The sequence below is a fragment of the Balaenoptera ricei genome, chromosome 5 (assembly GCF_028023285.1).
Source record: "Balaenoptera ricei isolate mBalRic1 chromosome 5, mBalRic1.hap2, whole genome shotgun sequence".
NCBI lineage: Eukaryota > Metazoa > Chordata > Mammalia > Artiodactyla > Balaenopteridae > Balaenoptera > Balaenoptera ricei.
Window position 1 is genome coordinate 52,770,731 of NC_082643.1, and position 576,716 is coordinate 53,347,446.

At 36.8% G+C, this 576,716-nt stretch overlaps 4 protein-coding genes and 1 pseudogene across 28 annotated transcripts; 2 read left to right on the top strand and 3 right to left on the bottom strand.

Annotated features, from left to right (window-relative positions):
* Positions 1-8,027: 8,027 nt before the first annotated feature.
* Positions 8,028-27,445, bottom strand: AFP (alpha fetoprotein). Its single transcript, XM_059924054.1, has 14 exons — positions 27,361-27,445; positions 26,825-26,876; positions 25,744-25,876; positions 23,563-23,774; positions 22,351-22,483; positions 21,315-21,412; positions 17,815-17,944; positions 15,778-15,995; positions 14,061-14,193; positions 13,427-13,524; positions 12,707-12,845; positions 10,858-11,081; positions 9,601-9,733; positions 8,028-8,072 (listed from the first exon to the last, which is right to left on the bottom strand). Exons 1-14 carry the CDS (start codon positions 27,443-27,445, stop codon positions 8,028-8,030), a joined length of 1,833 nt encoding a protein of 610 aa, XP_059780037.1.
* A 10,609-nt stretch (positions 27,446-38,054) lies between these two features.
* On the bottom strand, positions 38,055-173,590 carry ALB (albumin). Of its 11 annotated transcripts, XM_059922862.1 has the most exons (20): positions 172,764-173,251; positions 168,883-169,128; positions 142,029-142,121; positions 132,282-132,338; positions 57,591-57,687; positions 54,849-54,886; positions 54,096-54,153; positions 53,113-53,245; positions 51,233-51,441; positions 50,544-50,676; positions 49,615-49,712; positions 47,991-48,120; positions 46,601-46,815; positions 45,153-45,285; positions 43,960-44,057; positions 42,436-42,574; positions 41,602-41,825; positions 40,291-40,423; positions 39,582-39,649; positions 38,055-38,207 (listed from the first exon to the last, which is right to left on the bottom strand). In XM_059922862.1, exons 5-19 carry the CDS (start codon positions 57,596-57,598, stop codon positions 39,608-39,610), a joined length of 1,791 nt encoding a protein of 596 aa, XP_059778845.1. In that variant the 5' UTR covers positions 57,599-57,687; positions 132,282-132,338; positions 142,029-142,121; positions 168,883-169,128; positions 172,764-173,251; the 3' UTR covers positions 38,055-38,207; positions 39,582-39,607. The 11 variants fall into 11 exon arrangements, with proteins under 11 accessions (XP_059778845.1, XP_059778849.1, XP_059778847.1 ...); XM_059922866.1 differs by lacking the exons at positions 132,282-132,338; positions 142,029-142,121; positions 172,764-173,251 and adding exons at positions 169,948-170,048; positions 173,275-173,590; XM_059922864.1 differs by lacking the exons at positions 132,282-132,338; positions 142,029-142,121 and adding an exon at positions 173,275-173,590 and having other exon boundaries at positions 172,764-172,926.
* ANKRD17 (ankyrin repeat domain 17) lies at positions 173,367-337,756 on the top strand. 8 transcript variants are annotated; one of them, XM_059922851.1, is made up of 34 exons: positions 173,367-174,249; positions 248,733-248,886; positions 255,330-255,486; positions 259,053-259,200; positions 259,463-259,610; positions 260,774-261,007; positions 263,845-263,939; positions 265,888-266,125; positions 267,487-267,678; positions 268,035-268,168; positions 270,348-270,435; positions 271,970-272,097; positions 272,348-272,491; positions 273,029-273,131; positions 274,625-275,377; positions 279,669-279,817; positions 288,014-288,125; positions 288,258-288,403; positions 292,232-292,374; positions 292,904-293,117; positions 293,627-293,802; positions 294,893-295,055; positions 297,377-297,472; positions 298,769-298,885; positions 308,797-308,968; positions 310,138-310,585; positions 311,030-311,185; positions 313,060-313,209; positions 314,567-316,203; positions 322,062-322,259; positions 333,459-333,707; positions 334,215-334,393; positions 335,106-335,270; positions 336,317-337,756. In XM_059922851.1, the coding sequence occupies exons 1-34, from the start codon at positions 173,836-173,838 to the stop codon at positions 336,374-336,376; spliced, it is 7,860 nt and encodes a 2,619-aa protein (XP_059778834.1). In that variant the 5' UTR covers positions 173,367-173,835; the 3' UTR covers positions 336,377-337,756. The 8 variants fall into 8 exon arrangements, with proteins under 8 accessions (XP_059778834.1, XP_059778835.1, XP_059778836.1 ...); XM_059922852.1 differs by having other exon boundaries at positions 279,672-279,817; XM_059922853.1 differs by having other exon boundaries at positions 268,059-268,168.
* Positions 337,757-342,234: 4,478 nt separating this feature from the next.
* On the top strand, positions 342,235-421,286 carry LOC132365905 (cytochrome c oxidase assembly protein COX18, mitochondrial). Of its 8 annotated transcripts, XR_009503304.1 has the most exons (8): positions 342,235-342,706; positions 343,301-343,401; positions 345,448-345,611; positions 346,307-346,431; positions 348,030-348,137; positions 356,477-356,583; positions 357,179-357,240; positions 421,260-421,286. XR_009503304.1 is itself a non-coding variant. In XM_059922874.1 (6 exons), exons 1-6 carry the CDS (start codon positions 342,365-342,367, stop codon positions 356,501-356,503), a joined length of 867 nt encoding a protein of 288 aa, XP_059778857.1. In that variant the 5' UTR covers positions 342,235-342,364; the 3' UTR covers positions 356,504-356,635. The 8 variants fall into 8 exon arrangements, 6 of the variants coding, with proteins under 6 accessions (XP_059778857.1, XP_059778854.1, XP_059778858.1 ...); XR_009503303.1 differs by lacking the exon at positions 421,260-421,286 and having other exon boundaries at positions 357,179-357,330; XM_059922874.1 differs by lacking the exons at positions 357,179-357,240; positions 421,260-421,286 and having other exon boundaries at positions 356,477-356,635.
* Positions 349,258-350,550, bottom strand: LOC132366459 (heterogeneous nuclear ribonucleoprotein A1-like; annotated as a pseudogene).
* Positions 421,287-576,716: the final 155,430 nt, after the last annotated feature.

The window sequence follows — 576,716 nt, forward strand, 5'->3', positions numbered from 1 at the left end:
TGGTCAGCATCTTTGGTTGCAGCCAGTGAATGTTACTGATCTTGCTGACCTCTAATTGGCCTTTTGTCAGGGTATAAAACCTGTTTCTGGGTATATTTCAACTATTAGATCTACTTGCTTTTAATTTTCTTCTCAGATATGTTACTTATTACTTCTGATATCCATTTCATGCCTGGCAATTGTGAGAGGACAGCTCCAATTCATCCATTTCACAAATCTAATCCCATATCACTGATAAGAATGTGATTTTTTGCAATTATATGAAATAAAAGAGCGGTCTGTGCCTAGTTAGAAACTTAATGTATTTAAATCAGTTTTCTTCCTGTCATTTTGAATTTGCCTGGAATTATCCAACTGCTAACTCCCTCATTAATGAGTAATAAACTTTGAAACTTACTCAGATAAATATGCCTAAGAAGTTTTGCTTCGACAATACAGACACATACATATACATAAGGACACTGGGGGGAAAAAAGAGCGAGATAGCCAGCAGAACATTCCAAATCTTGAGAAAATCCTAGAAACTAACACAGATGGGATCAAGCTGATGGAGAAAATAAATAAGTGGGAAGCAGCCGCATAGCACAGGGAGATCAGCTCGGTGCTTTGTGACCACCTAGAGGGGTGGGATAGGGAGGGTGGGAGGGAGACCCAAGAGGGATGGGATACGGAGATATATGTATACTTATAGCTGATTCACTTTGTGATACAGCAGAAACTAACACACCATTGTAAAGCAATGATACTCCAATAAAGATGTTAAAAAAAAAAAAAAAAAAGGAACTTGAGTTCAAAATATGGAAGATGAGACCAACGCTTCCCAAGGGCATTTCAGAGAAGCTCTAAGTCTAAAGATCAGATATAGGCTATAGGGCAATAATCCGGAGAACAAGCTAAAAAGCAACATTCTGAACAGTTAAATTAGAAGGCACCACTTCTCCCTCCCCTTCTGTACCACCACACACACCTATATAGCATACTCAGATCTCAGTGGTCGGTATCTTTTACATCTAGGTCAAAATTTAAAAATGACTCTTTCTTAGTTTGGGTTCCTCAAATGCAGAACTCCAGGCAAAGACTTTTAATTTATTTGGAAGGTGATTCGAGGAGGCACAAGTGAGGAAGTGAGACCAAGAAGAGAAAAAACTAATAAAGGAGGTGTTAATGAGAAGAGTAACAGTGTAGGCAACTGGATGTAATCTTATCTGAGAAGTGGAAGATGATTTCCTAGAATTGTCCTGCCAGAGACTGGGAAGCTGGGGCATTTATGTGCTGACTGATGTATATATGACCAGGAAGAATAATCATGAAAACCCTAAGGAGAAAAAAAACTACTGGGGTGAGGGGTTGTGCAAAGCAGCACTACCAGATAATAAAACACATTCTAAAACAGCATAGTAATTAAAACAGTGTGGTAATGGCAATCAAGAGAAAGACACATACAACTAAAAATCTAAAATTAGATTCAAATGCCTATCCATGCACTAGGAAAACTCCAAATAGATCAGAGTTCCAAATGTAAAAAGGGGGAAAAAACGGTAAATGTACTGGATGAAACCCAAGGGAAGTGGGGAACTTTTTCCTATGATGCAAAATTCAGAGGTAGTAATAAATTCAACTACACACAAAGAAATTTTAAGGCTTTACACAGAAAAATACTATAGGCAAAGGAAAAAATGCAGAGGAAAAACTGAGAAAAGATAGCTGCAATCTATACCAGAATATACAAAGAGCTCCTGGAAATCTGAAGGGGAAAAAAAGACCAACAATCTGATAGAAAAATAGTAAAATGATATAAACAGATATTACACAAAAAGAAAAAACATAAAAAAGGGCATTAAACCTAAAAAAGATACTCATAACTGGAGAAATGAACATCTATGCAACACCACAGCACCATTCCTCACCTATCTGACTGGCAAAAATCTAAGTTTGACAACATACTTTGAGGATAAAACTGTGGGAAATACGTCCTCTCATCCACTGCTGGTGGGAATGCAAAATGGTGATGTAATACCTACTGAGGAGAATTTGGCAATATCTAAAAAAATTATGTATTTGTCCTTCGAGCCAACAAATTTCTAATAGGTACCTATGCTAAAAATACACTACCAATATTACTAAATGACTAAAGCACTAGGTTATTCATTGTGGCATTATTTGCAATAGCAAAGGATTTAAAATGATCCAAATGTCAATAAAAGGTCAATTAATAAGCTATAACATAATCACACAAAGAAATTCTGTGCAGCTGTTAAAAAATTGAGGAAAAAACTTATGCATAATATGAAGTAATCACCAAGATTGCATTTTTAAGTGTAAGAAGGTATAGAACAATATATGTAAGTATGTAACCCCTTGTGTAATATAGGTAGAATGGTGCAATAGAAATATATATATATATTTGCTTAGTTGTTAAAAATAAAGGAGAGGGCTTCCCTGGTGGCGCAGTGGTTGAGAATCTGCCTGCCAATGCAGGGAACACGGGTTCGAGCCCTGGTCTGGGAAGATCCCACATGCCGCGGAGCGACTGGGTCCGTGAGCCACAACTACTGAGCCTGCGCATCTGGAGCCTGTGCTCCGCAACAAGAGAGGCCGCGATAGTGAGAGGCCCGCGCACCGCGATGAAGAGTGGCGCCCACTTCCCGCAACTAAAGAAAGCCTTCACACAGAAACGAAGACCCAACACAGCCAAAAATAATAAAAATAAAATAAATTAATTAATTTTTTAAAAAATAAAATAAAATAAATAAATAAAGGAGAGAATGGGTAACCAAGAACTGAGATAAGCTGTTATCTATAGAAGAAAGGGAGAACAGAACAGAAGGAATAGTGTCTAAGTCAGTTCAGGCTGCTATAACAAAATGCCATTAAGTGGGGAGCTTAGCAACAACAGAAATTCATTGCTCACAGTTCTGGAGGCCAGGGGTCTGAGATCAGGGTGCCAGCCTGGTCAGCTTCTGGTGAGAGCCTTCCTCTGGGTTGCAGACTGCCAATTTTTGGTCATGTCCTCACATGGCAGATAGAGGGTATCAGGGTAATGCTGGCCTCATAGAATGAACTGGACAATATTCCCTTCTCTTCAATTTTTTGGAAGAGTTTGTATAGAATTAGTATAATTTCTTCCTTAAATGTTTGTTTAGTAGAATTCACCAGTTTTCTGGAGTTTTCTTTATGGAAATGATCTTTAAATTTTCCATTTCTTTAACGGATATAGAAATAATCAGATTATCTATTTTTTCTTGAATGAGCTTTGGTAGTTTGTGTCTTTCAAGGCATTTGCCCATTTCATCTAAGTTGTCAAATTTATTGGCAAAATATTCTTCAAAATATTCCCTTATCATTTTGATATCTGAGGTGATGTCACCTCTCTCATTCCTGATACTAGTAATTTGGTTTTTTCTCTTTTTTTCCCTAAAATCCAGCTAGAGGTTTATCAATAGTATTGATCTTCTCAAAGAACCAGGATTTGGTTTCATTGACTGTTATCTATGTTTTTTCTCTTTTCTATTTTATTAATTTCTATTAGTTCCTTTCTTTGGCTTGCTTTGTTTTAATTTGCTCTTTTTCCCTTAAGGTGAAAGCTGAGCTCATTGTTTTGAGATCTTCCTTCTTTTCTAATCTATGTTAAGTGAAGATAACAGAGTGTTATAAATTATAAAACAGAGTGACTTTGGTGCTATAAATTTTCCTTAAGTACTGTTTTAATGGTATCCCACAAATTCTGATATGCTGTGTTTTCATTTTAATTCAATTTAAAATATTTTTAAGTGTCCTTTTAATTTCTCCTTTGATTCATGAGTTCTTTAGAAGTGTGTTATTTAGTTCATGAACACTTGGGGATTTCCAGATATCTTACTATTATGTATTACCAATTTAATATTATACCATCAAGCAATTCTCTGGAATCTCCCTTAACTCTTCGAAAGCGGCATCATTTGGAGGAGACAAATTCTTTATATGGTAATCTACCAGTCCGGGGGCAGTAGGGCATGGCAAGGGAGAGGTTGGAAGAGTAATTTTCAAGAGTGGCTGGTCTATATTCACCTGCTTTCAACAGTTTGTTACCGCAGCAGGAGTTTAGTCCTATCCTAATACTATCCTGTAGACACCAGGCTTTTTGGGTTTTGCAGATGTAATTAAGGATCTTGAGATGAGGATTATCCAGGCGGGTCCTTAACCCAATGACAAATGGATTTAAGAGAAGGGCAGGGGGAGATTTGAGACAGAGAAGAGGGAGGAGAAGACGCAGACACACAGAGAGAAGACGATGTGAATATGGAAGCAGAGACCAGAGTAAAGCAGCTCCAGGCCCAGGAATGCTGGCACAGCCACCAGAAGCCGGAAGAGGCAGGGAATGGACTCTCTGCTAGAGCCCCAAGGGGAGCAATACCCTGGTAGATTTCAGACCGCTGGCCTCCAGAACTGTGAAAGAGAGAGAAAACTGTTGTTTTAAGCAACCAAGTTTGCAGTAGTTTGTTACAGTAGCCACAAGACCACAAGACACCAACACATCCTCATTACACACACACACACACACACACACACACACACACACCAAACCTTAGGTCTTGAACCTCCTCAGTGGTTTCTTATGTTTTTGATGTTAATTTCTCAGACCCATGCTTCTTCTCCCCAGTGTGGCTTTTAGAAGATGAAGCTAACAACCCCTTAGCACCTTATAATAAAATACAGTCTGTGGCATGTGTATTCATTTACATATCCGTCAAATATTCATATAATGCCTACTATGTTCCAGACACTGTTCTTATGTTGAGGATAACAGAAGTGAACAAAACAGAAAAAAACTCCCTCTCTTCATGGGGTTTACAGTAGTGGAGGTAGACAGAAAATAAACAAAATCTACTGTATATGAGATGGTGATAACTGGTTGGGGGATAAGGATAGGTGTGTGATTTAAAATAGGACAGTCAAGGAAGACTTTTCATCTAGCAGGTGATAACAAGTAGAAGCCTGAGGAGGTGATGGAGTGAGCCCCACACATATCTGAGGGCACAATTTCCAAGCAGGAAGAATCGCAAAGGCAAAACTCTGAGCAGGAAATTAATTGGTAACTTGCAGAACATCAAGGAGGCCACTGTGCCTGCAAAGAGACCCAGTGGAAGAAGAAAGAGAAAAGGGAGGAAAGCTATCATCATGTAGAGTCATTGTAGAGACTTTACTCTGAGTGAGATGTGGAAAAAGTAGTATAATGTACTTAGATGTAAAGGAGCGCATCAATTACTGTGTTGAGCCTAGAGCAGGGGGTGAGGCAAGGGTACCTGTAAGGAGACCAGTGAAGCTATTGCAATAATCCATATGTTGTATGATTGTGGCTTGTACTAGTGGTATTGGGAAAGAGTCAAATTCTGGATGTACACTGAAGGTAGAGCCAACAGGTTTTGCTCATAGATTGAATGTAGGGGTGATATGGAAGAGAGGAACCATAGATGACTCTAAGGTTTCTGACTTGAGTAAGCAGAAGGAAGAACAAGACAGAGGGAGACACAAATTTGGGATGGGGTGGAGTTCAGTTTAAAATGTGCTAAGTTTGGATTGTCTCTGCATTATCAACATGGAGACGTCAGGGAGGAAGCTGACCCGAGAGCCTGGAAATTAAGGGGGAAAAAAATCCAGGCTGGAGATATAAATACGTGTTGTCAACATCTAGATGGTATTACTGCATCAAGTCTATATGAGATCACCTAGAGGTAAGTTTAGATTCAGGAAGAGCAGCTCTGGGACACTGCAACATTTAGTGGTCAAAGAATTGCAGAAAATGCAGTGAAGAAGATTGAGGAGATTCAGCCAATAAGGTTGGAGGAAAATCCAGAAGCCAAGTAGAAAAATACTTCAAGGAAAAGGGAGTGATCAATTGTGTCAAGTTGTCCCGAGAGAAATCAGGTAAACTAAACACTGAGAATTGACTACTGGATTTTGCAGCATAGAAGCCACTGGTAACTTTGACTAGAGAAGTTTCTACCTTGAGTTTTTATTTATTGTTTGCTTAACTTGTTTTTTCTGAGAAGCAGAAATGTTCTAAAATCTCCAATTTACTATTGTATTTGTGTCAATTTGTCCTAGTGTTTCCAATCATTTTTTCTTTATACATGTCAATGAAATATCATTTGGCTCATAAATTTTCCAAGCAGTTTTATCTTACTTGAACTCTCCTCTTAACAATAAAAGATTATTTTTCCTGTTAAATGCTTTATGTTGAATTCTACTTTATCTTACTGTGATCTCTAAGTTAATACTTCTTAGAATTACACCGCAATCAGGCAAAGTCCACAGATGTTCCATCAAAATTGAAAGAGAAATATAAAGGACAAAGTAACTGAGTTAGAACTGAAAGCTCATTTTATTGCTCTGAGCAAATGTTTTCTCCTGCAGCAGACGCCAAAGTATGAATGTGATTTTTAGATTTCTGTTCAAAGCTAATACAATAAACAGCCTCCCTACTGGTGGACTGATCTTTTTGTCACCATTTACTGACCTTGCCCCTCTCTACTCTTTCCCCTGCCCCTACTCCCCAACCTCCATATCTCATGAGTTATCTCCTTAAAAGCTAATCACTCTGCTTAGATATTACTCTGGTCCCCTGTTACCTATAAGACATCATCCAAACCCTTTGGACTAAAACCCATGAGAATCCACTCAATCCTATATAGCTTGAATGTCTTGCTTGATCTTCCATGTCTATAGCCTTCTTCCCCACCCTATACTACCCTAAAATCATTCATCATCGTTTGTCATAGGCCATGTTTTCCTCTTTCATGTGTTTGCCTTCTCCTTTACTTGAACGGATGAATGCCCATTCATCTTCTAAGATGCTTCTTAAATGTTTGTCTCTGCCAATGTGACTTTCCCCAGTCACAATTGGTCTCACCCACCCTTTGATTCTCTCAACGTGTTGTTGCCTCTATAATGGCCATAATCTTGTTGCATTGCTCTTAGTTGCTTTCTTCTTTACTGGAGCAACTATAGGACAGTGGCTGCACCCAGAACAGGACCTGGGACACAGTGAATGCTCAATAAATACTTGCAGAACAAAAAATAATAATAATTGATGAAAATGTTAACTATATTCAATCAAAACAACTACAGTACAGTTAACATTTATGTTTTAAAAGGTTTATGAACAAGACTAAGAAAAAAGTAGATGTTAAATTTTGAGTAACATCATTCTTGATGGATCCTATCAAAACATAATAATTTCTTTTCTCATCTCCAACTTATCTGTTAGAATACTTAAATGATCATCTAATGAACAGTGTGCCCTAGAAGCACCAAAAAGTGCTTCACTTGGGAACATGTTTTTAGTTCACCACGTAATGTAGCCTTCAATGTCATAAATCCATCCTTGAGGGGCTTTAATCTCCTACAGTAACCAATATTCAGTGCTTTGTGACCAGAATCTGCTTCAGACAATGGTATACAAAACTATTTAAAGAAATTATTTATAAGTGTTCATAAATAAGCAGACTAGGAAAAAAGAAATATTTGGAGATACTTTATTTTTATGATAGGGAAATTTCACATAAAAGTCTTCATCGTTTCTTTAATTCACAAAAAGCACAAATCAGTTAGAATTAAAGGGAAAAGTTCACACCAAACAATAAAGACTTTTGGTCTTTTCTCTTCCCCCTGTAACAAGAACAAAAATACAAGTACTAATTAAATTAATAGATGCAGGGTGTAACTGGTTTTATTATTTTATATCATATATATACATATATCAGATCTATATCAGATAAACTGATAGGAAGTCCTTCTAATGACATTCTCTGAAGCTTTTGAAATAACCTTAAAGAATTTTGAGTTAGTTGAATCACTAATTTAACATTGTGGACGTTATTTTGTTCCAGGGTTTTTAAATAAGTTTTTTTTTTTTTTACTGAATTGCATTTATTTTTAAGAAAAGTATTTAGTGTTAGCTCTTAGGATGTATTTAACTACGGATCAATATTTGGGGAGAATCAACATTATAGTTAGACTTATCTGACTTTTTTGTTACCTGAAGTAATTTAAACTCCCAAAGCAGCACGAGTTTTTGAAATCAGTGCTGGACCCTGCAAATTAAAAAGAATCATCAACAAACTAGTGAATATAAAAAAAAAAAAAGCAGACTCACAGATATAGAGAACAAACTAGTGGCTACCAGTGGGGAGAGGGAAGGGGGGAGGGGTAATATAGAGGTAGGGGAGCAAGAGGTACAAACTATTAGGTATAAAATAAGCTACAAGGATATATTGTACAACAGAGAATGCAGGCAATATTTCATAATAACTATAAATAGAGTATAATCTTTAAAAACTTGTGAATCACTATATTATAGACCTGTAACATATAATATTGTACATCCACTCTACTTCAATTTAAAAAAGAAAAAAATAAAAATAAAATAAATCAGTCAATAAGAATCATCAGATAAAAAAGTAGACCACTGTGCCAGTCATACAGTTAACTCTCCACTAGCTAGGGGTGAATTCATTGGTTTATAGATTAACCAAGTTAAAAATAAAGATATACAACTCTGATGTCAACAAGCTAGGACAATAGAAGGCAGAAGGAAAACAACTCCATTCTTATCAACAGGAGGTATTGTTTTTCCTATACCAATCTCCAAACTCTTACAAAGCTTCATCCCATCTCTCCGCTTTCTCTACAAATCAGTCACAGAAATTAAAAGGTTTGCAGAGAAAATACTGCTATGCTACTATTTGTTCATGTTCTCTGCATGTAAATGAACGTGTTCTCAAAACAGAGGACATTAATCTTTTTGTATCATATTTAACAGAAATGGTTTACATAAAATCTATTTTATCAGTTTTGTTTTATCTCATTTCATTATCTGTGTCCCACCCCCTCCTACCAAAAACAGACACATACTAATAAGTACACACAAACCCATGTAATTATATTATCTATTGAAAAACTCAACATTTCTAAATATTATCAAATAACAAAACATCTAAGCTTCTACGTCATGAGATAGTCAAATAAAATTGGCAAAAAGGCTGAATTATAGAATATCTTTTTAAAATACAGTGATGTTGTATTCAAATATATTTAGTAATACAAACTAGAGGCTTACAAAATGTAGTCAATTTACAAATCCAGCTAAAATTGCTAAATAATTATATTAAGATAATACCTAATTACTACTCTGTTAATTTTCAAAGGCTTGTTCCTGAGTTCAATATATTTTCTATAAATATTCCCCCAATATCCTATGTGCACAATTCATTTGCTATTAAATCCTTTTAATCCATTTAGCTCAACTGATAAATTTTAAGCCAGAAGCTGTCTAAATTATCATCAGTTAATTATATATTCACTTTACAGTTTTCTCCACTAGAAAATAAATCAAAATTACTAATTCTCATAATATACTCTAAAATTACACTTCTCCTAATATTTAGTGAGAAAACTGTGATTATTTTTAAATATTATAAAGTCCTTCAATCAATTTCTAAATTAAATATAAATATTTCTGGCATTATTTTAAAATTATAAATTAGTGGGATACTCTTTTCATTATTCGTTACAAAAAATTCCATACCAAGTATTCTGAGTGTAAACATGAGCTGCACATACCTCTTCCTCAAAGCAAACTTCCTGCCCTTGGCCTTGGCAGCACTTTTCCAGGAGGCCAGAGAAATCTGCAATGACAGCCTCAAGTTGTTCCTCTGTGATTTGTGGCTTTTGCTTCACAAGGTTAATGAGAAATCTATGATTTAAAACAAAACAATATAAAAGAGAAGTCTGCTATGCAATGATATTTTTCTAAAGCCTTCCTAGGAGAGAACTTTCAGAGCCCTGGCAACCCTTACCCTAAACCCTCATTCCATTAACCCATTACCAGACTCACCACATATATCTTGTCTAATACTTTATTAGAAAGACTGAGGCAAGAAACATGCTAAGTGTTCCATTGGTCTGGACTTGTGCAGGTTATAGATGAAACACTATTTCACAGTTCCACCTTGTATGTAGTGAAATAGTCTTTTTCTTACTTGCCTAAAATATTCTTTCCAGTTCTCTCTTCTAAAATATGTCTTATCCATACTCAAAGGCTCCAACTTCCAAACCCTTGTCATTCACAATTATCACACCCCTAACCTGAGCACTGTCTGTCCTAATTGCCTGTAATACTCATTTGGCAATACATTCAGGCTGGAATTAATGTTGACCCAGGGAATAGGGGAGGCTTGCCAGGCGGCATTCATACTGTACGTAGAAACATGCCTCAGATTGTGACAGAGAAAAAAGGGATGAACAAGTTTTCCAAAATGAAGGAAGACCTTTTACAAAGTATGGGAGTATGAAAATGCATGGGAATTTGGAGAACATGCGTTACATTGACTTGCATTACTATCATCATTACAGAATGCCTCCCACAATGAACTGAAATGTGTATTCCACTTCATAACACCCATATTGCATGGTTGAGTTAAATGTTATGGTTATTCTCTTCAAAGAGTAAACAGTGTGGAAAAAAATTCAAAGGTGTTTCTTCAGTGCTTGGAATGGAAGTACCCAAGACTTACTGCAAAGATATACCTTAATTACCTGAAATAGATTGTTCCTTTTCCCTCGATCCCAAGATGCATCACAACAATAGTTTAAAAGGAGACTATTTTTACAAACAGGAAATTATCTGCCCCAGTGAATTTTTCCAGACTAGAGGCTATGAAGACTCTGAGACAAGACTATTCTGAAAGTCACTTTAAGTGCTTTGGAGTAATAATCTTCTCCTGGTGAGCCCAAGGGTGTTGGGTGTGTGAAGTAGAAATCTCAACCGCTATTTAGTGTTGTCAGTCTTCTCCATGCTAGCAAATACCCATTTCTTACTGTTGTTTCATTGTTTGCAGTGCTACACCCTGAGCTTGGCACAGATCCCTATGGAAGATGAACTTGTCGTCAGAGAATGGCGGAGAAACGTATGTCTCATCCACCACCAAGCTGCTGAAACACGGCCTCCTGTTGGCGTATGAAGAGGTGCAGCACTGGCCAACGCCAGGGTTTACAGGAGTCTCTTCATGTCTGATGCATAACAGTCCAATAATAAGGTCAGCCTAATTAGGAGGATGAGAAAGAAGAAAGCAAGGAGATGGAGCATCAGCCATAGAATTGATTCAGGAAAATTGTTGCAATAGCGTTTAATGCCCAGTAACTTATAATCAATTTACAGGAAAATTTGCCGTCTGTGTAGGGATCATGTGCTGCCATATTATAGATTCTTATTTACCCATTTGTTTGGGATATACTTCAGCATTTAGTGACCAATGTTCCACAAGTGATGTTGAAGACAGCCACTTCAGCTATTTGTGTCAGCGATTTGAAACACATTTTCAGTTACATACATACTTCTGAAGGGGAAAAATCTCTGAAATCAATACATGGCCTACATTTTCCATGTATATTTAGTTGAGCTTTCCGTTTTATTTTTGGGATTCAGAGAATCACTTTCTGAAGGTAAGAATAGCACAAACCTAACCCTTTCACATATGTACATACATACATACATACAGCTAATATGTAGTCCTAATTGTAAAGAAATAAGATGTGTGTGTGTGTGTGTGTGAGTCTGTGTGTCCTTAAGGCTTTCCTAATGTAGAATTCGCCTACCTTCCACACTTCAGAGATATTTCTTAAACTCCTAATGATAACTTGTAATAAGGGCCAACGTATTTTGTGTGCATACTATGTATCAGGCTAGTACTGAGGGAGTCACATGATTACCTCGTTTAAGACAGCCATCCTAACTTTATTCTCAAATGTCAGATGAAAATTCTCAAGCTTAGTGAGATAACTAGCTTTCCCAGTGTGACAAGACTCACAAGTGGTGACAGTGGGATGGGAGTGTAGGCAGAAGACCCCCAGAACCTATACTCCTGAACTATTACACCATCCTGTGCCCCTGCATCCTCCCAACATGTGGGATTCAATAAATGACAAAGATGTTGCTTACTCACAGGAAATTTTCTTTTCACTTCTAACCTTTGACAAAAAATTCCAGGACATGAAGACTGATTAGCAAATGACTCCCCATCATCAAAAAGAGGAAAAGTGAAAAAAAAAAAAAAGGTACACAATTTTATTCACAATTGTGACTTCAAGGGAAAAAATAATTTAAAAAATTCAACCTGTAATCATATGTATGACACTAGTGACATTAAGAAGATTATTGGCATTACCAACTGGAAAGTCATTTTACTATTCAGAACGTGGGACTTACCTGTTCTGTACCCTGTACCCTGTCAAGGGGAATAAATTGTCCCTAATATCATCATAAAAAATTAAACTATAAAAGACAAAAACATAGGTATGGCTAAAAACAAAATAGCAAATTTTAATCTGTCAAAGTTGAAGCTTTTTCTGTTTTAACATTAAAGTAGGTATTTGGTGAAATCATGAATTGAGTGACGTGCCAGTCTTTCTGTCTCCCCTGTACATAAAGCTTGCTTGTTTGTTGAATAAGCTCACTGCACTTCTACCAGCCATTCTAGAAGGACAGGAAGCTTGCCCACATGCCAACCACTCAGAGCCGAGTTCTTACACACCTTCAACTGCAACTAATCCAACAAGTCCAGGAAAGCCATCTCCACACTGGTTTTTCCCATTTCCCCTAAATGGGAATTATAAGGCTATTTCAAGCCCAACAGGGCAGAAACAGGATGGGACTAAACAAAACACTCACCGCTCCCTCACCACAGGCCAATTGTTTGTCCTCACTGAGATGGCAACAAGTGGCTCCCGCGGTCGCCATTTTTCTGGTCAAGGTCATCAGCTCAGCTGGGGTCAGCTGAGGGGCCTTCTTTGTGTAAGCAACAAGAAACCTGAAAGAAGCATTTTTCACCAAATCTTGCTGAGTCCTTCACGAGTCTCTGGACCCTCATTCCTTCTCAGAGACCCTCTTTTGGCATCAGGGGACATGAAATCAGCTCATTTGTTTCACCCACATGGTACCTGGACCAACGCTGGAGGTGCATTTACTCTGATAAGCATTCCCTACCCTCTTCTTACACCAACATATCACAACAGGAAAGTAAACGCTGGGCAGCAGGCTGAGTCCTATTCCCAACCTCAGAAGTTTCCTCGATACACACTTTGATCTTTTGGTGCTTTAACTACGACAGGCTATGACAGAATGGGTATCTTTACTGCAAAACTCTGCACGGTTTGGGGAACCCAAAGCCAGTACCACAGATCAGGCTTCACAGGCCATCTGTTGCTCCTAAAGAGAGAGAACTGGGGAAGGCCACCTTCTGGAACTGGAAACTGGGTGATCAGATTACAAGACCTCCAGTACAACACAGGGGCTGGAATTAGGGTAGCCATGGGTGATTAATTTAGATGGGTCTTTCCCTCACTAGTTAATGACCTTAAATCACTCAAAATACTGTTTAAAAAAGCATACGCATTTTGTAAGTAATATTCTCCTAATTTCTGGAAGAGGCCGCAGCTTCGCTTTGCCAGTGCTTGGCTCTCCTGGATATATTTCTCTAACTCTTCTTCCTGAAAATACAAGCATTATTACATACATTTTTTTTCTCTTTCTGCACACATAACTTTGTATGTAAAAATTGGCCAGTAATAGTTTATTCTATTATGATACCAATCTTAGAGAAACCACTTTTAGAGGGTTTTTTAATATTAAAGATGAATTGTGAGAATTAAGGCAAATGAACTTTAGGGAGATTAAGTTTAAAACTTTGTGAATCACCAAGTTATTTGATGGCAGAACTCAAACTTTGGGTAAAAAGTTACAATTCTTTCTGTACAAGATTCTTGCCTTTCTGGAGTGGAGCTATTCAAAATGAATATTATTTTTATTCTGTGCATCAAAGAACTTTTGGTTAAAACATTCTTATTTCTAAAATAAACCAATAGTTGTTGACTACTAGTTAATCACTACTTAATAGCTAGATAGCTAGTTAGTAGACATAACTAACTGCTCATTAGTAACCAGATGTTTTCAAACAAACAGCACTTTTAATGCATGATATCCATCTAGTTTTCCAGATTTTCCTTAAAAAACTAGAGCGTTTTACCCCTTTATCCTGGCATTCAGGAGGGTTTTCAGACTGGGAACATTTCTCCAATAACTCCTGATATCCTTTAGCAACTCTTAGAATTATTGGGACAGCAAGCTTAGTATGTCTTCTTGAATATTCATAAGTAAATCTGAAATATGTGTGAAAAAATCATGTTATTGGAATTAAGAGACAAATTATTCCTGTGTTATATGGCATGCAGAAGTTAAAATGCAAATAAATAAACCTAGAAATCAAATATTATTTCAACTATATGATGGCAAAGCTATTAATAAAAATTATAATCCCTCAAATTGTTCTAAAATGGTATTTTGTTTTCTTTTGCACTATTCACTTTCAATTATGGATGTGAAATCTATCCATACAACAAATATTTTTCCACTGCCAAGTCTGTGCAAACAATTTCTTTAAGCAGTAAGGATTCAATAATGTATAAGATAAAATGTCTGACCTCTCAAAAGCAGGCATTATAAGGAGACAGAAACAAATAAGAAATAGGTCATCCAATCTTAGGTAGTGATAAATCAATGAAGAGAAATAAAGGAAGATAGACAAGAAGGAAAGGGGTGACAATTTAGAGTGTGTGGTCAAGAAAAGTCTCTTTGAGTAGCTCTTTCAGGAGAAAAACCTGGGTGAAGGAAGCCACACAAAGTGTCTGGGGGAAGATCATTCTCGGCTGAGAAAACTTCTACTGCAAAGAACCTTTCCAATTGAAGAACTGCTTCTATTAAATAAACAGTTACCTTCAGAATGTATGAATGGATAAATTTAAAGAGAATTCTTGAATTTACTAATTGTATTCCCAGGTTGTAGAAATAGGTCGTATTAGTTCTTCCTCCAATAATGTCATTATGGGTTTCTGAAATCTGGACTTTGTTCTTGTTTGCATAATTTAATTTAGCGGTGCAAACAATGTGTACATGTCTAATTTTAATCAACAATAGAGTAATATCCTCGAGGAATATTAAAAAGAAAATTGCACCATTCTTTTCATTACTACATTAAAAGCAGACTCAAATTTAGAAGGACCTTTGGAGATCATTAAGTATAGTGTCCTAAGAACTGCACAAATCCCTCCTCTAATAGTATCCACTGATACACACTGTACAATAAAGGAAAATGTGTTAACTGCTTGCTCCCCTTAAAGGCAAATAGAATGAGAACATGTCTTGTCAATTACAACTACCATACTGCAAATGTCTCTAAATGTGTTTTCATTTCCTTAAAAAAATAAAACATGTATTCAATAAATAGCAAATAAACTGCTACAATGAAAGCCCTTGTATCTAGCATTATCTATTAAGTTACATTTGGGGGGAAAAGTTTTTAAAACATGCACAATGAAAAAGCACATTCTTAATTATGAGCCCTTCTTATTACAAAAATATCCATATCCTATTCAGAAGTCCAATGGTGGTCTTTACATGAGTAATCCATACAGGGATGACAATGCTTCTGATTCCAGAGAAACTGATACAAAACAAAATGCATCCTCATAAGCAAGCCAGTTAATAACAGCAGCGGTGAAAGTCTCATCAGTATAAGATAGACCCTATTCCTTATTTCCTAGTTATTTCCTCCTAACTATATTTTGGCTTAGAACATTGTGACATTATCCTCACATACTGAGTTCAGAAACCATTTCAACAACACAAAGCTGTCAGTCACATCATAATTTTTGCTTGTGTGAACATACATTTACAGAGTGTGTTACCTTGCCATGTAGAGATCTTTTTCCCTTGAAGAAAGTTGGTTGAAATCTGTCTCTCCTAAAAACCTATTTAGAGTTGAAGATAAGCCTTCAGGTTTGTCATCATTTTCTGCATGAATTATGCAATGACCAAGTTCAAGTGTGGTGGGTAATTTGCAGCATTCTGCTATTTTGCTTGACAGAATATCTTGCTGAGAACATATGTAGGACATAATTTTTTCCTGTAATAGAAAAATAAAGTCTAAGTTTTAAACATTTATTCTTTAATTCAGGACCTCGTGGCCAGTCCTAGGAAGGAAAGAAGGAAGGAAGAAGACATTTACCTTGTCTCTCATTTTAGTGCTTTCTCCCTACTCTACGTTTCCTCACTCCTTTCCACCTAGACTTGTTTGTTCAATTCTTCTTTTCATAGTTGTCAGCTAAAATCTACTATTTTATTCTAATAGCAAGCTTTTAAAAACAAAAGACAAATGTACTCCTCAAACCAAATGACATGCACGTTGATGCATATCTTTCTATTAGTATTGAAATTTGGTAGTAAATACTTGCTGTTTATATAACCCTGCAGTAACCCATTATGACTTCCAGAGGGCAGTCTATAGATAATGAAAGGCACGTTAAGTGGCCAGAAAGAAGCCGAGCTTACATGTACCTGTCAAAGGACTGAAAATTCTGTGCATTCTCAGCAGGAACAATTAAAACCCATTATTCAGCCATTAAAATCCAACTTATATACCATACGTAAATTATTTTTTCACTTTAATGGAAAAGGGTGGTTATGAAGTCCAAAAATTGAAAAAACTAAACGTTAAAAAATGAATATACAAATTAGTAAAATAGTCAACTAAAACTGATACAACTCACATCAAAGAAAAATAAAATCATTCTTATTACCATTCCTAACATGAAGGCAAATGCTTCTAAAAGGAAAAATAAATGATATAGGAAAATCTGTCTTGGAGGCCGCCCCCTCAGTCCACTTTCCCCAACTCCTGACACCAGGATTCTCTGCCTGGGCCCAAAGACTCCCCTACAGCCTTGGCTTCTTGCTGGTTTTCAAGTGTATCTCAGCCAAATTGCCGTGGACTGGCTGAAAGGAGCATTTTACCCTCACTTTCAACCTTCTGGAAACCATATTCCAGCCCTGGTTTCAAGCCACCGAAATATCTAGGAGCAATGATTCTAAGCCTCCTTGAAGAAGAAGGTGTATCACAGGGGACCAGAGAGGGAATAATTTGGGGATAGACAGGTCTCCAACATCTAGGAAGTCTAGGGTGGCCCGAAATAGACCAATGCCACACTGCTTAAATCGCAACTGATTATGGCATGCTTGAGGATTCTGTTTTTGGGGTATTTGTTTTGGGTTTTTAATTCCTCTAGAGCCCTTATTCACACCTCTCCGTGATGGCTAGCTTTTTACCTTGTAGAATAATATCTTGTGTTATTTTTTATGCTTCTTTTATTATTTTGTTGTATTCATGTAATAGCTCTATGTATATAATATAGAGTGCCTTCCATGTGCCAGGCATTGTGCTGATGGCCTATGGAAATAACCGTAAACCAAAGACAGTCTCTAACCCCAATGAGGTCACATGTCTTATCTCTCTTATCAAACTATACATTTCTTGAAACCAGCTTGTGCCTTCCTCACAGGTATGCCCCACAGTGGCTAGCACATAGAAAGTATTCAATATATATTTATCAAATGAAAGCACAAATGGATGAAAAAACAAATATATTAAAAATAGAGTTTTCCCCCCAAAATTCTGTGTGGAGACCTCCAGAGAGGTTACCATCTCCTTTGGAAGTAAGAATGAATGGGCACTGGTCTAGGAAGAGGAGCGCATCCATTAAGTGAAAAGCAGAGTCAACAAAAGAGATTCAAGTTTTACTCTTAAGAAGTCTGTAACTTCACTCAGTCAACTAGTTTCCACATTCTATGACCAACTCATGACAGACACCCTTCTCCCATTTAGAATGAGAGCAAAAGAAAGAAAAGGGAGTGGGAATATCTCTTTTATAGGAGGCAAGACTCTTCACCCCATCTTGCAGACACTCCAGCACATTTCCTCTGCAACACTCCTCGTGTACGTGGGCCACATCCACGACCAGTTTCTGAATTTCAGTAAAATTCGCTTTGGGAAACTTTTGACTCAGTTTAGCAACAGTTCTAAGGGGAAAAAAAAAGAATTAGAAATCAATCTTGGTTATCTATCAAAATTAAATAACGACAGGAATAAAGACGCAGGGAATGGACTTGTGGACATGGGAGGGGTAAGGGTAAGCTGGGACGAAGTGAGAGAGTGGCATGGACATATATACACTACCAAATGTAAAGTAGATGGCTAGTGGGAAGCAGCCGCATAGCACAGGGAGATCAGCTCGGTGCTTTGTGACCACCTAGAGGGGTGGGATAGGGAGGGTAGGTGGGAGGCGCCAGAGGGAGGAGATATATGTGTATACATATAGCTGATTCACTTTGTTATACAGCAGAAGCTAACACAACATTGTAAAGCAATTATACTCCACAATAAAGATGTTAAGAAAACTTAAATAACATTTATAGAGTATTAGTATAGTTACAGCTCCTAGGATAAAAGACCAATATGTTCTTGTTTAAAAAGAAAAGGAAAAGTGTTATGTCTTGTTAATTCTAGCCCAGTCTTTCAAGGCAGTGGCTCTATAAACTGTGATCTGGCCCTACCAAAGGTTTAGAAGTGATTTATCTTTTCCTAAAACCTTTCCTGTGAATTTTAATGATATCTATTTTTTGCTGTTCAACCCGGAGGCTGAGTATTGGGGATCATTGTTGTGAGAGGGTGGGAAAAAATTAAAAAGGATAAACAATTAAGAAACGGAAAATTCTATGAGAACAATAATCATTCTTTTACCTGGGAGAAAAAATTACTTCTTAGAATATGGGGAAGGGTGCATGTGTGCATATCAACGGGACAAGAAAGTGGTGCATACTGAGCACTCAAACGTGTCATCATGCCAAGACATGTAGTGTGACCCAAAAAGGAAGTAAGAAACAAAAATTCTTATTTCTTCTGCATAGTTCATGTAAATTTTAAGAGATGTCTTGGTGAGACCACTGTGCCCTAGAGCAACTGGTATTGTTGCTGCTACTGATAAAGACGGATTTTCTTTTTAAATTGAGAACATTTAAATTTAATTACTTATGGATAGCAAATGATAAATAATGTCATTATAATAAAATCTTAACTTACATTGTATTTCTAAGATAAATTTAACTAAAGCAAATCATCAATCAATCTTTAAGTTTCTAATAGAGTTGGAGGGTGGTTAAAGCATAATCTGACCTCTTCCAAGAAGAATCAGTCAGTCTTGGAACTAAATCCATGACTAAAAACTTTAATCTAAGTCTCCACTACGTACAATATTTTTAAATGTGTCATTTAACAAACAAACAAATAAATAAACTTTAAATGCATGCACTTAATACTCTTCAATTAGCAGGTCAGATGTTTTTCTAGACTAGAAATGTTTCAGCATAAAAGTTGAAGAGTACTTTAAACCAGTTATGTAATTTAAAATTTCCTAGTAACCATATTAAAATGTAAAAAGGAACAAGTTAAATTTACTTTAATAATATGTTTTTTAACCTAATATATCAAAAATAATATCATTTCAATATGTAATCAACATTAAAACTTATTTTTTAACCATTTTTTATTGAAGTATAGTTAATTTACAGTGTTGTGTTAGTTTCAGGTGTGCAGCAAAGTGATTCAGTTATATATATATATATAAATATATATATATATATATATAAATATATATATATATATATATATATATATTCTTTTTCAGATTCTTTTCCATTATAGGTTATTACAAGATACTGAATATAGTTTCCTGTGTTATACAGTAGGTCCTTGTTGTTTATAACATTAAAACCTATTAATGAGATATTGTACATTTTCTTTTTCATACTAAGTCTTTGAAATCAGGTTTTACACTTAGAACACAGTTCCTCACTTGCACTAGCCATATTTCAAACGCTCAGGAGCTTCATGTGGCTAGTGGCTGCCATACTGGCTAGTGGAGCTCTAAACCACTGGTAATTCTGATTCCTATACTTGACCTCAAAGTCTCAGTTGTCAGGACACAGACAATTAGAGATCACTGACATAGCAGACAAGTAGGTGTAATGGAAATAAATGATGACAAGGATCACCAGCTGTATAAAAACAAATAAATAAAATAAAATGAAAAAAAAAAGAAAGAAAAGTCATGACAAGGATCTAGAAAAACTTGGTTCTGATGACCAGTAGTGTGGTCTTGGGTAAACTGCTTTAATCTGTCTGGACCTCGGGTTACTCATGTGTAAAAATGAAGAGGTTGAACTACCTGATTCAATTGTTTGGGCTTTTATTTTTGTTTTTTTTTTTTTAAATATTCCTCTCATCCTAACAACAAAGATAGATAGATGAGATAGAGATAAATTAGATAGATGAAAGATAGATAGATGATAGATGAGATAGATAGATAGATAGATAGATAGATAGATAGATAGATAGATATAGATAGATACAATCAAGGGAAAAGAGAAAAGGCAAATATGTGAAGTGTAAGAGTTAATGCAGTCAGTTGAAAAACTCCAATTTTGCCTCTGAGCTTTTTAGCAGCTGGGACAAGAAAACAGACTTCAGTGAGTTACATGCTTTCATCAGTTAGGAAAATACATGCCAGTTCTTCAGAAATTACAATTTTGTTTTCCTCTGGACAATGGATTCTAATATTATTGCCTCAAGTGAATATTTTCATAAAAAGCAACAATTGACATAATGGACTTTTATAGCAGATTAGGAAGCAGAGTTAATGTAAAGAATATCTTGTTAAACCAGAAATTTTAAATGATACTTAGAGAAGGCTAATTTACCTTGTAGAGAATCTAGGAAAATGTGGTATATCTGCTTAAGATCATTCCATCAACTTAAAAAAAAAAAAACAGTTTAATAACATCTGGAGATCATAGATCAAAACCATTGTGTCGGATACTGGGAAGAAAGCAAACTTGTTACCACAAGAACCTTAAAATCTCTTGCAGATATAAAGCATACAAACAAGCACAAATGAAAAGAGAAACAACTGGAATTTTTGAGCACTTCTTTTAGACCATAACACACATCAAAAAGCATATATCTCAATGAACTAATGCATAAAAAAATAATAAAAGGTAATACTTCTCTCCTCTAAAAAAAAAAAAAACAAGTGTAGTATAATTATGAGGTGTAAATTGATTGCAGTCCAGAACTTGAGTATCTAGAAGAATAGGTAAAAAGAATAAATCTCCAAAGTCTTCTCAAGTGTTATCTCATGTAGACTTTAATAAGTGTTAAACAGCAGACTGATCTGTTCCTCCCAATCCTAGGATTTCATGATTCTAATCACGTTAGCTCTCATCAAAGGAAACTTCTTTCTCTACAACAGTAACAATGTGAAAAATGAACTCAGACTGCAAAATGGGAGTTTTGCAGATCTCACCTTCTTCCCCAGATAGAGCTTAAACTTACATGGCTTGGAAGGTTCGGGGTCCAAACTTTCTCATTACTGCACATATGTGTTGATTTAACAAGCTGCTTTCTCTTAATTCTTTTGTAATTGATGCTGCCTAGATAGAAAAACAAGGTGTCAAGAAAGGATGTATTTTCCTTTATAGGCTCTAATAATTAGAAAAACAACAGATACAACTAAAACATGAAACTCTAAAAATTTTTGCTAAAAATTATAAATGCCATATATCTTTGCAGAACTTTATTCATTCTTTCTTTTAGATGGGTTTATATACATCTATGCCAGGTAGATTTATTAAAGCTATCTTGAAACAGAAACACTTGTAACTTTCATACTTGAGATAATGAATAAACAACTGTAATTTTGAACAAATTGAAGCCTGATAATATCTTAAATGTCTTCTCAGTAACAAAAAGTAAGATTGCATCACAGCCTGACATTCTGGGAATAGTCACTGTTCTTAGGAATTTTGTTATAGGACTTCAGGCAGCAAGTAATTAATCGTGGATGTTGTTCCAGCTCTCCAAAACCTAAGAAAACTATTTGCGTCTCTAAACCTAAGTTTCCTTGTTTGTTAAATGACAATAACACTTACACCTCAAATTTGTTCTAAGGTTTAAAAGAAATAATAAATATAAAGCACTTATCATACTTCTCGTTCACCTTTTTTCTCTTCTTCTGCTCCTCTTTTTCTCCTCCTACTTCTGCCCCATCTTTCTTCACTTGCTTCCTTCACCTCTTACTCTTCTCTCTTTCATTTATGTTATCACCTCTACCTCTGTCTTTCTTCATCCCACCAAACTCACTACCTTAATAATAAAATGATTGTTGGCTGAATGAATGGATAAAGGAATGAATAAAAAAAGAGCAAACCCAGCTCTTTTAGCCCAAAGAATAGCAGAGTGCTGAAATATGCTCTATTCTGAAAATGATACTCTACCCACAAAGCATATTTCCATTTTTAACTTTGTTTGGTTTTAGTAAGTCATAGCCAGATTGAAGTTATTGGTTCAGATATCCACACAAATACAATACCTTTGTTTGGAAGCATTCAACTGCATTTTCGGCTTTGCAGCAAGGTGGAATTATTTTGTCATACTGTGCAGCCAAAGAAAGAATTGTAGGTGCATATAGGAAGGGGTGCCTTCTTGCTATCTCATAGACGTATCTGTGAAATGAAAAGGAGCGGTAAGATTTACAAACACATTAAAATAGGACTGCTACTGCTTGGAACTGGCTCTGGAATTGTTTAAAGATTCAGAAAATAGTCATTTTTTTTCCACTTGCTGTCAAAATTTTCCTCGCTAAAGATCCTCCAAGAAAAGGAAAAATCTATTATAAGAACAAACTAGGCAAAAACACTGACTATGATTCTTATGTAAGTATCCTTTTCAATAAGCCTACTCAGATATGTTTCGGGGTCAACAAGACCAGACCTCCACTAAGTAAAAGAGAAAGGTGGAGTGTTTTTTCTCATCAGTGCAGAACGAGATTATCCACCCCGGCAGTCAACATAGCAGAGATGTTCTAAGGGCAGGCTCTATATTTCTCTGGATTAGGCAGCAACGTGGAAGGTAGAAGTGATTAAGAGTTAAACACAGGCTTCCCCAACAGAGAATCTGGGTTCAAATCCCAGTTTGGGAATGTACTGGCGGTCTGCCCCCATCCAATTGTCTTAACCGACTAAGCTTCAATTTCTTCATCTCCGAAATAGGAAGAAGAAAAGGAATGAAGAGGAAGAGGACAAGGAGACGATAGGCTGTTTGTGAGCATTAATATGATCATACGTGCCAAGCACATGTTCCTAAAACATCCTAAGTGCTCAATAAATGTTAGACATGCTTATGTACCTTAAACATTCCTGGATCTCTAACATTTTCTATTTTCAGGCAATTTGGTGAGCACAAAACACCAAATATTTGGCTCTGGAAGGAGTCATTTTGTGCCACACTAATATATTCTTGGGCAAGCTAAAATTAGAGAGAAAAAACAAGGTGTATCTAAGAGACTGAAGGAAAAACTGGTGGGTCTCCTGTGTGGTCTATACCCATCGATCTACGTGCTGTGGAGACAAAGTTACACTTAATGTTTCTCACCTAATCTCGTAGGGCAGGAGCTCAGCAGGTGCCACACCAAACATTATTTCTCCATGTTTTAGAATACAGCCACAAATTGCAGAATTTGTAGATTCTGCTTGGTACTGCACTCTTTCTGGGGTCTTATCTACCTTTAAAATGGGATCCTTACCGGTTCATAAACAGCTCCCTGTCTTCTTCATATGCTTTACAACTTGTGACAGGTTCTGGAACTTGGAAAGGTGGGATGGATGCTGGAGCAGCCTTTTTGTGTGCTAGGAAACAGTCATGTCTTTCCTCTCCACTTTGGCTGCAGCAGTCTGAAAGCCCATACTTTTCAGGAATTTCCTTTTCATGGCAAATTTCTTCCAGAAAGGCAGATACCTATAAGATTTATTTTTAATGAAAGACAACTAACTTTACCTAAAAATGCTGTAAAACACATGAAAAGTTTTCTAATATTTAAAATCAGAACGGTAGATTAGGAAAATAATTCCCCCTACAAATTCCAATATATCTAGTTTCAGCCTGATGGGATAGCTTTCTATTATGTGTTTAGAAAATGGAATTTAGTTTTCAACCTTAAATAATACACATGCCTATTAGACAAAATTATTTTATCTTAAAAGGAGGACATAGATACTCCATCTGGCATTCTTATTATGAGACACCGATATAAAATTGGCTATTATTTTCACATAAAAATCAAAATATTTTGAAACTGAATAAAAATAGCTTCAAATACTTTTAATGGGTCTAATTATAGATTTAGCGAAAATGTTTTAGGGAATTCCCTGGCAGTCCAGTGGTTAGGACTTGGCGCTTTCACTGATGTGGCCTGGGTTCGATCCCTGGTTGGGGAACTAAGATCAAAAAAAAAAAAAAAAAAAAAAAAGGTTTTAAAATGTACATTGTAAATGCTTAAAATCCTTCTTGTTTGCCTTAGCTTTACCAAAATCAGGTGATGACACCACTAGTCTGGTGAATAACTCTGAGGAATACGTGTGTTTCATTCATCTCAGGAAACTTTTAATCTAGCTTTTATAACTGCTAATATTTAGAGAATCCTGGAAATCTTAACTAAGACTTCCAGTTCCCAATCCACCTAAAAATCATGCCTTTAAGTTTACAATAGTAAATCACTAATCTGTAACATCACCTTGGATATCTCATTGGATGTAAATTTGCAATATAAAATGTATTTTGCTTATTTCACAGGTCAAGCTAAAAATAGAGATGCCTATCAGGGATTTTAATTTAAGTCATCAATTTCAGAGTTGTAAAGTACTTTATATCTTTAAAAGGGCGTCTCCTTTACAATATTTCAGATACATCATTTTTTGGCTACTTCACTAGCTCCATCATGACAGAGGATTCTCAGGGCATTTTGTCCCAGAACTGGTAGCTCTAATCATTTTAAAATTCTTAATTCTTTTCTATATTGAGATAATAATAAACACTAATAACTGTTATTTATTAATCTTCTACATTAGGATATCCTATAATAAAAAAAAGTAGTCACTGTTTATCTTAAATTCAAATTTAAGAGGGCTTCATATTTTGTTGTTGTTTGTTTGTTAAATCTGTCAACGCTAATCTGTGCTATGCACCTCACATTCACTATAGTGTATAGTATAATGAAGTCACTAAGAGTGTTAGTTCTGGAGCCAGATGACATAATTTAAATCCTGGTTCTGGGCTCCCTTAAGAAAGTTGTTTAACCTCTCTGTGCCTCATCTTCTCCAACTGGAATATTAGCATCTATCTCCTAGGATTATGGTAAAGATTTAATAAATTAATATTTGCAAGCAAAGCTGATATTCTACCAATAAGCCCCAGCCAGGGTCTCTTGGCTCACTGGACATTCATTCTGATTCATCAATGCTATGCTCCGTGTCACAAAGTATTTTGATTATCAATGGATATGTAACACTCCTGAGAATAACGCCTGTCACATTGTGTGCTTAATAAAAATTAACCCCTACTACCATTATCATATCCATCTCCATGACAACCCAGAAATGGAAGCTATTATTATTCCTCACTTTATATATAAGGAAACTAAAGCTCAATGAAGTTAAGTAATATGCCCATGGTCACCCAGATACTCTGATTTCAGAACCTTAGCTCTTAGTCACCATGTTTATATTGTCTCTTTACAATAGACACCCATTGTTTTCTCCTCTGCTCTCTCCAGCAAATCAGAATTAACCTAAACCTCCTTTCATAAAACAGGTCTTGAGATATTTAAATGTATTTATCTCTTATGCAGTCCCTGCATCTTCTCTTCTGCATGCTGAGTTTTGGTCAAATATCACAGTGCTTTTTCAAAAAATTATTATTATTCACTCACCTGGTTTTCTAAACACCCTGCAGGCTGCTCACTGCCAGTGGATTTCTCTATTACAGTCAATACATCTTTCACCATTTGACTTACTTCCTTGTAAGTGGCCTCTTGAACAAACTGGGCAAAGAATATGGTAGCTCTGAAACAAAAATACATATGAATGCTTACGGAACAGACGTATCAATCTTTTTCTCAAGGTTAGTTTTTGTTTGTTTTTATTGTCTGTTATGTTGTGACCTGTTTAGGGGATGACTTTTGCTAAAAAAGTATGTGAAATTTTAGCCATCCAGGAAGAAATGTCTGTCTTCTTCTCGTCCCCTTCCCCCATAAATATACATATATCTGTTAACAATGAAAATAAGTGGATTTCCCCTAAGAGTGGTTCCTCCTTTTGTGGTCATCTACCCACTGCAATGTCTCCATAATTGAAGGTATTTATATCCTTTGTAGTTTTTTGTTGTTTTTTTTTTTTTAAGCAAAGAATTGGTCATTAGACCTCTACCTGTGTCTACTACCAGCGTGATCAAGGTCTGATCATGGATTGACCCAAAGCATTGCTTTTGCAGGTTTCTGTGTGCAACCAGTACCTGTAACACACGACTTTAAATTCCTTATTAGAAACTTCAGAAGTGTGGGACAGAAAGACATCATTCAAGAGAACAATATACCTTCTACAAATAACCAAAAATAGAACATTTTACCTCCAACTATTTGCTACTAGGATTAAATAGTATTCAGAATAGAGAATATGGTAATGTCATCCTATTGGTATTGATGAGAAAAATTCCTGAATTCATATATAGTTGCCATCAATCAGACATTATTCTTCAGTTTCTAAAATCTGATTTTGTTTGTCCCATCTCTTTACAAGGAATCTAGAGTTTGGGGTTAACATCTAAGGCATGGGGTAACAGTTCAACCTCTTCAATATCAATTTGATATTCAACATAAATAACTTTTCTTAGCATTGTCTAGTTTGCTTTCACACTTTTAAAAACTCATAGGGCTATCCAAATTTATTCAATTACCCAACTAAAATTTTCATTGCTTTGCATATTTAAAGTACATTTATACAAGCAAAACTTACAGGTCAACTAAATTCATCTCTGCAGAACATGGGGAAGAATCCAATATGGAAGCTGGAAAACAAGATAAACATCGTGAAAAATGATGTTTTCAACTGCAATCAGGAAAGTAATCATTGTTAGATGTAAATGTTTGTGTCTAAGTTAAAACTATACAATTTTAGAACTGAGAGGACATTAGGAATCATGTATCCAAGCATCTTAATTTTGTACTTCAGAAAACTAGGAAACTAAGGAATAAAGTTAATGAGAATAATTTATAGTAGACTTAACACTAAAATTCAGATTTTATATCTTCCAATTTCTTGGAACCATTGCACCATTCACAGGTAATGTTAAGCACTGCCATGATTTTGTAAAACTCTTGTACTCTTATAATTATACAAGTTTATCATTCATTTAATGATATTCACCAATTAAATGTTTTTCCTTTGTGTCGAACAGTAAGTATGATAAATAAATCAAGACAAATGAATAAAAGCAAATTTAAGAATTTTCATATAGGAAAAAGACAAAAGAAAAGCACAAAATATCTTACCTATTCCATATACATTTTTCTGCATTGTTCTGGATTCACTAAAATTTAGTAGAAAAATTAAAAAAATTGATACCTCCCACTTCATGGTTGCTAGTTATTGCGTTGTTGATGATGATGATGGGGGCAGAATATTGAAAATCATGCTGAAATTCTTTTATAGTCTTCTCTAGCAATGCCTGTTAACTAGTAATCTTCTGTTGGTATATCTGTTACTTTATTTCCTTATGTTCCAAATGGGATGACTTGCTAATAATTAACAACACAGGGATTATTTGTGTTTTACGTTCAAGGACACAGACCTCTTTTGGGTGGAAAAAGGGGGGGAAACTTGCAAATTCATTCCATTTTGCAAATATAACAAATATTCTTCTCAAACTAAGAGTATTCAAGGAGGTGACTTTTCCCTAAATTGCACAACAGAAGTTAACAGGGCCATAGACAAAAGATATCAGACTTTGTATGAAATTCAACTAAATGCACTAACTCATTACTGCCATGTTATCAGTAGGGCAGTACAGTGTCATGGTGCAACATGAGGGCTTGGGGACCAGGGTTGAATTTTTGCCCTACCACTTATTAGCTACATAACTTTGGATGAGCTGTTTAATTTTTCTGAGCTTTATTTTCATCATCTATAAAATAATGAGAGTGACAGAATTCTTTCAAAATTAAATAAATTAATGAGTGGAAATGGCTAAGAATAGGGCCTTTTGCAGAATGGCACTTAATAGATGGGAGTTTTATTTATTCACTCAACAAAAGAGGAAGTCTGCATACCAGGCACTGTTCTTTGATGGAAATAATCAGCAACAAGAAACAGGCACCACCCCTGTTCTCACTGAATTTACCATATAACAGGAGAGACAGACAGCTATTATCAGCAATCACAACACGGTGTGATAGATGCAGTGATAAGTAGAGTAAGAAGAGGAACACCTGACATCTTTGGAGGGAGTCAGGGTAGGCTTCCTGGAAGAAGCAACCTCTTAGTGGGGACCAGTAGAAAAACTGAAGGTGGGCCAAACAAAGAGGGAGGGAAGTGTCCAAAGCAAATTTAGAAAGCCGTGGAAAGGCCCACTAGTGAGCGCCAGCACAGTGTATTTAAGGAACTGGAAGAAATGCAATTGCAATGAGATACGAAGTTTAAAGATGAGGAAACTTACTCTATAAAGGGAATTTCTGGCAAAGTGAGCAGGGCCACATCTCAAAGACCTTTTAAATCAAGTTTACACTTCATCCTAAAATAACGGAGACTACAAAAGGGAGCTAATAAAAATCACATTTGTGCTTTGAAAACATGTCTTTGTTATAAAAGGAGACAAGATTGTGATAAGTAGAACTGTTAGGAAGTTTTTATAATAATATGGTCCAATAAGTGCCCTGGATGAGGGTAGTGCTAATAGGAATGAGAGTTGTGGATGAATGTAAGTGATATGAATGAGTTAAAATCAAAAGGACTTACTTATTGAATGTGTGTTCAGTTTTGCATATATCGAAGCTTAAGACAGAGTGACCAGTTCACTCTGGTTTATGCCTGTTAACTTAGTGTAATTATTAAGCAAAACACCCTGGTTTGCAAGTTTGAAGTAAGACCTCCACTAGAGAAGCTGATGGGCAGTTGAATAGTACTTCTTAACCTCTGCAACAAGATCAAAGCTGGAGATGGAGATTCAGGAATCATCAGCTTTTAGATAGTTATTATAGCCACGTGATGGGATGAGAAAGAGAGATGGTAGTGAAAAGAGGTACCCTGAGGAACACCCAATTTTAAAAGACAAGCAATAAAGAGGTGCTGTGAACCAGAGTTTGTCTCCTAACTGCAAACAACCCATGATGTATATGTGTCATTGCTCAAAGTGTTGTCCAAAGTGCACAGTTTACATCAAATGTGTTTCCCTTTCTGACTTACTTCACTCTGTATGACAGACTCTTTGTGACCACCTAGAGGGGTGGGATAGGGAGGGTGGGAGGGAGGGAGACACAAGAGGGAAGAGATATGGGAACATATGTATATGTATAACTGATTCACGTTGTTATAAAGCAGAAACTAACACACCATTGTAAAGCAATTATACTCCGATAAAGATGTTTAAAAAAAATGTGTTTCCATTGCTCTAATTCTGATTGTTTACTTTTTAATAAATCTATGAAACTGCTCAGAAACAGCTTAGCATGGTAAACTGGACTTTTGTATCAGGCAGATGCTATTCTTGGCTGTAACAATTATTAGCCATATGACTTTGGGCAAATAATTTAATCTCTTTGATTCTTAATTTTCTCAAGTATATAATGAAAATGATAATACTCACCTGAAGATTTTTGTGTAGATGGAGTAATGTATTTAAACCATTTGATACCTAACAGACATTTTTAAAAGATAATAATTTTTATTATCATGTTAGCATTGCTATTAGTGTTAAATATTAGAGGTATTTTCTTCAAAGCAATTAAGCTATACATGTGGTTGCTAGAAAATGCCTTCTCTTCAGACGATACTGGACTTCTTATTCCTTCTGGGCTCTATTTTGTTCTTTGTTGGGTTGAGTGGTTGGTTGTTTGAAAGTTTGGTGGGGAGGGGGACAGTGGTTAATCTCTCTTCCCCTTCCTCAACAATGCTTGTAAAAATTTTATCCATCCTTTAAGGTCTATATCAAATAATTTTCCATGACTGTATCTCTGATTACTCCCTAACTAGAGAAGAACGCTCTCACTTTTGGCGACCTATAACACCTTTTAGATTTTTTTCTCTTGGTACTTCTCATTTGACCTTACATCACAGTCATTTGCAAGCTTAGGCAGTTCTTCCTAAATAGTTGACTTCTTGGATTCAAGGACTCGCCTTCACGACTCCTGCAGTGCCTAGCACAATGTCTGGCACAAAGCAGAACCTTTATAAGTAGAAATTGAGTGGCACTGAATCAGATGTTTGCAGTCAGGATTCATGCACTCACTGTCCTCACTCACTCATTTGACATATATGAATGACACATCTCTCATACCCTTCTAACCAGAGATCACTACTGAAATGTTTACATTCATATTTTCTCTGATAGTCAGGGTCTAGAGGCCCTGAGATAGATATGAGAAGAGGACAGTACCTAGGATCACGGTTAGGTGATCCTCATGGGAGATGATGAGTTTGCTTGCAAACCATAACACTTAAAAACACACGCCATAGAGCACATATAAGCCAAATTCTAGCAGGAAGAACGTTTCCAAAGTCCTCCAGTCCAATAGAGTCTTCTTGTCACTTAAGATCTAATTACATTTAGCCCAATGCTGATGCCACCTACGGAAAGCCACCAGAATTACCACCACCACCCTCTCCAGATTTCTAAGAATTAAGGAGTAGGGAAGGACTACTTGCATTTATCCTTGACACCTCTAGCTCTTATTCTCTTGGCCTGCTGGGCTCTCTTTACCTGTGCTTTATCTTCTCTCCTACATATGCTATCTCTTATCCTGAACCTTATGTTGGATACCCCTCAGTCACTTTTGTAAAGAACCCCCCAACACAAGTGTGTATCCAGATATTTGAAATCAAACATGTAAAGTCCTTCTCAGGTTGTAGCAACACCACCTGACATCTCATGTAGAGTGCTGACCAACCCCTTCCTTTCCTGGTTTCTCTTCCCTCCTCCTTTCTTATCTTTTCTCAGCTGGCCTCAGCCCCTCCACTCCTCTTCCTATTACTGTTTTCAGGCAGAGAAAACCATCTCGCCCTTTGTTTAATGTGAGCCTATCTAAATCATACTCCAGGGCAGAAGCCACTTTTCACATTTGCTGGCCTCCAAAATTTATCGACGTATTTTGCAAAGGAAGGAAGGAAGGAAAGAAGAAAGGAAGGGAGGGAGGGAGGGAGGAAGGAAGAGGAAGAGAGAGAAAGAGAAAGGGAACAGTTTTCCTTCATCAAAGGGATTTTGCCTCTTTGGGCGGGGGGAAGCATTTTTTTCCTCTCATCCACACCAGGAACAAAATGAGAGGGATCAGAGTCAGAGAAGACAACAATCTGCCTGCCAAACTTGAAAGGACCGAGTGCCTCAAAGTTGACAAGGTGAAGTAACATCAATATAGGTCAAGCAGAGATACAGCAAAGTAAGTCAGGGGCCAATCATAAATAAATGTCACAAAAATCTATGTTCTGTTTACATCATCTCTCCTTATATGGGTGGACTGCTCCTGCTGGCCTAAGCATGGGTCCTTAAAACAGCAGAACTGGTCCACATACCCAAATAGATTATAGACTATTTCAGGGAGACATACTTTGAGAGCATCTCCCAAAAGTCCTAGAACAATAAATTACACAGAAAAAAAAAAGCACTTTCTAAATACTTTGTTGTAATGACATATACTTTCTCTGATGAGGAAATACTTACGACTCCCCTCTTCCCAGGTGCTACAGCCAAGGCAGAATATGAGAAATAACAAAGGGGTTCTCTGGCCTTATGCCGTCATCAGCATAACTGCCGGACACTCCCTTTCCTTAGCAAGGTGGAGAGATCATCATAGGAGATTCAGAAAAATCCCCTACATGGTCCAGAGGTTTCACACACACTTATGGACTGAATGTTTGTGTCCTTTCAAAACTCATATGTTGAAGGCCTAACCCCCAGTGTGATGGTATTTGGAGACTGGGCCTTTGGCAAGTAATTAGGCATAGATGAGGTCATGAGCAAGGGCCCCAGGATGGAATTAGTGTCCTTATAAGAAGAGACACCAGAGAGCACTCTTGCATTTGTGCTCTCTCTCTCTCTCTCACCTGTGAGGACACAGTGAGAAGGTAGCCATCTGCAAGCCACCTAGTGAACACTCACCTGAAACTGAACCCTACTAGATACTTATCTTGGACTTTCCAGCATCCAGAACTATGAGAAAAATAAATTTCTGTTGTTTAAGCCACCTAGTCTATGGTATTTTGTTATGGCAGCTCAAGCTGACTAAAGCACACACACACATGCACACACACTCATACACACACTCGCACACCTGTAAACATGCATTATTTTCATGAGAAATATATAGAAAAATATATAGAAAAATATATAGAAAAAAAGAATTATTATCTATTGTTCTTAAGCCAATGACACTGCACTCCAGAACATAAACTACCTCATTCTAAACAGGTTCTGTTTATTTAGAGAAATGTGGCTTGCTTTTGATGTTCCTGAAAAAGAATGAGAACATATGTGCTCTCCAGTATTCCGTGAGAGGAAAGAAATTTGTGAGTGGATTGTGCTGTGGCCTCACAATTTCTGTCATGAGAAAGGTAATAAAATGGGTCAGAGCACATCTCCATTCCCATCCTCAATACCTCATAATTGTTCTTGCACTGAATCAGTTTTACCTCAAGCAATGCATCTGTCGTTCACCCCGTCACAAAGTTAGGGAGGCCAGCTCTCTCATCCAAGACGGTTCTGAACGTAGAAGAGCCAATCCTTCAGCACTGGGAAGAAGCAGTGGAGTGAATATCTGAATATGGCTGCGGAGTTCTACATTTTTTTTCCTTGTTGCAATTTACAATAAAAAAGAAATCAAGGAAGTATCTTTCCCACAGTGCAGAGGCGTTCTTAATTTGGGCACACATTCTTCTTACCAGCTGCTGGAGCTAACTCTGCACTCTGCTCCCTTATAACTTCTGCCTCAGTGCCCTAGAGCTGAGCCCAATAACATGGGCTAAACTTATCTGAAACTTTAGGGTGTTCATCTGCCTTGCTGATGCCCCCTTCCATCACTGGAAGATGTTTGTGACTCCTGATACTCAACTGTGTGGCTTCTCAAATCACCAACCGAATTATTCCATCTGAGGTGGGTAAGGATTCAGCCCACCCAAACAGGATGGACTTCCTCTCTCTGTCACTTACAACACCCTCAGTGGTCCTACTCCTTATTCTCCAGGAATAGTGCTCCTTAATTCAATTCTTCTCTTGAGATTCTTAAGTTCAGCTTTTTTAAGGAACCAGTTCCTAGAGTCTAGGTATCAACTGAATGAATGAAGAAATTTGCAACAAACTGAACTGAGTAAGACCTGCGAGGAGATAAAGAATAAATATTCTAAAAGTGATCTGTTCATTTGATGCAGCATTTTTCAGAAATTGTCCAAGTAATTGCTTATAGTCTAGTGCTGAAGAAATTACACGTTTCACATGAATTAAATAAAATGGAAAAAAATGGTTATTAACCCACATATATAAACCATCATATGTAACATTTTATGGATATAAAATTTTTCATTAGTCAGAAAAAGGTCTTACCCTTCCCAAAAGATAGATCTCAAAGTGCTAAAGCACTTTCTTCGGTGTCATGCAAATATTCATGTATTTATTCAGCAGTTACTCACATAAGAGAGATAATTTGGATACTTTTGGATTAGTTGGTCTGATGCAAAAGTGACACCATCATATGGAACATTACCAGGTCTATCAGTTTTAAATATGCAATTCTTGATTATTTTAATTTGAGGGAATTTTCATTATTTAACATTTTACAAATAAAATGTATCATTATTATTATCTTAAAACATAAACTTGCATGATTCAAATTAACATAAAGTTCAATTTACTATATCTACTATTTTGGAAGCCCAGGAAATTGTTGTAAGTCAGGATTCTGTGATTTGTAGTTTAGAATATTTACACCCCATAGCAATTTATTCATGTAATTTTTATTGACTATCCATTATATATCAGGTTATGCTTAGTGCCAGAGGAGATGCATAGACTTCTAATTCATGGTCTCCTCTGGTGAGAAACAATATCTAGTTGAAGAGAGAGACATATAAATGAATTGATACTATTAAATGGACCTGCTCCCGGGAGTCAGAACCATGTGTGTTTAAATTCCAGCTCTAGGACTCAGATTTCACATATTTAAAATGGTTATAAAATCTACCGTAATTATAATAAAATATAAATCCTGTAATAAGTCAAGTTCAAAGAATGAATGGGGCATCAGAGAAGGAAATAACTAACTCTATGCAGGGAAATTTCCTCAGAGAAGGTGACTTTTGAGTTGAATTAAGAGGATAAACAAGAGAGAGAAAGACATACCAGGTAGAAGGGAAAAGCATGCATGAAAAAGCATGGTGTGTTCATGAATAGTATGAAGCGGAAACTGATTAGAGTATCAAAGGAAAGGTGAAAAAAATATTGAAACGATAGTGAGTCACTTTATAAAGTGACTAAGAGGAGCAAAGAGAGTTGTTAGATGAGACGGTAAGGTAGAAATGATGTGATTCATGTGTAATTCCCATATATCCAACACATCAGTTATAAAACAGCAGTCTTATCACACTCTCAGCTGCCCCTTCATACACCAAATCTCTAAAATGTTAACAATAGTAGTAAAAATAACTGAGCTCATGTTGTTCAACTCCGGAAGGCACCCTTCACACTTTATTCTACAGTAATGATGTCCTCTGGATTTATGCAGCACCAGCATGGGCCTATGTGAAGTAATTTATCAATTAAGATTAAGAATAATCAGTAGAGAAGTGATACTTACATACTTCCTCATTGTCTGCTCAGTGAACATGAAGATTCTTCCTAATGTCCTGGCACCATATCTTCCCGTTCAGGTCCAGGTACCACCTCTGTTTTGGTACTATCTTCTGTATTGTCAAATGCATCTCCTTCCTGGCTAATTCTATATCTACCATCTTAACAAAAAAGGTAGAAATGTTGCTATTTCTCATTATGTGATGGCTCCTTGGAGCTTATTTGCATTGAAACAAATAAATCCTCTTGCCACTATAGTTCTCAATTCATTTATTTAATTTAATCTGGTTACATCATTATTCATGATGATTTAGCATCCAGCATATCACCATGAATTCTGGCTTCCAATGACTCTCTTAAATGTTATTATTGTGCTTCACTGACGATAACCACCAATGCAGGTCTCTGGTTATCTTAAACTCACCATTACATCTTTCTTAGCATACATATAGATCAACACATCTTCCAACCATGTTTTCTCCTGAACTCTTAGATCATAATCACTGCATTTTTAGAATGTGATCTCTTTCAATGTTAACTGCACTCCTGGCTTCCACACACAACCACCAACTGGGAGGATGGGTGAGAGACCTGGGGTGAAGCAAGAAGAGTGACCCTATTCTTGCAAGGGGTGTTTGGCAGGGCTCAAGGCCAACCCAGGGGAGCACACTGTAACCACAGTGATGAAGGCAAGAGAGGATGTTGACTGGCAGGGGCCAGGGGCATTACGGAGGAATGATCTCCAAAGCCCTTGGAAGAGATAGATATATCCACCCCTAAAGACTATATGAGGCTTTATGTGGAGATTGTGGAGGAATTGGAGTGACCACCCTGGCTGCCAGCATCAGGGAGCACATTGAATAAAGGACACCTGCCAGACCCCTGCCACCTTTGTGTACTGTAAACAGAGGCTGCCCTATCGGGACACAAACAACAAAGAGCTGCTGGATGGGACCACACATGCAGCTCAAGCCTAAGGGTCAGTTAACAGCCCAGACCCTAAACTCCTCTTGTGTCCAATGTGAGTCACACAAAACTCATCAGTCATAACCTTACTTAAGTGGGTAGAGGGGGAATGGAGTTGACCTAAGTAACGTTGGCAAATGATATTTTGACCGGAAATTGCGCTTGCCAGGCCAGCCTCTCAGAACCAGAGAGGGCCTTGGGCTCCTGGATCACTCTTAGACTCAAGTGTCTGAATTCCCCTCAGGAATCTGATTGACCCTGTGTGCAGCGGGGAAGCCAGGCTCTTGGAGTTCTGCATTCTGGAGAGTCTTTCTCCAAAAATTTCAAGTCCCCTTTCAGTCCCTGGGCTGCAATGCCATCCAGACAGGGCATGTAGATCCTGGTCCCATGTGGATCCAGTTCTGTGGAAATGTCTTAATCAAAATTTTCTAGGTCTGACTCCAGGACTTTCCATGAGCCCACCATCTCCATTTCTCCCCTTAAAGGCTCTCTTTGAGCTTTTTGATGATAGCAACAAATGTGGAAAAACATTTGATACAGTCAACATCAGGTCAAAACAGGGGTTGAGGGCCGATAGGGAGGGAGTGTGGAGCCTTTTTTAACTTGGTACAAAAATCTTTGTAAGCATCATACTTAAAACTGTAAAGCATTATTATTAGGGACAAAATAAGCAAGTTGTGAATAGCATGTACAGTATGAAACCAACTTTATAAAAATTTTAAAAATACACACGCCAATAAGGTTATAAATGATTTTTAAGTATGTAATTGATAGACAATGATCTAATATCAGTGGCAAGCTCTAGGAACAGGGAAAATAGGCTCAGTATTGAGTATAACATCTTAATTTTTTATAAGAAAATTTCACCTTCTAACTGTTGCACTTCCTCAGTTCAAGATATCTTAATTATTCATTAGTGTACCTTTGTCCAGACCTCTTAATCCTCTTTTCCAATAATGCTTCTCCAAACTTGTTAAACTTCTTACATTCTTCTTGTATTGTCATCCTAAACTGTCTTAAATTTCTTCTAGGATCATTTTTTTTTTCTAATTCAGTTAACTACTTTAGTACCCCTTATCCATGGCTTCACTTTCTGCCATTTCAGTTACTCAGGTCAACACGGTCCGAAAACTTTAAATAGAAAATTCCAGAAATAAATAATTCATAAGTTTTAAATTGCACACTGTTCCAAATAGCATGATGGGATCTCGTGCTGTCTGCCCTGGACATGAATTATCTCTTTGTCCAGCATATCTCACCTGTTAGTCACTTAGTAACCCTCTCAGTTATCAGGTCAACTGTCATGGGATCACAGTGCTTGTGTTCAAGTCGCCCTTATTTTACTTAATAATCGCCCCAAAGTACAAGGGTAGTGATGCTGGCGATTTACATCTGCCAAAGAGAAGCCATAAAGTGCTCCTTTTAAGTGAAAAGGTGAAAATTCTCAACTTAATATGGAAAGAAAAAGAATTGTATACCGAGGGTATTAAGATCTATGTTAAGGACGTATCTTTTATCTGTGAAATTGTGAAGAAGGAAAAAGATATTCATGCTAGCCTTGCTCTCACACTGCAAACTGCAAAAGTTATGGCCACGGTGTGTGATAAGTGCTTAGTTAAGATGGAAAAGGCATTAAAATTGTACGATAAGGTATTTTGAGAGAGTGACACCACATTCACATAACTTTTATTACAGTATATTGTAATCATTGTTCTATCTTATTATTAGTTGTTGTCAATCTCTTATTGTGCCTAATTTATAAATTAAGATTTATCATAGGTAGGTATGTACAGGAAAAAAACATAGTATATATAAGATTTGGTGCTCTCTGCAGTTTCAGGCATCCACTGGGAGTCCTGGGACTTATACCCTGCAGATAAGGGAGGACTACTGTATCCTTACAATCCTCTCTATCTTTTTGGTCCCCCACCTTTATTATTGAGTCTTAGTAGTAAGAAGAAGCCTTGTTTTGTATGCCTTACCTATACCACAGTTTCTATTCTTTTATCCAGAATTATCATAATGTCAAAATATTACATTGAATGCTTATAATCCATAACTCAGAACAGTATTAATGTTTCTTTTACATAATTAACCCATAAGGAACTAGAAGTCCTCCACTGAAATGGGGAGAGAACAGTGGAACTTTCATAGCACCTACAAAATTTTCAGGATGGCAACACATCTTTGAAAAATAACAGTCATGGACAATTATGTTAGATTCTTTTCATTTTTTTTATTAATTGTAGCACAGAGAAAAGAGGCAAAATATTTAAAGAAATTTGTGTTCTTAAGACAGGGTGTTGGTTAACACCAACACAAAAGAAAAACAGATGAATAAGCTCTGAGTTTTCATTTCTCTTTTTTTCCTCTTACTCTCAGGGTAGGCTGAAAAACAAAAAGATAAATATAATTACTGTTTATAAAATGGCATGTGTTTTTTCAAGTCTATTCAAATGAATGCCAAATTGCTTAGATTGCCTTTCTGCAATTTCCACCGATGAAAACAATTCAAGCCTGTCCTAGATTCATGGCAGCTGAATTCTTCTGTTGGGCTAGGGGAGGGGACACAGCTATAAGGATTGTAAAGTCCTCTCTTCGTCACACAGGATTTTCATCATTAACTCTCAGGGTCATTTACTTAACTCCTACTTTTTTTTTTTTTTTTTTTTTTGGCTGCACCACGCAGTGCGGCTTGCGGGATCTTAGTTCCTGGACCAGGAATCAAACTCGTGTCCCCTGCAGTGGAAGCGTGGAGTCCTAACCCTGGACTGCCAGGGAATTCCCAACACCTACTTCTTACCTAAGTTAATTACAAACAAAAAAGTTGTCGTCTCAAAGTTAGACCTCTAGGAAGAAAATCTTGCCATTTAGGACTAAAACAAATCACATTTTGAAATGCCCAAATTTGCAAAGATATGAAGTTGGTTCCTTTCCTGAATGCACAATATGAAGGTATTACCATATAGGCAAAGAGCAAGTTAAAATCTAATAGTGGAATAAACATCACAGTTTGAAAAATATGAAAATAATTCATGCTAAAAAATAGTTGGACAAATTGTTTCAAAAAGGAAGTTCATTCTATTTTTTATTATAATTTCCCCCAAAATACTATACCAAAATGGGTAAAAAATGTTTATGTTCAAACATCTAAATTTTAAAGCGGGCCTTTTTGTCATAAGAAGAGAAATGCTCTTAAAGCTCAGCATGTTGACACATTGTAAACTTAGTAGCAAATTATTTACTTGTAATAAAAGTTCACATAAGGTAGACCTATCATATTCTCCAATGAAATGAATTTGTTTTTGAGCTATATGGTTGAACCATGTGAAATCATTGATATTAAACTGTTTTTGTACATACAAAAAATGCACTTTCATATGGTCCAGCCTATTGCCTAAAGTTTCCCGCTGCTGAGCCAGTACTTAGTAGAATGACTCTGTCTTCTGTGTCACATTGGGTCAGAATAGGCCAGTGGTTAACTCTCAAGCCCTGGTTTGAATTTTTAACTTTGGCTTCGCCTCTCACTGGTTGGGTAGTCCTTGGGTAAATTACTTAACCTATTTCTTGATCTATGCCTTCATTTTCTCATCTGCAAAATGGGAATAATAATGGTACTCAACTCAGGCAACTATTTTGAGAAGTAAAGAAGTTAATATATATAATGAGTTTAGGACAGTGGTTAGCACTGGTCAGTTGATCTTTGCTATTTTAATAATAACTATTAAAATTAGTTTTAAAAAAAATCTAAAGTGTAGTTACCTGAGATGCTTGTGGTTGTGTTCTTTTTAGGCTATGGCTTCTCGAGTTGAAGCAACAAGTTTTGGACCCTAAATACAAAGAAATGACAGATGTGGGGAAAATATTAGCACCACTATTAGGGTAAAAAATTAACATTTATACAGCCATTGGTGATTACAAAGTAGTTTTATGTACATTACATCCCTTACTAACAGTTTAGTACTAGAATCTCTAGGAGGAAGCTCACCAGCATCATTGTCCCCAAAGGAATAAAAAAATTACTGTCAAGTCATAGGGGGAATATTAAATGATTCAGACATCTAAATATAAATTTCCCCACTAACCTGTAAAATAAACATTCAGATTCAACCAAATCACAAACCAGCATTTTCAAGAAAATGTTTAAATAAATTAATGTTTTGGTTTGATGATGTCTCTACCAAGAGATCTCAGGCTTTAGAAATATTTCTATCTATATTCATAAACATCACAATTTTGGAAACAGAACAAACATTACAAACACTTAGTAATAAACTATAGTGCAGCAGGAGATTTAAAAGAAAAAAGAGCTATTTCAGTCATTTGGTAAGACAATTGTATGAAGGATAAGATTCCTGTTCTACTTGCACATAATGTCTTTCAGATACTTCAACCACTAACCCCTAGCTTGATCAAATGCAACAGCAAAGGAAATTAGACATATGAAAATGAAGACAAACAACTCCAGTACCTCCAGAGCAAAGCAGGTCTCTTTGACATCAGCTGCACAGCACTTGTCTACAAAAGCTGCAAAATTCCCCATAACAGTTTTCAGTTGTTCCTCTGTTACCTTGGGTTTGTGTTTCACCAGCTCAACAAGTGCACTGCATTTGAAAGAAAACAAAAAACAAACAAACAAAAAAAAAAACGGAAAAAAATGTTTACTCACTACAGAAAAATGGAGATGGTAAAAATGGTAGCACTGCTACTTAAGATTCCAAGTCTTAGAGCCAGACAACTCTGGACCTGAGGCCCAGGCTTACCATTATAAGCTTCAATATTCTCATTTGCATAATGAGGATAATAAAATCCACCTTCGCAGGGTCAGTGGCAGGATCAAATTAAGTAATCAATGTAAATTGCTCAACATTTGTAGTGTCAGTAAATCTCAACAAATCATTCTTCAGTAAATCACTGGAGGGGATGATGTCATTGCATTTATATGTTATTCAGATTTTGGAAGTTATGCCATATGGAATTTTAAAAATTGAAGAGTTAAAAATGATCCTGAAAAACTTACTTATCTTGGGCTCCATTTAAAAAGTTTCTAATCTGAGAATCTTTATATTTGGTTTTTGTAATTTGCCCCATTCAAAGTTAATAGTGGAGCGCCCATAGGAAATAAAACTATCCAATTCATGGGAGTGGGTGGTTCTCTTTCATTGACATCTACGGAGACAATAGTGCTAGAGAAAGAGTCACATGGGCATGACAGGTTTTGCAATATTACTTTTAAGTCTATGTCCATGATCAGAATCCACCAGAGATAATAGCAAATTTACGTTGCTAAATTTCATGCAGTTATAACCCCTTGTGACAGCAATAGGGAGTCATGCCTCAGAACTCAAAATCCCAGATATTTTTAATCCAAGTTCCATTCTCAAAAGTCAGATCTTGAGGGGTTACCTTGTCTGTGCGTCCCCATAGAACAAACTGAAAATAACCATTCATGCCTAGAATTAAATTTTCATATGATTTCTACTAACTAATTTGCTATCTGCAAAAATGCATCAGTTCAGTTTTTTCTACTGGACCTAGCCTAAGCTGTTATTCTACTGCAGCTTTTATCCACAAGATTATTCTGAATGGTACTGTTTTTTTTTTCTTTTGCTAAGAAAACAAAATGCTATGCATTTTATTCTTGACACTTTTATCTGCTTCATAAGGTCAATACTTAAGTACTTAAGGAATATAATCACTACTTAAGGAAAAGTTGCTCATTTTAATTTACAATTCTCACTATCAAGACTACAAACACATGCAGTAATGAAGTACTCCTCACATTTGTTTCTTGATTTGTTTCTCATTCTCGGGAAGTGTGCATAAATCTGCATGGAAGGTGAATGTTTTCTCATCAAAAGCTTTGGGTTCATATGTTTCATCAACTGTCAGAGCAGAAAAGCATGGCCGTCTGTTCACCAAGGACTCCGTGCAGCATTTGGTAACTCTTTCGCTCACTGGTGTCTTCTCGTGCAACACGCACAACCGGTTCAGGACCAAGGACAGCTAAAATCAGGCAGGAGAGCAGAAGTTCAAAGGAAGCATAATGAAAAGTTTTCCATGAACTCCTACCTTCCAAAGGACCAAAACAAATGTTATATTTTAACTAGCAACATTGAATCCTAGGTTGATTTGAGGCAACGATTTGCTTATTTTTAGAACTACAAGTAATAAGGGACTTGGAAAAGTCTTCTCTTTTAATTAAATATGTCTACACTTTAAGAATAATTTATTGAGAAAATAATTGATTAAATAAGTTGAGGTGAATCCTGATACATGTCTTGGAGTAGGGAAGAAATAGTCTTATACTGATACATTAAAGATCCAAAGAAAGTAAAAATTCAGAAAATCCCAGGATGGAACATTAAAAATTCACAGAATTTTTTCAAAACAATTTATCATTTTTGGAATCTTATCTAAAACCTCTTTCTGATGGTCAGGATAATACAGGTGACCAAATCCTGGCTGCCATTACCATATACACAAAACACACACACACACACACACACACACACACACACACATTAGCCCACCCTTGCTTCTGAAAGTTAGCTTTGTCAATATCTAAAAGCAAAATTTCATCATTATTAACTTTATTATATTCTAAAGGACTCACATAGTCTTCAGCACAGGACATTCTTTCTGATTCAGGATGCGAACAACACCTAGAGCCCACTTTTCCTAGGTTTCTTGAGACCTCCACGAGAGTTGGAGTTGACACTTGGGGTACTTTCTTGGTGTAACGAACTATGAGCCTATAACAACATAATCCATGTGTTTTCAGCCAGGCAAGAAACTGTCTTTTTCTAACACATCAGGTCAAGCAGAGATCACTTAGCCAAAATCCACTAAGATGGTTTTCCATTCATAAAATTATCATCTCAAGGTTGGCGGGGTAATGTGGGAGAAGATCTTATCCTAAAGAGCTAATTAAGCCTAGCTTTGAATCTACCTGTGCTAATCTTAGGAAAGTGGCTTAACTTATTGTAATTCAGTGACATTAAAATATTTATTAATTGCTTCTTTCTTTCAATAAAACCTACTGAGAGCTTAACATACATCAGCACTGTACTAAATTTGAAAAACACGGATGAATTTTCTCACCCATGAAATGGAAGGAAATATACCTGACTCAAAAGGGATGGTGCAAGGATTAAATTAAAAGGAGCAAAGTATGCGACCAACATGATGTGGTATCTAGCATGTAATAATCATTTACTAAGAATGCTAATCACCATTGAAAGCCAATGTATGACCATAATCTACTCAAGGGAAGAGACTATGTCTTGTTCATTGTTGTTATTCCTAGCACCTATAGGTAGAAGAGTGCTAACATGTGTAAGCTGAACAATAAATAACTAAATGATGTGTCCCTTCCTGTCTTAACTTCCACAGATAAGGCTCTATTTAATTGGGACATTAATCCATCATCTTATTGAGCTACTGCTACTGAAGACCTACTATTTTCTGCTCTGTGAAGCATTGCTATATTTTGTTTGCTCATAAACTATTTCTTAACTTTCAAATGGCATCCTCAGTTCTCATATCCCAAGATTTGATATTTTTCCTCCCAGACTTAAGAGCCCAATTTTTTAAACTGCACTCAAATATAGGCCTCTTCATCCCATCAACTATTTTATTTCATTTTCTCTGGTCTTTCTTGATGGAGAGTGATTAGAAATGATACTTTATTTTCAAGATTAAAAGTTCTATGATAGGGCTTCCCTGGTGGTGCAGTGGTTAAGAATCCGCCTGCCAATGCAGGGGACATGGGTTCGAGCCCTGGTCTGGGAGATCCCACACGCCGCGGAACAACAAAGCCCGTGCGCCACAACTACTGAGCCTGCGCTCTAGAGCCTGCAAGCCACAACTACTGAAGCTTGCATGCCTAGAGTCCGTGCTCTGCAACAAGAGAAGCCACCACAATGAGAAGCCCGTGCACTGCAACAAAGAGTAGCCCCTGCTCTCCGCAACTAGAGAAAGCCAGTGTGCAGCAAGGAAGACCCAAAGCAGCCAAAAATAAATAAATAAAATAAATAAATCTATTTTTTAAAAAAAGTTCTGATAGGTGGTCTATAAATTGGCTTAAATATTTACGAAATGAACATGAAAAATTTAGTCAATAAGCCAAAATACTTACGCATTTTGGAATAGATACTCTCCAAGTTTTTCAAAAAGTTCACAGTTTTGTTTAATTAAATTCTGAGGCTCATCCACAAGAGGCTGAAGTTTCTCGAACTGAAAAATACAAGAATTGTGTTTACAACATTCTCCCTGAGGACCAGATGCAGGATGTTTTTCATCCTTCTAGGCAGAGTGAGATCCTTCCTCCTTTCTGCCCAAAGCCATGTAAATAGATTTTTGATGTCAAATCTATTATAATATGTCCAAACTGTTTATTTGATGAGACCATATGAAATAAGTGATTAAGAACATTCAGACTCTGGAGTGCAACTGCTGATGTTTGAGCCAGGCCAACCTGACTCAGGTTCTAGTTGTGCAACTTTACTTCCCATCTCAAAGCTTTAGAACCCTCATTTCTAAGATGGAGATGAACACGGTACTCACCTCAGAGAACTGCTCTGTAAACCACCTGAGCTAATGAAATTAAAACATAGCCTGGAATATAGTAAAAACTCAATAAATGATGGCTATGATTGTAAGTATCATCATTATTAAGCCATCTCTCTAGTTGGATCCTGAGCTTTCTGAGATAAGAGATTTTCCCTTGGTCATCGGTTCCTGTGTGGCCCTTGGCGTATAACCAGTTTCTTCGTAGAGGAAAAAATGACTTTCCTCTGATTCTTAAATTTGCACACCACTATATGTGCTAGGAGTGCTAAATATCTCAAACATGATAAAATTCTATTTTAGCATAGCGAAATATGCTAAATATTCTCAAAACAGATTTCCTCTCCGCACTTAATTTCTTGTAAAACCATCCCTAAACTGTCTCAAAAAAGGATTTGAAAATATTCTAAAGTACTAGATTTCACTATCTTTCTTATGATACTAATTCTTGATACTTAATAAAACTTGGAATCAGGTTAACTTTCTTTATATCTAAGTTAAATCTCTTAACATTTAAATTTATTTTGTTCTCAGGAGTGTAAAAAGGAGAAAAAGCATGGTCAAGATTTTGTGAAATTAGAGATTGCTCTCTTTGATCTTTCTATTTAAGGCTATTATTCCTATAATGTTTAAAAGCACAGAGTTGAAACCATCTTAAGAAAAAATCTAAATTGCACTATGTAACATTCTTGCGTTATTTTTCTTTCCTGTTATTAGAATCATCAGTTAAAGAGCTATATTTTTTTCCTTCCAGAAACCTACCACTGTGGCATAGCACGCGGGAGGATCATCTTTGGCGCAGCAATCCTCCAGTGTGGCTTCATATCCCTTGGCAATTCTCAACAGCAATGAGACAGAGTACTCAGGATGCCTTCTCGCATATTCGTACAAAAACCTAATTAAGATGACAATAAAATAGATTTAGTTGGACAAATGAGCAAGAAAAACCACATAATTGGGACTTCCCTGGTGGTCCAGTGGCTAAGTCTCTGCACTCCCAATGCAGGGGGCCCGGGTTCCATCCCTGGTCAGGGAAGTGGATCCCACATGCATGCTGCAACTAAGACCCGGTGCAGACAAATAAATAAGTAAATAAAACATCAAAAAAAACCCCATAATTAACCACAAAAGTAACTCATATCCTAAAGGTCTGAATTTGACTAAACCCCATGCAGTAAAGCTTAGTGGCTAAGGACTTGGGGGTTCAGAGTTAAAGCTATCAAATCCTGGCTCTGCCACTTATTTTATTATATCACCTTAGGCAACTTATTAAAACTATCAAGACTTTGTTTCCTCCTCTGTGGAATGGGGATAATAATAGTACCTATCTCACAAGGTGAACTGTGGGAAATACATGGCATAATCTATGTGAAACACATGCGGTCTGGCACATATTAAATGTCTGAGGAATGACACCCGTTACTATTAGGCATAATTTGTTTGATTCGGACTACACCTCAAAAAGGTTCTGATAGATAAATAGAGATATATTCTTAATTTTTTTCCTCTCTGTATGAGTAAATTTTTGATGAGTACGTAATTTTATGAAATATTATTTAGTGCACAGAATACTATTATAATTGAGCAATAAAAATGCAAAGTTTATCACTACACTTACTGACTTTATATAATCATCAATTTTGTCATTTAATTGCTGTCATTTAATGCTGCCTTGCCATGCTACCAGATTTCTGGTCTTTTTAACCAAATATAAAGCACCTGGTAACATTCTACTTCTCTTTATAGTTCTTTGCTGACATCAGATATATCAATAGATAGATAGATAGATAGATATAGAGACATAAAGATGTATTACATATATTCACAGATATATAAGTTCAAGAAATACTCTTTGAATGAATGCATGAATGGATAATATGTATATAATTTATGTATACACGAAATATTTCTACAGGTATTTCCAGAAATATTCCTAAGGAGTAAGGAATGAAATGGGGGTGTAAAAATGAACTTTTATTATTACTTTGTACTCTTCTCTATTAATTGAGCATCTGCTATATGCATGTATTATTTTACGACAATTTTTAAAATTAATTTTTTCCAAAAATGTTTAAAGACTGGGAGAAGAAAGAATAAAGAAACATTGTAGGCAACATGAAGATTGTAGCAATTCCAAAGGAAAGCCTAGAATAATTTCCTAAATCCTGAGACCATATAAAACTATAAAAGATCATTCCTTATCCACTTACGTGCCCAGGAAGACATCTTTTGCTTCATTATAGTTTTTGCAAACTTCCTTATCTTCAGCAAAATCAGCAGCTACTGGGGACAGGTTTTCAGGCAACTCATCTTTTTCCACCTCAGCAATGCAGTGGGATTTTTCCAACAGAGGCTTATCACAGCACTCCTTCAGTTTAGCGGAGATTGTAGCTTGATTTTCACATATATACTTGGCAAGATCCGCCTACAAGCAAGTTGATGGAAACTGTTCAACGTAAATTGGCATTGCTGTGCTTCCTCCCTAGACTTTTACCATGTTGGCAAAACAAGTTCACTGTATTCTAAGACCATACATATACCAACCTGCCTTCTGTGAATATTTTCAGTCTGTACTGCTAAGTCTAGAGACACAGATAGAACTACTAAAACATTTCCACTTGATTTGAAAAAAAACTAGTCAGTAATAAGGTCTCATATCAGTTATTTATTAATTTTATATTTCTACTGTTAAAGCATTTAAATTTTAAACTAAAACTCAGTACTGTTTTTCCAAATATTCCCCACAAATTAAGTGCAGGCATCTTGAAACCAAAAAACTAAAAAAAGTGTTACAGATTTTTGAAAAATTAGTCAAGATCATAGTCACAGACCCTACTTACACATGTAAAATATCTGCCTTAAATTTTCCAGGAAGTGTCCTAAGAGATTAGGATTCTGGTATTTGGTCATATTTTTCAGTTTGAGAAAAAGAGATATGCTAAATATTAGTATTTTTAACACAGACAGTTGAGAGAATATAGAGCAAAAAATTACATAATTTCCAAAGGTCTCTTCAGATTCTAGCCTTTCTCCAACTCCTCCCACCTCCTTAAAAAATCTTCTTAGAAATCTACCTTTGTAACTGTCTTACTTCAGTTTTAAGCTTTTGTTCTCAGAATATGAATGAAAGGGATTACACATTACTGAATGAGTTTATCAGATCACTTACTGAGTAGGATGAAAGAAAGAAAGAAAGAAAGAAAGAAAGAAAGAAAGAAAGAAAGAAAGAGAAAGAAAGAGAGAGAGAAAGAAAGAAAGAAAGAAGGAGAAAGGAAGGAAGGAAGGAAGAAAGAAAGAAAGAAAAAGGGAGGGAGGAAGGAAGAAAGAGAAAGAAAGGGAGGGAGGAAGGAAGGGAGGGAGGGAGAGAGAGAGAGAGAGAAAGAAAGAAAGAAAGGAAGAAAGAAAGAAAGGAAGGAAGAGAGAAAGAAAGGAAGGAAGAGAGAAAGAAAGAAGGAAAGAACCTCAAGGCAAGGCTAGTATTGAGCAGATTCGAGCATAGAAAACTATCTCAGACCACTCTCAGTTGTTCTGATGCTAAACAAATTGATTCTACCAACTTAAGCAAGTAAGTTACCAAAAAGGATACTGAGGATTCTTTACCCTGTCATCTGCACATTCAAGCAGGTCACCATGGCAGCATTCCTTGTGGACTTTCGTAAGATCTGTCACTATCTTGGAAACCTCTGCAAAATCAGCCTTGGGAAATTTCTGGCTCAGGCGAGCTACTGACCTAAAGAAGAAAATTCTCCCATCAGAATATTATTAACAGGCAACATTTTATATGAAAGCACTAGGAAAATATTACGTATAACAAGAAAATTTAGGATAAAATAACAGAGAGAAATAATTTGTAAGATTTATTAGTTCTTATTTTAATGCTAATTCTGAACCAAGTTGTTATCTTAGGGCAAAATGTTTCCTTAGCGCCTAATTATCCATTGTAGGAGTGTGTATGGTTGTTAGAAGTCCAGCAATTCACGAAAGCAGAAAGCAAAGAGGGATTCTAAAAAAGGCAACATGCTGAGTGGCATCCGGTTTGGAGCCCAGAGCTGACTTCCAGATCTGGCTTTATAGCTTATTAACAGTGTGACCCTAGGCAAGTTACTTAGCCTCTCTGAGCTTCAGTCTCTACAGAGTCACAACAACATGCTAAACCAAAGGATTGTTGTGAGGATTAAATTAGATAATAAAAAAAAAAAAAAGCATTTTATGAACTGGGAAGTGCCATACAAATTCCAGTTATCCTTTTTTTGATTAACTAAAACACATTCTTCCTGACTTCCAAAGGTCTCTGAGAAAAGAAATTTCATAACTTCTACAAAATTAGAGAGTTTTGATTCAGCATATTTTTACCAAGAAATCGATTCAGCATAATCTCTCAGCTCACTGACAAGATGTAAAAGGCTAATATCCACAAGCTTTCCCAAATCATTTCGGAGTTGCCTAAATCTGATAAAAGACACTTCTTCCCCCAAACCAATCATAGCCTGTTTAACTATGTATCATTTCATGTTAAGGTTGTTTCGTTTATTGATTTGGTTGCTTTTGGTGGTATAGATGGTAGGGATGACAGGCAAAGATAGTTCAAGTGCCAGTTTCTAGAGAGTTTGCAAAAACATCTATTTTCATTTTATTTCCTGTTCGTGTTGACTAGAAGCGAGGGATTGGTGGCAGGGGTGTGGGAGATGGAGAAGGGGAGTTCCTTGGCTCAGATACTGAAGGATGCTTCTAGAGCTAGCTAATAATATAAATACAGAGGCCCAGGCAAAAACAAGACATTAAGCGCAGAACTGGTGCTACAAGAAAATGAGAAGAAAACCTGATGGCTGAAATTAATTATCAGAACATAAAAAGACAAGCAGACACTTCAGATAACTGGGTGGAGGGGAGATAAAATTAAAGACCCTGACTACAGCTTTATAAAAACAGTGGACCATTATACTAAGATCACAATCATTATAAATACATGGGAGTTTAGACACCTGTCCTAGAAGAACAAAAAAGTCCTCTAGATTCTTTGACTACTTAGAAAAGATATGATAAAAAAATAATGACAAATTGTTACTGATGCTCTGGTTTTCACCTCTGTCAAATTTCTACCTATTAGACAACCAAAAAGATATAAGTGAAAGCACTGTGTAAAATGACATGCAAGTGTACAGTCTTGTCAACTGAACCATCATCATTTACATCATTATAAAAATGCAAACTAAGTTTAAAATACCATGCTTTTAGAGCTCTTTCTCCGAATTTTTGGATACTGGTACACCTGAGTCTCTGTCTGGCAGATGAAGCCAGTACTTGTTCTCTCACAGACTCAATCTGCAAAAAGAAACAATTTTGGAAAAATTAGAAAAGAAAAATTTTACGCAGACCACCCCTTCATAAGCTCAGATGAGACTATGCCAAATTGAATTTTAAAGAGAGAATTTACCCCTAAATTCCCAAGTATCACTATTGGCAAATAACTATTTTGTTCTGTAGGAAGAGGAAAAGTTAGTCTGCTCATAGTGGAAACCTCCAGGTAGTTAAGAACCAGCATGGACGCATTGCTAGGGAAAAGGGAACGGAAAGGAAAAGTGGAAGGACAGAGTACACTAATATCCCAGGGAACAGAACTTTGCTGACTTAATTTTGCATATAACCCATTTCAATGCCTCCTCCACCAACTCTCATAACATCAATAAACTCCCTATAAAAGAGAATGCAGTGTAAATATTTATGGAATGAATGAATAAATCCAGGCTTCTAGATGCAGTTAAATTCTCCCCTACTTTAAATTCCCTTCCGAATAAAAAAGTCTCATGAAAAGAGAAACAAAAACTGTGTTCCCTTGCTGTGTAATTTTAAACATGATTTTCCGTATTTCACTATAGCGACTTGCACTATTAAAAGAGGCAGGATATTTAGACACATACACAGCGATTCCCTCTACCAGATCCACTTAGGCAAATCTTAGAAGGTGGAAGGTGGAAGACATAGGCCTTCAAAAAAGGTGAAAGATATTTGCGGGGGAAAAGATGGAGGAAGGCTTTTTTGACCATGTAAAGAAGTTTCTATTGGAGGCTTAGGTTTCCTAAATCTAACCAGAAGATGTCCCAAAACTGAGATTTGATTATGAATTGGTTCTTCTATTCTTCTTCTGGGGAATACCTTTGGTATCAGGCAGGCACCTTTATCAGCAGCTTGGCAGCATTCTGCAAAAACTCCTTTATATTGATGAGCATAGTAAAGGAGTTCTGGGGCATAAAAGTAGGGGTGTCTTCTGCCAATTTCATATAGGTATCTAAAGTTTTAAACAAAAAACAGACAGCCGTTTTTCTATAGCAGACAGTATTGCAGGAACATTTGTAATCTACATTCTCCCCAGAACCTCCAAAATCTAAAGACATCTAATTTACCAGTTAAGCTCAATTTGCACATGATGAACTTGCCTTTGTCACTCTTTGAGTCAGTGAAAATGTTAAACTCATACATATATATACATATAAATATATACACATGCGTAAATTAGTTAAATATCAGTGATATGTTATTGACTAAAATGAAATAAATTCTGAGAATACTAAATATATATATCTTTATAATATTTTAATACATGTCAACTTCCAGTATTTTCATACAGATCATATCCTGTTTTGATGGACTCCAAAAGATCTTTGATTGACTTTTTCATCGTGTAGAGTTTTGTAGTATCATATATTATTTCTTTGAAAATTGTCATTAGAACAAAAGCTTCAAGTCTTAATGTTGATAATATTTTTCATAATAGTAATTGTTATAATGAGTCTTGACCTATTCCATAATTTTTAATTTTGAAGCTTAAAAATCTGATTACTTACTTTCCCCAAAACTTCTGTTCGTTTTCCTTAAACTCGGTACACAAAGTATCAGGGTCTGGTTTCAACTTAGGGAGGTCTGGATTATCATCTTTGTGTTTCAGGAAGCATTCATTTCTCTCAGGCTCTTGTTTCGCACAGCAGTCGGCCATTTCACCATAGGTTTCACGAAGGGATGCAACTGCACACAGTTTATCTCCAAAGAGAGTGTGCTAAGTGAAAGAAAGCAGGCGTCAAATTGCTGGGCAGAATTTTGCTTTCCTTATACCCAAAGAATAGTATAAGGAATTAATATCTTGGTAAGCCCTGGTTAGTAAATCATATAAAAATCCACATTTTTCTCAGATTTAGAGAGCTTCCCTTGATTTCACCATCTATGTGTGATTTCCATAAGAATTAACTGTCACACTATCACTTATAGTGGATAAAACAGAAGGGCAAAAAGATAATGACTTTAATGAATGAGCATAACTCCTATTTCCACCTGAGGCTAAAGGCTAGGAGAACAATCATTATAATAAAAACTCAAGGAAAAATATCCTCTAAGTAGCAAGTGAATTCACATTAGGGAGGGAAGTGTTCATATAGTTTCTCATTTGATCTGCTCCTTTTTGAGAGGTTCAGCTTTTTAGTAGATACCATTCAAAACTGAGGAGTAACATAATCTACCATGCATTAGTTGTTATTGTATTAAAATATAGATTTTTTTGTTCTAGAAATATTTGTCTCAATGCATATTCCATTAAATGAATCCTTTCTGTCCCCATTAATTTTTATTATGCAAGTAATTATAACTTTAGGGAAAATATGCTGCTCAAGACAGAATTTATTAATTTTTTAAAAAGACACATTTTTAAAATTCATATTTAGAGCAATATTATTGTGTGTAGCTAAAGAACTGATTCTGCCTTGAGGCAGAAGTACATATAGAGAAAAATAAGAGGAAGAAAGGCTTTAGTGATAAATAAAAAACTGCCTTGTCCCCAGAAAGGTATATATAGATCAAGTGGTGAGAGAAACATAAAGCTATCCTTATATTAAAGACCTATCTGAAAATATCACAAGTTCAAAGTTCTGATTTTCTATTGTATGTAAAAATATGAATATCCCTAAAATGAGGAATACATAGCTGTACTATTATTTTACCTGGGTAACAAAGTTAGCACAGAGATCAGGTGAGTACTTTCGGAAGATAAAAACTATACTATCATTATTAGCCTCTATGAAAAGAAATCTAACTTCAAAAAATTTTTAAAAAGAAACTTCTACAAATAAAAAATTTCCATTTAAAAACACTGTGACTCTTTTTTTTTTTTTTTAATTTATTTTTGGCTGTGTTGGGTTTTCGTTGCTGCATGTGGGCTTTCTCTAGTTGCTGTGAGCAGGGGCTACTCTTCGTTGCAGTGCACAGGCTTCTCATTGCAGTGACTTCTCTTGTTATGCAGCACGGGCCCTAGGCACGTAGGCTTCAGTAGTTGTGGCACGCGGGCTCAGTAGTTGTGGCTCACGGGCTCTAGAGAGCACGCTCAGTAGTTGTGGCGCACGGACTTAGTTGCTCCACGGCATGTGGGATCTTCCCAGACCAGGGCTCGAACCTGTGTCCCCTGCACTGGCAGGCAGATTCTTAACCACTGCGCCACCTGTCAAGTCCAACACTATGACTCTTGTGTGTGGTTTCAACAAAGAAATGTTTTTAAAATTGTGGGTATACTAGAATATATCTATCATTGAAGAAACAGTGGCTATACCCACTTTTGAGCGTTGCTTACAAATACGGTCATTTAGTAATAATTGAGAAAACTGAAGTGGTATTTGTTTCTTTTTAAACATTCAAGATTACGTAAAGGAAGAAGAAATACTATTCAAAATCAGAATATACTTACAAGTGACTTGTCACAATTTGCAGCTGACTCATCAGCAACGCATGCTTTTGCAAGCTCGGTTACTTCATTCACTAATTTTACATGCTCATCAAACGGGCTCTGCTGAAGATACTGAGAAAAGGCAATCAGCACCCTGAAATGAAGGACATAGAAAAATGTAGCATAATAAAATTTTAATATACAGTAGGTTGCTATGCTAGAAAACAAATAGTGTGTCTGTATATGTTCTATATTTTACACATCTTTCTTACTATTATCCAGAAAGCCTGTTCACATCAGCTATTATCTGAGGCCTAACCAGGTATGTGTGGCTTTCTAAGCAAAGATGATTATATTTCCACCATGTATAAAAATATGTGTGTGCATGTCAGTAGATGCATACACATAGAGCAAGCAAGCAAAATGTATTCTAAATAGACCTAATTGTTAAGACTGGGGCATTACATAGGCCTTTCGACTATTTAAAACAAAAAACAAGAACCACACACATATCTTATTTAATCAGGCTGTAGAATGAGATAGACCTTGAAAAATAAACTATTTTCTCAACTTTTACTAGATTAAAATATATTAAAATCATCTCAAGAAACCACAGAACTATTTGCTAGGTAAAAGAATTTAGTAAGCAAGTTGTGAAAGGAACTTTCCACCATGCAGGTTATATAAGAGTTCCAGGGCTACACTGTCCAAACAGTTGCCATTAGCCATAAATGACAATATATATTTAAATAAATTAAAATTAAATACTGTTTAAATTTTTGATCCACAGCTGCACTTGTCATATTTAAAGTACTCAATAGCCACATGTGGCCAATGGCAACTATATTGGACTACACTGATATAGAATATTTGCATCAATGCAGAAAATCCTATTGGACAGTACTGTTCTAGAATCTCTGATGACAGTGGAATACAAGGACTTCAAAATTATAACCAATATTATTAGAAACGTTAAATTTTCATTCTTAAATATTTTAACTTACAGGCCTTTGAAATTTTCTTCTCCCAAATCATTAAACCGATGCGCGATCTCACTCTTGTCTGGGGGGAAAAAAGGGAAAAAAAAGATTTGCTTTAAATTCTAAAGAAACAACTGGTTAAGATATTATTTTTTATGTTTCTCTCCACTTGATTTAGGTATTCATTTGCTCCAAGATATTGGGCTCTGACTCCCAACAGAAAATCTTAGGATGCTGGTGAACTATTTATTCTGCATTTAAGCAGAAGAGTTATTTAATCTCAAATGATACTATTTGAAAAATCATTAAATATTTATAGCTTTATATTCAAATCTGGATAAGATCTAATGCCTTTGCAGTGTTTTTTAACAGCCACTGAGAGGACAGTCTGAAATGAAAAATATAAATACAAGTTCTACTTATAAGATTAAAAACACAGGTTTTATATTTTTTTATATAAATTAAGGTACAGTGGATAGACCTTTGGGAATCTGGAGTTTTGAATTCTATCTTCAACTATATTCTGTGAAGTTTAATTCACTCTGCCTAAGTTCCCTCATGTGCAATAGGAAATAACAATTACTAAACTATTTGTTTCACCTAAGATGTTAGAAATATGATAACTTCTTAAGGGTTCACAAATACAAAATATCGTAACAGTCTAGAAAATAAATGCTAAAGGAAAACTTACTTCATTAAAGATTCAAGGTTTACTGAAACCTTCTTTTACTAGGAAAATAAAATAAAAGTTGAACAGTAGAAAAATAGAATTCTTACGTGTATCTCGACGAAACACACCCCTGGAATAAGCAGAGCTGAAGAGAAAGATAAGGGAAATAAAAGTCACCCACTTCATTGTGCCAAAGCCTTGTGGGGTTTATAGAAGAGAAAAGGTAGGATGAATAGAGGGAGATCAGCACTAATATACTTCTTTAGCCAATAATTGTAGATTATTAACTAGACTCATCTTTGTATTTTATTGGCTCACAACTGATTACAAAAGTCATAGTATTCTTGCCAAAAAAATTGTTTGACTAAATCCGTTGCGTATGTTTGCGATCTGGAAATGTTTTCTCCACAAGACCTTGTCAATTCATTAGTTATGTAAAACACCTTATCAAATTTTACATAAGAGTTTAAACAATTTGTACGATTACCATGTTCTCTGTGATTTACCATTTGAACATTTGAGTTTTCAGTATTTGAAAAAATTTAACCAAACCAATAACTTAGCTTGGAAATAACATATACTAAAAGAGCTAAGCTCTGAATTGTATCTATTACTAATTCAAACTGTACTTTTATTGATAAATAATGAAAAATGTACACATACACACACACATTTGAGAACTAAGGAAAAGCCATAGCAACAATAATAACTGAAATGGCTATTCAAAAGTCCTACATTTTCATCTCAGCTCTGGCCCACATGTGGTTCAGGCCCTAGAGCAAAGTACTTAGAGGCAATGTGGGTATCTCTCATGAAAAAGACATGGGGAAGAAAATGGACACCATGGCAGTAATGATGATCTTTGCCATCATAATATACACAGGACAGGCTGAGCCTGATTACATCTTTAGTGGTTATAAGAATACTAGATCTTCTTTACCAGGCATCATATTCTTTCCATCCCTATTTCACGCTTTTTTCCTTTCTCTCTTTTAATAAAAAGAGAAGTCACATGCTCTTTTTTAATGTTATTTTAAATTTCAAAATAAATTTAACTTCATGTCTAAAAACAAAGCAAAACAAAGATAATTTTTTAAAAATGTTTTTTCAAACTTCCTTTCTTACTCTCCCCACCCAAGATTCTGATCTCTACCTCTGAATGACTATTCTCTCTCTGCCCTTTTGCTCTAAAAGATGAACTATGCATTTCAATCAGTGGGAAAATTGACCCTCTCTGATACTACAGAACAATAATTAGTACCAAGCCAGTCATTTCATTTAATTAAATAACCGAGTCAATTAAAACTGTCAGTCATTTTGCCCTATGGCACATATAGACTCAGAGACTAGTAAATAGTCAAGAGAAGAATTATTTTTCCTATTCAGTCATATGGTGAAAGAAATACACTTTCTATGATCTTATTTTATTTTATTTCATTTTCAGGGTACTAATTAAATAATCAAGCACAGAAGAGGAGATAATAGAAAAACAGGTGATAGATTTTTAGATAGGTGAGAGATAGGTAATATACATACAGATGATAGCTAGCTAGCTAGAGCTGATAAGAGTTTTTTTAATGGCTCAAGGGAGTCCGAATAAGGGAGCCAGACTTGTCTTTCTGGCCATAGCTGAACAGAAGTAAATGAATATCTGCCTATGGAATTATTTCCATTGGAGAAAACCATTTCTTTGAAGCCTGAAATTGTATACTGTAAAAGAAAGAAGGAAACTATGCTGATTTTCTAAATAAGAAAATAATTCCTTTTTGGGTAAATTAAGTCAACTTTTCTTTTAGCCTTCAAGAAAAAGTAGGCACTTTTATTTGAAGTCAGTATTCAATCCTGGCCTTTTCCTTAAAATGAGTCTTCTGGGAAGGCTTGATGAAACACACAATCCTTATCATTGGACTTAATTGTATGACTAATTCACAAAATCAGGCCTTTAGCATTCACACATATACTTTGTGCATATTTTTTTATTTAACAAATGAAGAGAATAATATTAGTTTTTCCACCTACTTTGCACTCTCATATTATACTGTACTATAATAGTAATACAGAAAACTAAAAGAAAATCAAATTCATAATGATTCTAGAAACCTAAAATTGATATTCCTATATTTAATGAAGCTTGCATAATTTTCAAATATAAAACTGAAACACCTGAAAGAATCTTACTAAGAGTATCAATAATGCGTTTTCCATATGTGTATCCTTTTTAAAGACTAGCAGATGGTTGAGAAATTAAAATATTTAATTCTTAACACTATCTGTTTAAAATTTATCTTAATTAATAAGTAACCCTTGAATATTTGCATTTTGTGGGTTCCCAAAGTAAGGATACCTACAGTTTTCTTCAATTAATTCTGCATGTACATTATAAACTGAAAGAAGAATGAAACTACATAATTGTTGGTTATTTCTAAATATTCTGTTCTTCAAGCTTTTAAAGTCATATTTAGTTAATCATCAAAGGAGTCTGGCATGGGAGTAAATGCAAATATTTAAACCAAGAGTTAAAAATATGGCTTACAGATTCTAGTTTCTTTTTATGGAAAAAGTTTAAAGAGAGAGTGGTTAAGATGATTACTTCATATGCAAAGATTAATAATGTACTGATCATTTACACGAGAAGAAAAATACCTCAGTTGAAATATAACTGGGAATTAAACCTGAGCCTTTATCCCTTTTGTCCTTTATTTTTGCATTCATTTTGACAGGATAGAAAAGGCACAGTTTTGAAGCCAATGAAATCTCTCTTGAGACCAGTCCCCTACTTCCTTGCCCTGCTAATCATAACCTTAAACCTACACACTCCTACCACACTCTTAATTCCTGAAGTTTCTCACCAAGTCATCCAAACCAGCTTTCCTTCCAACTGTCCATCTTCTTGGTCCAGCCCTTATGCCATCTCCTTCTGTGATTATTACTTCTGGGTTGTCTTCTCTTAGAAAAAAAGTGAAACATATGTATTAAAATGTGACAACAATGTCGGATAATAGCGTCAGTATTTTAATAGAGACTTTCTAGAAACACTTAATCCAAAGTCATTCTAAAATAAGGGAAATTTGGATCTTTTTGGAGAGAAATTCAAGAACAAAAAAATCTCTTCTTAGCATTTTTCCTACTATACTATGGACATATGTGTGGATAGGTAGGGTAGATCCTACCTATCATGAAGGCTCTGGACTGCTTTCTAAAAAATACGAAGGGTAGAAAAGTAAAAGACCATTAAGCATCAAACTAACTAATTGAAACATGGTAAGCAATTTAATTTCTTGTTCACTTGTGAAGATATATTTCCCATTAATAAATAAGAAAATAAATTGTCCAAATTGTATGAACTTATATAGGCATCTAATGCAAACAAAAAATTGTAATGTAATCCAAAATTCTTTGCTGAAAATTTCATAGGAAACAAAGAAAAGAAAGTTCACATTATGAAAACCACACTAGATCACCATTGTTGGCTTGTCCCATCTCTTAAGTCCTTCTCTCTCCAAAGCTCCCATGGCAGGAGGGTCCCTTTTCCACCCTTCCTCATGTTACTCTGGGCCTCTAGAAATTACATGTGCCTTCTCTCAGATTTCCTAACCATTTACTTCAAACTTCTCAACTCTTTACTAGGCAGTTTAATTCAGCTCAATGTCAATTTCTAGCTCCAAACTTGAACACGCAGATCTGGTTATATCTTTATGCTATATGGGTCAAGTTGAATTAAATCATCTTTAAGGACCCTTCTAACTTGAACATTCTGTGATTTCATATTCCCAATGAAACAGTCATAGCATGAGAAAAGGGTCTGACTGTTAGAATGAATATAACAAGTTAGGAAATTGGGATACAAATCTGAGAATTGGTCCATTGCTAAGCTGCCCAGTGGCTCATCAGGCATTACTCTCTATCCAATTCAGGTTAACATTTTTAAGAAATGAAAAGATCATTTAACTTGTCTAAATTATGGAAATAAAGTGACACTTTCTCATATCTTTCTATCATTTTTCCAATCCAAGAAAAATATAGCTAATGCCTGAAATCCATGTTTATCCATTCTTTGTATAAGTTAACAACAAATAGTCTATAAATATAGAAATTGAAATTAATACTAGTAACGCCTATCTCATAATAGTAGCTACAGATGGACATCAAACAGAAATTAATACACTGCTGAGAGTTTAATAGTGCTTAGTCTCTTCATATTCTATATTTTTTTTCAAAAATAATTCAAGAGACTTACTACCTAAAAAGGAGATTAGTTTAAAGGTACAAAATGGAACTATTTTTAACCTCTTGTAAAACAACAAAGGTTGTGTAGCTAAAATATTCTTATGTTAAAACGTCAGTGGATCAAATTTAGGAAGTTTTCATTAAAGGATAAAAATTGTTTTCTCCTTCATGTTTTCTGAAGCTTAAAATTAATCAGATGTTTTGTAATCTTACAGTGCTGGACTTTAGCTGAAACTTCTCTGGCTGGCCACCCAACTGAGCCATGAAATTTAAGTCTTGAAATTCTCGTCACCTTTTTAAGCATCTATATATGGGTTAACATCAAGAAATGAATTATTTGATCCAAAAAAACTTGTAACTTTTAAGAAATATATCAAATAAATAATTGGCCTAATCTTTTTTAAAGAGAAATTCATCTCTAGCCTAATTATAATAAACTATACAATGTAAATATTTTTAAAATGATTTTAAATATAATTATTGCACATATAAGTAATGAATTGTTCAAAATTAGTTTTTCGTGATGTGGACATTGAAAAGAACAAAATTCTTTTATTAGAATAGTATTTATAGATGTGAAGTTTCTGTTTGCAAAAATAGCTATTTGATAATAATATGTTGCTATAAAAATATGCATTCAAATAGCATAAAGAAGTAATTTCAGTAACGTATGATGTTGACAATGGCAATTTCTTTCCAAAATACTTTTGATTCACAGTTGTGAGATATGCAGTATATTTAATACGTGTAGCTTAAATTATTAGATGAAATATATACAATTACTATTTCAATTTTAATTTTTATAATTACATTAGATATTCTTTCATTCATTAAAATTATATAAATTGGCCTCTCAGCATTTAATGTCTTGAAGGCAAATGCTGTTATTGATGAGTTCAAATTTCTCTTTGTTATTACATGGAAAATTGGCAAAAATTGCACGTCGAGAAGCATGGTATCTAAAAGCAAACATTGTCCTAGCATCAACAAACCCATTATTTATTTAGGAACACCAGTGTTCTTGCTGACAGGGCACAATTCTGAAAATAATGTTTCAGACTTATTTTATTGCTTATTATTTTAAGTAGTACCACCTAGTCTTTCATTCATGTGAAAGAAATGTATCAAATGCTCACTAAATGCTCAAAATGTATTGAATGCTCACTAAATGCCACGCATTTCCTAGGCTATGAGGATACAAGAGATTAATAAGATACAGTCCCTGACTTTGAAGTTCTTGAAGACCTCCCTAGGTCTTGAAGCTCACAGTTTAATAGGGAAGATAGAACCATAGAAAGATAATTACACTGTAACATTGTAAAGTGCTGTGCATGTAGAACACAAAGTACTCCTGAGGTGATAAAGAAGTATCAGAGGAGAAGCTCTAAATTAAAGGGCAATCTTGTCCATAAATAAGATGTGTGGGCTCTAACCTCTTCAGGTAACTATGCAACTCAACAGACTGTAAAGCTTCAAATTTGCATTCTCTGGGTTCATTTTTGCCTATGAAGGAACTTTGCCTGAAGAAATGGAATGAGTAGGTAGAGGGCTGAGGGAAGTAAGGAGGGTAAGAATATGTGTGATTTCTAAATGTTTGATAAAATACCAAAATGCAGAAAGCAAAGAGTTAGACCTGAATTTAAAAGACAATGAAATTTCCTGTAGGAGTAAGAAAGAAAAGAAAGGCAGGCTGGCAATCAGAAAAAAAAAAAAGCAGAATTTGCAATTATTTGGATTTGCAGGCAAAGCTAAGGATGAGATTGGTCATTTTAATATTATAAACCCCAAAGAAATGTATTGTTCTGGTAAAAAGCTACAAAACTTCTATGGGGAAATAGTTCATCTAAGATGACTGACAAAGTCAGTAGACCACCCAAATATTTAGCGATAAAACAGTGTTCTTGATTCAAGCCATATTTATTTAATAATACCATGTGCCTGGACGTCTGAGAGGGCTTTCCCAGGGATGTGAGTTTTAAACTGAGAATTTTTAAAATGGGCATAAAGAAAGATGAAAGAAAATAGCCTTCCAGGCACAGGGGACAAAATGTGCAAATGCTTGAGAAAAGAAAGAGCATGAAAGAAACTGAGAAAAGCTACAGTTGAGGGGAAGCACAATGTGAGATGAGATATGAGAGTAGATGGTTTGTATGTCATCTTAGCTACAGTAGTATATTTGTTTTTCATTCTAAAAGCAATGAGAAGTTGAATGATTTTATTAGCCCAATGATATAATCTGATTTATGCTTCAGAAAATTACTCTGGTTGCAGTGTAGGGAAGAGACTAGAGAAGGCAAGAGTATATCTAGGAAGACTAGTCAGGGGATTAATGCAATAGTCCCAGCAACAGATGGTGAGATCTTGACCTATATCAGTGGTATAGAAATGGAGAGAAACGGACAGATTGAAGAGATATTTAGGAGCAGTACTGGTCTTGGACCCAAAAAAGAGATCCCCTTCTATAAAATCCATTCTTTAGAAGGCCTCCTCCAGCTTCTTCCAGCTATGTTCTGCCCCAGCTATGTTCTGCTTCCAGCTATGCTCTGCTCACAAAACCGAGGGTATGTCTTCCTCCTCTTCTAGACCATGATTCAGGCACCCTAACCCTGGAACTCCCAGTCCAAACAGCTCTGAACCTCTTCTAGGGCCAGAGAGTTCCCTTACATGAGTATATCTTTCCATGGGCAGACCATATTATTGATGTATTTACTCCTAGGTCTGAGAAGTGGCCAAGAGGCAGCTTTTGAAGGTGGTATATAATAAGCTGGGATATAATAAGTGGAATTTCCACATGCACATAAATAACGTCCCTTCATAGTACAGGATAAAGCCAGGGATAGGCAGAAAAGAGAGGTGGGCCAGGGCTGGGGGGTGGTTCTCTCCAGCACAAAACTCCAAGGAGAAATAATCAGCAGGACTGGATGGATTGAAAATGGTTGGTAAGAAAAGTAGAGGTGTCATGATGATTTCTAGCTTTCTGCCTTGTACAATTCAATGATTGTGGCATGACTCACAGGTCTAAGGAGCACTGGACAAAGACCAGAGCTATGTAGGAATATCATTAGTATGATTTGGACATGTTTGATTTCAGGCATGTTTGAGACATCTAAGAAGAGATGTCAAAGACAAGAAAAAGAAATATAAGGAATCCAAATTGGAAAGTAAGAAGTAAAGCTGTCACAGTTTGCAGACAACAGGATACTATATACATAGAAAACCCTTAAAATGCTACCCAAAAAACTACTAGAGCGCAACAATCAACTTGGTAAAGTTGCAGAATACAAGATTAATATACAGAAATCTGTTGCATTTCTATACACTAACAATGAACTACCAGAAAGAGAAATTAAGGAAACAATCACATTTACAATTGCATCAAAAAGAATAAAATATCTAGGAATAAACTTACCTAAGGAGGTGAAAGACCTGTGCTTGGAAAACTATAAGACACTGATGAAAGAAACTGAAGATGACACAAACAGATGGAAAGATATACCATGCTCATGGATTGGAAGAATTAATATTGTTAAAATGATCATACTACTCAACACAATCTACAGACAATGCAATGGCAAAATACCAATGGCATTTTTCACAAAACTAGAAAAAATAATTTTAAAATTCGTATGGAACCACAAAAGACCCCGAATAGCCAAAACAATCTTGAGAAAGAAGAACAGAGCTGGAGGAATCACACTCTTAGACTTCAGACTATACTACAAAGCTACAGTAATCAAAACAGCATGGTACTGGCACAAAAACAGACACACAGATCAATGAAACAGAGTAGAGAGCCCAGGAATAAACCCATGCACTCATGGTCAATTAATCTATGACAAAGGAGGCAAGAATGTACAGTGGAGAAAAGACAGTCTCTTCAATAAGTGGTATTGGGAAAACTGAACAGCTGCATGTAAAAGAATGAAATAAGAACATCATCTAACATCGTATACAAAAATAAACTCAAAATTGATTAAAATCTAAATGTAAGACCAGATACTATAAAACTCTTAGAGGAAAACATAGGCAGAACACCCTTTGACATAAATTTTAGCAATATTTTTTTGAATCTGTCTCCTAAGGCAAAGAAAACAGAAGCAAAAATAAAGAAGTGGGCCTAATTAAACTTAAAAGCTTTTGCACAGCAAAGGAAACTATCAACAAAACAAAAAGACAACCTACTGAGTGGGAGAAAATACTTGCAAATGATATGACCAATGAGGGATTAATATCCAAAGTATACAAATAGCTCATACAACTCAATATCAAAAAAAAACCCAATTAAAAAATGGGCAGAATATCTGAATAGACATTTTTCCAAAGAATACATACAGATGGGCAATAGGCACATGAAAAGATGCTCAACATCACCAATCATCAGGGAAATGCAAATCAAAACCACAATGAGATATCACCTCACACCTGTCAGAATAGCTGTCATCAAAAAGACCACAAAAAACAAATGTTGGCAAGAACGTGGAGAAAAGGGAATACTTGTACATTGTTGGCTACACATTGTTGGGTGCAGCTACTGGAAAACAGTATGGACGTCTTTCAAAAAACTAAAAATAGAACTACCATGATCCAGCAATTCCACTCCTGTGTGTATATCCAATAAAAAAAAAACAAAAAACACTAATGTGAAAAGGTACATGCACCCCAATGTTCATAGCAGCATTATTTACAATTGCCAAGATATGGTAGCAACCTAAGAGTCCATCAACAGATGAATTAATAAAGAAGATATGGTATACATATACAATGTAATATTACTCAGCCATAAAAAAAAATGTTGCCATTTGCAGCAACATGGATAGACCTGGAGGGTATTATGCTTAGTGAAATAAGTCAGACAGAGAAAGACAAATACTGTATGCTATCACTTATATGTGTAATCTAAAAAATAAAACACACTAGTGAATATAACAAAAAAAGAAACTGACAGATACAGAGAACAAACTAACGGTTACTAGTGGCAGGAGGGAAGAGAGGAGGGACAAGATAGGGATAGGGAATTAAGAGGTACAAACTACTATGTGATAAAATAAATAAGCTATAAGGACATATTGTACAGCACAGGGAATATAGTCAATATTTTATAGTAACTATAAATGGAGTACAATTTTTTAAAATTGTGAATCACTATGTTGTACACCTGAAACTTGTATAATATTGTAAATCAACTATACCTCAATAAATAAAAAATATTAAAAATTAAAAGAACACTGAAAAAAAGAGAGATGTCAAGCAAGATAGTTATAGAGTTTAGAGGGCAGAGGCAAGGCCTAAGCTTGTAATATTATTTGTGAGTCATAAAGCAGTACAAGATTGAGATAGGCTGGGAAGAGAGTAACATGAGACAAGGAGAGGCCCATTATGGAGTGGAAAGATCAAAGATCAAATAACAGATGGCCAGAGAAGAGGAAACAAGTCAAGGCATTTTTATACCAGGGAATGTAAGGGAAGAAAATTTTGCTAAAGAGTTACAAATGTTACTGACAGGGATGGTAAACAAGAATTGAAATAATATCTATTGCAAGAGCATTACCAACGTCCTTAATAGAGCTGTTTGATGGAATGATGAGCCCAAAAACCACACTGGAGTGGCTGGAAAAGTAGATGGGAGGAGAGGAATAAATAACTACAGTATAGCTAACTCTTCCAAGAAATCTGGATGTGAAGGGGGGCAATTGGAGAAGGTTGAGGGTGAAAGAAAATTTTCATTGATGAGCATTTAGAAGCCAATGACAAGGGGTTTACTGATTGTGGCTTTTATTTACTCTATAAGGAAGGGATTGCTAAGAGTGAATGACTTGGAATTGAATATTTGAGGGAAATTGAGAAAGTTGAAGTATTCATTAAAAAAAAAGAGGGCATGCACTAAACAGAGAGACGTATTACCTGGGGCTAAATTGAAAAGTAAGAAAGTGTATTTGTGGCACTCATCTCCCTCTGCAACCCCCCATTAGGGCTCATGATAAACCCTCTCTCCCATTCCACAGCCCTCTGCACACCTCAAATGCATGTCTTAGATGCACCCCAGCATTACTGTTCTCTTAGGTTCACCAAGCCCCCCACTGGCACCCCACCTCTACTCTGTGTGCCTCCTCTCTAATGGACACCCCGTGCCAAAACTATCATTTCTGAATTTGTAGGCAAATTCAGGTGGGTGTTAAAGATCAACAATCTTAGTAAACTATAACTCCACAAAATCTAGAAGTCTCTCCTTTATCTCAACCCCATGCTCCCAATTTCCTCAGCACTCTATTTCCTCCACAAAACCACACCTAAACTTCTTTGAAACAAAGGCATTTTAGAAGTATTGCTGTTCTGTTGGTTAATTCCTGAGTGGAATCTCAGATAGGAAACCAAGTGAAGAGCAGAACCTGAGGCAGAGGTTCCATGGTTCTTCAACTCTCACCATGTAGGTCCTATCCCACTAGGATAGAGGTTAATTGACCCTTGTAAATAGCCTGTAAGGCCTGAACTTTGGTGCTTGAACTTTGGAATATCTATTTGGTTGTTCAGAAACTTATTTTTCTCTTTTTCCTTTTTGGATCATTAAGGTTGTTAGATCAGTGTTTCCTTACAATTGAAATGCTGCAATTTATATCCTACATGCCCAATATAATATATAATAAGGTCTTTGAAGGGATACCCCATGTATTATTATGTTCACTATATGTAACACGTGATCCAGTGCATACTTTGGATATGGAAGCCATTCAAAACTTTCACTGACTGTCAGTTTAACTTGACTGAGCAAGAGTCAATTGCACTCCTGTGGTAAGAGGCCATGAGCAACTTGATATTGATACCATATGTCCTCCCACATTTTGTGTTTCTCATTGGAATGCAATCTGGGAATTAGTTTGGTTAGAGGGATAACATGGAGGCAAACATGTTAGCAGATGCTGACTTACTTCAATCCTGGCCAACTAAAAAAGCTAACACATTCTTGCCATTAGGCATATGGAGATGTATTTACATAGCCTGATGATATATCCCATTGGCCCAGCAGCCACATTCACTGTCCAGAGTGTTGCTCAATTCTTAACCTGTTGCCATATGGCTGACACTTCTCTGCACTCCCCACCCAAATCCAAGTCCCAAGCCAATACTAATTCCCATTTATAATCTTTTGTATGCAGTTTAGGTGAGTAAACAAAAGGGGTGCTAGAAAAGTTCAAATATGAAACTCTTTCCAACGATTCAACCACCTTGTTACGCAAGACCACCTGTAGGGAACTTGCTCAAGGTCACTTACTACACTGGTGCTATTGCTTCTTCATTAGCCATATTAAACTGATAGCTACAATAACCTAAATCAGTCCATTCAGAGGTTGTTCTTTGATTCATTTTGACTATACCTTAAAATTTTGAGCACATTTCTGGGAAATATCAAATATGGAATGTGTCTGCAAGGATGAGGAGGAGAAGGTATGAGTAATATTCTTTTACTCAGTAGGAAAAATCTGGTATAGTCAGACATTAATACAGATATCCTTTTTTTAAAATTAAAAAATGTTTTTATAGCAAAAAAAAATGATTAGATTGCATTTTATTTTTAATATTCTTTGCTATCCACACACTGGGGTACATCTAACCAACTTGTGCATATGTTGGAGTCTCTCCATCTGTAGCCATGATCATCTAAGAAGGATTTCTATACCCTGTGAACTTGAAATTATTTCCTAATGCCTGATGGCACAATCCAAAATCTATATTAGCTTGCTCCTTATTGCCAAAAGGCTCTACAACCCATCAACTAAAATAAGATTCTTACTTTCAACTATCTTTAGAACAGTTTTTCAAACAGGGTCACAAAATAAATTTCGTGCCATGACCAATATTTTTTAGTAAAATAAAATGAACAGAAATGATCAGAGTACATTATATATAGTAGGATAAATGTCATCTTGTGAAATGTTTGCTATATATGTCATTAGTTCATTATGTAAAATGCATTTCTTACTACAGTCACTGTCAAAACACTTGGAGATCTATTCCTCCCCTTAAAATCCACTTGACATAAGCTCAGTATGTATGTTCAAAATCAATTTGTCATCTTCCCATCACAACCCTCATTTAATTTTCTTCCAAATTTACCCATTTGACTTATTATTCCCTAATTCTCCATGTCACTCATTTTTATAACCTTATAGTAATTTTAATGCCTCCTTCTCCTCAACCTCAAGTATCCAATCTGTCCCTAAATAATTTTGATCCATTCTTTAAAATCTCACATTTATCTTTATCCCCCCAAACCCTGACACAACTCTGGTTCAGGCTCTCACCAAATCATGCCTGAGTTATTATAATAAACTCTTAATTAATGTTCATACATGGAGTCCTTATATGCTCTGATTAATCCTAAAACTTTTCTCTCCTTAAAGTCTTTTAATGTTTCCCCATTACATTTTAAATAAATTCCAGGCTCCTTACCCTGGTATTCAAAATGTTCAGGAATCTGATTCCACTAGTTTATAACATCCGTGAAAGCAGAGGCTTTATCTTTCTCCATCACTGCAGTATCCCTAGTGGATAGCACATGATTGGCACATAACATGTGTTCAATAATATTTGTTAAATGGATGGGTAAATGAGTGAACAAATAAAAGAAGGATCTCTGTAGCATAATCTTTTATTTCTCTTTCACATATAAGTTCCCCTATTAAGACAGTAATATTCAGTGTAACATTTTTTGCAACCCTATAAAATATATAACACCATAATGAGTGAGAAGATTGTGCAAGGTGCTGCAAGGTCATCTTCATCTTACCCAGCATACCAAGCTCATTTCCAGACCAGGTCTCTGTTTATTAGGCAGTCTCCCACCATGTTGACTTTCCTCTGCTTTCTATTTATATAAATCCTCCTCCTCTTCAGAGCACACCTCAGAACTTTCTCTCCCCCAGTCTTACAGTCTTCTCACTCTCTTCTGATAATTTCTATTACTTTTATTAGTTCTTAGTCATACCTCTTGAATTTTATGGTTTTATTAAATTGTAATTGTTTTATAAGAGTAAAGATTTGTCCTATTTATTGTATTCTCCACAAAATCTCAGTCCAGTACTAGACACCTAGTAGAGTTGTTAAACCCATTAATTAAATTTAATTAGTAAAAATGTGCAAAATGATTGTATTGTGGAAAAAAACTAAGGAATGTTATTAAATATCCATCTCTAGCAAATTTAAGAGACACACAAGTAATCACATACATTCCTGGCATGTAGTATTTATGAGTATTCATTCACAAATGTTTGTTGAGTGAATGAATGAGTAAAAAAACAGATAAACAGTTTCTAGTCTAGTGTCCATAAACTCTTTGATATCCATGAAAGCCTAATGAAAGTCCATGGGCTTATTGTCAATATTGCAAATAATAATAATAGAAATTTTGTGTTTACTCATGATGAGACTTCAAATACTAACTAAAATCTCAAGTGCCTTTACATTAGATTAGAGGTATATCAACTGTACTGAAGCACTGCTGAGTGTGTCAGGAGAAAAATGCAGCAGTTTATTTAACAAACATTTATAAAGTGCCTACAATGTGCCAATGTTGTAGCAGTGCTCAGATGAGCTCATTCCCTCCTCAGAAGAACGCTATAAGGGCAACACTGTTATTATCTCTATTTTACAAATGAAGAAACTGAGATTGAGTTAAAGTAACTGAGGTTAAGTAACTTGCCCAAGGTCAACAGTTAGTGAGCAACAGAGCAAGAATTATGAACTCATGCAGCATGGGGTCAGGAGGGTATAGATCTAATCTATGTATAGATCTAATCAATGATGCCTTTCAAAAAATTACAGCAGTTGTTCTCCACTGATAGTCCCTAAAATCTTTCATTATATATGCAAAGCTACATCCATTGCTATTGGCAGTAGAAATATTTTTCCTTGAGTTTGAGCTGCAGAAGCTGGCATGAGGATCTACCCTTTGTGTTTTATGCTTTATTCTTTGTTCTCCTAAAATAAGGTCTCTGTCATAGAGGCCTTGCTTTTTACCTTTCCTGTAACAATCCCAGTGGCTGCAGCAGCAAGATAGGCAGTTGGTAGAGGTGGCAGTGCAAGATAAAGAGGAAAACAGACACTGGCAACCACATTGGAAATTAGACAGTAAAGTATCCATGAATATTTCAAATTTCAGATAATCTGGCAATAAATTAAAGCTAGAATCTACTCTTTCATATTATTTTACTTTACTATGTTAAAAACAGGCATACAAATCTTTATCTTAAAATATTTTAATTCATATTCTTTTCAATCATTGCTTTTCCACTTCTAGAAGACCTGTAGAAAGAATACTCTTTCATAACTCTGAAAGCAAAGCCCTTCTAAGCCACAAAGTCTTGCTCATCCTAGGAAGATTAGATATGAGGTTGTTTTCAGTTTAGTTGTACTAACGATTGCCTTTCAAGCCCAGTAGGTTAGATAAGACATCTGTGGAATTTGTTTGGAGACAAATGGGTGCTCAGATACAAAACTGCTGGATTACGCAGAGGCAGGGTGGACTGGAATGATAAATGCAAATGCAAGCCATGTAAAGGTGGCAACCAGAGAAAACAAGGTATTCATGGTAACGCACATCCTTTCAGTAATAATTATTTGGGAGTTTTCTGGATGAGATAATACAGGCACTGCATAGAACTGTTACTGCAGGGCTTCCCTGGTGGCGCAGTGGTTGAGAATCTGCCTGCCAATGCAGGGGACACGGGTTCGAGCCCTGGTCTGGGAAGATCCCACATGCCACGGAGCAACTGGGCCCGTGAGCCACAATTACTGAGCCTGCGCGTCTGAAGCCTGTGCTCCGCAACAAGAGAGGCCGCGATGGTGAGAGGCCCGCGCACCGCGATGAAGAGTGGTCCCCACTTGCCGCAGCTAGAGAAAGCCCTCACACAGAAACGAAGACTCAACACAGTCATAAATAAATAAATAAAAGAACGTGAATTTCTTTAAAAAAAAAAAAAAAAAAGAACTGTTACTGCACATATTTTTCTCTTTGTTATTCATTCATTCAGTTCATTCAAATGAATATCTAGTGTCTCCTATATTTCCCACCTATTTCTAGTGTCTATGCCAGGTACTGTATGAGGCATTATCATGTGTTGATTAAGAGCAGACTTGGGAACAGACTTCCCAAGTTTAAATGCCAGCCCCACTACTGGCTATGTGGAATTGGGCAAGTAACTCCAACTCTCTGTGCCTTGATTTTTTCTCCTCCAAATTGGGGTAATGTTAATTCATGGGATCACTATGAGGATTAAATTAGTTAATGCATGTCAAGTGTAAACAGTGCCTGGCACATATTGGCACTCAGTGAATTTTAGGAAAAGCAGGTTGGAACCAGCACAGGCTCTTACCTTGAGCGTGTTCAAATGAACTTGCACCTATAGACATACATGCAAGAGCACTTTAAGAAGGCAAAACAGCATATGGCTAACTGTAGACTGGCCTTTAGAGACTCTGAAATTGTCCACATAGGAAAGGTCACAGAAAGTTCTGTAGGGCAGGGTGGTCAGAGGTGTGACTTAATCTAGGTCTTAGAGTATGGGTTCAACCTGGACATTTTGTTATCCTCATTATTCAGACCAATACAGTTTTAAGAGACTAAAGCAAAATCTTAGGACTAGAAAAGTCCTTATAGATAACTGGTTCCATGTCTTTTGTTTTACAGAAAAGAATATAAAGGCCAGTTAGCAAGCTCATCAACAAATTTGTTGATGACCTACTATGTGCCAGCCTCTACTCTAGGTGCTGGAGATTCACCATTGAGCAAAACACACATATTCCTTGACCTCAAGGAGCTTACATTCCAGTAGAAAAGACAGCAAGTAAACAAGTAAATAAATAAATAGCTAATTTTATGTACTGATAAGTTGAAGATAATAAAATCAGGTACTGAGAGAGAATGTGATTAGTGAAGGGCTATGGTTTTTCCAAAGGATGTCAGAGAAGACTTGTCTGAGGAGGTGACCTTTCAGTTGAGATCTGAATGATGACAACGAGACGGGCATGGTGAGATTAGGGCTGGGGGCAAGGGGCATTCAAAGTAAAAGACACCGTAAGTGAAAAGGCCCTAAGAGGGGACAAAAAGTAGGCCAGGATAGCTATAGTGCAGTGAACAAGGAGAGAGTAGGAGGAGATGAGGTCCAGAAAGAGGCAGAAGCTGACGCTCTAGACCTCAGTAAGGAGCCTGAACTTTATTCTGGTGGTTGTTCAAAGTCATAGGTCAATTCTTAAGCAGCAGCATGACAAGATCTAATCTACGCTTTAGAAAGATCGCTGTCTAGATGTAATAGACCACACTGGGCAAGAGTGGAGGTAGGGAAACCAGCAGGCTTGACAGTAGCCCAGCAAGAGATGATGGTGGTTTAGGTTAGGATTATAGCAAAGGAAATGGTGACCAGTGGTCAGATTCTGAATACATTTGGGGAGTAGAGCTACCAGTTCTTACTGATAAATTGGATGTGAGGTGTGAGGGGAAAAAAAGACCCTATGACTTGTAGGTTTTGACCTCAAGAACTGAAGAATGCTGGAGCCATTTGTGGAGATGGGGAGGGCTTGGGGGACAGATCGAGGAGAAGAAGGTGGGAGAAGACATACAGGTTTAAGGAAGGTAATTGATAGTTCTGTTTGGCCTTGTTAAGTTTGAAATATCCGTTAGACATCCTGGTAGAAATGTCACCAACAGTACTTAATAGAGCTAAATATATGGTGAGAATTCATTAATTGTTGATAGATTATACATATATGTGACAATCAAAACCAGGTTTACCTTGATAGAAAAGATAATAAATTTCTACTTTTACTTATCTGCAGTCCCACTGAGTTGCAAATGGATATTTCTGTGCAATATCACTTGGTTATTCTCATGAACAATTATTGGTTAGTCACATACACTCTCTGATTTAATGACACAATATCTACCTTGGTGACCATACCTATATATCTTGACCCTACAATTTGAATATTCTTGTGCAAATAATGAGATAGATTTACAGTTGTATTTAATTTGGACAAATAATTAATTCAAAATCTTTCTTGAGAATATACATTGTATTAGAAACAATATTGGTGCTTTATGATAAGCACAAAAATATCAATATGCACAGTAATTTCTCCCAAGGATTTTACAAATTAAAAAGCCAAGGCAAGCCACAAAAAAATCTATAATATAAGGCATTCAGCCATGAGTGCTAAATAAAGATACGAGCAAAAAGCACTTCTATTCATTCATAGTACTTTAAAATTTTAATATATAGAACTATCCTACCCCTTAAACTTTAGAATCATCTCTGACCATAGTGAATTTCTTTTGCATACAAAAATCATCCTGTAGAAATCCTTCAATATATTAAAGAATGAATTCATTTAAAGATTTTTTAAATTATAACATCAGGCCATTCATCACGTTGAAGGCCAACGACCTGATGTTTATACTTTAATCCTTTGCCCCAGATAATTTGCAAAACCCAGGCAGACAGCAAATACTTTACAACTCTGATCAACAAAGAGTGAACTATGTCCATGGAAAAGTATACTCTGGGCAAATGAATTACAGAAAGTCCACACAAAGAAATGACCTCCAGGGAGTAGCCTAGCTTTGGGGAGGAGAAATGCTGAGTCCAGCATCTGTGTTATCAATCAGGGAAATCTCACCTGGTAGAGATTCAACAAACAAGTCCCATCATTCTATAATGTGAGTGACAGCTAACAGCTCTGAAAAGCTCCAATGGTAAATACAATAAAACAATCATTAACTTAGATATGACAGTGATCTAATTTGGGGAAATATTTTAAAATATTTGTTATGTCTCACATGTTCTGCCAAGCCCCCTTAACACACAAGTGAAGAGGCATTTGTAAGGGACAACATGGTGAAGTAAAACTAGGGATTATAATATCAGTTTTCTACAATACCTCACATCACTTTACCTCTTCCAATATGAAAAGTCTTAAAAATATGGCAGTGGGTGCCATACTACACACAAATTAGTGAAATGATCCCAGAGACATTAAACTTAGTTTGTAGAAGTTCCTTCTCCCTCTGACCTGCTGTCAAAACCTCATGATGTACAAGGAGAACACAGAACTCTTATATGACACTCCTACGTTCAGAGAGAAGCGACTAAGCCCACAGACTGCCTGGGTGTGATCATCCCTCTGCCATTTACTAGTTTTTGCCATTGGACAAGTTACTTCTTTATGCCTCAATTTCCTCAACTATAAATTGGGGATGTGAGTTTGTTTTAAAGGATTCAGTGATTTAATACATGTAAAGTGCCTAGAAAGTACCAGGCACATAGCAAGTACTCAATAAATGTTGGCTATTATTACTATAGCTTTTATTATCGCTATTATATGTTGTAAATACACAAGTACATGTATATGTGGAAATTATGGTGTCCAAAAAAAAAAAAACAAACAAGCAAACAAATGGGAGTGAAGAGTCCAAGATATTTAGCAAACAGGATATGCTTTAGGTGGAGAGAGAGAAAGAATACACACAGCTACTCACATATATCTTATTCATTACTGATGTCTGCCGAGGTGATTCTAGGAAATATTTGCAAGGCTAACCTACACAATCCTTGTAAAGAACCTTTACATTTTCCCTGTTTCAAAGTCTTAATACAGTTAAAAGCAGCCAAGATTAATCTGGAATCCCTAAGGGGAAAAAAATTAAAAACCGCTAGAAAATGTTTATTTTATTTCATTTTAGGTATACACGTTACATGCCTAGAATAGTACCAGGCACCTAGCAGAATCCTGATATAAGATGAGTGTTAAAACAGGAGTCAGAGTCAGTTCTGAACTCTGCCACTAACAGGCTGTGATTCTGAAGTGAATTACTTTCCTGTCTCAATTTTACAGCTAAAAATGCAAGAGGTAATAGTTACTATGTATTATTCATAAGTTTCCTCTGGTCTTCAGCACTTAAAAACTTCCCATTTAAAATTTTTTTAAATGAATTAAGTCTCACTATTAAATAGTCCTACTTTATCATTCTCCAAAACATCACAGGAGAGATTTCTCTCTAAAGATCCTTACCTTCTATCTTAATTTGACAAACAAACAAACAAAAAATGCCTCAGGATGCCCTTATTTTATATGAAAATTCCCAAAATTTGGGGGGTTGACACTACTATCACTGGATATTTACCAAATACTCACAAACTGAAGATGACATGTCCCCATAAAATAAAATATCAGTACCTATGTGGTGGGATAGCATTTGATCTAGTAAATTCTCCTCCTTTTTTCAGAAAATGTTGATTTTTGTCATAAGTAGTTAGGATATTCTGTGCTAAATGCTTTAGAGGAGGGATGTAAAAGGATGAAAAGCATGGACAAAGAGTTCTCTTTAATGTTGGCTTCTAAAACTTAAGCTCTTAGAGGAGCTGAAAGTATTACTGAAGTAGACAAAATGTTTGGGGGAAGTACTTGGGGAAGAGCAAAGGACATGAGAAGAGACAAGAAATAATCTATCAGGCTGAGGAGAGGAGACAGACATGGAGGGAAGTAATACGAATATGGTCCCTGGCAAATGTCATATGATATCACTTATATGTGGAACCTAAAATATGATACAAATGAAGTTATTTACAAAACAGAAACAGGCTCACAAACATAGAAAACAAACTTATGGTTATCAAAGGGGAAGGGGAGAGGGGATAAATTAGGAGTTTGGGATTAACAGATACAAACTACTATGTATAAAATAGATAAACAACAAGGTCTTACTGTATAGCAGAGGAAATTATATTCAATATCCTGTAATAACCTGTAATGGAGAAGAATATGAAAAGGAATATATATATATGCATATATATGTACATATATCACTGAATCACTTTGCTGTACACCAGAAACTAACACAACATTGTAAATCAGCTATACTTCAATTAAAAAAAAAAAAAAAAGAATATGGTCCCTCAAAGTCAGAGAGAAAGGTTTGTCTTAAAGGCTCTCTTTTTCTCCAACAGTGTAGGAAAGCTATAGAAAAATTAGTATCTTGAGAGAAAGACAGACCCTGTATTCTATTCAGGAAGGGTTTGGGAGAGAGTAAGACCCCAGAGAGGAAATAACTGTGGGACGTGTCTTAAGCAACCCCAAAGTGATGGAGATGAAAAGTACTCCACTTGAGCAGGTTCAAAATGGAAATAAATTTGACTTAGAAGAAATTAAGGAAAGTTACATTCTTACACAGCTGCTTTACTTACAAATGCACACATGTATTTAAGTAAATTAAAACTAATTTTTCTTTGAAAATTGATCTATATCTCCCCAAATTTTTAGCAAATGTCAGGGGTATCACAAACGCATTATACATCTAAGAACCTAAAGTAACATGTATAATTTTAAAAATCACTTAAATAGATTAATTATTCAGGTTCATTTTTGCTATTATTTATAAATCATATAATTTTATGAAAATAAGTTATATTACAAAGATTTTCAGAAGAAACTGGATGTAAGTGCCATGTTCAAAAGGTCATTCATTTTGGTTAAATTATCAATATATCTAAATACACATTTTTTCAATATATAGTCACAATATTGCATATAATTGCACATATTCAATATCTACACATACAATTTTTCAATAGCTTCTACTAGTTATTTTCTTTAAACAATGGGAGTCAGATTTCTGATTCAATCTGATGACCTACATGTCTGTTTGCTACATGTCTTTCTGTTTTTGTCACTGTTAAGTATCAATATATTCATAGAATTTAATCATATACCCTAGTAGGGATTTTTAGAGAAACCTTTAGCTAATTTTGAAATATATTAAGCATTCATTGTTTTAGTCAATCATTCCACAAATATTTACTGCATGCCTGCAGAGTACCAGGAATTATGCTATGGTATAAACAAAACACCTTGTTCCCAATACACCCCTGTTGAATAAAGTCGGTAATAAATATTTTCAACATGTAGTTTTTAACATGTTTTCATAAAATCCAGTGTGTGAGTGGAGACTATAGTGACGTGATTACACTACTAGAATTCTGTAGTTTACAAAAATCTTGGGACATTAGAAATGCTAGTGAAATTTCATTAATTTGAAAAATCCGTAGGTATAGTTGCTTAATTTACCTTTTCAATTACATATCTTACATGAAATTGAAATGAAACAAAAACTGATCCTCTCATATTCCATTTGATTTACATTATTCATCCATTTTAATATGTCATTATTTATAGACATGATTTAACAATTTAGTAATAACTTTTCAGAGGAGAGGAAAGAAGAAAAAAAGAAAGCACCATTAAAAAACACATATCATACACTACCAAATGTAAAATAGATAGCTAGTGGGAAGCAGCCACATAGCACAGGGAGATCAGCTCAGTGCTTTGTGAAAACCTAGAGAGGTGGGATAGGGAGGGTGGGAGGGAGACGCAAGAGGGAGGAGATATGGGGATATATATATATGTATAGCTGATTCACTTTGTTATAAAGCAGAAATTAACACACACAAATTAAGTAAAGCAATTATACTTCAATAAAGATGTTAAAAAAAAACCCCACACATATCAGTTCCAAGATGCTCCCTAATTTTAGAAATGTTACAACAATAAAACAAGTAATCATCTTAGATTAGGAAACTAAGGAATTTTAAAGGCCATTTTTGAAGTTAGAATCTTATTTCCATTCAACAGGATTTTTTGTACTACTCAGAGTGCAGAATACAAATTTAAATGCACTGTTCCTTGAAAATTAATAGACTTAACTTTTGTCAAGGAAATATCTAACAATACAGGAAGTGTCACTGCTTCAAATAACAAATTTATTTCAACCTATCAATTGCTATCAGAGTTGGTCAGCTGATTTTAATACCTAAGAGGTCACACATACCACCTCATACACTCTTACCAATTCTGAATATACATCAAATTCATAGATCATTGTAGTATTTGATGTTCTAGTCTCAAATTTCTAAAATTTAAGAAATTTTTATAATAAATTGTAGCAAATTTTATGTTTATAAGCACATACACGATAGCAAATTTGCTACACCAACAGAGAAATTACAGAGCTAATGAATTCACACGTTTAAACAGAATTTAATTTAATTTTATTCAAATTAACACAAAAGATGGTATTCTGGGTGCTGGGAAAAATAAACCAAGAGGTATGTGATATCAGTCAAATAATTAGAGAATCAATCAAAGTAGAAAAGTATATCTGACCTGATTCATCAAACCTAGTCACAATGACCCTTCCATGTTAAATATCCTTTTAAAGATAAAAATTATATGAGAGAACATACAGTATATCCTTAAAACTGTCTTAACTCTGAATTTGCTAATATCACAGTAATGAGTTACTGGACAAAGAAACTAGAAACCCAAAAAGCAATATTGAAATATATATGGGGCTGGCTAGACCTTTTAGGTGATAGGCTGGCATATAGTAAATGCACAACAAATATTTGACTTATTCAGTGAATAAGAGAATAAGTGAGTGACTCACTCAACATCCCAACACCCTCAATTAAAATGTATGTCTCAGCACAAGTATAAACTTGTACATGCAAAGGACCTTCAGAGTTGTTTGAAAGTAATCAAAACTGTGAATGTTAAATCTGCAATTTCTAAATATCTATCATTACAGATATGTATTAAATTTAGGAGTGACATAACTGAGAACTAAAATATTGCCTGCCAAATCAGTAAACAAAGGATGTTGCAGCCATCAAGCCACTATATTACAGCCTCCTGGGGGTGAGCCCTGAAGGAAGTCAGGATGGAGACAAACAGGGCTGTCCACTGCCAAGCCCATCTAGCAGTCAGCTGCTACAGCCACCACCAATGATGCACCTGAGGGAACTCAGGATACTAGCCCAAATAGCCGAGGTGCCTATCAAAGGAATTATTTCAATGAGCCGAGACTCTTGCATCTTCCCATACATAGAAAAGCACTAAATTCTTTAACTCGAGAGATCTGGTTTTCTTTTATTAACAGTAATATTTTGATGTTCCACCTACCTGGTCCCTGTTGCAAAAACTCCTATTTATCCTGGCTCCCCCCTTGTCTCTTCGGAGTAGTCTCTCAGAGTTATCTGAGATGCTGTGTCGCAGGCTTAAGACCTCAGATTTGTCCACCGAATAAAATATAACTCTCAACTTTAAGTTGTGCATTATGTGTTAAGTCGACATAACAGTAAATTCATTATCTGAGGGTCAACAAGAGACTCAATTGCCTCCAGAAAAGAACTAACATAAATCAAAATCTCAGGGAAAAAAATACTTTTATAGAAATGCTCGTTATAAGTAATAGCTCTCCCTTAATACAACACAACCATTACTGCCTATCCCCCAGTGTGGCACACAAGATTTTGCATGGTAAATTGAATTATATTGAATTAGTTAATTTACACACTTAGAAGTTTTCATGGTGAAGCAAGCATTGCAATAAAATTACTTTTTCTAGTGTTTTATCTAATAGAGTGAGAATATTCTTTTTTATAGATATTGCTATAAATTGAGACTTTGATAACATGTATTCCTGTTGCAAAATGCCTTGGACTGCTACTGCTCTATCCTCAGTATTCTGTGTTTTCCATAATCCACCAATCTTTTTTCTTTTCTTTTTGTCAAAGAGAGTAGAAATATTTCATTTAGTTGGATCCATCTTAAGCATCTGTAGCTTTACACTGTTCTCCCTCTTAACAAGAATTCTCATTTTGGCGCTCAGACAACCCACATACAATACCAGAAAGCAAAATTCAAAGTAAGCTTAAGGCAGCATCACAAAGCTAGAGGCTTTGAAATCTGGAATTTTGAAACTGCACATTAATAAGATTTTCTGCATACATAAAAATCTAAATGCATAAAAATAGAGCACCTTGAATCAGAGAAAGACAATAAATGCAAATCAGGGAACTCGAGCTTTACTTAGGTTTTCTTTTTTTTTTCCTTTATTTTTATTTTTTGTAATTGAAGTATAGTTGATTTACAATGTTGTGGCAATCTCTGCTATTCAGTAAAGTGACTCAATTATACACATATAGACATTCTTTTTTTATATTCTTTTCCATTATGGTTTATCACAGGGTATTGAATATAGTTCCCTGTGCTATACATTAGGACCTTGTTGTTTATCCATTCTAAATATAATAGTTTGCATCTACCAACCTCAAACTCCCACTCCATCCCTCTCCCTTCCCCCCTCCGCCTTGGCAACCACAAGTCTGTTCTCTATGTCTGTGAGTCTGTTTCTGTTTTGTAGATGGGTTCATTTGTGCCATATTTTAGAGTCCACATACAAGCTACATGATATGGTATTTGTCTTTCTCTTTCTGACTTACTTCACTTAGTATGATAATCTCTAGTTGTATCCATGTTGCTGAAAATGGCATTATTTCGTTCTTTTTTATGGCTGAGTAGTATTCCATTGCATGTATGTACCACATCTTCTTTATCCATTCATCTGTCGATGGACATTTAGGTTGTTTCCATGTTTTGGCTATTGTGAATAGTGCTGCTATACATGAACATAGGGGTGCATGTATCTTTTTGAATTATAGTTTTGTCTGAGTATATTCCCAGGAGTGGGATTGCTGGATCATATGGTAATTCTATTTTTAGTTTTCTGAGAAAACTCCATACTGTTTTCCATAGTGTCTGTACCAACTTACTTTCCCACCAACAGTGTAAGAGCATCCCCTTTTCTCCACACCCTCTCCAGCATTTATTTAAATAATAGACTTTTTAATGATGGCATTCTGACTGTTGTGAGGTGGTACTTCATTGTAGTTTTGATTTACATTTCTCTAATAATTAGTGATGTTGAGCATCTTTTCATGTGCCTACTGGCCATCTGTATGTCTTCTTTGGAGAAATATCTATTAAGGTCTTCACCTTGGGTCAGTTGAAGCTCTTAGATCTCAGTTCAACTGGGTGGGTCTTTGTAATCCAAGGGACTCAAGCAATCTGGATATTTCATGATCCCAGATAGATGAGAGTATACCCATCGGTAACAAAGCTGTAATGGGTTTATCTGCCTAATAGGAGTTTATTTAAAGTGATGTTGGACAAGTAATTCAACTTCTTTGGGTCTCAATTTCCTCATCTATAAAATGGAGGGATGGGACTGGATGATTTATAAAGTTCCTTCTACAATTTGGATTCCTCTGAAACCACTATAAAGCGCAGATTTTTCTCTCCATGTCTAAAAACGAACAAGTCCCTAAGAGTAAGTCTGTGTAGCACCAGGCAGGGGAAATGGGTGTTTACTCCCAAAAAGAAACACTTATATAGCACTTATGATGGACCTTGCTCCGATCATTTTACACATAAGCACTCATTTAATCCTCACAACTGGGGCAGGTATTATTTTTATGCCCAGTTAACAGGTAAGGAGCATGGAGCATCAGGTCAAGTAGTTCGGCTTGTTCCAGAGTGCACAGCTAGCAAGTAGTGGGGTCAGGATGCAAACCCAGGCATTTTGGCTTCAGAATCAGTGCTCTTTGCCATTCACTCTGCTGCATGCCTGAGACTCACAGAGCCCACAAACGTTATCCATACACTTAACACTGATTATTTCAGACTCACAGAATTCTTCCAGATTCCCTACACATTAACTAAGGTCAAGGGACAGGGCTGACCACATGTGTGTTGTAGGAGCTCTGGAAGGAAATGTTACTCAAAACTCCTGATGTTGCAAATTTAATTTAACAGTGGTTAAAAGTAACTTATCCTTGAAAAAAAATATTATAACCCTGAAGTTCCAGTCAACATTATAATGACATTTGCTATTAATTCCATTCAATATTATCTTTAGTTAGAAGCATAACTGAATATGGTTTAATTTTATATACTTTAAGGCTTGCTATTTAAACTCACAAATAAAAAAAAATTACTTGTTAGACCATGAGTATTTATTTTTAGTTTGAAATATGATCCACACAACTTAATTGAACAGGCACTAGTCTTTTATTCCAGGACCTTATAATAGTTGTAATAATGCTATATATCAATGCAACATAATTTCTTGCATAATGTTAAACATAACTATTTCAGTAGCTCTGGGAGACCATGAAAATAGTACAGAGAGAAGAACAAACATGTCTAAGGTTCAAATTCGAGTAAGTGGTAGCAAGACATAAAGCCTCGTTCTTCTAAGTTGAGGTCTAGTAGCTTTCCATTATCCTAGTCCTCATTTAAAATACCTAAAATAGATAATCAGTGAAAGAATAGAAAGATTTACCAACTACTACCCAAATATCTAAGAAATACATATGTCAAAAAAAATATTTTCAGAGCAGCATTTACCCAAAGAAAACAAACAATGAAAACAAACAAACAAACAAAACATGTTTTATTTTTGTATTTTAGTGGCAGGTGAAAGAATAAAATCAGAAAATAACAATGACAATTATGGTTTGGTTATGCATTGTAAGGTAGAAAGGCAAATCTGTCCTTTTAGAAACTTTAAAAGAAAACTGAGAACCTATCACAATAAAACTGGGAAAGGGGAATCTGAATGAGCTTTAGGAGGTACTTACTAAGTTAATGTGCTTGCACACTAAGCATCTATTAAATGAGTGTTCATGACGTTCAATCTCAACCAATTATTGTTTATATGGTCTCATTGAAAGAGCAGTCATTGTTAGCCAATGCATAAAAGATCTCTTCAATTAAAAGCATATTTGATTTATAGATATTTCCACTTCAGCGACTAAGACACTAAACAGGAAAAAGTCTAAAGTTGAGTTTAGCAATCAAATTGCAAGCCTAATCCTGTTGTTTGGACAGAGACCTTTGAAGACCCCTAATAACTGTGTTAGGCCACCTGACATTGAGTTGAATAAACTGAATTAAAATTAAACTCCAAAAAGAACAATTTAAAATTGTGGGGCATGGGAAAAAGCAAACATAAAATATAGTCACCCATCTGTAGAACCAAGTAATCTATAGTGGAATATGATTACCTGAATCTTGAGACAAACATTATTGATTAAAATGTGGATGATGGGTCTCAGATTAATAAACTCTTGCTTCCACTGATAGAGAGTCAAGGTTATCACTGCGTCTCTCTGAACAAATTCTAGAGCCCACGCATGGTAACCTTTGAAATTTTAACAGAGCATCACCAGGCTTGCACTGATTGCTTCAGTTTACATGCCACTGGTCATAGAACTTTGAACTGGCCATTTTTGTTTGGAAAACTTGAAGATACTGTATCTCTTTAAGTTAAACAAACCCTTGGACATACACACAGGCTGTTTAATGAGCGTTGTCCTTTACAAATGGAAAATTGCCCTGGTAAGGAATTGAATGGAATAGTACAAACCAAATGGAATAGTCCCCAAGCTGCAAAAATACTCAAATTTTCTATCTTTTCTCTCACCTACGCTCTATATGAAAAAAATCTTTGCCTTTCTTTTTTATTTTTCAAGAGAATGGTCCTATATGATATGGAGTTACACCTATTTGAATTTAACCTTAAAGGATCTTATTATATCATAGATATTATAAAACTTCATTCTTTTTGCTTTACAATATCCTTTATTCAAATACAGAGGTGTTTCTAAGCAAATTGCTGGTAGTGTAATTCTATTTTTCTGTTGAATTTCATGAAAATATCATAGGCATATTTTTAGAGGAAAAAATATAACCCCGTGGTAAACTAAAGCTACATTTAATTCTTTAGCAAAGAAAGTTTAAATTATTTAATTAAATAAATTAATTTCCCACAAACAGTGACAAAAATGTTCAGAATATTAATAATATTATTGGTACATAATTACTACACCTCAGAATAAAAATATCAAACAGAAAATAAACAGCTGTGTTAAACTCTGACAGTATTCATTTATTTGTCTATTATTGAGGTTTTAAACACATTGGCTTTTGTTTTTTGTCTAGATTTTTCTACTGCTTCAGACTAGGCTAGAAGTTGGTAGAGGTTAGAATATGTTCAAGTACTATCAATGCAAAAATCACCCAATCCAAGCCCTACAATGACACTGTGGCCAATCATAGTGACAATTCAGTGAACTACTCTTATTGCCTTTTCGTTTCCTAAACTTTTAACTCAATCATGAGCAAAGATAATATATGAAATCTGAAGTTCAGCCTATGCATCCATTTGATACAGGGCAAGTTGTGTGACTAGCCCATAATGTGACAGGAGCAGAAACTCAGTGGGAGATCCTTTTCTCTATACCTCAATCTAACAGAAGCATTCTCAAAACATGTTGTTCAAATGACATATACTCACGTTGCTTATCCTGCAGTAAAGAGCTTTTTAAAGGCATTTCAATTTGCATGCCATTGGGTGGAGCACACCCTATCTAGTTTACTACAGGAACGTCACTCCCAATAGTCTTATACCTAGCCTAATTCATACGTTTGTGTTATACCTGCTTGGTCTTTGTTGACAGTTGATTTTCTAACCCTCTTTTAAGCTGGTTGGTATTCCATTAGAGCAAAGAGAACTTCAGGAAGATCCTTTTTTATCATAACAACTAAGGAGAAAATGATTGCTTTAAAATCTAGGAATATTTAAAATTTTATAATTCCCCCAATTAAAAAATAAAATAAATATAGTCAGGCTGATCAGGGAGTGTCAGGAAGCCTGGAGCTCTGCAAGCCTCATTCCTACTCTGGCAAAGGAGTCCTGGGAGCACAGGATGCCTGGATAGTAGCAGAGGCAGGCCTCCCTGTGGGGAACAGAAAGATTAAAAAAAAATGGAAGTCCTGAGGCCTCCCACCCCTGTAAGTCACATGAATTAACATGTAGAGCTCAGTTCTTAACAGGAATTTTCAGCACATCTTGTAGTCAGATCCAACCTAAGGAAAAGTGTGTCACAGCCATGGTTCTCCCATGCACAGTTACCTGATAATGACTCCTGTGTGAAAACTACTCATTTCCTCTTCGGTTTCCTCCAAATGCTTTCTACCTCCACCACTGCTCTGAACTGCTTCTCAAGTAGAGTATTCAACCTCAGTAGGAAAATATTTGCTACATGTTTCATGCATATGAAAGGGCCCAGTCAATGGCACTTGACTTGCCTCTTTTACATTGACTTCCATAAAATTACATTATTTTAGTTCCTCATCTTCTTCTTGAGCCAATTGTTCTCTTTCTTATTTGCTTACAACTCTTCTTTTATCATCTAACAAAGGGCTCCTTCGCCTTCTATTGAATCAGTCAGAAGTCATTTAGTTTTCTTTTTTGGTCTCTCTATTTACTCTCTCTCTCTCAGTTTTATTGTAGTAATGTATTAATGGACACACATACTTCAAACCACAAGCAATCCTGCACGTTACTCCTCCCACAAATATCGTCCTAGAATATCATGTGCAATCATTGCTCTCCTTCCACTCAAAAATTTGTAATGATTCTCTATTGCTGAAAAAATTAAATCCAAACTAATACTGTGCTGGACCCTGTGCTTGGTACACAAAGGGGAGTGGGGACAAAGAATGTCACCTGCAATATCAGTAAACAAAGGATGTGGTGGCCATTAAGCCATCAGCCAATGCAGCTGCAAACCCACGTCCCCACCCCAACCCAAAGGTGCACCCTGAGGGGATTCATGATGGAGAAAACAGGATACTGACCCTAGACATTTACTGTGCATATCAAAAGAATTATTTCAATGAGCCCAGACTTTGCATTTTCCATACATAGAAAAGTGCTAACTTCATATGTCTTGTTTTTCTTTAATTAACAGCATTTTTTTGATGTTCTGACTACCTGGTTTTTGTTGCAAAAACTCCTAAATATCCTGGTTCCTCCCTTACCTCTTCAGAACAGTGCCTCAGAGTTATCTGAGAGCCTGTCTCCCAGGCTCAAGTCCTCAGAATGTCCACTGAATAAAACATAATTATCAACTTTTAGGTTGTGCTTTTTTTTTTTTCAGTGGACAGAAGCAGCATCTCTTCAACCTAGAAATGAGAGTCTCTCAGAATCTGAATCACTCCACCAACTTGGGATGAAAAATGCAGGCTCTCTTAGGGCAGTGAAAATTCAACGGATTGGTGAAATACAATGTGCCAAAAAAAGAAGATTGCACATAACTGGTGTTCAGTAAATGCTTGTCAATGAACTAGAGAGCCAGGTTTCAATTCGGGGAAGGAAGTATATAGAAGAGAAAAGAAATAGGATTAAAAGATTGGAGATCCAAATATGCCAAATGGATAAAAGGGGTCGATAAGAGGAAATAGTGAACTTAGAGAGGGCGTGAGCTAGCCGAAGGTAAAAGAAGTAATATCCGTAAACAGCTGGATACCAGTAGTGATCCACAAGGACCTCCTACAGACAAGGAGAGGAGAACCTTAGAATGAGAGAATACAATTATTTCTGAAGCAAATGTTAAAAAATAAAGCCAATTTACTAAAGGCAAGAAGGCAGAGGCAGATAAATAGACATAGACATGAAAATATAGACATATTTAATGACAATTTTAAAAAATACTTTCTTTCTGGCTTCTTTGTATATGATCTTCTCCCTATTTAACGCCTTGAGGAGGATTAAAACTGTTATACCAGGAATGCAAAGAAAAGCAGTGTTAATATTCACCTATCATTATAGGATTTTCAAGAGACACAATAATCTTGAGAAATTTTTTCCAGAGAGGATTTACTCTTTAATCTTTTTCATCCACGTATTAAAAACAAAACTTGTATGGTTTCAATCTACATTGTCTTTTTTTGTTTGTTCGTTTCCCTTTTATAAGCTTTAGAAGGAGAGAACTCTGAATGTGAATAAGGGACATTCCATTCTACCCAGGAATGAAATGGAGAGTCTTTCCAGAGGAAGAATAGGAAAAGCAAAAGGGAAATAACATGGCTAATGTCACTCTGATACCTGTAACAGAGAAGTAAGAAATAAGAAGATGTAAATTCAGATACATTGAGGAGTAAACCAAAAGCAGTTTCTACTGCTTCCCATTTGGAACTCTTTAAAAAAAGTTTCCCTCACAAAGTATCTACTGAGCGAACATGAGGGGACCCTCACAGAGCAGAAATTAACATAACTGCATAATGATAGAGTTCTTTAATATGATCTGCAACATTGTTTCTTACTAATTTTTAATCATATGTTACATGAATAAAGGAGAGATAGTGCACTAAGCTCATGGGTTTGAAGTAGGGGTAGGACAACCATCTGCTTTGTATCCGAGTGTAGCCAAATATGGTCCTCACAGAGCTTTATCATAGTTAGGTGCAGACAGCTGAATTTTATCATTTTCTCCCCTGTGTGGATAGTATGCTGTAGAATCTTGTGGAATAGGAGAGTTAAATGCAGGAATATTGGAAAGAGGATTAACAGTACTCCAGAGCAGTAAAATTTAAACACATACACGTGGCAGATTTGGAAAGCTAAATCTTAATCATTTCTTTAGGTTAGCTTTAAATCAGAAAAGAAATGAAGTGCTGAACAGTGACCATCACACTGACTTTCTTGGTCTGTCTAGTGATAAGAACATGGTGTTCTAGACAGGTCTCAAGCAAAGGGGCCCAAAACATTAGGGGTAACAGTCCCTTTGGCAACTGTTTAATCAGTAAGTTCAATGTCACATGGAAAAGTTATCTAGAACATTCACAATGTGTCTTATTCCAGAGAACCCACCCACACATGTTTGTCTACTATGTGCTCTGCCACAAAATTTTACCACTCCTAACAAGAGCCTGTTGACCCAGCCATGAAGTACTAAGCACGGGATTAGAAGTCACACATTACCAAGATAGAGCTCACTTCCACTACAAAAAATAACCTAGGATAAACATCCCTTCCTTCTACTTTTTCCATTCTTATTCCTAATATTTTCTCATCACTCTGAACAAAACACCATGTCTCCTTTATTTCAAACAGGCCTTTGGCATTTACTTCCAGACAAGATACAAAAGTTACTAACTTCCTTTTTTTCTGATATGAGCCTCCTTCTCACTTGCATGGAGAGAATTTCCTCTCTCTGACCCTTTATTTACTGCTAAGTTCGATGTTCAATGGGATTTTAAAATATCTAGCCTTGCAGGAAAGAGCATAAATGGGAAATAACCAGTATCATTTGCCATTCTGAAGCCACCAGGTAAATGTGAACCCAAGTAACACATGTGTGATCCCACTACCATTCTAGGGGAGTAGGTCTCAATCCTTCATGTGTTTAAAATCATCAGTGGGGTAGTAGGATGTCTCTTACTAAATCATATTCTTCCAACAACATTCCACACTAAGAATGATTTAATCCCAATTTTCAAATGATCTTCCAAAAGGTACAACTGTCATTATATGCAGACGACATGATAGTATATAAAGAAAAACCTAAAGACTCCACACAAAAACTACTAGAACTGATAAATTCAGTAAGGTAGCAGGATACAAGACTAACATACAAAAATCAGCTACATTTCTTTACACTAACAATGAAATACCAGAAAGGGAATGTAAACAAATAATCCCCTTTAAAATTACATCAAAAAAATAAAATATTTACTTAGGAATAAACCTCACCAAGAAGGTGAAAAGCTTATATGCTGAGAACTAAAAAACATTAATAAAGGAAACTGAAGATGATTCAAAGAAATGGAAAGATATCCCATGCTCGTGGATTGGAAGAATTAATATTGTTAAAATGTCCATACTACCCAAAGGAATCTACAGATTTAATGTGATCCCTCTCAAATTACCCATGACATATTTCACAGAACTAGAACAAATAATCCTAACATTTATATGGAACCATAATTGCCAAAGCAATCCTGAGGAAAAAGAACAAAGCAGGAGGACTAACCCTCCAGACTTCAGACAATACTAAAAAGCTACAGTAATCAAAACAGCATGATATTGGCACAAAAACAGACATATGGATCAATGGAACAGAACAGAGGGTCCAGAAATAAACCCACACACCTATGGTCAATTAATCTGCAGCCAACGAGGCAAGAATATACAATGGGGAAAGGAGAGTCTCTTCAACAAGTGGTGTTGGGAAAGTTGGACAGCTGCATGCAAATCAATGAAGTTAGACTACTCCCTCACACCACACACAAAAATCAACTCAAAATGGTTTAAAGACTTAAATATAAGACATGACACCATAAAACTCCTACAGGAGAACATAGGCATAACATTCTCTGACATAAATCAAACCAATGTTTTCTTAGGTCAGTCTCCCAAGGCAATAGAAATAAAAGCAAAAATAAACAAATGGGACCTAATCAAACATATAAGCTTTTGCACAGCAAAGGAAACCATAAACAAAATGAAAAGACAACGTTCAGACTGGGAAAAAATATTTGCAAATGATGCGACCGACAAGGGTTAATTTCCAAAATATACAAACAGCTCATACAATTCAATAACAAAAAAACCCAAAAACCCAATTGAAAAAATGGGCAGAAGACCTAAATAGACATTTCTCCAAAGAAAACATACAGATGGCCAATAGGCACATGAAAAGATGCTCAGCATCTCTAATTATTAGAGAAATGCAAATCAAAGCTACAATGAGGTACCACCTCACACTGGTCAGAATGGTCATCATTAAAAATTCTACAGGGACTTCTCTGGTGGTGCAATGGTTAAGAATCCGCCTGCCAATGCAGGGGACACAGGTTCAAGCCCTGGTCTGGGAAGATCCCACATTCCACGGAGTAACTAAGCCCATATGCCACAACTACTGAAGCCTGTGCACCTAGAGCCTGTGCTCCACAACAAGAGAAGCCACCGCAATGAGAAGCCCACGCACTGCAATGAAGAGTAGCCCCTGCTCGCCGCAACTAGAGAAAGCCCGTGTGCAGCAACAAAGACCCAACACAGCCAAAAATAAATAAATAAGAAAAGAGTCTACAACTAGTAAATGGTGTGGAGAAGAGGGAACCCTCCTACACTGTTGGTGGGAATGTAAATTGGTGCAGCCACTATGGAAAACAGTATGGAGGTTCCTCAAAAAGCTAAAAACAGAGCTACCATATGATCCAGCAATCCCACTCCCAGGCATACATTCAGACAAGACTATAATTTGAAAAGATACCTTCTCCCCTATGTTCACTGCAGCACTATTTACAATAGCCAGGACATGGAAGCAACCTAAATGTCCATCAACAGATGAATGTATAAAGAAGATGTGGTACATATATATAATGGAATATTACTCAGCCATAAAAAGAAATGAAATTGGGTCACTTGTAGAGATGTGGATGGGCCTAGAGAGCGTCATACAGAGTGAAGTAAGTCAGAAAGCGAGAAACAAATATCATATATTAATGCATATATGTGGAATCTAGAAAAATGGTATAGATGACCTTATTTGCCAAGCAGAAATAGAGACACAGATGTAGAGAACAATTGTATGGATACCAAGGGGGAAAGAGGTGGGGTGGGAGGAATTGGGAGATTGGGATTGACACATATACACTACTGATACTATGTATAAAATAGACAACTGATGGGAATATACTGTATAGCACAGGAGACTCTACTAATGCACTGTGGTGTCCTAAATGGGAGGGAAATCCAAAAGGGAGGAGATATATGTATATGTATGGCTGATTCATTTTGATGTGCAGTAGAAGCTAATACAACATTGTAAAGCAACTATACTCCAATAAAAATTAATTTAAAAATAAAAAAATAAAAAGTCTACAACTAGTAAATGTTGGCATGGAGAAAAGGGAACACTCTTACACTGTTGGTGGGAACGTTAATTGGTGCAACCAGTATGGAAAACAGTATGGAAGTTCCTCAAAAAACTAAAAATAGAACTACCATATGATCCAGCAATCCCACTCCTGGGCACATATCCAGACAAAACTATAATTCGAAAAGATACATGCACCCCTATGTTCATAGCAGCACTATTCACAACAGCCAAGACACGGAAACAACCTAAATGTCCATCAACAGCTGAATGGATAAAGAAGATGTGATACATATATATAATGGAATATTACTCAGCCATAAAAAAGAATGAAATAATGCCATTTGCAGCAACATGGATGGACCTAGAGGTTATCATACTAAGCTAAGCAAGTCAGAAAGAAAAAGGCAAATACCATGTGATATCACTTATATGTGGAATCGAAAATACGACACAAATTTGAAACAGAAACAGACTCACAGACATAGAGAAGAGACTTGTGGTTGCCAAGGGAGAGGGGGTGTGGGGGAGGGATGTACTGGGAGTTTGGGATTAGCAGATGCAAACTACTATATACAGAATGGATAAACAACAAGGTCCTACTGTGTAGCATAGGGAACTATATTCAATATCCTGTGATAAACCATAATGGAAAAGAATATGAGAAAGAATATATATATATATATATATATATATATATATATATATATATATATACACACACACACAACTGAATCACTTTGCTGTACAGCAGAAATTGACACAATGTAAATCAACTATATTTCAATAAACTTTTTTTAAAAAATGATCTTCCACATCTAAATGCAATACTGCATCAATATAATGCGATACCATGCCCTATGCAAAGAAATAAAAAACTCTTATAAATGCATATAAAATTATCTCTAAGGTGTACTGTTTAGGAAAAATCACAGTGTATAATAAAATAAAATAAGCACAAGAGTTTTTAAAAGTAGTGTGTCAGGAGGGACATACAGGTATTGACTCGTTCATGGTAAAAACCATGTGGCTTGACTCAAGTGATCTGGAAGGATATGCAAGAAAATGGTAACACTAGTTGACTCCTGGGATGCTGGAGCTGGATGACTATGGAACGGTTATGGAATGGATACTTTTCACTGAATATTTGCTTATGCCTTTGTAAAAATGTGAATCATGTTAGTGAATTATTCATTCAAAAATAATTGAAACTAAAACTGAATAAATATTTAAGACATGAAGTAGTCTTGTGAATCTTAGTACTAGTATATTTTATTGTATCGTCATAATAATCCTAGGAAAGTATAGATGACATTCAAAATCACATATTTCATAGACCTTCTCATATAGTTGTCACAACCGGCTATAGCAGCTGAGGAGAATGAGAAACTGCAGGAGCATCCTTCAGAAATTACATCTAGCCTTAAAGTTTTTAAATCCAACATTAACTCTCAATCATTGCACATAATATTTTTCATTCTATAAGCATTGGAGAATGGTAGAATTGATATTAAAGAAATTAAAGAAAAACAAAACAGAAAATTTACCCTTTGCAAAAGCAATCATTTTCATTCTAGTTGGAAACTAGGCAATAAGCTATATTAATGTACATTTTATTGGACAGCCCCTCTAAGATTATGTGGTTCTCTCAAGCACACACCATCTCTTACTTATCCTTGTAGCACCCAGTAACTAGAAGAGTGATTTTCAAGTTATGTTCTATGGGCCCTGCGGTGCTTCAGATATTCTGCAAATATTTGATTTTATTTACTTCTTTTTAAATACATATATAGCTTAAACTATGTGTGTGTATACACATATATATACATACATATCTATGTGTGCTATATACATAATATATAAAATATATATTTTATATATAAACATATTTAATTTAATGTTTTATATCCAAATTGGAGACTTTTGAGACAATGAAAATATTAACTTCTGGGGACTTCTCTGGTGGCCCAGTGGTTAAGACTCCATGCTTCCACTGCTGGGGGCATGGGTTCGATCCCTGGTCCGGGAACTAAGATGTCACATGCTGCATGGTGCAGCCAAAAAAAATGAAAAAAAAAAAGAAAATATTAACTTCTATGGCTAGGCCAGCTTATTTTTATATAAATCTAGGAAAAAATCTTCTCTATGCATATATTAGAACTTTTTGAAAATGTCAATGCTTAGGAAGTTCAAAACTTTACATTGGTGTTTTTCTAAAATTCAGAACTGGACGTATCCATGGTATGTAAAATTCTATAGAAGATTCATTTTGTTCTGCTGCTCTCCAAGCTGGATGGGCAATTTCAAACTGATTCTATCTAGTCCCTCTTGGGTCAAGGAAAATATTTAACTTCAAGTCACTTCAACCCTTAAAGTGGCTAAAGTCTTCACCCTTTGGGGAGTGTGTGCATTACAAGTATCCTGGGTCACTGTCCGGCAGAAGATTATCTGATGGGGGGCTAAGCAGAGCTTCAAGGTACAGAGGATGCTACTCCAAGGTGGATAAATGATGGAGAACTGACTGTTTTGGTGGCTGGTTTTGACCAGTGACAACAATAGAACAACATGGAACTCATCCAGGTTCCATGAAGCTTCCTGGTGCTAGAACATATGAGGGAGACCTGCTTTGGCTGGTTGGTGTGAGGGGGTGGAGCGTGACATTCCTTCTCTTACCTCTTCCCTAGTTATGAATAATTACCTCCTAAAGGTAGGGAAATTTGCTCTTCAGCTATGCATCCATGTCTTTACATATTTTTGCACCTCTCCTCCCCCTCAAAAATAGCATACAGGCAAAAAAGCAAAATATCCTTGAGTTACAAGTTAAATAAGGTTGTGAGCCCTAACTGAGGAATTTCAGGGGAAGGAAGATATAATTAATACTCAGAAATGCATGTGCCATGCTCAGATAAATGTCAATAAAGCTTTAGGATATCTGCCTACTTTTCTCGAATCATAATAATCACATGTGTGAAGACCAGTGAACTTCCAACAGGAAGCATCATGAGAGTATCATAGTTTTATCACTTACTGTAAATTTGGGATGTTTCTTGCCTGTTATATTCATGATAAATAAGGTAAGTAATTGTTAGATATTGTTGGTGATGTAGTTATAAAATGAAGTTATTCTCTTATTCCTATTAACCACAGTTATTTTGAGGTTGCAAATCATGCTGTTTCTCTTTTTCCTTTATTTTTAACTATTACCATTTGCAACTATTTTTCCTTTTTCCCCAGCTTTACTGAAGTATAATTGACAAATAAAATTGCAATATATTTAAAGTGTACAACGTGATGATGTGATGTATGTATACATTGTGGAAGGATTCCCACAAAAAGTTAATTAACACAACACTTCACAAAGTTACCTTTTTTTCTGATAAGAATGCTTAAGATCCACTCTCTGCAAATTTCAATTATATAATAGAGTGTTATCAGCTGTTACCAGTATTATACCCACTGTGCTGTACATTAGATTCTCAGAACTTATTCATCTTATAATTGAAAGTTTGTATCCTTTGAACAACCTCTCCCCATTTCCCCACCACACCCCAACACTGGCAACCACCATTCTATTCTATGAATTTGACTTTTTTTTTTTTTTAGTTTTCACCTATAAGTGATACCAGGAAGTATATCTTTCTCTGTGTGGCTTATTTCACTTAGCCTAAGGCTCACCAGGTTTATCCCTATCGTTGCAAATGGCAGGATTTCCTTTTTTATTAAGGCTGAATAATATTCCATTTTATATATATATGTATGTATGTATATACACACCACATCTTTATCCATTTATCTTTCAGTAGGCCTTAGGTTGTTTCCATGTTTTGGCTATTGTAAACAATGGTGCAATGAACGTAGAAGTACAGACATCTCTTCAAGATAGTGATTTCCTTTCCTTTGGATATATAGCCAGAAGTGGGATTGCTGGGTCGTATGGTAGTTCTATTTTTAATTTCTTTAAGAACCTCCATATTGTTTTCCATACTGACTGTACTAGTTTACATTCTCACCAGTAGTGTACAAGGGTTCCTTTTTGCCACATCCTCACCAGCATTAATCTCTTGTCCTTTTGATAACAGATATCCTAACAGGTATTAGTTGATATCCGACTATTGTTTTGATTTGCATTTCCCTGATGATTAGTGATGTTGAACACTTTTCATGTTCTTGGTGGTTATTTTTATGTTTTATTGGAAAAATGTATATTCAGGCCATTTGCTCATTTTTTAATTCGGTTGTTTGGTTTTCTGCTATGTAGTTGTATGAGTTCCTTGGATATTTTGGGTATTAACCTCTTATCAGATATGTGCTTTGCAAATATTTTCTCCCATTCAATAGGTCACCTTTTCATCTTGCTGATGGTTTCTTTTGCTGTGCAGAAGTGTTTAAGTTTGATGTAGTCCCAACTTGTTTATTTTTGCTTTTATTGTCAACTCCAAAAAATTATTGCTGAGATCAGTGTCAAGAAGCTTATTCCATAGGTTTTCTTCTAAGAGTTTTATGGTTTCTGGTCTTACATTCAAGTCTTTAATCCATTTTGAGTTGATTTTTGTGTGTGGTGTAAGATAGGGGTCTAATTGAATTCTTTTGCATGTGGCTATCCAGTTTTCCCAACACCATTTGTTGACGAGATTATCCTTTCCCCATGGTTGTATACTTGGTGCCTTTGTGGTAAATTAATTGATTATATACATGTGGCTTTATTTCTGGGTTCTCTATTCTGTTCCATTGATCTATGTGTCTGGTTTTTTTGCCAATACCATACTGTTTTGATTACTATAGTTCTGTAATATAGTTTGAAAACAGGAACTGTTTGTCTTGCTCAAGATTGCTTTAAATATTCAGGATCTTTTGTGGTTCCATACAAATTTTAGGATTTTTTTTTTCTATTTCTATGAAAAATGTCATTGGAATTTTGATAGGGATTGCATTGAATCTGTGTGTAGATCATTTTAGGTCATATGGCAATTTTAACAATATTAATTCTTCCCATCCATGAACATGCCTCCACAGAGAATGCTTGCTCTTCCACTTAACAACTGCTTCTTTGTTTGTTACGGTTCTGTGGGACTCACAAATGCAAACCCTATTGGCTCTCAGGGCTAGGTGATTTGGGGGCATATCTCTTGGGTGGCAACCTTAAAAGTTGAGGCACTAGATGTGTGACCTAGACCCTCAGCTCCTCAGGGAGAGTCTGAGAATTAGGGGTCCGCTCCTGATTGTTGTGCCAGGTGGGGTTTATGGTGAAAATGTGTCTTAGCCTTTCCTACTCCTGTGTGTAGCTGTATATTCAGTGTATCCATGGGAAAGTCAGATCTTGCCATCTTGGTGATGTCACTCCAGATACTTGTAACTATTTTTCTTGAAACCTTGCAACAAAAGCCCTTCTAGACATAAATCAAGGAGGAAGCTTAAAAAGACTGCAACTGACATTCATGAGCTCCATTACCCAGACTTATGTTTGATCAAAACAGCCTTATTGCTCTCACCAATTGGCTTTATTTTATTAAATATTTTAATTTGAATCTGCAGAACAAATTTATACTAAGAGAAAACTGCTTTTGTCTGTGTGTAAATTGGCGCTTCAATATACAAAGTACATTATATTCACATATTGTTGTCAAAAACATTTGAAAAACACTGGCTTAGGTCAATAACCATGACAAAAAACAGGTTTAAAATAAATTCAAAATTCCCTTCGTATCTAAGTAAGACCATTTTAGCCTCAACAAAATCCACAGTCATGTAGTATGGTTAAAAAACAAAATTTGAGAATTTATAGGTTGGAGAGTAGTCTTGCAAATATTGTTACTTCTATCTTTAAGTAAGGAGATAATATAAGAATTACAAGAGCCCTTGTGAAATAACTTGATTTCAAGAACTTGATTTTAATAACCATGGATGTACAGAAAGAACTTATCTTGTTCATGTAGGGGTTAGCTGTGATAATCAAGTCATAAATAATAGTCTTATTTATATTCAGTAGCCCTTAATATTCCTGCAAATTTGGTAGAACATATTTTACCATTTTAAAATATATGGCATTTACTTATAAACTAGAAAATGTTGACATATGGTATTAATAAATTGGGGTCTATAAATATAAATTCTCATAAAGGAAATAACTTTCTCAGGTTATTTCACAACTGTCATTCATTCATTTAATGAATATTATTGCTGCATATTAATTTTAAAAAACACTCCTACTGTCATGAAATTTACATTCTAGCACAGGTAGACAGACAATATTAATGTAATAAATAAGTAAATTACATAATACTTTAGAGAGTGCATAGTACTATGGAAAAATTAAAATTAGAGCAGGTAAAGGGAGATTGGGAGTGCAGGCAATATAAGATTGCTTGCAATTTTAAACAAGACAGTCAGAGTAGACTTCACTGAGAATGTGATATCTGAGCAAACACTTGAAAGAGATAAGGTAGGTGCCACATACGTATGTGAGGAGTGAGTGTTCAAGATGAAGGGAACAACTAGTGCAAAGGCTCTTGAGACAGGAGAACCCCTGATGTGTTGGAGGAATATTAACACAGTCAGTGTCAGAGTGAACAAAGAGAGAGAGACTAGAAGGAGAGGAAGTCAGACACGTAATGACAGTAGATCATATAGCATCCCACTGGCCATTGAAAGGATTTCAAGTTTCACCCTGAGTGAAATGGAAAGGCAATGTAGGGTTTTGAGCAGAAAATATAGCAAACTTAATATTACTCCTTCACAATAAATATTATATAATAATATATGTAATAGCAAATTATGAGGTTCTATACGAATAAAATGACTTATAAAATTCTTCCTCTAAAATTTTAAATTCTGGGGAGCTTTTATTCTAGACACTCTTATAAAAATTATTGAGTAGTCATTGTGTTCTAGGTGATGTTCATTAATTAATTGAACAAATATTTATTATGTGCCTAGTGTGTGTCAGGTGTTACTCAGGCCCAAAGATAGGCATCATGGACATAAACACAAAAGCGTATAAGTGCACAGGGGTAGGGAGAGGGAAGGATGCTCCAGAAAAGCATCAACGTTTAAATTCTAGTTTCACCATTTACTAGCTGTGTGACCTTGGCTAAGTTCCTTAACCATTTTCAGATTCAGTTTTCTCATCTGTAAAAGAGAGTAATAAAAATATTTCTTACACTATAGGGTTTTGTCAACATTATTCTGGTTGTTATATGGAAAGCAGCTATTAGGGAGAGTTGTTAGGAGATATTGCAGTTGTTTAGGGGATAGTCCAGGGTAGTGGTAGAAGTGGTGAGAAATCGTCAAATTCTGAACATATTTTGGAATTAAAACCAATATGACTTAATGATTGATGGATTTGATGTGGCATGTAAGGGAAAGAGATGAATCAAGGATAATTGCTATGTTTTGGCCAAAGCTACTGAGTAAATGATGGGTCCATTTCATTGGGTTGTTGAGACTGGAGATTTGGGAGAAGGAACTGAGTGTTATTTTGGATATGTTATATCTCAGTTACCTGTTAGGCATCCAAGAAGATTTCAAGTAGGCATTTGGATATATAAATTTAAACTCAAAGGAGAAGCCAAGGCTGAAGATTTAAATATGGGATATGCCAGATGGTAATTATACCATGAGATAAAATTAATTGCTTAGATAGAGAAAAAGAAGACCAAGGACTGAGCTCTGCGTTACACCAATAATCCAAGCTCAGATATAAGGGGGGAGTCAGCAGAGGAAAGAGAAGTGGTCGGTGAAGTAGGAGGAAAACTAGAAGAGTGTGATGTCCCATAAAAAACATTAAGGATAAAGAAATGAACAGTTATCTCAAATCCCCCTGAAATTTTGAGGAAAATGAGGCCTAAGATTTGACCATTAGTTTTGAAAAGATGGGGTCATTGTTGATTAGTAGTAGTTCCAGTGGAGTCATGTGGCTATCAGCATGACTGAAGAGAGAACTGGAGTGGGAGTTAAGAAGTAAATGTGGAATAATAAGTAAAGACAACTCTTTTTTCCTGAATTTTGCTATAAAGGGGAGCTAAGAAATGACGCTGTAACTAGAAGTCTTGGGCCAAGTGAGACTTTTTAAAGATAGTGGTGATATTTATATTCTGATGGGAATGATCCAAAAGAAAGGCAAAAACGAATGGTGCAGGAGAAAGGATCTAAATGAAGGAGAAAATCCTTGAATAGGCCAGATGCTATGGGCTCCAGCACACAAGTTGAAGAATAGTCTTTAGACAGGAGCTAGGATAGTTAAGCCACTGAATAAGAGAAGGCAAAGTTTAAGAATAGGTGAAGACAAGATGGTAATTTTGGGGTTGGAAAGATGAGGTAGTTGTCTTCTGATTGCTTCTATATTCTGAGTGAAGTAAGAATCACGGTCATAGCTTAGAATGATGGGGAAGAGGGAAGTATTTGTTCTGATTTCCTGATATTTTTTTCTTCTTGGAATCTTTGGCCACTTCATATGCATGTGGCCTGAGCAATCATACAGGACCCTGCACCCAGAAGGAATCCACACTTGGTTTAATGCTCTGCTGCTGCAGTCTTGAAATTCTTAATAATTTTTTAACAAGGAGCCCCATATGTATTTTGATTTTTCACTGAGCTGCAGAAATTAAATAGCTATCCTTGCTGGGAGCTTTTGAATCTTTGTCACCAGTGTTCTAGAATTTCATGAAGTATCTTGGTATGAGTTTTTTTCAGCCATTGAACTGGATCATAATTTGGCCTTTTCAAAACAGTAATTACAGTTGACTTTTCAAGAACACGGGGGTCAGGGATGCTGACCTTCAGCAAAAATCTGTGTATAACTTTACAGTCATTTCTTTTTATCCGTGGTTCCTCATCTGCACATGGGCATCAACCAACCATGGATCGTGTAGTATTGTACCATCACTACTGAAAAAAATCGTATGTAAGTGGACCTGCACAGTTCTAACCTGTATTGTTCGAGGGTCAGTTATAATATCCTTCAGGTCTAAGGAACTTCCTTGCATTGCTTCAGTGACAATTTCCTCTTTTCCTTTTTCTCTTTATGCAAATCTTATAGTTTGAATATTGAACCTCTTGTACAAATGCTCTAGTTTTCTCATCATTTCCCTCCCATTTTGTATGTCCTTGTAGTTTTGTTCTACTTTCTGGGCTACTTCCTCAACTTTGTTTTCCAATCCAAATTCTGGTTTTTTTTTTCCTTCTATCATATTTTAAATTTATTTCTGGTTTTTCAGTTCATGTTTTGATAGTCTCTTGTTTCATAGTTTCTGTGTTATCTTTTCTAACTATAGATTTTTGCTTTGTTTTGTTCTCTTCTGCTACTAGTATTTTCTGTATCCTCTGATTGTGTTTGTTTGTTTTCTCATCTCCCATGTAAGAGACTCCTCTCAAATGTCTAGTGAATCTTGGTTTTCCATACATATTTTAAAATTAGACAATAAATATTATTTGGAGATTTTGTAGTCTTTGTGGAAAGTATTGACTCTGGGCTTTGCTGCAGGGTGATCGTATAATCCAGACATTTTGTTGTTCTTTACTCTTGGGTCTGTTTGCTTCTTCAGAGAGAAATTTTCCTAATTTCCTGCTTAGATATAGAAGTTTGGCAGCCAGTCTTCTGGCCATCAGTGGAGAAAAGGGAGTTGGGATCTCACTACTTAAAATGCTGACTTTCATTTATGTTCCCTATTTTCAATATGGCATCTCATCCTTGCTTCTGAGTTCAGAGATTTTCTCGTTCAGCAACTTTATTGACTAAATTTTCAGTAATTTAGTATAATAAGGGAAGGTTTGTCACCTGGATGCATAGAGAGAAGGGGGACCTGAAGAGATAAATGCTCTTTAATTTCATTTAATTCTTCAGTTAGACCAACCATCTTTCATATCTACCTTTAAAGTTACTAGTTTCTTCCATTTATGATGACAGCCTAAATTCTATGGCATATATCAGCTTGATTTTTATTGGCCTCTATACGAGTTTGCTGGGGCTGCTGTAACAAAATACCAAAAACTGGGTAACTTAAAGCAAGTAAAATTTATTGTCTCACAGTTCTGGAGGAGGACAGAAGTCCAAAATTAATGTATCAGCAGGGTCATGCTCTCCATGAAGGCACTAGGAAAAGATCTGTTCCAGGCTTCTCTCCTAGCTTCTGGTAGCCTCAGCAATTCCTCGGCTTGTAGATCTATTACTCCAATTCTCTATATTCCCCAAGACATTCTCCCTATGTGTCTTCATGCTGTTTTCCCTCTGTATGTGTATGCCTTTGTGTTCAAATTTCTCTTTTTTATAAGGACACCAGTCATGTCGGATTAGGGTCCATACTAATGAACTCCTCCTAATTTGGTTAAATCTGCAAAGATCCTATTTCAAAATATGATCACATTCTGAGGTATTAAGGGTTAGGACTTCAAGATGTCATTTATTTATTCATTTATTTATTTATTTATTTATTTATGGCTGCATTGGGTCTTTGTTGCTGCGCGCGGGCTTTTCTCTAAGTGGCGAGCGGGGGCTACTCTTCATTGCGGTGCATGGGCTTCTCATTGCGGTGGCTTCTCTTGTTGCGGAGCATGGGCTCTAGGCGCAAGGGCTTCAGTAGTTGTGGCATGCAGGCTCAGTAGTTGTGGCGCATGGGCTTAGTTGCTCTGCGGCATGTGGGATCTTCCCACACCAGTGCTCGAACCCGTATCTCCTGCATTGGCAGGCGGATTCTTAACCACTGAGCCACCAGGGAAGCCCCAATATGTCATTTTTTTAACAGACACAGTTCAACCCTTAACAGCCTCTCTCCCCATTTTTCTTAGATTTCAGCTTTTGCCCGTCTGTTAAATGTTACATCTTTTCTATCCACTTTCCAGGTCTCAAAATTTTGTTGCCTATTTCTTATGCACTGTTACTTACTTTCCAGGTCTCTTTGTCCTTATGAATTTATGTTTTTATTATTTCTTTACTGTTTTGATAGAGATAAATGTGCACGCTCAATATTCTACGTGTAACCAGAATCTCCAGAATAATCTTTTTGAAACTTAAATCATATTATATTGTTAGCCAGCTTACACCACCCAAAGGCTTCTTGTGACACTGTGACTTATCATACTCCACAAGGATCAGCCCCAGACTAATCCTCCCAAGGCATCTCCTACCACTCTCCCCTCACATGCTCCACTCCAGCCATACAGTCGCCTTGCTATTCTTCAAAATGGCCAAGCATGTTCCCACCTCCAGCCCTTTAGATCTGCTCATTTCTCTTCTTTCAGATATTCACAAGGCTTGCTCCATCACAGGACATTTCTATTATTCAAGTCTCCTGCTGATAAATAAATCCTCCTGGACCACTGTCTTAGTTTGCTTTCTCCCAAAACAGATTCTGAGACCAAGACCGGATGCACAGAGTTTATTTGGAAGGTGATCCCTGAAGGCAGAGGGAGGAAATCAGAAAGTAGACAGGGAAGAGAGAAAAACCAGTGAAGGACGTGTTGATGGGCAGGTTACTACTGTGGGCACTTGGGGCTCAGTCCCACTGGAGCCCTCTTGAGGGCCTGAGTGGAGCACACTTCAGAATTGTCACCAGCTCTATCCCTCATTAAATGAAGATTGTCTCTGGGGATGTTAACCTCTAGTCTGTCCCCATGTACTCTCACAGTATGTACTTGAGGGTGCAGCACATATTAGGCTCCCAATAAACACTGACTGAATGAATAAATGGGATGTATATAATTTTCTGGAGAACCTGGATAGAATAAGAATAGAAAAGAGATCTAAAAAGATTTTTAAAGCATATTAATAATTTTTAAAACAAGATACAAACTAGTGTTAGAGTGTGCTTCTGTTTGTTTTTCTTTAAAAAAGATAATAGGTATACTATTATTTAGGGCACTAATCTTCTATAACAGAAAGACCTCAAAATACAGTGGCTCAACTAAAATACAAACTTAATTCCTCTAAAGTAACATCCAGATATAAGCAGTCTGGGACTGATAAGGTAGCCATACTTGACATGATACCACCCATCTCTGGACTCAAAGCAATTGTTCTACTCTCTCCATCCTCCAACTAGTGGAAAATGGGGAAAGAGCTGAGGGTAAATAGGCTCATCCCTTTGAAAGATGTACCTAGAAAAGGCACACTTTATATTTTACTCACATCCCGTTGACATATAGTCACATGGACAAACCTAGTCCCAAGGAAGGATGGAAATGCAGCCATTAGCTAGGTGTTCCCAGCTAAACTTGAGAGTCTGTTATTACAGGAAGAAAGGAGAATGGGTACTGATGTACAATTGGCAGTTTCTCACAAAGAAAAATATATTTACATATGAACAGAATGTTTCTGGAAGAATATTTTCTGGGATGGTGAAATGGAATCCCAGAAGCTAGGTTAGAGACAAGCTTACTTGTTTGGTAAACAATTTTACGTGATTTGGAATAATTACCATATATGTATATTTCTGTAGCAGCATGAAAAATTTATTCTCACTATACTCAGATGTGTGATAAAAATATAGCTTTTTTGTTTTCTGTAAGTATCATGAGTTCTTTGCCCACTGAGTAGTAGGAAAAGGGATAAATTTTTAATTTTTGAATTACAGTATCTGTATTAGTCAGAGCAGGCTGCCATAACAAAATACCATAGACAAGGAGGCTTAAAGAACATAAATCTGTTTCGTCACAGTTCTGGAGGCTGGAAGTCCTAGATTAGAGTTCCAAAATGATCAGGGGCTTGGGAGAGCTCTTTGTGGCTTGCCGGTGGTCATCCCTCTGTGTTCTCACATGGCAGAGAGAGAGAGGCACTAAGTGTACTGATGTCATTATGAGGATCCCTCCTTCATAACCTCATCTAAACCAAATTACCTCCCGAATGTCCCATCTGCAAATACAAGCACATTGACGGTTAGGGCTTCAACAAATGAATTTTGGTGGGGGACACAATTCAGTCCATAGCAGTGTTTTTATTTCTCCTACTTTAAATAATCTGCCTCATAACTCAGTCTGTTTTGTTTTGTTTAAATGGCTAGTCTTTCAAGTTGCCCTCACCCCAGCATTTTCCCTAAATGGCATCAAGTTGTATGAATGAAGAGGTTCATGTGCCCTTGTGGCATTGAGGAAAGTGGGAGGTCTGCAAACGTACTGTAGACGTGCACTGCCCCTGAGGTGTGGTTGGTAAGAACCCATCTCTGGACCCTTTGCTGTCTGCTCCTGAGTCTACAGCTATGGAGAGGGAGGATTAGAATTGCGAAGCATACCACATCTCGGCCCATCCACACTGTTCCACCCATTTACTCTGTTAGGGCTGCCCCATGTGGAGCAGGACCTCCCTGCAGACCAGTGGACACCCAGCTGACCAGAGGAATGGAGCAAAAACCCCTCTGCTCTCAACACCCACTCACCAGAATAAATGTCCCTATGCCCTCAAATGATCTAACACATCTCCCCTCCAGGATTTCAGCCTGGAGAGGGGAGGTCAGGACAAATGTATCCGTGGCTCTCTTGTTATCTACTTCTCACAATCTCCTGGGGACTTAATAGGCAAATTCAGGCTTTCCTCTTTCTTCAAATCCCTCTTCCACTCTAGAATAGTAAGCCTCATGGTATAGCCATCATCATTAGAGGCAGTATCATTTCAAAGCTGGGAAGAACCTCTATGATCAGTGTCTGTCAGATCTGGTTCTTGATATTCATGGGGACTAAGAACTTGGAAAACTCTTTTTTCTTTCTCAGCCAAACCTAGATTTCAAACCATTCTAAGAATTCTTCCTGGCAGAAAAAAGTTGTACCACTCTATTTTGTTTTTACATGTTATTTAAAATGTGCAAAATTACATAATAGTAAAGAAAATAATAAAATGTATGTATCACCCAGGTTCAGAAATTATCAACATTTTTGGTGTTGTTTAATCTGTAACTCACCTTTTTCTAATGAATTATTTTAAAACAAATTCTACATATCATACGATATCATTTTTTTCTTTCCCTTTACATTCTTTCCATAAGTCCAAATTCCACCAACCCTCAAAAAATAGTAGTTAGGTGTTTTAGGCTAACTAGGAAAAAATGTTTGCACATGGAAATGCACAAGAAAAAACTTTCCTGGCAAATTAGAGAATTGCCAAATTAAAAGACACATGGTTTATATTGTTAAGTGCTTTACATTAAAAATATGTTTCATTTCATTTTTAATAGTAAGCCCTATTTTATAATTATCTTCTCACTTTGGTTTAATAACTTTCACTTAAAAGTCTTTCATGTTTAAAACGTAATCCTTTCAGTGACCAATTTATAACTGACTCACAGTTAAAGTATTTGAAAATTTAACTTTTCCTTTTGGATTTTCTCACTTGAAAGTATATGCATGTTATGACATTAAGTAAAGTCAGAATGGAAATTATATGTGTACTGTGAGTATAATTGTGTTTTTTTAAAGTAGATATATGGGGGGAGAGAGTGTAAACTGGAAAGCAAAGGAGTGATGTGATTACATTTCTAGAACTGAACCAGAATTTTTCTCCCATTGAAGTTTCCAGATATTTTATAATGTAGTTACAGCACTTCTATAGAAGAACATTATTTTTAAAATAGAAAAAATATATATTCTAAGGATTTTCTTTATATAAATTCCTAATCTCTTGTTTTTCATCTTATCTGGTGTCTCGTCAATTTACAAATTATTTCCAATGTTTACCCAGTTACACTGTGTACACCAAGAGCTCCAGATGGCTTCTTACAACAAAGTTAAAGCAATCTTGTTTCTATTAAACACACTCCATGAAAATTTTCAAAAGATAAATGATGCAAATGCATTTTGACAGGGCGACCAAACACTAGAATACTTAAATCTCTCATTTGCTCTTTGGGGTATGTGGGAAGGCTCTGTAACATTATTTAAACGGTGACAAAATTCTGTTGAGTATACAAAGGGGATTGAACAGGGAGTTAGGGAGCCTGAGTTCTAATCTCTGGTCTGCTTTAAACTGCTCTGCAGTTTGATGGTTTTCTAACCTATCTGATCCTCAGTCATCATCTGTAAAACCTGAAGATTACCAGCCTCTCTCACATCACAGTGCTGGCAGGCAGACAAAGTTGGAGTACATTAATGTTACTTTAACTTAATTGGTTGTGAATCACAATCCAAAGGCAACTGAAATTATAATTGTGGCAAGTGTCTGATTAGCAGCAATATTAAACAGGCTTAATTTAATTCTACAAGCTTAATGCAAATCAGAGTTTGAGAGGAAAAAAAACAAGTTTAGCAAGAAAGCGATAAAAAGAAGAAAATAAGTTGGAAAATACCACAGAGTACTCAAAAGAAAGGCCTGGAATTTTCAGAAACATTATCTTTAATTAACCAAAAAGTTCTACATTAATTACTCTGAGTAAATTATGTGTCCCCAGATGTCTGGTCCTTTACTAAATGGTTGCCCCTAATGGTGGTTTCAATTGGTGTGCTCTGCTATCTTCTTCCAGCAACACATGCACACGTAGCCTTTTGGTTCATGGATAACAGTCCTGTTTGCAAATCCCTTTGGCCTATTTCAGGTGCTCAGATCAAGTTTGTGGAACAGAATTGAATTAATTACACAGGTCTTTGACTGCTACTTAGCATATAGGCTTGTGCAAAGAAAGCTAGCCAGTTTCAATAGGGGCCAGGAGTCCAACAGAATTGCTGCTGCTTCTTGCAGACAGTTATTTAAATGCCTAATGCATTTTAAATGATCCATAAGTTATAAGGCAAGAAATTTACAAGTAATGTATTCATATAAAAGAAAAAATAACACTGTAAAAATTTTTTTTCTTTGACTTCTAGGAATCAAAAATCTTTCAAGGTGAGTATAACTCATGCACTTATGATATAAAAATATCTTATTTCCCTAATTCTTAGATACCTTAGAAAGAACTTAAAGGTAAAGATATTACACATCTAAAAAGAGTATTTTTGCATTGCCTTGGTACAACATTAAGCAACTTGAATTATTTTGTCAGCCAGCTAATATTTTAACCACCTGTGGCTTTCTTGGTGTTTATCCAAATATTTGTTTTTTCACGTAATGTTCACTCCATGGCCATGGTAGCTTTTAAACATTAAGTTCTTCCACCTTTGGACTTCAGGGTGTTAACAGATGATAGGCATTTCTGCTGTGTTTTCTATGAGGGGAAAAATATTCCACAGTGGTTGGTATGTATAATTATAATAAAAAACTAGCATTTACTGAGCCCTTATTATGTGCCAAGAACTGACTTTTACAAGTATTATTTCACTTAACCCTCACAGCAAAGAAAGGAAATTGAGGCTTAGAGGCGTTAGGTAAATTACCCAAGGCCATAGACCCAGTTAGTAAGTTAGCCAGAATTCAAACCCAGATCTGACTTAAGCACCTGGCTCCTAGCACTCACCATGCTGTTAGTTCAAGAGCAGTTAACTAAATCTTGCAGCAAATGCAGTTTTAAGAATATAATATATACCAAGAAAGACTTGAATAGTATAACCTTTCCAATTCTTCTATATGTAATCATTATTTACCTGTGCCTAGAGCTATAACAAAAGATGGAAGAGGAGGAGGAGGAGGAGAGAAAAGTGGGGAGGGCCGGGGGGGGGAATAATTTTTTTATTTTTCTCCACTGGAAAATAAAAGTTAAATTCCAAAAATGGATCATTTGGATCATATTAGTTGGTTCTTAAACAATTATCTCTCAACTCCAAATCCATTCTTCTTTTCTGTATTTTGTAAAGCTGGGACTGAGACTCTGAAAATTGCATTTCTCTCTTGTCAGCTAATTTCTGCCAAAGGGAGCATTAGAAGGAAATTAGAAAGCAGAAGGAGGTCTAATATATGTAATGTGGATAAGAGCAGAAGTTGCTGGAATATGAAAGATGCAACAGATAAATTCATTAAACACAAAACATGCTTCTTTAACAATATTAACAAAATTTTGGAATCTCTGACATAATTGATCAAGAAAAAAGAGAGAGAAAGTGAATGTCAAATCTTTATGTAGCATACCTTAAACTAACGTAATATTGTATGTCAACTATATTTCAATTAAAGAGAGAGACAGAGAGAGCAAAAAAATATGAATTGAAAAAAGAACACATAACCAAAGTTAAAACAGAGATTAAAATAATAATAATGGAGATTTCTGACTCTGGGCATGACAGACCAGGTGATTTAGCTCTTAATCAACAAAAACTCTAATGTCAGTGGAAAATGGACAAAGGGAAAATGTGAGATCATCAGAACATACGATAGAAAACTTCAAACATACACAGAATAGAAGAATAATATGGGACCTAGACTTCTGAGCAGAGGGTAGTGCTACAGCTTCTCATATTTCTGAAGCAGCACTGTAAGGTTACTTCTGGGAATATATAAAGAAAGTGGAAACTGGAATGAATTGCTGTTGTCAGGGTAAAAGGCCATTGCTATAGCAAAGCTGCCATGAACAGCCAGCTAACAAGAAGGAGCAAGCAAAATTATAAAATATCAAAAATATATCATTCATAGTGATAGTGAAAGCATGTGACATTTGTGTACAATAGTGTACAAACTTTCTGAATACAATATGGCGATATGAATCAAGAACCATAAAAATATTCATACCATTTGGCATGGTAATCCATACTTTGCAGTTTATCTAAAGACAGGATTCAGAGATGTGCCCCAAAATTTATGTTCATGGTGGTTCAAAGCAGTATTAAAACTTAACTACATGAACAAACATGTCCTATGCAGATAGGGTCCTCCTTTTCACCAGAGTTACATGAATACTTGTGTAAGTAAATCACATTTACACAGAATGTCTTTAGCCCAGCTTTTAATTAAGAAATCCAAAAACACTAAAAATTCCCTGCCCCCTCCCAAAATCAGTCAAATAAAATGGTATCACAATGGTCATTCCAAATGCAAGATGATAAAAATAGTTCCAGAGATTGGTCCATCAATTTGTATTTCACAAAATATCCATTTTAAGCAGCCTAATAAAGCATAATTAAGAATTAGAAGGTGATAACTGGTCAGAATAGCCATTGTTAAAAAAGTCCACAAACAATAAATGCTAGAGAGGATGTGGAGAAAGGGAACCCTCCTACACTGTTGATGGGAATGTAAATTGGTGCAGCCACTATGGAGAACAGTATGGAGGTTCCTTAAGAAAATAAAAATAGAACTACCATATGATCCAGCAATCCCACTCCTGGGCATATATCTGGAAAAGGCGAAAACTCTAAATCGAAAATATACATGCACCCCAATGTTCACTGCAGCACTATTTACAAAAGCCAAGACATGGAAGCAACCTAAATACCAATCAACAAACGAATGGATCAGGAAGATGTGGTATATGTACACAATGGAACATTACTCACCCATAAAACAGAATGAAATAATGCCATTTGCAACAACATGGATGGACCTAGAGATTATCATTCTAAGTGAAGTAAGTCAGACAGAGAAAGACAAATATCATATGATATCACTTATATGTGGAATCTAAAATACGATACAAATGGACTTATTTACAAAACAGAAACAGACTCACAGACACAGAAAACAAACTTAGGGTTACCAAAGAGGAAAGGGGGGGTATAAATTAGGAGTTTGGGATTAGCAGATACATACCACTATATATACAACAGATGAACAACAAGGTCCTATTGTATGGCACAGGGTACTATATTCAATATCTTGTAATAACCTATAATGAAAAAGAATATATATATATATACACACATATATATGTGTGTGTGTAACTGAATCACTTTGCGGTATACCAGAAACTAACACAACATGGTAAATTAACTATATTTCAATTAAAAAACTAAAAATTTAAATGAATAAATAAAAACAATGGGAAATATTCAAGTAGTTGCTCCTAGTAAACAGGATCATGACTTAATATTGTTCTGCTTTATATTTTTCTGTACTTAATAATAATCTATTATGTTTTCTTTTTTATTGTACTAAAATACACGTAACATAAAATTTACCATCTTAACCATTAAAAAAAATAATTAGGAAGGTGAAATTGGAAAAGAAGCAAGAAAAGAAAACTCATAGTCACATAATCAACCATAGATCTTAGACTAAAGATCTAAGAATTAAATAAATACAGGGAAAAAAGAGAAACTAAATAATTAAACTTGACCAAGGAGTCTGCCTAAATCACCTCCTCCAGGAAGCCTTCCCAGACAACTTGTAATTTGAGGTAGTGACCTTGTGAGTTCCCATCACCCTTGTGCTTTCCCCTAATTCATCATGCTTACAGTTCTCATAAGGTGATGGTTTATTTATTTCTCTTAACCCCCATGCGATGGTGTGACCCTGAGATTGAACACTGTGTCTTTATTTCTGTGCTACCAATACCTGCCCAGAGAAGAATTTGATAAATGTTGACTGAATGAACTGGGGATAGAAAAAGTAGGGAGAGAGGATATTTTTTCATGAAAAGAGGACTGATTTACAGAAGTGATAACAAAGTTTAGGGATAAATTCATATTTCTTTTAATAAAAAATATGAATTGCTAGGTTTCTTGGTTTATGAACAAGTTAAGGCCTGTGCTGAGTTTCTTCCACTTGCTTCTCCAGATCCACACTATGCCCTTCTCCACCCTCATCTGTGTCACACGAGACTGACGTGTGTGAAGTGCAGCAGCTGAATTGCTTGTCCTCTAGATTCCAGGGGATTCTGTCAATAGAAAGCCCTGGTGGCAGATTGGTGTTGGTAAGAGAATGAGGTGAGGATATTAATTTCCCAGGCTCCCTGCCTGCTGGTCACCATGAATGGGCTGTATCTCTCTGTAGAAGGCTTTAGCCCTGGTCAGGCAGTCCTCTCCCTATAGCTGCCCTCTCTCATTCCTGGTATCTGCTCCCTCTTCTTGCTTCTTGAAGCCTAGGAGAAGTACCATCCCCCCCATTTTGCTAAACCAGGGATAGTTTGCTTTTCTAAACTCTGCCCACACCTTTGTAAGCAGTCCTCTTCTCAACTGCCTACTTTGAGGTGTCTGCTGATTCTTGCCAGGGCCGTGACTATTCAAAGCCCTTAGTTCACAATTCTCCACAAGATCTCAAAAAAGGGACAAACTTTATGGTTGACATTAAGATTGTCTAATGAGTTTGGGGACATTTTTTAATCCAAAGATATAATAATAAATATCAAGAGGATTTTTTGAGGCAGTGTTAATTAGCAGAGGAGTTTTACTGTGGGCAATAGTTAATCCATCTGGGAATTACTAATATAAACTATAGTTAGAAAATAGCAGAAAACAATCTATCGGTTATGATCCAGGAAAATCATCATTATTACCAAGATACTATTATAAAAATGATGCAATTTAATCTTGAAATTTTGAAGAATAATTAAATATTAAGAATCACTATACAATAAGTTCTCCATTATGCTATCCATTTTTATATCTTATACTCAGTGCTTAGAAACAGCACCTTGTACATAGAAACTGAGAAAACATTTATTGGATGAATTAATCAGAAACAACACTGAAAACAAAACAGGAAATGTCACCTCACACTTGCATAAAGGGGAAAATTCCACACTGGAAATCTCGAGGCATTCTGGTAATTACCTAACAATAAAAACATAATGGACCTGAAAATGGACCCTGAAAATAGTAAATACTCATGAACAAATAAATGAAAATGACTGACTGGATTTGTACGATGACAATAGATGCCATTTGTTAGACATCTATACCCTGTTAAGTACTTCACGTATGTTAGCTTCAATTGTCACATTACTGCTCAGTGGAGGTGGTCAAGGAAGCCTTCTAGGAGGTAAAATTTGTGTTGACTCAGAAAGGTGGAGCAGGAATCATCCATGAAGACGAAAGGACAAAGAATGTTCTAGGTAGAATGCCATCATACACAAAATCACAGAGACAAAGAGAGCAGGATGCATTTCAGGAACTTCATATATTTCAGTAATGAAGAAAGGATGAAGATTGGAGACAAAGTGGGATTTTATCATGAGGACCACAGGGAGCCATTATTTCTATATAGAAATGTCATTATCTAATGTTTGTTTTAGGCTTGTGTATGGGGCAGCAGTGAAAAGATGATTGTTATAAAGATTAAATAAATAGTAAAGGTAACTAATCAGTGCACTATAAAGCACTGTCCAGACACTAGTTATTTTTCTCAGGTGGTTGCTATACTACTTTCTGCCCTCTGCCCAACTGTACCAGCGTACTTTCTCAATCTCACCTATGGCTCTGTGCCCCATTAGCTGTTCAGTCTGTCAGGCAGTCACCCAATGGCGTTCAGACCTACCACAATCTCCTGAAGCTGTGTATCCTTTATCTGACGTGTTGCTCTACAACACTCACTGGGATGAGAGTGCCACCTCGTGTTGCATCGCTGACTGTTCACAATCCCCAACACGCTTTCTTTTCACTTGAACTATTTGTGGATGAGGCTACTGAAGCTTCCTCCCAGGAGTAATTTGGAAAAGAAAATTGCTAACAAATAGTTTCCCAAAAATAACAGAAAAAGAGCCCAAGACCTTTTCAATACAGTAATAGTGCTAATGCCTGAATTTAGTAGATTGGTCCCTACATGCTGGAAAATGCTTAACCTATGTCCTTTGAACTCTTGCTATATTTGTTTTTTAAAGATTTATGGTTTTTTTAAAAAATTATGTTTTAAAATACAGCTGAAATTATGATCTGAGAGCTGAAAGAGGTTAAGTAGAAACCTACCTGCTCTCTCTCACAGAGGCCCATACTCAATAATAAGTTCTGAGAAGGGATTCCAAGAGGTTGTTTGAAAGTACATTCCTTGATGTCCGCAAAAGAGGCTACAAGCCTTTGCAGGCAGACCAACTATTTAAACTATTTTAAAAGAATTATTAGAGAAAAAAATTTTCTTAAATTCCTGGAGAATGACCATGCATAGATTCTTTTTGCCTCCTCCTCCCCACAGTTCTCCACAGGCAGTTTTGCTTTACTTTTCTCCTCTTCTGGAGAAATGAGCTCCCATTTTTTTCTCCTATTTGTTGAAAAATGAGCTCCCAACATCTGGGAGCTTATTGCTATTTTCTTAATCAAAGTATAAACCAATATACTGTCACTGTACACACATGAAAAACATGTAACGCAAATTGACATTCTGTCCAAGAAAATAAAGCCTATCTTTACTGAGCATTTTCTATATATTAACTCATTTAATCCTCACAAAAATCTACTAATGTAAGTATTATTGTTCCCATTTTAAGATTGAAAACTGAAGCTCAGAGAGGATTATACAAGTTTCCACATCGGGAAGTGGTACAATCATTTCAAATCCAGGTCTCTCTGATTCTAAATTCCTATGCCCATAATCATTATGCTTTATTGCCTCTAACCATAAAACTCCATAATTATAAGGATATACTAGTGCTGACTACCTCTTAAGTACAACCCAAGATAAACAAATTATGTGTAAATGTCAAAACTAATATAAATTTGGAAGTAAGATGATCATTCAAAACTTACCACAGGACTTCCCTGGTGACGCAGTGGTTAAGAATCTGCATGCCAATGCAGAGGACATGGGTTCGAGCCCTGGTCCGGGAAGATCCCACATGCCACGGAGCAACTAAGCCCGCGAACCACAACTACTGAGCCTGCGCTCTAGAGCCCACGAGCCACAACTACGGAAGCCCGTGCGCCTAGAACCTGTGCTCTGCAACAAGAGAAGTCACCGCAATGAGAAGCCCGCGCACTGCAACGAAAAGCGGCCCCCGCTTGCCACAGCTAGAGAAAGCCCGTGCGCAGCAAAGATGACCCAACACAGCCAAAATTAAATTAATTAATTAATTAAAAAAAAAAAAAACTTACCACAGAGTTTCAGTATCAGGACTATGTGGTATTGGCATAAAGGTAAACATATAAATTAATGTAATAGAATTGAGAGTCCAGAAATGAACCCACACAGCCATGATCAACAGATTTTAGGCAAGGGTGCCAAGACCACTAATAGGGAAAGAACAATATTGTAAACAAATAGTGCTGGGACAAATGAATAGCTGCATACAAAACAATGAGGTTGGACCCTTACCTTACACTAAACACAAAAACTAACTCAAAATATATCAAAGACCTAAATGTGAGAGCAAAAACTGTTAAACTTTTAGAAGAAAATAGGCATAATCGTTTTTGTGCTTTTTTTTTTAAAACATCTTTATTAGAGTATAATTGTTTTACAATGGTGTGTTAGTTTCTGCTTTATAACAAAATGAATCAGTTATACATATACATATGTCCCCATATCTCTTCCCTCTTGCGTCTCCCTCCCTCCCACCCTCCCTATCCCACCCCTCTAGGTGGTCACAAAGCACGGAGCTGATCTCCCTGTGCTATGCGGCTGCTTCCCACTAGCTATCTATTTTACGTTTGGTAGCGTATATATGTCCAAAAAAATAGGCATAATCTTCATAACCTTGGATTAGGCCATGGTTTCTTCAATACGACACTAAAAGCACAAGCAACAAAAGAAAAAATAGATAAATTGGACTTTATCAAATTAAAAACTTTTGTGCTCCAATGGACACCCTTAAGAAAGTAAAAAGTCAACCCACAGAATGAGATAAAATTTTGTAAATCGTATATCTGAGTTGTACTAAAATATAAAAGGAACTATTACAACTTAATAGTAAAAAGATAAATAACCCAATTCTAAAAGAAGCAAAGTATCCAAATAGATGGTTCTCCAAAAAAGATATACAAATGGTCAATAAGCATATGAAAAGCTGCTCAATATCATTAGCCAATTGAATTCAATTATTAGTTCTAATAGTTTTTTGGTGGAGACTTTAAGGTTTTCTACGTATAGTATCATGTCATCTTAATTTTTCAAATTCTTAACTGCAGCACTGGCAGTATCTACTGTGATGACCCAGTTCTGCAATATGGATTTGGGTGTAGTTCCTGGAAATTCAGATAAAATCTCTTTTTCAGCACTAGCAATGTATCTCTAAGTACACCATTAATATCCTATAGGATAATTCCCTTTTTACATAGTGTGTATTCTGTTGCCTCAAACTGAACCCTGACTAATATACTACCTAATTTACCTTCAAAATCAAACCGGACAAGGACAATACAAGAATGGAAAATTGTATTAGGATGCCATTTATAAGTATAGATGCAAAATCCTAAATAGAAAATTAACAAATCAAATTCAGCACTGAAGAGCTAGAGCTAGAGGTGACCAAGTAGGGTTTATTCCAGAAATTCCAGAATGGTTCAAGCTCAGAAAACCAACTGATGTGATTTACCACATTAATAGATTAAAAGAATAACATGACTATTTCCATTGAGGAAAAACTGCATTGAAAAAGTCAATATGCATTCATGATTTTTTTTAAAATAGCAAACCAACAATAGAAGAAAATGGGCTTAACTGAAGGTCATTTAATAAAAACCTTCCATAAACATCATACTTCATGACCAAAAAACTAGAAATATTCTCTTTAGGGTCACAATACACAGATGCCCACTAAAGCCCCTGCTTTTCAATAATGTACCAGAGCTCTCAGATAGTGAAATCAGAAAAGAAAAATAAATAAGAATTATAAAAATTGCAAAGAAAGGATTTCATCAATATTCTTCTTTACTCTCATTGTGCAGCAACAAGCCTATTACCCTTCAAAAATAGAATAAATCATCTTTGCAACATCCAACCACCTTTTTTCCTTCTTTGTCAAGTGGAATGAATTGTGGCCAGTTAACTCTTTCCACCTTCAGTTCAATTAAACTTTACTTTCCCCCCTGGTATAACCATTTATTTTAGATATTAAGACCTCTAAACCATTAAAAATTCGTGTTCTGAAGACAGGGTGCAAAAACTGTATAAGGAGGGCATTAGGTATCTTTTTGTGAACCATCACTTATAGTCATTGATTCTCAGACCCATGCATTCTGGCTCTGAGAAAAACTGTACCACGTATTTTTTGCTAGTTTCAAGCATACAATACATTATGCAAAACAACATCCTGACCTCTCAAGATATTGCATTCCCACCTAGCACCATAAGTTAGGCTTCAGTAGTAATTTCTAACAACCTATAAGGCAGGTGGTAAGGAATAAACTGTAAACTATAAAATCAATTCCTTGGAGGCAATGCTGTGTGGGATACAATGACAGTAAATAAGATAGTCAGAAACTCCACGCAATCAGGGTGCTACCAAAATCATGGCACAGAGAAATACAATCTATATCCTTTCTAGCTACCTGCTCTCCACCTACTCTACTCCAGTTTATGGTACTATTGCAGGAAGACCCTAAGTGGAGGGCTCTCGGGATTCCTTCCTCCTGGTATTCATGCTGTTGTATAATCCTCTCCTCTTGAGTGTGGGCAGAGTCTGTGATGGTTCTAGCCAGTAGATTATGGCAAAGGTAATGGAATGGCACTCCTGTGACTACATTACATTATATGGCAAAAGATGAGGGATATCATTTTCAGGATTACAACATGTTATAAAAGTCTCTATCTTAACACACTGGAGCAATGGACTCTCCTTGCATGTAAGAGTGGCTACATAATTTGTTGGGCTCAGTGCAAAAGCAAAATGTGAGACCTCTTGTTTAAAAATTATTAAGGATTTCAAAACAGCTACAGAAGAGCATTAAACCAAGTGTGGGCTTTCTAAGCACAGGGCCTTATGTGACAGCATAGAACACATGCCCAAAAAAGTCAGTTTTGTTTGTGGATTTGATGAAGTAAGTGGCCATGTTCATGAAGACTACATGCCAAGGAAATGTGGATAGCCTCCAGACAATAGCCAGCAAAAAGCCAGGGCCTTCAGTCATACAGCCAACAACCTGAATAAGCTTAGAATTGGATTCTTCCCTAGTCAAGCCTCCAAATAAAAATGTAGTCTGGCCAACACCTTGATTGCAGCCTTGTGAGACCCTGAGTAAAGGACTCAGCTAAGCCATGTGTAAAATTATGACCTATGGAAACTGTGAAATAATAACTATGTTGTTATAAGCCACTAATTTTGTGATAATTTTTATGTGGCAATAAAAAACTAATGGATTTATCACATAAAAGGTTGAGAATAAGTACTGCTGTTGGCAAGTTAGGCATTCAGCAATGGTAACCAAATCAGCCTTCAGAAGTAAACATTGATGTTGCTACGTCCATGCATAGCCTCTATTTCTGAAGGATTGGGTCCATTAGAAGAGGTCTATCCATGTATTTTTCTTCTCAAACCTCCTTGTCTCTAAGATTCCTATCTTCCTCCTTCCAGGTCCATTAGCCAATGATGTTGAATGAGTATAGATTCATTACCCAGGCCACACCTTCCATGAAGTCTGGAAATTTACCTGAAATACTCAACATTCCACCCATTAGGAGGAATTCCTTCTTATGGTCCTTTAGTGTCAACTCTGAGTGGAGTTGTAAGGCAGTAGCAGTTTACTTCCACTTGGTGCCAGAAAATCATGTAGACTAATCTGTTAACCAGAGTCAAATATTTAGGTATTAAGAAACTCCCCACAAGAACTTAAATGAGATTGAGGGGGCAATGACAGTGTGGCAGATAGCTGGCTCAGAATGTGAGTTATCCGCTTGTGCAACTTACTTGTGTCTTGGATATTCTCAGGCTTGGTTCCTTTTATATCACTTCCATTTGATGATAGAATACTGCTGGACATGACCAGCTGTTGGCTTACTTTGATTTGATAACATATGGTTCATAATGGGAAGCTCTGATCAAGTAGTCACTTTGTCTTATGATCAAGGATTTACTATTTACCTTTACGGTAATCATGCCAATTTGCCTCTATTGATTAAGTGCTTCTAATTAACTTTTGCCAACCTAGAATCTTTTCATCCTCACTGAAATGAAGGGAGTATATAAGATGCTGGCATTCTCCTGTCTAATGTATTTCTCAAGGATTTGGTAAAGAAGTTGCCTTCTGGACCCACTTTAGGAATATAGTTAGGGTGAGGAGAGTAAGATGCATATAACAAATTAATCCAACATTTCTACCCCCCAAATCTTTAATTCTTTTTTCTTTTGTTCTTTATCGTATGTCAATTTATTTTAATATGAACTATTGTCTAGATTTAAGTCAACCAAAACAGAAAACAATTAAAACCACTCCCAGATGTTTAAGCTAGTGAATTAGAAATCAAATTTTGGAATAGGGTACCCTTATAGGTAAATTGTTAAATCTTAAATTATATTCTTCCTTTTTATTGGTCTAGCATGCTCAGATTCCATTATCATATGTACTGGTCAGATTTATTTTAGCTAATTTTCAATCTATGCCCTAAGTTAAAAATTTGAGAATGTCATTTCTTTTTTTTTAAACTCTTTAGCATATTTAGAAACAACACTCCCAGCCCACTCCTGGTGCTCATCTATAACAGTCAGCATTTTTAGTTGGAAACTAAAATAACCAAGTTCAACTGATTTAAGCAAAATAGGAAACTATTAAAAGGATTCGGGGTAGCTCATAGAATCATTAGGAAGCCTAGACAATTAGAGACAGGGCTTTGCACCAAAAACAATGCCCCAAATCACACCATACAACTGGTTTAATGAGAACCCCACTGTGATTTCACCAAACAACAGTTGTTGAAGCCTACACAGTAAACAGAGCTATCTTTGTATACTAAATGCCACCCAATAGCATGGGTGCCACTACTGCTATAAAATTTAATCTTGCGCAATGACCTACACAGTGATCCAGATTTCCTCTCACTTGATTCATTAACTCCCAATTCCAAGTACCCAGGCAAGATCATGTGTCCACACCCTAGGTGCAAAGGAAGCTGAGATAGCAAGTATTTGACATTTTCAGTGTTTATAGTGGAAAGTAGGCTCTGCCTCCCACCATATTAACAAAATAGGAAGTTCCCAAAGCATAGGAGGGCAAATTAATAAATGAGCAGCCAAAATGAGTACCAAATGTCAACTATGATTGAAATTACACATATTATATGTACTCTGTGATCCACAAATTCTGCCTCTAGAATTCCTAAAGAAATTCTCACGCACATACAAGACAGGAACAAGGATGTTTTCTGAAGCATTGTATGTAATAACAAAAATGTGTGTGGGGGGACACAAATGCCACTGGTAGAGGATTAGATAAATAGGTTGTGATATGCTAAAATATTATGTCATTTTTTAAAAAATTCAGGTATTGAAAAACTACCGTGTCAGATACAATACTAAGCACTGTGGACGGAGACTGGGGTGGGATGGGGAGAGGTTTACAAATATTAATTTCAAAAAGACTGCTTATGAGATGTTCTCAATGGAGTGGAAGTATAGACACATCAGTATATCACTGGTACATATGTAATATATCAAAGGCTCAAATGGATCATGCTGTGATGATGCAGTTAGAAGAATCTGTTTGCATTAGTAGGAGAGGCATCACAGAGGAAGAAGATACGTATATAAGTTAGGCCTTAAAATATGTACAAGAGTATATGATGTAAAGGAGGAGAGTTCCATTCCAGGCAGTACAAATTTTACTTGTAAAGTCACTAAAGTTTGTTTTTCTGAAAAGTGCTTTTAAAGTATTTGACATTGTTCAGGAGATCTAAATAGACATTTCTCCAAAGAAGACATACAGATGGCCAACAAACACATGAAAAGATGCTAAATATTGCTAATTATTAGAGAAATGCAAATCAAAGCTACAATGAGGTATCACTTCACACCAGTCAGGATGGCCATCATCAAAAAGTCTATTATTTAAATAAATGCTGGAAAGGGTGTGGAGAAAAGAGAATCCTCCTACACTGTTGGTAGGAATGTACATTGGTATGAGCCATTATGGAAAACAGTATGGAGCTTCCTTTAAAAACTAAAAATAGAGTTAACATATGATCTAACAATCCTACTCCTAGGCATGTATCCAGACAAAATTCAATCCGAAAAGGTACATGCACCCCAATGTTCATAGTAGCACTATTTACAGTATCCAAGACATGGAAGCAACCTAAATGTCCATCAACAGATGAATGGATAAAGGTGATGTAGTATTAATATATATATAATGGAATATTACTCACCCATAAAAAAGAATGAAATAATGCCATTTGCAGCAACATGGATGGACCTAGAGATAATCATACTAAGTGAAGTAAGTCAGACAAAGAGAAATATCATATGATATCACTTATATGTGGAATCTAAAAAAAATGATACAAATGAACTTATTTACAAGATAGGAACAGACTCACAGACATAGAAAGCAATCTTCTGGTTACCAAAGGGGAAGGGGGGGTATACCTTAGGAGTATGGCATTAGCAGATACAAACTACTATATATAAAATAAATAGACAACAAGGTCCTACTGTCAAGCACAGGAAACTATATTCAATATCTTGTAATAAACTATAAGGGAAAGGATCTGAAAAAGAATATATATATATAACCCCTCCCAGCTACTCACCAGCTTCACCCAGCTACTCTCCCACCTTGCCCAGCTACTCGCCTACATCACTAAGCAGCTACTCACCAGCTTCCCCAAGCTACTCACCCACCAGCCCTAACTATTCTCCAACCAGTCCTAATTACACTCAGATGTCACCCAGCTATAGCCCAACATCCCCCAGCTACTCACCTACTAGTCCCAACTACACACTGAGGAGCCCCAACTACAGCCCAACCGCTCCAAGCTACTCTCCGACTTCACCCAGCTTCTCCCTGACCTCGCCAAGCTACTCCTCTTTGAGCCCACGATACAAACTACAGTCTCCCATCTATACCCCAAGCTCGCCCAGCTACAGCCCCAGCCCTCGCAGCTACAGCCCGACCTCTGGCCAAGTACACCCCAACCAGTCCTTCCTACAGCCACAGCTCACCAGAGTACACCCCGACCTCTCCCAAGTACTCGCCTACAAGCCCGAAATATTTGTCCATCTCCCCCAAGTACTCTCCTACCAGTCCCACCTACTCGCCCACCACCCCAAAATACTCACCAACATCTCCTACTTACCAGCCTCTCCGGTCTATACCCCAACCTCCCCCAAGTATTCGCCCACCTACTCACCCACCTCCCCCAAGTACTCACCCACCAGCCCCACCTACTCTCCTGCTTCCCCCAAAGGCTCGACCTACTCGCCCACCTCCCCTAGCTACTCGCCCACCAGCCCCCCTATAGCCTCACCAGCCCAGCCATCAGCCCAGATGACAGTGATGAGGAGAACTGAGGGTGAGCAGGGGACAGTGGCACCTGGCAAGGCGAAGGGCGGCTTCAGGATGCTCTGCGTTCCTCCCCTTCCCCACGGGCTGCAGGCCCCAGTCCGGCTCCTTTGTACATAGCTCCTTGCGACAGAGTTTCCTGTTGAAGTTCTGGTCCCATTTCTGCCAGGACTTTTGTCTTGCTCTCCACTTGTCCTGTCTCAGAACCCAGTCACCCACTGTGGTGTTCTCCTTCCTGCCCCACCTACATCAGACCTGTCCCCAAATCCAGGATCCTTCTTGCATGTGGCTTGATTTGGGGTAAAGTGTATTTTAACTTCTTAGGGGTAGTTCCTACTCTGGGTTGTTACATCTGATCCTCCTGAAGAGCAAAGCAAAAGCTGCTTTCTTTTATTATTTTATTTTTTGAAGTTTAAGTAAAATTTACTAATTTTGACAAAAAAAAATCCACACAAACACTACACATAACACTCCAATTTTTGTCCACTTAAATCTCTGCCATTGTTATATTACACCATTGAAAATGTTTCCTACAAGTAAAGCAATTATAATTTGGCCAATCAAAGATAAATAATTCATTCATAGAAAACCAGGCAATAATAAAATTGATGCCAAAAAATTAAACAACCTATAAAGAAATGGATAAATTCCTAGAAATATACAGTGTACCAAAACTGAGACATGAAGAAATGGAAAATCTGAACAGACCAATTACTAGTAAGGAAATTGAATCAGTAATCAAAAGCCTCCCAACAAAGAAAAGTCCAGAACAAAATGGCTTCACTGGTGAATTCTACCAAACATTTAAAGGAGAACTAATAGACTTCCCTGGTGGCACAGTGGTTAAGAATATGCCTGCCAATGCAGGGGACGTGGGTTCGATCCCTGGTCCGGGAAGATCCCACATGCTGCGGAGCAACTAATCCTGTGTGCCACAACTACTGAGCCTGTGCTCTAGAGCCCGTGAGCCACAACTACTGAAGGCTGTACACCTAGAGCCTGAGCTCTGCAACAAGAGAAGCCACCGCAATGAGAAGCCCATGCACCACAACAAAGAGTAGCTCCCACTCGCTGAAATTAGAGAAAGCCCGCGTGCAGCAAAGAAGACCCAATGCAGCAAAAAATTAATAAATAAATTTATTTTTTAAAAAAGAAGAACTAATACCAATTCTTCTCAAACTCTTTCAAAAAACAGAAAGTGAGGGGACACTTCCAAACTCATTTTACAAGGCCAGCATCACCCTGATATCAAAACCAGACAAGGATATTACAAGAAAAGAAAATTGACCAATATCCCTGATGAATATAGGTACAAAAATCCTCAACAAAATATTAGCAAATTGAATTCAATAGAACAGTTAAAGGATCATACACCATGATCAAATGGCATTTTTTCCTGGGATTCAAGGATGGTTCAACATAAATCAATCAGTGTAATACATCACATTAATAAAATGAAGAATGAAAATCATAATGATCACCTCAATAGATGCTGAAAAGGTATTTGACAAAATTTAACATCCATTTATGATAAAAACTCTCAACAAAGTAGGTATAGAGGGACTGTACCTCGAAATAATAAAGGCCGTATATGACAAGCCACAGTTAACATCATATTCAACAGTGAAAAGCTGAAAGCTTTTCCTCTAAGATCAGGAAAAAGACAAGGATTCTCACTGTCACTACTCTTATTCAACATAGTACTGGGAGTCCTAGCCATAGCAGTTAGGCACAAAAAAGAAATAAAAGGGAACCAGGGAAAAAATAAAATTGTCTCTATTTGCAAATGACATGATAGTATATATTGAAAAGAATATATATATATATATATATATATATATATATATATATATATATAAAGCACAAAGCTGAAGACATCACGCATCCTGCTTTCAAACTATATTACAAAACTAGAGTAATCCAAACAGTATGGTATTGGCATAAAAACAGACACATGGATAAGTGGAACAGAATAGAGAGCCCAGAAATAAACCCATGCATATATGGTCATTTAATTTATGACAAAGAGAGCCAAGAATATACAAGGGGGAAAGGATAATCTTGTCAATAAATGTTGGGAAAACTGGACAGACTAATGCCAAAAAAAAAAAAAAGAACCTATATTTCTATCTTACACCATTCACAAAAATTAACTCAAAATGAATTAAAGATTTGAATTTGAAATCTGAAACCATAAAATTCCTAGACAAAAACATAGGGGGTAATTTCCTTGACACTGGTCTTGGTAATAATTTTTTAGATTTGACATCAAAAGGAAAGACAATGATAGCAAAAATAAACAAGTGGGACACATCAAACTAAAAAACTTCTGCATAGCAAAAGAAAACATCAACAATATAGAAAGACAACCTATGGAATGGGAGAAAATATTTGCAAATCATACATCTGATAAAGCGTTAATGTCCAAAATATATATAAAGTCATACAACTTAATAGCTTAAAACCAAACAATCCAATTTAAAAACAAGCAGAGGAACTGAGTAGGCATTTTTCCAAAGAAGACATACAAATGGCCAACAGGTACATGAAAAGGTGCTCAACATCACTAATTATCATAAAAGTACAAATCAAAGCCACAATGAAATACCACCTCACACCTGTTAGAATGGCTATCATCAAAGAAATCAAGAGATGGACAGTATTGGTGATGATATGGAGAAGAGAGAACACTTGTACACTGTTTGTGGGAATGTAAATTGGTGCAGCCACTATGGAAAAGAGTAGAGAAGCTCCTTAAAGGATGAAAAATAGAACTACCATATGATCCAACAATCCCACTTTTGGGTGTATATAGAAAAGAAATGAAAACAGAATATTGAAGTGATGCCTGCACTCCCATGTTCATTGTAGCATTACTCACAATAGCCAAAATATGGAAACAACCTACGTGTCCATCAACAAATAAATGGATAAAGAAAATGTAATATATATAGAATATATGCATTGTTTGTGTGTATATATATATATATATATATATATATATATATATATATATATACACACAATGGAATATTATTCAACCATGAGAAAGGAAATCCCTCCACTTGCGATAACGTAGATAGAACTTACAGGCCTTGTGCTAAGTGAAATAAGCTAGACAAAGACAGACAAATAACTGCATGGCATCACTCATGTGGATCATGTGGAATCTTTTTTAAAAAAAAGTCAAATTCGTAGAAACCTAAAGTAGAATAGTGGTTGCCAGGAGCTGGGGGGTGGGGCAAATGAGGAGAGGTTGGTAAAAAGGTACAGAATTTCAGCTATAAGATGAGTAAAGCCTGAGGATCTAATATAAAACATGGTGACTATATAGTTGATAACACTGGATTGTATAACTGAAATTTGCTAAGGGAGTAGAACTGAAATATTCTAAAAAAAAATTTAAAATAAATCTGGGTGGTGAGGGCTAGGTTAATTAACTAAAAGGGGGGAATCCTTTCACAATGTATATGTATATCAATTCGTCACAATATACAATTTAGATATCTTACAATTTTATTTGTCAATTATACTTCAATAGAGCTGAATTTTTTAAATGATAATAAAGTTGAGTTACTTTTCCACCTTAAGCAATAAAAACTTTTGAAAATGTTGCCATCTAGTGGTGTCAAACAAAAAAAATAATTAATAACTAGTAAATCATTCAACCACGTTTCCTAGGAAAACTTTCCTAGCAGTTTTCAAATAAGCAAATGCTACTCTTGTGCCTCTGCTTTAAGAAGTACTCTGGACTTAGGCTATTGGACTTTAAAATTTGGCTTCATCATTTACCAGCTGAATGGTAAATGCCACAGGCAAGATGCTTAATTTCTCTGTAAAATGCACATAATGGTAGTACCTACCTCCCAGAATTAAGAAAAATTAATAAGAAAATCCATATAAACTTGTTTAGCACTGTGTTTGGCTCATAGTATGCACCCAGTAAGTAGTCATTACTATATTACTTGATGGGGAAAGAGTCGCAAACTATTTGGGTCGTCAGTGAGAATGAAGTTTGAGTGATACAGCACTTAAAACTATGGCACTTTATATTGTCAAATCTGGTTAGAGTATTATACTTCTTTCTTGAAGTAGTAGAAACATTGGTATATGGTTGCTATCTAGATGGCAGGTGTTAATGACCGGTATTCTCTAATTTTAAAAGGTCCCTGGGGCTTCCCTGGTGGCTCAGTGGTTAAGAATCCGCCTACCAATGCAGGGGACACGGGTTCGAGCCCTGGTCCGGAAAGATCCCACATGCCACGGAGCAGCTAAGTTTGTGAACCACAACTACTGAGCCCACATGCCACAACTACTGAAGCCCACGCGCATAGAGCCCATGCTCCACAACAAGAGAAGCCACCGCAGTGAGAAGCCCGTGCACCGCAATGAACAGTAGCCCCTGCTCGCCACAACTAGAGAAAGCCCGCACAGCAACGAAGACCCAACGCAGCCAAAGATAAATAAATAAAATAAATAAATTTTAAAAAAAAGAAAAAAAGGTCCCTGAATCTGACCATAATTGTGATTTACTGTCAAAATATTTATAAAGTATAATTTATCCCTGGTTTGGTCTGTTGGCTATTTTTTTTAAAAATGTAAATCTTTCTAGGTGAGCACAAATGGAAGTGGAAGAAAGGCAGCTTCACTAGTTGATTAAAAAAATCGAGGCTCATATAAGATGCAATCATCTCTAAAATTGCCTGTCATGAAGGTAAGGCTGATGGAACTGGTCCTCTCTTTATTATATCCTTTGAGCTATAGTATTGCAATGACTTATTTTATTCTTCAAGACAGTCCTTATAGCTTATTTTAACTTGATTTCACCTATCCAGTGATGCATAAATAGTGTGATTTCTAAAATATATTTGACTAAAATGTCCCCTGAGATCTCCAAGGATATGATGACAAAATAGTTAGATCGCACCACAATTGAGAATTTACAGGTATGCAACCAACAATATTCATAGTATTAGTTAGTGGACTGGAGTCAATCTGAGAGGTAAAAATCATGCCACAAGACTCTGTCATGAACACTTCTTTCTCAATATTTTTATCAAAAACCTGATGAATAAAGCATGCTTTGTTTAAGCTGCAGAAAATTCTGGGTGGATAGACGTGGCAGGCAGCCTCTAAGATGACCCCAATTATTCCTGCCTCCTGGTAGTCACACCTTTGTGGGATCCCCTCCCCTTGTGTGCAAACTGGTCCTAATAATTCACTTCTAATGAATATAATACAGCAAAAGTGATGGGAGTTGCTTCTGAAATTAGGTTACGAAGAGATTATGGCCTCCATTTTGCATGCTTTTTTCTTGCTCTCTCTTGCTAACTCGCTGTGATAGAATCCAGCTGCCCTATTGAGAGGCCTCCCTGACAAGGAACTGAGAGAGACCTCTGGCCAACAGCCCTGGAGGAACTGAATTCTGCCAAAAACCACACGAGTGAGCTCAGAAACAGATCTTCTCTTAGTTGAGGTTTCACATGTGACTGCACCCCAGACACCTTCATTACAGCCTGTTACGGGACTTCCAGGCAGAGGTAACCAGATAAGCCATGCCCTGGATTCCTGACCCACAGAAACTCTGAGATAATATTGTTTTGTATTTTAAGCCATTAAATTGTGGGAATAATTTGTTATACAGCAATATATAACCAATTCAGTTGATCAGGGGTCAGCAAACTACAGCAGGCCAAATCTGGTCTGACGCCTGCCATTGTATGGTCCTTGGCCTAAGAATGGTCTTTACATTTAGAAGAGTTTGTTTTTTTGTTTGTTTGTTAATGAAAGAAAAAGAATGATATGTAACAAAGACCCATGACCCACAAAGCCTAAAATATTCACTAGGTTTTCCAGAAAAAGCTTGTCAACAGTAAATAATATGATCCATAGCAGAATCAAGATTCAAAATGATTACCTTAACTCACTAAAATAAAGAAGTGAAAGTAATGAGATAAAATTTAGCAGTCATTAATAAAAAGTTCTGCCCTTAAATTAAAAAACTCAATCTCAGAAATATGGGGTAGTGATCATGTGAATAGAATTAGAATATTTTAGTGGATCCCGGTCTCACAAAAAGCTAAAATATGGTGTGGATACTTTAAGTTAATATAATCCAAGATTGCATTAACATAAATATAAATCTAGTTCACAGAGAAATATAACCTCAAGACTACTCAACTCAACACATGTGGTGTATTTTAACATGGATCATTTTTAAATTGATTAGGGACAGTGGAGAAGGCATTTGTATTTATTTTGGTGGAAAAGCCTTTTAAATTTACTTTCTTAAATAATTGCAAGATTTTTTTTAAATCAACATGATACGTGGAACTACTAGCATCCAAATTTACGTATTTTATCTGTATTAATCTCTCTCCATATTTTTTTTTACTTGAATCTTCCTTTGATGCCTATTTGTAGTTTATGTTGAATAACATGTTTATAATTTTCATGGGTGTCTTTCCCTTCCTCTTACATACCTGTGTTTGACTATGGAGGTGGGAGATGTTTGGTGTATTTAAGAGTATTATGTCCTATATATCTTTTATAACCTCTTAAAATTGGTCTATCACTGTCTATCTATGTTTTCATATCCTGTATACATCTGTGCCCACAAATGTATCCCAGAGCTTTCAGGTAAGAGTCACTGCAGAATAAAATGCATCTAGAAACAAACAAAAAGCAGATCATTCATTTAAAACTAACTCTAAATTCACATTTATACTCGTCATGAATGAGAAACATAGAGACTAACCAAATATGTTTCAACTTACTTGAATTCAGTTTTGAAGACTGACTGGAGATATGACGTACCCAGAGACACAATTAGCTCCACTCATTCCTTTTTCACAGTAAAATCTACTCTCTCCTGGCTTTTCTACTGGTGTAGCTTATTTTAACATCATAGTCCACGATTCCTTGTTTCCTGTTATTCCTGAGAAATTGCTCTGAACTGATAAGGAGTCACTGACTCAGATCCAATGGCTCCTTCAGCTTCCACACCAGCCAGTGGTAGGACAATCAAGGAGGACTGGGGATAAGAAGAGCCTTTGATGCTGAACCCTGGAAAGCAGAATGTGGAGGCACTAAGAGAGTTCCTCCTTATTTTTTTATTTTATTTTATTTTTGGCTGCTTTGGGTCTTTGTTGCTGCAAGCGGGCTTTCTCTAGTTGCGGCGAGCGGGGGCTACTCTTCGTTGCGGTGCACGGGCTTCTCATTGCGGTGGCTTCTCTTGTTGTGGAGCAGGGCTCTAGGCGCGTAGGCTTCAGTAGTTGTGGCTCGTGGGCTCTAGAGCGCAGGCTCAGTAGTTGTGGTGCACGGGCTTAGTTGCTCCGCGGCATGTGGGAACTTCCCAGATCAGGGCTCGAACCAGTGTCCCCTGCATTGGCAGGCGGATTCTTAACCACTGAGCCACCAGGGAAGCCTGAGGGTTCCTCTTGAGAAGAGTATTTCTCCCTCAGAATGAGTGAAAAGTGACTGCCATTTTCATATTCTAGAGGGAGGTGCAGACTTTCACTAAGCTGACTCAATGATGAAAAGACAGAGATTAAAAGAAAGAAAACACAGAAGATAGAATTGGAGTGATAACACTTCTGCTTATACTGAATCACTATTTGAATAAAATTTTACTTAAATACTTAAGGTTAAAATTTAAATCTCAAACATATATTTGGGTAATGCTCACATTTGACTCTATTTTGTTCTACAAGTCCATTACTGGTAGCCTTCACAATAAACTTCACTTAATACTTAAGTCATAAATCATGATAATCTATAAAAACTTTAACTGCTAAGGAGGTAGATGGAAATCATTATGTTAAGCCTCTTAATAATGAGTGTCTCCGTAAAAAATTTATTTCTCATAAATTTTAACTTGACTATGAGAAACTAGGAGATGCAAAAAAATTTATTTTAAGTTGTTTCAATAACTTGGGAAAAAGAAAGGGAAAATCAAGAATGAAGTAAATCAGCAAAATGACTTGCTTGTTAAAAAGGAAATTACAAGCATATATAACCAGACTTTCTATTTGTATATTAGTTACCAAGTAATTTACCAGAGATTATTCAAAGTCTTTAGTATGGTTTAGAAGGTGACTTTTAATGCACAATATGCTTTCACTTGTCTGAGAACTGGAAAGTCACACGTCTAGAAAATACTCTTTTTGGTATGCGATATATAGTTATGTGGCTATTGCACCTTTATTTTGTTTTTTGTTTCTTTTAATATTTATTTATTTATTTATTTATTTATTTAGCTGCTCCAGTTCTTAGTTGCAGCACGTGAGATCTTCATGGCCCCATGTGGGATCTTTAGTTGTGGCATATGAGCTCTTAGTTGCGGCATGTGGGATCTAGTGGGAGTGTGGAGTCTTAACCCCTGGACCACCAGGGAAGTCCCTGCACCTTTATTTTGAATTACAGTTTTCTCTGTTACCATGTATTGGCCTTAACAGATTCATGGGTCAATTAGAAATGAAAATGACTCTAAAATTAGTATTGCTTAATATACATTTTATCATTTAATTATTATTAAATATGCTATTATTTGTATTACTAATATTGTTATTATAACATTTTATATTTATATAATGCAGAACTTTTTCTCCTGATTTTTATTAAGTAAACAAACAAAATGGCAGTAGAAAAAAATGTGTATTATTGGCATGTCCCTCTAACACAGTCACTGTTTCTTTTCCCTTGTTCCCTTATTATTGTGCCCATATTCATCTATATTTTAAATTGTTGCTTTTGTGATAGACAAAATGTTATGCTTTAACTTTTTATTTAAAATTATAGCAAAACAGTTTTTCTCCCTGCTGCATGGATTCATAATGATCTTCTTAATATGGTGATGCTCAAAGACTTCGTAAAATGAAATAGGGTGTCACCTGTGGAACTCCAGGTGATTAGTCATGTCCACAAGGTACCACTTACCTTGGTAAATTCTTCACTATCCCCTCATTTTACAGACTGGGACACCCAATTTCTTCCCTGTCCCAGAATTGACTGAGTACGGGGCCTCATTCATTCCAACAAACCTTAAAGAGACTGACATATGATGGAACTAGAATAGCCATTTATTAATTTACAATGAGAAGTAAAGAAGTAAAGATGCAAGCCTACCGTCCTGTGTTTGCTTTGACCTGCCTATCACATTCTATCCGTCTAGGCAAACTCCATGAGATGTCTAATGATGGGGAGGTAGCCTGATTAGAATGGACTACAGATAAGAAAAGAATCCCTGAGTAATTTGAATGTCTGTCCCCATAACTGCTTTAAGTACTTCTAAGCAAGATAATAATGTCCTAATCAGTGCTGAATGGGCACGCACCTGTTTTGTCTTCAAGACCTCTCCTTTTTTGTTGTTGTTTCCATTGCTGAACAACCCTATCCTCAGTTGGCACATTCTTTCATTAAATGTGCCAGTAAGTTCATTCAGGTTACAATTATATACTTTGGACTTGAAAGCCATTCTCCTTCTTTTGCCCTGATCTATTATGCTTTGATTTTACTGCCTACCTCTTGCAAACAAATTATTTTTCTTAAATATTAGTTATTGAGAAACACCTATGGTTCCCATATACCCCAAATATCCCTTATAAATGGCAAGATAGTATTCCATTGAGTTCCTGCACCGTAATTTATTTAAGCAATTCCCTATCAACGGCCATTTTGTATTTTTCCCTTCCCCACCCTATGAAATCATAATGCATATCCTTTTTTCTTCTTTGGCATTTTTCACAAGAATAAATTCCTATGAGAATTAGAGAATCAAAGGGAGAATACATTGCATACATTTTTACATTTATTGCCTAATAACTTCACAAAATGGTTTGAGCAATTTATACTGATACCAGCAACATATAACAATTTCAAAATAATCTCACCATTTTTATTTCTCTGAAATTAAACATAGGAATAAAATTATAATATGTTGCTATTTCAAATCACATTTTAATTACTACTGAAACTGGTCATTTTCATGTCTCATTATTAATCTTTTCTTGTTAACTGAATCAAATTATACTTTCCATTCTTTTTTTGAGAATTTGGTATTTAGCTTATCACTTTGTATAAACAGTTTATGACAGTTTATGACATAGATAACAGTTTATGACATAGATATTGTTTCTGTCAATATAGAGCCTAATATTTTCCCAATTATTATTTTAATTTAAGATGTCCAGATATGCTCTTCTGTGTTTTATAAATCTCTTCAAATTGTATTCAGCCCATTTAACGTATTTTGATATTTACTTTTTTGATAAAATCTTCCTCATTCACTTCCCTATTGTTTCAAAATACCTCATTTGTCATATGTTAAAATAAATGATTACATATAGCTAGTTTTGCTTTTCAACATTGCTTACAAGATTTATCAACCATCTTTAATAATGAATAAATCCCAAGAGCCTCACATTTCACCCTGCACTACATAGAGTTGCCCATGAAAGAAACAGCTCAATCGCAAATCAATGCCAAAAATCAAAACTTCTTTCTTTGTGAATTTTGATTGAGGCTCATATTAAAAACTCCTGTCTGTTTTCTTTATTCATTATGTTTTAATATTTATGACTTGTCTCTCACAATTGAAGTAGCATGGGCCTCAATTTCAGTTGTTCCAAAGAATTACTGCCTACCGTTTCGAAGTGCTCTCCACAAGACCTCCAAAGTGATTTACTTAGATTGGGTCTTTCTGGGCTTCTTTTTCTGAGTACATATCATATCGTAATATATTATTATATCACGTTATAGTATATATTACATTACTTTTCCAGTCGCTTAAATTCTTTTGCATTTTGATTTGCAACTCAGTAGTCTAAGTGTGTCCTAAAACTAATAGTTACACATATTGAAATACATTAAAGATAATATTCTTCAAAGTATGGTAAATTTTCTCTGTTACTTACATCAGCTATCAAACTCTACAGATAGAAGAATGAAGGGAAGGAGGGAAGAAGAGAGGGAGCAAGAGAGAATGAGAATAGAATTTACAGTTATAGTCATATAACTTTTTACAGCATATAAATGGAAACATTCCTTTATTATTTGTAAATGACTGCAGTTTTCACTTCCAAGATGCAAGGCTCTCTACCATTCTTGATAATAAATACTATGCTAGGTTCTGATCACACTTAGACATTCTGTGATGTAAGGTATGACTATATATCTTCCAACCTTTGTATTCCCAAATTCTAAAAACAGGAATGTACAGATTTAGATATATACTGCCAAAGGCAACAAAGAGAGCCTTTCAACTATGCAAAGACAAGTCCTCTCCTGTTAGTCTAGCCATGTCTGTTTCAGTAAAATCTAATGTGTATCCCTAGATTGTCACAATGTACATCAGTAACATAGTACATGTATGGGGAAACAAAATGAAAAAATAAAAATTTAGAACAGAAGACCCTGGATTAACAGCTTTGAAATAATCAAGGCATTTTGGAGTGAGAACAACTAGAATTATAAGAGGGAAATATTGTTACAATTTCTCACTCTGTAATATGAGTTAAAATGAGGGGTGGGGTAATGGGGATGGGGTGGAGAAAAAAGTGGAATGTTATGATACTTAACACTATTCCTGGGTAAGCCCCATGACTATTCATCCAATGTAGTCAGATCACTTTGGAGGACAATGATTTTTAAGTCTTTACCACCCTCAACAAACATACTTGAGGGTGGAATTTCACACTTAGAGATTAACAGCAAAGTTTTCTAGTTAAAACACTTGGTCCAATAGATGGCTTTGTTTGCAACAAAAAGTATTATTTACCTTGTGAACATGGAACGAACAGAAAGTATTAAAAGTTATAGATTGTCACAGTTGATTTTAATATTTTGGGTTTAACATGAACCGTAAAATCCTAACTGGAAAAAGAAGTTTTTTTAAGAAAAGGAATCTGTCAAAAAATATACATATATATGTATATAATACAAGCTTTGGTAAAGACATATAACTTAATTCTCAAAAAAATACGGTTTTCCCCTAAACATCCTATAGAAAGTAACTGATTTTTCAAAAATCTATTCATGTTTTTAAAATATAAAATCCTAATAGTCATGCCATAAAATTATCTGAAAAAGATACTTTCTGCTTCTTTAAATATATATGACCTTCGGTTAAAGAAAACAGAAAATTCAGCCTTTAGATCTTATGCACTATTGAATTTTTCCATTAATGCTTCATCATACTCCTTTCTACTTGTTCTAATTTCAAGTTGAAGGTTGAGGTAGAAGGCAGAGAATAGAAGTTGCATAAACTGTTGCCAACCGAATCTCCTTTTTAAAGTGATTTCAACAGTAAGTCCTTATTCCCAACCACCTAAGATCTAAACTATATCTCAGGGTCCTAGAGCTTCCATAATCTGGACCTAACTTTCCTGCTTTATTCCCAATAATCCTGAGTATTCTTCTTCTCTTCTGGTTGGGCCTATTAAACTCATTCATTCAATAAATATTTGTTTAGTGTTTACCATGTAGTAGACACCAAACCACAATGTAGTGGTGGCACAGGCTCCAGAACCAGACAGATCAAGTTAAAACACAGGTTAAAATACCACTTACTGTGAGGTTTCTTACTGTGTGAGGTTCCTTAACTTCCATTTGCCTCTATTTCCTTATCTGTCAAAAAGGGGTAATATAGTATCATAATTTTATTGTAAAGATTAAAGGAAATAATACATATCAAGTGCATAGAACAGTTCCTGACACATAGTAAGCCCTCAACAAACATTATGTGTTATTAGGTAGTGTATAGTGTCTAAGGAAAACAAAAATTAAAACAAAATTTTCTAAGTGTTATTCCCGGGGAAGTACAGGGTGTTATGGGGAGGGCGGGGGGCGGCAAAAAAGGCAACTGCATTGACAGTAAAGGTTTCCCAGGGAAGCGACATTGAAGCTGAGTCCTGAAATATAAGTTGGAGTCAGCTTGGTAATAGAAGAAAACAGTAGTCTGAGCAAGAAGAACTATATGTGAAAAGGCCCAGGAATGCATTAGCATGGTACTTTGGTGAAACTAAATGAAATTCAGTAGAGCTGAGGAATGAGAGATGAGGTCAGAGAAGTGAGGGAGGATCCAGGTCACAGATTCTTTGAGTTTCAACTCCATACCAAGAGTAATAAAAGGAATTTGGGGATTTTAAGAAGAATGGCAATCTGACCCTATTCGGGCATCAATATAGGTAGTAGCAGAGTGGAGAATAAATTGGAGAGGAAAAGGAGAACAGGATAGTCTCTTGTGTCTTACTGTCATGACATGCTCTATCATCTTTCATAGACCATATAAACACCATAGTCTTTGGAAAGTCTTTCTTCACTTCTTGAACTCTCACTGATCATTTTCTTCCTTCTAAACTCCAGTAGCACTTTTTTTTACTGTGACAATGCACCTTTAATCCATAACCTCACTACAAGGCTATTATCTGAGGGGAGGAAGGCAGAGGGGAGGATTAGTCATCTGTCTTTTCAAGCACAGCTCCAAGAAAGACTCACAAGCTCTTCAGGTCTTGCAGCTTGGATTCCTAGAAAGCAGATTCTGAGATTGAGTTTAGTGTACAGTGAGTACTCTTGGGACTAAGGAGTACCCATGGGATTGACACCTGTGGAAGGGAGAAGAGGAAGCAGGAGAGGGGAGAGGGAGAAGCGAGTAAAGCTCCACCCAACCCCATTAGAAGCTTTGGAGCTAGAATGGTCTTTCAGATGGCAAGGCCTTTATACTCAATCCACTATTGGATATAGGACTTCCCATGTGGGTCTCTGGAACTGAGGCAATCTCTGAAGGTGCTGAAACCTGATGGCTATCTGTAGATAGCTCCTTCAGCAGCTGAGGCATCAGGCCTTCGTTGAAGGGATCCAGGTGGTGTATCACAATGTCACCACACTGGGATAAGATAGCCTGGACTGCTTATCCAAGAAACTTGACCAAAAATCTTCATCAGACTTCCATACATAGTTGTTTATACCTCCTTGTAGCTATGATCTCCTTCACAGAAGAAGGAGTTTTCAGTGTAGACAGACAAGTGGAGAGGAAGACTGTGGAAGAGAAGAATAAGACAAAGAAGAAGCTAGAACATTAGGGGGAACATGTCCGGGCATATATGTTAGCTAGGTATATGCTGTTAGAGGGCTAATATCATCAACTAACTAGAGACACACAATGCTGTGAACTCCTGGAGCACTTAGACACTGAACTTCACTTGAGTGTAGCATTCCCACAGGCCATTGAACAGTTTTACCTGATGCTCTCATTCTTGAGGATATATATATATATAAAATATTTGGCCTATTAAATGGTGTGTTTAAAACAGGGAGCAGATAATAACTGTAAATTTACAGTTGACTGCATGATCTATTTTGCATCTGTGGCTCAAATCCAAAAAAGTAAAGGGAATGTACTTCACTCTTAGAAGATTTCTGCCCTTTAGAATTCCATAGATGAAATCTCTATGGCAATCTCTCAACCCTCTTTATTCCTTTGCTGGGGCCCTGGTACTCTTTAAAGAGAAGAATTAGAAACCCCAATTCTGCCAGGATCTATTGCAACTCCAAAGCTGCGCCGGTATGAGGCTGTCCACCCCCAAGGTTTTAGACCAACTCAGAAGGAGCATGAAATCTAATCCACATTCAAGGGAGCATTATTAGGGAAATGGTCTTTTGTATACACTTGGAGGAATTTAAGTATTTGGTGATACTCTTTAGCCATTAGAATACTCTGGTGTTTTATTTTGATTTGATTCTCCATGATCTAGATATGTCAAAAAATATGGCCTTATATGATTGCCTGGGTTTTGTGGCCCTAGGACCACTATACCATCTTCACCTCTGAGGAAACTCCAGTAAATGTATCTCTGAGACCTTTGGGTTTGAATGTCTATGCTGGATTGTGTGAATTTAGCTAATGCTGAAAACTACATTACTCAAAATTCTTTTCTCTCTGTGTTACTAGGTTAGAGTTGACCAAAAGAGGAACTGCATGAGGGTGTGGGGAAAAGGGAACCCTCTTGCACTGTTGGTGGGAATGTAAATTGATACAGCCACTATGGAGAACAGTATGGAGGTTCCTTAAAAAACTAAAAATAGAAATACCATATGACCCAGCAATCCCACTACTGGGCATATACCCTGAGAAAACCATAATTCAAAAAGAGTCAGGTACCAAAATGTTCATTGCAGCTCTATTTACAATAGCCAGGACATGGAAGCAACCTAAGTGTCCATCATCGGATGAATGGAGAAAGAAGATGTGGCACATATATACAATGGAATATTACTCAGGCATAAAAAGAAATGAAATGGAGGTATTTGTAGTGAGGTGGATGGAGTTAGAGTCTGCCATACAGAGTGAAGTAAGTCAGAAGGAGAAAAGCAAATACAGTATGCTAACACATATATATGGAATCTAAGGAAAAAAAAAAAAAAGGTCATGAAGAACCTAGTGGCAAGACGGGAATAAAGACACAGACCTACTAGAGAATGGACTTGAGGATATGGGGAGGTGGAGAAGTAAGATGTGACAGGGTGAGAGAGTGGCATGGACATATATACACTACCAAATGTAAAATAGATAGCTAGTGGGAAGCAGCCGCATAGCACAGGGAGATCAGCTCTGTGCTTTGTGACCACCTAGAGGGGTGGGATAGGGAGGGTGGGAGGGAGGGAGATGCAAGAGGGAAGAGATATGGGAACATATGTATATGTATAACTGATTCACTTTGTTATAAAGCAGAAACTAACACAACATTGTAAAGCAATTATACTCCAATAAAGATGTTTAAAAAAAATAAAATAAAATAAAAGGCAAAAGTGAAGCAGAGGCCATCGCTGTCAGAAAGTCATTGTTGTCAGACATGGTGACAACAGACACAGAATATTAGCAAGTCCCACCTTATCCTCCCCTGCATTTGGCTCATCCTTACAGCTGCTGGCCCTGCTGGCCAACAGTGACCCCAGGCTCTCCACCAAGTATTTGACTGTGGACCCACAGAGGCAGTAGCTACATGAAGGCAATAACTTCCCAGAGGCAGCAATTTCCATAGATCCCACCTCAAGTTTCCCCTTCACTGCTGCACTTTGGCAGCCTGAAGTACTTGGCTTCTTGCTTTTCCCTGCAAACTTCAACTTGTCTACCAGGCAGATATTTAGAAGGTTCTGATTGGTGATGATTTCTCTGGGTCTCTGACTCCACTCTTCCAAAATTTCATTTTCACAGCTCCTTTCACTTTTAATAAATCCCTTATTCCCCCAAATTTTATAGCGATTCTATTATCCTGAAAGAACCCTGAATGATACCCTTTCCAGCCATGTAAGTTAGAGGAAAGAGAGAAGATGTCAGTGATGTAGAAATGGTAATTACCTTTCAAGAGTGGAAGATCCTCTTCACCTCAGTCTCAATCACACCCTACCATCCGTCTCCTCCTCTCATCATAAAGAGGGGCCTCCATCATCTCCATGGAGGAATCCCTGCCTTAAGGGTACCTCAGGCTGAGATGAACTCTGCCTGTTCTTAACTTTCTAGAGAAAGTTATCTGTGACAATAATTAATTACGCAATATATGAAACTGGTTCGCTCACTGTAAACACTGTCTTTAAGGTGTGAATACACGTATTGAGAGGGCATAAAATTGCTCCATAACCTGATGTTCTTAACAAAGAACAGCACAAATGAAAAGAGAGCTAAGCATATGTCAGGTGCTGTGTTTCATATTCTTCTGGGAAGTCAAACTTTATATCATGTATATATCAGGTACATATAAGGCAAAAGAAATTTATGACTTTATTGATGGACAAGGTTAATCATGTCTGAGACTCTTTGCTCGAAGGTTGACATGGCCCTAGAACCACAGCTAGAAGAGAAAGACTTTATCAGAGGGCAGCAAGAGGCAGACATTTGGGCCAAACAGCATCCGAGGGATCTCCAGAATGACTGGAAGCAGCCTTGAAGAATCAAGGAGTTGTTTTTACAAAAGTGAATCAAAGACAAATGTTGACCTGGCTAGATGCTGGGGTCCATTCAAGACCCCAAACATGACCCATAAGTATATATGGTAATCCTCTTTTCTGACAAAATGTTCTGATGCGTACCACTGCTTATAAGATTTGCATCTAGAATCAAAGCAGGCTCAAAATACCCTAGGAAAAATTACACCTGATCCTCAGAGCTCATTAAAAAACTGTTACCATGGTTCATCATAACCCTTCCCCTTCATATAGATTTAGTATAATTCTTAGTGCTTCCACCAAGATGGGGCACAAAGTATCCTTTACATTAATCACATTCTGCTTCAGAGCCTGTGGCCCTGCTAATTAAGGAGGTGTTCCAAATCCATAAACTATCTGACAATTTAGAGTGATACCATGTATTGCAATTATCGTGTTTCTAGAGTGCAATATCTGAATTCATCCCTCTCCTACTCATTATCCACAGATGAAGATGAAAAAGAATGATCCACCAGATACAGAAAGAAAGAAAAGTCCATGGCTACATATCAAATAAGCAATATGACTAGGTCACTCATCTCATAACAGAGAAGTTGGCCTTTAGCAGTTTTTATATCCCTTCTTCAACAAATATGGGTTTCATGCCCACTGCTTTCTTTTAGGCCTAGCATCACCATAACCTTTGCCACAAGTCAATTCCTGGAAGAAATCCAAAATACCCCAAATGAGTTATGGACATCTCCTGACACAAGAGAGATGGTTTTAATATCCACCATTACCCAGTCACTACAGCACGTGAATCTTCAGTTTCTACAGTCAGCATTGTCCAGACCTAACATGTGGGTTGGCAATTGCTATGTTTATGACAACCCTGGTCAAATCCTCTGGTCCACTTCCCACTGTCCATCTGCCTCAAAGAAATTCACCATGCCTTGCATTATAAGACAAATTGTACGGTCATCCATCCTCTATTTCACCATCATAACCATAACACTTTTCACCTCCTTTCTTCAGATCAGTCCTCACCTTTTACTCCAATTCCAAACTTTAGTAAAGAGCCCAATACAATAACCAGGACTTATCCAGAAAACTCCTCTGTATCCTTAGAAGCTTCTCTTGAGCTCTCACTTTATTCCCTTTCTTTAATTGAAATTTGTCCCCTGAAGATACCCCTTCCTCTAAGACCCTCTCTAGTACACGTTTGTTGGCAGGTATAAGAGAGAGTTCTTGTCTAATGGCTTCTATTTTCTTCATAAAATAGGAGATGAGATCATCAAAAAGATGATCTTCTAAAAGATCAAGGAACAATTGGAGGGGTCAGAGATTGGACCAATTCATCAGCAAGTCCTATTGGCTCTGACTTCAAAATCTGTCTTAAATCCAACTCCTTCCAGTTACCTCCATCACTAACATGGCAGTCTAAGCCAGCATTGTATCTTGCTGAACCTACCAAATCAGCATTCTGACCGGTCTCCCTATATCTTTTTGGTCTCCTCCACATAAGCAAGTAGGATGATCTTTTCAAAACACAAATCATCGCACTCTCTGGCTTAATACACTTCAATGGCAACCCATCTTTCTTTGGTTAAAGACAGAAATTCTTACCATAGCCCTCCTTTACTTCCTTGGACGTTACCTACTTCTTAGACTCATCTGGCAAAATGTTTTTCATAGCTTTCTGACACAATGGTAACAATAGCCTTCTTTCAACTACTTGAAGCCACGATAATTCCTTTTACTACAGGGACTAAGATTGGATGTACTTCATCCCTCCTTTACAGGGGTTAATTCCTCTTTTCCCTTAAGATCTCAGATCAGCCATAATTTCTCAGGGAAGCACTTTTATACTCTCTTATAGTATTATGTACTTCATCCTCATAGCACTAAACATAGTTATAGCTTTCCATTAATTATAGTTATATTATTATATTTATATTTGCTTAAGTGGGATAGTTATATTATTATGTTATATCTAGCATTAATTTCCATTATGTAATTTTTGGTTTAATGTATGATGTCTTTCTCCCACTTAGCTTGTAAGCTTAATAACAATAGGGACCATGTCTGTTTTTGTTCACTATTGTATCCTCAAGCTCTAGCCTGCTGCCTAATACATATATGGTAGGTGCTCACTGAGTATCTGTTAAATAAATGAAAGCTTAAATTGACAGTCTTGAACACTTAGGGAGGCAATACAAAGAGAAGACTCTGTGGCTCTTCTCATAACAGATGTGTGCCACCTATTACTCCTATTACTACTTTCTAACCTACACAAGAACAAGCTTCCTGACCCATAAAATGGGGGTCTTCCACTTCCAGGTTTTCCATCCCTGCATCCCAAATTCATTTTCACTAATCCCTGTGCACATGTCCCTAGAACTTCACTCAGAACCCAATTCCTTTGCAACTTATCCCAACTGCCAAAGACAAGGAGCCAAAATACACAGTAGGGAATGATCTGGACTTTGCCATTATTATAGCTAGTCCTGGTACTTTGTCTGGTATATAGTAGAGGAAAACACAAGTGAACAACCACTGATGTGAATCCCTCATGTAAGGTCCAGTGATTTGGGTTGAGGTATTACTCCATGATCAAAAATGGGGGGTATGGTCCCTACAGAAATGGGGATTGAGTCCTTACAGAAAAATTAAAGTGAAGCAGTTTGAAGTGGGAATGATTTGAAGTGGGAATGATTGTTAGAACACTCTTTTGAGAGCAGGCCAAGAATCAAAAAGAAGAAACCAAACACCAAAGTCTAGTTCAAAGGACAGGAGCAGAACTATAAATTGGGAATGGAGCCACAGTCAAAGGCCAGATGGACTATGGAATGAATGATTGCACATCAGGAACCTGGGAGGTGTCTACACAATAATCATAGTGAACAGATCAGAGCAGGCAAATGAACCTCCTACTAAAGAAAACTGACTCCTTCAAAGGCAATCCTTGGAAAGTCTTCCCTTCCTTGAAAGGCCAAGCCTGGGTGTTTGTGTAGTAGTCAGAAGGAAAATCACCCCGTAATCAATTTCCTTTAATTCAGGCCCCCTCACATATTCAGCATGTGACCCACACCCAATAACAATTAAGCTTCAGAAATAGGTAAACGTCTCTGGTAACTAACAGGGAGCTTCAAGTAATCCAGCCCTTCTCACACTGAGAGTGACAAATCCGTTAACCTCATTGCCATGTTATTCCTTTCTCCCACTGTTTTCTTGTGTTCACAAAATCATGAACTCCGATTTGTCTTCTGGCTTTTAGCTAAACATTCATTCCTTGCATCTGACAACAGATTCAGTTTCAGTAACATTCTCCAGGTTTTTGACTTAGACAATGCTTTATACTTATTTTTTATCTCTTATTTCTTCTAGCTACTCCAGATAATTAATTAACCTACTTGATACTGTCTCTGGAGTCCTTTATCTGGCTTAAACTTTAATGGCTGATGTCTCTATCCAACCTGTCCTAAACCTTCCCACTCTCAGAGTAGCAAGAACAGGATTTATAGAATATACAACTTAATGTGCATATAGTTATTATCTTATAAATAATTGTGCAGTTCCTTGCTGTTTCCTGTATATAGGCCATATCTCACTAAATAAATTTCTTGAGGAATAGGATTGATTTTATACTACCTCTCTAGTGCTTATAATGCTGAGCACCTAATCAATATATTGAGGTTGCAAATAAAAACAAATTGTAGATGAGGTACAATGGGTATGGCAATGTTTAGCCTCATTCAAAGAAGCCATTCTGAGAAGTTAAATGTTACCAGATCCCATTTAACATTTCTACAAACAAATTTGATGAAATACTAATAGTCTTAATAAGTAAGATAGTTTTAAAAATAATGTGTTCATTTGTTTTTAAAGAATGTGTGTTATATTCGGGAGTGGTCAAGATGGTGGAGTAGGAAGACCCTGAGCTCACCTCCTCCTATGGGCACACCAAAATTACAACTAATTACAGAGAAACTATCAATAAGAATGATCTAAAGATTAGCACACACACAAAAAAAGATTTTTCACAATAAAAATATAAAGAAGGAACCACAATGAGACAGGTAGGAGGGGTGGAGATACTATATAGTCAAGACCCACATTCCTGGGTAGGTGAGCCACAAATGGGAGGATAATAACAGTTGCAGAGGTTCTCCCCAAGGAGTGAGGGGACTGAGCCCCACATTGGGATCCTCAGAAGGGGGTCCTAGACCAAGAACATGAGCCACCAGAACATCTGGTTTTGAAGGCCAGCAGGGCTTTCATACAGGAGAGCCAGAGGGCTGTAGAAAACAGACTCTGCTCTTAAAGGGCTCATACAAATTCTCACATGCTCTGAGACCTAGCATAGAGACAGTAATTTGAAAGTATCCTGAGTTAGATCCACTTGCTGATCTTGGAGAGCCTCCCAGAGAGGCAACAGGAAACTGGGACTACCCTTGGGGACACAGACACTGGTGACATCCATTTGGGGGTGCTCATTCTACCATGAGGACTGGTGCTAGCAAGTGCCATTTTTGAGTCTTCCCTCTAGGCTATTAGTGACAGGTGCTTACCCATTTACCAGTGGGCTGGCAACAGTCATGGGACAGCCAGGTATGCCATGGGTTTGCCCACCAGTAGCTGGCAGCCTCCACATGAGGCAGGCCTGGCAACCAACAGAGCCAAGGACCAGCCCTGCCTACCAGCTCGCCCACAATAGGCAGCCTCACCACAACAGAAGGGCCCACTCAGCCCACATAGGAGGCACCCCTACAGCATATAGCTCTGGTGACAAGAAGGGAGTATGCTGTTGGGTCCCATAAGATGTGTCCTATATAAGGCCACTTCCACAAGATTGGGAAATGTAACTGACTTACCTAATATACACAAATAAACACAGAGAATTAGGCTAAATGAGGTGACAAAGGAATATGTAACAAATGAAAGAACAAGATAAAACCACAGAGGAAGAACTAAGTGAAGTGGAGATAACCTACCCAATAAACAATTCAAGGTAATGATAATAAAGACGCTCATCAAACTTGGGAGAAGAATGGATGAACACAGTGAGAAGTTTAACAAAGAGTTAGAAAATGTAAAGAAGAACCAAACAGAACTGAAGAGTACAATAACTGAAATTAAAAATATGCTAGAAGGAATCACAGTAGATTAGATGATACAAAGGAACAAATCAGTGAACTGGATGATGGAACAGTGAAAATCACCCAAGCTGAAGAGAAAAAAGAAAATAATAAATTTTAAAAATGAAGACAGTTTAAGAGACCTCTTGAGAACATCAAGTGTACTAACATTCACATTATAGGGTTCCCAGAAGGAGAAGAGAGAGAGAAAGGGGCAGAGAACATATTTGAAGATATAATATCTGAAAAATTGCCTTACCTGCAAAATGAAACAGACATTCAGGTACAGGAAGCAAATAAGATCAGAGAGTCCCAAATAAGATCAACTCAAAGAGGTCCACACCAAGACACACTGTAATTAAAATAGCAAAAATTAAAGAGAGAATCCTAAAAGCATCAAAGGCAAAGCAACTAGTAATGTACAAGGGAATTTCCATAAGATTGTCACCTGACTTTTCAGCAGAAATTTTGCAGGCCAAAAGGGAGTTGCATGATATATTTAAAGTAATAAAAGGAAAAACTACAACCAAGAATACTCTACCCAGCAAGGCTATCATTCAGATTTGAAGGAGAGATAAAGAGTTTTACAGACAGCAAAAGCTAAAAGAGTCCAGCACCACCAAACTAGTTTTACAAAAAAATTAAAAGTACTTCTCTAAGTGGAAAAGATCATAACTAGAAATATGAAAATTATGAAATAAAAAATCTCATTAGTAAAGGCAAATATGCAGTAAAGGTAGTGGATCAATCACATACAAATCTAGTAGGAAGGTTAAAGACAAAAGTAGTAAAATCATCTGTATCCACAGTAAGTATTTAAGGGATTAAAAAAATAAAAATATGTAAAATATGATGTCAAAAACATTAAACGTGGGGGGCAAAAGAATGCAGGGTTGTTAGAATGTGTTTGAACTTAAGTGATCATCAACTTAAGTTTGATCATCATCAACATCAAAATAATCACGTATATATATATAGACTGCTATATATCAACCTCATAGTAACTACAAACCAAAAATCTGTAACAGATTCACACACACAAAAGAGAAAGAAATCCAAACACAGCACTAAAGGTAGCCATCAAATAACAAGGCAAGACACCAAAAGAAGAAAGGAGCAGAAAAGAACTACAAAAACAACCCCAAAACAATTAACAAGATGATAACAAGTTCATACCTATCAATAATTATTATAAATGTAAATGGACTAAATGCTCCAGTCAAAAGACATAGAGTGGCTGAATGGATTAAAAAAACAAACAAACAAAAAAACAAGACCCACATATATGCTGCCTTCAAGTCTAAACACACACACAGGCTAAAACTGAGGGGAAACAAAAGGAAAGGGAAGCTTGAGTAGCAATACTTACATTAGATGAAACTGACTTTAAAACAAAGAGTGTAAGTGTAACAAGAGACAAAGAAGAACACTACATAATGATAAAGAGATCTATCCAACAATAAGCTATAACAATTATAAATGTAAATGAACCCCACATAGGAGCACCTAAATACATACAGCAAATATTAACAAACATAAAGGGAAAAATTGAGAGTAATCTAATAATAGTAGGGGACTTTACTACTCCACTTACCTCAATGGACAGACCATCCAGACAGAAAATCAATAAGGAAACACTGGCCTTAAATGACCCATTAGACCAGATGGACTTCACAGATATATATAGAACATTCTATCCAAAATCAGTGAGACAGACATTCTTTCCAAGTGCACAGGGCATATTCACCAGGATAGATCACATCCTAGACCACAAAACAAGTCTCAGTAAATTTAAGGAGACTGAAATAATATGAAACATCTCTTCTGACCACAAAGATATGAGACTAGCAATCACTACAAGAAAATGCAAAAAACAAAACAAAACAAAAAAAAAAAGTGGAGGCAAAACAATACACTGCTAAACAACCAATAGGTCACTAAAGAAATCAAAGAAGAGATTAAGTAATACCTGGAGACAAATGAAAATGAAAATAAAACAATCCAAAATCTATGGAATGTAACAAAAGCAGTTCTAACAGGGAATTTTATAGCGATACAAGCCTACTTTGGGAAATAAGAAAAATCTCAAACAAAAAACCTAACCTTACACTTAAAGAAACCAGTAAAAAAACAAACAAAAAAAAATAGAAAAGGCCAAAAAAACTACGAGCTGGTTCTTTAAAAAGATAAAAACATTGATAAACCTTTAGCCAGACTGATCAAGAAAAAGAGAGGACCCAAATGAATAAAATCAGAATTTAAAAGAAGTTACAACAGCCTGCCATGTCCTGCCCACTGCCTGCTGCACACAGTGGAGTGTTGCTCTGTGGCAGGAGAGGGAGATGCCATGTCCTGAGACCTGCAAGAGTCCTTAGGATGGACTGACTACCAAGTGAGGGTTCTTGGCTTCACGACGCAGGAAAGAATCCAAGAGCTGGCCAAAGAAAAGTGAAGCTACCATTTTAAGCACTAAGATGTCATTTGATCTTCATAAAAACAACTTTGAGACCTTCTTTTGTGAAATGTCAGTTAAAGTCATTTGACCCATTTTTTCCATCTCACCACATTTGGAAAAGCAGAGCTCTGGAGACTCCCTCTTGTGAGAGCACCAGAATCACAACTGCTGAACAATCAACGGCAGGAAGACACTGGAATTCACCAAAAAACATACCCCACATCCGAAGACAAAGGAGAAGCTGCAATGAGATGGTAGGAGGGAGTCAATCACAATAAAATCAAATCCCATAACTGCTGGGTGGCTAACTCACAAACTGGAGAACAATTATACCACAGAAGTCCACCCACTGGAGTGAAGGTTCTGAGTCCCACGTCAGGCTTCCCAACCTGGGGGTCCGGCAACAGGAGGAGGAATTCCGAGAGAATCCGACTTTGAAGGCTAGTGGAATTTGATTGCAGGACTTCGACAGGACTGGGGGAAACAGAGACTCCACTCTTGGAGGGCACACACAAAGTAGTGTGTTCATCAGGACTCAGGGGGAAGGAGCAGTGACCCCATAGGAGACTGAACCAGACCTACCACCTAGTGTTGGAGGGTCTCCTGCAGAGGCGGGGGGTGGCTGTGGCTCACTGCAGGGACAAGGACACTGGCAGCAGAAGCTCTGGGAAGTACTCCTTGCCATGAGCCCTCCCAGAGTCTGCCATTAGCTCCACCAAAAAGCCTGTAGCCTCCAGTGCTGAGTCGCCTCAGGCCAAACAACCAACAGGGAGGGAACTCAGCCTCACCCATCAGCAGACAAGCAGATTAAAGTTTTACTGAGCTCTACCCACCAGAGCAACTGCCAGCTCTACCCACCACCAGTCCTTCCAATCAGGAAGCTTGCACAAGCCTCTTAGATAGCCTCATCCAACAGAGGGCAGACAGTAGAATCAAGAAGAACTACAATCCTGCAGCCTGTGGAATGAAAAGCACATTTACAGAAAGATAGACAAAATGAAAAGGCAGAGGACTATGTACCAGATGAAGGAACAAGATAAAACCCCAGAAAAACAACTAAATCAAGTGGAGATAGGCAACCTTCCAGAAAAGTAATTCAGAATAATGATAGTGAAGATGATACAGGACCTCGGAAAAACAATGGAGGCAAAGATCAAGAAGATGCAAGAAATGTTTAAGAAAGACCCAGAAGAATTAAAGAACAAACACCTCAAAGAATTAAAGAACAAACAAACAGAGATGAAGAATACAATAACTGAAATGAAAAATACACTAGAAAGAATCAATAGCAGAATAACTGAGGCAGAAGAACGGATAAGTGACCTGGAAGACAGAATGGTGGAATTCACTGCTGAGGAACAGAATAAAGAAAAAAGAATGAAAAGAAATGAAGACAGCCTAAGAGACCTCTGGGACAACATTAAATGCAACAACATTCGCATTATAGGGGTCCCAGAAGGAGAAGAGAGAGGGAAATGACCCGAGAAAATATTTGAAGAGATTATAGTCGAAAACTTCCCTAACATGGGAAAGGAACTAGCCACCCACGTCCAGGAAGCACAGAGAGTCCCAGGCAGGATAAACCCAAGGAAAAACACGCCAAGACACATAGTAATCAAACTGACAAAAATTAAAGACAAAGAAAAACTATTAAAAGCAACAAAGGAAAAATGACATATAACATACAAGGGAACTCCCGTAAGGTTAACAGCTGATTTCTCAGCAGAAACTCTACAAGCCAGATGGAAGTGGCATGATATATTTAAAGTGATGAAAGGGAAGAACCTACAGCCAAGATTACTCTACCCAGCAAGGGTCTCATTCAGATTTGACAGAGAAATCAAAACTTGAAAGATAAGCAAAAGCTAAGAGAATTCACAACAACCAAACCAGCTCTGCAGCAAATGCTAAAGGAACTTCTCTAAGCAGGTAACACAAGAGAAGAAAAGGACCTACAAAAACAAACCCAAAACAACAGAGAAAATGCTAACAGGAACATACATATCGAAAATTACCTTAAATGTGAATGGATTAAATACTCCAACCAAAAGACACAGGCTTGCTGAATGGATACAAAAACAAGACCCATATATATGCTATCTACAAGAGACCCTCTTCAGACCTAGGGACACATACAGACTGAAAGTGAGGGGATAGAAAAAGATATTCCATGCAAATAGAAATCAGAAGAAAGCTGGAGTAGCAATACTCATATCAGATAAAATCGATTTTAAAATAAAGAATGTTACAAGAGACAAGGAAGGACACTACGTAATGATCAAGGGATCAATCCAAGAAGAGGATATAAAAATTATAAATATATATGCATCCAACATATGAGCACCTCAATACATAAGGCAAACGCTAACAGGTATAAAAGAGGAAATCAATGGTAACACAGTAATAATGGGGTACTTTAACACCTCACTCACACCAATGGACAGATCAGCCAGTCAGTAATTTAATAAGGAAACACAAGCTTTAAATGACACAAGAGACCAGATAGATTGAATTGATATTTATAGGACATTCCGTCTGAAAACACCAGATTACGCTTTCTTCTCAAGTGCACACGGAACATTTTCCGGGATAGATCACATCTTGGGTCACAGATCAAGCCTAGGTAAATTTCAGAGAATTGAAATCATATCAAGCATCTTTTCTGACCACAACGCTATGAGATTAGAAATAATTCACAGGGAAAAAATGTATAAAACACAAACACATGGAGGGTAAACAATACATTACTAAATTACCAAGAGATCACTGAAGGAAATCAAAAATACCTAGAGACAAATGACAACAGAAACATGACGATCCAAAACCTATGGGATGCAGCAAAAGCAGTTCTAAAAGGGAAGTTTATAGCAATACAATCCTACCTCAAGAAACAAGAAAAATCTCAAATAAACAATCTAACCTTACACCTAAAGGAACTAGAGAAAGAAAAATAAAGAAAACACAAAGTTAGTAGAATGAAAGAAATCATAAAGATCAGAGCACAAATAAATGTAATAGAAACAAACAATAGCAAAGATCAATGAAACTAAAAGCTGGTTCTTTGAGAAAATAAACAAAACTGATAAACCTTTAGCCAGACTCATGAAGAAAATGAGGGAGAGGACTCAAATCAATAAAATTAGAAATGAAAGCATCATAAGAGACTACTACAACTCTATGCCAATAAAATGGACAACCTGGAAGAAGTGGACAAATTCTTAGAAAGGTATAACCTTCCAAGACTGAACCAGGAAGAAATAGAAAATATGAAGAGACAAATCACAAGTAATGAACTTGAAACTGTGATTAAAAATCTTCCAACAAACAAAAGTCCAGGACTAGATGGCTTCACAGGTGAATTCTAACAAACATTTAGAGAAGAGCTAACACCCACCGTTCTCAAACTCTTCCAAAACATTTCAGAGGAAGGAACACTCCCAAACTCATTTTACAAGACCATCAGCACCCTTATACCAAAACCAGACAAAGATACTACAAAAAGAGAAAATTACAGACCAATATCCCTGATGAATATAGATGCAAAAATCCTCAACAAAATACTATCAAACAGAATCCAACAACACATTAAAAGGATCATACACCATGATCAAGTGGGATTTACCCCAGAGATGCAAGGACTCTTCAGTATACACAAATCAATCAATGTGATACACCATATTAATAAATTGAAGAATAAAAACCATATGATCATCTCAATAGATGCAGAAAAAGCTTTTGACAAAATTCAACACCCATTTATGATAAAAACTCTCCAGAAAGTGGGCATAGAGGGAACTACCTCAACATAATAAATAGCCACAGCAAACATCATTCTCAATGGTGAAAAACTGAAAGCATTTCCTCTAAGATCGGAAACAAGACAAGGATGTCCACTCTCACCACTATTATTCAACATAGTTTTGGAAGTCCTAGCCACGACAATCAGAGAAGAAAAAGAAATAAAAGGAATACAAATTGTAAAAGAAGAAGTAAAACTGTCACTATTAGCAGATGACATGATACTATACATAGAGAATCCTAAAGATGCCACCAGAAAACTACTAGAGCTAATCAATGAATTTGGTAAAGTTGCAGGATACAGAATTAATGCACAGAAATCTCTTGTATTCCTATACACTAACAATGAAAGACCAGAAACAGAAATTAAGAAAACAATCCCATTCACCATTGCAACAAAAAGAATAAGATACCTAGGAATAAACCTACCTAAGGAAGTAAAAGACCTGTACTCTGAAAACTATAAGACACTGATGAAAGAAATCAAAGATGACACAAACAGATGGAGAGATATACCATGTTCTTGGGTTGGAAGAATAAATATTGTGAGAATGACTATACTCCCCAAAGCAATCTACAGATTCAATGCAATCCCTATCAAATTACCAATGGCATTTTTTACAGAACTAGAACAAAAAAATATTAAAATTTGTATGGAGACACAAAAGACCCCAAATAGCCAAAGCAATGTTGGTTGAGGGGAAAAAATGGAGCTGGAAGAATCAGACTCCCTGACATCAGACTATACTACAAAGCTACAGTAATCAAGACAATATGCTACAGGCACAAAAACAGAAATATAGATCAGTGGAACAGGATAGAAAGCCCAGAGATAAACCCACACACCTATGGTCAACTAACCTATGACAAAGGAAGCAAGGATATACAATGGAGAAAAGACAGTCTCTTCAATAAGTGGTACTGGGAAAACTGGACAGCTACATGTAAAAGAATGAAATTAGAACACTCCCTAACACCATACACAAAAATAAACTCAAAATAGATTAAAGACCTAAATGTAAGACCGGACACTATAAAACTCTTAGAGAGAAACTTAGGAAGAACACTCTTTGACATAAATCACAGCAAGATCTTTTTTGACCCACCTTCTAGAGTAATGGAAATGAAAACAAAAATAAACAAATGGGACCTAATGAAACTTAAAAGCTTTTGCACAGCAAAGGAAACTATAAACACGATGAAAAGACAACCCTCAGAATGGGAGAAAATATTTGCAAATGAATCAACGGACAAAGGATTAATCTCCAAAATATATAAACTGCTCATGCAGCTCAATATTAAAAAAACAAACAACCCAATCAAAAAATGGGCAGAAGACCTAAACAGACATTTCTCCAAAGACATACAGATGGCCAAAAGGCACATGAATAGCTGCTCAACATCACTAATTATTAGAGAAATGCAAATCAAAACTATAATGAGGTATCACCTCACAACGGGTAGAATGGGCATCATCAGAAAATCTACAAACAACAGATGCTGGAGAGGGTGTGGAGAAAAGGGAACCCTCTTGCACTGTTGGCGGGAATGTAAATTGATACAGCCACTATGGAGAACAGTATGGAGGTTCCTTAAAAAACTAAAAATAGAATTACCATATGACCCAGTAATCCCACTACTGGGCATATACCCAGAGAAAACCGTAATTCAAAAAGACACACGCACCCCAATGTTCATTGCATCACTCTTTACAATAGCCAGGTCATGGAAGCAACCTAAATGCCCATTGACAGATGAATGGATAAAGAAGATGTGGTACATATATACAATGGAATATTACTCAGCCATAAAAAGGAACGAAAGTGGGTCATTTGTAGAGACGTAGATGGACCTAGAGACTGTCATACAGAGTGAAGTAAGTGGAAAGAGAAAAACAAATATTGTATATTAACACATATATGTGGAATCTAGAAAAATGGTACAGATGAACTGGTTTGCAAGGCAGAAATAGAGACACAAATGTAGAGAACAAACGTATGGACACCAAGGGGGGAGACAGAGGGGTGGGGGGCGGTGGTGGTGGTGGTGGGATGAATTGGGAGATTGGGATTGACATATATATACTAATATGTATGAAATAGATAACTTATAAGAACATGCTGTGTAAAAAAAATAAAATAAATTAAAAATAAATAAAAATAAAAGAAGTTACCACCAACAGCACAGAAATACAAAGGCTCATAAGAGATTACTATGAACAATTACAAGCCATTAAAATGGATAACCTAAAAAAAATGGGTGAATTCCAAGCAACATAAAATCTCCCAAGACTGAATCAGAAAGAAATACAAGATACAAACAAATTACCAGTAATGATACTGAATCAGTAATCAAAAAACTGTTAACAAACATAAGTCCAGAATGAGATGGCTCTACAGGTGAGTTCTATCAATTGTTTTTTTATAAATTTATCTATTTTATTTATTTATTTATTTATTTATTTATTTATTTATTTATGGCTGCATTGGGTCTTTGTTGCTGCGCGCGGCCTTTCTCTAGTTGTGTCGAGCATGGGCTACTCTTCATTGCGGTGCATGGGCTTCTTGTTGTGGTGGCTTTTTTTGGTTGGAGCACAGGCTTTTAGGCATGTGGGCTTCAGTAGTTGTGGCATGTGGGCTCAGTAGTTGTGGTTCATGGGCTTTACAGCACAGGCTCAGTAGTTGTGGCGCACGGGCTTACTTGCTCCACGGGTGTGGGATCTTCCCAGACCAGGGCTCGAACCCATGTCCCCTGCATTGGGAGGCGAATTCTTAACCACTGTTCCACCAGGGCAGTCCGAGTTCTACCAAATATTTACAAAAGATTTAACACCTATTTTTCCAAACTGTTCCAAAAAAATCGAAGAGAAAGGAACACTTCCAAACTTATTCTGTAAAGCCAGCATCACCCTGATACCAAAACCAGTCACCACAAAAAAGAAAATTACAGCCCAATGACACTGATGAACATAGATTCAAAAATCCTAAACAAAATATTAGCAAATCGAATTCAACCATACATTGAAAGTATCACACACAATGATCAATATCCAAAAATCAGTCAATGTGATAAAGCACATTAACAAATTGAGGAATAAAAATCATATGATCACCTCAATAAATGTAGGAAAAGCTTTTGACAGAATTCAATGTCCGTTTATGATAAAAAACTCTCATAAAAGTTGGTATAGAGGGAATATAATATAATAAAGGCCATATTTGACAAACCTACAGCCAACATCATACTCAGTGGTGAAAAAGAAAGAATTTTCTCTAAGATCAGGCACAAGACAAGGATGCCCACTCTTGCCATTTTCATTCAACATAGTATTGGAAGTCCTAGCCACAGCAATTGGACAAGAAAAAACAAACAAACAAACAAAAGGAATGCAAATTGGAAAGGAAGAATTTAGACTGTCACTGTTTGCAGGTGACAAGATACTGTATATAGAAAATCCTAAACCAACTTCTAAAAACTATTAGAACTAATAAATGAATTCAGTAAAGTTACAGGATACAAAATTTAGATATTCGAAAATCTGTTGCCTTTCTGTACACTAACAATGAACGGTCAGAAAGAGAAATTAAGAAAAGAATCACATTTACTATTGCATCAAAAAGAATAAAATACCTAGGAATAAACTTAACAAAGGAGTCAGAAGACCTATATTCTGAAAATTGTAAGATACTGATGAAAGAAATTATAGACAACACAAACAAGTGGAAAGATATATCATGAACATGGATTGGAAGAATTAATATTGTCAAAATGACCATAATACCCAAGGCAATCTACAGATTCAGTGCAATCTCTACCAAAATACCAATGACGTTTTTCACAGAACTAGAACAAGTAATTCTAAAATTAGTACAGAACCACAAAAGACCTCCAGATAGCCAAAACAATCTTGAGAAAGAACAAAGCTGGAGGTAATCATGCACCCTGATTTCAAACCATACAACAAAGCCACAGTAATCAAAACAGTATGATACTGGCACAAAAACAGACACATAGATGAATAGAACAGAATAGAGAGGCCAGAAATAAACCCACAGTTATATGGGTGATTAATCTATGACAAAGGAAGCAAGAATATGCAATGGGGAATAGACAGCCTCTTCAGTAAGTGGTGTTGGGAAAACTGCACAGCTACATGCAAAAGAATCAAACTGGACTACTTTCTCACATCATATAGAAAAATAAATTCAAAACAAATTAAAGTCTTAAATTTAAGACCGGAAACCATAAAACTCCTAAAGGAAAACATAGGCATTACATTCTCTGACATCAGTTTTAGGAATACATTTTTTTTGGATTTGTTTCCTCAGGCAAGGGACACAAAACAAATGGCACTACATCACTAAAACACTTTTGCACAGCAAAGGAAAGTATCAACAAAATGAAAAGGTCACCTACTGAATGGGAGAAGATATTTGCAAACTGTTATCTGGTAAGGAGTAGTTAATATCCAAGATATAAAAGAACTCATTCAACTCAACATCAAAAAAACAAACAATTTGATTAAAAAATAAGCAGAGGACCTGATAGTCATTTTTCCAAAGAAGACAAACAGTTGGCCAACAGACATGTGAAAAAATGCTCAACAGCACTAATCATTAGGAAAAGGAAATCAAAACCACAATAAGATATCACCTCACACCTGTCAGAATGGGTATTATCAAAAAGACAACAAATAACAAGTGTTGGCATGGATGTTGAAAAAAGGGAACCCTTGTACGCTGTTGGTGAGAATGTAAATTGGTACATTCACTATGGAAAACAGTATGTAGTTTCCCCAAAAAATTAAAAATAGAACTACCATACAATACAGCAATTCCCCTTCTGGGTATTTTTTTGAAGAAAACAAAAATACTAATTCAAAAAGATATATGCATCCCTATGTTCATTGCATTATTTTCAATAGCCAAGATATGGAAGCAATCTAAGTGCCCACTGATAGATGAATGGATAAAGAAGATGTGGTATCTATATACAATGGAATATTACTCAGACATTAAAAAATGAATTATGCCATTTGCAACAGGATGGATGGACCTGGAGGGTTTTTTTTTTTTTTTAATTTATTTATTTATTTTTGGCTGCATTGGGTCTTCGTTGCTGCGCGGGCTTTCTCTAGTTGCGGCGAGCGGGGGTTACTCTTCGTTGCAGTGTGCGGGCTTCTCATTGCGGTGGCTTCTCTTGTTGCAGAGCACGGGCTCTAGGTGCGCAGGCTTCAGTAGTTGTGGCTTGCAGGCTCTAGAGCGCAGGCTCAGTAGTTGTGGCACACGGGCTTAGTTGCTCTGCAGCATGTGGGATCTTCCCGGACCAGGGCTCGAACCCATGTGTCCTGCGTTGGCAGGCGGATTCTTAAACACTGCGCCACCTGGGAAGTCCCCTGGAGGGTATTTTGCTTAGTGGAATAAGTCAGTCAAAGAAAGGCAAATACGGTATGTTATCGCTTATATGTGGAATCTAAAAAACAAAATAAATGGACCAATAATCAAAAAGAAACAGAGTCATAGATACAGAGAACAAACAGAGGGGCTGAGCGGATGAGTGAAATAAGCGAGGGAGATTGCATGGTACAAACTTCCACTTATCAAAGAAATGAGTGATGGGGATGAAATGGGCAGTGTGGGGAATATAGTCAATTATAATACAATATTTTTGTATGGTGACAGATGGTAACTAGGCTTATCATGGTGATCATGTTGTAATGTATAGAAATACTGAATCACTATGCGTGCATCAGGAGCTCACACAGTGTTGTGGGTCAATTATACTTCACAAAGCAAACAAACAAATAAACAAGCTCATAGAAAAAGCAATTAGATTTATGGTTACTAGGGGCAGAGGGGGAGGGGAAATTGAATGAAGACGGTCAAAGTTACAAGCTCCCAGTTATAAGACAGACAAGTACCAGGGATGCAATGTCAACATGATTAATATAATTAACACTGCTGTATGTGATATATGAAAAGTTGTCAAGAGAGTAAATCCTAAGAATTCTTATCACAAGGAAAATTTTTTTCTTTATCTTTTATTTTGTATCTATGTGAGGTAATGGATGTTCACTAGACTTAACTGTGGTAATCATTTCATGATGTATGCAAGTCAAATCATTGTGCTGAACACCTTAAATGTATATAGTGTTGTATGTCAATTATATCTCAATAAAACTGGAAGAAATAAAGAACATGTATTATATCCAATCATAGAAACTTACAATTAGAAACACCCTCAGAAGTAATTTAACATACACCTTGATGAATTACAGACTATCTCCTTGATATTAATCTTGATCTCTATGCCTATGGGGACAATAATAAAAACATAACTAACTGATAGAAGCCAAGAACAGTTTCCCTGAAAAAAATGACATTCAAAGCAAATTTTGAACTACACGTATGAATTAGCTAGGTGAAAAAGGGGTGCACAAAATATAGGGTAAAGCCTGGGGGAGAGACAGAAGTGGCTGCTGAGTTTCCGCAACTGAAAGAAGGCTTGTGTGGCTGAAACAGAAAGAGTAAGGAGATGGCACAAGATGAGCTAGAAGCAGCCAGATTTTGAAGACCTTGCCAAGGATTATGGACTTTATCCTATGAACAGCGAGAAGCTATTGACAGATTTTGTGAGGAACATAATATGAAAGCTTTCTGCTTTTTAAAAAAGTCACTTTGGACTTTTGCTCCTTGGCAAGACAAGTAACCAGTATTAAATTTACCCTTCTGCCTGAAGTAAGCATAGAAATTGCATTGTAATAACATGGATGAACCTGGAGGACATTATGCTAAATGAAATGAGCCAGACACAGAAAGACAAATATTGCATGATCTCACTTATAGAAGGAATCTTAAAAAAATGTTGAACTCATAGTAACAAAGAGTAGAACGGTAGTTAGCAGGGGTTGGGCGAAAAGGGAAGATGTTGGTCAAAGAATACAAACTTTTAGTTATAAGACAAATAAGTTCTGGAGACCTAATATTCAGCATGGTGACTAGAGTTAATAATAATATATTACATACTTGAAATTTGCTAATAGAGTAGTTCTTAAGTGTTCTCACCACACACAAAAGAAGATAACTGTGTGAGTTAATGGATATGTTAATTAGCTTGATTGTGGTAATCATCTTTCAATGTAAATGTATATAAAAACATATTGTACATCTTAAGGATATGAAATTTTTGTTAATCATACCTCAGTAAAGCTGCAAAAAAGAAAAAAAAGAATTTTCTTATTTAAATGCCTTTAATAGATAATTGACTCCTTAAAAAAACATATTGTGAGGTTTATTTGTTTATTTATTTATTTACTTATTTTCGGCCACACCGCATGGTATGCGGGATCTTAGTTCCCTGACCAGGGATTGAACCCATGCCCCCTACAATGGAAGTGTGGAGTCTTAACCACTGGACTGCTAGGGAAGTCCAGGTTCCCTGGAGGGAGGGAGGTTTATAAAATATGTAGAAGTAAAATGTAAGGCAAAAATTGTAAGAAGTCCAGAAAGCAAAAATACAATTATACTTCTATAACACCTATTATCTATTACTTCTATTAAAGATTTTTACACTATACATTAAAGAATATAATAACATTTGAAGGTACAATGTGATAAGTTAAAGACGTATAATATAAACCCTAAATCAACAACTAAAACTCTGTATCTCTTTATTGTGAATAATAAAGAGTTATAGCTAATAAGCTGACAAAGGAGATAAAATGAAATAAAAATTGTATAATTGCTCTAAAAAAGTAGAAAAATAGGAAAATGGGAACAAAGAACAGATGGGACAAACAGAAAACAAATACCAAGACCATATATTTAAATTTAAACATACCAGTGATCACATTAAATGTAAATGGTCTAAATAGTCTCATTTAAAAACTGGAGATTCTAAGATTGGGCAAAAAGCAAGATCCAGGGGCTTCCCTGGTGGCACAGTGGTTGAGAATCTGCCTGCCAATGCAGGGGACACGGGTTGGAGCCCTGGTCTGGGAAGATCCCACATGCCGCGGAGCAACTAGGCCCGTGAGCCACAATTACTGAGCCTGTGTGTCTGGAGCCTGTGCTCCGTAACAAGAGAGGCTGCAACAGTGAAAGGCCCGTGCACCGTGATGAAGAGTGGCCCCCGCTTGCCACAACTAGAGAAAGCCCTTGCACAGAAACAAAGACCCAACACAGCCATAAATAAATAAAATATAAACACTGGGTTCAATTAACTGCCCATCCAAAAAAAAAAAAAAAAAAAGCAAGATCCAGCTATGTTAACATATAGGTTTAAAAAAAAAGGATGAAAAAACCACACCATGCTAAGACTAATCAAAAGAAAGCTGGGATGGTTATATAAATATCAAACAAAATAGATTTCAGAGCATATAATATTACCAGAGTTAAAGAAGGACATAAAATGAACAAATTCCTTGAAATACACAAACTACCAAAGCTCATTCAAGAGGAAACAGATAGGGGGCTTCCCTGGTGGCGCAGTGGTTAGGGATCTGCCTGCCAATGCAGGGGACACAGGTTCGAGCTCTGGTCTGGGAAGATTACACACGCCGTGGAGCAACTAAGCCCGTGTGCTACAACTACTGAGCCTGCATGCCACAACTGCTGAAGCCTGCACACCTAGAACCTGTGCTCCGCAACAAGAGAAGCCACCACAATGAGAAGCCCGCGCACCGCAACGAAGAGTAGCCTGCTTTGCCTCAACTAGAGAAAGCCCACACGCAGCAATGAAGACCCAATGCAGCCAAAAATAAATAAATAAACAAAAATAAATTAAAAAAAAGAAATAGATAATCTAAATAACTCTATAGCTATTAAAGACATTGAATTTTTAGTTAAAAACCTCCCCACAAAGAAAATCCTAGGGTCATATAGCTTCACTGGCAAATTCTACCAAATATTTAAACAAGAAATAATACCAATTCTACCAAACTCTTCCAGAAAATTGATGAGGGAATACTTCCCAAATCATTCTGTGAGGACCACATTACTCAATACCAAAACCATAAAATTACATTATAAGAAAAGAAAACTACAGACCAATATATCTCATGCTTATATGTGCAAAGCTTCTTAACAAAATGTTATCAAATAAAATACAATAATATACAAACAGATAATACATCATAAATGGGGTTTATCCCAGGAATGTAAAATTGTTTTAATATTCAAAAACCAACCTATGTAATTCTGGGTAATAACTGACTAAGAAAGAAAAACTACATGATCATCTCAATAAATACAGAAAAAAACATTTGAGAAATACAAAATACAAAATACATGCCTGGTAAAAACTCTCGTAAAGCCAGAAACAGAAGGGAACTTCCTTAAACTCATAGACAAAATATATGCGAAACCTACAGTTAACATTATACTTATAGTGAAAGACTGAATACTTTCTTTCTAAAATCAGGAACAGGGAAAGGATGTTTACCTTACCACTTTTAATCAACATTGTACTGCTGGTTCTAGCCAGTGAATTAGGAAAGAAAAAGAATTTTAAAACATCTAGACTGGAAAAGAAGTATAACTCCCTTTATTCACAGACAACATGATTTCTGTGAAGTAAATCCTATGATGTGTACAAATAAGTTACTAGAATTAATAAGGAAGTTTAGCAGTGTTTCAGGATATCAGATTCATATACAAAAATCAATTATATTTCTATATAGAGCAGAGCATCATTTCATGCACTTATTTGCCACTCATGTATCTTACTTAGTGAATTGTTTATTCAATTATTTCACCCATTATTAGAAGGTAAACATGTACCTACAATATGACCCAGCCATTTCCATGTCATATGAAAATATTCCTGGTCATGCCCTAATCTCAGGAAACTGTACATGGCAATACATAACCTTACGTGGCAAAGGGGACTTGACAGGTGTGATTAAGTTAAGACTCCTGAGATGGAGAGACTATCCTGCCTTATCCAGGTGAGCCCAATGTAATCTAAGGGTTCTTAAAAGATGAAAGAGGAAGGCAGAACAGTCCCAGAAGATGTGATGATGGAAACAGAAGTTGGAGGAATGCACTTTAAGGTGGAGGAAGAGGCCACATGCCAAGGAATGCTGGCAAACTCTAGAAGCTAGAAAAGCCAAATAAACAGAATTTCCCTTAGAGCATGCAAAAAGAATGCAATCCTGACAACACCTTCACATTTTAGCCCAGAGAAATCCATTTCAGATTTCTGACCCCCAGAATTGTAAGCTGATAAATTTGTGTTGTTTTAAGCCACTATGTTTGTGGTAATTTAATACAACAGCAGTAAGAAACAAATACCCTTGACTTATGAGGAGATTCTTTCGTGGAGCTTCTATTTTTACTTGAATAAATTTATATTCTGTACAAGAATAGAATGAAATTGAGAATTTACCTATTATTGTGCAACATCTATATTTGATATTACATTCAAAGAATCATAAATAGAGATCATTTATTTGATGAGATTTGTCTTAAAAAGGATACAATGAGTGGAAGCAGGAAAGACAGTATCTGCTCCAGGGCCCACCCCATCTGGGGTGGCAAATAACAAAACCAAAGCTGAGACCAGCACAGCACAGCACAGCACAGGCTCTGGAGAAGCGGGAACTAAGTTCACAGATCAACTTCTCGGCCTCCTGGAGGCCGAGATTATTGGTTGTTATTTTTAATGCACTAATAATCAGTATTAAGCAATTTTTAGTTTTCTCTAGTGTATCCAGATTTATTTTTGAAAATAGTTTTCAAACAGACTATTTTATAGGCCCACCAATATAACAAAATCAATTTGTTGTTTAATACATATTTTTAAATATTATGTAAGTTTAATTGTTTAATGCTCTATTTCAATTTTTTTTAAAGATTTTTTTGATGTGGACCAATTTTAAAGTCTTTATTGAATTTGTTACAATATTGCTTCTCTTTTATGTTTTGGTTTTTTGGTCGCGAGGCATGTGGGATCTCAGCTCCCCGACCAGGGATTGAATCGGCACCCCCTGCATTGGAAGGCGAAGTCTTAACCACTGGACCACCAGGGAAGTCCCTCCATTTCAATTATTAAAAGTGTCTCAGTCTGGACAACATAAATTTGTTGTCATTAGGTCTAAGAGTGACTTGTGCCATTCCACTGCCACCACTTTGTTCTCAGACAAATGTGTTCTGTTATTAGAATGAGTATCTGAATCCTTTAAGACAGTACTTCCCAACTTGCTTCTTACATCATAACTGAGTTCTTCAATAGACCATCCCACCATTCTATAAAGTCATTGCTTCAGTAATCACATGGATTTATAAACCATTTAAAACCAGTGACCACATGGTTGTTAATGGTTGTTATTATTTTGCTTTAGTTCATCTACATTAAAATTAGTTCTTTGGACAGATGCAATGTTGTATGAGATTCTCTAATGCTGAATAAGCCATTCCATCATTTTATAAATAGCATTGCTACAGGAAGTATGGCAGGCAAGAAGAACAAATATAGCTGCACAATAATGATCCATTCTATGAAGGCAAATTGATTCCACCTATATATAGATGAAGTCTAATATAATCAACCTGCCACCAGGTGGCTGACTGGTCCCCCTGGTGTATGGCGTTTCAAGTGCTCAGCATTGGCTTTCTGCTGCTGGAAGATTAGGCCCTCAGCTATAGCAGTAGATAGATCAGCCCTATGGAAGAGAAGTCCATGTTTTTCTGAGATCATAAATGACTTCCATCTCTGTCATCATACTTTGTTCAGGGAACCATTGACCAAGCAATGACTAGCTGGAGAAAGAGGCTAACTAGTAGCCACAGAAGAGGTCACATTGGCTACCTGATTAATCATAAGCCTCCCCTGCACAGGTGACCTCTTTTGCTGCTGCTGCTGCTACTGCTGTTAGCATTTACATGAGATATAAATATGCTCACACTCTGTTAACATTACAGGAGGTCCATCTACATATCACTTCCCCAAATGTACTTATCCCTTAATCCTTTGGTCTTATTTCTCCCATGTCCCTGTATGTCCAGCCAGACCATTAACCACTACCCATAAATAGACAAAGTACACTGTTTTTCCAAATTGAAAATGACATACACTGATTAAAGTTCTTCCTCCTTGGAGTTACCTTTGAGTGAGATTGTAATGCTATAGCAATCTGCTTCTGGCAGGGGCCAGCTCATTTTCCAGAACCATCTGCAAACCGGGATTGAATTTTTTCTTCCTGAGTCAACTAGTCATAGAGAATTCCCTATGTGGTCACAAGTGTGGGTTGATAGAATGGTGGCAATGTAGACAGAGTAGGCACCTGGTAATGTGAACCACCTACTAGGTCATGTCATTTACCAGTGGCTTCAGTGACTCCAATCTTCTATATGTCACTTCCAGTTGATGTTAAACTGATTCTGGTTATATACAGCTTTATGGTTTGGGTTTGTTAGGTTAGATAAAACCCAGTTGGTGATGGTCATCCCAGACTTCACGGCTTTAAATTCTCAAGGTAAGGTGTTCAGTCTCCGCTAAGGCTCACAAGACAAGCCCAGGAATATTCCAAAAGGAGAAGAGTTGATTATATGGCACTGATTCAAAGCCCTAGTAGGCTACACCATGATTCTTCTCCTGGTTCCAAACAGCACCTTGATCTGTTATAGACTCTAAATCTGTTATAGAACCTTAATCTACAGCCTAGACCAGCTAGAAAGTTCTCTTACTTTGAGGATATTTCAAAGTTGGTAACTCATTAAATAGACTGGAGTAGCGCATCCAAATGTAGTATATTCTACCTATAAAATTCGAAGAGGCTCATCAAGTGCTTTCTTAGTGATATGGGGAAAAGGTGCACCACTTTTCCTATTGTGCTGGAGGGATATCCTGAGATGCTGAGACCACCTGATCCTCAGAAATTTCAGTGAGGTCACAGTTACCTGTATTTTCACTGGAATTTACCTCCCACTCCCTGAAATCCAGTCACCCATTACCATGAGTATATCATCAAAGTAGTTGGCCAGTGTGATGTTATGTAGGATTATGAGATGGTGAGATGGTAAAGGTCTCTGCAGGCTAGACTGTAACCCAGAGCTAGAGAGCTGAAATAGATCAATGAAAGTATATTTGTGTTCCTTCAATGTAAAAACAAACACTTTTTTGGAGTCCTCTTCTTACTGAGATAGAGGGAAAAAAACAATTGCCAGATTAATAGTTATATTCTAACTGATAGAGGCTATGTTGATTTGCTTTATTAAAGAGAGCATGTCTGGAACAGCAGCTGTAACTAGAGTCACTACCTGATTATATTTACAGTAATCCACTGCTATTCTCCAAGACTCATCTGTTCTACATAGGCAAAAGAGGACACATAAATGTGAATAGAAAGAAATCATTGCCACTACATCTTTCAAGTCTTTTATGGTAGCACTAATGCAATTTTCCCAGGAATGCAGCTTTACCTTACTTCCATAAGCAACAATTCTAGTTGGTGGATCACAGTGGCACTCCAAGTCCTGGGGATTCAAGTATGCTAAGAGTCAGCGTCCAGTAATTCCTGGGTATTCCCTTTTTTCAATGAATAGCTTCCAAGTATTGATCAGCTATTGCTACATAACAAATTTTCCCAAAAATCAGCGGTTAACAACAATTATTTGTTCTTGTTCACATTGGTGGGTCAGCTTCCCTAGAAAGGATTAGATAGGTTGAAGAAGCATACACAAATGCCATATGTTATCCTTAAAAACCCAAAGAGGCCCACTGGGTGTTGCTCTTCATTTTTACTGGTAGCTCTGTTCATCTCAGCTGGGCTTATTCATATATCTTAAGTTTAGCTGAGGTGCAAGTTTGCTGGTGTGGGTCTGTTCCACTCTTTTTCCTTGAATATGTGAACTAGCTAGGATGTTTTCTCATGACAGTGATAGAGAGGCAAGAAGTCAAGCAGACATGTACAAACGACACAACGTTACTTCCATCTATATGACCTGGCTAAAACAAATCATATTGCTGGGCCCAAAGTGAGGAAGCAGGAAAATACACTCTGGCTATGGTAAGGACATAGCAAGGATGTGGCTAGAGATAGGGTTAAAGAAATGGGGCCAAGCATTAGTAAGTATCCATGGGTCCCTTATAGAAAGTAAGGAGAAACATTTGCAGCATGTACCTGTGATGCATGTATCTTCTTCATGTGAACATTTCTTGGGGTTCTTAGGGACTCTAAAATGACTCAGGTTTAGAGATTAGGTAAGAAGCTGCAATTTTCAGTATGTTTTAAGTTATATCCAGGCCACCATTTTGCACAATTCAAGGGTGTACAATTCTCACTGTAGTAGGTCTTGTACTCCAGGAGATACCATCTATATAGACTACAATGTAAATGTTGCTAAGAGCTACATGCAATGTGGTAACCCTGGCTATTCTTGTAAGCTGCCTATCTATTTAAGTCCTAAGGAGCTTCCTGGTCAATTTGTCGTTACCAAAGACCTCTCATTCTGATTTCCACTGTAGTCTTACAGTTATGGCAATCACACCTACCTTGCCTCTGTTGCTTAAATGCAATAAATTGGTCTGTACTACTATAGGATTACACCATTTCTATTAAAATCAGAGAGCCTCTTTCAATAGCATTTCCCCCCCCCCCCCACTTTATCCCCAGCCTTTAGATGATGGAAACTAGAGTGTTGAGCTTTTCAAGACTACTGACACTTGTCACTACCTTCTCAATATCTTGATGAAGGGAGTATCCTCTGGGCTCTTCTGGGAGACCATGGAAAGTAGGAGAAAGAGTGAACATGATAAATCACTCAAGTTTTCCTTTCTCCTTAAATCTTTCTATCCCTTCCTCTACATTTTGCTAAGGAACTTCTGATATCTCAAATCCACTTAACATTGTCCACCAGCAAAAATACATTTCAGTCACTCAAGCAAACAAATGATTATAATCACTCCAAAATGACTACATCTAAAATAGTTATAACCATGTAGAATTGAGAATCCTATATCAATAAGTTTGACTCTATCTAAACTTGTATTCTTTTTTCATCTTTATACCTATTTCCGGTTTTCTGGAGCATATCAAAAGCTTGCCACTGTTACACATAGACCTCTTAATGGATTATGACTCTAGTTATAGATCTGGTCTGGATACAAGAAGTGGTAGAGATATGGCATGTGGTAGCTCCCTCAAGTGGGGTTGCTACAGAGATTTCAGGCAGGGAGAGGACAGTCTTAACATAAAGGGAAGAGGGCCTGCTGGTAAGGAATACACAGTGAGGTTTGATGTTTTATGAACCTCAGGGTTATCTGAATTCACCCAAATGTTCTCAGGGTCTCACTGTATCCCAAATAGCCCCTGATTTTTATATATAAGCCCCAGAAATACCGTAAATTCAACCTTCATTTTAATCCTGCAATTTTGAAGATCAGACTCTACATCTTATTTTCAGATATGATTGCTCTGGACCTAAAGATGCAAGTTTCTTTTAGGGCAATTATAGAAGCTCCCTAAAACTCTAATCATGCCTGGAGCCTGGAATTTAAAATCCTGGATTTGTCATGGTCTTCATTTAAGCTTTGTTTGGTATAGTTAAAAGCAGACAACCCACTCCACAAACCTGTGTTCCTCATTCTCATTATATTCACAGGGCTTGCCAAAGTCTTGACATCAGTAGGCACTTCATTCCAGGCAATCACAAGTGAGCACTTAAGCAACAGATTTCCTGAGTCCCACCTACTGATGCCAAAAGGATTCTTGCTTGTTTAAAACCCACTCAGGTCAGATAACCGATCACAAGTTCATATTTTCTTGAGGATGCTGTCTATAGCCACTCTGGTACTACTTTATTGGTCAGAGTTAAGTTGAAGAGAGTAGAATATACTGTGCTTTAAGCAGAAAGGGATATATTATAGGACATTAAATAGCTTATAGAATTATTTTGATGGACAGATGAAATGGATTTTAGGTGACCGTCCAGAATTACAACCCAAAGCCACACCTCAGAATAGGGCCACCAGAGGAGCTACTGGTCCTCCCAAAACCAGAAAGGTGCCTGCCAAGTTGAAACCACCTATATTATTAACTTATATTATTTTCCTTCTCTCTGAAGAACTTTTTAAAACAATTCTTAAATTGATATATCCACTGTATATTCACTATTGGTTATAGGCTGCCAGTTTGCAATGCTTAAGTTGATATATCCATTATATATTCAATACAAATGATATTTAATGCCCTGAGAATATGCTCACATATATTAAGTAAAACAAAAACAAAAGCATGCTAAACAAGCAGCAGCAGCATTCTCGTTTTATTTAAAAATACACCTAAAAAACACTGAAAAGAGTTGGACTAAAATGTCATCAGTGGTTATCTCTAGCTGATGGAATTATATGTTCCTGTGTGTGTGCTTTTCTATATTTTGTTAACGCTCTACAATGAATATGTATTGTTTTTGTATCCAGAAGTAAATTGTTTTTACAAGGTAGAGAATTAACTTGGGTGGCAATGTAGAGGATAAAATGGAGTATAGTAGGATCAGAGGCAGAGAGATTAATAGACTTTTGCAGTAGAATGGATGAAAGATGGTAGAAGTCAAATTAAGGCAGTGGTTGTGAGGCAAAGAAAGTAATTAGGTAGTGAGAACATAGAACATAGAACGAATGAATAGGATTTGGTAATCTTGGATCCATTTAGGTTGGAGATAAAGGCTAAGGAAACATTAAACACTGTAATTCCATTGGTAACCCTGGATCTATATGGGTTGGGGTGGAGATAAGGGATATGAATTCATTAGTCTTATATATGGTAAATGAAATTGTGAACTTAAATGAGATTCCTTAGGGACAGTATATAAAATAGAAATAGGGCAATGGCCAGAATCATGGGGAACTCTTAACATTTAAGAGCCAGAGAGAGGAAGAAAGGCCTATAAAGAATAAGCAGGATTGATTAAAAAGGTAAAGCAACTAGGTTATCATGGAAACTAAAGGAAGGAAGGTTCAAGTAGGAATTGGTCAATGATGCTAGCAGAGAAAGCATCTTGCTTGCTTCTGAAGTTTGCTCCCTGTGAAAGGACCTCAATTAGTTCTGCGTCTTCCTATACACTTGGGGAGATTGAGTGACTTATAAAATTAGTAAATTTGTGAAGAATGTCTGATTTAGCTTTGTCTTCCAACCTCAAAGAACAAGGTTGTCCAGAGACCGAATTCCCATTTGATCCTCCATGCTGTCCCTGTCAAGTGTTGTTGCTAGGAATTGGAGGTATAAATCTGCCTAATTCTGGGGATCAGTTGGCAGGCCTATTTGGTTTTCCCACTACGCAACATCAACCAACTTAACTTTATCAGTAATAAAGTGATATTTTGGCCCCCATTTCTATTCTTTGCTTTATTTCCCAAATTGTTCAGAACCTAGGCAAGAAGAGGGGGATTAGTTTACTGGGACCCACTTGGAAACGGCAACAATTGATGCCAAATTCCACACCAGGTAAGGTAGAGACTGGGAGAGGCTAATGACTTTGGCAATTAGGAAGTAATCATAAATCACTATCTTCCTTAATAAAGTCAAACAGTTTTTCCAAGGAAGGCAATTGAGGAAATGTCTCCATGGAGATTTTGGTGGGACAATGTTAACTACTGCCCCAATCCTTGTTTTGTAAGATTCTCTAAGAATGGAACTATGCCACCCAGGGGACTATATTAGTCAGGGATATTTTAGTTGCACATGTATAAAATGTACCTTGATAGCTTAAATGAGAGCAGCAGGTGTGGGAGGGAAAAAAGACAGAACTTATTGGCCACTTAATTAACGAACAGTGGGTTAGTCTACGATCCTGGATTTCAAATGCTATCTGGACTCTACTCTCTATTACTTATAATGCCTTGGTCTGTTTTTTCTACAGGCATACCTTGTTTTGTTACATTTCACTTTATTGCATTTTGCAGATACTGCATTTTTTAAATAAAAGGTTTGTGGCAACTCCGCACTGAGCATACCTAGTGGCACCACTTTTCCAATAGCATTTGCTCCCTTTGTATCTCTGTGTCACATTTTGTAATTCTCATATTTCAAACTTTTTCATTATTACTATATATGATTTGGTTATCTGTGAAACTACTTTGATGTTACTACTACGACTCGCTGAAGACTCAGATGATGGTAGCATTTTTTAGAAGTAAAGTATTTTTATTTAAGGTATAATGCTTAAACATGCTTAAGACGTAATGCTTTAATATGTTTAAGACATAATGCTATTGCACACTTAATAGACTATAGTGTAAAAATAACTTTTGTAAACACTGGGAAACCAACAAATTCGTGACTCACTTTATTGATATTTGCTTTCTTGTGGTAGTCTGGAACCGAACCTGCAATACCTCCAAGGTACACCTGTATATGGTAAGGTAGGTTTGCTCCCTGTTGTGCCAAAGATGGTCAGTGGGGTCTAGCCTCAGTAAAATTGTTATACATTACTCTGGAGATTGGCTTGGCTCATGTACCTATCTTTACGACAGGGGAAAAGTCACATAATTGACAGCTTTATTACATAAAGGATAGGAATCTCCTGAAAAGATGGACATACAAAAGTGTTTTTCACTACATTCTACCCCTTGGCTACCCGGCACCTCTACTTGTGCTTTTTTCAGTACACAGAATTTTAAAAATGCCCTAGTCTAAGACAATGTAATTATACCATGGACAACTGAAATACTCTCTTCTCCAACAGGAGACATGCCAAAGTCTCATCCAATTTTTCCATCTTGCTCTTGGAAACCAAGAGTTCTAGGTGATATGCATTTCTTAAACCAGGTTTGAATGTAGCACATCATGGTACAGCACGATAAAGATAATTTTATTAGATATTGGTATACACTTAAGGAAAGTAAGGGCACTCTAATTAGCTAGTAGATGAGGTTCTTGGTCAGTTAATACGTCCTTTTTTTTTTTTTTTTTGGCTGTGTTGGGTCTTCGTTGCTGCGTGCAGGCTTTCTCTACTTGAGGCGAGTGGGGGTACTCTTTATTGCGGTGTGCGGGCTTCTCATTGCGGTGGCTTCTCTTGTTGCAGAGCAGGGGCTCTAGGTGCGCAGGCTTCAGTAGTTGCGGCGTGTGGGCTCAGTAGTTGTGGCTTGTGGGCTCTAGAGCGCAGGCTCAGTAGTTGTGGTGCATGGGCTTAGTTGCTCCACAGCATGTGGGATCTTCCTGGACCAGGGCTCGAACCCGTGCCCCCTGCATTGGCAGGTGGATTCTTAACTACTGCGCCACCAGGGAAGTCCAGTTAATATGTCTTGAGTTTGTGCTCTGGAAGGTGCTCCCTGATCCCTTGCCCATACGTAAGAGGGTATTGGAATTAAGCAATCATAGGCCTTTGTTTGCAAGACTTGGTATTTTTTGTCTATACAAGTCTCTTACAATCTTAGTTGGCTGCTGGTCACCTTGCTCTTTGGTAACTCTGGTTTAGAAACCAAAAACAGACATGGTGTGTTATCTGTTTTCTGTCCCTTAGCAATGTGTTACAAGGTTGGAATGCAATGTCTATCCTCCAGTCAACTAAATTAACTATGTATTTCTATTTTGGCCTTTGTATCCAAAATCATAAGCTGAGCAATGAGTTTAGGGATAATGCAGCTAGAATTTATCTCTGTCCACTTGCCTCCAAGTTGTATCTCAGGGAATGGTTCCTCACAATGGGACTAATTTGTCAACCTTTGTCAGATAGGATATACACAGCAAGAGATGCATGAGGTGATCAAGAATCAGGCTTTTTTCAGGGTTCCAATTATATCTTTTACTGAGTTTTCAACTCCTTACCTGTGTTTGCACTAACTTTAGCTCAGGACAGAGAATATGGGTTTTCCAAACCTGTAAATTGCAGGTTTAGTTGATTCTCAGTCACATGGATTACTGAGTACATGCAGAAAGGGGGTGTCTTAGAAATATACAGTTGTTCCTCGGTACTCAAAGGGGACTGGTTCCAGCACCTGCCACAGATAGCAAAATCTGCGGATGCTTGGCTCCAGTAGTCAAACCTCCAGATCTGTGGATTCTGCATTTGCAGATTTAACCATGTATGTGCAGTCCCCCAATACTGAGGGCCACTGTATTTATTTTTAAAAATTCGCACAGTTTAAGGGTCAACTGTATTCTTTCTCCTGCATTCATACAGGCAGCTTGAACTGAAATGTATCCCTTTCTTGTAGGACCTTGCTAATGGACACACTGCAAAATCCTGACATTTTTCTACCAATTCCCCTAAAACGTTAACCTTGATATAGATATTGTCTAAGATCTAAAATTTGACAATTTGCTTGCTTGCTACAACATAGTAAATATTAACGAACCTCCTAGCCAGGGCCAAGGAACTGTTATCACTGTGCATGCCACCTAGACTTACCAGTTTTGCATTTCAGGGTGTGTCATTTGTTGACACTGGTAATATTTTATGTACTAGTCAGGAATAAAAACCCAAACCTTGCCATTTTGAGATTTCTTACTCTTTTCCAGTTTAATAGTCCGTTTTGAATTTCACATTAATTTTGGATGCAAGTTCAGAGAATTCAAAGTTTAACATATTATTAGGCTTTTCTCTCTCTCTAAGAGTTTATCTGGTTGCTGGAGGTAAGTCCTTCACTATCATGGCATTGTTGGAGGGGCATCTGGCCTGCTTGCTGACTAAATTTGTTGCTGTAATGTCTATTGTTGATACAATTTGCAATCTATTCTCTCAAAATGTGATTGTTTTTCCTCTGCCCTTACTTTAGAATTTATGGGTGTGTCTTCTCAATAGGATCCTCTATCCAACCCATGGATTCATACCACAGCCTGTGCCATGAGTTTCAATCACCCTGTACTGCAGCAAGCCTGTGTAAAGCAATTGCGCTCTTACTGTGAATCAAATTTACATACCTCTTAAGGAATTCTGTATCTCCTTTTCAGTTCAGTGTAGTCAAGGAACATGCAGGAGTGGGAGTGGTTATCAATGCTGCCTGGCCATCTGCTTAAACATATTATGTTGCCATTTCTACTTGATTGTAGTTGCCTGTGTTGGGCAAAGTTCCAGGTGGGAAACAGGGCCCAAGCCACAAGCTCCCTGTTTTTGAATTCCGAAGTCTTCCTGGCAGTGTCTATCCCTTACCCCTTAGGGTTTCAACTCTGAGGAGAGAGCCAAGAAATATGTCTCAATTCATGAGCACTTTTTACCTCTTGCAATACCATCGAGACTGCCTCTATTGTCTTGTAATGATTTCTTTCTCAGACATGTTCATGCCACATGGTGACCAAAGGCCACAGATAATTTAAGTTTTTGCTTAACTTCAGCCAGAGTGAGGTGCCTCTTTCTCAATAATGCTAGCCAAAATGGTGAGGTTGTCTCTGATTGGCTCCTTTTGTTAACCTGCCCATTCCTAAACCAATCCCTATGACTGAGGAATTATGGTACTTTGGTTGGCTTGATTCATGGGCCCACTCCTGTGGTATGGGAGTTAAGACCAGGAAATGGATGGTTGCACCTGGAGAAACAAGGGTAGATCTATACTAGTTAGGACAAACTCTCAAATATCAGTGGGTCACACAAAAGAACACATAAGAACTCTAACACAAGTTAATAGGCAGGCAGTTATCCTCCAAGTGAAGATTCAGGAAACCAGAGTCCTTACACCTTGTGGCTTTGCCATCTTCAACACATGGCTTCCAATACAAATGCCTTAAGTTGCTGGGGAATGGGAGATACTGGAGAACTTTTCATGTGATATTTTTTATGGACCAGAGATGCCATAGGAGCACGTCACTTATACTCACATTCCACTGGTTAGAATCTAATTGGCACATCTAACTGGTAAGCCTAATTGCAAAGGAGGCTGGGAAATGTAATCTAACTGTGTGCTCAGAAGAATCTAGTGTCTGCAAGAGTCCACTATTCTGATCACTAAATATCCATTTTACCTCTCTTCCCACATAAAGAACACATCCTACCCAAATAAAGACAACCTAAAAGTTCTATCCAGTTACTAGGTTGGGCTTAAAGTCTAGTTTTTAGGTAATGTGCAGTCCTCTTCATTAGATCCAGATACAACCTATGAATTAAAAAACACAAGTTATCTCTAATATCACCCCAAATTCCAGGAAACAAATTGTACAGTGGTAGATCAGAAACAGGTAACTACAATATGCTCTCATTAGGAAAAGAGAAAACTGTGAGACACTAGGCAATACAGATACATAACAACGATGAAATACTGAGCAGGCATTTTGTGGTCCATCTGCTGTGAGAGTGGAGGAAGTTTTGATGAGATCGCAATCTAGTTTTGTAGAGGAATTTGTTTGTCCTCTGTCTTCTGTATGGCCCAATACTGGCCTCTGAAATGTTTTCTGCCCATTATTCCCCATGGCCACATCCTATGTGAGTACTGGGGAGTTGTAAAGCATTTATGCTCTATTTTCTACTTATGCAAGTTTGGGGTGGAACAGCTGCCTCAAGGTTTTAACACTTGAACAATATTTGAATCAGGTTCATGATTTGATCAGTAATAAAATTCCTTCAAAAATTTAGTCCTATGATCTATTTGCTTCTAGTAACTACACCCCAAGTTCTTACATAATTCTCTAACCCAATTTATTCCTTTGCTTCCTTGCCCCCATGTCAGTTTCTCAAGAACTTCATCCCAGCCTCCTTGAGGCCATCGAAAATAATGGCCTTGGATGGAAAGGCCAAAGCCTTGATCTGATTTTTGTTCCGGGACTAAATCTTGGGAGGACTGTACTCAAGGCCTCTTCTAGTTTCATTCCTGGTCAAGAATTCCAAATATTCCTATGCACTTTCATTTCTGCAATTGTTTCCTGAGCTTATCTCTTCAGCAAAGTCTTGCTAAAAGTAAAATGCTAAAATGCAAAATACAGTATTACTTATACTCTTTTGAACTATTTCCTCTTGAGATTGTACTGAGCTACAGTCTCAATAGGTAGGTAATAGTTTTACCACCCATTTTGCCACTGCAAAACATGGGTCTCCTTCCAGCCTCTGATACCAGTTTCTCCAACATCTGCTGCATCATCAGTAAGCCAATACAGCATATTTTATAACATAAAAATATGGGGTACTGTCTAAGCAGTACCCCACTTCCAGCACCAATTTCTGGGTTAGTCATGGTCATTCTAGCTCCTGTAACATATGAATTCTCAAATCTCAACTTTCTCTCTTACAAGAAGTCCAAAAAGCAGTGTTTCTAATTTGGAGGTGTCTGTCTTCCAAGTAGTAATTTAGCCACTCATGCTCCTTCTCTCTTCTGGCGCTGGCATCTTCAGAATACAGTTTTTAAGATCACCATACTCACTAGCTTCAAGTTGGTGGACAAAGAGTGAAGATGGAAGGACTTCATTAAGCCTGGAAATGAGCATGTCACTTCCATTTACATTTCACTGGCTAAAAGTCATTCACATGACCACAAATAACTAAAGGGAAGTTGGTATATTTAGTCTAGCTGTAGCCCAGGAAGAAGAAATAAGTTTCATGAATGACTAATCAAGTCTCTGTTACAAGGTTCTAAAAGGAAAAAAAATGCTACATAAAAAGAACAGAAAGTCACTCCAGGGGCTTTGTCCATTCTAATAGGTGTGACCTTATTCTAATAGTTCCAACAAAATAATCATTTCCCTATTATATAAAAGAGTAAGAATTCATTTTCTTCTAAATAATGGGATTACTTCAAACAGAGTATTTGTGATGGTGTGATAGGTACATAAGTTAGATTGCACAGGGTTAATAACTGAAATTCAGATAACAAAAAGACATTGAATGTAGAATACTCTTTAAAGCTTGGTTGTGATGGAAAGGAAACAGAGTGGAACCACAAATGTAGAGGACTGAAGACAGAAAGGATAATAGAAGAGAACTCAGGGATTGGAACTAGAGTACAGACGGATAATTCATCTTATATAAGAGCAGGGAGTGTCTCATTCCTCTGATATTGGAGGAAAGGAAAGATTCAGAAGTACCTAAGTTTCTAGTATTTGGAAAATTGAAGGAGTTTGTGCCTAACAGCATCGATCTTCTTGTGAAGTTTGAAGTAAAGTCACATAATGAAATGTGGTTGGGATTTAAAGACTGCAAAAGTATTCTGGTGGGAAGGGAGAAAAAGGTGCTGAAGAATATATAAGAAGGAGGGAGGAATCCAGCTGAGGTTAAGACCTAAATCTGTAATGTTAAGATACATAATGTAGTGTACTGTTCTGCACAGAACTTAGCAACCACTGTAGGAGAGGAACAGGCAGATGATTAGCACTTCGTGTGTATATTTACTATAACACTTATTACACTGTAAAGCCCCAGGAAGCAGAGACTTAGATTTTGTAAACTATGCACACAGTAGGCACATGATGAATTTTTGCTTGAATGAATTGATTCAATCATTGCCAATTCTGCCATAGTACTCTGTAGAGTACTGGCAACTGCCCACATTTCATATGGTATGCCAGTGTTAAAAAGAAAAAAAAAAGGCTAAAAAAATTCAGGCATACTCAGCTAAACTTAGCAGTCTTAAAACGGCAACTATGTCAGCTGAGACATACTTTTTATCTTGTGCCAGTACATCTTTCTTTGATGTTTCCTTCATTTTCCTTATGCTACTGTGTTCTTGCTGAACCTGAAAGGGATAATTCTGAGTTCAATAAGCTACGTTATTATTCCAAAAGTCCTGAAAGTTCTTCAGACACCTACAACTGAACTCACAACCCCCATCACAATATTCCTTTCAAGAGATTCACAGACAAGGATGATTACTTATGATGCTTACTTCACAGATAAAAAGCTGAGTAGGTGAGGGGTGGAAGGACTAAATCGGGGTCATTCACTGAATCGTCTGCAGAGTTTGGCACAGATTCTGCTTCCTTCTCCTGTCTTCTCCCCTTTGGAAACTTCAGAGTTGTAGTGATCTCAGACTTCACTTAGTCGAACTCCTTTATGTTACACAGGTGTAAGCTCAGGTTCAGGAAGTCTGACCCAAGACTTAGTCAAAGTAGGCTCTTTCCTTTACACGACGCCATCTCTCAAGATCCACAGCCCTAACTCACCATTTGGCGGTAGAAAAAATGGCCAGAAACGAAACTACGTACAAGAGTCCAGAACCAGGCTCCACCTCCCGGATCAGGCAGTCCGGGCCTCCAGCTAACAAAGCGTCTGGTCCGTGCCTCGGTATGGGCTCCCCACCCGGCCCGGGCTGCTCCTCTCCAGCCTGCCCGCCCGCCCCCCCACACCGCAGCACTGCCCGCCCGCGGGGGCCCAAGACCCGACCCTCGAAATCTCACTTTCGTCTTTCGGCCACCCGCGCGCCACCGCTCAGGCGACGGCTGATGGCGTCACCCGTACTTCCGCCTGCGGCTGCGTTCTAGTCACCAGCGAGGAAGGAAGAAGGGAGGTCTGAAGGGTCTGTGTGCGGGGGAAATAGCGAGGAAAGAGAAGAAATCCGGGTGTAGCGGGCGCTACGGCAGTAACCGCGGCCCTCCTCTGTCCCCGGCGTCCCCCCATCGGAAGTCGCCCTAGGCACACTTCCCCCGACTTTGGGTAGTCTCCCCTCCGCTTGATCTCCCGACACCCTGGTCTCCCTCTTCGCCTCTAACCACCCCCTCCTAGCTCCCTCACGCTCCCTCCCTCTCCCTCCCTCCCATCGTCAGGCTCCCCGCCCTCAGTATCGCGAGACGAGGTGAGAGCTGGCGGAGCGGCGGCGGCGGCAGCAGCAGTAGAGGTGACCGAGGCGGTGGCGGCGGAGGCGGCACCGAACGCTGTGTTGGCCCCGGTGCGGCCGAAGTCGCGGTAGAGCGTAGCCCCCACGCCCCTCCCCCGTCCGCGCCCTCCCTCTTTCCCCGGAGATGGAGAAGGCGACGGTTCCGGTGGCGGCGGCGGCGGCGGCGGCAGCTGAGGGAGAAGGGAGCCCCCCGGCGGTGGCGGCTGTGGTGGGCCCCCCCGCGGCTGCACCGGCGGCGGAGGTCGGCAGCGGCGTTGGCGGCGGCGGCGGCGGCAGCGGGGCTCGCTCGGCCTCGTCTCCTCGTGGGATGGTGCGAGTCTGCGACCTGCTCCTGAAGAAGAAGCCGCCGCCGCAGCAACACCACAAGGCCAAGCGTAACCGGACTTGCCGACCCCCCAGCAGCAGCGAAAGCAGCAGCGACAGCGACAACAGCGGCGGCGGTGGAGGCGGTGGCGGCGGAGGCGGCGGCGGCGGCACCAGCAGCAACAACAGCGAGGAAGAAGAGGACGACGACGACGAGGAAGAGGAGGTTTCTGAGGCAAGGGCCTGGTTTCAAGGGAAGGAGGGAGGAAGGGAGCGTAAAGGGTAGGGGCCAAAGGTGGGAGGGGACTTGCGGTGGGACAGATTCCTGTGGGCTTGATCTGTCTTAGGGGCCAGGCTTTCTTTCCACTGCCCCCTTTCTTTCCCGGCCGAAATTGTGAGGTGTGGACATGTGGGGGAGGGTAGCTGACACGTGGGGGTGGGAGGACCACGGAGTGCACAGAGTTGGTGAACAGCACGTTACCCTGGCATGGTTCGCTCGGTTTAGGATGGAGGGAATCGCTTAGATTCCCTCTTTGCACAGCCGGCGGGGTCGGCCTCGGGCCAGTAGGGCCGTGTTACTCCTGGGGCGGGGGCGGGACCAAAGCGGGAGGGGTAAGATAATAGGTAGATGAGTCTCGTCAGGAACGACTAGGAGGTTGGTCAATTTCTCCCGCTTGTGAGGTTGGAGGGGAGCAGTTTTGGGGGGAGGCAAGGGTGTAATGGACTCAGAGCTAAGTATTTGTGTATGTGAGAGACACGTGAGAAGCTGTACTTTTCCATACTGTTCTGCTGCAGTTTTTTTTTTTTTTTTTTTTCATAACTATTGTGGCTGCTGAAGTAACCTTCACTTCCTCAATCTCTCAAGGATTTTGGATGAACTGATCTTATGTCCATATACATTTATATGTAACTCAGTGGTTGAAAACTATGTTTGATCCTGACATGTCATACTCTTACATTTTCAAATGCTTCCTTGGTGAGGAAGAATTAAGCCAGGCCCTGTTGCTTTCCACATAACGTGAGGCAGCTGAAGAGTCTGCTTTGGAGGCAGGCTTGGTTGTGGTGAGTTGGAATAGGAAGGCCTCTTGGTTTGTCCTAGTGATCTGGTTTCATAATAACTGTTTATAATTTTTCCTGGGTCCACAGACAGGCGGCGTTGCAGGACCTCATTCTTCAAAGAAGACCATTTAACCAAAACTCAGTAAAACGTACCAACCATACTGAGAACAAGAGAAGAGGAGTTAGCCTTACTAGTTAGCAGCTCTTTTGTAACTCTTTTGTCCACTCCCTGAAATGGAAGCTCGAAAATCTTGATCTGAAGAAAGAAGTTGTAACTTAAGGTAGCAGAAGGAAAGCAGCTTTAAAGGCTGATTATAAATTTACTTATAAGAGAGAACAACTGAATTATCTAGAAGTACCACTTGCCATTTATTCTTTTTCACAAGCACTGCTAATTTTGGTACAAGGCTGGTTTTTCGAAAATTGCATTATTGGAACTTGGGTTCCCTAATTTCAAATAGGGAAATACCTTTTAAAGAATTTGAGACTTGTCTGTTAGTAGAAGACCAGATTCTCTTTTACCTCAGACTGGATGAAGTTATATCGGTAGAGATGTAATAAATAGTTCGTGTATGTATACCAAAAAGATGGACACTCCCTGCTATTTCATTTAGCCTACTGAATTCTAAGGGGAGGTTTGTATTGATAGATTTTGTATTGACCTACTTGGGTGTTTCAGGATAGTGTGTTGCTCAGCCTGCATATGAAACAGTGAAGAGAAGGATGTGACAGGATCCTTATTTCCAGTAAAATCTTTTATATGGTAGTTAGAATCATTCAACTGTATTATTTTTACAGAGATGAGAAACATTTTAGAGATAATCTCATCTAACCCTTTTATTTTAAAAATGAGGAAAATGAGAGTTTTTTTTTTTTTTTAAAGGAAACTGGTTGTGGTGGTAGCAGCAAAAGTGGAAATCGGAGTTTTCTAATGGTTCAGACCAGTATACTTTTCATGACAATTTATTCCCTGTATCTCCCTTCTGACATTTTTCAAAAAGTAGGCGGTCAATTGCAAGGTAACACAATCATGCAGCTATGGGCAAAATACCAATATTTTATTAAGATTTAAAATTCTCAGATAAAATATCACGCTCTGGTTTGGAACTCAATATGAAGTTGAGTGCAGTACTTACTGAAATATTATTCTCTAAACTTCACATACCTAGATAGTTCTGTCCATTGGAATTGAGCCTAATAAGCAAAACTTTTAGTAATTCATTAAATCATGTAGAATAGGCTTAAGTTTGTAGGTGTGTTAGTTTTGTGAGTTGGGTTTGTTTTCCTTGGAAGATAGGAATGGTACATGTTGACTGATCAACTAGGGGAGTGTTTTCTTTATTTTTAATATGCTTTATTTTGTCTTCTGTACAGTGATGTAAACAGTGGCTTCGTCATTTGTTATGGAGCTGAGTCAGGAGAAATAAGTGGAAGAAAGCACAACCATTTGTATAAATCTATACAGGTACATGATGAGGGATAAGCAGACAGAAGGACAGTATGTCTCTGCACCTGCCTCCATCCTTGACCAGAATAGAGAAATAAATGAACATAATTGTCACTGTACACTATAAGCTAAATGGATGAGTTGTGCAGTGTTTTTCATTTCATTACCATTTTATTGACATGTTAGCAGAAGTTTAACTTTCTAGAGCTAGGAAATCTTGTGGCTAATACTTAATTGTACTTACGTCCTTTCTGTTATTGGCTACACAATGGAAAATATGGATAACGTCTTTGAGATTATCCTTCCAATAAAAATCATTGAAAAGTTAAGAAGGAATAAGAAAGGTTATAGTTTTGGGGTATTTAACCTACAAAAGTGGAGGATAATTTAACAACAATATATATGTTTACTTCGATGAAACGCTAGCTGGATATTTTGTATATCTGCTGAAAGAGGGAACACTGGAAGGAAAGGAGATTCAATTTAAATAAAAGCTTTATTTGAATGTTCAAGAACAAGAATCTAATTTTTACTAAACGTTAGTGTAGGTTATTGAGAATTGGATTTTCTCTTCAGTATTTCAGAATACGGATAATCATGTTTTAGATAATTTGTGTAACTTCAGATATTCCTTTACCCACCTCCCCAATCTGATGCAAAACCTTAGATCAAAAATTGAAAATTGCAGTAATTTTCTCAGCTTTCAATGGATGACTAACCAATATGGAAAATAGAAATGTATTTCCTAACATAAAGGTTGTAATGCACATCTTTTCTGATTAGTGGATTAAATTAATTAAATAGCTTGCTCAAATATTACAAGAAAAAAATGTTGAAATTGCAAGAGTTGATAGTCCATTTCAGAATCAACGTTGCATTCTATTGAATCTATTTTCAAATGTAAATTGAATGGCATCAGTGTTGGCTAAAGCAGAATTCAAAATGGAAAAAGCTTGCTATTGAAGGTAGAACTCATGTTCAAAAGTAACATTTCTGTTAAAGATGCATAAAATATTAGTACAGTAGGAGTTGATCAGAATTCCATCTATATTTGGTAGGTAACTTGAGGCTTTAAATTTAAGTAACAAACCTCGTGAAGAAATTTCAGACAAGGAGAGCCAGTAAATAAGTTAGTACTGACTTATTCATTCACTTTTGAAAGGATTTGCATGGCCAGGGAGAATCTGTTTATAGACAAACAGGAAAGAGGTAGGGTTGAGAAAAGAAGGAGAAAGAACAATTATTTAAGTAGATTGCGTTTCTTCAAGTTCACTTCCAAACCTTTTTTTGTTAGTTTTTTAATAGAAAAATGCTAAGTTCTTCTGCTGTAATGGTAGAATCCCAGATTAGCCCAGAGAAGCTTATTTGTTCCCCAGTTTCATCTCTTAATTGATGAAGCAGTATTTGTAAATAAGATGTTAAGATCTTTGAAACAATAGTTCTGTCATAATTATCTTGTCTCCTATTCTGCTTAAGCATAGTACTTAATAAATTTTTTCAGTAACTAAGGAGGATCCAGAATTCATTTGGGAAACCAGGAGGAGGCATAGAGTTTCTTCCGTCCTTCTTGGATCCACAGCTGCTGAATAACTGAAGTTTGGATTTTAACATCTTTCAATTACTTAATTACTTCTTTTAGTGATGGTGATCTCTCATAGGTATTGAGGGAAAGCCATTTAAACCAAGACATTGATTGTTGAATGCCTGATAAGTATCTTAAGCATCCTAGATATATTTACATTTTAAAAACATAATAAAAACAATTACTTAATCCGTGCCTAATGTGTGTCAAGTCTAACATAATGGTTAAGAGCAGGAATGGAGCTTGGATTCATATCTTTGGTCCATCACACTACGTTTGTGATCTTGGGCAAGTTACATAACCTCTCTCCAGTTTCCTTATATGTTAATGGTGATAATAGTAGATTCTATCTTATAGCATTGTTTTGAGAATTAAATGAGTTAATACAGTTTTCATGTATTCCCATTTTCACCCTTACACTGTGGTGTCGTCATATTTGTTTCATTAGTCATAAATGTTTGGAGTTTCTACTATATGGTAGGAATTTTGCTGTACTGAGTAAGCAACGGTGAGCAAAACTATTTTAAGACATTGATTTAAAAATACACCAATGATTAAATATAAGTTTGAGGAAGTATGAGAGTGAAAACAAATGGTTAAATGTATATCCTGAATAAAGTATGTGAGAAGTATACAAATGTTTGGAGGGGATATTCATACTCATTTTAAAGGCAAAGATACTGGGTTGGAAGGGTTTTAGGTAACTTCATCAGGGTCACGTAGCTGATAAGTGGCAGAGCGGGACTTAACCTGTGTTTGTTTGATTCAAAGCCTGCCTATTCATTCACTCATTCATATGCTCTGGTATGCCATATGATGTTGAGTGCGACATCAGTGATGTGGGCATTTCAGATAAGTTAAAACAAACTCAGATGGCATAGGAGAAGATACTTTTTGGCAGTAGGACAACCACTGAAGACAAATTAGCTACGCTGAGCTTTTCTTTTCTTGTTCTGAAAAGCTCATTGAAAAAAAAAGAAATACAGATAAATATATTCATATTTCCACCATTTAGAATTAACAGTTGTTAACAGAATGAAACTTTATAGTGCAAACCACCTTGTCTAGAGGCAATCTTTTTGCTTCTCCCTGCCTTTCAAGACATGCTTTTTAAGGTGATCTTAGAAAAAAAAAATTTCCTTTTAAATAGGAGATGTTAACCTGGGGTCTGGATAGGCTGTGAATACCCTGGAGTTAAACCCAAGATTTTGTTGAAGGTGCTTATAAGTTGTTGTTGTTGTTGTTTTTCTTTTCTTCCCTTAACCTGTAGTATATGTGTAAAACTTTCATTAGATACCATACTCAGAAGTATATGACCACCTCCTCCCTCCTTCCTACCTTGTTATTTTGAAACATTCTCACTGCCATGGTTGTGGGAAATCAGGCGAGCATTTATATGGATTGTTTAGAATTGGGAAACTTGCTTCTAAGGTAATGTGGTAATGAAGAGGCATATTTGTGTTGTGAAGTAGGGGGGTCGCAGATTTATCTGTTCTTTCTGTTAAATTAGCCCTATGCCTACTCTCTCTTCTCTTAAATCCTCATATTTTGCCTTTTAATCGATGAAGCATTTTCATCTAGTCTGCTATGTTCTGTCAGATCCAAAGAAGAAACCTTGTCTTACACATCTCTCTATCTCCTACTGCACCGTACCGTGTGTGTTATTAATAAGTCATAGCGTCTTACCTTTGCTAGGATTTGGTGCAGTCAGATCTCTGAAGTAAAAATAGTTTATAAATATATCTTATTTAGTTACTTTGGACATATTTGGGACCTCAAGTCTTTTTAATTTTTTTAAAGATTTCTTTTCTTCTTTTTTCAAAATATTTATGTATTTATTTATTTGGTTGCATTGGGTCTTAGTTGCGGCAGGCAGGCCCCTTAGTTGTGGCTTGCGGGCTCCTTAATTGTGGCTCGCCGGCTCTTTAGTTGCAGCATGTAGTCTCCTTAGTTGTAGCCTGCGAACTCTTAGTTGCAGTGTGCATGTGGGATCTAGTTCCCTGACCAGGGATCGAACCCGGGCGCCCTGCATTGGGAGCGCAGAGTCTTATCCACTGCGCCACCAGGGAAGTCCCTGGACCTCAAGTCTTAAGGTAACAGAACTTGGTTGCAGCTATTTATGGTGGACCCCTGTCAGATGCTTTTATTGGATTCTAATTACTCAGTTTAGTCTAGTCATTAACGTCATCAACCTAATTGGAGTTAGTATTGTGAAAGTTTTAACTGTTGAATAATCATCAAAGCAGTACATTTTGAGTCCCAGAAATTCACTAGACTATTTGCTAGACTGCTTCTACTAGCATCCAAATTAGACCATCAGTTGACTAGGAGGTTGATTTTTAGGCCCTTGAGAGTATTTGCACTTATGACAGTATATTCTGCATTTTTGTAAGGATAATTTAGTGGCTTAGGAAATGTGGATATAATGAGCTTCCTTATAATTTTTCTGTACTTGACCATAGACAAAAAGGAATTTTCACTTCCTAATGGTATGTGAATTAGTGCCTGCTGATACCACTTATATTTTTGTTAGGACCGATAGGGGGCACCAACATCCATGGTAACCTATGCCAAATCTGACTAACTTCCTTCAGCTTTTACCTTTTGGAAAAAAAAAACAAGTCATTAGGGAATAGAAGGTGAAGGGTAAATATGAATACTCCTTCTAGTGCCTGGAGCCTTACCTTTCTGGTAGAGTTATGCCTATCCATTTGCCACCCAGAAGCAAAATACCCTTCCTGACTTAATGGTGTTTTTACTTCTTAACTTTTTTTTTCTTTTGTCTTTAGAAACTATTCTTATCCAGTCATGAGGGGAAGTGGAATTGTAGAGCATTATAGGTATCATTTTATCATGATTTGTAATTTGGGGTTTTAATTATTGAAAAGGGACATGGTGAAAATTTGATCTTCCCCAAGAATGCTATGCAAAAATCAATATAGACTTAATTATTGAAAGCATAACTTAGGTTGACTTCTGTCATCCTATGAAACTCGTAAACATTACCTGATCTTTTTAGAGTTGACTTTTTATGTTTACTTCAGGGTGAAACTAGAGATAAAAGAGGGTCAGGTGGAAAAACATGTAACTATCACAGTACTTTAGGAATTCCTTTTGGAGCCAATATTATTAGTGTTCTTATAGATAATTTTGATATATAATAAAATCTTTCTCAAAGTATGCAGATAGATCATATTGAATTGTACTGATGGGAATGGACAACAAGATTATTGAGAATAGATTGAAATTTTTAAATAGGTTTATATGAGTCATGGGTAAAAAAATGTGCTTTTTTGATTAAATGGTCTGAAACAAAGCATGCTTTTTCAGTAGAAGTTCAACATAACGTTAAACAAGATTAAATAAGGTATTAGAGATAACCAAAGTCATAATTCTAATTTTAAACAATGCTAAGATACATCTGCAAAAAATAGATTATATATATTTCTGCCTGCTGTACCATGAAAATGATGACTAAAAGTAGGGAAGTTCTAGAGAAAGAGTTTAAAAATGATTGGAGGGTGAGGGATGGAATCCATGATCAAGGAGGACTGCTGATTATCCTTAATTATATTCTCATTGCTCTTATTATTTAATGTTCAAATTAACCAGTTACTCAAACTGAGTCACAACATGAAGAAAAACGTGAGGTGTATTAGTGTTATTTCAATTTTGAAAATAAGTAAACTCCTCATTTCTCATTTCTTGAGATTATTTGAAAGTATAGACTAGGCATGGCAAATTTATGAAACTAGTTTGTAGCTGTGCATCTCTAGTAGGGCATATTCCCCTCCCGAGCTATCATTTGGTCTCATTTAATCTTTAATATTTTAATCCTCCCTGCCCCCCAGTAAAAAAGAAAGGAACGGAAAATAAAAAAAGAAAAGTGAAGAAATGAAAGACCTATCCTAAAATTAATTCTTGGCTTGGTCTTTCCTCGTGGAGTGTTTTTTAATTAAAGAACATTTGAATGAAAAATATTTCAGAGAGATCTGTGGAAAAATTGGTTTCGTCAGTTTTGAATTTGGAATAAAAAAATATTAACATGAAGTTCTGTTTTCCTTTTCTTCTTTCCTATTGCCCTAAATCTGAAACCTGAGAAGAAAAGGAAGTCTTCCTGTTTGTGTTACACCAAATCTGTTTTCAGTTCAGTCTTTGACCCCATTATTGTCTTTTCCCTTCTCTGTGCCACATTTCCCTCTTGTTTTTTATATGAAGTTAATAACAAAAATAGTCCTGTTGCAAAGCCTCTAGTGTAGTTCTTACTAGTGTGAGATTTGGTATAGGAGTTGATTCTTTTACTTGCCAAACATTTATTCTGTATCTACTATGTGTGGCTGTTTTTACTATATAATAATCTCAAACATTTCCTTCTCAGGGAATATGAAAAAGTTAGCTATATTTAAAATCATAGCTCTATATAGTTAGTAAAACTTTTAAACTTGCATACACGAAAACTTAACACAGTGATGGAATTCTGTTTTTTATGATTTTTAGAAGATAAGTATCACTATTAGTATATTTTTCTAACTAAGTTTATTTAAGAGGCATTATTGAGACCTAGCATAATCACTTAGGAATTTTGAGGGTTTTGAAGAAATTGAGACATTATTCCCAGCTTCATAAAATTTAAATCTTGTTGAGACAAAATTAATAATAATTTAAAACTGTGAGGATGATTTTAATCCTGTATGATTACTTTACTTGGGAGTCTAACAGTTTTCAATGTATCTGTGTGCCTTTAGAATTGGTCTCATTATAGGGATTGTTCTGTTTTTGCATACTGATAGTGTAGACTTTACATCTTTTATGAGTGTCTCTTGGAATACTCACTAATTTTGGGTTTTTTTTTTTTATTTAAAAAATTTTTTTAAAAGGAGGCCTGTTATGTGATACTTTTTTAGAGTGTCTGTGACTACTAAGTTACACCAAAGAAACATTGATTCTAATTTTACCCTGAAGATTTTGTAGTCAGAAAAGAGGTAGCTATACTAGTATACTTATGGTTGCTGCAGGTAGAGATGGGTTAAAGTATGAAAAGTTGAGTTACAGGACAATATCAAGTGCAGTGTTAAATATCTTTTAAATTAGATCTTAAATACAGTGTTTCTGTAATTAAACATTATTAATTAAGCATACATATTTGTAGAAACTTACACATATTTGTAGAAAATTTGACAAAATCAAAAAATATCTAAGGGATACAAAAATCACCTAATCTTTTTTCCAGAATTAATCATTATTATTTGAAATCATCTTTGCATTCTTTTTTTTCTCAGATAATGATTACATATTTATTTAACTGTAAAAACTAGTGATGCTTGTTTTGTAAAAAAAAAAGGAGTCTTCTAATACATGAAGGTTTTATCCAACTCTTAGAATAAATGCTGCTAACAGCTTGGTGTATATCAAATGGTCTAGTTTCTTTGTTGGTGCGAGTGAGTTGAATGAGAGAGAAGGTGTGGGTGTGGGTATGTGTGTGTGTGGGGGGGTGTGTGTCAGAGAGTATGTTAGGATTTGGCTCGTTCTCATTTACTTATGAATGTTTCACAGTATGATGTTCATAATTTATTTGATCTTTTATGTTGGTAGACAGATTGTTTTCAGTACATTGCTATCACATATACATTGCTGAAGTGAACATCCTTTTACAGTTATTTATTTATTTTTTTTGGCTGTGTTGGGTCTTCGTTTCTGTGCGAGGGCTTTTCTCTAGTTGCAGCAAGTGGGGGCCACTCTTCATCGCGGTGCGCGGGCCTCTCACTATCGCGGCCCCTCCCGTTGTGGGGCACAGGCTCCAGACGCGCAGGCTCAGTAGTTGTGGCTCACGGGACTAGTTGCTCCGCGGCATGTGGGATCTTCCCAGACCAGGGCTCGAACCCGTGTCCCCTGCATTGGCAGGCAGATTCTCAACCACTGCGCCACCAGGGAAGCCCCTACAGTTATTTTTGAGTACAAAAGTACTTCTTTGGAATGGATTCCTGGAAATGGAATTTAAGGGCCAGAGGTTATTCACGTGTTAATTTGATAAATGCTCCCAAGTTTTACTTCCATCAACAGTGTTTAAGAATGCTACTGGGGGCTTCCCTGGTGGCGCAGTGGTTGAGAATCTGCCTGCCAATGCAGGGGACATGGGTTCGAGCCCTGGTCTGGGAGGATCCCACATGCCGCGGAGCAATTAAGCCCGTGAGCCACAACTACTGAGCCTGCGCGTCTGGAGCCTGTGCTCCGCAACAAGAGAGGCCAGGATAGTGAGAGGCCCGCGCACCGCGATGAAGAGTGGCCCCCACTTGCCACAGCTAGAGAAAGCCCTCGCACAGAAACGAAGACCCAACACAGCCAAAAATAAATAAATAAATAAATAAATAAATAAATAAATAAAGGAGTTCCTTAAAAAAAAAAAAAAAAAAAAAAGTCTGTTTATAAAAAAGAATGCTACTGGATTTGATCATCTTAGTTTTAAAAATCTGTTAAACAAAAAATAGTGTTTTGTTTTTGTTTTCCTTATTACTGTTGACATTGAGCAAATTTTCCTGTTTATTTTTTATTTGGATTTCTTTTGAAAATTTCCTGTTTTATCTATTATTAGAGTTGTTACTTATTATTCTATTAGAGTTTTTTGTTTCTTAGTGATTTGTGATGCTGTTTATATTTATGGGTATTAATCCTTCATGGTGTTGTTGCAACATATTCTCTATCTGTTTACATTATTTTCACAATGTAGAAAATTTTTTATTTTTTTGTAGTAAGATGAGTTATTCTTTTATGACTCCTTCTTTACCCCAGTATTTATACAAAATTTCTTAGATATTTTCTTTTGATACTTCTATACTTTTTTTCCCAAAGATACATGGATATCTTTTTGGATATAGTATTTAATTGTTTATCCATTTCTTATTTACTCTTTTCATTAGCATTTGACCTTGCTGACCAATCCTTGCCTCTTAAAAAGTGCTATTCTCTTTGCTAATGTAATACCACCCTCTCCTATTTTTACATTACTAGCTGCTTTTTTTGGTCTTTTTGCTTCCTTCCACCCCCTTCACTGTGCATCCTTTGGTTATTTAGTACATCGTTGCTCATTCCTGGGCCCTTTTTGGTCTCTTATCTGCTTACTTCTTAGGTGATTTTATCTAGTATTGTGTCTTTATATATGCATTTGCTAATGACTCTCAAGTTTATATCTCCAATATAAACCTTTCTTCTTGAGTACCGGGCTAAAACTTCTGGCCACCCAACAGTTGTACAAACCTTTCTTCCAACACATAGTCTTCTTTCTTCCTCAAGAGAATTAATCCACAGTCCCATCTGGATACTACAATATAGCTCACAGTGTAGGATATCTACATAATGCTTGTCCTCTTAATTCAGTCCAGTAATCTGTAAAATAATAAAAAATGTATCTATCCATCGTTTGCCCAACCCATTGTACAGTGGTGAATAGGAATAGGATAATCATAATGATAGCTTCTTTGGAGAAGGAAGGAATAAGTAGACAGCAGTCATTGGTCCATAGTAATAATGAAATCCTTCTGGACAGGAGAAGACTGCCCTGGCAACTATGTAAAATCCTTGGTTAAACTCTGATTTTGCTCTCTGGGAGGAATGCCCTTTTGAATATTGTGTGTGTCCTTGACTTTGTTCTTTGGTGATTATTCCTTGTTATCTTCCTTTGCCACATCTGAAGTAGTAGGCATTTGAGATTGCAAAACTTTTATAGCACTGTACCAGTTGGCATACATTTAGGGGCTGCACGGTTACTTAAAGTTCAGTTATAGAGTTTTATAGGCCAGTAATGTGGTTTGATGGTAAATCTGTCTCAGACATTTAATAGATTTCTATTCTGTTTTCTTTAAGTCAGTACCATGTGATATTAACTACAGCAGAAGATCTCTTTTTGTCATATTTTTTTGAAATCAACTCATTCTCTTACTTCTCTCTCTACTAGGCCTTTTCCTTTCTCCCTGTGTTACCTGGCTACCTTGAGGGCAGCTGAAATAATAGGCTTGGGTGACATATCAGTCAAGATTTAACCAGAGAGGCAGGACAAGTAGGAGGTTTAATTATGCTAGATAGATAGATAGATAGATAGATAGGTATATATTAAGAAATTTATTACAAGGAATTGGCTTACACAATTCTGGGGGCTGGCTAACAAATCTGAAATTTGTAAGGTAAGCAGTTGAAAAGGTAAGACTCAGGCAGGCTGGAACACATGGACATATGCTGAAGCTGTTCTCCATAGGCAATTAGAAAAGGAAGATCTGGTGAAGGGATAGCAGTTATAGACTCAGCTGGTATTTGGAGTCACATTTGTCAGGAAGAACCCAGTCTCTTTTAAGAGCTCAGCTGACTAGGTCCAGCTCACTAAGGATGATCACCCTAGCTTATTAGGGACTTTAATTATATCTGCAAATCCTGCCCCCCACCTCTAACAGCAGCACCTAGATTAGTGTCTGTCTGAATAACTGAGAGAAAGTATTTACCAAATGGCTGTTGCCCTTCTTTCCTCTTAGTTTACCCTAACCAACTTAACACATCAAAAATCATCATAGGTGGGAAAGAAACACTCTTTACCTGATCTTTGCTACTGTCTGACAAAGAATCTTTGAGGTCACAAAGTTAACTCCTTGTATTTGGAATGCAGAAACAACTGCCTTTCCCAAACCTGAGAGACCTCAAATTACTGGACTGTTATAGAGTAGGGTTTGCTACTGAGAGATCTTCTCTCAGTGGCACTATTTTTGTGTCTATCTCTGCTTACAAACTGCCTTATTCATAGTTGAGTTGATCTTTCTAGTTATTCTTTAAACAGCTAACACATCAATATTTTGAGTTTTTCTAATTGCTTTTCTTAGAGCTCCATACCTGGTAGTCATGTGATGTGCCCTACTCGTTATTGCAGGCAAGAGTTTTACAGGATTGTTTGCTACTGCATAAGACTTGCTGGCTTCCCAGCCTGATACGCTTCCTTGCTACCTGTCTTCTAAGCCTTATCAGAATTTTTAGGAATTTATTATTGCAGCATTCCACTACTAACTTACTGTATTAGTTACGGTATAGGATGTGTTATTTGAACAAAGAGACTCCAAAATACATGAAGTTCAAACAGGATAGATTATGTGGTAATCTGGGGGTAGTCCTTCAGGTCATTCGTAGATCTAAGTTTCTACTGTTTTGTTACACCATCCCTTAATCTGTGCTGTCTAGTATGGTAGTAACTAGCCATATGTGGCTACTGAGCACTTGAAATGTGGGTCTGGATTTTTAATTTTATTTAATTTCAAATTAATGTAATTTAATCATATGTGGCTAGTGGCTACCATATTGGAGAATCATCACAGAAAGTTTTATTGAATAGCTGTGCCTTAGAGTGTTGACTTCATCTACAAGTTCTAATCTGGCTTCCCAGCATTATGTCCATGTTTCACCCTATTGTGGGCTGAATTGTGTTTCCTCACAATTCATGCTGAAGCCCTAACCCCCAGTATCTCAGGATGTGACAGGTTAAATCAGGTCATGTGGGGTGTGCTCTAATCCAGTCTGAGAGGCATCCTTATAAGAAGAAGAAATTTGGACATAAAAAGAGACACCAGGGATGTGTACACAGAGAGAAAAGGCCATGTGAGGACACAATGAGAAAATGGCCATCTGTAAGCCAAGGAGAGAGGCCTCAGGAGAAACCACACCTGCTGACACCTTGATCTTGGACTTCTAGCCTCAGTAACTGTGAGAAAATAATTTGCTGTTGTTTAAGCCACCCAGTCTATGTATTTTGCAAGGCAGCCCTAGCAAACTAATACACAGCCCATGAGAAATAAGAAATAGAAAAGTGAGCACAGATAGCTTCCTTTTAAGGAGTTGACCAAGAAATTGCAAACCTAACTTCCTGTTATATCCTGTTGGCCAGAACTTAGTTATATGTCCATACCTAGGACCTAGCTCTTGCTCTGTGGCCATTATACCTAGATATAACTTGTGGGAGAAGTGTTTTACTAAAAGAAAAAGGGGAGTGTGGATATTGGGGGATAATTAAAGACTTACACCAATATAATTATAGGATTACATTGTCCTTATGGCCAGCAATATAAGAAAAAATGTCACTTCTGGTTCCTGAAATATTCTTTTTGGCCTAGTTTGGGTCATGTGTCCATTCCTGAGTCAGCAACTTCTACTACGGAAGAAGATATCTTTGTTCAGGCCTACATCATATCTTTCCGCTCCATCTTGGAGGTGGACTAGGAGAGGTCATTCCCACCTGAGCCTCAAGGAATGGTTTCCCAAAGAGTGTTTCTATTGCCAGAAAGGTGAAGTAGGAGAGTGGGAAGGGAAAGGATACTGGACATAAGACCTCCAAATTATACCTTGAAACGTCCTACCTCTCTCCATCTTTGCTGCCATTACCCTAGCGCTGGCTATTATCTTACTTAGACTTCATAGCAGCCTCCTAATTTGATCTCCTAGTTCTCTCTTCTGGTCTCACCATACTCCATTTATTATTTATGCAACAACTAAACTAATCTTTCTGAAATGTAAATTGTTATTTGACTTCTCATCGCTCTTAGAATAAAGCCCAAACTTCTAACTTGGCCTTAGGATGTTATATTGACTCCAATAAATGATTGTCTTTTGTCTCTTTTTCAGTATTTATATCTGTCGTTTGTTTTTCTTCTCTTATTGCATCAGATTTGAACAGGCCCAAAATGTTGAATAGAAGTGGTAATATAGGCTATCCTTATCTTTCCCTTGTTTTAATGGGAGTGCTGTTGGGTCACTATTAAGTATAATCCTTTATCAATTTAGTATATCTCTTTCTTTTACCCTACTAAATATTAGCAGAAATGTATACTGAATTTTATCAAATGCTTTTTTGGCATCTATTGAAAAGATCATTTCTTCCCTTTCCCTCCAATCTCTTCATATAATGAATTGCGATAATAAATTTCCTAATTACCTGTGTTTGAGATACTTATTATGATGTAATTTTCTTTTAACATACTGTTGGGTTTGATTTCATTAACCTTTTAATTTATATTTTCTATGGAGCTTATTCATTTCATATTAGATTTTCAAATTTATTGGGAGAAACTATAGATAATTTCCTTCTTACATCAGTCTTATAAAATTTGTGTTTTATAGATTTAATTTATATGCGTCCTTTTTCCTTTCAATCGTATGTTGTATTTTTAACTGTTTTTGCCATTGAGTTGTTAGAAGTTTGATCAAGTGCTTTATTTGATCTCTTTATAGTCAAGTAATTTTTTAAGTGGCTTAAGTAATTTAGTGTGTACTTCTTAATTTTGTATAATTAAAACAATTTAATTGTTAACAACACAACAAAAGTTTTATTGTTTTAACCACTTAAGTGTATAGTTCAGTAATGTTAAGTGTATTCACATTGTTGTGTAACAGATCTTCAGAACTTTTTCATCTGGTAAAACTGAAATTCTATACTCATTAGACAGCAACTTTCCATTCTCCTTTCTGCCAACTCCTGGCAGCCAACATTCTACTTTCTGTTTCTATGAATTTGACTACTTTAGATACTTCATATAAGTAGAATCATATAGTACTTGTCTTTTTGTAACTGGCTTATTTCACTTAACATGACGTCCTAAGATTCATACATGTTGTGTCATGTAACAGGATTTCCTTCCCTTCTAAGACTGAATATCCCGTTGTATGTATATATACCACATTTTGTTTTATCCATATATCCATCGACGGACATTCGGGTTGCTTCCACCTCTTGGCTTATTGTGCCTGAATTTTTACACTCAATTCTTGTAATTCGAATTTATACTGGCTTTGGAGGAAGACATGAACTTAGTCTTATGTTTCCAAATAGTTAATCAGTTGATTTAGCTATTTCATCATCTATCCTTTCCCACTATTTGAAGTACTACCTTTATTTCATATATTTAGACAATAGAACAATAGACTGGGTTATATCTGCTCAGTATGTACATCTTTATATGTATTACATTTGTATAACCTTAAGGCCCACATACTAAAATTAGTTGTTTGTACTAAGCAATTTCCTGTGCTTTTTGATAAGTAGCTAACATCTGTAGGGTTTTATGGTTAACAAAATAATGTTCCATATTTTTCATCTTACTTAGTCAGTGGTCTTTTGAAATATATATATATATATATTTTTTTTTTTTTTTACTGCCTGTTAAGCCTGTAAGCAGGGTTGGCTTCTTTCTTTCCTTTCTTCCCTCCCTCTTTTCCAGATTTCTACTAAAGAAGTAAAGGTGCCTTCAGCACCAGCATCTATACCATGTTCTTATTGATTTGTGATGTCATTAGTCTTAACTAGGCTGCCTTTGGGCTTGAACACCTCCATAACACTATTAGGGCAGGATCTACAAACTATAAATGTGTTTTAGTTCTCTTGCATTATCATTCCAGTGTTCTTTAGTGTTGTTTCAATATTTTAAAAATATATTTCAAATAAACCAGGAATAATTTAATATTATGCAGTTGCTATTCAGGAAATGCCAAAATAGAAGAGCTGCTATATGCCCTGAGATAGATAAGTTTTAATTCTATTGAAGGGATGATACATCTTTTAAACTGAACCTATGCTAAAGTATGTAGCAAAGTTACCAAACTATGACTGATGTTTGATTATTTAATGTTGGTGGAGTCTTAAAGGGAGATTGCATTATCTTTTCTCTGTTTTTATTAAATCATGTAGGAAATGTAAATATAAATTGTGTACTTGTGTAAACAAATTTTTGTTTTGCATAAATGGGGTCATTATAAAAATATTATGAAAATTTCTTTTTAAAATTAGTGGTCTTATCATAGACTTTTCCCATATAAATACACTTATCGTTTATCTTATTCTTCTTAATGGCTGTGGAGTGTTCCCTTGTCAGGTATCATGACTCCCCTGGTTTTATTGAGTGTTTATAGCCAGTGTTTTGGCTGTGTCCAGTGTTCTACTACAAACAATACTGCAGTGGACTCTTTTTGATATGTATCTCTGTGTATGTATGTCTGTATTTTGGTAGGATGTATTCCAATGGTGAAAGTGCTAGACCAAGGGTACATGGGTCTGTTTCTGTAACTCTCATTTTATTATCTGTATGAGCACTGTATTTTTTAAACTACAGTGGTTTTGTAGTGGTTTAGTATGTTTTAGGATGTGCTATGTCAGATGTCAGCTTTCAAGCCCCATTAATATCGGTTCTCTGTGGATGTCACTCTGTTAGCTGCTTTACCCATTAAGAGCCAGATAAAATATCACCTCTTCCCTGAAAGTATTCATAACACTTAGAACATTGGGTAATTATAACCTCAATAACTAATATTTTAATAACTAGTATTTTAATGAGTGCTTACTATATACCAGGCACAGTTCTAATTGCTTTATGTATAGTATCTCATTTAACCTTCACAACTCTAAGAGGTAGATAATATTATTATCCACAGTTTGTAGTTGAAAAAAAAATCAAGGAAATGAGTAACTTACTCAAGGTCACAGTAAATGATGGAAATAAGATATAAACATGGGCAGTCTCACATCAAAGTCTGCTTTTTTTAACTCCTGTAGTTCACTGCCTCCCTACTACTCTTTCATGGTCTCCCTAGTAATTGCTCCAGAGATGTTTTGTATAAATTGTAGAACTCACTAGCTTATTTCATGTTGCATTTTGGTCACATGTTGCATTTTGGTCATCTTTACAGATCTGTGTGAATGACATCTTTGTCTAATTTATCACCTACCCTGGGTCATTGTATGTAAGCAGTAATAGTCCTGGTACGTTTAAGAGTTGGTTAGAACACCAGATTATAAAACTGCACCCCACCCCTTTCAAAAAAAAAACTTTATTGGAGTGTAGTTAATGTTGCTCTGTTCTGTTACATCTTGTTGTTTCCCTAACTCCATCTTGGGAAAAATTCATGTGATTGATCTTGAGATGGATTTCATAGATTGTGAGTGAATCATATACTATTCTTCCCCTTTTCTGGAACATCAAATGAAAATAGATAACCTTGTAGATGACCTCTTTTATAGTAAGTTCTTAAAATGTGAAGTGAGAAGAATGCTGTCTTAGACCCTACTACATCTCTTAATTCATGCTGTCACGTAAGTGTGAGATGCAAGCTAAATCTCTCAGAGCCTCACATAAAAGGGACATCATAATACCTTCTTTTGGTGGGGGTCAGATGAGCTAATTGTGTGAAAACATTTGTGAACTATAACAGTCTCCGTAAATACTAGTTTTTAAAACTGAAGTTTGAGGAAGAATGGAGAGTGTTGTAAAAATGGGGTTACTGACTAGCAATATGTTTGGCTGTTTTTAAAAAATACAATTTAAAATCTGTAAGTTAGAAAAATCTGACTGTTTTATTTTCTTTCCTGACTCCACTTAATTTGTTTATTTTATTGAATTCATAGACTGCCAGTAAAACTCTTCGGCTGTAATTGTGCATGTGGGTTAATTTATTTTAGGTGGAGCCATTGTTAGCATAGGAAGTGGGATTCTGTAATGAAGATTCCACAAATAATAGTTGTGTGGGTTAGATGATCTTTTAGGATTATATTCTGGATTCATTAGATCTTTAGTATTTAAATAGAATATATTCTTAAATTCCCCCAGAATTTAGAGTTTTTTACTATTTAATCATACTGTTAATAAAGAGGAACAGATAAGAGTAATGGGGAAGTCAGCATCCTTTTCTTACTCTTTTATCTCCTTTTCTGGGAATGATGAGGCAAACGTATTTCGGTGACTTCTCTGCTGTAGGCTTAGCAGGTGATTCAGTCGTTCTAGATAAAATGGCAAAGTATCAAAGCAAAGATCTGACCATGCTGTTTTCTTAAGTCTCAGAACTTTTTTTAAAAATAAATTTATTTATTTTATTTATTTATTTTTGGCTGCATTGGGTCTTCGTTGCTGCGCACGGGCTTTCTCTAGTTGTGGCAAGTGGGGGCTACTCTTCGTTGTGTTGCGTGGGCTTCTCATTGCGGTGGCTTCTCATTGTGGAGCATGGGCTCTAGGCATATGGGCTTCAGTATTTGTGGCACGTGGGCTCAGTAGTTGTGGTTCGCGGGCCCTAGAGCGCAGGCTCAGTAATTGTGGCGCACTGGCTTAGTTGCTCCACGACATGTGGGATCTTCCTGGACCAGGGCTTGAACCCGTGTCCCCTGCATTGGCAGGCGGATTCTTAACCACTGCGGCACCAGGGAAGCCCCTTAAGTCTCAGAACTTTGAAAACATATCCCTAACTTACTTTGTGGATTGTTCTTTCATTTGTACCTTCCCTTCCTTTTTTTTTCTTACTCTACCCAGTATTACCACCTCTCAGTCCAAGATCCTCTCCACTGTTCGACCCAGGTTTCTGGCTCCAACCCAAACTCTGGTACTGAGTTCTCTTAGTCAGAGCCGTGTTCTGGAATATATTTTAAGTTGTTAATGTGCTCTAGGTATGTGGGAGGTGTTTTCATATGTAGAAGTTCTTACCTACTTTAGCCTTATCACCAGATCCTCTTATCTTGTATGCCAAGACATAAAAAACATGGGCTTGGTATTGCAGCTTTTGGGTTTTGTTTCCCATGGAGCCCAGAAGAATAGCAAGGGGAGCCATTCATTGGCTTAGACAGCCTTGAATGTTAAGATTCATAAATCTTAATCAAGTACTGAGGGCTTCTGACCTTACTACTAGAAGCAGAAGTTTCCCTGAAAATCTTAATTGAAGGGTCAGATTCCAATTTCATTGAACCCCAGGCATGTGAATACTTGGCAATTTCTGTGCCTGACGTAAAATTACATTCCATTATGAAATAATCCATTGCCTTTGTATTTGTTTTCCAACATTTCTCCTGGAAAAAAAGCATTATATGGAAAGAGTTTAAAATCAAGTTGGGAAACTTTTGCATCCTGCTTTAATACTTTGTGACTTTGGGAAAATTGCTGTTTAACCTCATTTTTTTCATCCCTGTTGGGACTAATAATTTTTTCTAACAGTTTTTCTAAAGAATGGAGATAATGTCTATAACTAGTACACTGTCTTGTATGTTGGAGGTATTCATTACTTAGTTTTTTTGTATTTAATTGTTAAATGTAATTCTTGAATGAAGTTGTCATTGTTCTTTTCCAGTCAGGAGCAGTTTTCTTTACCTTTTTTAGGTCATGGATTTTAGTTAGATTCTGATGAAAACTGAGGACCTTTTCTCCCTCAGATGTACTTAAATATATACATACAGCATTTTGCAGATTGTTTCAGGAGGATAGAACTTTTGAGGCATAGGTCTATGAACCGTGAATTATTTACCTTAGGTGACGAGTACTGGATTTCACCTTTCATCCACTGAGGAGTTCAATGACCTTCTGTGCTTTTTATCACCTCTAAAATTAAAAAGTAAACAACCCCTTCCATACCTCTCCTCAAATAATCATATCAAAGCTAAAGAATTTTTCTTCCAGAAGTTGATACTATATAACCTTTCAGAGAGTTTTCTTTGGATATATAATAGATTAGAACATTTTAAATCACTACCAGTCTTTCCTCCTTTGTTCTTTTTGAAACCATTGGAATCTTGACTCAGAGAAAAAACTAGTTAAGAGATAATTGGTTTCTATATATGCTTTTCTTCCCCTAGAGGTATGAAGGATGTCTTAGGGAATGATAGGATGTACTTAATAAAGTTTATCGCTATTTCCTCATTCTGTGTTTTACACCAAACTATAAAGCTTTAATTGTATTTCTTCTGGCTTATTTTACAATTTTTGTCTTAACTTTTCTTTTAAGTATGGTGCATTGAGCACATTCCTTTAACTTTCTTTCTTCCCAACATCCCACTTATATTGTTTAAAGATTGAACTAAACCACAGTTTTGAAAAGCAAGGAACAAATGTTATTACATTGGTCAAACTACCTTAAAGAGGAGTAAAAGGACCTCATTAGCTCTGTAGCTTTATGTGTGCTTGGATGTGTGTGGGGAAGGAGGGGAGAAGATCCATCTTTAGGCATGGATAAGTCCATATTTGAATAATATCATCAGTACTGGTTTTCTTTCAACATTTTAGTCTCTCTTTTCTTCTGTATTAGTTTTATTTTCAGCCAGGCAAAGATGGCTGCCAGAGGAGAGGGGGGGATGGGATATTCTAGCCAGACCTGGGTCATGTGGCCACCCCAGTGGTAGCTGGGAAGACTCACCTCCACCCAAATCACATGTAATATTTTCCCCACGGACAAGAGGGATTATATTACTAGAAAAAGGGACCGGGGAGAAAGCATGTTGAACAGTAAAATTACAGTTGACAGTCCACTACAGGTACCATCAGAGGACAAGAAATTATGAAGAAGATAGGAAGTTCATGGGATTGGATTGACAGCAAAATCTCAAAGGAAACTGGAACTCAAGATACCAGAGGTAAGCTCAGATTTTCCTAGGGGAACCTCAGAAAGACTCCAAGCTTGGAGTCAGCAAGTACAGAGAACAGTAGTGGGCAATTGGGTAATAATCAAGAATTTTTTAAAGAACTATTTTCCAAAGTGCTGTGTTAGTTGGACCTCCTTCTTGCCCTTTCTCCAGTCTTAACAGCCCTCGTGGCAGTCATGCCTGCCCTCAGGCCTGAAGTCTAAGAACTGTTCTCTTTTAAGAAAGTAGATGAGCAATTCAGTAGGACATCTGAGGTGTTGGCACCTGAGAGAGAAGCAGAGGCACTGAGGCATGCCTCTTCAGAGAAAAGCAGTTTTGGCGGATCCCAGCAAGTTTAACTTCCTGTCTAGGTACCTTTCTGGGATACCTGCTTAAATAGTACTACCCTCCCATTTAAGGGAGACACCATTTGGGAAAACAAATTCGAACAACCTCAGAGAGAGCTAAAAGTAATCTTTTGTATGCCAATGTAAACAGACAGACAATTGAGGAGAATAAAGATGGAAGAGGATTAAGATGAAAGAAAGAACAGCTGACCTCAGATAAAATTCAGAAGAAAACTTCAAAGAAAAAAAAGTGTAATATGTATTTTACTAAGATTCAGGAACCTGTTGCAATGATTAATCATAGTTTCATTGAAAAAGTGGCAGAGAACCAGAAAAGATTTTGAAAATTATGAAGATAAATTTTAATGGATGGGTTAAATAACAATTTAGCATGAATCAAGACTGAGTTGTTGATTTGGAGCCAAAGAGGAGGAACTCTGTATATGTGAAGAAAAAAAAGAAATCTGGAAAAATTGAGAGAAAAAGAGTATGGAAAATACATCACAAAGTTTTCATATCTGTAAATATGAGTTCTAGAAGTAAAGAACAGGAAGGTGGAAAGGAGAAAAATATTGAAAGAAATATTTGAAGAAATTTCATGAGCCAGAGAAAGATAATGAATTTCAGATTAAAGGAACCCATCTAATACTACACAGGATGAATGGAAAAAGACCTATATCTAGACACATCTGGCAAAATTTCAGAACTCTAAGGATAAAAAGAAAATCCTCAGTTACTGCTAGAGATAGGGAATAAAAAATGGAAAATCAAATAACTGAGTTCTTAGCAGCCATGCTGAATGCTTGAAGATAGTGAAGCAGTATTTTCATCATTAGGGGGAAAATGTTGAACTTAAATTTTTTATACTTAACCACATTATTTATCATATGAGGACAAGTATATTTTTATATTTAGAAAAACTGTGTACTTTATATGAAAATATTTGAGATACTATAATACAGTGGAAAATATAATCCACAATAGAGGATATGGTGGTAGGGCAGTGTCGGGGGGGAGGAAACTGGTAGCTACAGTGGCAGTCTTGGGCCTTCAAAAAGAACCAAAGAGAGCTAGAAGAAAATTCAATTGCTGCCACTCTTAGAAAACATGGACAATTCTATTTCAACTAGTAATGTCTAAATGATATAAAATTACATTCTCTTCAGTGATTAGTATTTACTTAGTCACATTATAAATGCAATTAATTAATTTTTAGTTTTTAGAATCAACCTAGAAAATATATAAAATAGACTTGATTATAGTTATGGAATAGTTAAGGAGTATAGTTATAAACCTTTATAATATAAAAATAATATAACCTATAAAATTGGGAGATAGAGGGCAACAAAGGAAGGGTTAGTGCTCATTTCTTCAGTGGACAGTCAGTTAATAGATAGCACATAAAAATTGGTAAATCAGGGCTTCCCTGGTGGCGCAGTGGTTGAGAATCTGCCTGCCAATGCAGGGGACACGGGTTCGAGCCCTGGTCTGGGAAGATCCCACATGCTGCGGAGCAACCAGGCCTGTGAGCCACAACTACTGAGCCTGCGCGTCTGGAGCCTGTGCTCTGCAACAAGAGAGGCCGTGACAGTGAAAGGCCCACGCACCGTGATGAAGAGTGGCCCCCGCTTGCCGCAACTAGAGAAAGCCCTCGCACAGAAATGAAGACCCAACACAGCCAAAAATAAATAAATTAATTAATTAATTTTTAAAAAAATTGGTAAATCAAGAAACAGAAGTAAAATGGTGTTAAAGTTAAGCTTGAAACCGCACTAGAAGTCAGTTAACAGCGTTAACAGTGTATTGCCATTTTGTTTCAGGCCAGTAACAAAAAGACTTACTGTTCATCTTGTGCCTTTGTGGCCTTTGAATTTTTTAAAAATCGCACTTTAATGCATCATATTTATAATATTAAAAAGATTGCAGATGTGTTGCATTTACTTACTTAGATAATACTTTTATTTATAAAGTGCCATTCCAGGACCACATGGTTTTTAGAAATTCTGTGAGGTAGAAATGGAGGGCATATGGAAATTAATTCCAGGAAATTGGAAAGTTGCATAGAATACAAATATGAATATTTTTATGTAAGATGCGTAATTATTTCTTGACTGGCTTACACTCTTGATTTTGTATGTCAATTCCAGAGTCCTTTCCATGATTCTTTTTTAAAAAAAAGTTTGTTAAAAATTTGGATGTATGGGAAAATTCTGAGTCCTTCTTCCCACCAGTGCCTTTAAATAAGATGACATTTTCTCTGACATACTGAAGACTGGGATTAGAAGCCTGGTTTTTCCATAAGAAGAAAGTCATGTGATCAAGGAGAGCTACAGCTACTGGAGGCAGGGTATATCTTCTGGAAGAACTGGAAGAAAAGATGGGAATAGAGATGGCCTTTCTTATCCTTCTAAAGATAGGGCTTATCTTATGTCCCTAGCTGGACAATATTTGTTGAATGAAAGAATTTATTTTGATGCCACTTCAACTTAAAGGTAGGTTGGCATCCTGTTTCTACTGTACATAGGTAAAATGTTTTTTGAAAGCCTAATTTTAGGAGTGTTGCATCAGAAACATCTTTTGGGAAGCACATTGCTAATTGTATGTTTTTCATATTTGATTTTAAAAATCATAAAATATTATGCTGTTATATGCCTTTAAGTACTGAGAGTGTAAACTGCCAAGACCCTAAGACCTAAGTACACTATCTATAATGATTCTACTTAAATTATACATAGTTTTCTAGGCAAGCTGGAGTGCTTAAAAAGAAATCAAATTATGCAAACATATACCCTTAAAATAACTTATGAGAAATACTTTAAAAACTAAGCATTTTACTGGAAATTGTGGAATTTGTGTTAGAGAGAGAGATGGTTTACCTGAGCGTACAAAAATGAATATTAAAGTATGAAATTATATTTGGCAATTCAGTTATGCTTTTAAACATTTTGTAAGTTATTGGTTTTTTAGTGGCTACCCTTTAAAGAATATTAACTGCCTTCACTGAGAGACATTGGCATATATGTTCTTGAAGAGGATGGGAATTGTCAAGTAATTGTAAATATAGTTGACTCTGTTAAGAAATTGATGAAAGAGCTATTGAAAGATATGAATGTGAGTTAAATTTGGTTTCATAAAACATAGTAGTGGTTTCATAAAACATGCTAGTGTTTATCTATTACACACAGAAAAGTTGTTATATATTAACTTCTGTTTTCTTATCTGGTGTTAGTTTTTGTTAGATTTGGTAGTAAAACTGAATATCTGAAATTTGTGGGGGAAGTTGAAAGTAATGGTAACATTGCTTCTAACGTGGCTGTGTTGTGAGATATCTTCATGATGACCAAAGAGTCACAGTTACATTGAATGAAATCAGTATTTCTTTATATATATATATATATATATATATATATGGGGTTTGTGTTGGGATCTCTGGTCAGGATCAGGTTAGTGGAAAAGAGGCCCCATTTTACAATTTTTGGCCTAGTTTTTTGAGGATATAGACAATTTAATGTAATATATTTCTTAGGAGACGGAATTATGAGTCTGAAAGAGTACTTGCAGTAATTGCTTGCAGGCAAACCTTTCCAGATTTGTTATGAATAGACTAGGCTAGAAACAGCAGAGTGGTAATTGGCATCATGAGAAACCAGACTGATTGGAGCTTGCTGCCAGCAACTCCAGGCCATCAAGCAACCAGAGAAGGAGTTGAGATTGCAAGGTTCCTTGGGTAGTTTTTGCATCCTGATTATTTTCCGTGCCTTTGATACTGTCTTAAGTGACCTAGAGCTGTTTCTTGTATCCCCTAGAGCAGGGGTCCCCAATCCCTGGGCCGCGGACCACTACCTGTCCCTGGCCTGTTAGGAACCCAGGCCGCACAGCAGGAGGTCAGCGGTGATGGAGCGGAGCTCCATCTGCCACTTCCCTTCACTCCCCATGGCTCACATTACCGCCTGAACCATCCCCCCCCCACACTGCCAGGTCCTTGGAAAAATCATCTTCCACGAAACCGGTCCCTGGTTCCAAAAAGATTGGGGACCGCTGCCCTAGAGTAGGACAATCGTCCTTCCAGAAGGTAGAAATTGGTTACTCAAAAAAATTGGCTTTGGACTTGTCTTGTTGTAATTTGCATTTTTATCCCCAGTCTCTCTACTCTCCCCACCACTGTGCTTGTGGGGTTGGGGTAGGGAGGTAGGCTGTGTGTGTGTGTGTGTGTGTGTGTGTGTGTGTGTGTGGTATATTTATTTTTGTTGGTAGATACTTGTTGCTTTGGAACAGAAGAAATTGAGAGCACTGTACTATCAGTAGATTTAGCCTATTTGAAACAAAACCAAAAAATGTTGAAGTAAGTTATTCCTATTATATATGTACTTGTTTATTTTTATTTGAAATGTTGTACAGAGAAATTTGGGAGGTGAATGCTGTCTAAAAACAATAAAAATCTTGTCAATTTTGTATACATAGAACCTACTGTGAAATACTAGGAAAAGAATGAATTCATGGTGTGACCTAGCATCGGTAGAGACAAGTGCAAGTGTCCAGCAGGCACAACTGTAATTGGAGATGTGAAAAGAGGGAAAGCTGTTTTGTTTCTTACTTTGCTTAGTCTGTTACTTACATTTGGACAAGACTGTGGTTGTATTTAATTCTATACATGGGACACATCTGGATGAAATATTTGTTTAAATATAATAATACTTTCTGTACTGTCCTGAATGGAGGTTTGAGTTTTATTTATTACTTAGATTAAAGAAAAATGGAAAGGGACTGTATATCAGAGAAGATGAAAAAATCATTGCAGATTCTGATTTTAGACTTTGAAAATCAGGATCAAGTTTTTCTAGATTATAGACTCTTGAAGGTGTAGTAACTATTTGTCATTCTATATCCATTGTGTAGTATAAAGCCTGTCACCTAGTAAGCACTCAGTAAATATTTGCATAAATGAATGATCAAAATAGTAATGATGATCTTTCAAAAGAAAGTTTACTAGGACCTTGTTACAGCATTAGCCTTGAAAAAATTTTATTTAAGCAATAAATATCCTTCCTCACATTTAGAATATACTAATGGATGGCCTTTGCATGATTTTATGTATTAGGTTATAATTTTATATATCCTTACTTAATCCCTTGTTACCTAAGCCTTTTAGGTGTTCCTCACATATCTAGAAGCCTGTCCAACTATTTACATTTATTTTGGAGGTTCTGGTGAAGTTTTAATCATTCTTATTTTTAAACATTATCATCAAAATTAGACCTGGGATACATGTCAAGAAACTGTGATAGAAGCTGTTTAGTGCTCTTTGTGTTAACAAAAACCTATCTTCTTCGTCTTAGTTTGCATTCGATTTTTTTTCCAATAATGACGGAAGGATTACTTTAGAAATTTGTGCTTTAAAAATGAATAGTTTGAAATAAATGTGGAAGGCAAACAAATGAACACCCAACAGTATTTTATTAATTTAGTTTAGTAAGAATATACCCAAAGAATTCTGGATCTTTATAATACTAAATTCCGGCAGAAACTTCACAACTTAGTTAAAGAGTCCATTAAACCTGGATGGAATTTGTATTTAACAGAAGTAGATTTTTTAAAAGTGTCGTTTGACTCACCATTCTTCTCTCTTCTCCAAGTACATACATATAGATAGAATCTGCATTGTGGCTCCTTATTTTGTTTTTTGTTTTTTTTTGTGGTAAATAAATTCTTAATCTGTCAGGGAATGAATGTGTTTTTTTGTTAAGGGGACAGAAGTTAGATGAGAGGAGATGTAATTTGCATTTGCAATTCCTTGAAAAGTGGAAATGATGAGGGAGTAAGGATAAATCTAGATACATGTTTTAAAACATGCTTATTTCTGATCTGGGTTTCTCTTAATAGATTTTGTATCATTAATACTTACTATTTGTAGGGAAGCAAGCAGTCTCATTCACTGTCAGAGTGTAAATTCAACCTTAGAGGGCAATTTGGTAACATAAAGTTTTAAATAAAGTTTTAAATACATGTACCCATCAAGAAATTTACAGTACAGTTATATTCAGGTATGTGCAGAGTATGTGTGCCCTTTTGTTGGGCATGTTCATTGCAGTATTGTGAAATGTTGAAGCAATACAAATGCCCATCAAAAGGGAACTGATTAAATAAATTATAGTACAGTTTTTTAGTGAAAATTTGAGCAACTATCACAATCAAAGAGAGAGAGATACATATACTAATCTGAAACAATCATGGAGTATTACGTTTTTAAAATGGAGATGAAGAAAAGTATGCACAATATGCTTCCATTTGTATAAAAAATAATCTACACTAAGATATGCTTTATATATGTAGGTTATTTCTGGAAGAATACACTAGTTGTGCTTTTAGGAGTTGGTGAGAGATAGGTTTACTTTTCCCTATGTTCTCTTTTATATAGGAATGTTTTCCATGTACATGTATTACTTTGCAGATAAAAACCATAGTTTAAAAAAAAGAAAAGAAAGTAATCTGTGGTGGTAATGAAAAGAATATTACTGTGCTACATTAGACATATACCGAGGGCTTCACTGGTAGCGCAGTTGTTAAGAATCCGCCTGCCCATGCAGGGGACAAGGGTTTGAGCCCTGGTCCGGGAAGATCCCACATGCCACGGAGCAACTAAGCCCGTGCACCGCAACTACTGAATCTGCACTCTAGAGCCTGTGAGCCACAACTACTGAAGCCCACGTGCCTAGAGCCCGTGCCCACGCACCTCAACAAAGACCCAACGCAGCCAAAACTAAAATAAAACAAATAAATTAAAAAAAAAAAAAAGACATACATCGAGAACCCCCAGTCATATTGTGGCATGATTTGGTTTAGGAGAAATATAAGGTAAATTCATGGGGGTAGAGTTATTTTAATAATGTATATAGGGTATCAGAAATTTGACCAGATTTTGTTAGCCTTTTAATTTAAATTCTGTTTAACTCTTTAATGTATGTATGCCACTTATGCTTGGTCCAGGCTATTTTACACTTCTGCTAAAATATAACTTACAGAGTAGAAAAGAGAAAAATAGAGATGTTATAAAGTAATGACTACATTTCACACATTTTGAGAGGTGAAGTTGGTTCAGATTTTGTTTTTCTAGTAGTTTGTTTTTATGTAGGTGGGTGAAATAATTATATTTATGCCACAACCAATTATTTGTCCTTGTTTTGTTTGAAAATGTGGATTTTGAAAAGTCTTGCCCTTCCCTAAATAGAAAAAAAATATTTGATGGGAGCAGAATTTCTTTACAAGGAATATTTGATTGAAAAAAAAATGTTTTATGTGGAGGAACAAACATCAACAAAATGTTAAACCATACAAAATAGGGTTGTTTGCTTGTCAACATATTTCTCTGTGTGTGTGTGTGTGTGTGTGTGTGTGTGTGTGTGTTTGGTTTTCTTGCTCCTTGTTCAAAGAAATCAGTGCTGGTCCTAAATAAAATTGTAACTTTCAGAAGATTCCTTTATGCAGTCTTGGTATTTATTAAGCTTCTTCTGTCCTTTCCCCCACTTTTTATGGGAGGCTTTTCTCTTCACTTTGGACGTTTGAATCTTCTTATTGTAGTAAGTATTTTCCTTTATGAATTAAGTTACTTATATCTGTGAGTTTGTGTTTGTTTGCATAACTGTTAGTAGGTTAACTGTCATTTATGCTTTAATGCTTTTGCCATAGGTGAAAATTAAAGATTTTGAAATCCATTTTAGGCAAATGGGAAAACAGGTTTTTTTGCCTACAAATTGAGGTTGAACTAGAAGGAAAGTGGCTTACTATTAGGATGTAGGGTCTTATAGCAGATGTATATGAATCTCCTTTCACACACCCTTTTGCCCAAAGTATCCTATGCTGTGGCATAGATCCTCATATTAACAAAAGAACCAGAAAATAAAATTAAGAATAAATAATTACTTTTCTGTATAACAAAGAATTACAGGGAGTTCCCTGGTGGCGCAGTGGTTAAGAATCCGCCTGCCAGTGCAAGGGATACGGGTTCAATCCCTGGTCTGGGAAGATCCCACATTCCATGGAGCAACGAAGCCCGTGCGCCACAACTACTGACCCTGTGCTCTAGAGCCCGCAAGCCACAACTACTGAGTCTGCGTGCCACAACTACTGAAGCCCGTGCGCCTAGAGCCCGTGCTCCTCCACAAGAGAAGCCACTGCAATGAGAAGCCCGCCCACCACAATGAAGAGTAGCCCCCGATCACCACAACTAGAGAAAACCTGCGCTCAACAACGAAGACCCAACGCAGCCAAAAATAAATAAATAAATTTATTTAAAAAAACAACAATAGAAATTCTCAAATATAGAGTCTGTTTATATTTAACATTTCTAATATCTTATTTCAGTGACCTAAAGATAATAGTCACAGAACACATGTTCTTGTCATCAGAAATAATTCCTAGTGGTAGCAATAATTTAAAAGGGATTAAGATACAAAACTGAATATCAGATGATTCCTCTATTCATGCATTTGTTATTTAATCAACAAATACTTAAGTCCTTGCTCTATGCCAGAGACTGTGCTGGCCCTGGGTATACCTTGGCAAACAGAGCATTGCCTGCTTTCATCAAGCTTGTGATCCGTAAGGGAGAGACATGATAAATGATATATAAATATCTGTAATTCTGTAAGAAAGCCATAATCACATCTTTATTAGTAAAAAGTTAACAGTATATGTCAGAAAACATAAGGGAAGCACCATATAATCCTAGAACAGGAGGGAAGGAGACAGTGAATGGTTTGATTGATTTGAACCTTAGGGGGCCCGATTTCTTGTCAGAGTTGGAAAGCCTGTTCTTGGCTTATGGGAAATAAGAATGTATGAACATATGAGTTCCTTGAACTCAAATCTACCATTACTTGCTTCTGTTGGAAGAAGGTTTGAGAAACAGAAATTTCGTTGATGACTTCTCCTAAGGATGAAGCAGTTTATTTGAAGTATGGAGCGGATTGAGCTGGAAGGAGGAAAATAGTAAGATCAGTTTTCTAGTTATTCATAAGCTGTGTCTTAACAATGGACATTATTTTGTTTGAGAACCTCCAAATACCAGACACACTCATACATAAATGAAAGCACTGTATATGGTCTGAGGGAAAACATTTTTAATATCATTTGTTTTCCATTAATTTCACACATCCTTTGAAGTCAGACCATTCTGGGTTTGAATCTCAACTCTGCTATATAACCGTGTATTGTCTGCGACTTGATTTTCTCATCTGTAAAATGAGGGTCATATCATCTGGAGGAAGTATAGTAGATGGTTCAGAGGACAGACTCTGGAGTCAGGTACCTGGGTCCAAATCTTAGCTTCTTAACTTAATTAGCTTAGTTGTGAGTAAGTTGGGGAAGTTGCTTAACTTCTGTGTACTTCAGTTTCCAGAATGGAGATAATAATAGTAGCTACCTTTCTTTTAGGATTATTGTGAGATTTAATGAGTTAATATATACAAGGCACTTAAAATGGTGTATCACATATAGTAAGCACAAGGTAATTATTAATGTTATTATTTTGAATTATTATCATCTAAGGTATTGTGAGGGTTAAATAACATGTTTATTTGAAAAGCAATGACTTGTATATTGCCTGACACAGTGAGGATGTCTCCTAAATATCAGAAACTGAGTAGTAGATACTTTATCTCATTTAATCTTCTTATAAACCTGTTTAGAAGAAATTTTATCTGTTTTGTTGACTGTACCCAGGACAGTTTCTGATATACAATAGAAAATCCATTGTTGAGTGAATGTTATCCCTTTTTACAGATAAATAAACTAAGGCCCAAGAGAATGACAGAATCTTTCTACTAAAACATGGCATCACTTTGAGGAGACATTACTGGAAAGGCCATTCATATCATCACTTAGATTTGACCATATGTGAATGGTCTTTCCTGTCATTTTCCTTTCCTTTAAAAAATTCACTTTCTCTAGTTAGGTTAGGAAAATTTAGACTAGAAGAACTGTTCACCTTAGAGTTATAATTAGATTGGTTAACCTCATTGAGGGATCACTTCAAGTTCAGTTTGTATAGCACTCTCACAAGTACAGGGTTATTTTGTTAATACTGCAGAGCACAAAACATTGTTCCTCTCCCATTGCATTTTCTGTATTATATATTATATAAGGAAGAAATTTGACAAAGTAAAAAATTTTACTAAACTGAGGCTCAATTACAGTGATAAATATAAAATTAGCTCTACTGTTACTCACCCACTTTGCTATTTAATGATCCAGAAACAGTGTTTCTGAATTTCATTCATCTGAAATATTTTAGTCTCTTGTAGTATTTATGATAAGGTGGGGGGAGGCCAGTTCTTTGGTTAGTAAATTAAGTTAAAGACATTCCTAGAAAATGCATATAACCGTGATGTGTTATGGCTTGCTTCAGTGATTGTAAATCTGTTGAATGTTAATCTCATTTCTCTTAGATATTTCCAAACAGATTAGTTTATAGAAAACCAGTTTACCATTAAAAAACTACATTAAATTATTATTTTTGGTACCCTCAAGTCAGCACCTGTAATATATGTGTTAAATAATACATATGGCTGATGTAACAAATTCCTAATTTGGTATTACCTTGCCTCCTTCTTTGCATATTTAATACAGCCATTAATCTTACTACAAGGCTTTACTAAGGATAAATTGCTACGTAACCCACTTCAACCTCTTTTGTTCAACCAGAAAGCCAGACGTGTTTAAATAGGTTTTTAAAAAATACATTATTACTTCTTTTTTGAAATTTTAGAGTTTTAAAATTTGAAATGGTAAAATAAGAGACTTTATTTTGCTTGTTGAAATTACTTGACAGAAGTTTGCTTTGGAATAGAGCTTCTGTATCTTTAAAAAATACACAGTGAGTCACCCCCTGCTCTTTTGGTAGATGCCTGGCTAGTGAACAGCTAAGCTGCTTTAGGCATGTAATAGAACATTCCATTTCCTGTTCCCTTGCTGACACAGAGGAGTGTTCCTGCTGGCAATGATCTAATCATAGTGCAGTAAGAAACATGGCAGTTTGATAAAACATGGTGGAGACAGCGGCTGAAATGGAAGCATATGTTCTAGAAGACATTCTTGAGGTAGGGCTAGGTTTGTAAATGAAATGAAAGTTGAAATCTGAACAAAGAAATCTTATCTGCCGGAATTATTTTACAGATGAATAGATAAGAGGAGAGAGCAAAGAGAGGCAGAGCATAAAAGCAAGATACGGTCAGACCTTATTCTGTGTGAGAATGTGCCAATCTAGTTCACATGATTACTAAAACCTTATTTTGTTTAAACCTAATGTTTTGTAAATTGTAGATATATGTTTGATAGGGGAAAAAAGAAAAAGAAAGAAAGGGCCTCGGACTTAATAAAAAGCCTTGTGCTGGTGGTGACCTTTAGATTAACTCATTAGAAGGTGGGGTCTGCAAAGCAGCTTTGAGTAGGTTTAGTATCATATGTCTTAGAATTCATTTACATATCTAAGCCCAAAACTCCGCTTGCAGTTAACTATTAAAAACAGCTGGTTATTTTAGTTTCTAGGGTAAAATTAAGCATATATATTAATCTAATTGCTTAATTTAGCTGGTACATTCTGCTTCTAGGTTTTTCATGTGACTTTATTATAAAATAAGTTATTAAATTAAAAATTAAAGGACTGTAAAATTTAACTAATGCTTGAGAGCTCACAAAAATCTGCATTTTGAGTCATGAGAATTTTAAATTATATTTTCTTTTTTTTCCTGTTTGTGTCAGTGTTATAGAACCTATTTGCGTATAAATCAGTTCAAGAAAATACATGTCAAAGTGAAACTATAATTGGTTTTGGCCTTGGATGTAATACACCATCAAATATTTGTATTTACAGATATATAGATATTTAAATCCCATTTTCTTATTTTGGGGGTTGTAGGGTTCCCCCCCATTAAAAAAACTGGCTAATTTTCATGATGGTGTAATGATGGTGAGTGGTATTCCTAATACTTAGAATGTTAAGATAATTCATTAAATATTTTACTATCTTCAGGAAGAGAATTTGTTAGGGGGAGAGGGCTTGGGAGAATAAGCTGCAAAGGGAAGCTAGGCGGGGTTAACAGGAGAAAAAAGCCTATGCGCATTATAAAGTGCTGCATGATCAATGAGCATTTTCTGGAGTCCCTCAGTGTATGCTTGGAGCTGACATTGCAGCAAGTCTCATGGTTGTTCTGCAGAGTGAAAACTGATTCCATTGTATTATCTAGCTCCTTGCAGACACCTGCCAACATACTCTTTACCCCTGCCCTAAGAGCTATTGTCTGAGTTGAATTCTCTGGTTAATTTCCATTCTTTTCCTTTCTTTTTCTTTTTTATATTTTGATAGAACTAGTGAGTTTCCTTAGAAGTGGTATGGTGAATCTTATAAATAGTGATATATACTTTCATCAGGGAACTTCAATAATTAGCAGTGGTCACATGACTATTAGTGGTTCAGATTAAACAAGTCTAATTATAAAGTTCTAGTGGGACATTTTTATTTGCTTTTTAAAAATTTTGCTTTGGATTTTAAAAGAAGCGTACCTTATAGATTTCAGTAAATTTATATGACATTTTCTTTGGTCATTTAAAATTTCAGCATATGATGGATTTTAGAAGTCTTATTTTCTGGGGAAAACCCACTTGGGCATAGTTTTATGCCTTAAGTATAGGTTTTTCTAATACTATCTTAAAAATTGGCTTTTCATTATTCCCACTAAAACACAAAAGTGTTTAACATCATGTAAAGATTTTATGTGGCCTAATTTGTTCATAGTTACTAGTTAGTTACAGAGGTTATTTTACCTCTGTAATTTTGATTGTTTGTCCTAATTTTCAGTTTCTCTTAATTTGGTGTATACCTGTTGCATTAAACCATACTAAGTGAGTTTTCTCTTTATTTAATATTATTTTATTTAACTATTTGGCAATTACTGGCAGACTAGAAGTGAAAATTTTCCAACTAGTAATAAAATATTCTTTTCCAAAATTAAAAGTACTCATAATGACCTAATGCTAAAAATAAAAGTTTAAAAAGAATAGACTTGCTAACTCTGAAGCTAAATATACCATTTTCTAAAGTACCTCATATTGCAAGTGAATAGATATATTTTATACAGTGAGCTTTCTAGAAAAATTTTTTTAACGGGTTAGCTCCTTGTGTAAATGTCTAATAATGAATAATGAAGTTCATCTATATGCCACAGTGACAATTTTATTATTGTATCTAATACTGAGCCAAACAAACTTCTAATATTTGAAGTTTGTCACCATAATTTTCATCTTTATGACTGTTTATCTGGAATTTTATATAGATTTCTGATTATTTACATTAAACATTGAATTCCTGTTATTTTTTTTTCTTTGAATGTAACTTGGTCTTTTGAATCATACTTTTTTTTTTTTAACATCTTTATTGGAATATAATTGTCTTACAATGGTGTGTTAGTTTCTGCTTTATAACAAAGTGAATCAGTTATACATATACATATGTTCCCATATCTCTTCCCTCTTGCATCTCCTTCCCTCCCACCCTCCCTATCCCACCCCTCTAGGTGGCCACTAAGCACCGAGCTCATCTTCCTGTGCTATGCGGCTGCTTCCCACTAGCTATCTATTTTACGTTTGGTAGTGTATATATGTCCATGCCACTCTCTCACTTTGTCACAGCTTACCCTTCCCGCTCCCCATATCCTCAAGTCCATTTTCTAGTAGGTCTATGTCTTTATTCCCGTCTTACCACTAGGTTCTTCATGACCTTTTTTTTTTTTTTCTCTTAGATTCCATATATATGTGTTAGCATACTGTATTTGTTTTTCTCTTTCTGACTTCACTGTGTATGACAGACTCTAACTCCATCCACCTCACTACAAATAACTCAATTTCGTTTCTTTTTATGGCTGAGTAATATTCCATTGTATATTTGTGCCACATCTTCTTTATCCATTCATCCAATGATGGACACTTAGGTTGCTTCCATGTCCTGGCTATTGTAAATAGAGCTGCAGTGAACATTTTGGTACATGACTCTTTTTGAATTATGGTTTTCTCAGGGTATATGCCCAGTAGTGGGATTGCTGGGTCGTATGGTAGTTCTATTTTTAGTTTTTTAAGGAACCTCCATACTGTTCTCCATAGTGGCTGTATCAATTTACATTCCCACCAGCAGTGCAAGAGTGTTCCCTTTTCTCCACCCCCTCTCCAGCATTTATTGTTTCTAGATTTTTTGATGATGGCCATTCTGACCGGTGTGAGATATCTCATTGTAGTTTTGATTTGCATTTCTCTAATGATTAATGATGTTGAGCATTCTTTCATGTGTTTGTTGGCAATCTGTATATCTTCTTTGGAGAAATGTCTATTTAGGTCTTCTGCCCATTTTTGGATTGGGTTGTTTGTTTTTTTGTTATTGAGCTGCATGAGCTGCTTGTAAATCTTGGAGATTAATCCTTTGTCAGTTGCTTCATTTGCAAATATTTTCTCCCATTCTGAGGGTTGTCTTTTGGTCTTGTTTATGGTTTCCTTTGCTGTGCAAAAGCTTTTAAGTTTCATTAGGTCCCATTTGTTTTTGTTTTTATTTCCATTTCTGTAGGAGCTGGGTCAAGAAGGATCTTGCTGTGATTTATGTCATAGAGTGTTCTGCCTATGTTTTCCTCTAAGAGTTTGATAGTGTCTGGCCTTACATTTAGGTCTTTAATCCATTTTGAGTTTATTTTTGTGTATGGTGTTAGGGAGTGTTCTAATTTCTTTCTTTTACATGTACCTATTCAGTTTTCCCAGCACCACTTATTGAAGAGGCTGTCTTTTCTCCACTGTATATGCTTGCCTCCTTTATCAAAGATACGGTGACCATATGTACATGGGTTTATTTCTGGGCTTTCTATCCTGTACCATTGATCTATATTTCTGTTTTTGTGCCAGTACCATACTGTCTTGATTACTGTAGCTTTGTAGTATAGTCTGAAGTCAGGGAGCCTGATTCCTCCAGCTCCATTTTTTGCTCTCAAGATTGCTTTGGCTATTCGGGGTCTTTTGTGTTTCCATACAAATTGTGAAATTTTTTGTTCTAGTTCTGTGAAAAATGCCAGTGGTAGTTTGATAGGGATTGCATTGAATCTGTAGATTGCTTTGGGTAGTAGAGTCATTTTCACAATGTTGATTCTTCCAATCCAAGAATATGGTATATCTCTCCATCTATTTGTATCATCTTTAATTTCTTTCATCAGTATCTTATAATTTTCTGCATGAATCATACATTTTTAAAAGGTGCTTTTCTTTAAGTCTTAATAAAAAGAAAACAAAATATCATCAGTGAATTAGTGCCGATTAATTCTCATAATGCTATGGTTTACCTTTTAAATTGTGATTGCTTATTATATATACCCCTGTGTATTTAACCTAAATTTTTAGATGATCTTCAAAATCTTGAGTAAAATACTGCAAGTTTCTAAAACTTATAGTAAAACTGGAAAAGCTTGATTTCAACTTATATCATTGCTTCTCAGCTATCCAAGGTAATGGATTTAATAGAATAACTTGGTTATTTTAATTATGCAAATAATCCAGTCAGTAATTTTCTTCTCCAAACCAAAGTAGTCAAAGTGTTTCTGTTCCTTTTGCCCACCTTAACTAATACTCAGGAAAACAGCCAAATACAGATGATGGAAAAGGGCTGGGGGGCTTCTTAAATATCTCTTTTTTTGTATTGCTTATGTTAGTTTTGCTGAGACATGATTATAATTTTAGAATTTTGATGTTCTTCCTCTAAGTCATATATAATAATTAATAATGAATCTTAGTACTCAGAAAGATCAGTAAGAAGAAAAAGTCCTCCGAACTTTTTTTTTGGAAGGGTATATTCCAAATTTGTGTGACCAAGTGCTGTGTATATAAACCTGAGGTTTATACAAAAGCTTTTTAAATATGGAAATATAAAACATATGAGAGGTCATTTCAGAAACTTGATTACTATATATTCTGGTTTCATTGTTTCTACTTGAACCATGTTTAGTAGTTTTTCTATAAGAATTGCTTTAGAAACGGGAAATTTTCACAAATCTTTTAATTTTAATCAAATTCAAAATACTTTCTTCAGGTTATAGCGTTTGATATATTTTTGCTTTAAAAAAGTAGCAAGTTTTTGAAAATAAAAATATTTACAGTGTTAAGTATAATAACTCTCATGCCCGATCTTGTTCCTTTGTCAGCTAGAGCCAGTTTCTGGCTTCATCTGTACTTGATTTGACGGGTTGTAATACATAATCTAAAAGCCTTAAATCTCTGTCGTTGTTCCTTAGAGATTCAGTGGTTGAGGATTTGGCTGAACTCTTTAGGGTGTAACTAAATTAAGGGTCAGATTTAAACATATTAAGTAGGTTTATTATGGAACCATTTCTTGCTCTGTATTTATCTTGACATCAGAGGGTTTTTAATAAAATAAGCTTGAAAGAGTCACAGGGACACTATTGTTTCCTTTTGATTTGTCACCATTATGGACTAGTGGTAAATAGTGTATTTTCATCTAAACAGGGTAAGTCCATTTGCTATTTATCATAAAAATTACTTTTAGTAATGATATGAAATCTCTGTGAAGTAGACTCTTTTGACAGTTACTTCCTATATTTCTTTTTAGTCTGTAAAATAGATTGGCTTATGTAATGCACATCATTTATATATTTTATCAGTAAGTCTTCCATGGGTTTCTAAAGTTCTGTATCTATATAGTTAGTATAATACTGGTGACATTTTTCACTAGGAAGAGTTGGAGTTACTCTTAGGACATAAATATAATTTGATCTGGAGACAGAAGAGTTTAGCTAAATATGTAAATTATTTGAATTACTGTAAGTAACATTTTCCATTCATTAAGAGGCTTTGGAAGGATTAGACATTTTAGGGGACTTCCTTGGTGGCGCAGTGGTTAAGAATCTGCCTGCATGGAACATGGGTTTGAGCCCTGGTCCGGGAAGATCCCACATGCTGCGGAGCAGCTAAGCCCGTGCGCCACAACTACTGAGCCTGTGCTCTAGAGCCCGGGAGCCATAACTACTGAGCCCTTGTGCCACAACTACTGAAGCCCACGCGCCTAGAGCCTGTGCTCCGCAACAAGAGAAGCCACCGCAATGAGAAGCCCGCGCACCGCAACTAAGAGTAGCCCCCGCTCACCGCAACTAGAGAAAGCCCGCATGCAGCAACGAAGACCCAACGCAGCCAATAAATAAATAAATCAATTAAAAAAAAAAAAAAGAAGATTAGACATTTTGGGCAGATTGAATCTTATATAATTTCGCTCCAGTGTTGCGCATCTTTAACATGCTAGGCACTTGAAATTCAATGAGCTTATTAGTCCAGCTAACTTTGCTTCATAAAAGTAAAAATTCGGAAGATAGAATGTCTGTGATTGGTATTTAAACATTCTTGGATTCAGGATGTGTATAGATTTGTATTTGAATACTAGTATTTTACTTCATTTGTTCATCTGAATAGTTTGAAACCCATGTTTTTAGCATTCTGAAATTTTTAGTACACAAATATTTTTCTTTAAGCACCTTTACGTTATCTTTTTTGTGCTTATCTAATTGTTATGCATATTTATGAATGTCAGGCTGTCTAGAAAGTCCCCTAGATCCCATTTTCATCTTTTTATCTGTAAAGATTTTTCTATTACCAATTCAATCAGTATGTTGTTATACATAATGTGTATGTATATATGTGTATGTTCATGCAACACACTCACATATATGCTTACATATACTCTGTATACACACATCCATGTTCATGCTACTTTATGCTTTATGAATACTCTTATGTATATATGTGTATGTTCATGCAACACACTTACATATATGCTTACATATACTCTGCATACACACATTCATGTCCCTGCTATATTATGTTTTATGAATACTCTTATTTGAAAGTTGAGTCTATCTTGAACAGAGGAGCAGAAGTTGCAACATTGCTTTCACACATCAACTTTGGGAGAATGCATATAGGAGTAGTAGAAGATGACTAAGAGATACACTTATGTTAGTTAATAATCCCTCTAAAGAAGACTGATATTTTAGTGGAGTATAAAGACTTCAAACAGCTTGCAAAAAGATAGTATAACTAGAGGTATGTGAATTAATCTGTTATTACTCTCACATGAGAGTAAAGGCAGGGTCATCCAAATGCCACTGGTCCCACATTAATCCAACATAGTCCAGTGGTTAATGTGTAGGATGCTGTGAAGCATGCATTAGGAAAAGTCTACATCATGTATTACCTGCATATACATGTAGCAACATTGGCACTTTCCTGGTTCTGAATTATTAGGGGCCCTGTTCTGACCCTTTACTGAAGTACTCAGTCTGACGTGAAATGACTTGATCACTACAAACTTGCTGAGTATCAGAGTCCTGCTTAATCGTTGGTTTGGTTTTAATACATAGCTTCCAGATTTGCCAAGACAAAGGTTTTTCATGAGGTGTTTGTAAATGTATGTGAGATAACTTTTGGTTTAATGAGTGGTTAGATTAATATTGGCCATTAATATTGGTCTTGGATGGAATCACGCTTCTAACTAACTGGCTATATGTTGATAGATAGGTACATAGGATGCCCACATAATTTTATGGTGGCAATAGAAATTGACCACATTAGTTACAATTTGTTGAAAATTTAAGTTATTATACAGAGAGATTGTGTCATTACATGTTAACATAATTTTATAAAAAAATAACTGTTATCCAAAAGAAAAACAACTGAGAAGAATGGCCTTATTTTACATTTTTACAAATATCTTTTAAGTCTGGCTTAATAGAAGATAACTGGGCTCATATATCTGCTTTTATATTCAGTCTGTTGCAATACATTATTTTGGAGGAAGTCTAAGAAGAAAATGTCTTACGTTTATATGAGGGTAAAAAAAGGGGAAGGATATTTTAATAACCCTTTTGATGATTGTGGATATTCTTCTTTGATACCACTCCTAAAACTACTCAAATGGGGGTTTCCTGGAGATCAGTTGCAGTGTGGAATCTGAAACATTAATAATGAATTTTCTGAACTTTGTTCAATTAAAACCCACTGGTTTTTTGTGCATTTTGAATAGATCTTTTGGTGCATGATATTGTAGCACCATACATTGGCAATTGGAAAATACTGATTTACTGACTTCCAAATATTGCTGCATTTTATTCTGCAATAATAACATTTGCTAATATCGCCACTGTTCTCCTTAGAAAAGTAAAAAAGTGGGAAGCTGTCACATTCAGTGACAGATATAAGTTTTCCAAAATTCTAATGTACACTTGAAAGCTTGATTTTATCACTGATGACAAAGAAAGTGAGTTGTTTTCCTTGAAATGATATTGGTGTTCGTGAAAAAAACTATTGGTTTAGCTCACATTTATATAAATGTCTTCTTGAGACAACTACAGTACCTTGGTATGCAGCAGAAATGTTTCCCATTTTGTTACACAGAATATTAAAAAGTAATACACCCAAGGTTGAAAATTTTAAAATTAGTACTTTTTACTACTTCATAATGGAAACTCACCTTTTTTTTTTTCTTTTTCTTTCATTTAATTATGAGTGCATGACAGAAGAATATGATGATTCGTGGTATGGCCATGATTCGTGTAAAGGGACCAGCAGTTTTACCCACCATTACTTTTGTATCATCAGTACAAGTGTCAACACAGTGAAACAGGCAAATAACATTTTAGTACTGTATTATAAAAATAGTTTTAACTTCAGAGACCCTCTGAAAGAGTCTTGAGGATCCCCATTGATCCTGTGGACCATACCTGAATAACCGCTGGTTTAGTATATTGCCCAAGTTTACAGTCAGTAATGGCATAAAACTAAGATTTAGATTTAAGTCTATTTGATTAAAATGTTTTCTTTTACCATTTTATCAAATTTCTTAATTTATCACATAGTCCCAACTTCTCTAATCTCTTTTGTCACTCTCTAGGTTTCTTTTTCCTTCAACTACAATGTAGCAGATTTAAGACATGGGAAAAGTTTTGTGGAAAAAAATTTAAATACTGCTTTACAATTATAAGCCCTAGATTAGTCATTCAGAATTTATGAAAAAGGATTTTGAGGATTCCCGAGTGAAATATTGAGTGAAAGAAGCTAGACATAAGTAGAAAGTGGTTTTGCTTGAGGAATAACATTCCGTAAGTAACACTTTTGATTTTGGTAAGGGTAATTAAAAACTTAAATGGGTTATAAATTTCATCAAATGTCATATGTTACAGTTCTAAATGATTAGGAAAGGACTTTATAAATTATAACTATTTGAATATTCCTATCTTAGCAAGTGGAAACAAGTATATGAAGTATTTGTCAAATTTGAATATTTTTCTTTTTGAAGGTTTTAGGCTTCTTTTCTATATTCTGTCACAGGTGCCAGCTGGTTTTCATCCAGTCACAGAAGTTCTTTTTTTGAGACTAGTTCTATTTTATATTGTCTATGAAAATGAAAAATGAGATTAAGATAATATATATCTTGGTTATCCAAAGACTAAGCTGTTTCAGATTCCTTTGCATAGTAGCAAATTAAGTCATTTAAAATCTACTTCATACTTTCCTCTTGTATTTATATGTACTGTGTTTTTGCCACAATTTAATTTTGAAATTGGCACTGAAATCATGTGGTCCCATAGGAAAAGATGGTCAGTTACATCTGCACATCTCTGTCTTTACACTTCTTAAGTGCTGCAACTCTTCTCCCAACCTCCAAATTCCAAGGGACTGTTGAGATGAGGAGCAATGTTGAGCCAGTGTTAAACTGCTTGTTGGTGTTTTCTGCTCTCTGAATTCCTTCTTTAGTCTCAGACCTTTTATCATTTAGCCTCTTTCTCTGAGTTTTGATACCTGCTGCCCACTTTATTTTGATTTCTTATTCCTGCTACAGATTGTCGAGATTCTGCTCTTCTACTTGATGTTTGACTATTGTGACCAGCCTAACTCCTTGATTACAGACCTTCTCATTTGTTGACCTTCTCATTTGTCTAACTAGTGTTTATCCTTAACTGGTTCTAACCTTGAATTTGTCCTGTTGCCATTTCCCTAGTCTTTGTCACATGTTCTACATTTGTAATTTATGCCCTGTCATCATGAAAAGATCAACATATATTTGTATGAACTGTTTAAGCAAGTTTGAGAAATACAGTTTCTAAATTCTTATGTTCCATAAGGAAATACTGGTTAAGATTTTCCAAAAACTTGTGCTGGTGTTTAAGTGTTCACAGACATTGGAAAGTTTTCCTTTTTATTATTTTGTCACATTTGTACAATATTTGTTATCTTCCCAAAATATCTTTCTCAGTTTCTTTTTCCTGATTTTCTTGGTTTTATCTATGAAATAAAGTAAATGGAGATAATAGTAGATGGAAAACTGCTTTCTTCTATGAAACTTTATTTATTTAAAAAACCAAAATATTAAGATTAAGCCCTATAAATGTCATTTGAAAAAAATCTTGTCAGGTGGTTCATCATTTTGTAAATATTTTATGAATTACAAAGAATATGTCTTTTATAAAGTGTGATAGGTAAGTGAGAATGCTGAATTATGTTGACATTAATTTTTAAGTATTTCTAGAGTATATTTAATAGGCTTCCTTTTTCATTGTCTTGAGCTTATAGTGTTATTATATGATTTTCTGTGAATAGTTTTATTCTTGGTGTCTTCCATGACTTAGCATTGTATCTTGAACACAGTAAATGCTTGTTTCTCATTTTAATTTGAGTTATACAATGAAGGAATTACCCTCCTATCTTTTTCTCTTGGGAAATTCTTTGAACTCTTAGCTTCGGTTAGGTATATACATGGAATGAGGAAGAACTAAAAGTTAATCACATTACTCAAATCAACCCAGGTGATCAGTAGGTTGGAGTTCTAAGACTTAGAGTCTTCGTATATTACTTGAAATAAGTTTTTTTTTATTCTCGTGCTTCTTAATCTCTAAAGTTAAATTGTACCATATAGTTTCTCTAAGATCCCTTCTAGATATAAAAGTCTTAACTAGAACTCTTAAGACAGTGGCTTCAGTAACTTCTAAACAAAAAGTTTGAGATAATGGTGTGTATCTCTCATGTATTTCAAAAGCTTTATAACCTGTTTTTCTTTGTTACTTCACATTTAAGAACCAAATCCAAGCTTAGTTTTGCACCTGAACTATCTTTTATTTGACATTCTTATACCCACCCAACTTTATCTTTACCATATTTAATCTGAATTGTTTGCCTTTACATTGTATTCTAATACTCTGTTAGTGCTTACATTGTTTACCTGCTACCCTCTTCAACATCTATTCATTATTCAAAGTCCTACTCCTTCCCTAGGGTTTTCTCTCTTTAGCTTTCCTTTCAAGTTGATTATCTCCTACCCTTTTCTGCTCTTAAAAAGTAATGCGAGACTGTGTACATTTAAAATATTTTAATGTCTCTGTAATGTCCTTGGTAAATGTTAAATTCTTTAATATGGATACCTTGGCTCTTTTTAAATTAAAAAAATTACTTCTGTATTTATGTAAAAGATATTTCATCCCACAAAAGAATTTGAAGTAGCTTATAAAAGTATATATTATAAAAAATAAAAATACAAAAGGCAGAATTAGTAAATGAAGACCAGAGGTAAAAGTAGTACACAGAAATGCATATACAGGGGCTTCCCTGGTGGCGCAGTGGTTGAGAATCTGCCTGTCAATGCAGGGGACACGGGTTCGAGCCCTGGTCTGGGAAGATCCCACATGCCACGGAGCAACTAGGCCCGTGAGCCAGAATTACTGAGCCTGCGCGTCTGGAGCCTGTGCTCCGCAACAAGAGAGGCCGCGATAATGAGAGGCCCACGCACCGTGAAGAAGAGTGGCCCCCACTTGCCACAACTAGAGAAAGCCCTCGCACAGAAACGAAGACCCAACACAGCCATAAATAAATAAATAAATAAATAAATAAATAAAAATTAAAAAAAAAAAAAGAAATGCATATACAATATATAATTACTAGGCTTAGATTGAATTAACTAGCAACCAGAGCCAAATTAGAAACTTGATGAGTTTTGAGGTTTGTGTTATTCATAAACTCCATAAGCATACTACATGATCTGGATAACTAATATATTTCGTGCAATTTAGGTCTCAAAAAATTTTTTTCTTTGGGCCCCTGTATTGGAGGAACTGCTTGTTGTAATAAGTTCATCATTCCAAAAGTAAACAAGCTTTATATTGTTTCTACAGAATGTAAGCGAAGAGTTTTCTGTTAAAATTCAGTTGGGTTAAAAAAAAATAGTACTGTAGCCTGAGTACTCAGTTTTCTGGTGGTCTGGTTTGTTTCAAGGATAAAATTTAGAACATCTGGAGCAGAGGTTGCAAACTCGTGGTTTCTTGGCTATATCAGATTTAGAAATGTATTTTGTATAGCTCACATAATGTTGGCCCACATGATGGCCATTTATTTACATTTTCTTTAATTATCTCAGAACTTTTGTGTAGTTTTCACTGTTCAGGCCTTGCAAATGTTCTGTTAAATTTGTCCCTTTAGGGGAGGAAAAACTTCTCTACCCTCTTAGATTCAGTGACTGAGACCTGCAAATTAAACTGATAGCAGATTAGCAGGAGAGAAGATTTATTACACATGCACATGGTGGGGCCTCATGGAAAAGAAGTGAAAACCCAAAGAAGCAGTTAGGCTTGGGAGCTTATATGCCATTTTAACAAAGGGTGATAAATTGTGTTCTGACTAGACAAAGGAAAAAGAATTTGGGCTTCTAGGGTGGTAAATTGTAGGAAGGTAACTATATGGGAAAACTAATTGGTAGATAAGGATTATTTATTGAAGTTTCTTATGCAGACTTAAGTGGGAGCCATCACCAGTGAAAAGAGTCATCTCCAGTGATTGAGTCTTTCTCCTCTTCCTGGTTTGGGAGAGGGCAGGAGGGTATACTTCACAAAGGGGAAATTTGTGTACTACTTTTAGGCAGAAAGAGGTAGGGCATAGAGTTCCTTCTCTGCATCTGCCTCTCAGTTGCCTTCAGTCAAAATAATCCTTATGCCAAAGTGGTATATTTTGGGGTAGCATATTCTAATGTCCTTTATCCCCTAAGTGTTTTATGTTTTTTTAAATTATTGTGAATGGTAATTCTTTATATTTTATTTGGCAGTTGCTTGTTGCTTATATATAGAAATGCAATGGACATTTGTATATTGACCTTGTATCCTACTGGCTTGCTAAATTCACTAGTTCTACCAGGATTGTTTGTTTGTTTGTTTGATGGTAGGATTTTCTACATACATGGTCACCACTGCAAATTAAGTCAGTTTTTTCTCCCCTATTTTTATGCCTTTAATTTTTTATTTCTTCCTTTATTGCCCTAGGTAGGACCTCCAATAAAATGCTGAATAGAATTGGTGATCTGTGGACAACACTGCCTTGTTCCTGATCTTAGGGGGAAAAGTTCAGTTTTTCCTAATTAAGTATGATGTTATCTATACTCTTTTTTTGATTCCCTTATCTGGTTGAGATGTTCCCTTCTATCCCTAGTTTGCTAGGAATTTTTATTATCAAAAACAATAATTTTTTTTTTTTTTTTAGTTGAAGCATTTCAGTTTATTTCACTGAATAAGGTATTTTACATTTGTTGATAACTCTCTACTTTGTTCCAAGTTACTTATGTGGCTTACAAAAATACATATGAAATAAAAAAAAGAATCAATGGAGACAAAAAAGAGCATGTTAAAATATAACTATAATACAGTTGACCCTTGAACAACACAGGCTTGAACTGGGCAGGTCCACTTATACATAGATTTTTTTTCAATAATTCCATACTAAAGTATTGATACTACGTGATCCGCAAGCAGTTGAACAGTTGGTTCTCAGATGCAGAACTGTGGATACAGAGGGCTTACTGTAAGGCTTCTGACTTTCAGTTACATGGGAGTCAGCGCCGCTAACGGTGCCCCCCCCCACCCCCGCCCCGTGTTGTTCAAGGGTCAACTGTACTCAAAACATGTACTGTGAGCACCTCTAAGGTGGGTTAGTGAGAGCTGAACTTGGCGCCTAGGTTCAAAAGATATTGAATTGTCAGGTGTTCTATCTGTTTTTATTAAGATGATTCTATGATTTTCCTCTTTTATTCTGTTATTGTGTGAATTATATTAATTGACTCTTGGATTTTAAGCCAACTTTGTATTCTTGGGATAAACTTCATTTGGTCATGATGTATGACCCCTTTGGGATATGGCTGGCTTTGGTTTACTAGTATGTTATTAAAGATTAATGTTCTTCACAAGGCATTGTGGTCTTTAGTTTTCTTTTCTTAAAAAACCTTTGACCATTTTTGTATTAGAGAAATGTTAACCTCATAAAGTGATTGGAAGTATATCTTTCTCTTCTATTTCCTGAAAGCTTGTTTGAATGATTGAATTGACCAGTGAAGCCATCTATACCTTGTGTTTTATTTGTGGGAAAATTTTTAATGAAAATTTCAGTTTCTTTGATAGAAATATAGCTATTTAGCTTTTCATTGTCAGTTTTGATAGTTCTAAGTATTGTAAGGAATTTGTCTATTTCAATCTAAGTTGTTGAATTAATTGACATAGAGTTGTTCATAATAGTCTTGTACTCTTTAAATGACGGTAAGATCTGTAATAATCTTCCCTCTTTCAATCCTGATATTGATAATTTGCATTTTTAATGTTTCTTCTTTTCTACTGTGAGTATCAAAAGCTATAAATTTCCTTTTCATGCACTGGTTATACCACACATTTTTATGTGTTGTGTTTTCATTATTACTTAGTTCTAAATGTTTTATAATTTTCCTTGTGATTTCCTCTTTGACTCATTCTGCCTTTCTCAGCTGGGGTTTCATGGGAGAATTACGCTTTAATGCTTAAGACATCTCTTTTCTCCTGTGCCTGTATAATGATACTGTTTATATAACATCCTTGGGAGAATTGAGAAAATAGTCATTCAAGTCATTTTTGGTCATCTGTGGTTCAGATGAGGAACTATTTTTGAGAAAGATTCTGTGGATTATTTAAAAGTGTTTTATTTTATTTCTAAAATGTTGGGGTGTTGTAGGTTTCCAATTACGTGTGGTCAGAGAATATACTGTACTCTGATTTCAATTCTTTTAAATGTATTGAAACTTGTTTTATGGTCCAAAATATGGTTCATTTTGGTAAATATTCCATGCATACCTAAAAAGAATATATTCTCTGCAGTTGTTGGGGTGAGTGTACCATAAATGTCAATTAGATTATGTTAATTAATAATGTTCAAGTCTTTTATATCCTGACTGATTTTCTGTCTACTTGTCTACCAACTACTAAGAGATGAGTTTTGAAATTTTCAACTATAATTATGGAGAGTCTCGTGTTTTCTTTCTGATCTGTCAGTTTTTGCTCCATTATATTTTGGAGGTCGGTTATGAGGTACATAAACATTTAGGATTATTATGTCTTGTTGCTAAATTGATCCTTTTATGTAATTAAATGTCCCTCTTTATCTTTGTTAGTATCCCTTGTTTTGTCTAGATTCTACTTTGTTGGTATATCTTTCTCCATTCTTTTAACCTCTCTCTGTCTTTATATTTAAGGTGTGTTTCTTATAGACAGCATATAGTTATCTCTTGCCTTTTTATCCAGACTGTCAATTTTGCCTTTTAGTCAATGTATTTGGTCCATTTTTACTTAATGTAATTATCAATATTTTATGTTTGAGTCTACCATCTTGCTAATTATTTTCTATTTGTCCCATTTGTTATTGCCCCTTTTTCCATTGTTAATGCATTTTATTAGATTGAGTATTTTTAGTATTCCATTTTATTACCTCTGTTGCCTTAATACCTCTTTTTATTATTTTTAGGTGGTTGTTTTAGGGTTTGCAATATACATATTTTAACCCATAGCTGCCTTCACATAATAATATACCACTTAACACATAATGTTAGGAACCTTACACCAGTTGATTTTATTTCTCTCCTGTGTCTCTTGTGGAATTATTGCCATATATTTTATTTCTACATATGTTGTGAATCTCCAGAATAGATTACTATTATTTAAAGATTTTTTTTTAATGAGGAAAAGATACCCATTTTTATATCACTTCTGGTGTTCTTCATTACTTTGCACGAATTCAGTTTTATTGGGTATCTACTTGAATAATTTACATCCACTTGAATAATTTTCCTTCATGTTTCTTATGGTGCAGGTCTGCTGGCAACAAACTTTCTAAGATTTTGTCTGTAAATATCTATTTCCCCTTAGGTTTGAAGTATATTTTCACTGCATGTAGCGTTCTAGCTGTTGTAAGATTTTTTCCTTTATTATTGATTTTCAGTGGGTTTATTGTTACATGCCTTGGTGCAGTTTGCTTTGTGTTTATCCTGCTTGAAATTTGTTGAGTTCATCCTGCTTGAAATTTGTTGAGCCTATTGAATTTGTGAGTTTATATTTTTCTCATTTCAAGAATTTCTCAGCAGTATTTCTTCAAGCATTTTTTTTTCTGTCCTCTTCCTGGGAATTACACACTGTTACATCCTGCTAAAGGTAGCATTGCCTCTGTACATTTTTTCAGTCTTTTTCTCTTTGAGCTTTAGTTTGGATAGTTTCTATTGCTCTGTCTCAGGTTCATTGGTCCTTTATTCTGCAGTGTGATTCAGTTAATTTTCAGTAACAAATACTGTGTTTTTCAGCTATGGAAATTCTGTTTGATCTTTTATATTTTTTATTTCTGTCTTCAATATGTTCACATTTTTCTTTGTGTCTTTGAGAATATTTTAAAGAGCTTAAGAGTCTTGTTTGCTAATTCTATGCCTGTCATTTTAAGGTCTGTTTCTGTTTATCTGTTTTTTTTCCCCCAGTTACAAGACATACTTTCTTGCTTCTTTGCAAGTCTAGTAATTTTTATTTGGTGTTGGACAGTGTGATATAACATTCAAATGTCTAAATATTATTGTCCTTTAAAAAGTATTGACGTTAATTTTGGCTAGCAGGTTACTTGCAAATAAGCTTCGTTCTTTTGAGGCTTGTTTTGAAGCATTCTTATCTAGTATTCTGTGCTCTAAAGTTAGAGAAGCCCTACTCATTCGTATGTGTGACCTTTCTGGATTCTCTACCGAGTACCCCAAGTGTTCAGTGAAATCTCTCTCCTCTGGCTGGTTGAATCTTTTGTATCCCAGCCCTGTGGGAGCCCCTGTGGTTGTTAGATTATAGTTCTGTAGTGGTTCTGTTCCCGGTTCTTCTCTCCAGTTTTCTGCCTTACAAATTTTAGCTTTCTCAGCTTCTCCAACCTCTGGTCTTTGTCTCCTGAACTAAATAGGACTTCAGTTCTCAGCTTTGTTTTCCTCAAATACTGCTGGATATAGCAGAAAGATGGAGAAGTAGTAGTGTTCACTTCTTTCTTTTCAGTTATCATACCCCTGTTTACCTGTTGTCCATTGTCTGAAAAGAGATGGGAAGCTTAGTCAAGTGCCAGTTATTTTGTTGTAACTGTAAACCATATAGTCACTATATTTAAACTTCTGGGTTGTGGAGAGAATTATACTGAAATAGACTAAGTTGTGGCAAATTTGCAATGAAATATCTTTCATGGCTAATAGAGTGCCACATCTTATAGTCTTTCTAGCCCTCATCTGTTTAGTTGTAAAGTCATTTCATATCTTATACATGCAATATTTACTCAGTGTCGAGCAGTTCCATTGCACATACTTCTGACACTGCACATACTTCTGACACAATCGACTGCCAATGTTAACTGTTGATAGCGTACTGTGTTTATATACCAGCATCTAATATGCTTATGTTTCATAGTACATTTTAAGGAGGCCTAAACATACTTAGTGAAAAATTCTAAAAATTGCTCTCAGCTGCCTATGTTTAGAAAAGTAAATACATTTTGAAGCAATTTAAAATAAACTGTTTCAGGTTATTACTAACGGCAAACACTCTATTGTCAGGTCTTTAGGAATGAGGTGGAAAACTTTATTAATTATAAAATCTTATAGAAAACTTGGAAATTATAAAATGGTTCAAAGAAAGTTAAAATGAACAATGTTATATTTTGGTATGTTTCCTTTCAGTCCATTCTTTATGCAAATACAGATATATGCACCTTTTTAACAAATTGGGACCATATTATTTAAAAATATTATATGTCTTGATTATCTTTTTCCCCTCACACATTATTTATATTTTGCTGTGTCCTTAAATATTTGCTGGGAGTATCAATTTAAATAAATATGTCAAATTTACTTTTATTTCTTCTTTTGCTATTATAAATAATACTGCAATGAGTATTTTCCTGTGTTTTCCTTTAGATTTCGGAAAACTTATTGTACATTTCTAGATCAAGGGATATGGATTTTGAAACTTTTTTGTTAATTACATTAATACGTATTTAGTGTAAAGATTTTGAAGCATAAAGGAAAAACATAAATATTTTAATATTTGTATCTGTCTTTTTGCTCACATCTGGTTTATTTTTACTAGACTTTAGAATTTTATGTCCTTTTAATATATATGCCTTGAGCTTTATTCTATTTTATTACTTTTTCTTGAAAATAATTCTTTTGGTGATTGCATAATATTCTAGCCTGAGAATATAACTTACTGTGCATTTATATTGTTGGATATCTGGGTTATTTTTAGTTTTTCTACTGGAAAAACATTTTTTAAATGTCCTTTGGCCATTTTGCTAAGGAAATGTGGCTTTATTTTTTGAGAGAATCTTTATGTATTGATGTGAACCTTTGTCAAATGTGATGATTTTTTTCTGAGTTATTTACATTTTTTTGGTATGGTTTTTTTTTTTTGCAAAATTTTTATGTAAGTGTATCTTTTTCTTTGTGAATAATTTCTCTTATTTTATATTTAAAAACATCTTTCCTCTTCTGGAGATCAGATAATATTAGTCTATATGGTTTTTAATCCAGTCTTAGTAGAATTTATTTTATATTGTGATACATGATGTGATGAGATAAGAATCTTAACTTTTTACCCTAGCACCATTTAAACAGATGATTAATTAGTGAGGTCATTTTGTATTCCAAGATACCTGTTCTTTACAGAATCAATTTCTTTTTTACTAGGATTGACTAAATCCTATGAGTAATCCTTGAGTAAAAACAGAGCTTGACATTCAACAGACCTGTAGTTAAACTTGAACACTAGTTCCCCAAAGGTAATCATTTGGCATTACAGTTGTATTCCTGTTACAGTCCAACCCCTGATGGAAAGGAGAGAGTGATCATGGTGTTGGTTGAGGTGGGGGCATCTGAAAGGTAGAGGTGGATGCCCGATTACAAGACTACTGTGATCCAGTTTTATTCATCAGTGCCTAGCATAGTGCTGAGTACATTAGAGGTATTTTGATGTGTTTGTTTAATAACTGAGCTTCACCCTCAGCACACCTCCCAGGGCACCAACCTGCTTTCCTGAGAGTGTAACAGGGAAGAGCAAAATCTGACTCTGTGTTGGATCTGTTTCTTTTACTTTAACCTTTGCTTTTCATTGCTTTCGTTATTATAATCATACATAATGGCCTGCCTCAGAGAACCCTGCCCCTCTGCCTGAATGTTAAACTAAAGTGCCTTTGTTCAGCTCACAGGGAGACAATCTGACCCTGCCCACCTGTGAATGGAGAGAAAGCATGAGAAAGAAAGGTTCTGATGTCTTTTATGTGATTTATAAAATGTTTGGCTGTTTTTGAATGTAAACAAAAGCTAATGGCAGTTAGAATGACTAAATGCCTTTCAATTAAGGGAAGTTATTTTTGTCTTCATATAGTAAACTACTTTCATGATGGAATTATTAATCTTTATCTTTTAAGCAGTGGTTTAACCTTGGTCTTGCCTTTGTATTACCTAGAGAGCTTTTCAAAATTCTTATGCCCAAGCCATACCCCCGAATGATTAAATCAGAATATCTGAGGATGTGGCCCAGGCATTAGTACTTTGTCTGTTAATTCTAGTGTACAGCTAAAGTTGAGAACCACTGCTCTAAGAGTGTGGATAAAGAAAATATGAAGTGATATGCCCCCAAACTCTCCAAATATCTTAGCCAATTCAGGCTGCTATAACAAAGTACCATAGACTGAGTGGTTTGTCAACAGCAGAAATTTACATCTCATAGTTCTGGAGGCTGGAAGTCTGAGATCTCAGGGTTCCAGTGTGGTGTCAGGTTCTAGTGAGGACCCTCTTCCAGGTTGCAGACAGCCGATTTCTTGTACTCATGTGGTGGAGAGCAAAAAGAGGAAGCAAGTTCTCTTATGACTTTTAAAAGGGCACTAATCCCATTCATGAGGGCTCCATTCTCATGACATATAATCCTGATTACTTCCCAAAGGCCTCACCTCTTAATACCATTACATTGTGAGGTAGATTTCAACATATGATTTTGTAAGGGACACAAGCATTTTAGTCCATAGCATCAAGGAAGTAAAGTTGCTTCTTTATTAAATGCTGAATGGAAGCAGACCTTTGAATTGGCTGGCACTTTCTAAAAAAATTCAGGTGGGGAGATTCTGTAGTCTATTATGATAGACTTTTTCAATATTTAAATAATCTGGACAAAAATGTTCCTCCTGTCTTTATTTTATTTTATAGTATAAACCTATTTTGTTCTGTAATCAATGCAGACAAGAGACAAAAGCTCTTCTGTGTTCTTTTTTAGGATTCTGAAATTCATGATGGGTTAAAAATATAAGTAGGGACTTCCCTGGCAGTCCAGTGGTTAAGACTTTACCTTCCAAATGCAGGGGGTGTGGGTTCGATCCCTGGTTAGGGAGCTAAGATCTCACATGCCTCAGGGCCAAAAAACCAAAACATAAAACAGAAGCAATATTATAACAAATTCAATAAAGACTTTAAAAATGGTCCACATCAAAAAAAAAAAAAAATATATATATATATATAAGTAAATCTCTGTTAGCACAAGAACATTTTTAGTGTTTAATGTTTTTCTAGCTTCAAAAAAGGATATATACTAACTGTATGAGTTTTCATTACAATAATACTCCTCTAGGTGAAAAAGATAGACTTCATGGATATACTCTGTTGTCAGAAATTTTTTTAAGGCAATGAAAAAATATGAAAAGCATAGAGACATATTTCAGGGTCTCAAAGTAAAGGACTTGTCAAAGTTAAATATCTTTAATGATATAATAGTCATTCAACAAATACTTATTGACTGCCTCCTAGGTGTACTGCTTTGGCTACAGCAGTGAAAAAGACAGATGAAGTTCCTACTTTCTTGGGACTTATATTTTAGTTGAAAAGACTGACAGTATATAATTTGACTAGAAAATAAATAATACAATTTAATATTATCATTAATACTATTAAAAAATGAAGTCAAGGTGATGGGGGTAGACCATGGCAGAGAGGAGGAGGGTTCATAGGGTCAAAAAGTACTGCTCTAAGGAATGACAAATTTAAATAGAAACCTGAATGTTCAGAAGAAACTAGGTATTTGAAAATCTTAGTGAATTCTAGGCAGAGGGAACTGTAATTGTAAATTTCTGGGGTATGCCTCTACAGTTAATGTTTCGAAGGGGATTAGAAGAGGTAGCATTAATGAGGATATTTATATAAGGTAATGGAAAATTGAGAAAGTGTTTTCTTCAGGTAAATAGATGACTTCTTGCTGAAAAGTGCCTGGGAGCCTATTTCTTTGTCCTGCTGGATCCCCCCCCCCCTTTTTTTTCCCTCCCACTTTGCTTGTCTCCCTCTCTTTCTACCCCTCCTCTTCCTGCCCTACCAACATGCATGGGCACCTGCAGAGGCAGGCTACATTTTTTTGCGACCTACAGGGGAAGGGCCCCGGGGCAAGTGTGGAAATAATTTCTATAGCTGTGGTATAATTGCTGATGACCTGTTGCCATAATTTGAGGCAAATGGAGCCATGAATAGAAGGAGGTGTGTTGGGAAGAGAATGGGGAATTTTTAGAATGTACTATAGCTACTTTCTCTTGGATTTGCTCACAGGAAGTAAGAGTTTGTTAAGATTTTTGATATCAAACTCTTCAAATTCTTATATATATTTTTATGTAAGTTTTAGGTCACCTTCCTTAGCTAGTATATTTTACCTTCACAGTTTTAAAACTTTGTAATTTGTTTTGTTCCTGACTCATCTCATTTATTATGTAATTCATTGGAGAATGTATTTGGGTATCATTTTGGGAAAGGATGGCTTTGATTTTGTTGGGGGATATGTGGTGGGGGCCGGATGTCCAGTGAAAGGAATTTTATAATTTTGGTTTAATCTCCTTTGTGATTTGGGGTGAAGCTGTAGTATGCTAAAGTAAATTACCTTAATTTTTTTTTCTTTCTCCTGTATTAGACTATTTATACTAAGGAATTACGTCTGAAGTTATTAATTATAAATCATGTGCCTTTCAACATTCAAATTGTCTTTTTTCTTTTACAAAAATATGGATTTGGGATGAGATTTCGCATATGCATATATTTCAAAGCCATTTTGCCAGCATATCTTATAGACAGCTTAGCCACATATCTTAGGAAGTCTTGAGCTTTTGAGTGTCAAATAGACATATTCTTGAATAATCTAACGTTTTATCAAATGGAACATAGTGCCCATAGCTATTCAGTTAATTTGTTGGGTGTATATTTGCAATGCAACAAATGGGATTTTCATTTGCAAAGAGAAACTAAAGTAAATGATGTATTTGGGTAATTTAAGGAGTTCGGTGTATAGACTTAAATATTTTATTGCTAATTAAATAATAATTTATATTACTTTATTATCATGACTCTATGTAATGGATCAAAGTCAGTGATATTTTAGTAAAACTGTTCTGCTCCATTGAATGTTTATTTAAAGTAAATGAATGCTCATGTACAATTATTAAGTAGATGCAGGGACCATGTTTCAGTTTGCTTGGGACAATTCTAGTCTATATTTGTTTTCCTGGGGTAATTTCAAAAATGTGTTGATTTAGATTATACATATGGATATCTAAGGTGAATGATGGCAGTAGTATAAGTCTGAGGGTACTTTGGTTCATACATGGTTTTTCCCAATATTTTTAGGTTTTGTACCACGGGATAATAGGAGCTGAATGTAAAGTATACTAACACACTTGAATACCCCAAGTCAAAGAGTAAATAATATATTTAATGTGATTCTCATTCACCTGAGTTTCTTTGTCTTGGCTTAGTTTGGCTAAATGTTCTTTCTTGAAAGTGCTGTAGCAGGGTTCTCTTTTCTTTTAAAAGTTAAGACATATTTCTTTATTTGTGGTGTTCTGATTAGAGTTGCTTAAGTTTTGAGTGGAATGTCCCCAGTCCTATTTTTTCCCTAAGTCATATTATTTTTAATGTGCTATTTTGCAGAATGTGAGGTTCATCAGGATGCATTTATTGTGTTACATAGCACAATTGTCTATGCCATAAACATTGCATAAACCTTGATTTCCATAATGTAAATGGTATTTACTATATGACTATAGGAATATAAGACTTCAGTAGTATTTGCATAATAACTGCTTTTCCACCTTCTACCACAAGAACCCTTCTTACTGTGGGTAGGATATATTAGCAACACAAGAGCTAACAACTATTTCAGAGCTTCTCAGTTTAGAGTGTTTGGTGGGGAGTTGGAGGCTAAAAGGGTGCTATTCAGAATGCATCCTGAGTTCTTGATAACCAGCAGACAAATAGAACATTTTAGTTAGAGAATGCTTACAAAGCTCTTTCTGAAAATTGAATGTATTACTTTCTTTCAAACATTTTAAATGTAGTAAATAAAATATGCTATGTCTGTGACATTTGATGTGTGAAGTGCTATGGTAGAAATAGATTAGTAAAGACAGAGATCCTACCAACCAGGAGTTACTGATCCCATTATTAAGACTCACATCCAAATTAATTAGCTAAGAAAATCTACTGAGTTGAATTGGCCATGAAGTTTCTTTTAATAATGTAAACGATAATTAGTTTTTAATCTTAGCAATTTAAGATATTTAAATTTCATATTTGCGTTAACTCACTGCAAAATAGTCGTATTCCTAGGATGGAAACAAAACTTTTGTGGAAACACTATGTGATGCAGACTGCATGCCTGCTACTTCTTGTCTGCCAGCAGACAACAAAATCAGTGAATTTAAAAAGTAAGATTTCACTGGGGAAACCAAGATAGGACAAAGTTTGAGGTTTTTTTCCCAGGCATGTATTTTCATGATTGTGATTTTATGTTTGTCTAGTAAAATTATTCCAGAGTAAGAGTTACTTAATGACAGCTTGCAAAGGGCAGTATAATTTCCAGGGGCCATTTGACTAATTTTGTGAACCTTTTATCAGGTCATGCCAAAAAATACTCACAAACTTAGTTAGGGAGAGCTCTTACTGTATTTCAGTCCTTTGAAATGGTTCTTGAGGTCGGTGCTAAGCAAGGAATCTAGTTACTTGATAATAGCTACTTAAGTATAAACTTTAGGATATAGAGGATCTACTTAAGTGTCTACTTAGTTTATGAAGTAATTTTGAAAAATATTGATTCTTGTCCACGCTAAAATTTTATGAATTAATTTTATTCATTATTCTTCCCATATGCCTTGACATACATGTCTTTAACACAGTGTTTTGGGTCATTAGCACAGCTTGCCAAAAATACATCTTTCTTTCAGTTTAAGATTAGTGAGATAAAGTACTTTCACAGCTGTCTATAATGATTGTATCTAAAGCCACAAACACCTATTCTTTATAGCTTAAGACAGTTGGGGTTTTCATTTTTCCTCTCTGTAGCTATCCATTCTTGATTGCTACAGTGAAATCATTTACTAAGTAGTTTAAAATGTGCTCTTTGAAAGGTTTCTTTATAATAACATCCATCCAGCATTTAGAATTGAAGACTGGGAATAAATTTTTAACCTTGTTATATTTCTTTGCCTTAAAAAAATTATCATGTGAATTTTGTATATATTTATATCTTAGTCTTGCACTGTTTTGGACTAATGTGTCTTCCCCAAACCAGGAAGCATGACAAGGTGATTGCCTGTTTTCTGAAGCATTTTTTGGTGTGGGTGGAGGAGGGTAAGCATTGCTTTACCCTTTATTTGGTTGTATAGTCTATTTGGCTTCTATATATAAATTCAGATTTTTAGGACTCATTTCTATGCAAAATACAATTAATTTTAAAATTAAAAAGTATCCTTTTGTAAGTTCATTGAGATTGATAATACAAATGTTCTAAAGCCTCACCTACGAAAAGGGTTACCATTTTTTCTAGTTTCAGGATTTAAAAATTTAGTGAAAGTCACAAGCGAGCAGTAGTGTCTTTATTCTTATCACATGGCATAAAAAATGTACCTCCTTTTAAATACTACCTCAACTCAAATAAAGTAAAATTAATGGATAAAGAAAAGTATTTTTTATGATAGGTAGCAGTGACCTGTTCCAGTTATTACTGAAATGTATCAAATATGGTACATAAATACTTATGAATTTAAGTGAGCAAGTATCTAGTGTCCTAATGTTGCTGCTGCTCACCATTGTTTGATATGCCAAGATTATTCTTTTTTTTAGATCTTACCCAAATATTGGAAATTATTCATTCAGCAATTATTTTATTGAGTACCTATTGTGTTCTTAGAGCTTTGGTTACATAAGTCACTGAAATATAATAATTTTTCCTACCTTGGGACATTGTAATGACTTTGGCATTGCTTTAAGTGAAATGGGAGCCATTGGCCAGTTTTTAACAAAAGAGTCATAAATCTTATTTACATTTTAAAAGGAATTGGAATACTTAGAAATCTGACTTTTAATTATTTGTGCTTGATTAAGTTTTAGGTTTTATATATATATATTATTTATTTATGTATATATAAAACCTAAAACATATATAATTTAGATAGGGTTCAATCATTTATTTGGATGATAGTCTATCCCCTCCTCTGTTGCTGTCCATTGCAGAGTATTATCTCTGAGCAGTGGAGCCAGTGAGACAGTGAAGATAGTAAAGGCAAGGCTCTGTACGTTCCTCTGAGAAGAAATACAGGAGGAAGAAGAGCTTTCTTTTCTTGGAGATGGGGAAAAGAGTACAGAAAGATATCAATTTAAGATATGTTTAATTGAGGTGTCTATAGCACATCCAGGAAGAGATATCAAACAGTTTAGATAAAATAGAACTGAAGCTCAGCAGAGAAGTCTATTTGGGAGAGATAAATATTTGAAAATTATCAGTGGAAACTGGTATTTTAAATTTTCAGTTAAAACGTGTTTATGGATGACGTTACCTTGTTAACTTACCTAACTTAAACATAACTTAAACAGACAAAAAGACTCAAGATGAAACGAAGGGGACATATTAGTATTTAAATGAGTTAGTCAAGGAAGAGAAGCTCAGAAGGGCATGATTATAAAATACTTGAGATGGTGGGCACATTTATTTGTGAATTGGTCGGGAAAGAAATGATCCAGAAGGGAACAGATAGACTGAACGAAAGAGGAAAGGTTTAGGATCCTAGAATGCGGTTAAATAAGATTTAATAGATAAGAACAAAATGATAGAATTATAGAGGCTAGATATTAAAATGTAAAACTTCAGAGTTAGAAAAAGGTGTAAATGTTCAATGTATAACCATGAGAATAGGTTATCATTGATTAGGTGATGTTTAAGATCCTTTCCACCTTCAAAAATTTAGGATTCTTAGAATGGAGCATTCATTTTTTTTTGTTGTTAAAAATAAAAGAAATATTGATACTAGAAATCTTTCTTTTTAATTGACTTTTAACCTTCTCATATTTGATGTTTATTGAGTAGTAAAATTTTATCATTTTTATCATTTTTAAGCATACAGCTTTGGTACAGTATGACTTTCTGTCAATTATCATTCCATTAACTTTATTTAAAATTCCTATAAAACTTCAAAAATATTTTGACTTTGATTAAAAGATTCTGTGTTCTCTGACTAATGGAATTACACTAAAAATAAAAAATGGAAAGATCTCTGGAAAACCCCCAAATATCTAGAAATTAAATAACATACCTTAAAAATAATACATAAGTCAAAGAGGAAGCCACATGGAAAATTAGAAAATATTTTGAATTGAATGAAATATATCAGAATTTGTGGTATGCAGCTAAAGCAGTGCTTAGAGGGAAATTTATAACACTAAATGCTTATATTAAAAAAGAGTAAAGTCAGTGACCTCAAGCTCTACATTAAGAAATTGAAGGACTTCCCTGGTGGCGCAGTGATTAAGAATCCACCTGCCAATGCAGGGGACATGGGTTCGAGCCCTGGTCTGGGAAGATCCCACATGCCGTGGAGCAACGAAGCCAATGCACCACAACTACTGAGCCTGTTCTCTAGAGCCTGCAAGCCACAACTACTGAGCCCGCATGCCATAACTACTGAAACCCACGCGCTTGGAGCCCATGCTCCAAAACAAGAGAAGACAGCACAGTGAGAAGCCCACACACCACAGCAAAGAACAGCCCCCACTCGATGCAACTAGAGAAAGTCCGCACGCAGCAATGAAGACCCAATGCAACCAGAAATAAATAAATAATTAATTAAAAATAAATAAAAAAAAAAAGAAATTGGATAAAGAAGAGCAAATTAAACCAAAGCAGGCAGAATGCAAGCAATAATAAACATAACAGTAGAATATAAATTAACAAAAATAAATAAACATAACTAGAAATTAATGAAATTGAAAATAAAAACAACAAAGAAAATAAAACTGAAAGTTGGAAGTAGGTTCTTTGAAAGAATCATTAAAAGTGATTGAGAGAAAGAGAGAGAAAAGACAAGCTATCCCAGCCATATACATTAAAAGGTTAATAAGGGAGTATTATGAATTACTTTGACAGCTAATTTAACTTAGATGAAATGAACAATTCTGTGAAAAACACAGAATATCAAATTTCACTCAAGATAAATAAATAACCAGAATAATATTATATCTAACAGAGAAATAGTATTTCTAATTAAAAACCCTCCAGCAAAGAAAACTCCACATCTGAATGGCTTCATCTGTGAATTATATGAAACATTAAAGGAAGACATAATTCAAATTCTGCAGAAACTTTTCCAGAAAATAGATGATGAGGAGTCACTTCCCAACTCATAAGACCTGCATTATTACCCTAATACCAAAACCCAAGCAAAGATATTATAAGAAAAGAAAATTATAGACCAATATGCAATGAACCTAGATGTAAAATCCTAACAAAATATTAGCAAACAGAATCTAGCAATATATAAACAAGATTATACATCATGAACAAATGGTGTATATTCTAGGAATGCAAAGTTGATTTAACATTTGCTAATCAGTCAGTGTAATTCACTACATTTATATACTCAAGAAAAATTATTTTATAATCTCACTATATATACAGAAAGAATTTGGCAAAATTCAACATGCATTGTTGAAAAAATTTTCAGCAAAATTTTCAGAGAATTCTTGTGTTTGCTGAGAATTTTTTTAACCTCATAAAGGGTATTTATGAAAAACCTGGAACTAATGTCATACTTAATGGTGAGAATGAATGCTTTTCCCCTAAGGTTGAGAACAAGGCAGAGTTGCCCATTCTCATCATTCCTACTCAACATAGTACTAGAGATCCTAGTCAGGTAAGTTTAAAAAAACTTTTATTCAGCAATAAAAAGGAATGAACTGCTAACGCATGCTGTAGGGTGGATGAATCTTAAAGGCATTGTGCATTTGTGAAAGAAGCTGCACTCAAAACTCTGGATGATTCCATTTCATTCTGTGAAAGAGAAAATGAAAGTAACAGAAAACATGATTGCTAGGGGCAGAGGGTAGTGGTAAGAGATTGCCTATAAAGAAAGGAACAAGAGAAATTTTTGAATATAAGAAATATTGTCTATCTTGTTTATGGTGGCAATTACATAACTATATAGTTGTCAAAATTCACAGATTTATACAACTAAAAATGGGTGAATATATTCGAAATTATACTTCAATAAACCTGACTTTCAAAAAAATTTAATTGGATGCAGAAGGAAAAAGAATGAAGGGAAAGAATATAATATTCTCCTGATTTTTCTTCTCTTGGGAAACCAAGCAGTTGCTTTAACTGAATCTTACAATGACTGATTTTGATGCCAAGACTTCTTTCATTCATTTAAAAATGATTGGGTTGCATGTGCATTTCAGACTGAATTACATATACCAGCAAGTTAATCCTATATACCTCAAAATAATACAAATTATTATGGTAGTTCTTTTGGAATTTTTGTTGGAAATAAGTTATTCTTGATATTTTTCTTGGAAGATAAAGGTTTTTTTTAAATTATTTGCGAAGATTACACAATAGGAAACTACGTGGTCTTTTTTGTTGTTGTTGTTTTTAAAGGTAAGCAATATAGAAGGGTACAGACAAGTAAAAATGTAAAATTCTCTCATTGATTTCACTCTTTGATTACACTGTTAATCGCTTGGGTTTATATATCTTGAAAATTTTTGTTTGTGTTCTTGTACACATACATTTTGTTTTTAAAATCAACTTAAGCAGACACATACCACGCCTGCTTTACTGAGGCATTTTTCACCTGATGTAGTGTTGATATCTTTCTACATCAGTATTCATGTATTTATTCAGGAAATATTTTTATGTTTGCGGCTCTGTTCTAGTTGCAAAGGACAGAGCAAAGAACCAAATATGGTCCTTGCCTAAGTGAATTTATATTCAAGTAAGAAGAAGATAATAAACAAGTTGGGGGGAAAATGTCACTATATTGTTAAGTTTCATAAAGATAAATAATGAAGTGTAAAGAGATGAAAAGTGAAGGGACAGAATGAGCAGGATACGTATCTTAGATAGTCGTGGTGTAGGCTTTTATATGTAGACCTACTTTATTCTTTAGATGGTTATTTATTATTTCATAGTATAATTTATTTAACTTATTCTGTTGGGCATATGGATTACTTAGATTTTTTTTTGTTATAATCAATACTTTAATGAACATCCTTGTACATATTTTTTTGCTTACATGTACAAGTATTTCTGTACACTAAATTCTTAGAAGGAAAACTGCATTTTTAAATGTCGATTATAGATTCTGCCAAATCTCCAAAATAGGCATTATCTGTCAATGGATAAAAAATAGTACCACATTTTTAATTTGTATTTACCTGATTCCCAGTGAAGTTGAGCATATTTATTGGTCATTTGTTATGTCTTGTATAAATTACCTACTCATATCATTTTGCCCATTGTGGGATTTGCCTTTTTCTTACTGAAATTTTAGGATTTCTTTATAATTCTGTTTATAATATACTCATCATATTTTATAACATTTTCTCCTAACCTGTCAATTGTCTTACTTTATGGAATCTTTGGATTTTTCATTTTTATACTGTCAAAATCTATCAGTCTTTTCCTTCCTAGCTTCTAGGTTTTGTGTCTTTCCAGAAAAGCCTTCTAATAGTAATTTAGTCTCTTATATTTTCTTCTACTACTTCTTAGTTTTATTTATGTTTCTAGTAGATTTTAATTCATCTGGAATTTTGAGAATATATATTCTGTGGTTGGGACCTAATTTTTTCAGTTTTGTAACCATTCTCCCAAAATAATTTATTGAACAGTATGTCTTTTTTTCCCACTGACTTGATATACAATCTGTATCATATTTTAAAAGTCCAAAATATATTTGTTCTGGATTTAATACTCCATTGTTTTGATGATTGTCATTTTATATTTGACATCTGGTAGGGCATCCCTCCCCATTGTCTTTTTCAAAAAAATTTTGGCAATTTCTGTGTATTTTCTCTTCCAGATGAACTTTAGAATCAACATGTCAAGTTCCATTAAAAATCCCTTTGGGATTTTGATTGGAAGTGCATTGAATTTACAGATTAATTTGGGGAGAATTGACATCTTTACACTATTGAATCTTCCCATCCAGGAACATGGTATGCCTCTCCATTTCTTCAGGTGTTCTTTTATGTCCTTTAGTAAAGTTTTATCGTTTTTTTTCATGTAGGTCTTACATTTTTCTTGTTAGGTTTACTCCTGGGTATTTTGTAGTTTTTGTTGTTATTGTGAATTACATCTTTTCTTCCATTTTGCACTTTATTTTTCAATTGGTTATTGCTACTGTATAGGAAATCTATTGATTTTTGTATGTTGATCTTACCATTTACTTAATTTTCAATTGATTCTCTTGAAATTTCTAGAAGGATTATTATGTTTTCTGCAAATGATGGCATTTTGTTGTTTCCTTTTTTCAGTATTTACTTCTCTATTTTGTTTTTTTGTTTGTTTTATTTTGTTTTCTGGTCTTGTTGCATTGGTTAGGTTTCCAGATCTGTTCCCTACTAGTTCTGATTTGGGCATCTTTTCTGATTTAAATGGAATGCTTCTAATTTTTAAACTCCTACTTGATATATGCCTTGGATATCTGATAGAATACATTGTCAAGAACAAAAGTGTCCTTCTTGGCTTACCAGGTATTTCCATGGTAATAGATACTGTGTTTTATCATGTGTTTTTGTTGAGATGATACATATTCTTTTCACCTCTAACATTTTAATGTAGTGAATTGCATTAATACATTGACCTAATATTGGTAATGGTGTTTCTTATTTTTAGTATTTATTCAGCAAGTATTTGGATACTTGCAATATCGGATATTGCATTGTGCCAGGAACTTTGCCACAAACTGGTGATAGTGCTAAGTCTGAATGGTTCCTCTCTTTTTTATATGGAGAAGAGAGATAATAAGCAAGTACCCAAGGACAAGATAATTTTAGACTGTGGTAGTACTGTGGAGGAAATAAAGAGAATGGTATGGTAGAGAGATGAGGAGAGTACCTCCTTTGGTATTATCATCTGAGAAGGTAAAATATAAACTAAGACCTGAAGAATGATGAAAGCATTGCGAAAAACATTCCAGGTAGGGGAAGATCACACGCTAACTGTATTTCTTAATGTCTTCTTGATCCCCTTTCCTATATGTGTGTGTGCTATACTTTTTACACAACTGCTGAATTTTCTAGTGGTGTTTTATTTAAGTTTTTGTTTTATTTAGGTTTTTTTTTTTTCTGTTTAGGTTTGCTAATAGGGTTATTTATGCTTATGAGCTAGGGAGTTTCACCATCTGATTTCTGGACTTCGTAAATAAGATAATAATGTTCTGTTCCTTCTGAAAGGACTACCCTTAAGATTTCTTCTATGGATATATTCTATTACATTTCTACCTTTCCTTGAGGTAATTTTGATGATTTCTTTTCTTAGAAAACCATCCATTTTGTTTAGACTTTCACATTTATTGATGTATAGTTGTGCTCAGTTTTCTCCTTATATTTTTTTCTTTCTCTGATTTTCTGTAATCAGACTTGTCAAAGGCTTGTTTCTTTCTTGTTAGACTTACCCAAGAAGGAATTTTTGGTTTTATTAATTACTTTTGTATCTCTCTGAATTTCTTCATTTCTATATTTATCACTATAAATTATGTTGATATATTTTGATTTGTATTTTATTTTTGAAGATTTTATGTATTTTAAACCTTTCTTGTGCTCTTCTGAATACATTTATGCTCTAAATTTTTCTTTAAGGGTTGCTGTGACCAAATTCCATTGGAAATAATATGCTCACAATTTTAATTTTCTTTTCCTCCATATTCTGAGAGTTCATGAGTAGGCTTTTTTTCTTTTCTTTTTAAATTTTCAAGTACAGTGTTATTCTTTTATTGATAATTTTTAGTTTCTTTTAGCTTAATGGACCAAGAATGTAATTAATTTAAAAAATGTATTAATTAAAAAAAATCTGTTGAGATTTTCCTTTGCTTAAGATATGATCAGGTCTATTTTACTATGAAGTATAAGTGTAGTTCATTAATTCTATTTCTGAATTGTCCATATCTTTGCATAATCTACTTGCTTTCCTCATTTTCTGGGAAAGATGTGTGGAAAGGTTCCCCCTAAGTTGTGTGAATTTTCAAGTTGCTTAAATTTCTAGTATTTTTACTTTATATGTTTCTGTTATAGTGTTAGGGTACATAGAAGTTGAGCTATCACACACTCCTGGTGTATTGTATCTATTATTATTATGAAATGTTTTTTTCTGTATAATGCTTTTTGCCTTGAATTCTTCTTTGACTGATATTAATAATGGCACCTTTGACTGGGATTGCTTTTTCACACCTCTGTTTTCAACTTTTATGACAAAAAAATTTAGATCTCTCTCTTGTAATAGCATATAGTTGAGATTTTTCCTTTTTTTTTTTTCTTAAATCCTAATCTACATGTCAGTTTTAAAATAAGAGGAATTTTCCCATTCACTTTTATATTAACTTGGTCTTTTGGTCTTTGTTCTTTTTCCTAACATTGAAGATTATGGCGAAGATGTATTTTCTTATTATCCCACACCCCACCCCCTTGTCTTTAACTGAACTGGAGTTTTTAAAATTGTTTCCCTCCCAGTTTGAAAAATATGTTTTCTTCCTGTTCTTCAGCAGGCATTGGATTGAATTAAACACTGTTTGTAACTATTTGCTCCCTTTCCCTTAACGTAGGCTTTTGACATTATTTCATTCAAACTTGACTTTACTATTTTTTAAATAATTTGAAATTTTAGTAATATATTTGTTTTAATATGCTTTTACTTTTTTAACTTTAAGGAATTATTAACAACTACCTGAAATGTTAATGAAAGATTATATTCTACTAAATTTCTTTTCTAACTCCTTAGTCTTATGATTCCAAGGCTGTCCTTTTCTTGGATTCATTTTTGTTGTTAAGGCATACATTCTCTAAATTGAGACATGTTTGTGGTTTTTAAATTTTCAGAGTGCTTACATCTCTAAAAAATTACCTTGTTCTACAGTTTAGACTTTTTAGAAATAATTGTGCTTCATTTCTTTTCATTGCAAACTGTCTTCTAGCATCTAGTTTTGTATTTGAAAAGTCTAATATCAATCTGATTTTTAATTCTCTTATTAACAGCACCCCCCTGGAATCTTTCTAGACTTTATATCCTTGGAATTCTCAAATTTTACCAGGTCATGACTCTGTGTGTAGGTGTGTAATCTTTATGTGTGTGTATATCTGCATGTGCATTTTAATGCCATCTTACAGGAAATTGTTTTATTTTGAGGCTCTTTTTATGATAATCGATGAATAATGATAAATAGCAGAAGTAGGCTAAATTTATAATTAAATTGCATTGTATTATTGATACCGAACTTAAGGAAACCCTTGAAATAATCTATAACTAATTCTGTTAGCAAAGAATCTATTTAAAACCTCTAGATTTGAGAATTCCATACAATTTTTACTTATTTTAAACATTAATAATTTGTTCACTTTATAAAGTTTATAATTAATGTCAAAAATTTCATATTGTATTGATAATTTAATACTGAGTTGTTGCAGGCAGGTAAGTACTTTGAAGCATAAGAAAAGACGTCATGTCTTGTATTAGCTCTGTGAGAACACTGCTGTGTTTTCCAGTATATCACTGATGCTTAGCACATTCCTAGATCTTAACTAAAATTTATTAGATGGATAGATGAGTATGAATGAAAGAATATAGGTATAAATCAGTGTTTTCTTAATGAATAGACTTTTGAAAGCTAAATTTATTTTAGTCAGGTTCACTTTAGTTTTATTTGCTTTAATCTCAGGATACCAATACCATAATGTCAGACTATTAATTGATACTCTTTTTACAAGGACTTTAAGTGGGCTTTTATTTTATTTTCTTATTTTATTTTAATGTATACATAAATCAGTATTCAGGGACTCCACTAGTACAGAAAAATTATACCCCAAATGTATTAATTTTAGGATAATTTACTCTTTATTAAGAGTTGCAGTATTTTAGCTGAATTTTACCCTATTTAAGACTATATAGAGTGGGATGAATTGGGAGACTGGGATTCACGTATATACACTAATATGTATAAAATAGATAACTAATGAGAACCTGCTGTATAACACAGGGAACTCTACTTCACTTTGCTGTGCAGTAGAAACTAATACAACATTGTAAAACAACTATACCCCCTACCCCCCAACGCCCCCCCAAAAAAAGACTATAAAAAATACAGAGCAAATAAATTTTTATTAGATTTTAGGACCATGTACAGAAGAAAATAATTATGATGTACAGAAGAAAATAATTATGATGACTATGATGATGACTATTTCTTATAATAATAAATATGTGTTTGTATTCAAAGAACTAGGAAGAACACATACCATATTTTTCTGGGCTTGTTTGAGAGACGTAGTGTAAACTATTAAGAATTTATTCAATCATTGTTATAAAATTATCATAGATTCAAATTAATCTCTTTTTTAATATTTACCTTTATATATACAGCCTTTTAATATTATTATCATCTTGAAATTCAGATTACCAGCTTGACATTCAATGATAAGTGGAGGGTGGTTTCCAGAACAACAAAAGCGGTAATAAATTGGTGGATAGTGATGAGATGGGAGGATGGGGAGTGTTAAAGGTCAAGAAATCCAAATTCTGTAGTTGCTAGCATTCTCGTTTTTTAAAGTATGTTTACTTTCAAAGACTGACCCTTTTTCCTATCCCCACCTTGCATAATCTTTCATTTGATATATTGATCAAATGATTGATAATTCCTAATTGGTTTATTTGTCTCTGTTGTCCTGTCTATCCAAAACCATCTTTCACGTGGCCTCTATCTTTCTAGAACACTGAGTATTTATTTTAATGCTTAAACCCTTCAGTAAGCTACCATATAAATTCTGAACTTCTCAGCAAGATACTGAAAGACCCCCATCTTACTTAAGCATTATTCTTTTTACTATTTTCATTCAGAACTGTCTTTTCCTTCTTCTGTACAATCACTGTATTAGTATCTATTTTGTACTGTTTTCCAATCTTGTTTGATATAGTTAGCTATTTGTACATAGAGTTGCCTTTCTATATTTATATTTGTGGACAGCATTGATTATTTAAAAAAATCATCTTGTATTACCATTCTTCTATGGCTGTCCTGCTGCTTAGCACATAGTATGTAATTGACAGTGAATTTATTCGTTAAATTGAATGGAGTTTGTATATATGATGTCTAGTTAATCAGAATATACTGTATCCTTATTCTTTGGAGTGAATACCAGTTTATTACACTACCAAATGGACTGCTCTTCTCTTATATAGCAGTGATAATACATTTGTTCTGAAGAGGAGTTAGTTTGAAATGTTATGCTAATTTTCACAGTTGGTCCAAATGACGCTACATTTCACATTTTCATGTGACTTTGTGTTTTGAGTATACAAGGATTGGGAATACCATTAATAGCATAAACAACTTCATTCAGCTCTGACCATTGTTAAAAGACCTTGCTTTTTATTGTTAAGCATTTGTGTTAAGTTTATTTTGGGGAGAAAGTAAAAAAATACTTTTTATGAATTTTATTTTATTTTTTATACAGCAGGTTCTTATTAGTTATCTGTTTTACATATATTAGTGTATACATGTCAATCCCAATCTCCCAGTTCATCACACCACCACCCCACCCCCACTTTCCCCCCTTGGTGTCCATACGTTTGTTCTCTACATCTGTGTCTCTATTTCTGCCCTGCAAACCGGTTAAAAAATACTTTGTTAATCGAATAGTATTACCGTTAAATAATTTTTTTTAAACAAAAACAACCTCTGCAGTAAAACATCACCTTTAATCTTTAAAAACTAAAAGGATTTAATGTGCACAAAAGTATAGAGACTAGTAAAATAAAGCCTCTATAAATCTCTTTTTCAGGTCACCATTATCAAAAATTTGCCACACCACTTTGTTTTAAATTCCTGACAATATTTCTGTATACTACAATATGCATCTCTAAAAGATAAGGGCATTTTCTTACCTAACCAGAGTAATTCCTTTATACTACTTAATGTACAGTTCATATTCAGATTTCTTCATTTTCCTTAAAAATTTCAAATAAGGTCTATATTATTTTGATGGTTATGTCTCTGGAATTTCTTTAATTTAGAACAGTTCTTCCCTTTTACTGTCTCTCTCTTTTAAAATATGGTCTAGATTTTAGTTTAGTCTGTGTGCTTCTGTTTAATTCAGTGGTTCCCAGTTTCCCACCCCCAGGGGTTTTTTTTGTTTTTTCCTCCAGGGGGACATTTGGCAATGTCTGGAGATATTTTTAGTATCACAACCTGTGATAGGGTTGCTACTGGCATGTAGTGGGTAGAGGCCAGGGATGCTGCTAAACGTCTTGAAGTGTATATATAGGACAGCTCCCAACAATAAAGAAATATCTGGCTCAAAATGTCAGTGGTGCCAAGATTGAGGAGCCCTGATTTAACTTTTTCCTGATATTTGCCTTAATAATTTTTATAAACTGCAGGTTATTTCAGGGAGGCAAGAGTACTTCATAGGAGGTACTGTGTATTTTATGTTGCATAAATCAGGGGCATATAATGTTTAGTTGTCTCACTTTTAGTAATTAAACATTGGGTTCAGGTGTTGACAGCTTTATCCCTTAAATATAGAATTTAAAGTCAGCTTTTCTAGAGTAGAGTCAAACAACAGCCTCTTTTTCTGGTGGAAAGAATATTGAACTTGTTAATTGGATAACTGATCTCTTGGCGTTAGATCTTTAGAAACTTGCTATTTATATAAGGATCCTGTGCTTCTGTTTTCTCATCTGTAGCAATGAATTGAACCTGGTGGTTTCTAAGACCCTTGCATTTTGATGGTTCTTTGTATTAGACAAGAATTTGATGCACAAATACCATTTCATAAAATATCCAGCTAGTCAAAACAGCACATCCAAAATAGCTTAGATATAACTTAAATTGTCATGCTTTGAATATTGATAACTTTGACAGATTATTTCCCTTAGTGATGAATAAACTTAATAAGGACATCCCTTTCCTTCTGTCTCTCCCCTCTTCAGGAAAGTTATTTGTACATTTCATTTAAGGAAAATGTTTCAGAATATTTATGTGAATTTCTTATTCAGACCATTTTTAATGTTCCAGAACTTGGCCATTATTCAAAATGAATTTTTTTCTATAGAAATAATATGATAAAAATGAGTTAGGTTTCAATGGGAAAATGCATTTTAGTTTTTAATCTGAATTTCCTCAACTAAGGATATGTTAAAGAGGTATATGCCCATAACTTAGTTGACATTTGAATAAAGGTTTACTTATTTTTGTATTTTTATAAGACTGCATCTCCTTATATCAGTCTCTCTACTTGTTCTGTAATGTAGCACAAGAATTTTTCCAGGTGGGAAAAGAGGAATTGGTGTTAAAGGAGGAAGTCCTCTTCTGCTTCCTCTTCAGAACTCCTATGGCTCTTTTTTTTTCCTCTCTTCGTCTTATGCACTTTCTACTTTGTATTATTGTTATTGTATACTTTTACTCTCACATTAAAGAAATAAGCTCCTAGGTAGTAGGCTTAATTTTACACATCTCATAGTAGTAAACAGCAATATCTCTTGTACAAAGACTGTTTGTAATAAAAGTGTGTTTAATAAATCAGTGAAGATAGCATTTTGCCCTACCTGCTACCTAATATTTGATTTTTCTATATCTATAAAATATACCTTTAAATTTATTTTTTGTAACTACCTCTCCCTTCTCCAAATACACTGCAACCTTTTAGAATCTGAAAGGGAAGGGTCCCCAAACCATCTTTTTATTTATTCAAGAGTTATTTGAGTCCTGACAATGTGATGAGCATAGCTCTAGTTGCTGTATATATATCAGTGCTCCAAACAAAGTGCCTATTTCCATGGAGTTTAGAAAGACAGTAAATATGTATAATAAGTCATGTGAAAAATTCATGAAAAAATTACGCAGAATAAGCATCTAGAGATGGCTGAGAGACTTGCTTAGGTCTCACAGGTAGCAGATGAAGCAGTAATGGTACCTAGGTCTTTAGATCCTAACAGTATCCTTGAAATTAGTTTATTCTTCATTAATCTTAAACTGGGAGGTGGGAGAGACTATAATAGACATCCATTCCTATTCTTTTCTTTCATACTAATGTCTTTTTAAAAATCTATATATAGAATTTCATAGTCACTTGAATCTACTGATTTTTAAGTTATCAAGTTTTTCACATATCAAGAATAGTGGGCTTTAAAAATCAATATGAAAACTTTTATGGATGGGAATTCCCTGGCGGTCCAGTGGTTAGGACTCCGGGCTTTCACTGCTGAGGGCACGGGTTGGATCCCTGATCAGAGATCGAAGATCCCACAAGTTGTGCTGCGTGGCCAAAGAAAAAGAACTTTTATGGAGACGATTTAAATCAATAAGAAAACATATTTCTTCTGCACTTAGTATCCCTCATGAAAAGATTGAGATGCATTTTTCTTAGTAAATTTTCACCGAACTTAGTTAAGATACAATGTGGCATAAGGGGACCTTGTGTCAGAAAATCACTTTTGTTTGAAATTTAATACCTTCTGTGATCTAACTTGTAACTTTCTGACTTTTCCTATAGTAAACCCTGTATTTTAGCATATAGAAATTTTATGCTTGTCTACCAGTGCTATACTCCTTCTTCTCTTTTTTTCTTATACCAATTAGTTATTTTGGTCAAAATCCTTTCATATTCTTTCTGCATGCATTGTCTCCTTTAAACAGTTTTAGTACCTTTGATCTGTACTTTTGGTTTGGCACTTTGCACTGCTCTTTGATATCTTTTGTTTTCTGAAACATTATTTAATTTTTCACCTGTTCATTTTAACCTCTTTTCATTTTTCCATGATTATTTCCTCTCTCTTTTTTTTTTTTTTTTTTGTCTTCTCCCATTGGATTGAAAAATTGTAGATATTTTAACAGAAAATTTCATTGGGATGCAACTTTTTCTCTAGAAAGACTCATTGTCTGGACCATGGTTAAAGATAGGAGGACATAGTTTTTACCACTCTATAATATTGAATCACATGTGTCTATGACCAAACCATGCTGAAAAGTCCCCTTCCTAATGTATAACACTTATGCTTTCACTACTGCCTTTAAAAATAAAAGTTTAAAAAAAAATTATTGTCTTTTTCTTAACTCCCTCCTATCATATAGATATTTAAGGTTAATATATAGCAAAATTTTTGAAAATTTTCAAATATTTACGGAGATTATTTTCAGTGTTCTGTGTCTATTTATATTTGAAATACTAGAAATCTGAAATGTTATTTCATATTAAACTGCATTAGCTTAATGGAAATTTAGAAAGAAGCATATTATTTCCCCCTAAATTTAACATTCAATATTAAATATATATTGATTAAATAGAGGATTTATGCCTGGTTGCTAGACAGGTGACTTTTAAAGATGGAACAATAGAGTTTCTGATGTTATGTTGGTTAAGAATTTTATTTCTGAAGTTTTAAAATCTTATTTCTGACAGCTAGATACTAAGCATGAGGATAATTGTGTTCTAGGTTATTAGTAACTTTTATATCTATTTTAGTTATTACAGTGTTAGAAGTACTTTAGACTTGTGAAATAAATTTCACCTGATGTTAGTGATTTTTATATAATAATTATCAACTTTTTATCAGCAAACTGTAAAGAATTATATCTTTATACCTATTTGTAAGTAGCACTATGACAAGGGATGTCAAAACAAAACTTTTCCCCATCTCTTAAGAGTTGCTGTTTTCTAATTCTTTACATTTCTTTTAATTGAATCTGGTCTATGTTACTGTATCAGTGGTTCTCAGTGTATGGTCTGCAGCCCTCTCAAGTTCCCAGAAATCATTTCAGGATGTTCAAGAGGTCAAAAATGTTTTCATCACAATACTAATATGTTATTTGCCTTTTTACTGGGTTGATATTTGCACTGATGATACAAAAGCAATGGTAGGTAAAACTGCTGGCCTCTTAAGGCCATGGCACCAAATTGTGCAAGTATCATTGTAGTTATCACTGCCATATACTCACAGTTAAAAAAATAAAATGAAAGCCCAGTTTCACCTGAAGAATAATCTTGATAGAGCAATAAATATTAATTTTTTGAAATTTCCACTTTTGAATACATGTCCTTTTAATGTTATTGTGTGACAAAATGGGAAGTACACATAAAGCACTTATGCATATAAAAGTATGGTGGTGTTTGAGGGAAAAGCACTTGGGCTTTTTTGAGATGTGAGGTGAATAGTCCACTTTTTTTTTCATGAAATGTCTTTTTTGCTGGAAAAATATAAAAGACAGACGTACTATGCCTGTCAAACTTGGGCATTTGGCAAATGTTCTCAGAAATGATCGAAGTGAGCCTATTACTTTAAGGGAAACAATCAACAGTATTTGTCACCAATGATAAAATTAAGCTTTCAAGCACAAACTAGAATTTTGGAAATTTTATTTGCCTGGGCTTGACAGCGTTCCAGTACTTAAAAACTTTTGTAATGAAACCAGTAGTGATATTAATGTTTTGATTTTGTGATATTGTAGTTTGATTTCGAATACGGTAAATATTAATAAATATAACCCTTATATGAAGTCCTTGGGAGCAGCACAGTACTTTATAGGTGTATAAAGGTGTCCTGAGAACAAAAAATTTAAGAACGGCTAATTTAGGTCCTCTACCAAAGTCAGAGGTTTCATGTCTAAGTATTAACCTCATAACCTCTCCCATCCACTACCCTTCCCCCATGAAATTAGAATAGAAAAGAATACATATGATTTCAGTAAGAAAAGAAAATAGACTACATATGATATGAATAATACATTCTTAAATTATTCTACAAATGTAATTTTCTCCTTTAAACTGTGGGCTTATCTATCCCATTGAAATTATTCAGGATTGCATTGTATTTATCATTGATTTTGATGTTAAAATATTTTTCTCTTCTCTTCCTTTTTCTTCTGTTTATTTCTCTTCCAACTTTCCTTTTCTCCTTTCATTCCTCCCTTTCTTCTCTTTTTGGTATTTGTTTTCTAGGTGGAGTCTTTCATTTTGGATCAGGATGATTTGGAAAATCCAATGCTGGAAACGGCTTCCAAGTTACTCTTGTCAGGTGCTGCTGATGGTGCAGACCTCAGGACAGTAGATCCAGAAACACAAGCTAGACTGGAAGCTTTACTAGAAGCTGCAGGTAAGTCTGCAAACTCTACATATATAATAAGCCTAATTTTCCAAAGTTCTATATAACTCTTAAAAACTCTGGTTATTATAAATGTATGATGTTGTATATTTAGTATAAGACTGTTCATAAAGGTTAATGGATTACTTTCTAGAGCACTACATGCAACATTTCATATAAGCATAGTTTCATTACCAGAATAAAGTTGACAGGTTGTTGTAAACCTTATAAACAGAGACTTCTTTTTTAATTTTATTTATTTTGGCTGCGTTGGGTCTCCGTTGCTCCGCGTGGACTTTCTCTAGTTACGGCGAGCAGGGCTACTGTGTTGTGGTGTGTGGGCTCCTCATTGCGGTGGCTTCTCTTGTTGTGGAGCATGGGCTCTAGGTGTGCGGGCTTCAGTAGTTGTGGCACATGGGCTCAGTAGTTGTGGCTCACAGACTCTAGAGCACAGGCTCAGTAGTTGTGGTGCACAGGCTTAGTTGCTCCGTGGCATGTGGGATCTTCCTGGACCAGGGCTCGAACCTGTGTCCCCTGCATTGGCAGGCGGATTCTTAACCACTGTGCCACCAGGGAAGTCCAAACAGAGACTTCTTATACAGTTAGTTTTCATTAGTCCTGAATTCCATCTTTGCAAATTCACCTACTTTATAAAATGTATTTATACCCCCAAATTATAGTGCTTTCTCAGTCTTTCATAGAAATGCACAGAATGGTGAAAATTTTGAGTTGTTCTGCGTGAATGTTTTCTGCTGAAGTGATGCTCTCTGCCTTCTTGTTTCAGCACTCATCCTGTAAACAAGTGTCCTTTCCATGGTCTACTTAGTGCCACATTTTCCACATTTTTGTGCCTTTTGTTGGTGATTTCAAATGGCCTCCAAGTATAATGCTGAAGTGCTATCTAGTGTTACTAAATGTGAGAAGGCTGTGATGTGCCTTTTGTAGAATATATGTGTATTAGATAAGCCTCTTCAGCATGAGTTATAGTGCTGTTGGCTGTGAGTTCAATGTTAATAAATCAAGTATAATATATTAAATAAGATTGTATTTAAACAAAAACACACATAAAACAAGCTTATGTATTGACTGGTTAATGCAAATGCTGTGGCCAGAGACTTCCAGGCACCTAGCCCTGTATTTCCCCTTGGAGCAGTGGTTCAGTATTCATTAGTTCAGTGTTCCCAGTGACTTTACAGAACATAACTACCATGAATAATAAGAATTGACTGTGTATAATTCCCTCCACTTTTTTGTCACAGATTGTCTTTTAAAACCTTGTAAAGTGAATCATCATTATATTTTTGTAAAGTGGATCATCATTATATTGTCCTCACAGGAAGTGTTTTAATTAGAGTTTATATACATAACCAAGAGTAAGCATCATGATATGTAATATGCCTTAAATATAAGGGACCAGTAACTCTAAATCTCTGTGATCATTTAAAATAACCATATTTTCTTAACTTTCCTAAAGTGGACATAAATATATGGTGAACATTAATTGTTCATGGCTTGAGCACCCTGAACCAATGCTAGATTCTGTACATTCAATGCATATAAACTGATATTTCATTATAGCATAAAACTGACCTATTGCTGTTTGATAATTCTGTCAATAAATATCTCATAACACAGCATCTAAATATTTGAAGGACTCATGGTTAAGTTTGATTTCTATCCTGGGTAAAATTCTAGAATGGATTATTAAGGGAATCTTGACCAAATACAGATGAAAACATAGTAGGGGCACATGCAAGGTTCTTTCCTTGAGTATGGAAAACTGTACAGGGTAGCAGTGATATAATTTAGCATTTGCCTGAAATTTGATGTTGCTTTAGGAGTTTACCTGAGAGAAATGAGGATTGTGAAATTATTTGAAACCATGTCATAAGAGGAGCAGGGAATGTTTCTCCTGAAGATGAGAAGACTCAAGTTGAATATAAGAGGGATATTTGTTTTCTGTGGTTCGAAGAGGCAGAACCAGGCTTAAAGATGCTACATGAAGGTAGATTTCAGCTGAAAGGAGCTACTTTTGGAGGTAGAGTTCCTTTTTATAGGATGCTAATAGTTGCTTCATTTTTCTCCTTTCTGTGTTTATTCCCTTTTTTTTCCCGTTTTCTTTATAAGAGCTAACAATCAATCAAGGTGTCAGCTAAGCTGAGTTCTCATCTGTAGGCTGTAGAAGAAAATCCATTTCCAAGTTTATTATTGTTGGCAGCAGAATTTAATTCCTTGGAATTGTGGGACTGAGATCCTGATATTCGTACAGACTGTCAGCTGAAACTGCTCTCACCTCTTTGAGGTCGCCCACATTCCCCCCATCTTCACATCAGCATGGCATGTGGAATCCTTGTGCTTTGAATCTCTGATTTCCTTTTCTCCAACCAGCCAAAGAAATCTCTTTGGTCGTCCTGCGGTCATGTGATAAGGTCAGGCCCACCCAGATAGCCTTCTTATCTTCAGGTCAACTATGCCATATAGCATAACCTAATCATGGGGATAGAATCTATCAAATTCACAGTCCCAAAGATTATATAGAGTGTGTACACCAGAGCTGGGTAATCTTGGGAACATTTTAGAATTCCTAGTATACTAGTGATTGGACAGAAGCCTCTCCATTTCTTTGAGAACCCCCAAATGTCAATATCTTTAAGTCTTTTCTCTGTGGCTGTTTAATTTCTTGAGAGACACATCTGCCTGTTTTTTTGTTTGTTTGTTTGTTTTTTAAATGGCACAACTTTTTTTTTTTTTTTAACTTTGGGTTTATTTTTTTTTAATTAATTAATTAATTAATTTATTTATTTATTTTTTATTTATGGCTGTGTTGGGTCTTCGTTTCTGTGCGAGGGCTTTCTCTAGTTGTGGCAAGTGGGGGCCACTCTTCATCGCGGTGCGCGGGCCTCTCACTATCACGCCCTCTCTTATTGCAGAGCACAGGCTCCAGAGGCGCAGGCTCAGTAATCGTGGCTCACGGGCCAATTTGCTCCACGGCATGTGGGATCTTCCCAGACCAGGGCTAGAACCCATGTCCCCTGCATTGGCAGGCAGATTCTCAACCACTGCGCCACCAGGGAAGCCCCTAACTTTGGGTTTATTTATTTATTTATTTATGGCTGCGTTGGGTCTTCGTTTCTGTGCGAGGGCTTTCTCTAGTTGTGGCAAGTGGGGGCCACTCTTCATCGCGGTGCATGGGCCTCTCACTGTCGCGGCCTCTCTTGTTGCGGAGCACAGGCTCCAGACATGCAGGCTCAGTAATTGTGGCTCACGGGCCTAGTTGCTCCGCAGCATGTGGGATCTTCCCAGACCAGGGCTCGAACCCGTGTCCCCTGCATTGGCAGGCAGATTCTCAACCACTGTGCCACCAGGGAAGCCCCATCTGCCTGTTTTTGTCTAGTGAATTATAAATGCTGGCTGCCAGCATTTTGGGAGCTGAGAGTAGAAAAGGGGCTAAGGATCTCACTGTTTATCATGCATATGTTCACTTAATCCTCATTTTCAATTTAGTATTATCTCTTCCTCATCTATACCCAATATCTTCTAGCCCAGGGTCTTTCTGGTTTAGTCTCCTTAGAGAATAATTATCTGGCTGTGCAGTTTGGGATGGAGTCTTAAATGTCTGACTGCTCCTCACAGGTGTTCAGCCAGTCTCTCTGTTTTCCAACCCAAGCCTCACCCCTGAACCTGGAACCTGTATATAACTCCTGAGTCCTATTGGGCTGATCACTTTGTTTCTCACTGATTTCTATATTTCTGCTTATTCTGTTCTGCTAAGTCAGTTAATCTCCTCTTTACTATGTCTTCATGAATATTAGCTTTGATTTACAAATTTCTTCTAGTTTTATCACAGATGGAGTTCCTGTTGTATTTTAGTTCTCCTTTGAGTAAGTTCTGAGAAGAAAAAGGGGGGAAATAATTGTCTTAAAATCATCTTGAAATCAGAAATCTAGATAATCATTTGATACACCTTTTCTCTGAAATTATATGGTTCTGTTCAATTGATTAAATGTCATAACTTGGAAAGAATAATTTAGTCATCGTGTATCTTTTCTGTTACTGATCTTCACTGATTAATATCTAATAATTGAATAAGACTAGTAAAAAAGATCACCATAATCCAGAGTAGCTAGATAAATTAATTTCCAATCACTGTTTATTTATTTGAAAGGTTACTATGTATTTCTTAGGTTACTTCCTAGATATTTTTACTAAAATAGTTACCTTTACTTATGAAGATATGAGAAGTTCATAAAAATTTAATATGGAATATTTTATTTTAAATGTTATTTTTTTTTAAAACAGAGATTACTTTCTTCTGATCTGGACGTATCCTCTTGTTTAGTTCTTTTTTGTCACTGACAAATAGTTGTTATATAGCCAATCTGAGTTGGCTAAAATATTGGAGCTAATTCTCTCATGTGAGAATGCATCTGTGATATTGGTCTCAATAATGTTAGGATACTTAACTAACCACAGATGTCTTATTGAATAAATACTACTATAGCACGTTCAGACTACAGTTGGCTTTTAATATTAGTGGCACAAATTATGCAGTAGGTATCAGTCTTACCAGATTAAGACTGCTTTTATTTATCCTTTGTACATCTTGATTGTAGCAGACACTAAATTTGACTGCTCTGAACATTTGTTATATCTAAATATCTAAAATCAGAAATGCTTTTTGCCATATTTATTCCATAAGATGTAATATTTCATATCTTGGATTTGTCAGAAGGAAAAGCAAATGCGTATAAAGTTTTTTTAAAATAAACTTCAAACACAAACTTATATGATATTATTGAGTCCTTCCACTATTAAAAGAAATCTGTACAGATATGTTATCACTTGGGAGATCTTTTTGGTCTTTGTCTTAGTTAAATAGTTTGTTTTAAAACCTCTAATAGTGTTTCTTAAACCTTAATTGCGTTTGAATCACTTGGGGATCTTTTTTAAAAATGCAGGTTATTGGGCTTCCCTGGTGGCGCAGTGGTTGAGAGTCTGCCTGCTAATGCAGGGGGCGCGGGTTCGAGCCCTGGTCTGGGAGGATCCCACATGCCGCGGAGCGGCTGGGCCCGTGGGCCACGACTGCTGAGCCTGCGCGTCTGGAGCCTGTGCCCCGCGGCGGGGGGGGGCCGCGGTGGTGAGGGGCCCGCGCACCGCGATGAAGAGCGGTCCCCGCACCGCGATGAAGAGTGGCCCCCGCTTGCCACAACTGGAGAAAGCCCTCGCACGAACCGAAGACCCATCACAGCCAAAAATAAATAAATAAATAAATAAAGTAGCTATTTAAAAAAATTAAAAAAAAAATGCAGGTTATTGATCAGTAAATTTTAGGGTCTCAGATTCTGCATTTCTAACAAGCTCCCAAGTGACAGTAATGCTTCTATCAGTAGTTCATGAACCACATGTTGAGTAGTGGGGTTCTGTAGTATCCATTATAACATTAGATGTTTTATCTTCAAGTTAGAGCAAAGGTTCTTAATCCTGGCTGTGCATCAGAATCTCCTTAGAGCCTTTAAAGTATGTAGATCCCTAGGCCTTCCTTTTACTTACTGAATTATATCTTTAGATATAGGAGAGTTCAGCATCTGTACTTTTGAAAGGCTCCACTGATGGGCAGCCTGGATTAAGCAGCACTGAGTTTAGAATAATAAAGGTTAGAGATCAGCTTGCTTTATAGTGTTATGTAGAATAGCAACAAGTTGTGTTTCATGTACATGGTAACTAACCATTTCTGCTTTTGAAATTTAAAAAAAAATTGTCTATTCTGAATATTTTTTAGATATGGTGTTTTTAGACATGATTTTGGGTGTATGTAGTAAATTGTAGTCATAATTTGAAGCAAATAAGTACTCATAGATAGGTTATCTTTTATATAACCTATAATGTCTTATATGGCCATTTTTTTGGTCACAAGTGGTAGTAGCCCAACTAAACATTCTTAAACGAAAATGGGCATTTACCAAAGGTATAGGGATGGTGCTGGCTTCTGGCACTACTAGTGTCAATGAGTCAAATATAACTTTATCAGAACTGTCTCCTTCCTATTTCTCTGCTCTCCTCTCCTCTATGTTGACTTATTTTGGGTAGTCTTTTTCTCTTTGTGGTGATAAAAGTGACCAAATAGCTCATGACTCACAATTTAGCAACCTTTGAGCATAGGTTCTTCTTGCAAACGTACGGCAGAAGTCTGAGTGAGGACACCCGATTGTCCCAGCATAGACCAACGACCCATTTCTAGAACCAGAGAGTCACAGAGTTGAGCACTTATGGACCACATGGAAGGAATAAGACTAATAGAAAACTGGAGAACAGTGATTTCCCAGAAGATTCTGGCCAGGCAATATATATGTCCAGTGTATCATTTGGAGTTTAACATAAATAGAGTTAAGTAACTTGAATTTTGCTTTGTTTCTCCTTTTGGGTATATCCGAATTGGTGTGAAAATAATATAATAGGAATAGGCAAATTATCTACGGCTGATGGTAAAGCCTTTGCAGATCCTGAAGTGCTTCGGAGGTTGACATCATCTGTTAGTTGTGCGTTGGATGAAGCTGCTGCTGCACTTACCCGTATGAGAGCTGAAAGCACAGCAAATGCAGGGCAGTCGGACAAGTAAGTGTGTTTCCACCGTGATCGGTATAAAAACATTTTCTTAAAAATAATTAAAATAGCTAACATTTACTGAGCATGTATTTTGTGCCTGGCACTATGCTAACCACTTTACCTGTGATATCTTACTTATACTCACAAAAAGCCGTAGGCATGGATTTTGTTTTTATTCCCATTTTACTCATGAAAAGCTGAAAAGAAGCAACTTAAGATTGAATAGGTAACAAGTAGCAGAGGCAGGACACCAGTGTCTGACTACAAGGCTGACTTCTTAGCCAATATGTTATAAAAGACCTTTTGCTTATTTAGATTTTGTTTTCTTTTAATGTTTTGGTGACAAAGAAGTAAATGATTTCTAATTAGTCATGCCATTTTCTACTTCATGTGCATAGTTCTGACCATTTTAAAGGGCAGGGTTTTTATTTGTTTATTTGTTTTATGAATGTTCAAAAACGTCAAAGATCTAGTTTCTGTAACTTGAATGTAAGTGAGTTCCAGGGATGTTATTTTTATTTGTCCTATAATTCCTTTTATATAATATTTCACGTTTAGTAAGAACTCAGTAAATATTTTCTGACTTGGCGTTTAAAGTTTTTCTGATGATGTTATGCAATAAAAAACAATCACACCATCTTGTATATAAAACAATTATGGATAGTATAATGAAAAATACAATGCCAAGGAAGCAGCTGGAAAATACATGTTACTGTCTTCACCCTTCAGAGACTTCTTTTTTTTTCCTTTAACTGAAAAGAAGCCATTAAAGCAATTTTATTTACAGTTGACTCATGAACAACACAGGTCTGAACTGCACAGGTCCACTTATACACAGGTTTTTATTCTTTCTTTTCTTCTTTCTTTTTTTTTTTTCTTTTGTCCATGCCACGTGGCTTGTGGATCTCAGTTTCCCGACCAGGGATTAAACCCAGGCCACGGCAGTGAAAGCCAAATTCTAACCACTAGACTACCAGCGAACTCCCAGCACAGGTTTTTTTCAGTGGTGAATACTACATTGCTGCACAGCCTGTGGTTGGTTGAATCCATGGATGCAGAAACGTGGATATAGAGATATGGAGGAACTGCATTTATGGAGGGCAGACTGATTAAGTTATTTGCAGATTTTCAGCTGAGTGGAGTGTGGTTACCCCTAACCCCCGTGTTGTTCAAGGGTCAACTGTATTTTAGCAGTTACCTTTAAATAGTTGAAAAAATGAGAATACTCTTTTATATATGAGTTTAGAGAATAAAAAATAGCATTCAAGAATTGTCTTTTATATAATAGTGTTTTTATGCAACATCTTTTATTATTAACAAGAGTGTGAATTTGCTGTTTCTCTTAACTCTGTGTTTGTCTTCATTCATCTAAGTTTTCTGTTTTTATTAGTTTATTTTACCATCCTTCTCATAGATTGACTCTCCTTCTTTAGTTAACTTCCAGTTCTATTCCTTAGTTAACGTTCAGTTTTTCTAGCCTACGATATTATTGATATTCTCCAGATATTTTTTAATGTGCCTTCTGGGACTGGCAAGACACCTTGAAGAGTATATTAAAGCTAGTTCAAGCAGGAAATAGAATAGAAAAATAAAGAGTCATAGATTCTTTGGCACTGACACTACTAAAAGTGATCAGCAAAACACTAGACCATGTTTGTGACAGTCATATTTGTTCAGCAAAGCTTGAGAAACAGTGGCACGCAGTGGGTGTTATGTGCCAGGTTTTACATTAGTTAAGTGTGGTGCCATGTGCCAGATTTAACATACCCTTTGCTCAGAAGTTGTGAAGTTCAACTGTTGCTAGAGTAGTTCCTGAAAGGCTCTTTTAAAGCTAACACACCTAAGGAAATTGAATGAAAGTTCAAATGGGGAAATAAAGGAGGATGTGTGCCTGAGGGGGAGAGAGAGAATGAGAGACCACCCGAAAGGGAGAAAAAGTATGTTCTTATACATGAAATGTCTTGTGGGAGGGATTTGTCCTGAACTTACTTAAAGGTGATAGAGAACATTGAGTCTAGAGACTGTCTTTGCCTATAAAATGGGAAATTAAGAGACAAACTTATTAAGTGCTATTTGAGACTTTCACTTTGGCAGGGGACAGTACAGTTAACAGGTAGACAAAATATGGCATACAATGATAACGATTATGGGCAGAAGAAATTGAATGGGGAAGTGCTAAGGCAGTGTTTGGGGTTAGGGATCATGTTGCATTTTTAATAGGGTAGTCAGGGAAACCCTCATTTAAAAGGTGGCTTTTTAGCAAAGACCTGAAATAGATAAGGCAGTGAGCTGCGCCTGGGAGAAGCTTTTTTGTCAGAGGGATAGCAGATACGTAAATCTTGGAGTTGCAGCTTAATTAGCATTTTTGATGAAAAATGGGAAAGCCAATTTGGCTAAAGCGGAAAGAGTAAGTGAGAATAGTAGGTGATGGAACCAGAGAAGTAAAAGGAGGAGTTTGAGATCCTACCACTGGACAGGTCTTAGAAGGATTCTGACTTTTACTGTGGGTAAGGTTAAAGGCCAGTGGAGGATTCTGAGCAGAGGAGTGACAGGTCTACTTCCTTTTAAGCAAGATCTCTCTGGCTCCTTCACTGAAAAGAGCCTGAAGGAGATCAAGGGTAAAAGCAGGGAGACTGCTTAGGAGACTTCGCCATAATCTTGGCTGAGGATGATGTTCTTAAAACTGGGTGGTAGTGATAATATGGGTGTAGAAAACAGGTTATCCATGGATGATGGCTTTAGTACCTGAAGTGACAGGGCCACGTTTTAAGAGGAGGTTGTAAGAATTGAGGTATATTTGAAATAAAGAGAATATTAATGAAGAGACTTGGATTTAGTGTTTTTCTAAGAATGAATTTTAGCCGCAAGTGAAGGAATCTTTAGAAATGTCCATAGTTGAAATTCTTTTGGAAGATTTACAGGGCAAATGCTTTACTCTAAATATAACTTTCTGTTGTTCCACCACTTTTTCCACTCTCCTTTTGCTTGAATTAAGCCTTTGCCTTACCTGGATATTTTTCATACTTCCCCAAAACATGATGGCATAAGTAAATACTTCAAAAAAAGAATCTCCTTCTCAGTTATTCATAGATTAGTCAAAATTACATGCTCACAACTTTCCTATCTGATTTCCCTTTACCTGATTGAAGAACTCAGATAGGCATTTATAATTAGTAAAAGTTTTACCCATTTCATTAAATCTTATAAAATTTTTCTAGTGACTAAACAAACAGAAGTGTAATTATAACTTGTATTTCCTTCATGTGATTTTTCTATACAATTTTATGTTTTAAAATTTTGGATTTTTTCCCTACTTATAGTAAATTAGACTTTATCTTTCAGTTACATGACTGAAAACATTTTGTAATGTGGATAATTTTAATTCAATGACTTTTATATGTAGATTTTAAAAACTCAGTGAACTGAATCATTTTATTTTCTTTTTGTTATGAGTCATATTGAAATAATCATTCTTTTTAGCACTACTGTCCAGATTAATTTCAAAAATCAACACTTATGCTGGGCAATTTTTTATATTCTTATATCCTGATATTACAATATTCTTCCCCCAATAGCCGCAGTTTGGCAGAAGCCTGTTCAGAAGGAGATGTAAATGCTGTGCGAAAGTTACTCATTGAAGGGCGAAGTGTAAATGAACACACTGAGGAAGGGGAGAGCCTCCTTTGTTTAGCTTGTTCTGCTGGATATTATGAGCTTGCACAGGTTTGTATTATCAAAATAAAGCTCACAGTTTTTTGATTGTTTTGTCTTAATTTGGACTGTGTATTAGGGAAATAATAAAATAAAATCAACCATCAGGCTCATTTCAAGAAATAGTTTTGTTAGATACATTTTTTTTATTTATTGGCTCTTTTGCTTATTGGCTCTGTAGTATGACTAGGTAGGTGTTAACATAAATATATGTTCAAAAAATTTTGGTGAAAATATCATTTTCTAATATCTTTTAAACTTTTTCTTTCATAAGGTTTTGTTGGCAATGCATGCCAATGTGGAAGATAGGGGGATCAAAGGTGACATTACACCTTTAATGGCTGCTGCTAATGGAGGACATGTCAAAATTGTGAAGTTGCTGCTAGCTCATAAAGCTGATGTCAATGCACAGTCTTCAACAGGTTATGCATACTTCTTTTTCAGTTTTTAAATATTAACACCCTCTGATAGTAATTAATTCACATGAAAGTGATCATTAGTGATGCTTTTGCAATTATCAATGCTGCACATTTGTATATATCTGTGCATTAGGCTTAAAATACATAGCATGTATTTTGAATGAAATTTCTCCTGTTTTGTGTATGAGTGCTATTAACTGGCCTTGGTTCTTTTATATTAAACACTGGCCCAGTTAAAAGGACCATCCTCTTGGAAGTGGAGAGGATGGTCTCCACCTCTCAAACCCAAGTTTCCTATTTATCAGGGGAAAATGGAAGGGAGGGCAGGGAGAATAAGAAGGATATGCAACAGAAGGCAGGTCTGTCATTGCCGAGTGTTAATAAATTGTGGCCTATAGAAAAAGAAAGTATTATGAAAACGTTGTGTTACACAAGAGACAATGTTAATCTAAATCAGTTTTTTTTTCTTTCAAATTTGGGCATAGATGGATTTGTGTAAAAGCTCTAAAATATATGAAAATATATTTTGTGCATTTCCTTCATGCAAGATTTTTAAATTTATTAAATATTTAAAATAATTTTAAAGGTCTGCATGTTCTGGTTTGAGGGGGTTTTAGGAATTCTTATTTTACCCAAAAGTTAACTTTTTTTCCCCTGTAACATGGGAGATTTTTATCATTATGAGGGAATGTTTTTGAAATTATTTTAACTTTGGCCACCAGTTAACTGATGTGTAAAGTTGTAGTGAAAACAGTACATGATTAAAAGTAACGGTATGAGGTATATCTATATATGATGAATAATTATAATCCAAAGAAAAAATAAAGCTTGGGAAACATTTCTCTGATTAAAGTTAGAATCGTTGTAACTTTTTCCTCATGTGGGAAGTTAGTTTCAGAATTGCTCAGTTCTTTTATAACTCTACAATTGTGTTAAGTGTATCTGATTTTCCACATGTGTTTGACCCTGATTTTTAAATGGAAAGAATAGGGAGTTGATTTCAGTAAGATAAAATGTAATGAAGAAAAGAATTATATATATAAGTGTAATAGGTAAATTTATTAAGATTATAGTCTCTCATTTCAGTTTTGTGTTTGATACCAAATAAACCTCTGTTTTATTTTGGTATTTTATGTTAATGTCTTTGTTTTTCTTCATTCAAATAGGCAACACAGCACTTACATATGCTTGTGCTGGAGGTTATGTAGACGTTGTAAAGGTGCTCTTGGAATCCGGTGCTAGTATTGAGGACCATAATGAAAATGGTCATACTCCTCTTATGGAAGCTGGAAGTGCTGGACATGTGGAAGTAGCCAGATTGCTGCTAGAAAATGGGGCTGGCATTAATACGCATTCCAATGAATTTAAAGAGAGTGCCCTTACGTTAGCTTGTTACAAAGGTACAGTAAAGAACTTGTTTTTTTAAACAAAGTTTTTAAACTCATGAAATGACAGTTACTTCATATAGAATGGTTAGTCACTTAAAATAAAAAATAAAATATGGTAATAGTATATAGTACGTTATAAGTAAGTGTTTAAAGTGTTTTAGAGTTTAAAAGTTTAATATATAAACTTTATATATTAAACTTTTAAAATATACACTCAATATTATAAATATTGTCAATGAAAAATGACTATTGATCCAGTTGTTTTATTAGAAACAGTTATTTAATTTTAATATGCACTGTATTTTTTAATGATTTTGCTTGTCAGAGTATTTTGCCTGGTTTACACAAAAGAATCCTATTGAATCCAGAAGTATTTAGCCTGTAAATTTAAAGTAAATGCAATAAAAGCTAGAATGAGGGGCTTCCCTGGCAGTCCAGTGGTTAAGACTCCGCACTTCCACTGCAGGAGGCGTGGGTTAGATCCCTGGTAGGGGAACTAAGATCCCACGTGCCGTGCAATATGGCCAGTAAAGAAATAAATAAATAGAAGCTAGAATGATTTATTAACAAGAAGGTGCTTAAGCTATTTCTCATGATACCAAGAAGAAAGGAAAAAAATTGAAGAGAAAGGAGGATATATGAAAAGAAAAATAAAAAGTGGTGTGGAGGGAGTTTGTATTCAAAAGAACAATTTTAGAGTATCAACATGTTTAATAAAGTTAGAAGGAAGAGCTGGTAGAAATTGAGAATACCTACCAATATATAGCTGTACAAAGGGGGTACATAGTGTTCTAAATGATGTCGATCAACCTGAAAATATTGATAATAGAGTAAAATATCTTCTTTTGGGGGGAGCAAGATAATTGTCTGGAAAGATACTTGGTCTTCAGCTAGTTAATCTAGATTCTAGATTCTAAAAAGACAGCCACAGAGCCAGACAGTTTTCGGAATCAACCTTTTTGACAGATAAATTGCTATAAACTAAGAAACTTTTTAAAAAGAAAATTTCATGAAATTTTATACCTGCATAGCCATTCACTTCAATGTTTTCTACCATCTGCAGCTGTGTCATGATTGTATCATAAAATAAGTGATACATTTTTGACCCAGAGGCATCAAGAAAAAGCTCTTGCAAGGCAAGGTACAAAAGTTAAGGAGGCACTCACTCTCAATGGCTGAATCTTCACGTACACTAGCTTGTGAGCGAATGTCTCCTTAAATTTTGCACCCAGGGCTTTGATTCCTTCACCCTTGCATTGGCCCTCCTGTTGTTTTGTTTCATTCTATCAGTACTTCAGAGTGGCCAGGGTTTTGTTAGGTCTTTTGGAATAACTTCACTTAAAAAACATGGCTAAAATACTCCTTAGACACATAAATGACTAAAATTTAAGTTAAATGTAAAAATGTGCTCTAAAGGACTTTTGATTATCTCGTGTTACAGATAATTCAGATTAAGGGTACTTAGGAAGCACAGCTGAGGTCTCTTACTTCTCCAGTTCTGTTTAGTAGTTACGCAGAGGTTGATCTTCATTGGGAGGGGAGAAATTAAGCCTTGGGGCAGCCTCTCCAGGGCAGGCTGATTGGGTGGCTCTCTCTCATCTTTCCAGCAAATACTTTTGAAACCGGAACTAGCTCCATTTTACTACTGAGACCCAGCTGGCCAATGAGCTTTGAGATGGGGCAATGTATAACTACTCTTCCCTCTCTCCTATGCTTGTAGCCCCACCCTGCTGAGGTTGGGGCTTGCAGGCTTTCGTTAGAGAAACTGGATATAGAACTGAGCTGGTGGAGAACATCTCTACTACTTCCAAGGATCCATGGACACTCTTACTTTCCTCTATTTCTGGTGAGGTCTCTTAGGATACAGATTGACAAGGAGGAGATGGGGAAGGGATAGAATTCAGGCTGAGACTAAACATTGATGTGGATCTTTGGGAAGGGAGAATGACAGAGAGGAAGGAGAGATAGTTTGTTAGCAAAAACAAGGTATGGCAGGTGCTACACTTATTCACCAGAGTTAATTTTAACTGTTCATGATTCCGCCATCCACTCCTTCCGCCATCCACTCCTTCCGCCATCCACTCCTTCCTCCATTCCCAGTTGACTGAAAATTGACTGCAGCTCATTCCAGATGAAGTTGGAAAAAAATTAGTCACTTTTCTACTGTTTCTTACATAGTATCTGAAGTCCTTTTTAAAATATAATTTATGTTCATTGTAACTACTCACAAGGTAATCTTTATCTGAACTGAAGCATATGGTTTATTTGAAACTACATAAATATATGTGTGTGTGTATATATATGTATGTGTATATATATATTTATATCTAAATAAATGAATAAATATAAATGGTATTGTTTCAAGAATATTTTTATATATACGGTTTCCAACTTACAAGCAGGTTGTTCCTAAGATGTCTGTGAGTTAGTTATTGAAACTTAAAGCTCATTTCCTCTTAGAAATAACTTCAGTGATGATTATCATCCCAGGCTACTAGTTCACAAAAGCTAATTTAGTCTATAGTATAAATAAAATAACTATGGCATGCCTGGGCCGTAAAAAGGTTGTAGAGGGGTTATTCTGGGTGTTGCATTTTAGGGCCACCTTTGCTCACCTACAGCAAGGATTTTAGTAATAGCAGTTTCTAGGGTAACAGGGTAAGGAGTAGAACAGCACAGATCACTTGTATAATTTGTGTTGGGCAGTTGAGGGTGGCTTGTAGCTGACTTTAGTATTGTGGTAATAAATGTATTGCTATTAAGTTAAATATAACTTTTCAAAATATTGTAATTTTATTTTCGGGGAATAATAAAATATTTTTAAGTAATCTTATAAACTTTTGGTTTAGGACATCTAGAGATGGTGCGATTTCTTTTGGAAGCAGGCGCAGATCAAGAGCATAAAACAGATGAAATGCACACTGCTTTAATGGAGGCTTGCATGGTAAGATTGGTGAAATACATACATGAAATATATTTATATATTAGGTAGAGACAGAGCCAGTGTATAGTGAGTGCCATTTCCTTGGGTTGAAAGATTCTGTTTATCATGACTTGTGGATCAGAACCTCAGCTGTCTGAGTTATAAGAGCCAGTTGTGCAATATTAACTTCTATCAGAGGTGCTTTCTGAAGCTTTGTAGCACTACCTTCATTTTCTGGTTTTATGTAATTGGCACAAAAAGTGACTTTTTAAAAGATTGATCAAGGATATTAAAAATGAGAACATAATCCACAGAGTATGCACATAATACTACTAAGTAAAACATGTTCATCAAACCTGTAATGTAAAGTTTATGAAAAATTTGAAATTAAAATATTATTTGCATTACATAATTCTTCCTCTGTCATTCTCCTTTCCCAAAGATCCCTTCCCAAAGATTCTCCCTTCCCAAAGATTCTCCCTTCCCAAAGATCCTCTATCGTGGTCTTTTCTCAGCCCTGAATTCCTTTCTTCAAGAACTTTTTTTTAAATTTGTACTTGAGAATGCGTAATAATAATACTCTAAACTTTTGTATCTCAGTCTATGACTTGTGGCACAGAAATGAATCAGAATAACATTATAGACAGATTTATGAGAAAAACACACCAAAGATAAAACAGACCCCAAATTAATTTTAAGTTTCTTGTCTCAACTTCCCTTCAGAGAATTATTGAAAGGATGTTAAATTTTAATTACTAATTTAAAAAAAAATTAAGTAGCCATTTAAGACTTGAGTTATTTTTTGTTTTTCTTATTGCCATACCAGTGTTTGCTTTAGTAAATTATTCTTTTGATTAAACAAGTTTTCTGGGAGTGTTTTGAGTTCCCCATCTGTTAAAATAATATCCTTCTCTAGGGTTGTTGTGAGGATTAAATGACATAATGTGTGTAAGGAACTTAAAACATCCTTGCCACCCCCATTAGAGAAACAAACTGTATGTAGATTAAAAAATTAAAGTGGAATATTCTGTAGACCTACTCTGCATGCAATGGAAGTGTTATAAGTAGATGAAAGATACTAGTAGGGGCCATACGTTTGGAGACTTGCTAAGAGACTGAGGTTTTAAACTGGACTTTAAAGGAAATGTAGGAGTTGACTCCTTATGGAGGGAGAAAATTCTGAGCTAAAGGAACAGCAAAGTAACCACAGTGATAAGACTTTAAAGTTGTGTAATATGGCAAGTACCAAGGCAAAAATGGGCATGACATGTTCAAAAGAAGTTGAAATGTCTGTGAGGTAATACAGAAGGAAAAATTGTATCAAAGGAAGAAGGAATGGAAAAGTGAGCCTTGGGGTTGCCAATATTTAGGGAAACTGAGAAAGGGAGACCGGTAAAGAAGACGGAAGATATTAAGAGAGAACTTCTTTTTCCTTTTCTTAATTTTCACTGCCATTTGATTGTCGAACAACAAAGGAATTACCATGTACATATTGTGTTCCCTTTTCCCTAACACATCATGCTCAATTCCCCCACTCCTCTAAAAAGTATTGGATTTTTCTTTTTCTACCTAGCCAAAACTTTGCTTATCCTTAAGGTTTCTATGAAAATCCTACTTTCCCTTTCTAAACTTTATCCTTTTAGCATTTAAGCTTATACTATGCAGTGTTGATGTTATCTCACAGTAATCTCTTATTTTATGTGCTTACTGGTTTTTTTTTTTCTGACGGTTAATAAGCTTTTTGACTGAAGGTATTTTTCTACATATTTTATATCCTCAATTGCTATTTACTACTAGAGTAAACTGTAGATATGTCTTAATTAATGCTTGCTTACTCACCTGTTAAATGTAGATTTATTAATTCTTATTTGAATTGAGATCAGCAAACTTCATTGTATAGCAATTGAGAAGTATTTTTAAAGATTTTTTAATGGTACTGATTCAGTTTTTTTAATTGCATTGTAATCAGGATGGCCACGTTGAAGTAGCTAGGTTACTTCTTGACAGTGGTGCCCAAGTGAACATGCCTGCTGATTCATTTGAATCACCATTGACTTTGGCTGCATGTGGTGGGCATGTGGAACTTGCGGCTTTACTTATTGAAAGAGGAGCTAGCCTGGAAGAGGTCAATGATGAAGGTTATACACCATTGATGGAAGCTGCTCGTGAAGGACATGAAGAAATGGTGGCATTACTTTTAGGCCAAGGTAACCAATACCAATCAAGACACTAACGCATAAATGTGTAAAATGTAAGATTATGATTTTATAAAATTGAATTTATTTCATTTTTCTAGTAGATTTGTAATGAGTTGCTATCACAAAAATTAAAGATGAAATATTTTCTTTGAAAACAGCTCTCATACTGTACTAAATAAAATCAGATGGACTTCTTTAGTATTTAAGAGCTTTCAGAGCCATTTTGTGCTGTATGAATAAAAATAGAGAGAAGTGAGGGTGGGATAGGGTTGTAGGTTATGTGGGGGCATGTATGAGATTCAGCATTTCTGCAGCTAATATATTGAGAGAATGCCTCTTAGGGCAGAATACCTATTAATAAATATTTGATGTTTCTAGTGTTTCATAAAGTACACTATGGGAAATCTTGCCATAAGGGCTAACTTGATGAGAATGCAAGAATGCATGTATAAGAATCTGTCAAGGAGCTCAGTACACAGTGGGCCTCTCTTTTGGGGAAAGTGAAACAGTTACTTGACTGTATTAAGATACCTTAAGTTTAGAAGTAATCTCACATCTCTATCCATATTGGTAGCCTGGTTTTATATCTCTTTTAGTAGTAAAGGTTTTGTTTGTACAAATTTAAGAGGAATGGCACATGTTTTAAAAACCTTTTACTGAGAGGTAATATTGACTAGAATTTTAAAAGCGTAGTTTTCGGAGCAGACTTCTTAGGTTCGAATCACAAATCCACTGCTTGCCGATTTTGTAACTTTAGGCAAGTTTCTAACCTTCTGTGCCTCAATTTTGTTGTCTGTAGGGTTGTTGTAAGAGTTTATAGATGTGTATAAAGCTTTTCGAACACTGTTTGTCATATAGTGCCTGTTAAGTGTTAACTGTGGTGATGGTGGTAGTAGTGATGATGATAATGTTGTTGTGACCTTGGGCAAGTTAGTTAATCTCAATTTCCATAGCTGTAAAAATGGAGCTAACAAAAATATGTAAAATGCTTTAAATAGTGCCTGACAAATAACAGCATATTAAATATTATCTATTATCATTTTCATCAACATCTTTATCATCATTATTTTGAATCTTTATAACGAGGGAATGTGGTTTATTTTCTCAGGCCTTAAATCACATGACTTGTACCTTCTGGCTGAATAAATCTTATTCCAGCAGTGTACATCAAATATGGACTGGTGGATGTGGTTTTGATAGTTTTCTTTATTTTTAACTGCCTCCTAGAATAGGGGAGAGGTACTTCATCATTTAGTAAATTAATATAAATGTTCATTTTTGAAGTATAGTTTACTAGGAAATAATCATGTTTTGCTTATCTCTGGAATAAGTTAATGACTTTCTTTAAATAATTAGAATCTTTATTTTAGGAGCAAATATCAATGCACAGACAGAAGAAACTCAAGAAACTGCCTTGACTTTGGCTTGCTGTGGAGGCTTTCTGGAAGTGGCAGACTTTCTAATTAAGGCAGGAGCTGATATAGAACTAGGGTGTTCTACCCCTTTAATGGAAGCTGCTCAAGAGGGTCATTTGGAGTTAGTTAAATACTTATTAGCTGCAGGTAGGCATTTTTGCATTTGGGAGTTTTTTTACATGATTTATTTAAGTAAAAATATTACAATGCAAATAGCTTTTTTTTGATGTATGATGCACTGAATGTGTATAGAAAAATAATGTGATAAATTTTTTAGTGTATTCTGAATAAATAATTTACCTTATTGCTGTTTGAAATATCTGCAGTTTTAATTTTAAGCAGTAATCTATTTCTAATTTTTTTTCTTTTTTGCTTTTAAAGATGCTGACAATATTCTCTATTTCTAGAAATGGATAAGGCTGTTTTGTCTAATTTGAGGAGATATGGCTTATCTAGAAGAAATTTCAGTATCCACATTTGTGTCTTATGATTCTTTTATTAAGGCTGTGTATCTAACACTACTGCAGGAGCTAATGTTCATGCAACAACAGCAACAGGGGATACAGCACTAACATACGCCTGTGAAAATGGTCATACCGATGTAGCAGATGTCTTACTTCAGGCAGGAGCAGATCTGGTAAGCTATGTCACTTTCTAAATCTTAATATTTAAAGCTAGGACAAGAAATTAATTGAAAGGAGATTATAGACAAAAGGTATTTCTTTACTTCTAATTTTATGTTGGCCTTTTTGCCATTCTTTTATCTCATTTAGTCATATTTTTTTCCTATGCTGTTTGGTGTCCATTCTTATTTTCCTTGTTAGCAGGACTATCCAGTCTACTACCCCTTTTCCCCTACAAAAAAGGGAAATTTTGTGTTTGATATGTTAATAATTAATCGTAATAATTAATACAAATTTTCTCTTAAGTACTTAGCTATTTTTAGAAGCTTTTCTGATTTGTCATAAAAAGGCAACTATGGCTTAGAGGTGGCATTTCACTGTCGTTTAGGAAATAAATTGTACCTATACCATTCAAAGCATTATTAAATAAAGGAGTTAAAAAGATAAGTATTCAGTAAATAATATGTTTCCCTCAAATAACTTTTTATTTAGTGAGAAGGATGAAATACTGAGGTCATTTTTAAAAATATTTATTTATTTATTTATTTATTTATTTAGGGCCATGTTGGGTCTTCGTTGCTGTGCACGGGCTTTCTCTAGTTGTGGTGGCTTCTCTTGTTGTGGAGCATGGGCTCTAGGTGCATGGGCTTCAGTAGTTGTGGCACTCAGGCTCAGTAGTTGTGGCGCATGGGCTTAGTTGCTCCACGGCATTGGGGATCTGCCCAGACCAGGGCTCGAACCCGTGTCGCCTGCATTGGCAGGCGGATTCTTAACCACTACGCCACCAGGGAAGTCCCTACTGAGGTCATTTTAAGGTAGATTACAAAGAGATGTCATAGGGAAAGGACAGACAGTAAAAAAGCTCAGAAGAGGTGAAGACGTCATCTGAGATGTTATGTTTGGGGCTGGGTAAGGTTTAGAAAGGTAGATACTGTGCTCTTGTTACAAAAGAGATACTCCAGTTGGAAGAAATAGTATGAGTACAGCCTGAGAGGTAGGGAAGAATAAAGCAATTGTGTGGGGGGAAAATAGTCATTCTTCCAGTTTAGCCTGTGAGGGAGTAAGAAAGGTAGGTTTTAGTTAAAACATAAGCACCCGTGTGTTCATGGGGCTGAGATTAATAAGTAAATGTGTTTTCCTGTAGAAGTTCATAGTTTATGACAGAACCTCACATGCAGGCAGAAACAGGCTCCTCAATTAACTGGTTTCTTAACTTAAAATTTACTTAACTTCTCTTTCCTCATTTATGAAAGGAGAGGGTTAAATTAGATTACTATTGTGGCCTCCTTCAGCTCTGTCTGTGTTGGTACAACTCTTGGAGAACTTATGACGCACATTATATTCTAGCTAGTCATGCGCATATTCCTCTTACTAGGTTTTGAGCTTCTTCAGCTTAGGAACTAAATTTCCAGTGTTTACTACAGTGACTGTGAAACATACAGCAATGTAATCTTGCTTAGTGAATTGCAATTAAAACAACTTAGTGTATGACTTAAGAGAAAAATCATCAGATGTAAGTGTAAAAAATATTGACATATAAAATGCTTTATAAAAGGTGTTTTTTTCTCAAACCTTTATACCGTAAGATCTGAAAATTTTTCCTATGCTGATATTCTGAATTGCAAAAATGCAACTGGTTCTCCATCCTTTTGAAAGCCAGAAATCTCTAGTAATATCTTATAATTGATGGTATTAAATATCACTAGCCTTGTTATTTTTATGTACGGTAAAATAGAGATAATGGGAAGTCTGTAAAGGCAGAGAGTGATATACTTAGAGAAATTCATACACGTAGGATACAAACTTATGAAAAGAAAATCACTTGTAGTGGATTAGGATAATGTTGATAATGTTGATTGTTTGGAGAGGGCTGTGCTAGAGTGCCATTCATTGTTCAAGTTCCACAGTCCTTTTTGTAGAGAGAAGGAAAAATTACCCAGATGGATTTAGATGAGGGTGTAACAATCAAATGAATATAACCCCAGTTCTTAATTTATCTATATTTCCATAGAACATGTTTCTAATTTGAGATTGTTTAAATTAAAGAATGTATTCCTTGATTTACTTCAAAGCATGTTATTTAATATATTTAGATTCTGAAATTTGTTCAGTTCTCTTCCTTTTGATTTTCATGAAAAAGAATAATTGTTCATTAGAAATTAAATATCAAGTAAGTCTGTGTTTTTTAAACAGGAGCATGAATCTGAAGGTGGAAGAACTCCTTTAATGAAAGCTGCAAGAGCTGGTCATGTTTGTACCGTTCAGTTCCTAATTAGTAAAGGTAGGTTTGTGTAAGGCAGTAATTTTTTTCCACACGTATCTATCCCCTGCCCTTGGGTATTAAGAGATTTACAGGTAAAGGACATTTTGGAGGTGTCATGTGGTAGAGGGATGCTACTGAGATTTTTGTGAGTGGGTAGTTGATAAACATCCTGCAACACATAGAACCATTCCAAACTGTGAAGAGTTCTGATACCGAATACCACCCTTGTTAAAAAACATTTCAATACAGAAAAATTTCTCTATGTAAAAAACTTTGAGGGTTTAGATACCTTGAAGTCTTTTCTGTTCATGTAATAATATATCTTGAAACCTGGATTTTTATGTTGTTTCTGCCACTGATTAATTTGAGGGCAAGTCACTTTTCTTCGTTATATTTCCTTGGGCCTAAGTTTCCTTCTTTGTAAAATATAGAGAGGTGGTCATAAATATAGCACCCCCAAAAAAAATCAAAATTGAAATGGAACAAATATGCCAAAAATGCATTTTCATTCATGGTCATTTATTCTACTTTGAATACCAAAATCCTTAATAACAAAAGTAGCATATTATTACTTCCTTTAAATTACTTTTTAGGTATTCACTGTATAAGTTCAAGTTGAAAGTTTTTCATGAACTTAAGTATAGAAGATTAGAGATTTCATTATATTCTTAAGTATAGGAGATTAAAGATTTTATTTTTGATTCAACATTAGTAAAAGTGAGACTGTGTAGACCATATACAATTAAAAAGGCAACATATGCCATTTCCTTCTTACCAAAAATACTAAAGTTTGAAATCATTTGTAGGTAGAGAAAATAAATCAGAAATAACTTACTGGTCAAATTATTTTAGGCAATTTGAACACTTCCTTGTGTTATACGTTTATAAATAAGACATAGTATTCTCAAGAATGAAATTATTTTCAGTTATCATCTTCTCTCTTCTTTGGTTAATTTTAATGAATCTGATTCCAGTTTCTTCCTGGTATTTTACTTCCATTTCCCACATGCATAGCACAGTGCTCCAAATCAGGGATGAATTCATATTAAGGGGAAAATGTACCTGTTTTCATTCTCAGATATTTCCCAATGAAAAAAGATTATACTACTATTACTTACTATTTTTTGTTAATTCCTTCCATATTTGGCCCATAGAGGGCAGTGTGGTTTATTTTTTATTGGTTTTTAGTCATCTTTCCCACTGAAGATACTAAAATGTAGATAAAATTTTATATTTTACTTTTTTAAAAGTGATTATATTAGGAATAATATATACTTTTATCATTATCTTTTAATGGTACATACTGAAACATTTATGGATGAAATTATATCATGTTTGTCTGGGATTTGTTTTAGAATAATTCAAGATGGGAGAGGAGAATGGATGTGGGTATACGTGAAATGAGATTGGCCATGTTTATAATCATTGAAGCTGGGTAATGGGTATGTGGGGCTTCAGTATACTGTTCTCTCTACTCTTCGATTTTGAAGTTTACCATAATTTAAGAAACAACACTCTATTAACATGATTTTTCATGCCTTGTCTGTTTTAGGAGCAAATGTGAATAGAACCACAGCTAACAATGACCATACTGTACTGTCCCTGGCTTGTGCAGGGGGTCATCTGGCAGTGGTGGAACTACTTTTGGCTCATGGAGCAGATCCTACTCACCGTTTAAAAGTATGTAACTCAAATGTTTCAGGTAGCATTGTGAATTAATCTTCACTCTTGAGCATAACAAATTATTATCTATAAGTTCCACTTGTATTGGCATTCTAAATGTGTTCATTTTCTTCTGTCTTTAGAGGAAAGTGTTCTTTACTAAACCTAAAACTTTAATGTGTCTGGGGCCTGTTGGCTATATCTTCCTTATGTTTCTGTAAATTAACTTTAAAAAAAAATTTTTCCCCTTCCGTATTCACTCTTTTAGGATGGCTCGACTATGTTGATAGAAGCGGCAAAAGGTGGTCATACAAGTGTTGTTTGCTATCTTTTGGACTATCCTAATAACTTGCTTTCAGCCCCTCCACCAGATGTCACTCAGTTAACGCCCCCATCCCACGATTTAAATAGGGTAAGCTTCTAAACTAAAGCATTTTATGTTATATCATCTTTTTCCCTTTTTTGGTCATAGTTCAAGATTAAACTAGATTGTTTTTTGTTATAATATGTAGTTCTTTTTATAGATAACATACTTGATATGGTTAATGAACATCTAGTGTAATATTCAGATTCTAGATTGATATGATTTTGCTTTGCTTTCTTACTGTGGCCAGAATAATCTTTTGATTTCAAAGTTCATTAAAAAAATGTCATGGAGGGAATTCCCTGGTGTCCAGTGGTTGGGACTCAGCGCTTTCACTGCTGGGTCCTGGGTTCAATCCTTGGTCGGGGAACTAAGATCCCATCCCGCAAGCTGTGCGGCATGGCCGAAAAAAAAAGTCATGGAAAATAATTTGATACCAGCACATTTTAAGTAAATATGTCACCTGAGATTGTCATATGAAAAAATATTTTGAATGGATCTTTGTAACTTATTCTTCATTTAAAGCAAATTATATAACGGAAGGTGTAGGAAAAGCAGATATATAATCAGTTTCATTTGTCTTAGGCTCCTCGTGTACCGGTTCAAGCACTGCCCATGGTTGTCCCACCTCAGGAGCCTGACAAACCACCTGCCAATGTTGCCACTACTCTTCCCATCAGGAATAAAGGTCAGTTATACTTCTAAAGACTTACAAGTTGTCCAAGTAAAAATGATAAGATTGCAAAAAAAACCAAAAACTAGCCATTTAAAACTATTATTCCACAAAAAATGAATTTTACTAGGTCGGCATAATTGAAGATTTTTTTTTTAACAATGAAAAAACCATGTTATTGGGAGAGAACATAGTTAAGAACACTAATTTGTGCTGGAATCAGAAGTATTAGCAGTAGAAATTCAGATGCTCATCTTTGATGCAATTCTGATTATCCATGATTTCCTCTAATAACTAGTCATTTCTATTCATGTTAAAATGTTAGGCTGCGTATAATTGGGTGACATTTTTGTAAATTACTAAAATTTCTGTAGTGATATGAGGCATAAGATTAATAAGCTAGATCAAAATTAAATTTTATTTTACAATAACTGGTTTTAATGTAGATTTTATATCTGGAATACCTTTTCTCAACCAAGAATTCAAAGTTACTTCAGATATGGTTGTTTGTTGCTCTAGAACTCTGAGGTCCATATTTGATTTGTGGAAGTTACATCATGCATGTTCATAAGTTATGTCCCAAAAGATTACAGCTACCAGTTTGAATCAGTTTTTCCTTTTAGAAAGTTTTACCTGAGGAACCAATGTCTTTTTAATTTTTTGGTTTTTGGCTACCTATATTATTTTACCAACAAGCATACTAAGTATTTCCACCAGTTCTTTTCAATCACCACTACCAATCTAGAGCCTTGGCACCTTTTTCAGTAGGTATAGCAAGCAAATGATTGCTATACCGATAGCCAGATATGTTTATTCACCTGGCTGTCAGAAGATACAGTGGATGTCATAGTTCAGCATCTTTTCTTCCAGGGAAACTGAATCCCAGTTCTCTACTGGCCAGGTAGCTTTGTGAATATGTGAATTTCTATCTTAACCTTTATCAGTCTTGAAGATTGTAGGCCCCAACAAAGACATATATTTTAGTTGGATTTTAATTTCCTGGTACTTCTCAGTGGTTTGAGTACTCTTTGTGTGTATGTGTGTGTGTTTAAAAGGCACAGACTATTAAATGTAGAAAAATCTTGACTTAGAGGTTTACGTTTTCCCTACATCTTAATAATTTAGCATTATTTTTCTGTTCTTATGATAAGTTTTTACATCTTTATGACCAGATGAGGTATCTATCTACACATAGCCTTAGATTTTACTTTAATTGTACCACTTAGATATCACAAACCTGCATCCCTCTATTGTCTAATTTTAACCATGTGATATTTTTAAAATTCTGAAATTAATTTCCCAAAGATTACTCTATGCACATAAAATACATACATTTTATATATATGATAAAGAAGGTGGATTTGTTTTTAACTCCTTAACAGTGCATTTTCACCTTCTATGGATATAATAACTTGGTGCATAACTGTTGGCACTAAACCTCCCAACAGTAACTCTGTAATGAGGATGCCATTCATGTGCACTTCTGAGGGGGTTTCTTTTTCACACAGCTGCTTCTAAACAAAAGTCCAGCAGCCATTTGCCAGCAAACAGCCAGGATGTACAGGGTTACATCACCAATCAGTCTCCAGAGAGCATTGTAGAAGAGGCTCAGGGAAAGTTAACAGAACTGGAACAGAGGATAAAAGAAGCCATAGAAAAGAATGCACAGCTGCAGTCCTTGGAACTGGCTCATGCTGACCAACTTACCAAGGAGAAGATCGAGGAGCTGAACAAAACAAGGGAGGAACAAATTCAGAAGAAACAAAAGATTTTGGAGGAACTACAGAAAGTAGAACGAGAATTACAACTGAAAACTCAGCAGCAGCTAAAAAAGCAGTATCTAGAGGTTAAAGCTCAAAGAATTCAACTTCAGCAGCAGCAGCAACAGTCTTGCCAACATCTGGGACTGCTAACTCCTGTTGGGGTTGGAGAACAGCTTTCCGAGGGAGACTATGCACGGTTACAGCAAGTGGATCCCGTTTTGCTTAAAGATGAACCCCAGCAAACTGCTGCTCAGATGGGTTTTGCACCAGTCCAGCCTCTGGCCATGCCTCAAGCTTTGCCTCTGGCGGCAGGTCCCTTGCCTCCAGGGTCCATCGCAAATCTTACAGAACTGCAAGGAGTGATAGTTGGACAGCCAGTACTGGGCCAAGCACAGTTGGCAGGGCTGGGGCAAGGAATTCTGACAGAAACACAACAAGGGTTAATGGTAGCCAGCCCTGCTCAGACCCTCAATGACACGCTGGATGACATCATGGCAGGTGGGTTATATTGTTATGAGCAGGTATCAAATATGATTTGCTTAAGGCGAGTAAGAGTGTGCCAGAATTTTTTGCCATTACCCAACTTGAGAACTATTTCTGGACTCTTGAACCATGTATATCTTTAGAAATATTAGTTCAATCTCAGACGTTCTCAGATGGATACAGGTCAAATTAAAGATTAGCTCATTCAATGCAAGTGGCTGAAACTTTCTGACTTAGGTGGGTAGGCTGGGAATCTAGGGTTTTCAGTAGTCAGGTTTGATGTTTGATTTTTTGTTTTGTTTTGTTTTTGTTTTTTTCCCTTTAAGTTCAGAATACTGATAGAATTTTGGCTTTTTTGCTTCTGTATTCACACCAATAAACCGGGAAATTGATAGAAGTTGAAGTGCAAAACTAGTAGGATATATCCGAAGGCTTATTTGTGAACAGAAATACTTTATATTGTAATGGATCAGACTTCAAACCTGATGGATATTTAAAAAAAACAAAAAACGTAAATACTTTTACAACAATAATAAAGTACCAAACCAAATAAGGTTTGATTATACTGTATGTCAGTGATTTATCCCCTGTGAATGTTAATGTGTAGTTTCTTTCTAATTGTATTATGAGAAGGTGTGGTCCCCTGATAGTATCATAAATGATATATCTTTAAATGGGTAGGCAGAGAAATTTTTTCCATTTTAATTAGTTTCATTGGCAAAAAGAAATATTTTAGGGGTTGTTTTGATGGTTCTAGTTTTGGGAACTTAGTTTTTGTGAGCTCTGTAACAAAGTAGTAGAATGAGATTTTACAGGATTATAAGCCATAAGAATACTGTACTGAAAAGAATAATTTTCTTCATTTAAAAAAAAAGTAAAGAAAAAAAAAACCAGAAAAAGAAGGAACAGGGGAAAACAAAGGGAGTAAATAGGTGAATTTTGATAATTTTCATCTGCTCTCTTCCCCCCTTTTAATTCTTTGGTCTATACTTAAAGGTTGATTGAATTTTCTCTTATTTTGAAACTATGTTTAAGTAGCATTATATATTATGATGAGATTATACATAATTTAACTTTAATCTTTTAAAAGAATAAAAGAAAATGAAATTGTATAGTGTTGAGATATTTAGCTAACATTCAGAAACTAAGAAACCAGCTAATGAGACAGATTTTGTACTTAGAAATTGCTCTAAAGTTTCCCAGTCCTCTTTTAGTATCACCTCAACAATAGTATGTGGAATGAAAGTCTCTGCTAATCTTAGAGGGTACAGTAACTACATCGGAAAAAATGCTATTAATTGTTAGTAAGAACTATAAAACTTCTTATATTAAGAAGTATACATTTTTCCTATAGATTTGAAAGTTACTACTAATCACCATTAGTGGGTTATAATAATTGGGAATGTAATTTTAAAAACAGTAGATATCTTATGAAAATTGAAGCACAGTAGCTCCAAATGCCAAATTTGATATTACTTTCATGGCCATTAATCTAGATCATAATGGTGTTCTTTATATTATGTCAATTGAACTACCAAAGAATGTGTAGAATTAAGTGTTACTTATTCAGTTAAATGAAGAATGGACATTCCATACCAATGAATATTTAAAAAATTTTGATATGCTATCAGAATTTACCTGATGTTCTTGGGCATAGTTATCAATAATGATTTGCCAGTTGTATAATTTTTATGCTGATCAGAATTATCGGAGGTTTGTAAAGTAGTTTTTCTGTTGATTTGTTTACCAAACAAAAACAATTAAATTCTCCCTATGTGTTCCAGGTGTTTTCATATAAAATTATTTTTTAAAGCTTATAACTGTTTAGGAAATATGACAGATACTTGTCATATTATAAAAATACTTTACCTGTTTATTCTCATTTATATGGGGAGAGGAGAGATGGCCAGAAGAAAGAACAGGATTAAAAACATCCAACTACCTCCCTGCAACCCATTCCTGCATCATGCATGTGTACGTGCACAAACATACACATATACACTCACTTCCACAGCCTTTTAACTTCTTCTATGGTAGTACTTGTTATTTCAGTTGACTAATGACCATTTCCATTTCTTTCTTTGGGTTTTTTAATATCTTACAACTTCATTAGGCTCAGTCTTGTTTCTCTCCTTCAGCATAATCTCTGTTCTTTATTCCTTAGTCCCCATTTATTAGACTGCTTTTATAAGATTCAGTCTTTTTTTCTCTAGTACTTGGCTGGTCAGAATCTTCTATCTTCCTTGTTTTCTGTACTAGCCAAAGCAAAATCAGTTCCCTATTTAACCAGTCTTAACAACTTGCCTTTGCTGTGCTGTCAAGTTCCCTCTTTCCTTACCGGATGTTAAAACTTCTTTGAGCATCTGGTTTTCCCTCTCTGAAATCTAACCCTAAAATGAAGTTCCACATGTAAAGATCTGGTCTGTACCATGGTTCCTTCAGGTACCTACATATTTACAATTGCTACTTTTAATTGTAGAGAATGGATGAGTGACAGGCAGCTATTTAGTTTTAGTAAACCAATTTCATAGGTACCCCAAGGGAATTAAATGAGGGAATTGATTTTTCCTATCTCCTTCTAGAAGAGGTGATAAGAACAACCAGTTTGACCAAAAATAAGAAAACTAATAATGTTCTTTAAAAGAACTTATTCAAATTGAAATGTAAACTATAATTTAGTCATTTAACAATAAAGCTTAGATTTTTTTGTTCAGTATCATGAAATAAAATTCAGTTTTTCGGACAGATTGGTGTTCATTCCGTTTAAGCTAATTTTGTGTTTAGCATTTTCATTTGTGAAAATCAGTCTAATCAGAGGAGAATATGGAACCCATTTTAAGAGCCACAGATTTTATATGGTTTTGAAATTTATATCTAGAATGTGTAAATTTGAATTGTCTTGCTCTTTTTCTTAACATACAAAACTATCAATGTGGAGTAACAATATCAAGATCATTAGATGATTAACATACTAGTGTTGAATACATGCCCTTTTCTATTGATCTGGATCCCTAAGGATTCAAATAGTGTGTTTTGTTTTGTTTTGTTTTGTTTTGTTTCCTCCTTTGTTCTTCCTTTGGCTTTTAAGTGGACTTAAAAATGTATAATTATAGAATGTGTGTTGCTATAATGTATAGTGTATGTTTGTGCCTGAACTAAGGATTTCATGTAAAATAGATTTCTTAATTGACAATTGTGTTTATAATTGTTATGATAAGGTCTATTTCAGTTTTGTTCTTGGTAGGAGCATAACCTCTTTTGCCTGGTTTCAGATCCAGTTGTGAATCATGATTGTTTTCTGTCTGATGTAGTTGATAACTACGTTGGTAACATACATCCACACTACTGTTGATCATTCAAAGATTAATGCCCAGACTCTAGTGCTATAGCATTTTTAATAAGGGGGAAAAAGGATTGATGTTCACATGTCAACTCCAGAAGTGAGTTGATGAGGGAATAAAGTACCCTCAACTGCTACCACCTTTGGAATTCTCCCATCTCAAGTACTGACCTAATTAGCCCCTTCTTAATTTGCTTATTTTGGTGAAAATAATATCATGGCAAAATTATACTTAGAAGAACTAACAGTAATCTATATTTGAAGGCTGATTGCATGCATTTATTTCTACCCTAATGTTTTAATTTTGTCCTCCTAAGTCAGTGTGATTGCTAGATTGATTGGTGAGCATTTTATGCCCTTCAGAATAATTCTGTATGTGAGAAACTGTTTCTGTGTGAGGATCAAATTTTTATATATATATGCTGTCATACTGAGGGCCACCCCCTGTCTGCAGTTAATAAAAGAATAGGAAGTATTTTAAATATTCAATAGCGAATGTCCCCAAACAGTGATATTACTTTCATTAGTTCTAGAAAATAAGGTGTGAAATTGGCAGGTAAAAGACACATTTTCTCCTTCTGAACTTGACTATTTTAACTTTTATTCCTTTTCTGATTAAGAAGATATAATGGGTAACCATTTGCATATATATTTAATTTTAATTCATAAAAATATTTTTGTTTTCAGGGTTATTTTGAATTAAGGTTTTGTGATTACATACCGAAAGAGGGGCATTTGTTTTTCATATGGTTTATTGTTTAGCAAATGAGTTACTCTCAATATATATTTAAATTTTGGTCTGTTGTCCAGTGTCAGAAATAACCAGGAAAATCAGTTATTAGTGCTATGGCAGTCTACCTGTAGATATTTTGTTTTTAAAGATATTTAAATATTTTCTGACAACTGTTTCTTGCTGTTACCTAACAACGTTTCATCCTCATTAAGTACAGTTATTTTGTTCAACAGCAGTCAGTGGAAGAGCATCTGCAATGTCAAACACTCCTACCCACAGTATCGCTGCTTCCATTTCCCAACCTCAGACTCCAACTCCAAGTCCTATCATCTCTCCTTCAGCCATGCTTCCTATCTACCCTGCCATTGATATTGATGCACAGGTAAGCTCCAAACTCAGGAGTGATAGTTTTTAACTGGAATTATATCATCATTAGAAACATTAATCAGTTATTTAAATCATCTTAGACTGCTTTGTCTCTGGGCAAAGACCTGAACCACAGTTATAAATTAGAATCCACATTTAAAGAAATAAAATGCCAAATACAGATTACTACTGATAATTATTGTGAAGATCTGGTTTCTGATGTCATCAAGTAATCTTTTTTTCTTAAACTTTAGTTTCAAAAGGGATGTGTAAAGAAAGAACTTATTTAAGATTATGTATTTTCTTCTAAACTTAAATTAGAAGATGTGTTTTAAAATTCATATTGGATTCCATTTATATAGCATATATACTCAGTTGCATTTATATTGTCTTTGAAAATTCTGATCTTGCTGACTGAAATATGTAGTAAGTCTATGTGTCTGTTTCTGTAACACTGTTAAGTTTAAAAAAAAAGTTTTTTAAAAGAATTCGTTTACCATGAAATGTCAGAGCAAAGTGAGGTTGGAAAAGAGAAGGTAGCTTGTGTTTTGTCCTGAAGAAATGCCAAGCAGCCTAGCTTAGAAGACTGTTGAATGAGGTAAGGGTATATGGCTTTCTTCAGGACTGAGAAATGTTTGCAGTTTATTTAGTTTTGTGTTTTGATGAATGCCTGATGGAGAGACTAGTGTGAGGGTGATGGTGTACATTATAAAACTTGCAGTTTTATAAATGATCACTTCTTTATAAGCATCAATTTTAGGGAGGGGGGATGGGGGGAGAGAGAGAGAGTGTGTGTGTGTGTGCATGTGTGTGTATGTGTTTGCATTATTGCATCCTTAAGGGCCTGTACTATTAAGCTATTGAAATAAAGCCTCCTTTTCATTAAGATGTTTCTTGGTAATACTATGAAAAAGGAATTTCATTTCTGTTCTTACTTGCTTCCCTTATTTTATATGAGCTAACTTTTTTTTGAGCACCTAAAATAGTTAGGGGCTTTTTTTAAGGAATAACTTTATTCAATCTTCAGAGTACACGTATAAGGTAGCTACTCTTAAACACCCATTTTCCTGATGAAGAAACCTAGGCTAAGAGAGAGATTAAGCAGAGATTAATGTAAGCATTTGGCTTACGATCACTTCATTTAACTAAGAAATGGTGGGGCTGGGAGTCAAACTTAGGTTGGTTTGACTTCAAAGGCACCCTTCCAAATACCATACTATAGAGCTTCATTTTTAGTCTCATAAAAAAAATTAGACATTCATTTGGTGAACCACAATAGTTTACATTTCATATTGATAGCATTATAGAATTGGATTGAACTTTTTATTGAATTTGCATTATTTTCCTCTAATCTGTTTTGCTCTGAGTCTGTTAATGTTTTAACCAGAAGTATATTTTCTAATTTTGTGGGATCAAGAATTGATCCATAAGCAAAAGTAAAACTTCACCAAAATATAAAGGGTTTCTTTCTTTTTTTTTTTTTTTAGTGCTTTGAAATAAAACAGCCACAGGGACTTCCCTGGTGGTCCAGTGGTTAAGACTCTGCACTTTCACTGCAGTGGGGCAGGTTCGATCCCTGGTTGGGGAACTAAGATCCCGCATGCTGCACGGTGCAGCCAAAATTAAATCAATCAATCAATCAGCTACAGAAAAGGTTCCATCAAGTATGATCATGATTTTATTGAATTTGAGATTATCGTGATAATGAAATTTTACCTGACTATACCACTCCACCAACCATAAATTAATTTCTGAGAAGTTACATATAAATACTTTTAAAAAGTAAATTTGAAAAAATGATGTACATTTTAAATGTAGTAGACATACTTATGTAAAAAGATTTGACTGTGGCTCCTTAAAAATCTGCTTCTTTATCCGGTCTTTACATTGAGGCTTTTCAGTTGGGTTAGCCTAATATGAGTTACAATACTTTTCATGGAGTTTACCATAATTGCATAGTTAGAAATTAGAAATTTCCTGTTTTGGAACACATAATACAAAATAATCATTTGGAAATAATTGTTCACCATTTTTTCTTTAACCTTTAGTGTTAGTTTTTTTAACTTACTAGTTTTTATGATACCAAGAAGGTACTTAAAGTGATAAATACAAAGATTCTTTTATGCTTAATTCACCTGAAGTTTTTTCTAGATTCTCAATACAAATTCCATGAGATTTTACGTAATGGATATTTTGGTTTATGTGTGACAATACTGTGCCATTACAGACAGGTGATATGATGAAAAAGTTAATACTAATATTCTTCCTCTATTTTGAAAGATTAAAAATCCTCTAATAATTGGATCTTTCATTTGTTTAGTTAACAAAACTTAACATGTACATTCTTAACTCTTTACAGATACTTACTTCTTTAAATTAATCTCTGTAACAATCCCATGAAGTAGGTACTGTTACTATTACCATTTTACAGGTAAGGAAAGAGGCCTTGCTCAACAGCCAATTTTTAGTGGAGCCAGCTTTCAAACAAACGAAAAAAAGACTCTGGGTCTAAAATCTAGAAAATGGGTCTGCCTAGATAGCAGAGGGTCATGTGTGTTTAATCTTTACATCTGTTTAGCATATTTCCTTGGCCATACGACATATTTACCGCAAATCTTCACTTAAGGAAGAACAAAAGAATTGTGATTTTTTTAATGCCTCAGTGTGTAAGTCTCTTTTTTATAATGCTAATGATTCTTGAAAAATGATCCTTTAGTTGATCATTACAGTAGGGAACTAATATTTTAAACAAGGATTAGCTGGAATCATATGTGTAATTTCTGGCCCTTAAAGAATGCTAACGGTAAGAGTTTGCATTCTTTATAACATTCCTCAAATCTTATGTTCTGTAACTAGGAATCACCCTTGGTTTGTGTGCCACAGGCTCTCCACCTCTCATGTAATGGTTTTATTGAATTAAGTTTGTCTGGATACTATCAAAACTTTTAAGATTAATACTACACACTGTGCTGTTACCAAAATTTATTTTAGGAAACATCAATAAATGATAGTTTGAAGTAATTATTTGGGACTGTTTTACTATACATTCTGATAACATAGCTCTAATCTCTATTTTTATTTTGCTTGAGTGGTGTAATAAAACTTATACCTGGGTACTCTAGATATGGAAATTAGGAATCACATATAGATTTTTAAGAACTGTGGTTTTATATGAAACAATAAATCTGGTTGAAGGTTAGAGTTGAATCCCCTGAATTAATTAAATATTTTCTGTATTTTATAGTGTGAACTTTTTATTAACTCTACTAGCCACAAAAAGTGAGAAAGAATTAGTTGTTCTGTTCATAGGTTCTAAAACCTGTGTTCTGGCATGAACTGAACTTGTGTTCCAGTTCTGAACTGCTTGACATTTTATTCTCAAATTTCTAAAGGCTTTCCTTGAACTTGGAGTAGCTTATTCTAGCACATCTCAAAAATGAGAAAAATAAATACCTCCTCATGTAATTTTGCCTTTTTTTCCTGTTTTTAATAATTAACATGTATCCATTATCTTTTTTTTTTTTTTTAAAGATAGTAGTCGTCTTTTCTTTTTTAAATTTATTTATTTATCTATTTATTTTTGGCTGTGTTGGGTCTTCGTTTCTGTGCGAGGGCTTTCTCTAGTTGCGGCAAGCGGGGGCCACTCTTCATCGCGGTGCGTGGGTCTCTCACTGTCGCGGCCTCTCTTGTTGCGGAGCACAGGCTCCAGACGCGCAGGCTCAGTAGTTGTGGCTCATGGGCCCAGTTGCTCCGCGGCATGTGGGATCTTCCCAGACCAGGGCTCGAACCCGGGTCCCCTGCATTGGCAGGTGGATTCTCAACCACTGCGCCACCAGGGAAGCCCTCCATTATCTTTTAAAGAAGGTAGATGTTAAATGTAACCTACATATCAAGACTGAAATTGTAGAGTATGTAAAATTATGTTTTACCTTTAATGGTATAAATATCATTGGTATTTCTCTCTTCTTCTGTTTTTGCAACGTGGAAAACAGTTTCACCACGATTTAATGAGAAATTAAGGAGACCAGGAAAAAACTCATTTAACTCATAATAGTAATATGAAATACTCTGCCATTAAAGCATTCTACTTTAAAATGCATGCATTCTACTTGTTTATATGAAGTGTTTTAAATAGGTTATTTACTATCTTACTGATTTTTCTCATTTATTGAATGCCCTAAAGTGCCATCCTTTTTAATCTTATATATGACCCCTAACATGGTTAGAGGATGAGATATTTGGGACTACGGAGGTCTAAAAATATTCAGCCCTTTAAATCCTAATAGTTTTCAAAGTAATTTATTTAGTTACTTCAGATGAAATTAATATATATACTTCCTTTTTTATAGTTCAGATATGTTTTTTTCACTTATATTCTAGCTCATTAAAAGTTGCCTTTTCCTTTAATATTGCATTTGTCTTATGATTCTTGCTTGTTTTTTTTATCTTGTAAAATTGAATAGTCATACTGGTAATTTACAGAATATTAATTTACATTGAATATAATTTTATCATTTTTTATAAGCCTGAATCATCATAACATGTTATGATACAGAATGATATACTTTATGATATTGTGAGCTAAATGGAAATTTTCTTTAGAATATAAACCTGGAAAGCTCTTAACAAAGCTCTGGGCATCTTTTTCCTTTCCAGGTTTCTCTTAGATATATGACCAAGAATGTGACTTGGTAACCTGTATAATAACATAACTTTAGTGTTACTTTGCCTTCTAGAAAGTCATCACCTACATTTCATTTCCTTGATTAGAAATATTCAAAACACCTGTTTTCTTTAATTCAAAACTACCTGTATCTTATCAGTAGTTAATTTTAACCCAAACTCCTACTTCAGTTAAATTGTTTCTTGATATATTGCAAATCAGGATATTTCTTACCATTTTGGGAATGTGTAGTATGTATTTGGGCGGAGGGTGGTGAAAGTCTCACTTCAGAATCTTTAAATTCTTTCATTATTGTTTTAAAAAGATTGTTGTAAAATATTAGTTGCTTTAATTTCACCTTAATGCAGAAATATAGTGAAGTTACCTTCTTTCAAGTTGCCCAGGGAATTTGACTAACCTCCCCCTCTTCTTCAGCTTTAAATATCTTTTCCTTCAACTCTCACATTGTTCCTATTTCTCTCTTAGCTTCAACCTAAATTTGCTCTGTACAAGTAACCTGTAAACTCCTAGTGAGCAGAGACTATATTTACTTAACTTTGTCAGCCCTAGAGTATCTAGCAGAGTACTTTGAATATAAAAGGTGCTTAATAAATGCCAACTGAATTGATGTTTTATAATGTGGAAAAAAACCCAAATTTTACTGATCCTCTAAAATTTTCCATGCTTACCTTTTACAAGTTTTGTTTGTCTCTTCATTCTCTATTACGATTGGCACCAGTTTCCTAAATTACTCTTTAACCCCTAGAAGGCTTCTAGAAACCTCATGAACTTCATCATAAAGTTGACTCTTCATCATAAAGATTACTCTTCTACTGATTGTCTATACGCTAACATAGAGCACACATAATACAGATGGACTTAGCATTCTGTTCACCTCAGTCAGCTGTGCCTTAGGGCTGCTCTCTGATGTAAGAGGGTAAACAGCATTTTGTTATCCATGATCCTCTTGTGTTTTTTTTACAGCAGTCTTTACCAGTTGTTAGCATGTGTGACCATCGGAAGGTTATTTCTCTGACCTTTGTCTCCTTTTCTCTGAAATCAGACGTAATAATTCCTTCCCTATAAACCTGAAATAAATATAATATTATATAACACAGTAAATATATATTTCATATATGTAATCCTTTGTTTTATTAGTGATAGTCTTTTATTCTATGACCCTTACAGCTACTGTCATTCATTCAACTTAACTATCATTTATTGTTTCCTAGGCAAGACATCACTAATAGGTAGAGAATGCAAACATAAATAAGACATGTTCATTACCTTCCAGGAATTTATAGACCCCTGAGGGTGATAGACACATAAGTAATATTAACATAAGGAAGATTGGTGATAAATGCTGTAATAGAGGTGAATATGTAAAAGTGGGAAGATGGCTTAGACAGAGCTATGCAATAAAAAAATAATGCAAGACTCATATAATTTTATGTTTTCTGGTAGCCACATTAAAAAAAGCAAAAAGAGGGACCTCCCTGGTGGCCCAGTGGTTAAGAATCCGCCTGCCAATGCAGGAGACACAGGTTCGACCCCTGGTCCAGGAATATCCCACATGCCGTGGATCATCGAAGCCCGTGTGCCACAACAACTGAGCCTGTGCTCTAGAGCCCGCGAGTCACAACTACTGAGCCGATGCACCACAACTGCTGAAGCCCGCGTGCCCAGAGCCCATGCTCTGCAACAAGAGAAGCCACCGCAATGAGAAGCCCGCGCACAGCAACGAAGAGTAGCCCCTGCTCACCGCAACTAGAGAAATCCCGCGCACAGCAATGAAGACCCAACGCAGCCATAATAAATAAATAAATTTATTTTAATAAAAAGCAAAAAGAAATAGGAATTAATTTAAAGAATATTTTATTTAACCTAATATATCCATAATATTGTTTAAACATGTAATCAAAACTAAAAAGTTACTAAGGTGTTTTTCATTTTTATTTCATACTAAAAGTCTTCAAAATTCAGTGTGTATGTTATACTTACAGGTTAGAGTGGTCAGATCATCCTGGTTTTCCCAGGACTTTCCTGACTCTAGCACCAAAAGTCTCTCATCCCAGTAATCCCTTCCATCCTGGGCAAATCCAGATGGTTTGCCACCCTATTTAAAATATATCTCAACTTGGACTTCATTGGAAATACTTGTTTTACATTTAGATTTGATTAAATGTATGGCTAAAAAGTAGATTTCATTACTCAATTTGCTCTAGACATACAGGAAAGGTTTCCAATAACCAAATCGAGTATCACATTTTAAATTTAAATTAATTAAAAGTAAATAAAATTTAAAATTTAGTTCCTCAGTCACACTAGCCATATTTCAGGTACTAATAGCCACATGTAGCTAGTAGTTACCTTTTTTGTATAGCACAAGCTTAGAGTACTAAAAGCATGAGGACTTAGTTCACTAAATAAGTATTTAAACTATGATAGAGTGTGACCACTGGTTAAATCTATTATTGGTCACTATCACTGGCGTAAGTCAGAAGTAAACTGTATTTAAACAGTGTCATGTCTCAATTATAATTGTGTTTGTCTTTCAAAATACATTGTATATTATATTTTTTTGTTCCTTTAAATTTTTAGGGGCTTTGTTCCTCGAATGCAGTTAAGTTACTTGGAAATAATTTTTTCATTTCAAGACTTGTTTTTCAGCTTTGTTAGATGGGTCCAGAGTAGCTAATTTGGCCTAATGGCTGAGGATTTTTCTTAATATTCTGTGTGTTTTGAGGGTCTTTCTGCTCTGGCTGTGGGAACCAAACTATTCCCAGTTCTGTGTAAGCTCTAGGTGTTGTTCAGTCCCTTCTGGTAGTCTTTCCCTGGCCTCCAGTAATTTTTCTTATGCACGTGTGTTGATCAGAACTCAGCTGAAGACTCAAGGGGAGCCCTCTGCAGATCTCTGGAGTACTCTCTGTATGTAGTGCCTTCCTCTCCAGTAGTCTACCCCATGAATTCTAGCCACCTTCACTTCTCCAAACTCTCTTTTCAACTCAGGGAGAATGCCAGGCTCTGTTTGGGTACCCTCTTCCTGCACTTTAGCCTGGAAACTCTCCAGGCAATACAATAAGTTAATCATTTCTGTCCTCAGTGATCACTGTCATGTGTTGCCTGTCTAACTAACATCATTTCAAATAGTTTGTCTTTTTTTGTCATTTGGGATAGGAAGATAAATCTTGTCTATGCTACTCCATTTATGGGTAGAAGGGAAAGTGAGTCCACAGTAGTATTTCTTAAAGCATGTAGTTGAAAATAGCATATGTTGAAAATCATACTTTTTTTTCTTCTTGCTTGCTTTAAGAATTGCCCATAAAGTTCAAATATTATTTGTAGTCTTTAAAAAAATCACAAGTTGACCATTAGTGGAAAAAAAAAAAGAAACTTACTATCCAAATGTTTGATATAGTAGAATGGTATATGTGTGTGTGTGTGTGTGTGTGTGTGTGTGTGTGTGTGTGTATTTGGTATATGTACATATTATGTAATTGATGTTAACATTTTTAATTGTCTAATGAGCTAATCAACAATTTTTTACAGACTGAGAGTAATCATGACACGGCGCTAACGCTTGCCTGTGCTGGTGGTCATGAGGAACTGGTACAGACATTGCTAGAGAGAGGAGCTAGTATTGAGCACAGAGACAAGAAAGGTAAGGCCTACTTTTGTTAACTTTTCTTCTGAATTATTTGTGTTCTGTGACGAAATACTACTTGTAGCCCTATTTTGATGGAAAACAGCACTGTTTCTTTGCTTAGCTAAGAAGATCTTTATTTTACTCCAGGTTTTACTCCGCTTATCTTGGCTGCTACAGCTGGTCATGTTGGTGTTGTGGAAATATTGCTGGACAATGGTGCAGACATTGAAGCCCAGTCAGAAAGAACCAAGGACACACCACTATCTTTGGCTTGTTCTGGGGGAAGACAGGAGGTATTATTTTCCCCAAGTGTAATTTTTTTTCTCTCTCTGTTTAACAGATGTGCACTTCAATTTATATGATTTTGTGGTAACAGTGGACAGACATTAAGATTTATCACAGTAACTGAAACTATAATCTTTTAGCAAAAGGATAAGAATTAGTGTTAGCATAAGCTGTCTTGCCAGAAAAATCATACATTGTTTATTTTCCTGCTCATCTAAAAGTACGAACTGCCATAGGAATCCCTCTATATTGCATTCAGGCTAAGAGAATGATTAAGACATCCCAAATCAAATCAGCAAGTTCCTGATAAGTGGGGCCTATATTCACTCATCTTTTCCCGTCCCAGAGTACTTAGTGTGAAAGGTACTTAAGCTCAGCCTCTGTTGCTCTCTATGTATAAGGTTAGTAGGGAATTAAGAGTGTTCAATTTTTAGTTGTCCTGAGTACTTTTGTCTCTTAATTGTTCCCCAGCCCTTCTCAACTCGGGAGGAAAGGTTCTCGGTTATATTATATGACCTTTTAGTTTCTTTAGGTAGAACAGCTGGTGTGCTTAGGTGTAGGCCCAAGAGGTCATAGCTTTGCTCCATTGTGTGTCTTCTTCGGACATTTAATAATCAGTTGGATAACCTCATTCTTCTGGCATTTAATAATTAGTTGGATAACCTCATTTTAAATCAGTTTTTTAAATCCAGTTCTATTCACCAGTCGTGCTGTCTCTATGGATTGGTAACTTCTCAATTAGGGAGTTGTTGAATCTTATATTTAGGAAGCACTCTAGGTCATTCCAGGTGAGTTTCCTACTCTCAGCTTAAAAATCTTTTTCTTTTTTATTTCACCATTCTAATTATTTTCTGTATTCCACAGTGGAGGTGATTCTGTCAGTCAGAAATGTAGATGTTCTGTTTTTGGTATATAATGAAAGTAAAATTTTGACTTAACTGAAATTTTCAATCACTGTGTGGTTTGAAATAATACTTGTCTCATAACATTTTTCAATATTGAATCAAAAAGAAATCAGTTGATTTTCTTCCTTTCAAAGCAATGTTAAAGCCTACTGTAATCTTTATGTATTCTTACTAAAATGTAACAGATGAGGTTATAATAATTATAGAAGTCTTTTAGGGTAATAATTTTGCCTATAACACTCTTGCTTTTATTTGGTGTCATTAGAACAGTAAAGTATTTTGAAGTAATTAATAAAATATTAGGAAGTCATTTTACTATAAAATCACAAAATAATTCTTTTATATTGAATGTTTATTACTTTTGGGGAATAGACCATTCCCTCTGAGAGATAACTAGGGTCAGTTATCTTTGTATAAAGGAATTAAGAAAACTTTAGAAATTTGATTAGGGTTTTCCACTTTATTGCTTAAGGGACTCTTTGTAAAATAAAATAGCCTAATGCCAATTTGGGGGCTTGTTTTTATGATCTTGTTACATAAGCCAGTTAGTCTTACTGGCTCTAAAAGCAAAAATGTGATAGAAAGTCATCTAAGATTAGTCATAGCTTCAGAGGAAGATAAGAATCATATCGCTTATACATGGAATCTTAAAAAAAAAAAAAATACAAATGAACTTATATACAAAACAGAAATAGACCCACAGACACAGAAAACAAACTTATGGTTACCAAAGGGGAAAGGAGTGGGGGAGGGATAAATTAGGAAGTTGGGATTAACATATACACACTGCTGTGTATGGAATAGATGACCAACAAGGACCTACTGTATAGCACAGGGAACTAGACTCAATATTTTATAGTAACCTCTAAGGAAAAAGAATCTGAAAAAAAAAAAGTATGTATATGTATGTATAATTGAATCACTTTGCTGTACACCTGAAACTAACACAACTTTGTAAATCAACTGTACTTCAAAAAAAAATTTTTTTAATGAAATTTAAAAAAGAAAATGCTTATGAATGTGAACTTTAAAAAACCCAAAAAACAAAAAAAAAAATAAAATTGGTCATAGCTTTATTCAAACGAGTAAAGTTTTAGCTGGTAGTAAGGCAAAGCACTGTTCATTAACATTTATTTGTTTCCCAGTTAGATATATTTTTAACAGTAAGAGCAAGGATAAGTGCTGTGATCTTGAACAATCCTTAACTTCCTTATGCCTCATTTGTAAAAATGAAGATGAAGATGCTAGTACCTGTGTCAAAGAGTTGTTTCGTGCATTAAATGGCATAATGGACAAAAGATCTATGAATGGCACTTAAATAAATGCTAAATATTCTTAGCTATCAGGGAATGCAAATTAAGACCCCAGTGAGATACCACCAGCCACATCCACTAGAATGGCTAAAATTATAAAGATTGACAATACCAAGTTTTGCTGAGGATGTGGAGCAACCAGAACTCCTTGTTGATGAGAGTGTAACTAGTACAACCGCTTTAGGAACAGGTTTGGCAATTTCTTTCTTTCTTTTTTTTTTTTTTTATAATATGCCTTTTTTTTTTGTTTTTTGTTTTTAATTTATTTTTTATTTATTTATTTATGGCTGTGTTGGGTCTTCGTTTCTGTGCGAGGGCTTTCTCTAGTTGGCGGCAAGTGGGGGCCACGCTTCATTGCGGTGCTCGCGCCTTTCACTGTCACGGCCTCTCTTGTTGCGGAGCACAGGCTCCAGACGCGCAGGCTCAGTAATTGCGGCTCACGGGCCTAGTTGCTCCGCGGCATGTGGGATCTTCCCAGACCAGGGCTCGAACCCGTGTCCCCTGCATTGGCAGGCAGATTCTCAACCACTGTGCCACCAGGGAAGCCCCAGGCAATTTCTTAACTAAACATGCACCCAGAAATTCTGCTACTAGGTGGAGCCCATGAGCAATGAAAATATATTTCCACAAGAAATGTTCATAGCAACTTTATTCAGAATTGCCCAAAACTAGAAACAGTAGAGATGTTTATCAATAGAATAAAGCAGCATATTCACATAATGGAATGCTACGCAGTACACACAGATGACTCTCAAACACTGTGTGATTGATTTATATGAAGATCTATGGTAAATGAAACTAATCTTTGGGTAGGATTGACTGAGAAAGAACATGAGTAAATAACAAATATAAATTAGGTTTATGCATTTGTCGATACTCAGTGAATATACACTTAAGTTTTGTGCATTTATTGAAAGTTACAAATTTCACCTAAAAAAAAACCTAAAAAGCTTAAAAACAAATAAGAGTTTAGTTCATGGTACACATGCTGATGTGTTTAAGGGAAATTGCAGGTGTCTGCAATTTACTTAGAAATGAAATGCATCAAAAAATGATGGACAGACGAATAAATGTGATAAAGTAAGTAGAGGAGAATGTTAATCGTAGAATCTAGGTGATGATCGTATGTAAATTTTTTTCAACTTTTCTGTGTGCTTAAAAATTTTTATGGTAAAATGTTGGGGGAAGATAAGTGTTAGCTTTATTCCAAAAATGTTTTTAACATTTAGTTTTTGATTTTAAGTTTAAAAAATATTTTAAGGACATTTACATGTATAAATGAAAAAATCTTATTCTATTTTACCACTATGTGGTAGAATAATACAGAAATACTAATTTCCAAAACAGCATTGCACAGAAACACATGAGGTCAAGATCTTTCAATGAAAACACTGTGCCATTTCAGCAGAATCCAAAATGGATTTTACTTGAGAAACTATCCCTTTATTGGCCTCTAAGACCTTTTGCTTTCATTTGAGACTGATTTTGTGCAAAGGATGAATAACTTTCCCCTTCTTTTGTTATACAATAAAGCAGAAAAAAAGAGAAATCAGAAATATACACCTTGCAAGTTGTCTCACCATAAGAAGAAAACACATTTTTCCTTTTCTTTTTCCAGGTGGTGGAGCTATTGTTAGCTCGAGGGGCAAATAAAGAGCACAGGAATGTTTCTGATTACACACCTCTAAGCCTGGCTGCTTCTGGTGGCTATGTGAACATTATCAAAATATTACTAAATGCAGGAGCTGAGATTAATTCTAGGCAAGTTTTATTCTCTCTCTCCAAGTCCCTTAACAGTGTTATGTTAAAGATATTTGTAGAACACTTTTTTTAATGCCATATTTAGGAAATGCCTTCATTACAAATTTAGAATTCAAATTTAAGTGTTTAAAACTGTTGACATAGAACTTGAAAAAATTATCAATTACTTTATTTCTTATGGTAAACATAAACACATCTGTCTTATGTTTTTATTAAGCAAGCAAGTATATACTTTAGAATGGAAAGTTCATTTTTAATAATGACTTAATAATTTATCACTTTTCAGCCCAAGTCATTATGTTGAATGAGATACAGAAAGTATTCTAGTTCTGGGTAGTAAAAGATTTGTAGCGTAGTCTTGGTAATATCTCAAGGATTTAGTAGGGCTGAGAAGAATGATTATTTTAAATAATTCTGCAAAATAAAGAATCTTAAATCCTAAGATAGAATTCTGTATTATCATCTAGTTTTTCTGGGATACTTAAAAAATATATTTTTCCCTTTGTTCTCCCCATACTTCCACCCCCAGAACTGGTAGCAAATTGGGTATTTCTCCTCTGATGTTAGCAGCTATGAATGGGCACACAGCTGCCGTTAAGCTCCTGTTAGACATGGGCTCTGACATAAATGCTCAAATAGAAACCAATCGGAACACTGCCCTTACCTTAGCCTGCTTCCAAGGAAGAACTGAAGTGGTTAGTCTTCTGCTTGATAGAAAAGCAAATGTGGAACACAGAGCTAAGGTAAGAAAAAGTCTGAGATTTACCCATGGATTTATTGCTTTGACATTTAAGGTGTACATTAGCAATATGCTAATTATACTTCTAGTACTTTGTAGTAACATTTATCTCTTACATATATATTTAAACAGAAATCATTCTGTATGACTCAGTTAAGCATTAACTCTTGAAAATACCTCAGCAATAGATTTTTATAGGTAATAATGACATTGGGGTTATCAGCTGAAAACTATGTAGTATTATGAAAGAGAAGAGAGGGATCATTTATTAAGTGCCAGTTATATGCCAAGTACATGTGTCTTAAAATTTTTACCAACAAATGGACATTAGGTAGAATCATCTGCTTTCAGTAGACCTCACTGTAACTGAGAGAGGTTAGCAGTGTCAGTGCTGAAATTTAGTCGTGAATTTTGTAATAGCTATACCGTATTGCTCCCGCAGATCGTTGTTCTTTAACATTTTAGTACTTTCTGGTCTCTTACGTGTTGTTTTTTGTTTTTCACTAAACCTAGACTGGCCTCACACCGCTAATGGAAGCTGCCTCTGGTGGATATGCAGAGGTGGGCCGAGTTCTTTTGGATAAAGGTGCTGATGTTAATGCCCCTCCAGTGCCCTCCTCGAGAGATACAGCTTTAACCATAGCAGCAGATAAAGGGCATTATAAATTCTGTGAGCTTCTAATTGGCAGGTATGATGCTACCATACCCTTCATATATGAACATGGCGTTACTAGTGATTACTATTCTCTGTGCAAATTGAACTATTAAAAAATCAAATGTGATTACTTCTATAAACTGCAGTGTATTTTTTTTATGTTTTAAACCTACCTCTATTATTTTCCACCCATCCAGAGCTATGCTGCTTTGTTTAATATATTTCAGTACAATCTTGAAATACTTCTTTTCTTCCTTTTTTGTCTGTGTATATACTTTTAAAGTACTATAATAAGCTATTTGAACATCCAGCTATTGTCATCCATATTCACATCTCCCACATAGTTTTGCAAAGATATCACCTTAAGTCTTGTAAGTCTGGCAATAATCTAAGGCTTCATTGTTGATTTTCTTGTTCTTTATGGTAATTAGGGCTTTTAAGAGACAGTTATGGAACTGTTCAAGATATAAGCTAGAGTCCAGGATATTTTTTGTTTTCAGTCACTTAGGAGTTACTTGCCAGTCTTTCAAAGTTGCTTGTATGCTGAATTGGATTTCCTACTTTAACAGTCTGAAAGACTTTTGCATGGTGTCCTAACTAGTAATTAGTAGTAGCTACTATCAACTAGTTATTTACCATGAGTCTTATCTACCATGATGCCCACTGAGTGCTAAACCTTCATGTTATTTTAAGATTCATTCTTTTATGAAGCCACATAATATAAATACATGAATACAAATAGTCTGAAAGATATAATCGCCTCATAGGATACTGTTTATGCTCTAGGATACTGTTTAATATATTATGATATTAACAGGATGTACCATTATTTTTCACTAAAGAAAATTTTACATTTTCTCAGGATTTGAAGCTCAGAATTATGCACAGTCATTATTTTTAAAATAAGAAAGCAATTATTGATGTATCGTTAGTTTTGATTCAGTGGCTTTTAATTTGATGACTGGAAATTCTTTGTAATGTAATTCTGAGAGAGAAATATATTTTAGTCCTATATATTTTAAACAATTTTTTCCTTTACAAAATATTTTCACAGAATTCTTAGTTGATTTTTATTATTATCTGTGTCATTTCATTTAAAAGTGATATTTGTGTCATTCATTTAGGGGTGCTCACATTGATGTACGTAACAAGAAGGGGAACACTCCATTGTGGCTGGCAGCAAATGGTGGACACCTTGACGTGGTTCAGTTACTGGTGCAAGCAGGTGCAGATGTGGATGCAGCTGATAACCGCAAGATAACTCCTCTTATGGCAGCATTTAGAAAGGTAGAAGTCTTTCATCCTCACTTGGATATTTTTCACTTAGGCTAGGAAGTGCATAATTTAATTACCACTAAAGACTCTCATTTTAGGATCTAACAGTACTGATGAAAGCAGTAAAATAATAAGCAAATAATCACTCTGATGGCAACTTTGAAAGGTAGATACAGGCATGCCAGAAAAGTCATTAATAGTATCCATATTGGATGTCAAAGCTAAGTAAACTTCTAAAAAGTTGTTCTAAGTAGTATTTTCAAAAGCTAGTTGCAATCTTAATCTTTCACAAAATATAAATCCAACTAAGAGTAATTAATTACTTGTTTATGAATGAGTGTTTTCTTGTATTAGCACAGCAGAGAAAAATTTAACTTAAATTGATTTCATTTTTAATTATTCACTTTAATTTCTAGGAAAAAAGGAAAAATGAAAATTCAGCTGCCAGTATTTGAAACCTTCAGAAGTAGAAATAAATTTTGTGAAATTGAAACTTTCTGTAATGCATAGCACAGAACTGTGTATAAGTAATTTGATTTAATGTTTTGGTTGATCTCTTAAATGCAGATCTGATTTGTTATTGGGGAAGCCAGACTACTATTCCAGGGATTATAATTTTGAGTTTTGTCATTCTGTAGGTATAATTTTGAGTTTTGTCATTCACGTAGGTAAAATCTCTTATAGATTCCAAATTACTTTGTTGTATTGGAAATTTTTAATAATATAAATTGTGAAAAATCATCTTTTCCTTTTTCTCTTATTATTCTCTCTGACTCTTCTTGTTCTTTATACCACCTCCTCCCTGGGTGTTCTAGACTACCTTCCCACTGACTCTCTGAATTTTTTTTTTCCTCGCTAATCAAACTTATTCTCAGTGGCTACCTACCTCTTCTCCAAGCAAGCTAGCATATCAAGTTTATCATCCAAACCATTTCACTATGTTAGTATCCTCTTCAAGTCCCTTTTCATGTCTCCCCAGTCTCTGTAATCCTTTGAAATCCAATCTTAGTTTGTTATTCAAAGCCCAATCTAGTGCTTTTAGAACTCATCTCCCATTGAGTCCCTAATGTGGAGTCTTCTCCTTGCTTGGTCTTTTGTCATTGTCTCTCATAGCACCTTTGTTCTCATCTTGGGAACGCCCATGTCCTTCCTCATTCTTCCAAAATTACTCATTCTCTGGGTACAGTGTAAATCTCCCCTTCTACAGAAACTCTTCCCATTCCATTTGAGCTCACATTGAGATATCTAATCTCTTAAAGGTTGTAGAAATTCTACAATTCATTATTATCTTTATCATTTATTTTGACAAATATATATTGTTATTACCTTAACATCTAACATGCATATATCTCATCTTTCCAAATAGACTTTGCTCCTTAAGAAAGGCACTTATCTTTTATACTCTTTGTATTCATTCCATTATTTATTTTCTTAGTACCGACCATGTACAACTGTAATTGTTGGCATATTACATTGTACAGATTCCAACTGTTGCATTTTGTACAAAATGTAATAATCAGGGATCCACACACAAAGTCAGGTAGCTGTATGAGTTGTCCCATATAAATAGTTTAAATACTGTAGAGGTGTTGGTGAGATATCAAGGAAAGGTGCAAATGGCATTTAAGCTATTCATTAAAAGACAGGGATAGTTCAAAAGGATGCAGATGAGAAGGAAGAAATAAATGCAATAGAGGAAATATACTAAATATAAACAGATGTTTATTCATCTGTTTATATGTGTTGTATCAGTAATAGTGTGGATTAGAGAAAGTAGAGAGCCTCTTGAAGACTGGTCTAAAGATTTTGAACTTAGTGAACTGTGTTACAGTGAATAATATCATCGCTCAAGCTTTAAGGAAGTGTATGTTATTTCTTTTGCACTACCTAGTATAGTGCTATGCATTCAGTTTTTATTTCGAAGAAAGAACAAAATTATTAATTCTACTCTTTTAATGTTTAAAATTGAAACAGGATGCTCAGTTCTAATGAATTAGCTAGAAAAAAAAGATGAGGTTTTTCTTTTCTTTCACACATATCCTGCATTTCTTCATACTGACTTTATTGTTTTTTAAATTCAGAATGGTTTAGAATTTTAGGTCACGTTATTCTGTATTTTTTTTTTTGGAGGGTAGGATGAAAATGAACAATGTAGATTTATCTAACTTATTAGAACCAAAGCCTGTCTCTTTTTCATTTAAAGTGCGAATAATACCCAATTTAAGTCTTTAGTTTGTGGCACTAATGTTAATGGAATCTTAGTTAAGACAGACTAGATTCACTGAATCCTGATAGAGTCTGTTTTCAGTCTGACATTGATATCTATTTTTTAGGGTCATGTGAAGGTGGTGCGCTACTTAGTCAAAGAAGTCAATCAGTTTCCATCAGATTCTGAATGTATGAGATACATAGCAACGATCACTGATAAGGTAATATACTGATTAAATTCATCCCCATTATATGAGCTTGGGATCCCATTTGGCTTTTTATATATATATATATATTCCACACTAAGGTAAAAAAAGTCTTAGTTTGAGCAATAATGTGTGGTACATAGCAATTTTCATTTATCTAGTATTTGGGAATGAAGTATAATATTTAAGAAACTCTTCAGATGATTTACTTACCTCATGAAGTAATAAAACATTTTCTGTTTTAGAATTACTTTATCTTTTTAAATAGTACTTAAGCTAATTTAAATTTAATGTAAATACTAAACAATCTAAAGCAAATTATTGTTACTATTCATTAGTGCTATAATCTATCCAGACAGATATCTGTTCTGAGAGGAACAAGTCAGTGGATTTTTTTTATACCTAAACAAAAATTAACACAGTACTTTTAATTATGGTCAAGAAAACTCTTAACATGTTCAACATAATATAAAAGTTGGAGTAACTGTCAGTTTAAGAATGAATTTGCTAGGATTTTTGCAGGGAAAGTACGGAAAATAAAATAAATCCCTTTAGAATTCTAATTGAGATCAAAATATTTGAATAAAATCCTAAGACATGCCTCTGAAAAATCTAAAAATGTCTTTCATTTTCTCAGCAGTTATCACATGATAGTGAACAGCTTTTTCCCATAAGTTTTATTTAACATAGCTAATCCACTGTCTTGCCTACCTCTAGATTCATTTATGACAATTAATACTGGATACCCCTTATGGAAGGGGGGCAGAGATTAAAAATAAAGCTTTTGTCTTAATAGGGAAACATCCCTTTCCTGTCAAAAAGTGTATGTTCTAAGAATGAAATCACTGAGATAAGTCTATAAATACGTGCTTTTTATGAATGATTCTAGCACAAGAAGTTATAGCAACAAAGCTTAAATATTTGAGAACAGTTCTTGCCAAATAAGTATTTTAAATTGTTTTAAACCCATTTTCTTTTGTTAACATTGACCTTTTCCTTTAGCCCATTAACCAGCTGACAGATTATTGCAGCTCTATTTGCAGTATGATTTCTCATATTTAAATTACAGGAGTAAATAATTTTAGTACCAGTCAAATGGATATTATTTTGAAGAACAACAGAGGCTCTTTGCTTATGTATTTTTAAAAATATACCATTTAAATTATGTTTTTATTTGCACTCTTTTTTTGCGCTACTACTGATCTTTATTGCTTATGTTCATTCAAGTACCTTAATTAATATTTTCATGTTTTCAGGAATCTCTAAATGTTAATTTTTTGAGTCTGGAAACATCTTAATTTTTCATTTTAGGAGATGCTGAAGAAGTGTCACCTTTGTATGGAGTCGATAGTACAAGCCAAAGATAGACAGGCTGCTGAAGCAAACAAAAATGCCAGCATTTTATTAGAGGAGTTAGACTTGGAAAAGGTAATGGTAACCTTTACATATGAAAAATACCTACTTTTTTCCTTTCAGCTTCTCTTCCTCCTAATTTGTAATCTGTGGTTTTTTGTTTTGTTTTGGTTTTGCTTCAAATTATGTACATGGTTTTCTCTCCAAGTTTGGCTCAGATAGTGGAGAGAATTATAAGTATTTTAAACATCATTATATCGTTAAAATAGTTTTCTTTATAATCAAATTAACAAAATGTTATTGTAGGAATTGCATTGATCTGCAAGTCAGGGAACCTAGCGCCTCTAATGCTCAGTTATCTCAACTGTTCTCTTAATCCCCATCCAACTCTGTACTTCATTGATCCTAGACCTTGTAATTTGTTGCCAACGGATTTATCAGAAGTACCAAATACACTACGAAGGCATACACTACCAAACCATGACCAACTAGTGAAATACGACCAGTTGATGGAATGTTTAATGCGTACCTTTTTATTTTATTTTATTTTTATAAAATTGTACAATTTAAATGCATGAAATTTACTGTATATCTATTATTTTTTTAACATCTTTATTAGAGTATAATTGCTTTACAATAGTGTGTTAGTTTCTGCTTTATAACAAAGTGAATCAGCTATACATATACATATATCCCCATATCTCCTCCCTCTTGCGTCTCCCTCCCACCCTCCCTATCCCACCCCTCTAGGTGGTCACAAAGCAACGGAGCTGATCTCCCTGTGCTATGCAGCTGCTTCCCACTAGCTACCTATTTTACATTTGTTAGTATATATAAGTCCATGCCACTCTCTCACTTCGTCCCAGCTTACCTTTCCCCCTCCCCGTGTCCTCAAGTCCATTCTCTACGTCTGTGTCTTTATTCCTTTCCTGCCCCTTAATGCGTACCTTTTTAAATGGATGACTTCTCTTGTATTTTTCTCTTTCAGGCACACTACAGTATCATTCCCATTTATTCCCGTGGGGAGTAAAACACTCCAAACAATGTACAGTTTGGGCAGTCCCATAGCTGCTTCTTTACTCTCTGTTCCTATCAATAACTGTACTCTAGAATGTAATAGTAGGAAAAGAATTGGTTGGTATTGAATATTATGGAATATATATTCTGCCATATTTCATCTTTTTTAAAAAGGTTAAAAATGCTATGAAATTTAACATATACTTTTTAGATTTATAAAGGATATGCAGTGATAGTGGGGGCTGGGGCCCCCCACCCCCATGCAGTTGAAAATCAATGTGTAACTTTACACTTGGGCCCTCCGTATCTGCAGTTTCAAGTCTATGGATTTCAACCAACCACAGATTATGTAGTACTGTAGTACTTATTTATTTTAAAGAATCTGCATAAAGTGGGCCTGCACAGTGTTGTTCACAGGTCAATTGTATGTATAACATTTTTCATTTGAGTCAGGTCCATTCTTTTTAATTAGACTTACTGACTTTGTTAAGCTATATATTTCATCTCACATAAAGAAAAGATGAATTATTTTAAACATTTTGTTGTAAAGTCAATGTGAAAATACACTATTATTTTCTGAAAAATATATTTAAAATCAGAGGTTCTTCATTTTAAAAACTTTCTAGTTTAGATTCTGATCAAATGAAAATTAGCTTTTTTGGCCACTTTGAAGTTTTAATTGAATATGAACACATTGAGAACAGATATTGTTATAATTATTGTAACTGTTACTTTACCTATTTTTAATATTCAGTTTCATCAAATATTTATTTAATGTTTACTAAATACCAGGCAATGTAATAGGGCCAAGTTGTTTGACAGATTATGTATTATTTGAGTCTTCTCTGTAAGAAATATTATTACCCTCATATTACAGATGGAGAAACTGAATCTATGGGAAGTTAAGTAACTTGCCAAAGCTAGGCTAAGATTTAAATCCACTTTTTTTATTCTAAATTCCCTGCTTTCCTCTCCTCCCTTAATTGAAGTCAACCTACCTTTTAGTGCTTTCTCCTTATAATATTATAATATCCTGTTTTTGCATTACTCTCTCATTTTTAGATGTTAGAATTGCTAAGTAATAGTTATTTCATAATATTGTTTCTTTTTGCATTTTTATAAATCTTAGAAGGCATCCTTTCTATAGCTGAGACATAGATATCTGTTTTTAAATAAAATCTTTAATTGTTTCAAACCTTTGTTGTTTATACGTTACATGAAATACATTTAGAGATTTACTGCATACCTGTGGATCACAAAGTCAAGAAGCAGCTTTTAGGAATGTCCTATTGTGCATGTCTATTCTCAATCAACTTCAATGATTTTTTTTCTTTTTTCTTTATTACAATAATGTGTTCAGTTTAAACTGTGACCTATGCAAAGATAACTAAAAGAAAAGCATACGCCATCATTGTAAGGTAACTGAAGTTCAAAACCTGGTATGGTAATTAACTAAAAGTCCTCACTTCTAACCTTTAAAGCCTTTTAAGACCTTACATGTTCTGCCCACTCACACCACTTCTTACACCTGTCTGATCTTATTTTACAACTTTCTCTTGGTCACTTTGCTCTATCCATAATGACCGTCCTTTTTGCTCTTGCTATGCCTTCTGCCTTGAATGTCACTTCACTTGCCTCATATTTTAGTCTCCCTTTTACATTCTTCCTACTCTTCTTCCCTTCTTTATTTTCATGTTCTAATATTCTAAATACTGTATTTTACTTAGTTATCTTGTTTGTCTCTCTCTACCATGAGATTGTATAAACTACAAAATGGTGCCTGGCATGTTAGTAAACATTTGTTGAACAAATAAATATCCATGTATATGAAAACTGTACTTTTTAAAAATTAGAATCATGGGAACATATTACTCTAATACTTGCTTTTCCCTCTCTCAATAAGTGAAGAATATTGTCAACTGATAGTGATTTATAACTGCATAATATACTCCATAGTAGGTTTGTTTCCAGTTTTGTCACTACAAATAATGTTGCAATAAACATCATTATACATATTTCTTTATATTTTGGTGCTTTTATTTTTATGGAGTAAGTTTATTCACTTGGGTCAGTATATTTTAAATTTGATACTTTCAGAATATTTTCCTACTACCATCAGCAATACATAAGTGTTGTTTCCTTGAATTCTCGCCAGTCTTTCTTAACCTAGATGTTCATGCTTTCAGAGCCTCAGATTTAAAGCGATTCAAAAGGAACTTCTTTCAATGTCATTGCATATTTTCCAGTATTAATTCCTCATCATAAGTTAATCAGATGCAAATTCTTCTGCATGCACTGATACTTTATAAACAGTTTTGAATGGGGATGGTACATAGATAGAATTCTAGACTGTGGACGAGACTCTTCTTTCCTGAACTCCAGCCCCTTTCTATTTCTATTTGAAAAATTATCAGATTGAGATGTGTTAGGGTTTGGTTCACTATTTTTTATGTATGATTTACATCTGGAAAAATATACTGTTTTGCCTTTTGAGCTCAGTACATTCTGGCTCCACCATTTCTGATTTAGAAGTATCATTGGAGTGGTCTTGTCTGGTTTGACTTGGATGTTCTGCATGGGTAACTTACTGCTTGTGTAAAAATGCTCCTTTGATCAACCTTTCTAATTTGAAAATGTTGGGTAATAGGTTTGTAAAAATTGCTGCTGAGAATACTGCTCATTATATTCAGCAGATTCCCTTATCTCCTTATGCAGCAAACACTATGTGGAAGAGTCCATGCTTTAGAGCAGTTCATCTGGTCTAACTGTGGAATACTCTGGCAGTTGATTGCTTCTTCTCTTAGGACATTAACAACTAGGTTATATTTTAGGCTGTTAGAATCCATAGTGGGTATTATTGGTCTGCATTTTTAATGTTTTACCCCTCTACTTTATCACTTATTGTTTTTTCTCTTTGTAAACTTTCATAATCTTTTAGGGAGCTATGTACGGTATATTTTTAAAATATTCCTCATAGATGTTTTCTGTTGGGTTTTTTGCCACCACTGAAGCTATTAATATGCCCACCTCACAATCTCAGTTTCATACATTTCATTCTATGATTATCACCTCTTGTCTTTTCAGCTTTACTCCCTCTAGAATTCTACCTCCAGCAATCCTGAAAACATTCTGTCTACCAATAAATTGTAGGATCCATTTATCGTACTACCCTTCACTGGCTTTACTCTTTTCTTTCTACAAGCCCATTCCTGCTCCCATTTGCAGCAAAACTTGTCTATTTTGGGTGTTTCAGTTCTTTTTTGTCTTGAATCTACTCCTACCAGGTTCTCACTCCTACAGCTCCACCAAAACTATGCCTTTACGGTCTTTGGGGACTCTCACTAGCTAAATCCAGTGATTACGTCTCTATCCTTATCGTACTAAGCCTAATAACACCTGACATACTCTATTTACTTGGCCTCCATTACACTACACACTCTTGGTTTTTCTCTTATCTTTCTGAATGTTCCTTCTGTATCTCTAGTTCCTCCTCTTCTCCCCTCTTAGTTGGCAGGTCATTTAGCTTATTACATGATCTTCTTTATCCACTGGTCATCTCATCCTGCTTCTTACCTTTAAATATAATCTAGCTGATCCCAAATTTATATCTTTAGCCCAGACCTCTTCCCTACATTCCAGTCTCTTATATCTAGCTAGCTACTCAACATGTCCTTTTGGATACCTAATTAGACATCTCATACTTATGTTCAAATGTGAACTCCTGATCTTTGCCCACTCCAAACCCACAGCTCTGTCTTGTAATTGCTCAGGCTAAAGATATTGATATCATGCTCGATTTCTCTCTGTCCTCCATTGTGTTGGAAAATCTAGTTACCTTTGCCTTAGAACTATATCTAGGATCCTAGTCACTGTTTATCACTTCTCACCCTGATTCAAGTCATTAATATCATCTTTTACCTGTATTTCCACAGTAGTCATTTAACTGGTCTCCCTGATTCCATCATTGCTCTGCAGTCTGTGCTCTATTTAACACTTAGAGTGATCCTCTATATCACTTAAATCAAATCACTCTTTTGCTCAAAACCCTACAGTGCCATTTGCCTCAGAGCAAAAGATAAAAAGTCTCTAAAATGCCCCGTGGGACCTTAGGTGATGAAGTCTCCTGATATGCTTTCTGAAAGTCATTTTCTATTATTCTCAACCAGACTGGCCTACTTAAACATTCCAGGCCTACTTGAACATACAGCTTATATACTGACTGTTCTCTTTGCCTGCTATACTTCAAATCTTTTAAATGTTTACTTAAACTTCACCTTCATGTTCCCCTACATGTCCCCATATACACACTTCTCTTCCTCTGCTCCAGTATTCCTGTTTTACATTGTACTTAACACCTTTTTAAAAAACTATATAATGTATTATGTTTGCTATCTATATGCCCCCCCCCCCAGCAACTAAATGTAAGCTTCATAAGCTTCATGAGGGCAGGGATATTTTGTCTGCTGCTGAGTCCTAAGAGACTAGAACCATGCTTAGTACATAGTTATCAAAAAATGTTCGCTGGATCCTGCCCTTCCCTTCCCCTGTACTCCTTGATCTCTTTTTCTGTTATTGATACCACTACTGATTATTCAGAAATAACTGAAATCTTGATGTCGTTTTCAGATTCCCAATTATCTTTGCTCCGCATTCTCTATATCCATCAAATAAGTTAGTGTAGTAAATTAACTTAATCCAGTATCTGGCACATATTAACCCCCTAAATATTAATGGTATCAGTATCATCATCATCACCTTTAATTGAGCTTTGGCAGTCTCTTTATGTCTTCTGTTCCATCCTCTCCTAAATTATCACTTCTCGCCTGAAGTATTGCAGTGGGCTTCTTAATAGTCTGTCTATAAATAAATACCTTTGCCTCTGTCATCTTTTGCCTTCAGTTTAATCCTTCTTTGTTCCAATGTAACTTTTCCAGTTCCCATAGTTTCTGATACACAGATAAGATTGCCTTTACTCCCTACTCGAAATCCTTCAGTCTGTCTTCATTGTCTGCATGGGAAATTTCAAACATTCAGCTCTTCCTGTCTTCTCTAGGCTCCTCACTCACTATGGTTTTCTACTCACATGTCTCATTCACATAACTGCATCCAAATATGCACATGGGGGACTTCCCTGGCGGTCCAGTGGTTAAGACTCCGAGCTTCCAATGCAGGGGGCGTGGGTTCTATCTCTGGTCAGGGATCTAAGATCCTGCATGCCTCGAGGTGCGGCCAAAAAAAGAAAAAAACAAATTTGCACATGGTATTTCTTCAGTCTGGACTGCCTCTCCCTAAATCCTTAAATTCTCATCTTAAAAAGCTTAACTCTCAAACATCAATTTGTTTCCTGAATCTATAATTAGAAATCACCAGTTAGGGAATTCCCTGGCAGTCCAGTGGTTAGGACTCAGTGTTTTCACTACTGCTGGGGCCTGGGTTGGGGAACTAAGTAAGATCCTGCAGCCAAAAAAAAAAAATCAGTTGGACTAGTGCGCTTTCTTTCCTTTTCCACAATGAGGTTATTTATTCTGCAATTTGACTCTTTTCTTCAAAACCTCTACCCTCCCCCACATATGCTCACAAACATGTAGTAGTTCCCCGGTAAGTGAAATGAGGTCTAGGCATGTACCTTGTGAGAAAATATAGAATGTAGGCTGAATTTCTAACCCTGTTTACCTGCACCTCCAGACTTACTCGAGTCTCATGGTTTAAATACTCTGTTTTCATCGTTTCTCTTTCGGATCTCGTATCAGTTATTACCACCTCTCCCATACTTTAGTGCCTGCTGTTTCATTAACTGCTACCCTCTTTCTACAACTTCATGAAGTTAACTATCCTAATGAAACCTTACCTCAAATTTAGTATTTTGTTTCCTTACCTAAGTATTTTAAGGGAATAATCTATGTCTTGTTGACTCTACTTTTCTTTTTAATTCTCCGTCCAGGACCATTTGTTTACTTCTCCACTAATTCAGTGAACTAAATATGGCAGAGGTCACCAATGGCATCTTACTGCCAAATCCAGAATAAGATTAGACATCTCATACTTGTGTCCTTACTGATACTTTGTGATACTTACCAATGTCGATTTGCCTTCCTTTATGAAACTCTTCTCCCATTGAAGCTGCTTTCTCCTGATTGTCTTCTTCTGCCTGATATATGCCTTTCTAAAAGTCTCATTTGGTCTTCCTTTTAATAACGGATATTCCCTCCCCACTACCTTCCCCCTCTTTATGTGTACGTACACACACACACACACACACACACACACACACACACACACACATTGTTATAGCCTTTTACCTTTGGTGATTTCCTTTAATTTATTAGTTTCAGCTACCACCTGCAAACTAATAATGCCTCTTAAGTCTGTATCTATCTTGTCAAATTCTGCTTAGTTTTAGAGAGCTCCATACCTTGTAGGTCCTTTTGCAGCCATAGTCTGAGATCTCTCCCCTAGAAAGAAATTGTTTCCCTAGGACCTCTGAATTTGTGTCTCACTTTTTAATGCATCTAAAGGGTTAGTAAGATCTATGAAATTATCAAAATACCAGCCTTATAACTTCAAAATTTAGAAATAAGAGTAACTACTTATCCCTTAGGGCTAAACTCTAAAATTTCATAATTCAGACTGTTGCCAGCGGGCCAGCCTCCACTGACTGAACTCTGTAAGCCCTGAGGCACATTCATACCTAAGGACCCAGCCACACCTACACACTAAGGCCTATCCCAGCCCATCACCTCTACCCACCCCTAAGGCCAGATGGTTTTAGAGGAAAGCCTGCTTTCTAGTTTTACTATTTTTAAACGTTCTTCCCCCCTTGAATACCAATCACAATTACTTCTTACCACTGGACACATTTTTAAAATCAAGCAAAATTAATAACTCATCTGGCCGAGCCAAAAGTCTTAAACCTCACTTGTTATTTTTATCCCCCCAAAGCTATTTCCTGTACCTTTCTCAAGGCTTTTTTGTCCATACAGATGTGATATAGATAAAATATCAGTTTTATTATTCCTGATTCTAAATTGGAGAGGTTAGTATCTATCTATAGCCACAGTTGCTTTGAAAATGTCTCTGGCACACCCTTCACCCCCCTTTCTACTCCTTCTCTTCCCTTTACACTTACCTATTTATTTATATCAGCAAAACAGATCAACCCCAGGCCTCCCACACTGGAGCTCAGGCAAAGATGTAGAAAGTACAGTTCCTGAGGACAGGCATCTTAGCTACATTAAAGCAAGGCTGAATGAGCTGAGTCATACATGCTCAGTTCCTTCTTTCAAACTCACCAATCAGGTAGTACTCCTCCCTTGTAGTGAACTAGGGTGTGAAGGTCAGCAATTACTGTTTTCTTCTCAGTCCTTTGGAAAGGTCAAAAGCTCCTCCTTTACTGGTCTTCAGAGGAAACTTGGGTACTTCTGGAAGACCAGCAAAAATTTCTAGGGGGTAGGTACTATGCAGACAATTTTTATATCTCCAGTTTCCATTTGTGTTCTTTCCTAAAATCCATCTGCTTGAGAAAGTATCTGGTGTTCTATAGATTCTCCTTAATTATTTACCTTTTTGGAAACAAAGGTCATATCTCTTACCCAAGAGAATGTAATTATGGTGCATTGCCCCAGGGTGTGAAAACTTTCAAGGTGGGCAAAACCTTTTAGGCACCCAACAGGGATTATTTCAAAAGGGAGGAGGAGTGTCTAGCACAAGCTAGAGACTTAAAAAGTCAGACTTTTTCTCAAGAAAAGTAAGTCTGATTTGGCTTGTAAGTTTGTCTTTAAGGGCTGGTTTCAGTAGTTAGGATATTGTGACATTTTCCATAAACTGAGTATCATTGTTTTGACACATATTTAAAATACACATAAAATATATAAAAAGCTAGATTATATCAAGGAATATGTACTTTGAAAATGTCATTTAGAGAACACGCAAACAAAAGAGTTTGTAGATGATTTTACCATTTTATGAGCCAAAGAGGAAAATTTAATAGTTAAAATAGCTTATTAAGAGATGTTATTGGACTTTAAAACTTATTCCTAGTTTTTTTGACTGTGAAAGCAATATGTATCCAGTTTAACAAATAGAAACAATGTACAGTCATATAAAGTAACATTGAAAGTCACCATCTTTCTGCTACTTCTTGTCCAAGCCCATGCTCTAGAGGTCATCACTAAGTAAGCCTTTGATTTGTATCCTCTTAGCCTTTTTTTTAAATTCCCACCGATAGATTCACGTAAAGCACTGCCCCCCCCCAATAAATGAGATCATTGATTTGCAATTTGCCTTTTTTTCCCTAGCAAATGTAAATTGTGAGCATTTTCCCAGGTATACATTTATAACTTTTAATGGCTGCCTAGTATTCTGTGAATGTATACTGTTGTTAATTTATCCCCACCCCCGACCCCACCCCATGGATTTACCTAGTTTCCATTTACTACTATTGTAATCAGCTTTGCAATGGAAAGTATTGAGCCTGTATTTTTCCACTAGAGGTAGTCATTTTATAGAATATATTCTTAGGATAAGCACTTTGTAATTTTCATAGGAGGCTTTCAAATTACCCTTCTAAAAATGTTAATGTTTATACTGACAGCAGTGTAGGGAAGAATTAATTTTCTCAAACTTTTGCTACCTGATATCTTTTTTAATTTTCCCAAATTAATGAACAACACATGGTAACTTGTTATTTTAATTTATATTTCCATAGTGATTGTGAAGTTATGTATATCTTTATCATTCATCCATTTTGAGATTAGGTTGTCTTTTATCATTAATTTGATCTTGACATTTAAAAATATTATTTTCTCTTTACAGTGATTTGAGTATGATCTTGATCAAACAATGAATTGAACTAAGATGACTTTGAATTGTATGATAGCCCAGTACCCTTAATGATAAAATAACATTATATGACAACTTTTTTCCAAGGTAAATTCCAGTGTTATAATTCTGTTTTATTGATTCTTAAACAGTTAAGGGAAGAAAGCCGGAGGCTGGCTTTGGCTGCAAAAAGAGAAAAGAGAAAGGAGAAGAGAAGAAAGAAAAAAGAAGAACAAAGAAGAAAACTAGAAGAGATCGAAGCCAAAAATAAAGAAAACTTTGAACTCCAAGCTGCTCAAGAAAAAGAAAAGCATAAAGTTGAAGGTATTTTCTCTAAACCATCTAATTTGTTTCATGTAATACATTCTACTCAAAATTATATTTCCTTAAATATCAGTAACTTAAGGTGAAAAAACATCTCTACGTTACTAAGGCCTTAAGTATTTATATGCTATTTTCATTTATTGACTTCTTCCCAGCTTTTTATTATAAAGAGTTTCAAACCTACACACAAGTTGAAAGAATAATGAAACAAACACCTGAAATACCCTTCACCTAATTTAAAAATAAACATTTTACTATATTTGCTTTATCTTTTTCTCTAAATATACATACATAGTTTTTTCCTAAGCCGTCTGAAAGTAAATTGCAGACATCTGACATTGCATCTATAAAATATCAGCACACATCCAAGGAATGACATTTGCTTACATAATTGCAATACCATTTATAATACCTTAAAAAATTAACAGTAATTCCATAATTTCATCTACAGTCAAGACCATATTCAGATTTTTCTTAAATGAGGGAATTATTTTTAACTAGGTTCTAACTAAAATATTATTTGAGATGAGGATATTGTTAGAAAGAACCGTTGTCATTAAACCACCAAATATTTATGCTGTGTGTGTGTGTTAATTTCCCCCTGCTCCAGCCTTTTATTTTGAAAACTTTCAAACTACAGAAAAATTTAAGGATTAGTATAATGAACACCTGTAAGTCACCTAGATTCATATAACAATTTGGCACATTTGTTTATCTTTTTTCCTCTCTCTTTTTTTGAATAGTCTTATATATGTTGTACACATCATACGAAATTACCCCTAAATACTTGAGCAGTGTTTCCCAGTAAAAGAACATTATTTTACATAACCACAATAACATTATTACATTTAAGACATTTAAGACATTTAATTACTTAAGACATTTAATAATTATGTAATAATATGTAATATACAGTACATATTCATATTTCCCAAAGTGTCCCCGAAATATTTTTTATAACTGCCTACTATGCGTTGTTTAGAACTTAGGGACAGAGAGAATAGATCAGTCATATCCATCTCATTACCAGTGAATGCTGGAATGACTGATAACTTTATATCTAATAGTAGTAGTAAAGTAAATTCAGCGTTTATTTTTGTCGAGTGCTTAAAGCTAAATATATGCCAAGAACGCTAGAACTTGCTAATTCAGTATTGCTACTTCTACAGATGAGCCTGAAGTCTTGACAGAGCCTCCAAGTGCCACAACCACTACTACCATAGGTATATCTGCAACCTGGACCACTTTGGCAGGTTCCCATGGTAAAAGAAACAATACCATAACTACAACCAGTTCAAAGAGGAAAAACAGGAAAAATAAAATTACTCCAGAAAATGTTCAAATTATATTTGATGATCCACTACCAATCTCATACAGTCAGCCAGAGAAGGTGAATGGAGAGTCCAAGAGCAGCAGTACCAGTGAGAGTGGAGACAGTGATAACATGAGAATTTCCAGTTGCAGTGATGAAAGTAGTAACAGCAACAGCAGCCGAAAGAGTGACAATCATTCACCTGCTATGGTCACCACCACTGTGACCAGCAAGAAGCAGCCATCAGTTCTGGTTACATTTCCAAAGGAAGAGAGAAAATCTGTTTCTGGCAAGGCTTCAATAAAGTTAGTTCCAATTTTCATTTTCATGATTTATAGTATCATTATGAAACACTTTGTTGCTGAATTTTTTAGTAAAGCAGGCAGATGAACAACTGACAAAATAAGGATTTGTCTTTGTTCTAAAGAAGGCATGATTTAATTTGAATTAAAGAATTACTGTGTAATTTCTTCGTTTTGGTTGTTAAACTTAACCCATGGAAAGTATTGATTATGGTTTCTCAGGGATTATTATTGTATTTCAGTTCTGCTAAATTTGACCTCTAGATATTATCTTCTTAAAATTGGCCCTTCATATTATGCTAAGTATTGAAAAGTGAAAAATAAATTTCTCATTTATTCATCATAGTATTCTTAAAATAAAGAATAAAATCATATAATAGTTTGCCTTTATCATTAAAAAATTCTACATCTCTTCTATATTTAATGTGTTTTTCCTCCCTGTCTAAGATTGTCAGAGACTATCAGTGAAGTGACCAGTAATTCTCTCTCCACTTGCACAAAATCTGGTCCATCTCCCCTTTCCTCTCCAAATGGGAAATTAACAGTAGCAAGTCCTAAGCGTGGACAAAAGAGGGAAGAAGGATGGAAAGAAGTTGTAAGAAGGTGACTGATTATTTCTTTGATTGTTTTTCTCATTTTTATATGTGCTCTATTTCACAATGAAGCATAGTTTACCTTACAGTTAAATTCCCCTAACTCTTCCAAAGGTTGCAAACAAACTCGTGGCCCAAGGCTGCATCTGGCCAACAGAGACAACCTATACTATATTTTAGATGGAAAAAAAAAGTATATGTTAACACTTTTAAAATTGGGAAATTTTACATAAAAAGTTAGATCATTGTGGTGTCTGCTTGACCCCCATGGGTATTGGTATTTGGTAGTGAACTAATTTATTTAAGGTGATAGATTGTCTTGTTCAGCTTTGTAACCTCAGAGCCCAATATGTAGTGTCTACAACAAACTTGTAAATATTTGGAGAATGAATTAAGTATTGGTTTTAAACTATTCTTGTCTTCAAATCATAGGTTACCTTTATTTCAAGGGTTTTAGGACTAAAATAGTTTGCTGTATTTTGCTTGGAACTTTTAAATAATATGTGTTAAAAAGTAAAACAACATCCCAGAAACTAAAAGGTGGTAAGATACCACAGACCTAGAAAGGATGTGATCCATTATAAATCTTTGATAACCTATTTTAAGGAACTCTCCAGAAATTCCATCAAAAAATTAAACTTTTGATTGTTTTAAAACAAAATCTGTAGTGAACCAAGCTTATTACTGTTAATCTCAGGATATACTGTACATTTTTTTATCTTATTTTGGGCCAACACTTCCCCTCAACCCCCATCTCTATCTTTATCTCTTTCTCTGTCTCACACACATTCTTTTGAACTAACTGAAATCACAACATCAGAATACTCTCTGTACAAAAGTAAGAGAATTCAGTTTTCCTGCTTGTATTTTATATTGTAGTACGCAAGCAAATTCTTAACTAACTTAAAATAATGATCACTGACTGATTATTATGTCCTTTAGGGAAAAAGGAATTATCAAGTAACTTAGTTATGTATACAAAAGGGCAGGGATCATACCTTACCATTTAAAAAAATAATGTATAATTTCATATTTAATCTAGTCTAAATAATTTACTTATTCATTGAAGCACAATTGGCTCCTTCTTTTTATTGAGAGTTATACTGTTTTTCTTTTAGAAGTATTCTTTAATTTAGACTTGTCAGAAATTTATATCTACCTTTCCTGAATCTGAATGTTTAAAATTGTAATTTTGTAAGTGTTAGGTGGGTTTTGCTTTTTTTGGAATTCCAGCAGGCTTTTCTCTTTCCTCACACAACTAAACATCCCTTAGCAAGTTTCCATATTTGTGGATAATCATTTTAATGCCTCTAGAAGAATGCAAGGCAGCAATGAATTTTTAGTATCATCCTTTCAGTTATGTATTCGGGAATAAAAACAGTAATGTGAGTCAAACACCCAAAGGTACCCACAAGAAGCCTTTCTTGACTCCTTGGGGTAGATTAGATGCCCCAACCAATGTGTCTTTATGATATCCTATTAGAGCACTTACAACATCATGTTGTAGTTTTCTTACTTGGTTTCTACATAGTCAGTATATGTGGGCAAGAACCTCTGTCTGTCTGATTTGCCATTAGTATTTGCATTAACACAGTGTATATCTACATGTATGTGCTTCACAGATATTAATGAAGGACGAAAGTCAAAAAAGCAAACAGTTTTTGGTAATGAGATGAGAAGCTGTGGTAAAGCTCACTCTCTCTCTCTCTCTTTTTTTCTGTGGCTCTTAGTTGCCTTTTATCACTTAGAGTGAGAGTAGGTAGAAGAGGCTTATTCGACAATATTCTGCATTTACAGACACATATTTTAGTAATAATTCTTATTTTAAGTACAACCACTGATACTTATGATTTATCTTAATTTATTTTTGCAACTGTTAAACAGGTCAAAGAAAGTATCTGTTCCATCAACTGTGATATCCAGAGTGATTGGAAGAGGAGGCTGTAATATTAACGCTATTCGGGAGTTCACTGGTGCACACATAGATATTGATAAGCAGAAAGACAAGACAGGAGACCGGATAATAACTATAAGGCAAAGTTTTGTCTCTTACGGTTTTTTTCTTTTGTATTTTATTGCACTAGAGCTTAATTATCAATATATATAAGCATTTGAGTTTTCAATGGAACTTTGTATTTAATAGCATACTTTTTTAAATGGGAATTTGATTCATGTTTAAGATAACCTTTACAGTTTTTTTTTCTTATTTATATGCTCTTGTGAAGTATTTCAAAGGGCTTTAAAGGAATTTTTCTTTTGTGTGTGTATGGCAAAGGTTTGAATAATCTTTTCCTTATATAAAATTTTAATATGACATTCTTAAAAACTTTTTAAGAAGAAATGGGTTTCTAACACATTCTAATCTGTAGTTTTCCATCTTTCTCTTAAATTAGCATTTGAGATTTGTTATTCTGAGATTGTATCCTTAGAATATGAGCTCAGTAATAGATTTAAATCTGAAGTGGATGTTTGTTTTAAATTGAATATTTGAACATGTCTGTGCCTGAATACCCTTAGAGTAAAGATGATATTCTAAGAAATCATAAATTTGGTTGTGAGAGACAGGTGCCCTTCCCAGTGATGGAGGGGCAGATAGTTTTTTAGCCTGCCTCAAGAGGAAGGAGGCAATTAACCAGCTCTGTTTTGCACCTATCCACTTCTCCTATCTTGTTTATCCCTCCCCTGGGATAGGTGTAGTCACAGCTTGCCTTATCCAGAGAAGAGGGGAAGCATATACCCTTTATAAGTAATTTCCCCCTTAGGGTCTCCATAAGGCTTTCCTTTCAATCAAATATTTTCCTGAACATCCAAGACTGGGGTTTGACCTTATGGCCATTGTTGTCATTATCAGGATTCTTCTCTCATTTTGAGACATCTGTCCAAAAGAGTTATAATAATCACTCTACTAGTAGAGAAACCACTAATAAATATAAATGGGGTCATCTTAGCTACCAGGATTTAAAATAAAATACTATTTTCTTACTCAGTGGTATTATTTTTCTTGCTTATTTGTACTGCTTTTAATATCGATCAGCTGTTTAACTTCATGGTAACAATATGGATTACATAGGATTTTAAAGTGCAATGGTTTTTCTGTCTAGAATGTATTTCACAGTAGGAAGATGATTGCTTAGTCTGAGGAAACAATAGTGAAATTAAATTTCTTGGAAAGGAAGTCATTTACTTTTCCTTTGAAAAATATAGTGGTGTGTCAGAACAGTTTATTGCTTTGTTTGCATAATACCTCAAAAATAGTCAGATAATTGCTTCTTAACTTTTATCTGTTCTCTGTATGTGTGTACATACACATACACACACGAATTAATTTAGGCTTTACATATTGAAAAGGGGATATTGGACCTAATTTTTTTTTTTTTTTGTCAACTTATAGGGGTGGCACTGAATCAACAAGACAAGCAACTCAGTTGATCAATGCTCTGATCAAGGATCCAGACAAAGAAATTGATGAACTTATTCCAAAGAATCGTTTGAAAAGCTCCTCAGCAAATTCCAAAATTGGGTCATCAGCACCTACCACCACTGCTGCTAACAGTTCCTTAATGGGGATTAAAATGACGACTGTAGCTCTGTCATCAGCATCTCAGACTGCCACAGCACTCACTGTGCCTGCAATTTCTTCTGCATCTACTCACAAAACCATTAAGAACCCAGTGAATAATGTGAGGCCTGGTTTTCCAGTTTCTCTTCCATTAGCATATCCTCCTCCACAGTTTGCACATGCTTTGCTTGCTGCTCAGACTTTCCAGCAGATCCGTCCACCAAGGTTGCCCATGACGCACTTTGGAGGTACTTTTCCACCAGCTCAGTCCACTTGGGGTCCTTTTCCTGTCAGGCCTTTGAGCCCTGCCAGAGCTACTAACTCGCCTAAGCCTCACATGGTGCCTCGCCATAGCAATCAGAATAGCAGTGGTTCTCAGGTGAATTCAGCAGGTTCTTTAACTTCAAGTCCAACAACTACAACCAGTTCATCAGCTTCAACGGTGCCTGGTACATCTACAAATGGCAGTCCAAGTTCACCTTCTGTTAGAAGGCAGCTTTTTGTCACAGTTGTGAAGACATCCAATGCCACCACCACAACAGTCACAACCACAGCAAGTAACAACAGCACTGCGCCCACAAATGCCACATATCCTATGCCTACTGCCAAAGAACACTACCCAGTATCATCCCCATCTTCCCCATCACCACCAGCCCAGCCAGGAGGGGTTTCTAGAAACAGCCCTTTGGATTGTGGAACAGCATCTCCAAATAAAGGGGCATCTTCCTCTGAACAGGAAGCAGGTAGTCCACCAGTAGTAGAAACAACAAACAGTAGACCTCCAAACAGCAGCAGTTCTTCTGGGAGTTCATCAGTTCATTCTACTCAGCAGCAACCTCCGGGATCTGTTTCTCAAGAGCCAAGACCACCTCTTCAGCAGTCTCAGGTTCCTCCCCCGGAAGTTAGAATGACTGTTCCTCCTTTAGTAACAACAAGTTCTGCTCCAGTGGCGGTGCCTTCTACTGCCCCAGTGACTTACCCTATGCCTCAGACACAAATGGGATGCTCCCAGCCTCCGCCTAAAATGGAACCCCCTACTATTAGACCACCCTCTCATGGCACAACTGCCCCTCACAAGAATCCAGCTCCTGTGCAAAATTCATCTGTTGCAGTCCTCAGTGTCAATCACATTAAAAGACCTCACAGTGTTCCCTCTTCTGTCCAGCTACCTTCGACCTTAAGTACACAAAGTGCTTGTCAAAATTCAGTACATCCAGCAAATAAGCCTATTGCTCCCAATTTCAGTGCCCCCTTACCATTTGGGCCCTTTAGCACATTGTTTGAAAATAGCCCTACTTCTGCTCATGCCTTCTGGGGAGGATCTGTTGTTTCATCTCAGTCAACACCAGAATCTATGCTATCAGGAAAATCCTCATATTTGCCAAATTCAGATCCTTTACATCAGTCTGATACTTCCAAAGCTCCAGGTTTTAGACCACCATTACAGAGACCTGCTCCAAGTCCCTCAGGTAAGTTTGTATTTTCTGACATTCTGCAGCTGCTCATTTCTACAAATGATGTTGAAACTCTTGGTTATTTTCTAATATTTTTACTCTGTGACTGGGTCAGATAGACAGATTGTAGTACTAATTCAAATGCTATTGTGAGTATTGAGTATGTCTAGTATGGCATTATTATTTTTTAAATCTTTTTAGAAGCTGTAATGGATTTTTATCTTAAATTTACTATAAATAAATTTCTTCATCAGGTATATTTTTCTCTCTCAAAATAAAGAAAAGGGGACTTCCCTGGTAGTCCAGTGGTTAAGACTCCACACTCCCAATGCAGGGGGCCCGGGTTCGATCCCTGGTCAGGGAAATAAATCCCACATGCCGCAACTAAGACCAGGAGCAGCCAAATAAATAAATAAATAAATTTTTTAAAATAAATAAATAAATAAATTTTGAAAAATCTCATATTTTAATTTAATAAGATAATGCCATCAAAAGTTTGCTTTTAGTTCAAATAAAAAATAATTACCAAAGATTTTTAAAATTTGATTTCACTTCCGACTGTCTTTTTTGTTTTAAAAATAATGAGAAAAATATAGAGCTACATAGTTCAATAGGGTAGGCACTAACTATATGTGCTATTTAAATTTAATAAAATTAAAAATTCATCTCAGTCAAGCTGGCCATTTTAAAAATTTTTTCCCAGTTTTGTTGAGATATAATTGACGTACATCACTGTATATGAGTTTAAGGTGTAGAGCATAATGGTTTGACTTACATACATTGTGAGATGATTACGGCAGTAAATTTAGTTAGCATTCATCATCTCCTATAGATACAATTTTTTAAAAAAAAGAAAAAGGAAAAAGTATTTTTCCTTGTGATGAGAGCTCTTAGGATTTAGTCTCTCTTAACAGCTTTCCTATGTATCATACAGTAGTGTTAACTACCGTTACTATGTTGCACATTACATCCCTAATACTTACTTATCTTGTAACTGGAAGTTTGTACCTTTTGACCACCTTCCTCCAATTCCCCCCCACCCCACCTCCACCTCTAGTAACCACAAATCTGATCTCTAGTAACCACAAATCTGATTTCTATGAGTTTGTTTGTTTGAGATTCCACATATAAGTGAGATCATACAGTTTTTGTCTTTCTCTGTCTGACTTATTGTACTTAGCATAATGCCCTCACGGCCCATCCATTTTGTCAGAAATGGCAGGATTTCCTCGTGTTTTTTTGTGTGGTTTTTTTTAATGACTAAATAATATCTCATTGTGTGTGTGTATGTGTGTGGTATATATACATATATGTATACATACCACAGCTTCTTTATCCATTCATCCATGGATGGATACTTAGGTTGTTTCCATGTCTTAGCTATTGTAAATAATGCTGTTACGAACATGGAAGTGTAGGTATCTTTTCGAGTTAGTGTTTTTGTTTCTTTTGGATATAGTTCCAGAAGTGGAATTGCTGGATCATGTGGTAGTTCTATTTTTAGTTTTCTGAGGATCCCCCATACTTCTTTCCATAGTGGCTGTAGGCTGGTCATATTTCAAGTGCTTCCTTAATAAGCACATAATGGCTGGTAGCTGCAATATTGGAGAGCCCAGATATTGAACACATCTATTAACATAAAAAGTTCTGTTAGACAGTGCTGATATCTAAAGAGGATCTAAAGATCTGGTTTTGAGTGACTGCTTTTTCTTTTTTAACTTTTTACTTTGAAATATTTTTAGATTTATAGAAGAGTTCTTCTATAATTACCCCAATTTCCCCTAATTAAACATTCTTACATAAACACCATATATTTATTAAAACTAAGAAATTAATATTGGTACAGTACAATTAACTGGACTACAGACTTTATTCAGATTCCACAGTTTTTCCAATAATGTTCTTTTTCTGTTGCAGTGTCCAGGATACCAAGTTGCATTTTGAGCTTTGTGTTTTAATATGAATATTTCAAATAATTAAAGATAATTTCATTGAGTTATTTGTAGTGAGGTGGATGGACCTAGAGTCTGTCATACAGAGTGAAGTAATTAGAAAGAGAAAAACAAATACTGTATGCTAACACGTATATATAGAATCGGAAAAAAAATATGATTCTGTAGAACCTAGGATCAGGACAGGAATAAAGACGTAGACGTAGAGAATGGACTTGAGGACATGGGCAGGGGGGAAGGGTAAGCTAGGACGAAGTGAGAGAGTGGCATGGACGTATATACACTACCAAATGTAAAATAGATGGCTAGTGGGAAGCAGCCACATAGCACAGGGAGATCACCTCGGTGCTTTGTGACCACCTAGAGCGGTGGGATAGGGAGGGTGGGAGGGAGACGCAAGAGGAAAGAGATACGGGGATATATGTATATGTATAGCTGATTCACTTTGTTAAAAAGCAGAAACTAACACACCATGTAAAGCAGTTATACTCCGACAAAGATGTTAAAAAAAAAAGTCTACCATTAAAGCAGTAATAAAATAAGAATAAATAAAGATAATTTCATGCTAGAGATAGACAAACTATGGTCCATGTGCCAAGTATGGCATACTACCTGATTTTACATTTGTGGTTTTTTTTTAATTGAGTCATAACAATTGTGTAAGATTTTTAAAAAAACTTTTTTTTATTTTTAAAAAGAATAATATGTGACACAAAAAATAGTACATTCGGAACTCCCCTGGTGGTCTAGTGGTTAAGAATCTGCCTTCCAGTGCAGGGAATGTGGGTTCAGTCCCTGGTCGGGAAACTAAGATCCCACATGCCCCGGGGCAACTAAGTCCTGGTGTTGCAACTAGAGAGCCCACCTGCTCTGGAGCCCGTGTGCCACACTAGAGAAGCCCGCGTGCCGCAGCTAAGACTCGATGCAGCCAAAAATAAATAAATAAATAAATATTTTTTTAAAAAAATAGTGCATTCAAATTTCAGTGTTCATAAATAAAAGTTTTATTGAAATACATCTATGCCCATTCATTTACATATTGTCTTATGGCCGCTTCCATGCTCTGCTGACAGCCTAAAAATATTTATTATTTAGCCCTTTACAGAAAGGTTGCCAACTTGTTATTTGTTATTGAAGAGATGACATTCTGGGACCAAAAATTTCTAGATATAATGGGAACTGATTGTTATTTTTACGTATTTCTATAACACGTAAATATAATGTAAAGAACATGGTCAGTAAATATTTCCTCGCTGGGGGTTGATTGAAATATTTTCATGTACTTTCAAAAACACTTTCTCTTGAATACTAAATAGAATCAATATGATTTGGTTGTAAAAGCTTCATATGCTGATTAGTACATTGGAAATGCTTTTATTTTTTTCATTTTTTTATTTTTTAAAAATTTTTATTGGAGTATAGTTGATTTACAGTGTTGTGTTAGTTTCAGGTGTACAGCAAAGTGAATCAGTTATACATATACATATATCCACTCTTTTTTAGATTCTTTTCCCATATAGGCTATAACAGAGCATTGAGTAGAGTTCCCTGTGCTATACAGTAGGTTCTTATTAGTTATATATTTTATGTCTAGTAGTGTGTATATGTCAATCCCAATCTCCCAATTTGTCCCTCCCTGCCCCTTACCCCTTGGTAACTATAAGTTTGTTCTCTACCTCTGTAACTCTATTTCTGTTTCGTAGATAAGTTCATTTGTACTCTTTTTTTAGATTCCACATATAAGCAATATATGATATTTGTCTTTCTCTGTCTGACTTCACTCAGTATGACAATCTCTAGGTCCATTGATGTTGCTGCAAATGGCATTATTTCGTTCTTTTTTTATGGCTGAGTAATATTCCATTGTATATGTATACCACATCTTCTTTGCCCATTCCTCCGTTGATGGACATCTAGGTTGCTTCCATATCCTGGCTATTGTAAACAGTGCTGCAGTGAACATTGGGGTGCGTGTATCTTTTCGAATTACGGTTTTCTCTGGATATATGCCCAGGAGTGGGATTGCTGGATCATATGGTAGCTCTGCTTTTAGTTTTTTAAGGAACCTCCGTACTGTTCTCCATAGTGGCTGTACCAATTTACATTCCCACCAACAGCGTAGGCCAGTTCCCTTTTCTCCACACCCTCTCCAGCATTTATTGTTTGTAGATTTTTTGATGATGACCATTCTGACCGGTATGAGGTGATACCACATTGTAGTTTTGATTTGCATTTCTCTAATAATTAGTGATGTTGAGCATTTTTTCATGTGATTTTAGCCATCTGTATGTCTTCTTTGAAGAAATGTCTATTTAGATCTTCTGCCCATTTTTTGATTGGGTTGTTTGTTTTTTTTTGATATTGAGCTGCATGAGCTGTTTGTATATTTTGGGGATTAATTGGAAATGCTTTTATATTTCATTTTTGTAAAGTTGGAATTTAGTGAAAATACTTCACTTTTCAAAAAATGTGAAATCTAGGTAATGTGTTAAGAAAGACTAAAATTAAGATTTAGAGAAAAAAGAAGTAAATTCTTGTTTTGTGGAAAAGTATAGAAAAAAGACGTGCTCCATCGGGAGGTAAGGTTTTGGGGTGTACAGTTGATTAGAGCCAAAATTAGCAATGAAGTTTATCTTAAGAGTTTATCAGAGGGAAGTATTAGATTCAGGTCAACATAGGCATGTTTGCCTTTACAGCTATACCACTATTTCTACAACCTAGAAATTAACATTAATTCAGTAATAGCACCCAATATGTAGTACCATCATCCCAAATATACCCTTTATGCCTGTATGTTTCTTTTTTCTCTCCTTTTGATCCAACCAATCAAGATTCACACATTGCTTTTGGCTATTATGTCTCTTTGATCTCCCACAGTCTAAAACATCTCACCACCTTCTTTTGTTCTTCTTGACATTGAATCCTTTGAAGAGTCCAGTTGTACTGAAGAATGTCCTGCATTTCAGATTCACCCGTTTTCTCAATCTGTGGTTACATTCTGGTTAAACATTTCTAGCAGGAACATCAGATAGGTAATGTTTGAATCTCACACTGTATTGTATCAGGAGGCAGTCAATGACAGATTGTCCTTCTCTTATCTATGGAAAGCATGGCCACTTAGTTAAGATGCTGATTGTCAGGTCTCTCTATTATAAAGTATAGCTACAATCTTTTTTTTCTCCTATAGTTTTTTTCTGGTTTGTTTTTGGTTTTGTGGGGTTTTTTCGGTTTTGTTTTTGTTTTTTTATTTTAGTAGCACTCTTAAGTTCACAGCAAAATTGAGAGAAAAGTACAGGGGTTTTCCATATACCCCCTGCCTTCACACAGGCATAGCCTCCTTTATTACCAACATCCACTCCAGAATGGTATTTTTGTTACAGTCGATGAACCTACAGTCACACATCCTTATCAAAGTCTGTAGTTTACATGAGGGTTCATTCTTGGTGCTGTACGTTCTGTGGGTTTGAATGAAAGTCTAGTATAGTAACCATTATACTATCATCCAGAGTATTTTCAGTGCCTTAAAAATCCTTTGTGGTTTGCCTACTCATCCCTCCCTTCCCCATACGTTTTTTAAAGGTAAAATTTTATACAACTCCTTGGCCACCAAACCTATTTAAATTCTAGTGTTAATATTAAATCTATACGTACTCTATAATAAGTAATAAAATGTCAAAATTAAAATTAAATGTAAAATGTTTTCCTTGGTAATTTCTTTTTTATAGCTATCTTTATAAAATAAAGGGGGAAATAATGAGTGGGATAATGAGTGGAATGACTGGAAGAAGTAAGCAAGGAGAAATTTTTTTAATAATCTAAAATATTTTTGGATATATTAGGGACCTCTTGGAATTTTAGGTTTTTCTAATTATATCTCCTAGGGGTAACTGTTATAAATTATGATTATCTTCTACATTATAGGTATTGTCAATATGGACTCACCATATGGTTCTGTAACACCTTCTTCTACACATTTGGGAAACTTTGCCTCAAACCTTTCAGGAGGTCAAATGTATGGACCTGGGGCACCCCTTGGAGGAGCACCCACAGCTGCTAACTTTAACAGACAACATTTTTCCCCACTTAGTTTGTTGACTCCATGTTCATCAGCATCAAATGGTGAGTAATATACACTGTAGTTCCAGAGGAAGAGTTTGTCTGTATGTTCCCTTAAAAATCAAAAGGTTTTTAAGTTTTTCAAAGTTTGGAATTTTTAAGTTTTAAATCTCTTAATAATTTAAATTCTATAAAAATGTAATTTGTATTCATGGCAATCTGAAATCAGAAGGAATTTAAATAGAATTTCCAGGTTTTTAAAGTATTAGAATCAACTTCGGCTCTATCAAACCTAGCATATTATATTGAAGTTAATTTCTAAGAGGGATCATTTTTTGAGAATAAAAAATCTTGTTGTATCATCTATTGATTTACATTTACTTTCAGGTTTGAGAATATAGCTCCCAAGAAGAAAGATTTGTAGCCTTAAAAGTAGTATAAATATCATGTGCTTTTGGTCTACCTTTAAATCTCATCTATTACATAAATAATACAACTGATTTCACATTACCAGATGTGTGTTTTTAACTGTAGTCAGACTTTGAAGCATTGATCAGATTTTTCAAACCAAGGAAGATCATTCTTCACTAGGGAATTCAACTCACATTAAGAGAATTCCATAGTGGGGCTATTATTTGTGGTTATTTATTTATTTAGCGAGGCTAAAGGCATCAAATTGCTTTCACCTTGAGGAAATTTTAATAAGAATCCATTTTCTTTTAAACTACCAAATTTCTTCTAACAATGTTAGAGCCCAGTTAACAGAGACTGGTTAACTGAATGAAGGAGTAAAAAAATATTAGTATTTGAGAGATGCATATGAAAGTACATTGCCAGTGAAAGCATGAAGTAAGGTGTAGCATATAGTGAATTTACATATTTATAGTTTTTCTTGTGTTTGTCAAATAACAAGGACTGTCACTTGGAATATTAATTATCCTTGTACAGGTGTCCCTAAGTGAAAAGAAGTGGTTTAAGAAAGAATTCAAAGTGACTGTGATAAAAACATGCCAGAAACAAAGTGAGAAGTATGAAAATAAAGTACGAATGTAAGAAGAAAAAAAGTTTACAGCAGTTCTCATTGAGGATACTTTACCCATCATTGAAAAAGCTTTAGAAAATTTCTTAGGAATCATAATTGAGATAAAGTGAATATAGTATGACATAGCTACCTAGCCTGGCTTATCTAAACATAAGCTATTAACAGAACACTGAAACTAAATATAACTCTAAGGAATAACTGATTATGACATTTTAGTCTTAACTATCTGGCTTATAAGGAAAGGTTATAGCCTCAGTTATTTAAAGCTGTATTCAATGCAACATAAATTTCTGTGTACTAGAGGAATATGGATATTTGTTTTATTTATTTAGTTTATTATAAGGAAGATTGATAGGTACGTATTGAATGGAAGGTAATTCACTCTATATTAAAAATTGGCCTGGGCTTTCCTGGTGGCACAGTGGTTAAGAATCCGCCTGCTAATGCAGGGGACTCGGGTTCGAGCCCTGGTCTGGGAAGATCCCACGTGCCGCGCAGCAACTAAGCCCGTGCACCACAACTACTGAGCCTGTGCTCTAGAGCCCGTGAGCCACAACTACTGAAGTCCGCGTGCCTAGAGCCCATGCTCTGCAACAAGAGAAGCCAGCGCAATGAGAAGCCTGCACACTGCAACCAAGAGTAGCCTCCACTTGCTGCAGCTAGAGAAATAGAGGAAGCCTGCGCACAGCAACAAAGACCCGACACAGCCAAAAATAAATAAATAAATAAATAAATTTATTTTAAAAGTTGGCCCAAAAAAAGGGGGGGAATTCCCTGGCGGTCCAGTGGTTAGGACTCCGAGTTTCCATTGCCAGGGGCACGGGTTCAATTCCTTGTCAGGGAACTGAGATCCTGCAAGCCGCGCCACGTGGTGCAGCAAAAAAAAGAAAAAATTGGTACTTTATCCTAATTAATTCAGGATTCTCTCCCTTTAGGGAGGTGTATTTGAAGAGATTTTAGGGCAAGTTACAACAATTAAGGAAAAAAAACCCAGAAAAGTAAAATATTGAGGATTACCAACAAACTCTGTTTGTAGTGTAGCTAATAACCATATGTTAAATGATAATACTAATAACAGTAACAACAGTTAATTTACTGAGGTTTAGATACTTTTCAAGGTAATTTTCCCCCCAGATTGCCTTTGTCAGCAAAATCCTATTATAAACAGTTAGGTGAGCTTAGACAAGTCATCTCAGTGAACCTCAATTTTCTGATCTGTTAATATCTACCACACTGGATTAGTTTATGTGGAGTAAATGGGATAATCTACTATTACTATTGGTCTACTATTATCTACTATTACTACTACTATCTGCTGTTATCTACTATTACTGTTGGTCTTTCTTCTTTTTGATGATAATGAACAGTAAGTGCTAGTCCCGTTTTCTAATAGTTTTAGAAATGTACTAATGGAATGGTAACAGAAGAGCAAACGTTTTTATAAATAGCCAGTGATTAAAAAGTCTGAAACATAATTTTTGAATGATTTTACCTGCTTAGTTTTTTCTTTGACTCCTCTTAAAATTAGTTTTTATTCCTAAGTATATAACAGATCTGGATCAGTGTCTTCTGAGTATGTTGAGCTCAAACTAAACCGTTATAGGAATAAAAACATCTTCCTTATAGTATCTACATATGGGTGATTCATATTCACCTATTTATATATAAAAATAAGGATAGTCTTTGATTTTCATGTTCATAAAAAAATAGGAATTGGGAGAAAAGGTGTTAAAATTGTAACATCATTGCTATTGAAATGTGTTACCTGAAATTTTTTGGTAGTTAATCTTTAAAATAGAATGGATTCTCAGAAGCAGAGAATGTTTTAAAATAAAATAAAACATACTTACTGATATTAATGTTTATTACTTTAGGAAATACACTAGAGATTTTTTTTCCCCTTTTGAACCGTGAACCAGTCAAGGTAAACATGTTGCATTTGATTATATCTCTAGGATCTTTAAAGAGTAGCACAGAAAACCCGTGTATATCCCCCCACCCCCACTCACTAATTGTTAACATGTTGCCACATTCCTCCCTTTCCCCACCATGTATCCCTGTGTGTATGAGTGAGTGAGTGTGTGTCTGTGTATGTGTGTGTGTGTAGAGTATGTGTAGGGATTGTAGGGTTGTTTTTTTTTTCCTGAATCATTTTAGAGTTAGTTGCACATATCAAGCTGATTTCCCCTAAATACTCCAGATTATAATATTTTGGAAGAACAAGAACATTCTCTTCCACAACTACAATGCAGTTGTCAATTTCAGCAAATTTTACATTGATACGTTATTATTATCTAATGTATAGTCCATATTCACATTTCATCACTTGTCCCAATAATGCCTTTATTACTTCCTCTCACTCAAGATTCAAATCAGTATCACAAATTTCTTTTAATTCCCATGTCTTTTAGTCTCAGACAATCTGGATCTGTTTCCTTAGCCTTTCTGTATCTTTCAAAGAAAGCTTTTTTCTTTTTTTTTTCAGATTATAGGTCAGTTGTTTGGTAAAATGCCTCAGTTTGTTTTTCTGATATTTCTTCATGATTAAGTTTAAGTTATATATTTTTGACACAAATATTAGTATTAGTCACCATTGCACCGTTCTCACTGACATTAGAAGGTATAAAAAGTCAGTTTGTGCTATTATTGGTGCTGTTAACTTTGATCACTTGGTTTCACAGATTTCTACACTGTCAAATTGTCATTTTCCCCTTTGTAGTTTATAATTAATCTGTGGGGAGTTGCTTTGAGACAATTCTTATTCCTCATCAGACTTTCAGGCAGAATATAAGGGAAGGGGAGGAAGAAGTAGCACTTACCTCAGTAGAAATAATAGTTTTATTTTTGTAACCATGTTAATGTTTATAAATTTAAAACAAAACCAACCTCGATGAAGGGAAAAACACTAAAATTGAATGCAGATAGAAACAAGTAAACCTATCTGTATTTTAGATTATTAACATAAACCTACTAAAAGAAAAACAATCCAAAAAACTCTTGAAGACAGTAGTATTTCGTATACCCTTCAGTCTAAAGGCAAATAAACTTCAGACAAATCTGCAATTCTACTTAGGACATTTGTTTTTTTTATAATATTATGGATAAACAATTTTAAAACTATATGGGGTGTATTGTAAGGTTGAGCAAATGAATAAGTAAAAATATTGATGATGATGGGATCCAGGATTCTCACTGTAAGAAGAGAGAAATGTAGAGTAGAGTAAGGCAAGGAAGAACCCTATGGAATTGGATTGGAATTAGAGGATCAATATGAACTCATTATTTTATTTTATTTTTTTATTATTATTTTTAAAAATAAATTTATTTATTTATTTTTGGCTGCGATGGGTCTTGCTGCGAGTGGGCTTTCTCTAGTTGCAGCGAGTAGGGGCTACTTTTCGTTGAGGTGCACGGGCTTCTCATTGTGGTGGCTTCTCGTATTGCGGAGCTCGGGCTCTGGAGTGCAGGCTTAGTAGCTGTGCCGCACGGGCTTAGTAGCTCTGCGGCATGTGGGATCTTCCCGGACCAGGGCTTGAACCCATGTCCCCTGCTTTGGCAGGTGGATTCTTAACCGCTGTGCCACCAGGGAAGTCCCTGAACTCATAATTTTAAAATGACGTTATGTGTTGCATTGAATCATATAAAATTGCCATTTCCCCACCCCCACCCCCCCAGCACTGCCTACTGAAAGGGCCTAGAAGCAATGAATTTTCAGTAGCGGTAAGCATATTCAGTGTCCAGATCTGTCTGTTAAATATTTTAGTTCACTAAAAGAAACTAGGTCTTCTTGGGGAAATAGCTGAGCTCGGGCAGGGAAAGTATAAGGGGAGCCTGCAAAAGTCTTATGGTGTCAGAAAGTAATTCAGTGCTCAGATGATTGGGACATGTCAGAAGGACACAGGAGGCGGCTTGAAAGGGGCTCCCACTAGCCAAATTCCGGACAATTTGACCATCAAAATGAATAATGTTAGCTCATTGAATAAAACAAGAACCCATGTGTACATAATGATTGTAAGTAAAATTTTAAAATGCAGAAGAGGGAATGTTGCTCCTTACAGTATAATGACAACTCATAAATGTAGAGGAATTATAATTTGAGTCATCATTTTGCAACTGTTAGGATGATTCAGGCAAGACTCTCAGACTTTTACCTTTAATACTGAGTTTTTAACTAGTTTGCATTTTCCTTACCTAATGTAAATCTTAATACTTTTTAATGACCATTTAGTTTGTTTCATCTGACTTCTAACCCTTCTTTAGGTAATCTGTTCACATGAGTGTAATTTCATATTTTTGTTTATTTATGGTAGTCTTTTAAAATTTTGTTTTTAGTAGTTATATTTTTCTTAAAAATTGCCATTCTGGGTGCTGTTGTAGAACTAACCACAGAAGCATGGCTTATTTTTCACAATATATGTATCTGGTTTCTGTACGTGAACAGGTTTTATCAACACTTCTCCATACATTCCACTTCTCTTTTCCCTCCCCCTCTTTAGGACATCAGGACATGGTATTAGGACTCTGGCAAATTAAGTTGGGATGTGGGGGACATGGGTCCCTCACTTCAAAAAAAAAAAAAAAAAAAAAAAGGAAGAAAGCAAAGAACCTTCCTTGAGGCCCCCAAACAGCAGATTGGTGATGCCCGAGATCCTTCTGCATACAGGCTGGGCAGAGATCACTTCGGCCCTTATCCCACTCAAACTGCTAAGGTCTATCCTACCAACATTCAACCAGTCCATGCATTGAGCACTGATTACTGGCTCTGGTCTGTGAGTTTCAGGCCTTGGCAAATTTAGTCAGTGGGCCATTTTGACATTCAGTCTTACAAAGCTGTTGTCGGATCAAAAAGTAAAAAAGCATTACAGTTTTTTAAGGAAAAAACTAATTTTACATCGTGACTCAGTACACATGTACCTGTGTGTGATTGAAATATATTTACAAAACAATACTTATCCTTACAATATATGTTGCATGCTGGTATTTTCTATTCTGTTTTCTTTAACCTTTAAAAAAGTTTTTTACGTTAGTCATGACCAACCACATTCATCTCATGATCTACTATAGTTTAATCAACACTGAACTGAAGCATGAAAGTACAGTGTAATTTTCCTGCAGGAGCACTTTTTCCATTTGTAAGTCACACTGCTCTTTCAATTTGAATTCAGGACCCTGTTGTCATTTCAGAACTGAGGTGGATTTACTGAAGCTTCAGTTTCAGGATAATCTTATTTGCAAGGGGCCCTGCCAAGGTCCTGTACCTGATTTTGTATTTGTAGTTTCGCATTCTTTTTCTAAAACAGACTGCCAAAGGAAGTCCCAGGGCAAATTTCTTAAATGAGGTGGGTTAGCAGGCAAGCCTAGTTATTCTGCTCATTTAAACAGAATATGGAGGGTTTCTTGGGACCTCCCTGGTGGCACAGTGATTAAGAATCCACCTGCCAATGCAGGGCACACAGGTTCGATCCCTGGTCGGGGAAGATCCCACATGCCACAGAGCAACTAATCCTGTGCACCACAACTACTGAGCCTGTGCTCTAGAGCCCACGAGCCACAACTACTGAGCCCGCATGCCACAACTACTGAAGCCCACGCGCCTAGAGCCTGTGCTCCACAGCAAGAGAAGCCACTGCAATGGGAAGCCCGCGCACCGCAACAAAGAGTAGCCCTTGCTCGCCGCAACTAGAAAAAGTCCGCTTGCAGCAATGAAGACGCAACGCAGCCAAAAATAAAACAAACAAACAAACAAAAAAAACAGAATGTGGAGGGTTTCTGTTATTTTGCTTTGCTTTTGTTTTTTGAAGGATACAGTAAAAGAGTGAAAAATTAGCTCTAACGTAGAAGTTAGGGCAGGGTCCCAGAGATGAGTCTGAGGGAAGGTAGGATTCATTCATCCTCCTTCCATCAGTCCTTCCTGCTTGCCTTCCATCTCTGCTTCCTTCCTCCCGGTCACCTTTGACTATGTCTTCGTGTTAGTTTTCTGGGTTGATTTTTCTCAGGTATATAATTGTGCCCTTTCAATATGTAGTTTAAAAAAACAAAAAATAGAACTCTGTGTATCATATTTACAACTTCTTGTGTTCCTTGCAGTTTGATTTAGTCTTTTCTGGAATATTCTTTCATTTCTAATGCTTTCCTGGGTTTTGTCATCTTGTTTCTAGTTTTACTAATTCTGAATTATGCTGTTCTTTCAAATCTTTTCCTTTTATTTCTTTAAGCTCACTTTGGAATTTTAGATTATAGTCTCTTTCTGATGTGCCTTTAGACTATTAGACTAGACTATAGCTTTCTTTCTGGCATGCTTTTATTGTCTACAGCAGCGGCCCCCAAGGACAGCAGCAGGGACTGGTTTTTTTGGCAGCAGGGACTGGTTTCGTGGAAGACAGTTTTCTATGGACGGGGGTAACGGGAGCCCTGGGGAGCGGCAGATGAAGCTTCGCTCGCTTGCCCGCCGCTCACCTCCTGCTGTGCGGCCCGGTTCCTAACAGGCCGCGGACCAGTACCGGTCTGCGGCCCAGGGGTTGGGGACCTCTGGTCTACAAGTTATTATGGGTCCATATCTCCTTTAGTTCATATAATAGCTCTGCATGGAATTCGACTGCAGTTCTATTTTGTTTTGCATTTTTTAATGAAGTGAGTTTTCCAGAACATTTAGAAGGAATAAGTGGATCAGGATATCTTCTCTGGCATAAAGACTCTAGAATTTCCTCTTATAAGGAAGTGTGCAAAAATGTGGTCTTATACTTTGTTAAATCTCCTGGCTTTGTTGTCCCTACCCACCCATCCAACCTACCCACCTACTTCCACCTCTGCCCTACTCTTGACTGGATATTCTCTTCACTTTGCTTTTGTTGTCGCTTTCCTGTTCAGTTTAGAATCTGTTGCCAGAAGTTTCTTGTCAGTATAGGACTTTATCAGCAGGTACCTTTAAGAGGTCATAGCAGGGACTTTCTTGATGGTCCAGTGGTTAAGAATCTGCCTTCCAATGCAGGGGACGTGGGTTCGAGCCCTGCTCGGGGAACTAAGATTCCACATGCTGTGGGACAACTAAGCCTGCACGCTCTAGAGCAGGGGTTCCCAGCCCCCGGTCTGCAGCCTGTTAGGAACCGGGCCTCACAGCAGGAGGTGAGTGGCGGGCGAGCGAGCAAAGCTTCATCTGCAGCTCCCCATCGCTCCGCATTGCTCACATTACCACCTGAATCATCACCCCCATTGCCACCTGAACCATTCCCCACCCCCACACACATTCCCCACCCTGTGGAAAAACTGTCTTCCACAAAACTGGTCCCTGGGGTGCCAAAAAGGTTGGGGAACCATTCCCCACCCCCCCACACATTCCCCACCCTGTGGAAAAACTGTCTTCCACAAAACTGGTCCCTGGTGCCAAAAAGGTTGGGGACCACTGCCCTGGAGCTCGCGCGCTCTGGAGCCCACACGCCACAACTAGAGAGAAGCCCGTGCACCACAATGAAAGATCCCACATGCTGCAACGAAGATCCTGCGTGCCGCAACTGAGACCCAATGCAGCTGAATAAATAAATAAATAAATAAATGTTTTTTAAAAGTCATAGGGCCCAAGTTGCTCCAGCTTTTTCAGACCTTACTGTGAATCTCTTACAATCACCCATGCATAGGCAGAACTCTCCCACTTTCACCTGCTGTTCTCAGATTGGCGTGCCCTGCTTTCCTTTGAATACCTTTGACTGTTCTGTGGCTCTCCTGTTCTCAGGTCTAGAGAATTGCTTCCTTCCACACAGATGCTGCTACTACACGAGTCTTAACAGCTGTTGGTGGTTTGTCCCCATTCACTTGTATCTTTGGATTCATTTGGATATCTTGTCTGTTTTGTTATAGATGTTATCCATGGGTTTTGGGCTTAGCTAACTTAGTGGCTTTTTTTAATGGGAAGAATCAAAACCTGTGCTACTGTTACTTCCATCATCCTAGAATTCCTTCTTATACCACTGTAAGATGAATTTTTAAATATTTATAATTTTTTTAAAGACACATGTGGCTTTTCCATTTTCTTATCATTTGTTAAAAGTAAATGCTGTCAAGTAATGCTAATGGATCCATGACCACAGGAAATATATTTTAATTTTTAGAAGGTAGTAGTTTTCTTGGTTTACTTTTACAGTTAAGTCCATGTTTCATGTTTTTGTTCCCCAATGAAATCAGTATCCATACAATAAATTATAATTTATAAGGTACTTTAGCATTCATTCCTTTTAGTTAATAGTCACTACATCTCATTGAGTGGCGGTACTATCAATTTAACCAAAATAGACCTCTGCAAGTACTCATAAGATGGAATTGATCTCCACAGTACTTTCCAATTTTGTATGATTCTAAAATATATGTGAGAAGTCTTCTAAAAAACATGTTCAGGCCAATAATATTGAATTTTCTTTGTCTTCCAAGTTCCCTGAAAAGTACCTCAGGATATAGAAGCACTATGTTTGTGTGTACAGATAGATAGATTGATTGATTTTGTAAATTTATTAGCTACCTGAGTCCTTTTGGATAGATACACACACACACACACACACACACACACACTCCCATGCACACACATACATATAGAAAACTTAAATGCAAAGATAAATGAAAAAATATTTAATGACTATCACTAGGGCATAGAGTTAGACAGTTATGAATAAATTGTATCTATGCAGGTAACTGTTTTGACTTTTTTTAAAAAATTAATTTATTCATTTTTGGCTACATTGGGTCTTCGTTGCTGCACACAGGCTTTCTCTAGCTGTGGCGAGTGGGGGCTGCTCTTCGTTGCAGTGCACAGGCTTCTCATTGCAGTGGCTTCTCTTATTGCGGAGCACAGGCTCTAGGCTCGTGGGCTTCAGTGGTTGTGGCACACGGGCTCAGTACTTGTGGCTCGTGAGCTCTAGAGCACAGGCTTCAATAGTTGTGGCGCATGGGCTAGTTGCTCTGCGGCACATGGGATCTTCCCGGACCAGGGCTCGAACCCGTGTCTCTTGCACTGGTAGGCGCATTCTTAACCACTGCGCAACCAGGGAAGCCCAACTGTTTTGACTTTTAAGCTTCAAGCTCCTCCACAATTTAGACTCTATTTAAATTTAAATGTGCTTGAGATTTGAACTTTTCATAAGAAATACAGGTTTGGGGCTTCCCTGGTGGCGCAGCGGTTGCAAATCTGCCTGCTAATGCAGGGGACACGGGTTCGAGCCCTGGTCTGGGAAGATCCCACATGCCGCGGAGCAACTAGGCCCGTGAGCCACAACTACTGAGCCTGTGCGTCTGGAGCCTGTGCTCTGCAACAAGAGAGGCCACGATAGTGAGAGGCCTGCGAACCGCGATGAAGAGTGGCCCCCGCTTGCCCCAACTAGAGAAAGCCCTAGCACAGAAATGAAGACCCAACATAACAATCAATCAATCAATAAATAAATCTTTAAAAAAAAAAAAAAAAAGAAATACAGGTTTGTTTCTTTTTGTTTATCCTTCTTCTCTGTAGTGTGTAAAGAGATTAAATCACTAATGAATGCTCCCAAATTGCCTATATTAAGAACTAGCCGTGTTTTGATAAGTAGAGCTTAAACCGTCATTTCTAAAAGTGTTCTGTGGAATACCCACAAGATACAATGAAACAGTTGGGTTATGAAGCATAGCCTTCTGTTGGTATTTTATCAGCATATTAAAGTTCTTTGAAGTCCTGATTTAAAGAAACTTATTTTTTTCTTAAGCTTGATCTTCCAAATTTGTTAGATACCTGAATATCTTTGTTTTTTCATCATAACATACCAAGGGACAAATGTTCTCAAGGAAAATAGTTTGAGAATTGCCAATACAGGCAGTGGTTTTCCCCACCTCCATTTTGTTGTTGTCATTGTTGTTTGTTTTTTTAATTTAAACATTGTCCTCTCATTGCTCTGGTGTTATATTTTACTCACTGTCAAGGGTAAATTTATTTAAATATTAATTAGTGTGTAGTTGCAGCATTCACATCTTCCCATTCTACTATCATGAAACTAAATGGGAAAATTGTGAGCCAAATTAAAAACTGCGAAGTCATAGAACTTTAACCAAATTTTAATATACATAATTTATTATCTAAGCATTATACTCAAATTTCATTTTTTCCTCAAAGAATGCATATTTAAGGTGTCTTTAGAATTTAAGATTTTGTTTTACAAAAGTACAGGCTGTATAGTTGACATGTATATTATTTGAAAATATCTTTTCTCTAGATTCTCCTGCACAGTCGGTATCCTCCGGAGTTCGTGCACCTTCTCCTGCCCCATCATCAGTACCTTTAGGGTCAGAAAAGCCCAGCAACGTCTCTCAGGATAGAAAAGTTCCAGTCCCTATTGGGACGGAACGTTCTGCACGTATCAGGCAAACTGGAACTTCAGCTCCATCTGTTATTGGGAGTAATTTGTCCACATCAGTAGGGCATAGTGGCATCTGGTCCTTTGAAGGGATTGGTGGCAATCAAGGTATGATATGCTATTCTGCTTACTGGAAAGTAAGTTTATGCATTTAACTAAAATATTGTAAGCAGTATTTAATTATCATAGGCATTCTTAAAAAATCTGTATTCGTATCTTTTTGTTTTGACTAATCAATTTATTTAAGAGTTTGAAACATGTTTTTGTTCCCATGTGAGCTCTTACTGAATTTATCATTGCTTTCTGAAGATAGTTTAATGCAAGCATATTATTTTCTTCATATTAAGGAAATATTAATATTTCTTTTGGGTCTCTTAAGCTTTTATCTTGGCTTTTTTTGTTTTGTAACACAAAGTGTTTATGTTACTTTGTTAGGCTATTATGTCACTACCTACAAACATGGAAATACTGTGGTAAATATATAAAAGTAGGTAATTATTCTGAAGGAATTCACAGTTCAATGTGGAAAATATTCAAAATATATAAATTTTTTTTGCTGTTTTCTGATTTTGAATATCACCAATTATTTTTTTCTGCCTCTTCATTTTCCCTCAGACAAAGTAGACTGGTGTAACCCTGGGATGGGAAATCCTATGATGCACAGGCCAATGTCTGATCCAGGAGTGTTTTCACAGCATCAAGCAATGGAGCGAGAGAGTACAGGAATTGTAACTCCTTCTGGTACATTCCATCAGCATGTTCCTGCAGGATACATGGACTTTCCTAAAGTTGGGGTAATGGTGATTTAAAAGCATTTTCATTATTTCGAAATGATTTTCTGATTATTAGCCTTATTTCACTTACCAGTGTATAAGCGTTTCTGAAATGATGCTGGAGCTTTGGCTTGGAATTATAGGTCAAAATCTGGCTAAAATATAAACATTTATAAATTGTGATTTTGTCCCAGTTCAGAGAAATTTTTTTTTTTTTTTTTTTTTTTTTTAATTTATTTATGGCTGCATTGGGTCTTCGTTGCTGCCTGCGGGCTTTCTCTAGTTGCAGCGAGCAGGGGCTACTCTTTGTGGTGGTGCGCAGGCTTCTCATTGCGGTGGCTTCTCTTGTTGCAGAGCACGGGCTCTACGGGACGTGGCTTCAGTCCTCGTGGCACACGGGCTTAGTTGCTCTGCAGCATGTGGGATCTTCCCAGAGCAGGGCTCGAACCCATGTCCCCTGCATTAGCAGGCAGATTCTTAACCACCGAGCCACCAGGGAAGCCCCCAGAGAAATGTTTTTTGACAAAATACTTTATATACTAGGCTTATAGTATCTTCTATTTAGTGCTAGAAGAAATCATATTATGGAAAATAATTTTTACATCACCTAGATAACTTACACTTTTCCAAAATGAGGTGAAGTTTCAAATATCAGTTTTAAGGCTATTGATTATACTGGGAAAAGTAACCAGTGACTTGAATGTCCATAATCTTTGTTTTCTCCTCTTTTAAGGGTATGCCTTTTTCTGTATATGGGAATGCAATGATTCCTCCAGTAGCACCTATTCCTGATGGTGCTGGAGGACCCATATTTAATGGCCCTCATGCTGCGGACCCCTCTTGGAATTCCCTGATAAAGATGGTTTCAAGCTCCACAGAAAATAATGGCCCTCAAACGGTAAGGCTGATCATTCAGTGAACTTTTATTTAGTGTTTATGAGCTGCCAAGACAAATGGGATAAAGATAAATCATTGTTGTGAGAGAGTATGGTGAATATGGGCAGTTGAGGAAATTGAGGGAAGTTTAATATAGCTGAAATAAAGCAGAGTGATATGGAAAATGGTACTAAAGGTAGTGGTTTGGGGCTAAAATTATGAAAGGCATAATATAATATATTCTATTGGGTAGCGGGTGGTAAGTAAAAGATTTTAAGTTGCAAAGTGTTGTAATGTAATTTTCTGTATCAAAATTTACTAGTGGTGTGAAAAGGGCCATCTAGAGGTTATTTATTAAAAGTATTATAAATGTCAAAACAGTATATAACTCTGAAAATGCACAGAAATGGTTGTATATTTTAGCTTATTATGGTATATGTTTTTTTTTTATATAAACAGCTAGTTTTTTTTTTTAATTAATTAATTAATTAATTAATTAATTAATGGCTGTGTTGGGTCTTCGTTTCTGTGCAAGGGCTTTCTCTAGTTGTGGCAAGCGGGGGCCACTCTGCATCGCGGTGCGCGGGCCTGCCTCTCTTGTTGCGGAGCACAGGCTCCAGACGCGCAGGCTCAGTAATTGTGGCTCACGGGCCCAGCTGTTCCGCGGCATGTGGGATCTTCCCAGACCAGGGCTCGAACCTGTGTCCCCTGCATTGGCAGGCAGATTCTCAACCACTGCGCCACCAGGGAAGCCCTATGGTATATGTTTAATACCTGATTCATTTTCCTTCCACAATCATCAACCTGTATGTACTCAGATAATGGTTTTTAAAAAATGATGATAATTCAGATCCTGTTTGAGGAATAAGAGGAGAGGCAGGAAAACAACAGATAAAAGTGGTTTATCACTGCTTTTCTTCATTGTTTCCCAGCATGTTGCAAACTGATTGAGACTTAGCTATTTTAGTTCATAAATATTAGGAGCACTTCCTTAGTGTTTAAGAGTTTTGTTTTAATCAAATATATGTTCAATACATACTTAATAAAATGTGTGCTCTATATTCATAGGTGTGGACTGGACCCTGGGCACCTCACATGAACAGTGTGCATATGAACCAGCTTGGCTGATGAGGATCAGCTTGTTAGCCTGCAGATTCCTTTTCATTCAGAGGAAATCACAAGTGGCCGAAAAAAAATTTATGCTCCCAAATCATTCTACTGATGTGCTTGACTGAAGTGTGTAGGCTTTTTGCAGAAGAACTTACTAACTGACCTATTTTCTGTGAACATTTGTGACTGCCCATTCCCCATCATCATCTGTTTTACCTTAGTTAGCATTTTTCTTATCATTTTTCTTTTTTTCTTTCCCTCTTCCCCTTTGGACATAACTTTCTGTTGAAGCTGTTCTTTGGCTGGTTGGTTTTAGTACTGTAAACTGCTTCTGAGCAAACACGGAAATTTAGCAAAATTATGTAAACTTGATCCTGAAGTTTTAGAATGGCAAATAAATGTACAATTGTTTACATAACAGAAAAGGCTAAGCAGAAAGTAAATTTCAATATGTCAGTATAGAGGCTCTACTTTATGTAGACTTAAATTAATGTGAGATATGTACCTTCATATTCAGAAATCTGGATGTTTCCTTCATACATTAAACTATTAATAAGTACAACTTTTTTGCTTGTGTAATTTAAGTATAAAGTAAAACAATGGGCATTATCAGTGAATGCTTCCCGACGTTGGCTTTTAAAATACCCATGCTTCTCTCTTTTGAGTTTGTTTGCAGCAAGGCACATATAGAATAAGAAATTTATCACTTTTTCATGTCTCTTTATTACCTTGTCACACTTTTAAAACTAATACACACTTCTCTCTTCATTCTTTTTTCTCTCCTCACCCTTACCACTAATACCGGTAAAATTTTCTTGCTGATAGTGAAATAATTCTGTAAAGATTTTTACTCTAACGGCTGCTACAGAGAGATGGAGAATCTTCATCATCACGTGTCGTTTCTTCTAACCATAAAACATACAGTCTTTTTGGGAATTTAAAAAGCCACCACTGGTTCCCAGTCAGCATATATAAGCTCTTAATATACTGTTTATTATTAAACAATTCAATGTACTATTTTATATTGGATAATATTGATTCTTAACATTGGCTTTCTAGTCATCAGGAGTCAACATAAAAATTCCAATTTTCAGTAATTTAGTGGAAGGTGTTTGGATTTTTGGTTTTTTTGGTTTTTTTTTTCAATTTTAAAGGCTTCGTAATCTCTACACTTGTATATTAAAAGTGAAAGGGATCGACAGCTAACTTGGGGCAAGTAATAAAATACATTTTGCATTTTTCATTAAGACAATTTATGGTAGACAGGAATACACAGGTTACAAAATAAAGTCTCCATTTAACCTGTTTATATAAGACACAGGGCCACACTAAACTACTCAGTGGAATTTATCTATTCAGTTCTCTTGAAACAATAAACAGTGACATATCCAAGAAGAATATGTGTCCTACCGTCTCATGTGGAAAAATAAATTATATGGTTGAAATGTAAAAGAAAGTAAGCATAAAAGTGAAGTAATGTATATATCAATCTGTCTTTTTTAAAAAAAAACTAGACCTAAATTCCTCACTGTTGAAACATAAACATTAACTAAAATTCAGATAGATCACCCACAATTGACAATATTAATATGGTTCCTTGGCTGTTCAAGTAAATGAAATGATTTCTTTACTCTGTTAGCCTGAGTAAAGAGTAAAAAGAGGATTTCTCAAACATATCCAGAAGTTTGTAAACAACACATTTATATCTTTTATTTTAGGAGGTAGTCTTAAAATATATAAATTTGTTTTCCTACCTGTCCTTGATTGATATGACCAAATTTAAAGGAACAGCTAAATGATATCCTACAAATAAATACACTTATGACATAAAATGATTGCACTTTACTAAGAAAGGGGTATAATGCTATTTAAGAGTATTTTATGTATGACTTTTGCCACCATCCTATAATTTTTTGCTTAATTTCTTTGTTTACTAGAGTTTATTTTCTAAGTAAAATAATCTTGCTAGATAACAGATACTAGCCAGTATTTATCAAAACACATGACTTGTGTTGACTCACAAAAGTGAATTTCTTAAGATAGGGTGTCTTACTAAAAAAGAAAAGGAAAAAAAAACCCTGTATATATATTTTTTACTTTATTTTTTACTTTACAGGACAGGGGAGTACTGATTGGAATGTTCCTTATTTAGTTTTGGGGATCAGGCTTGTTAAATACAATACCATGGTTTTAGAAGTCTGTAGTAGGAAAATTTTTCAAATACATTTTTTATATTTCAGATGTAATGCAGTGCACTTTTATTTGAACAATAAAACAATCTTTTGAGACCATGCAGGTCTTTTTTCCCCCCCTTTTTGAAAGTATGTGGTATGTATAATTGCAGACTATGTAAGGTCTTTCTTTTCTCTTATTCTTTTAAGAAGCAGCTTAACTCTTGGACATAGCAGTTAGGTTAGTTCACACCTTAAATCCCAAAATAATTAATATCCCAATTATTGTGTAATCTGTTTATACCAACCATTCCATTTTAGAGATACTTTTGTTTACTTGTGCCAAGAGAATCCCCATTTTATGCCTTTTCAACATATATTTCAACATATACCAATATATTCAAAAAAAGTAATTTTAGTGTTCATGTGAAATATATTTTCCCCTTCTGTTCCCTGTTACTGTAAAGTTAAATCATTTTATTAGTAATTGAAAATTAATTTGGTAATTACTATACTTAGCTTACAGTCATTTTTCTTCTCAGGAAAAAAAAGGAGGTAAATAGTTCACTAACTGTTCCTGTCTTGTTTTTCATGAAAGTATTATTCCATTTTTCTTTTGATTCAAATGACCTAATACGCATTTCATTAAAACTATTTTGCACAATAGTGAATATGTTATTCACTTTAGTTTTAAAACAATACACAGTGTTAGATTAAACTGGAAATCTCGCATTACAGAACAGAACATTTAAAGAATGACAAAACTTTCAAATAACAAATTTTTAAATCAGGATTATTTCAAAATGATTAAAATATCAAAGGAAAACCATTACACTGTTTTTCATTGCTAATATGGAGATTCAGTATTCCAGTACTCAATGTATTTTTACTTTAGATAAATGTATCTATTCAGATGTCTTTTAATATTAACGTTTGGGACACTTACATTATACTTTGTAAATTCTGGATGCTCCTGAATCTCTTTAGAAATATATATATCCTATTGATAAATGCTTAAACAAGTCACAACACTCAATTAACTGGTGTTCTTGTGAATCAACTGGTGTTAATTCCAGGTGACTGGAATTTAGGGTGAGAGCACCATTAGTGCTTTAATACTTAATCTACTGTGTTACACACCTTGATTGCAAAAATACCATCACTTACCATTTTGGGTAAGTGAATATAGAGAAAAGTGTGCCACTGTGGCTTAGAAATTCTTAGAAATAAGAATTTCTTTATGTGACACTTGGAATGTAGGACTAATTAGATGTGTTACAAGGGGTCTCATATTAGACTTCTACCTTTAAATGAATTCATACTTTTGAAAAGTAAAAGCCAATTTTGCATGCTCAATAGTTAAAAATCAGTGATAAGATAATACGAGAGGATATTTTTTAATGAGAGAAAAAAGCTAATTCTACATTAGGTATCTTTGGTTTTAAAAAGTAATGTATTAAAGAAGTAGGAAAAAGAGAAGAAATTAAATCTGATTCCCAGGGAACACTTTAACAATTCCTTGTGAAAATATCCTTTAAAGTCAAACATTTCAGAAGGCATATATGGGAAATGAGAAATTTAAATGACTGTACATATATACAGTTTATGTATAATAGCCTACATTCATATTTTGACCTCCATTCCTATGTTCAGCACAGCGATGGATAAGAATTTCAGAAACTTTAGAAAGTAAATAAAATATATAGTCTTTGTTTTTAAGGAGTTTAAATAAAATTAAGAAAAAAGTGTGATGTAGTAAGAATAAAAGACAGGAATAGGCTAATAATGTTGAACTTTAAAAATTAGTATGGCCATTTGCAAAGTATGTGATTTCAGTTGGTTGGTTTGCCCAATATTTGCATGGTCATTTTGTACTGTACTCTGCAACTCAAAAGATACAAGGTATCACAATGTTTGTTACCAGTACATACATATACATGAGTGCTAACACTTCTTTTGCATTGGGCTTTATAATTGACATACTTTTCCTGACATTCTCTACCAAGTAGGCAGCCAGTTCTGATCATCCACATTATCCAAATTTTAAAATGTATGTTTATGTATATGAAATTAGCAAGTTAAATATTCATAAATTTTATTTACCTCACAATATTCAAACTTAAAAACAATGGAACATTTGTAAATGAGAATGTAATTTGTGACCCCAAAATGTAGCAGAAAGGGTGGACCTACACTGGTTGAAGAGGTCCCAGCCCCGACTACTGATACAGCTCAACAGAAGGAAGTCTTAGGAGTTTGAGGAATAGCTTGACAAACTCTTGATTTAAATTATATGAACAGTGAATGCATAAATATGAATTTTTCACTTTAGGATCTTTATCCTTTAATCAACTCCTTTTCTCCTGGATAGCAAAAGATCAGATTCCCTAAGCTTATGTGCCACTGTGGAAGGGCCAACTCCTAATGTCATCAGTTCTCTGGGAGGAGAGGAATGCAGCAGCATAGAAGTTGCTTCTTTACTCTCACAATCTTTAGGCCAAGATATTTCCCTCTAAAATTCCTTTCCACTTTAAATCAGTAGTCAGTAGCAACAGGTTGATTGTTTTAACTTGACAAACGGATAGGGAGATAGACTGATAGGTTTTTACTTTTAAAAAGGAAATTCTATGTATAACATATATTGGGATGTGTGTGTTAACATTCAAAAATTCATGCATGGATTTATCAGCCAATTTGAAGGAAGATGACTTCCAGAATCCAGAGGAAAGGGTATATCTGGTACCCTTGGGTAGCTGCATAATGAAGCAAGAACAGTAGCTTCAGTTTGACATTACCCCAACATTGGTTGGAGCCTTCGTTTTAATCAACGTTTTATTCCTCACAACACAATTTGGCCTCTAGGTGTAGGGGTGACCCTTCTTTTAGGAAACTCCATGTCATTCCCGTGTTTGCTTTTGCCAGGAACAGAAAGCCAAAAATTATAGTCCATGTACATTTAGCCTATTCCTTTTAATCAGAAGACACCTAATGTTGCTGTTCAGGCTCTTGAAAGCTTACATAGGATATGTGTTAAGCTCCAGTAAAGAATTCACCGCGCTGCCAGTGATAATTCCCCTTAACTCAGGAGATGGTACTTCACCCTTAACATAAGGTGTTTTGCTGCTCTTTATGATGAAAGAAAACACTTAAGTTGGGTCTGAAAATGTCTATTAGGACAGATGAGCCAATTCTTTATGCCACAGACTAAACTATGCCTAGTGCATAAAGGTTGTTGATTAAAACAATCCAGAAGCACACGCCTTTCTCCAAACTGGCATTTCAGCAACATATTGACTCCTGGGTAGTATAATCTATCTCAATCTCTAGCGGAAGCAATTGGGGCGCACAAAAAGACGTGGGGGACTACCTCCTGATCACATAAGGTTAAAACTTAAACCGTGACCCGATTAGTCTAAGTGAAAAAGAACGGAAAGGCACAACCCGAAGACCAACTTTCCAAGGTGAGCGCTTCCCAGAAAACACCTCTCCCGGCCCTGGGCAGCACGCCCCGCCCCGGGCAGCAAGCCCCGCCCCCGACTCTGCAATTCCGGTCGAGCCTCTGAGGAGCTCCACCGCAGCAGCGCGAAAGTTTCGCGTGTGCGCAGTAGGCTTGCTTAGTGCCGCGTGGGAAAGGCGGGACTTCCCTACCTCCTGCGTCATCTCTACTGCGACGCAAGACGTCACTGGTGTGACTGGGGAAGTCAATTATGGCTGCCGGCGGGCTCCCGCCATCTTTACGCCCGGGGTCGCCGGCGCATGCGCATAGCGGCCTCGGCGGAGCGGTATGCGCAGCTAGTCCGTGTCGTCCGCGTGCGGGATACAGTCGTGTGCAGAGATGCTGTGCCGGCTGAGCGTTAGGTGGCTGCAGCCGCGGCCTGCCCTGCAGCTCCGGGGCTTGGGCCCACCGGCTGCACCGGCCCCCACCGGCGGCCCCAAGCCCTCCGCTCTGCCATTGTGGGCGGTGGCATCAGTCTCTGCAGTTGGCCCGAGTGGCGCGGGTGGCTGGTATGAAGCCCTGGCTACGTCGGCGCCGGTGCAGGGCGCCGAGGACGTGCTGCTCTTTGCGCACACCGCCTCGGGCCTGCCCTGGTGGGGCAGCATTCTCCTCACCACCGTGGCCCTGCGCGGCGCTGTCACGCTTCCCCTGGCCGCCTACCAGCACTACATCCTGGCCAAGGTGAGGGGCGCCGAGCCGCGCGTGGACCCGGTTCGGTGGTGAGGAGTGGTCGACGTCTACCCGGGGCTTAAGGTCGCCAGGTACTCCCGGAGTGCTTGGTGTTAGTCATCAGTACCAGTAAGGCAGTGAGCTACTTTAGAAAAAGGAATTAACACAGGGCAGAAGTAAATGCAATTTTTGGTGGCTCTGTGACTGCCACAGAGCATATTGATTCTTAATAGACTTCTGTTTCCTCAGTTGACATTACTGGGAAATCCAGGAATTGAAACATTAAAGTGCAGAGTGTAGTTCTTATATAGTCCTTATAATAACCCTGTGAAGTAGGTGCTGATACACGTTTTATATATGAGAGAACAGGACTTTAGAGGTTAAATAATTTGTCCAAGATCATACTGATGTACAAGATGGAGTTTGAATTTGGTTGCAACTGAGGAAATCTTAAATTAACATCTTATACGCAGACTTAGGGTTTCTTGACATGACCAGTAAACCACATTTTTAGATGAGCTGAGGGGATAGAGAGTGAAATTATGAATGGTTATGAATAAAGATCTTTTATGTTCTCATAACAAAGTCTACTTTTTCTTTAGCTAGGTGGAAAATTTGCAGCCAGAAATAAAAAACATTGCAAGGCATCTTAACCAAGAAGTTGCAGTTCGTGCAAATCAGTTGGGGTGGTCCAAAAGAGCTGCCAGGTAAGCTAATTCTGTGCATATAAGACCATGAAAATATATATACATATATATAATGTATAAGTGATATTTATTATAGGTTTTGGTATTCTGCAGCTTTAGCAGCAAAGTAGTTCTTTTTTCTCTTTAATATTTTAATAAGTTTATGTGGCATGGTAGTTTTATATACTGGACTGAAAGCAAAAAAAATAAGAGAAACAAGAAGAGAGAGTTCCTTGTCCTTAAGGGACTTCAGGCTACTGAAAAAGACAGACACGTAATCAAATAATGACTGAACTAAGTACTGTACAAAAGATTATGTACAAGAGTTGGGTCATCACGGAAAGTCAGGAAAGGCTTCACAGGATGATACTGTGACAGTTGTTGGGATTTTAGTCAACAAATGATACAGGTTATTTACAAACTTGACCTTTTGGCAACATATAGCAGGTAGTAGCCCAAAGGAATGGGGAGGTAGAAAGTATGAATGCCATGGTAAAAGCAGCTGGATAGGCAAGGTGTTGTCACTCTGCTGTGGTTACCCTGTGTAGTTGTCTGCCTGGGCTCTTAGAAAGCCCTTGCCCAAGGGTGCTTGACCATGGCACAGTTCTATGCCTGCAGTCATCCACTAGGAACTTCTAAGTCCACCTCCTTCTGTCAGCCTAGCTAGTTCTGCTTAGTCAGTGTCCCAAATTCTGATCCTTACTAGACTGTGACAAAGTGTTCACCAGTTCACAGCAATGAGAAGAATAAGGGTTTTTTAGTATGAATATGTAATATATATATATAGCTTTCCATATATTTTCATCTATATAGGTGTAAATTGGCCAACTATCTTCAGTATGAAATTGTGTTCCTCTTTATATAGAGTTAAAAAGACCTGACATTTAAAAAAAAATCATTTTTACAGCTTAATGTCTTTACTTGCTAAAATAGAAAGTTGGTAAACCTATAGTTTTGAAGTTTTACTGATCAGGGAAATCTGAGGACTACAGCTCTAGACCAGAAGAACAGATTAGTAGCTGCTCACCTGGGTTGTAAATGCAGCCTAGACAAGACTGTGGCACCTTGCTTATGCAGCACCGGCAGGATGATTGTCCAGACACATCCTTAAACAGATGAGTGGCTTTCTAGGAAGACATATCTGAGGTTTCCTGCATTTTCAGTGGAGCTGGGTTTTGAAGCGTGAAAGGGAGGTTGTCAGGTGAACAGCCAGGAAACTGGGCCGTCCACACAGATGATATAATAACTTCCAAAGGCATGCTGATGTGGAAGTCTGATTTGTTGGATGACCCCAGTCATTCGAGGGACCAGAATATACAGGTGTCTAAAGAAGAGTAACAGGAAATAAAGTTGGAAAAGTAGGCAGAGGCTGAATTACAAAGAGCCTGCAGTGTCTCCGTATACTGTCTTAATTCAGTACATTATAATTTGATTAAATTCAACAAACCTATTGAAAACCAGCCTTGTACAAAACATGCTATGAGAGATTTAAAGAAGACCCAATACTATAGTCTAGAAAGTGGGACTTAGGAACAGAAATAACTAATATGGTTAATAGAGAAACAGAGTAAGAAAGTCTTTATGAAAGAGTTGATTGAAGAGTGAAGACCATTTTGACGGGCCAAGAGCATACACAGTACAGAACCACATTGCAAGGTATGTTCGGGGATCAAGTGATTGGCTGGAGTGGAGAGATACGAGTAAAATGTGCTTTCACCTCTAGTATTTGTGATTTAAATTGTGGTCATACCATGTTAGTAGTGAAATTTCCCTCCTCAAAGCCTAGTTTGCCAGAGATCACCAGAAGCAAAGACTGTAGTCTGACAGTGTCAGATTTATCAAATTGTTAATGTAATTTGCGTACATTGCAAAAGAACTTTGAGTAAAAGGCTTTATTTGCCTTTTGTTTAGGCAGCCCCGTGGTATAGCTTACGACAACCAAAAATCCTGCATAAATCCTTTAGCCAGTAACCACAGCACGGGTGTGTTTGTGCTGTGGGCATGAAGCACTGCTAGTAGTCAAATGACATTTTCTCTTTTCCCTTTTTCCCTCTTCCCTCAAACTAGGCTCACTTATCTAAAGACTATGCGGAGGCTTGTTTCAGAGCTGTATGTTCGGGATAACTGCCACCCTTTCAAAGCCACTGTGTTGGTCTGGATTCAGCTTCCAATGTGGATATTCATGTCTGTTGCTCTCCGGAATTTTAGCACAGGGGCAACACATTCAGAAGGTAGTTATTATTGAAGTCTGTTTCCCCTGAATACGTTTTCTAACATTGTCTTTGTACTCTTAAAAAAAAGAAAAAACCAAGCAAAAAATAAAAAACATCCATACTTCTCATAACTAGAATACACTTTTATCATCTCCCTTACAAGGGTATAGAATTTAGAATATTAAGTGTAAAGCAAACTAGCTGTGTTAAGAAAACAAATCAATCTAGGAAGGACGTCACTAGTACTGCTTCTAGGAGGTCATGATAAAATTAGTGTTATAATTCCATAATACGTTTTCCTGGCCAAGAATTTTTTCTATTTATAAATTTAAGAAGCCAGAAAAGCTTTCACAGTTATAAGTGTAAACATTAATTAAGAAAGGTTATAAACTAAAGGGCTTGTTTTTTACTTTCATTTAAAGGCATTTCTAACCAGAAAGTAATCTAAATAGACTTGAAAGAAAGTCTAATTTTTAAAATTTTTAAAATTTAAGTCTGAAAAGATTACTGCTACGTATCTTTATTGTCTCTACATCTGTTTACTACAGAAAGCTTCTTGCCTCTTTCTCAGTACAGGAAGAACTAACTTATGTTGTGGAATGAAAATAACCTAAATAAAAAGTGCAGATCTTTAGTGTGAGGAACACCTTATTGGAATTACTTCCCTCTGCTATTTTAGAAATTCTTTTGTTTTACTTATAAAAATGTTTCAGCAGGTTTTTCTGTTCAGGAGCAGTTAGCTACTGGTGGGGTCCTATGGTTTCCTGACCTCACTGCCCTGGATTCCACTTGGATTCTGCCTGTCTCCATTGGTGTCATCAATTTATTAATAGTGGAGGTCAGTGGTTTTAAATGAGATTTGCTTGCCATTTAAATCATTGGGGTTTTTGTTGTTGCTGTTCTGACCTCAAATGTAAACGTATTTGAGTTGGTGGTGATAGCTCTGAGCTAAAATTGGGACTCCTTAGTTTTGGTCGCTGATCAGCTGTTGATAAATTGTCTTAAGCCAGTTCCTTAACATCTCTGGGGGTCAGAATGCTCATAATTAAAATAAGAGAGCTGAATTAGAACATTTCCAAAATGTCTTTTAGCTTTAAAATTATATGATTCTAATACATACAGTTTTGTGATTTGCTTTTTGGTAAAGACAGCAGTTAAGATGCCTAATGAATCAGGTTTTCTTCCCACAATATATTGATGTTTTGTATATATGTTTAATATGTCAATTTGTAGGTGGTCTGTGCCTGACTGCCATTTTTTAGTTACACAACCTTAGAAAAGTCATAGAACTTCTTTATAAGATGGAGTGGAGAAACATACATATAAAATATGACCCGTATTCCTTAAAGAACTGTTCTCAGACTCTGAGTAGAACATAGACTCTTTGAGCTAGAAGAAACCTTAGAAAAGACCTAACTCAGTTGAGATTTCACAGACCTCATATCCACTGCTCTCTGTTTGGGAAATCTAATACACCCCTTATTTTTTCAGACGAGAAAAGTGAGGATGATACTCTGAGGTCTTGGGTGAAGTTTACCTGAGGAAAGACTCTATGTGTAGTCTAAGTGTGTTAGCCTAAGAGCATCTAGCACAGTTCTGTTAACGTGGTTGGTAATTAGTGAATATTTCTTAGAAAGAAAGAATCGATAACACAGGGTCACAGTGAATAGTGTCAGTCCTCTAGTCTTTTCTTTCATTCCATCTAACGACCCAGCACGCATAAGTTTAATAAAAGCCTGTTCTTACTTAACATTCACCATGTGCCAGGCACTATTGTAAGCAATTTACATGAATTAACTCATTTACTTCTTAAAATAATCCTGTGATGTCAGTGCTACTATTACCCCCATTTTAAGGTGCAGAAGGTAAGGCACAGAAAGGTTGAGTAACTTGTGCAAAGTCACATAACCACTGAATGCAGGGCTGCCTTGTGAATCTAGGTAGTTTGAGTGTAGAATCTGTGCTCGTAATCATTAAGTTATGCTGCCTCTTAAATAAGTAATTCATAAACCATAATTGCCTTTCCTAGCCTTGGTTCTTTTCCGTACTCCACGTAGCCAGATCACAAACCTTTGAGATACCTGTTAAGTTCCTTCTTTATGCCAGGTCCTGTGTTTAGGTGCTAAAAAACAAGGACAGGGATTCATACATAATACCTATCTTGAAGGGACTTCAGTTTTACACACAATCTTTAAAAAACATTGACTTGTAAAAATTGTGCTGTGATACTCTTTAGTATAGATGAATCTCTTTATTGCTGTTATTTAAAGTTCCATTTAAGAATTTTACATAAATTTATCAGTTTTATTTTTAATTTTTATTGCTTTTCTTAAAGTATAGGTAGAGGCCAGTCAAAAATCAGTTTGTATTTTAAAGCTTGTTTCATTTAATGTGCATTTCAATAATCAGCATGTGTTATATATTCTACCCCTTCAGATTTTTGCTCTGCAAAAAATTGGAATGTCTCGTTTCCAGACATACATTACGTACTTTGTTCGTGCAGTATCAGTGTTGATGATTCCAATTGCAGCGACAGTACCTTCAGTGAGTAAGCACCAGTATTGCGCGAAGCATGTGCTAAATATAAATCTTCTGTTTCTAGCTTAGACTGGCTGGGATTCTGCCTCTTCTATTGAGCTTCCTCTGACTACTCGATCCCTTACTGGTTTCTGGGTTTCTGTAGTAACGAATCTACTGTCTCTATCACCAAGTGACATCTGAATATTTCTTGGGGGATTGGTTAATCTTCCTTTACGTGAATGTGTCTTAACCCTCCTATTAAACCAAACTCCATTTTCCTCTTTTTTTTTTCTTTTTTTTTTAATCTTGCAAAGTACGTGACACAGTACTATGAACGTAGTATTTGCTGTTTGATTAACTGATATATTGAATTCTTTCTGTCTTCATAGACTAGTCCAAGGACTTTTAGCACTGAAAAAAGAAACAAAACTTTGTGCTAGGTTTGTATGGGTTCATATGTAATATTGTTTAATCTCATAACAGTTTTATGAGATATGTATACTTGTCCCTATTTATATGTAATTAAACTTTTATAGAAATAGAAAAAGAAATGTTATATTTGTAGTTATTTCATATTTTTAGCCTTTTGCTTCCATGGATACTTTAGTGCTAAGATGGGTAAAGCTATGTCAGGTATAGAGCTGTCTTAGCTCAGAGCCAACACATAGACCATAAAGTAGTAGTCATTTGTTGCTGGTAGTTAGAGTTATATAATTTATATAAAAGTACTTTATAGGACTTGTCTTAGGAATCTGAAATAGTATGTTTCATCATAAAAAATGTGAATTAAATGTTTGGTTTTTTTAAGACACATTTATTCAGCATCATGATCAGACTATTACATTTAGCAATCAATAGCATGGGTGCAAAAAAAAAAAAAGTCACAGTGAAAACCTTTGTTGGACGGCTTTACACTTTCCACAGAACAGAAACTGAAATACCCTGTTATACACTTAAGTCACAAATACAGTCCTCGAGTTTTTTTGCCCATACACATGAGTATTGTCTAAAACATGTCTTCTTTGTAGCATCTAGGCCCTGCTACCACTGTGCTTGGCTGAGTTCACAAATCTGTTGTATCCTGTAGCTTCCCTGTCACTTCTCTGCCTCTCCTCTCCTGCTAAGCTTTGTTTCCTGGCAGGAATTAAAACCTTCTGCCACTGCCATAGCTCCTGCTGCTGCTGGAACCACCATAGCCACCTTGGTTTTATCGTTTGACGAAGTACTGGCCTCCACCACCATAGAGGCGAGAACTTTTTTTTTTTTTTAATTATTTATTTATTTATTTATTTATTTATTTATGTATTTATGGCTGTGTTGGGTCTTTGTTTCTGTGCGAGGGCTTTCTCTAGTTGTGGCAAGCGGGGGCCACTCCTCATTGCAGTGTGCGGGCCTCTCACCACCGCGGCCTCTCTTGTTGCGGAGCACAGCCTCCAGACGCGCAGGCTCAGTAATTGTGGCTCACAGGCCCAGCTGCTCCGCGGCATGTGGGATCTTCCCAGACCAGGGCTCGAACCCGTGTCCCCTGCATTAGCAGGCAGACTCTCAACCACTGCGCCACCGGGGAAGCCCGAGGCGAGAACTTTTGCCTCCAAAGTTTCCTCCTTTCATCAGTCCAGAATTTGAAGATTGACTGTTGTAAATGCCAGAATCATTGTAGCTTCCGCCACCTCTGAAATTGCTTCTGTCATTACCAAATCCATTATAGCCATCCCCACTGCCACCATAGCCACCACCACCATGGCTGCCACCAAAGGCATCTCGACCACTGAAGTTTCCTCCACCACCAGAGTTGTCATTCCCACCAAAACCACTGCCACGACCACCACCAAAGTTTCCAGAACCACTTCGATCTCTTTGGCTGGATGAAGCACTAGCCCTCTCTTGCTGAGATAGGGCTTTCCGTACTTCACAGCTGTGGCCGTTCACAGTGTGGTATTTCTGAATGACAATCTTGTCTATGGAGTCATGGTCACCAAAGGTTATGAAAAGCAAAGTCTCTCTTTTTGCCGCTGCCTTGGTTAGTCATGATTTCAATCACTTCAGTTTTCCCGTACTGTTCAGAATAATCTCTTTGGTGATGTTCTTCAGTGTCTTCTTTAATGCCACCAACAAAAATCTTTTTCACAGTGAAGTGGGCACCAGGTTTTTGAGAATCTTCTCTTGAGACAGCCCTCTTTGGTTCCCCAACTCTCCCATCCACCTTGTGTGGCCTTGCCTTCATGGCCGCATCCACCTCCTCCACAGTGGCATACGTGACAACCCCGAAGCCTCTGGAGCACTTGGTGTTTGGATCCCTCGTTACCACACAATCTGGGAGCGTTCCCCGTTGCTGAAAATGGCTCCCCAGACTCTCATCGGCTGTTTCAAAGCTCAAACCTCCGATGAAGAGCTTCTGCAGGTGTTTGGGCTCTTTGGGAGACTCCGACTTAGACATGACGGCAGTAGATGGGGGAGACTTCAACGACGCTTACTTGGCGGTGTCCATGGGCTCAATGAAATGTTAAAATGTTTTGAAGCTGTCACTTAGACATAGTACCATCATTAATCCTGTGTAAAATAAATAAGTTTCCTTGTTTCTAAAATAGACACCATAATGTCTGCGAGAATTAAGGAAATGACAAGTGTCTGTTATAGTACTTTTCATGTAATAATAATATTGTTGTAAAATACTCTGTAAAAACAGAACAATACAAATTCACTGCATTTCTAAGGAGAAATAATACCAGTTATAACTGAGGAAACCCCCAGATCAAGTAAAATAGGAGCAGTAAAGTTTTAGTGAGAGGTTGGATTCAAAGTGAGTAATAGAGATCTGAAAAACAGGGTCTTTTTTTTTTTTTATTTAAAGCTTTTTTTTTTAACTTATTTATTTTATCTTATTTATTTTTGTCTGTGTTGGGTCTTTGTTGCTGTGGGCAGGCTTTCTCTAGTTGCAGCGAGCGGGGGCTACTCTTGGTTGCGGTGCGCAGACTTCTCATTGTGATTGCGGTGGCTTCTCTTGTTGCAGAGCACGGGTTCTAGGCGCGCAGGCTTCAGTAGTTGTGGCTTGCAGGCTCTGGAGCGCAGGCTCAGTAGTTGTGGCACACGGGCTTAGTAGCTCCGCAGCATGTGGAATCTTCCCAGACCAGGGCTCGAACCCGGGTCCCCTGCATTGGCAGGTAGATTCTTAACCACTGCGCCACCAGGGAAGCCCTGAAAAACAGTGTCTTAAGTACCCAAAAATTCATTCCCTCAAATACAGGAAATTCTGAATTAGGTATTTCAATGTAGAGCTGATGTAGCGTCCCTGTGAAGACTTGAGAAAGGCAGCCTGCTTCTCTCTCAGTGCTGCATCGTCCACAGCCTGTAATGGACTTGAAGGCCGCAGGATAGTCACGATGGCCACTGGAGCTTGTTGTCTTGCGAGAATAGTAAAAAGGTTCCTCAAGCGCAGTCAGCCCCTTTCAGGACCCTTGCCGGGCGCCCCACCAAACACTGTGCTTCCATCTTAAATATGTGGCTGTGCCTAACTGCAGAAGAGGTTGGGAAGGATAGTCTTCTTTTTCTTCTTTGTAGATGGCAGTATACCCTGCTGAAAATTAGTATTTTTTTTACTAAGGAAGAAGAATGATACTTAGTAGGCAGTTTTTAGCCTGATGTAGTTGAGGCTCAGGATACTGTTCGCTTCGTGGATAAGTTTGACGATGATGGTAGTTAATATTTATTCAACATTAACATTGTACCAGGCCCTTTTAAAAATCATTTACATATATTAGTACAAATATTTCTCCCAACAATGCACTGAAGTAGGAGCTATTATAACCTCCACTTTACTGCTGAGGAAACTGAGGCACAGAGAGGATAAGTAACTCATGAAGGTTACTCATCTTTTAAGTGGCAGAGTCTAACCCACATCCAGGCCGTTTGGCTGTTACTCTTAACTACTGTGTTAACCTGCCTTTAAGGATGTATTGCTTACTGCCCTTAAAAACTTGCTCTGGAACAAATGCAGGTGCTTAATATGGGCCACATACTGTGCTTACCACTCTACCTGAATTTTCTCATTTATTCCTCACAGCATCTCTTTGAGGTGGGCACAGTTCTGTCTCCATTTTATAGAAGAGAAAACTGAAACAAGAAAAATAACGTACCCAAAGTTAAATAAATAGATTTCAAACTCAGGCAGTTTGACTCCGGGACCTGGATTCAACCGCCACATGGTCTTGCCTCTGGGGACTGATTACCTTCTGATGCCAAAGAAAGGCTTGGGAAAGATGTATGTATGTATGGGAATGTTTTGAGTGGCCACAGAACTTAGTCTTTGACCTAAATAAGTCAATCTGAATGGTAGTAAAAAAGAAAGTTGAAGATAATGCTGAGACCCTTTGTCCCAGGAAAAGGCAAAGATAATGCAGTCCTGACTACACTTAGAAACTGGTTAGTGGGAAAAATTTGCAAGATAGGTGACTGTATATAGGTCTAGGGGGGCTATGTTTGCCATGATAAATGGCCGTCCCCCCAGTAGCATACCTTCAGTGTAGCAGCCTGTCAAGACTCTTGGTGGGGAAAAGTATGCTTAACTGCCAGAGACGGAGGTGAGATCTCTCTTGGACCTCTGCTTGGGAGCTGTTCTCTGTCATCCACTTTCTGTCATGAATACCTCTCCTTTTTGTTTCTTTTCGCTTTTGAGTCTTCCTGTCAACTTTCTTACCTGTCTATTAGATCTGTCACAGGTATCTAATAGCTACTGAAGGTCTTGGTCAGTCCTGGTGTACTTATATTTACAGAGATTGTAATTTTTTTTTTTATTGCCTACCTATTTCTAGACACTGGTGTCCTTGGAGAATGGAGAGATGCTAACTTTCACGTCCTTTCTTCTCTTTACAGTCGCTTGTTCTCTACTGGTTATGCTCCAGCCTCATGGGCCTTGCACAGAACTTGCTGCTGCGTTCTCCTAGATTTCGCCAACTTTGTCGAATACCGTTGACCAAGTCAGATTCAGACACTCCTTATAAAGACCTCTTTGCTGCCTTTTACGCCAAGTTCATTTCAAGAAAATGACATACTTTCTAGTAATTTTGCAACAATTACAAGTTTCACTGTTAATGTATTTAGAAGATTTAGAAATTCAGATATGGTTTAATTTGCTTTTTAAAATCATGAGCTCTGTGAAGTACTGTGGATTAAGATATAATCCAGATATATTTGACAGTACTTAAAATCTTTTAAGTGCTAAAAATGTAGTATGTTCAATTATATAAAAGTGGGATCAAAGTGTCGGGCCCTGTTTATAAAATTACAACTTGCGAAAGGTGCTAGAACTTTGGAGAACAGGACTAGAGAAGTTTTATAAAATAAAAGAATCCAATGAAGTGATTCTTAAAATTTTGGGGGTGTGGAGGATCATAGACCCGTTTCATCATTTAATAAAGCCATGGTTTTCTCTTCAGAAAAGTCCTGAAACTCACAACATGGAGGCCTTTATTGACCCCCCTTCTGGTAATTCCTGGTTAATAAGTATTATTCTAATGGAACATACATTGATGATGAGTTAATGTGTGATTTTAAAATGAAAAGGACTTGAGATACATGCAGTGGAGTAGTCTACACACGGAAGAAAGTACCTAATAGGGTAGGTAGTGTTGCTTCTCAACCTTGCTCTGAAAGGATACAAAGGGTGTACATTTCCTTTCTCTATAATTTAAGAAGTCCGGAATACAGAGCATAGAACTATGTACTGCTAGAGCCCAAAGTAGAAAATCTTAAGCTAATCATATAGAATATGAAGGAACCCAATATCTCTGTTAATCCTTTAAGAAAGTGAAAAACTGGTACTAGGGTCAAGGTTATGCTAATTGGGAGACTCCTTTAGACCTGTACACCTTGGTATGATAATACATAACATTAAATTGGTCTGAGGATCTTATATATTACAAAATTCATAATTCCATAGCTTGGAAAAAAGGATCAAAGTAAATTTTAAAAGCTCAAAAGATCAGGATAGTATTTAGCAAGTTTTAAAAATAATGACTGAATACATGAAGATACATTAGTTACACTATTACTAGAAATTAAATAGTAGGTGAAGAATCATCTTATTCAGCCAGAGAGCATGCATATGAACGTTGTGTATTCAGTCATTAGAGAATGTAGGTAGATCACATAATTGTGAAATAAGCTTGTGCAGAATTCTGGAGACAGAGCTGTTTGAGTCTTTCCTGTCATCTCAAAGTACAGTAGACCCTTCTGTCTCCTAGCCCCAAAGCCACAACCATTAAGAGCTTCAAACTGTCAGCAGCTAGAATCCCAACAAACAGCTGAACCAGACTTCATTAGATAAGGACTAACATAGCCACAGAGAGGGAATGATTGTGTGGCTCTTGAACATATTGATTGTAGTCATTTGTGGAATACAGTTTCAAAGTAAAAAAGACTATTAGAAAACTTTGAACTTTATTTGGTAATTGTATTGCTCTTGTTAATATTGCATTGCTGTTTTGGAACTCTTATTGTCAGGTAAAATATCTAATGATGTTTACTGGTATATTTGTTTTCTGTGGATGCTGTTAACAAAATCTTTATGCTGCTTATGCACCAAGAGGAAGATGCTATTGAATGTATTTGATATTATAAGATATATGTCTTTCAAATTTTTCTTTTAAGGGATAGATTTAGGGATTGCCCCTGAGGTCCTACAAAAGAAGGTCCTCCACACAGTTCTCCACCCGTATACTCAGAAAGCCTAGGCTTCATTATCTGTTTCACCTGAGACCTTCCACAATCTCAGTTAAGAACTGATGAAATAAAATTCATGTTTGATGGCAAGACGAGAAAAGTTTAAACATAAATTTTTTCTTTGTCCCTTTGGGCCTCCTGCCTCCCCTTTAGCAGGTATTGTGCCTCTGCATTAACCAGAGCTCTTTAGGAGATAACATTCCTTAATCTCATTAAGGGGCACTGACTCTTAGGAGATAACCTTCCTTCTTGTAAGGGACCATGATGACTCATGACCCACTATTTGCTTTGTACCTGTAGGTCTGGATCGTGTAAACTGTTAATAATACGTCATTTGACATAAACTAAACCCTTTGTCTCAAAAACGTACATAACTGTGCTTTGACCCCTAATTGGCAGAACAGTCCCCGGAGCTTTCTGAAAGTCTATCTCTCAGATTATAACCCTCAAATTGGCTTGAAAATTTTCCATATTTTTCTTAAACGGTTGATGAATTTTTCTGTTGACAGGACTGTACATAAAAGCACTTTGATCCTGGTTGATTCCTGTCCATAGCAACCACAAGGCCTGGCAATTACCACAAAAAAAGAAAAACATTACCAGCTGAGGAATGGCAGCAAAAGAGATTAAACCAAGAAAGCACTTTTACACAGAAGCCTTGCCTAGTTCCTAGAGCAGTAACTTTTGTTTTGCTGTAACTTGAACATGAGAGAGCTCCGACACAACCGTCCCAAAGGAATATGTAACAAGAGAACCCTGTTCCCTTGTATTCTCACTGACTACCTTCTTGACTGCCCAGTTTTTATGTAAGTTTTGCAAGATAGTCTTACCTTTAATTGCCTTGGCCTATACTGCTGATTTTCTTCTGTAAAATGAGGACTTCTGGGTGTTTGAGAACAAAAACCTTGATGGAAAGACCTTAAAATCAAAATAAATGCTTTAAGAAAGCAGCCCGGCTTCCCTGGTGGCGCAGGGGTTAAGAATCCGCCTGCCAGTGCAGGGGACACGGGTTCGAGCCCTGGTCCAGGAGGATCCCACATGCTGTGGAGCAACTAAGCCTGTGTGCCATAACTACTGAGCCTGCGCTCTAGAGCCCGTGAGCCACAACTATTGAGCCTGTGTGCTGCAACTACTGAAGCCCGCGTGTCTAGAGCCCGTGCTCCACAACAAGAGAAGCCACTGCAATGAGAAGCCTGCGCACCGCCACGAACAGTAGCCCCCGCTTGACGCAACTAGAGAAAGCCCGTGTGCAGCAACGAAGATCCAGTGCAGCCAAAAATAAATATAAATAAATAATTTTAAAAAAAGCAGCCACTGTTACTGAGTTATTCTGTCTAAGGCAACAAAAAAGAAATTTCTATCCTTGAAAGTCCCTGCTAGACTCCAGGGGGCCAAGAATTTCTTGAAAAAGAAGCCTCTAGGGAAAATGCCCCATTTCTATCTTTCCTATTTTGAGAAAATTTTACGGTCATGCTCCTCTTCCTTTGTATCCCTGATATGGCAGTTATATTTGTTTTTCCTTAGTTGAGAAGGCAGCATTGTATTTAATTTAGCTTTGGTTTTTGTCTTCTGGCTAAATTGTAGCTCTCCGGGGAAACTTAAAACTGGAATATGAAATATACCTAACTATATCCCTTTCATTGCAGCTGCATTTCTGCATGTTCCAACGGTAGTACAATTGATAATTTGAGGAATTTCTTCTAATTAACCTCAAACTTCCTGGCTTTTCTGTGAGTGATGGATGCTTCTGAGGGTAAGGAGTATTAAAAATATGAATTCTGTATCTGAGAGAATTAACAGCTTCTTATTCCATGTTATTCAAAACGTGTCCCGTGTGTTGCTATAGGTAGGAAACTCCTTTTGTGGTTTCATTATAGAAGCTTCAGTTGTGCTTATATGAGTTTTCAAATACAGATGTTCCATTTTGGGATGCAAGTGAAAACCAGAAATTCCCATTTAAAATTACAGTCACAACCAAGTAGAGATTTTAAAATGAAATATCTTCTTCCTTATCTTTAACTCTCACCTATCTACATCATAATGTGTTACTTTACTTTAAAATACAGTCGGTCCTCATTATTCACAGTTTCATGTTCGTGAATTCACCTACTCACTAAAATTTATTTGTAAAATGCTCGTGATGTTTTTGCTGTTACTAGCAGACATGTGGCTGCACGCTCAGAGCAGCAAAAAATGAGACCAGTGCACACATTCCCAGCAGCAGTCAAACCAAGTGACACTGCGTTTTGTTCCAACTCTCATGCTGTAAACATGTGTCCTTCTTGTGGTCTATTTAGTGCCGTGTTTTTCTCATTTTTACACTTTTGTTGATGATTTCTCTGTTTCAGCTGGCCCCCAAGCACTGAGTACAAGGAGACTGTGATGCCCTCACAGAGAAAATGTGTGTTAGGTGAGCCTCTTCCCAGTGTGAGTTACGGTGCTACTGGCCGTGAGTTCAGTGTTAATGAATCAACAGTATATATTACATAAGGTGTCTTTAAACAGAAACACACAGAGGACGTGATTATGTCTTGATCGGTTGATGAAATTGGTTGTTGTGACCAAAGGCTTGAAGGAACCTAACTCTGAATTTCCTCTAAGAGTGATGGGAGGCTTTATAGAACAAAACTGCCGTGAATAATGAGAATTGAATGTATTTCAGCCTTTGCCACACAGTTTTATAGTCATATGATGGTTTAAATCAGGCATCCTGAAATTGAGGACCCATGGGCCACAAATCTAGCTCACTGCCCTTTTTTGTACAGCCTGAAAGCCGAGAGTAGTTTTTACATTCTTAAATGATTGAAAAAAAATGAAAAGATAGTATTTCGTGACACATAAAAATTATATGAAGTTCACATTTCAGTGTTTTACTGGAGCACAGCCATGTTTGTTTATGTATTGTCTGCGGATTTCATGCTTCAACTGCAGAGCTGAGTGGTTGTGACAGAGGTTTTATGTCACAGTACTTCATACTCTGCTCAGCACACAGATCTTAGTGATACAGTTATAACTCCACAGCATTTCATGTGTACTGCCCTACTGCGACACTTTATTTTTTATTACCAGTTCATATCCAGTCAAAATAAGAACAGTGGATTTCAAATGTCATACTTCTAAAGCACAGTAGAGTATGGATTATTTTGTTATTGAATTAGATGGCAAAACATTGTGTTTATTATGCAGTGACACTATCGCTGCACTGAAAGAACACGATGTATGTTGACATTACCAGACATCATGATATTCCCAACTTGCAGGAAAGCGATGGTCAGAAAAAGTAGAAAATTTAAAGTGGAATATCTCATCACAGCAGAATGGATTTGAAAAAAAAAACTCACAACTAATGGAAAATTCTGTTTCCTCTATACACTACCCACAGAACCCTTTTGGTCACCAAATGTGTGTGTGTGTTCTCCATACCAAGCAGTTCTCCAGTTCTTTGCAGGCATCAACTGAGTGTCCTACAATTTAGTTCAGTTCTGATACTACCTGGAGTTTTTACCTGAAAACTGGGTTTGCCTCTTGGTGGGTGTCCAGCCAAGAGACACAAACAAGCCAAAGATCAGGAGAAGAAAGGATTTATTACTTGCAGCAAGTAAGGAGGACATGGGGGATTTTCCAAAATGAATGTCTCCCCGAACTGCAAAATTGGGGAAGTTTTAAGCTTAAGGATATGTGCACATTCACGAAGGGGCTAGAGCAGAGGAGAATTCAGCACAGAATTGGGGCAAAGGTTGACAGTCCAAGCTCCCAAGGGTCGGAAAAGGTTAACATCATTATTCCTTAGGTTCTGACCTATCTGAGGTCTCAGTGTGTTGTTACCATCCTACACCTGGGTGGAGGTCTTAGTGCCTTCAGAACTCAAAGATGATGTATCAGATTGTTATGTATATCCCTTGAGGAGGAACTAGGACGCTTTTATCTCTGAACTGTTGTTTCTTGACTGCATTTCCTTCGTTCCTGCATCCCCTTATGATCATTGATTACAGAGACCTGTTCAAGGGCAAGCATCGTAGGCAGGCTTAGATCACAAAATGGCTTAGGGCAAAAATGGCTTCTCTTACATCAAGGAAGCCATGCCTAGTTCACCCCCTACCTTATCTGCTTACAGAGTCAGTACAGATTAAACAGTCCCACAAGACTGCCCTCCCAACACCGCCCCCCCAGACACCAATCTGAAGTATTACCTACAACCTCCGCCCGACTTGGTTGCGAATCTGGGGTTCCCATAACCCGTTCCTTGGGTTTGATAATTTGCTAGAACAGCTCACAAAACTTAGGAAAGCATTTAACTGACTATTATCCATTTATTGTAAAGGATGCAACTCAGGAACAGCTAAATGGAAGGATTGCCTGGGTCAATGTATAGGGCTGGGTACACAGAGCTCGCATACTCTGCAGGTTTCATTATGTAGGCACGAGTGATTACATCGTTGGTCATTGGTGATTGGATTCTGTCTCCAGCCCCTTTCCCCACCTGGGAGGTCAAGGGATGGGGCTGAAAGTTTCCATTTCAACCCTCTGATCTTGTGGTTGGTTCCTCTGGCATTCAGCCTCCATCCTTTGGTTTTCCAGGAGGGGGTTTCCAAAAATTACCTCATTACTATAAACTCAGCTGTGTTTGAAAGGGCCTTGTTATGAATAACAAAACTCACAGCTCCTTTAGGAGCTGTTTGAGGCGCACAAAAGACGAATAGCATAACAGAAGGTCCTTCTATTGCTCTTTTCACCTAGGAAATTACAAGTGTTCTAGGAGCTCTGTGCCAGGAGGAATCATGAATGAAGACCAAATACATATTTCTTATTATATTACAGTATCACAGGGTTTTATTTGATGAAATTAGTGGCTTTTTAATCACCACAATGGATATTTGAAATGGATTCTCATTGGTCAAATTAGTTGTATGAAGGCATTTGGATTGGTTGAGATAGTTTAGCAACATGCCTACATTTGAATGAATAGGGGATAAGAATCTGATGAGGTCTATACCTGCAACCTCAGTGATGGTCCTAAGGCTTAATCTGTGTGAGCAGTTCTGATTCCTTCCGAGGATAACAGAACCCTGCCTGTAGTAAGTCTTCATGCCAGATGTGATGAGATCACCTAAAGGACAGGGGCTGGGATTTCTTTGAGCTCAGAGCACAGAGCTGAACTTTTTGTGTCTACTTGCTAATCAGATATTTTTGTTTAATAAATGTATATGTGGTAGAGTTTAGTCTGAGACTTGCTTTCATTTTAACTTGCTAGTGAAATTGGAGAGTGGGATGGGGGAACAACTAACATTCACCCCTATCAAACTCTTGAAAGAGTATCATTATCTGCCAAAAAGAACCTAACAATTTGGTATCTAGCCAGATTGACTTATTTGTTACTTTTATAACCCACTATTCCCAAACTAGCTGCTATGGTGAAAGAGAAAAAAAAAAAAAAAAAAAATATATATATATATATATGTATATGTATATATATATATATATATATATATATGTATGTATATGTATATATATATATATATATATATATATATATATATATATATATATATATACCCACACACACATATACACATATGCCTTCAAAAAGGCTTTGGAAAGACATGATGTCATCAAGATGTTCTGTGAATTGAAGTGATATTTTTAAGAACATTTTAAGAATCTTTCTAATGGTGGTAAAAGAAAATTAAAGTGGCTGCCCCAAAGGGATTGGTCCCTGGAACCAGATTTCAGCGCTGGCCTGCTCTTATGAGTTAGGACACATTCAGAAGTAACCCCACCAGGCTTTAGTATGTTTCTCTGAGTGGACACCAACCCCTGCAAAAGGGCACAGCTAGAGTGAATTATTTGGGAAAACATGTGGTTGCCTAAATCCATGATGCCTGATCACTGGTTCTTTCTGTCATCTATTGACTCTGGAGCTCTCCTTCTCATTCTGATCTAGGTTTCCCTTCTCTTAACTAAGCTTGCCACTGTATCCCTACTCTCCCAAACCTCTCCACTCTGCTCCTCTTATCTTCATGGTAAACAAAACTCCCCACAACTTCCACATCCTTTTCAGCTTTCTTTCCTCACTCCCCTTGTAACTCAGGATGGTAGAAGGTAAGGGACCTCCAATTTTTACTCATAGATCACTATCCCCTTACTCTTATGTAAAAATAACTTTCTCTTGATATACATGCCAACTGGATCTACCACTGCCTACCCTCTTTTTTTTCTGACATCTACTGGCTGCCTGGTCACCCCTCTTATTTACTGGCTTCCTCTCTATCTTCAATCCTGCCATCACACTGGGTGACTTCAATAGCTAAACAGATGTCCCATCAGACAGCTTTGCCACTCAGTCGTTTCACCTGTTATGTTTGCTAGGTTTGTAATTTCCTTTCCACCCTTCAGGAGTAAGTTTTTTTACCAGGTGACAAGTCATTACCATTGCAGGCCATAGATGATTGGGTCAGGGTTGTTCAGGTAGCTCAAGCTGGACCGATTAAATCTCTCTTGGAGATTTGAACTAAGGTATGGAGACCAAGTCAGTTGGGGAACAGATTCATGCACAATGAATGCTAGACCAGCCATCCACCAGCCCAAACTCACATGCGTGATAAGACTAGGATGTTGCAGAGAAGGCAAGGGTAGCGGAGAAAGCTTATGATAAGAGGGGAGGCAAAATTACACCATCTTGCAAAAAGAAGCTGAGACTGAGAGATCTCATAGACTCCACCACCTTAAGAGATGGAGCAATTAGCCACAATTCCAGATTTTGAAGTTCAAGCCACGTGTTATTTTCCTATTGCTGCTGTAGTGAATTACCACAAACTTAGTGACTTAGAACAACCCACATTTATTATCTTACAACTCTGGAGGTCAGATGTCTGAAATGGATCCACAGGGCTGCGTTCCTTCTGGAGACTCTAGGAGAGACTCTAGTTTCCCGCCTTTTCCAGCTTCTAGAGGCTGCTCAAGTTGCTTAGTTAGCTCATGGCCGCCCTCCCCCCCCCCCAACACACACCCAGTCACTTTCTTGTCTTATCTCTTTCTTTCACTATGACCCTCCTGCCTCCCTCTTATAAGGACTCTTGTAATTATATTGGGCTGCTCTGATAATCCAGGATAATCTTCCCATCTCAAGATCTTTAATTTAGGCACATTTTTTGACCTTGTTTCTCATGTCTAAGCACCACCACTTCTAGATCAAGATCTGTGGAGATGAGTGCACTCCTCTGTCTTCCATGTTGCCACTGCACTATCTCAATCTAAGGAGTCACTCCATCTCCCATCATCTCCTCCCTTTTTCTTCCTATCTGTAGCCCCCTGTTTCCTTTAGGTGGTGGTGGGGAGAGCAGGGTCACTTTCTGACACTATTTAGAGTAATCCCTCCAATTTGTGTCTTGGATGTTAATGTCAGTGCCTTGGGCAGGGTGTGTTTTCTCCCTACCTTCTTCCTGTGGGCAGGAGCTTACTAAAATGCCTTACCAAGGTAATCCTGACCATGGTCTCTGACATCATCCACCTCAGGGAACCTAACCTGTCCGCCACTACATATGATAAGCTTCCAGTAGTCAGTTGTTTATATGTCTGGAACGCACAAGTGACATTTCTGGAACCAATATCTGGCTTGCCATTCCTGTTGCTGCACATGAGTAACTTGTCTTTTCTGTATGTCAGTGATGTGCTGAACTGCCCAAGGGGTAAGATGTTCATTCCCCCAGCTCAGCCCCAGCTTAATAGCTCTGACACCTTGTCACTTACCCTAAAATTGTTTAATGGAAGCAGGGCACATATTCAGAAATCAAAAAAGGTGAGGCCGTCATGCAGCTGGTAATTCCTGGTGGCCTTGTAAGCATGACAACCCACACATTGGCTCCATTGTTATTTTCTATATGCAGAGTAGCTCACATTCATTGTCGATGAAGTTCTATTAAAATTCTCAGGATTGCAGTTCTTCTGAGGATAAATGGGAATAGACTTTTTTAAAATAAAAAGCCCTGCCAAATGAGACATTTCTTTAGTAACCACCTCTCAGTCTTACCCCCTTGACCACATAGAGTAAAGCAGAGATATTTTTCCCCATAATGTCTAAGCTAGAATTTGGCCTTCTTGAGGGTAGGAAGTAAAGTGATTGATCCACTAACAAACGTGTGTATACAGATTTTACTCTTTGATTTTACGAAAAAGCTTCACGGATATGAATTCTATGAGTTTGTTCGTTAAAATTAGCCTGGATAGCCCACTGTGGTGGGTAATAAGCTGAAATGAATGCACTGGCCACCAGAGTCACATTTTAGTCAAGACACTCAGCTCTCTTTGTCCTGGAGAAGAAGCATTTCTACATGAGCTCTCGGGGTGCCTCTGTTCCCCAAGTGTCCAAAGTTAAGATGCATAGACCTCAGCCTCCCATGGGCAGCATTTCTGAGGAGGTGCCAGCTGCACCCACAGCCTTTTTTTTCAAGAATGCTTTTATTCCCATTTCATCCTCACAAGTAGGACTCAGTTCTCCCTTCACCACATCTGAAGCTTCAGATGTTCCAGACAGACTTTGACCAGTCCTCAACCTCTATCTGAGATACAGTAGGGTTAGGATTATATAATTTAGGGCTTTATACATGCCCAGGTACAGAGGCGTGGGTTGTTGGGTACCTGTCTACTCGCCACTTTCTCTCTCCTCCAGTATTCCATACTGTTCTGATGCCCTTGCTGGTGGGACACATGAATCTCCATGGTTACCCCAGACTGAATATAGATGCTGAAGTTATAGTTCGAGAATACCACCTTACAGTAGTCCTGGGAAGCATCCAATTTACACAGAATAGGAAGATAAGGGAGTAGTTATGAGCCCACACTTGAAATGGTACCTCTTCATTCCGTAAATTTATATCTAATAGCCCACTCCAGTGCTAAAGATTCTAGTTTGTACTTTTTTTTTTTTTTTTTTGGCTGTACCACGTGTCTTACAAAATCTTGATTCCCCATTCCCCAACTAGGGATTGAACTTGGGCCCATGGCAGTGGAAGCAAGGAGTCCTAACTACTGGACTGCCAGGGAATTCCCTAAAAATTCTGGTTTGTAAGTGGAGTACAAAGCTCTGTAATTCCATAGGCCCTCAACTAGCAAAGGCAACCCACCTGTTCCTGTTCTTTTCTTCTCTGGAATCATATTGCACTGCCCCTAAGCCTTCCAAACAGATGTGAGTGTGTCATATGTAGGTCAGATGTTGGTACAGTGAGTGACACTGAGAAGTCAATCCACTTACGCATAGACTGCTTGCCTGCAGGCTTCTTCTCCCAGTGGGACCAGGATAGAATGACTCCACTCCTCTTCCAGTGCCCAAGGCTGCTGGGGGTCATCAGAGGAGAGAGAAGACAAGGTGAAAGTGTAGCCTCAAGTCAAAATAGTGAGAGGAATTGGAAATCCAAATCCTTAAAAAACAACAACAGCCCACTGATAACTCCCAGGTATAAGATCTCTAGTTCTCTAAAGTGCATGGGACAGGGCCAGTGTTTGAGCAAGTCTTCCAAGGGATTTTGTGTTTGCCTTTGGCTGAGATAACAAGTTCCCCACATGTTTAACAGGGATACAGTAGATACAGTACAATTGGTGACTACCACGGCGAAGTTTCAGATTCGCCTCTTTAAGATGGTCTACTGCTTTATTTTTATTTATTTATTATTAATTTATTTATTTATTTTTGGCTGCATTGGGTCTTCGTTGCTGCGTGTGGGCTTTCTCTAGCTGCAGAGAGCGGGGGTTACTCTTCATTGCGGGGCATGGGCTTCTCATTGCGGTGGCTTCTCTTGTTGAAGAGCATGGGCTCTAGAGCGCAGGCTCAGTAGTTGTGGCGCACAGGCTTAGTTGCTCCGCAGCATGTGGGATCTTCCTAGACCAGGGCTCAAACTCCTGTCCCCTGCACTAGCAGGTGGATTCTTAACCATTGCACCACCAGGGAAGCCCTGGTCTACTGCTTTAAAGTCTCTTCTCTTGTTCTTCCAAAGAGTTAACAAATATAATGAGATTGTCTAGATGCACCATTATGTCCAGGGAATTTGCGTTCCCAAGCACTTTCTCTAGATCAGCTGCTGAAAGGTAGTTGGAGCCCCAGAGATTTGGTGTTTTTGTTCCCTAAAATGTAGGATTAACTTTTTTTTTTTTTTCCTGAGCTAGACCTTTCCTTTATTTCATCTAACTTTTCCTTTCTTGCCATAAGACTGCTTTTGACTCGTCTACAAGGTTTTTCTTCTCTTTTATTCCCAGGTATATTCAGATATTATGTGCACACTTGCCTCTCTCTGAGGCCAAATGGGTTTAAAGTCTTCAAATGGGTTTAAAATGGTATCAGTTCAATTGGTCTGAGGGGTCAGATTGCAGGTCTGCTACCATCAGACAAGACTTTGCCTGCTCTGGAAGGAAGTATTCTTTCTTGCTTTCTTTGGGAAAGAAATTGTGGACTTGGGGTGATATTAAATCAAAACTTTCTTATCTCATGCAGTATATTGAAGGGAAAGGGATTGTTTCCCCCTATCTTTTGTTATAGACAGTAACCACCCAGAGCACTATTAGCATAAATCTTTATTCTAAAATGCTGGCCCTGAGAAGGTCCAATGGAACATTCTGACATGGGGGAGGAGGGCAAAATTGTATAGAGTTTAGTACAAAGGGTCACTTAACATTTAGATGGTTTGGAAAATTAGTCAAGGGTGTTCTCCTAAGAGAGAGGAATAGTTTGTGCTGATTCATAGCCATGGTCTGGGCATGGATTTTATCAAGAGCAGTGGAGAACAACAAGGGGCTAAGGTCATATGTAGAAGGGAGTAGAGAGGAACAGTTGCAGGGACCCAGTGGAAGGTTTTTGTGTCTCTTACACTATTTTTTTCTCTTACACTATTTTTAATGTATATATAAAGACCAAGCATGTTTTGCAGACAGAAAGAAGGCTATTTCATAATAATTTCGCAAGCATTATACATTCACTTTCTTTGTAGCATTATGTACCCTCAGAAGGGACAGACAGATAATTGCAGTATGTAGTTGGAAGAACAAGAGATAGTTTTCACGATCTACCAATTCATCTGATTTCCATGAGAACTAAGATCATTATGTGGTAATAGCAGAGGGTCCCAGGGTTTCCCATAACAACAGGGTGAGTCCTCTGGGAAAATACCCATTTCTTAAATTTAAGAAACCCGTCACCACGGACCACACCACCGAGCACTGGCTCAACAGTTTCAGCATTTTGAAGTCCCAACGTGGGATATTGATGTGTTTTAGCCCATTTGTCCCATACCATACTCCACATATGTCTTAATTTTGTTGCACTCCAATATCCAGACACTCTGACATTAATACTTCATTAATATGATGCTTAAGTTAGTCATTTTCTCTAATAAGCCATTTTTTTCTAGGATACTCCCTAAAAAGTAGAGGGCTTCATGTTGCCAGTGTTATTTCTCTCTAGCATATTTTACATCCCATTCAATGATACAGAACACCTAAATCCTGATTTATAGTTTACTTTTCCATTACTTAGTTTGATTATAAGACCTCTTTTGATCACAGTAGGTGGCACCCTAATTCAATCTAACTTCAGAAAAAGGTTATATTTATTCATATAACTACAAAGTTTATAGGTAATGTTGGGTTTAGGCATGGGTGGTCCTAGAAGTTTAAACAGTGTCCTCAGGACCATTTTATTTTCCAACTTTGCTTTCCTTTGGGTTGGCCTGATTTTTGAAGCTCAAGTGGCAAATATGGCCACTGGTAGCTCTAGGCTTACAATATCTCTTCAGTTAGTGCTTCCTGTACTTCTAGAAAATGTTCTAGGGAAGACCTTGATTGGCTTGTGTGGGTGTAGTATATTGTTTGGCCAGATATGGGTTACGTTTACCACTCCCAGATCCAGTGTTGGGGTAACTCCAACCTAAACCATGTGAATGGAGTGTTGGGAAGGAATGGATTTTCAAAGGATACAGGACTTCTCCATTCAGCTCCTTAGCTGCTCAGCAGCATATGTGTATATAATATAATTTATTAAAATTATTAATGAATAAAATTAATTTTAATTTAAAATTAATAAAATTATTAAAATTAATAGTATAATTAATTTTATTTAATATATAATTATGTAGAATTAATATTAATTTTAATGTAATTTAAACATTATATTTGTTATATATAAATATGTAGTTTATGTAAATAATATAACTTAAAACATAATGTAACTATTCCTCCTTAACAGAAGACAGCCCAAATTCCAAATTCTCATATAATTCCTGCATTTGCTTTTATTTTCTTTATTTATTTTTTAGTAAATTTATTTATTTTTGGCTGCGTTGGGTCTTTGTTGCTGCGCACGGGCTTTCTCTAGTTGTAGTGAGCAGGGGTTACTCTTCATTGTGGTGTGCGGGCGTCTCATTGAGGTGGCTTCTCTTGTTGCAGAGCACGGGCTCTAGGTGCGCGGGCTTCAGTAGTTGTGGCTCACAGGCTCAGTAGCTGTGGCTCACGGGCTGTAGAGTGCAGGTTCACTAGTTGTGGCGCGTGGGCTTAGTTCCTCCGCGGCATGTGGGATCTTCCCGCACCAGGGCTCGAACCCGTGCCCCCTGCGTTGGCAGGCGGATTCTCAACCACTGCACCTACCAGGGAAGCCCTGCATTTGGTTTTAGATCCAAGGTCTTTGAATAATATATATCCCTCTGAGTTAGGTTCATGAGATTCTACATGGTAAGAAATATACTTGTGTCCAATAATAAGTAGTGGAAGGGAGAGAAAACAGGAAAATCACAGTAGAAGTTCCCATTTGAAGTAGGGAAGAAGGGAAATCACCGCGTGGCTGCAGGTTCATAGAGCACACACACACACAGCCCCTGGGGCTCCCTGACGGGGAAGTAAAGCTGTTTTAGCTTGTCTTGCCCACAGCCGCGTGTGAGATGAGCACCGGGAGGACTTCCCTTCCGGAGCTGCACCAATTCCCTTTTGGTACTGCTTTTCCTGCCTGCGACGCACCTCGGGAGTTAACAGGCTTGTGGTTCTGCTGGCAAAATATTTACTTTGAAACCGTTCCAGCCTTCCCCTTGACTTGCTTTCTCACAGTTCCATGGTCTAGCAAGCAACGCCAGAGAGCTTGTTGATGTGTGGTCTGTGAGTCCTGACCCTGTTTAGGGGCAGGCCTTACTGCACTGCCCATCTTCTGGTTCTCTGCTTACTGCTTCTTATGGACCTGTTCTTCAGAAACAACAGACTGGGGGTCGTTCTGCAGAGCAAACCTCCTCCTCACTGCTAGACTGCATCCCAGTGCATTGCTGTTTAGAATGGCAGTACTTACTGTCACTGCTAGGCAGAAAGAGGACTGTAGGAGGTACTGCTGGGGAGAGGCAGTGCAGTGGGGAAAGATTTTCCTGTTGGGACCTGTAGGTGACACTGGGCCACACCTCTCCTATAGTGACAGGAAAATAATAGAGAGTGTCCAACTCCACCTGGCAAGCTCCTGCTTTGAGTTTTACTTTCCTTTAGTTCTTCTAAGTCCTAGGGAAAAGAGCCTGGGCCAGCCAGGCTGCGTTGTCACTAACAGTATGGAGGACGGGCCTCTGGGGTATAACACTAAACCCTATGGCCAGTCAGTCCCAGGGTTCCTGGGTCTTTTCCAGTACTCAGAAGGGATTCCCCAGGAGTTTGCCATCACAGGGCCAGCTCAGCAGAAGCAGAAAAATGTGGCACCTTGAAGAGAAAGGCCCTGAACTCTCGTGAATAAGAGCCTGTTTTTAAAACACAGCTGAGCTGGTAGTGCCTGATCAAATAACTAATTCTTCCTCGTGGTCCTGAACCCAGGCCATGGCAGTGAAAGCGCCAAGTCCTAACCACTGGAGCACCAGGGAGCTCCCTAGCCATTTTATTTTTAAGTTGTCTGTACTGGCTGTCTTCAGTCTCTCATTCTTCACTGCCTCCCACTCTCCATTACTTTGACCTTTTGCATTGTGCTCTGGTTCACTAATTTGTTCTTCGTATGTGTCTGTTCTTCAGTTGTGTCTACTCTGAAGTGTTCTACTCTAAGTATTCTTAGTTTCATTTTGTTGCAGGAAGGGGGACCCCTTCCAGGGCCCGAGAGTGGGTTCTTGTCTAACACTTGGAAGTGAATTGTCCGAGGAGACACACGTGCTGACAAAGCAAGAGACTTTATTGGGAAGGGGCGCCCAGGTGGAGAGCAGGAGAATAAGGGAGCCCTGGAGAACTGCTCCGCCACATGGCTCACAGTCTCGGGTGTTATGGTGATGGGATTAGTTTCCAGGTTATCTCTGGCCAAACACTCTGACTCAGGGTCCTTTCCGGTGGCACGCGCATCGTTCAGCCAAGATCAATTCCAGTGAGAAGGCTTCTGGGAGGACATGTGGACCGGCGTCTCCTGCCCCCTTTTGACCTTTCCTGAGTTCTTCCGGTTGGTGGTGGCTTGTTAGTTCTGTGTTCCTTACCAGGACCTCCTGTTTAAGATAACGCATGCTAGTGGCTACTATTGGACGTGGCCAGGGCGGGCGGTTTCAGTCAGTGGTTCCCCTGACAATTTCAGTTACAATATTTAAAAGTTTATTTGTTCTAATCAATTCTTTTTTCACAAAAGCCGACGTTTGCTACATGGGTAAGCCTACTTCTGCTACATGGATCTTTCTGTTTAATGCTTCTGAAGATATTAATTATACTTCTTTTCAATTCTTTTTTCACAAAAGCCGACGTTTGCTACATGGGTAAGCCTACTTTTGCAACATGGATCTTTCTGTTTAATGCTTCTGAAGATATTAATTATACTTCTTTTAAAAGGACTTTCAGTTTTATTTCCTCAGGAGTTCTTCTGCATATTTAGGTCAATGCTTATATTTCAGGGCACGATTTTACTTAACTATTTGGTCATTCTTGGTTGCGTTTTTGTCTTTGACTTAGCTTTCTCTGCTAGCATCTGTTACTGTAGCAGCCTCCAGTAATCGTGAGGAAAGGCTGCAAGGCAGAAGGTGTCAATGATGTCTTCTCCTGTGAGGAGTGCTCCGCTCAGGGCATTGCATTGCCCCCTGATTCAAGGACTTACAGGCATTTTTCTTATAGCTGTTAGATGACTCTGCTGGCTGTTATTTGACATAAGCAAGATCAAGTGGTTGAAGGGCTCTAAAAACAAGCGGACAGTGCCCTTTCCCTTGTCTATCTTCATATTTGCCAAATTTCCAAGCTTAGAGTACCCTCAGAACTGCTTCCGCCTTTCATGTAACTCCTTCCCTGCGTACGTTTTCTTCATCATTTCTATTCCATTAATGATTCCCTCGTTTTTCATTGCTGCTATAGATTTTTTTTAAATACCTTTTTTTTTTTTTTTTTTTTTTTGGTAATTTCTAGAGGTTTGAGCAGTCAGACAGGTATCCCCAGTCTGCTATGTGGATTCCTCCTTTCTCTTCAAACACTATGCCACCGCAATAAACATCCACATTCCTCCTCAAACTTTTTTCAATCCTTATTTTGCTTCACTTCTTGATTTCTACCTCTTGGCAGCATTTGGTATGCTTAACCACTTTTTTCTTCTTTAAACGCCCTTTTTAATTTCCATGGCAAAGCATGCTTTGAGTCTTCCTCTCCTATTTCCAATACCTCCCTTGTGGCCTCCTGTTCCTCTTAAGTCTTGACCATTAGAGTTTTTTCTAGGTCTTCTCATGCTACATCCTCCTCTAGGGTGATCTCATTGGTTCCGTTGGCCACAGTACCATCTATGCACTTATGTATTCAAAATCTGCACCTCCAATTCTTTGGCTCTCTACAGCTTGAGACTAATAACGTTACCTGACTATTGGACATTTCCACACGTGGCTGTCTGTGGGCAGTAAATTCAGTATACCTAAAGTTCAACTCACTATCACCCTCTGACCAAACCCCTTCCTTTTTCTATATTCTCTACCAAGTTGCCCGGGTTAGAGAAATAAATATCCTGAATTCACCCTCTCCTGTAACCTTCCTTTCTTGCCTCATACTCTAAGTTATAAAATTCTTTTGCATGTGTCTGCTTCTGTAAGTCCCCACTGCTGGTACCTGTGAGCCACCATTATTTCACTTGAATTTCTACAACATCTTTCTAACTGCTCTCTACCTGCAGTCTTGTCTTTTCAGTCTTTTCTTCATTCTGTAGCTATAGACCTTTCTCAAAAGGAAATAGAATCTTGCCGTTTCCTGCCTAAAATGCTTTACTAATCAGTTTTTAAAAATAGAATACAAAGTCTTCAACATGGTGACTTTTATACACTCAGCTTTAATTTATGCAGTCACTCTATTCCTGATTTTTTCCCCCAGGACTTTTCACATTCCTAGCAACACTGCTTCTTACTTCAGCCATCCTGCAGCTGAAGTGTCGTTTCTTCTGGGAACTTTCCCTTGCCTCACAGATTAGTGTTGAGTGGTCCTCTTCTTTGCATCCATAGCTCTTGCCTGATTCTACATGGCCCTTATTACACTGTATTGTAACTGACTTGGATGTGTATCCTCATTAGCACATACCCAATATGAGGGCAGAAAGAGTGTCAGGTACAGGGTTTTACCCCTTAGACCTAGCACACGAACAGACAGTAAATTCTGAATGAACAAAATAATAACAATATTTACCACATATTTCATAGTACTTGTGTCAGACCCTGTCCTGAATGCTTTTCATGCTTTAGCTTATTTACTCCTTGCAAGAACCTGGTAAGTTATAGGCTGTTACAATTCCCAGTTGACAAATGAAGACATTAAGGTTTAAAGAGGTAAAATCTCAGGCTCAAGGGTTCATAGTACATAGTAATAAGTAATTCAATCTGGATTTAAATCCAAGTCTCTACTGAATCCTAAAATGTGAATGCAAGGAAGGAGGGTATTGGCTGGAGAGGAGTATTAACCAGATTTGTATGAGAATAGTGGATGGGGGTACATGGATCCAGGACATATACTTTATGATTCTTTTACAGTAACTTAAACCAAAGCATCTGCTATAGGCTGAATGTGTGTGTCCCACCCCTTCCAAATTAACCCCCAAGATGATGTTATTTGGAGGTGGGGCCCTTGGGAGGTGATTAGGCATGAGTGTGAAGCTCCTGTAAATGAGACTAGTACCCTTAAAAAAAAAGACCCTAGAGGGCTCCTGCCCCCTTCTGCCATGTGAGGATACAGCAAGAAGATGGCCGTCTATGAACCAGGCAGTGGACCTCACCAGACCTTGAATCCTCTGGGACTCTGCTTTTGGACTTCCCAGCCTTCAGAACTATGAGAAATAAATGTTCGTTGTTTAAGCCACCCAGTCTATGTATTCTATTATAGCATCCCAAATGGACTAAGACAGTATCCGAGTTGGTAAAAATCAAGATTAGAAAACAGTTACCCCAAAGCTTCTTCAAATACCCAGGAATCTACTTAAAACAGGCTGTCTGAAATGTCTTCAAATGAAGACATCTGAACATTGAAACATCTGTAATTGTTGCCTGATTTTTTAAACCTTACGTTATGCTTAGATATCAAAAATGTGTATAGAAACTTATCAATAAGAATATTCATTTCAGTGTTGTGAAATCAGAAAGAACCTTAAGTTTCCAAAAAGGCAGTTGACTCAGTTTTTTCTATGACCATGATGTAATACTGTGTAGACATTAACAAAGATGATGGAGAAGGTAATTAATGACATAGATATTCATGACATAATTAATGGGGGAAGAGCAAATTATAGAACAATATGTATAGAGGTTCTTTAAAATGAAATTGAATCAGTAATTCAACAACAACAACAAAAAACTCCCAACAAACAAAAGCCTAGGACTGGATGGCTTCACAGGTGAATTCTACCAAACATTTAGAGAAGAGTTAACACCTCTCCTTCTCAAGCTATTCCAAAAAGTTGCAGAGGAAGGAATGGTTCTAAACTCATTCTTTGAGGCCAACATCACTCTGATACCAAAACCAGACAAAGCTATCATTAAAAAAATTACACAATAGTGTCACTTATGAACGTAGATGCAAAACTCCTCAACAAAATGTTAGCAAGCCAAATCCAACAATACATTAAAAGGATAATATACCATGATCAAGTGGGACTTGTCCCAGGGATGCAAGGATGGTTTGGTATCCACAAATCAATTAATGTGATACACATTAACAAGTTAAAGACCAAAAACCATATGATCATCTCAGTAGATGCAGAAAAAGCTTTTGACAAAATTCAACATCCATTTATAAAAACTCCGAAAAGGGGGTATAGAGGGAACACGCTTCAACATAATAAAGGCCATGTATGATAAGCCCACAGCTAACATCATACTCAATGGTGAAAAACTGAAAGCATTCCCTGTAAGATCAGGAACAAAACACGGATGCCCACTCTTGCCACTATTATTCAACATAGTATTGGAAGTCTTAGCCACAGTAATCAGGGAAGAAAGAGAAATAAAAGGAATCCAAGTTGGAAAGGAAGAAGTAAAACTGTCACACAGTTTGCAGATGGCATGATACTATACATAGAAAATCCTAAAGACACTACCAAAACCTTACTAGAGCTCATTAATGAATTCGGTAAAGTTGTAGGATACAGCATTAATATACAGAAATCTGTTGCATTTCTATGCAGTAACAACAAACTATCAGAGAAATTAAGGAAGCAATCCCATTTACAGTCACATAAAAAAGAATAAAATACCTAGGAATAAACCTACCTAAGGAGACAAAAAACCTGTACTCAGAAAACTATAAGACACTGATGAAAGCAATTGAATATGACACAAACAGATGGGAAGATATATTATGTTCTAGTATTGGAAGAATTAATATTGTTAAAATGACCATACTATCCAAGGCAATCTCCAGATTCAATGCAATCCCTATCAAAATACCGATGACATTTTTCTCAGAACTAGAACAAATATTTAAAAATATGTATGAAAACACAAAAGTCCCTGAATAGCCAAAACAATCTTGAAAAAGAAGAACAGAGCTGGAGGAATCATGCCCCCTGACTTCAAACTATACTACAAGGCTACAGTAATCAAAACAGAAGGTCACTGGCACAAAAACAGAAACATAGACCAATGGAACTGAATAGAGAGCCCAGAAATAAACCCATGTGCTTATGGTCAATTAATCTATGACAAAGGAGGCAAGAATATACAATGGAGAAAGACTCTTCTGTAAGTGGTATTGTGAAAACTGGACAGCTACATGTAAGAATGAAATTAGAGCATTTTTTCACACCATACACAAAAATAAACTCAAAATGTATTAAAGACCTAAACGTAAGATCATAAACTATAAAACTCCTAGAAGAAAACATAGGCAGGACACTCTTTGACATAACTTGTAGCAGTATTTTTTTTGATCTGTCCCCTAAGGCAAAGGAAACAAAAGCAGACATTAAAAAATGGGACCTAATTAAACTTAAAAGCTTTTGCACAGCAAAGGAAACCATTGGCAAATTGAAAAGCAACCTATGGAATGGGAGAAAATATTTGCAAATGATATGACCAACAAAGAGTTAATATCCAAACTATATAAATAACTCTTAGAACTCAACATCAGAAAAACACACAGCCCAATTAAAAAATAGGCAGAAGATCTGTATAAACATTTTTCCAAAGAAGACATGCAGATGACCAAAAGGCACCTGAAAAAATGCTCAGCATGGCTAAACGTCAGAGAAATGCAAATCAAAACCATGAGGAGACAGCACTTCACACCTGTCAGAATGGCTATCATCAGAAAGACCACAAATAACAAATGTTGGCAAGGTTGTGGAAATAAAGGAACCCTTGTACACTGTTGGTGGGAATGTAAATTGATGCAGCCACTATGGAAAACAGTAATGGAGGTTCCTCAAAAAACTAAAAATAGAACTACCATATAATCCAGCACTTCCACTCCTAGGTATATATCCTAAGAAAACAAAAATAGTCATCTGAAAAGATACATGCACCCCAATGTTTATAGCAGCATTATTTACAATAGCCAAGATATGGAAGCAACCTGTGTCCATCAACAGATGAATTGATAAAGAAGATGTGTGACTGTGTGTTTATATACACACACATACATATATATATACACAATAGAATACTACTCAGCCATAAAAAATGAAATTTAGCCATTTGCAGCAACATGGATGAACTTGGAGAGTGTTATGCTTAGTGAAATAAGTCAGAGAAAGATAAATACTGTATGTTATCACTTACATGTAAAATTTTAAAAATAAACTAGTGAATATAACAAAACAGAAACAGACTCACAGATACAGAGAACAAACTAGTGGTTACCAGTAGGGAGAGAGGAGAGGAGAGGGGCAATGTAAGTATAGGGGATTAAGAAGTACAAACTATTATGTATGAAACAAACTACAAAGATGTACAGCACAAGGAATATAACCAACATTTTATAATAAGTATAAATGAAGTATAATCTTTAAAAATTGTGAATCACTGTGTTGTACACCTGAAACTTATTTAGTATTATAAATCAACTATAGCTCAATAAAAAATAAATTTTAAAAAGCAGAAGTTAAATGCTTACACAAAGGATAAGCCACAAAATATAAAGTGATATTTTCAAAACATTAATATTTGAGGGGCTTCTTGCTTTTTTGTGAGTTTTCTGAATAATTTGAAGTTAAAAAGTGGAACATTTCTTTTGTCATCATAAAAAATGTAGTTACATCTTTTCAGAAACATTTATTTGGATAAAGCAAAAATTTATATAATTGTTCTTATTAAATGAAATCTTAAGTCTTTTTTGAAAAATTATGATTTTAATGAATTAATATGGTAATTAAAGTGATTAAAGATTAAACTTAAAATATCAGAGTGGGGCCTAATGATTAACTTACAGTGAAAATAAAATGCTATCTAATGTTGAGCCTTTTATTCTTCAAACTTTTCTTGATCTACTTGATTGGTGTGTCTTATAGCACAGGTGAGGTAGTGATGGTAGCAATGGGCAGGTGGCCTGCTGACAGTTCTGAGAAAAGTTGCAGAGGCAGTTCTTCTGTGCTAAAGGAATCTCTTCGCCCACCCTGCAGGTTGTGTCTTAACCAGATAGCCCAACACTGCCCACTAGTGGTTTGTAGAAAAAGTATCGATGCTAATAAAGGGCAGGTGTTTTTTATAGGCTTAATTACACCTAAGACTTTCAAATTATAATGAAATATTTTTCTGCCTGTAGAGCTTTATAATTAATAAGAAACAGCCTCTTTATTTTACAGATGAGAAAACTGAGAGGTTAAATGAATAGCTATAGATCCCAAAGCTTGATAGTGATATAGATGCTAGAACATGGGACTCCAGTGTCTATAGCCAACATAATTTCTGCCAAGCAGAGCTGCCATCTAAGTTAGATTGCTGACATCCTAAAAGTTTGAGGTATTTGTAAAACAGTGTCCTGAGTTGTGGACTCAGTTATGCATATGAGTTATGCTCATAGCTCCTCATTATTTTAAACTATCTCCTAACTTTGCATGATGATTTGTGATACCTTGGGTTTAGATTAGCCTTTGAATCTTGGGGACTCTGTTTATGTATTCCAGTTAGACAAGATGTGCAGGTGATTAAAACAGCACTCAGCTGTCTTGTTATTGCTGATGAGATAAAGCTGGCACATGAAAGATGAACTTTCTGGAAATGGACTCCTTGTCCCTAATAGCAATGGTAACTGGAGGATCTAATATCATTTCTTGCAGACACATTTTCGTTGTTAAAAGGGCATGTTATTTCTTGAATTAAGGCTTGTGTGGAATTATTGTGGTTCCAGTTTCATAATCTCCTGATCCCCCAAAGGTAGAATTGTGGCCTTTGTGTTGTACATCTTTCTTTTGGAATAGGCAGCAAGTGAAACCACAGAATGTTAACGAATGAGATGGTGAGACAGATAAGTCAACAATTTGACAGGATGTGTCTATTTGCACATCTCTTCATTTAGTCTTACTCATTTCCCCTGACAGCATTTAGAAATGGGAGCACTTTACTTGATTAATTAATTTGCAAGTCTGTGACGAGAGGGAGAACTCATCTGGATTTTGAACTGACTTGTATCAGTTCACAGAAATGAGAGTCAGATTTGGGATTAATGCCTCTAGGTGGTGCCTGTGACCTACATTTGGATTTGGCAGCTTTGTCTGTCAGAGGCAGAGGAAAAACACTGCAGGGGAGAAGGGGCTTTTGTGGGTGAGTGTGTGTGTGTGTGTGTGTGTGTGTGTGTATGTTTCCTACTTTGCAAGCTCTGTGGGGAGGCAGTGTTAAAAGACCAAAAGGAGCTTGGGGACCCAATATAGTTATGCAGTTCTCATTTTGCCAATTCCCTTTGTTTTCTCCTGTTTTAGGAAGAGTTCAAAAAACTGATACAAATAAGAGTATGAAATTCAAGAAGAAAATCTGGAATTTAAAAATCTCATGACAAACAGTTTATGTTTTCAGGAATGATGAAATGACTCTTTCATGCGTATATTAGTGTATAATAGTTGTGTAACAAGCATATACAGAAGGCATTCTGTTAGAATTCTAATCTTTCTCTGTGATGTTTATGCACAGCCTGTTTTTTCCTCTTCTTTTGTATTTCAGCCCTAGAGTATATAGAATATCCACTGTTTTTGGCTTGTCAAGTTTAATTTGATCACTCAAGTGTATTTTTCCAGTTGACATCCATGTATTAGTTTAGAAAGCAGAGCTGCAAGGGCCTTTAGAGGTCAGCAAGGAACTGAGTTTCCAGATTTTTGGTTTTCAAGATCAATAACCTTTTCAAGCAGAGACAGTCTATTCACATCCTGGGTCACATAATCTGTAATTAACAGAGCCTGGATTGAAGCCTGGGTCAACCAGTCTCCAAACTGAACTATCTTTTTGCTATTATACACTCAGAAAAAAAAATTTTTTTCAGTGGATTTTCAATGATTTCATAGACCCCAAATTTGGAGGTCACTTTTAGGTTGGCAGTGTTTTACTTAGGACATTCAAGCCACCCCTCAAATCATGTCACCACTGCTTCATAGAGGGAGGAATATTTTAACACCAGATGGGTAAGAGGATTTGATCTCAGAATCAATGGCAATCTTTTATTTTAGTAACTTAATTTCATGTAAGAAATGAAATTTCTTGGAACTTCCCTGGTGGCACAGTGGTTAAGAATCCACCTGCCAATGCAGGGGACACGGGTTCGAGCCCTGGTCCAGGAAGATCCCACATGCTGCAGAGCAACTCAGCCTGCGAGCCACAACTACTGAGCCCACGTGCCACAACTACTGAGCCCACGTGCTACAGCTACTGAAGCCTGTGTGCCTAGAGCCCATGCTCTGCCACAAGAGAAGCCACCACAATGAGAAGCCCACGCACCACAACGAAGAGTAGCCCCCACTCGCCGCAACTAGAGAAAGCCCGCGCACAGCAATGAAGACCCAATGCAGCCAAAAATAAATAAAATAAAATAAATAAATTTATTAAAAAAAAGAAACTAAATTTCTTACATGATTTCTACATTGTTCATTTCTCCTAGGACAGATGAGCCCCTCTTAGTTTGTTGGTGGTCCAAGAGCTGCATTAGAGAATCACTGATCTATGACAATCTCTTCCGTTTTTCAAAAGGAGAAACTGAGACCCAAATAAATTGATATGTTTCAGGTCATATGTCCAGTGAGTAGCAGAGAACTGAGTCTTCCTTGTTAGTTTCAATAGTTAGGAACATGGATAGTTTTCTCACACTCTTCTCTTTTCAGCTGTTGCTGAGTGAAGGACACACACAAAAGCAAAGAAGAAACAGTATATGGCCGGCAGAAAGTAGATCCCATAATGAAATTTTCAATTCTGTGTCATTATGGCACTTTGATTTTCTGTCAGATCCATTTCATTTCTTTCTTTCCTTCGTTGTGTTTTGTTTTTATTTATTTCCCCCCAGCTTTTTTTTGTTTTTTGTTTTTTTTGGCTGTGTTGAGTCTTCGTTGCTGCGCACAGGCTTTCTCTAGTTGTGGAGAATGGGGGCTACTCTTCGTTGTGGTGCGCAGGCTTCTCATTGCGGTGGCTTCTCTTGTTGCCAAGCACGGGCTCTAGGTGCGTGGGCTTCAGTAGTTGCAGGGTGTGGGCTCAGTAGTTGTGGCGCATGGGCTTAGTTGCTCCGTGGCATGTAGGATGTTCCCAGACCAGGGATTGAACCCGTGTTCCGTGCGTTGGCAGGCAGATTCTTAACCACTGTGCCACCAGGGAAGCCCCTCCATATATATCTTAATTATCAGATATATTCATTATTAATCAGATATATTAATTATCTGACCACAACCTGTCTGCAAGGGAGATTAGAAAGTGGTCTTCTAGTTGAGTATATGGTCTTCAAGAAAGCAAGAGAAACTGAAATCAGATTGGCAACTAGCAGTTTCTCTTACATATAAGAACTAAGGAATGCAACTTTTATATCTGAAGTAGGCATGCAGTAAATGAGTCAAGCTCAAATTGTGTCATGATAAATAATAACAGAGAATGAGATAGACATACGGACGTATTCACTTGACAGTTATGTTGTAACCTGCTATTAAATCTTGCCATTGGGACTACATAATAATGATTAAAAAATAAACTTCTTCGTATTGCATTTGTTTTTGAAACAAATACTTGAATGTCTCCTATATGCCAGGCACTGTTTAGATGCTTGAGATATACCAGTAAACCAAGATTCTTGCCTTTATGGAGCTTATATTCTAACAGGGGTATATAGACAATGAACAAAAAATAAAATACCTTCCAGAAATCTTAGAGAAATAGGTATTTAGTGCTTGTAACCCTTGTATACCCCTTCCTTTAATGAAAAGCCATCTTTTAAACTTGTTTCCAATTTACAAAATTTGCTCTTATTTTATTTTGACCTTTCAAATCCACATAAGTGAGATTTACAGCTTTTGTATTTTATTTTTAAAAATATTTATTTATTTATTTATTCTTGGCTGCGCCATGTCTTAGTGTGGCACGTGGGACCTTCGTTGCAGCATGAGGGATCTTTTTTGTCTTTTGGTATTTTTAGCTGCGGCATGTGGACTTCTTAGTTGTGGCATGCGGACTCTGAATTGCAGCATGCATGCAGGATCTAGTTCCCCAGCCAGGGGTAGAACTTGGGCCCCCTGCATTGGGAGCATGGAGTCTTACCCACTGGACCACCAGGGAAGTCCCCAGCTTTTGTATTTTAGACCGTCTTTGGTCACCTCTGCTATTTTGGTTATGCTAGCTTAATAAAATGAACTGAATTACCTGCCAGCAAAATTGTCTGGTTCTAAAATCTTTTATTAGAGGTAATTAGTTGATAATGTTCAGTTTCTTCCAAGCTTATTGATCTTTTCATGTTTGGTTTTTTTCCTGAGTTTTTATTATATATATTTTTCCTATCAACCTTTTATTTCATTGAGATTTTGGAATTTATCAGCACAGACTTGCAGATAGTAATTATTTAATTTCAGAAAAGTCACTATCTCTCTTTTCATTGTAAGGCACTTCCTGTCCCTGGGACTTAAGCATGAGACCATAGGGGCAGGATTGGAAGACAGTCTCAGAGACTGACGTTGGGCTCTACTCATATGCTCTTCTTTCATCATCTGTGAACAAATGCATGATAAAAGTAGGTTATTTTATTAGTCAGAAATTAAGTTATTATAGAAAAGAAGTGGTTTGCTTGTTCTCCTGTATTTGTAGACCATGGCTCCTATATGCTACTGTTCCACAGCTAGTTTTTGATTAGGTGAATGACTTCTTTTCCAGGAAACTCTCCAGTTCCTCCTACAAATAATACCCTAGACCAGATCCAGTTTCCCTCTTTCCAGACAATCCCAGGTATGTCTGAGTCCTAGAATGTGATCTTTCAAGCTGAGCTCTATATGACATATATTGGAGCTCCTCAACATGGCTCCAGATTGAAAAATTATCAGTAAGCAGAAGCTGGATTGGAATCAATGTAAAGAAGAATTTTTAATAAAATCTTGTCCCAAGTTAGAATGGGCTTCTTTGGATGGTTATACTGTCATCATTGGAGGTATCTGAAAAGTGATCGAATGTTCATTCAGTGAATGTTTTAGAAGGGACTCAAGCCTTTGAGGGAAGCAATTCAACAGGGTAGTGGTCTCATCCTGTCCTGAGAGTCTGTGATTGTATTCCTTGGAATCTCCCACAGTGCACAGTTAGGTGCCTTGTCACTGAGTGAACAGGAAGTCAAAATTAATAACCTAAAAGTAATGTACAACAATACTTCAGTGTTACAGGAAACAGAGAAACAAACCTGCATGATGAAATCTGGCCCAGGCTGTTTCTTGGGTATAGAGAGCCCATAGAAACTGTAAGTAAATGCTACTGCTGATGTTAATAGTGTTAGAAATCAGAATTCACCTGAGTAGATTTTTTTTTTAATATTTATTTATTTATTTATTTATGGCTGCTTTGGGTCTTCATTGCTGCGTGCGGGCTTTCTCTAGTTGGGGCGAGTGGAGGCTACTCTTTGTTGTGGTGTGCAGGCTTCTCATTGCGGTGGCTTCTCTTGTTGCGGAGCACGGGCTCTAGGTGCACAGGCTTCAGTAGTTGCAGCACACGGGCTCAGTAGTTGTGGCGCACGGGCTTAGCTGCTCCGCGGCATGTGGGATCTTCCCAGCCCAGGGCTCGAACCCGTGTCCCCTGCATTGGCAGGGGGATTCTTAACCACTGGGCCACCAGGGAAGTCCAACCTGAGTAATTTAAAGATCAAATTGGCTTCAGTCAACAATTCATGAATTGGGCAGCATCCCACCTAGCAAAGAGAAAGGAACTCCCAGGAGCTGTACAAAATGGAAGGTTTTTAAAGGCAGAAAGGGGGTGGGACAAGGAAGTCATAAACAAAAGAAAGGATTTTTTCAGGTAAGATCACCTTCCTTTGGGGGAAGAGTGGAGTCTGTCATGCAGATTACCTCACTAGTGTTGATCAGGTGATTCCAGATTGACTGCTAAAGGTCACATTCCTGGGAGAGGTTGAAACTGCAATTAAGTCTTTGTTTGCTGAAGTGGGGCTCAGCACAAGTGACTCTATTTGGGACTTGTTATTTCTTTTTAAACAATACTAATCATAGTAACCATGTTGATCTACCATCAGCTGAGCACCTACATATTGATAGTCTATAGCAAGCATTTTGTCTATGATTTTTTTTTTTTTAATAAGTGGGTTTTTTTTTGTTTTTTTTTTTAAATTAATTAATTAATTAATTTATGGCTGTGTTGGGTCTTTGTTTCTGTGCGAGGGCTTTCTCTAGTTGTGGCAAGTGGGGGCCACTCTTCATCACGGTGCGCGGGCCTCTCATTATCACGGCCTCTCTTGTTGCGGAGCACAGGCTCCAGATGCGCAGGCTCAGTAATTGTGGCTCACGGGCCTAGTTGCTCCGCGGCATGTGGGATCTTCCCAGACCAGGGCTCGAACCCGTGTCCCCTGCATTGGCAAGCAGACTCTCAACCACTGCGCCACCAGGGAAACCCCATCTATGATGTTTTATTTATAGTTCACAAGGGCTCTGTGAAATAGACATCATTTGCCCCATTTTATGAACCAGTGCCCCATTTTTAAAGGTAAGGAAACTGGGTAAATTAGAGCATCTCAAGAGTTGTGTATGCAAATCAATTGTAGGAGTGCCCCCCTATGATCATCTTAGCCCTAGAGGTGGGTAGGAAGAGCATGAGGCACCTGGATTTCCAGGCCAGTCACCTTTGACCAAGTGCTACCTCGCCCCAGTCTGCTGTAGAAATATTATAATTCTGTATGCCTACCAAGATGTGAAAATTGGGAAGCACATCAAGTTACCTATCCAAGGTGACAAGCCTCAGATAGGGCCCAATTAGAGATCCAAACCGAGGTCTGTATGACACTAAAGCTCATTTTCTTTCCACTATACCTCACTGCCTTTGAAGATCTGAGAAGTGATGTTTCAGAAATGTCAAGTCCTTCAGATGGAAGCAGAGGGAGGCAGTAGAAGATGGCTAATTATGTAACATGGGTTTCAGACAGAAGCTGTAGATTTGAACACTTCAGCACCTCTAAGGCTGGTACATGATGTACACTAGCATGAGGTTAAGATTGAGAGCTCTGTTGTCAACCTGCCAGGATTTAAAACCAGACTCCATCACGTACTGGCTGTTTGACTTTGGGAAAATTACTCTGCTTCTCTGTGCTTCAGGCTTTTCATTTGCAAAATAAAGATCAATTTATTGAATGATTCAACAAATATTTGCTGAGAGACTTCTATGTGTTAGGCACTGTTTTAGGGTCTGAAAATGCAGCAGTGAATAAAGTACTTGACCTTTGAGTTTATCTTGGAGTTCTTGAGCTTCTTGGGTGAATAGATTAATTTTTTCCTTAACTTTATTGAGATATAATTGAATATAACATTGTGTGATTTTAAGAGGTACAATACAATGTGTTGATTTGATGAACTTATATATGACAATGTGGTTACCATGGTAGCATTAGCTAACACCTCCATTACATCACATAACTACCATTTCTTTTTTGTGGTGACAACATTTAAGATCTATTCTCTTAGCAACTTTCAAGTGTATAGTACAGTATTATATTACACTTATGGTACAATATGTATAAGTGATGTCCATATATAAGTGACATCATACAGTATTTGTCTTTCTCTCTCTGACTTATTTCACTTAGCTAATGTCCTCAAGGACCATCCATGTGTTCACAAATGCCAGGATTTTCTTTCTCATGGCTGAATAATATTTTATTGCATATATATTTACCACATCTTCTTTAACCATTCATCCATTGATAGACACTTAGGTTGCTTCCATAGCTTGGCTATTGTAAACAATGTTGCAATGAACATGAGGGTTCATGTATCTCTTTGAAATCTTGTTTTTATTTCCTTTGGGTATACTCAGAAGAGGGATTGCTAGATCATATGGTAGTTCTTTTTTAATTTTTTGAGGAACCTTCATCCTGTTTTCCATAGTGTCTGTGCCAATTTACATTCCTGTCAACAGTGTGTGTTTTCTTTTCTCCACATCCTCAACAATACTTGTTATCTCTTGTCTTTTTGATGATATCCATTCTAACACATGTGAGGTAATATTTTACTGTGGTTTTGATTTGCATTTCCCTGATGATTATTGATGGTGAGCATCTTTACAGGTATCTGTTAGTCATTTGTATGTGTTCTTTGGAAAAATGTCTGTTTAGTTTCTCTACTCATTTTTATTTGTTATTTATTTATTTATTTATTTATTTTTGGCTGTGTTGGGTCTTCGTTGCTGTGCACGGGCTTTCGCTAGTTGCGGTGAGTGGGGGCTACTCTTCGTTGTGATGCACGGGCTTCTCATTGTTTTGGCTTCTCTTGTTGCGGAGCACAGGCTCTAGGCACGTGGGCTTCAGTAGTTGTGGCATATGGGCTCAGTAGTTGTGCCTTGTGGGCTCTAGAGCTCAGGCTCAGTAGTTGTGGTGCACAGGCTTAGTTGCTCCACAGCATGTGGGATCTTCCTGAGTCAGGGCTCACAGAATTGCATTGACAGGCAGATTCTTAACCACTGAGCCACCAGGGAAGCCCCATCTACTCATTTTTAAATTGGATTTTTTTAATGTTACTGATTTGTATAAATTCTTCACATATTTTGGTTTTTAACCTCTTATCTAATATATGGATTGCAAATATTTTCTCCTGTTTCATAGATTGCCTTTTCATTTTTTTTTTTTTAAAGATTTATTTATTTTATTGATTGATTGATTGATTGCTATGTTGGGTCTTCGTTTCTGTGCTAGGGCTTTCTCTAGTTGCGGCAAGCGGGGGCCACTCTTCATCGCGGTGCGCGGGCCTCTCACTATCGCGGCCTCTCTTGTTGCGGAGCACGGGCTCCAGACGCGCAGGCTCAGTAGTTGTGGCTCACGGGCCTAGTTGCTCCGCGGCATGTGGGATCTTCCTGGACCAGGGCTCGAACCCGTGTCCCCTGCATTAGCAGGCAGATTCTTAACCACTGCGCCACCAGGGAAACCCTGCCTTTTCATTTTGTTGATTGTTTCTTTTGCTGTGCAGAAGCTTTTTAGTGTGAAGTAGTCCCACTTGTTTATTTTTGCTCTTGTTACTTGTGTTTTTTGTGTCGTATTCAAAAAAATCATTGCAAAGAGCTATGTCAAGGAGCTTTTCCCCTATGTTTTCTTCTAGGAGTTTTACAGTTTCAGGTCTTAACATTTATGTTTTTAACCCATTTTGAGTTAATTTTGGGGAGGGTTATAAGATAGAGGTCCAATTTTTTTTTTTTTTTTTTTTTTTTGCATGTGGTTATCCCGTTTTCCCAACAACATTTATTGAAGAAGTTATCTTTTTCCCATATGAGTATTCTTTGGCTCCCTTGTCAAATATTAGTTGACTGTTAGATTAATTTTTATATCAATTTTGCTAAGTTGTTGGCCACTATTTATTCACACTTTTCTTCTGCCACTTACTCTTTATTCTCTCCTTCTGTGACTTCCACTGTGCATACATTTGATAGCTTGATGGTTTCCCACAGGTATCTGAGGCTCTGTTCATTTTCTTCATTCATTTTTCTTTCTGTTTCTTGCCTAGTTAATCTCAATTGACCTGTTTTCTGATTCTTTCTTCTGCCAGTTCTGTTATGAAGAAGCAGCAGAGAGTAATGTTGGAGTGGGCACTACTTTAGCTAGAGTACATATGGAAGGCCTCTGAGGAGATGACACTTGAGTTGAGACTTGGTCATGTTTCCTAAAGATGGTGGGCTGTCCTCAGACTGAAATGTAGACTCTGCTTCCATAGGTTGGAGCAGGGGATTGATCCTTCCCTGAGGATCTCCATAGATGAATGCATTTGATGGAAATTTCTGTGTCCCTACTCGAGCTCTCCAGATATGCAATACAAATAAATGTTCTAGTTCTGAGGGCTTTATTTCTTTTAAATAACTCATTGCCAGTTGTTCTAAAACACCTTGCGTTTGCAAAGGAACCTTTATTATTTAGACAGACTTGAGTCTTCTTCGTGGAGAAGTGGGAGGACTTAATTACAGTTTCAACACACATTGGCATGCTTGGAGCAATTCAGAAGGAAGTCAAAGAATTTTGAGAATTTAAGCCAAGATACTTATTCCATCTTAATGTTGTCACTTGATGTTTATTTACCCCTAAATATTCTCATAAGTATCAAGTAATTGGTCTCTATTCTATGGCCTGAAGGCCAATATTCCTGAACTTGGTGAAACCAACTGAAAAAATGAATTCTAAAAATGGAATCTCTCCATGGAAAATGTGTTGCTTCCAGCCCTTGGTATTTTCACCTAAGGCCTGTTGGCACCTGTTCTTTGGCCAGCTGAAACAAGCATGCTGCTGCATAAAGGCAGTTTCTATGGAAACCTGAACCCAAAAGATATTGGGGCATTGAAGATCAGGGCAACACCCTGAATTGTTTGGAGAGCCCAATGAAAGTTTCAGAAGTTTATTGTTCTCCACAGAAAACACTACAGCTAAGACTTTAAAATGTTTTCTTCTCCAGGTTCATTAGAGCTATGTGTACAAGATAGAAGTTTCCAGTTTGCTTGTGAATTTATCTGTTCTAATTATTTTACCAGCTATTTTACAACATGTATCTCTGCCATAAAGAAAATTATCATCTTCCATTTTCCCTTTCTTATCTTTATTTTAATAAATATGTGAAGCCATAAGACACAAAGAATATGCTGAGCTTATAAATTTGGAAGCAGATAATGATTTCTCCTTTTCATAAATCATGGATAATCTATTCAGTATATCATTTTTTTCACACTCCTTAAAAAATATGTACAAATGACCACATTGCCAGATACACACACAGCTGAATTGCAGTTGTGCCTGTAAAGCTTTTGACTTACAGTAGTGTTCCCTTACATAAGTGTAGTCTTTAAACTGATTCCTTGTTTAGTACTTATAACACAAACTCTGTTATCACAACCTTAGCAGAAATTTAAGTACAAGAAAATATTTTCCCATGAATGTGTCTTCCCAAGAGTACATTTTGTGTCTATTTTAGACATGTTTAGACATGTTTCTTCCAGTTCCTATTTTATAAAAGCTGTGATGAATAACAGTGCTGCGTATGCTTCCTGGCTGATGGATATTGTCAAGATAAAATATCTGAATTTACCACATTTATCTGTGGGCATTTGTATTCTTGATTTCAAGGGCCATTGTAGAGTTGGCTAGATATATTATGATTAGTTACAGTATTCAAATGCATCATATTTACCATGAAGTAATGAAATGAAGACTAGGTATGTTACACCAAGATTTACAATTAATCTGTACACATGAAATATGGAGAAAGGGAATGGTACAATTTAACCTTTCATGACCTTTACTTCTCAGAGATGTCCAGAACCAAAGTAGTAAAGCTACCTAGACTGTATTTACTGGAGTCTAGTTTTTTCAACATTCCTGTAGGGAGAAGTTGCTTTTTTCCACCTTGCAGAAACATTCCTTCTCCGCTCCTTCTCTTTGGGACAGTTCCATTCTGTCCCAGCTCCATTTCCAGGCAAGTTCTACATGTTTCCTTTACTTCTCACTCTTGCTTTTATCCCTCATCTGTAGAGAATCAGTTGCCCATTTGCCAGAATCTTCTCTCATTATAACTCTACTTTTTCCTTCCCCTACCACGAAGAAAGGACATTTGACTCAGGATTGTGATATACCTTAATCTGGAATTTTAACTTCTCTCTATGCAAAGCAGCATATTTCAATAGTGAGCTATAACTAGGGTTTAAATCAAACTGGCAAACAGTCTGTTTGTCTTTTAATACACAGAATCATAGGATGAAAAGGTATAGAAGGGACTTTTGGAGAGTGTTTATCAGTATTTTGCCATAATTTTTCAGTAAGGGATTTCTAACACAGGGAAAAAGGACCCTATTCACCAGATGTCTGGAGGTATAGAGATAGTTCCCCTCAGAATGAGCATAATATGTCTTTGATCCTGCAACTTTGAAACTGACTCCAAGTTATATCTTTACTTATTTTCTAATAAATGTTTTTTTTTAATTTATTTATTTTATTTTTATTTATTTTTGGCTGTGTTGGGTCTTTGTTGCTGTGCGTGGGCTTTCTCTAGTTGTGTCCAGCGGGGGCTACTCTTCGTTGCGGTGCCCAGGCTTCACTGCGGTGGCTTCTCTTGTTGCGGAGCATGGGCTCTAGGCGTGCGGGCTTCAGTAGCGGTGGCGCGCAGGCTCTAGAGCGCAAGCTCAGTAGTTGTGGTGCACGGGCTTAGTTGCTCCGCGGCATGTGGGATCTTCCCGGACCAGGGCTCGAACCCATGTCCCTTGCATTGGCAGGCAGATTCTTAACCACTGCGCCACGAGGGAAGCCCTCTAATAAATATTTTAAATTACTTACCAATGAGTACAGTGGTCCCTATTTATCCTTCCCCTTTATGTAGCACTTAGTACATGTCCAATATAAAATATGTACACTGGACAATTATATCCTATAGTAAATGAGTGAAGTGACACCATGAAATGTAAGGAGATTTGTTTAAGATCACCATGGTAGAATCAGCAGAGAATTCAGGGCCAGTGACTTCCAGCCCATTGGGTTTCCCATCAATCTCTGACAGATGTTTTAGCCTGATGTCTTTTCCACATGGGTTCCTGGAAACTAGGGCTTCTGGAAGTTAGGAAAATCTGGAACATGACTGACCCCATTTAACCTGGTTTCTGTGCTATTTAAGTAAACCTAGAAAACTGCTGTAAGAGTAATGTTCCTCTACATATGCCTCTGACAGCAGCCTAGCTCAAAAGGGGAGTTGGGGGGACGTGTGTGTGTATGAGACAGTGGGTAAATGAGGGGTGAGTGGTAGTAGTGGGAGCAGTGGTGGGTAGCTTGCAACAGTAGATCGTCATATTTTCCCATTTCCTGAAACCACAGCTCTTTCCTCAAGCCCATTAGTCTGGTTTAGGCTTCAAGCGGCTGGAGGAAAGCATTATTTAGTGAGTGCTGTAGAAGTTGATTCTTGTGGAACCCGTGAGAGTTAGATCTTGCTGATGTGAAAATTTTCATAAGATTTTGAATTTTCAGAGACGTTTTGTACTTTGCTTGTGAGCTTGATATAAATAGTCTTGTTCTCTGTCTCCCAGATAAAATCCATGGATAAAAAGAACTTCATCTGTTCCCTATGGAAGATACAAAATATATTTGAGTGACTGAATGGATAAATCTTTGTAAATGACCATTACTCAAATTTACATTGCCATTTTCATGAAAAAGGGGGAAATTTTGCTATTTTAAACTAAATTGAAGAGTAGAGGAAGGTAATACTATGTCCATTGAAAGACTATAATAGAAATAAAATGTACATACTCTAATCAGTCGAGCAGAAATAAGAAAAAACCTTTGTTGCTTCCTCTCATTGGTGAGATTAGAAAGTTCTGACTCCTCTCTTTGGTCAGGTGAACTATTCCTGGTTATTAAGTGAATGCATTCACCAAACAATCACTTCACAGGACACCTTCTTGGTGCCAACCACTCAGGTGAAAGTCGGGAATACAAAAATGACGAAGGTCATTTGAGTCCCAAGTTTCTTACAGTCCAGTGGAAAGACAACTGCATGAATAATTAACCAGAGTATAATTAACAAATTTTATGCTAGTGATATAAACCAGAAGAGGGATTGTGTTGATATTATCTTGGGATGTTAAGGAGGGTTTCACTGAGAAGATAAGTTGACATGCAAGGATGTATAAACATTTTTTTCCAGGCATAGAAGGGGAAAAGGCATTGTAGAAGGAGGAAAGCAAAGGCCAGGCAATGGGTGGGTGTGGGAAAGTGCCATGCGTGATCTCTTGGGAAAATGAAAGGAGACAAGGTAAGTGCAGGTCAGATTGAGAAGGGCGTTCATGGCATGGCATGCCCATGCGGACATGGGAGCCAACCCAACTCTCAGCCAAGAAATCACTGACTGGATAAGGGCTCTTTGGAATGACATCTCTGATAGGAGCTCACAGAATTGACTGGGTGGTGGGTGGTATGAGAAGATTGGAGAGAAGGGGTGCCATCTAACTCTGTAAGTCCTTTCTTCATACAGATTCAAAAACATGTTGCTAAAAATACAGCCAGGTTTTTAGAAAAGCTGATTTCATCTCTGATTGGTGGCCAAGGCCACAGTAAATACAAATAAAAAGAAGTTGCACGCAATGAGAAAGAGAAGGGTAGTTCCAGGAATTGTGTGAGGAAAGAATAAAAAGCTCTTTTAAAGGAGACATTCAGAAAGTGATTTGTCTGACGTTGTAGGGATGTTGGAAGCAGTTAAAATATTATCTTTAGCCCAGTAGAGAGGAATGAGAGAGCACAGAGAAGGCATATCCATATTATGTACTTATTTATTTATTCCACATGATTTAATTTAAATGAAAAAATATCTAGATAAGAAACTTAAAAAAAATAGACATATCCCCTGCCCCCACATACTCACACTCCTCAACTACGAGCATCCTGCACCAGACTGGTACATTTGTTAAACTGATGAACCTACATTGAAGCATTATTAGCACCCAAAGTCCATATTACAGTTTAGTCTTGGTGTTGTATCTTCTATGGGTTTGGACAAATGTGTGATGTCATGTTTCCACCATTATAGTGTCTTACAGAATAGTTCCACTGCCCTAAAAATCCTCTGCACTTTGTAAAACTTTTTAATAATCAATTACATTTTTAAAGAAACATGTGATATATATATGTTACATGTATATAAAAGATTGGAATTAAATTCAGCAGCATCTTTTAAGAGTGCTGACTGTGGGGCTTCCCTGGTGGTGCAGTGGTTGAGAGTCCGCCTGCCAATGCAGGGGACATGGGTTCGAGCCCTGGTCTGGGAAGATCCCACATGCCACGGAGTGGCTGGGCCCGTGAGCCGCAATTGCTGAGCCTGCACGTCTGGAGCCTATGCTCCGCAACAAGAGAGGCTGCGATAGTGAGAGGCCCGCGCACCGCGATGAAGAGTGGCCCCCACTTGCCACAACTAGAGAAAGCCCTCGCACGAAGACCCAGGACAGCCATAAATAAATAAATAAAATAAATAAAAAATTAAAAAAAAAAAAGAGTGCTGACTGTGGCTTATAGATTCAGATTTCCTGCTTGCTCACAGGGTGTACTACCATCCTTTCCTGTCATCTGGCCTTTTACTAGATTACTCCAGGCCCACTGGGCATGTTTCATCATTAGATCTAAATAATGGTGAAATAGGATTACTTGTGTCAGGAGACAGTTCCTTTTTTCATGAAAATTTACAATAAAATATGTGGGTGAAGAGGCTTCACTTAACTCCACCCAAGAGCAGTGAAATAAACATGTGAGGGACGTCTAAATAATTTCAACATGTCTATATTCCTGTTGGAAGAGGACAGTCATTTAGAGCCCCAGGTGCTTATATCACCCATACTTTCAGACCCTGCAGCAGTAGTGTGAATAAGTTAAGAAATTCCAGCACAACCAACTGCAGCAAAGCAGCTGCAGTAGGGTGGTGTGTGTGTTTAGTTATGAATGGGAGAAAACGGAATTTTCATAGCATTCTTTAAATAAGAGTTCTAGTTCTGTCTGAAGATAGATGGACAGTTGTAGGATTATAGATAAGATAGACCAAGTTCATGGATAGTTTTGGAAAATGAAAAGCTGATGTTTTAATAAAATCCAAAATTGGAGTATTAAAAAAGAGAAAATGATTTGTGGGATGAAAGAATAATTCTAAGAACGCTTTTTCTTTCGTCCATTACCCCCACTTTCCTGTGAATTAAATGTGGGCATAGTTGTCTTCTTAAGAACGTAAGAATGCCACCTTTTGAAATAATTTCCATTTTTTTATGGCATTTAAATAAGAACATGTTTTGGATATGCTTGAGAATGCAGGAAAGATTTGATTATATGGAAATTTATATCCAGGTATAAATCCAGTATGTTTACGTCTTGATTTTTGAAGCTGGTGGTGAGAGGGAGCACAGCATGTGGTGAATATGTGGATAGAGGCATGAAAGGATTTCTTTTTTTTAAAATTAATTAATTATTTATTTTTGACTGCATTGGGTCTTCGTCGCTGCGCACGGGCTTTCTCTAGTTACAGCGAGCAGGGGATACTCTTCATTGTGGTACACGGGCTTCTCATTGTGGTGGCTTCTTTTGTGGTGGAGCACGGGCTCTAGGCATGCAGGCTTCAGTACTTGTGGCCCGCGGGCTCAGTAGTTGTGGCTTGCGGGCTCTAGAGCACAGGCTCAGTAGTTGTGGCACACAGGCTTAGTTGCTCTGCAGTATGTGGGATCTTCCCAACAGGGCTCGAACCCATGTCCCCTGCATTGGCAGGTGGATTCTTAACCACTGCCCCACCAGGGAAGTCTCGAAAGGATTTCTTGGTCTGATGTGAGGCCAGTTTCTCCACTCCTCACCTTCCCCCACCATTTCTAGAGTTGTCTCAAATCCATGATAAATATGACTCCAGTGAAGCATGCAAATCTCTCTTCTTCAGAGTATTGTTCGCGGTGTCAATATGTGCTCCATCCCTGAGATGCTTTTGTGTAAATAAGAAGTGCTACTTTATCAAAATCAATATATGCAAGGGTGTAAACTAGATATCAAACCTTCAGATTTTCTTCATGACATATTACCAGTGCTAACTCTAGTTTGTTATTTATGTAGCAAAAGCATGTAGGAGTATGTGTGAGTGGCAGTAGACAAGGGTGGGGGACTCTTCCTGCTCACATCAAAGATGTTAGGATATCAGGGACTGTTATCAAAATTCCTTTTTGCAGAGGGTTCTCTAAGACTTCTGGGAAAAGCCAACTAACTAAGTAGCCTACTGACTAACAGCAGCGAAGAGATTCATTGAATTGGACACTTGTGCTGCGTGTATCTTTCTGAATATACGATATACTTAACAAAATTTACATTAAGAAAGAGTGGGAAGAGTATTTAGGGATTAACAGGTACCCAGGCCACTGGCATTAGGGCATTTAAACAATAAAGAGAGACATATACTTACTGCTGGTTTCTGGTGAAAATATCACCTCTAGGTAGGAAATTCACCTGGAGATAGCTGACAACTGGCCCTAAAACTTGGAATACTGTTTGATTGTTATGGGGGAGAAATGTTTTTGAGAATGTCAGTTAAAAAACATTCTCCAGTGTAGCTGTGGGGGAATGTGTCCCACGTTCCATCAGGGAGGGGACCATAAAAATTGAACTAGCCATCTGTACTTTAGTTGTCAAACAAATACTTGTACACTTGCAAATGGATGCTTGTGTGATGGAAAGAGAAATTCATCAAAGGTGAGATATGAGAATTTGTTAAAAAGTGGGCCAGCAGTGGTACAAGTAAGGCTGCTGGAAGAAAGAATGGAAGTAACAGTAGCAGTAACAGAATTGGTTGGAGACTATAATCCAAGGAGAAAACGACCCCTGACCCCTCCAGGACTCAGTGAGACAGAGAAGTGTTAAGGATTTGAAATCTCAGAGCTTACTATTCAAACACAACTAGGATTCTTACCTATTCACTTGATTGTCCCTATAACTTCCTCCTTCTTACCCTAGCCCTCTTCTTATAAGTGACCTGGGGAAACAGGAGTATATTCTAATTGATATCTTAATTGTCATCATATCTTGATTGTTTCCTAAACTGGAATGATTTCAAGAAATAAGCTTTATATTTTAAATTAAAATAGCTACAGTGTGCAGGGTGGACTTTATTTAAAATATGTATGTGTGTAAGTATAAATATATATATTTAATCCTATCTTGTGTCAGTACTCAAGTCACACATAGATAATAAGCAACTGATTTATTTAGGGCATTGTGCTAAGTGTCGAGTACGGTACAAAGAATTTAAGACCCAGTCTCAGCTCTCAAATTTAGTGATAAACTATTAATCTGTTTCCAGGTTTTCAGTTCTAGGACTGAGTGGTGGTTTGTTTGATGAATTATTCAAGATAGGCTAACTGCTGTAAAAACAAAACAACTCCCAAACTGAGCAGTTTACATGTCATACTTTTTTGCAGATCATTGGGGGTGAAGGGTCTAGTCCACGCAGTAATTTAGAGCCCTAGATTCCTTCTTTTCTATGCCTCTATATCATGTAAGGTCTTGGAGTCCTCCCTTGGATTCTCTGCATCTGGGCTTCAGTTAGGGCCCAGGCCTGGAAGATTTTTTTAGGCACTAGTTCTGGAAGTGGTGAATGTCACTTTTTCTACATTCTAATGGCCACATAACCCACTGACTAAAAGGTGGTCTGAGAATTGCAGTCTTTCTGTGTTCACAGAGGGAAACAAAGTGGAGTCTCAATGACATATAGCATAGTCTGTGCCATTGGAAGGAATCTCTCAGGCTGACCTTTTCCAATTTCTGGGAGCTTAAATTGGATTTGCTCATCAGTCATTAAATTTCCCACCTTTTAGTAGGAAATGGAAGCATAGAAGACAATGAACACTTATCAATTGCCTACTATATACGTATATGATCTCAGTTGGCCCTCAGACAATCTACTTCAATGGGTGTGATTCTAGATAACATATGTAGTTGCTGAGGCTGGGAGAGGTTAGGCAGCTTGCTTGAGGACACTTAAGAGGTTGATGGAATAAGTGTAGGTCCATATGTCTGTTTCCAAGGCATTTGCTCTTTCATTATCTCTGAAGTAGGAAGTTTGGCTCAGGATGAACAAATATTTGTTGGATGAATGAAAAGATAAAAGAATTAAGTTATGCAAAAAGATAAAAGTAAGCAGTTCAGAAAAACAAGAAACATTTATGGGGTTTAATAATGAAAAAAAAAAGACAGGAAAAAGTAAAATATGTGTGTTTAGAATGATAAGAAATAGGTACTCAGCACTTAGCTGTAGTCCCACTCTGAACCTAGGGAACAGTTATTAGTTCTTTTGTTTTTGAACCATTCATTCATTCAATAACCATTTACTGAAAGCCAACCATGTATACATAAGATACAGGGATACAGAAGACATAGTTCTTTCCCTCATGAAGCAAGCTTACACATACGGGATATGAATAACCATTCGTTTTTTTTTTAAATTAATTAATTAATTAATTTTTGGCTGTGTTGGGTCTTCCTTGCTGTGCGTGGGCTTTCTCTAGTTGCAGCGAGTGGGGGCTACTCTTCGCTGCGGTGCGTGGGCTTCTCGTTGCAGTGACTTCTCTTATTGCAGAGCACGGGCTCTAGGCGCGCGGGCTTCAGTAGTTGTAGCACATGGGCTCAATAGTTGTGTCTCGCAGGCTCCAGAGCACAGGCTCAGTAGTTGTGGCTCACGGGCTTAGTTGCTCCACAGCATGTGGGATCTTCCCAGACCAGGGATCGAACCCATGTATCCAGCATTGGCAGGTGGATTCTTAACCACTGAGCCTCCAGGGAAGTCCCTGAATAACCACTCTTGTATAGCTTTCTTTGGATTTGGGCAACCCTTTCTCTGCATGCTGTAGTTGAACCTGCCGAATGATAGCTTTGTTCTCTCCAGGCAGAGGAAGAACTCCTTATAAAGCAAGGAAGAGGAAGCACAGTAATAAGAAAATTGTTTCTTATTACTGAAGGCTTCCAACCACCAGTCTGGTTTTCTAGAAATTGTTGGATGGCTTTTCCCAGACACAGAGGGGAGCTCAACATTTAACTGTAGTATCCAAAAGCTTCTTTGGAGCAGTGTGGTTAAATAGGTTCTTAAAGGTTGAGGTTACATCTTTTCAGCTCTGCAAAATCAGCCTCCATCATGCTTATGTGCATCCTTCTTAAGTAAATGTGGTGATTTTGCACTTCCTAAATTGATCTGTCATAGAAAGACCCCGACATCTGGGGTTATGAAGAGGAAATGTCAGGTGACGGGCAAGACTTTTTCACTAATTCTGCAGCTAGTGAGTCCCTGAATGAAAACCCTGCAAGTAAAATACGGCATTATAAAAGAATCATGATTATTTCTTTAAAAATAAGATTCTAATTATAATTTTAACACATATTGAGGTGCTAAAGTAATCTATAATGCAATTATTTTTAAGTCAGATTAAGTTAAATATATTCAAAAGCTAATGTAGATAACCTCTCTCAATATATACCATCTCTTTCTGAAGTTCTCTGATGTCAGTTTGGAAAAGCACCTTTCTCCTGTTGAAGTGTTAATCAGATGTACTTAATTTTTCTGTCACTTGAAAAAATTATTAAATCACATCAATATTTCTTGAATTTTTCCTTCCAGATTACTCACTTTGGTCTTTTTATATGGTTAAATTAAATTTGCTTTTTCAATTATTCAACAATATATCATCCAGTATTTTCTATATATCAGGCCTTGTACTAGGTGATTAGGAATAATCTATGAACCAGCTGGAAAAAGTCCCCGTCCTTGACCTTGGCTCTAGCAGAGGGAGATAGACAATAAACACTAACTGTAACAAATTATGTGGTTTATGTTTTTAGGGTAGGCCTCCTTGAGAAGGTGACTTTAGAGCAAAGACTTGAAGATGAGGGAGCAACCCTGTGTACACCTTGAGGAAGAGACTTCCAGACAGCAGGAGCGCTCTTTGCAAAGGCCCTGAGGCAGGAGCATGCTTGGCATATTTGAGGAACAGTGAGGAGGTGAGTTCCTGGAGCAGAGAGGCAGGGGAGATGAGCTCAGAGTGGTAAAGTGGGCCAGATGGAGGGGGCGGTGTAGGCCACTGTAAAGATCTAGGCTTTTATTCTGAAGGAAATACGGAACAGGTTTTTGACCATAGTGGGAACATGATCTTTCCCTCTGTTTTCCTCTGTTCTAATGCTCCTTTGCTGTTGGACATTTTTGTAAAATTTATAATGGTGTTATTAGTAGTCTAATCATGAATAAATTCAAATTTTTATCTGGTATCTGTTACGTACAGAATGCAAAATCAGATACTGCTACAGCTTAGTTATGTAAACAGACAATTTTCTTTGTAGATTCCAAGTGGTCAGGAGATTTCTCCATTCTGTTGGCTGACTGCCTGTGACCCAGTCAGTCCAAATATCAGCCTGGTTGTACATTTACAGAGTGCAGATTTTAGTAACCAATCTTGCAGTGAAGTAATATTTACATATTTTATATTTTATAACTTACCTGATTCTACTTCTTCTAGATGGATCTCTGAACATTTACATTTTAATAAACTTCCCCAGATGAAAGCTTTCTCCACGTACGCAATGACTCCCTTACAAGTTTGAAAATACGAGGAAGCTTATATTTTATAGTTTACACCCACTGCCCTGCTGTGATTGAAGGGTGGTACCCTTCACGTGCTCTGACAGAGGATTCTGTATGTTGCATTTAGGTTCGGAGGGTGTTTGTAGGCCTCGCCGCAGGCCCATGGCCTGGAGAGGGTGTTGTCCAGGTTTCCCAGTTCACCTCAGGGTAATGACCAGGTAGTAATGTGTGTGAACTCATGGAGTGATGTGCTTCTGACTTCAAGCACTGGGTCCATCTGAGGAGAAAAGTTGTGGTTATTGAAGAGCCTTCACACAGATTTGCCAGCTTCATACTGTTTCACATAGAAACCTTGAGAGTGGAATAAGATGTATCTGAGTTTGATCATCATTGCATATAAAAAGTTTAAGCAATCTATAAAATTCCTAGAAGATAATGTAGGAGAATAAGTTTATGATCCCTTTTTTTTTTTTGGTCCCAAATATGTTTTTATTTTCAACACTCAGGGCTTTCTCCTTTGTGTCAGCTTTCTTAGAAAACAACCAACCATTACTTTTCAGAGTCAGTAATTTAAATTGCATACTCTTCTCAAACCAATTTCTGTCAACATTAAATTGCTTCCTTCAGCCCAAGAAAAAGAATGCTTTAGTACACAAATATTTTAGGACTCAAAATAATTTTTTCGAAATGTGAAATATCATTAGCAAATGAAAGGCAGGATAACCATAATCATTAGCACTACTTTAATTAGCTATTATTTGTATTTGCTGTTTTGTACTATATTGAAGAATTACAGCTATTTCATGGTCATTCTTCGTTTTCATTCAAAGCTTGAATATTGAAAGAATCGTTAAAATGCCTTCTTAATTTCTTTGCCAGTTTGTAGACATTATGACTCATATTTAAAAGTTCACTGCTTTGTTTGTGAAATTTAGATTTGTTTACGTATCTGAGACTTCCAAACCAGTGAAGTACCATGCTCAGCTGGAACTTAGCACTCCTCATTTTCTGTTTAATAAGTTTATGAACTTGATGTAGGGAAAGGTTTCTTAAACAACACACACACACATTTTGGAGAATTTAATGAACACCCTGGACGTTCTTCACCAGCTTCCTAAATTTTGTTTACAATATGAGGGAGTTTATGGACGTTAAAAACTATTGAAGTAGGTGTCTCTGAATGAGGGCACTAAACAGGAGCCTCTAATGATAAGATCTTAAAACTAAAATATATCAGTCAGGATAGCTTAAAATATGTCTCAGTAACAAACAAAGCCAAAAATTTCAATGGTCTAAGACTACAAAGGTTATTTTTTACTCACACTACATTTTCATTGTGAGTCAGCTGGAGGTCTCTAATGCAAGTCACCCTCCCTCTGGGATCAAAGTTGAAATAGCAGCTAGAATGTGGAAGGTTGCTAGTTGCTCTTTGGGGTCTCAGCAGTAATTCAGCATTCTTCCTGGGAGTGACATACATCATGTCTGCCCACAACTCTTTGGTTAGAACTAGTTATTTGGCCTTACCCAAGCAGAATGGGGCTGAGAAGTGCAATTGTACCACATACCTGGAAGGGGGAACCAGAGCATTTCAGGAACAACACTGCTGACTGCTATATGGGACCACTCCTACCTCAATTAGGAAGTGATTATGTACTTTCTGATATCCTACTTCTCCTTCCTACATACAGTGCCTTTCACATCCTTCTCCACCTTCTAACACAATATCTTTCTTCCTATGAAGGGACTATCTAATTTTTTTTAAATTATAACTATGAATTGACATAAAAGGCATGGATGAATTTCACATCAAATTCTTATTCAGTTGTATGTGACGGTGGGCAATTAGGACATTAAGTATACAGTAACTGGTCAGAGGAGAAGTCTATTGGATAGCAGGAAGGAAAGGTATCAAGTTTAGTTATAGACTGGACCAATTGGTGGCTAGTATGCTCTGGTTCATTTCCTGTTTACAGCTAGTGTACATTCTGATTTGGTGAATACATCCATTCTGATGTATTTTTCACACCATGTCTGCTTTAAATACTTTGAATATCATCTCTGGTTAGTAGAAATAAATGAGTTAAATTAATGAATTCAAGAGAAGAGACAGGTCAGCAGGATCTTATGAAGATATAGATAAAACATATGTCAGAGGAATTATGAAATATTTTACCTTCTTATGTCTATAAAATTGAGATGAGTCAAGAGCATAGTTGGAATTTGATCAGTTAGAATAGAGGATCCAACTGAGGCTGAACTTATGCACTACTGGTTGCCCTGGCAACAGGGCCCCCTTCCCATGCTAGCAATATCATAGGGTGAGTGAAGTAAGAATTGGAGATGGAGAAATATGTGTTCAAGTCAACTCCTACTTCTGGGAAAGTTAGGGGAGGAGTTTGCTAAAGGCAAAGGATGAGGTCATGAAAGGGAAAGGATTTCAATTAAAAAAAAAAATTTTTAATATCCCTGAGCTTGAAAGCTTCTGGGTATAGCACTGCACATAGCAATGTTTCTTTCCTGACTCTGGTTGAAGGCAGGGTAGATAGTAAATCATGTGGTTGCATATCTACATTATCTCTTCCATCATAGCCCAGAAAAAGCACTGGACTGGGAAATTGTGACCTGTGTAAATTGGCTTGGACTGGAGCCATCTGCTGTGTGGATTGCTCTGCCTGCTCAGGAGGTTCTCATTTGCCTAGAAGGGTCAAGAGGGAGTCAAGACAGGCTTGCCCATCATATACCCGGAGAAAACCATAATTCAAAAAGACACATGCACCCCAATGTTCATTGCAGCACTATTTACAATAGCCAGGTCATGGAAGCAACCTAAATGCCCATTGACAGATGAATGGATAAAGAAGATGTGGTACATATATACAATGGAATATTACTCAGCCATAAAAAGGAATGAAATTGGGTCATTTGTAGAGACGTGGATGGATCTAGAGACTGCCATACAGAGTGAAGTAAGTCAGAAAGAGAAAAACACATATCGTATATTAACGCATATATGTGGAACCTAGAAAAACGGTACAGATGAACCAGTTTGCAGGGCAGAAATAGAGACACAAATGTAGAGGACAAATGTATGGACACCAGGGGGGGAAAGTGACAGGGGTGGTGGTGGTGTGATGAATCGGGAGATTGGGATTGACATATATACACTAGTATGTATAAAATGGATAACTAATAAGAACCTGCTGTATAAAAAAATAAATAAAATTTAAAAAAATATTAAAAAAAAAAGACAGGCTTGCCCATATTTTCTGTAAATTTAGTTTACTTTGTTTTTAATGTTGCCGTTGGGTGCATTTTATTCTTGCTAAATACTTTTCACATTTTGAAAAAAAGAATTTTTGTGTTAAAGAGGCAGATTTGGGGGCAACATATTCTAGTTTCCTTTGGTGGATTGCCTGTAGTCCCTGTAAAAACCTAAGAAAAAGGATGAGAGAAACCTCAGCTGGCTCATCATACAGGTCAGAGGCACAGGAGCAATCCTTGAATCTTCCATGGGATTCAACCTTCTCACCAAGACTAAGGGCTCCATCAAGGCTCCAAGATAGTGAGATGATTTTGATTCCTTAGCCTTGTCTTCTGTGCACATAAAATTTTCCAGGCACTTAGCAGGACTAAAGTTATGATTTTCATGGGTATTTGGCACTGTTGATTTAATTTACCCCCTTCCTCCATAAAAAGTATTGAAAATTATGTTTTATGTTGGTATAAAGATAAATATTATATTTTAAAATATTTTTTTGACCTATAAGTTTATTTTCCTTCTGCTTCTAAAATAAATTAAAACATTTTCGTGAGCTTCTAAACCTATTGTGGACCCTAGGCATGGGGTTACTACTGGGTCTAATGGGTAAGTTGGTCCTGAACCCCTGGGGATGGCTGTGGTTATGGAAGGAGTTTGAGGATTCAGGAATTCTGGTCCAACCAACTGTGATCTGATATCACTAACAATTTAAGCTTGAGAAGAGTCTAAATCAAGGATCAAGCCTCCATAACTTGTTAAAAAATTATCTGAGTCTTCTAACAACTGTGTAGGGAAGTAAGTGTTTTTGTTGGTGGTGTTCATCTTTTATCCCACAGTTGCTTTTTATGCAGTGAAAGGCAGAAAAGGCAATGAATTTGCCTTTTGCCGAAGTATAACCACAAGGATTAAATAGGAAGACTTGGGAAGCAATGTATGAGCCAAAGACTTTTCTTACCTCCACCACTGCAGCATGGAATATTTTAATTGACTGACTGATTAAGTCACTTATAATGTGCTCTCTGTGTGGTGCTAGGGTCATGGTGAGCAAAACAGGCATGCTCCTTGATCTTGGGGTATGTAGTCCTGGGTTGGGGGGCAGGTGGGGAGAATAGGAGAGAGATGAGTGACCAAGCAATTATAATGTAGAATGTTATACTCTATCGAAGGAGAAAGTGACAGTTCTGAGAAAGCTTATGGGAAGAGCACTTAACACAGATTTGCAAGGCACAGGGGCAAATAAGTTTTTACAGATGAAGTGAAATCACAATTGAAGACTATAGGGTAAGTAGGAGTTAGCAAATGATGAAAATAAGAAGGAAGAGGAGGAGAAAGAAGAGGAGAAGGAGGAAGAGGAGGAGGAGTGGGGAAGGAGAAGAAGGAGGGGAGGATGGGAAGATCTCAAGAGGCCAGAAGAGAGCTTAAAGGGTAGGTGGGAGGCAAGGAGGGGCACAGGGGAGAAACAGGGTGCATTAGAGGAACCTCAAGGAGTTTGGTATGGATGGAGCATAGAGCACTTGGAGGAAAAAGAGGAGAAGCTAGAGAGTAGGGCAGAAGCCATGGAGGCAGGGTCTTGAAAGTCATGATGAAAGTTCGAACTTTAGTATAAAAGCAGGGAGCCATGAAGAGTTTTAAGCGGTAGAGTGACATGTTTGTGTTTGCATTTAAGAAAGATCATCCTGATTACAGGATAGATTGGAAAGAGAAGAGTATGTGTGGGGGGAGAGGGAGAGCTAAGAATCCATTGCCATTAATCCAGGCAAAGAAGATGGTGATGACTTGAGCTATACTAGTGGCAGTGGCTGTGCAGAAAAACAGGTGTGTCTGAAAGATACCTATCTAGGAGCTCTCATTGACAAGACTTGTGATAGACTGTGGAAGCTGAGAGAGAGGCTAATTATACCCTGGTTTGGGGTTAATACAATTTATTCATGGTACCATTCAACCAAAGGGAGGGAGTAGGAAGAGAATTGAAATAAAGATCACAGGGAAGATCTTCTTTGCAGGTTAATAATGAATTCAGCCTGTTCTCATCTGGGTATGATAATCCTGTAAAACTGATGCCCAATTTGACCTCTGTTATGACCACCTTCATGGTAGCACCACGTTGTACAAACAGTTACTTTCTTCTTGTCTTCCTCCTCTTCCTTTTACCCTATAACCATACAATTTTTTGCCCCAACTCCCATCCCTTTCTAGAAGAAAACACCCCAGAATGCCAATCTCATGGTAGGACTGTTTCAGCAGGAGACTCAGGCAAGACCAGCAGCCTCTGGCTGCACCTCGCTGTGGCTGCTGGGTAAAAGGCCTAGACAAGAATGTGCTGTAGTTTATTTGGGCATCACTTGATTTTTGAATTGGCTAAGGAACACCGTTGCCTTAGCAATTTGCAGAGAAAAGCAGATTGTTACTAAATTTTCACCATTCAACCCTTGAAGCTGCCAAACTTGCCTCAGTCTGGACTAGAGGTGATTCCATCTCAGGTTAAATTTGGGGAAAAGAATCCTGGAGTGGTGAGTAGGTGGGTGGAAGTTTAAGGTGCAAGTCCTATCAGATGTTTTCTCTGAAGATGGTGTTCTTCTTTGAAAAAGATTTTTGTTTCTTTTTGGTTTTTTGTTTCTTCTTCTCCCCCTCCTTCCCCCTTTCTCAACTCCTTCTCCTCTTCCTCTTCCTCCTCCTCCTCCTTGTTCTTCAACCCCCATCTTCTCTAATTGTTAAGTCTTGCAGTCCACAGAGGTTAGCCTGGCAAGTGTGATTAAGGCAGTCAGAAAAATGAAACAACAGAGTGTTCAGTGTGCCAGGTACTGGGCATGAGCTTTAAAGGAAGAATACCTTCCCAGTCCACTGGTGAATAGTGAAGATGTTTTACTGTCTATTCTCCTTTTTTTGGGGGGGGGAGGTGGTATTAGAAAAGGTTGGGTGGGAAAGTTGGGTTGGACTGGGAAAAGGAAAGAAGAACTGCAAAAGTGTTTTTCTGTAGAACAGCTGAGGTCTTTGTACTATATCTTTTGTTTGGTTTCGTTTTCATGGGCCCATCCTTTAAATACATAAAAGCTAGGTGTCAGAAGGATTGAAAAGTCATTTGGAATAACTATAGGAGCTGTACATGACTTCATGGGAAGAATATTGCTCAGGGGAGACAAGTGGGAAACTTACATAGATGTGGGAGGTTGACACATTGTTCACTTTCCAGAGGAGGCTTAGGTGGGGGACAGCAGGCCAAATACTGGTAAAATGTTCTGAAGGGCAAACCTTACATGGCCTGAGCATTTGGAATTTTTTGTTGGCTTCTTTCTGTTGCCTCATTTTCCAACTCCTTCTTGGGCTTAGGAAAGCTCTCTTCATTTTCTTGTAGGTTGTTAATTCCTTAATGTGTAAGCCTTTGTCTCATTGACTAAATCCAAGCCAAAGGTGAGCAAATGAGAAATTTATGGTCTCACAGTTCTGTGAAAATTGGAGTTATGCTACTAAAAGCCAAAGAACTAGCAGAAGTTGGGAGAGAGGCCTGGAACAGATCCTTCTCTAACACCTTTGGAAGGAGTGTGGTCCTGCTGACACCTTGATCTCAAACTTCTAGCCTCCAGAACTGCGGGACAATAAATTTATGGTTTTTTAGCCATTCATTTTGTGGTACTTTGTTATGGCAGCCCTAGGAAACTAATACACACCATCTAAAACCTTTAACAAAGTAAGTGCCAGAATCTATGCTTCAAGTGCCTTCTCTCTCTGTCTCTTTTGCAAACTCTTTTTTTCTATAGCATGAAGATAGCTAGCTCACAGATGGAGTCTGTTTGCAGTATTGTTATGAGTGGTTATGTTTCTATGTCCTTTCTGTATATGTGGTTGAGGTGAGCTTTGCTGATTTATGTGAATCTAAGTGTTTCAAAATAGACCTCAACATGAGCTCTGGATGAATATGTCCTTTATTTTTGATAGTTCTTAAAAATATTTGAAAAAAATACTTTTACATTTTTAGATGGATTTCAAGGACTATTAAATATTTCCTACATATAAATAACTGTTAGAATGAGTGAAATTGGACAACCTCAGGTTAGTCATTTATCTCTCTGAGTCATGCTTATATTTTAAACAATGGTGGTAACGTTTCCTGCTTGTATCAAAGGGTTGCTTTAAACAAGCAAACTAAAGAGTGTGAAAGGCCTTTATGAACTGTAAAATACCATACAGTCTTGTTGACATTCACCAGCTATATGATTTTTGCTTTATTTATAAATTTCACTATGCATTTTTTTAAATGAATTTGAGCTATCTTATAATGAAATACACAAACTCTAAGATGATTAAAATAGAAAATAAAACCATCTAGGGGAAAGGGAACACAAATGTACCCCAAATTCTAAGCTAGAATAGTGTGGTGAAGACTGCCTTAGCAAACAGCTAGACTACAATTGCCAGCCTTCTTTGCAGTTAGAGTGGCCATGTGATTTGGTTCTAGCCAGTGAGTCCTACTGCATGGAAGTGATCTGTGCCAGTTCCAGACCTGATTCATAAAGCCTCCTATAGGGTGCTTCTCATGCCATAACCCATTCACAAAGGATGAAATGGTGATGTGAAGACCAGAGTGAGCTTGGAAGCCATGCATTGAATATGGCAGAGTTTTGTTAGCCTAGAATGACTGTTAGGAGCAGATCCTGTCTTTCCTCCACAAGGTAATCAAAGCACCTGCCCTCAGCTGCCATCTGAGCATGTAATGAACCTCTGCTGTCCGTACATTTTGAGTCTGCTTGTTACAGAAGTTTAGTCTATTCTAATACATACAGTTACTGTATTTGAGTATTAAATTTAGCATTCAAAGTTTCTGAATCACAGATTTCTACAACTAGAAGACACTTTAGAGACCTAGCCCAGTCCACTCATTTTTCAAGTTACCATCTCTCTCTGTTTCAAACCTTCCAGTGTCTCCAGATTGCCTTCATAATTAAATTCAAAATCCTTAACATGGTTCACAACACATGTTCTCATTTCTCCCTACTTCTCCATCTTGTTTCTTGCCACTCTTTTCTTGCAGATCCTTCTCCAGTTAAACAGAAAAACTTGCCTTTCCTCTTTCTCATTTCTATGCTTCTTGCTCTCCTTGGACTGCTCTTTGTCTTTTTCTTGACTATTATGAGATTATCTCAACTGTCACATCCTCTTGAAACCTTTTCCTAACTCCCCATCTCCTGACTGGTTAGATGCCCCTCTTATATTTTCCCACAGCACTCCATGTGAACAATTCTCATAACACGTACTTTGCTCCATTATAATCATCGGTTTGATTTAGGGACTTGTTGACTAGAGTTCATTGATGGCAGAAGACTTTTTCTGAGACATTTTGTCTCCCAAGTTTTTAGCATGGTATCTGGAATATTTTCAAATAAGTGAACAATTTATTTCAGCAAATATTTATCAAGTGCTTCCCATGTGCCAGGCACTTTGTTAAGTGTTGGGGATCCAAGGACAACCAAAAATTGACAAGGCTCAATTGTAATTGGAGAATACAGTCTAGTGAGGGAGACAGATATGAATCAAATAATCACACGAACAAAAATACAACCTTGATACGTGCTGCGCATATACATATTTTAGCTACTAGTTCCTTGCCAGTCTGACTTCCCAGCACTTGAGCAGAAGAAATTTATGATTTGGCACTCAAAATTATTGCAGTTTCAGAACATGCAAAATTATTGAATCCCATAAATAATAATCATAACTATTACGTTTGAGCCCTTATTGTGGGTGAGGCGCTGTGCTAAACACTTTGAAAGGATTAGCACATTAAGATCTCATTGAATCCTCATGAAAATCCTATCAGTTATAGACTACTATTGTAGAGAAATGAATTTATATTTAGGGTCTGCAGACCAAATTCAGAATTAGAACCATCCATGTAAAAGTGTAGTCAGGCATAGATTGGGGAATTGGTTTTCAGGTATGTCTCAGACCCAAGTTCTGATCGAACACCCAGGGTTATCTGGGAATTGACCTACAACTCACCTTTCTTCACAGAGGGAATTAAAAAGTGGGATGCTTCTTAGATCTGGTGAAACTTCACTCTAAATCAGTAGTATCATTGGCGTCTGTGTATTCCTGTGATCACCTGGGGAGGCCTGGAAAAGTATCAGTACCTCCACCTGAGGATTTACTGCATGCTTCCTTCTTCCCTCCCTCCCCACCTCTCTCTCTCTCTTCCTTCCTTCTTCCCTCTCTCTCTCTCTCTTTCTTTCCCTTTTCCACCATTTCCTGCTTCCACACAATTATCCCCATTTTTCAGATGGGAAAGTTGGGACTTAGAGGGATTGTGTTATAGGGATAATAAGTGATAAATCTAGAGATGTGATGTTATTTGCCTAAATTCAGTTAGGAAAGATAAAGAAAGCTCTGTTTTCATACATATGAGAATAGATGACTTATAGAGATAAGAAAAAACTATAGGTTTATAATTTCAGCTATCTGAAAAAAGGAAGCACTCAAGTTTTTCAGGTGATACATTTTTGGCCTTTAATTATAGAAGGAATTGTTTGAAATTTTATTATTCATTCATTCATTCACTCACTCATTCACATATGAGAGTGAAAATGTTCCATAGAACATTGTCCTTACTCTGGAGGAAAAAGAAACAGATATACAAACAAATATAAGAAGGAGGTGGCATTTGATCTGGTCCCTTTAGTTTAGGTAAAAATCCATGGAACTGAGAGAGAGAGAGAGAGAGAGTATAAACTACGTAGAAGTACAGAGTGTAAACAAGCTTGGAAGTATTACTGGGCATGTAGGGAAAGAGCAAAGCGCTGAGTATGCTTGTCATAGAGGGTGCTGGGAGAGTGGTGTGGATGAGAGTGGCTGGGGGACCAGATTATGGAAGTCTTTATAGGCTACAACTAGAAGTTCAGATATTATCTTATATAAAATATAAAATGTGAGGTTAGTGAAGACATTTGGGACAGGGAAAAGACATAATCAGGTTGGTGTTTTCAAATGGTAGCAGTAGAGATAGAAAAGAGGGATTGCTTTGAGAAGGATCTTTTCAAGATAAATTTAAGGGATAGAATCTATGTGTCCTGATGGCAAGAGTAATTTAGGTGAGAGGAAGGGCTAGAGCTGTGCTTTCCACTAGGACAGCCACACATGGCTATTTAAATTAATCAACATTAAATGCAGTAAAAATTCATTTCCTCAGTCATACTAGCCACATTTCAAATGCTCTGTAGCTACAAGTGGTTAGTATTACCATATTGGACAGCATAGACACAGGGTATTTCCATCATCACAGAACGTTCTGGATAGCACCAGACTAGAGTATTACTCTGTTTTAAATTTGAACAGTGAATGACAGTGATACTTATCAAAATAGGGAATATACGAGAAAGAGAAAGTTTGAAAGAAAAAGAAAGGGACTTGGACACAGTGAGTTTGAGGTGCTATCAGGCAGTCAGCTGAAGATGTCAAACATGCTACTGGAAATTAGGTCTGTGCTCAAGATGGAGGCAAGGGTTAGAGAGATATTTCAGAGTCTTCACTTTATAAGTACTAGCTGAAGACATGGAAATGGGTATGAGAAGAGGACCAGGAATACTCCATAGTTCTCCTCCATTTAAAGGGGAGTAGAGGAATAGTGGTACAGTATGAAAAGTAATCCAAGGAGGAGCAATCTGAAAAGCCAGAGAAGAATTCTGAGAGAGTGATAATCCTAGAGTCAATAATGACAAATCAGGCAAAGATGTCCAAAGCCTTAGAGCATCCAAAGAGGATTGGTTACAAAAAAACTCCTTTGGCTTTAGAGGTCAGGAAGTTATTAGTAGTTTTGCCTGGAGAGGTTTCAGTGAGTGGTGCTAGAAGAAGCTTAATTGCGGCAGAGCCAGGATGAAATTGGTGTGTATGGGTAAGTGGGGGTGGGGGGGTATAAGAGAGCTCTCCCTCCTTTTTGAAGTTTGGCTGTGAGGGTGGTAAATAGAGGTTATTCGCTGGAGAGACAAGAAAGAATAAGTGAAAGTTTTTATTTTTTAGAAAATGTGAAACTTGAAATTTCTTTACCTGCAAAAAAATGAGTGGGTGGAATGGAAAAGACTTAAATGAGCTTGGAGTGAAGGTATAATTACTGAGCCAAGTGTCAGAGATAGTGGAAGAAAAGGTGGGTGAACCTTGGAAAGGGAAAGATTCTTCTGTTTCTCAGAGCCAGGATGGAAGGAGAGAATGATTAATATCTGAGGGTTGAGGTAGAGAAGTTTGGAACTGTTAACCTCTTAGTTTTATATATATTGTTTTCAACTATGATTTATAGACAATACAAAAACATTATATATATGGATAGTGTTGAACCTTGATAACATCCAAAAGCATGTAACCAGCATGTAACTTAATTCACATAATTTTGCAGTGTGGAAAGCTAATGAGGTCTAAATAGACAATATTCCAGACAGGAATGACTTGATAGTACGTTCATTAGGCTACCTCTTCATATGTCAGTGTTTTAATTGGACTTCTGTAGAGCAGGTTAATAATCAGCTCAACCTTGAATTTTGTGGTTAACTTAGATCCAAGGAAGACTAAGTAAATAAATAACTAAATCTACACTTGAACACATCATAATTAAACTGCATAACACTAAAGACAGAACATAAAAGAAAACCTGAAACACTAACAGGGAGGAAAAAGCATTATCTACAAAGGTAGATAATCAGGTTAGATTTGCAACAGACTTCACAGTGGCAACAATCGAGGACAAAAGAAAAAAGGAAAATATTTTTCAAGAAAACAGTTGACAATCTAGTATACCCAACTAAACTATGATTTAAGAGCAAAGGTAAAATGAAGACATTTAATAATCTTGAAAGAATTTACTAGTTATTCATTCTCATTGAAAAAATTACTCAAGGACACACTTTATTTTTTCCCCTGTATTTACGTTTATTGATTCAATCCTTTAATCATTTATTCAACACATAGTTACTACATGCCAGGTTCTGTTCCAAGCACTAGAAATACAGCAATGAACAAAACAAAATCCTTGCCTAAATGGAGTGTAGTTCACCTACTGCAATTACTAGTGTAGTTCACAGTACTGAGCATTTGTCCAGGTAGCAGTTTCAAAAATAAAGAAAATGGGTAACATGGGGTGTGGTCATCTACAAACAGTGGCATTGACATCCTGTCCTGGGAGAAGCAAAAGAAATGAGAGATAGGGAAGAGCAGACAATAGAGGGTCTTAGTGCTAAGCCACAGAGTTTGAATTTCATTCTGTAATAGATAAGATAAGGACGCACTTTAAAGGAATTAAAACATTAAAAGTAGAAGGAAGGAATGAGAAGCAAGAAGCGATGTGACAAAAAGAAATTGGTAAATATAAGAATATCTAAATAATCACTAACTGTAAAATAATAAAAGTAATGCTGACTACTTCGAAGGTAAAACACAAGTGGAAATAAAATACCAGCCAATAATAATGTGTAAAATAGAAAGAATATGATTGGAATGAAAAATTCTGAAAACCTTTTATTATTCAGGAGGAAGAGATAAATTGTTTTAGATTTTAAGTCAAATTATGCATGTGGAAATTATAAGGGTAACCACTAGAGTTATAGCAATGAAATAAATTCAAATAGTTCAAAATCTGAAAACAAAAAAAAATAAAACTTAAGCCAAGCAACAGAAAAAGAATTGCAGACAATTTTTCACATTGTGGCAACTAGCTCTTTTTTATTTTAATTAAAAAATTTCTCACTATCAATTATGAATGATTTTGAGTGTATGGGCTGAGGGAAAAGGGAGAATATTCCTCTATGCCTACTATGTGCCAATCAACATAGTGCTAAATGTTAGTGTTGTGTAGTGTTAGTTTGGTGGTGAAATGATCATATGCATAGAAATTCCAACAGAGTTAACAGAAGACTATTAGCACTATAAAGAGAACTTAGGAAAGTTTTGGGGACAAGACCAACTTGTAAAAGTCAATAATATTTTCCTATATCAGCAACTATCAACTAGAAAATATAATTGAAATAATACGCTATGTATAATATCAATCAAAATGAATAAATTTCTAGGAACAAACCTAAAAAGGAAAGCCAATATCTTTGTGGAGAAATATTTAAAACTCTGTTAAAGACATAAGAAAAGTTTTGAATAAATAAATAGGCCAATTTAATGTAGTAAAGATGTCAGTTTTCCTCAAATGAATCTATAAATGCAATACAATTCCAGTCAAAATTCCATCTATATTTTCTGAAGAACTTGAAAAACTCTTCTAAAATTTGTTTGGGAAAATGAAAATCCATGAATAGGTAAGCCACAACTGAAAAAGAAGAGAAAAGACAAAGTTTATTATATGAGATATTAAGACATTTGACAATTATGTGGTTTAAAAAACACATAATTGGTTATGGAACAGACAAATAGATCAGTGGAATAGAATAAAGACTCAGAAATTAAACTGTATATATGGGAGACTTACACAGCTGACAGATAAAGTGACATATTAGAAAATGAAAGAACAGATCATTTTAGTGGCATTGCGAAAATTTTCACTCGCAGGGAAATTTGGATCCCTACTTTACACCGTATACAGAGGCAATTCTGCATGAGTTAAAGACATCATTGTGAAAGTTAAATCTTATAAATCTAATAGAAAAATATTCATACAAAAAGGTCAACAACATCAACAAAAAAAAGACAAGAAACCCAGGGAAAAAATGGGTTGACAATATGTAAAGGCAATGTAGAGAGGGAAGTCTGAATGGCTAACAAGTTCATAAAGAGAGTCCTCAAATGCTGTAATCAGAGAAATTAAATTAAAGAAACACTGAGGCACCATGTCAAAGCTATCAGAATACAAACATTAGAAATGCGCATGCAAAGTGTTGGTCAGGATATGTAGTGATAAATACTATGTTCTCTTGTGGGTCTGTGAAGTGGCATGTTCATTGTTGTTACACCCTGTGGCCTAGCATATTCTTGGGTATTTGTCCCAGAGAATTTCTTGCACATATCTATGAAGATACATATAAGTAATGTTAAAATATGAAATAATGTGTGTTAGAGCTCATGAACGTATGAAATATTTGAAGAGAGGAGAAAGTAGGGCAAGTTGGTCAGATGCTAGTAAACTTGTTATCCTCTCCTTTGGGTCTGAGTCTTGAGGGATGCCCATAAAGCCATCTGGATAGGTATGAGGGAATCACAAAGTGTCTGGTTTATTTGTACAGGTCTTTATGCAAAGCTTTGCTTTTGGCTTGAGCCACATCTAACGTGGTGAGAGAAGGAAAGAAACACAAGTGGAGAATGGTGTCTAGAGAAATGAACCAGAGGTACTGTGCCTGGTTCCACAGTGCAGAAGATATGAAGGCAATGAAAGGACTGGAGACTGGGCTCAGGACAAAGAGGCAGCAACATGTGGGGACTTGCTAAGAACAAACCAATGGCTGTGTCCACTGACTTCCCCAGTGGGTGTCTGCTCCGTAGGGCTAGGAGTGACCAGCCACATTTCAGTAGACTCATCATAAAATGCCCAGGGGCCAAACCATATCCAGCTACATCACAAACCCAGGTACCAAGAAAAGGCATGAAGACCTACAGGTGAGGAACATAAGCCCACTTTCCTCTGGTGGTTAAAATCACATGATTTCCCTTATACTTTCAGACATTGGAGAGGAGAGAGGGGAAGATGAAATATTCTAAAAAAGCAGAAAACTTACCCAAAAGAGAGTTAACCTGGTAGAAATAGTTAAACAGGAAGAGATGCAGATGCCTTTAAATGGCATGGGAGATTAGATCAGTTTCAAAATAAGACGAAGCTGCATTTCTCCCCTGTATACCTGAATGTAAAGTCTGTGGCATGTCTTTGCTACATTGCCATATGCGTTTTCATTGCACCAAATTAAGTATGTGATTCAGGCAATTCTTTTTCACACTTGATCTAAACAGATGGAAACCCTGTGGAGCAAATTACAGGATGATTCAGTGCAGGAAACACACTTTCACAAGGAAACAAGAATCATGAGGCCATGGTATTCATGTGTAATGGGTTCACCCACAACCTATTAAACAGAAGTCCTTGTGGAATAAAAGCAGCTTCCATAAATCTTAATAGTTTTGACAAGCTGAGAAGCTTGAGTCAGCCTCACTCAGATGACTTCAGGGCTCCAGAAGAGTTCCCCTTGTCCCCACTTAAAAAGAAAAAAAATCTCCTGACAGATGCTATACTTTGCTTTTCAATCCTAAGTTAAAGCCTTTATTTTCCATTAAAATGCATGCAACTTAATATTGATGTAAAGCAATTTTCTCCAACTGTATTTTGAGTAATAATGTCTACCAACAGAGAGAATTTATTGTAAGATACTTGTTTCTTAATCTTAATTAATCAAAGATATGGAACCATTCAAATTATAACTTCCGGTTAGCATCTCGAGCTAGCTCGAGAGTTAAAGACATCATTGTGAAAGTTAAATCTTATAAATCTAATAGAAAAATATTCATACAAAAAGGTCAACAACATCAACAAAACTGCCTTGGTATTTTCCAGGCTAAAGTACCCCCACCACACGCATTTATCACTTCCAGGGCCTCCAAAATGGAGACAGAGTGAACTAAGAAGCTAGTACCATGCAGTTCGGGGGAAAGGACCTGATTCTTTATTGAATCAGGTCACATCCTAGCGTTGTTTTTCACTTAGCCAAAACCTTAAACTGAGTCTCATTCATGTAAAGGAGATAATAGGACTTCCTGCACTGTTGTAGGGAAATTTAGTTGGTTCAATATGTTTAAAAGTTCCTTGTATTTCATACAGTTTGTCATAGTTATTCTAATTTCAGGAATTGTTTATAAGAAAGTTATCTAATATATGGAAACACTTACGTACACAGATCTATTTGGTGCAGCATTATTTATGTATAAGTACACATAAAATAAAAAGAGAGGGGACTTCCCTGGCGACGCAGTGGTTAAGAATCCACCTGCCAATGCAGGGGACACGGGTTCGAGCCCTGGTCCGGGAAGATCCCACATGTGGAGGAGCAACTAAGCCCATGAGCCACAACTACTAAGCCTGCGTGCTGCAACTACTGAAGCCCGCACGCCTGGAGCCCATGCTCTGCAACAAGAGAAGCCACCATGATGAGAAACCCACACACCTCAACGAAGAGTAGCCCTCGCTCACCGCAACTAGAGAAAGGTGGCTTGCAGCAACGAAGACCCAATGCAGCCAAAAATAAATAAATAAATAAATAAATAAATTTAAAAAATACATTTATTAAAAAAAAGAGAAAGAGGAAAAGACATAGTTAGCTCTTTGTCTGGTAACTTTTGACCTTGCTTTCTAAGTATCCAGGTTTGACAATTATCAGTCCATGAAACAGGGTTCACCCACAAATTTGAAAAAGTGTTTTTGGAGTAGCTATATTTTCCCTTAAGATCTTATACTTCTTCCCTGTCTATCCCCATGTGTCTTTATATATCTGTGTCTGTCTGTATCTTCTGTGCTAAATTCTGACTATGTGCCAGGTACTCACATGGGAAGCAACGTAGAATTGCTGTTTGTTGACCGTTAAGCCTGAGAATAGAAAGATACTGAGTAATTAATTGCCCTCCTCTTTCCTCCGCCTCTCCATTTCTGTCTCTGTCTTCATCACTTCCCTCTCAAATGCACACAATCAAGAAAGCCTCACCTGGCCCTTTACTCTTATCCTTATGTTCCCTGTCCTCTGTCCCTACCATCCTATACTTACAGTTTTCTCCTGCTTCATGTACAAGCTAAAGGGTCTTTGAACTTCATTTCCAGTGCTCCTTATTTCTGGCACCCATATCCTTGGTGTCCAAGCTTCCAAAGGGCAGAAATTAGGTCATAAATTTGTGGATTTCTTACTCAGAACAGGAATCATTGCCTTTGAACAACACATTGCCTTTTTACAACACTTAGTTCTAGAAAACTGATGGTGATTCCTGTTCAAATGCAAAGAACTTTTGGCCAGTGAAGATATAATTGATTCCACTGTATGCATCTATTAGCAAATCCATCTTAGTGTCTATTTGAATTCTCTTTTGAAGCAGTATTTTTTTTACATATTATTGGTGCCCTCATTAATCAGTTTAATAAAATTTTTGACGTGTGTTAACTTTATATTTGTGTGAGTCATGATATTAGTCTTTAAAAAATTATACCTTAACGTAGCCAGTGGGGAAGGGGAAACTAAACCATTTAATTTCTAGTATTTAGGGTTGGTTTTGCCCTAGTTTTTTGGGGGACGGGGGGTGGGGGAGACAGGCTCTGTTCATCACTAGTTGTTTAACAGTAGATAAGGGCCTTGCTTCATCTGAGCCTTAGTTTCCTCGTCACCTTCCCATTCTGAAAATGGGGGACTCTCCCTCAAAATGACCAGGAAAACCATTCTCTGTCTACTCAGCTTTCTCCAGGTAAAATGTTCCTTTCAGTATTTCAGTTTTGCCCTAGTTTTATCTAACTTTAGTGCTGTAAACAAGGAGGCTCTAAGTAAGAGTAAAAGGTAAAGTTAATAGTTATTTGAGAAGTTTTGGTGAGTCTTTGTTGGAATCCCTCCCGAAAATTGAGACAGTGGATGACTCTAAAGTGGGTAACAAATGTTTTTCAAAGTGAGCTACTTTCCAATTCTTTGTTTAACTGATCAGTTGATAGATCATTAAACAAATTTTGGTTACAGAACCCTGTATTAGTTTCCTGGGTCTGCTATAACAAAGTACTACGAACTGGGTAGCTTAAAACAACAGAAATTGATTGTCTTACAGTTCTAGAGGCTAGAAGTCTGGTACCAAGGTGTCAGCAGGGCCGTATTCTCTCTTAAATCTATAGTGGAGAATCCTTAGCCTCTTCTAGCTTCTGTTGTTTGCCAGAAAGCCTTGGTATTCCTTGACTTGCAGATGCATCACTCCAATCTGTTATCAGATGGCTATTCCTTGTGTGTGTTTACCTCATCTTCCCTCTGTCAGTCTCTGTGTCTCAGTTTCCCCTTTTTATAAGGGCACCAGTCATGTTGGAATAGAGGCCTGCCCTGTTCCAGCATGACCTCATCTTAACCTAACTAACTGCACCTGCAACAACCCTATTTCCAAATAAGGTCACATACTAACATATTGGGAGTTAGGACTTCAACATGAGTTTGTGGGGGGAGGGGGGTGACAATTCAACCCATAACAAGGAGAAAGTTAGCATTCTAGAGGAAAGAAATTGCTAACTCGTAGCCAGATAATTGACCAAGAACCTTGATAATTCTGTATGTTCTCTGGGTTGTTTTGTTTTTTTCAGGCTCTAAGTCAATAAAATTTGGGAATCCAGCTGAGTCCCTGGGTATTCATCTTTGGTTGGAGAACTGTTTGGAGGCTGGGAAGGTCCATCAGAAGCATAATTCTCTTCCAAGGTGGCTTGGCATATGGAGCTCACCATGGGTAAAGGTAGTGGTAATGTGTGGGTGAGCCAGCAGGAGGTGAGGTAGGTGAGTCCAGACACAAGTTGAAAAGGACATTTCTACTCTGGATTCACTTCCCAGCACATCATAGAAAGCAATTCCTACTGGACACAGGCAAAGTACCTGTCTTCTCAGTAGAGTGGTGACCCTCTCCTTCCAGAGTCACAGATTTATGAGTTTTCCTGTTGATTTCATTATTTTCATCCCCCTAGTTGCTTAGAGCAAAATCAGGATAATTTTGAATGTAGAGCTTTCAACCTAAGGTCTTTTATTGCTCCTGAGTTTGTGGTTTTGGGTATTACTCATACCTTTACATGCACAAAGTAAGCTTGAGTTGTTATGTGGTCATTAATTAATCAATTAATCTAAGTAAAACCTTCCCTGTTAGGCATTTCTTGTATCATCTCTCCAGTGAGTTTGAAACCAGGTTTCCAAATAATTTCTGATCATGAAAGATCCTTTGGCTTAGGATTCATGGTAGAAAAGTTCATGGAAAGCCTAGGGGTGTTAACTTCTTTCCTGGCTGTATTCCAGCTGGTTTTAAATCCCTCTGCTTGCTTTGGCTTTCCTACATTACCTCTTTATGTGGGTGTTATAGGAACCTTCCTCTCAGTGTCCAATAAAACTCACCCCTTCCCTCCTAATCTTGCTACAAAAAGTTGGAAAAAACCCGATGGTAATCTTACCTTAAAATTAAGGCCAAAGGATAGACAGAGGCAACTAAGAGTATGAAGTTAGGAGTGGTTGTAATTTTTCACATTGAACTGTTTGTGAGCAACAGTCAGGAAAGAGCCCTACAGAGGGGATGGCCCTTTAGGAGTTCTTTGGAGGAAATATGTGTCTCATGAGAATTAGAAGTTCACCTAGAGATTTAAGAAAGGATTAGCAATTCATATGTGCTACCAGCCAAAGGCAAAAAGGAAGTTGTTCTTGTGGGTGGTCCGAGGTCCATGGAGCCATGGGATTGTCTGACAGAGATAAATATCAAGGAGGAAAAAGAAAGAAGGGATTTCTTCTAAGCAGACAGCTGGACTATTAAGTCATCCAAGCACTGAGCACTGATGGAGGTGTTCCAATGTGGAGAGCACCACACTCTCCCAGCAACCCTAGAGATTGGGGTTCTTGTCTCTGTTCTGCCATTAAGTAGTTGGAGGATTGAGTACAATCCCTTCATATCTTCGAATCTCTCTTTCCAAACTTAACACTCTTTACCATTGGCTCTGGTTCAAATAACTTTTTCATGGGTCTGTCCTTTTGCTTGAAAGCTCTTTTGACCAAAACTTTCTTTAAATGCATATATATGCATTTGGGAGGAATACTATTAGTGTTGTTATGAATACTGCCATTGGTATTGTGTAATGGGGGCAACTCTGTGACAGGCACCACGATTTGAGTGATTTATATCTGTCACTTTCTTTAATCCAAACAGTGATCCTAAGAGATATGATCATCCTTTACAGCTGGGGAACTGAATCTCACGTAGGTTATTAAAGTGTTCAAGTGGAAATGGACAGTTAAAAAGCACCCAACCAGTAAATAGGGCCAGTGGAAATGGGACTCAGACAGGCTGCTGAGCTTTTGAAGGTGGGAAAGGCCTGTGATGAGGAGTGGGCCGGTGGGGGCTCCCTTGTTCAGGGAAGTGGCCAAGGGAGCCATTTGGGAGACAGAGGAGGTTGCTGAGCGTCTCAAGGAGGAACCAAAAGACAGGGAAAAGTACAGAAGAGGAAAGTGCTAGGACACCAGATTCTCACTAAAAATTATCTTTACTCCCCTTTTTATAATTGTGAAAATAACACATGCACATTGAAGAATAATCAGACAGTACAGAAAAAATTAAGGAACCAAAGAAAAATATACTTATAGACCCTTTTCCACAATTATTCTCATTACTGCATATTACCTTCTAATTTTTCTCTAATGTTCCCATTTTCCTCAGGTTGCAGTCTGCTTAATATTAAATCATAAACATTTTCCCATGTTGTTACATAGTCTTTTTTATTTTTAATTTTACTTTTTTTAATAACTTTATTTATTTATTTTTGGCTGCGTTGGGTCTTCATTGCTGGGAGTGGGCTTTCTCTAGTTGCGGTGAGCGGGGGCTACTCTTCGTTGCGGTGCGTGGGATTCTCATTGCGGAGGCTTCTCTTTTTGCGGAGCATGGGCCCCAGGCGTGTGGGCTCAGTAGTTGTGGCTCGCAGGCTCTAGAGCACAGGCTCAGTAGTTGTGGCACACGGGCTTAGTTGCTCTGCGGCATGTGGTATCCTCCCGGACCAGGGCTCAAACCCGTGTCCCCTGCGTTGGCAGGCAGATTCTTAACCACTGCGCCACCAGGGAAGTCCCACATAGTCTTTATTATTATCATTTTACATGGCAACATACTAGTTCATCATATTATGTATAAAAAACCATTTCTCCATGGCTGGATATTGGGAGCTATGCAGTTTTATGGGTAACTTAAAATAGATTTTTCATAGGTGGTACTTCAGTTCATTACATCTGGAGGAATCTGGTTTCTAGGAACCCTCTTGGGTTCAATGGACCTATAGATTTATTAAAAATGAGAGTTACCCAGTATCTATTCCACCAGCCGTTTGTAGAAGATAAATATTAGAAAGTTGGTAACATGGAATTAGTATTCTAAAAAATAGAAAAAGATTAAAAAGGAATAAAGGAATGGAAAGTGCTCTTTGGGTGTCAAGGAGAGTCAACGAGGAATTTAAGACATCAATAGAGAGATTAGTGACTATAATAATGTATTTCTGTCTTCTGTATAAGAAGACATTCGCATAGTCTGTGCGAAATGAAGCCAGAATTCCAAGTAGAAATGGAATAACTTTAAGAAAACTTTTCTTGGCACTGTAAGCTCACACATGTACTTTTATATGCTACAAAGTTGAAAAAAAAAAAAAGAAAATTCTGGAGTCCTGAGGCCATAGCTATAAAAAAATATTAAGGTTTTAAAGTAGATTTGTGAGAGTAAGAAAATATGTGTTACGGTATGCTGCTGTTCTATACAGTGCTTTTGCATGCTGGCAAATGTTCTGCTTCTGCTAATGTGAACAATTATTTTTGCTGGCAGAAACAGTTCAAGTAAAAGTAGAAGCAAGCCACCATTTCTTAACATAGTGAAGCTGAAAATTTCAAACATTTAATGAAAATTTTTTACACATTTATTTCATTGCTATTCAAGGGAAGTAGTAAGCATTCCATGAAAGTTTGTGTTTATGACAAAAGTAAATTGCTAGTGTAAAGGTGTTTGGAGGCTAAAAGTATGATAAATAGGAGATGATGTAGAAAGAAACAAGTGTATCTATTTTAAAACATTATTATTATTAGCTTCAGCCCTCTCTGACTGACAAAACTAGGTGAGTCTGGAAAAGACAGGGCAAGTAGACTACCAAATATTCATTCATTTCTTTTTTGTGTTTAACAGAAACCGAATTTCGCTCAGTGCATCAATGGGTCCAGATAAAATACTTTCCCAGACTTGCTTGCAGTTAGGGGTGACTACATGACATTTTCAGCTGATGAAATAATTAACAAAACCTGCTATGTTCTGCCCCTTTGTTCTTTCTTCCTTCTCATTCTTGCCTGGAAAGCAGGTAGTGAGGGTGAAGGTAATGGCCAACCTGAGACCATCTCACAGCAAGGATGAGGAATTAAGCTACATAATGAGAATGGGGGAGTGAAAAAGAAGTAGGATCCTGGGGCACCGATGACACCATGGAACCCCTGGACCACTCTTCTCTGTACTTCGTTTTATGTGAGGCAAATTATGTGAGGCTGTTTGGTTAAGCCACTGTCATCAGATTTCTGTTACATCCAGTGCACACAAATCCTAAATGATGCAAAGCCCTTGATATAGTCTCTTTTTGTAACCTATATTTTTATTTATAAAATATCCATTATGATAATGACGTGTTTAAGGATTTTTGTTCTCAGACCCTCTGAGCTATTAATGACATTAATGAGTTAACAATTGTAAAGTATTTCCTCTTGCTTATCACTGTATTTAATGCCAAAATGTCTGACACATTGTGTGCACTTAATAAATATATATTTACGGGCAATTTGGAAAGTTGTTTTGGCAAATTGTGTGTATATATACACACACATATTTGCACACATATCTTTACATAAATGTATATATGAGCAAACATTGTATATAGTTATAATTATAAATTATGTGTTTAAAAATACTTGTAGGGCTTTAAAATACTCAGATATTAAAGAATTACTCTATGAGAATAATAGCCACTATTTATTTACTTTCCAGTTAGGATTTGTATATGGCTGTGATAATGGACATTTTTGTGTTTCAGTGAACTCTAAGGTTTTAGACAAACATAAGAGAACTGATTGGCTGAAAGGGAGATAAGGAAACAGTGACTTTGGATCCCCTCCAGCAACATTTGTCAGACCACCTGAATAAGCATTCTGCACAAACCAGACAAAACAAAACACACAGGATTTTAAACTCAAGTACTTTTGGAAATACGGAGTGTTATACCATTCTTTTCCTGGTGGTTCAAGGTCCATTAAAGTTGCCTACAGTAGAGAAATCTGTTCAACTTTGTTTAATCCAGCATTTCCCAATCTTTTGTGTGATTATGAAACCCTTCTTCCAAGTTACGTCAATTAATACCCATTGGAAATATGTGACAGATACTCTGGGAAACCCTATAATACAGGGACCAGAAACATGTAAAATTACCACTATTATTTAGTATTGACCTAGAAAGTCTAATGCAGTTAAATAATAATCAGAAATAAGACATATGATTTTTGGAAAAGGGGAAAAAAATTAAGACTTTTTATAGAAGACAGAAATTCCTATTTTACCGTGAGAGTGGGATATTTACTTTGTTCTCTACTTTATCTCTTATGGCCAGAGTACCTGTGTAACACATAGGTGCTCAATAAATACTTGTTGGTGGAAGGAAGGCTTAATGAAGAGAGGAAATCTCATGAGAAACCAGTACGCCAGAGAAACACCCTGGGAAAAGCTGTCTAAGAGCCATGGCTTTATGAGCTTTCTGGAGATTTGAACATGCCTCACATACTGCTGCTTCTCCAAATTTTCATTGTTTGGAATTTTGAGATTTATAAAAATCCAGTGATAGAAAATATGTGGACTTGATAGCTATCAATCAGATTCCTTCTCAACATAGAACTCCAGGAAAAACAAAACAAAACATAGTACTCCAGGTAACTACGACCAATTGATTGGAGTAGACAAGAGATCATATTGCCATCTATAATGTAAGACTTAATATTCTTTTTTCCTGGTCAAATAACTTCAATTATTTTATAATCAGCAGACTCACCTCCCTAGCATTAGCTGAAGACAGGTGATTTTTTTCCCCCTCAAATACTATTGTGGTAGTTTTAAAATAATCACAAATTCTTTGACATTTCTCTCTTTGATGGAGGGAAACTAATTCCCCTTCCACTGAGTATAGACTGGAGTGGACTTAGTGAATCTCTTCTAATGAAAAGAATATAATGGGAGTGACAGTGTGAAACTTTGAAGACTGGCTATAAAAGGCACTGTGACTTACTGCTAATTCTCTTTCTCTCTCTGTCTCTTTCTGTCTCTCCCTCAGATGATTCACTGTGGGAAAGTTAGCTGCCACATGGCAAGAAACCAAGGCCTCCTGCAGATAGACATGTGGGTGAGCCATCCAGCAGGGCTCCTCCAGCCCCAGTCAGGCCTTCAGGTGAGACTGCAGCATCTGCCAACGTCGTAACTACAACCTAATGAGGGGCTCTGAGCCAGAGCCACCCAGGTAAGCCGCTTCTGAATTCCTGACCCTGAATAGAAACTGAATAATACATGTTTACTGTTTAAACCACTAAGTTTCAGAGTAATGTTTAATGTATAAAAGGATAACAATACAATTATATTAAAGTTTTTTAAAGAAATAAAACTCATTTACAGCCTCTTTTAAAACGCACCCTCCTGTATTCCCAATTTCACCACGTTGGTGTTGCCAACTTAGCTACTTATCCAGCAATACCTGCTTTTTTCTTTCTTCCAAAGCAGGGTCAGAAAACCCTTTTTATAGAGGGCCAGATAGTAAATAGTTTAGGCCTTGTAGGCCGTGTGGTCTCTGTCACAATTACTCAACTCTGCCCTTGTAGCATGAAAGCAGCTGTAGACAATATTTAAATGAATGAGTGTGGCTATGTTCTAATAAAAGTTTATTTATGGACATTGAAATTTGAATTTCACATAATTTTCACATCACGAAATGTTATTTTTCTTTTGGCTTTTTTCACCCACTCAAAAATGTAAAAGCCATTCTTAACTTGTAGGTCACTTAAAACCAGGCAGTGGGCCAGATTTGGCCCACGGTGTAGTTTGCCAATTCCTGTACTAAAGTAATAGAATTCTTGATATTTAGCTGGCACATGGATGCCCAAAATAAAGACAACACTTTTTTCAGACAGTAGCCATGTAACCACGCTATGGTTACTGGGAATTAGGTGTAAATGATATGTAAAAATTTTGAGTCATGCTCTTAAAGGGAAGTGGTGGATTCTCCCCTTTTATTCCCCCCCTTTTCACTTCCCACTGGCTAGAATGAAGATCACCTTGGACCGTGTGGATGGCAGAAATGTCCTTGGTATGGTATAACAAATAGAAAGAACCAGAATTCCTGCCTCTGGGCCATGTGCAGTCATACTGTTATGAGAATGACAAGTAAAACTACAATTGTTTTGTACAGGGACCTCTGTTTTTAGGTCTTTTTCACACTTTGCCAAATCTATATTCTAACTAATTCAGCTGGTTAGACTTTGGCTAACATCTCTAAATGTAATGACAAGTTAATGTGTAGTACTTTCAAGAAGCACTGCAGACAGTGATTAACAGCTATGTGTGGAGTTAAAAAACTCACTCTTGGTTCCTTATCAAGTCAGGATAGTCTGGCTATAGGACAGCTTTGACGTTTTTAAAACCAGAATTAATAAATAATTGCAGGCGTTTACCTTTTCTTCTGATTGTTGATTTCCTGCAGTTTGGAAGTGAACAAATGTGTCTTTGTATCCATTTTCTCCTCCGTCTATCACACTTATGGCCAAGGCAGGAACATTGTTAATTGGGAGAAACATAAACAATTTACTCCTTATAATCTCTGAGGAATAATTAATTCACATTGTCTTTTGTGGAGCTTATTTATATAAATGAATGGGTTTAAAAATTCACCCTCCTGCCACCCCCGTGGTCCTATGGATTTTCTCAGTTATATGATAGCTGAAAGAAATTGTAGTTATAAGAGACATACTTATCTTGTGAGCATATTTTATTTTCCCCAGCAGAACGTGGGGGGTCCCAGGCTGTGAACAACAGTGGGGAAATGATCCCACAGTCTCGAAGTCTGGAAACCACTCTGAGACTCATCAGCCACCACTTGGCAGCACCAACGGATCAGGCATTGTCCAAACACAATTGTTGTGAGCTCTCGTGCTGACGTACAGTATTTCCCATTCATCTCTTTGCCCCTTTTCTCTCCTTTTTTTTCTCTCCCCGCCAGAAACCAAACTAGCTTGGACTCGTCTTCCAAGTCCTGGCTGCTGGAGTCCCCGAGAGATTTCAGGGAGAAGCAGTCTTGGCCGAGGGTTAGAGCCAGAGGCCGGCCGGGGAAGGGAACAATGTCTGGGTGTTGAGAGCAGCTGGAGCTTCGGAGGGAGAAAAGCAGCTTGGCGAATGAGGAAAGAATGTGCTTGTCACTTCAAGAGGCAAGAAACTTCGATTTCCCTCCTGCCTCTGCCAACAAGTGTTTATTGGAAAGGACAGAGTGGTGGTGATGGCAGGTGACTTTGGTTTGGATTTTATGGAATTTTTCGTGTTTATTTTACCTTCTCAAAGAAAAGATAAATGTACAAATCCCACAGTTAACTATTCTGAATTCTGCTTGTGTTTTTATTGGAGAAGTGAGTGTTGTTCCTCAGAGTTATTTTTAAGAATGCCACCCCTGGCCCATTTTGAAACTCTGCTTGCTTTCCTTGCATGTAAGCTAATATATGTGATAGGAATTTTGGAGAAAAGTAGCAGAGTGTATTTAAATGGAAAGTGAAGGCCCAAGGGAGAAAAGATCCTGTTCTGAGAACATGAGGGAATTTACAGTTGGAGGAATCAGATGGGCCCATTTAGACAAAATAGGAAAGTTTTAGCTGAAACCAGAGGTGAGCTTACGAAAAGTTTGACATAGTTGGGGGGAAAAGTTTTTAAGATGTCATACTCTTTGGTCATGTTTTGATTTCTCTCTGATTTTCTTGGATTTTTATGGAAATGGATAGAACAACAGAGACTATTTTCCCATTCTGAATTCCATTCGTTAGACTTGGAAAGTGTGACCTGATTTTAAGCATCCCTTTAAAAATGAACAAAAAGACAATCCAATATTAATATTTGAAAAATAATGTTACCATTTTAAAATCTCTTTCCTTCCTTTCTGAACTCTCAACATTTTTGCCTACTTTCAGAATTCTCCCTTTAATTGTACTTAACTGCTATTTTTTAAATTTGGCAGTGGGAATGTTAGTTAGTTGGATCTTGGGACATAAATACATCTAAAAGTTAAAATGGGGAATAAGTGGGAGTATTGGGAAGGGAAAAAATATTTCTTGAGTTCTACCTCTGTGACAGACCCCTTTACTAGGTCCTTTCCTTGTTAGAATCTGTGAAGTAAGAATTATTATGACCATTTTAAAGAAGGGAGACTGAGGCTCAGTGAGGGTCTTTATAACTTGTCTAATATTACCTGATATTCTATTAATGGTAAAGTCAAGTTATCTGGATTTAAACTTAGTTTTGATTCCAAAGTCCATATTCTTTCCACTGCCCCGATATTGTCCACATAATAATATCTGGGTTGATTATGTTTAAATTGATTAATCATTAAAAATTTATTGATCAGAAGTAACCTGTATATATTATTTAGGACTCCTCTATTGCTAGTGTGTTGTGATTCTAGGTAATGAGACTTTATTACAAGGATTCAAGGGACTACAGAGTCTTCAACTATATAGTTACTTTGCATCTCCAAATTTCCAAGACTGGAATTAGTACTCTCAAGAAAAAAATAATCTGATGTGGTCTCTTGTCATTACCCACGATGAAGTTCCTGGCCTGGCAAGGTTCACCAAACCACTTCAGACGTGGTGGCTTCCTCCACATCCAAACTGTGCGATAACTTACCTTTAACTTGGGCACTCCTTTCTGAGGCCAGAGTAGAAGTTTCACAAGGCATATCTGGTGTAAATCATTGCAAATTTTTTGTAGGAAGTGTCTCTTAGGGCTGCTGTTCTTAGAAGGAGATTGTGAGCAAAGCAGGAACTTGGAATTTTGTACTCTTTCCCAGCATGTGAAGAAACAAACTGGATGTAAAGAAGTCAATGAAAAGAAGCCAGTGAGGGCTTCCCTGGTGGCGCAGTGGCTAAGAATCTGCCTGCCAATGCAGGGAACACGGGTTCAAGCCCTGGGCCGGGAAGATCCCACATGCCACAGAGAACTAAGCCCGTGCGCCACAACTACTGAGCCTGCCCTCTAGGGCCTGCGAGCCACAACTACTGAGCCCTCATGCCACAACTACTGAAGCCCGCGCACCTAGAGCCTGTGCTCCGCAACAAGAGAAGCCACCACAATGAGAAGCCCGCACATGCAGCAAAGAGTAGCCCCTGCTCACTGCAACTAGAGAAAGCCCATGCACAGCAGCGACGACCCAACGCAGCCAAAAACTTTAAAAATAAATAAATAAATAAATAACAAAGAGCCTCTCCAATGGGTTGACATAATTTTTTTTTTTTTGAGTATCTGCTTTGCGCGAATCATGGTGAGAATATTAAGAATCATTTTAGAAACTGGAAAAACTCTTAACCCAGAGAGATCATTACTTTGCTTTGCTGTGTTTCCACATACAGTAAATTCAACACAAACATGGCTTAGGGAGTATCTTAACCACTCTGGAAATGTAGAAGTATTTCTTATAATCCAGAATATTTAATCAGAACTTCGATTCCCCAAGCATTCTGAGTAATCAGTATTTTCCTTTGTGAGTTTCAGATGAAGAATTATTTGTATGATGACATATCTGGGTTGTTCAATACACTTTCTTCTGAATCTTTCTTTAGCATGATGTGAGGTATACTTGGGAAATGTGCATTTAAATAGTAACAGCAGTGATTGTAGTGAATTCCAAGTGGGGATTTCATGCTCTAATTTCTGTGAATTGAGGGGTAATATTTTTATGTTATTGTTTTCTATAATAAAACCTAAACCCAGCTGCACATGTCTGGCAATTTAAAAGTTTCAATAAACTAATGCTTGGTAATAATACTGACCTATTTCTCCTAAGGATTAAATAAGTGGAGGTTTTATTTTACAACTACTTTTTAAAATAGTGTGTTATCACGTAGAACCAATGCTACGGGTATAATAGAACTTTGCTGTTAAGTCAATTGAATAAAACATGTACAGAGTTTTTTCTCTTGGCCAACACTCTCCTTTATAGGGCAAAGCAGATCAGAGCAGTTGACCAGGGTGTTATATCTGCATAGCCCCCACATTGCTCTTGTCTTTTTTGTAAAATTGAATATATCTTAATAGACATACTTTTATGTGTCTAAAATTGAAGAACCTATTTATAGATATTGCAGTCTAATATTTTAGTGATTCACTAAGTAAATTATTAAATAAAAATATTTATTAAGGGGTAATTTTTAATTTCCTAGTTTTTTTTTTAATTAATTAATTTTATTTTTGGCTGCGTTGGGTCTTCGTTGCTGTGCATGGGCTTTCTCTAGTTGTGGCTAGCGGGGGCTACTCTTATTGCAGTGCATGGGCTTCTCATTGCGGTGGCTTCTCTTGTTGCGGAGCACGGGCTCTAGAGCGCAGGCACAGCAGTTGTGGTGCACGGGCTTAGTTGCTCTGCGGCATGTGGGATCTTCCCGGACCAGGGCTCGAAGCGGTGTCCCCTGCATTGGCAGGCGGATTCTTAACGACTGTGCCACCAGGGAAGCAGCACAGGGTATATCATTCTCAATATTTTGAAAGCTCATGTATTTACGATTAAAAAACAACTGGATAGAAAACATTATCTGGGTATATCAACTATCAACATGCCAAGTCTGGGCTTTTTTAGGACTTAACTCTGGGCTACCACTGAACATGGTCTGGCCTCACCTTTTGGCCTGGGTGCTCAGTTTTTTTAGTGCTTGAATTACAAGGCATCAGGGAGACTAAACAGATTAGCACACCTACCTTTATGTATAGTAATTTAGCTTTATGTAAAGCTTTAGCAGTTTAGTAGAGAGGTTAATCACCTGGGTTGCTGGAGACAGACTGCTTGATGAAACCCTGGCTTTGGTTTTTACTAGGCTTTAACATTGGTCAAGTTTTGTGACCTCTGTCGGTCTCAGTGTCATCATCTGAAAAATTAGGAAGATAACAGTACCTCATCTGTATGAAGTGTGAATGAAATGATGCTTGTCAAGCACTGAGCACAACTCCTGGCAATACTAAAGACTTAATAAATGTTAGATGTTATGATTGTTGTTGATGATGTTGTGACTGTTGTGGTTCTTCATCTTTTTATTACTACCATGAGTATTTATATCATATCAACCAGAAAGTTAATATAATGTAAATTTATAATGAAACATGGGAAAGTGCCTGGAATGCTTGTGTAACCTCTCTTCATTTCTTGGTTTAAAGATAATTTAGATATAGAACCAATAGTTAGAAAGCTGCCTGGTTAATGAGGACAAAATTTCAGTTTATAGACAAATTAAAGCATCAATTATTTATTTATTTATCTATCTATTTATTTATTTTGCTTTTAGCTGGCATGAACCCATCTTACTATAGTAATCTCTGCTTACCTCTGCTGATAGAATGCTGAGTAAATTTATCTTTGATTAATTCTTTTTACTGAGGTGAAATTCACATAACATACAAGTAACCATTTTAAAGTGTACAATTCATTGGCATTTACTACATTCACAGTGTTGTGCAAACACTCCCTGTATGTAGTTACAAAACATTTCATCACCCCAAACAAAACCTCATGCCCATAAATCAGTCACTCCTCATTTCCTGCTCCCCCTAGCCCCTGGCAGCCACCAATTTGCTTTCTGTCTTTATGGATTTACCTATTTTGGGTACTTCATATAAATGGAATCATACAGTATGTGACCTTTTATGTCTGGCTTCTTTCACTTAGCTTAGTATTTTCAAGGTCCACGTTGTAGCATAGATCAGTACTTCATTCCTTTTTTATGGCTGAGTAATATTCCATTGTATGTATATGCCATATTCTGTTTATCCACTCATCTGCTGATGGTCTTTGATTAATTTTTAAAATGGAAAATTACTTAATAAATACAGCCCAATAAAAAATACTTTCAACATGGAATTCAAAAGGGAAAATATTAAGATTATGAGATATAAACTCTATATAGCAACCACTGGATCTCCAATGACTAGTATATTTTATGGCACATAGTAGATACTCAGCAGATATTTATTGCATGAGTGAATGAATAAACCACTGTAATATGTTAAAAACTGACTTAAATATAGAATAAATGCTCTCTGTTGCACAAACCCAAGTAAAAGGCAGAGGGCAAGGGAGCTCAATAGCGTCCACCCGGGTCAATCATAAGGGCACAAAGCAGAACAGAGAAGGGTGGATCTGGAGGGGCGAACTGAGAAAGCCAGCATATGCACCAAGAGTCACCCAAGCGTAAGTGGGCAAGTCCTGCATCTCTTATTCAGGGCTGTGTAAGCATGAGTGTGCTTCCCCTCATTAAACCTCTTATATTCTGGTTATTAATGTAAGGAGTTAAAAATAGCATATAAAAACTAATGATTTTGATTAATATACAGTTGCATTTTTGGAAACGGGAAATTTAAGACCCACAGAGTGACAGTAATGTGAAACTTTAGAAAAATTGAAACTTACCACACAATGTACATCGTATGCCCTAGATCTGATTGCAAAGAAGCAAAATGAAATTAATAGAAATTTTGCCAGTTTAAGGACTCTGGGAAAAGATCTTGTGCTGAAAGAACTCACTACACTTTTGCAAACATAAATCAACTTTAAGACATACTTTTCCTTGAATGGTTAAAGAATGAATGTCCTTGTTAACCTATTTTATGGGCATAATCAGAATACTTTCACCACCCAAAGCACTGTTTGGTTATTCTGCAGATTGTAATGAATTTGCTCTGCTTTAGAATTGCCTTATGTCCCATATGCTATAATTTTTTAAGCTGGGAGTAATTTCATGATGCTTTTGTTTAGCTAGCTTAAGATTTAAACATAAATGCTTATAAATAATTTTTTAACAATAGTTTTGTGATTTATGGACTTGCCAGGAATAGATGTAGTCTATATACAGAGCAGTTGGACATATTTTATTGAGAGAGAGAAAATTAAGAGGTTGGGAGAAAGAAACATACATGAGTAAAAAACATGTAAATCATATATGGGAAATGGCTAAAGAAATGGATGTAATTTAACTTAAATAAGGGGTGTTTGAAGACCAATTAATATGGAATTAGTATGCTGACTAGATCTTTCTCTTTATTAAGGGCACAGGATAATGAACTTAAAGAATATAAGTTAAGGATATGATTACTGGATTCAAATAGACTTGGGTAAGAGTCCCATCTCCAAACGCTAGCAGATTATAACTTTGGCAGATTCCTTAATTATCTGACCTTCAGTTTTCCCATATGAAAAATACAGATAATAACAATAATTACCTTATCACGTTGTGGGGAGGATTAAATGGGCTCAAATCTGCACCCTGATGCACAGCAAACATCCAATAAATGTAAGCTACTTTTATTGTTCAAAGTCAAGGACAATTTAAATATTGGAGAGGATCATCAAAGGATTAAATCCTTCACTTGAGAGCAGCTGAGGATATGAGAGGGTCATCTCTGTCTGCAGGCAACATTCTTCTCCAGGTGATCCATTTACGTATTTTTCTAGTCCACAGTCCTAGAAGTAAACTATAAATAAAGAGCAACTGTTGTAAAAATACTTTTTATACTCTTTCAGTGTTGGCTGGCTATCTCTGGGAAGGAAAATTTTGCTACTGAAATTTCATGTTTGTCACTCTGAAAGTGGGTTGGAATCAGCCTAGCTGCTGATGGGACTATACCGAAGTTTCCAGTTGGGAGTCGGTGTCTGAGGCATATGCTGCTCTACGTGCCCTGCTCTTATCTCTCGGGCAAGCCTCGCTATTTCAGTGAGACCAGCCATATCTGCCCAGTATTTTCTCCAAAGCCAAGGATGTCTACTTTGCCTGGGCATGTGGCAGGTGGAAGGGCCAGGGGATTGACACTCCAGGAGCAGCCCTCACCAATGACTCTTGGAGTTGGTGGATGAGTTCTTGAACTTCTTTACTCCTTGGGTGAGAAAATATTCATTTACACTCTTTTCCCATGGGAACCATCCCAGTCACTCACATGGGACTGGCTTGATAATTCACCTTTACTGGCTGCCTCATCTTCCTTGGCTCCTTTCCCCTACTCTCCCTCCAGTGTTTGGGGTCACCTCTCAAGTAAATTGCTTGCATTAAAAATCCTTGTTTCAGAGCCTGCTTTGAGGGGGAGCCAAGCTGAGGCAGGGTGTCAGTGACTTTCTTTTGTAATTTATATATTTTTCCAGCTTAATTGAGATATAATTGACATATAATTGTGTAAGTTTAAGGTGAAAAATGTATTGATTTGGTACACATATATATTGCATCTTTCATGTTTTCATCACAATACAGATTATAAGAGATTTGATGCAAATGGGAAAGGATGGGATGTATGGGGGGACTGGAAAGACGAATGGCCATTCATTTTAATTACAAACATGTTATTTAATACAGGCATACCTTGGAGATATGGCAGGTTTGGTCCCAGACCACCGCAATAAAGCAAATAGAGCATTAAAGCAAGTCACACGAATTTTTTGTATTCCCAGTACATATAAAAGTTACGTTATATTGTACTGTAGTGTATTAAGTGTGCAACAGCATTATGTCTAAAAAAATAGTATACATACCTTAATTAAAAAATACTTTATTGCTAAAAAATGCCAACCATCATCTGAGCTCTCAGGGAGTCCTAATCTTTTTGCTGGTGGAGGGTCTTGCCTCGATGCTGATGGCTGCTCACTGATGAGGGTGGTGGCTGCTGAAGCTTGGGGTGGCCGTGACAGCTTCATAAAATAAGACACCAGTGAAGTTTACTGCACTGATTGACACTTCCTTCCACAGACAATTTCACTGCAGCATGTAATGCTGTTTGACAGCATTTTACCCGTAGTAGAACTTCTTTCAAAATTGGAGTCAATCCTTTCAAACCCTGCTGCTGCTTTATCAACTAAGTTTATGTAATACTGTAAATCCTTTGTTGGCATGTCAATAATTTTCACAACATCTTCACCAGGAGTAGATTTTTATCTCAAGAAACCACTTTCTTTGCTCATCCTCATTCATTAAAATTTTATCATGAGATTGCAGCAATTCAGTCCCATTTTCAGGCTCCACTTCTTTTTTTATTTTTATTTATTTTTTATTTTTTTAAAATTTCTCCCCATTTCTTTTTATTTTTTAAATTTTTTTAAATTTATTTTATTTAATTTTGGCTGTGTTGGGTCTTCGTTTCTGTGCAAGGGCTTTCTCCAGTTGCGGAGAGCGGGGACCACTCTTCATCGCGGTGCGCAGGCCTCTCACTGTCGCGGCCTCTCCTGTTGCGGAGCACAGGCTCCAGACGCGCAGGCTCAGTAGTTGTGGCTCACGAGCCTAGCCGCTCCGCGGCGTGTGGGATCTTCCCAGACCAGGGCTCGAACCCGTGTCCCCTGCATTGGCAGGCAGATTCTCAACCACTGCGCCACCAGGGAAGCCCTCAGGCTCCACTTCTAATTCTAGTTCTCTTGCTATTTCTACCATGTCTGCAGTTACTTCCTCCACTGAAGTCTTGAACCCCTTAAAGTCATCAATGAGGGTTGGAATCAACTTCTAATCTCTTGTTAATGTTGGTATATTGACCTCTTCCCAGGAATCACAAATGTTCTTAATGGCATCCAGAATGATGAATCCTTATCAGAAGGTTTTCAGTTGACTTTGTCTAGATCCATCAGAGGAATCACTATCTATGGCAGCTATAGCCTTATGAAATTTATTACTTAAATAATAAGACTTGAAGTTGAAATTACTTGTTGATCCATGGGATGCAGAGTGGATTTTTATTTGTTAAGAGACATGGAAACAACATTAATCTGTTGTAACACCTCCATCAGAGCTGTTGGGTGATCAGGTGCATTGTCGTTGAGCAGTAGTATTTCGAAAGGAATTTTTTCTGAGCAGTAGATCTCAACAGTGGGCTTGAAATATTCAGTAAATCATGTTGTCAACGGATGTGCTGTCATCCAGGCTTTGTTATTCCATGTATAGAGTACAGGCAGAGTAGATTTAGCATAAATCTTTTATTTTTTTAGCATAATTCTTAAGGGCAGTAAAGTTTTCAGAATGGTAAATGAACATGGGCTTCTACTTAAAGTCACCAGCTGCATTAGTCCCTAATAAGAGAGTCAGCCTGTCCTTTGAAGCCAGGCATTGACTTCTCCTCTTTAGCTATGAAAGTCCTAGATGGCATCTTATTCTGATAGAAGGCTGTTTTATCTACATTGAAAATCTGTTGTTTAGTGTAGCCACCTTCATTAATGATCTTAGCTAGATCTCCTTGATAATTTGCTGCAGCTTCTACATCAGCACCTGCTGTTTCACTTTGCACTTTTATCTTACGGAGACAGCTTCTTCCCTTAAACCTCATGAACCAACCTCTGCTAGCTTCAAACCTTTCCTCTGCAGCTTCCTCACCTCTCTCAGCCTTCACAGAATTGAAGAGAGTTAGGGCTTTGCTCTGGATCAGGCTTTGGCTTAAAGAAATGTTCATGGCACCCCAAAACAATTGCAATAGTAACATCAAAGTCAGTGATCACAGATGATCATAACAAATATAATAATAATGAAAAAGTTTGAAATATTTCAAGAGTTACCAAAACGTGACACAGAGACACAAAGTGAGCAAATGCTGTTAAAAAAAAAAAATGGCACTGATAGGCTTGCTTGATGCATAGTTGCCACAAACATTCAATTTGTTAAAACACGGCATCTGTGAAACAATAAAGTGAAGGGCAATAAAATGAGGCATACCTTTACTAGGTGCCAGACCCTGGGCTAGACACTGGTGGCATAAGACATGGGTCCTGCCCTGGAGAGACTCACATTCTTTTAGGAAACACAGACATAGCAGTTCTTCATTAAAATCCAAGGTGACCCATGACTTATTTAAGAAAACTGAGTGCAAAGTGCTTATGGGAGTAAAGATGGGAAAGAAGCCCAGAAGGCTGACGGTGGTGTACTTCAGATTCCGTGATATTTCTACTAAAGGATGAGTAGGACTTTGGTGGAATAAGGTTGAGAAGAGCCTTCTAAGCAGGGAAAACATCTTGCATAGAGCTTGAAGATGCATGGAGTGTTTGGCTGGACAGTTGGAGAAAAGTTTATTGTGGGGTAGAAAAGTGGCAGGAGATAAGGCTGAGAGAGTGGAAGAGCCTGAACATGTAAGTTGTAGAACAGATGATAGCATGGAGAAGGACTTGATGCATCAGAAAAAGCAAGTGCCATCATGCCTTGTTCTAACACTTCCTTTTCTATATGTCTCCAGGGCAAGGAGAAAAGGGGGAGGAGAAGAAACTCACAAGAGAGGCTGTGTATTTTCAGCTACCATTAATGAATGATGATCATTTGCCAGGCCCTTCCCAAACCTTATCCCATTTTATCATCTTGATAAGCCTTTGAGATAGGACTATTAAGACCTTTCACTGGTGAGGACATCGAGGATAAGAAGAGGTCTAGAAAGTTTTAAAGTTCAGAGTTCATGATTGCCTGATTCCAAAGCCATTAACCACTGCATTATACTACTTCTCTTTTCGAAGAAGCAAATGTGGGGTGGACAGAAGTTGCTGTGATTGTTATTATCTGGATTGGTGCAACAGCTAGGTGCAGGCCACTGAAAGGAGAGGCCCAGTTGCTGACTTCTGCTTATCTGGGGCAACGAAGAAACCAGAAGGAGCAGCCATCATGTTGAGAGTCATTTGTTTTTATTATTTACTTTGGTGAAGTCTCCAAGAAGTATTTTGGATTTGGAGTATTTGTTTGTTCAATAAATTCATTCTTAGCAATTGCTAAAATCATCCAACGGAGGAAGAAAGAATAAAAAATTAACTTAAGTCACAATGGCAATGCCAGTGCTATAGAGCAAGTGAGTTTTGGCCTGTGGTTAATTATTTCCTCTAAGAGCCCTCATACAGTACCACAGTTAATTCTACAGCACTTCAAAGTTTATCTTTTCTTTTGTAAAAGCCTTAAATAAACAAAATCATAGCTTTTCTGCTATGTTCCCAGCACTTTTGAACTCTTTGATTTCTTTTGAAGTTTAATGGTTGTCTTCAGAATCTAGTTACTTGAATGAAAATTTTTGCCATTGTCAGTTAACAACAGCTCAGGAGAAAGTTGACCTAATTGGCCTGACTTTTAAGTTTTTTTCTATTAACACCATTCTTAAATCCAGATAGACAAAAAGATAAAATGGACCATATCTTTTCATAAATAATGAAAAAACAGACATTTAAATGCTTTTGAAAATGCTAAGCACCATGCATTCTCATGCTACACTATAGTAGAACAGGGAAGGAGTACAGAGACAATCTAGGAAATGGGATTCTCCCTTTTAAGCATGTGATCAAAGCATTAATGAAAAAGCTCTGCAAATTCCACAATAATTGATTCTTAATCTTCTTCTAGACCAGTAAATAGTCTTATAATAAAAATCTACTATAGTCAGTGCAACTTAAAAATTTTTTTTAAACATTAAAAAAAAAAATCTTAAAAACATTCCATTTCTGTAATGGATTTTAAAATACCCACATCATCAGGGGCCCTAAAATCTACACCCCAGAGTTATAAGAACATCATGGAATGTGGGGACTGGATGTTTTGAGCAGTAATTGTTTCAGGTGGCAATCTTATCGTCAGCTTTAAGTCATCTTCCCATCAGCCACTTGAAACCCTTTAGAACTGGGACAGTGTTCACTCTATATCACAGACTCCCAGGGGTCTTTGAGAAACAACCTGGAAGTTAAGTTGCTGCTTGTGATGATGGCTGATTCCTCTTTAGGCTGCAGAGGAAAAAATCTGATGCATTCATCTAAAAACTTTATTTGCTATGGGAATTGCTTTGGCTAATGCAACTTTTAAGATCTGTTGGTTCACTCAAAGGTCAAGGAACATTTATATAAGGAATCTTCAATAACATTCTTTCAGCTTGGCAAGCCGTGAATGCCCTGATGCCAGTTTTTCCCTCTTTTGAGTATTAAATTTGCGTACGCCTTCACTTGAATTCCCACCAAATAGTGAAATTGTGTTCAAAATATGCAGATAACTTCGTGTAAAGCTAGAAACTTTTGTTCTACTTTTATGTCCTTATGTCCTGACCCTCCTGAGTAAGTCCGCAATAAGGGTCCCTCTGCCCAGTGTCGTCTGAGGCAATAGAATGAGACTGAGTTCGGTCAGAAGCAAAGGAAAGCTTTATTCCTTGGTAAGAGAATGGAGAGGTGTGAGCTCGCGCGGCACGGGCCCTCCCGCTGCTCTACCCGACAGGCCGTGGGCGGGGCTGCTTTCTGTGGATCTCATCAGCGGGGAGGGGAGAGAGTGGAGTTCTCGCGCGAGCGAGGCAGGCGCAGCTGTGCTGCTCAGGTGCCGGATTGCAGTGCCGGGTGCAGTGTCTCTGCGCACGGCCCGCCGCAGCCATTTTGCATTGCTGAGTCATGCACAGCGCTTTTGCACGTGGCCCACTGAGCTGCAGTGTCGGGCACAATGGTTTTGCACTAGGAACTCTGGTTTGAGGGGTCGGGGCAAGGCCTCTGCCCAGGGCCCCCTACAAGCAAGTGAAACTAGACGAAACACAAAGGAAAAGGAAAAGAAAGGTAAGATTTTATTACTCAGATTCTATTTTTATTTCCCGGGAATTGTTAATGGGCTTTGCCGGTGACAAATACCCCCTCTATCTTTTGTCCTGCCCCTCATTCTTGAGGGGTGCAGGTCCGTCTGTAACTATTTCCTGCAGGTTTGGGACATCGTCATAACCGCGGGGAGAGGAACAGAGCTTCTCCCCAGCTGCGTTTAGACGTTTGTCCCCAGGCCTCAGCCCTGTCTGCATCCCTGAGCGACCACCATTTGTTTAACCTTTTGGAGACAAAGAACACCAGACTATTTAAAATACATGGCCCAGGGCTTCCCTGGAGGCGCAGTGGTTAAGAATCCACCTGCCAACGCAGGGGACACGGGTTCGAGCCCTCTTCCGGGAAGATCCCACGTGCCGCGGAGCAACTAAGCCCCTGAGCCACAAATACTGAGCCTGCGCTCTAGAGCCCGCGTGCCGCAACTACTGAAACCCACACACCTAGAGTCTGTGCTCCGCAGCAAGAGAAGCCACTGCAATGAGAAGCCCGTGCACTGCAACAGATAGTAGCCCCCGCTCACCGCAACTAGAGAAAGCCTGTGTGCAGCAACAAAGACCCAACGCAGCCAAAGAGAAATAAAATTAAATTAAAAAATAAAATACGTGGCCCAAATATTAGCAAGAAAATAATGGTCAAGTGACAAATTATTCTAAAAATAAAGGTATCTAGGTCTTTCGCCCGTAGGCACAAGACCTGTGTGGCCTGATGTGAAGGCTCACTGCGATGGCCTGAATATCTCTAGTCACAATTTTGTTGTTTTTCAGAAGCAGAGAAAGGTTCACAGGGAGTAGTCCAGGGGGTCTGTTGCTGTTTTTTAACCTCTTCTGAAAGTTTGGTGATCCGAATGGTCAGGTGTGGATATTAAAGATACTACATTGATCCAAGAAGGAACTAGCTTTGTGGAGTTATAGACGCTTGTAATTATACACACAAAAACATACTTGGGGGACATCTTGGGGCATGATTTGAGTAATTTTTCCCCTTGTGTAAGTAAGTTACTCTGGTTTGCAGTACAACATCATTCTATAGAATGTTAAGTGGAAGTAAATGCTCCCTACTTTTCATGTGGAAGTGGACCAATGTCCATAAAGAGTGGCAAATAAAATTAATAATGATTCCACAAAAAAAAAAAAAGAGTCGTCCAGGGGGTCTGTTGCCCCAGGTTGTCTCTCCGCTGTTTGGGGCTTAGGGTCTCTCTTTACTGGAGTGTGATGTACCCACAAAGTGATCCCCTGCAACTTCAGGGCAGAATGGGTGGTTGGGGTCACCAAGTGGGGTCATTTCCCCTTAAGAGTGAGCTGATCTTGCAGGCTGCCGGTTTTCCAGGTTTTTAGGTTCACCCAGTCTCCTGACCAGAAAGAGTGGAAAGCCAGGTCAGTGGGTGTGGGCAGCATGTGGTTACCATATTCCGTGAGGGCTTTCATGGTTTCTCCTACCTGGAGGGCACACTTGAGTTGTTCCATTTTGAGGGGGTTAAGGTGTCCCTTCTCTTGGGCTTGGGGAATGGGTCTACCATACCTGAATTCAAACACACTTTAATTTTTCCCTTGGGGCAATCAAAAGCAACTTAATCCAATTTTCTTGAGTCTCCTGGTATAGTTTGTCTAAGGCCAGTTTCAAGGTCTGATTGAATCTCCCTACTTTCCCCGATGATTGGGGTCACCAGGCTGAGTGCAAGGTTCATTTTATGCCTAGGGCACTTGTTATCCCCTTCATCACTTGAGACACAAATGCTGGACCATTATCACTTTGTAGGGATCCTAAGAGCCCAGACCTGGGGATTATTTCTTTTAGCCACTTCAGCTGCCATTTCAGTTCTAGCAGGGAATGCTTCTATCCACCCAGAAAATGTGTCTGCTGGCACCAAGAGATATCTGAAATTGCCCGATACTCTCAGCATCACAGTGAAATCAGTCTGCAAACCTTCCCCAGGATATGTCCCCCTGGTCTGAGTGGACCTTATCTGGGGGCTTCTAGGGGGTTTGGTGTTGGAGTGGTTTATTTTGCATATGGGAACTGTCTCAACTATGTGACCAATTATACTTTTCATGCCAGGAGTTACCATGACCACAACTAACCACTCTCTCACTTCATCCTAGCTTACCCTTCCCCCTATTGGTGTCCTCAAGTCCATTCTCTATGTCTGTGTCTTTTCCTGTCCTGCCCGTAGGTTCATCAGAACCATTTTTTTTTTTTTAGATTTTGAGATTGTTCTAGAAAAAACATTCACTTATTGCCAGAGGCTAAAAGAGAAAGGGCAGATTTTAAAAACTTGAACATATAGTGTTCTATAGTTGAGTTAGTATTTCTCTCTCCACAGGAACATTTTCTTCCCTCCTGCTTCCCCAGATTTATTAAGACAAGGACTGTGTTTCATTTACTGTTGTATATCTGGAACCTCACATCTGTCTTGTAATAAGATTGGATGCTAAAGAAATATTTGTTAAATTGCGCAAACTAAACTGATTTCTTTTTATATGCTATTTATTCTAGATTTGCTTATTCTGCTGTACTGAGGGATCATAGAGTTACTATGATTGTTACTCTTTTAAGACTTAGAAAGAAGCAACTAAGCAGCAGTGACATAAATAGTAACATCATCTGTTGTTTTTTTTTTTTTTTTTACGTCATCTGTTTTTATGAATCAACATGCAGAAGAAGACTTAGAGGCAAATTTCAGGCTTAAATATAGAATGTCCATTTCTATATTCAGTCTACAGAAAACTTGACATTTTTCCAGTGTCTACCCAAAGAAGATAAAATGTTAATTTCTAATGAGTTCAGTCCAATCATTCCTCAGAATTTCTTTCCTAAACTTTCTCTTAAAGCCAAACAATGAATAGCTATGCCCCTCTGTACCTACTCATACATTAGTGTCTTCCTTTATCACCTGCATTTGGTTATTTCTAACACTGGCCTTGTGAGGGGTTAAAACTAGAATCAGAAGTTGCAAACTGGTGGTCTGCACCCAAATATGGCTCACATAGTTGGTTTCTTTTGGTATTTTAAAAATTAGTATTTGTATTTGCGGGTCCCTAAAGCCACCCTCAGATTCAATGTGTGATTTACTAGAAGGACTTATAGAACAAAGAAAAATGTTTTACTCATGGTTACAGTTTATTACATCAAAAGAATAAAGATTAAAATCAGCAATGAAAAAAGGTGCATAGGGCAAAGTTCAGGAGACATCAGGCAGAAGCTTCCAGTTGTCCTATCCCAGTAGTCATGGGGACAGTGCTCATTCTTCCAGCAACAGTGTATGACAGCCTGCTTGGAATATTGCCAACCAGCAAAGCTACCTGAACCTTGGTGTCTAGTGTTTTTCTTGGTTGGTCACATAGGTGTGACTGACTGCCTATGTGGCTGGCCTTATTCTCCATTCTCTCCAGAGGTCAGTCTGATATCACATGACACTAGGTCCCTATCATAAATCACATTGTTAGCATAGACTATCTGATGTGGTCCAAGGCCCTTAGGTAAACAAAGCAGTCTTATCAGGCGGGGTATTCCAAGGGCTTAGAGGTTACCTTCTTGGAACCAAGCAAAGGCCAATCTTTCTTTGGAATGTAAAGAGCCAATCCAGCCAATCCAGAGTATCCAGCCAATACTCTACTGCACAGTATTAATCGTAAAACCTATGAGGTTTAAGAGATTTCACATTAAATATGGATTTTTGGATTCTCTTGAAAAACTGGATGATCTGTCCCACATGTTAACCTGGCTGCCACTGATGGGAGCTGAGCAGCTTTTTTACTTTGAATAAGGCATGTGCTTTGTAGCTCACCAAAGTCCTTCGATATTACACCCAGTTTGTTTCACACAATTACATGACTTACTTGATTCTTATAAGTGTTAGATTATAGATGATTTGGAAACTAAGAGATATGTTGAAGATTGAGAATAAAATAAAAAAATATCAGCCTTTTACCTACTGGATTTGTCATGTGACTCCTCAGGTTATTTTTCTACGTTACTCTGTTCACCATTTCTTTGCTTAACTCATGGGATAAATTGTTATTCTGAGAATATCATCATTATCCAAATAAAAGAATCAGAAGATCACTCTAGAGTAATAGTTTAAATTTTTTAAAAATCTGGGGTCTCAAAAGAATTTCTTTGCAGTAAAGTAACTATATATTGTCTAGTTTTTCTAAACTCATCCCTTTTTCTTCCTAAACTACTTTCACCAGAAATAAAGGAATCAATATTGTTCCTTATTTTAGTCAGTATCACATAGAAGGTTTAGTTTGGGAACCAGGACGTAAGCTTTTCGATTGCATATGACCACTTGTAACGCTTTTTACTGGGACCTGTTCTAAGTTACTCCCCTACAACCTGGCTACTAGGTTATAATGAAAGCAATTTGCAGGGAAAAAAATTGCCACACATTCAAGTATTTGTTAAATAGACATTCTTTAGAAAATAGGCACAAAACAATTGATATTCTTTGTTTGGTAAGCCACAAAACAATTGATATTCTTTGTTTGGTAAGCTTGACGAGTCCCAGCTCTGTGTCTTCTCAGATGCTTTGGCCGCCTTATCATAAGAATGTTTTGCTCAAAGCACACACCCATCAGTACAGAGACAGGAATAAGGCAACTGAATTCCTTCTGATCCAAGGGATCAAAGCAGGTCTTTCAGGAACCAAGCCTGAGTATTACCCATCAAGGTGCAGGCCAGAAGCTTCCAAGATTCTCAGTCTCTGTTCAAGTATGTTTGAAGGGTCATGAAAATATTTTAGCTAATCCACGTCTTGAATACCTTGAGCCTATTTCTAACATTTGTCTCACTAATTAACAAACCAGTAATTTCTCCAATAAATTACGCTTACTTCATAATTTATTGGAGAAATTACTGGTTTGTTAATTAGTGAGACAAATAAGTAAGCACTGATGCTTACTTCACTAGTTAACAAAGTCTCAGCTGTTGACTGAGATGTGGCTAACCAAATTGCCTGCAGTGGCCACGTTGGAGTGTGGCCTTTCTGAAATAACACCAGCTAACTCTCTTGTAGTCTGAATTTTATAGAGTGATTGCTTACCTTAGAGTTGAAGCTTAAACTAGCTGGCACATTCATAATACCACACTGTCTCTGCTGAATTATTTTAAAATAAATTACAAATATCTTAACACCTTTCCAGATTTCTAGTGGTAATGATTTCCAGATTACTCCTTGAGAGAGTAGATATCATATGACCTGTTCCCTACTCCAAAGCAGGAGATGCACTTAAAAATATCCACATATATAGATATCTGTCATATTCTTAAATTCTGTGGTTATTGTGGAGAAAGGAGAGACTTTGTGAGTTGATGGTTTTTATACTTTAACTCTTTTGCTGATACTTATTTTGAGAAAAAAATGCCAGTTTTTTTAAACTTAAAAAGTAATGATGAATAAAGGAATAAGACTTATATAGAGCATAAGTTTATAAAGCAATAAATCATAATGAAAAACTAGCACCCAGAATGTATGGGTAAAAAAAACTCTCGGTTTGCAGCAGCTTATTTGACTGGCTTTGAGATTGTTCTTTGTAACAATGGGCAATCAGTTATAAAAATCTAAGAAATATTGTGTTAATCTTAGTACAATAACGTTAAAGCAAGTTGGTAATTACCAAGAATCGAAAGTTCCATTTGTAGCTATGTCCTGAGAGCCATTAAAAAGTCAGCTTTATTACTGAAAGTCCTGCAGGAAAGCTAAATTTGTTATTAAGACTCTGGAATTTTCTAGCTCCCAATCTCTTTTTTCCTCCACTAAAACAATTGTTTTTACAGCATGGATTTGGATAACTAAAGTTTCTTAGGAACATAACGATCATATTATAACAGAATAGATGGTATTTAATGCAACACTAATAGTATGCATGGGACTAGAGAGAGACAGGTAAGAGGATTTGTGAATATTTGAGTCATTTCCTTTAAACCTTGTGATTTTGTCTTACAAGCAGACTTTTAGCTTATTAATGGTTCATTCTTTTGATGTTTAGGAGCAGAATAATGATTTTTCTTTCTTTAAAATTTATATCAAACATTGGGTACTTGAGCTTACTCTTTACTATCAACACAAAATTAAATATTACATTTTGTATATTTGTATACTCAATTGTGTATAATACACATATAGTTATACCCTCGCATATACCAGTTATGAATCTAGTTTTCTTCTCCAAAGAGTTCTTCCTTCACGTGTTCAAATTATATCCATCTTAGGGTTTCTTCTCTTTGCCTGCTCACGCAGCAGCACTCACACTGAAAGACAAAAGTGATTGGGAACATGCATAAGATACAGTTGGTAAAGGAGCAGGGAGAAAAAGGTGGAAAGAAATTCTGTGTTAGGAAAAGGGATGTTTTATGTGCAGGAACTACAGAAGGCAGTAAGATGTTGGGTAGTATTTCTCCAACATTTGAAGGAATATCGTAAAATGTGTTAATCATTAAGGGAACCAAACCTTTTCAGATACGTCATTCATGTGTTATCTTGAAGTAAATCTGAAGCTGGTGCTTGTTCTGCTAGTGATTTCCTGTCTACAATGGGAGAAAGAGTTACTATTTTTAATTATATTATAGTGAAACCCTTGTTGGTTGGGCACATTACCTTCATTTGAGAACCACTTTACTGTTTTTATTTCAGGGATGTTAACAGCATATTTTATCAGTTTTGAAAGGTTTCCAGTTAAAGGTTTAATGAGGGTGAGGCTGAGGGGTGAAAGGGACAAAATAGAATAGGTCCCAAAATTCTGTTTCTAGTGGGAGCTAGAAAGTTCTTTGAGTTCTCCCTTTAGACAAAAAAAATCAGAGGAACTGTGATATGTATTTTTAAAAAATATTCGTTAGCTGAATAGGAGAAAAATCACAGAATGCCAGTTATTTTTTTTTTTAATGTAAAGCTGTAAAGTCCCAGCATTTAAATTTATTTTTTTTTAATTTTTTAAAAAATTTTTGGCTGCACTGGATCTTCTTTGCGGCGCACAGGCTTCTCATTGCGATGGCTTCTCTTGTTGCAGAGCACGGGCTGTAGGCACACGGGCTTCAGTAGTTGTGGCTCACGGGCTCCAGAGCACAGCCTCGGTAGTTGTGCACAGGCCTAGGTGCTCCGCAGCATGTGGGATCTTCCCGGACCAGGAATCGAACCTGTGTCCCCTGCATTGGCAGGAGGATTCTTAACCACTGCGCCACCAGGGAAGCCCAGTCCCAGCATTTAGAAAAAAACTCTCAGTTCATATTTAGATTAAGCCCAATCAGTGTGTATCCACTGTTTTTATATTAAACTTTATTACTCTCTCAAGTACGTTCCTTTATGTAACCAAATACATTTCCTGAAAACTTCTGGCACATACATACAACTGGCAGTCGTGTGTAGGATGATGATGATTATTACTGAAATTTATTTTTATAGGTGATCCACTGTAGAATCTGGTGGTTATTAACCTACCTATCAGTGTCATAAAGGTTGTGGAGAAGAGAACAAAGCTGTGAGCTCAGAGATCTGCATCTTCATCTCTGTATGATGAAGGTACCCTGGTATGGTGCCTGGGATTTATATAATAGGAATTCAATAAATGTTTTAGCTTGAGCAACTGGAAAAGAGGAGTGCATAAACTGTGATTGACACAACGCATTGTCTCATTTAATTTTCAAACCCCTCAAGTATAATAGATACCATTTTAATCTCTGTTTTATTAATGAGGAAATGTTGACTGGTGAGTTTTTGTAGCTTGCCCAGGGTCATATAATAAATGGTGGAACTGAAATTTGAAGGCAAGTTCTTTAACCTCCTGTTACACTAACTTGCTTTTGCCACAGCGTTCTGAATGTTTAAACATTTTTAGAAGGAAAGGAGGAGTTCGAAGTTTGCAGTGAGAGTGCTTTTGAGACCTAGTGGTTTTGCACAGTGACTGGTGCATAAAGATTTTAAATGGATGTTATGAGTGCTCTGAATTTCTGCTTTGGGCAGGAGATTTTTTTTTTTTTTTAATGCAAACATTTCCAAATGGGAAAGGCAGAAAAAAAAAATCTTAGAAATCTTTATTCTTTCGAATACATGGGGAAAAAAGTCCCAGCAATGTGAGGCGGTGGCTTGGATGCAGATGCCAGTGACTGTTGCTAGATCCAGTTACAGCATTTATTCTGATAAGGACACCAACTTACTGTCTTTTAATTTTCTACTCAGTTTTCAGGCTAAGTTTAGATATTTTGTAACATTAAACTGTTTCTAAAGCAGTTTTTAAGGAAACCTCCCATGTGAGGCACTTTAGTTAATAATTAGAAAGTCATGATGTATAAATTAAGTGAAACAGGCTGTGTGCCTAGAGGAACAGGTGGGAAGGCAGTTTCAGAGACATTAGCTAGAGTGGCCCCCATGTTTTATTCCTTTTCCAACAGCACCCCACCCCTGCACCCCGGGAAACAAGTTTTCCAAGGTCCCCATGGATGTTTAATGTCAAAACGTAAGAACAATTTTTCAGTTATCAAAATTTGAGTATGTCTGACTCCCAGTGATCTTGGAGGCTCGCCCCATCCCTGATCCCTCTCTCTTTCTGCACCCTACTGCACATGTGTGATTTCAGCAATGAGGGTGGGGAAGCTGTGAGAGTGTCCATGCTTGAATATTCTCCAAGTACTCCAGCTCTCCGGGATTATTTTATCTGTTAGATTTCACTGAAATTGACACAACCCCCTTCCTCTAACCTCACATCATATTTGATGGGAACGCAAAACAATTCCTAATATTTTGGGCAAATAAATTTTTTTTGGTGCTGGGCAGGGGGGTAGAGATTATGATTTCCCTGAATGTCTCTGGCTGTGAATTCCTGCCTCTGCCTCTCTGAACTCTCTCTATGCTCTGCATTTTACTTCTCTCCACTCTATTCTTTGCTGACTTTCCCCAGATCAAAAAAATTCATCCTATTCTGTCATTCACAGCAATTCAGTTTTCTGCAGCCGTGACTGCAAACTTATCTCCAGATCTACTTTTGCATATTCAAAACAAATCAACAAAAAGCTTGCTAAACATAACTTCTGTACTGTTAGCAGTATGAAGCACCATGAGAAGCTTTGAAATGACAGTTTTTCTTTTATCCTGGGCCAGCTCAATTTCTTGGGTAGGACTTTTTCCTCCTTACGAAAGCAAAAGGCTACAGTCAGTTTGTCTGTTTTGTTAATAGAGAATACTTACTTCCCAGGTTTCTTGTTTCCAGGCAGAGAGACATTCATTACTGCAGGGAAGGAAAATCTTTTCCTCTACCCTTCTTTGCCTGATCTAATAATCAAATTAACATAGGACAGATTAACAGGACAAAAACAAACTTAATTACATACGTACAGGGGCCTCATAAGAATATGAGACCCACAGGCAGTCAGACAACTGAGGCTTATATGCCATCCTGAGCTAAGGAGAAGGGGGTAGGGGTCTGGGACTTCAAAGGGGGAGAAGACAATTCACAGGAAGATGGGAAGAGCAAATGTTTGGTAAACAAATATTTGCCATGCCATGCAGAGACAGTGGAACACAGAGAGGAATTTGATTTCCAGACCCAGCTGAGCTCCCCTCCAGCTAACCACACTTATAGCCCATATTCTTTGTAGTTATCTCTGGTGATAGTGCTTTTCCTGGACCAGGCCTTCTACCTAAATTCTTCTAGGCAGCTAAGGGAGAGATTAAAGTTTTTCTTGAATCTGCTGGGTCTTGATTGCCTTCAGCTCAAAATAGTCTACATGCCAAAGTGGCACATTTTGGGGAGACTTGTTCTCATTCCCTTCATTGTGGTAACACACGTGACCTCTCCTTGTCCCTTTGTTCTGTTCTTTGGTGAATCTGGGACAAGAGACTGGGCATGTATGGCTCACATCTTCCTCCGCCTGAGTCTTGGTGTTTGCCTGCCTAGAAGGAGTATACAGTCTGCATTGCTCTTCTGCGATGTCAGTTTTAAGGGGCAGGTCCTTCTCTTTGGGAAGACCCAAAGGTTGTCCAGGCTGCCTGTGACTGGATGGGTAGACCTAATTCTGAGATTCTAGGTATTATGAAGCTTTTTTTTTTCCATTCTACTGATCTAAGGCATATTCTTACATAGCTCCCAAAGTAATAAAGCAAACATTTTGATCTCCATTTATTTGACTTTTACATGTCAATTTCTCAGTTATTTTCAAACCTATGTGGAGATAGGAGGGGCTTTTTGCTGGTTTCCTCAAACCCCAACTACTTTATTTTTATTTTTATTTTATTTTGTGGTGAAGGAGAGTGCATCTTTATTGTAAAGGCACTAATACAAGGAGGACAGGTGGCTCATGTTCTACATCCCCGAGCTCCAAACCCCATCTAATTTAAATAGCACACCCCCGCTCACCACCAATGTCATGTTCCATTATTACCAATATCCTAAATCCCTAATGCCTGCTCTTCTCACCCTTCAGTCTCAGAAGACAATCTAATCTCCTATTTCAAAGGGAAAATCAAGCCAGCTGTCTCTTCCTTTGCCTTAAATCATGAAGGTCCTTCCCCTCTTTCCTCTAGCCTTCAAAAAAGGAGGTGTTCCACTCTTGGGGTAACCACTTTACATTGCTTTTAATCTCATGCCCTCAAGCCGCATATAGGACATTACTCCATCTATTAGCACCTTCTCTGCTGAACTGCCAGTTTCTCTCCTGCTGTCTCCTTTTTCTGCCTGTAAACATACTTAGATGTCCTTCATCTTAGAATTCTTTCCCATTACCCTGTCTCCTCATGACGTTATCCCACTTCTTCCCTTCACAAACAAGTACCTTTAAAGGGTAGTCTATCCTCACTGATTTCTTCATTATGTCCATTTTTTTTCTTAACTCATTAAAGTCAGGCTTCAACACCACCAGTCTAATGAATTTATTCTGATAAAGGTCTCCATTGAATTCTTTTTTTTTTTTAATTTATTATTTATTTTGTGGCTGCGTTGGGTCATTGTTGCTGCACACGCGCTTTCTCTAGTTGTGGCGAGTGGGGGCTATTCTTTCTCTAGTTGCGGTGCATGGGCTTCTCATTGCAGTGGCTTCTCTTGTTGCAGAGCACAGGCTTTAGGAACGCGGACTTCAGTAGTTGTGGTGTGTGGGCTCAGTAGTTGCGGTGCACAGGCTTAAGTAGTTGTGGCGCACGGGCTTAGTTGGTCCACGGCATGTGGGATCTTCCCGGACCAGGGATTGAACCCGTGTCCCCTGCATTGGCATGTGGATTCTTAACCACTGCGCCACCAGGGAAGTCCTCTGTTGAATTCTTAATTACTAAGTCCAATGACTCTTTTTCATTTATCATTCAATTTTCCTCACTGCATAACTTAACTCATTTACCAACTCTTCCTTGAAATCCTTTCTTGGGTTTCATGGCATTACTCCATCGTGCAGTCTCTGGAGTCTTCTAGACTGGGGTTTGCATTCTACTTCTACCACTTACTGTGAGGCTTAACCTTTCAAAACCTCAGTTTTGCTGTTTGTGAAATAGTGGTAATAATAGTATCCTCCTAATAGGGTAGATGTGAGAATAAAATAGAAAACAGTACCTGCTAAGCACTCACTCTAGTCCATGGCATTAAAAATCTTCAGTCCTACTGCCCCACTGAAGTGGCTCTCCTAGTACAATGTGAAGCTCTGTGTCATTAAATCCCACACATTTTTCATTCTCATCTTTTTGAACTCACAGTATTCAATACCCTTGCCTATCTTTAAAACATTCTCTTCTCTTGGTTTCCTGGATACCATACCCTCTTGGTTTTTCTCCTATCTCTCTGCCACCCACCCCCACCCCCCATTTCAATCACCTTTTCTGACTCATCCTTATTTATTTAATATTGAAGTGGTTAGAGTGTCTTGAAACCCTCTTGTCTTCTCATCCTCTATTCTTTGCCAGGTGATTTCATCCATAGTCATGAATTCAGTTCTCATCTATCTACTGATGATTTTTAAATTTATTTTTGTAGCTGGAACTGTCCTCTGGGCTGCAGTTATATATCCATCCATCTACTCCTGTATATCACAGGGAATCCACAAACTCTCTGTGCCTTAAAAACTGAAGTTGTTCTCTTCCTTCACCAAACCCTGATTTATCCAGAGTTTTCTAATATCACTTCTTTCCAGAAATCTTTTCCATACTTATTAGATTAGGTCAAGCTCCCTATTTCAGTGGTCGTATCATCCTCTATTTCTCTATCATAATGTTATCACAGTTATAATTGTATAAATAGTTATTTGATACCTTCTTTCCCAGATGGTACAAGCTCCACGACAGCTAATGTGTCTGCTTGTTAACAACTAAGTAAACAGCATGTAGCACTTTACTTTACATAAATAAACATTTAATAAAGAGATAAAATAATATGTGAAAAGAAATTTTTTGTTTCCTGGCATATAGCTATTACTCAAAAATGTTAGCTATTACAGTTTTGGCCCCCAGTCTTTAACTTCTGTTTTCCTCTCTACCCCTTTAAATATTGGTGTTTTCCAGGGTTTTTCTCTCTCTCTTATGTCATACTTTACATATCCTTTCTAAGCAATATAATCTACTCTGTGGTTTTATCTGTCCCCACTGTGCTGACATTATGATGAGGCACTCAGTTTATATTGAAAGACCAGAGAAAAGATCTCTGAGGAGTGACATTAAGTGCTGAGACCTACAGGAGGGGTATGGGCCTGACCTCTACAGGCCAGAGGACTGTACACCCACTATAGGGAATGAGTAGCCCTGGAAAAGGCTGCTTTGGCTTTAAGTCAGCCACCAAGCATGAGGTATCTGGGCATTCCAAATAAATCCCCCACTTACTGCTGCTGTTTCTTCTTGCATTAAATTCTCATCCTCTCCACTTTGCTGAAGCAATGTCGCTGGGCTTGACTCTGGCTACATCTTCTATTGCCATTCATGCAGGTCATTCACTAAATTGCAGTAATTCTTCAAGATGTTGAGAGGAAAATTACATCTCACCCATGCTTAGTGCTATAAACTGTTAAGGTGGGACATATCCATATGGTTCTGGGCTTCCACTCTTAATCTCTTTAATTGACAGTCATTCACACAACCACTTTTAACAAAGCAAAAATTGTTAATAGTATTCCCTTTCACTCTAAAAATGTCTAGATTTGAATGATAAATTATATGACCACCCTCCTTAAAGTCCACCCAACCTAGAGTGGTTGAGTGATTGGAGAGAGAGAAAGGTTTCTAATTTCAGCCACTTAATATGCCCAAACCTAGCCTCTCTCATGACGACTGAGGTCCCGTCATTGAGCCAAGTTCATCAGTCTTTGACTATCTCTTTTGTCAACTTGAATGACTTCTTCAGAACCCTTAGTATACATTACAGATAGATGGCATCAGCTGGGACCTTAACAGTGCTGCTGAGATACTCTATTTGCACTGAATCCTAAAAGATGGGGAATAAATTTCAATCTCTTTCATATATGGAAGCTCTCAATCTCCTAATGTGAATTCAAGCACCTTTTCTCCGATATCCTTGAATTCTGCATACCTAGAGTATTATTTAGTCAAGCCTAGAAACTCTAGTTTTACCTTCTACTTATAAAACATGATTAAAATAGTCCACTGATAAGATTCAGCAAAGAATGAAGATCTGTCTAAAGTTACAGATCATCATCACTCAGAGACTTAGAAGCAGCTCACAACTTTTAAATGGCAGCTTCTTGAGCTTTTATTTATGCACATATATGCACATATCATACATGCACACATTCATGTATATAAACATCGAAGTCTAAAGGTTATTCATGAACTGATAAACTGTAAAAGCTGTTTTCAGATCAAACTAAAGAGTATAGGCACACATAGAAATCAACCTGGTTACATTTTCATCAGCAAACATTTTTTGAATACCAGCTATATGCTAGGCATTGTGTAAAGAGCTGTCTTTTTAAATAACATAAGTAATAAAATGATGTGATTTGGGGAAAAGTTGATCTTTTTTGTAGTTTGTAGTTCTCTGACCAAATTAATTGCACATTTATCCTTCTCTCATAGAACATCATACTCATGTCCTGTATAGCATACATCACACTATATTACAGCTATTTGCTTCCATTTTTATTGTCTTATATTGTCTATGAGCTCCTTGAGCAGAAACTCTATCTCTTCATCTTTATAATACCAACTACTGGCCCAGTTCCTGGACTATAATAGGTGCTATTTTTTTCTCTTGATGCTAGATTCTTAACTTTTCTTTATATAAGTCAATTTAGAGCTAAAACAACTGAGTGGAGTTGAAGTCTGTGTGGAATAACTTTAGCAGCAGACTGAGAAAAAAGACAGCTACAGAAATAGTTTACTAAGTTAACTGAATTGAAAATAAACTTCCAGACTTTGATGTAAAATTACTTTAGAGGACAATGTGTAAGTTTCAGAATGATGATAGGTTCCAGCAAATTTATTAGAGTTGGCATATGATGAACTTTAAGTTTATTTTGAGTAAGAACCATGTTTTATCGTATCTGTCTAGTCCACCTAGATAATACCTTAAGGCCAGTGCTAAATAAATGCTCATGAAATAAATGAGTCTACATTTATCATAGATTTGCATTACGTGTTCTACTAGAAGTAGCATTTGTTTTAATGTTTAATACTTATCTAATAATAAGGAAAGCTAATTCTGATTATAAATGAAGCATATGCTTAGGAGTTAATATTTCCTTATGAGCAGAGCAGTTATTAAGTCCTAAACAAATATTTGGCAAAATAAGAAAATCAAGTGGCCACACTGCTCTTCTCTGTGACTGGTCTAGCAAAATTGGGCATTTTCCCTACTGTCATTCCTTAGTCTGTATCTGTTGTAGTTCTTATTTTTATGGCTGATATTGCTTATACAGTAGTCCCCCCCCCCCCTTATCCATGGGGGATATATTCCAAGACCTCCGCTGGATGCCTGAAACCTTGGGTAATACCAAACCCTTTATATATACTTATGTTTTTTCCTATACATACTTAAAGTTTAATTTATAAATTAGGCACAGTAACAGATTAACAGCTAATAATAAAATAGAAATTAGAACAATATACTATAATAAAAGTTCTGTGAATGTGGTCTTCCTCAAAATATCTTATTATACTGTACTCACCCTTCTCCTTCTTGTGATAATGAGGTGATAAAATATCTATGTGCTAAGATGAAGTGAGGTGAATGGCATAGGCATGGTGACTAGTGTTAGGCTACTACTGACCTTCTGAAAATGTGTCAGAAAGAGGATCATCTGCTTTGAGTAATCCTGGATCATTGAACCATGACAATGTAGTTGGCTGGATGTCAGGAGCAATGTCGATGGTGGGGGACCCTGGGAAAACAAAGTGGGAGAGCAAGAGACTTCATCACTTGCACTTTGCTGGTGGTGCAGTGGTTAAGAATCCACCTGCCAATGCAGGGGACATGGGTTCAAGCTCTGGTCGGGGAAGATCCCACATGCTGCAGAACAGCTAAGCCCGTGAGCCGCAACTACTGAGCCTGCACTCTAGGGCCTGTGAGCCACAACTACTGAGCCCACGTGCCACAACTACTAAAGCCCGTGTGCTTAGAGCCCGTGCTCCAAAGCAAAAAGAAACCACCTCAATGAGAAGCCTGCGAACCACAATGAAGAGTAGCCCCTGCTAGCTGCAACTAGAGAAAGCCCACATGCAGCAACAAAGACCCTACGCAGCCAAAAATAAATAAATAAATTTATATTAAAAAAAAAGAGACTTAATCACTCTACTCAGAGTGGCATGCAGTTTAAAATTTATAAATTGATTATTTCTGGAATTTTCCATTTAATATTTTTGGACTGCAGTAGTTGACTACAAGTAACTGAAACCTCAGAAAGTGAAACCAGTGGATAAGGGGGGACTGCTATAGTTATTTATTTACCTGTTGATTTCACTCACTGTGGTCCCTTCAAGGGGCCAGTTTGCGGCAGCCTGAGATTGTGGCACAGCTACATCCTGGCTCTGTGTCCTTTGATTCATTACTCAGCCTCTGAGAATGTCAGTTTCCTTGTCTATAAAGTAGAGAAAATAATACCTTGCCTCACAGGACGATTGTGAAGATTTAATGAGATTGTGCGAATAAGCTACTTCATGTCACCTAGTATTCCAGATATGTGAAGTCATGCCTTCTATCAAAAAAAGTCCTTAGACTCCTGTCAGATAAAGTAGGAAACCCAATGCCTTCCTAACGTTTTTGTGGATTCTCAAGGAAGTTTTGGGGGGCGCTTCCATTCTCCTCCTGACACTTGAACTCTCTGCTCCAAGCTTTTTCTCCATGTTAACTTCAGTTACTGTTCCCTGTCTATCCTTTTACTCAATGTTGCTGCCCTCTCTCCACCCCTGTGTGAACATCTCCCCTTTTCTCCAAAGCACCATTCATGTGTCAGTATTGTGAATAACAGATTTTCAATGGTTTTGTTGGTTATTCTGGGGTAAGGGGGCTGGGGTGTTAATTTCCATGCAGAACAGGAAACAGCAAATTCAATATCAGTCCTCACTTCCTAGACTTTCATCACTTTTGTCCACCCTAGGGAATATCTGATAGACTCTTCATGCCTCTCCTTAGGCCCTGATCTTTCACCAAGTTGCAGAATCCACAGTTAGGTTGTGTGTGTGTGTGTGTGTGTGTGTCTGTGTATGTGTGTGTCTTTTGGTGTTGTGGGGTGGTGGAAGGAAAGGATGGCTTGTAATCTTTTAATGACCTCAGCCTTGGAATTTACCTCTGCCTTTGCATGACCTTTCAAAAGCAGATTATTGTTCTTCAATGTGTAGTCTCACATACTGTTTCTTCAATCTTCCTAGGTATTCTGTGAGCTCTAGATGTCTGTTTACAAAAATACTTTACTGAGGTGTAATTTACATTCAGTACAATTTATACTTCTTAAGCTCATAGTTGATGAGTTTTGACAGCTATGTACCTGTGTGTAATCACCATCACAATTAAGCTATAGAATAGTTCTGCACTCCTAAAGATTCCCTTGTGCCCCTTTGCAGACAGCCCTCCTCCACCAACCCCCAACTCCAGGCAACCACTAATCTGCTTTCTGTCATTATAGATTAGATTTCCCTTTACTAGACATTTATGTGAATGGATTTTTCTGGCTTCCTTCTCTCATCATATTATTTTTGAAATTAATCCACAGTGTTGTATGTATCAGGACAGCATTCCTTTTTATTACTGCATGGCGTTACACCGTATGGATTTACTAAATTTGGTCTATTCACTCGCTGATGGACATTTGAGTTGCCAGTTTTGGACTATTATGAACAAAGCTGCTTTGAACATAAACCAGTACAAGTCTTTACATAGTGATATGTTTTTATTTCTCTTTGTTAAATATCTAGTAGTAGAATGACTGAGTTATATGGTAAGTCTATGGGAAACTGGCAGACTTTTCCACAATGGTGATACCATTTTATTTATTTTTTTATTTTTAAATTTTATTTATTTATTTATTTATTATTTATGGCTCTGTTGGGTCTTCGTTTCTGTGCGAGGGCTTTCTCTAGTTGCGGCGAGCGGGGGCCACTCTTCATCGCGGTGCGCGGGCCTCTCACTATCGCGGCCTCTCTTGTTGCGGAGCACAGGCTCCAGACGCGCAAGCTCAGTAATTGTGGCGCACGGGCTTAGTTGCCCCGCGGCATGTGGGATCTTCCCAGACCAGGGCTCGAACCCATGTCCCCTGCATTGGCAGGCAGATTCTCAACCATTGCGCCACCAGGGAAGCCCAACAATGGTGATACCATTTTAAATCCTCACTAGCAATTTATGAGAGTACTGGTTGCTCTACCTCTACCTCTACCACCAATCCTTGATATTGTTAGGTTTTAAAATTTTAAATATTCCAGTGGGTGTGTAGTGGTATCTCATTTAGTGGTTTTAATTTGTATTATCCTGACAACCAAAGATGCTGAGCAGTTTTTCATATAGTTATTGGTGATTCATGCATATTCTGTTGTGAAGTGGCTACAAAATCTCTGTAAATACCAGTTGGGTCCTTTTTATATCTTCTGTTTCTCTCCTCCTAATGTTTATGTTTTTCCTCTATATTCCTGAGCATATGGAACAAATTTAAAATAACTGTTATATAACTGTTATAATGTCTCTGTCTGCTAATTCCATTAACTCTCATTTTTGGATTTGTTTCTACTGATTGGTATTTTTCCTGCTTATGGGCTGTATTTTTCTGCTTCTTTTCATGCCTGGTAATTTTTGTTCTGATGTCAGACATTGTGCATTTTTTGTTGTTGGCTGCTGGATTTTGTTGTATTCTTTTAAATAATTTTGGGCTTTGTTCTGGAAGGCAGGTAAGTACTTGGAATCTGTTTGACCCAGTTACGTCTTGCTTTTAAGCTTTGTTTGGACATGTCTAAGAGTAGTCTTTAAACAGATAGAGTAGTCTATAGACTAAAGCTATAAAGATATACTTCTGAGGACTCTACCAATGGCCCCCTTATTATGAAATCTTTTCAGTCTGTCTTGTGGGACAGAAATCATTCCTAGTGCTGGGTGAGATCTGGGAATTGTTTGATTGTTTGGCGCACTGCTTTTTGGTGGTTCTTTTTTTTTTTAATCTTTTTAAAAAATTAATTAATTAATTTTTGGCTGCGTTGGGTCTTCATTGCTGCGCTTGGGCTTTCTCTAGTTGTGGCGAGCAGGGTCTGCTCTTCTTTGCGGTGTGCGGGCTTCTCATTGCAGTGGCTTCTCTTGTTGCAGAGCACAGGCTCTAGGCATGTGGGCTTCAGTAGTTGTGGCATGGGGGCTCAGTAGTTGTGGCTTGCAGGCTCTAGAGTGCAGGCTCAGTAGTTGTGGTGCATGGGCTTAGTTGCTCTGCAGCATGTGGGATCCTCCCAGAGCAGGACTCGAACACGTGTCCCTTGCACTGGCAGGCAGACTCAACCACTGCACCACCAGGGAAGTCCCCTTTTTGGTGGTTCTTTACGCCACATTGTGGAGTGTGACTCCTTGTGGGCACAGACCAATACTCAACAAAAGATTCAAAAGGAACTCCCTCCTCTTACGTGCTGTGCCCCAAAAATTCTAAATACTTTTACTTTCTCAAATTCTGATCTCTATTTCCTCAACTTAGTGAGATGGTGGGGCTCTGTTTGTGCTTTCCTCTCCCTATGCAGAGGCAGGAAACTAGGGCTTATTTAATTCATTTCTATTCTATCAGAGGTCACAGTGCTGTACTCTCTGTTGTCCAGTGTCTGAAAGCATTTGCTGATATATTTTGTCTAGTTTTCTAGTTGTTTAATGTGGGAGGGTAAATTCAGTCACTGCTGTTTCTTCAGCTAGAAGCAGAGGTTCATGTATGAATATCATTTATAAAATTGAGGACTGTAGTAGGATTAAGAACTTTTAATTTTCTAATTAAGGAAAAAAAAGGAAAATTTATACTTACTATAGCCATCATTTCCTAAAAGAAAAGATATTTCATGGTAAAAAACTAAGAAATATATATTATCACTATGTAGAATAATCCTTTCTATTAAATAAGTTTTGTTCATGAAAAATTACATTATTAATTTTTCCCTCATTTTGTCACATGAGTAGAGTTTAGTTATCAACCACTTGTAATCTGTTGATTAGTGTTCAGAAAAGACTGATCCAGGCCATGCCATCCTTTTCTTATGCCCATACTATAGAAAAAAGTACTGAGATTCAGGTGAATTAATGCTAAAGTGATAAATGTTTAGCAATATAGCCAAGTCTAAGACTCAGATTTCCTGACTCCTAGCTTCCTTCTTTTCCTCCATCACAATGAAGTTTTCCGTGTGTGCAAAGATAGTAAAATTGAGCTACTGGACACTTTAGACATTATCTTCCCACTGAGGTATAACATTTCATAAAGTTATCTTGGCCCTTTTTTACTATTCCTTAATCTGAGTTCAGTACAATTATTATTATGATAAAAATGCTATCTACTATTTGTGTGGCACTTTATACTGTTTATACTGAGAGCATGTTATTTTTTAGCTTCTAGAAAGTAGAAAGTATGCTCAATGAAGCAATTAAAATAAGAGCCCCAAGATTTCATAAAATACTTAAACATATTCAGATATTTATTGAATTGATTGCATTTGAAAAATACCAAATTCAAGACCATTAATCTTAAAGAAAATAACTTACTAAACATATATTCTATTTAATAAATTAATGAGAAGTTACCTAAAGAGATGACTTTATCTTATAAAGAACTTGACACTTTTACTTGGATGTCTCCAGGCAATTAAGATTTACATTTTCTGAAACATTCATTTTGCCCCTCAAAAATGTCTTTTCTACCACTTATCTCATTCAATTGCTCATTTCATCAACTCACAATTTATACTTGATTCTTCCCTGTCCCTCAGCTTCTACAATCAAGTTGCCAAGTTTTATCAACTTTACATCCAAAATGTATATCAAATCTTTGTATTTTTCTTCACCTTCATTACAAACCACTATCATTTCTCACTCTTTTTGGACCTCAACGATTGTCTGGTTTCCTCACATCTATGTTGGTTCCTAGTCTTTACTCAGCAGACAAGGGGATCTTTAAAAAATTCAAATCTGTTCATGTGACTTGTGGGAGAGACAAGGATGCTCACCAAACCCTCCATCTGCTCCCTGACATTTCTCAGCCTCCTCGAGTTAGGAAGGCTATGGGACTAGTTCTGGCCAGTTGACTGTGGGCAGAAGTGACTTGTCAGTTTTAGGCAGAAGAAGAGAGAAACTAGAGTCTAACTCACCAAATGCCTTTCCTCTGCTGTGAGGTCTGTGCTGTGAGCACATTCCCTATGGTGAAGTTACAAGTCAGTCAAGTTTCCTTCAGCCTGGATTTTTGAGTGGCTTTGGGGAGAAGAGTCCCTATCAACCTGCAATAGACATATAGCGTGAATGAAAAATAAACTTTTTTTCCTTAAGCCACTGGGATTTGGGGGTTACTACAGTATAATTCAGCCTATACTGCATTCTCATTGGCTGTAGGATACAGTCCTGAATTATTAATGAAGCTTTGAATGATTCTTAATGCACCTGCCACTCTCCATCTTCATCACAGTTTGGTCATATTGGTTTTTCTCTTTTTGTTAAATGTTCTTTCCTCCTTAAGCTACTGCGTATCCTGGCAACTTTGAGGGTAACTGAGTGTCATCTTTTGTATACTGCCAGTTACTGATCGTGCTAATGGATTGGGTTAATTATAGCATGTCAGCATATATTGGGTGGAATTTCTACTAAAGTGCATTTTTTGTAGCTGGTATAGAAGTGGCCTTGTTAGGCCATGAATTGACATAAATAGTCTTTAGGGGTAAATTGGAAACACAATATTACATTCATTTTTAATGAAAAAAGAAACTAATTTGAGGTAATTTAAAAAGTCAGCAACATCAAGAAAAAGTATTTGTTGGAAAGATATTTAGGTATCTCATGGAACCCCAAAATATCTGAATCTATAGCCTGCTGGGATAGGAATTAAAAAATAAATCTTTATCCCAGGCAACAATTTTTTCTCTTCAGTCTCTAGTCTCTGATTTGCTCACCATACTGCTTTATTCTTTTCTATCAACTGGAGTTATCTGCTTCTTTGTGTGCGTGGGGGTAGATGGCTACCCGTAGGTCTCAAGCTGGATTTATCTTGGTTCTGGTCATATTGTAGAAGCTAATTAGCTGTCTCTGAACCTTTATTCCAAATTGCTAAGAAAAATATGTTTAGCCTAGTCAAGGTCAGTTGTGTGTGCATGGGAGGGGTGGGGTGTGTGTATGGTGTGGTGAGCAGTTCTTAAAGAAATGAGATCATTGTGAAGTGAGCAGAGACCCTGAAGTTATTTCCATTTATTTGAAATCTGGGAAGCAGTGTCAAGAGCAAATCAAGGAGTTGATAGGTGAAATTCACCAAGTTTTATCTAGAAAAAATTAAAAAAATCTTAAAACCAGGAAGTTTATGTAAGAATCAAGAGAATTCTTGATTAAAGATACGAACATAGGATGAGAAAAATGACAGATTTTGCTTAATTTATAAAGGCTTGTTTTGACTGGCCAAATGCTTATGAAATTAATGAGTTATAATACACAAAATGGACAGCATTCAGGAAGCATTGGTTAGTTCCACCTCCCCTCTCACACTTTTCCAAGTTGAGTTTTTTTAAAGGAAATGCATAAATGCTGGAAGGGGTTTTGGTTATGTGAATAGTAAAAATCAAGGAGAGAATTAAAAGACTAAAATGTTTCAGAGTTTCCAAAACAGGAATTCAAGGAATTTCACAGGTAGCAAGAGTGTTGTGGAGATGAAGATGGGCCAGATATCTTAGCCAGAGGGCTCCAAAAGGGGTGCACGCTCCCAAGGATAAAACGATGGAGTGCAGAAAGAAGATATTTAATTTCTGCTTATAATTATTCTTTATCTAAAAATTAAGAAGGAAATGAAACTTTGCTGATATTTCATATACAGATCAAAGCTGGTAGCCTAAGTTGGATTGCATGTTAGACTAGAGCTACCATGTGTGGTACATGATAGAAAGAGAATATGCAGTATGGCTAATATCATATACTTTGCAACCATATTCCCTGGGTTGAGTCTCATCTCTTATACAAACTATCTGTGTGACTTACATGAATTACTTAACCTTTCTGTGCCTCTTTTGCCTCACATGTGAAATAGGAATGAAAATAATATTTATCTCATAGAATTGTTCTGAAGATAAATGAGCTGATAGATGTAAAGTGTTTGGAAGAGTTGTTGATATACAGAAGCATGATATGAGTGTTAGGAACAACTATGAATCTGAGAGAAGAATGGGGTTCTAAACCATGAAGGAGCTGACAGTGGTGCCTTCCCTCTTCTGTTCAATTTCAGCCTTATGTAATGTATTACCATTCAGGTGAATTTTATCCAATGGAATCATATAGACTGCATCATTTACTTTTAGTGAGAGCAGAAAGGCTTCTTGGTATCATTAATATATAGAAATAAGCAACAAACTTTTTTTTTTTCATGTGAACGTAGAATACGAACTCTTGATTTTGGCTCTTAGTGACCCTAAGTTCTTTTCTTTCTCGAAATGATAATTTCTAGGCTATTGTTTGTTATTCATATCCTATTTATTTGAGACATTTAAAGGCATTTCACTTAATGCAAGAAAAATGATCAGAAAAGCACTATTAGATTAATTGTATCAGGCATCAGCACTATGGTGGAATCTTTAATTTGGGGTCAAATTAAAGAATAGACATATCTTTGACTTTAAAAATAAGAACAGACCCCAAAGGTAGAACGTGTGCACATAATTGCTATAATTATTAGGAGGCCCTGACTGGGTTGGATTGTTCAGATTGTTCTGCTTGGTTGGGAACAAGAGGAGATAATTGAGAGAATCTTCATAGAGGATGGTAAGATCAGCTCAAGGAACCAATCATGTAATAAAACTTATGCGTGTCAAACCCTCTGGGTGCCTGTGCCATTGGTGGCATAAATGGGTAGGTGAGGAAGCATTTTATGTTCTGTAGAAAAGGCAAAAACTTAGCAGAACTGATATTGAGAATGTTTAAAAACGGTGGAAACTGTTTTCACATGGGTTCCTAAGATTAAGGACCAGGAAGACCATCCTGAGTTGTGGTCCCTGTGTGGCCCCCTTCCATTTTCCTTCACTATGCCCGGAGAGTCAGAATTTGGAGAAGAAAAATAGCCAAACTGAAGGATATGCTCAAATTATGTTATGGTTAATTTTGTGTGTCAACTTGACTGAGCCACAGGGTACCCAGATATTTGGTCAAACATCTTCTTTTTGTGTCTGTCAGGGTGTTTTTTTGGATGAGATTAACAATTGAAGTCAGTAGACTGAATAAAGCAGGTTTCCCTCCCTAATGTGGGTGGCCCTCATTCAGTCTAGAGGCCTGAATAGAATAAAAAGACTGACCTTTCCAAGAATAACAGGGAACTCTTCCTGCCTGAGTGCTGAGCTGGGACATTGGTCTTTTTTCCTTTCTTAGTCTTTGTACTTGAATTGAAAGGTCGGCTCCTCTTGGTCTCAGGTCTACCAGATTTCAGACTGGAACTAAATCCATCAGCTCTTTTGAGTTTCCAGCTGACTGCAGATCCTGGGACTTCTTAACCTTTGTAATCATGTGAATCAATTCCTTATAATAAATCTCTTTATGCAATAAAAATACAAATATAAATTTAAAAAATGTCTCCTATTGGTTTTGTTTCTCTGGAAAACACTGACTAGTAAAAGTTTCAATAGTATTAGGAATGATTTTTCTCATTCTAATACATTCTAATAGTATTAGAATGAAGAAAAATGACCCACATGGTGGCTCAGGCAATACACACTTAAGAAATTGAATTCAGTGTGGAGATCTGAAAAAAAAAAAAAAAAAACTAAACAAAAATAGTTCTAAATTAAAGCACTCAAAAATACATTTTATGCTAATAGTACATCTTCTTTGGGATTCAAAGCAGTATATGGCTGCTTAAATCATTACGTAGTACAGTATATTGACAAGTAAAGGAAAGAAATGTAAGTCAAGCTTAAGAGGAATTCACATGTTTATAAAAACTGAACAACTGCATCTTAATTAAGACAGCCTACTCTTCAGAATCATCCCTTACGTTTCTGATGTATTTTATGGAGTTGAACATTAACAGTAATATTATTGAGGATTTTTAGTTTGTCTTTGCCTTTTAACCATTAATTAATATGGATTTCACCATTCACTTAACAATATGACATTGTGATTCATCAGTGCAGGAAATAAACATTTGTAGCATGGCTTTTTATTATTCCCTAGGCAGCCATGAAACCAAATAAAGAAGAGACCCAGTGTTTTGAATTTCACTTCTTTTTCTATGTGCAAAATGGTCTGAGTTTAGTGAGAAAATGTTCCCCTAAGACCTTAGAACATGTTTACTTGGATTGAACTTCAAGAAAAATTAGAGTTGGAAAGAGGAGAAAGATGCATTTTAATAATCTGAGTGAAAAAATGTATAGGTATGATAAGTTCTCTAATGTATGTTTTTGATGAATTCTGTTATCTTGGCCTTTGAAATAAACTGGGTAGGTGCCTTAATAAGCAGGAAGACAATGGTATTAGTGAAATTGATCAAGTGGCACTAAACCTAACTCTGGCTTTACCAGTCTGTACTTGCCTAGGCTTTTCCACCCATCTCAGGTACGCTTATAATAGTTGGAGATTCTGGGATTGATTTCCCTAGGCTTCAAATAGCCAAAAGTCAAATACTATTCATATTTCATTCCCAGTTTCACCACAAGTCCAAGCTTTTGCCAAATATCCCAGTATCTGAATCCAGAATATATTCCTTACAGACTTTCTTTCTCATAAGGTGTTATTTATGTGACTGTCTTGGGATTGGATAACATGATTTTTGATTTAACCAAAAGGCAAAAGCAATGCACTAGATGCTACTTGTGAGACAGTGTCTGTATGAGAACAGTGGTCTTTTGAGGAAGAATTAGACCTGGAAGTGTGGGATAGCCTGCCAATTTCTAACAATAAAATCAGACGTCTTGGCAAATGAGTTCTGGGTAGTAAGTAGCTTTTACTTACAGATTGGAGGGGTCCAGCTCTTGAATACTAAGGAAAATAAATCCAGGAAGGTGGAGTGCGGGGGAGATTGTTGCTGTTTCCCCAGATAAGCAATTTTCGGTGCTAATGGGAACGCACAGTTCTGAGAACTGCTTTGGTTTCTTGGTGGGGGCTAAGAGAAGAAGGTTAGATAATATATTTTATGTCAAAGACGGAAGTTTAACAGAGTTAGAGTGAACCTTATGGGGAAGGGCTTTCAATTTCATGTGTTACAGAATTTCAGCTGTCTTGAAACACATGATAATTATATGAAACCAGAAACAATAAAGTCATGGGTAAAATAATTTTCCTAAGCTTCTTTCTCCTCTTTTGCCAAGCTCTTCTCTCCTTTCCTGTTACCCAGAGTCTTTATCGTTCATCATCATAACTCCTCCTGTGTCATTTCCCCTGAGGCTCTTTCAGACTCTGATGCTAAAACTAAAAATTCTATTTTAGCAATAATTTCAGTGACCAGTTACTGTTCAATGTGTTATCTCTCTTAGGTAATATTTGTAATTTAAATAATAGTTTTCTGCACCTCTATCCAAAGGACCAACCCATGATAAGGCAGTTTAGACTCCTTCTTGCTGTTATTCTAAATATCACCCTTTGACCCAAAAAGGCATATAGATTAAAATATTATTCTAGGTCTTAGAACTAATTCAACACATATTTAATAAAACCTACTATTTGCCAGGGGCTGTTCTGGACATATGAAAACAAAGATCATAAAATACAAACCGTGTTGTCAGTGAGCCACTGAAGATGTTAGTGAAAGGAGAATGTTAGAGGCGGAGGAGGTCATTCACTGTGTGAGTGTGAAGCACCTAAGTTACAGGGAAGAGTTGTGAGATTCCAAGTGATATGCTAATCACTCCTCTGTTTCCCGTTGTACCCCCCATGCCTTGTCTTCCCCATTCTACTGTGAGGTCCTCGCTCAGGAAGCAAGTCTGTCAGTACTCGCAGTCAGGGAGCCAATCTGACACTTCAGATTTTGGCTCTACAACCTACCAACTGTGACCTCGAGCACATTTATTTACCCCCTCAAGCCCCAATTTCCTCATCTGTGAAAATGAGGAAAAAATAATCCCTAAATTGCTTATTTGGGGGAGGATTTTTTTTTTAAAGATTTAATTTTATTTATTTTTGGCTACGTTGGGTTTTTGTTGCTGTGCGCAGGCTTTCTGTAGTTGTGGCGAGTGGCGGCTCCTCTTCGTTGCAGTGCGCGGGCTTCTCCTTGCGGTGGCTTCTCTTGTTGCGGAGCACGGGCTCTAGGCACTTGGGCTTCAGTAGTTGTGGCACGCGGGCTCAGTAGTTGTGGCTTGTGGGCTCTAGGGCGCAGGCTCAGTAGTTGTGGTGCACAGGCTTAGTTGCTCTGCGGCCATGTGGAATCTTCCCGGACCAGGGCTTGAACCCGTGTCCCCTGCATTGGCAGGTGGCTTCTTAACCACTGCGCCACCAGGGAAGTCCCTGGGGGGGAGGATTTAATTGGATAATTCATGCAAAGCACATAGTATAGTTCCCAGCACATAGTAAGCCTTCAAAAAATGTTGGCAAATGTAACATAAATAAAAATGGATGTACCACGTGGCCCAATCTTTACATGGAATTAAATCGAAGGGAACAGAAATCCAATTCCAGAAGCCTTGATGAATAATGTAGAGCTTTGGTGTCATTTTCTTAAAGAAGATGGCCCAGAGATTGTATAGAGTCTAACACATAAGAAGCTTCCGAGAAACACTTTAGAGTATTTCTAGTTGTTTGTTCCACTGTCTCCACAAATTCCATGGCGTTCATGACAGCTGCTAAAACCTCAGTTACTTTCTTGGGTAAATTTGTCTTCCCATTAATTGCCCCCTGCCCTCTTCCCTGAATAGCCAACTCCCCGTTGAAGTTCATGCTCACACTTCCCATGCACTTCCCCACCCCTGAAGTATGACCAGCCCCACTATGTACAGCCCCTGAGAAGCCTAGGTTTTCTCTCATTTGGATTTATTTTCTCATAAGCATTAGTTCTCCTGAAATTGTGATGAATCAAAAGCTGTATCTTGTTGCATAGTGCTAGTAACATTATCAGTAAATGAATAACCAACTCATGACTGCTGTTGTAGCGTGAAAAGAGCCACAGACAATATGGAAGTGGATGGGATGTAGCTGTGTACCAAGTAGAAAACAACACTTTTTTTTAAAAACAAAACCAGGTGGATTATAATTTGCTGATACCTGATGTAGAGGTTTGTCAACCATTGTAAGGACTTTGGCTTTTACTCTGAGGACAAACGACGCTGTTAGAGGGTTCAGGGCAGAAGGATGGCATAGTCTTACCTTTGAAAAGGATCACTCTGGATCGTTCTAGTATAGATTTTTTTTATAAAAAAGCAAATACCATGCATTTAATTTGTATATTTACTTGTGTTATTTACAGGGATGACAAATTGGGTTACAACTAAATTTAATAAAGTATGACCTTTACTTTTTTCCCATAATGAGTATATTTATAAGTCCCACTAATGTATATAATTCTGTCAGCTTTATCCAAGGCTGCCTTACATTATGAAAATTAAATGCTCCTTCAACTTTACCCTCATACCCTTTGATTTGTGATCACCAGGGAGGATTTTCTTTTTCTAGAACTCCTCGTCAGCACACTCTTTCTTCAAACTGTGGTTCGGTGTGACTTCTATATTTTCTTCCTTCTTGAGTTTTCTTCCTTGCTTCGTTGTGTTGTCAGCGCTCTGATGAACATTGCCTGGCAGTGTATTCTGCCAGCTCAGAGTGTGAAGGCTTAAGTGGGGGAGGAGCATATAGGGAGGAAGTCGGTGTAATAACTGTAAATGGAAAGTAACCTTTAAAAACTGTATAAAAATTTAAATTTAAAGAAAATTAAAAGATATCCTTCTAATTTTAAAAACAAGAGAAGGATCACCCTGGGTCTGTGTTGAGAATTAACTACAGGGAAACAAATATAGAAGGAGGAGAAAAGGTAGGGGGATTATTGCAACAGAGAATGATGGCATGAAAGTGAGAAGTTATGGCATTCTGGAGATACTTTGAAGATAAATATATTACAGGGTTTGCGGATGGATTGCATGTGGGTTAGGAGTAGTAAAAGTCAGGCAGGGGCTTGGCTGGTTAGAAGGCAGTTCAGTAGTCCAGACAAGGGGTGATGCTGGTGGGAACTAAGGCAGTGGCTTATTGATTTTATGTAAAAAGCTGGCTTTGTGTAGTAGTGAAGGGGTGTGGCTGGGGCAGGGAGTTATCCCCTAATACTCTTTTCATGTGGGAAAACTATTGCTCTGCCTCATTTCATGTCAGTGTGTTTCTTCTGGGCTGCAACTTAAGAAACTTAAGAGAAAATGTGAGGGGTTGCTGATAACATCTCTTCCAGCTCTGTGCCTGAGTGGCGAGAATCCTCTTAGCCTCTAGGGGGAGATGGTGGCATGCCTAATGCAATGGCAGTAGGCTAATGTTGACTTGTTTTCTTGTCTTTATTTCACAATTTAGTATGTGAAAATCTGAACCTTAGTTATAGTCATAAGAAGTTATATCATCAAGTTTATAATCATCTGATTATATCATGCACCTTCATTTTTATGTTTATTATTTTATATAACACCTTTATTTTTATAGTTTTATTTTGTCATACACTGTAAAAGAAAAAAAAAATCACTGCCAAGTGAAACACCATGCTTCTTCTCACCTCAGTTGTGAGACACATCCTGATTTTAGAGCTGTCAACATGTTAAAAATATGTGTCTTAAAAATCAGTGAAATACAACAAAATAGCAATGTAAGCTGAAAACCAAATGAGTTATTCTTTTGCTTTTGTCCTGGGTGCCCATAGTGCATCAGAATGTTCTTTGGGGGCTTCCCTGGTGACGCAGTGGTTGAGAATCCGCCTGCCAATGCAGGGGACACGGGTTCGAGCCCTGGTCTGGGAAGATCCCACATGCCACGGAGCAACTGGGCCCGTGAGCCACAACTACTGAGCCTGCGCATCTGGAGCCTGTGCTCCGCAACAAGAGAGGCCGCGATAGTGAGAGGCCCGCGCACCGCGATGAAGAGTGGCCCCCGCTTGCCACAACTAGAGGAAGCCCTTGTGCAGAAACGAAGACCCAACACAGCCAAAAATTAATAATAATAATAATAAATAAATAAATAAAATTTATTAAAAAAAAAAAAAAAAGAATGCTCTTTGGAAACTCCAGCATTACCATACCTGAATTTTCAAAATAACTAGTGTAACTTATAAAGCCTATTTAAATTATATTTTAGTGGATATCTTTTTAAAATATTACGTATTTTAGCTAACTTAACTGCCATATCTTAAAAAGAACATACTGAATAATATTCCACCTTTTTATAAATGATGTGAAGTCATGGTTATAAATGCCATTTGTGTCCAAGATACCACTCTCTTTGTTTTACTCCTACTCTAATGGCTCCTCTTGTCTCCTTTGTTGGTTCCCTCTTGTTTTCCCTAAGCCCTAAATTTTCAGGTGCCCTGGGCTCAATCCTTGCATATCCAGTCTTCTCTTTGCATACGTGGTCCTCAGGTGAGCTCCCTCATTTCCTGGTTTTAAATACTTTAATTATCACCATCATAACCTCCCTCTGGACTTCTTGCTTATATCCAATTATACAGTTGTCTCTTTCGCTTGGATGCCTATAGAGCATCTCAAACCTGACATCTCCAAATGAACCCCTCATTTTCCTTCTAAAAGTTCTTCCTCCTGCAGTCATTTTATTTCAGCAAGTGACATTTCCATTTGCTTAGGCCAAAAAATTTGGTGTCATCTTTTACTTCTCTCTTTCTCTCATCCCACATATCCAAGCCATCAGTAAGCTCTTTTTACTCTACCTTCAGAATATATTCAGAAACCCACCATGTCTCTCCACCTCTACCGTGACTACCATTGCCTCTCACTCCAAGTTCAATAGCCTCTCCCTGCTTCTGCCCTTGCCTCCGTAGCACCCATTCTCTACCTAGTGGTTATTGGTGACCGAGCCTTTAAAAATGTGATCAGACCGTGCCATTTCTCTGGTCAAAACCCTCAAACGGCTTTGCAACTCCTTCAGAGTAAAATCCAAAGTCCTTACCTTGATCTACAAGGTCCCACACAGCCTTGGCCTCTACCTCCTCTCTGACTTCATCTTCTATTTCTCTTCTACTGACTCACTGTTTTATCACTGGCTTCCTCTGTGTGCTCCTAATACATGGTTTCTCAGTCTCGAGGCTACTGGCGTATGTTTTGTTATGGGGGGGTTGTCCTGTACATTGTAAGATGTTTGGTAGCATCCCTGGCCTCTACTCAGTAGATGACAGTATCATTCCTGCATTGTGACAATAAAGAATATCCCCAGACCTTGCCAAATGTCCTCTGGGCATGGGGGAGCAAAACACACCCTGGTCAAAAACCACTGCTCTAATGTATCAAGCATGCTTCTTCCTCAGGAACTTTTCTTCTTTTGTTCTGTCTGCCTTTTCCCAGATACCACATGGCTTGCTCCCTCACTCGGTGAGGTCTGTTTCAAATACCATCTTAAGATAAACTAGCTGTCCCACTCTTATTCCCTATCAACCGTACACGGTTTTATTTTTCTCTGTTCCATTTACTGTTGGCTAGTTTTAGTCACTTACTATATCCAGGTGTTTCCTTCAATGTGGAGGGAGCACAGTTAGGGTAAAACTCTTGGTCTCTTTTTTCACTCCACCCCCGGAAAGTGGATTGACTTATCTGATTGGCATATTTGGTAAGAAAAGACTGGGTGTTTTTGGCTCAGTGCTCATTGGTTTTTGTTTTTTTTTTTCTCTTGGAGGTATGTTTCCCTCCAAGGGCAAGTGAGGGGATCTGTTCCATTTCATGCTATCTGTGACTGCATGGGTAAGTTTTCCTCAATCTGAGGTGCAATGACGTTTTGGCCTTTTTAGCCAGACTCTCCTATTTAGTCTTTATCAGTAACAAAGGTGCTATTTTGTGCTCTTTATGCTATGTCATCTTATATCTTAGTTTGTTCAGAACTTAGGGAAAAGGCGTGATATTTACCAGACACCTTGAGACCCTAATGATTGATGCACTGAGAAATGAAGAAAGGACTGGATGTTGGGGAAGTACAATAATTTGTGAACAATTGAGGATTCTGGTGTGGTGAGAGCATGCAGCTTTTTGGTTTGGGATTTTATTGTGAGGGTAGGGGGTACTGACTTTAGCTATTTGTAGAGGATTATACTTGGGCAGTTTTTAATTACTGTGGCCTGGACAAGAGGCTTTAGGCCTTAGGCCATGCAATATTTTACCCTTGGTGATGACTACATTGTGGACAGATGTCTCCATAGTCCACTTTATTTCCACAGGGTCAAGACTGTGGATTCTGGGCCTCAGAGAACCAGGGCTGCTTGGGCCTTAGCAAGGGCACAGGGGTCTCTTGGGCCTTGGCAAATGCTGACTGTGTGGGCAGCCCTCACAAAAGCAGGAACACACAGGTGCAGGATGAGCAGGCCTTGGCAGGTGTAAGGACCTCCAGATTGGTGGATGCAGCTTTGCCTGGGATATTGCTGAGGCAAAGATTTGACAGTAGGCTGAAGGGACTTTCCATATACAGCCCTTTATGACACTAGGGGAAGGCAAGATATTCATTACCATTCAACATCAAGGCAACTAAGTCTTATGTATACTACAGAGCATTACTGGGATCCGGTTTTAATTGTTAGTGCCAGGCCTGGTAGGCAGAACCAAATTCATGGCCCCATACTCCATTCAGAATTCCTGAGGAAGGGACTGTGGAGAGTTAAATTTGGATTTATGTGCTCTTTCCATAGGCTCAGGAGTTCCTTCTCACCACATGGTCTCAAGTTGGTTCTTGACCTGGTTAGTTTTTTTTTTTTTTAATTTTTATTTATTTATTTATTGTTTGGCTGTGTTGGGTCTTCGTTTCTGCGCGAGGGCTTTCTCTAGTTGCGGCAAGCGGGGGCCACTCTTCATCGTGGTGCGCGGGCCTCTCACTGTCGTGGCCTCTCCCGTTGTGGAGCACAGGCTCCAGACGCGCAGGCTCAGTAGTTGTGGCTCACGGGCCTAGTCGCTCCGCAGCATGTGGGATCTTCCCAGACCAGGGCTCGAACCCGTGTCCCCTGCATTGGCAGGCAGATTCTCAACCACTGCGCCACCAGGGAAGCCCTGACCTGGTTAGTTTTGTAAGAGGGAGAAATTGACAGGAGGCAGGGTTTTTAGGTCTAAATACTCTCTTGATGAGTAGAAGAAACAGCCATTGTAGCCTAGAACCAAGAGATACCTGATTTCAAAGGAGTATGAACGTGAAGATCCTGGATAGAGCCCACACTCCTTTTCGAACGGGGTGTCGTAATTTGTAGCTCAAAAGGGAAACGGAAATCGGATAAGCACATTGGAAATGTAAGGATCCTTGACAAAGAAGTGGTGATTGGTGCTCTCCCAGTGTAAAATTTCAGTTTTGTGAGAAGACAGCAACTTAACAATGCCACATACTGAAAAGAGAGACAGAATACAGGAGGGAGGTGGATTCTTCCCTCCTCCACATGTTAAATGTTTAATGCCAAACTTAACTTCTTACTGGAATATTTCACTCAATCTAAGGTAAGTCCCCAGGTCTTGGGCTTCAGGCATCAGGTTAAGCTGACTGACATTCTGGCAAAACTATCTATCCTCATTTTTTAAAAAAGACAACATTGAGTCTCTGCAACACTAAATATTTGGTTTAAGAAACATAGTTTTTCCTGAGGTAATAGTATTGGAGGGATATGTTTATGTTCTAACTTAGTGGGTACTGGCTGGTGCTGGGACATACTTATGTGTCCAGTTAACTTTTTGGACTCTATAATAAGGGAAGTGCATCAAAGTCTTGGCATTGCACTTATGTAGCCCCTAGGCAACCACTCCCTTCTCGTAAGAGACAGCGCACACTGCCGCTGATTAAAAGACCCCCAACTTCACCCTGGCAACATGAACCCTTTTGGAGCAGAGTAAGAGACTTTGGTGGAAAAATTTTGGATCTGAATTTTATTGACCTTCAACATACATAGGCAAGCATATTTGGTTCCACTGAATTTTAATCCTTTTGGACATTAAATTGCAGAGATGTAATCTTTGAACTTTTAATTTTTCTCTGAAATTACATAATAGAAGAGAGTTCATATCTAATTGTGGATCATCTTTTTTTTTTTTTACGTCTTTTTTTTTTTTTTTTTTCTAACCATGTTATTCTCCACCTTTATTTTTTTATTTTTTAAAATTTATTTATTTAATTTATTTCTTTTTATGGCTCCGTTGGGTCTTCGTTGCTGTGCACAGGCTTTCTCTAGTTGCAGCGAGCGGGAGCTACTCTTCATTATGGTGTGTGGGCTTCGCACTGTGGTGGCTTCTCTTATTGCAGATCATGGGCTCTAGGGGCACGGGCTTCAGTATTTGTGGCACGTGGGCTCAGTAGTTGGGGCACAGGGGCTTAATTGCTCCGCGGACCGTGGGATCTTCCTGGACCAAGGTTTGAACCCGTGTCCCCTGCATTGGCAGGCGGATTCATAACCACTGCGCCACCAGAGAAGTCCTGTTCCACCTTTAAATTAACATCTCGTCAGGGCTTTCTGGCTGAAGTCTTAGTTCCTAAGCATGGCGTTAGCCCTTCATGATCTAGTCCTTTCTTATCCCTCCAGTTTCACTTCTCACCACCCCACATGTCGTGTCTCCATACACCCAGCTCACCATTCACTAGACATGCCATGTACCTCTGGTTTTGTACCTGTTGTTTCCTCTGCCTGCTTTTTTTTACGTCTTTATTGGAGTATAATTGCTTTACAATGTTGTGTTAATTTCTGCTGTATAACAAAGTGAATCAGCTATATGTATACATATTTCCCCATTTCCCCTCCCTCTTGAGCCTCCCTCCCACCCTCCCTATCCCACCCCTCTAAGTGGTCACAAAGCACTGAGCTGATTAATTGTCGATCATCTTTATGTAGGCATGTTATTATAGAGTGTCTTAAATTGTTTACTTTTTTCGTTTTTTGGCCTCACCGCGTGACATGTGGGATATGGGATCTTAGTTCCCTGACCAGGGATCGAACCCATGCCCCTTGCAGTGGAAGTGCAGAGTCTTAACCGCTGGATTGCCAGGGAAGTCCTTTAAATTGTTTACTTTTACTGAAGAATCTCTGATGTGCTCTTTTGGACAACGTGGCTTATCACAATTGGGCAGGAGAAATAGGTTGCCAACCTTGGCACAGAGTGACCTTGGAGTTGCTTTAAATATTTTAGGGTTTTCTGGCAGCAAATTCTAAACCTCCCAAGAATATACTTCCCAAAGAAGTGACTGGTATTGGAGGAGTTGCCTCAAGAAGACAACAGCAGGATTATTCTAATAAATTGCTTTCTTCTATTCTCTGAGGGATAGCAAAACCCATAGTTAATCATAGACTTAATGGTTAAGCCCAGTGGATTAAAAGATCAAAAAGCTGGTAAATGTTTGAAGAAGGGGGTAGAAGTGCTTCTTAAATGCTGATGTCTCCTTCCAGGTCGAAGGAGTTAAGTAAGTGTAATACTAATGGTATCTCTTCAATCCTTTGCTCAGAGCACATCTAAGGAGGAGAAACTGACTTATTTAAACATTTGGGAAGAATAAATTGTGCACACTTGGTGTTCAGCTCCTTCATTTCTCTCCTGAGCAGTCAGCGACATCCTGGTTCTACATGCCATAAGTCTTAGCCCAGGCTGTTCCCATAAGAGAATGTCCTCCCTTTTCTAGGCTTGCCTATGACTGGGTGGGAAAACCTGTCCAATTTAGGGGTTCAGAATTACTGGCTAACTTACTTGTTAGGCACATCCCCCAACTTAGCCTTTGTCAGTAGTAAAGTTGATATTTGATCTTTTGTCAGTCTTTCACTTTTGTCTTATTTTTCAGTTTGCTTGTAACCAGAGCAGAGAGATGTTATTGTTGAACTCCCTTGTAAATACCTACTTACCACTCCCTGATATATTCTTTCTTTCTTTCTTTAATGTCCCTCTACCCTAGAATACAAGTGCCAGGGTAAGAACGTGTTTTAGTATCTGTCATATCCACAGTGCCCAGGATTAACACAAGGTACGTGCTCAATAAATATTTATTGATGAGGACATTGATTATTATGCCATAATGAACTAGGGTGATGACCTCAGGGATGATCGAGGTTTTTCTGAATTAAATTTCTCCATGTATTTTGTGGATTATTAATTTCCTGTCTCTGCTCTTTCTTAGGAGTACTATAAAGATACATTCTTTTACTTGCTCTCTACCATCTTCTTACTTTCTAAACTTCTGTGTACTTAGAGCAAATAATTTTAAAATAATAGCCTAAGAGTCTTTCTTTAGTAAAGTACATGGACCTTGTATATGAATTGAGGCTGTTCTGTAGTATTTCTCTTTCTGGTGTTTAGCTGTTTCAATAACTTCAATTTGCTGGATACATGACATCTGGATAAGTGAGTAGTTACATTTTATTATTATGAAATTGAGAATAGTGCATATACGTTTTGAAGTTGACAAGAAGGAGATTCTGTTTTGCTTCCATCAAGGCCAACAAGCAGTCATATTATCACAATTACATATTTGGCTTCAGTTCACGTTGAGTTTTGTCTTTCAAATGTCCTCTTAAAACCCTCTTTATTCATAGGACTCATTTCTTCCTTTGTTTTCTGGATTTAGGCATGTATAAATTTGGGCACTCTCATGTTTATTCTCAGGCACTTTCATCTCTTTAGTTTCCTTTATTCCTATGTGGCCAGCCCTTAGTAATGTTAGGGTTTTGAATTAGGAATGATTATGAGGCAAACCACAGGCTTAAACTTAATTTTGTGTATGTGTGTGTATGGGTTTCAGTGCAAGTTCGGTTAAGTAAAAAGGTTTGCATTGCCTTAAAATTGTTGTTTTAATCATGTATTAAAATTCCATTTGGAACCTCACGAAAGGGGTGGCTTTGTTAGAATTCTGGTATTCCTGCATTTCAATGGTCATAATACCAACTTAATATCATTAAAACTTTGCAGCAAACTCAATTAGAACTCTATTTCTGTTAAAAGCAACAGAAACCAATTTGAGGTAGGCAGCCATTGAGATGGTCCCGCTGACCCCCACCTCCTGGCATTTACACCCTTCTCTGGTCCCTTCCTCTTAAGAGCAGGCTAGACTGAGTGACTTGCTCCTAATGAGTAGAATGACAAAAGTAATGGGAATCACTTCTGAGATTAGGTTATAAAAGACTGTGACTTCCATCTGACACTTTCCTACTCTCTCCCCTGCTCACTCTGATGAAGCCAGTTGCCATGCTAAGAGCTGTTCTATGGAGAGGCTCACATAACAAGGAACTGAAGCAGCCTCTGGCTGACAGCCAATGAAGAACAGAGGCCTTCAGTCCAAGAGCCTGCAAGAAACTAAATCTTGCCAATAACCACTAATTGAGCATGGAAGTGGATTCTACCCCAGTTGAATTTTGAAATGACATTAGCACTGCTGATACCTTCATTGCAGCTTCTTGACATACCCCTACCTGGAGGACCTAAATAAGCCATGCTTGGACTCCTGAACCATAGAAACTATGAGCTAAGAAATGTGTGCTGTCTTAAGCTACTAAGTTTTGAGGAAATCTATCACTCAGCAATAGATAACATACATATTCTAAATCTATCATGAAAAATTATATTTAATAATTTATTAACTTACATCTTCAATTTTAGTTAAAAGCAAAGAAAAGGAAATCATTTGACTTGTAAAAGCATTTGTTACTCGATCATTAGAATAATTTACTTTCTCAGTTTCTGGGAATCTTATCCAAAATGGCTTTACCAAGACTTAACAAATAATTACAGGTAATATGTGCTGCTTTTTAACTTAGATGCTCCTTGTTTAATTCAATATACTAAAAAAGTGGGAAATTTGGAATGGTAATTTTTTAATCTTTGCCAATTTAACATTTTTGATATATTTTTATCTTTTAATATTGCCTTAAATATATTTTTCTCAAAAATATTGAAGTTGCAAATTTAGCTCATTCAATTTATAGAACATATTGGCCAAAAACCTAATTTCCAAAGTAATCTTTGTGTTCAAATTAATTAAGCAAATTGGATTTATGTTCTGTTGGAAAAAGCCTGACTTTATTTTAAAATTTTAAACATAACACACATTTTAAGAATATTATATAAACCACTGAGAAATAATTTGTGGTGCACATCTTGTAATATTCAATTCAAGAACCAGCTAGAGAGTGTTGGGTTTATTTTTGCCTTCAACAGCAGACAGCCTCTGATGGAAGAAGGAGAAGAAAGTGTGTGTTTGCCAGGTGTTTACCTGGGAAAATGAGCCCTGGGAAGAATTTCTCAATCGGGTAATAGAGAATATTAAGCTTCCTTCCTTATCACCAGTGTCACAATATATGACTTTCATAGTGAAGCTCAAATCTCATTTCTGTCTTTGGGGAAAATAAAGTTGTTATGTGAAAAATAATGTTATTAATCTTATTAATAAAATAAATTATTAGAGCTATTCTATGGAGAAAAATATCCTCCATAGAATAGAAAGACATTCTCCAAAGAACACATATAATAACATTTTTTTCACCTTAGGTTGTAGGAATTAGGTGGGATGCTCAAGGTGAAGATGCGTCACGTAAGTCTTAACACTTGGTAGGTACCAGTTTTGTTTTGTTTTGTTTTGTTTTCAATGCATTGATTTAAGGCCATTAGTCTGTGTTCTGCAGGTGAAGGTCATGACAGCAAGTGGTTAGGATATCTAGAGATCAAGGGTTTTGAGCACAGCTTTGAAGTTGCTGAGGATATTTCAACTTTCATAATATATATATATGTTTATGTTTATATATAAACATAAACATATATGTATAAATATATATAAACATTATCTATCTATCTGTCTATATGATGTCAGGAGCCTAGAATTTCCTTTTCTAGAAAGAACAAAATATCAGCCCTTAAGACAACATGGGGGACTTCCCTGGTGGTCCAGTGGTAAAGAATCCACCTCATAATGCAGGGGACGCGGGTTCCATCTCTGGTCAGTGAACTAAGATACCACATGCCGTGAGGCAAATAAGCCCGCATGCCACAACTACTGAGCTCGTGCGCCTCAGCTAGAGAGCCTGCGTGCCCAAACTACAAAGCCCACGTGCCCTGGAGCCTGCATGCCACAACTAGAGAGAGAAAACCCACATGCCACAACTAGAGAGAAGCCTGTGTGCCACAACAAAAGATCCTGCATGCTTCAACGATGATCCTGCATGCAGCAACTAAGACCTGATGCAGCCAAAAATAAGTAAAATAAATAAAAATAAATCCTAAAAAGAAAAAAAGACAACATGGAAGGGAAAGCTGGCTGACTGCTATAAGGGACTGCTTAACTTTGGAATGGGCTACTAAGCGAGACTGAAATCCCATCCTCTGGCTGCCTACAGAAGTAGTGTTTTCTCATCTGTCTGGTATGTTAAGACAGAGATGGGTTATGGTTGCAGGAGAGTGGAGGTGACCTCTCAAGGTCCATCCAGTCCTAAAAGTGACTAATTTTTGCAAAGGAATGCATAGTGTCGGGTAATAGGGAAATAAAACCATCTATCTAGAAGGCATGTTATGAATTAGAATTTGTAATTCTTGGGAATTTTCTCAAGAACTGATCAGTAACATATTTTTTTGTAATCTTAATTTTAAAATGATGGTGCCTAATGAGAACCTACTGTATAGCACAGGGAACTCTACTCAATGCTCTGTGGTGACCTAAATTAGAAGGAAATCCAAAAAAAGAGGGGATATATGTATATGCATAGATGATTCACTTTGCTGTACAGTATAAACTAACACAATATTGTAAAGCAACTATACTCCAATAAAAATAAAATAAAATAAAATGATGGTGCCTACTTTTACACGTTGCACATTCTGTATTTGTATATGATTTGTATAATGCGTCCTTTTGTAAGTAGTATATACACAGATCCCTTTACTAGCTTGTGTGCTCTTCTAGGCAGGTACCATATCTTCTTGATCTTCATATGCCTAGAACCTGGCACAGTGCTGAAACTTAGTAGGGGCTAAATGATCTTCTGATGGACCAAACTATCCTGATTCTGCCCCTGTAACACACTGTACCTTTCCTTGTAGCATTTATTTCACTCATGTTGGGGCATTGTCATTTCTATTTACTTTACCTTCAACATTAAGTTTTGCTCTTTTGCTTTTCTTTGTTTTAGAGACACAGTGTATTTTAGTGGCAGAGTCGCATACTCTGCCAGACTAAAAATCTGCTTAGGTAATATGCTGTGTAACCATATGCAAATTCCTTAATCTCTCTATGCCTCAGTGTCTTCGTCTGTAAAATGAGTATATTGACAATATCCATTTCATGGGTTTCTTTTTCTTCTTCCAGTTTTATTGTGATATAATTTACATAGAGCACTGTATAAGATTAAGGTGTAGGGCTTCCCTGGTGGCACAGTGGTTGGGAATCTGCCTGCCAATGCAGGGGACACGGGTTCGAGCCCTGGTCTGGGAAGATCCCACATGCCGCGGAGCAACTAGGCCTGTGAGCCACAACTACTGAGCCTGCGTGCCTGGAGCCTGTGCTCTGCAACAAGAGAGGCTGCCACAGTGAGAGGCCCGCATGCCGCGATGAAGAGTGGCCCCCGCTTGCCACAACTAGAGAAAGCCCTCGCACAGAAACGAAGACCCAACACAGCCAAAAATAAAAAATAAATAATAAATAAATAAATAAACTCCAATCTCTTTAAAGAAAAAAGAAAAAGTAAAGATTAAGGTGTACATTGTAATAATTTGACTTACATATGTCATGAAATCATTCCTACAATAAGTTCAGTAAACATCAATCATATCATATAGATATAACATTAAAGAAATAGAAAAAATTTGTTTTCCTAGTAATGAGAACTCATAGGATTTACTCTCTTAACAATTTTCATATATAACATAGAGCAGTGTTAATTATATTTATCATGTTGTACATTACATCCCTAGTACTTATTTATCTTATAACTGGAAGTTTGTGTCTTTTGACTGCCTTCATCCAATGCCCCCTCCCCTTAATCCCCACCTCTGGTAACCACCAACCTGATCTCTTTTTCTGTGAGTTTTTGTTTGTTTGTTTTTGTAGTATAACTGACCTATAACACTGTTAGTTCCTGGTATACAGTGTAGTTCCTGGTATACAGTGTAGTGATTCAATATTTCTGTACGTTTCAAAATGATCCTCATGATAAGTCTAGTTGTCATCTGTCACCCTACAAGGATATTACATTATTATTGACTATATTCCCACATGGTACACCTCACACCTGTGACTCATTTTTTCTGTAACTGAATCATAGGATTTTGTGGAGGACTAAATGCGATGCAGTATGTAATGTGTTTAGCACAATACCTGCAGATGGTATCAACAAATGATACCTAATTTTACCTTGCTGTGTAGCCTCATAAGCATCTAATTCTCTGTGGGTGAGAGACATGCAATCCAGGTTGAATTGAAGTAAGTCAGGATTTGGGGGAGAAATGGTCAAAGGCTGTAGTGGGTGGAGATTTGTAAGAGATGATTAATAAGTTAATGTTTGACTTAGTCAATATATTTTAATTAAATATATTTTAATTATTATCATCATAGTTACTATTTTTTTAAAAAGATGCTCTTACCTAGATCCTCAGCAATCCTCTCTACATTCTACAAGTTATGTGCAACCTTACTTAATGACATGTGTTTCCATGTGAGTTTTATGAAGTTAGTACCGTATGTTTTCATAGGGAACCCATTCTCAAAGGCTGTCATGGGATGCAAGGATTTCATTTCAGAGAAGCATAATTGCTGTAACATGTGGGATACATTTATGATGCTATATAAATAAAAAGTGCTAGTGTATATGTTCTCATGGCTGCACTCTGGGAACAGCTTTAAAACAGTTTTTGTTTCTAAGTTAGGAATAGTTCATGTAGAAGAACTGCTACTATTCATTCATTAATCTTCAAAAGTTAAACAGTGACAGCTCTATATGTCTCATTGCATTTTATTGTCCCAATAAGCATTAAAAACAAAAACTAGGAATGGTAGGTGAGATGATTTATACCATGGGAATGTTATCAATAATGAGTTACTCAGAGTGGCCTATTTGCTCTCAGATCCATTTCCTAACTCCCCTCCACCCACTCTATTTTTTTGTATTCTCTATTTTTAAAAAAAATTAATTTATTTATTTTTGGCTGCATTGGGTCTTCGTTGCGGTGTGCGGGCTTCTCACTGCAGTGGCTTCTTGTTGTGGAGCACGGGCTCTAGGCGTGCAGGCTTCAGTAGTTGTGGCACATGGCCTCAGTAGTTGTGGCACGTGGGCTCAGTAGTTGCAGCTCACGGGCTCTAGAGCGCAGGCTCAGTAGTTGTGGCACACGGGCTTAGTTGCTCCGGGGCATGTGGGATCCTCCCAGACCAGTGATCGAACCCGTGTCCCGTGCATTGGCAGGTGGATTCTCAACCACTGTGCCACCAGGGAAGCCCTTTTGTATTCTCTTGAAAATGCTTTCTGGCTAGATTTGGCTAATGGAAGATCTTGGTGGGAGATCAGGGGACAAGACGTCCTTCATTTGCTTGGGTTGGGAAGAGTCCTCTTGGACACTGGCTGCGTCTCATCACGGTTATAGCTTTTGCGGGACTGGCCCTCCATCATTGTTCCTGCTAACCCTGATGGTCCAGCTCTAGCTGCACAGCTTGGCTTTTGGGATTGGCCCCCTCATCTCCTCCTCTTTTAGTCGGTTCAGACCTAGATGTGGTTAAAGATTTTGTTACTAATTTCTGGGTTGCTTCAAGGACCCACCTTTAGTTTTTCAGCTCTTCCAAACACCTTTCAAGTCTTTCTGTTGCATTATCTGACATGGACCTTGGTGCTTACAATAGGCTATTTAGGGATTTTAGCAATTTGGATAGATAAGCAGAGACCTTTGAGTTTTTATCTATATGTAGCAGATCTATTAACAGATACATAGTAGATGTCTTAGTCCATTTGAGCTACTCTAACAAAATACCACAGCTTGGGTGGTTTACAAACAACAGAAATTTATTTCTTACAGTTTTGGAATCTGGGAAGTCTGAGATCATGATGCCTGCATAGTCATGTTCTGGTCAGGGCCTTTTTCTTGGTTCTAGCTAACAGCTTCTCACTGTGTCCTCATGTGGTGGAAGGGGCTAGGGAGCTCTGTGGGGTCTCTTTTATATGAATACTAATCCCATTCATGAGGGTTCCACCTTCACGACCCCAGCACTTCCCAAAGGTCCCACATCCTAATACCATCACATTGGGCATTAGGATTTCAACATAGGAATTTTGGGGGTACACAAACATTTATACCATAGTGCTAGGCAATGCAGAGGTTTCTGGAATCTTGTTCCTTGGATTGCAGGGAGTCAAACTTTGTTTCTTAATCCCTTCTAAGGACTTGAATGTTTTAGACAAAGGTTTATTAGTCTATAGCTCTTCTCTTATCAAAATTCCTGTATTATTTCTCTGTAGCTGACATTTGCATAACCATTTTTTTTTTAGTTGGTAAGCAGAAAGACAGAGGAAAGAGAACGTGGAGGCTCTGTACATCCCTCTTGCCAGCCCAGAAAGTTTACCTCAATCTCAAGCTCTTCTGTGTTGATCTTTAACTTTCATGGAACAAAGAGTAGCTCTTTTCAAAAAGGGATAGGAAGTGTTGATGGATTGGTTGGTGTTGGTGGGTATAATACATTCTAGAGAGGAGGCTCATCATAGGTATGAAAGACCTTTCTCCTCCTGCTCTGATCTTCTCTTTCACAGGGAGAAATATTAAAAGTATTGATTTATACCACGGAAATGTTATCAATAGTGAACTGCTCAGAGTATTCTGGATATATGTACTAGTCTTAAGCAAAGAAAGTGCCAGAAGCAGTGTTCAAGAATACTAGGCTACTACTTGGTCAAATAATTTCCTTATTTACTATTATTTGGTTAATGTAATACTAGGGATTGAATTGAGAGCATTTGCTGCTTTCAGGCTCGCAAGAGGGAGGAGATATGGGGATATATGTATATGTATAGATGATTCACTTTGTTATAAAGCAGAAACTAACACACCATTGTAAAGCAATTATACTCCAATAAGATGTTAAAAAAATTTTTTTTTTAAAGTTTTATTAAAAATTTTTTGTTGTTGAAATTTGTTCGTTTTTTTTCTTCCAGTTTTATTGAGGTATAATTGATCTTCAGCACTGTTTAAGGTGTACAGAATAATAATTTGACTTACATACATCATGAAATGATTACCGCAATAAGTTTAGTGAACATCCATTATCTCATATAAATACAAAATAAAAGAAAAAGAAAAAATATTTTTTCCTTGTGATGAGAACTCAGGATTACTCTCTTAACTTTCATATGTCACATACAGCAGTGTTAATTATGTTAATCATGTTGTGCCTTACATCCGTAGTACTTACTTGTCTTATAACTGGAAGTTTGTACCTTTTGACCACCTTCATACAGTCCACTCCCTGCCTGCCCTCCCTGCCCTGCACCCACCTCTGGTAATAACAAATCTATCTCTTTTTCTAGGAGTTTGTTTCTTTTTGAAGTATAAGACTATGTTAGTTCCTGGTGCACAGTGTAGTGATTCGATACTTCTGTGCATTTCAAAATGATCACCATGATAAGTCTAGTTACCATCTGTCCCCATATAAAGATAGTACATTCTTATTGACTACGTTCCCCATGCTGTACATTTCATCTCTGTGACTCCTTTGTTTTGTAACTGGAAGTTTGTACCTCTTAATCTCCCTCACCTATTTCACTTATCCCCCACGCCCTTTGGCAACTACCTGTTGTTCTCTGTGTCTATGGCTCTGTTTCTGTTTTGTTATGTTGGTTCATTCCAGGCTCTACTTTTGATTGCTTCTAATTCCTTTGGGCTCCTTTGGAAGAACACAATGTCAGATAACTAGGCAATGGTGATTTCAACCAGAAGGGAATTAATTTCTTTCATTTAATAGTATCATTCTTGTTAGAATAGGATGCTCTTTGGAGGTAAATGGCGAGAGACACAGCATTTCTTAATTCCCTAGATGCCTAAGATTCATAGCCCAGCACATAATTTCTTGTGGTAAAGAGAAACTCACAACAACAACTACAACAACCAGATTCTACATTTCAATGAGAGACTATTCCTGCCAACAACTTCATGACCCTCACATAACTTAAATTCATGGTTAGAGACAATTTTTTTTAAGGGAAAAATAAATTGGCACTAAATTCTGGCATTGGTCCCATGTTTTTCGGACATATTCTGTAAACATTCTTACAAAGATTATTTGGAAAAGTTCATCACAACTTTATATATGTATATATTTTTTACCAATTTCATTGCCAAAATAAATTAGTTCAGGGTCAATAACTATCTTTCAAATCTCTGTCTTTTTTTTTTTTTTTTTTTTTTTAGACATTTGAGAATCTTATCTGGGTGGGGAAGTCATCCAGAAGACTAGTGATGTTTGTACTAAATTAAAGGCTTAGAAGCTAAAGTTCAGCTCAGTAAACATTTGCTTATTACCTACTTTGTGCTATGAGTAAGGATATGAGTAAGGCAAGTCCTTAGGACAGTAGGTTCTCAAATTTTATCGGAATCACCTGAAGAGCTTGCTTAACCCCACCCCCAAATTTTCTGATTCAGCAGCTCTGAGGTGGGAACCCAAAATTTAAACAGTTCTCAAGTGATGCTGATGCTGTTGGTCTATGGATCACAAAAAGAACATAAAAATGTATGATTAAAGTGTGATTTATGTGCTAAAGGATTCGCAAGGTTACACAAAGTGGGATTAATTAGAGAATAATTAAACTCACTGTAGGAGGGAGGTAGTGATCAGGAAAAGCTTCAGCAGAGGATGACACTTGGGCAGGATTTGGTAGCATGAATGAGAATTCAAAGAGAAACAATAGGGACTAGAGTGAGAATTTCTGTTAAGTACCAACATATAGAAATGTACAGAGGCAGGTCAGAACGTAAGTTATTCATTCATTTAACACATTCTAGTAATATCCATTACATCCTGAGAATAAAATGGTAAAAAATAATGTGCTTACAGAAACACTCATTGGTATATCATTTGGCTAGAGCATGAGTACCAGAGTGCCATGACAGGAGATGGGCCTGGAAAAATAGTTGAAGACCATTAGGGATTCATGGATAACATGTGCCATGCTAAGGAGTTTGGATTTCACCCTCTAGGTAGTAGGGAGTATTAGGGGGAAGATCATTCTGGCAGCAGTGAAGGGAATGGATTGGAGGGAGACAGAACAAGATTGGAATAAAAGAGACCAGTAAGAAGGCTATTGGAATCATCTGGGCAAGAGATGATGATAAATCCAGCAAAGTTTTATTTCAGTTATGAATCATGTGACATTTAAACATAATTTTTGTGCATTTCCCCCTCCATAAGCCCACCACCAATCACCCTCTCCCATTAGCATGTTAATTGTTTAGAGCCTACGTGATTAGTTTTTTATCATATGTGGTATACACATGGGCTCAGTCAGTATGCATGAAAGTTTATTCTTGTGTAACCACCTCAGCAAGTAACAGGGAGTAATTTAGACAATTGGGAAAATGAAATTGGGTATTTTTTGAATAGCTGAAAAACCATCTTTAAATAAGTTATTTCCTGTTACGTTCTTGTCTCTAAGTTTAGCCAGTGGCTCTATTGCTGTTCCAAATTTAAAACTGTCTTCAGATATTATGGACTAGCTTAGAGCATTGGTAAAATTCTATGTAGAGTACAGAACACAGAGCTGTTTTTCCATCTGCTAACTTCAAGGAATATCCAACGAAGGTGATGAGAATCACACAGGAGAACTTCCTCATACCCACATTCTTTTAGGCCAGTTCATGTCTTTCATTATATATTTAATTCTTGCCATGCCAAAATGACCCATTTGTTGAAAACGTAACTTCAATATTTGTGGTAAGCAGGATTTCTAATATGGCCTTCCAAAGATGTCCTGTGCTAATCCCTGGAACCTGTGAGTTTGAGTTGTCTCTCCCACAATTATGTTATATTATTTGGCGCAGTTGACCTTAAGATAGGGAGGTTTTCTTTCTGGACCTAATCTAATCACATGAGCCCTTAAAAGCAGAGAGTTTTCTCCAGCTGATAGCAGAAGGGAAAGTCAGGGATATTTGAGGTATAAATATTCAAGGACCGGAGGCTGGTTTGAGGATTAAGGGAATCAGGTGAAAAGGAACATGGGTGGCCTCGAGAGCCATGAGTTGTCCCCTGTTGACAGCCATTTAAAAAAAAAGGGGGCCTCAGACCTACAACTGCAAAGAACTGAATTCTATCAGCAACCTGATTTAGCTTTGTTATAGACTAAATAGTGTCCCATAAAATTACATGCTGAAGTCCTAACAGCCAGTACCTCAGAATGTGACTGTATTTAGAGATAGGGTGATTAAAGAAGTAATTTAATTAGAATGAGAGGTCATCAGGGTGGGCCCTAATCTGATACAGTAAGAAAAGGAAATTAGGACACAAACATGCACAGAAGGAAGACAAAGTGAAGGCAAAGAAGAGATGGCTATCTGCAAGCCAAAGAGAGAAGCATCAGAAGAAATCACCGCTCCTGACAGCAAATCTTGACTTCTGGCTTCCAGAACTGTGAGAAAATAAATTTCCATTGTTAAAAGACACTTAGTCTGTGGATCTTTATTATTGGAGCCCTAATAAACTTGGAAATGGATTTTTTTCCCTAGCCAGGCTGACACCATGATTTTGGTTTTGGGATACTATAAGCAGAGATCCTAGGGGAGCCCATCTGGACTTCTGACTTATGGAACTGTGAGATAATACATGGATATTTTAAAGCACTGAATTTGTGGTGAACTGTTACACAGCAATAGAAAACTAATGTAATATCCTAAATTATTAGTTCATGAATACATCATTTAAATATTTTTATATTTTTAAGTCTTGAAAATGTCAATAAAAGTATTATTTACTTCAAGTGGAAATTTAGCTGGTTTTAGATTAATTTATCAAATTCAAAATTATGTTGACATTTTTCTCTTTGGTGAGAACAAAGGGGATATATCATGCAACCTTTGTTGCTATAAACCAAGTTTGTTCAGGCTTCTTATCGAAGGTGGTGAAGCTAACTCTGAATCCAGGTTGAATTGAAATAAGTCAGGATTTGAGGGAGAAAGAATCAATGGCTACAGTTGGTAGAGATTTGTACTACATGATTGCTAAACTAATATTTAACACTCCATAATTCAACACATTTTAATTACTCTCATCATCTAATTATTACTTTTTAAAGATGGAACTCAGAAAATCCCAAACTGCTGGATAAATTAAAAACATGTAATTGATACCCTGGAGTGAACATCTTTCCCAGGGCCCATGAACCCTAGGAATAGTTCAGTAAAGTCATACAATGAAATGTATTACCAATGACCTGTAGCTTTCTGAGAATTTCCTTCCATAATGTATCACAGCCATGAGGGCTAAATTGGTCCCTCCTAAGTGATTGACCGACCACACCAAGTTAAAGATAAATTTGTAGTTTTAGAAATGAAAATCAACAATCAAGGCATACTTTTATTTCCAGCATAAATCACCACTGCAGAGAAGATAAATGAGGTCAAGTACAGAGTTTGTAGGACTGTGGGGAATATTTGAGTGTTTGTCACATACTGCAATTTCCTCTGAAAAATTTTGGAGTCTGAGTAAGCAAGTCATAGACATAAATTAAAATAGCATGTCTGCCTCATTTTTTTCCTGGAAAATGACTTACTTTTTGACTTATATTTGGGAGTAACTAATTTTTTCACCTCCTGACCATTGTTCACTTACTCATTAGGCTGATAAATTTCATGTAACTATTCCCATGTGTTTATCCACTTTGTAGATTATTATGTATAATTGCTCACTTCTAATTCTCTGCCTTTTGAGTACTTTCCTTATCATTAAATTTTCTCACCAGATTTTAGGCAAGAAAAAAAGTAAGAGTGAAAAATACAACTGGCTATTATGACGATTAATGACAACCCTAGAGGAGGTTTGAGATGATAGCAGAACAGTATCACTGACTTGACTTTGGTCACTGATGTGTTATTGTCACTTAAAATAGCACACAGAAGGCACACGGTATTTGTTGCACAAATGAATGGGAATTCTGGGTTACTTGTGGGCTTTTTATCATTATTGAGTGAGCTTGAATAGTTTCTCATATGTATATTGGCTCATATTTTTTCTTTTGTTAGTTTTCTATTCATATCCTTTGTCATTTTACTGATTGATGTTTTTATTCTTAACCTGTAAAACATTTAATATATATATAATAGTACAACTGTACCATAAAGGTTGCAAATATTTCTTTTAGCTTATTGTTTATATAATTATTCTTTCAATTATAAAACTCTTTTATTCATGCAAAAATTTTTTACTTGAAATGCCACAAAGAACTTTCCTATTCAGATACAGATATTCACCTACATTTTCTTCATTTTAGACATATTATTTTTAAACAGTTAATCTGTTCATTCATTTGGCATTTATTTTGGTGTATACTTTGACATTAGGATCTAAATTGATTCTCTTTCAGTAAATTAGCTAATGTTTTTAGTTAGCAAGAAATTCACTCTGGCTGTATGAGCAGAAAAGACACTTATTAAATGGGTATTGGGTAAGTCACAGAATCACCAAAGGTTTAGGGAAACAGTGTGGAGGCTATGCAGACAGCATAGTCTAATATCATGCTTCATATTTGCTCTTGAGGACCCACTGCTACTCCGACTGAGCACTGAAGCCTGTAGTTTACACATTTGAAACCAATGGCTTTGGACATTGGATATTCCAGGCACATGCAGCCCAGGACACTCAACCTTGCTGCAAAAACCACTGCCACCAGGGAGAATTCTTCACGTTCCCTGCTTCTTTGGTCTACTGGTCCTCAATTCCATATCTGGGTTAAGTGTGTTATATGCTAGAGTGTAGGGCATAGCTCATGCCCTAGCTCAAGGGAAATTGAGGAAGTAAACACCTGCATTTTTTTTTTTTTAATATGGAGAAATTTTTTTTTTTTTAATTTATTTATTTTTATGGCTGTGTTGGGTCTTCGTTTCTGTGCAAGGGCTTTCTCTAGTTGTGGCAAGCGGGGGCCACTCTTAATCGCGGTGCGCGGGCCTCTCACTATCGCCGCCTCTCTTGTTGCGGAGCACAGGCTCCAGACGCTCAAGCTCAGTAATTGTGGCTCACGGGCCCAGCTGCTCCGCGGCCTGTGGGATCTTCCCAGACCAGGGCTCAAACCCATGTCCCCTGCATTGGCAGGCAGATTCTCAACCACTGCGCCACCAGGGAAGCCCAACACCTGCATTTTTAATCATGATAGTGGAAGGCAGTTTTTTTCTCCCTCCAAAACTCACAAAGTAGAGAGATTCAGATGCTGAGATTGTGTAGTTTTCTTTCTTGAAACTATAGAGGAGTACATCATTATGTATTTACATTAACCATGCTTGCAATAAACTCTTTGTGGTTTTGTGGGAACTATTGGGTTGTGGGGAATGGGGTCATGGATATGAGCACAGACTGCCCCTGGTGTAGAATTAAAAATATGATCTTCGTGGTGTAAGTGCTGGGTTTGAATTCCGTATTGTAGCTCTGTGATCTTAATCAAAATAATTAACATCTTTCTTAGCCTTAGTTTATCTTTAAACTGGAGATATCAATATTCACTATGTTGTGATGATCATAATTGAAGTGAGGTAAAGTACATAGCACAGTGCCCAGCACAGAATATGCACTTAATAAATGTTATCAATATTGGTAACAGTCATTATGGGTTCAATTTATTTCTGCTGTAGCTGGGCTATTGTCTCTGGTCATCTACTTTGGCCCCTTAAATTTCAGTGAAAAATGCAATTCTTATTGTTGGCTGGTGCCAACTCCAGTAAATATCAGATTAAAAAATCATCCCTTTCATAATGTTTTATGGTCTGGTTAGCCTCTATATACCACTAAGGGGCAATACTTTGGGGGTTTAAGATATATAAGAATGTAACATCCCGATTCTGTTAAATGGTTATTTTCAATTATAAAATTTTTAAATATACACAAAATTAGGAAAAATAGATCATTGACTCCCTCTGTACTTTACACCCAGATTCAGTAATTATCATGATTTTACTACATTTGCTTCATCCAAGTTAAGTTAACGTATTACATTTGATTGGAAGTTAGCTCTGGGAGTTTTAATAGATGACTGTTTAACTTTATTGGTAAAAGTGTTTCAAAGGTAGAACTGGATGCTTCATATTATATCACAGCAGGAAGCATACAACATCTGATTGTCCCACTTTTATGATGCTAAGATTGATCATTGAGTTCCTGTGGCGACAAGTTGATGCCTCCATTATAAAATTCCTGATAAACCCTTTCATCTAATGCTTTCATCCGTTGATGATCTTTTCCTGGCTCAAATAATTACATTAGGAGTTACAAAATGATGATTTTTCTAATGCTATGATTTCTTGCACATTTAATAGTCAGAATTTTCTTATCATTTAGGGCTATTTGTCTACCCTGATGTAAAGGAAAGCCAGGAATAAGGCAAAATAAATGCTCAATATTTTATTTTAATAGCTAATATTCAGAATAAGGAGTTGGGTTGGCATCCTTGTTACTTTTTTTTTCTTTTTGAGTTGGGATCCTTATTAGTTATTTATTTATTTTTTACTGCATTGGGTCTTCATTGTGGTGTGTGGGCTTCTCATTGCAGTGGCTTCTTTTGTGGCGGAGCACCGGCTCTAGGTGCGCGGGCTTCAGTAGTTGCAGCACGCTGGCTCAGTAGTTGTGGCAACGCGCTGGCTCAGTAGTTGTGGCTTGCGAACTCTAGAGGGCAGGCTCAGCAGTTGTGGTGCACGGGCTTAGTTGCTCCGTGGCATGTGGGATCTTCCTGGACCAGGGCTTGAACCCGTGTCCCCTGCACTGGCAGGTGGATTCTTAACCGCTGTGCCACCAGGGAAGTCCCCTGGTTACTTTCAGTGGTGTCTGGTATGGGTTTTTTGTTTTTTTTAAATTTTAGTAGAATACAAAAAGGAATCTATTTGCAAACCAAATAAAAACACTGATACACTACCAAATGTAAAATGGATGGCTAGTGGCAAGCTGCTGCATAGCACAGGGAGATCAGCTCGATGCTTTGTGATGACCTAGAGGGGTGGGATAGGGAGGATGAGAGGGAGGCCCAAGAGGGAGGGGATATGGGGATATATGTATACGTATAGCTGATTCACTTTGCTGTACAACAGAAACTAACACAACATTGTAAAGCAATTATACTCCAATAAAGATATAAAAAATAATAAATAAAAACACTGAACAAATTTTTTTATTTTTCCTTTTCCTGGTTTTTGTGTTACTTCCAATCTTATGTTTATTCATATACATATATACATACATATTCATATACATACTATAAATCTTTTTTTATTGAGATGTAATTAACATATTAGTTTCAGGTGTACAACTTAATGATTCAATATACGTGTATATTGTGAAATGATCACCATAGTAAATCTAGTTCATATCCATCATCACACATAGTTACAAATTCTTTTCCCTTGTGATGAGAACTTTAAAAAATCTACTCTTTTAGCAACTTTCAAACATAAAATACAGTATCATTAACTATAGTTACTATGGTGTACATTACATCCTCAGGACTTATTTTATAAATCGAAGTTCGTACATTTTGACTCCCTTCACCCATTTTGCCAACCCTCCACACACGCACTTTCACCCCACTCCCACCCAGAGCAACCACCAATCTTGTTCTCTGTGAGTTCGGTTTTTTGTTTTTTTTTTAAATTCCACATATAAGTGAGATCATATGGTGTTTGTCTTTGTCTGACTTATTTCACTAAGCATAATATCCTCAAGGTCCTTCCATGTTGTTGAAACTGGCAGGATTTTCTTCTTTTTATGGCTGAATAATATTCCATTGTATATATATATACCCCACATTTTCTCTATCCATTCATCCATCTGTAGTCACTTAGGTTGTTTCCATGTTTTGGCTGTTGTAAATAATGCCACAATGAACAAGGGGGAGCAGATATTTTTTCAAATTAGTATTTTCATTTCCTTTGGATAAATACCCAGAAGTAAAATTGTTGGATCATATGGTAGTTCTATTTTCAATTTTTTGAGGAATCTTCATACTGTTTTCCATAGTGGCTACATCAATTTACATTTCCACCAACAGTGCACGAGGGTTCCTTTATTTCCACATCCTTGCCAGCACTTGTTATTTGTGTTCTTTTTGGTAATAGCCATTCTAACAGTGATTTGCATTTCCTTGATGATTAGTGATGTTGAGCACCTTTTTATGTACCTGTTGGCCATCTGTATGTCCTCTTTGGAAAAATGACTATTCAGATCCTCTGCACATTTTAAAATCAGATTGTGAGTTTTTTGTTTTTTTTCCTATTGAGTTATATGATTTCCTTATATATTTTGGATAATAACCCCTTATCAGATATATGATTTGCAAATATTTTCTCCCATTCTATAGGTTGCCTTTTTATTTAGTTGATGGTTTCCTTTGCTATGCAGAAGCTGTTTAGTTTGATATAGTCCCACTTGTTTATTTTTGCTTTTATTGCCTTTGCTTTTGGTGTCAAATCCAAAAAAATCATCATCAAGACCAATATCAAGGAGCTTACCTCATATGTTTTCTTCTAGATAGTAGTTTTATGGTTTCAGCTCTTCTTATGTTCAAGTCTTTAATCCATTTTGAGTTGATTTTTGTGTATGGTCTAAGATAGTGGTCCAGTTTCATTCTTTTGCATCTGGCTGTCCACTTTTCCCAGCACCATTTATTGAAGAGATTGTCCTTTCCCCATTGTACATTTTTGGCTCTTTTGTTGTAAATTAATTGACCATATATGTTTAGGCCATGTATGTGTGGGCTTATTTCTGAGCTCTCTACTCTGTTCCATTGGTCTATGTGTCTGTTTTTAATGCCAGTGCCCTACTGTTCTGATTACTATAGCTTTGTAACATAGTTTGAACTTAGGAAGTGTGATGCCTCCAGCTGTGTCCTTTTTCTCAAGAACTGCTTTGGCTAGTTGGGGTCTTTTGTGGTTCCATACAAATCTGGGGACTGTTCTGTTTTTGGGGGGAGAAGGAGAGAGGGAGTAGCTTTCTCTCCTTTACATGAGTTTTATATAGTTAATATGTTCAGTCATTAGCATTCAAAACTTTTTTCGTGCTCAGATTGTTTCATCTTTAGTTGATGGGAGCCTCTTCATATTGGCTCCTGTGTTCTTTTGATGTTCTGTTGGTCATAAACCGCATTGTGCAGTATACCAGAACTCAGTAGGAAGTTGTAAATTCTGAGTATACAGTAATTTTCAATAAATTATACAAAAGTATAAAATCATATAGCTAAAAAGAAATATATTCATAGTGACACATAACAGCCAATAAAATATAATAAATTTACTGGTAAATTGAATTCCATACCACATATAGAACACATACTGGTACTGTATCTCAATGAATATTGGGGACTAAAAAGCAATCCACAAGATAAAATAAATGTGGAAAAATTTACACAGAACATGCAGGGGAGAAACTATCTCAGTAAACATTGGTACAAATTAAAATAGTAAAATAAAATTCATTTACATGAATGCCTACACAGGTAACAAAAGTATGTGAAAATAAATCATTTGATGAAATAACTGGTACAAAATATAAAGCAAAAACTAACATTGAAGGAATTACAATGCCATTCTTATGCATACACTAAAGACAAATTTTCTAAGATATATCAGAATATTTCATTGAGTATTAGTATGCAGCCAAAAGAGAAAAAACATAAGAATTCTAATGGAAATTTATGTTCAATGAAGACCATACTCTGTAACAAACACAAACAATAAAGATTTTAATTATCTTCAAAACCTAGAACACAATAATCTTCAAAACTGTATATAATATCAACCATAAAGCTTGATAATCCATCATCTTTGTAGAAATTCAGCATTTATTTTATTAGACACTAAGTCATCACTATCTTCAAACTACTGTTTTGTAAGTACTCTTACTGTGTTCATTTGAAAAATCTATTACCAATAAACTTGAACCTAATTTTGTACTGATATCTCATTGCTTTTGAGAGATGGATTATAGGGTTAATAAATAATAACCCTAAATACAGGGGAATAAACCAAAATCTAATTTTGGTGAGTTGTTTGGTTTGTGGCTTGCTACTTTTGATGAAAACAGTAATACAAACCTCTGTTAAAGAGTGTGAATTTCTTTCTTTGCTGTGATGTTTTCCATTGCTCTGCTCCACTTCTAGTGGTAACATTATTACTACTGTTATTTTGGAATTAGTGGATTAATAGTCTTGAATAACCACCCTAGACCTGTCAGCAATGTATGGGCTTCCAACCGTAATATGGGCTTTTCATATGCAGGTAAATTTGTACTTTCTGTTGTTGAAAAAGCTGTGTCTGTAAGCTGGAAGATAGAATTTTCTTCATAGTATCCAGATATACATTATGTCAGATGTAGTCCTATATACCCTAGGAGCATGCAGATTAGCTCTGTATGCAGTGAGTTCAAAAGTCAGTGTGTCCCAGAAGAGTTTTTAAAACACCTTCTTTAAACTTATGAAGAAGGTTTAAAAAATATTATTACACAATCAGGGCATTGATGAGACTCAGCTTTAAACCATTTTTGATACTTCAGTGAATGCCTATTCACTTTGGTTTAGGATAGTTAATGTATTAGTAAGGATTCTCCAGAGAAATAGACCAATGGGGTACATTTATTAAAAGATTTATTGTGGGGAGTTGGCTCACAGGATTATGGAGGCTCTGCCATCAGCGAGCTAGAAACCCAGAAAAGTCAGTAATGTAGCTCCAGTCCAAGTCTGAAGGCTTGAGAACCAGGAGGTGCTGATGGTATAAGTTCCAGTTCAAGGTCAGGCGACTTACCCATCATAAGTCCCAGCTTATGCAGTGAGGCTGAGAGTGAGTTCTTTCTTCCTCTGCTTTTTTGTTTTATTCAGGCCCTCAATGGATTAGATGATGCCTACCCACGTTGGGGATAGCAGTCTGCTTTACTTGGTCTACCATTTCAAATGCTGATCTTATTTAGAAATACCTTCAAACCCGAAATATTGTTTAACCAAATATTTGAGTACTCTGTGACCCAGTCAGGTTGACACATAAAATTAATCATCAGAATTAGGTTTGTTAAGTTAAAGATAGTAATATATATGTGTTCTTCACATGATATTTTCCATGTCCAGGCTATCCTGAGGATTTTTAAGCTCTGGGATATTTGCTGATAAATTCTGAAATTGCAACATGTCCTAAGCATTCAGGACTTCTTTGTTCTCTGTGTATCTTTGAAAACGTGGTATTCTCGGGAAATATGGTGATTCATCAACTTTGATGCAAGTTGACTGTTCTCAGATTATCAGTCTATATAGTGGTAATTTTTATATATGTATCAGAAATAGTGGATTAAGGCAATTCATCAATTTAATCTTCATGAAGCTTACATCACTTTGGTTGTCAATTTTATTTTGCATTCCAGACACACAGAACCTAAAAAGACACAACTTCTTTCCTAGAGATTATTTTGGTATGTGTATAAAGTCAAGTTACAAAGCAATTCAATAGCTTTGTGGGATTATATGTTCATATGCATTCTTCTGGGGATGGGGGGACATCATGTAAAAATTCATGACTTCTGAGGGGAAAAAATGGAAAGAAGTTCAAATTTTGCAAATAAAACCAAAATAAATTTTCATTCTTAGTAGTACATTTCCAAAATTAGGCTGATGCTGTTTTGGTTTAGTGGAATGGATTTTGACATACAACATATAAGTCATCTTTGGCCTTGAATTGATTGATTATGAATATTTGTGTTAAAGCCAACATTTCTGAAAATCCTGACTCACAGATTTATATAAAAGCAAAATGAATCAAAGCTCCTAAAAATTGCTTTGCTTGATTAGAGTGAGCTAGTGTTGGAGCATGCAAACTGAATAAGGTACTTCACGTTGAATTTGGGTCACTTCATTTCCTTAGTTCCCAAGGCAATGGGATCATCTTTGATAAAATTTTCACTACTAATGCCCTGTCAGCAAGGAATGGATTTCAAATGCCTATTTTATTATTAAGGTCCAAGAAGCTGAGGAAACCCTTAGAAAATGTCTGCAGGATTTCCAACTCTGCCAGCTGAGAAATCGACAGTGATTTGTCAGTCTCAACCTTATCCTGTGAAGCACTTCCTTTGGCATCTTGGTAAAAAATTGCTTATGGTTTTTTAGCAGCAGGGCCTTGGATCAGAAGATTTACCTTTTGCACATGGCCAAAAATACTTGCCAAGTAAGCCAAGCAATGAATAAATATCTCCCTTTCAAATTGTTCTGAGTGGGTTTTATTTTTCTCTTTTTTCTCTGAAGTTTAATCATGTGCATTGACTTGTCCCCTAGAATGCCAATGAGTGTCCATACAGTAGAAAAAAATTATAATCTTATCCCACTTTTTGACCAAATTTCTTAAAGTGGTGACTCAAGGATCTGGCTCTGATGAAGCTGACAACTTTCACAGCAGCAGAAAAGACTTCTTTCATTGTTATTGGCCGAGTCTTTGATCACAACACACACCAGTCTGTACGGCAGTGCATTCCAGTGTCATGGGTTGCTTCTCTCTTCACCGAAGCAACAAAACTAGATACATTTCCAAGCATCAAAGGTGCTCTATTTTGCACAAAACACCAGAATTTTCTTTCAGTTGAAGTGTTTCTTGGCAAAGAAATGATGTTGACAGCCCCTAGAGTTTCTAAAAGGGGCTCACAAAATAGGAATTCTTATAAGAGCTCATTTGCCCTTATATTTGTAAGTAGTTTTATCCGGTTGAGTGCTGAAGGAAAATGATTTTTTCCACCATGATTGGATTCAAAACACTAGAAGAAATGTCAGTGATTTTGTACTGGATAATAAAATTTTATAGCAACACACTTTTGACTTTAATTCTTTTGTCCACAGATGGGCTCAACAATGTGTGTGGCACATGTGTCAACACAGTCTCTCTAATCATACCGTGTTGCTATTACCTGTCGGCGTGATCAGTAACCTTTAGATTTCTTCAAGGCAAGCTTTTGGTAGTATAATTTACTTTAGAAGATTTTTTCTAACAAAACAAATTTTAAAGTAACAGGTGGGGAAAAATATTTTTCTTTTTTTGGGGGGATCTCTACAGATGGCAGGTTAAAAATTTAATGCCATAGAATTTTTCTTTCGGGATAGTCTTTCTTGTTAATTAGCTGGTGCTGAGGTACTGGAGCCATGCACTGTTTGGAGATATAGCTGTGATCTTCCAAAAATCATGGTTAATTACCAACACATTCCCACTGCTTGCAATACATGTTTTGTAATATTGCTTTTCTGACATTCTGTGATTCTCTTTCAAATGTTTTCATTTATTTAGAAAAAGGCAGTCCTAGAATTCCTAGGGAGAACCCAGACATGTCTCCATCCTAGAGCGAGATAGTGTTTGAGCCTATTTGATAAGCATGAATGCATACAGCTGTCTCTTCCTCTATCTGTCCAATAAGAAATGCCAATGTACCTTCACAACCCTGTTGTATTTTTGTCATAGTTCCCACAGCTGATTTGACTCAATCTGGAATAGAACCCTATAAATAAGTAATGTTCCATGGAAATGTCTTTGTTTTATTGTAACGATGACGACATGCATTCATCCTAGGGTCATTTTAATAAATTAAAAAGTCCTCATAAATAAATTACTTCTACATTTAGAGAGGCCTCAATATCTCCTGCTTCTTCTAAATTTCTTAAATTAGGCAATACCAAGGTTGGTAATGATCCTTCATGAGTTTCATTCAGCTTGGTATAACTCTATTTTTTTTAAACAATATTTTGCCATTTTCTCTATTGGGGTTCCTTCATGTAGCGACTACATTTTCAGTGTTTGGCCATTAAACCAGAAGAAATAAAGTGTCCATGTTGATTTTGCCACATGCTTGCTCCTCCTGTGGTCTTGCCCATCTTAGCTGATGGCAGCTGGGTCTTCTCTCACAACCTACATGTAGCTTGTTAGCAAATCCTGCTGCCTCCATGTTTCAAGCTGTATTCAGAATTTGACCATTTCTGACCATCTTTCCCACTACCACCTTGAACTATGTCACCAACATATCTTGCTTGATTTAAATTATTAAACTCTTAAAATGGTGTTCCTTCTTCTACCTTTACACCTTAGTCTCTTCACCCAGCAGTAGAATTATACTGTTATAACATAAACCATATCATGTCATTCCTTTGCTCAAAACCCTCCAATGTCTTCAGATGCATTTTAGGATAAAGTCCAATATTCTTGGCAAGGAGTCATATATGGTCTTGCCCCTGGTTACTTGTTTTAGTCAAGTTTCCACTTCAATGTTACTGCTTAACAAACAACAAAATCTCTGTAGCCCAACAATGTGTATTAGTTTTTCTCCGTCACAGGGCTGCAGGTCTGCTGAGGCAGCTCTATTGCAGGCTATGGAGTGAATTCGGCTCTGACCTGTATCCTTCATTTGGAGACTAGTGGCTCCCCAGGGCCTGAACTTTTCATGGTAGATGTAAAGAGCACTAGAGGCCAAAGCAAACCTTGAAAGCCTCTCAAAGCCTCTGCTTCAGGCTTTCTGGCTAATGCTCTATGACTTCACCTCTTAAAACTTTTCTCTCCTTTTAATTGTCTTAATTAATTGTTTTAATTAATGTAGCTATATAGTAAGTCTTAAATCAAATAGTGTGATTCCTCCCACTTTATTCATTTTCAGAATGTTTGGGCTATTCTAGTTCCTTTGGCTTTTCATATAAACATTAAGATAAACTTTTGGTAGGGATTGCATTGAACCCATGGATCAGTTAGGGGAGAAGTGACATCTTTATTCTGTATTAATGTGTTATGTACTAAGATATCCAATCCATGATAAAGGTCACTGATATCTTTCTTCAGAATTTTGTAATTTCCAGCATTTTGTAATTTCCAGCATTCATGTTCTACTTTTGTTTGGTTACATATATGTCTAAGTATTTTGTTTTCTTTGGAGTGATTGTAAATGGTATTGTTTCCAGTTTTATTTCAGTTGTTTAGGAACTTGTTTCTTAAAATTTTGCTATACACTTTAGGGTTTAAAAAATATATGTATTTATATATAGTGATATATAAATATCACTACATATACATAGTGGTCATACAATAAGCCCATAGCTTTTTTTTACTCTTTTGAATTTAGTCAGATAACTTTTCTGGTCAAGTACCTACAGCTATGTATATTCTCTGGATGTTTGCAAAGAAGGTATAATTCTGTTTATAGGATATAAGATTGAACCTGATCATTTTTTAATCTGACATTATCACTTATATTATTACAATCCTTTGTGGTCTTAAAATGGTCTTATTTTTTTCTATGCAACCTATAAAACAGTAAGAGTGATAGGTTCAAATACCTAATTAAAATTAGTTTTGTTTTGTTTATCAATTTATTTTGTACATCATTCTTTTGCTTTCTACCTGACTTCTTCTTTTTCACATGGTAATAATACCTATATTTCAGCCAGCGAGTATCATTTGGTTTGCGCGTGTTTCTTTTAAACACATATATTTGAATTTTGTTCCTTCTTTTCTCTCAAAGTCTATGTCATTTACCTAGGAGTTTAAGTTCTTTATGTTATTATATTTATATTTATTATCAACATTTACACTTAAATTTTTTTTTCTTTGTATTTAATGCTTTTTCTCTTCTGTATTACCTTTCTGATTGCCAAGTTTCCTGGCTTTTTATGTAGGAACAATAGTTTGCTTCTTTATTTTTGAGTGATTTGAAAGATGTCTACTTGTAATTCCCTCTATGGTCACCATTAAGTTTTGTAAAAATATAATTAAATTTACATTTTTCTAAATCTACAAGTGAAGACATCCCTATAAGATAAGGTATTTATTCACTCCATCTACCTCTCTTTCTACTTTCTTTTTCCCTCTGTTTCCTGGTCATTGTTAAGATAATCTGTAAATATAAATCTAGATTATTATTAATAAACTAATATTTTATTTTATGCATATTATCTTTAAAAATATATTATTTTACATTTTCATTTATTGTGTAACCATTTTAACTGTAGTAATCCAACTATTTCAAACTAACTTCATGGCTAAGACATTATTGTTCAGCACCAGCCCTTTGTAACATGAATTCCTCATTTTCGAATCCTTCATTTTAATTCATCCTTTGATTGGCTAGAAGTACATCTTTGAGTAATTTATTTAAAAAGTATACATATCGGGTCTGTTTATAAAGGTAAAGGAATTTTTTTCTATTCACTCTACACAATTGATATCTCACTGAATAGATCTTTTTTACAGCTCTGTAGATAACAGTTTTATTATCTTCTAAAGTTATTAAAGGAGACATAGTGTTACAAAGTCTAAGGTGAAATTAATTTTGTTGCCTTTTCTGTCTGGCTGTCTTGTGTGTGTGTGTGTGTGTGTGCATGTGTAAAGAGAGAGAGAGGGAGACTTTTTTTTATTTTTGTACACTTTTATAAAAATTATTTTGCTAAAATTTGTCTAGTAATAGGTCACTTTCTGTCATCAGTTTTTGCTGGTAAGTGGATAAAATTTCTAATCTGGCCTCTCTTTTTCTTCTAAGGAGTTTTATTGTCGTTGTTTACCTATAATAACTTTAATCATTCTATTTCATTAATTTCTGGGGTCTTCTTTAAGATTCAGTAATACCTCACAGATTGGTACTTTGCTCTCCTTTTTTCAAACCTCTCATCTTCTCTCTCAAGTAATTTTCTCCCTTCACTCTTGTCTTCTCTGTCCTCGGAGAACTTTATAAGCTTTATATACACATTGTATTTGACTTTTAACATATATAGTTTGTAGTCTTTGGTCCCTCTCATGAAGATTTTAATTATTGAGTGTACTTTTTTTCCTTGTGGAAATTCTTTATATCATCTATCTTCTTTTTCATCTCTATTTCCATTTTTGTATCTGAGCCAGTGATCTCTTCTCATCTTGATTTTTCTGTATAAACACTTCCTGTTGTTTTAGAAGGTATGCTTTCCTTTTCCTTAATTAGATATGAAGCAGTTTCTAAAAACTATTTTTTCTGGGTTTTATAATAATTTTTTAAAGTAATTTTTTTGGTCTGAACCCTTACTTTATTTTCAATCCACGCTAGATTGTTTTCTGTACACTCCTTCTTTTTTTTAAAATAGATTCTCCGCAGTTTAAAGTTATTATAAAACAATGGCTATATTTCCCTGTGCTGTACAATATATTTTTGTTGCTTATCTTTTTTATACATAGTAATTTGTACCTCTTAATCCCATACTCATATCTTGCCACTCCCTGCTTCCTTCTTTCCACTGGTAACCACTAGTTTGTTCTCTATATCTATAAGTCTGTTTCTGTTTCGTTATATACATTCATTTGTTTTATTTCTTTAGATTCCACATATAAATGACCACACGCAGTATTTGTCTTTCTCTGTGTACACGCATTCTTAATTTTCTATGAATGAGGAAAGATTTACACAGACTCAGTGTTTGTCAAAACACAGGGTTTGTAGCTATTTCTTTTTTTTAAATATATATTATTTGTGTGCTTTTATAAGGATTTATTTATTTATTTATTTTGCCCGTGCCGTGCAGCATGCGGGATCTTAGTTCCCTGACCATGGATTGAACCTGTGCCCCCAGCAGAGGAAGCATGGAGTCCTAACCACTGGACCGCCAGGGAATTCCTATAGCTATTTCAAGATGGCCTGCTGCCTAGGTTAATGTGCATAACTTCTAGGCCAATTTCTTTTGCCCATCAAATTTTCAACCTTTGCAGATCTGCAGGACTGAGATAGGTAACCTCTCTAATTCCCACTGTATAATTCTCTGAACCTGTGAGAAGATGAAGTATGTTAAATACCTCAGCCTGCAGCATGCATTGCTCTAAATACTCTCCCAGTCTATTCCCCAGGCTACGGTGCTTTCCATGTGGGGATTACAAGCTGAAGATTGGCACCACCCATCATTTTCCTCCACCTTTGGCCAATAATGCCAGGAATGCAGTCTCTGAATGTGTGTAAAAGAGATGCTGAAGGAACATGGAAAGGAAGAGGAATATGGCATGGAATGTCCCACTAGTATAATTTTGATACAGTAAAGTAATGACTTTTCATTTTTCTGTTTGGAACAGACCCAGCAGCTGAGTTGTGGTTAGATGGTAGTGGGAGGGTGATGATGGTGTTTGGATAGAGGATGTGAACTGGTTATAGCTTCCTTCAGCCTTACTCTAGGATAGCCAGGCTCCACTTTTTGACCTTGTAAAACATGCATAGGTCGTTTATTGTGTTTCTCAACCTTGATACACCAACCTAGTAGTTAGAAATTTATCCCAACTTCTGGATTACTGTCTTCTTTCCTTACATTTCACTGATGTAGTAAGTATTCTTCACTGTATTTTCTTAAGTATTTTATTGGAAATTTGGAATAGAGGCAGTTAATGAAATGCAATTTTTGTTGAGATGTCTTCAAAAGTTTAAAACATTTTCTCTATTTCTGAACTGAGACTTTTTTCTAAGAACATCTACGTTCATTTCATCTTCATGGCAAAGATTTATATCATTTTCTCTTAAAAAATTTCATCCTTGAATTACAGTGTAATTGAATTTAAATCTACTCGTTCTGGGCTTACACTAAGCCTGCATATCCATCTGGCACTTAACTTTTCTTTTTTTAATTAAAAAAATTTTTTAAATTTAATTTTATTTATTTTTTTATACAGCAGGTTCTTATTAGTTACCTATTTTATACATATTAATGTATATGTGTCAATCCCAATCTCCCAATTCACTGGCACTTAACTTCTGCTTGCCCTTTCTCAAGGGCCATGGGGCTGACTCCACAGTGACTTTGCCAAACTTGACCTTAGATTTGGCTCCCACTGGAAGCTTGGCACTAGCTAATTCAACCATGCCTTAGGTCCCTGCTTCCCTTGCTCGTTGCCCAAAATGTAATCTCATCTGTTATCTCTTTTCTCCTATTTGCTTCTCTTCATATTACCTGATGCTGTGATGCTTTTTCTTTCCATGGGGCTATTCCCCTAATTCCTATACAACTTTATTTCTGGAAGCATGGTTTCTTAGTAGGAAATTTTCCTCTGTGTGCAACCACTTCCCTGAATGGTAGAGGATAGTTTTTTATTTTCTTGCTTTAGTTCTTTAGTAGTGAACAAGGCTATTTCAAATACATACCCTACACACACACATACACACACACACGCACACATTCTTCATGTTAGTCGTTTATGAAGTTATGGGATGGTCCATTCACCCTAGCAATTTCCATAATGAGGAATGAGCCTTTATAATCAGACAAATGGGCCTGTTTCTCAGCGTAAAGAGATGTTAAAGAGATACACAGCAAAAGTTAAACAGGCCATATGATTCCTTCATACTCTTCTTTTTTTTTTTTTTTTTTTTTTCACACACACACACACTGTATTTTATTTTTACAAGAGATAAATCGACTGATACCAAGCATTGTACATGGATGACCACAACAAAAGCAACAATGATTGCAATTACCAAACATGAAACACACTCATACTATGTCATAGTATTGACATTCAGTCCAGTAATCCTCCACTGTAACAGCTCCTTTACTTTGCAGTGAAAATTGATTTGTATATTCTTTGCCTCTGAGTCCTTGTGGAATTTTTTTTTTTTTTTTTTTTTAAATTCAGACAGAAAGTCACAAAAATTATACTCATCCTCATCAGTTCACTCAGTCCCATGTAATTAATTTTTTTTTTCATCTTGATCTTTTGTTAGCACTTTTATGAGTTCATCAGTTTTTCATTAGAGTTCTGAAAATGCTTATTAATTCAGTTCAGCAGTACAGTCTGTTACCAGAAACCTGTACTTGTCAGAGTCTTTTCCATGTATTTCTTGAAGATGAAACCCTTTTATAGGAACATATTTGCAAAATCATCAGAGTACACCCAGAACTGTCTGTAAATGACAAAAGACTTAAAAATGACCACGGTTAAAGATTTGATGACAGTTCATAATAATGCAGTTGACAAGAAAATTAGTTATTTCTGAGATATACATTTTAAAGTAATAACTAGGATTATTACTTATAACATTATACCAGAACATATAAGATTTTTAGAAATTTCATGTAATGTCTGAAACATTTATATTGACATATTTCCATACATATTTCCATACAAGTACAAATATAAGATTTTTAGAAATTTCATGTAATGTCTGAAACATTTATATTAACATATTTCCATACATATTTCCATACAAATACAAATATGATTTTTAGAAATTTCATGTAATGTCTGAAACATTTATATTAACATATTTCCATACATATTTCCATACAAATACAAATATAAGATTTTTAGAAATTTCATGTAATGTCTGAAACATTTATATTAACATGTTTCCATACAAATAACCCAATGAAAGTTTAGTATTAGTTGTTTTGTTTGTTTTTTTATACTGCAGGTTCTTATTAGGCATCAATTTTATACACATCAGTGTATACATGTCAGTCCCAATCGCCCAATTCAGCACAGCACCATCCCCACCCCACCGCAGTTTTCCCCCCTTGGTATCCATATGTCCATTCTCTACATCTGTGTCTCAACTTCTGCCCTGCAAACTGGATCATCTGTACCATTTTTCTAGGTTCCACATACATGCATTAATATACGATATTTGTTTTTCTCTTTCTGACTTACTTCACTCTGTATGACAGTCTCTAGATCCATCCACGTCTCAACAAATGACTCAATTTCGTTCCTTTTTATGGCTGAGTAATATTCCATTGTATATATGTACCACATCTTCTTTATCCATTCGTCTGTTGATGGGCATTTAGGTTGCTTCCATGACCCGGCCATTGTAAATAGTGCTGCAATGAACATTCGGGTGCATGTGTCTTTTTGAATTACGGTTTTCTCTGGGTATATGCCCAGTAGTGGGATTGCTGGGTCATATGGTAATTCTATTTTTAGTTTTTTAAGGAACCTCCATATTGTTCTCCATAGTGGCTGTATCAATTTACATTCCCACCAACAGTGCAAGAGGGTTCCCTTTTCACCACACCCTCTCCAGCATTTGTTGTTTGTAGATTTTCTGATGATGCCCATTCTAACAGGAGTGAGGTGATACCTCATTGTAGTTTTGATTTGCATTTCTCTAATAATTAGTGATGTTGAGCATCTTTTCATGTGCTTCGTGGCCATCTGTATGTCTTCTTTGGAGAAATGTCTATTTAGGTCTTCTGCCCATTTTTGGATTGGGGTGTTTGTTTCTTTGATATTGAGCTGAATGAGCTGTTTATATATTTTGGAGATTAATCCTTTGTCCGTTGATTCATTTGCAAATATTTTCTCCCATTCTGAGGGTTGTCTTTTCGTCTTGTTTATGGTTTCCTTTGCTGTGCAAAAGCTTTGAAGTTTCATTAGGTCCCACTTGTTTATTTTTGTTTTTATTTCCATTACTCTAGGAGGTGGATCAAAAAAGATCTTGCTGTGATTTATGTCAAAGAGTGTTCTTCCTATGTTTTCCTCTAAGAGTTTTATAGTGTCCAGTCTTATATTTAGGTCTCTAATCCATTTTGAGTTTATTTTTGTGTATGGTGTTAGGGAGTATTCTAATTTCATTCTTTTACATGTAGCTGTCCAGTTTTCCCAGCACCACTTATTGAAGAGACTGTCTTTTCTCCATTGTATATCTTTGCCTCCTTTGTCATAGATTAGTTGACCATAGGTGCGTGGGTTAATGTCTGGGCTTTCTATCTTGTTCCATTGATCTATGTTTCTGTTTTTGTGCCAGTACCATATTGTCTTGATTACTGTAGCTTTGTAGTATAGTCTGAAGTCAGGGAGTCTGATTCCTCCAGCTCCATTTTTTTGCCTCAAGACTGCTTTGCCTATTCGGGGTCTTTTGTGTCTCCATACAAATTTTAAGATGATTTGTTCTAGCTCCGTAAAAAATGCCATTGGTAATTTGATAGGGATTGCATTGAATCTGTAGATTGCTTTGGGTAGTATACTCATTTTCACAATGTTGATTCTTCCAATCCAAGAACATGGTATATCTCTCCATCTGTTGGTATCATCTTTAATTTCTTTCATCAGTGTCTTATAGTTTTCTGCATACAGGTCTTTTGTCTCCCTAGGTAGGTTTATTCCTAGGTATTTTATTCTTTTTGTTGCAATGGTAAATGGGAGTGTTTCCATAATTTCTCTTTCAGATTTTTCATCATTAGTGTATAGGAATGCAAGAGATTTCTGTGCATTAATTTTGTATCCTGCAACTTTACCATATTCATTAATTAGCTCTAGCAGTTTTCTGGTGGCAGTTTTAGGATTCTCTATGTATAGTATCATGTCATCCGCAAACAGTGACAGTTTTACTTCTTCTTTTCCAATTTGTATTCCTTTTATTTCTTTTTCTTCTCTGATTGCCGTGGCTAGGACTTCCAAAACTATGTTGAATAATAGTGGTGAGAGTGGACATCCTTGTCTCGTTCCTGATCTTAGAGGAAATGCTTTCAGTTTTTCACCATTGAGAATGATGTTTGCTGTGGGTTTGTCATATATGGCCTTTATTATGTTGAGGTAGGTTCCCTCTATGCCCACTTTCTGGAGAGTTTTTATCAGAAATGGGTGTTGAATTTTGTCAAAAGCTTTTTCTGCATCTATTGAGATGATCATATGGTTTTTATTCTTCAATTTGTTAATATGGTGTATCACATTGATTGATTTGCGTATATTGAAGAATCCTTGCATCCCTGGGATAAATCCCACTTGATCGTGGTGTATGATCCTTTTAATGTGTTGTTGGATTCTGTTTGCTAGTATTTTGTTGAGGATTTTTGCATCTATATTCATCAGTGATATTGGTCTGTAATTTTCTTTGTTTGTAGTGTCTTTGTCTGGTTTTGGTATCAGGGTGATGGTGGCCTCATAGAATGAGTTTGGGAGTGTTCCTTCCTCTGCAATTTTTTGGAAGAGTTTGAGAAGGATGGGTGTTAGCTCTTCTCTAAATGTTTGATAGAATTCACCTGTGAAGCCATCTGGTTCTGGACTTTTGTTTGTTGGAAGATTTTTAATCACAGTTTCAATTTCATTACTTGTGATTGGTCTGTTCATATTTTCTATTTCTTCCTGGTTCAGTCTTGGAAGGTTATACCTTTCTAAGAATTTGTCCATTTCTTCCAGGTTGTCCATTTTATTGGCATAAAGTTGCTTGTAGTAGTCTCTTAGGATGCTTTGTATTTCTGCGGTGTCTGTTGTAACTTCTCCTTTTTCATTTCTGATTTTATTGATTTGAGTCCTCTCCCTCTTTTTCTTGATGAGTCTGGCTAATGGCTTATCAATTTTGTTTATCTTCTCAAAGAACCAACTTTTAGTTTTATTGATCTTTGCTATTGTTTTCTTTGTTTCTATTTCATTTATTTCTGCTCTGATCTTTATGATTTCTTTCCTTCTGCTAACTTTGGGTTTTGTTTGTTCTTCTTTCTCTAGTTTCTTTAGGTGTAAGGTTAGATTGTTTACTTGAGCTTTTTCTTGTTTCTTTAGGTAGGCTTGTATAGCTATAAACTTCCCTCTTAGAACTGCTTTTGCTGCATCCCATAGGTTTTAGGTCGTGGTGTTTTCATTGTCATTTGTCTCTAGGTATTTTTTGATTTCCTCTTTGATTTCTTCAGTGATCTCTTGGTTATTTAGTAACGTATTGTTTAGCCTCCATGTGTTTGTCCTTTTTACGTTTTTTTCCCTGTAATTCATTTCTAATCTCATAGCGTTGTGGTCAGAAAAGATGCTTGATATGATTTCAATTTTCTTAAATTTACTGAGGCTTGATTTGTGACCCAAGATGTGATCTATCTTGGAGAATGTTCCGTGCGCACTTGAGAAGAACGTGTAATCTGCTGTTTTTGGATGGAATGTCCGATATATATCAATTAAATCTATCTGGTCTATTGTGTCATTTAAAGCTTCTGTTTCCTTATTTATTTTCATTTTGGATGATCTGTCCATTGGTGTAAGTGAGGTGTTAAAGTCCCCCACTATTATTGTGTTACTGTCGATTTCCTCTTTTATAGCTGTTAGCAGTTGCCTTATGTATTGAGGTGCTCCTATGTTGGGTGCATATATATTTATAATTGTTATATCTTCTTCTTGGATTGATCCCTGGATCATTATGTAGTGTCCTTCCTTGTCTCTTGTAACATTCTTTATTTTAAAGTCTATTTTATCTGATATGAGTATAGCTACTCCAGCTTTCTTTTGATTTCCATTTGCATGGAATATCTTTTTCCATCCCCTCACTTTCAGTCTGTATGTGTCCCTAGGTCTAAAGTGGGTCTCTTGTAGACAGCATATAGATGGGTCTTGTTTTTGTATCCATTCAGCCAGTCTATGTCTTTTGGTTGGGGCATTTAATCCATTCACGTTTAAGGTAATAATCGATATGTATGTTCCTATGACCATTTTCTTAATTGTTTTGGGTTTGTTTTTGTAGGTCCTTTTCTTCTCTTGTGTTTCCCACTTAGAGAAGTTCCTTTAGCATTTGTTGTAGAGCTGGTTTGGTGGTGCTGAATTCTCTTAGCTTTTGCTTGTCTGTAAAGCTTTTGATTTCTCCATCAAATCTAAATGAGATCCTTGCCGGGTAGAGTAATCTTGGTTGTAGGTTCTTCCCTTTCATCACTTTAAGTATATCATGCCACTCCCTTCTGGCTTGCAGAGTTTCTGCTGAGAAATCAGCTGTTAACCTTATGGGAGTTCCCTTGTATGTTATTTGTCGTTTTTCCCTTGCTGCTTTCAATAATTTTTCTTTGTCTTTAATTTTTGCCACTTTGATTACTATGTGTCTCGGCGTGTTTCTCCTTGGGTTTATCCTGTATGGGACTCTCTGCGCTTCCTGGACTTGGGTGGCTATTTCCTTTCCCATGTTAGGGAAGTTTTCGACTATAATCTCTTCAAATATTTTCTCTGGTCCTTTCTCTCTCTCTTCTCCTTCTGGGACCCCTATAATGCGAATGTTGTTGCGTTTAATGTTGTCCCAGAGGTCTCTTAGGCTGTCTTCATTTCTTTTCATTCTTTTTTCTTTAGTCTGTTCCGCAGCAGTGAATTCCATCATTCTGTCTTCCAGGTCACTTATCCGTTCTTCTGCCTCAGTTATTCTGCTATTGATTCCTTCTAGTGTAGTTTTCATTTCAGTTATTGTATTGTTCATCTCTGTTTGTTTGTTCTTTAATTCTTCTAGGTCTTTGTTAATTATTTCTTGCATCTTCTCAATCTTTGCCTCCATTCTTATTCCAAGGTCCTGGATCATCTTCACTATCATTATTCTGAATTCTTTTTCTGGAAGGTTGCCTATCTCCACTTCATTTAGTTGTTTTTCTGGGGTTTTTTCTTGTTCCTTCATCTGGTACATAGCCCTCTGCCTTTTCATCTTCTCTATCTTTCTGTAACTGTGGTTTTTGGTCCACAGGCTGCAGGATTATAGTTTTTCTTGCTTCTGTTGTCTGCCCTCTGGTGGTTGAGGCTATCTAAGAGGCTTGATGGGAGGCTCTGGTGGTGGGTAGAGCTGACTGTTGCTGTGGCGGTCAGAGCTCAGTAAAACCTTAATCCACTTGACTGTTGATGGGTGGGGCTGGGTTCCCTCCCTGTTGCTGTGGCGGTCAGAGCTCAGTAAAACCTTAATCCACTTGACTGTTGATGGGTGGGGCTGGGTTCCCTCCCTGTTGGCTGTTTTGCCTGAGGCAACCCAACACTGGAGCCTACCCGTGCTCTTTGGTGGGGTTAATGGCAGACTCTGGGAGGGCTCACACCAAGGAGAACTTCCCAGAACCTCTGCTGCCAGTGTCCTTATCCCCACGGTGAAACAGAGCCACCACTCGCCTCTGCAGGAGACCCCCCAACACCAGCAGGTAGGTCTGGTTCAGTCTCCCCCAGGCTCACTGCTCCTTCCCCTGGGTCCTGATGCACACATTACTTTGTGTGTGCCCTCCAAGAGTGGGGTCTCTGTTTCCCCCAGTCTCGTCAAAGTCCTGCAATCCAATTCCCACTAGGCTTCAAAGTCTGATTCTCTAGGAATTCCTCCTCCCGTTGCCTGACCCCCAGGTTGGGAAGCCTGACGTGGGGCTCAGAACCTTTACTCCAGTGGGTGGACTTCTGTGGTATAAGTGTTCGCCAGTCTGTGAGTCACCCACCCAGCAGTTATGGGGTTTGATTTTACTCTGATTGTGCCCCTCCTACCGTCTCACTGTGGCTTCTCCTCTGTCCTTGGACGTGGGGTATCCTCCTTGGTGAAGTCCAGGGTCTTCCTGTCAATGATTGTCCAGCAGCCAGTTGTGACTCTGGTGCTCTCGCAAGAGGGAGTGAGAGCACGTCCTTCTACTCCGCCATCTTGGTTAATCTCTCCCTTCATACTCTTCTGTTTCGAATGTTCTGTTCTTATCCACTTTAGTCCCTTCTTGGTACACTAGTCAGTGTGCAGTGTGGCATTGGCAACAGCAGAGAAAGTTAGGCCCAAGTCCTCCATTATTTATGTGTTACTTAGCAATTACAAGAACAGTTAATTGGACTGACTAAGTAAAAAGTGGCCAGGGACCAGACTGACACCCCTCACCTCCAAGTATGATTATAATTGGGACCTATTTTTTCTTTTTTTTTTAAATTGAAGTATAGTTGATTTACAGTATTATATTAGTTTCAGGTGTATGACTAGTGATTCAATATTTTTATAGATTATACTCCATTTAAGTTTGTTACAAAATAATGGCTATATTTCTCTGCACTGTACAATATATCCTTGTTGCTTATTTACTTCAAACGCTGTAGTTTGTATCTCAACCCCATACCCCTGTCTTGCCGCTCCCCACTTCCCTCTCCCCACTGGTAACCACTAGTTTGTTCTCTATACCTTTGAGTCTGTTTCTGTTTTGTTATATACATTATTTGCTTTTAATCCTTATGCCATCTTACTTTAGAGCATCTGCATGACACTGTGATTTATAAGAAATGTATATTAGGGTTTTCATCATTTCTGGCATTGGAAATGATGAAAACCCTTGGAATTTTTTAAATGAAGAGAGAGCAATATATGTATCTTTTGTTAGGTTAATGAGGTGACTTTGGGGGAAAACACTTAAGGATGGAAACTGGTTGATAGTGGAGCCAACCAGATGATTAGAGGGTTGGAATTTTCAGTCCCACCCCACAACCTCTGGGAAGGAGGGGAGAGGGGCTGGAGGTTGAATCAATCACCAATGGACAATTATTTAATCAAACCTTATCTATGTGTTGAAGCCTCCATGAAAACCAAAAAAGACGAGTTCAGTGAACTTCCCAGTTGGTAAACACAAGGCGGTATGGGCAGAATAGTGCACTTGGAGGGGGTGTGGAAGCTCAGTGCCTCTTTTTCATATGTTGCCCTATGCATCTCTTCAACCTAGCTATTCCTGAGTTAACATCCTTTTGTAATAAACTGGTGATCTAGTAAGTAAAATGTTTCTCTGCGTTCTGTGAGCTATTCTAGCAAACTAATTGAACCCAAGGAGGGGACCATGGGAACATTTGATTTATAGCCAGTTTGTCAGAAGTACAGGTGACAACCTGAACGTGTGACTGGTGCCTGAAATTCAAGGAGGAGGGTCACTGGAACCTACAATCTATAGCTTGTCAGTCAGATACAGTGATAACCTGGGCTTTCGATTGGTGTCTGAAGAGGGGAGGGTCTTGTAGGACCAAACCCTCAACCTGTGAGGTCTGATGCTATCTCTAGGCAGATAGCGTCAAAATTGAGTTAAACTGTAGGACACCCAGCTGGTGTCAGAGCATTTCTTGCTTGCTGGTCTGGTGGGAAAAACGCCACCTCCACACACTTGAATTGGTGACCAGAACCTTTTTAACCTGCCTTTGCATTCTCTTTCTTTGCTGGAATCTGGTGGCTGAATGCTGATTAGCTGGCAATTTTAGTAAGGATGAAGTTTGATCGGACTCCCTACACCTCACTTGGACATTCTCATCCTGGCTGAAATGGAAGTCTCCGTTAACTTGATGGTTAAGCACCCCCTCCTTCTTGAAACTCGACTCTTCTGGTTTCCATGACACTGCAGTCTCATGGTACACCACTCACCAGTAAGACTGTTTTTTCCATGTCTCCGTCCTTAAACATTGGTGGTTATTGGGGCTTGGGGAGTGATAATCATGTCTCTTTCCAATGTGGCTTCTGAACCAATGGAGAAGTAGACACAGGATGCGGATGGAGATCAACATACCAGTTTTATTACAGTAACGCTGAATTGAAGAATGCAGCCTGAGACCACAATTAGATGACTCAGTCTTTTGACAGAAATGGATGGACGTTTTTACCCAGTTGTAGGCAGTGAAGCAGGAAACCCTTAGGCCTCCCCTCTCTGGGCAAAGCCTGTCTCTGTAGCTTCCTGTAGTAGAAGTAAGAATATGTATCCATACAGTAGGCCAACTAGTCTGAAGGTGAAGGAAGATTGGACCCTGGGTCACACTTGTGCAGACACATTTTTTTTTTTGTTTTACCAATCTAATAAATCACTCTTCTTTCCTTAGAGACCTCTCTGAGTGTTTGAGAAATATATTTTTTTACTTTGTAGGCTGTCCAGCCTGATATGCAGATATCCTCCCAATATCTGATTAATTCCCCTCCTTGTTCCACAAAGAATGTCATCAGTTCCTCATCCTCATATGCTATTAATGATGGTGACTGCCCCAACCCTAACTCCCCATGTTTACACCTAAGCCTTGATGACTGTTACTTTAGTTTTTTTATTTTTTAAATAGATCTTTATTGGAGTATAATTGCTTCACATTACTGTGTTAGTTTCTGTTGCACAACAAAGTGAATCAGCCATATGCATACACATGTCCCCCTATCCCTTCCCTCTTGAGCCTCCCTCCCATCCTCTCTATCCCACCCCTCTAGGTCATCGCAAAGCACCGAGCCGATCTCCCTGTGCTATGCTGCTGATTCCCACCAGCCAACTATTTTACATTCAGTAGTGTATATATGTCGATGCTACTCTCACTTCGCCCCAGCTTCACCCTCCCACCCCATGTCCTCAAGTCCATTCTCTATGCCTACCTCTTTATTCCTGCCCTGCAACTAGGTTCATCAGTACCTTTTTTTTTTTTTTTTAGATTCCGTATATATGCGTTAGCATGTGGTATTTGTTTTTCTCTTTCTGACTGACTCTGTATGACACACTCTAGATCCATCCACCTCACTACAAATAACTCAATTTTGTTTCTTTTTATGGCTGAGTAATATTCCATTGTATATATGTGCCACATCTTCTTTATCCATTCATCTGTCGATGGACTTTTAGGTTGCTTCCATGTCCTGGCTATTGTAAATGGTGCTGCAATGAACATTGTGGTACATGACTCTTTTTGAATTACGATTTTCTCAGGGTATATGCCCAGTAGTGGGATTGCTGGGTCATACAGTAGTTCTATTTTTAGTTTTTTTGGAACCTCCATACTGTTCTCCAGAGTGGCTGTATCAATTTACATTCCCACCAACAGTGCAGGAGGGATCCCTTTTCACCACCCACTTTCCAGCCTTTATTGTTTCTAGATTTTTTGGATAATAGCCATTCTGAATGGTGTGAGGTGACACCTCGTTGTAGTTTTGATTTGAATTTCTCTAATAATAAGTGATGTTGAGCATCTTTTCATGTGCCTCTTGGCCATCTGTATGTCTTCCTTGGTGAAATGTCTATTTAGGTCTTCCGCCCATTTTTTAACTGGATTGTTTGTTTGTTTTGAGCTCCATGAGCTGTTAGTATATTTTGGAGATTAATCCCTTGTCTCTTGTTTCATTGGCAAATATTTTCTGCCATTCTGAGGGTTGTCTTTTTGTCTTGTTTATGGTTGCCTTTGCTGTGCAAAACTTTTAAGTTTAATTAAGTCCAATTTGTCTCTTTTTGTTTTTATTTCTGTTACTCTAGGAGGTGGGTCAAAAAAGATCTTGCTGTGGTTTATGTCAAAGAGTGTTTTTCCTATGTTTTCCTCTAAGAGTTTTATAGTGTCTGGTCTTACATTTAAGTCTTTAATCCATTTGGAGTTTATTTTTGTGTATGGAATTAGGTAGTGTTCTAATTTCATTCTTTTACATGTAGCTGTCCAGTTTTCCCAGCACCACTTATTGAAGAGGCTGTCTTTTCTCCGTTGTATATTGTTGCCTCCTTTGTCATAAATTAGGTGCCCATATGTGCGTGGGTTTATCTCTGGGCATTGTATCCTGTACCATTGATCTATATTTCCGTTTTTGTGCCAGTACCATACTGTATTGTACTGTAGCTTTGTGGTATAGTTTGAAGTCAGGGAGCCTGATTCCTCCAGCTCTGTTTTTCTTTCTCAAGATTGCTTTGGCTATTCGGGGTCTTTTGTGTTTCCATACAAATTGTGAAATTTTTTGTTCTAGCTCTGTGAAAAATGCCATTGGTAGTTTGATAGGGATTGCATTGAATTTGTAGATTTCTTTGGGTACTATTGTCATTTTCACAATATTGATTCTTGCAATCCAAGAACATGGTATATCTCTCCATCTGTTTGTAACGTCTTTAATTTCTTTCATCAGTGTCTTATAGTGTTCTGCAAACAGGTCTTTTGTCTCCTTAGGAAGGTTTATTCCTAGGTATTTTATTCTTTTTGTTGCAGTGGTGAATGAGAGTGTTTCCTTAATTTCTCTTTCTGATTTTTTTTTGTTGGTGTATAGGAATGCCAGAGATTTCTGTGCATTAATTTTAGATCTTGCAACCTTACCAAATTCATTGATTAGTTCTACTCGTTTTCTGGTGGCATCTTTAGGATTTTCTATGTATAGTATCATGTCATTGGCAAACAGTGACAGTTTCACTTCTTCTTTTCCAATTTGTATTCCTTTTATTTCTTTTTCTTCCCTGATTGCTGTGGCTAGGACTGCCAGAACTATGTTGAATAAGAGTGGCGAGAGTGGGCATCCTTGTCTTGTTCCTGCTCTTAGTTGAAATGCTTTCAGTTTGTCACCAGTGAGTATGATGCTTGCTGTGAGTTTGTCATATATGACCTTTATTATGTTGAAGTAAGTTCCCTCTATGCCCATTATCTAGAGAGTTTTTATCATAAATGGGTGCTTAATTTTGTCAAAAGCTTTTTCTGCATTTTTGAGATGATCATATGGTTTTTATCCTCAGTTTGTTAATATGGTGTATCACATTGATTGATTTGCATATATTGAAGAATCCTTGCATCCCTGGGATAAATCCCACTTGATTATGGTGCACGATCCTTTTAATGTGCTGTTGGCTTCTGTTTGCTTGTATTTTGTTGAGGATTTTTGCATCTATGTTCATCAGTAATATTGGCCTGTAATTTTCTTTTTTTGTGATATCTTTTCTGGTTTTGGTATCAGGGTGATGGTGGCTTTGTAGAATGAATTTGGGAGTGTTTCTCCCTCTGCAATATTTTGGAAGAGTTTGAGAAGGATGGGTGTCAGCTCTCCTATAAATGTTTGATAGAATTCACCTGTGAAGCCATCTGGTCCTGAACTTTTGTTTGTTGGAAGATTTTTCATTACAATTTCAATTTCATTACTTGTGATGTCTGTTTATATTTTCGAATTTTTCCTGGATCAGTCTTGGAAAATTGTACCTTTCCAAGAATTTGTCCATTTTTTCGTGGTTGTCCATTTTATTGGCATATAGTTGTTTGTAGTAGTGTCTTATAATCCTTTGTATTTCTGCAGTGTCAGTTGTGATTTCTCCTTTTTCATTTCTAATTTTATTGATTTGTGTCCTCTCCCTTTTTTTCTTGATGAGTCTGGCTAAGGGTTATCAATTTTGTTTATCTTCTCAAAGAACCAGCTTTTAGTTTTATTGATCTTTGCTATTGTTTTCTTCGTTTCTATTTCATTTATTTCTGCTCTGTTCCTTATGATTTCTTTCCTTCTACTGACTTTGGGTTTTCTTTGTTCTTTTTTCTCTAGTTGTTTCAAGTGTAGCGTTATATTGTTTATTTGAGATTTTTCTTGTTTCTTGAGGTGAGATTGTATTGCTATAAATTTCCCTCTTAGAACTGCTTTTGCTGCATCCCATAAGTTTTGGGTCATTGTGTTTTCATTGTCATTTGTTTCTATGTATTTTTTTATTCTTTGATTTCTTCAGTGATCTCTTGGTTAGTAGTGCACTGTTTAGCCTCCATGTATTTGTGTTTTTTACAGTTTTTTTCCTGTAATTGATTTCCAATCTCATAGCATTGTGGTCAAGAAAAGATGCTTGATGCAATTTCAATTTTCTTAAATTTTCCAAGGCTTGATTTGTGACCCAAGATGTGATCTATCCTGTAGAATGTTCCATGTGCACTTGAGAAGAAAGTGTATTCTGCCACTTTTGGGTTGAATGTTCTGTAAATATCAATTACATCTATCTGGTCTATTTGTCATTTAAAGCTTTTGTTCCCTTATTTATTTTCTGCTTGGATGATCTGTCCATTGGTTTAAGTGGGGTGTTAAAATTCCCTACTATTATTGTGTTACTGTCGATTTCTCTTTTCATGGTTAATAGCATTTGCCTTATGTATTGAGATGCTCCTATATTGGGTGCATAAGCATTTATAATTGTTATATCTTCTTGGATTGATCCTTTGATCATTATATAGTGTCCCTCCTTATCTCTTGTAACAGAGTTTATTTTAAGGTCTATTTTATCTGATACGAGTATTGCTACTCCAGCTTTCTTTTGATTTCCCTTTGCATGGAATATCTTTTTCCATCCCTTCACTTTCAGTCTGTATGTGTCCCTAGGTCTGAAGTGGGCCTCTTGTAGACAGCATATATATGGATCTCGTGTTTGTATCCATTCAGCCAGTCTGTGTCTTCTGGTTGGAGCATTTAATCCATTTACATTCAAGGTTATTATATATATGTATGTTCTTATTACCATTTTCTTAATTGTTTTGCATTTGTTTTTGTAGGTCTTTTCCTTCTCCTGTGTTTCCTGTCTAGAAAAGTTCCTTTAGCATTTGTTGTAAAGCTGGTTTGGTGGTACTGAATTCTCTTACCTTTGTTTGTCTGAAAAGCTTTTGACCTCTCCATCAAATCTGAATGAGATCCTTGCTGGGTAGAGTAACCTCGGTTGTAGGTTATTCTGTTTCATCACTTTAAGTATATCCTGCTACTGCCTCCTAGCCTGCAGAGTTTCCGCTGAAAAATCAGCTGATAACCTTATGGGGATTCCTTTGTATGTTATTTTTTGTTTTTACCTTGCTGCTTTTAATATTTTTTCTTTGAATTTAATTTTTGTTAGTGTGATTAATATGTGTCTTGGTGTGTTTTCCTAGGGTTTATCCTGTATGGGACTCTCTGTGCTTCCTGGACTTGGATGACTATTTCCTTTCCCACGTTAGGGAAATTTTCAACTATAATCTCTTCAAATATTTTCTCAGACCCTTTCTTTTTCTCTTCTTCTGGGGCCCCTGTTATTCGAATGTTGATGCGTTTAGTGTTGTCCCAGAGGTCTCTGAGATTGTCTTCAATTCTTTTCATTCTTTTTTCTTTGTTCTGCTCCTCGGCAGTTATTTCCACCATTTTGTCTTCCAGCTCACTTATTCATTCTTCTGCCTCAGTTATTCTGTTATTGATCCCTTCTAGTGTATTTTTCATTTCAGTGATTGTGTTGTTCATCTCTGTTCTTTAGTTCTTCTAGATCTTTTTTAAACATTTCTTGTATTTTCTCAGTCTATGCCTCCAATTTATTTCTGAGATTCTAGATCATCTTTACTATCATTATTCTGAATTGTTTTTCAGGTAGACTGCTTATTTCCTCTCCATTTATTTGGTCTTGTAGGTTTTTACCATGCTTCTTCATCTGTGACATATTTTTTTGCCATCTCTTTTTTTTTTTTTTTTTTTATGAGTGGGATTGTGTTCCTGTCTTACTGGTTGTTTGTCCTGAGGCTTCCAACACTAGAGTTTGTAGGCTATTGGGTAGAGCTGGGTCTTGGTGCTGAGATGAGGAACTCCGTGAGACCTCACTCTGATGAATATTCCCTGGGGTTCTCTGTTAGTACAGTTGTTTGGACTCAGAGCTCCCACTGCAGGAGCTTCCACCTGACCCCGGGCTCGTGAACCAAGATCCCACAAGCTGCCGGTTCACTTTGTGGTTCCTCCCATCTCCTTGGGCATCAGAGTCCCCCACCAGCAGCTGGCAGGTGCCCTAGTTGTGGGCTCTTTAGTTCTTTCATGCTTATGTAGTTCCCATTCCAGATTTTAGAAAAAATAATTACACATACTCATTCTATAGGAATTCTTTTAGGCTTAGAAAACAGATACCTTATGAAAATATTTCTTAAACTTAGGAAGCATGCATTCTTTAAAGTTGCACATATACTTAGAGGTGTCATCATGATGATGTTTTCTTGTAAAATGATGCCATATTTTCCTAGTGACCCTTGTTCTAGTATTTCTAATGGAAATAGAATCTTATCAAGCCTCAGAATATTGTCATTGATGGGGCCTTTTATTTTACATAAGTCTGAAGCTTGGTTTGGGAAAAATATTCTGAAATCTGGAAAGATTTGTGATTCTGAGGAAGAGAGTGATAAAATATCTAAGATATTTTTTAGTACACTATTCCCAAGTGAGTGTCAGCTGAGTTGGGGAAAGAATTCCAAATGGGCTGTTTCTCCAAGACTGAGAAACTGCATTAAATTTTAACCTGTTTGCCTATAAGACATTTTTTTTTGGTTTGTTTGTTTGTTTTTTTAACCTCCAAACCTGAGCTCATCCATGTGTGTATTGGACTTGAGCTATTTCCTCCATGTTGGAAATGCCCTTCCCAGTGTGAGATGCTTCTCTTGACATGCATGAAGGTAAAGGCTTGCTTTGACTTGGGCAAAAAGCGAGGGACAATGAACACTTTACAGGCAGTTCAGGCCTGGAAGGCAGGAAATTACTTAGTGCATGAATCAATATTTAATTAGCTCCTCCTGTGTACAGAGAATGATTCAAACACTAAGGAGAATAAAGAACGTTCTATTAGTTCATGTTATCTTCTTCTTGTCGTATGTCTATTTTCTGATTGAAACCTTAACATAAAAAGAGAAATTCCTGTGGGTCACTCTATTAGTTTGTTTGGTAATGTTCTCAGATTTGGGTTAATATTTCTAACTCCCAGAACATATAAGTCATCTACCCAATCTACAACACCACTCAACTTGTAGTACTCAGGATTTCCCCTTCTAGATTTATGGATGCTTTCTAGATGAGCCATAAGAACAGATAACCCATATGAGTGTCTCTTTTTCAGACAGAAAAATGTCTACAATCATTAAGACTGAGTTTGACTTTCCAGTGCCTGCCTAAATCCAAAGTGTGCATTTCACTCAGTTGCTAGATACTATACTGGTTGTACAACTCCTCTTTCAGTTACGGAATGCAAGGTCTTGTGCCCAATGCACAGTGAGGGCAAATAAACGGAAACATCAGTGTTTGGTGCAGAGAAAGGTTTACTGCTGGGCCAAGAAAGAAGAACAGGTGGCTCATGCTCAAAAACTCAAACTCGCTGATGGTTTTTGGGGAGAAATTTTACATGCAAAATTTGGGGTGAGGGCTGCAGGGTGTGTGACTTTCTTCTGATTGTTTGGTGATGAGGTAATGGGGCAGTGTTCCAGGAATCTTGTGCTCAGCCTGAAGTTACCATTCTCCTCCTGGGTGGGGGCCTTAGTTACTGCAGAAGAACTCAAAGATATTGTTATGTGTATTCCTTCAAGAGGAACCAGAACCTTGCTCCTTCCCTGGCCTATTGTTAATTCACTGCTCCTCCTTTGTTTCTGTATTCCCTCCCTTCCCTGTTTAGCAATCGTTTGAATCTACCCTTTGGAAATCAGGGAAGGTCTAGGAGGCTGGATGAAGACTCTTTCCTACAGACAAGAAACCAGAAACAGGGGAGATGGAAAGAATTTGTATGGAGGTGGGGGGGAGGGGGTCCCCACAAGGTCCTACTTGGTTTCATTTCCCATTCTTTTCCCAAGAAATCCATTAGAATATTGACATACAAGCCGAACCATTTGCTGATTTCTTCATTCATTTATTCAACAGTATTTATTGAGTATCTTTTGTGTCTGAGCACCAGGGTTACAAAGATGAGTAATATAGGTTCCCTGACTTTGAGACACCAAATATCTAGTGAGGAAAACAGACATAGAAACCAGCATGATAGGACTATATGGTATGTGTGTTAACAGTGCTACTGAGCTTAGTTTTGGCTGCTTGCTGCTTAAAGCCAATAATTGAGAGGCGAATGTCAGTAGGAAGGAAGGGTGCTTTAATCAGAAAAGTCAGCAATCTGGAGAGAAGGTGGACTCTTGTCCCGAGACCAGCTCCAAAGATTCTGCTCAGCCATGATAGTTTTTAAAGGGAAAAAGGGAGAAATAATCTCAGTGAATCATTGAGGCAGGAGGTTGTGTTCTGCATCACTCTCCATTGCCAGCAGACTGGCTGATGTTATCTTGCCCGAGTGATCTGCCTGCAGGATTGCTAAGGGGGGTGTTGAGGGTAGAGAGCTAGTCATTCTTTAACTGCTTAATTCTTTATTCTTCTTTTATCTAGGAAAAGAGTCAACAGGTTAGGCAAGGCATGACGTGTGTTCAGGAGAGCATAAGTCAGGAATTAGTTTAAATTGCCTAGTGATCTCATTCTTATAATTAGGTTCTTTCAAGGTTAGAGGGGGACAGAAGTGTGCAAACGGGAAAGGGGCAAAAGAGCTGCTTTCAACAGAAGTATGTACAAAGCTGGATGAGTCAGTTGCCTTGGGATGAGAAGGGGAAAGTGGAACATTTTGGCTTCATCTTCGATCACCCATGGGGAGTTTCCCAGGTAGAAGGGAAACAGAGAGAGAAAAATATGTGCTCAGAAATTGTGATTATTTAGCCTGTAGGAGCATTGTTTCTTTGGGGATGGATAAACAACGAGGTTTAATGTAGAAATTGATAAACATTGAATGGCCGGTTTTCTTCCCAGTGGAGTGAGATTCCTGAAGCAAAAGAGAGGAGGATGGTTCTTATCCAGAGAAACATTGCAAAATCAAGTGGGCTAAAGACAGTTTGATATTCATGCATTTGGATACTTGCTTTTTGCATTAAGTTTGTTTATCAAGCTCTAATTTAAAATTACTTCAAGCCCCAAATATTCCTTTGGTTGTGCATATATTATTGAACTGGGACAGCATGACTAGAATAATCTTGGTTTGACCATATCTTTATTTGATTTTTCTCTTTTTCTTCCAGGATTATACACTGATTGTGAGCAGCCAGACCAAAACCTCTATGGCCAATAACAAGGACTGGGTGAGCCAAGAGTGAAGGGGCAAAGGATGTTATATGACTCTGTGGTCAAGCCAACAGCATGTTTGGCCTCATTGCCATGAATAATTGCTGAATTCTTTAGAATAGGGGAACTCAGGTAAATGAGTGCTCTTGTCCTCAACTGACCACACTGGAGGTCTATGTGGCCACTAGCCCCCACCCTATTTTGGATAGGCTGTGCAACCCAGGGAATAGAGAAAGCTAGAACTAAATCCTGTTTTGGCTTTCTTTGTAGATTGAATTCGTTATTGTTGTTTAAATTTGTTTTTAATTTTTTCTTTCATTCCTGAGATTTCCCTTCATTTTCCTCTTCAAGAGGAAATCCTCCACATAAGTGTGTAGGTCTTTGGATGCTGCTGAGGGGAAAAGAATGGAGAGCTTACTTTTTAATGCTTGTTATCATAAAATATATTATAGTTAATATTTTGGGTGGTGAATGAAGTGGATCGACTAACATGTGTGTGTGAACATCTTCTTTGCTCTTAATGTGTTAGTTGAGATAGGAACATAGTATGTCAGAGTATTTATGAGTTGCTTTTACCCTGGAAAATGTGCTGGTGCACTGCATTGGTAATATCAAAAACAAACATTTCTGTGTAAGGTGTTTTCTAGTCCTTCCATCCTCTGTATCTCTAAACACATTTTTGTTTACCCTGCATGATTGTAGTGGTACTCCATAATCCCCCTTTGTTTCCATAAGCGATAGGTAAAAATTGCTCTCACTAATCCATGGTAGCTTTCATTTAATAAATCGTATTTTCTAGACGTTTTTTTCTCTTCTCTTTATTAGGGCAGCCATCATTTCTACCTCGCTAAGAAAAACTGACATAGAGAATGAGAAATAGGAATCAAGGCACTAAAGTACTTTGCAAGACCTACAGTGTGAATATGTACTTCTTAGGAAGCAGGATCAGATGATACTGTTAGAAGAACTCTACATTAATTAATTCAATACCCATAACAATCCTAATCCCCAATTTATAACTCCCAGTTTTCAGTTGAGGTAACTGAAGCCTAGAGGTTATAAATAACTTGCCCAAGGCACAGTTGAGTTGCTGGAGCCTGAATTCAGGTACTGTGGGCTCTCAAACATTATGCTACAAATAACTTGTGATTTTAGTGCAAAAGAAAATCAGTTTTCTTGATTGAGTTTAATTGGTAAAGTTGATTGAGTTTAATTGAGTTTAATTACCTTATAAAATCTATTTTAATTTTTCTGATTTTATGAAGAGGACTGATTTAAGTGTACTTACAGCTACTGTACTTAGTTTCAAAGATATGAAATCAGGTGGCTGTACTCTGGCACACTAAGCAGCTGTATTGAGACTCACATGACTAACAGTTGGCTGGACCCCACATCTGGTACTGGGCCACAGTAAGCACGCCCCCCTGGCTGAACTCAGAGATTCAAAACATTCAGTCTTTGCACATTAGCAGGCTTCTGCTTCGTTCATACAAGCGTGGATTTTGCATAAAGTACAAGGCAAATGTGCATGAAACTTTTCAGAGGAAGATTGTATTTGGAGAGGTATTTCATCTTCAAATTATTTAAATTGGACATTGTTAAGTAGTTAGAACAAACGAAAACTTTCATATGTTATGCAAATTAGAAATCATGCAAAACAATATGATAAGAGTGGCTATCGCAACTCCCGTAAAAAGAGAATAATGAACAGTACATAATAAAAGATGCTATGATTGGATGCTTAGGTTCAAAGATCATCTGACATTTACTAGCTATGTGATATTAAAGTCATTTAACCTCTCTGTGACTTAGTTTCCTCATGTGTAAAATGAGGATAATAATGGCACCAATATCATATAGTTATTTTGAGTATTAAATCAGGCAATATATAAAAAGCAGGTACAGAGTGCCTGGTACAGAATAAGCCCTCAGTGTTAGGAATTACTGCATTCTTGAGAATGTGTATTATGGATTGCTGTTTGTCTTAATTGGACTTCAACCAATGAGTGACTTCAACCAGTAAGAACTTATTAATGAGCCATTTGTTTATACCAGCCATCAATACCCAACCTATTAAACTGAGGTGGTAGTTGATGTTGTATAGGTTTGTTTACAGAGTGACTTACCATGGTAGGTGGCTTATGATACAATTAAAAGAATATAAAAGGGGCTTCCCTGGTGGCGCAGTGGTTGAGAATCTGCCTGCCAATGCAGGGGACACGGGTTCGAGCCCTGGTCTGGGAAGATCCCACATGCCGCGGAGCAGCTAGGCCCGTGAGCCACAGTTACTGAGCCTGTGCATCTGGAGCCTGTGCTCCGCAACAAGAGAGGCCGCGATAATGAGAGGCCCGCGCACTGCGATGAAGAGTGGCCCCCACTTGCCGCAACTAGAGAAAGCCTTCGCACAGAAACGAAGACCCAACACAGCCATAAATAAATAAATAAATTAAAAAAAAAAAGAATATAAAGTTCTGTGAATGGGTGAGTCTATGACAAGGCCAGAAAAAAATTGAATCAATATATGCATAATGGCAAAGTAAAATGACTTTGGGAAAATACAATTTGTCTCATGTCAAACTCTTGCCCAGGGCCAGGCTAGTTCTAGAGTCACCTCCAGCTTTGATGATTTTAGTTTATGTTCCACTGCACAGGCAGGCACTTTGAACTCAAAGATATTTTGGTTTAGATGATGATAATAATTTATAGGACTTAAATCATCTCTAAACTGTCCCCCTAAAATATACTTCCAGTAGTTCTGATGCTAGCAATATATCAGCAATCTATGAGAAATATAATGGTTTATTTGTCTGTTAAATCCCTTAATTAAAAGTGGATTAGAGAGGAGATTGGTTCAAGATGGCAGAGTAGAAGGACGTGCTCTCACTCCCTCTTGTGAGAGCACTGGAATCACAACTAACTGTTGAACAGTCATCGACAGGAAGACACTGGAACTCACCAAAAAAGATACCCCACATCCAAAGAAAAAGGAGAAGCCAAAATGAGATGGTAGGAGGGGGGCAGTCACAATAAAATCAAATCCCATAACCACTGGGTGGGTGACTCACAAACTGGAGAACAATTATACCACAGAAGTCCACCCACTGGAGTGAAGGTTCTGAGCCCCACGTCAGGCTTCCCAACCTAGGGGTCCACCAATGGGAGGAGGAATTCCCGGAGAATCAGACTTTGAAGGCTAGCAGGATTTGATTGCAGGACTTTGGCAGGACTGGGGGGAACAGAGACTCCACTCTTGGAGGACACACAAAGTAGTGTGCACATCGGGACCCAGGGGAAGGAGCAGTGACCCCACAGGAGACTGAACCAGACCTACCTGCTAGTGTTGAAGGGTCTCCTGCAGAGGTGGGGGGCGGCTGTGGCTCACCATAGGGACAAGGACACTGGCAGCAGAAGTTCTGGGAAGTACTCCTTGGCGTGAGCCCTCCCAGAGGCCACCATTAGCCCCACCAAAGAGCCTGTATGCTTCAGTGCTGGGTCGCCTCAGGCCAAACAACCAACAGGGAGGGAACCCAGCCCCACCCATCAGCAGACAAGCAGATTAAAGTTTTACTGAGCTCTGCCCACCAGAGCAACAGTCAGCTCTACCCACCACCAGTCCCTCCCATCAGGAAACTTGCACAGGCCTCTTAGATAATGTAATCCACCAGAGGGAAGACAGCAGAAGCAAGAAGAACTACAAACCTGCAGCCTGTGGAACTAAAACCACATTCACAGAAAGAAAGACAAGATGAAAAGGGCTATGTACCAGATGAAGGAACAAGACAAAACCCCAGAAAAAAACAACTAAATGAAGTGGAGATGGGCAAACTTCCAAAAAAAGAATTCAGAATAATGATAGTGAAGATGATCCAGGACCTTGGAAAAAGAATGGAGGCAAAGATCGAGAAGATGCAAGAAATGTTTAACAAAGACCTAGAAGAACAAAAGAACAAAGAAACAGAGATGAACAATACAATAACTGAAATGAAAAATACACTAGAAGGAATCAACAGCAGAATAAGTGAGGCAGAAGAATGGATAAATGACTTGGAAGACAAAATGGTGGAATTCACTGCTGAAGAACAGAATGAAGAAAAAAGAATGAAAAGAAATGAAGATAGCCTAAAAGACCTCTGGGACAACATTAAATGCAACAGCATTCGCATTATAGGGGTCCCAGAAGGAGGAGAGAGAAAGGAACCCAGAAAATATTTGAAGAGATTATAGTCGAAAACGTCCCTAACATGGGAAAGGAAATAGCCACCCAGGTCCAGGAAGTGCAGAGAGTCCCATACAGGATAAACCCAAGGAGAAACAGGCAGAGACACATAGTAATCAAATTGGCAAAAATTAGAGACAAAGAAAAATTATCGAGAGCAGCAAGGGAAAAATGACAAATAACACAAGAGAACTCCCGTAAGGTTAACAGCTGATTTCTCAGCAGAAACTCTACAAGCCAGAAGGGAGTGGCATGACATATTTAAAGTGATGAAAGGGAAGAACCTACAACCAAGATTACTCTACCCGGCAAGGATCACATTCCGATTCCATGGAGAAATCAAAAGCTTTACAGACAAGCAAAAGCTAAGAGAATTCAGCACCACCAAACCAGCTCTACAACAAATGCTAAAGGAACTTGTCTAAGTGGGAAACACAAGAGAAGAAAAGGACCTACAAAAACAAACCCAGACGGCTTCCCTGGTGATGCAGTGGTTGGGAATCTGCCTGCCAGTGCAAGGGGCACGGGTTTGAGCCCAGGTCTGGGAGGATCCCGCGTGCCACGGAGCACCTGGGCCCGCGTGCCGCAGCTACTGAGCCCACATGCCTGGAGCCCGTGCTCCGCGGCAGGAGAGACCACCTCAATGAGAAGCCTGCATGCTGCAACGAAGACCCAACGCAGCCAAAAATAAATAATTAAAAACAAACCCAAAACAATTAAGAAAATGGTCATAGGAACATACATATCGATAATTACCTTAAATGTGAATGGATTAAATGCTCCAACCAAAAGACTCAGGCTCGCTGAATGGATACAGAAACAAGACCCATATATATGCTGTCTACGAGAAACCCACTTCAGACCTAGGGACACATACAGACTGAAAGTGAGGGGATGGAAAAAAAAAGATTTTCCATGCAAATGGAAATCAAAAGAAGGCTGCAGTAGCAATACTCACGTCAGATAAAATAGACTTTAAAAAAAAGAATGTTACAAGAGACAAGGAAGGGCACTACATAATGATCAAGGGATCAATCCAAGAAGAAGATATAACAATTATAAATATATATCCACCCAACATAGGAGCACCTCAATACATAAGGCAACCACTAACAGGTATAATAAGAGGAAGTCAACAGTAACACAATAATAGTGGGGGACTTTAACACCTCATTTACACCAATGGACAGATCACCCAAACAGAAAATTAATAAAGAAACACAAGCTTTAAATGACACAATAGACCAGATAGATTTCATTGATATTTATAGGACATTCCAGCCAAAAACAGCAGATTAAACTTTCTTCTCAAGTGTACACAGAACATTCTCCAGGATAGATCACATCTTGGGTCACAAATCAAGCCTCAGTAAATTTAAGAAAATTGAAATCATATCAAGCATCTTTTCTGACCACAACGCTATGAGATTAGAAATCAATTACAGGGAAAAAAACGTAAAAAACACAAACACATGGAGGGTAAACAATACGTTACTAAATAACCAAGAGATCACTGAAGAAATCAAAGAGGAAATCAAAAAATACCTAGAGACAAATAACAATGAAAACACGATGATCCAAAACCTATGGGATGCAGCAAAAGCAGTTCTAAGAGGGAAGTTTATAGCAATACAATCCTACCTCAAGAAACAACAAACATCTCAAATAAACAATCTGACTTTACACCTAAAGGAAGTAGAGGAAGAAGAACAAACAAAACCCGAAGTTAGTAGAAGGAAAGAAATCATAAAAATAAGAGCAGAAATAAATGCAATAGAAACAAAGAAAACAATAGCAAAGATCAATAACACTGAAAGCTGGTTCTTTGAGAAGATAAACAAAATTGATAAACCATGAGCCAGCCTCATCAAGAAAAAGAGGGAGAGGACTCAAATCAATAAAATTAGAAATGAAAAAGGAGAGGTTACAACAGACACCACAGAAATACAAAGCATCCTAAGAGAGTACTACAAGCAACTCTATGCCAATAAAATGGACAACCTGGAAGAAATGGACAAATTCTTAGAAAGGTATAACCTTCCAAGACTGAACCAGGAAGAAATAGAAAATATAAACAGATCAATCACAAGTAATGAAATTGAAACTGTCATTAAAAATCTTCCAACAAACAAAAGTCCAGGACCAGATGGCTTCACAGGTGAATTCTATCAAACATTTAGAGAAGAGCTAACACCCATCCTTCTCAAACTCTTCCAAAAAATTGCAGAGGAAGGAACACTCCCAAACTCGTTCAATGAGGCCACCATCACCCTGATACCAAAACCAAAGATGCTACAAAAAAAGAAAATTACAGACCAATATCACTCATGAATATAGATGCAAAAATCCTCAACAAAATACTAGCAAACAGAATCCAACAGCACATTAAAAGGATCATATACCATGATCAAGTGGGATTTATCCCAGGGATTCAAGGATTCTTCAATATATACAAATCAATCAATGTGATACACCATATTAACAAAGTAAAGAAGAAAAAACATATGATCATCTCAATAGATGCAGAATAAGCTTTTGACAAAATTCAACACCTATTTATGATAAAAACTGTCCAGAAAGTGGGCATAGAGGGAACTTACTTCAACATAATAAATACCCACAACAAACATCATTCTCAGTGGTGAAAAACTGGATGCATTTCCTCTAAGATCAGGAACAAGACAAGGATGTCCACTCTCACCACTGTTATTCAAAATAGTTTTGGAAGTCCTAGCCATGGCAATTAGAGAAGAAAAAGATATAAAAGGAATACAAATTGGAAAAGAAGAAGTAAAACTATCACTGTTTGCAGATGACATGATACTCTACATAGGGAATCCTAAAGATGCCACCAGAAAACTACTAGAGCTAATCAATGAATTTGGTAAAGCTGCAGGATAAAAAATTAATGCACAGAAATCTCTTGTATTTCTATACAGTAATGATGAAAAATCTGAATGAGAAATTAAGGAAACACTCCCATTTACCATTGCAACAAAAAGAATAAAATACTTAGGAATAAACCTACCAAGGGAGGCAAAAGACCTGTATGCAGAAAACTATAAGACACTGTTGAAAGAGATTAAAGATGATACGAACAGATGGAAAGATATACCATGTTCTTGGATTGGAAGAATCAATATTGTAAAAATGAGTCTACTACCCAAAGCAATCTACAGATTCAATGCAATTCCTATCAAATTCCCACTGGCATTTTTTACGGAACTAGAACAAAAAATCTTAAACTTTGTATGGAGACACAAAAGACCCCGAATAGCCAAAGCAGTCCTGAGGGAAAAAAGTGGAGCTGCAGGAATCAGACTCCCTGACTTCAGACTATACTACAAAGCTACAGTAATCAAGACAATATGGTACTGGCACAAAAACAGAAATATAGATCAATGGAACAGGATAGAAAGCCCAGAGATAAACCTATGCATCTATGGTCAAGTAATCTATGACAAAGGAGGCGAGGATATACAATGGAAAAAAGACAGCCTCTTCAATAAGTGGTGCTGGGAAAACTGGACAGCTACATGTAAAAGAATGAAATTAGAACACTCCCTAACACCATACACAAAAATAAACTCAAAATGGATTAGAGACCTAAATGTAAGACTGGACACTTTAAAACTCTTAGAGGAAAACATAGGCAGAACACTCTTTGACATAAATCACACCAAGATCTTTTATGATCCACTTCCTTGAGTAATGGAAATAATAACAAAAATAAACAAATGGAAGAGAGGCCGCAACAGTGAGAGGCCCACGCACCGCGATGAAGAGTGGCCCCCGCTCGCCGCAACTAGAGAAAGCCCTTGCACAGAAACGAAGACCCAACATAGCCAAAATAAATAAATAAATAAACAGCGTTCCCTTAAAAAAAAATAAAAAATAAACAAATGGGACTTAATGAAACTTAGAAGCTTTTGCACAGCAAAGGAAACTACAAACAAGACGAAAAGACAACACTCAGAATGGGCGAAAATATTTGCAAATGAATCAATGGACAAAGGATTAATCTCCAAAATATATAAACTGCTCATGCAGCTCAATATTAAAAAAACAAACAACCCAATCCAAAAATGTGCGGAAGCCCTAAATAGACATTTCTCCAAAGAAGATATACAGATGGCCAAGAAGCACATGAAAAGCTGCTCAACATCACTAATTATTAGAGAAATGCAAATCAAAACTGCAATGAGGTATCACCTCACACCAGTTAGAATGGGCATCATCAGAAAATCTACAACAAATGCTGGAGAGGGTGTGGAGAAAAGGGAACCCTCTTGCACTGTTGGTGGAATGTAAATTGATACAGCCACTATGGAGAACAGTATGGAGGTTCCTTAAAAAACTAAAAATAGAATTACCATACGACGCAGCAATCCCACTATTGGTCATGTACCCAGAGAAAACCATAATTCAAAAAGACACATGCACCTGAATGTTCATTGCAGCACTATTTACAATAGCCAGGTCACGGAAGCAACCTAAATGCCCATCGCTAGACGAATGGATAAAGAAGTTGTGGTACATGTATACAATGGAATATTACTCAGCCATAAAAAGAATGAAATAGGGTCATTTGTAGAGAAGTGGATGGATCTAGAGACTGTCATACAGAGTGAAGTAAGTCAGAAAGAGTAAAACAATTACCGTATATTAATGCATATATGTGGAAACTAGAAAAATAGTACAGATGGACTGGTTTGCAGTGCAGAAATTGAGACACAGATGTAGAGAACAAACATATGGACACCAAGGGGGAAAGTGACTGGGAGTGTGTGGTGGTGTGTTGAATTGGGAGATTGGAATTGACGTATATACACTAATACGTATAAAATGGATAACTAATGAGAACCTGCTGTATAAAAAAATAAATAAAATGAAATTCAAAAAAAAAAAAAGGTCAAAGATACACCGCCCCCCCAAACTTTTCAGAAAATGTGATTTTTGTTTCAGTGGGAAGTCAGAGGTATGCAGTTGGAATTAGCAAATGATGTCTCATTACAGCTTATCCACTGCTTGATACCCACATCCACTGCCATTTCTCCATTGTGTGTCTACTTTACAGACAAAGTTTACCATTCTTTACTTTCATCAATAAAAATATGCTAGAAACTGTCACTTCTGATATTCAGTACAGATCTTTAATCTTGTACTGATGAACAATGCTTAAGTTTAATCAGAGTTAAAATAACCTACAGAATAGTTTCTCGAAGTGGGGTCATGTGTACTCTGGAATTTAGAGAGTATATTTTCTAAAATTTCACATATTATCATATTTTGGTAATTTTGAAATTTTGATAATTTACTTTTAGGATTTACTCTCTAAATCTGGAAAATGTTTTTTTCTTCTTTTTTTTTTTTTGGTAACAAACTGCAAATGGTTTATTTCTAAAACTAAGCAGATAAGGAAGTCTTAAGAGTCCATGCTTTTATGTTATGAACTTTTTATTTTTAGTCTTAGAAAATGAACATTGGAATATGAATTGACTTTTGTCCATGCAGTCTTCCAGCTATAGCTTTCCTTGCCTTTTCCTTCAAGTCCCTGTTTATATACCCCATCATTCTTAGAAAGGATTCTTATCTTTTAAACTTTGATTTTTGCCATTAAAATTTATGTAATCTTGCTCAAAAAAAAAAAAAGTGGGTTAGAGGTGAGTGTACTAAAAAAAGACTACAATGTTCCATATTTTGTGAATTGGTAATCAGCCCACTTTAAAACATTAGACTTTTTTATTGAATTATATTTTATTTTATTTTATTTTATACAGCAAGTTCTTATTAGTTACGTATTTTATACAAATTAGTGTATATATGTCAATCCCAATCTCCCAGTTCATCCCACCACCACCACCCCTGCCCCGCTTTCCCCCCTTGGTGTCCATACTAAAACGTTAGACTCATTTTTAAATGCTGCATATATTATCTACTATTCATTCCCATTTACAAATGGTTACTAAATAAATTTTAAAATGCATGGAAAAAACAGAAAAATACTTCATATGCCACAAGTGTATTCTGAAAAAGCTGGCCAATTTTCCCAAAAACTCAGACTACTAATAGAAAGTATTAAAAATAATAAACTTTTTAAAAAAATATTTATTTATTTATTTATTTATTTGGCTGCGCCGGATCTTAGTTGCGGCATGTGGGCTCCTTAGTTGAGGCATGTGACCTCTTAGTTGTGGTATGTGGGACCTAGTTCCCTGACCAGGGATCGAACCCGGCCCCTCACATTGGGAGCACGGAGTCTCAGCCACTGAACCACCAGGGAAGTCCCCAAAATAATAAACTTTTATAGAATTCTTCTTTATTCTTACTTCTATGATTTTTTACTGGAATGCTTGCCACACGTAACTTACTAGCATCTTTGGGTTTTAGTCAGTATCCTGATTTTTCTCTTGTATTAGTAAGCTACCCCAACACCTAGGTTGGTACAACTTCTGTTTACTTGAATGCCCCAGAATTAATTTTATATAAGCTGTGATTTTATAGCTCCTGGCCAGATTGTAGGAAAACATCTGGAATGAAAAAGTAAAGTGATTTCTGTGGTAAAATTGAGCCATCTATTAGGAGTGAGAGTGGGCTGGTCCTTTGTAGGACTGCCCAGAGTTGGGATGTGTACCATATGCCCTTCCAGGGTGGGCTTAAGCACATCTTTTCCAGGTCTCAATATTGCTGTGTCTGTTCACGTTTTAACTGTTGTCATCTTACAGGTGGGGTGGGAATATGCTAACCTGGAGATGAGAGAAACTAAGAAACCATTCACACCATCTAAGCTAATGCTCCATAAAGATTATTCTTGAGAGGAGAGATGAGGCCTGAGTTGTACCAGATGAAATTTGTGATGGAGAAAGCACCCTGGGATCCAATTGTTTGTGTGTTCTTTAGTAGACAGCACAGAAAAATGAAAACTTTTTCTTCAGTGCCAAACTATTTAATTGCATACATAAAACTGCTGTGAAACATTGACAGCCTTAGTTGGAATAGACTCATCTACAAAAGGGATGGAAGCCTAAAGTATGTGATTGAATGAATGGAGAAACTCGTTAAGACTGTTGCTCACTCCCAGGAAGCTAGCAGCAGTATTATCTAGGTTTCTTTGGTAAATCTGTATGCCCTTGAAGAGAAAAAGTGTCTTTTTGCAGTCATATATTATTGCAATGCTTCTTATCATGTATAATTGTGTATTATCACTTTCTATACACACTACCCAAACAGGGTGACAAGGATGATCCTACAGTGAAAAACCAAGGAAAGAGAAAAAAAATCTAGCAGTTGTTTACCTACTTTGTGTCAGGCACTGTGCTAAGTGCTATTTCAGTATATCCTCAGTATCAACGCCTGTTACATTTCTCACAAATAGCTGATGTACTGGCATTACTGGATTTTTTTTTTTTAGTTCAGAAGGTATTTGTATGGGCTATACAGTATTATCCTGTGCAGTAGAGGCTACTACTAATTTAGTTTTACAAATGAAGGCACTGAGGCTAAGAAAGACTGGGTATATTGCTGGAGATTCCATAGCTAGCATTTGATTCTGAGAGCCTGAGTATATCAATGGACAATGGCTAGACCATATATAAAAATTGAAATCTGATCTACAACCTGTAGCAACAAGCCCAGGAAGCCAAACCACTATCTGCAGTAATGCAAACTTACAGCGATTTGCTTTCATATTTTATTCTAAAAGTTTTATAGCTTTAGCTTTTACATTTATATCTATGATATACGTGAGTTAATTTTGTGTGTGGTGTGAGGAAGGGTTCCAACTTTTTTTTTTTTCTTTGCCTGTGAGTATCCAGTTTTCCCAGCAGCATTTGTTGAAAAGAATATAGTAAAGTTGTTGAAAATCAATTGATGCAAAAGTGAGCTCTTATTTCTAGACTCTGTTTCATTGATCTATATGTCTAACCTTGTCCTGGTACCACACTTGTTTGATTACTACAGCTTTGTAGTAAGTTTTGAAATTGGGAAGTGTGTGCCCTTTAAATTGTTCTTTCACTCAAGATTTTCTGTATGTGTGTGGCTATTCTGGGTCCCTTGAATTATCCATATAAATTTTAGGATAAGCTTGTCAATTTCTGAAAAAAAAATCAAGTGGAATTTTGACAAGGATTGCATTAAAAGTGTAGATCAGTTTAATGAATATTGAAATCATCAATATTAAGTCTTCCGATTCATGAACATGAGATGTCTTTCCACTTATTTATGTTTTTATTAATTTCTATCAGCAATGTTTTATAGTTTTCAGAGCATAAGTTTTACACTTAACTTGTTAAAGTTATTCCAAAGAATTTCATTCTTTTGATGCTGTTATAAATGGAATTATTTTCCTAATTTCACTTTAGGGTTGCTTATTGCTAGATATAGAAATTCAATTAATATTTGTGTATTGATACTTAACCCTGCAAACTTGATGAACTTGTTAGTTCTAATTGTGTTTTGGTGGATTCCTTAAGATTATTCATATAAATGATCATGTCATCAGTAAATAGAGATAGCTTTACTTCTTCATTTCAAATCTGAATGCTATTTATTTCTTTTTCTTGCCTAATTTCCCTGGCTAGAACCTCCAGTAGAATGTTGACTAGAAGTAACAAGAGTAGACATCCGTGTTTTGTTCCTGAATGTAGCATAAAACATTCAGCCTTTCACCATTAAGTTTGATGTTATCCCTATATTTTTCATGAATATCCTTTATCAGGTTGAGGAGGTTTCCTTCTTTTCCTGGTTGAATTTTTTTTTTTTTTAATATCATGGAAAACTGTTGGATTTTGGCAAATGCTTTTTCTGCATTTATGGAGATAATCATGTAATTTTTGTCCTTTACTCATATGTTTTATTTCATAGACTGATTTCTGGATATTAAACAAACCTTTCCTGGATAAATATCACTTGATCATAGTATATAATCATTTTTATATGTTGCTGGATTCAGTTTCCTAGTATTTTGTTGGAAAATTTTGCATCTACATTCACAAGAAATACTCATCTGTAGTTTTCTTTTCTTGCAATGCCTTTGTCTGGTTTTTGTCTCAGTGTAATACTGAACTTATAATAGAGTGAGTTGGGAATGATTTCTTCCTCTTCTTTTTTTTTTTTGTATGAGTTTGTGAAGAATTTGTGTTAATTCCTCTTTAAATATTTGGTCGAATTCATCACTGAAGCCATCTCTGCTTGGGATATTCTTGTAGGAAGTTTTTCATTACTAATTCAATTTCTTTATTTGTTGTAAGTCTATTCGATTTTCTAAATTTTTTTCTTGAGGAGTTTCAGTAACTTGTATCTTTACAGGAATTCATCCATTTCATCTACATTATTTAATTTGTTGGTATAAAATTTTTATAGTATTCCATTACACTTCTTATTGCTATAAGTTTGGTAGTGATGTCCTCTCTTTCATTCCTGATTTTAGTAATTTGAAAGTTCTATCTTTTTTTTTCTTGGTCAGTTTAAGAGTTTGTTAATGTTGTTGATCTTTTCAAAGAACCAAGTTTTGGTTTTGTTGATTTTCTCTACTGTTTTCTGTATTTTATTAATTTCTTACTTCTGTTTGCTTTAGGTTCAGTTTGCTCTTTTTTCCAGTGTCTTTAAAAGGAAGTTTAGACTGTTGATTTGAGATCTTTCTTGTTTTTTAATATAGGCATTTATAACTGTAAGTGTCCTTCCAAGCACTGCTTTAGATACACACCATAAGTTTTGGTTTGTTGTGTCTTAATTTTTATTCATCTCAAAGTATTTTCTAATATCACTTGTGATTTCTTCTTTGACTTATTGTATTGGTTATTTATCTGTGCTGTTTAATTTCCACTTATTTATAACTTTCCTCAATTTCTCTTTATTATTGATTCCTAATTTCATTTCATGTCAGTTGGAGAACATACTTGGAATTATTTCAATCTTTTAAAATTTATTGAGACTTGTTTTATTGTCTAGCATATAGTTTATGCTAAAGAATGCTTCATGGGCACTTAAGAAGAATGTGTATTCTGATGTTGTAGGGTGGAGTGTTGCAGCGATTTATACTTTTGTTCTGTTGGTTTATACTGTTGTTCACATCTTTTCTTTCCTTGTTGATCTCATCTTGTTGTTTTATCCATTATTGAAAGGGTGGTATTGATGTCTTCAGCTATTAATGTTGATGTATTTTCCCCTTCAATTCTGTCAGTTTTTGCTTCATGTATTTGGGGTCTCTGTTGTTAGGTAGCATATGTATTTATAATGGCTACATCTTCTGATGGTTTGACCCTGTTATCATTATAAAATGTCCTTTTTATCTCTAAGTGATATATTTATTTTAAGTTTATTTTTTCTGATAGTAATATAACCACTTTGAATTATTATCTGGGATTACCTGCTTTCAGCCTAAAGAACTTCATTTAGTATTTATTGTAAGCTGGGTCTGCTAGCAATAAAAATTCTGCTTTGGGAATGTGTTTTATGCTAATTTTTGAAAGTGTTTTGCATGGTATAAAATTCGTAGTTTCTTGGTTCACAGGTTTTTTTTTTTCCCCCTTTCAATACTATGAAAATGCCATGTCACTGACTTCTGGCCTTCATTGTTTCTGATGATGTCGGATTTTAATTTCATGGTGGTTTCCTTGTTTTGTTTTTTTTCTTGGTGCTTTCAAGGTTTTCTCTTGTGTCTTTAGCTTTCAGCATTTATACTATGATATGTCTGGGTGTGAACCTGTTTGCTTTTATCCTACTTGGAATTCATGAAACTTCTTAGATGTGTAGTTTTTAAAAAAATCAAATTTGGGAAGCTTTAAGTTGTTATTGCTTCAAAAATATTTTTCTGCTTTCTTTCTTTTCTCCTTCTGGTGCTCTCATTACATTTGCTGGTTTGCCTGATGTCATCTCACATTTCTCTGAGGCTCTGTTTACTTTCTTTATTTACTTTTCTCTTTGTTCTTCAGATTGCATAATCTCTATTGATCTATCTTCAAGTTTGCTGATTGTATTTTCTGTGAGATCAAATCTACTGTTGAGTCCCTCTAGTGAGCATTTCATTTCAGTTATTGTACTTTTCAATACCAGAATTTCAATTTGGTTCTTTTATTTATTTATTATTTATATTGAAGTATAGTTGATGTACAATATTACATAAGTTACAGGTGTACAATATAGTGAGTCACAATTTTTAAATGTTATACTCCATTTATAGTTATTATAAAATATTGACTGTATCCCCTGTGTTGTACAATATATTCTTGTAGCTTATTTTATACATAATACTTTGTACCTCTTAATCCCCTACCCCTATATTGCTCCTCCCTCCTTCCCTCTCCCCACTGGTAACCACTAATTTGTTCTCTACATCTGTGAGTCTGCTGCTTTTTTGTTATATTTACTAGTTTGTTGTATTTTTTAGATTCCTTATATAAGTGACATCATACAGTATTTGTCTTTCTCAGTCTGACATATTTCATTTAGTATAATACCCTCCAAGTCCAACCATATTGTTGCAAATGGCAAACTATCCTTCTTTTGTATAGCTGAGTAGTATTCCATTGAATATACGTACTATGTCTTCTTTATCCACTCATCTGTTGATGGACACTTAGGTTGCTTCCATATCTTGGCAATTATAAATAATGCTGCTATGAACATGGGGGTGCATGTATCTTTTTGAATTAACATTTTTGGGTTTTTTGGGATATAAACCCAAGAGTGGAATTGCTGGATTATATGGTAGTTCTATTTTTAGTTTTTTGAGAAACCTCCATACTGTTTTCCACAGTTTCTTCACCAATTTTCATTCCCACCAACAGTTTAGGAGGATTCCCTTTTCTCCACATCTTCACCAACATTTGTTATTTGTGTTCTTTTTTTTTTTTTTTTAAAGAAATCTCCATTTTAATTTTTATTTATTTATTTATGGCTGAGTTGGGTCTTCGTTTCTGTGTGAGGGCTTTCTCTAGTTGCGGCAAGTGGGGGCCACTCTTCATCGCGGTGCACGGGCCTCTCACTATCGCGGCCTCTCTTGTTGCGGGGCACAGGCTCCAGACGCGCAGGCTCAGTAATTGTGGCTCACGGGCCCAGCCGCTCCGCGGCATGTGGGATCTTCCCAGACCAGGGCTCGAACCCGTGTCCCCTGCATTGGCAGGCGGATTCTCAACCACTGCGCCACCAGGGAAGCCCTATTTGTGTTCTTTTTGATGATAGCCATTCTGACAGGTGTGAGGTGATATCTCATTGTGGCTTTGATTTACATTTCCTTGATAATTAGTGATGTTGAACATATTTTCATGTGCCTGTTGGCCATCTGCATTTTCTCTTTGGAAAAGTGTCTGTTCAATTCTTCTGACCATTTTTTAATTGAGTTGTTCATTTTTTTTTTTTGATGTTGAGTTGTATGAACTGCTTATGTATGTTGGATATTAACAGCTTATTCGTCATATCATTTGCAAATATTTTCTCCCATTCAGTAGGTTGTCTTTCATTGTGTCAGTGGTTTCCTCTGCTGTGCGAAAGCTTTTAAGTTTAATTGGGTCCTATTTGTTTATTTTTGCTTTTATTTCCTTTGCTTTAGGAGACAGATCCAAAAAAATATTGCTACAATTTATGTCAAAGAGTGTTCTGCCTATGTTTTCCTCTAGGAGTTTTATGGTTTCTGGTCTTACATTTAAGTCTTTAATCCATTTTGAGTTTATTTTTCTAATATGGTGTTAGAGAAGGTTCTAACTTCATTCTTTTACATGTGGCTGTCCAGTTTGCCCACTTTCATCACTTTTATTCAACATAGTATTGGAAGTCCTAGCCACAGCAATCAGACAAGGAAAAGAAATAAAAGGAATCCAAATTGGAAAGAAAGAAGTAAAACTGTCACTGTTTGCAGTTGACATGATACTATACATAGAAAATCCTAAAGACACCACTAGAAAACTACTAGAGCTCATTAATAAATTTGGTAAAGTTGCAGGATACAAAGTTAATATACACTCTGACAAGTACAGGTTTCTGGTAACTGACTGTACTGCTGAACTGAATGAATAAGCATTTTCAGAACTCTAATGAAAAACTGATGAACTCATAAAAGTGCTAAAAAAAAGATCAAGATGAAAAAAAAAATTAATTACATGGGACTGAGTCAACTGATGAGGATGAGTATAATTTTTGTGACTTTCTGTCTGAATTAAAAAAAAAAAAATCCCACAAGGTCTCAGAGGCAAAGAATATACAAATCAATTTTCACTGCAAAGTAAAGGAGCTGTTACAGTGGAGGATTACTGGACTGAATGTCAATATTATGACATAGTATGAGTGTGTTTCATGTTTGGTAATTGCAATCATTGTTGCTTTTGTTGTGGTCATCCATGTACAATGCTTGGTGTCAGTCTATTTATCTCTTGTAAAAATAAAATACAGTGTGTGTGTGTGTGAAAAAAAACAAAGTTAATATACAGAAATCTGTTGCATTTCTATACACTAACAACAAAATATCAGAAAGAGGAATTAAGGAAACAATCTCATTTACCATTGCATCAAAAAGAATAAAATACCTAGGAATAAACCAACCTAAGGAGATAAAAGACCTGTACTCCGACAACTATAAGACAACTGATGAAAGAAATTGAAGGTGACACAAACAGATGGAAAGATATACTGTGTTCTTGGAGTGGAAGAATTAATTTTGTTAAAATGACCATACTACCCAAGGCAATGTACAGATTCAATGCAATCCCTATCAAATTACCAGTGGCATTTTTCACAGAACTAGAACAAATAATTTTAAAATGTGTATGGAAACACAAAAGACCCGTTTGGTTCTTTTAAAATATAATTTCTGTCTCTTAGTTGATATTCCTTATTTAATGACACATTGTCATCATACCTTTGATTACCTCTTTACTTCATGATAGTTGCTTTAACATCTTTTTTTGGCTACACTGACATCTAGGCCCTTCTCAAGGCAGTTGCAGTTGCCTGTTTTTGTTTTTGTTTTTGATTTTTTTCCTGTGTATAGACCACACTTTTCTGTTTCTTTGCATGTCTCACATTTTTTTGTTGAAAACCAAACATTTTAGATAATATGTTGTAGTACCTCTGTATGCAGATTCCTCCTCCTCCTCCCTACTCTATGGAGCTTTTTGTGTTGCTTGCTTCTTTATTTGTTTAGTGACTTTGTTGGGATACTTTAATGAATCATTTTCTTCCCACAGGGCACTATTTGACTATCTCTTTCCATTATCGTTCTATTATCCTGCCTGCCCTTTTTAGTATCAGACCTACCTATTAGGCTCCACTGATTGCTCTCTTGTTTTTGACAATGCCTTGGGCATAAATTTTTCCATAGTCTGATTCAATTAAATATGAGGGGGAAGTTTTTGAGGTCGGTCTTTAAGGTTTGTTTTGATGCCAGGAAGGCTCTTCCTAGCTATATCTTCCCCTGGTTCTTTCTGATAAACCTCTGGCTGATCTGTGGTTTAGTTGTTGCTCTATGAAGCTACCAGCTACTCATAATCACTTACCATCAGAACCCCCACTGTGTTTTGAGAGTATCCTTAGGCCTGAACTTCCCATTATCTATTCCTAGTGAAGTTAGTTCCTTTAGGAAACACTTTTGAACCCTTTGTTCTTATATCCCACCTCTCTCCTTGGCAAAACCTCTGCACCACTGCCCCAGATCTTGGGAGGAGGAGTTAGTGGCCTGCTGCTCTAGAAGTGACACCCCTGATTTATGAACAGCATGCTGGGCACGTGGACTGTGCCTCTGAGTCTTCTCAGACTGCGTCACCTGGCATGAAACCTTGTGCTGTGAGTAAGCTGGAAAAATATTATTGGTCTACTGCACCTGGGGAAGAATTTCTGCCCTATGAATGAGTGTCAGGAGGAGAAAGAGAGCCTCTACCCCTCAACTGTTCTTGTCTGGAATAGGGGGCTTCTGCAACATGGAGTTGAGGCTGTTCTTGTCTGGAATAGGGGGCTTCTGCAACATGGAGTTGAGGGTGTGCGGATGAGAAATGTGAGACCTGCCTCTTCTGAGGGATACTGTAGCCCTTGGCTGGGAGCTTGACTGGGAAGAGAGCCCTGTGTTCCCACCCAGAGTGGATTTTCCATCACACCGAGCTTAGAGGTAGGAATGGAGCACATTGTGTGTTCAGATGTGATACATAGACTCTCATGGTGTTACTGAGATTTAGTAGATTTTCTTCAATAAATGTTTCTTCATTTGCTGTATGCCCTTAAGACAATTTCCAGAGTTCAAATGGTATTAAATTTTTTTTTCCTTTTTTTTTTTTTGCCACTTACCGTTGTTTTGCTGTTTGGTTGATTATTCTGTGGAAGTCCTCATCCTACCCTTCTAGATATTCTCCACCTCTAGTCCTTCTTGATTTTTACTTTTTGGCAGTCCCATTTTCATTGATTGATCAGTCCTTTTAGGTGCATTCCCATTATAAGTCCATTGTAAAGTTATGTTCACTTGGCTTCTCCCAAGATAGTCCATCCACCTCTAAATTGATATGTAGAAGATTTTGGAAAGACTGAGAATGTAGCTTCATGAAATAAGAATTTATAAGCATATAATAATTAAAATACCTTGCATTATGTCGTCGTTTGAGTAATCTGATGTTATTGAGATTTAAGTAAATTAATTATTTGACTAAAGGTAGAGCTGAGTAAGTAGAAATCAGATTATTCTGTGTTATGTGCTTTTCAAAGACTTCTTTAGAGAGTAGAAAAAAATTTTAAAACCTAAAATGAAACTGAAACTCCTACTCTAAGGAAATACTATTTACATGGTTAATATACTCCTGTGGCTCATGAGCCTGCAAAATGATCAGGAGGAACATTCAAAGAGAAAGAAGAAACGACTGAAAAAAGTGTTGGAGGAAATATCAGGTGTTGCTGAGTAACAAGCTATGCCAAAACCCAGTGGCTTAAAACAATAATTATTTATTATTTTTCATGACTCTGTGAGTCAACTTACCTAGGCTAAGCTCAGGTGGACAGTTTTGCCAGTCTTGGCTGAGTTCACTTTCATGTCTGCAGTTGGCTGGATGTGGCTCTGCTCAGTGTATCTCTCATTGTCCTCTTCCTATGACCAGCAGGTAGCCAGCCCCAAGATGTTCTTATGATGATGGAAGAGATTCAGGATAGTAATTGGGAGCATGCAAGGCCTCTTGAGGCCTAGGTTTGGAACTGGGCACCGTAACTTCTACTTCATTCTTCTGGCCAAAGCAAGCCACGTTGGGTGTTGGAAATATACTTTGTTTTAATGGCAGAAACTCCAAACTCACATAATATAGTAAAGAATTAGGGTCAATAGTGCAATCAATCTACCACAAGGAATTAGGGAGGAAGTAAAGAGAGTTTTCCCGTTTAGTTATTCCTGTCAAATGTAAGTTGAATTCCATTTTTATTACACTTAGAGAAGAAAAGAACAACCTTTTGTAAAATATACTAATCTGTCTTGTTGAGGGGAGTATATGGTATAAAAGACTAGAAAAACTAGGAAGGAGCTCACCAGCTGTCGTATAAGTAAGCAGACTGGCTCTTACAATATCCACCCTTTCGTGATAACAGTGCTTATTTTGTGCTTTCTTATGTGGCTGTCTTTTGTATGGGCATACAGCAAATTATTCTGGAAAGCAGATAACTAAGCATTTCTAATTCTTGGGAGGTTTAATCTTTACTTTTCTCAGGAATGTGCAGCATCAGCAGGTTTAGTTTGTCTTTAAAATGAGGAGGATTCTAGTGAAGCTGACTTGTTACTCCACAAATATCTTAAAACTGTGGAACTTTCCCTCTGGAATTATTGTATGTGAATGGATTCCTACATTTTACAATGGAAAAGCATGAAATCATAGCCGGCTTGGCTACTGCTATTATTCATTTAGCAGGTTTTATTCTTTTAACAGTTAAACTTCCATTATGTTTTACTATTTGTTACATACCATTTTTATGTGTTTCACAGTTTTATGCATTTTGCAGTTAACTATTTGAAAGAACGTTCAGTCCTTGAAAATAAGAGTGATTTACCATTTTGTGCTTTTGTCTTTACTAATGCTGTGTGTATTTTTTAAACATAATAATAAGTTCTGCTATGAAAAAAGTCTAATAACACACTTTATTTTTCTTGCTACCTATAGCAAGTCCTAATGTTTCAAATGTGAGGGTGTATGCTTGGGAATGTATCGATGTACAACACGCATACCTACAAATGTTAGATGCTATATCAAACACACAGACAAGCACAGCAGCAAAAGGAATAGAAAGCTCTGGTAATCATTACACAGAGTTTTGGAAAACACACACATGTACACACAAACAAAAGGCTAAGTTGAAAATAGTATTCTATAATGCTAAGTGTTGAAGAAAATATATGTAATTTTGGAGGAATTCTTATTTATTTATCAGGAGTTTTAGTCATATTCATAGTTGATGACAGACAATTTTAAAACCAGATTAATTCTGGTAGTAGAAAGAGCTTGTTTACTTGGAGAATATATGTTTCTATGCATTTGTAACAATAATTTGCAAAATTATAAGAAAGTGAAATGCTGTTTTCTTCCATTAGATTTATTTCTATATGTAATATATATAAAGTATGACTCTAAGGTAATGAGAATATTGTACATTAACAAAAAAACCCAAACAGCTTAAAATGTACAGAATGTATTCTTCAAAATATGTGTTGTCCATCAGATCATCAAAGGAAGAAGTGAAATCTTTTCTGAAAAAGAATTTTTTAATTGCTCCATGAAGAATTAGTCTGAGTTTCATAAGAAAATCACTCTCATTTCCTTATTTTCAGTCTCATCCACAAATATTACTCAGCTTGTTTTTTTACTTTATTCTTCAGACTTCACCTGACTTGTAAAAAAATCTGTTTCGTTAATAGTAAATATATTCACATGATTCTCTGACTCAGAAGCTACCAAATTTTCCCTTTTGTGGGTATCCTTTCAGACATATTTTAAGAAAATACAATTGCATAAGTGTGTTTATTTCTCTCGTATTTTTCAACATAGATAGTAATATGCTCACAAACAATTTGTCAACTTTATTTTATTAAGGAAAGTCTTGGAGATCATCTCATATCCATACATAGTTTCCACATTTATTTATTTATTTTTAAAATCTGTTATTATTATTATTATTATTTATTTATTTATGGCTGTGTTGGGTCTTCGTTTCTGTGCGAGGGCTTTCTCTAGTTGTGGCGAGCGGGGGCCGCTCTTCATCGCGGTGCGCGGGCCTCTCACTATCGTGGCCTCTCTTGTTGGGGAGCACAGGCTCCAGACGCGCAGGCTCAGCAACTGCTGCTCACGGGCCCAGTCGCTCCGCGGCACGCGGGATCCCCCCAGACCGAGGCCCGAACCCGTGTCCCCTGCACTGGCAGGAAGACTCCCAACCACTGTGCCACCAGGGAAGCCCTCCACATTTATTTTTTTTTCACAGCTGTAGAGTACTTCAGTGTATAAACCAATCCCCGGGCTTCCCTGGTGGCGCAGTGGTTGAGAATCTGCCTGCCAATGCAGGGGACACGGGTTCGAGCCCTGGTCTGGGAAGATCCCACATGCCGCGGAGCAACTGTGCCCGTGAGCCACAATTACTGAGCCTGCGCGTCTGGAGCCTGTGCCCCGCAAGAAGAGAGAGGCTGCGACAGTGAGAGGCCCGCGCACCGCGATGAAGAGTGGCCCCCGCTTGCCGCAACTAGAGAAAGCCCTCGCACAGAAACGAAGACCCAACACAGCCATAAATAAATAAATTTAAAAAAAAAAACAAAAAAAAACAAAAAAAAAACCAATCCCCAGTTAATAAACAGTTAGCAATGTATAACTTTGTATTCAAATGACTTATGACTCTTTTTAAAACCAAATTCACCTTCAAAGGATAAGAATTCTCAGCACTGTGGATATTAACAGGAATGTATCACAGACTCTGAAATAAGTGAGCCAAACTATTAAGGAAAATGGTAATATTACAAAGGTACTTTGAAGAATATAACATTAATTAGGATGTATACATTCTGACGTGTTTGAAAAAGAAGTCTCATTATTTTTCAGTATATCTCTTATTTTGGTGACAACACAATGACTTGTTTTCCATGTGTCCTATCCCCAAATAGTATGGGAGAGAAACTTAACTTTTGTTTTATGTCTTTTTGCTTTTCTTGGGAAATGCGAATAGTTCCTACCTTATTACAATAGCTTCTTTGCAGTTTACAAAGTGCTAATGAAACCCTGTGAAGTGGGTTTAGTTATGTTGTCTCTTTTCCATTTTATTGAAGAGCAAACTGAGATTTAGAGAGATCCAAAAACTTGTTCATGTCATGGAGCTAGAAATGGACAGAGCCAGGGTTTGAATCCTATCATAAACTAAAATGAATTAGTACTATAGTTTCTTTAAGAAGAATGGCTAGAGAATGTGGCTAATGGAATAATGATAATATCTAGATGAATGTAGAATCTAGTGAGAGATCATCAGAATTTCACAAAGCATGACAAGAATCCAGAATCCAATTAGGGGGCAATGAGATCTGTTGAATCCAATCAATTGGATTTCAGCTACAGCTGGAAAGGAAAGCATAAAAGTTGCAGTCATTTAATCTAGTGAGAAAAGACCAAGAAGGGATAAAACAACAGTCTTTATACAAGTGAAACAATTATGTTTTAGGAATGAAAAGTAATATTCCCCCTCCCCTCCCTCACATTGTAGATTGGGTAAGAGGGAAATTCCTAGCCTTTAATCTTCAAATTTTGTCTTGAAATAAGGGATGCGTAGTCCTCTCAGGGCAAGAAGTGTTTAATGAGTTATTGACTGAGTAGGGATGGATGGAGACATATGGAGCCATCAGATACAAAGGACACTGAGCAGGAAGTAGGGAGGCTCAGACCAATTTCCTTGTCTGGCATAAACTAATTGCATGATCTTTAAGGTGAACCACTTGATCTCCCAATGCCTGAGATTTTTCCTCTGCAAAGCAAGAAAACAGTCCTGCACCCCAATTTATACAGCATCATTATGACAGAGAAAAGAGATGACCACAAGGGAATCCCACCTCTGCCACCTACTAGAAATATAAAAATCCTTCCCTTCCTTGGGGCAAACTTTGGATAGGTATCCCAACTCAGAGACTTTTCCAAACTAGGAAGAATGGCAGGGTAGTTAAGTGTATAAGCTCTGAGAGCATACTGCTATAGGCTTACCCAACTTAGCTTCTTATTGGATGAGTATCTTCAGACAAGTTATTTTAGTCTTCCAGAACTTATTTCCCCATCTTTAAAATGAGATCTTTAAAATCATCATAATAATAATGCAGACATGGTAGAATTAAATGAACTAAAAAATAATAATGTACTTAAAACAGGATCTAGAACATAGTAAGTGCTAATAAGCATTATAATTACATTCTGACCTGTGGGACTTCTGCATCTGAACATCCAGAAACCTCTATTAGCAGTACTTATATTTGTATCAAAGTGGTATTTTGATTCATATTAGAGCTACTTGTTTCCTTGCCCTTTTTTCCACTAGATTTTTTTTTATTGGAGTATAATTGCTTTACAGTGTTGTGTTAATTTCTGCTCTACAGTGAAGTGAATCAGCTGTATGTACCTCCCTCCCTGTCCCCCTCCCCCCATCTAGGTCATCACAGAGCACCAAGCTGAGCTCCCTGTGCTATACAGCAGGTTTCCCATTAGCTATCTATTTTACACATGGTAGTGTATTTATGTTAAACATACTCTCCCAATTCATCCCACCCTCCCCTTCCCCCACCGTGTCCACACGTCCCTTCTCTACCTCTTCGTCTCTATTCCTGCCCTGGAACTAGGTTCATCTGTACCATTTTTCTAGATTCCTCATACATGCGTTAATATACCCCTTTGGCAGCAGGAGGCTCTACTTCCAAGGGGTTCTTTCTAAAATGGTCTAAATGACAGTCTTTCCTTTGAAGGAGGGATTGAAAGATGGCTGGTATTCCTTTCTGGGGCCAAGGGCCTAAGAAAACAGGAGAGATGCGTGAAGCAGGTGTGGGTTGATTACATTGATGGCAATCTTCTACAGCTGTGCTCCTTATCCGAGGGACAGCCTCCTGATTTGAAAGCAGATGGAGTAGACAGATAACAGCAGCAGAGGTGGGAGTCCTGAATTCCCAATGCTAACAGGGCTAAAAGGGAGACTCAGAACTCCAGGGGTTGAGGTTGTAGAGTGGCTATAGGTCTAGCTTTTCCAAACCACTTCACTTGCAGTTCTATGAGCAGATTGTGTAATTTCAAACCTCCATGCTGTGTACATGATTCTCCCACTGCCTAAAACTCATTCCCTTCCTTGACCCCCTGGTCAATATCTCCATCATTTTTCAAGGTTCAGTTGATAGGGCACATTCTCTACTGTACCTCAGTAGAATGGGCTAATCTTACATTTGGGTTCCCTTTAAAATAAGTACATGTTTTTATTGTATTACCTGTAACTTCTCCGCATTTACTTTAAAAGTTTGTTTCCTTTTATTAAATTGTAAATTCCTCAAGGGTAAAGCAGGGTATTATCTTTTTATCCCTAATGCTTAGTGCTGGGTCTAGCACATAGTATGTATTCAATAAAGATTTGTTAACTGACTATATGATTGATCCAGAAGTTGGCAATTCACACCCGTAGGTGCCTACTGATTTCCTCTATAAACCAGACAGTAGCTTAGCCTTGATGACTCACTTTTCTTACTCTGAAAGTTGAGGCAAAGTGCTTTTCTTTTCCTCAAAAGTATTTTAAAAACCTGTGAAAGTGCTGCTGAAAGGGATTTTAGTTGCTGGATGAAAGCATCCCCTAAATGCTGAGTATGACTGTCATAAGATGGTCATGGATATGTGTCACATGCCAGTTTTAACATATATTTTAATATTTGCTGTTTATGTAAGAGCTGTTTTATTTTATGATGAGAACATAAAGTTTAGCAGGAATAAGAAAACATGTTTCAGTGGTGAGCTTATTCATATATTAGGAATTTGAGATGAACCAGTGTAAATAATTGTGGACCTTAAAAAATTTTTAAAAATTTTTTGAGTTTTTGGTTCCTTAAGTTACTTTCCTTCTCTGTTGTTTTAAATTGTATAATTTGTGGAACCACCATTTGCCTTAATTTAGGATATTTTTTAAAAAACTTTCAGAATATATGAGTTAAACTTTGGTATTTATGAAGAAAGTAATAAATTCAATAAATACTTCATATACACTTATTTTGTAAAAATTGACATTCTGGTTGTGAAAGGAATGCAACGTCCTCATTAAACTCCAACAGGAAGGATAAGACACATTCATAAATTAATGTAATTTAAGGCAGAATACCAGAAGCAACATAAGCCATGTGCAAGGAGACTGTGTGGGGATCCAGAAAAGGCAGAGCTCACAAGTCACGGATTTACATTTGAGAGGAAGACACTCAAGTTGTATCAGGTTTGGGATCAGCAAGTCAAAATTAACGCAAATCAGAATTAGGGGAATTAGGCCATCTCTTTAATTGTATGTACTTTTTGGCTCTTGAGACATAAGGTAAATTTGTCCTCTGACTTGAAAGTGGAGCAGGAAATAAGAGGTGTGGAGTCATAATTTTTCCCTCTCTAGCTATTCTTAGGGCAGCTGGTTCATTGATCTCATGGAAACCACACAGCAAGAAGTCTTGAGACATCAGCTTACCTTCAGAAATAGCATGTCTAAAAAAATATAGGAAAAATGTTGGCAGTTGTGGAAGCCAAGTGACGGTTCATGAGGGTTCTCTATACTATCCTTCCATACTTTTGGATATGTTTGAAATTTTCCATTAAAAAAAAGGGCAGCCACAGGGAGCCTGGGTGTTTGTTGTGAGGGAACTCATTTTCTTCTACTAACTACTATACCAGGCTTGAAGGTGCTGTGCCCCTGACAGGGAGAGAACAGCATTTGCTTCCTTTCTCCATACAAGGTCCCAGAAGATGGAAGAGTGGTCCTTTGAGAGCTAACTGCAGCCCTCTCTTGCCCTGAAATTAGGAGAGTGGCTTGTTGATGCTTCATTATCAGAGTTTATGTTTTATCTGTAGGGTCAGTGTGGTACAGCATATAAAATATTAGATTGGGAACTGGAAGATTTGGCTTTCAGGCACAATTCTGCCACTTGCCGGCAAATTTTGGAGGGCTAGAAACACTGTTTATTGAATCCTCCCTCTGTGCTCTAGAAAATGGTCATATATTACCTCATATGTAATATCTGTAGAGTAGAGATCACCTCTACCTACATCAGTGGGTTGTTTTGTGGCACAGCAAGATAATACATGTAAATAATTTGAAAATTTATAAATCTCATAGCTTATAAATATGAGACATTGTAAAGATTAGCATTAGCATATATTACTTATTAAAAATTGAATATTAATTAATAGCTTATTAATAGAAATTTGTCAATAAATATTTCTTCAAAATAGCTGATATCACATACTTAAGTTTCCATGTGGGTTACTGAAAGGACTTTCAAGTCGTGAGCCAGTGAGTATGAATAATGACTGATTAAACTATTATATATTCTAATAAAAGCATCATTACATATATGGTTAGTAAAAAGGCTTAACTAAGAGTTTTCTAAGAATTTATTTCGAAAAATTGTAATGCATGCTTGATTTGCATGTAATACTTAATTCTCATCCCAGAGACCTTGGCAGAAGCTTTATCCCATTGGTATTACTCAGTGATTTTTCTTTAGTTGAAGGGAAGAGGAGGAAGCCAGCTGCAGCTTTGACACTTATAATTGCACCCCATGTAATAGCAATAGTTATGTATGGGCTGTTTAAGTTGAAAGTAACATCAGCTATGCAAATTTCATATCAATTAAAAATGAAGGGAGAAAATTGTCATATGGAAAAGGACTAAATTACTAGGATTAAGTGAAGGAAATTATTTCTCATATTCTGTGAAAGTATAGCTAGCAAGTAATGCAAAAAAAATTAAAATGTGTAACAGTAAAATGATACTTAAGTACTAAATTGGGCTCATTTTCATTTAGCAATTCAGAAAAATCTGGTAACACTCTGGGTGGTGTGTGCAGAAACTCTCAGTGAAAATTTTAATCCCCGTTTGGAAAAATACCAGTTGTAATGATATGTCTCCTCAACTAAATTGTCTGTGGACCATAAGTTTCTGAAGTTGGCTCAGCCTACACTGATGTGGGAGTGATTATTTGGGGACATTCCACTGTGCTCTGGGGGTTGGAGAGTGGTGGGAGCATGAATCTGTGAATCAAGTTTATATGTCCTGGTATGCAATTTTTTGTTTCCTTGTTTAGAAAGATAACTGTGTTCTTCCGATTTTATAAGTGCATCTAGTTGGGCTAAAATTATTATACATGTCTGTAATATAAAAGAAATACTCTTAATCTTAAAAGAAACCAGATAATAATAATAATAATAATAAAATCTGAGACCTAAATTCAGAGAAACCAAACCTAGTGCAGGTACATGCCTCACTCAAGGTCACCGAGCTCTTTAGCACCTAAAGCTGGGTCTTAAAATGAGAGGATTGGGTTGCAGCCTCCCCAGGCCTTTTCTTCTCTGCTACATGAATACTGAAGTCCTTTCTAGCTTTCAAGTACCACAGCTCCCACTGTAAAGGTCTCTTTCTTCTTATTTCTTCAAAATTTTATTTTGAAGGGAAACTGTTTTGAAAGAAATTTTACTTAGACTGTATTTACTATAAAATAATACTTTATTTTTTATAAATTAGGAAATAGATGGAAAGGCTGTTTATTAATTTTGGAAGACAGAAAGTGCAACAAACCAGTGTTTTCTGTATTTAGAATATCAGAGCTAATCAGATAATTCAGCATAAACAAGGACATTACTTTACTCGTGCTACCCAATATCTAGGTGATGCTAAACTAAAGAAAACTCTAAATAATTTAGCTTAGAAGCACAGTGGCTAGGAATATCCATTCTGCTTCTGCAAACAAAGACTTTGTTTCTTTTGAAAATCATTTAAACTCTTAGGAATTCAGTTTCTTCATTTGTAAAATGAGAATCTCAAATTACTTGGCTTTAACGTTCCTTCCAGATCTGTGGTTTTGGACTTTTGGGATTTGTATCAAATTAGAACACTATAATCTAATGATAATTATTAATGATATTTTCTTTCTGCATTATTCTAGGATAACAGACTTTTTTATTTTAAAATTTATTTTAGAACTTAATTATTGACACCTTTATGTTTAAAGATGACAGCAGAATATTTTAAAAAGTGACTCTAGGATACATCTGAATGTACTCCTTTCACATATGCGTTGTCAAGAGCTTCTTCCACTCTTCTGTTTCCATATGAATCTGGGGCAGAGAAGTTCCTCTTGAGCTGTAAGGGATTCCCTTTTTAAATTGGGAACAATGCTAAATCTTCAGCGCAAGCTTCCATGTTATATAAGATTTAAAAATAAAGTGAAACAGTGATTTGCATATATTATTTTGGGCAGAGAGAAGCTAACCAAATTTCATAAACTAAGAATTTGAGTTCAGGCAGAAGTCTTTACTTACATCTAGTGGTTTAGAAATGGGAGGCTAATAGAAACAAATGATGAAATAACTCTAGATGACTACAAGAACAGGAGAGGACGACTCAAAAAGATCCAAGGACACAAATGCATGCACACACATATACACACACACAGCTTAAAAAATAACAAAAAGGGGAAAACTTACTCTAGCATTTGCCCAAGGCATACATATAAGCGTAGGTTTCTGAAGAGAGGGAAGTCCGTGCAACATATGACCTCTCAGAAGGAAAGGGACAAGGCTGATATCAGTGAGTAAGCGCCAGCCAGTATGCTGTAACTGGCTCCTGGCTGGCATCTGCTCTGAGTGTTAGTGCCCATGCTGCACTGGTCTTTATTTTTCATATCACCAAATGATCTATGGAAAGGATTCCCTAGACTCAAATGGCAAACTATATTCATTCCATAAAATTGTCTTTATTGTTCCTCTCCTACAATCACCAGGGACAGGCTAGAATAAACAAGACTCTTGTCCAGATGAATAAGATTCTCAAATACAATGAAGAGCAACAATTGAGAATTGCCATGTATTTAATGAAAACTAGAACAAGAAGAGCTGCCAAAATCAACAAATGGAAAAGCAAACGCTGAGGAAATGGAGATAAAAGAAGAATAAAGAAAGCTTTATAATAGAACTAATTAATAGTCTCAGATTTGAATAGATTTTGCATCAATAAAAGACAAATTTCCCCCCCTAAAGGGGAAAAAATCCAGTTAGACTTCTTGCAAGTAAAAACAGTCATAACCAATAGAATACATTTCAATTGAGAGGCTAAATAGCTGAAAGGACAGAGCTGAAAACCAACTCAGTACACTGTAAGATGAAGCCAATAGTTCACAGAGAAAGCAATGCAAAATAACAAAGGGTTAATAAGGAAGTGTATGTTTCCTATTGCTACTGTAACAAATGACCACAAATATAGTGGCTTAAAACAACCCCAATTTATTATCTTATAGTTCTGGATGTCAGAGCCTTAAAATCAAGGTGTCTACAGGCTGTGTTTCTTCTGGGAGCTCTAGAAGAGAATCTTTTCTAGCTTCTAGAGGACACCTGCATTCCTTTGCTTGTGGTCTCTTCCTCTATCTTGAAAGCCAGCAACAGAGCATCTTCAAATCTTTCTCTCCCTTCGTGTCTGACTGCTTCTGTTGTCACATATTCTCTGACTCTTGATACTCCTGCCTACCTCTTTTAAGAACTCTTGTGACTACATTAGGTTCACCCAGATAATCCAGGATAATCTTCCCATTTAAAGATCCTTAATTTAATCACACTGCAAAGTCTCTTTTTCCATGTAAAAAAGAGGTCATGTATTTATAGATTTTGTATGGTAATATGTGGACCTCTTTGGTGTGGCTATGGGGGTGGGACTTTATTCTGTCTGCTACAGAGAAAATATGAGAAAAACATTAAAAGGAATAGAATATAGACCTTCAATACCCATATCCATGCAAAAACAATGCCCCAAGAAAGTAAGGAGAGGACAGATGGAGCAAATGATCCATTAAGGGGAGAAAATTCTCTACACTGAAGAAAGCAGTAAGTCTTTATGTTGAAAGGACCATGCAATACTAAGCGGTTGCATAAAAAGAGACCTACAACTAGACACTAGTGAAGTGTCAGATCTCCAAGGATAAAAGAAAAATGCCTAAAAGCTTTCACAGATAGCAGCTTAAACACAAATGAGTGATATCAGATTGTCATCAGGCTTTTATTAAACAATACTGAGACAAAATTATTTTAAACTTAGAATTCTATTCCCAAAATACCATTTGTGTGAGTTACTCAAGGCCTTATTCTAGTAAAAACAAAAGGAAGTAAAAGAAGGAGGAAGGCAAGGGATGCAGGTAACACTAGAGAACAAAGGTACCAGTAAAACTAATGAAGTCTAAAAAATTGGTGCATATGTTAAAAAATAATCACAAACTGAACTATAAACCCCAGATGATTCTAATGTGAATGCTGGTAGAGCTGGTATGGGTAAGGTAGGAGGGAAGTGAAATGAAGCCAAGATTTTATTTGTCTTGATGGTGGTGAAAAATATCTTAATGTAGCTTATTTTTGCATTTTTTGATTAAAATTTAAAAATTAAATTAAAAATAATTGGATTGACAATATTCTGCTTTACTATATTTTGAAAGAGATGTTCTCATATGCTGTTGGAAGGTACGTATTTTTTTAGCTTTTTCCAGAGGACAATTTTGTAGTTTCTTTCATATTTTAAAATGAATATATACTTCGCCCTAGCAATTTCATCTCTAATAATTGACCCTATAGAAGCATTTTTATATCTACAAGAAGGTTTTCAAGAAAGTATATATGGCATTGTTCTTAATTGTAAAAAATGGAAAATAAGCTAAACCCATATGGACTAATTTGATTAATTATGGACAAGTATGTCCTTGTTAAAAAAGATCAAGTTTATGAATGTTTACAGACTGAGAAATATCTTCAAGTCATATTTTTGTGAAAAGAGTGATAGAATTACAGTTATAATTATATTTATTTTAAATGATCCTGAAAAAAATATATTTTCACATGTGTATGCAATTATAGAGTTGTCTGGAAGAATACAAGCCAAAATGTTAACAATTATTATCTTTAGGGAAGAGAGTTGATTTGGGAGAGGATTTGCTTTCAATTTCAACTTCTATTATTTTACAATAAGAATATTTATGTATTATGTATATTACTCATGTGACATTTTAAAATTTCAAAAAGAAAATAGCAAAAATCCTTGAAATGCCACACCAAAGGACAATTACTGTGCATGCATCCAGACCACTTATTATAATATGAATATGCAAATATATTTAATTTTCCATAAATGAAAGCATACATATATAATGCATTTAACTCAATTTTTAATTAAACTTTTTTATTTTGACATAACTGTAGATTCATTTGCAGTTGTGAGAAATACTACAGAGAGATTTAATGTACACTAAGTTGATTATCCCAATAGTAACATATTGTAAATCTGTACAATATCACAACCATGATACTGACATTGAAGTCAAGATAGAGAACATTTACATCTCCACAAGGATACTTCATACTGTCCTTTCATAGTCACACTCACTTACCTTCCACCTTCCACTTCCTACTTAACCTGTAGCAACCCCTAGGTTGGGTTTTTCACTCAGAATAATTCTCTAGAGATTTATTCAGATTGTTGCATGTATCGATAGTTCATTCCTTTTTATTGCTAAGTAGTATTCCACAGTATGGATGTAACAATTTTCTTAGTCAATCACTTTTTGAAGGATGCTAATATTGTAGATTATGTTGACTGATTTGCATGACTGAAATAAACTCTGTTTGAACTTGGTGTATAATCCTTTAACATACTGCTTAATTCTTTTCGCTAATATTTTCTTAGTGATCATCTGCACTGATGAGAGATATTGGTCTATAGTTTTTCTTTTTTCTTTTTCTACTATCTTTATCTAGTTTTGGTTTTAGGGCAATACTATCTTCATGAAATGAATTAGGAAGTATTCCCTCCTATTCTGGAAGAGATTTGTTTGTTTTGTTTTTGTTTTCAATTGGTGTTATTTCTTTAAATGACTGGTAGAATTTTATAGTGAAAACATATGAGCCTGGAGGTGGCTTTTCGGGGGAAGTTTTTAAATTATGAATTCAATTTTTAACAGTGTGTATATTCAAAGTATCTTATTTCATATTGGGTAAGTTGTGGTAGTTTGTGTTTTTTTAGGAAGTGGTCCATTTTGTTTAAGTCCAGCTTTATTTCCTTGATTATTTTCTATTTTTTTTCTATTCATTAATTCTGCTCTTATTTTTATTATTATTTTTTTCCATTTGCTTACTTTGTGTTCATTTTGCTCTTTTTCTACTTTCTTGTGATGGGAATGTAGATTATTGATTTGAGACATTTCTTCTTTTCTAATCTATGAATTTAGGGCTATAAATTTACTTCTCAGTACTGCTTTAGCTATGTCTCACATATTTTGACATGCTATATTTTCATTTTCATTCAGTTCTATGTCTGTTTTCAATTTACCTTGAGACTTCCTCTTTAACTATGGTTTATTTAGAGATATGTTGTTTAGTTTTCAAGTGTTTGGTGATTCTCCTTACCTTTTTGTTATTAGTTTCTAGTTTGATTCCATTGTGATCAGAGAATACACCATGCATGATTTCAGTTTTTCTAAATTTGTTGAGGTTTGTTTTATCACCCAGGATATAAATTTGTCTTGATAAATTTGATAAGTCCATGGACCATGGACTCTTGAAAAGAATATATGTTTTGTGGTTGTTTATTTATAAGTGCTAATTATATCCTTTTGCTTGATGGTGGAATTGAGTTCTTCTCTATCCTTGCTGATTTTCAGTTTAACTGTTCTATCAATTGTTGAGAGAGGGATGTTGAGGTTTCCAACTATAATTGTGGATTTTTCTATTCTTCCTTTCATTTGTGCCAGCTTTTTGCTTCATAAATTTTGCAACTTTGTATCTGGTGCATTCACATTTAGGAGTGCTAAGTCTTCTTGGTGGACTGACCCTTTTATCATTATATAATGTCCCTTTCTGGCTCTGGTAATTTGATATTCTAAAGTCTACTTTATCTAATATTAATATAGCCATTCCTGATTTCCCTTGGTTGATGTTTGCATAATACATCTTTTTCCATCTTTTTACTTTAAACTTGTCTATATCATTATATTTGAAGTGAGTTTCTTGTAGATAGCATTTCATCCACTTTTCCAATCTGTCATTTACTTGGTAACTGTAGACCATTTACATTTAATGAAATTATTGACCTGTTAGTGCTTAGGTCTGCCATTTTTTTTCTGTTTGTACTGTTTTTCATTTTTTGTTTATTAACTGCTTACATTAATTACTACAACATTTTGTTCGATTCTGTTTTGATTTACCTATAATTTTTTTTAACATCTTTATTGGAGTATAATTGCTTTACAATGTTGTGTTAGTTTCTGCTGTATAACAAAGTGAATCAGATATATGTATACATGTTTCCCCATATCCCCTCCCCCTTGCGCCTCCCTCCCAACCTCCCTATCCCACCCCTCTAGGTGGTCACAAAGCACTGAGCTGATCTCCCTGTGCTATTCAGCTGCTTCCCACTAGCTATCTATTTTACATTTGGTAGTGTATATATGTCCATGCCACTCTCTCACTTCATCCCATCTTACTCTTCCCACTCCCAGTGTCCTCAAGTCCATTCTCTACTTCTGCATCTTTATTCCTGTCCTGCCCCTAGGTTCATCAGAACCATTTTTCTTTTTTTTTTTAGATTCCATATATATGTGTTAGCATACAGTATTTGCTTTTCTCTTTCTGCTTACTTTACTCTGTATGACAGACTCTAAATCCATCCACCTCACTACAAATAAATCAATTTCATTTCTTTTTATGGCCGAGTAATATTCCATTGTATATATGTGCCACATCTTCTTTATCCATTCATGTGTCGATGGACACTTAGGTTGCTTCCATGTCCTGGCTATTGTAAATAGTGCTGCAGTGAACATTGTGGTACATGATTCTTTTTGAATTATGGTTTTCTCAGGGTATATGCCCAGTAGTGGGATTGCTGGGTCGTATGGTATTTCCATTTTTAGTTTTTTAAGGAACCTCCATACTGTTCTCCATAGTGGCTGTATCAATTTACATTCCCACCAACAGTGCAAGAGGGTTCCCTTTTCTCCACACCCTCTCCAGCATTTATTGTTTCTAGATTTTTTTGATGATGGCCATTCTGACTGGTGTGAAGTGATACCTCATTGTAGTTTTGATTTGCATTTCTCTAATGATTAGTGATGTTGAGCATCCTTTCATGTGTTTGTTGGCAATTTGTATATCTTCTTTGGAGAAATGTCTATTTAGGTCTTCTGCCCATTTTTGGATTGGGTTGTTTGTTTTTTGATATTGAGCTTCATGAGCTGCTTGTAAATTTTGGAGATTAATCCTCTGTCAGTTGCTTCATTTGCAAATATTTTCTCCCATTATGAGGGTTGTCTTTTCGTCTTGCTTATGTTCTCCTTTGATGTGCAAAATCTTTTAAGTTTCATTAGGTCCCATTTGTTTGTTTTTGTTTTTATTTCCATTTCTCTAGGAGGTGGGTCAGAAAGGACCTTGCTGTGATTTATGTCATACAGTGTTCTGCCTAAGTTTTCCTCTAAGATTTTGATAGTGTCTGGCCTTACATTTAGGTCTTTAATCCATTTTGAGTTTATTTTTGTGTATGGTGTTAGAGAGTGTTCTAATTTCATTCTTTTACATGTAGCTGTCCAGTTTTCCCAGCACCACTTATTGAAGAGACTGTCTTTTCTCCATTGTATATTCTTGCCTCCTTTGTCAAAGATAAGGTGACCATATGTGTGTGGGTTTACCTCTGGGCTTTCTGTCCTGTTCCACTGATCTATATTTCTGTTTTTGTGCCAGTACCATATTGTTTTGATTACTATTGCTTTGTAGTATAGTCTGAAGCCAGGGAGCCTCATTCCTCCAGCTCCATTTTTCTTTCTCAAGATTGCTTTGGCTACTTAAGGTCTTTTGTGTTTCCATACAAATTGTGAAATTTTTTGTTCTACCTCTGTGGAAAATGCCATTGGTAGTTTGATAGGGATTGCATTGAATTTGTAGATTGCTTTGGGTAGTATTGTCATTTTCACAATATTGATTCAATCCAAGAGCATGGTATATCTCTCCATCTGTTTGTATTGTCTTTAATTTCTTTCATCAGTGTCTTACAGTGTTCTGCAAACAGGTCTTTTGTCTCCTTAGGAAGATTTATTTCCAGGTATTTTATTCTTTTTGTTGCAATGGTGAATGGGATTGTTTCCTTAATTTCTCTTCCTGATCTTTTGTTGTTTGTGTATAGGAATGCCAGCGGTTTCTGTGCATTAATTTTGTATCCTGCAACTCTACCAAATTCATTAATTAGCTCTAGTAGTTTTCTGGTGGCATCTTTAGGATTCTCTGTGTATAGCATCATGTCATCTGCAAACAGTGACAGCTTTACTTTTCTTTTCCAACTTGTATTCCTTTTATTTCTTTTTCTTCTCTGACTGCCATGGCTAGGACTTCCAAAACTATGTTGAATTATAGTGGCGAGAGTGGACATCCTTGTCTTGTTCCTGATCTTAGAGGAAATGCTTTCAGTTTTTCACCATTGAGAATGATGTCTGCTGTAGGTTTGTCATATATGGCCTCTATTATGTTGTGATAGGTTCCCTCTATGCCCATGTTCTAGAGAGTTTTTATCATAAATGGGTGTTGCATTTTGTCAAAAGCTTTTTGTGCATTTTTGAGATGATCATATTGTTTATATCCTTCAGTTTGTTAATATGGTGATGTTGATTTATTTGAGTATATTGAAGAATCCTTGCATTCCTGGGATAAACCCCACTTGATCATGGTGTATGATCCTTTTAACGTGCTGTTGGATTCTGTTTGCTAGTGTTTTGCTGAGGATTTTTGCATCTATGTTCATCAGTGATATTGGCCTATAGTTTTCTTGTGACATCTTTGTCTGGTTTTGGTATCAGGGTGATGGTGGCCTCGTAGAATGAGTTTGGGAGTGTTCCTCCCTCTACTATATTTTGGAAGAGTTTGAGAAGGATAGCTGTTAGCTCTCCTGTAAATGTTTGATAGAATTCACCTATGAAGCCATCTGGTCCTGGGCTTTTGTTTGTTGGAAGATTTTTAATCACAATTTCAATTTCAGTGCTTGTGATTGGTCTGTTTATATTTTCTATTTCTTCCTGGTTCAGTCTCGGAAGATTGTTGTTTTCTAAGAATTTGTCCATTTCTTCCAGGTTGTTTTTATTGGCATATAGTTGCTTGTAGTAATCTCTCATGATCCTTTGTATTTCTGCAGTGTCAGTTGTTACTTCTCCATTTTCATTTCTAATTCTGTTGATTTGAGTCTTCTCCCTATTTTTCTTGATGAGTCTGGCTAATGGTTTATCAATTTTGTTTATCTTCTCAAAGAACCAGCTTTTAGTTTTATTGATTTTTGTTACTGTTTCCTTCATTTCTTTTTCATTTATTTCTGATCTGATCTTTTTGATTTCTTTCCTTCTGCTAACTTTGGGGTTTTATTGTTCTTCTTTCTCTAATTGCTTTAGGTGTAAGGTTAGGTTGTTTATTTGAGATGTTTCTTGTTTCTTGATGTAGGAATGTATTGCTATAAACTTCCTTCTTAGAACTGCTTTTGCTGCATCCCATAGGTTTTGGGCCATTGTGTTTTCATTGTCATTTGTTTCTAGGTATTCTATAATGTGTTTTTAATGTGTTTGTGTGATTGTGTTTTAGAATGTGTTTTTTTAGTGATTGCTCTAAGTATTACACCGTACATATATATTTCTTCCACAGACTACTGGTATTGTTGTTTTACCAGTTTGAAGTGTAGCATAGCCTTACCTCCATTTAAGTCCCTTTACTCTCCCCATTTATAACATAATTGTCTTAAATCTTGCCTCTGCAGTATTAGAAATTCTTCAGACGGTGTTATAATTTTTGTTTCTACCATCGAATTTAAAAAATTCAAGAGGAGAAGTGTTTATTATATTTACCTACATTTTTTGCTTACTGTATTCTTTCTTCTTTCCAGTTTCTTTTATAAAAAAAATAATTTCCTTTCTTTTTAGAGAACTTCCTTCAAGCCATTCTTTTAGGGTAGGTCTGATGGTAACAAATTCTCTTTTCCTTCGTCTGGAAAATGTGCTGATTTCTCCTTCATTTCTGAAAGATGTTTTCACTGGGTATGAGATTCTGGGTTGCCAGTTCTTTTATCCAAGAAGTAAAAAATATTACATCATTTCCTTCTGGTCTTCATGGTTTCTGTTGAGAAATCTGCTGTCATTTTAAATGTTTTTCTCCCTATAGGTAAGGGGTCATTTTTCTTTCACTGTTTTCAAGATTTTTTTCTTTGTATTTAGTTTTCAGATGTTTAACTATGATATGTCTTGGTGTGGATTTTCTTTGGTTTTTAATATTTGGGATTCATTCAGCTTATTAAATCTATAGGTTTATGTTTTTGGCTCAGTTTGGGAAATTTCAGTCATTATTTCTTCAGGTACTTTTCAGCCTTACTTTCTTTCCCTTCTCCTTCTAGAACTTTGTCATATAATTATAACAACTTTGTCATCTCAGGGTTGGCATCTATTGATTTTCTTTTTTATTCAGTTTAAGAATTTTTTGGTTCTTGGTATGATGAGTAATTTTTAGTTGAATCCTGGTCCTTTTCATGTTATGTTGTGTTATATACAGTATGCTGTATCTTACTTAAACCTGTTTTAAATGACCTTTTTTGTTATTGCTCTATCATGGAAGGGTGGTTCCACATCATTACAGGCTAGGTGTATGTAGAAGCTCAAGTTCCCCACTTGGCCTCTATTGATACCCAACATTGGTGGTGCTCTTTCTTACTGCCAGGCAGGGGTGGGAGTTATGGTTCCCTGTGGTCTCCACTGACTCCTAGGTGGGGGTGGCCTTGTTAGTGCTGAATGAGTGACAAAGTTCTGAGTCTCTACTAGGCCTCCTCTGACACCACCCCAGGGAGAGGGTGAGGGATGCCTCATTACTGCTGGATGGAGATGGAGGTAGGTTCACCACATGGTACCCACTGTCGTCACATTGGGTGGACCCATTATCAGCTAGCAAGAATGAAAGGCCCAGTTCCTTACTTGGCCTTTTCTGATTCTTGGTCAGGTGTCAGAATGCTTCATTATAGCCTCATTAGGCTAGAAGTCTAGACTTCCCATTCAACCTTTGCTGGCATGAGTAGGGGTGGAACCATAGGTTTTCTTTGGTGTTTGGCTAGAAGAGAGCAGTATTGTCTAAAAGCTTTGCTCTGGATTTGCTGCTCCTTTCCTGGTTCTTTGACTAGAGAAAATAGGTGTTTGTTGGAGCTATTTTTGTCTTTAGCCATTGACATTATTGGATTGCTGCCTTCTTCTGCTCCAAATCTGAGATGAGGCAAAAAGAAAATTTAAGGAGCTCACTAATGTGCCATTTCTTGGGTCTTGATGTCCCAGGTTGTCTGACTTCTTCTTTCCATCTCTCAGAATCTTCTTAGATTTGTTTTATTTATAATGTGCAGGGGTTTTAGTTGTACTTAGGAGATGGAATAGGGAAAGTATGTCTACTCCATCGTCCCAGAAACAAAAATCCTGATGATAAATCCTGATAAAGCAAAATCCATTTTGCAACGTACTTGTTTTACTCAGTAATGTTTCGTGAAGACCTTTCTATTCTGATGAATACTGATTGATATTATCCTTTCAGTAGACAGATATTATTCCATTGTCTGATTATTACCATAGTTTCCTTTTAACTAATCAATTACTAGTATACATTTAGTGACATAATAAACAATGTTGTGGTAGACATAATATAGAGGCCACATTCTTTTATCTATACTTCTGAAATCCAAAAAGCTATAAAAACAATATATTTTATAATGTTTGGTGTTAATTCACTTTGTGGCAAAAATTTGACTAGAATTCACATGAGGCTGTTTATAGTCTTAATTTATCCAACGTGGTTCAACACTTCATGCTTTCTATAGCAGTATTAAGATGTGTGATTATGGTTTGCTGCCCAGACTCTGCTGGGGTTGTTATGAAACATGTGGTCTATGTAAATATCTTATTACTTTCTAAGATCCAAATGTTCTAAATGCTAACAAACCTTTAAAAATATTCTTAGGAGATTTGAAACATCCCAGGAAAGTTATTGCTAACTTTTGGGTCATACCATCAAATTGCACTCCTTAAATATTACACTGTGTGTTCTTCTACAAGTTCTTGACACCACTGGATATTTTCATAAAATAGTTTAAATTTACATTTATTCTTTGTGGGATTATAAATAGAATCTATAAATATACATTTCAGAAAAACCTAGAAAATACAGAGAAAAAATAAAGAAGAAAATTAAAAATATTTATAATGTCTCTTTTCAGAGGTAATGACTTTTAATTTTTTTCAGCTATTTTCATCATATCTACTTTTAAATACAAAATTGGAATCGTACCATATGCAATGTATTTTTATTTCATTTTTTCATTAGTGTTGAACTGCAAACAATTTCCTCTTTCTCTAAATATACTTATAGAGTATAATTTAAGTGATTGTATAGATTTTATTGAATAGATATACCATAATTGATATAACTAATTTCTTACTTTTGGGCAAGTGGTGGATTTTTCCCATTGTAATTACACTGTAATAAATATGGTTACACACATTCCAAAATGTAAGAGTTAAAAAGAAGAAGGCTTGGCCAAAGCCTGATTTATAACTCTTAAAACTGAAATTCCATCTAACAAGGTGTTCCTGTTAACTCTGATTATGATACTTTTATTTTCATAAGAATGTGACTCAATACAAATTGAGAGAAATTAGTTTTAGCTCTGTTCTCCCTCATTTCCTTCTTTCTTTCCCCTTTATTTTCCTTTGTCCTTCCTTCCGGAAATGTTTAAATACAAATAATTAATTTCTGTTGTCAAAAACTCAAACAAAGAAAAGAAGAAGGGATAGACTTTTGGTTGTCACAGTAACTCATCTTGAAACCCGGAAAAGGCACGTGAATTTCTTGTCTTCACTTTCTTCAACTATAAAGTGAGAAAGTTGAGTTAGTAGTTATCTAAGGTTATTCCCGCTGCTAAATTCTATGTTTTCCTTTCTTCAGGCCATCATAATGTTACTGAAGTGATGTATTCATCATTTTTCCAGTTTTTTTCTGTTCTTTTGCATGATTTTTTTGGCAGCCGTTGTTTATCTTTGTTTTACTATTATTTTCAGATTTTCTGGCAGGATTGTTTTGTGTGTGAAGAATATGGGGGGTACATTTTTCAGTCACCATATGAAGATTTTTCTATATTTTACCTTGTCTATGCTGGGTGGGTGGGAGAGTCAATCACCACCCTGAATTTCTCAATACACTGTGTATAGACTCCCTTTCAGGAAACAGAATATGTATCAGCTCTTTCTTTCTATAGCCATTTAGTCTATCTGGGTCTTAGTTTCCGTATCTGTTAAACAGAAAATTATCTACCTCACAGCTTTCCCTTGAGAAGTTAATGAGGTAATGAATGGGAATGCCCTCTGTGAAATGAACAGAAATCAGCCCTGGAGCACCATCTAAGAGACTAGAAGGATCTTTCACCACTAGATGGCAGAGGGGAGCATCGCGTTTGTCCATCCTAAATTGAAGTCAGTTGACTTTAGATATTCCAACCTCTTAGGCCAAACATCTATTTCTTTCACATTTTCATTAATCTACCCTTCTTATTCTACCTGCTTAGCTCCCAAGACCTTCAAACTGATATTTTGAAGTTCTTCTCCTTTTAAGCTGTCAAGAGCAGTATTTTTTGCCACACGTTTGCAATTGTCTATCCCCACTCCCTAGCTACTTGTTGGCTCACTAGCCTTGATTACTCAGAAGGCAAGCCAAACATCTTGAGCCAGAGAGTGCGGTTATTATCCTGTCAAGTTAAGAGCCAATAACATAAAACTTTCTTGCATATGTCCATATGGCTCTTGTCATTTTTTGGAGGTCTGACATCAAGGACACCGCTGAGGGATTGAGTGTCAAGGTAAATAACACTGTACCTGACACCTGGGAAGTCAGTTCACATTCAACTTGATCTCACTGGAGTGTGGGTGATTTAGTGCGTTATAATGGGAAACAAAACCCTCTGTAGTTCACGTCTGATCAGGACAGTTACAGACACAGTTTTTCACTGTTTGTTTTTTAGATAAACTTAACATTAGAAATCAATACATAAAGAAATAAATACCGTTGTTTTCTTATTTGCTATGGTTAGAAGGTATGCAGATATGCAGTGGTAACTCCAGGTCTTGGAACAGGGCTGAACATTGACAAGAGTACTCCAAATCAAGGGTTTTCCTTCCAAATAGGCAGAGTAGATGGTACTTCAAAGATGTTATCTATAAAACAAGTGTTAATAGTTTCCTTGCTAAAAATATCTTCCTCATAGTCCATCTGGGATGCTCAAATTTTCCCTGTTTGGGTTTAAGGCATTGTTACTCTTATGTGCCCCATAAAAGTGCATGTTCCATTGGATTATAATTTCATATGAATTTATTTTTAGATTTACTATGTTAGCATGAGGAGCTGGATCCCATGGATCCAGTAAGCTAAATAAACTAAGTAATATCTAAGGTCAAGTTAAGGTTCCTTAAACAGAGTTAAAGACTGTGTTTTGATGGAGTCAGAGCACAGGATATCTTAGAGGAAGAATAGAGATCAGAGCAGCAGGTGGTCTCCAAAAATATTGAATGTCTACATGGAGGAAGAGTAGTGTAGGCTTAAGGGTTATCAGTAGGTTAAATGAATAATGTATGTGAATTCTTTAGCCCAGAGCTTGACACAAGGTAATCCTCAACAGTAAATAAAAGAGGTACTCTTATTTTTTGAAAAGAACAATAAAATCAAGAGAAACTGAAAAAAAAGTCACTATTACTACAATGTGTCTTGCAGATTGATGCTGGGTGACAACAGAGAACAATACAGGCTTGGTTCTTGCCCTCAGGGAGCTACAGTTGGATAGATGGGCAACTAACTAAAAATTGTAACAGAAGGTAAGGTAAATACTGTGCTGGAGGAAAGTCAGAGCAGGGTGTTTGAGGAGCATTCAGGGTTTTCTAGAGAAGGTGATTTTCTACTCTGTGACCTGAATGAGGAATGGGTGGTGTGGGGAAGCGAGAAGAGAGGAGGTTCAAACACAGGAAACACATACATGAAAACCCAGAACTGAGAATGGGCAAGACATGTGTTAAGAGCTGAAAGGAATTTGGTTACTGGAAGGTAGAGTACCAGTGGGTCACTGTTTTGAAATAAGGCTGAAGAGGTTGGCAGCAGAAGGGAGAGTGGAAAGTGGTGGGCATAAAAGACATAGCTATAGTTCTTTGAAGCTGGAACTAGCTCCTCTAAAGTGAGAAAAACCTTAGTCACCAGCACAAATCTGCTAATTGCTTTTGGAACATCAATGCTGCAACCAACTTTTGTTGAATTTGGGAGAAAAACTAAACATTCTTATGACCACTCTCACGCTCTGAATCAAATGCTGCAATTGGAATATTGTTACTTCTCTCCTTACACTCTTCCTATTCTCTTTCGCTCAGAAGGGTCAGAGTGGTACAAAGGTCACTTCGCTTGCGTTTCTCAATGTCTACCACTGTGTGGCACTACAAAGAACAAGCAAGGGTCACAGGATGTAGAAGAGGACACAGCTGAATAAACGGGGAGTTCAAAATTGTTACAAATTAAAAAAATAATAAGTATACAGGACAAGTAAATAATACAATTCATGTCACATCCACTCCTATCCTCTGCTGAGATAACCAGTGTTAACAGATTGGTGTGTATCCTTTTCTACCTTCTGACAAGACCAAATACAAGTAAAGCTATACATACATAGAGAGCTCTTTCCTTGTTGTTGTTTTTTTAAAATTTATTTTAATTATTTTGTTACGGGGAGTCTTAATTAGTTGTCTGTTTTATACATATTAGTGTATACATGTCAATCCCAATCTCCCAATTCATCCCACTTGCACCCCCGCCCCACCCCGCTTTACCCCCTTGCTGTCCATACATTTGTTCTCTATATCTGTGTCTCTAATTCTGCCTTATAAACCAGTTCGCCTGTACCATTTCTCTAGATTCCAAATATATGTATTAATATACAACATTTCTTTTTCTCTTTCTGACTTACTTCACTCTGTATGACAGTCTCCAAGTCCATCCACGTCTCTACAAATGAATCAATTTCATTCCTTTTTATGGCTGAGTAATAATCCATTGTAAATATGTACCACATCTTCTTTTTCCATTCATCTGTTTTTGGGCATTTAGGTTGCTTCCATGGCCTGGCTATCGTAAATAGTGCTGCAATGAACACTGGGGTGCATGTGTCTTTCTGAATTATGGTTTTCTCTGGGATTAGTAGTAGGATGAGTAGTAGTGGGATTGCTGGGTCATATGGTAATTCTATTTTTAGTTTTTTAAGGAACTGCCATACTGTTCCCCATAGTGGCTGTATCAATTTACATTCCCACCAACAGTGCAAGAGGGTTCCCTTTGCTCCACACCCTCTGAGCGTTTGTTGTTTGTAGATTTTCTGACGATGCCCCTTCTAACCGGTGTGAGGTGATACCTCATTGTAGTTTTGATTTGCATTTCTCTAATAATTAGTGATGTTGAGCAGCTTTTCACGTGCCTCTTGGCCATCTGTATGTCTTCTTTGGAGAGATGTCTATTTAGGTCTTCTGCCCATTTTTTGATTGGGTTGTTTGTTTTTTTATTATTGAGCTGCATGAGTGTTTATATATTTTGGAGATTAATCCTTTGTTGATTTGTTTGCAGATATTTGCTCCCATTCTGAGGGTTGTCTTTTCGTCTTGTTTATGGTTTCCTTTGCTGTGCAAAAGCTTTTAAGTTTCATTAGGTCCCATTTGTTTATTTTTGTTTGTATTTCCATTACTCTAGGAGGTGGGTCAAAAAAGATCTTGCTGTGATTTATGTAAAAGAGTGTTCTGCCTATGTTTTCCTCTAAGAGTTTTATAGTGTCTGGTCTTACATTTAGGTCTTTAATCCGCTTTGAGTTTATTTTTGTGTATGGTGTTAGGGAGTGTTCTAATTTCATTCTTTTACATGTAGCTGTCCAGTTTTCCCAGCACCAATTATTGAAGAGACTATCTTTTCTCCATTTTATATCCTTGCCTCCTTTGTCATAGATTAGTTGACCATGGGTGTGAGGGTTTACCCTTGCATTCCTGAGATAAACCCCACTTGATAATGGTGTATGATCCTTTTAATGTGCTGTTGGATTCTGTATGCTAGTATTTTGTTGAGGGGTTTTGCATCTATTTTCATCAGTGATCTTGGCCTGTAGTTTTCTTTCTTTCTGACATCTTTGTCTGGTTTTGGTATCAGAGTGATGGTGGCCTCATAGAATGAGTTTGGGAGTGTTCCTCCCTCTGCTATATTTTGGAAGAGTTTGAGAAGGATAGGTGTTAGCTCTCCTGTAAATGTTTGATAGAATTCACCTATGAAGCCATCTGGTCCTGGGCTTTTGTTTGTTGGAAGATTTTTAATCACAATTTCAATTTCAGTGCTTGTGATTGGTCTGTTTATATTTTCTATTTCTTCCTGGTTCAGTCTCGGAAGATTGTTGTTTTCTAAGAATTTGTCCATTTCTTCCAGATTGTCCATTTTATTGGCATATAGTTGCTTGTAGTAATCTCTCATGATCCTTTGTATTTCTGCAGTGTCAGTTGTTACTTCTTTTTCATTTCTAATTCTGTTGATTTGAGCCTTCTCCCTATTTTTCTTGATGAGTCTGGCTAATGGTTTATCAATTTTGTTTATCTTCTCAAAGAACCAGCTTTTAGTTTTATTGATCTTTGCTATTGTTTCCTTCATTTCTTTTTCATTTATTTCTGATCTGATCTTTATGATTTCTTTCCTTCTGCTAACTTTGGGGTTTTATTGTTCTTCTTTCTCTAATTGCTTTAGGTGTAAGGTTAGGTTGTTTATTTGAGATGTTTCTTGTTTCTTGATGTAGGAATGTATTGCTATAAACTTCCTTCTTAGAACTGCTTTTGCTGCATCCCATAGGTTTTGAGTTGTCGTGTTTTCATTGTCATTTGTTTCTAGGTATTTTTTGATTTCCTCTTTGATTTCTTCAGTGATCTCTTGGTTATTTAGTAGTGTATTGTTTAACCTTCATGTGTTTGTGTTTTTTACAGTTTTTTTTCCTGTAATTGATATCTAGTCTCATAGTGCTGTGGTCAGAAAAGACACTTGATATTATTTCAGTTTTCTAAAATTTAACAAGGCTTGATTTGTGACCCAAGGTATGATCTATTCTAGAGAATGTTCCAAGAGCACTTGAGAAGAAAGTGTATTTATTGTTTTTGGATGGAATGTCCTATAAACATCAATTAAGTCCATCTTATTTAATGTATCATTTAAAGCTTGTGTTTCCTTATATATTTTCATTTTGGATGATCTGTCTATTGGTGAAAGTGTGGTGTTACAGTCCCCTACTATTACTGTGTTACTGTGGATTTCCCCTTTTATGGCTGTTAGCATTTACCGTATGTATTGAGGTGCTCCTATTTTGGGTGCATAAATATTTACAATTGTTATATCTTCTTCTTGGATTGATCCCTTGATCATTATGTAGCGTCCTTCTTTGTCTCTTGTAATAGTCTTTATTTTAAAGTCTATTTTGTCTGATATGAGAGTTGCTAGTCCAGCTTTCTTTTGATTTCCATTTGCATGGAAAATCTTTTTCCATCCACTCACTTTCAGTCTGTATGTGTTCCTAGGTCTGAAGTGTGTCTCTTATAGACAGGATATAGATGGGTCTTGTTTTTCTATCCATTTAGCAAGCCTGTGTCTTTTGGTTGGAGTATTTAATCCATTCACATTTAAGGTAATTATCAATATATATATGTTCCTATTACCATTTTCTTAATTGTTTTGGGTTTGTTTTAGTAGGTCCTTTTCTTCTCTTGTGTTTCCCACTTAGAGAAGTTCCTTTAGCATTTGTTGTAGAGCTGGTTTGGTGGTGCTGAACTCTCTTAGCTTTTGCTTGTCTGTAAAGGTTTTAATTTCTCCATCGAATCTGAATGAGATCCTTGCCGGGTAGAGTAATCTTGGTTGTAGGTTCTTCCCTTTCATCACTTTAAATATATCCTGCCACTGCCTTCTGGCTTGCAGAGTTTGTGCTGAGAAATCAGCTGTTAACCTTATGGGAGTTCCCTTATATGTTATTTGTTGTTTTTCCCTTGTTGCTTTTAATAATTTTTCTTTGTCTTTAATTTTTGTCAATTTGATTACTATGTGTCTCGGCATGTTTCTCCTTGCATTTATCTGCCTGGGACTCGCTGCGCTTCCTGGACTTGGGTGGCTATTTCCTTTCTCATGTTATGGAAATTTTCGACTATAATCTCTTCAAATATTTTCTTGAGTCCTTTCTCTCTCTCTTCTCCTTCTGGGACCCTTATAATGTGAATGTTGGTGCGTTTAATGTTGTCCCAGAGGTCTCTTAAGCTGTCTTCATTTCTTTTCATTCTTTTTTCTTTATTCTCTTCCTTGGCCGTGAAATCCACCATTCTGTCTTCCAGGTCACTTATATGTTCTTCTGCCTCAGTTATTCTGCTGTTGATTCCTTCTAGTGTATTTTTTCATTTCAGTTATTGTATTGTTCATCTCTGTTTGTTTGTTCTTTAATCCTTCTTGGTGTTTGTTCTTTAATTCTTCTAGGTCTTTGTTAAACATTTCTTGCATCTTCTCGATCTTTGTCTCCATTCTTTTTCCAAGGTCCTGGATCATCTTCATTATCATTATTCTGAATTCTTTTTTCTGGAAGGTTGCCTATCTCCACTTCATTTAATTGTTTTTCTGGGGTTTTATCTTGTTCCTTCAACTGATACGTAGTCCTCTGCCTTTTCATTTTGTCTGTCTTTCTGTGAATGTGGTTGTCATTCCACAGGCTGCAGGATTATAGTTCTTTTTTGCTTCTTCTGTCTGCCCTCTGGTTGATGAGGCTATCTAAGACGCTTGTGCAAATTTCCTGATGAGAGGGACTGGTGGTGGGTATAGCTGTGTGTTGCTCTGCTGGGCAGAGCTCAGTAAAAGTTTAATCCTCTTGTCTGCTGATGGGTGGGGCTGAGTTCCCTCCCTGTTGGTTTTTTCACCTGAGGTGACCCAGCAGTAGCACCTACAGGCTCTTTGGTGGGGCTAATGGCAGACTCCAGGAGGGCTCATGCCAACGAGTGCTTCCCAGAACCTCTGCTGCCAGTGTCCCTGGCCCTGCGGTAAGCCACAGCTGCTCCCCACCTCTGCAGGAGACCCTCCAACACTAGCAGGTAGGTCTGGCTCACTCTCCTATGGGGCCATTTCTCCTTCCCTCGGGTCCTGATGCGTACACTACTTTGTATGTCCTCTCCAAGAGTGGAGTCTCTGTTTCCCCCAGTCCTGTTGAAATCCTGCAATCAAATCCCACTAGCCTTCAAAGTCTGATTCTCTGGGAATTCCTCCTCCCATTGGTGGACTCCCAGGTTGGGAAGCCTGACGTGGGGCTCAGAACCTTCACTCCAGTGGGTGGACTTCTGTGGTATAATTGTTCTCCAGTTCGTAAGTCACCCACCCAGCGGTTATGAGATTTGATTTTATTGTGGTTGCACCCCTCCGACTGTCTCACCATGGCTTCTCCTTTGTCTTTGGATGTGGGGCATCTTTTTTGGTGAGTTCCAGTGTCTTTCTGTCGATGATTGTTCAGCAGATAGTTGTGATTCTGGTGCTCTCGCAAGAGGGAGTGAGCGCATGTCTTTCTACTCCGCCATCTTGAACCAATCTCAAAGCTCTTGGTTTTCTCTGTCCAAAGTGAGCAGCTGGACCACTGTTAATGTCACTATGTCTCTGTTTCCCTGTTTTTAAAAGGGGCTACACTTCATACATTACTTTGAAACTTGCATTCTCATTTAATAATATATCATAGACAACATTCCAGTTTTAGAAACATAAATAATTAATACAATCTTTTTAATGTTGCATACTATTCTGTAATGTAATGCACTATAATTTAACCAACCACTCTACTCTTGAGGGACCTTCAGATTGTTCTCAGGTCGTACTATAAACATGCTATAATAAATGTGCATGTTTATAAATTCTTACAGCGGTTTTCTACGGGTTGTCATAGTGGGTGCCAAGAAGGTGGCTTAAATGAGTCAACACGTTTATATAGGAACTCTGCATTTTTTCTTTTGAAGATGCCAAGTGCTTTCCATTTTTCTGAATGCTTGAAAGCAACCAATTCTCAAGTTTTGGGTTGAGGGAGTGGTGATTCTTAGCTTTAATCCTCTTCAGTCTTATCAAGGCATTGTATAAACCATCAGCACCCAAACTTGTTGGTCTCAGGAAACTTACACTATCAAAAATGATTGAGAACCCCAGAGAGATTTTTGTAATGGAAATAATATCTATCAATATTAACTGTAGAAGAAATTAAAACTGAGAAATTTTTAAAAATTATGATTTCCTTTAAAGATAATAATAAATGCCTTCCTATTAACATAAATAATATATTTTATGAAAAGTATTTATTATTTCCAAAACAAAAAAATTAGTGGAAAGAATGGCATTGGCTTTTTTTTTTTTTTTTTTTTGCCCATTTCTTTAATATCCAGCTTAATAGAAGATAGCTGGATTCTGGTATCTGCTTCTGCATTCTGGTAAGTTGTTATGGTTGAACAATATAAAGAAAATTTGGCCTCACACAAATACATTTGCAAAAGAGGAGTATTTTACTATAATTTTCAGATAATTGTGGCTATTCTTTGATACTATATCAAAACTTGACAAGAGGTAGTTTCATAACTACATAACATTTTATGTGCAATTTGGAATTTAAAACCGTATCAATAAATGTGTATTCTTGTTACATTGAAGTTCATTGTTCTATCTTGCTTCTTGAATGGATCTTTTACTCATATATTGATCATTTAAAAATATGGGTTCTGTGAGTTATGTAGGGCTTTCAAATGCTGGTGGTGTTAATTTCACCAGCAATCTAATCAGAAAAGTCTTTCAGTAGTAGGAAAATGTGAGGATCTTAGTGGTAAATTCTAGTTTTCTAAAATCCTGATTTCTACTTTAAACATCAAAGGTTATCACTGGAAACATATACTGTTAATTATTTTCCTTGAAGTGACAGACTTACTTCATTCATTTTGAATAAAGTATTTGCCAAATACCCAATTATGAATAACCATAGTTTATCTATCATTGGTTCCTTCAAGTAAATGGTGCCTCATGAAAAAGAGGCTAGTTTAAAAAAAAAAAAAAAGAAAGGGGGCTAGTTAACTTATAACTCAGCCTCACAGGTGGTTTTCTTGAGTCAATCTTTACACTTCCTTTTGCAGCAGCAATTCTTTACACATACTTCTTGTTTATTTCTTTCCAAAGTATATTAAAAAAATGTGTATTTAATGGTCAGGAATTAAGAAAATCAGTATGTTTTCCTGCATCATCAAAAACATTCTTAAATGTAACTGGACTTTTCTTTTTCTTGCAAGTGTGTGACAGTGAAGAAATTAACAATTACTTCTACAGTTTGGTTCCAGTGCCTTGATTCATACTAAGGCCCCTAAGGTTTTATCCTCCATTGCTTTGGAACCATCAGTGAACATGCCAATGTAGTAAAAAAAGGCAATAGATTTCCATCTTATTTTGAAAATATTTGGACCTTATTAGCCCCCCAAAAAGATTTCAGGTAACTTTAAGGGTACAACCAATGTTGAGGACTACTCTTTTGGATCAGTACTTCTTAAATATTAATGCACACATAAATTATCTGGGGATCTTATTAAGGTACAGAGTCAAATTCAGTAGTCTTGAGGTGGGACCTGAAAGTTGCATTTGTAAAAAGTTCCCAGGTAAAGATGATGCTTCCTGTAGTTGGCTACATGTTGAGTAACAAGTCTCTAGACCTGCATCATCCAGTACAGTAGCCATTAGCTCCATGTGACTACTTTAAATTTAAAGTAATTAAAATTAAATAAAATTAAATGTTCAATTAATCAGTCATATTAGCCACATTTTGATCACTCAAAGCCACCTGAGGCTATTGTCTGTCATACTAGACAGAGCAAATAGAGAACATTTCCATAATCACAGAAAGCCATTGAACAATGATGTTCTCGATTGTTTACGTGGAGTTAATAATGACAGGCTCATGTAACTGAGTTTATTTAAATATTAATCAGAAACTACCCTTCAAAACATGTGGTAATAACTTATTATGAATAACTTCACCATTTTTCTGATCAATGCAAAAAAGGCAAATAATTTAGGATTTTAAATAATGTTTTAAACTCCATAGCTTCAAGTTGCCTGACCAATTTCTTATAAACTCCTTATTGCCATGTCTTTATGAGTTATGTAAACTGATATTGCCAAGGCTGGAGTATGATATTCTATTTTTTGTGGAAGAAGGGTTTCTGTTTAAAAGTTTAAAAGATTAAGAGTGACTGATACGGAGATAGAAAAATTTGTACTCACTGTAAATTACTTTCATAATCAAAACATAGTCTTCCATACAACTCACGAGGAACAATTTCGGTAAAAAAACTCCACTGGGGAGAATAAAAGGTTATGCCTCAAAGGTTAGCAGGAGGGATAGTGTTTTTCCTGGGCACACGCCAGTGCAGACAGCGTGCTGAGAGGCATTCCTTGGAGTTCTTAGGCAGTTCTTACTCCGATGAGAGCAGGCCAAACTCTGCATACCCCACCTGACTCAAGGAAACGTTCCAAGGTAGGCTTTCCAACAGCATTCCTAGTCTGCAAAGTTCGCAAGCTGAGACGAGCCTAGTTGGAGTGAAGAGCAAGTAAAAGCTAACAAAAATAAGAGGAAAGTGGGGAGGCTGTTCTAGATTGTACTGTGGGCTCTTCTTTAGGTTCTTTTCAGTCACCTCTCTATCCATAAGCACAGTTTACTATATACTTGTAAAGAATAGGTTGTAAATGTAGCACACCTGAAACAAGGCTTGTTCTTTGGGGCTACAAGAATATCTCAGTAACCATGCACAAAACCTTTTGTCAAGCATTCCAGCTTTAGAAGTGGATGTGGTGCTGGATGTTTTGGGAGAAGTGAAAAATGCCTACCCTGATAATGGTCTCTGTTTATGCATCTAACGTGCTTCCATGAAATTCTTCAGTCAGAAGACAGAGAGAGTGTTCCATCAGTCTTGTGCACTGGTTTGCCACTGCCCAGAAGCACAAGATTAGCAGCTTTTATAATTTCATCCTCCAGGGTAGGTGGAGATGCGGTTCTTGTCAGTTGAATTCTCATTTGAGTCGATGTATCTTGGCTTTGAAACTTTCCAGGTATTAGTAAAATACCCCCACGAGGAGCAGACTGATGAACTCCATTGGAATCTCCACTTAAGAAGCATGTTTTCCTGTTGCCAATTAGCTGTCAATCTGTGGTTTTGAGTCTGTAACTGGCACCACCATTCTGTCAGTCTCCCAGCTCCCATGTTCATGTGAGAGCCATATCTTAACTCTGTGCTCTGTCTCGGACCCTGGAGTCAAGTCCCTGTGGTCACCATTATGGTGAGAGGTCAGGCAAGGGGCATTGTTTTTATTATTTGGTTGAAACAAAAATAGGGACATTGTAGGTAAAAAGCAGGATTTCCTTTTGCTCTTAGACATGAAGGTGGAGCATGAGGGGAGGCAAATTTTTGACTCCAGGGCTGCAGAACTGTGGATGTGGAACTGAGGAGAGTGCATGAGGGCCAACTGTAAGTTACAAGCAGGTTTTGGACTGCTGGGAAGGTTGGTACCCCCAGTCCCCTGCCTTGTTCCAGGGTCAACTGTATGAGGAACCTCAAAAAATAGAAGTGCCCTGAACCCCTCTAGGTCTCTGAGAATGCCTGCTTGCAATCTAAACCACATGGAGTTGTTTTTAATTGACAAGTTAGAATATTAGTTTATGTGGTACAGTTAGATAATTCAGCCACAGTTAATTACGGTATAATTCTTGCCAGAATCTCTTTTAGAGGCAGCCTAATTAATTAACACATTAACTTTGTTCTCTAGCTTTGGCCCTATTTACCTGAGCAACTGTGCTAGTTCGCTAGGTTGTTAGCCAGGCTGTTATTCAGGCTCCTGCTGTTACTGTGTTAAAATTTCCTCTTGTCTCTCAGCTTTTGTAGAAGGCTAGAGACTCACAGATTCACTTCAGATCTCATTTATTCAAGTTCCTTCATTTTAAAAATAAAGAAATTGAGGCCCAGAGAAGTTAAAACACTTGCTCAAAAAACACAAAGTAGTGGAACTTCCCTGGCGGTCCAGTGGTTAAGACTTCGCCTTCCAATTCAGGGGGTGTGGGCCTGATCCCTGGTTGGGGAGCTAAGATCCCACATGCCTCACGGCCAAAAAACCAAAACATAAAACAGAAGCAATATTGTGACAGATTCAATGAAGACTTTAAAAATGGTCCACATCAAAAAAATCTTTAAAAAAAAAAAACCAACCAAAAAACACAAAGGTAGTAAGTAGCAGAATCAGTACTAGAAAACCATCTCTCTTTTCCTTTATGTGGCAGTCCATTGGAAATGGCAGTTTCTCTGGCTCTCCTCCAAGGTGTGTCCTTTCTCCTACAGGCATGTTATCTTTAGCTTCTGGTTTTGACCACCTTGGGTGAGCAGTGATGAGTAGAAAGCATTCATTCTGCTGAATATTTAGGAAATTTTTCGAGATGATCCACGCATCCATGTTTGTTCATTGCCAACAGTAGTACTTCCAAAAAGAATCCACATTCTGTACATTGAGACTTCGGACTGTAGAGTCCTGTTGGCCAGGTACTATGCAATATGTTTCTTTGTATAGATTCTGAAATTAGTTAAAATTAAACAGAGCATCAAATTTAATATCTCCATTGCTTGTATAATGAAATCATTCTAATATAAGCACTAGGACCAGATTATGTGCCTTCAGATACATTCTACCATATCAGTTTTGGGACCTTGAATAAGAAACTTTACCTCTCTGTGTCTCAGTTTCCTCATTCATAAAATGGGACTAGTAATAGTTTTTATCTTACAGAGTTGCTGTAAAGGATAAATGAAGTATTAACATGCATAGCTTTTGGAATAGTGCCTAGAACTTAGCCATTATTGGTATTTTTATAGTTTAATCCAAGTTTTCTTACTAAAAGGCATACATGATGGGAATTTTGGATTATGCATCTCAAATAGATACATATTTCTTTATATTATATTTATATCACTGTCCTATTACATATCATATATAAACTACAAGAATAGAAATTAAAATTGATGAGATAAAGCATTAAAACTTTTTGGATGCCAAGAGACTGTGTTGCATATATATCCCCACTGGAAACTCTGGACACTACTGGTCTACTCTCATGCCCTGTATTTTATGCTATTGCTTCCTTCAATTTTATTTCACAGCCTACCATCAACCACAAAATGAGCAAAGGACAAGCTTCTTTCCTCTCCCAAAGCAATTATTCCTGTGATAACACTGCTAACTTTAATCAAATTCAGTGGTTTAAAGTGCTGGTAAACTTACAACATATATCTTCAGTAATTAAGGACTTTTCCCCATCTGGCACCAGTGGAATTATTCTGTGGTCATTAGTCATAGGCTGTAACAAATTACATTGTATGCTCAGTAGTTAGAATTTTTTTATTGCTTAAATCTGAAGGCTATCATAGCTTTTCAATGTCTTTGTTTTTTAAAATATGTTTTGTTTATAGATGGAAATGTATAAAAAAGTTCTCTTTCTTTTAATATTTTTTAGTTTGTCAGTGGAGGATTTTGCATATGGTCCTAGTTACAATAGGGAACCAGAGACATTCCACAGAGGTCTTGGATGTTCCGTATGTCAGAGTCCCATATGGGCTGCAGATGATGTTTAAAATGAAGGTTGTCTTTGGATAGCTTTACACTAAGACATATCAAACACAATTTGTAAGATGATTAATGCTACAGGAATTATTTTTCTCAATTTTTATGTGGTTACAGCAGTTGTTGAGGCATCTCCAAGATGATAAGCAGTTATGAAAATTCAAATCAATTTTTTATTTAAGGATTTAAGTTGGTTACCCATTTTCATTTTAGAGGAGGTAAAAGTGCTCATTCAGTTAATAATGACACAATAAGCATGAGTATACTACTGGAATTGTTAGCAAGTTTATTTTATAACTTCTCTCAGATAAAATTTTAAGAAGCAGTTATTTTGGAGACTAACCTCTTGTCAATTACACTGTCTGTGGTTTCTTTTGCTGTGCAAAGCTTTTGCGTTTAATTAGGTCCCATTTGTTTATTTTTGTTTTTATTTCCATTACTCTAGGAGATGGCTTGAAAAATATACTGCTGCGGTTTATGTCAAAGAGTGCTCTGCCTGTGTTTTCCTCTAAGAGTTTTATAGTATCTGGTCTTACAGTTAGGTCTTTAATCCATTTTGAGTTTATTTTTGTGTATGATGTTAGGGAGTGTTCTAATTTCATTCTTTTACATGTAGCTGTCCAGTTTTCCCAGCACCATTTATTGAAGAGACTGTCTTTCCTCCATTGTATAGTCTTGGCTCCTTTGTCATAGAAACACTTTGCTGTACACCTGAAACTAATATAACATTGTTAATCAACTATCCTCAAATATAAAATAAAAATTTTAAAAAGCAGTTATTACATATTATTACATACTGCACTAGAATTATCCTATACTAGAATTATCCTAGAGTTTACCTATATTATTTAATAAATAGTATTCTATCACATGTTACTTTAACTATAAATAACATTTTATCTTTAGTTAGCAAAGATTCATTCTATTTTTGTAATTTTAAATATTTTGGGGTAATGCTGTGGGAATTTATAAAAAGTGTAGAAAACATAGTACACAACTTCAAATAAGTAAAAATTATACAGAGAGAAAGTTCTTAGAAATACAACTAACAATCTCATAACATAAAACTAATTACACGTAGTAATAATTAAGTGCAAAAATCAGAAGGGTGCTTGGTTCAAAGAGAATGAGTTGAGACTAGTCACTTAAGTATCTGAATTCAGCTATGGTTAAACTAGAATGACTTTATGATTGAGGAGGATTCTTAATAAGTATTTTTAAGGTTTAAAGGAAAGGAGGGAACAAATTTTCCCACCCTTTAGAGAGTTAACATAACTTAAAACTTACAAGGGACAGGAATTAGGGGGTGTCAAAAGACTTCTTGGTCCAGGTCTTAAATTTGAGGAGGCCTCATGTGTTGGCTATTATTGGGTGCCAACTTGTACAAGAAAGCAGAAGTAAGTTACATCACAAACGTTGATATTAGTCTGGGATATTCTCCATTTAGTCATCTAGACACCATATTGCTGTAAGCCTAGGTCCCACTTCAAGAATAGTTTGTGTGGTGATTAGTTTTATGTGTTAACTTGGTTCTCGGTTGTTTGGTGTAACACCAGTCTAGATGTTGCTGTGAAGATATTTTTTAGATGTGGTTAATATTCAAATCAGTAGACTTTGAATAAAGCAGATTATTCTCCATGAATGAAGCAGATTATTCTCCATGATGTGGATGGGTCTTATCCAATAAGTTGAAGACCTTATGAGGAAAGACTGAGGTCTCACGAGGAGGAAGGCATTCTGCTTCCATACTGCCTTTGGACTCAAGACTGCAATGTCAACACTTCCCTGGCTCTCCAGCCTGCCAACCAGCCTGCCAAACTAAATCAACCTCTCCCCTCCTCCCCCCTCCCCCATCTCCTCCTCCTCCCCCTCATCTCCTCCTCCTCCTCCTCCTCCGTCATCTCCTCCTCCTCCTCCTCTTCTTCTTCTCCTTCTCCTCCTTCTCCTTCTCCTTCTTCTTCTTCGTCTTCTTCTTCTTTTCTCTCTTTCTCTGTTAATGCATCGTAATCTGTTCTGAATCTCTGAAGAACTTTGACTAACACAGGGTATGAACATTTGCTATTACTCATAGTGATTGATATTTCCTCAAAGGCACAGTAGGATTTTATCTTTCAGTAACCATACGTGTTACCGCTATTTATTCAAGAAACAATGTCAAAAATGCAATCACATAGTCACCTTTAAAATATATACATATATTTTAGTCATGTTTTTATATTTATTTGTAGCATAGTCCATAAAAATTAATTCCTGGGAATTTAAAAGATATTTTATATTGTCTGTTTATGTTTTTGATACTTTTAAACTTGTGTCACATAGAGTAGAAGCATGTTGTACTCATTTTATTTAACTGTTTATAAAACTACATTTTCTTCCTCCTCCCTCCCTCCCTCCCTTCCTTGTTTCTTTTCACCAGCTTTGCAATAATATTTTGAGGTCTATTCATAATTTTCAATATAAGAACATTTTCTCTTGCCATTAATAGAAAACAATATATTTTAATCACACAATGAATTCCCTGATTTTAGGTCGTATTTAAGAAATAGTTTAGTAGAAAAGTGTGGCAATACAGGTGATCAAGCTTCAAAAGTTTTATTCTACTAATAATATGCAAGTCTCTGATTTGTTGCTTTATCCTTTAACTTCAAATTTATTATGTCGAACCATATAAAATTGCTGATATTCAACCATTTATGACCTATAGAATCTTTTTTTTTTATTACAGAAAACCACTTATGATCCACAAAGATGGCAATTTTATTATAGAGCCCATCCAAACCTAAAGAAACTTCACTGACACATAGGATTACCTACACTGGAGCATGGGAAGAGTTAACAGCAAGTGGCCTCCAAATCCAAATGCTGCCCAGGTCTCACTGAACCAATTAGGGAAATCTCCTGCCCTTGGTGGCTCAAATATATGAGAGAGGTCAATCCTGTGAGGTGATCAGGAGGATGCTTTGAGCATACTATAAAAAAGCTCAGTAAAAAGGGAGATTTATTGATGAATGTTAATGTTATAATGAGGGGTTCTATTTTTAAAGGACAATCTTTTGAGTGATAAGGTTAACAAAAATATCATAACTCCATTCACTGCTAGGAAAAATGATTTCTATTTGGAAAGTTAGGAAGACAAAAAGATGATGAAATAAAGGAGGAGAGGCTCTTTTGTAAAATACAATAAAAGTCCAAGACTGGGTCATGGCTCTGAGATGGATGGGAAAAATTAGAATCAGGATCATGAACAAAAACAGCAGTCTATACGATAAAAGTAGGAATAGAGACAAATCAATGTAATATAATCATAAAGTAATTTGGTACCATTAATGTATTATAAAAATTTTAAGAAAAGATAAAAATAATGCTTTAGAAAAGTTATAAATGTATGGTTTATTTTGAAAAGCAGTTTCAAAATTTTTATAATTCCAAACATTCTCCTCTTGGTTAGTTATCTTCTACTAATTATTATCTTCCTCAACTTAAACCACATTATTAGTTTACACACAAAAAGAATGGTCTAAAAAACAGAAATGGGTTAGAACTGAAATAAGAAAAAGATGATGAGTGAAGTTATAATGTTTTATTACTTACAATGTAGCACAGTGTAAGTTTTTTGGGGGGGTTGAGATAGGGCTGCTTCTCTGAGTATATGTGGGTAAGCTACAGTATTTGTGTTAAA

Excerpts from the sequence above, each read along its gene's own strand:
- ALB (XM_059922859.1), bottom strand. The coding sequence starts at position 54,927 with ATGAAGTGGGTGACTTTTATTTCCCTTATCTTTCTCTTCAGCTCTGCT. Across the intron at positions 53,246-54,095 it reads GAAGAAAATTTCAAAGGCCT|GGTGCTGATTGCCTTTTCTC; the intron begins GTAAGTTAAAAT and ends CCTTCATTTCAG. Across the intron at positions 40,424-41,601 it reads AAACAAATCAAGAAACAAAT|TGCACTTGTTGAGCTGGTGA; the intron begins GTGAGGAGTACT and ends TTTCAAATGCAG.
- ANKRD17 (XM_059922851.1), top strand. The coding sequence starts at position 173,836 with ATGGAGAAGGCGACGGTTCCGGTGGCGGCGGCGGCGGCGGCGGCAGCT. Across the intron at positions 272,098-272,347 it reads ATCCTACTCACCGTTTAAAA|GATGGCTCGACTATGTTGAT; the intron begins GTATGTAACTCA and ends TCACTCTTTTAG. Across the intron at positions 288,404-292,231 it reads GTTCTGGGGGAAGACAGGAG|GTGGTGGAGCTATTGTTAGC; the intron begins GTATTATTTTCC and ends TTCTTTTTCCAG.
- AFP (XM_059924054.1), bottom strand. The coding sequence starts at position 27,445 with ATGAAGTGGGAGGTATCAATTTTTTTAATTTTTCTACTAAATTTTAGT. Across the intron at positions 22,484-23,562 it reads AGGGAGCTGTTTATGAACCG|ATACGTCTATGAGATAGCAA; the intron begins GTAAGGATCCCA and ends TTCATTTCACAG. Across the intron at positions 15,996-17,814 it reads TGGAGTGTCTGCAAGATGGG|GAAAAAATTATGTCCTACAT; the intron begins GTGAAGAGTCTT and ends TTTCTATTACAG.
- LOC132365905 (XM_059922871.1), top strand. The coding sequence starts at position 342,365 with ATGCTGTGCCGGCTGAGCGTTAGGTGGCTGCAGCCGCGGCCTGCCCTG. Across the intron at positions 345,612-346,306 it reads AGGGGCAACACATTCAGAAG|CAGGTTTTTCTGTTCAGGAG; the intron begins GTAGTTATTATT and ends AAAATGTTTCAG. Across the intron at positions 348,138-352,982 it reads TTGCAGCGACAGTACCTTCA|TCGCTTGTTCTCTACTGGTT; the intron begins GTGAGTAAGCAC and ends TTCTCTTTACAG.